This window comes from Oryzias latipes, chromosome 2, assembly GCF_053564925.1.
Source record: "Oryzias latipes strain Hd-rR chromosome 2, Olatipes_Hd-rR_3.1".
NCBI lineage: Eukaryota > Metazoa > Chordata > Actinopteri > Beloniformes > Adrianichthyidae > Oryzias > Oryzias latipes.
The window spans coordinates 19,275,809-19,720,114 of record NC_136238.1 but is presented as its reverse complement, the minus strand read 5'-3'; the positions used below and the strand labels follow the sequence as shown (position 1 = coordinate 19,720,114).

Genomic DNA, 444,306 nt, shown 5'->3' with positions numbered 1-444,306 from the left:
CACATCTGCAACTGACACAGTCCCATGTCAGTATGTGCCCAGCCAGGAGAATCAGTCCCTGCCTCCATGGAAGCACCACCATCAGGGTGCACGTCACCTTTGGGGAGTAGACTCTCTTCGAGCGAAGAGCTGCACACCAGCAGCGAAGGTCCCCAGGCGTTCCCAGGCATTCGTCGCCGTTGCTACTGCGACGAGACTCCAGCTGCTGTTGTATCTGTTCCATCGAACCCTGCTCCCCGAAGCGAAGCTCTGCTGTCTACGCCGACAGGTCTCGCAGCTCTGTAGATGGGAGGTACAGCAGTGCCTGGGTGTGAAAGAAGTCTCTTCGGGACTCCAGCCCTCATGGCCGGTCGCCAAGTTGACCTGAGCCAGGTGTGGATCCAGCGTTGTTGAGGCATTGTGTCATGAAAATTCAGCTGGGTTGCACACTGTCATCACAGTCTGCTCCGGACGGTCCATCGCTGGCGTGAAGACCCGACTCCTAGGGACAGGCTGCAGATGACGATGGGTGGTTGAACCATCAGGGAGATGATGTCGCCCTTACTCCACCCTTCTCCCGAACTGCCTCCAGGATGTGTTGCTGCATGTCCGCATCCACAGCGTAGCTCTCCATGGGGTAGCAGCGGCTTAGCATCCCACTTCTGACACCAATGTAACCCTTGTGCTATCTTAGATGACCTCACCCTTACATTGGCGTGTTCTCCCTACCATGACAAAGGTGGATAAAGGTGGAAAGATTTCATGAATCTGTGGACACCAGTGAAGATCACAAATCATTGAAGAAAAAAGGTTCAGAGCACTGTCTAGTGGGTCTAGATGACCCAACTCCCAATGTTAAAGTGCCTAGGGTCGCACATGGGGTAATGACCCAGCAGGGATGTCACTTTAGTGGGGAAGCGAAAGCCAAGCTACTAATGAAATGGTTTCATAGGAGAGCTGTCCGTGCCCCATGCACCGCACGACCCCGGACAGTCTCAGGCAGGAGGAAACAGGCAGACAACCAAAGATTCCTTTTCATCATCAAGCCAGTTTATTCAAGCACACACAAACAGCCCAAACAGTATGGACGTCACTTATGCTTCCAGCCCTCTCACTCAGGTTTTGAGTGAGAGGGCTTGTTAACTCAAGGTTTTCACCCCAAAACTCCCCACTTCCCATGAGCCTTAGGGGCTGAAGGCTGGGCTAACCCCCAGGTCGCTACAAATGAAAGGGGATATTTTGTTTTCTGCCCTGCAGTGGATTATCGTTCCAGTAGGGGCAGTAGAAGGGGTTTTCTTACTCATTTCAAAATGGCTTCCTCCATGAAATTTCAAAAACATTTTCGGCTGATTTTTTTTTAGCTAATTTTCAAAATAAGAATAACTCAACTATGTGTATTTTCTTCCCACCCCACCCTGCAAAGCCCACCGAATCAAAGAACTGGCAGAAAATGTAAACTCTTTTAAATTAAGATGTTTTTTAAAACCATTGATGAAAGGATTTTGCTCACAACAATGTTAGTTTAAGATGCAAAAAATGCTAACATGAATGTTCATGAATACAGCATCTTATGTGCCCACTGATTCAAATTTGGTCCACACATTTTTAAAATGGTGTAACTGGATTATCAAGAATGAATGGGTGAACGGGACTAAGACTGTAGAAGAGTATACGCCATTTACCATTTAATTGTCAACAAATGTTGCATTTCAATACACCAAGTAGAGATTTTAAAAACTGAATAACAAGTATTTAACCAGTTAGATCGAATTTTTAGGCCCCTCACTCTGAGTAAAAACCTTACTTATAAAAAGTTTGTATTGACCCATTTGGTATAGAGATTACTGACTTGACCACTACAGACCAGATTATGTTTTAAAGAGATGGTGTCTTCTTAAATTCAGGTTCTTAAAGTCTAACTCCGATCACCTTTTGATTCATTGTAAAATGTTCCCAGTAGTCTTTTTTATTATGATTTTGCAGTTTTTAGCCAGAAACTAGAAACACGTGTCATTTTCAAGGACACCATTTCTGCAGAGCAGCAGGAGTTCATTAGAATTCAGCTCTGAGTTGTGAGACCGTTGAGAGTGAGCCTATCCCTACTTCCTGTTAACTATCGGTTTACTTACTTACACCCCTTACACCCCCAACCTAACATTATTGGTGCAATAAAAAAGGGTGAGCAATATTGGCCGTACAGTTCGGAGCAAGATTCCACCTCAGACAAGGTAAACAAAGACATATATGTCACAAATACAAGCTTTGCTTCACAAGAAAAACTCAGAAATGCAATTCTAAGGTTAATTTTCTTTATAATTGTCTTCCATCATGACGAAAATGCCACAAGAACATGTTAAAAACAAAAACATGATCTTCATCTGAATAGGTCTTAAAACAGGCAAAGACACTAATTTCAACTCAATTCAATTCAGTTTTATTTATAAAGCCCAAAATCAGAATATCAGTCATCTCAACAGGCTTCATACCAGTAATTGTAAAGTATGCGCAAAATCAAAAGACATAAAATAAATAGAATTCAATAAGAAAATTCTAAATTGACCTAAATAAACAGATTAAACTAAACTGGGCATTCCTGGCCTAGACCCTCCTTCGCGGTCTAAAGAGGGTCTTAATTATAACAATAGCTATATACTTATAACTATAACAATAGTTATAACTAAGCAAGAAATTAGATGTATGATTATATTTCGTGAAAATACCAGTACATGTTATATTTAGAAAAAAATACAGATTATTTTTTTTATTTTTTGTTTCTTTTTTTTTTAAGAAATTCAAAAGAACCCCACTCTCTCGACTAACATCTATACTTGATGATAAACCTCCAGCAACTTGCTTTGTGGTTCTACCCCTGCGACTTTCTTAACCTCACCCTTTATTTACTTTCTCCCCTTTCTTCTGTTCCAACAAGAAATGTAATTGAAATAGAGTTTAGGCCCAAACACAGAAGGGGTTTATACAAATATACAAATCGCGTGTCACAAAATTCATAAGCCCCTATTGTAATAGTAAAATATGTCTAACACAAGAGGCCTTCAGCTCTAATCGGTTTGCTCAGCTGTTGGACAGAAGAAGAAATAAAAGAAAAACAAAAAAAAGAACGAAAGTACACCCCTGGAGTGCTTTTAAGCACTGCTAAAATTAAACATATGGCTAGAACCTGAGGGACCTACATAAATAACTGTCCACATGAGAAAAAAAAAAGTTTTTGACTGAGTTTTAAACCTTTTATACGCTTTTAAAATCCAAAAAATTCCAATTCCAACAACAACCTGAAAACACTTCAACTTCTTTAGTATTTTCATCCTGATTCAGTCTGTTGTCCCGTAAAGTAGCATGATCTGCTTCATTATAAATCATTGACACTAACTATTGATTCTACAAGGGGCTCTGTTTAATTTTGTCCTTTAGAGGGATTTGTTTAATTCCATGCCTCCGTGAGCTCATGACATAACAATGTGAAGATGCAGCAGCGACCGCCGCCGGGACTCTGCTGCGTCCTCACATGGCGAGACGGCACAGGTTGTTAATGGCAACACTTGAGGGAGAGGAACCCGGCCCCAGCTGCCTTAAAAAGGAAAACCATCCGTGGACACTCAGGGTGTGAGGTACAAAAAAATAACTGAGAGCTGTCTGTTCAATATTTTCCATGTTATATCATTTGTTTTAGGCAGCATGAGAACCGGGACGACTTCAAATATTTGGCTATGATAGTACAAAGATTCCTGACACTACTGTTTTGTTTTCTGGTTAAAAATGATGGAAAGCTGGTTGGGAAACATCAAGAAAAATCCTGCAGTAATACACAAAACAACTTTAAAGTTTTACAATCATTAGATTTATTAAATATTTCATCTTTTGTGGAAGTGGGGTCCTCAGCGCCCACATATTGTTAAAAGTTCAAAATGCTGCAGTTCCTGAAATTGCCACTAGAGGCTGGTTTCAGGAAAATCCTATTGACTTCCATGTTGAAAAGTTCAACTTTACACCAAAAATAAACTGATGTACAGCCAGCCAGGTTTGAAAAACCTTTTAGATGTTTATGACTTTCTATTTAGAACATTGAGTTGGGAACTATTGCTTTGAGGGGTCTTTTGGAGACTTCTCAAAGACAGAAAGATGTGCAGAAACAAATAAGTCCATAGAGTTTTGAGAGTTAGATTCTGGGTCAGTGGCATACGTGGAATAAACTCAGACCATAGACTGTATATGGGAACTGGACTGAGTAAGTGTGATGTCACCCATGGAAAATGACTTGCTTCAGGCTCCAATGAAATGTCATGAATTCAGTCGCTATATTTTCACTATACAGCCATTGCCATGTGATTGGTTCAAGTTGGTCTGAGTCAACATTTCTATGCCAACCACTCTCAACAATCAGAAGTGAGATTGTTGGAAGTCCACACCCCTACCACTTGAAAGCAGGCTCAGGAGAATATGTCAATCAAATGTTTTAAATTTACAACGGGAGACCACTTCCTTTGATCGTGGCTTCTGATTGGTTAGTTTGAATAACTGGCACTACAGAAAAATTATCATGTAATAAAAAACGAGGACTATCAAGAACATGTTAAAAAAGGTATCAGAGCAAAATAGCTATTCTGACAAATAGAATGACTGAGTAATAGCTGTTTATTTCTGTATAGAAGTCTATAGGATTTTAGCCTCTTGGAGCGAGCTGTTACATCTTGTTTGCCATACAAAGGGAGGAGGAATGACGCAGTTCAACTCTGTTTTAAAGTCAATACCACAGACGGATAAATCCCAGATGCTTGATGCTGATGGTGGTTAAGGGCTGAAGCCTTGCTTCTGGTAGGGACTGGGGTGGAAGACAGATATTGGTTCACAGTTCCTGGAACCAAGGTAACTTTTCCTTTCTAAATTGTTTTTAGCACAGCCAAACAAATAACTAACATAACTTTAAACCCTTCTAAATAGTTCAGATATAACTCACCCGTTGGTGTTTTTGTTATTATCAGTTGACATGTGGCTCATAGCGTGCATTGCTTGCCCTTTTAACCCCATTTTTTTTGTACTGTTTTTCTTTAAAACCATACAACGGGAAGGAGGAGCTCCAGAAGCTCTCTTTTACCGAAAGTTATTAGTCTTGCTTTGTCCTGCAGCAACTCCCTTCGTGGCCCCTGCCTAAAGCTAAGGGCTGTCACCTACAAGATACTTTCAGTTACATTTTCTAGGTGATTACAAAGAAAGATTTGTCCTATTTGAACGTTTAGATAAAAAACCTGTTGGAAAATATCACAGATTTTTAGACCGAATACAATAATAAATGGGCAAGGGCTTTAAAATTGAATGTCATTTTGGGAACATCATGTTAATGCAGTGGCCGAAACAGGTTTTTGTTTGTAAGAACAAGTCAATTAAAATTTACAGTGGATAAAATAAATTTTTGACCCCTTGCTAATTTTGTAAGTTTTCTCACCTAAAAAGAAATTGGCAGTCTGCCATTTTAATTGTATTTGAGCAGTAAGAGACAGAAAATTAAGATATCAACTTTAAAATATTTGTATAAATGTATTTGCTTTTTTTGGGAGGAAAATAAGTATTTGGAGGCTGCACAGTGGTGAAGTGAGTAGCAGTTGAATTTAAAGAAAAATCTCTCTATGAACCTTCCATTAAAATAACACTGTCAATTTATTGACTTGTTGGCTGAACTTACAAAATCAGCAAGGGTTCAAATCTTTATTTCCTCAATATCAATCCTTTGGTTTCTGTGAAAAATATATAAAAAAAACTAAATGCATCCCAGATCACATAAAAAAACATTTGGAGAGGCCACAATTGATCAATAACTCTTTAGTGATCTGATAGCTAATGTTTGTCAGCTATTGTAATTTTCCTCACAATATCGGAGCTTTTATTGTGGCGGGTCCTGTGTCTGAAAACAGGGCTTTTAGAGAGGATCAATTTAAAAATATAATTTGAAGAGCTATAAACAAGAGTTAGCCCTCTCTGTGACAGGGTAAACATTTTCATTTCATCGTCAAGAAGAGCTCTTTGACATGCTGAGTACTCAACCTCTGAGGGAGGGGCCACCAAAGGTCAGTGTAACGGGAAGATGTTTGTCTTGTCCTGACCTGGAGCAAACCTTTTCAAGCCACTAGTCAAAGGGTGGGGATCTTTACACTCCAGTATGCAATTAGTTGCATTTTTAGTTGAATGTGTTACTGGCAGTGTTTTTACAGATAGCCAGAAAAGCATTCCTTAAAACTTGCTGGGCCCCATTCTACAGAGAATCTGATGTTTCATCTTGCTGTCTTCGTCCATCTTCTCTTGTTTATTTTGGAGTTGGCTCGCAGGGGGCAGCAGTCTCTACAGTGATGCATAGACCTCCCTCTTCGTAGCAACTTCCTTCAGTGGTTCCATGCCAGTTGAGGGACACAGTCCATCTGGTGTGTCCTGGGGCTTCTGGGCCTGGGCTCTTCATGTAAAAAAGAGCCCCAGGCCACCTCAGCTGGGGTACTGCAATGTGGAGATACCCCTGCCCTGCTCTGGGCTGCATCCTCCTCTTTATGTGACCCCAAAATAATAATAATATAATGTTTTAAGTTGAGAACTATGCTGATTCCCACTCAAAATTCAAATCCTCCCCACTGCACACTGAAAGTCCTGGTTTAATGAAGCAAATAGAACAACATCATCTGCAAAAGGCAATCATCTTTTAAGACCAAGAATGGAAAGTTCTTTCTTAGATTCTGTTTATTTCTTTATTTGTTGATGATGTGATGATTTTTATGACCTGAAGTTTTTGTTTTCCTATTACATATTTCACTAGTATTATATCCTGTCATGGTGCCTCTGCCAGCTACTCTCCCCCTACCTCGCCTGCTCTGTTTTGTACGCGAGCAGCTGCCACCAGTTAACTCATCATCGCCGTTGCCCTCTTAAGGAGCATCTGGAACTTCATTCGACGCCAGTTCGTTGTTCTTCCCATGGTGCATAGTCTGGCCCACTCATGCTCCTGTTTGTTGCCAAGCTTCATGTTACTCATTGCTCCTCTCGTCTCTGTCTCAGGAAGAATCATCTCTGGATCTCACCTGGTCGCAGTCCTCTGGCTTCACGCTGTCTCACCTCCGGAATCCTGCTACCTCTCTCCTCCAGCCCACCGCCGTGCTTCCTCTAGAAAAACCATTACTCACCTTTCTATATAAAATCTACTAAACTTACCCCGTTGTCCGAGTCTCCTTCTGGGTTCCAGCATTTGGGTCACTCTGAACTCTAGTCAGATCATGACAGAACGAACTGGCCAAACTCCTGACCCAGCTGACCCAGAAAGGCTCCACCACGCCATATCCCTACAAGGAAATCTTTTTAAACATCAAGCGGAGGCCATCACTCTCATGTCCTCGGCTCAGTGGGATCTTTTCTGTCGCTTCGACAGCATCACGCAAATACTCTGTGCATCTACTAGCCTACGTGCTAATCCCGCAGACGCTGCTCAAGTTTCCATTTCCGGCAACAATCACACTTCCGCATCTGCCAAGATCCCGGAAAATGTCCGTCTCCAGCCGGAACCTTTCTACGGCAATGTTGAAACCTGTGGAGGGTTCCTACTGCAGTGTCAACTCATTTCCCAGCATGCTCCCAGGTATTACCAAGCTGACCACAGCAGAATTTCATTGATTGTTAATTCTCTTCGCAGCAAGGCGCTACAATGGGCCCAAACTTTTCTGGCATCTCATCCCATCACTTACCTCCCTTTCGACCGTTTCATAGCGAGAACAAGGCAACCCCCTGGTAAGCGACCATCTTACAGACTTCCATATTTTAGCGGTCGAAGCAGGTTGCCAGGATCCTGCATTAAAGGGAATTTTCTATCAGTCATGGAATGAACGTATCAAGGATCACCTATGTTCACAGCCAGAGGCAGACTCCTTTGAAGACCTTCATCACCGCTACCCTCAGATCCAACGTCCGGCTGCGAGAACGTCTCGCGGAACAAAGACGTAAGCTGCCGCCTCCACCGGTTAATTCTTCTCCCCCTGTATATGTGGTTTAACCATCCAGTCGGGAAACTCAAGTCAATAGTCCTGAGGAACCCATGCAAATCGGTCATTCTAAGCTAACCCCCGAAGAACGGTCAAAACGTTGTGACGAGGGTTTATGTTTCTATTGTGGCCAGGCTGGTCATATGGTCTCTGAATTCCGCGCTTGTTTAAACTCCCGAACCCCCCCGTTAGATGACAGGCCACGGGGGGAAGTTGCTGAATTCGTCCACAGTTCCAAGTTTTTATTTGTTCCTGTCAAGATCAGTCACAGAAATCAGGTTTTCAAACTCAAGGCTCTCATAAATTCCGGGGCAGAACACAGCCTTATAGATCAACGTTTCGTTCAGGATCTCTCACTCCCTGTTGAATCTCTTGCCAATCCTGTTAAGGCTGCCGGCCTAGGGGGAAAACAACTCACTTGCATAACTAAGCGCACCAGCCCCGTTCTCCTTCTCACGTCGGGTAATCACCAGGAGTACCATCAGTTTTTCGTTACGTAATGTAAGCAGACTCCCATAATCCTGGGGTTTTCTTGGCTCCAGATTCATAATCCTCGCATCGAATGGAGCTCACCCCTAATCACTAACTGGAGCACCTACTGTTTGGCTAATTGCCTCCATTCCACCATGCCCATCCCCAACGCTCCTGATTCTGCTCATGATAAAGAAATCGACCTGTCTAATGGACCAGCCTGTTATCACGACCTTCGTACAGTTTTCAGTAAAATTAAAGCCAGTTCTCTGCCGCCTCACCGACGTTACGATTGCTCCATCGAGCTGTTGAACGGTGCTCTTCTCCCCAAAGGAAAGAAGCACTTTCTCAAGGTCACATCCGCCCCTCATGGTCTCCTGTCGGCGCTGGGTTTTTCTTTGTGGAAAAGAAAGACAAGACGCTGCGTCCTTGCATTGATTTCCGCGACTTAAACCAAATTATGGTCAAAGACAAATATTCTCTCCCTTAATTGATTCTCTATTTGACTCTGTCCAGCAAGCTAAAATCTTCACTAAACTCAATCTCCGTAATGCTTATCACCTTGTGTGTGTTCGTGAGGGGGATGAATGGAAGATCGCATTCAACACCCCGCTAGGCCATTATGAATATCTGGTTATGCCGTTCGGACTCACAAATGCCCCCACAGTGTTCCAACGACTTGTTAATGACGTCCTGCGGGACTTCCTAAACAGATTGGTCTTCATTTACTTGGACCACATTCTCATCTACTCCGCCGATTCCACCCAACATGAACACCATGTCTGCCTTGTCCTTGAAATATTATTAGTAAACCAGTTATACGTCAAAGCCGAAAAATGTGAGTTTCACGTATCCACCGTCCCCTTCTTGGGGTACATTTTTGAAGCTGGCAACATCCGTCCGGACCCCGCTAAGATTGAGGCTGTCGCCCAGTGGGAAGTTCCCCATACTCGGAAGAAACTCAAACAGTTCTTAGGTTTCGCTAACTTCTACCGCCGTTTTATCCGGAATTACAGCAGTATTGCAAGTGGAAGGCCTATGGTCAGCCTGACCTCCGGGTACCACCCTCAGGCTAATGGGAAGGCAGAACGGGCTAACCAAGAACTGGATGCGGCTCTCAGGTGTCTGGCGGCCCAGAATCAAGCTGACTGGTCTAAATACCTGGTGTGGGTTGAGTATGCCACAATTCCCATTCTTCTGGCGTATCTACGCCACTGGCGTATCTCCCTTTGAGGCCTCCCTGGGTTACTCTTCCCCTTTGTTTCCTTCCCAGGAATTGGATCTGGTAGTGCCCTCGGTCCATCTCCACCTCTGACGGTGTCGGGACATCTGGCTGCAGACCAGGGCGGCTCTCCTCTGCACCAAGGATAGCAACTGCCAGATAGCCAACCGTCACAGGGTGGTGAGTCCCAGTTACCAGCCTGACCAGAAGGTTTGGTTGTCTGCTCGTGACATTCCTCTCCAGGCCTTGTCCCGAAAATTGGCTCCCAAGTTCATTGGGTCCTACACCATAGACCAGGTCATCAATCCCGCTTATTTCAGGCTACGTCTTCCTGCAGCCCTCAAGGTTCATCCCACATTCCACGTTTCTCAGGTCACGCCGGTCACCAAGAGTTTGCTTTGCCCGCCGTTCGCTTCCCCGCCGCCCGCCCGTACCATTGATGGCGCCTCTGCCTTTACGGTCAGCAAGACCTTGGATGTCTGGCGCCGTGGGCGGGGGTTGCAGTTCTTGGTGGACTGGAAGGGTATGGTCCAGAGGAACATTCATGGATCTCCCGTTTCCTCATCCTGGACCATACCCTCATTGACGACTTTTATCGCCCCCATCCATGACACATCCGAATGGAGCGAAGCAGGGAGCTTGTGGCCTGCTGTTGTAGCTTCTATGTCACAACTACAAGCTTTTTCCAACGGAATTTTTTTATCTGCTCCTGATTTGCACCAATTTGAATAGGGAAATACTCAGTGATTCAATTCTGAGCCTGACTTTCTTCACTCATGTTCTCCGTCATGAGAAAAATGCCACAAGAACATGTTAAAAACACCCAACACACCACTGTCATTAAAATGGGTGTTTAAGGATTTTGCCTCATCTCAGCCAACTGGTACTTTGACCTAATTCAAATCTCTTTTGGGAGCCAATGGCTAATCTGCTTCAGAAGCTCGGCTACAGCTGGATGTCAGTCTATGGCCCGCATATTTCTGGATGGAGGAAATATGACGACGAGAAACACAGGCCAAGATTTTCTTCCTACACAAATGGCGGATTTATGGTAACGCTTTATTTTACAGTACAGTACTTACAGTGTACTTAAGTGGTATTTACATGGTACTTATATTGTAACTACTGGGTACTTTCAGGGTACTTACATGGCACTTTTTGTGAAATTTACTGGGTACTTACAGTGTGTTTACGTGGTACTTTCTATGGGACTTTACTGGGTACCTACATGGTACTTTTTTGTGTCTACTCTGTACTTACATGGTACTTACCCTGTATTCATGTGGTACTATTTGGTTCATACCTATGTGGTACATACTGGGTATTTATAATTTTCTTACTGGGTATTTACATTTTGTGCAAAGATGTCTTTTGTGGTACTTACCACATGTAAGAACAAGGTAAGTACAAATAAAGTACCTTGAATTTAAGTCTACACTCGCATGTTTCATAGTATTTACCATGAATTTACCACAGAAACTACCCCTTAAGTACACTGAAACTGGACTGTGAAAGAAAGTCAGCCCTATTTCCACTCAACTACATGGTACTTTCATTACTAAATACTGGGTATGTTTACTTGAATATTACTTGGTACTTGGTAAAACAAAAACATATGATAGGAATTCAACAGGGTTAGTTGTCATAAAAATGAATTAATATCCCTGCTGGAATGTTGACTTCCATCTATCCATTTAACCCATTTGACCCCTTCATCCCTTTTGGGGTCAAAGGGATTGTTGGCCAGTTTGTCCGTCCATTGTAAGTCCATACAACAACAACCCAAACTCATATTCACACCTAGGACACAATTTAGAGTCCCCAATAAACCAATGAACCCACGCATTCATTTGAACGTGCAAACTCCACACAGAAAGGTCTGAGTTGAGATTTAAACCCGTCATTGGCCAGCTCCAAAGGAGCATTAATTTGAGCTAGTAATGAAAAATACTTGACAGATTGAAGGTCTAATGTAAGTCTAAAAAATTCACGTGTCAGGGTTGGTGTTTGGGAAGCACAACAAAACAGGAAAAACAGCCTCACAGCTCTGTGTCAAAGATGAAAAAAGAGCACATTACCATATCTGGTCCACCTGCAGCAAAGCAAGTGTCTCTATGCAGCCTGCAGGGTCTCTCAGAACTCGAGAACTGACATCGGTGTTGTTGTCAGACGTGTTCAGCTGAAACTCTTAGTCTCTGTGTCTCCAGACGTTGATCCTACCTCCTTCATACTTTTGCTAAACTCTAAGAACAGACCTTTGTTTCTCAGAAATTATGCAGAGCCAGCAGGTTGTCCCCCAGGCACCGGCAAGATTTTTATTCTGGAATCGGTCTAGTATTGCTGAAGACAAGGGAGGGCCAAAGAGGATACACCCAAAAAAGTCTGGCCATAAAAGAGGCCACTGTGGCTCTACAGAGCAATGAGTATCCCTCATCGTCAGGGATCTCTGTCTTGATAAGTATCGTCATCCTCGCATTCAGGAGTGGCTCCTGCAAGCCTGCTGACATGAAATCTCACCTTCTCATGCTCGCTGCCATCATTGCTGCATCCTACCTGCAGCGTGTGATGCCAGCCAGCCTCAATGAAACGTAAGTAGATTTCTACTTGACAGTCAAAAGTTGACTGATTTGTTTCAACTGGTTCTTTAGGTACGTCTTTCAGACTTTTGTGCAGAAGAGCTGAAAATCCCTGCTGAAAAATGATCTGAATGTGATTATGTTTCTTATTCCGTCCTCTGGTTACAGAACCTATTTGGTGACTGTCAGCTCCCATCTGACAGCAGGAAACAAGGAGACCTTGTGCGCTCTGATCCAAACCCCTACAGAGCCCGTCACCTTGACCATCACCCTGGATGTGGACTCTTCCAGTACGAAGATTGGGCAGCTGTCTTTTAAAACTGAAATCTACCGCTGCTTCCAGTTTCTGGTTTGTTTTTTAATTTCTTGAAGTATTTTTAAATGCAATGCTACATCAGCAATTCTCAATATATTTTTTTCTCAGGAAGTGACTACAGAGCCAGAAATCAAGATAAAAAGTACTTGTGATCAGTAAAGATTGTTAAAATCTGTCCTTTCCTAATCCAGGTTGACTTTTTTAATGTGTTTGAAGCAAGAGCCGCCATTAACCCGTCAACACCGGAGCTTTAGGTCCATTGTCCATTGGCGTTCTTTGAATAGCTATAAGTGTTCACAGTAAAGTTTAACGCAATAAATGTAATACCAAGGGATTCTGAAGCTTAGAAAAGCTGTGTTCCATACAGCCACAAAGCAATTTTCTACTCTAAAACTAAGTTAAATGTGTCAACATTTACAAGAGTTACAGTACTACGAAGTGTGTTTATTCTTTGCTGTCACCGGCGACAGCTCCAGTGTTAAAGGTGTTAAGCTTCGGGTTCAAGATTCCCATCCAACGAAAAAAGTTGGTCTGTAAGAACCAATTTGAGACTAACAAACGTTGACATAAAGAAAATAACAAAGAAGTATGTTGATTTATTATTTCAGCCAATAGGGCGAACCAAAAAAACATCTTGCTGGTTTTGCAGTGTAGACGTCTGCATTGTATTGTTGTGTTTGTTTTTGGAAAGATTTAGCTACAAAAGTTTTTTTGTGTGAATCTACCACTCTCGTTTTAAATGTTTGCTGGTTTTGCAGGTCCCTATAGTGTCCAGCACAACTGTGGCATCCATCAGTGTGAAAATTCAGGGTAAGATGGACTCACTCAACCAGGAGACCAAAGTCCTGATAGAACCTCCTGCTTTTGTCCACATTGTCCAGACAGACAAACCCATCTACAAGCCTGGACAGACCGGTGAGTGTTAAGTTCTGGACTTCTACAGCCCTGTATGTAAACATGTGAGTGTGATGCCTAACTGCTTTCAGACTTCCATCTCCTGCATTATGGCCCAATAATTGGTTTCTCAGTGACATACAAATGACACAATGTTTGTCGAACCAATAAATAAATTATTTTATTGTTGAAATAACTAAACCTCAAACCAGCAACACCATTCATAAACCTGTTGAAAAATAGATCCATGTAAAACTTGCCAATGATTCATCTGTGCAGTATTTTATTTATAATGATGAGATTTTTTATTTTTCTTTCTCTAAAGTTCAGTTCCGGATTGTCTCCATGGATACCAACTTTATTCCCGTCAACCGCATGGTGGGATTTTAGCTTTTATTTTGAGTGTTTTTTAGTATGGGTCTGTGGGCGGAGCTAGAACGTTTTATATGGGGCCGTCTGTGATTTGTAACCAGCTTAAGGTGCTTGACTGTACTTTAATAAGTTATATAACGTTAAATGTTGTTTTTGTTAACTGATGGTGTAAATTGGTTAAATAATGACTAATTTATTTCTTGTCTTTCAGTATAAAGAAGTCACAATTGAGGTAAGAAAATGCACCCATACAGTAAAGCCATAACTGGGGTGACTAGATGGGAAGATCTGACAAGAGTTTTCCAGGCCAGACATGGCGCAGACTTCAGAATTGATCCTATGTAGGGCATGTACATAAGTAGCCTAAGCATAGGCTATTAAACACATTGTAGTATTGCTAAAATTGCTTCAAGGTAAAGAAAGAAAAAAATCAAATGTGTGCAATCTACTTATTGTTCAAAATCTGCTGTGCTTTTTACAAAGAGAAAGAATGAGTTTGCTTTCAGTCGAGTCGGTGAAAATTTCCCAGAATCACGTTTATTAGATTGATGATAAAGTGGGCAAATGAAGTGAGATGCAAAGTGCATCAATATCTGTAAATAATACTAAAGTTTAAGATGTGAGAGTTGCTCTAAAAATCTTTAAAAACGTTTTTTTAAAATAATAATATATTTCCGATCCAGCTAAAAAATGAACAGATGTTTCTACTGTGTGAAGGCCAACTGATCTGTTTAGAAAATTTGAGAATCATCTCTCATCCCTGAATCAACTTGAAAAGACAAACCGACTAAGATACTTAAACCATCAGCACATCTGTGCACATTTGCTTCATGCTGTACTTTATACATGATCTAAAAGACTTCTTTAATCACAGTTCACATTTGTAACTAGTTAGTTCTTGTTTAACCATCAATTGAACTTGCTTAACAATGTGATTCCATAACTTACTTGATTGGACCTAGTGGTTTTATCAATAATCTGCACCAGCTCCAGTTACTTTCATTTCTTAGCCTTCCTGGCAAAGTTAGCTTAGTGTTGTCCTACTGTGTTAGTGTTGATCAAAGATGCACAAAGGGCTCAGTACACATTTAAAAAAACAAAAACTCGAGATTTTTGATTGAACATTTTTTTTAAAAGCATTCATGTATTAAAACAGGATCCCAACTCAAACCGCATCGCTCAATGGTTGGACAAGTCCATTGACGGAGGCATTCTTGACCTTTCTCACCCCACCATTCCTGAAGCTGCACAAGGAATCTACGTGATATCTGCTGAGACGGACAAAGGAGAAACGATTTCCCACAACTTTGAGATCAAAGAATATGGTAAAGACAAGGAATAAAATGCCATCATTTTCCTCAATCATAACTTTTATTTTTTGTCTGCAACAGTTTTGCCAAAGTTTGAAGTGACTGTAAACCTGCCCAGTGTGATCACCATCCTGGATGATGAAGTAACACTGAAGATCTGCGGAAAGTGAGTGTCCGTCAATAATTAAAAATGTTTAATGGGTTATTTGTGTGTATACGTATTAAAAAAAATGTGTTGGCAGGCTCTTGAACATCCTATACAAGCAGTACAACCAACAAAAATACATGACTGTGTGCATATCCCTGCAGATACACCTATGGGAAACCAGTTCTGGGCTCAGTCAAAGCTGAGTTTTGCAGACGCGCGAACCAGTTTTTTTGGTTGCCGCCCCCAAAACAGGATGACATCTGCAAGACATTTGAACTTTCTGTGAGTATTCATGTGAACTATATTTCTTAATGTCCTTGAACGTCACATATCTGTTAGTTCTGAAAAGTCACCTTTTTCAAAAAATGTTTCTGCAGACGGATAAAAGTGGATGCGCCACACAAAACGTAGCCTTGGCAGGCTTTGCCATAAATGCATACAACTATTTTGACTCATTTGAGGTGACGGCTGAACTAGAGGAGTTTGGTACAGGTATGTTGTGGCACACCTGGGTTTTGCTCTTTGAGCTACTAGCACTAACTCCTTATAAGCTTTGATCTGTCTGCTGTCACACAGGTGTCATTCTTAAGGCCAGTGGAAGTGCCAGCTTCACCACTCAGATCAGAACCGTCTCCTTTGAGGACGTCCCCTCTTCTTACAAGCCAGGCCTCCCGCTTAAGGGAAAGGTAATCATTAGCATGCAAGTATATTTTGAAAATCACACCAGATGGCTTTAATTTGGTCACATGTTTTACTAGAATGTTTGGTACTTTGTACAAGATAATTCCCTTTGTACAAAACCCTGCCAGTTCTTCCCATTTCACTTATCAACCATCCAACGTGTACCCTGCCTTTGTCAAACAGAGGCTGGGATAAAGCTCTAGCAACCCCATGAACCCAAAAAGAATTAAGCAGATGTGGAAAAGGGATGGATGGGTTTTAGCTATCCTCTGGGGGAGAAGTGGGCTGCAACTGTTATTAGGAACCATTTGGTGGATCAACCACCCCATCCAACCCATTAATGTGGACTGTCAGTCACAGAAGCATTATGTTCTGTTTTTAAAGTTTAATGTTTCTCTGGGTTTGCTTCAGCATTGAAGCTTTGGAAAATCAGTGTTCTGCTAACACCTTTGGTTCAAAACCTTATTAGTTAATCCATCTTTTGACCTTTGACACCTGGAATAATCATGAAGGCCCACATGTTTACTAACAAATAACCCTCACCCCTTTGTGAAGCATTTAGATTCAAGTAATTATGTCAAAGCAATCTCTTTTTTTACTTCAATCTTTCTTTCTTTTTTTGCAGATCAAAGTGACTGGTGCAGATGGCAGTCCCATCGCAAACCAAGCAGTCTACTTGTATGTTGTAGACTCACTAGAATCCACCCTCTATACAGATCAGAAAGGAATCGCTGTGTTTTCTCTGGACACATCCTCGTGGTCGGAATCAGTCTCTCTGTCGGTTAGTGGTGACCTTTTGCAGTTGCTTGCCGCTTTCTGTACTAAACGGGTCTCATGTTGGACCAATAATCCAAAAGGAAGATATAGAAGGAGTATATCAAAGTCTAACTCTGGTGTTGGATCTTATTGTCTTAACAGGCAACCACCATAATAAAAGGAAAAAATGAACAAACTGTTCCTGAAGTACGGTTTCCTGACTATGGGACGGCCTACCAGTATGTTACAAGATTTTATTCCCAGAGCAAGAACTTTGTGGGGTTCAGTGAGAACAGCGTGGATATACCATGCGACAAAAATGGATTCCTGCTGGCTCAATACATCATCCAGGGGGAGGATCTACAGAAAGGGCAAAGGTTTCTTAACTTCTATTACCTGGTAAGTTCATCTCATTTTGTCATTTTAGAGTTTAACCAAGTGATACAACATCCCATTAAAGGGCGGCTGTGGTGCAGCGGTAGGGCAGTCGACTCATGATCGTAAGATTGCAGGTTCAATTCCTGCCTTGCACACCCATGTGTCGAAGTGTCACTGGACCCCCCCTTGCCCCTGGTGGGAGGCTGGCGCCAGTGTTTGGCAGCGGAGCCTCCATCAGTGTGTGAATGTGTGTGTGCATGGGTGAATGGGACTGTGACTGTAAAGCACTTTGGGCCTTCGTAAGAAGGTAGAAAGCACTATAAAAGTATACGCCATTTACCATAATGTAATCTAGAACCTTAGCTAAAATGTTCAATTACCATCAAATCATGCATTAAATCCCAAAACAGTTGTTTTAGCATGTAGTATAAAATGTCTAAAAAAGCCCAAGAAATTCCTACAAGATAGTAACCAATTTGATAACATAATTGGTAAACATAACTTGCCATACAGGTGTGCCGCTGCTGTGGGGCTGTAGTAAGTACGTTTTCTTTATATAACGCCTTTCACAGATAAAATCACAAAGCCCTGAACAATAAAAAATATACAATCCAGTAAAAGCAGAAAAACAATCAATTAAATATAATGTAAAGCAAAACTAAATTTAAGAAAAATAAACATAGTATAAAAGTAAGAATAAAACCAGTCAGCTAAAAGCATTTTTGAATAAAAGTGTCTTTAGTTGACTTTTAAAAGAATCGACGGTGTCGGCCACATGAAGGGACAGAGGGAGGGCATTCCAGAGTCTAGGGGCTATTGCCTGGAACGACCGGTCACCTCTGGTTTTATACTTGGTCTTAAAAATCTTTAAAAGATTTTTGATCTGAGGATCGGAGGGCACGGCTGGAAGCGTAGGGACAGAGCAAGTCTGATACGTATTTTGGGGTCTGTCCATTTAAAGCTCAATAGGTTAAAACAAAAATTTTAAAATCAATACGCCACTTGATTGGGAGCCAGTGCAAGGAGGATAAAATGGGGGTAATGTGTGCCAAACCATAAACCAAGATTTCTGATACAGGGCTGTACAGAGGAACTCAAAGACCCAAGATGCTGGGAGATTATTGGGGTTATGTTTTCTGGGGCAACTATTAGTGTTTGCGTCTTTTCTAGGTTTAGCTGTAGACTGTTACTTGTGAGCCAAGATTTAACACAGACATGGCAATCTAGTAGTTCCGTAAGTTTGTGGAGTTCTGAGTCATTGAAGGAGCAGTACAGCTGAATATCATCGGCATAGAAATGGTATGAAATATTTTTAAAGTTATTTAAAAGCTTTCCAAGTGGGTAGATGTACATTAAAAACAAAAGTGGTCCTAAAACAGATCCCTGGGGCACACCATGTAGGAGTGGAGAAGTATCAGAAAGCATGCCATATATATAAAGAGAGAATGTTCTATTAGTCAGGTAGGAGGTAAACCACTTTAAAACAAACCCAGCAATACCAAACTCATTTTCTAATCTGCCCAACAGTATTTTATGATCAACAGTGTCAAATGCTGAGGATAACTCTAAGGCCGCATTTACACTGCAGGTCTTGATGCCCATATCCGATTTTCTGATTATATCCGATTTTTTTGACGACCCGCTTACATCATCTTTTAAAAGTGACCCGTATCTGATTTTTGCATTTACACTATACAATGCTGAAACTATCAAACGTTGACGTTCTGAGGACTACGTAGCACCATTTCCGCCTTCCGCGGACCTCTTTCGGACTTTTGTGACTGCGGTTGTCATGGAGGCAAGGCGGCGACGGAAGGAGGCGTTGCCTTGGGCGCTCCTGAGGGGATGCGTCGGAGAGGAAAAAGGAGGGCTGCTCGGCTCTCTCTGAGTTTTGAATGAAGAAGTGTTTGCAGACGTTGTGCTAACAGTTTGATCCAAGGGTTGAACCTTTCCTGCGCGATCACTTCTCTTTTCCGACCGTGGTCAGAAACGCAAGGGAGATTTCTTTGGGGTTCAATTTTCCGTTCTGAACCCTCAGCCTCCAGAGTAAGTTAAGAAAGACTGCAAAACATTTAGGGGAGACACGTTATTTTTAATTTACGGTTCTCTGACACTCCCCCGATCCACGCTCACACCCCCCCTCTCTCCTTACACACACACATGGTCCCCATCATACACGCCCCCCAAAGAAATAAACGGCTTCTAGCCTGTTCCATAGCAACAGTGTCCCGCTTCAGTTACTGTTTGCGTCCGGACCGGACATAACAGCGGTTTCCGACTACGGTCTGAAGCCTGAGGCTGAAAGGTAACACGCTGACAGCAAAATCAGCGCACAAAAGCACCTTAATAAGTCATGTGATCTCAGTTGGTGGCCTCCTGAGTTGCATTTACTGGGGAAAATCTGATTTGTCTGCTTACATGGAACACGCAAATGCACGTATCCGATTCGTTTCCGATTTATTTCCACATATGAGAGAGGCCTGTATCCGATCTGAGAAAAACGGAATCCACGTGCTTTTGTCCTGCTTACGCGCTCACCGGTCATATCCGATCTGTGCCAAATGAGAGGAAAAAATCGGAATTGGGTCACTTGAACCATGCAGTGTAAAGGCGGCCTAAAGTAACCAAAACTGTATATTTTCCAGAGTCAGCAGCCATCTGTATATCATTTGAAACTTTAAGTAAAGTGGTCTCCGTGGAATGCGTCTTTCTAAAACCAGACTGGTATTTATCGAAGAGTTCATAGTTGTTTAAAAAAAAAGATGTTAACTGTTCTGCCACTATCTTCTCCAAGACTTTTGAGAGTAAAGGTAATTTTGAAATTGGCCTATAATTGGAGGGTTGTGATGGATCCAGGTAGGGCTTTTTTAAGATGGGACTTATCGCTGCCTGTTTAAAGAAGTTTGGGACAGTCCCAGTGGAGAGAGACAGATTAATCATTTTAACAAGAAATGGGGCAATAAGGTCAATAACTTTAAAAAACATAGATGATGGCAATATGTCTAGGGGACATGAGGATGGCTTCATCTTTTTTAATACGACCATGACTTTGTCAATTGAGATGGCAGAAAAGTTATTCCAGGAGTAGTTTAAAGAGGCTACAATAGTGGTATTCTCATCGGATGATTTTAGGTTTAATATGAGCTCATTCACCTTATTTACAAAATATCGTCAGAATCTGTTGCAATCGTCAGTAGTGAAAACAGGTACAGGTGGAGCTGAGGGTGAAACAATGTGTTGAATGGTATCAAAGACAACTTTGGGATTTCTCTTGTTCATATGTACTAGGTCAGAAAAATACTTAGATCTGGCGAGCTTAATCATATTATTTAGTGTCGACAGTCATCTCCTTTAAATGCAGTCTGTGTACTTCCAGGTTAGTGGACTTCCACAAGCGTGTTACCTGGCAAAATGTTCTTCTGAAAGCAGCAATCTCTTCATTTAACCAGGCATGAGGAGAGTTAGAAGATGTTTCAGTTTTAAGCTTCATAGGTGTCACTATGTCCAAAAGAGTCAGGCAATGACCATTAAAATGATTGATTAGAATTTCTACATTGTCACAATAATCAATAAGATTAAGATGCAACAGTTTTGAAAGCCGTTCAACAACAGTTTGATTTATAATACGCCTTTGAGATACCACTTTATGGGAGTTATTGGGCACATGATTGTGTGTAATTGTGGATCGTAAGTTGGACTTTCTCTGCGTTACGGAAACTTGGCAGCAACAGAATGACTTTTCCTCACTCAATGACTCCACCCCTCCCGGCTTTGTTTACCTCTGTCAACCTTGTTGCCATGGCCGCGGAGGCGGTCTCGCGGTGATATATCGCGAGACGTGGAAAGTTCTCCCGGTTCCGCTCCCCTCATTCAGCTCCATTGAGTGCTCTGCCTTTCTGCTTCCTGGACCCACACCAACTGTAATAGCAGTGGTTTACCGCCCCCCAAAACCGAACAGGGACTTTCTCAAGCATTTTGGAACTCTGCTAACTCACCTATCGTCTCTCTCTCCTAATGTTATGTGTATGGGGGATTTTAACATACATTTTGATAACAACCACCTCCCCCTCACCAGAGACTTCTGCTCATGCCTGGATATATTTGGTTTTAATCAACATGTTCAGCTCCCCACCCACTCTAAAGGACACATTCTGGACCTGGTCTGCTAGTCTGGGTTAACCCCCTCTAACTGTTCCACAGATGACCTTCCTATGACTGATCACCATCTTGTTTCTTTTAGCATCCCCTTGATTTTATCTGAGATTAAACCCACTCGCCTCATCTCCTTCCGAAACATCAAGAATATAAACGTGGATCTGTTTTCTTCTCATTTGGAGCGCATTCCTTTCCCGAACTCGTCCAACCCTGAACTGGTTTCTTTTTATAATAACTGCCTTTCAGATGTTCTTAACAGTTTCGCGCCTGTAAAAACCGGTCTGTTTCGTTTGTTAAATCTTCCCCCTGGTTCACCCCTGAACTCCATAAAATGAAAGCCAAATGCCGCCAGTTGGAACGGCTCTGCAAAAAAACTGGCTCTCCCCTTCATAAGGAAATCTACAATGAACATATTCTACAATACAAGGACTTGGTTTCTAACACTAAAACGAACTACTTCACTCAACTAATTGAAATAAGGGAAATTCCAAAATGTTGTTTTCTCTAATGGATAATGTCTTTCAACCCCGTAACAGTTTTCCCCCTCATTTTTATTCAGATGAGCACTGTAATTCTCTTCAGTTATTCTTTAACCAGAAAATTCTAGATATCCATCAGCATCTCCATTCCTCCACCTCTCCTCCCGTCCCGTCTGACTCGTTTTCTGTAACTCATATATTCACTTCCTTTCTCCTCCCTGATCCCAGTGAAATTTCCCGCCTCATCCATAAGTCCAAACCATCCACATGTTTGCTCAATCCCCTTCCAACATCCCTGGTTAAATCCTGCCTTCCTTCTCTTCTTACCTTCATTTGTGCCATTATTCACTCTTCATTGACATCAGGTATTGTCCCCTCACTCCTCAAGATCGCTGCCGTCAGACCTATCCTAAAAAAACCTGGCTCAGACCCCAATTCCTTTCATAATCTTCGTCCTATTTCCAACCTCCACTTCATCTCAAAAATTCTTGAAAAAATAGTCGCCTCCCAACTTTCCCATCATCTCACCCAAAATGATCTTTTTGAACCTTTTCAATCTGGTTTCCGTCCCCTTCATAGCACAGAAACTGCCCTACTAAAAATCACCAATGACCTTCTCCTAGCAGCTGATTCTGGACTCATCACCATCCTAATCCTCCTCGACTTGAGCGCAGCATTTGACACCATATCTCACTCCATCCTCCTCCACAGACTTTCAGCCCTCGGTATCGAGTCCATCCCCCTCCGCTGGTTTCACTCTTATTTTTCAAGCCGCACTCAGTTTATTCAACTGAATTCTTTTAAATCCCAACCCTCACTCATTTCATCTGGTGTTCCTCAAGGTTCTGTTCTCGGTCCCCTCCTCTTCATTACCTACCTGCTACCCCTTGGTAATATATTACGTAAATTCAATATTGATTTTCATTGTTTCGCGGATGACACTCAGCTCTTTCTGTCCAGTAAACCCAACTCTTCTGTTCCACCTGCCTCCCTCTCCTCCTGCCTGTCTGAAATAAAAACCTGGTTCACCCTAAACTTCCTCAAACTTAACAGTGATAAAACCGAATTACTCCTCGTAGGTTCCAAATCCACCCTTTCCAAAGTTTCTAATTTTACCCTTTCCATCGATTCCTCTCCAGTTTTCCCCTCCCCTCAAGTAAAGAGTCTGGGTGTCATCCTTGATAGTACATTATCATTTCAATCCCACATCAATAGCATTACTCGGTCAGCCTACTATCATCTACGTAATATTAATCGTCTCCGCCCCTCCCTCACCATCCACTCCGCCTCCATTTTAGTTCATAGTCTGGTCACTTCTTGTCTCGACTATTGCAATGCACTTCTCTTTGGTCTTCCCAACAAAACTCTAAATAAGCTTCAATTGGTCCAGAATTCAGCTGCCCGCATCATCACCAGAACCCCCTCCTTCCATCACATCACTCCCGTTCTCCAGCAGCTGCACTGGCTTCCAGTAGCCTTTAGGATTAAGTTCAAGCTCCTTCTCTACAGTTTCAAAGCCCTCCATAAGCCTGGCTCCCTCCTATCTCTCTAATCTCCTCCATGTTAACACTCCCTCTCGCTCTCTTCGGTCTTCTTCCTCCCTTCAGCTCTCTGTCCCTCCGGCCCGTATGGTCACCATGGGGAGCCGTGCCTTCAGTCGCTCTCCTCCCCAACTCTGGAACTCTTTCCCCCCAGACCTCCGTAACACTGACTCCTTTCTGATCTTTAAATCCAGACTAAAAACCTATCTGTTTAAGCTTGCATTTCCGGAACACAATTTCACATTTTCTGTCAGCTGATTTTACTAATGAATCCAATTTATTTATTGTTTTTAACATGTTGTGATTTTATTGAGTTTTACCTCTAACTATGTACGGTGACCTTGGGTGTTTTGAAAGGCGCTTTTAAATAAAATGTATTATTATTATTATTATGACTGGATATGTTAAAATAAACACAAAAATGGTCAGTCGCATGAACATCCACAACATTCAGAGACTGTATATCTAGGCCAAAGGAAAAAACAAGATCTAAGGTGTGACCTTTATTGTGTGTGGGACTAGAAACATGTTGCTTTAGGCTAAAAGAATCAGTGAGTGTTAAAAATTCAGAAGCTACTTCACAAGATGGCAAATTAAAATCACCAAGAATTAGAACCTTTTCAAATTTGATAAGAATAGATAAAAATTCAGAAGATTCATTTAAAAATTCTCTAGCAGAACCAGGGGGATGATAGACTAAAATACAATAAAAGAAGTCTAAATTTCCAACCTTAGTCATTTGGAGCTCAAATGAGTTGAAATGATCTGGCTTCATATGCCTGCAATGGAAGGAATTACGGTGGATTAGCACAAATCCTCCTCCACGCCATTCAACCCGAGGTGTTCCAAAAACAGAGCAGTCAGGAGGACATAGTTCATTTAAATGGAAGTAGTCCTGTTCCTGCTGCCAACTCTCTGTGATGGCCTTGAAGTCCACGGGTATTGTTGCCTTACGTAATTTTGTTGACTTTTGTCTGAAATTTTCTTTAAAAAAAGAAAAAAAGGTAAAGAAACGGGAAAGGGTCAAGAAAACAGTGTCTCTTAATATTGTTTTTCTCTGTAGGTGGAGTCCAAAGGTTCGATTGTGCAGCAGGGCACTGTCCAAGTGGCGGTTAACCAGAGAACAGGTACAAACCTAAGTTTTGAGTCTAAGATTATATTCTGACATCAAGCTAATGATACATTTAAGCAATCTTTGAATGACAAAACTTTACCCAATGTCATGACTTTACCCACTATAATGCATACCAGACACCTCCATCCTTGATTGTGACATTTTCCTCTTAACGGAGTGTACAGCCATTGAAAAATATATTTTGTTGCTTCATCAAAAAAAATAAGTTGAATATGTTTTGTATAAAATTGTTCAAGGATTATGTCTGTGTGTAATAATTGCATCATAGTGTTGTGAGAACTTAGATAGATGGCTTTATTTTTAAATGTTTCTCCAGTCAACAAAGGAACGATAAAGATCCCCCTCACCAATGTCATCAACCTGGCTCCAATTGCCCAGGTGGTGGTTTACACCATAGTGTCAAGTGGAGAAGTTGTTGCAGACAGCAGGGACTTCCCCATTCAGCTTTGCCTCAACAACAAGGTACTGAATGTCATTTTAAACTGGACTCCTTAAAAGTCGGGACTTGATGTGCTGTGTTTGAACCATCTTCTTTGATGTCTCCTGTGCAGGTGTCCTTGAAGTTCTCCGCTGTACAGGAGCTTCCAGGAGCAAAGACCACATTGACTCTGCGGGCTCAGCCCAGCTCCCTCTGCTCTGTCAGAGCCATTGACCAGAGCGTCCTCCTTCTCAAGTCAGAGGAGGAGCTCACGGTTGACTATGTACGACTTTCCCCCCATTATTCCTGCACTTTGACCTCAGAGTTGGTACTGTTTTCTCTAGATTCATGGTCTGGTTTACTTACAGGTCTACAACCAGCTGCCCATCAAGAAAATGTGGGGATATGACTATCAGGTTGAGGACGACTCCTCCAATCCCTGCTTTCCTAGACCATGGCCAAGACCGATTCCACTGGAGCCCGAAATCCTGCTCAGAGAACGTCGTGATAAGCGTTCACGGATTTTGCCCTTTTATGAGGGTGATGATGTTTACACCATCTTCAAGGTAAAGTCATTTACTTTTCTTAATAATTGCAGCAAATATTACTAAGGTTCAAGCATATTTTTTCAAAATTTTTGGAGTTTCATTGTATTTTTTGCAGTTTTAGATCAAGTTGAGTTTGCTTTTGGACTCCCTTTCCTTTTTTGATGTGAATCACGTAATGTCATCACAGTGTTTATGTATCTTTTGATTTCATGACTTGTCCATCTATTCTTACCGATAACCTTTAAGTCCTTCTGCTTTTCTGTGACCATGTTCCTAATTTCCAGTTAATTTATATAAGCATTCTTGACCCTTTGCTGTTCTTTTTTTTCCAGAACATTGGAATCAAAATTATTACAAACTCTGATGTGAGAGCACCCAGACCTTGCTTCTTTGACTTGGAATTTGGTAGGGGCAAGTTTTTTTTCCACAATGATAAATGACGCAAAGATATCTGAATAGTAATTCTTGAACAATGCAAAGATGCTTGTAAATCAACAAACAAGCAAACCAAAAATGTGTTGAACTTCATCTTTAAGTGGGTTTATTGTTTCAGTTTGTTTTTCTTCTGTGCTCTTTCAGCTAGGCCTTTAGCGATTAATGCTGCTAATTTAGAGTCAGTGATGAATGAGCCAGTGCCAGCCCCAGCCCCAGAGGGACAGAAAACGGAGACCATAAGAACATATTTCCCTGAAACCTGGATCTGGGACCTGGTTTCTGTGGGGTAAAAAAAACTTTAAATTGTTTAAAAGTTCAACCTGGGGTAAAACTTTAAATAGCACATAACAGCAAGGCAAGGTGGTGGAGGATTCATGGTATGGGTTTGTGCTTGCTGCAGCAACACCTTAACTCCCTATAGTCAATGAGGAGATCACAGCCAACTTTTTATGCCATCATATTCCTGCATAAAAACCAAAACTGTCATGTTTAATGTAACTCTGTTTAATGTATTGAACAAGAAGGGCCAATATGAGTAAGTCAAAGGTTTGATGCATGATTTTCTTCATGAAAGGAATTGGGAATCTATCTCCATTTGACATCTTGCTGGTTCTTTGATGCAGATCCAGTGGATCGACCAGTTTGGTGAAGACCGTCCCTGACACCATCACTAAGTGGGCAGCTGGAGCTTTCTGTGTGTCTCCTGCAGGCTTTGGCGTTGCTCCCAACGTTGGACTAACAGCCTTCCAGCCTTTCTTTGTCAGCCTCACTCTGCCCTACTCCGTCGTCAGAGGAGAGGTGTTCACTCTCAAAGCCACAGTCTTCAACTACCTCCCCAAATGCATCATGGTAAACAGTTTCCTCAGTTCTTGAAAACAATCCGTTTCTGTGTTAGTCATTTCTTGAATCTGAGTTTTTCTTTCCTTTGCAGGTGAAGGCAACTCTGGCCAAGTCTGATCAGTTCACCTTCAAGAACTGTGACGGCTGCGTCTACAGCAGTGTGTGTCTGTGTGCAGAGGAGAGCAAGACCTTCTCCTGGATCGTGACGCCAACTGCTCTAGGTAGTGTAGGACAAACAAACACGAGTACAATCTCTAAACAAACACTCCACCTTTAGTTTAAGTCCTTGAAGATCTTTAGAAAATGTGTGAAGGAAGCACCAAACTGCAGGGAAAAAGAGGCTTCCTGTGACTGAGAAAAGGACATTTATTGGCAAACAATGCTTTTGTGCCAACAGGTGATGTGACTCTGAAGGTTAGCGCTGAGGCTGAGAGGAGCAACAAGAAATGTGGCACAGAGGTGGTCACAGTCCCCACCGTGGGTCACGTCGACACTGTAATTACCACGCTGCTGGTAGAGGTTAGTACCCCCCCTAAAAAAATCAGGTTTTTATAGCTAAACACCAATAATCCCAATACTTCAAAAACAGTTAAATGTGCGATGAATTTCTTAGTTGAACTGATAATATTCTAACATCAAGTTCTTACTGTTGATTCTTTCTGTTAGGCTGAAGGAGTCCCACAGATGGTCAGCCACAACGCTCTCCTGTGTCCTGCAAGTAAGAGAGAAATGGATAATTTGGACATTTTCTTAAAATGATCACAATTTTGACTGTTTTGGGAAAAATACATCCTTTTTTTAAGTCTTCTGATGTCTTTAGTTATTCTCTCTCTGCTCATTATTAGAAGGACCAGTGAGTAAGAAAATCTCTCTTGAGCTTCCTGAAGATTTTGTGAATGGATCAGAAAGAGCCTCTGTGTCTGTTGTGGGTCAGTAAAACATGTTCTGAAGTGGATGGAGAGAGCCAGAACCAGGCTAGGAGTTTCTGACGTCTCTTCTGGGTTTTACAGGTGATCTGATGGGCCGGGCCATGAAGAACCTAGACAAACTCTTGGCCATGCCGTATGGCTGTGGAGAACAAAACATGTTGCTGTTTGCTCCGAACATCTTTATCCTCGACTATCTGAAGAGCACTGGTCAGCTGAAAGAGTCAACTCGGAAGATGGCTGTAGGATACTTGGAGAGCGGTGAGAGTCGCCAAAATATTATGTTTTGTGTTTTGATGAAAATAGCAGGAAAACGTGAATGAAGGATTTTCACCTGTGTGTGCATTTAGGATATCAGAGGGAGCTCAATTACAAGCGTGATGATGGTTCCTACAGCGCTTTTGGAATGAGTGACCCATCTGGAAACACCTGGTGAGGAAGTTTCTGTGTTTATTTTCATTGTATCTTTTTTACTGTGTGACTTCACTGACATTATTCAACCATCAAGGCTCTATGGAGAAGGCAAGAAAGTAGTCATGTCACATTTTGAAGCCCTAAGTTATGTACACACCAGGCATGTGACAATGTTCAACAATGTGCTAAACACGGGTCCATAAAAGTGTGTGTATAGCACACAATAATCTCTCCTCTAATTAGGAAATTAGACAGTCAGATCACAGTTTGTGTGGACATCCTACAGGTACTTGCATATCACCTGCACACCATGTGCATGTCGCCTTTGCTTGGGGTCATTATGAGGCTGGTACTTGCACTTTACCAATGACTAGAGTTTGGAAGAGGATCATACAGCAGCATCACCAACTTACTTTAGCCTTACAAATACTTCACAATACATTTATCACACATGACAATGGTACTTTCCAATTACTTGTCCCTTGAGGTGTCCGTACGAGCCTCAAGGGCACTGCAAGACTGCTCCATGACCCTCAATGGGCCTGGACAACCCCAAAACCCTCAGCACTTGTGTGGGACAACACCCGTACAGGTGCACGTGACTAAGGATAAGGGTTCTAATGTTATTAAAAATAAAAGCCTAAAAATGAAACAAAATCTAGATTGATATGAGATTGATATCTGAGCACCAAAAAAGTACAATAAGCTAATGTTGATGTTAGCATTTGTGATCTTTATCTTCTTTGGAAATAATTCAAAAATAAGTTTTGATGTATATCACAGATGTAGTAAAAACAGTAATGATTGTTCAGTACTGCGGTTGTTCATTTGGCATTTCCCAATGGTTACTTTTTAAAGTTAAAAGCAACTTAAAAATATTCAGGTTTTTCAATACCGGGACTTTGTTTCAACAAGTAAAAAATTAATGGGACCTAACACAAAGCCTTGTGGAACTCCACATGACAGATATATTATATATTAAATATGTTGCAACAAATACATATAGAATCCCAGTTCGATCAAAAATGCCAGTTACAAAGTCCTTCCTTTAGTGTTAAGGTTTTATGGTATTGTATAAACTTATTATTTATTTATTTTACTATCCACGAGTTTTCAACATTCTGTTAGCCTGTCATGACCTAAGCATGTTAGACCATCATATTTTCTCATGCACTTGCTTTCCACTTTAACCACTTTTCATGTGATGTGTTTTGTGACTTCTTTCTGTAGGCTTACTACTTTTGTCATGAAATCCTTCAACGCTGCAAAACAGTACATCTTTGTGGACCAGACGTACATCGAAGATGCCAGAACTTGGCTGTCTGGACTCCAGAAGCCTGATGGCTGCATTCAGTCTGTTGGGAAACTCTTCCACAACGGCATGAAGGTTTGGAACTTCAATCAAAATCTGATTGTTTTGGGTTCATTCATGTACACTAAACAATATGTTTAATGTGTATTTCGTCACTCCTGTCCCATTTCCAGGGGGGAGTGAGTGATGACGTCTCCCTGACAGCCTACGTTGCTGCTGCCATGCTGGAGCTGGACGGAAATGCCACTGTAAGCCCTAGACCTAACCCCAACTAACTCAACTGGAAAATATTTGTCAGTGAAATATTTGATGTGAAACTTGTAAAGCAATAGTTTCTTGTCATTTTACAAAAATAGAAATTGAATCTTTAAAATGGCCGTGGCTGCACAGTGGCGCAGTGGTTGGTGCTCTTGCCTCACATTAAGGAGACCCCGTATTAAAGTCCCGGCTGGGGGATCTCGACCAGAACATCAATGGGGGACCGTTCTGTGTGGAGTTTCCATGTTCTCCCTGTGCATGTGTGGGTTTTCTCTGGAGACTCCGGCTTCCTCCCACTGTCCTAAAACATGCTTCATAGGTTAATTGGTCAACCTAAATTGTCCCTAGGTGTGAATATGAGTGCATGGGTGTGTGATTGCAGACACTCTACTCTGCGACAGACTGGCAACCCGTCCAGAGTGTCCCCTGGCTTCTACCACAAGTGGCTGGGACAGGCTCTGGCAGCCCCGTGACCCCGAAAGGGAAAAATGGATTAGAAGATGAATGAAAAAAGATTACTCTTTAAAATATCGTACAAGCTCAAAAATGTCAGTTTCAGTAAGTTGAACCTGCTAAATAGTTAGAGAATTAATGCTTCTCTGGTGGCATGATTACAAGGGTCCATATATTAATAATACAGTGATGCAAATGTTTGTCAGATGTTTGTTTCATGTTGGAGTATTTATGGACATAATCTGTAGAGATGGTCCATTGAACCAAGTCTAACCCCAACTCTCACTTGGGGGCTGTTATTCCTTTGCACAGGGATACAATCTGGCAAATCAGTTGTTTAAGGAGGGCCGTTTTAAATTATTGTAATTTTAGTTTGTAATTTATGTGATTAAACAACTAGACTGCCAGTGTAGAATTGTGTTTTGTTGATCTGGTGTTGATGTCAATGGACTTACATTAATTGGATGTAAGATGCAAGTACACAAAATCTGTATAAACATAATGTAGTATTCATTCACTATTGTTAATCCTCCTGGACTAAACTTCACCTTTTCGTGTGCATTTTTACCCAGAATCCAGTGGTTCAGAACTGCCTGAAATGTCTGAGAACTGCAGTGTCGGGTAAAATAACCAATCTGTACACCGTCGCCCTGCTGTCCTACACATTCACCCTGGCTGGAGACCAGGACATGAGGAGCAAACTCATCACCCTCCTGGACCAGAAGTCCATCAATGAAGGTTAGACAGAAGATCAAGACTTTCAACAGTGGCAACAAGCTGCTTATAAGACACGTCGCAGACAATGTTACATTGGTAAAATGGAATAAAAAATTAACTTAGCTCTGAATTATAAAGACATCTGCCCAACTCTAAGAAGTTGCTAACAAAATAAATCATCACAAACTGGACCCCCACCTTGATGGAGCCCTACAGATTTTATACTATTTTTTGTTATTTAATACTATGACTTCAAATGAAAGCAGGATAGATGGGATGACCAACATGAAAATCATTTGTCTTTGGATTCCAGGAGGTACTCGTCACTGGAAGAGAGATGGTGCTCCTGAAACAGACCTGGACTCAGTGGAGGTGGAGATGACATCCTATGTGCTCTTGGCTCTGCTTTCTGGTCCATCTCTGCCAGGCTTTGGTTTGGATTATGCCGCCGGCATCGTGCGTTGGCTCGCTCAGCAGCAGAATCCGTTTGGTGGCTTCTCGTCCACGCAGGTAGCTCCTCCTACATTCATGTGGCTCTAACATGGAGACTTAAACAGCAGTCACTCACTGCAACTTTTTTGCTGCACAGGACACAGTCGTGGCCCTCCAAGCTCTGGCCAAGTATGCTACTGCCACCTTCAGTCCGGAAGGCAGTACTACAGTCACAGTGACTTCAGTGGGTGGTCTGAACAAACGCTTCACTGTGAATAAGAACAACAGACTGCTTTATCAAGAGGAGAAACTGACTGAGATTCCTGGAGAGTACACAATTAAAGCTGAGGGTCAGAGCTGTGTGCTGGCACAGGTACAGAAAAGTAGAAATCAATCACAGTCATGGAAGTCCATGTGTTCAGAGAATGTGCTGTTGATGGTTTAAATGTTGTCTTTCCAGATCTCTTTGTTCTACAACATCCCCCCTCCTTCCGACTTTTCTGCCTTTGAAATCTCTACCAACACTAGGGGTCGATGTGACATTCCCCGACCAGAGTTCACGCTCTTTGTGCAAGTCAAGTAAGTAGATATCATCTTTAAACCCAAAGTGTATAAAAAAAACAATGCCTCTTTCGATGTTCTGGTTCTGTTTGAGAGTTCTGCTGGGTTTGATTCCCACAGGTTTCAGGGCAGACGAGAGGAAACCAACATGGTGGTGATCAACATTAAGCTGCTGTCTGGTTACATTCTGCAGGACAACTCTTTGAAAATGGTGAGACAACATCCTTGCTAGTCCAGACTAGCTTTTCTTATTTGTGTTAACAGCATGTGTGTTGTTTGTGTCACAGCTGAAGGAAAACCGCTTGGTGAAGCGTGTGGACGTAGAGGAAGGTTACATCAACATCTATCTGGACGGGGTAAGAAGCTTTGAAGCTTTGTAGTTCATGAAGCGTTTGGTTGTTTTGTATTCTCATGCATGTGTCCCTGTTTGTACTTCACAGTTAAAGAAGGGTCAGAAAGAAACTTTCAATGTGATCCTGGAGAAGGATCAGCAGGTCGGAAACCTGAAACCAGCCGTGGTCAAAGTCTACGATTACTATCAGACAAGTACGACTCTCTGCTGACTCCATCTTTGACTGTTGTTGTTTCCTTTCTGATGTTTTTCACTTTACGTTTCAGGTGATGAGGCGGTCACTGATTACACTTCTCCCTGCAATAAGTGAGTAAGGCTGCACTTATTATGAAATGTATAACCTCACTGTCTCACATAGTGAGTCGTTGTTCCTCGTTATCCATTCAGTGTTAATGTTAGTGTGTATTTTTTTTCTGCAGGTGAAAGCTCTGACATCCATCTCCTAGTGAGACGTGATGGAGTTACAGCCCTGGAGGAAGTGTTTAAACAAAATAAGAAAAGCACATGGAAATACCGTAAAAAATACATGTCATCCTGTTGTGAAGAAGTAACAGCAGTAACAAAGTTGAAATCTTTTTGGTGAACAGGGTGCGTTTTTTCCTTTTTGGGTTGTTCTTTTAAGCCTCTTTCTTTTTTGTCATTTCCTTTTTAGACGTTGTGTGATGTGCTGGCCTTTTAAGCTTTTTTCTGCTAGGAGTCAAAACCAGCAGTTGGTGTCTGTTGTTAAGTGTTTGGTGGAAGGTTTGTCTCATCAGTAACAGCATTCACTGATATGCTGTGTTCAATATTTCTCTTGCTTCCACATTTTTTGGTGGTCCAACTTCATCTGTTTCTGTGGAAATATTTGAATAAAAACCTTTGAGCAAAAAGTGTTTTATGTTATTTCAGGAATGTTCAATCTGGTTGGACATCTCAGAAGCTCTCAAGTCCTCCATTGGCCGTTCTGAGTTCATCTTTAAGGATTGTTGGGGTTGATAATGCTTATGGCTTTATCATAACTGCCCCTTTAGGTGGGTACAGGTGGGTAAATCAATTACAAGCCTGTATAGGTACTCTAAAGGAAGTTGGGAGCCGGTTAAGCTTGGGCTGGTTTGCGACGCCTTCTGTCCGTGGAACCAGGGTTCAAATCCAGGCTGCTCCCTGTTCCCTTTTCTACTTCGGAATGCCGGTCCCAAGCCCGGCTTAATTGAGAGGATTGCGTCAGGAAAGGCATCCAGTGTAAAACATTGCCAACTCTACCATGCATCTTGTCCTCGACAGTAAGGATGATTCGCTGTGGCGACCCCTGATGGGATAAGCTGTAAGAGAAAGAACATAGGTACTGTAAAGGAAGGTCTAAACAGTGCTTTAATTACAATGTGGCTTAAGAGCTCCGTACAACAGCATCATCGGTACATCAACTTACAAAAGAATACCTCACGATACACTATATGCACAGAAATTGTAGCTTCTGCTTTCAACCACCCAAAAGGGAACTCTCAAACACACCCGTACTCTACTTATGATTGCAACCACTCCTATCTACAACCCTACACGGGCGTGGATAACCCAAAGAGCCACAGCAGCCAGGTGCAAATGTTTTTTTTTTAGCTTTAAACATCTATGGCCTTTCGTCACCAAGTTCCCATCCAAGTGTCAAGGCAACACATATTTGTGTGCATTTGTGTTTATCTCACTGTCAGATTCCTCTCTCAGGGAAAAGATGAATAAATAGGTAATAATGTATACGACTTCTGTAGTGCTTTACGACCTTTTTAGAAATACTTTTTTTTTAAATTCACAGTCCCATTCCCCTATGGACGCACACATTCACACACTGCTGAATATTGGCACCAACCTTAAAGTACCAGGACCTTAACGGGATTCAATGGCTTGCCAAAGGACACCTGGACACATGGGAAGGCATGGTGGAAATGATCCTGTTGTTTCTGTCTTCATTTTGGTGTAACTTCAAGAATCAGTAAAGACAGCGGCAATGATAGAGTTTTCTTCTTGAAGGGTGGTGTCTTGTCTCACACCTTGGTGTACCAAGATGTCTTTGGTGTTCTCTGTATGGTAAGCAAAGCCAGTTTCTACCCACATGCCGCTGTAAGGCTGATACTTAGTAAAGAGAGGATGGAAAAATGTTTTTGACTGATGGGGCAAAAGCATTGTGAATGAAAACCAGAGTGGTCACCTGCTGTGATTGGGATGTGAAGATGTGTCTCTTCTATATGTGTGTATGAAGACAACAAACTTAGCATTTGTACTGTTCTTGGAGAGCAACAAAGACTAGAACGATGACTGCTGCCGCTTGTCAGCTGTGATCTTATAGTGGTCAGTACTCTGCGTTGTGGCCGCAGCAACCCCGGTTCGAGTCCGGATCACAGCAAAAGGTCCAGAAATACCACAATGTCATTGCCTGCAGGCTTACAATTTTCATCATGAAACCCATTAAAACTGCCAAACAATGTCTTTGTGGACCAAAAGTACATCCAAAATACAAGAATTGGGCAGTCTGTGCTTCACATGCCTAACATCTTTATTCAGTCTGTTGGGAAACTCTTCCACAACGGCATGAAGTACTGGAACTTGAATTAAACTGTAATTATTTTGGGTTCATTCATCTACACTAAACAATGAAAACTTATATGTGTATTTCCTACAAGTCCAAGGGCAGAGTGAGTAATAACGGTCCCCTCACGGCATACGTTGCTCCTGGTTCTGTACGGAAGCGCAGTTGTGAGCCCTTACCCAACTGAATAAAAGATAGTCTTTGGAATTTTTCTTGTGAAAGATGTATGTGTGTCATAAAAATTTTCCCTGGTTTTTCCAACTTTGGTCTGACCAAAAAGTCATGGAGAGCAAAAACTAGAACTATGACCGCTGCCACTTGTCAGCTGTGATCGTATAGTGGTTAGTATTCTGCATTGTGGCCGCACCAACCCCGGTTCAAATCCGGGTCACAGCAAAAGGTACAGATAAACCAAAAATGTAGTTCTTTGCAGGCTTAGACCTTTCATCCTCAACTTGTTTAAAACTGCCAAACACTGTCTTTGAGGACCAAAAGTACATCAAAGATGCCATAATTGGGCAGTCTGTGCTACACATGCCTAACATCTTTATTCAGTCTGTTGGGAAACTTTTCTACAACGGCATGAGGTACTGGAACTTTCATTAAACTGTAATTATTGTGCATTCATTCATGTACACTTAACAATTAGTACTTCAATGTGTATTTCCTACCACAAGTCCAAGGGCAGAGTGAGTAATAACGGTTCCCTCACGGCATACGTTACTCCTGGTGCTGTACAGAAATGCAGTTGTGAGCCCTTACCAAACTTAATAAAATATAGTCTTTGGAATTTTTCTTGTGAAAGATGTATGTGTGTCATAAAGATTTTCCATGGTTTTTCCAACTCTGGTCTGACCAAAAAGTCATGGAGAGCAACAAAGACTAGAACTATGACCACTGGCACTTCTCAGCTGTGATCGTATAGTGGTTAGTACTCTGCGTTGTGGCCGCAGCAACCCCGGTTCGAATCCGGGTCACAGCAAAAGGTACAGATAAACCAAAACTGCAGTTCTTTGCAGGCTTAGACCTTTCATCCTCAACTTCTTTTAAACTGCCAAATACTGTCTTTGTGGACCAAAAGTATATCCAAGATGCCAGAATTGGGTAGTCTAGGCTACACATGCCTAACATCTTTATTCAGTCTGTTGGGAAACTCTTCCACAACGACATGAGGTACTGGAACTTACATTAAACTAATTATTTTGGGTTCATTCATCTACAATAAACAATGAGAACTTCAATGTGTATTTCCTACTACAAGTCCAAGGGCAGAGTGAGTAATAAAGGTTCCCTCACGGCATACATTACTCCTGTTGCTGTACAGAAATGCAGTTGTGAGCCCTTACCAAACTTAATAAAAGATAGTTTTTGGAATTTTTCTTGTGAAAGATGTTTGTGTGTCATAAAGAATTTCCATGGTTTTTCCAACAGTGGTCTGACCAAAAAGTCATGGAGAACAACAAAGACTAGAACTATGACCACTGGCAATTCTCAGCTGTGATCGTATAGTGGTTAGTACTCTGCGTTGTGGCTGCAAAAATCCTGGTTCGTATCCGGGTCACAGCAAAAGGTACAGATAAAGCAAAAATGTAGTTCTTTGCAGGCTTAGACCTTTCATCCTAAACTTCTTTAAAACTGTCAAACATTCTCTTTGTGGACCAAAAGTACATCCAAGATGCCAGAATTGTGCAGTCTGTGCTACACATGCCTAACATCTTTATTTAGTCTGTTGGGAAACTAGTCCACAACGGCTTGAGTTACTGGAACTTACATTAAACAGTAATTATTGTGCATTCATTCATGTACACTAAACAATGAGTACTTCAATGTCTATTTCCTACCACAAGTCCAAGGGCAGAGTGAGTAATAACGGTTCCCTCACAGCATACGTTACTCTTGGTGCTGTACAGAAATGCAGTTGTGAGCCCTTACCAAACTTAATAAAAGATAGTTTTTGGAATTTTTCTTGTGAAAGATGTATGTGTGTCATAAAGATTTTCCATGGTTTTTCCAACAGTGGTCTGACCAAAAAGTCATGGAGAGCAACAAAGACTAGAACTATGACCACTGGCTCTTCTCAGCTGTGATCGTATAGTGGTTAGTACTCTGCGTTGTGGCCGCGGCAACCCCGGTTCGAATCCGGGTAACAGCAAAAGTTACAGATAAACCAAAAATGCAGTTCTTTGCAGCCTTAGACCTTTCATCCTTAACTTCTTTAAAACTGTCAAACATTCTCTTTGTGGACCAAAAGTACATCCAAGATGCCAGAATTGGGCACTGTGCTACACATGCCTAACATCTTTATTCAGTCTGTTGGGAAACTCTTCTACAACAACATGAAGTACTGGAACTTACATTAAACTGTAATTATTGTGCATTCATTCATGTACACTAAACAATGAGTACTTCAATGTGTATTTCCTACCACAAGTCCAAGGGCAGAATGAGTAATAACGGTTCCCTCACAGCATACGTTATTCCTGGTGCTGTACAGAAATGCAGTTGTGAGCCCTTACCAAACTTAATAAAAGATAGTTTTTGGAATTTTGATTGTGAAAGATGTATGTGTGTCATAAAGATTTTCCATGGTTTTTCTAACTGTGGGCTAACCGAAAAGTCATGGAGAGCAACAAAGAGCAGAACTATGACCACTGGCACTTCTCAGCTGTGATAGTATAGTGGTTAGTACTCTGCGTTGTGGCCGCAGCAACCCCGGTTCGAATCCGGGTCACAGCAAAAGGTACAGATAAACCAAAAATGTAATTATTTGCAGGCTTAGACCTTTCATCCTTACCTTTTTTAAAACTGCCAAACACTCTCTTTGTGGACCAAAAGTACATCCAAGATGCCAGAATTGGGCAGTCTGTGCTATAAAGGGCCTAACATCTTTATTCAGTCTGTTGGGAAACTATTCCACAACGGCTTGAGGTACTGGAACTTACATTAAACAGTAATTATTGTGCATTCATTCATGTACACTAAACAATGAGTACTTCAATGTGTATTTCCTACCACAAGTCCAAGGGCAGAGTGAGTAATAACGGTTCCCTCACGGCATACATTACTCCTGGTGCTATACAGAAATGCAGTTTTGAGCCCTTACCAAACTTAATAAAAGATTGTTTTTGGAATTTTCTTGTGAAAGATGTATGTGTGTCATAAAGATTTACCATGGTTTTTCTAACTGTGGGCTAACCAAAAAGTCATGGAGAGCAACAAAGACTAGAACTATGACCACTGGCACGATTCTGCTGTGATCGTATAGTGGTTAGTACTCTGCGTCGTGGCCGCAGCAACCCCGGTTCGAATCTGGGTCACAGCAAAAGGTCCAGATAGACCAAAAATGTAATTCTTTGCAGGCGTAGACCTTTCATCCTTAACTTCATTAAAACTGCCAAACACTGTCTTTGTGCACCTAAAGTACATCAAAGATGCCATAATTGGGCAGTCTGTGGTACACATGCCTAACATCTTTATTCAGTCTGTTGGGAAACTCTTCTACAACGGCATGAGGTACTGGAACTTTCATTAAACTGTAATTATTGTGCATTCATTCATGTACACTAAACAATGAGTTCTTCAATGTCTATTTCCTACCACAAGTCCAAGGGCAGAGTGAGTAATAACGGTTCCCTCACAGCATACATTACTCCTGGTGCTGTACAGAAATGCAGTTTTGAGCCCTTACCAAACTTAATAAAAGATTGTTTTTGGAATTTTCTTGTGAAAGATGTATGTGTGTCATAAAGATTTTCCATGGTTTTTCTAACTGTGGGCTAACCAAAAAGTCATGGAGAGCAACAAAGACTAGAACTATGACCACTGGCACTTCTCAGCTGTGATCGTATAGTGGTTAGTACTCTGCGTTGTGGCCGCAGCAACCCCGGTTCGTATCCGGGTCACAGCAAAAGGTACAGATAAACCAAAAATGCAGTTCTTTGCAAGCTTAGACCTTTCATCCTTAACTTCATTAAAACTGCCAAACACTGTCTTTGTGGACCAAAAGTACATCCAAGATGCCAGAATTGGGCAGTCTGTGCTATAATTGGGCCTAACATCTTTATTCAGTCTGTTGGGAACCTATTCCACAACGGCTTGAGGTACTGGAACTTACATTAAACTGTAATTATTGTGCATTCATTCATGTACACTAAACAATGAGTACTTCAATGTGTATTTCCTACCACAAGTCCAAGGGCAGAGTGAGTAATAATGGTTCCCTCACGGCATACGTTACTCCTGGTGCTGTACAGAAATGCAGTTGTGAGCCCTTACCAAATTTAATAAAAGATAGTTTTTGGAATTTTTCTTGTGAAAGATGTATGTGTGTCATAAAGATTTTCCATGGTTTTTCCAACAGTGGTCTGACCAAAAAGTCAAGGTATAGCAACAAAGACTAGAATTATGACCACTGGCACTTCTCAGCTGTGATCGTATAGTGGTTAGTACTCTGCGTTGTGGCCGCAGCAACCCCGGTTCGAATCCAGGTCACAGCAAAAGGTACAAATAAACCAAAAATGTAGTTCTTTGCAGGCTTAGACCTTTCATCCTTAACTTCATTAATACTGCCAAACACTGTCTTTGAGCACCAAAAGTACATCAAAGATGCCATAATTGGGCAGTCTGTGCTACACATGCCTAACATCTTTATTCAGTCTGTTGGGAAACTCTTCTACAACAACATGAGGTACTGGAACTTTCATTAAACTGTAATTATTGTGCATTCATTCATGTACACTAAACAATGAGTACTTCAATGTGTATTTCCTACCACAAGTCCAAGGGCAGAGTGAGTAATAACGGTTCCCTCACAGCATACATTACTCCTGGTGCTGTAAAGAAATGCAGTTTTGAGCCCTTACCAAACTTAATAAAAGATTGTTTTTGGAATTTTCTTGTGAAAGATGTATGTGTGTCATAAAGATTTACCATGGTTTTTCTAACTGTGGGCTAACCAAAAAGTCATGGAGAGCAACAAAGACTAGAACTATGACCACTGGCACTTCTCAGCTGTGATCGTATAGTGGTTAGTACTCTGCGTTGTGGCCGCAGCAACCCCGGTTCGAATCTGGGTCACAGCAAAAGGTACAGATAAACCAAAAATGTAATTCTTTGCAGGCTTAGACCATTCATCCTTACCTTTTTTTAAACTGCCAAACACACTCTTTGTGGAACAAAAGTACATCCAAGATGCCAGAATTGGGCAGTCTGTGCTACACATGCCTAACATCTTTATTCAGTCTGTTGGGAAACTATTCCACAACGGCTTGAGGTACTGGAACTTACATTAAACTGTAATTATTGTGCATTCATTCATGTACACTAAACAATGAGTACTTCAATGTGTATTTCCTACCACAAGTCCAAGGGCAGAGTGAGTAATAACGGTTCCCTCACGGCATACATTACTCCTGGTGCTGTACAGAAATGCAGTTTTGAGCCCCTACCAAACTTAATAAAAGATTGTTTTTGGAATTTTCTTGTGAAAGATGTATGTGTGTCATAAAGATTTACCATGGTCTTTCTAACTGTGGGCTAACCAAAAAGTCATGGAGAGCAACAAAGACTAGAACTATGACCACTGGCACTTCTCAGCTGTGATCGTATAGTGGTTAGTACTCTGCGTTGTGGCCGCAGCAACCCCGGTTCGAATCCGGGTCACAGCAAAAGGTACAGATAAACCAAAAATGCAGTTCTTTGCAGGCTTAGACCTTTCATCCTTAACTTCATTAATACTGCCAAACACTGTCTTTGTGGACCAAAAGTACATCAAAGATGCCATAATTGGGCAGTCTGTGCTACACATGCCTAACATCTTTATTCAGTCTGTGGGGAAACTGTTCTACAACGGCATTAGGTACTGGAACTTTCATTAAACTGTAATTATTGTGCATTCATTCATGTACACTAAACAATGAGTACTTCAATGTGTATTTCCTACCACAAGTCCAAGGGCAGAGTGAGTAATAACGGTTCCCTCACAGCATACATTACTCCTGGTGCTGTACAGAAATGCAGTTGTGAGCCCTTACCAAACTTAATAAAAGATAGTTTTTGGAATTTTTCTTGTGAAAGATGTATGTGTGTCATAAAGAATTTCCATGGTTTTTCCAACTGTGGTCTGACCAAAAAGTCATGGAGAGCAACAAAGACTAAAACTATGACCACTGGCACTTCTCAGCTGTGATCGTATAGTGGTTAGTACTCTGCGTTGTGGCCGCAGCAACCCCGGTTCGAATCCGGGTCACAGCAAAAGGTACAGATAAACCAAAAATGCAGTTCTTTGCAGGCTTAGACCTTTCATCCTTAACTTCTTTAAAACTGTCAAACATTCTCTTTGTGGACCAAAAGTACATCCAAGATGCCAGAATTGGGCAGTCTGTGCTACACATGCCTAACATCTTTATTCAGTCTGTTGGGAAACTCTTCCACAACAACATGAAGTACTGGAACTTACATTAAACTGTAATTATTGTGGTTTCATTCATGAACACTAAACAATGAGTACTTCAATGTGTATTTCCTACTACAAGTCCAAGGGCAGAGTGAGTAATAAAGGTTCCCTCACAGCATACGTTACTCCTGGTGCTGTACAGAAATGCCGTTGTGAGCCCTTACCAAACTTAATAAAAGACAGTTTTTGGAATTTCTCTTGTGAAAGATGTATGTGTGTCATAATGATTTTCCATGGTTTTTCTAACTGTGGTCTAACCAAAAAGTCATGGAGAGCAACAAAGACTAGAACTATGACCACTGGCACTTCTCAGCTGTGATCGTATAGTGGTTAGTACTCTGCGTTGTGGCCGCAAAAACCCTGCTTCGTATCCGGGTCACAGCAAAAGGTCCAGATAAACCAAAAATGTAGTTCTTTGCAGGCTTAGACCTTTCATCCTTAACATCTTTAAAACTGTCAAACATTCTCTTTGTGGATCAAAAGTACATCCAAGATGCCAGAATTGGGCAGTCTGTGCTACACATGCCTAACATCTTTATTCAGTCTGTTGGGAAACTCTTCCACAACGGCTTGAGGTACTGGAACTTACATTAAACAGTAATTATTGTGCATTCATTTATGTACACTAAACAATGAGTACTTCAATGTGTATTTCCTACCACAAGTCCAAGGGCAGAGTGAGTAATAACGGTTCCCTTACGGCATACATTACTCCTGGTGCTGTACAGAAATGCAGTTTTGAGCCCTTACCAAACTTAATAAAAGACTGTTTTTGGAATTTTCTTGTGAAAGATGTATGTGTGTCATAAAGATTGACCATGGTCTTTCTAACTGTGGGCTAACCAAAAAGTCATGGAGAGCAACAAAGACTAGAACTATGACCACTGGCACTTCTCAGCTGTGATCGTATAGTGGTCAGTACTCTGCGTTGTGGCCGCAGCAACCCCGGTTCAAATCCGGGTCACAGCAAAAGGTACAGATAAACCAAAAATGCAGTTCTTTGCAGGCTTAGACCTTTCATCCTTAACATCTTTAAAACTGTCAAACATTCTCTTTGTGGACCAAAAGTACATCCAAGATGCCAGAATTGGGCAGTCTGTGCTACACATGCCTAACATCTTTATTCAGTCTGTTGGGAAACTCTTCCACAACAACATGAAGTACTGGAACTTACATTAAACTGTAATTATTGTGGTTTCATTCATGAACACTAAACAATGAGTACTTCAATGTGTATTTCCTACTACAAGTCCAAGGGCAGAGTGAGTATTAATGGTTCCCTCACAGCATACGTTACTCCTGGTGCTGTACAGAAATGCAGTTGTGAGCCCTTACCAAACTTAATAAAAGACAGTTTTTGGAATTTCTCTTGCGAAAGATGTATATGTGTCATAATGATTTTCCATGGTTTTTCCAACTGTGGTCTAACCAAAAAGTCATGGAGAGCAACAAAGACTAGAACTATGACCACTGGCACTTCTGCGCTGTGATCGTATAGTGGTTAGTACTCTGCGTTGTGGCCGCAGCAACCCCGGTTCGAATCCGGGTCACAGCAAAAGGTACAAATAAACCAAAAATGTAGTTCTTTGCAGGCTTAGACCTTTCATCCTTAACTTCATTAATACTGCCAAACACTGTCTTTGTGCACCAAAAGTACATCAAAGATGCCATAATTGGGCAGTCTGTGCTACACATGCCTAACATCTTTATTCAGTCTGTTGGGAAACTCTTCTACAACGGCATGAGGTACTGGAACTTTCATTAAACTGTAATTATTGTGCATTCATTCATGTACACTAAACAATGAGTTCTTCAATGTCTATTTCCTACCACAAGTCCAAGGGCAGAGTGAGTATTAATGGTTCCCTCACAGCATACGTTACTCCTGGTGCTGTACAGAAATGCAGTTGTGAGCCCTTACCAAACTTAATAAAAGATAGTTTTTGGAATTTTACTTGAGAAAGATGTATGTGTGTCATAAAGAATTTCCATGGTTTTTCCAACAGTAGGCTAACCAAAAAGTCAAGGAGAGCAACAAAGACTAGAACTATGACCACTGGCACGACTCAGCTGAGATCATATAGTGATAAGTACTCTGCGTTGTGGCTGCAAATACCCCGGTTCGAATCCGGGTCACAGCAAAAGGTAAAGATAAACCAAAAATGCAGTTCTTTGCAGGCTTAGACCTTTCATCCTTAACTTCTTTAAAACTGTCAAACATTCTCTTTGTGGACCAAAAGTACATCCAAGATGCCAGAATTGGGCAGTCTGTGCTACACATGCCTAACATCTTTATTCAGTCTGTTGGGAAACTCTTCCACAACAACATGAAGTACTGGAACTTACATTAAACTGTAATTATTGTGGATTCATTCATGAACACTAAACAATGAGTACTTCAATGTGTATTTCCTACTACAAGTCCAAGGGCAGAGTGAGTAATAACGGTTCCCTCACAGCAGACGTTACTCCTGGTGCTGTACAGAAATGCAGTTGTGAGCCCTTACCAAACTTAATAAAAGACATTTTTTGGAATTTTCTCGTGAAAGAGGTATGTGTGTCATAAAGATTTACCATGGTTTTTCTAACTGTGGGCTAACCAAAAAGTCATGGAGAGCAACAAAGACTAGAAATATGACCACTGGCACTTCTCAGCTGTGATCGTGTAGTGGTTAGTACTCTGCGTTGTGGCCGCAGCAACCCCGGTTCGAATCCGGGTCACAGCAAAAGGTACAGATAAACCAAAAATGCAGTTCTTTGCAGGCTTAGACCTTTCATCCTTAACTTCTTTAAAACTGTCAAACATTCTCTTTGTGGACCAAAAGTACATCCAAGATGCCAGAATTGGGCAGTCTGTGCTACACATGCCTAACATCTTTATTCAGTCTGTTGGGAAACTCTTCCACAACAACATGAAGTACTGGAACTTACATTAAACTGTAATTATTGTGGATACATTCATGAACACTAAACAATGAGTACTTCAATGTGTATTTCCTACCACAAGTCCAAGGGCAGAGTGAGTAATAACGGTTCCCTCACGGCATACATTACACCTGGAGCTGTACAGAAATGCAGTTGTGAGCCCTTACCAAACTTAATAAAAGATTGTTTTTGGAATTTTCTTGTGAAAGATGTATGTGTGTCATAAAGATTTACCATGGTTTTTCTAACTGTGGGCTAACCAAAAAGTCATGGAGAGCAACAAAGACTAGAACTATGACCACTGGCACTTCTCAGCTGTGATCGTATAGTGGTTAGTACTCTGCGTTGTGGCCGCAGCAACCCCGGTTCGAATCCGGGTCACAGCAAAAGGTACAGATAAACCAAAAATGCAGTTCTTTGCAGGCTTAGACCTTTAATCCTTAACTTCTTTAAAACTGTCAAACATTCTCTTTGTGGACCAAAAGTACATCCAAGATGCCAGAATTGGGCAGTCTGTGCTACACATGCCTAACATCTTTATTCAGTCTGTTGGGAAACTCTTCCACAACAACATGAAGTACTGGAACTTACATTAAACTGTAATTATTGTGGATACATTCATGAACACTAAACAATGAGTACTTCAATGTGTATTTCCTACCACAAGTCCAAGGGCAGAGTGAGTAATAACGGTTCCCTCACAGCATACGTTACTCCTGGTGCTGTACAGAAATGCAGTTGTGAGCCCTTACCAAACTTAATAAAAGACAGTTTTTGGAATTTCTCTTGTGAAAGATGTATGTGTGTCATAATGATTTTTCATGGTTTTTCCAACTGTGGTCTAACCAAAAAGTCATGGAGAGCAACAAAGACTAGAACTATGACCACCAGCACGACTCAGCTGTGATCGTATAGTGGTTAGTACTCTGCGTTGTGGCCGCAGCAACCCCGGTTCGAATCCGGGTCACAGCAAAAGGTCCAGATAAACCAAAAATGCAGTTCTTTGCAGGCTTAGACCTTTCATCCTTAACTTCTTTAAAAGTGTCAAACATTCTCTTTGTGGACCAAAAGTACATCCAAGATGCCAGAATTGGGCAGTCTGTGCTACACATGCCTAAAATCTTTATTCAGTCTGTTGGGAAACTATTCCACAACGGCTTGAGGTACTGGAACTTACATTAAACTGTAATTATTGTGCATTCATTCATGTACACTAAACAATGAGTACTTCAATGTGTATTTCCTACCACAAGTCCAAGGGCAGAGTGAGTAATAACGGTTCCCTCACGGCATACGTTACTCCTGGTGCTGTACAGAAATGCAGTTGTGAGCCCTTACCAAACTTAATAAAAGATAGTTTTTGGAATTTTTCTTGTGAAAGATGTATGTGTGTCATAAAGATTTTCCATGGTTTTTCCAACAGTGGTCACACCAAAAAGTCATGGAGAGCAACAAAGACTAGAACTATGACCACTGGCACTTCTCAGCTGTGATCGTATAGTGGTTAGTACTCTGCGTTGTGGCCGCAGCAACCCCGGTTCGAATCCGGGTCACAGCAAAAGGTACAAATAAACCAAAAATGTAGTTCTTTGCAGGCTTAGACCTTTCATCCTTAACTTCATTAATACTGCCAAACACTGTCTTTGAGCACCAAAAGTACATCAAAGATGCCATAATTGGGCAGTCTGTGCTACACATGCCTAACATCTTTATTCAGTCTGTTGGGAAACTCTTCTACAACGGCATGAGGTACTGGAACTTTCATTAAACTGTAATTATTGTGCATTCATTCATGTACACTAAACAATGAGTTCTTCAATGTCTATTTCCTACCACAAGTCCAAGGGCAGAGTGAGTAATAACGGTTCCCTCACAGCATACATTACTCCTGGTGCTGTAAAGAAATGCAGTTTTGAGCCCTTACCAAACTTAATAAAAGATTGTTTTTGGAATTTTCTTGTGAAAGATGTATGTGTGTCATAAAGATTTACCATGGTTTTTCTAACTGTGGGCTAACCAAAAAGTCATGGAGAGCAACAAAGACTAGAACTATGACCACTGGCACTTCTCAGCTGTGATCGTATAGTGGTTAGTACTCTGCGTTGTGGCCGCAGCAACCCCGGTTCGAATCCGGGTCACAGCAAAAGGTACAGATAAACCAAAAATGTAGTTCTTTGCAGGCTTAGACCTTTCATCCTTAACTTCATTAATACTGCCAAACACTGTCTTTGTGCACCAAAAGTACATCAAAGATGCCATAATTGGGCAGTCCGTGCTACACATGCCTAACATCTTTATTCAGTCTGTTGGGAAACTCTTCTACAACGGCATGAGGTACTGGAACTTTCATTGAACTGTAATTATTGTGCATTCATTCATGTACACTAAACAATGAGTTCTTCAATGTCTATTTCCTACCACAAGTCCAAGGGCAGAGTGAGTATTAATGGTTCCCTCACAGCATACGTTACTCCTGGTGCTGTACAGAAATGCAGTTGTGAGCCCTTACCAAACTTAATAAAAGATTGTTTTTGGAATTTTCTTGTGAAATATGTATGTGTCATAAAGATTTTCCATGGTTTTTCCAACAGTGGTCTGACCAAAAAGTCATGGAGAGCAACAAAGACTAGAACTATGACCACTGGCACTTCTCAGCTGTGATCGTATAGTGGTTAGTACTCTGCGTTGTGGCCGCAGCAACCCCGGTTCGAATCCGGGTCACAGCAAAAGGTACAGATAAACCAAAAATGTAGTTCTTTGCAGGCTTAGACCTTAAATCCTTAGCTTCTTTAAAACTGTCAAACATTCTCTTTGTGGACCAAAAGTACATCCAAGATGCCAGAATTGGGCAGTCTGTGCTACACATGCCTAACATCTTTATTCAGTCTGTTGGGAAACTCTTCCACAACGACATGAAGTACTGGAACTTACATTAAACTGTAATTATTGTGGATTCATTCATGAACACTAAACAATGAGTACTTCAATGTGTATTTCCTACTACAAGTCCAAGGGCAGAGTGAGTAATAACGGTTCCCTCACAGCATACGTTACTCCTGGTGCTGTACAGAAATGCAGTTGTGAGCCCTTACCAAACTTAATAAAAGACAGTTTTTGGAATTTTTCTTGTGAAAGATGTATGTGTGTCATAAAGAATTTCCATGGTTTTTCCAACTGTGGTCTAACCAAAAAGTCATGGAGAGCAACAAAGACTAGAACTATGACCACTAGCACTTCTCAGCTGTGATCGTATAGTGGTTAGTACTCTGCGTTGTGGCCGCAGCAACCCCGGTTCGAATCTGGGTCACAGCAAAAGGTACAGATAAAGCAAAAATGTATTTCTTTGCAGGCTTAGACCTTTCATCCTTAACTTCATTAATACTGCCAAACACTGTCTTTGTGCACCAAAAGTACATCAAAGATGCCATAATTGGGCAGTCTGTGCTACACATGCCTAACATGTTTATTCAGTCTGTTGGGAAACTTTTCTACAACGGCATGAGGTACTGGAACTTTCATTAAACTGTAATTATTGTGCATTCATTCATGTACACTTAACAATTAGTACTTCAATGTGTGTTTCCTACCACAAGTCCAAGGGCAGAGTGAGTAATAACGGTTCCCTCACGGCATACATTACTCCTGGTGCTGTACAGAAATGCAGTTGTGAGCCCTTACCAAACTTAATAAAAGATTGTTTTTGGAATTTTCTTGTGAAAGATGTATGTGTGTCATAAAGATTTTCCATGGTTTTTCTAACTGTGGGCTAACCAAAAAGTCATGGAGAGCAACAAAGACTAGAACTATGACCACTGGCACTTCTCAGCTGTGATCGTATAGTGGTTAGTACTCTGCGTTGTGGCCGCAGCAACCCCGGTTCGAATCCGGGTCACAGCAGAAGGTACAGATAAACCGAAAATGCAGTTCTTTGCAGGCTTAGACCTTTCATCCTTACCTTTTTTAAAACTGCCAAACACACTCTTTGTGGAACAAAAGTACATCCAAGATGCCAGAATTGGGCAGTCTGTGCTATAAAGGGCCTAACATCTTTATTCAGTCTGTTGGGAAACTATTCCACAACGGCTTGAGGTACTGGAACTTACATTAAACTGTAATTATTGTGCATTCATTCATGTACACTAAACAATGAGTACTTCAATGTGTATTTCCTACCACAAGTCCAAGGGCAGAGTGAGTAATAACGGTTCCCTCACGGCATACGTTACTCCTGGTGCTGTACAGAAATGCAGTTTTGAGCCCTTACCAAACTTAATAAAAGATTGTTTTTGGAATTTTCTTGTGAAATATGTATGTGTCATAAAGATTTTCCATGGTTTTATAAACAGTGGTCTGACCAAAAAGTCATGGAGAGCAACAAAGACTAGAACTATGACCACTGGCACTTCTCAGCTGTGATCGTATAGTGGTTAGTACTCTGCGTTGTGGCCGCAGCAACCCCGGGTCGAATCCCGGTCACAGCAAAAGGTACAGATAAACCAAAAATGCAGTTCTTTTCAGGCTTAGACCTTTTATCCTTAACTTCTTTAAAACTGTAAAACATTCTCTTTGGGGACCAAAAGTACATCCAAGATGCCATAATTGGGCAGTCTGTGCAACACATGCCTAACATCTTTGTTCAGTCTGTTGGGAAACTTTTCTACAACGGCATGAGGTACTGGAACTTTCATTAAACTGTAATTATTGTGCATTCATTCATGTACACTTAACAATTAGTACTTCAATGTGTGTTTCCTACCACAAGTCCAAGGGCAGAGTGAGTAATAACGGTTCCCTCACGGCATACATTACTCCTGGTGCTGTACAGAAATGCAGTTGTGAGCCCTTACCAAACTTAATAAAAGATTGTTTTTGGAATTTTCTTGTGAAAGATGTATGTGTGTCATAAAGATTTTCCATGGTTTTTCTAACTGTGGGCTAACCAAAAAGTCATGGAGAGCAACAAAGACTAGAACTATGACCACTGGCAGTTCTCAGCTGTGATCGTATAGTGGTTAGTACTCTGCGTTGTGGCCGCAGCAACCCCGGTTCGTATCCGGGTCACAGCAAAAGGTCCAGATAAACCAAAAATGTAGTTCTTTGCAGGCTTAGACCTTTCATCCCTAACTTGTTTAAAACTGCCAAACATTCTCTTTGTGGCCCAAAAGTACATCCAAGATGCCAGAATTGGGCAGTCTGTGCTACACATGCCTAACATCTTTATTCAGTCTGTTGGGAAACTCTTCCACAACGACATGAGGTACTGGAACTTACATTAAACTGTAATTATTGTGCATTCATTCATGTACACTAAACAATGAGTACTTCAATGTGTATTTCCTACTTCAAGTCCAAGGGCAGAGTGAGTATTAATGGTTCCCTCACAGCATACGTTACTGCTGGTGCTGTACAGAAATGCAGTTGTGAGCCCTTACCAAACTAAATAAAAGATAGTCTTTGGAATTTTTCTTTTGAAAGATGTGTGTGTCATAAAGATTTTCCATGGTTTTTCCAACAGTGGTCTGACCAAAAAGTCATGGAGAGCAACAAAGACTAGAATTATTACCGCTGGCACTTGTCAGCTGTGATCGTATAGTGGGTAGTACTCTGCGTTGTGGCCGCAAATGCCCTGGTTCGTATCCGGGTCACAGCAAAAGGTCCAGATAAACCAAAAATGTAGTTCTTTGCAGGCTTAGACCTTTCATCCTTAACTTCATTAAAACTGCCAAACCCTGTCTTTGTGGAACAAAAGTACATCCAAGATGCCAGAATTGGGCAGTCTGTGCTACACATGCCTAACATATTTATTCAGTCTGTTGGGAAACTCTTCCACAATGGCATGAGGTACTGGAACTTACATTAAACTGTAATTATTGTGCATTCATTCATGTACACTAAACAATGAGTACTTCAATGTGTATTTCCTACCACAAGTCCAAGGGCAGAGTGAGTAATAACGGTTCCCTCACGGCATACATTACTCCTGGTGCTGTACAGAAATGCAGTTTTGAGCCCTCAACAAACTTAATAAAAGATTGTTTTTGGAATTTTCTTGTGAAAGATGTATGTGTGTCATAAAGATTTTCCATGGTTTTTCTAACTGTGGGTTAACCAAAAAGTCATGGAGAGCAACAAAGACTAGAACTATGACCACTGGCACGACTCTGCTGTGATCGTATAGTGGTTAGTACTCTGCGTTGTGGCCGCAGCAACCCCGGTTCGAATCCGGGTCACAGCAAAAGGTACAGATAAACCAAAAATGCAGTTCTTTGCAGGCTTAGACCTTTCATCCTTAACTTCTTTAAAACTGTCAAACATTCTCTTTGTGGACCAAAAGTACATCAAAGATGCCAGAATTGGGCACTGTGCTACACATGCCTAACATCTTTATTCAGTCTGTTGGGAAACTTCCACAACGGCATGAGGTACTGGAACTTACATTAAACTGTAATTATTGTGCATTCATTCATGTACACTAAACAATGAGTACTTCAATGTGTATTTTCTACCACAAGTCCAAGGGCAGAGTGAGTAATAATGGTTCCCTCACAGCATACGTTACTCCTGGTGCTGTACAGAAATGCAGTTTTGAGCCCTTACCAAACTTAATAAAAGATTGTTTTTGGAATTTTCTTGTGAAAGATGTATGTGTGTCATAAAGATTTTCCATGGTTTTTCCAACTGTGGTCTAACCAAAAAGTCATGGAGAGCAACAAAGACTAGAACTATGACCACTGGCAGTTCTCAGCTGTGATCGTATAGTGGTTAGTACTCTGCGTTGTGGCCGCAGCAACCCCGGTTCGAATCCGGGTCACAGCAAAAGGTACAGATAAACCAAAAATGTAATTCTTTGCAGGCTTAGACCTTTCATCCTTAACTTCTTTATAACTGCCAAACACTCTCTTTGTGGACCAAAAGTACATCCAAGATGCCAGAATTGGGCAGTCTGTGCTACACATGCCTAACATATTTATTCAGTCTGTTGGGAAACTCTTCTACAACGACATGAGGTACTGGAACTTACATTAAACTAATTATTTTGGGTTCATTCATCTACACTAAACAATGACAACTTCAATGTGTATTTCCTACTACAAGTCCAAGGGCAGAGTGAGTAATAACGGTTCCCTCACGGCATACATTACTCCTGTTGCTGTACAAAAATGCAGTTGTGAGCCCTTACCAAACTTAATAAAAGATAGTCTTTAGAATTTTTCTTGTGAAAGATGTATGTGTGTCATAAAGATTTTCCATGGTTTTTCCAACTGTGGTCTGACCAAAAAGTCATGGAGAGCAACAAAGACTAGAACTATGACCACTGGCACTTCTCAGCTGTGATCGTATAGTGGTTAGTACTCTGCGTTGTGGCCGCAGCAACCCCGGTTCGAATCCGGGTCACAGGAAAAGGTTCAGATAAATCAAAAATGAAATTCCTTGTAAGCTTAGACCTTTCATCCCTAACTTGTTTAAAACTGCCAAACATTCTCTTTGTGGCCCAAAAGTACATCCAAGATGCCAGAATTGGGCAGTCTGTGCTACACATGCCTAACATCTTTATTCAGTCTGTTGGGAAACTCTTCCACAACGACATGAGTTACTGGAACTTACATTAAACTGTAATTATTGTGCATTCATTCATGTACACTAAACAATGAGTACTTCAATGTGTATTTCCTACTACAAGTCCAAGGGCAGAGTGAGTAATAACGGTTCCCTCACAGCATACGTTACTCCTGGTGCTGTATAGAAATGCAGTTGTGAGCCCTTACCAAACTAAATAAAAGATAGTCTTTGGAATTTTTCTTTTGAAAGATGTGTGTGTCATAAAGATTTTCCATGGTTTTTCCAACAGTGGTCTGACCAAAAAGTCATGGAGAGCAACAAAGACTAGAATTATTACCGCTGGCACTTGTCAGCTGTGATCGTATAGTGGGTAGTACTCTGCGTTGTGGCCGCAAATACCCTGGTTCGTATCCGGGTCACAGCAAAAGGTCCAGATAAACCAAAAATGTAGTTCTTTGCAGGCTTAGACCTTTCATCCTTAACTTCATTAAAACTGCCAAACCCTGTCTTTGTGGAACAAAAGTACATCCAAGATGCCAGAATTGGGCAGTCTGTGCTACACATGCCTAACATATTTATTCAGTCTGTTGGGAAACTCTTCCACAATGGCATGAAGTACTGGAACTTACATTAAACTTGTCTTTCAGAGAGCACACTGCCGTCAAGCCAGCCGTCAGTCAGATCTGCGGTGTCAAATGAGCCGCTCCTGAAGTTTCAGTGCTCTCGCATTCTCAGCTTTACGGGAACTGAGCGACCGTGGCTGAAATCCCTTTCCGGTTTTCAAAATAACTTTACAACACTGAAAAGCCAAATGAATGATTAAGGGAAAAAATACACACTCTTCTTATATTAATCAAATGAAGAATGATTATGAAAAAGGCTGAGATAAGTTTAGGTGTGTATGAACATACTCCCAACCATATAGCCCATTCATTTTATTTTAATTGTAAATTTAACTTATTTTTCACATGTGGACATGTTATGATGTAGGATTTTTGAGAATCAGTGCAAACACTTCATAATGAAATATAGAAGTGTAGACTTGATCTAAATGTCCAAAACTGTTTGGTATTTGTCACAACATACCATCTTATGACAAAGATGCCATGTTTGAGACACTGTAGAAAAATACTTTACCATAATCCAGGCCAGTTGCTCCTTTAATTCTCTTCAGGACAATGTTGGCTACTCAGAAAATCATTTCCAGGCACTTTTACTGTAGAAAATTTGAGTTATTTATGTTTGAAATCCTCAATATTTAACATTTTCACAAGTGCTGAGCGTCTTTTTCTGACAAAGATGCTACGTTTGAGACACTGCAGTTTAATATTTTGCCATAATCCAGGCCAACTGTTCCTTTTAGTCTCTTCAGGACTATGTTCGCTACTGAGACTGTCATTTCCAGACACTTTTACTCTAGAAAATTGGAGTTATTCATGTTTGAAATCCCAAGTATTTTATTACTCTGTTGGATACACAAACTGACATTTCCGAAAACAGAGCTGAAGCTTTAACTGTCTCTACCAATCATTCTTGGAGGCTTAATCTTACGTCATCAGTCTGACCAATCAGAAGTGGTTAAACTTTTCACTTCATTTAGCTCAAAAAGTCAAATTTCCCCAAACCCATCCTCAAACACGATCTGAAGGATCTGCTGGTGAGTAGCTTGGTGAAAATTGGTGTGGTGTGTTTGCCTGTCGCTGTCACTGATGTGCCTGTGTTGTCCGCGGACGGCGCCTCAGGGAGAGATAGCCGCGAGCGTGACTGCTGTGCCCCCGAGTGTGGGTGGCTGCGTGCATGCGGAGACACCTCCCGCGCTAGGAGCCCCTGTCAGAGAGAGCTCTGAGAGGCTCAATCAGGGAAAACCACCTTTCTGCCTCCCTCGATATGATCCGTTCTCTCCAGGCAGCGGTGGGTCACGGGATGAGGCCCGACTGAAAGTTCGGCTCGCCCATCTGCAGCTGGAAGCGTAGGAAAAGGCGCAAACCCGCCAGATGCAGCTGGAGATCAAATGGATGGAGATCGAAGCCGAGACAGCTGGCAGGATCAGACAGCTGGAGCTGGAGGCAAAAGCTCACATTCCTGTAAACCCCGGTGACGATACAGACAGACCCTTTTCCGGTTTACCCACTAGCTCACTGGACCTCAGTAAATTGATTTGTGTCGTTCGCGCTTTCATGGAAGCGGAGGTTGGTTCATAATTTCGCATAATTTGAAAGAATCGCTGGTACTTTGAAGTGGCCCCGTGAAATGTGGCCTTTGTTGCTCCACTGCAACTTGAGTGGAAAGGCCCAAGAGGTTGTAGCGTCGCTCCCTTTTGAGGATTTACTAAATTATGATTTGGTTAAAAAGGCTCGTTTGCGGGCATGTGAACTCGTGCCTGAAGCTTTTCGCCAAAGGTTCAGAGACAGCAGAGAAAAAGTCTGTCACAAACTCATGTGGAGTTTGTTCGCGAAAAGAGCATTCTCTTTGATAAATGGTGTTCAGCATCTAAAGCTGATGATTTTGTTTCTCTTTGGGAACTTATGTTGTTGGAAGAGTTCAAACAAAGTTTGCCCGAAGGTTTTGTGGTCTACCTGAATGAGCAGAAGGTTAACTCTGTGACGTCAGCCAGAGTATGTATTAACTCACAAAACCTCCTTCCCTGTGCCAAACAACCACCTGAGAATAAGTCAAGTGCATCCAGAGAAACACGCAAATGTTTTTTACTGTCACAAAACTGGACATGTCATCGCTGACTGCATTCTCCTGCAAAATAAAGCTGAACACGCCCAACAGGGTCCTTGTCCAAAAGGGGTAGGAGTCATCTTAAAGTCAGGTAAAGGTAAAATCAGCGTTTCAATATTCTGCAGCTAAAATCTGGAACAGTCTCTCTGAAGTCGTAAGACAGGCCTCTTCTGTGTTCATGTTCAAATCTAGACTTAAAACATTTCTGTTTAGCCGTGCATATGACTGAAAGGTCCTATCTGCACTTTTCTTTCCTTTCCTTCCTTTATTTTTAAATCAATTTTCAAATTCTTTCTTTTCTTTTAAAGTAAATTTTACGTTGATTATTTCTATGATGTATTGTGATTTTAATGCATTTTTTCTGTTTTGTGAAGCACCTTGAATTTCTTTGTGTACGAATTTTGCTATACAAATAAACTCGCCTTGCCTTAAAAAACATCCAGCCTCCTGCTTTAAACCTGTTCTACTTGAAGGTCTTGTCTCGCTGAGCGGCAAACGCACGGATGAGCGCTCAGTGCGCATTTTGAGGGACACAGGTGGTTCCAGACCTTATTTTGGCTAATGCACTACCGTTTTCAGATCCATCCTCCTGTGGAAATACCTGCATGCTTCGTGGTATCGGCATGGGGTGTTCTCCTTGTCCACCTCAGGTCGAAGTTAATTACAGGTATTTTTCCCATGGCCGTGTAGAGGGATGGAGGGAATGGTGTCTGCTTCCGTGTCCTCTTTGCGTGTTGAAGAAACATAGAGCCACTTTCTATTTTGTGCATAACAGGCAGATTTATTCGCACTGGAAAGATGTAGAACATGCTCCTCGGATCAGAGAGTCCGGCATATACACTGAACATTTCACATGCTCTGCTGCAGAATCACAGACATCGCTGTCAACAGCTTACCGTAAAGCACCTTGTATGAACACATACATAAACATAGTCTCTAACTTTACCATAACACTTTAATCTTAATATCTTAACACCCCCACTTGAACTTAGCTCACTGTGTTACATTTTGATTCACTTTATCAGTTTCACATTAACACATTAAACACCAAACAAATTCTGGGAAAACCCTTGTAATTTCAGCTTTGGTGCTGGCTTCGTTTTTACACTGGCTGTTTTTTTATCAGTTGGACAGTAGTTCAACAGAACTTTACCACTTGTCACGATCTATCTGATGAAATGGTATTTGATATCAGTGTGCTTGCACCTTTGTCTGTTAGCAGGATTTTTAGCCAGAGCTATGGTGCTTTGATTGTCTTCAAACACTTCAGTCTTTGCATAGCTGCATCCATCTAGGCCAGTGAATAACTGCTCTAAATAAATGACTTCTTGTAAAGCTGCTGCAAGAGATATGTATTCTCCTTCACATGTTGAGTGCCACCGTGGGCTGTCTTTTTGTTTTCCAAGAAATGAGTGAGCTTTTCTCACTCAGACTCACACAGTATCCTGAAACACTGTGCCCATCCTTTTCATTGGATGCCCAGTCAGCATCACAATAAACCTGGAGTTTTTGTTAAAGCAGAACTCCTTTTCCTGAGCACCTTTAAGATACCTGAGAACATGTTTAACATTGTTCCAGTATTCTTCTGTAGAATCTCCAAAATGATGAGAGAGTCTGCTCACAATATAACTCAGGTCCGGCCTAGTAGAAGCTGACAAGTAGATTAGGCTTCCTACTGCTTCCCTGTACTTTCTCACATCTGTCATTTTCTTTCCGTTGTCAGAATAGACAAGTTACTGTTCACAAGGGGTCTCCCTTGGTTTGCAGTCTTCCATTCCAAATCTTTCTAAGATTTTATTTATGTATCTTTTCTGCGATGTATCTTTTCTCTATGTATCTTTTCTTTTCACATACTGCTCTGTAAAAGAAATCTACAACCACTTTGGAGATTGTCATTACATTCAGTGTCATGGTCTTGGAGATAAGCTGGTTTCCCTTTGGTTTGAATCGGATTCTTTCTTTGAGCTCTCTCTCGGGGTTTTCCCACACAGAATTGCTCTTCCTCTTCTGGGAGAGTTTCAGGAACCTCCCAGTCAGTGTCAACATTTTTACCTATCTCTTTTTCCATCTCTGTTGGATCATCATCATTTGTTTCTCTTGGAAGCATTCCATCAACACACTCCAAAAAGGGCTCTGTTGTTTGTGTTCCTTTTTCACTTGTAGCCTTATTAATGAATTTTACCAGTCTGTGCTTCTGGATTTTACTCTCATTCGGGCAGTAGACCAGGTAAGCTGGGCTATACTTGTCATTTCCAACAAAAACTCCTTCACTATATCTTGACTCAAACTTCCCTTTTTCTTCTTTGTTAGCCAAACATTTGGAGCCAAATTTATGGATGTTTGCAATATTTGGTTGCTTTCCTGTTAACATCTCATCCGCTGATTTCTTTGTGCGTCTGCTGTAACACCTGTTCCTTATATAAGCTGCTGTCTGCATCGCATAGTTCCAAATCTTACCTGGCAAACTGCTTTCCATCAGTAAACATCTGCTCATTTCCAAAAGAGTACGCCAGCCCCTTTCTGCTTTAACATTTTGATGAGGTGAGTATGGTGCAGACCTTTTGTGTCTGATTCTGTTTTTGGTTAAGTGCCTAAAATCTTGACTTGTGAATTCAGTGCCATCATCAGAACAAATGCACCTTATTTCACCTTGTGGTGCTACATCAGCTATGAACTTTTCAGTTGCACAAACTGGATCACCTTTAGCTTTTAAAAATTACACAAAAATGGTACCTGTGTAGTAGGGGTGTAAGAATAAACCATTCGCCAAAATATCGCGATAGTTCCTTTGGCAATACTTGTATCGATTCAAAATGCTTTAAGGACGATATTTATTTAATTATTTCTGAGCGTCCTTCAGTGTCTGACTCTTGTTGTCCAATTCACCTCCGACCGCTAGTTGGCAGCAGAGAACACAAAGGCTCTTTGAGTAGTAACACGCCACACAAGACAACAGGAAGACTGCAGCCAGAGGCAGCTTGTTTTGTTGTTATGAGACATGAACTACTTCCTTTTTACTTGGGATGGATACCAAACAGAAACTCTGTGCCATGTTGCTGCCAGTAAGATATAAAATTGTGAATTGCTGTGCTTTTTAGCGGCTCAGATAAATACGAGTGAAACACAGCAGCGGCTAAAAGGCTAATGCACTTAGCATTGGCTAAACTGCTATCGGCAAAGGAGTGGGCTAAAGTTCTGCAGAACCTCCAACGTAAATTAGGATTTGTGTATGCATATTCTTGCTTTGTGCGTGCGTAAATTAGGATTTGTGCATAAATTTGGATTTGTGCATGATTTGTTACTCACATAATACTTTTTTGTATAAGTTAAAAAAATATAAAAAGGAAGTAGCGGGTGTTATCGTGTTAGCTTGTATTCACAAGACAGGATGTTGATAGCTCACGCTAAATGATCCTGTATTGGCACAGCAACTGTGCAAACTGGTTTGATCCATGACTGTGTGTGTTTTAATAGTTTAGTAAGATTATTGATGTGACTTTAAACATGTTTAAAAGCAACAGAAAACATTAGTGATTTTTCTAACAGTTGTAAAAGAGATGAAAGTTTACAGATTTATTGTTCTTTTATTATGATAAGTTTATATTTCTAAAAGTGCAATGTCCAGCATTTATAAGCTAAAACAATATGCTAAAGTAACAAAACAAGGAAGTATTTCCTTTGTTTGTGCTGACTACAGAAGTTAAAGTAAATTAAACTTATGTGATTCTTTTTAGTTTTTAATGGAAATGTAATGTATTTAAAAAAACAGAGTAGTTACTGATGTGAGATACTTGTCAGATATTTAATTTAGACTTAATTTAGGGGTCAGATTGTACATTGGACAATTACATGTACTGAATTGAAATTGTAAATGTGTTGAAAGATTTAAAATGAAGTAATTTGGAGAATGAAAGAGTGTCCATGTCGTTTCTGCTCTGAGACTCGTTTTATATTTTTACAGACACAATTCTTTATGTTATTGTGGTCGCCGCACCCGGGACCCGTAACATTAACATCTAAAAATGAAATTGTAAATATGTACATTTGATATTTATATGAAAATCCTTTTGAGATTGTTAAAAATTGCTCAAATTTAAATAATACATGTAAATAATTCCTTTTTGTTCATGCATTTATTAAACAAATTGCAAAAACAACGACGACGTTACATTTTTGAACAATATTTTCAACTTAAGTAAGCTTAACAGACTCTCCTGTCGCTCCTCTTCGTCTCTTCATGGTCTTTCCTACTCCTCTATCCTCTTTCAACAAAACCTTTACCCCAACATGACAACAATTACAGTTTAATGATAAATAAATACGAATCTGATCAAGTATGATCCCTTACTCCGATCATTTAAAAAATGTGTTAATATTTGGTGTAATATCAACAGCGTTTGTTTTTGTAGCTAGGTAGGCGCCTATGCGCAGCGCTTCCGGCGGAACTCAACGCTGCAACAGCGAGCTTGACTGCGCGCGCAGCTTAGCCTTCGACGCAAATTCGCGTTAGCTTTAGCATAACCAAAATGGATGAGCTTCAAAACAATGTAGGTTGTCGATTGAGGAATATAACGTATTACAAATGTAATATTACATATTTACAAATATATTTTACAACAGATACTTGATACTTTTTAATATACCTACATTTTTAAGTCCTCTTTAAATCCTCTTTCTTGCGCAACCGCATTCTGGTATGAACGCAGTGCATTCTGGACAATACTCGCCAATCGAGTGAGCATCGATCCACACTGGTTTTTCGTAGAGACTTCTGGGAAATTTCTAGTGCACACGATTTCTGATCTGTAGATTCAGATACCCCTACAAAATGGCTACCGAACTATATAGTGCACTATATAGGGGTGGTAATTCGGACAGAGGGGTGGTCTTATCACTGGAAAAAGTATCATCTGAGCTTCTTCATCCACTAAATCATCTTCAAATGGACATGCCATGCTGCTTCACTTGTATCTGAAACCAACTAACCTTCAACCAAACCTTCTCCAAACGAAGGGGGTATTCCAGAAAGCATGCTAGCTCCCACGGTAAGTTTGAGGCTAAGGAAGTTGATAACCTCAGCTTTCGGTTTAAGAAATGGAGGTATGTTTCAGGGTATGTCAAGTTGCCATGGCTACTCATGCTCTGAACATAACCTGGTCTGGAGCAGGTTTAGTTGAAGGTTAGTTTGTTTTCAGAGAGGTGAAGGAGCATGGCGTGTACATTTGAAGTTGATTAAGTGGATCAAGAAGCTCAGATAATACTTTTTCCACCATGAGAGGATGATAAGACCATGTTTGGATGTTGCAGATATAAACTTTTTCACTTTGATCTAACTTAATTATTCGTTTCAGTTAGATCATTAAAAATCTTTTTTTTTTTGTTAAGTCAGTTTAAAAATAACATAGTTTTCAGACATTTATTTTACTTTCATTCAAACCATTCAATTAAGTAGGTGTAACTTTGGTGCTGCACCGCAAGATATTGTGGGATGCCATTCCAATGAGTTATATCGCTAGAGGAGACACCTCCACTTTGGAAGCCTGGCCGAGGGTGGCAGAGCGCAACGCCATCTTGCCTTTGTTGGCATCTAAGTAGCTTTTAGATAATTTATATATATTCATATTTCTATATATTTATACATACAAATAAATATATTATATATATATAATTTTTATATAAATATACATTATTAGTTGCTGTTAAATAAGAGAAAGCTCAAACTTTAATAAAAAAAGGCATTGTTGCCGGACTTCTTATAAATAAATAAAAATTACAAAGAATTTGTAAAAATAATTTTTAGAAATTTCGAAGTTTTAGATCTTTTTGACATGTAATTTAAATTATTTAGAAAAGCCCAACAATAAGTCAATAATAATAACAAATACTAACAATATATAAATAATAAGTCAATAATACTTAATAACAACATATAAATAAGTCAATAATAATGATGAATTAAAAATAAATAATAAATCAATAGTAAGTCAATAATAATATTAAATTACAACAACAGATCAATAATAGGCCGATAATAATAAATGATAATAATACATCCATAATAAGTCCACAAGTCAGCAACAGATTTTTCCCTTTAAAAAAACAAAAACAAAGAAAAACAATAGATTTACCCTACTGATTCATGTGAGTCATCAATGTTACTCAGATGGTATGGTGCTGGGTTTCAAGCAAACAGTCTAGCCAGTCTTATCAAAATGTGTTTCCACAAATGTTTTTAACATAGCCAGACTGTATTACTAGTTGGTACCACAGTGATCCATCTGGGTTTGCTCTTTTGATAGCTAAGGCCCACTTTCTCCTTAAGTCTGAATCCATTGGAAACCTGCAAGAAAAGTTCAGTCACTGAGTCAGAAATTTATAAATATATATTACTATAATAGCCTATTCTTAGTTTAAAGTTTACATTTATGTTGACAGCAAATTATACGTACATCATGCCTACATGTTAATAATAGCCCTGCAGCATCATGCATGTCAACATGTGTACGATTAATGAAGCCCCTGCAGCATTAAAAGGAAAGAATTATAGTCCTTACCTGTCAAATGTTGTGCTTTCGTGGACTCATTTCTCTGATTTTGGAAGGTGAAACCCGCACAATGAACTGGCATTTTGCAAAAAATGTTTTCACATGCATGCACTGCAGCAGTGACTTGACCTCACCAAGATGGCGGTGCTCCCCTCCCATGAGGAATCACGTGATTTCTCCTCTAGCGATGCAACTCATTGTACCATTCCCTTTGCCTGTCTGGATGGATTTAGGTTTAAGTGTGGCTTTTTGACCAAATGTGTTTAGCTGTTTTACTGTGTTTTGCTGAGTTATTTTGTCCTACTATGCTTAAGTCTCTGCACCATGAGTGAGAGGATGATGAGTTTATATAGCACCCCTACGGTCAATTGCTGTAATGACAATGTTGGAAAGTACCTAAATTAATGTATGCACTCAGTGCATATTGTTTCATTCTTTTTATTGTTATAAAATGAGCATATCTGCCGGCTCACACTTAGACATATGAGAGTTCAAGAATTATAATTCATTAAGATGGAAAAATATTAATTAAATTGGAGTAATATGACATTTAGTTAAATAAATATGTAAATTTGAGTTGGATAAACAATATTGATTTTTATAGACGTAAGAAATTAGGCTGAATAAATTTAACTCAATTACTTGTTACTAATAGAAGGAGCCAGTTTAGCTCGTGCTGGTTTGCGGTGCTTTCCGTCTGTGAAACCAGGGTTCATATCCAGGCTGCTCCATGTTCCCTTCTCTACTTCTGTGCCAGTCCCAAGCCCAGTTGCCTTGAGAAGGTTGCATCAGGAAGGGCATCCGGCATAAAACATTGCAAAGTTTACCATGTGACTCATTTGCTGTGGCAACCCCTGATGGGAAAAGCCAAAAGAAGAAGACTTGTTCATTTACTTCACTTAAATGAAGTAATTCATTTAAGGTGGCAACATTTGATAAGATATATATATATATATATACCACCCTTGTATATATATAACCCTTGTTTTTCGCGGGGGTTACGTTCCAAATAGAACCCGTGATAGGCAAAATCCGTGAAGTAGAAACCTTTTTTTTTTTTAACAATTATTATACAAGTAAATTCTCTATTATACATTGAAAAGAAAGAACAAACCGTTTTACAGGCTCAAGCATTTGTTTCACAAATAAAAGTACTTTAAAAACGTTTTTTCAACAAATATCTTCTGTACTGTTCTGTCAAATAATAATAAAGCCCCCAAGAGAAGAAGGAACATTTGCTAAAGTAAGAGTTTTATAGTGGAGTTCGTGCGTTGCTGAGTTCTTCTTCCTCTGTGCAGCAGCCAATCTTCTACCTGCAACTTGACATTGTCCTATTTTAGTGCGTCAGCCGTTCAAATGTGGGTTCCTTTTTTCAGAGAAAGAGGCTTGACCTTTTGCTGGCCCCAACTGCTTCGAGTCTGCAATGTTTGCCTTTTACTCGGTATAGCATGGCACATTTCTTGCTGTGTGTGGGTGCCTGAAGTGTTACCTGTGGCCTACATCCGCTTTTCTGCCTGATAGCGGGGGCCTTACTCCTGTCGTTCTAGACAGACTCGGCTGCGCTTATCTGCAGAAGGAGAAGTAAGCGTCCTGTTTATGCTCACCGCAGCCTGCACGAGCCTGACATGGAATCTCACCTGCTCATGCTCGCTGCCATCATTGCTGGATCCTACCTGCACCATGTGATGCCAGCCAGCCTCAATGAAACGTAAGTAGATTTCTACATGACAGTCAGAGTTGATTGATTTGTTTCACCTGGTTTTTTAGGTACGTGTTTCATCTGTTTAGCAGCAGACTTTTGTGCAGAAGAGCTGAAAATCACTGCTGAAAAATGATCTGAATGTGATTATGTTTCTTATTCCGTCCTCTGGTTACAGAACCTATTTGGTGACTGTCAGCTCCCATCTGACAGCAGGAAACAAGGAGATCTTGTGCGCTCTGATCAAAACCCCTACAGAGCCCGCCTCCTTGACCATCACCCTGGATGTGGACTCTTCCAGCACGAAGATCGGGCAGCTGTCTTTTAAAACTGAAATCTACCGCTGCTTCCAGTTTCTGGTTTGTTTTTGAGATTTTTTATTGACGTCTTATTAAATTCAATGCTACATTAGCAATTAGCAATTGATTTATTTGGAAGTGACTACAGAGGCAGAAAACAAGATAAAAAGTACTTGTAATCAGTAAAGATTGTTAAAATCTGTCCTTTCCTGATCCAGGTTGACGTCTTTAATGTGTTTGAAGCAAGAGCTGGCATTAACCCGTCAACACTGGAGCTTTAGGTCCAGTATTGACATTCTTTCAATTGCCAGAAGTTTTCAAAGTTTAACTCAATAAATGTAATTCCAACAGATTCTGAAGCCTAGACAGCTCCAGTGTTAAAGGGTTAAGCACATATCAGTTCAGGTTCAAGATTCCCATCCAACAAAAAAAGTTGGTCTGTAAGAACCAAACAAACCAGGACATAAAGAAAATAACAAAGAAGTATGTCAATTTAATATTTCAGCCAATAGGACAAACCAATAAAAACCATCTTGCTGGTTTTGCAGTGTAGACGTCTGCATTGTATTGTTGTTGTGTTTGTTTTTGGAAAGATTTAGCAACAAAAGGTTTTTTTTGTGAATCCCAGTCCCATGTTTTAAATGTTTGCTGGTTTTGCAGGTCCCTATAGTGTCCAGCACAACTGTGGCATCCATCAGTGTGAAAATTCAGGGTAAGATGGACTCACTGTACCAGGAGACCAAAGTCCTGATAGAACCTCCTGCTTTTGTCCACATTGTCCAGACAGAAAAACCCATCTACAAGCCTGGACAGACCGGTGAGTGTTGAGTTCTGGACTTTATACAGTTTTTAAATCAAATTTTTTAAATTTGGTACATTAACCCTGTATGTAAACATGTATGTGATGCCTAACTGCTTTCAGACTTCCATCTCCTGCATTAAGGCCCAATAAATGGTTTCTCAGTGACATACAAATGACACGTTTGTCGAACCAATAAATACATTTTTTTATTGTTGAAATAACTAAACCTCAAACCAGCAACACCATTCATTAACCTGTTGAAAAATACATCCATGTAAAACTTGCAAATGTCATCTGTGTTCTCTGTGTATCATTAAATCATCTGTGTAGCATTTCTTTTTCTTTTTTTTTCTCTTTAAAGTTCAGTTCCGGATTGTATCCATGGATACCAACTTTATTCCCGTAAACCGCATGGTGAGATTTTAGCTTTTATTTTTAGTGTTTTTGAGTAATTATGGGTCTGTGACTGTTACTGTTGCCCAGGGGCGGAGCTAGAACATTTTTTATATGGGGCCGTCTGTGATTTGTTATCAGCTTAAGGTGCTTGACTGAACTTTAGTAAGTTATATAATGTTAAATGTTGTTTCTGTTAACTGATGGTATAAATTGGTAAAAAAAATAACTAATTTATTTATTTTCTTTCAGTATAAAGAAGTTACAATTGAGGTAAGAAATTGCATTCACACAGTAAAGCCATAACTGGGGTGACTAGATTGGAAGATCCGACAAGAGTTTTCCAGGCCAGACATGAACAAACCGCAGAATTGAGTCTATGTAGGGCATGTACAAAAGTAGCCTAAGCAAAGGATATTAAACACATTGTAGTATTGCTGAAATCGCTTTAAGGTAAAAAAAAAAACCAGACAAATGTGTGCAATCTACTTTATGTTGAAGAATGAGTTTGCTTTCAGTTGAGTCTATGAAAATTTCCCAAAATCACCTTTATAAGATTGAGGTTAAAGCGGGCAAATGGAATTAGATGCAAAGTGCATCAATATCTGTAAATAATACTAAAGTTTAAGATGCGAGAGTTGCTTTAGCTTTCTATGAAACTGTTTTTTTAAATACCGTATTTTCCCTACTATAAGTCACTGCGGAGTATAAGTCGCTGCGGAGTATAAGTCGCACCAGCCCAAAAATGCATTATAAAGTAGAAAAAAAAACAGATTAGTAGCACTGGACTATAAGTCGCATTTTGACGTGAATTTTATTCGACAAAATCTGAGACCAAGATATAATAACTTGCACAAACTGATATGACACAATCATAGCAGACTGTTTATCTCATAATTTCACAGTAATTCTTTCTCATACTTATTTATTTATTCCTTTCCTGAAGCATCATTGTCCAACTAATACTCTGTTTTCATCCTGTATTTGTAGAATGTAGTCATTTTTATTGCATTTCTGAATCTATGAAATTATTGGAAAATAGAATATTATGTTTTTAGCCTTCAAGATCTTACTGTCATAAAATGTTTGCTGATACTCTGAGTCACTTAACACACTCTTAACATACCTCATACATCAAAATGACCCAGGAACATCATCTCTGTTCCTCACAAATGAACATAACAGGAGGGTTAACAATGTATTTATTTCAATTTATTTCTAATAAAGGCCTGTTCACACCGGGACGAATTTCGCCGGCGATTTTCGCCGACGTTTAACGCCTCGTGACTAAACAAAGGGCCCCAATGAGAGTGTGCACACCGACGCGAAAAAACGCCAGGCGTTAAAGCGTCAAAAAAAAAAAACGCCTCGGGTTCGTTTTTTTTTTCGACGCGTCGCGTCGAAATCTACTCGACCAATGAGAACGGCGCTTTTGCTCACGTGTCTGGAGCTTCTGAAGTTACAGTAAAACACAACTTGGGGGCGCTCAAACAAAACTGCCTTGCTGAGCACACATACCAGCGAAGAAGATAGACGCCAAGTAGCGTCTACACAGCCGCGAAGCAATAATGACGGACATTCTAAAACATCCCCGAACCAAGCACCAGTTGGAGCTACTGGTGCTTGAAATATTCATGTTTTCTTTGTTTGATTCTGACAAGCGTGTAAATACTTGCTCTCTTCTTCTGAGTGAAAAGCGACTTTAAGAAGCGTAAAGTTGCGCAGCGCCACCTTGTGTACAGGAGTATTTCTGTTTTACATTAAGCGCCATCTAATGTCAGGGAATGAAATTGCATGTTCACTCCACTCATCGTCAGCGAAAATCGCCTGGGTGTGAACACAAAAAACGTGGCGAAAAACGCTGGCGAATAACGCCTGGCGAATATTCGTCCCGGTGTGTACGGGCCTTAAGTCGCTGCGGAGTATAAGTCGCACCCCTTGCCAAACTATGAAAAATAGGGCGACTTATAGTCTGGAAAATACGGTAATAAGTTTCTTATCCAGCCACAAAAGGAGCAGATGTTTCTACTGTGTTAGGGCCAACTGATCTGTTTAGAAAATTTGAGAATCATATCTCATCACTCAATCAACTAGAACAGACAAACTGACTATGATACTTAAACCATCAGCACATCTGTGCACAGTTGCTTCGCTGTACTTTATACATGATCTAAACCAGTGTTTTTCAACCTTTTTCGAGCCACGGCACACTTTAACCTTGACAAAAATCCTGCGGCACACCAGCATCCAAAAATTAAAAAAAAGGGGAAACTCTATAGTCTGTATTGATCTACGGTTCCTCCACAATCTCACATGCATTTTTGCGATAATTGTGGCAGAAAAAGATGGAAGTTGCAGCTTTTTTTTCTAAAAGATGTAATAAAAGTTAAGTTAGAAGTTTTAAAAACTGATGTGGTTTCAAGACGTTTAAAGAAAGACTCATTGTGCGCTGAGACACTGTCACTTTAACCCAATGCATCATGGCAGATGTACTGCAAAAATCCACCAAAGGCAGACAGACTGTGTCTGAGCTTCATTGTTTTGTTCACTTGTTCCACGGTCTGATACCGGATTCTGTGGAAATCTGCACCGCTAAAGACGAGCTTTAGCTGGTATTTTTGTTAGAACTGAGAGACTTTCTGAGCTAAATCGGAAAAAGGAAGTGAAGACTTGAACCACTTCTGATTGGTCAGACTGAAGACGTGTGATTAAGTCTCCAAGAATGATTGGTGGAGACAGTTAAAGGGGCGGGACATTTCCAAAAACAGCTGTAGCTGCGGCTAAATCGTGGTACTGTCATTCTTATCAAAATGTCTTTAATAGAATCAAATAAACACAAAGAAAAAAGTATTTTGCGATCTTTCATATTCCTAACTACTCAGTGTTTTATCAGGGCCTGTTTGCATGAACAAAGAGCTGAAATCCTGGAGATGGTAAATGTTTTTAGATCAGTAAAAATGGGTAATTTCACGGCACACTTGACCCTCTCCCACGGCACACCGGTTGAAAAACACTGATCTAAAAGACTTTTTAATCACAGTTCATATTTGTAACTAGTTAGTTCTTGTTTAACTATCAATTGAACTTGCTTAACAATGTGGTTCCATAACTTACTTGATTGGACCTAGTGGTTTTATCAATAATCTGCACCGGCTCCAGTTACTTTCATTTCTTAGCCTTCCTGGCAAAGTTTGCACAGTGTTGTCCTACTGTGTTAGTGTTGATCAAAGATGCACAAAGGGCTTAGTACACATTTAAAAAAGAAAACAATCGAGATTGTTGATTGACCATATTTTTTATAAGCATTCATGTATTAAAACAGGATCCCAACTCAAACCGCATCGCTCAATGGATGGACAAGTCCATTGATGGAGGCATTCTTGACCTTTCTCACTCCACCATTCCTGAAGCTGCACAAGGAATCTACGTGATAACTGCTGAGACAGACAAAGGAGAAACGGTTTCCCATAACTTTGAGATAAAAGAATATGGTAAAGACTACTGAGAGGTTTAGTCTAGGAATAAAATGCCATCAGTTTCCTCAATCATAACTTTGATTTTGCTTTGTCTGCTATAGTTTTGCCAAAGTTTGAAGTAACTGTAAACCTGCCCACTGTGATCACCATCCTGGATGATGAAGTAACACTGAAGATCTGCGGAAAGTGAGTGTCCGTCAATAATTAAAAATGTTTAATGGGTTATTTGTGTATATAGGTAATTTAAAAAATGTGTTAGCGCAGATACACCTATGGGAAACCAGTTCTAGGATCAGTCAGAGCTGAGTTTTGCAGACGTTCAAACCAGTTTTCTTGGTTGCCGTCCCCAAAACAAAAGGACATCTGCAAGACATTCGAACTTTCTGTGAGTTTTATATGAACTATATTACTTAATGTCCTTGAACATCAAATATCTGCTAGTACTGAAAAGTCACCTTTTTTAAAAAATGTTTCTGCAGACGGATAAAAGTGGATGCGCCACACAAAACGTAGCCTTGGCAGGCTTTGCCATAAATACCTACAAGTATTTTGACTCATTTGAGGTGACGGCTGAACTAGAGGAGTTTGGTACAGGTATGTTGTGGCACACCTGGGTTTTGCTCTTTTAGCTACTAGCACTAGCTCCTTATAAGCTTTGATCTGTCTACTGTCACACAGGTGTCATTCTTAAGGCCAGTGGAAGTGCCAGCTTCACCACTCAGATCAGAACCGTCTCCTTTGAGGACCTACCCTCGTCTTACAAGCCGGGCCTCCCGCTCGAGGGAAAGGTAATCATTAGCATGCAAGTATATTTTGAAAATCACACCAGATGGCTTTAATTTGGTCACATGTTTTACTAGAATGTTTGGTACACTGTACAAGTAAAATAATTCCCTTTGTATAAAACCCTGCTAGTTGTTCTTCCCATTTTACTTATCGACCATCCAACATGTACCCTGCCTTTGTCAAACAGAGGCTGGGATAGGGCTCTAGCAACCCCATGAACCCAAAAAGAAGCAGATTTAGAAAAGGGATGGATGGGTTTTAGCTATCCTCTGGGGGAGAAGTGGGCTGCAACTGTTATTAGGAACCATTTGGTGGGTCAACAACCCCATCCAACCTATTAATCAGGACTGTCAGTCACAGAAGCATTATGTTCTGTTTTTAAAGTTTAATGTTTCTCTGGGTTTGCTTCAGCATTGAAACTTTAGAAAAACAGTGTGCTGCTAACACCTTTGGTCCAAAACCTTGTTAGTTAATCAGTCTTTTGACCTTTGACACCTGGAATAATCATGAAGGCCCACATGTTTACCTAACAAATAACCCTCACCCCTTTGTGAAGCATTTATCTTCAAATAATTATGTCAAAGCAATCTCTTTTTTTACTTCAATCTTTCTTTCTTTTTTTGCAGATCAAAGTGACTGGTGCAGATGGCAGTCCCATCGCAAACCAAGCAGTCTACTTGTATGTTGTAGACTCACTAGAATTCACCCTCTATACAGATCAGAAAGGAATCGCTGTGTTTTCTCTGGACACATCCTCGTGGTCGGAATCAGTCTCTCTGTCGGTTAGTGGTGACCTTTTGCAGTTGCTTGTTGCTTTCTGCACTAAACGGGTCTCATGTTGGACCAATAATCCAATAGGAAGATATAAAAGGAGTATATTAAAGTATAACTCTGGTGTTGGATCTTATTGTCTTAACAGGCAACCACCATAATAAAAGAAAAAAATGAACAAACTGTTCCTGAAGTACGGTTTCCTGACTATGGGACGGCCTACCAGTATGTTACAAGATTTTACTCCCAGAGCAAGAGCTTTGTGGGGTTCAGTGAGAACAGCGTGGATATACCATGCGACAAAAATGGATTCCTGCTGGCTCAATACATCATCCAGGGGGAGGATCTACAGAAAGGGCAAAGGTTTCTTAACTTCTATTACCTGGTCAGTTCATCTCATTGTTTCGTTTAACCAAGTCAAACAACATCCCATAATGTAATCTAGAACCTTAGCTAAAAGGTTCCATTACTATCAAAACATGATTGCATTCAATCCCAAAACAGTCATTTTCGTCGTGTTGTTTTTGTCTGTAGGTGGAGTCCAAAGGTTCCATTGTGCAGCAGGGCACTGTCCAAGTGGCGGTTAACGATAGAACAGGTACAAACCTAAGTTTTGAGTCTAATATTATATTCTAACATCAAGCTAATGATACGTTTAAGCAATCCTTGAATGACAAAACTTTATCCAATGTAATGACTTTACCTACTATAATGTATACCAGACACCTCCATCTTTGATTGTAACATTTTCCTCTTAACGGAGTGTACAGCCATTGAAAAATATATTTTGTTGCTTCATCAAAAAAAATAAGTTGAATATGTTTTGTATAAAATTGTTCAAAGATTGTCTGTGTAATAATTGCATCATAGTGTTGGGAGAACTTAGATACACGGCTGTATTTTTAAATGTTTCTCCAGTCAACAAAGGAACGATAAAGATCCCCCTCACCAATGTGATCGACCTGGCTCCAATTGCCCAGGTGGTGGTTTACACCATAGTGTCAAGTGGAGAAGTTGTTGCAGACAGCAGGGACTTCCCCATTCAGCTTTGCCTCAACAACAAGGTACTGAATGTCATTTTAAACTGGACTCCTTAAAAGTCGGGACTTGATGTGCTGTGTTTGAACTATCTTCTTTGTCTCCTGTGCAGGTGTCCTTGAAGTTCTCGGCTGTCCAGGAGCTTCCAGGAGCAAAGACCACATTGACTCTGCGGGCTCAGCCCAGCTCCCTCTGCTCTGTCAGAGCCATTGACCAGAGTGTCCTCCTTCTCAAGTCAGAGGAGGAGCTTACGGTTGACTATGTACGACTTTCCCCCCAATATTCCTGCACTTTGACCTCAGAGTTAGTACTGTTTTCTCCAGATTCATGGTCTGGTTTACTTACAGGTCTACAACCAGCTGCCCATCAAGAAAATGTGGGAATATGACTATCAGGTTGAGGACGACTCCTTCAATCCCTGCTTTCCTAGACCATGGCCAAGACCGATTGCACTGGAGCCCGAACTCCTGCCCAGAGAACTTCGTGATACAGTTTCACACATTTTTCCCTTATATGAGGGTGATGATGTTTACACTATCTTCAAGGTAAAGTCATTTACTTTTCTTATTAATTTCTGCAAATATTACTAAGGTTCAAACACATTTTTTCCAGTTTTTTGGAGTTTAATTTTATTTTATGCAGTTTTATATCAAGTTGAGTTTCCTTTTGGACTCCCTTTCCTTTTCTGATGTGGATCACGCAATGTGATCACATTGTTTATGTATCTTTTGATTTCAGTACATGTCCATCTATTCTTACCAATAACCTTTGAGTCCTTCTGCTGTTTTGTGACCATTTGCCTAATTTCCAGTTGATTCATATAAGCGTTCTTGACCCGTTGCTGTTCTTTTGTTTTTTTTTCTTCAGAACATTGGGATCAAAATAATTACAAACTCTGATGTGAGAGCACCCAGATCTTGCATTACCTTTGAACACGGTAGGGGAACATTTTTTTTAAATAATGATGAATGGCGCAAAGATATTTGAATAGTAATTCTTGCAAAAATGCAAAGATGCTTGTTCATCAACAAACAAGCAAACCTAAAAATGTGTTGAGCTTCTTCTTAAAATGGGTTTATTGTTTTCTTTTGTGCTCTTTCAACTTGGCCTTTAGGGATGTTTGGTGATGGTACGCCGTCAGGGATGACAGGCATGGCAGCCCCAGCACCAGAGGGAGAGAAAACGGAGACCATAAGAACATATTTCCCTGAAACCTGGATCTGGGACCTGGTTTCTGTGGGGTAAAAGAAACTCTAAATTGTCTAATTGTTGCTTATCATCACCTTCTTAAAATAATTGCATGAGTCATGTTTTCACATATTTCAGGAAATGCAAAAACCTAAACAGCTATTTGAATATATAATAGTTGCTAAAAAGTTTAATCAAATTTAGCTATGAAAACAGATGCCTGTTGACATACAAACAACAAAGTTACCCAAATATGGAACATGGGAGAATTAAATGACTTAGGCCAATTTTTAAACATGCCTTTGTGATTCAGGCAATTTGAAGCCTTCTATTCTATTATGAATAAAACATTAATAACAAACTAAGTGAACATAATGCTTAGGAGGAATGAGCAATTATTCAATTCTCTTTCCAGCTTTTCATTGTGGGGTTCTTGTCTAATGCCTATTAGTGTGGGAAATTGTGAAAGAATTGATGGGTTTCATTGACTGGAGGTTCTAGAACTTTCTTCTTGATCGTCAGAGCAAACAGAAACAATTGTATCCATACCAATGACCCATTTGACATCCGTACCCTTTATGACAGTTCTTTTCACACAGAGGCTTCTGAGAGGGACAGTCTCAATGGACCTTGCCTTCACTGCTAAATTGAAGAGCCTGCAAGTAATGCACAGTTGGATATCAAGCTTTTTCGCCTGTCGCCTGAAGAAAGATCTATTAAGTTACAGGAACCCATTGTGCTTGCGCACTTTCACATGTTAAGGGGTTAGGATTATACTTGCAATTATACTTACTTACTTGGAAATGTAATTACATAGTCTCTTGGGGTGAAATATCTGCTATTTTTTGTTCAATAGTATTATGAATTATTTCACACTTCATATGGAAGACCCGCAACAAGGTATTTCTGAGTTATTAGTACCCCATATTTCTTTGCAAGCTCAGAGTTTGCTTTCGCCACACACGCATTGGGATTGTGATAACGGCAACCATCACTTCACACCATGATCTCCTTGAGTTATGGAAAGCCTTTGATTAGACCTTCAAAATGACAACACTAAAGATGAGCAAATACCTCACTACACTGGTCACCTTCTGATTTGTCCCAAATGTAGCAGTAGCTTTCTTTGAACCCAAGTTAAACAGGATGAAGGTATGGCAGTTTAGATTAGCATTTTAGACTGCTGGCTTGGGTTTTTGGACACAGTAGCACAAATTGCAAGTCCATTGTCCAAAGAGAGTTCTCATCATTGACAGAATGCTTGTCCTAAGACTTATATTGCCTCGCTTCATCTTCTAGGAGACCCATCAGTCAAATACATCCCTACTAATATTCCCCTGTTTGAATGAAACACAAAAGTCCCAATGATATTTCGCAAAATAAACACATAATATATCTCATGAAAAACGTTGGGAAATATTGGACTCCAACAGCCCTCACTCAAGAAGTTGCAGCCTTCTGTTGGTATTCACACTGTAGTTAGGAGATGGTTGTACCTGGGTAAAGGAACTTCTAGCTCTGCTTCTGCAGTATAGTGTGAATCAACACTGGGCAGGTCCCTCAAGCCGTTCTTAATGAAATCCTTAACTTCAGGGTCAACCTTTATCTGCTTGTCTCTCTTATGTCCAGGTTTAGATGGGGCCGGTGCTTGTTTTTCACAGTCAGTGAGATTATTCAACCATTTTTTCATTGTTTTTTCCATCTTTAAGCTTCAGTTGGTAGAAAAATGTTGATCTGCATCAGGAACGCTCAACAACTTTTTTTGTTTTATGTTAATTTTGGTGACCTAAGTGGTGACGTAAGACTCTTTAAAAAGGTATGATTACTATGAGAAACATTATCTTGCTATCATCTTGTCTATTTTATTAAGCTACATTTAGGATTCCCATAATGGTTTGCAAGTTGCCTTAAGACAAAGCAGAAGAGCTTACTATTACACCAGTTAAATCATGTTATGGTAACTCATATAACATCTAACTAAAAAGCACAGATATGAACAGGGTCTTTTGGGATTCTTTTCGGGTTGTAGATTATAATACAGTATCAAAATGATAATTGAATTATTTACTGCTGAGAAAATGAGACATCAAAATCCGACTGTTCATTCAAACATTGTTTGATAAGTCATAATTTCACTTCTAAAAGCCACTAAAAGCTATTTTTACTTTTTTCGTTTTTTAACAAAAGAATTTATCAAAAGATGAAATCTTATGGAACATTTTTAGCCTAGTGTTTAGCATAGTAACAGTTTTTACCTACCAATATGGGAAAAGCCCTAAATAATGGCAATAACCGCGAAATCTGAAAAAAAAGAAAAAATATCTATTTCTCGAATCAGCATCCATCATGAAATGCTTGTAAAATTACCTAAATCCCATTGACTCATTACTTAGGCACAATAAAACGGCCTAAGTCACACTCTTGACATGAGAAATTATATTTTAGGGGTAGAATAACATGTTCTGTTTAACTGAGGATGGTGGTGGAGGATTCATGGTATGGGTTTGTGTTTGCTGCAGCAACACTTTAACTCCCTATAGTCAATGAGGAGATCACAGCCAACTTGTTGTGCCATAATATTCTTGCATCAAAACCACAAAGGGTGTCATGTTTAATGTAACTCTGTTTGATGTATTGAACAAGGGCCAATATGAGTAAGTCAAAGGTTTGATGCATGATTTTCTTCATGAAAGGAATTGGGAATCTATCTCCATTTGACATCTTGTTGGTTCTTTGATGCAGATCCAGTGGATCGACCAGTTTGGTGAAGACCGTCCCTGACACCATCACTAAGTGGACAGCCGGAGCTTTCTGTGTGTCTCCTGCTGGCTTTGGCGTTGCTCCCAATGTTAGACTAACAGCTTTCCAGCCATTCTTTGTCAGCCTCACTCTGCCCTACTCTGTCGTCAGAGGAGAGGTGTTCACTCTCAAAGCCACCGTCTTCAACTACCTCCCCAAATGCATCATGGTAAACAGTTTCCTCGGTTCTCAAAAAAGAATCTGTTTTTGTTTTGATCAATTCTTGAATCTGTGTATTCTTCTTCTGATCTGAATTTTTTCTTTCCTTTGCAGGTGAAGGCAACTTTGGTCAAGTCTGATCAGTTCACCTTCAAGAACTGTGACGGCTGCGTCTACAGCAGTGTGTGTCTGTGTGCAGAGGAGAGCAAGACCTTCTCCTGGATCGTGACGCCAACTGCTCTAGGTAGTGTTGGATGGACAAACACGAGTACAATCTCCAAACAAACATTCCCCCTTTAGTTTCAGTCCTTCAAAGTCCTGTTCTTGAAGATCTTTAGAGAATGTGTGAAGGAACCACCAAACTGCAGGGAAATGGAAAGAGGCTTTCCTGTGTCTGTGACTGAGAAAAGGACATTCAATGGCAAACAATGCTTTTGTGCCAACAGGTGATGTGACTCTGAAGGTTAGCGCTGAGGCTGAGAAGAGCAACAAGAAATGTGGCACAGAGGTGGTCACAGTCCCCACCCTGGGTCAGGTCGACACTGTGATTACCACGCTGTTGGTAGAGGTTAGTACCCTCCCCTAAAAATCAGGTTTTTACAGCTAAACACCTATAATCCCAATACTTCAAAAAAAGTTAAATGTGCGCTGAATTTCTTAGTATTGATAGTTGAACTGATAGTATTCTTACATGAAGGTCTGATTGTTCATTCTTTCTGCTAGGCTGAAGGAGTCCCACAGATGGTCAGCCACAACGCTCTCCTGTGTCCTGCAAGTAAGACGGAAATGGAACATTTGGACATTTTCTTAAAATGATTGCAATTTTGACTGTTTTGGGACAAATACATACATTTTTTAAAGTCTTCTGATTTTTTTCTGTCTCTCTGCTCATTGTTAGAAGGACCAGTGAGTAAGAAAATCTCTCTTGAGCTTCCTGAAGATTTTGTGAATGGATCAGAGGGAGCCTCTGTGTCTGTTGTGGGTCAGTAAAACATGTTCTGAAGTGGATGGAGAGAGCCAGAACCAGTCTAGGAGTTTCTGACGTCTCTTCTGGGTTTTACAGGTGATCTGATGGGCCGGGCCATGAAGAACCTAGACAAACTCTTGGCCATGCCGTATGGCTGTGGAGAACAAAATATGTTGCTGTTTGCTCCAAACATCTTTATCCTCGACTACCTGAAGAGCACTGGTCAGCTGAAAGAGTCAACTCAGAAGATGGCTGTAGGATACTTGGAGAGCGGTGAGAGTCGCCAAAATATTATGTTTTGTGTTTTGATGAAAATATCAGGAAAACGTGAATGAAGGATTTTCACCTGTGTGTGCATTTAGGATATCAGAGGGAGCTCAATTACAAACGTGATGATGGTTCCTACAGCGCTTTTGGAATGGGTGACCCGTCTGGAAACACCTGGTCGGGAAGTTTCTGTGTTTACTTTCATTGTGGCTTTTTTGCTGTGTGACTGCACTGAAATTATTCAACCATCGAGGCTCTAAGGAGGAGGCAAGAAAGTAGTCATGTCACATTTTGAAGCCCTAAGTTATTGTGAGGAAACTGGATTTTCTAGAAAGGACTGTATTAATAAAAATATTAGGTTGGTTCGTTCCCTTTTCAGTTTCCAGCACACAGAAATGAATGAATAATGACTCAGAGACGGTTACTTAGCTTCAGTGTAGATTTACTCCGCACAAAACAGCACAGATTTGTACGCAGGGTTACAGACAGAGGAACAGGATCACAAGGTCTGAACCAGGTCTGAACAAAGACACTCAGAACAGGGCTTGGTATATATACCTGACATTTACATATTCAAAAGATGGTCTGGGGATCTATGGTGTGAAAAACCCACCCACATGCTGTTGCAGGCTGGATACTTGAAGGTCATAAAGCTTCAAGTGTCAGATCTCTCTGATGTTCCCACAGACATTTGCCAGAGCACAAACACCAGAACACACAAAAAGTAAAAAGGGAGGATGAGGAGAAACTGTGAGGACAATAGCTTGTTTGTGCTGTCTTAGGATGCAATATAATTTTGAGATGATAATACATGCTCAGTGAATTAAGTTTAAACCATTAGTGTAATAAAATGTATAGGTAAATTTAATAATAGTAAAAAGGGAGTTTCTAACTATTCTATTTCTAATTATTCCTAACAGTTATGTACACACCAGGCATGTGACAATGTTCAACAATGTGCTAAACACGGGTCCATAAAAGTGTGTGTATAGCACACAATAATCTCTCCTCTAATGAGGAAATTATACAGTCAGATTGTAGTCTTTGTGGACATCCTACAGGTACTTGCATATCACCTGCACACTATGTGCATGTCGCCTTTGCTTGGAGTCATTATGAGGCTGAAACTTGCACTTTACCAATGACTATAGTTTGGAAGAGGATCATACAGCAGCATCACCAACTTACTTTAGCCTTACAAAGACTTCACTATACATTTATCACACACGACAATGGTACTTTCCAAATACTTGTCCCTTGAGGTGTCCGTACGAGCCTCAAGGGCACTGCAAGACTGCTCCATGACCCTCAATGGGCCTGGACAACCCCAAAACCCTCAGCACTTGTGTGGGACAACACCCGTACAGGTGCACGTAAATAAGGATAAGGGTTCTAATGTTATTAAAAATAAAAGCCTAAAAATGAAACAAAATCTATATGAGATTGATATCTGAGCACCAAAAAAGTACAATAAGCTAATGTTGATGTTAGCATTTGTGATCTTTATCTTCTTTGGAAATAATTCAAGAATAAGTTTTGATGTATATCACAGATGTAGTAAACAGTAATTATTGTTCAGTACTGCGGTTGTTCATTCTACGTTTCCCAATGGTTACTTTTTAAAGTTAAAAGCAACTTAAAAATATTCAGGTTTTTCAAAACCTGCACTTTGTTTCAACAAGTAAAAAATGAATGGGACCTAACACAAAGCCTTGTGGAACTCCACATGACAGATATATTATGTATTAAATATGTTGCAACAAATACATATAGAATCCCAGTTAGATCAAAAATGCCATTTAAAAAGTCCTTCCTTTAGTGTTAAGATTTTATGGTATTGTATAAACTTATTATTTATTTATTTTACTATCCACGAGTTTTCAACATTCTGTTAGCCTGTCATGACCTAAGCATGTTAGACCATCATATTTTCTCATGCATTTGCTTTCCACTTTAACCACTTTTTGTGTGATGTGTTTTGTGACTTCTTTCTGTAGGCTTACTACTTTTGTCATGAAATCCTTCAACGCTGCAAAACAGTACATCTTCGTGGACCAGAAGTACATCCAAGATGCCAGAACTTGGCTGTCTGGACTCCAGAAGCCCGACGGCTGCATTCAGTCTCTTGGGAAACTCTTCCACAACGGCATGAAGGTTTGGAACTTCAATCAAAATCTGATTGTTTTGGGTTCATTGATGTACACTAAACAATATTTTTAATGTGTATTTCGTCACTCCTGTCAAATTTCCAGGGGGGAGTGAGTGATGACGTGTCCCTGACAGCCTACGTTGCTGCTGCCATGCTGGAGCTGGACGGAAATGCCACTGTAAGCCCTAAACCTAACCCCAACTAACTTAACTGGAAAAAATTTGTCAGTGAAATATTTGATGTGAAACTTGTAAAGCAATCGTTTCTTGTCATTTTGCAAAAATAGAAATTGAATCTTTAAAATGGCCGTGGCTGCACAGTGGTGCAGTGTTTAGTGCTCTTGCCTCACATTAAGGAGACCCCTATTAAAGTCCCGGCTGGGGGATCTGGACCAGAACATCAATGGGGGACCGTTCTGTGTGGAGTTTGCATGTTCTCCCTGTGCATGTGTGGGTTTTCTCTGGAGACTCCGGCTTCCTCCCACTGTCCTAAAACATGCTTCATAGGTTAATTGGTCAACCTAAATTGTCCCTAGGTGTGAATATGAGTGCATGGGTGTGTGATTGCAGACACTCTACTCTGCGAAAGACTGGCAACCTGTCCAGAGTGTCCCCTGGCTTCTACCACAAGTGGCTGGGACAGGCTCTGGCCCGTGACCCCGAAAGGGAAAAATGGATTAGAAGATGAATGAAAAAAGATTACTCTTTAAAATATCTTACAAGCTCAAAAATGTCAGTTTCAGTAAGTTGAACCTGCTAAATAGTTAGAGAATTAATGCTTCTCTGGTGGCATGATTACAAGGGTCCATATATTAATAATGCAGTGATGCAAATCCTAAAACTGAAGTGTCAACTTATGGAGAAATCCAATTTTAGTGTCTTTAGATGTTTTTCATGTTGGAGTATTTATGGACATAATCTGTAGAGATGGTCCATTGAACCAAGTCTAACCCCAACTCTCACTTGGGGGCTGTTATTCTTTTGCACAGGGATACAATCTGGCAAATCAGGTGTTTAATGAGGGCCATTTTAAATCATTGTAATTTTAGTTTGTAATTTATATAATTAAACAACTAGACTGCCAGTGTAGAATTGTGTTTTGTTGATCTGGTGTTTATGTCAATGGACTGACATTAATTTGATGCAAGATGCAAGTACACATAATCTGTATAAATATAATGCATTATTCATTCACTATTGTTAATCTTCATGGACTAAACTTCACCTTGTCGTGTGCATTTTTACCCAGAATCCAGTGGTTCAGAACTGCCTGAAATGTCTGAGAACTGCAGTGTCGGGTAAAATAACCAATCTGTACACCGTCGCCCTGCTGTCCTACACCTTCACCCTGGCTGGAGACCAGGACATGAGGAGCAAACTCATCACCCTCCTGGACCAGAAGTCCATCAATGAAGGTAAGACAGAAGATCAAGACTTTCAACAGTGGCAACAAGCTGCTTATAAGACATGTCGCAGACAATGTGATATTGGTAAAATGGGAAAAAAATAACTTGGCTCTGAATTATAAAGACATCTGCCCAACTCTAAGAAGTTGCTAACAAAATAAATCATCAAAAACTGGACCCCCACCTTGATGGAGCCCTATAGATTTTATACTATTTTTTGTTATTTAATACTATTACTTCAAATGAAAACAGGATAGATGGAATGACCAACATGAAAATCATTTGTCTTTGGATTCCAGGAGGTACTCGTCACTGGAAGAGAGACGGTGCTTCTGAAACAGACCTGGACTCAGTGGAGGTGGAGATGACGTCCTATGTGCTCTTGGCTCTGCTCTCCGGTCCATCTCTGCCAGGCTTTGGTTTGGATTATGCCGCCGGCATCGTGCGTTGGCTCGCTCAGCAGCAGAATCCGTTTGGCGGCTTCTCGTCCACACAGGTAGCTCCTCCTACATTCATGTAGCTCTAACATGGAGACGTACACATCACTCACTGCAACTTTTTTGCTGCACAGGACACAGTCGTGGCCCTCCAAGCTCTGGCCAAGTATGCTACTGCCACCTTCAGTCCGGAAGGCAGTACTACAGTCACAGTGACTTCAGTGGGTGGTCTGAACAAACGCTTCACTGTAAATAAGGACAACAGACTGCTTTACCAAGAAGAGAAACTGACCCAGATTCCTGGAGAGTACACAATTAAAGCTGAGGGTCAGAGCTGTGTGCTGGCACAGGTACAGACAAGTAGAAATCAATCACAGTCATGGAAGTCCATGTGTTCAGAGAATGTGCTGTTAATGGTTTAAATGTTGTCTTTCCAGATCTCTTTGTTCTACAACATCCCCCCTCCTTCCGACTTTTCTGCCTTTGAAATCTCTACCAACACTAGGGGTCAATGTGACATTCCCCGACCAGAGTTCACGCTCTTTGTGGAAGTCAAGTAAGTAGATATCATCTTTAAACCCAAAGTGTTTAAAAAAACAATGCCTCTTTCGATGTTCTGGTTCTGTTTGAGAGTTCTGCTGGGTTTGATTCCCACAGGTTTCAGGGCAGACGAGAGGAAACCAACATGGTGGTGATCAACATTAAGCTGCTGTCTGGTTACATTCTGCAGGACAACTCTTTGAAAATGGTGAGACAACATCCTTGCTAGTCCAGACCAGCTTTTCTTATTTGGGCTAACAACATGTGTGTTGTTTGTGTCACAGCTGAAGGAAAACCGCTTGGTGAAGCGTGTGGACGTGGAGGAAGGTTACATCAACATCTATCTGGACGGGGTAAGAAGCTTTGAAGCTTTGTGGTTCATGAAGCATTTGGTTGTTTTGTATTCTCATGCATGTGTCCCTGTTTGTACTTCACAGTTAAAGAAGGGTCAGAAAGAAACTTTCAATGTGATCCTGGAGGAGGATCAGCAGGTCGGAAACCTGAAACCAGCCGTGGTCAAAGTCTACGATTACTATCAGACAAGTACGACTCTCTGCTGACTCCATCTTTGACTGTTGTTGTTTCCTTTCTGATGTTTTTCACTTTACGTTTCAGGTGATGAGGCGGTCACTGATTACACTTCTCCCTGCAATAAGTAGGTAACGCTGCACTTATTATGAAATGTAGAACCTCTCACTATCTCACATAATGAGTCGTTGTTCCTCTTTATCCATTCAGTGTTAATGTTAATGTGTATTTCTTTTTCTGCAGGTGAAAGCTCTGACATCCATCTCGTAGTGAGACGTGATGGGAGTTACAGCCCTGGAGGAAGTGTTTAAACCAAAATAAGAAAAGCACATGGAAATACCGTAAAAAATACATGTCATCCTTTTGTGAAGAAGTAACAGCAGTAACAAAGTTGAAATCTTTTTGGTGAACAGGGTGCGTTTTTTCCTTTTTGGGTTGTTCTTTTAAGCCTCTTTCTTTTTTGTCATTTCCTTTTTAGACGTTGTGTGATGTGCTGGCCTTTTAAGCTTTTTTCTGCTAGGAGTCAAAACCAGCAGTTGGTGTCTGTTGTTAAGTGTTTGGTGGAAGGTTTGTCTCATCAGGAACAGCATTCACTGATATTCTGTGTTCAATATTTCTCTTGCTTCCACATTTTTTGGTGGTCCAACTTCATCTGTTTCTGTGGAAATATTTGAATAAAAACCTTTGAGCAAAAAGTGTTTTATGTTATTTCAGGAATGTTCAATCTGGTTGGACATCTCAGAAGCTCTCAAGTCCTCCATTGGCCGTTCTGAGTTCATCTTTAAGGATTGTTGGGGTTGATAATGCTTATGGCTTTATCATAACTGCCCCTTTAGGTGGGTACAGGTGGGCAAATCAATTACAAGCCTGTATAGGTACTCTAAAGGAAGTTGGGAGCCGGTTAAGCTTGGGCTGGTTTGCGACGCCTTCTGTCCGTGGAACCAGGGTTCAAATCCAGGCTGCTCCCTGTTCCCTTTTCTACTTCGGAATGCCGGTCCCAAGCCCGGCTTAATTGAGAGGATTGCGTCAGGAAAGGCATCCAGTGTAAAACATTGCCAACTCTACCATGCATCTTGTCCTCGACAGTAAGGATGATTCGCTGTGGCGACCCCTGATGGGATAAGCTGTAAGAGAAAGAACATAGGTACTGTAAAGGAAGGTCTAAACAGTGCTTTAATTACAATGTGGCTTAAGAGCTCCGTACAACAGCATCATCGGTACATCAACTTCAGTGACGTGCAGTCAGGAGAGGCAGGTGAGGCACAGCCTCACCTGTCATTATGGGAAGAAAAGAGAACAAATAAATTCAATTATTATATTTAATCAGTAAGTTGTGCTTTGCGGTCATTTTCCATTTAAATGTACCATTTTTGGGTGTTTTTTCTTTTCAAAATCGCTGAATTTCCGCATTTGCCGTTCAGATACTAAGTGACGTGCGATGAGGCACCAGCCCGCTGAGCCTCACCTTGGATTGCGCAATACCTATGCAGTCAGACGGTACTGCTGTCTCTCTGTATGTCGGTTCAATCACTTGTACTATATGAGCTGAGTTTAAATAATTTAGCAGATGTATATGATGCACAGTGCTTGTTTTTATAAATAACTGTATGTGAGGGACGTGTTTCTTGTGCTGAGCGCTAAACGACGGCGAAAAAGCCGCTGGGTGAGGCCAGCAGTTCTCGTGCCTCATGTTGCAGTTCTCGTGCCTCATGTTAGGGGGCGCCGGTGAGCCCTGAGATTATGACGCTAAAAAATACTAGAAGAAGTGATAGGAAGCGGCAACTCATTTTCTTCAGAAGGAGCGGCGTATGGACTTTATTTACAACTAAAGGTAAGACGATAATAACGTTTGTGCTTTTTTCTATGCTGCAGTTTGTATATGAAAAAAAACATGTTGAAATTATATTTTAAACAAAACGTTAACTGTTGTCAATCAAATGGTGAATAAGCTACTCAGTTATTTATACTCATGGTTCATATGTTTGTAAATCTGACTGATGACGTCAGTGCCTCACCAGCCATTAACCTCACCGCACGTCACTGATCAACTTACAAAAGAATACCTCACGATACACTATATGCACAGAAATTGTAGCTTCTGCTTTCAACCACCCAAAAGGGAACTCTCAAACACACCCGTACTCTACTTATGATTGCAACCACTCCTATCTACAACCCTACACGGGCGTGGATAACCCAAAGAGCCACAGCAGCCAGGTGCAAATGTTTTTTTTTTAGCTTTAAACATCTATGGCCTTTCGTCACCAAGTTCCCATCCAAGTGTCAAGGCAACACATATTTGTGTGCATTTGTGTTTATCTCACTGTCAGGGCAGAGTGAGTATTAATGGTTCCCTCACAGCATACGTTACTCCTGGTGCTGTACAGAAATGCAATTGTGAGCCCTTACCAAACTTAATAAAAGATAGTTTTTGGAATTTTTCTTGTGAAAGATGTATGTGTGTCATAAAGAATTTCCATGGTTTTTCCAACAGTGGTCTGACCAAAAAGTCATGGAGAGCAACAAAGACTAAAACTATGACCAGTGGCACTTCTCAGCTGTGATCGTATAGTGGTTAGTACTCTGCGTTGTGGCCGCAGCAAACCCGGTTCGAATCCGGGTCACAGCAAAAGGTACAGATAAACCAAAAATGCAGTTCTTTCCAGGCTTAGACCTTTCATCCTTAACTTCTTTAAAACTGTCAAACATTCTCTTTGTGGACCAAAAGTACATCCAAGATGCCAGAATTGGGCAGTCTGTGCTACACATGCCTAACATCTTTATTCAGTCTGTTGGGAAACTCTTCCACAACAACATGAAGTACTGGAACTTACATTAAACTGTAATTATTGTGCATTCATTCATGTACACTAAACAATGAGTACTTCAATGTGTATTTCCTACCACAAGTCCAAGGGCAGAGTGAGTAATAACGGTTCCCTCACGGCATACATTACTCCTGGTGCTGTACAGAAATGCAGTTTTGAGCCCATACCAAACTAAATAAAAGATAGTTTTTGGAATTTTCTTGTGAAAGATGTATGTGTGTCATAAAGATTTACCATGGTCTTTCTAACTGTGGGCTAACCAAAAAGTCATGGAGAGCAACAAAGACTAGAACTATGACCACTGGCACTTCTCAGCTGTGATCGTATAGTGGTTAGTACTCTGCGTTGTGGCCGCAGCAACCCCGGTTAGAATCCCGGTCACAGCAAAAGGTACAGATAAACCAAAAATGCAGTTCTTTGCAGGCTTAGACCTTTCATCCTTAACTTCTTTAAAACTGTCAAACATTCTCTTTGTGGACCAAAAGTACATCCAAGATGCCAGAATTGGGCAGTCTGTGCTACACATGCCTAACATCTTTGTTCAGTCTGTTGGGAAACTATTCCACAACGGCATGAGGTACTGGAACTTACATTAAACAGTAATTATTGTGCATTCATTCATGTACACTAAACAATGAGTACTTCAATGTGTATTTCCTACCACAAGTCCAAGGGCAGAGTGAGTAATAACGGTTCCCTCACAGCATACATTACTCCTGGTGCTGTACAGAAATGCAGTTTTGAGCCCTTACCAAACTTAATGAAAGATTGTTTTTGGAATTTTCTTGTGAAATATGTATGTGTCATAAAGATTTTCCATGGTTTTATAAACAGTGGTCTGACCAAAAAGTCATGGAGAGCAACAAAGACTAGAACTATGACCACTGGCACGACTCAGCTGTGATCGTATAGTGGTTAGTACTCTGCGTTGTGGCCGCAGCAACCCCGGTTCAAATCCGGGTCACAGCAAAAGGTACAGATAAACCAACAATGCAGTTCTTTGCAGGCTTAGACCTTTCATCCTTACCTTTTTTAAAACTGCCAAACACTCTCTTTGTGGAACAAAAGTACATCCAAGATGCCAGAATTGGGCAGTCTGTGCTATAAAGGGCCTAACATCTTTATTCAGTCTGTTGGGAAACTATTCCACAACGGCTTGAGTTACTGGAACTTACATTAAACAGTAATTATTGTGCATTCATTCATGTACACTAAACAATGAGTACTTCAATGTGTATTTCCTACCACAAGTCCAAGGGCAGAGTGAGTAATAACGGTTCCCTCACGGCATACGTTACTCCTGGTGCTGTACAGAAATGCAGTTTTGAGCCCTTACCAAACTTAATAAAAGATTGTTTTTGGAATTTTCTTGTGAAAGATGTATGTGTGTCATAAAGATTTACCATGGTTTTTCTAACTGTGGGCTAACCAAAAAGTCATGGAGAGCAACAAAGACTAGAACTATGACCACTGGCACTTCTCAGCTGTGATCGTATAGTGGTTAGTACTCTGCGTTGTGGCCGCAGCAACCCCGGTTCGAATCCGGGTCACAGCAAAAGGTACAAATAAACCAAAAATGTAGTTCTTTGCAGGCTTAGACCTTTCATCCTTAACTTCATTAATACTGCCAAACACTGTCTTTGTGCACCAAAAGTACATCAAAGATGCCATAATTGGGCAGTCTGTGCTACACATGCCTAACATCTTTATTCAGTCTGTTGGGAAACTCTTCTACAACGGCATTAGGTACTGGAACTTTCATTAAACTGTAATTATTGTGCATTCATTCATGTACACTAAACAATGAGTACTTTAATGTCTATTTCCTACCACAAGTCCAAGGGCAGAGTGAGTATTAATGGTTCCCTCACAGCATACGTTACTCCTGGTGCTGTACAGAAATGCAGTTTTGAGCCCTTACCAAACTTAATAAAAGATTGTTTTTGGAATTTTCTTGTGAAAGATGTATGTGTGCCATAAAGATTTACCATGGTTTTTCTAACAGTGGCCTGACCAAAAAGTCATGGAGAGCAACAAAGACTAGAACTATGACCACTGGCACTTCTCAGCTGTGATCGTATAGTGGTTAGTACTCTGCGTTGTGGCCGCAGCAACCCCGGTTAGAATCCGGGTCACAGCAAAAGGTACAGATAAACCAAAAATGCAGTTCTTTGCAGGCTTAGACCTTTCATCCTTAACTTCTTTAAAACTGTCAAACATTCTGTTTGTGGACCAAAAGTACATCCAAGATGCCAGAATTGGGCAGTCTGTGCTACACATCCCTAACATCTTTGTTCAGTCTGTTGGGACACTCTTCTACAACAACATGAAGTACTGGAACTTACATTAAACAGTAATTATTGTGCATTCATTCATGTACACTGAACAATGAGTACTTCAATGTGTATTTCCTACCACAAGTCCAAGGGCAGAGTGAGTAATAACGGTTCCCTCACGGCATACATTACTCCTGGTGCTGTACAGAAATGCAGTTTTGAGCCCTTACCAAACTTAATAAAAGATTGTTTTTGGAATTTTCTTGTGAAAGATGTATGTGTGTCATAAAGATTTACCATGGTTTTTCCAACAGTGGTCTGACCAAAAAGTCATGGAGAGCAACAAAGACTAGAACTATGACCACTGGCACTTCTCAGCTGTGATCGTATAGTGGTTAGTACTCTGCGTTGTGGCTGCAAATACCCCGGTTCGAATCCGGGTCACAGCAAAAGGTACAGATAAACCAAAAATGCAGTTCTTTGCAGGCTTAGACCTTTCATCCTTAACTTCTTTAAAACTGTCAAACATTCTCTTTGTGGACCAAAAGTACATCCAAGATGCCAGAATTGGGCAGTCTGTGCTACACATGCCTAACATCTTTGTTCAGTCTGTTGGGAAACTCTTCTACAACAACATGAAGTACTGGAACTTACATTAAACTGTAATTATTGTGCATTCATTCATGTACACTAAACAATGAGTACTTCAATGTGTATTTCCTACCACAAGTCCAAGGGCAGAGTGAGTAATAACGGTTCCCTCACGGCATACATTACTCCTGGTGCTGTACAGAAATGCAGTTTTGAGCCCTTACCAAACTTAATAAAAGATTGTTTTTGGAATTTTCTTGTGAAAGATGTATGTGTGTCATAAAGATTTACCATGGTCTTTCTAACTGTGGGCTAACCAAAAAGTCATGGAGAGCAACAAAGACTAGAACTATGACCACTGGCACGTCTCAGCTGTGATCGTATAGTGGTTAGTACTCTGCGTTGTGGCCGCAGCAACCCCGGTTCGAATCCGGGTCACAGCAAAAGGTACAGATAAACCAAAAATGCAGTTCTTTGCAGGCTTAGACCTTTCATCCTTAACTTCTTTAAAACTGTCAAACATTCTCTTTGTGGACCAAAAGTACATCCAAGATGCCAGAATTGGGCAGTCTGTGCTACACATGCCTAACATCTTTATTCAGTCTGTTGGGAAACTCTTCCACAACAACATGAAGTACTGGAATTTACATTAAACTGTAATTATTGTGGATTCATTCATGAACACTAAACAATGAGTACTTCAATGTGTATTTCCTACTACAAGTCCAAGGGCAGAGTGAGTAATAACGGTTCCCTCACAGCATACGTTACTCCTGGTGCTGTACAGAAATGCAGTTGTGAGCCCTTACCAAACTTAATAAAAGACAGTTTTTGGAATTTCTCTTGTGAAAGATGTATGTGTGTCATAATGATTTTCCATGGTTTTTCCAACTGTGGTCTAACCAAAAAGTCATGGAGAGCAAAAAAGACAAGAACTATGACCGCTGGCACGACTCAGCTGTGATCGTATAGTGGTTAGTACTCTGCGTTGTGGCCGCAAAAACCCTGCTTCGTATCCGAGTCACAGCAAAAGGTCCAGATAAACCAAAAATGTAGTTCTTTGCAGGCTTAGACCTTTCATCCTTAACTTCATTAAAACTGCCAAACACTGTCTTTGTGGACCAAAAGTACATCAAAGATGCCATAATTGGGCAGTCTGTGCTACACAAGCCTAACATCTTTGTTCAGTCTGTTGGGACACTCTTCTACAACAACATGAAGTACTGGAACTTACATTAAACAGTAATTATTGTGGATTCATTCATGTACACTAAACAATGAGTACTTCAATGTGTTTTTCCTACCACAAGTCCAAGAGCAGAGTGAGTAATAACGGTTCCCTCACAGCATACGTTACTCCTGGTGCTGTACAGAAATGCAGTTGTGAGCCCTTACCAAACTTAATAAAAGATAGTTTTTGGAATTTTTCTTGTGAAAGATGTATGTGTGTCATAAAGATTTACCATGGTTTTATAAACAGTGGTCTGACCAAAAAGTCATGGAGAGCAACAAAGACTAAAACTATGACCACTGGCACTTCTCAGCTGTGATCGTATAGTGGTTAGTACTCTGCGTTGTGGCCGCAGCAACCCCGGTTCGAATCCGGGTCACAGCAAAAGGTACAGATAAACCAACAATGTAATTATTTGCAGGCTTAGACCTTTCATCCTTATCTTCTTTAAAACTGTCAAACATTCTGTTTGTGGACCAAAAGTACATCCAAGATGCCAGAATTGGGCAGTCTGTGCTACACATGCCTAACATCTTTATTCAGTCTGTTGGGAAACTCTTCTACAACGGCATTAGGTACTGGAACTTTCATTAAACTGTAATTATTGTGCATTCATTCATGTACACTAAACAATGAGTACTTCAATGTCTATTTCCTACCACAAGTCCAAGGGCAGAGTGAGTATTAATGGTTCCCTCACAGCATACGTTACTCCTGGTGCTGTACAGAAATGCAGTTTTGAGCCCTTACCAAACTTAATAAAAGATTGTTTTTGGAATTTTCTTGTGAAAGATGTATGTGTGCCATAAAGATTTACCATGGTTTTTCTAACTGTGGTCTGACCAAAAAGTCATGGAGAGCAACAAAGACTAGAACTATGACCACTGGCACTTCTCAGCTGTGATCGTATAGTGGTTAGTACTCTGCGTTGTGGCTGCAAATACCCCGGTTCGAATCCGGGTCACAGCAAAAGGTACAGATAAACCAAAAATGCAGTTCTTTGCAGGCTTAGACCTTTCATCCTTAACTTCTTTAAAACTGTCAAACATTCTCTTTGTGGACCAAAAGTACATCCAAGATGCCAGAATTGGGCAGTCTGTGCTACACATGCCTAACATCTTTATTCAGTCTGTTGGGAAACTCTTCCACAACAACATGAAGTACTGGAACTTACATTAAACTGTAATTATTGTGGATTCATTCATGAACACTAAACAATGAGTACTTCAATGTGTATTTCCTACTACAAGTCCAAGGGCAGAGTGAGTAATAACGGTTCCCTCACAGCATACGTTACTCCTGGTGCTGTACAGAAATGCAGTTGTGAGCCCTTACCAAACTTAATAAAAGACATTTTTTGGAATTTCTCTTGTGAAAGATGTATGTGTGTCATAATGATTTTCCATGGTTTTTCCAACTGTGGTCTAACCAAAAAGTCATGGAGAGCAAAAAAGACAAGAACTATGACCGCTGGCACGACTCAGCTGTGATCGTATAGTGGTTAGTACTCTGCGTCGTGGCCGCAAAAACCCTGCTTCGTATCCGAGTCACAGCAAAAGGTCCAGATAAACCAAAAATGTAGTTCTTTGCAGGCTTAGAACTTTCATCCTTAACTTCATTAAAACTGCCAAACACTGTCTTTGTGGACCAAAAGTACATCAAAGATGCCATAATTGGGCAGTCTGTGCTACACATGCCTAACATCTTTGTTCAGTCTGTTGGGAAACTCTTCTACAACAACATGAAGTACTGGAACTTACATTAAACAGTAATTATTGTGCATTCATTCATGTACACTAAACAATGAGTACTTCAATGTGTTTTTCCTACCACAAGTCCAAGGGCAGAGTGAGTAATAACGGTTCCCTCACAGCATACGTTACTCCTGGTGCTGTACAGAAATGCAGTTGTGAGCCCTTACCAAACTTAATAAAAGATAGTTTTTGGAATTTTTCTTGTGAAAGATGTATGTGTGTCATAAAGATTTACCATGGTTTTATAAACAGTGGTCTGACCAAAAAGTCATGGAGAGCAACAAAGACTAAAACTATGACCACTGGCACTTCTCAGCTGTGATCGTATAGTGGTTAGTACTCTGCGTTGTGGCCGCAGCAACCCCGGTTCGAATCCGGGTCACAGCAAAAGGTACAGATAAACCAACAATGTAATTATTTGCAGGCTTAGACCTTTCATCCTTACCTTTTTTAAAACTGCCAAACACACTCTTTGTGGACCAAAAGTACATCCAAGATGCCAGAATTGGGCAGTCTGTGCTATAAAGGGCCTAACATCTTTATTCAGTCTGTTGGGAAACTATTCCACAACGGCTTGAGGTACTGGAACTTACATTAAATAGTAATTATTGTGCATTCATTCATGTACACTAAACAATGAGTACTTCAATGTGTATTTCCTACCACAAGTCCAAGGGCAGAGTGAGTAATAACGGTTCCCTCACGGCATACATTACTCCTGGTGCTGTACAGAAATGCAGTTTTGAGCCCTTACCAAACTTAATAAAAGATTGTTTTTGGAATTTTCTTGTGAAATATGTATGTGTGTCATAAAGAATTTCCATGGTTTTTCCAACAGTGGTCTGACCAAAAAGTCATGGAGAGCAACAAAGACTAGAACTATGACCACTGGCACTTCTCAGCTGTGATCGTATAGTGGTTAGTACTCTGCGTTGTGGCCGCAGCAACCCCGGTTCGAATCCGGGTCACAGCAAAAGGTACAGATAAACCAAAAATGCAGTTCTTTGCAGGCTTAGACCTTTCATCCTTATCTTCATTAAAACTGCCAAACACTGTCTTTGTGGACGAAAAGGGCATCAAAGATGCCATAATTGGGCAGTCTGTGCTACACATGCCTAACATCTTTATTCAGTCTGTTGGGAAACTATTCCACAACGGCTTGAGGTACTGGAACTTACATTAAACTGTAATAATTGTGCATTCATTCATGTACACTAAACAATGAGTACTTCAATGTGTATTTCCTACCACAAGTCCAAGGGCAGAGTGAGTAATAACGGTTCCCTCACGGCATACATTACTCCTGGTGCTGTACAGAAATGCAGTTTTGAGCCCTTTCCAAAATTAATAAAAGATTGTTTTTGGAATTTTCTTGTGAAATATGTATGTGTGTCATAAAGATTTTCCATGGTTTTATAAACAGTGGTCTGACCAAAAAGTCATGGAGAGCAACAAAGACTAAAACTATGACCACTGGCACTTCTCAGCTGTGATCGTATAGTGGTTAGTACTCTGCGTTGTGGCTGCAAATACCCTGGTTCGTATCCGGGTCACAGCAAAAGGTCCAGATAAACCAAAAATGTAATTCTTTGCAGGCTTAGACCTTTCATCCTTACCTTTTTTAAAACTGCCAAACACACTCTTTGTGGAACAAAAGTACATCCAAGATGCCAGAATTGGGCAGTCTGTGCTATAAAGGGCCTAACATCTTTATTCAGTCTGTTGGGAAACTATTCCACAACGGCTTGAGTTACTATAACTTACATTAAACAGTAATTATTGTGCATTCATTCATGTACACTAAACAATGAGTACTTCAATGTGTATTTCCTACCACAAGTCCAAGGGCAGAGTGAGTAATAACGGTTCCCTCACGGCATACATTACTCCTGGTGCTGTACAGAAATGCAGTTTTGAGCCCTTACCAAACTTAATAAAAGATTGTTTTTGGAATTTTCTTGTGAAAGATGTATGTGTGTCATAAAGATTTACCATGGTTTTTCCAACAGTGGTCTGACCAAAAAGTCATGGAGAGCAACAAAGACTAGAACTATGACCACTGGCACTTCTCAGCTGTGATCGTATAGTGGTTAGTACTCTGCGTTGTGGCCGCAGCAACCCCGGTTTGAATCCGGGTCACAGCAAAAGGTACAGATAAACCAAAAATGCAGTTCTTTGCAGGCTTAGACCTTTCATCCTTAACTTCTTTAAAACTGTCAAACATTCTCTTTGTGGACCAAAAGTACATCCAAGATGCCAGAATTGGGCAGTCTGTGCTACACATGCCTAACATCTTTATTCAGTCTGTTGGGAAACTCTTCCACAACAACATGAAGTACTGGAATTTACATTAAACTGTAATTATTGTGGATTCATTCATGAACACTAAACAATGAGTACTTCAATGTGTATTTCCTACTACAAGTCCAAGGGCAGAGTGAGTAATAACGGTTCCCTCACAGCATACGTTACTCCTGGTGCTGTACAGAAATGCAGTTGTGAGCCCTTACCAAACTTAATAAAAGACAGTTTTTGGAATTTCTCTTGTGAAAGATGTATGTGTGTCATAATGATTTTCCATGGTTTTTCCAACTGTGGTCTAACCAAAAAGTCATGGAGAGCAACAAAGACTAGAACTATGACCGCTGGCACGACTCAGCTGTGATCGTATAGTGGTTAGTACTCTGCGTTGTGGCCGCAGCAACCCCGGATCGAATCCGGGTCACAGCAAAAGGTCCAGATAAACCAAAAATGTAGTTCTTTGCAGGCTTAGACCTTTCATCCTTAACTTCATTAAAACTGCCAAACACTGTCTTTGTGCACCAAAAGTACATCAAAGATGCCAGAATTGGGCAGTCTGTGCTACACATGCCTAACATCTTTATTCAGTCTGTTGGGAAACTCTTCTACAACGGCATTAGGTACTGGAACTTTCATTAAACTGTAATTATTGTGCATTCATTCATGTACACTAAACAATGAGTACTTCAATGTGTATTTCCTACCACAAGTCCAAGGGCAGAGTGAGTAATAACGGTTCCCTCACAGCATACGTTACTCCTGGTGCTGTACAGAAATGCAGTTGTGAGCCCTTACCAAACTTAATAAAAGATAGTCTTTGGAATTTTTCTTTTGAAAGATGTGTGTGTCATAAAGATTTTCCATGGTTTTTCCAACCGTTTTCTGACCAAAAAGTCATGGAGAGCAACAAAGACTAGAACTATTACCGCTGGCACTTGTCAGCTGTGATCGTATAGTGGGTAGTACTCTGCGTTGTGGCCGCAGCAACCCCGGATCGAATCCGGGTCACAGCAAAAGGTCCAGATAAACCAAAAATGTAGTTCTTTGCAGGCTTAGACCTTTCATCCTTAACTTCATTAAAACTGCCAAACCCTGTCTTTGTGGACCAAAAGTACATCCAAGATGCCAGAATTGGGCAGTCTGTGCTACACATGCCTAACATATTTATTCAGTCTGTTGGGAAACTCTTCCACAATGGCATGAAGTACTGGAACTTACATTAAACTTGTCTTTCAGAGAGCACACTGCTGTCAAGCCAGCCGTCAGTCAGATCTGCGGTGTCAAATGAGCCGCTCCTGAAGTTTCAGTGCTCTCGCATTCTCAGCTTTACGGGAACTTAGCGACCGTGGCTGAAATCCCTTTCCGGTTTTCAAAATAACTTTACAACACTGAAAAGCCAAATGAATGATTAAGGGAAAAAATACACACTCTTCTTATATTAATCAAATGAAGAATGATTATGAAAAAGGCTGAGATAGGTTTAGGTGTGTATGAACATACTCCCAACCATATAGCCCATTCATTTTATTTTAATTGTAAATTTAACTTATTTTTCACATGTGGACATGTTATGATGTAGGATTTTTGAGAATCAGTGCAAACACTTCATAATGAAATATAGAAGTGTAGACTTGATCTAAATGTCCAAAACTGTTTGGTATTTGTCACAACATACCATCTTATGACAAAGATGCCATGTTTGAGACACTGTAGAAAAATACTTTACCATAATCCAGGCCAGTTGCTCCTTTAATTCTCTTCAGGACAATGTTGGCTACTCAGAAAATCATTTCCAGGCACTTTTACTGTAGAAAATTTGAGTTATTTATGTTTGAAATCCTCAATATTTAACATTTTCACAAGTGCTGAGCGTTTTTTTATTGACAAAGATGCTACGTTTGAGACACTGCAGTTTAATATTTTGCCATAATCCAGGCCAACTGTTCCTTTTAGTCTCTTCAGGACTATGTTCGCTACTGAGACTGTCATTTCCAGACACTTTTACTCTAGAAAATTGGAGTTATTCATGTTTGAAATCCCAAGTATTTTATTACTCTGTTGGATACACAAACTGACATTTCCGAAAACAGAGCTGAAGCTTTAACTGTCTCTACCAATCATTCTTGGAGGCTTAATCTTACGTCATCAGTCTGACCAATCAGAAGTGGTTAAAGTTTTCACTTCATTTAGCTCAAAAAGTCAAATTTCCCCAAACCCATCCTCAAACACGATCTGAAGGATCTGCTGGTGAGTAGCTTGGTGAAAATTGGTGTGGTGTGTTTGCCTGTCGCTGTCACTGATGTGCCTGTGTTGTCCGCGGACGGCGCCTCAGGGAGAGATAGCCGCGAGCGTGACTGCTGTGCCCCCGAGTGTGGGTGGCTGCGTGCATGCGGAGACACCTCCCGCACTAGGAGCCCCTGTCAGAGAGAGCTCTGAGAGGCTCAATCAGGGAAAACCACCTTTCAGCCTCCCTCGATATGATCCGTTCTCTCCAGGCAGCGGTGGGTCACGGGATGAGGCCCGACTGAAAGTTCGGCTCGCCCATCTGCAGCTGGAAGCGTAGGAAAAGGCGCAAACCCGCCAGATGCAGCTGGAGATCAAATGGATGGAGATCGAAGCCGAGACAGCTGGCAGGATCAGACAGCTGGAGCTGGAGGCAAAAGCTCACATTCCTGTAAACCCCGGTGACGATACAGACAGACCCTTTTCCGGTTTACCCACTAGCTCACTGGACCTCAGTAAATTGATTTGTCTCGTTCGCGCTTTCATGGAAGCGGAGGTTGGTTCATAATTTCGCATCATTTGAAAGAATCGCTGGTACTTTGAAGTGGCCCCGTGAAATGTGGCCTTTGTTGCTCCACTGCAACTTGAGTGGAATAGCCCAAGATGTTGAAGCGTCGCTCCCTTTTGAGGATTTACTAAATTATGATTTGGTTAAAAAGGCTCGTTTGCGGGCATGTGAACTCGTGCCTGAAGCTTTTCGCCAAAGGTTCAGAGACAGCAGAGAAAAAGTCTGTCACAAACTCATGTGGAGTTTGTTCGCGAAAAGAGCATTCTCTTTGATAAATGGTGTTCAGCATCTAAAGCTGATGATTTTGTTTCTCTTTGGGAACTTATGTTGTTGGAAGAGTTCAAACAAAGTTTGCCCGAAGGTTTTGTGGTCTACCTGAATGAGCAGAAGGTTAACTCTGTGACGTCAGCCAGAGTATGTGTTAACTCACAAAACATCCTTCCCTGTGCCAAACAACCACCTGAGAATAAGTCAAGTGCATCCAGAGAAACACGCAAATGTTTTTTACTGTCACAAAACTGGACATGTCATCGCTGACTGCATTCTCCTGCAAAATAAAGCTGAACACGCCCAACAGGGTACTTGTCCAAAAGGGGTAGGAGTCATCTTAAAGTCAGGTAAAGGTAAAATCAGCGTTTCAATATTCTGCAGCTAAAATCTGGAACAGTCTCTCTGAAGTCGTAAGACAGGCCTCTTCTGTGTTCATGTTCAAATCTAGACTTAAAACATTTCTGTTTAGCCGTGTATATGACTGAAAGGTCCTATCTGCACCTTTCTTTCCTTTCCTTCCTTTATTTTTAAATCAATTTTCAATTTTTTTCTTTTCTTTTAAAGTAAATTTTACGTTGATTATTTCTATGATGTATTGTGATTTTAATGCATTTTTTCTGTTTTGTGAAGCACCTTGAATTTCTTTGTGTACGAATTGTGCTATACAAATAAACTTGCCTTGCCTTAAAAAACATCCAGCCTCCTGCTTTAAACCTGTTCTACTTGAAGGTCTTGTCTCGCTGAGCGGCAAACGCACGGATGAGCGCTCAGTGCGCATTTTGAGGGACACAGGTGGTTCCAGACCTTATTTTGGCTAATGCACTACCGTTTTCAGATCCATCCTCCTGTGGAAATACCTGCATGCTTCGTGGTATCGGCATGGGGTATTCTCCTCGCCCCATCCACCTCGTCCACCTGAGGTCGAAGTTAATTACAGGTATTTTCCCCATGGCCGTTTAGAGGGATGGACGGAATGGTGGCTGCTTCCGTGTCCTCTTTGTGTGTTGAAAAAACGTAGAGCCACTTTAATCACACTTTAATCTTTATATCTTAACACCCCCACTCGAAATTAGCTCACTGTGTTACATTTTGATTCACTTTATCAGTTTCACATTAACACAGTAAACACCAAACAAATTCTGGGAAAACCTTCGTAATTTCAGCTTTGCTGCTGGATTAGTCATCACACCGGCCGTCATTTTATCAGTTGGACAGTAGTTCAACAGAACTTTACCACTTGTCACGATCTCTCTGATGAAACGGTATTTAAAGAAAACTGTTTAGTTGGGGTTATGAGAAATGGATTATCTGAACCGATAAGAATATGGGGTTGAACCTTAGAAAAGGAGTTCACTGGAATATCATGCAGGTATGAGTACCGTTGCTTCAGTTTATCTACAGGATAACTCTGTTCAACTGGCATTATCTTGTCTGATGTGAATGCACCTTCTATTGAGAACCTTTTCTCTGGGTTTGAAGCAGCTGAAATCTTAAGGTTTACAGCTCTCCCTTCTAGTATTTCAGTTTGCTGTCTCACTGTACATAATTTAAGGTTTTCTGGTTCACCCTTCAACCCAAGATACTTAGCTGCACCTGGCAACAACATAGTACGCTCAGATCCATCATCTAAAATGGCATATGTGTCAAAGGTTTGATCCTTATTACTCAATCTCACTTTCACCACTTTTAGCAGTACTTTGGGGTATAGGCTCTGTGGATTCATATACAGAACTCTCGATGTTCGAGCCCAGTTCGCGTCATGCAATATTCCTAAATGTTGGCCATTACACTTAGGACATGGCTTTCTCAAAGTACAATCTACAGCTTTATGGGTTCTACCACACTTCCAACATCTATTCTGCTCCTTTAACCATTTTTTAACTTCATCTGCATTCCTTTTCCTGAGTAGGACACACACCTGAAACCTTTCCATCAGCTCCATGAAGAATGTTCGCAAATGGCATCTTTTGTCTTTGGCTCACTTCCTTTCTATGCATTTGAGGTACAACATGCAAGGTACTCGTTTGTGCTACAACAGCCTGACATTCAGCTTCAACTTCAAGCCATGCAGCAAAATCGACCAAATTATAAAAAACAACGGGCATCGTTGAACGAGCATGCCGAAAAAAGTTGGAAACTATCTCTGTAGGGAGCTTACTTAACAGTCGTTGTACATGTGAAGCGCATGCCAACTCTGCATTACCTTCTCCTGTTCCAAGAGACTGTAACAGACCAACCAATGACCTCACTCTAACAGCAAAATTCTGAAACCCTTCTGCATCTCCACGAGCAACTCTAGGAAGACTCAAAATAGTTTGAATCTCTTTTAGGGCTAATTGATGCGGTTGGCCAAACTGTTGCTCCAAAGCAACTAAAGCTCTGGTATAAGGTTGGGGATGATGAGCATAAGACAGTGCAATGTGCCGTGCAACAGGATAACGCAAATGATCTAACAAAATATGGTATTTGCACATTTCTGACTCGTCAGCTGGTAGTAAGTTCATAAGAGCCTTTTTTAACAGTATAAATTTATAGGATCATTATGACTGAAATAAGGAAATTAAGGGTCCTCAACACGCATTGAATCTCTAGAGCCTATCATTTGCTGCTGCATAGGATGCTGTACAGATGGAGCCACATTACCTGAGGAGGAAACATTTGGTGGAAAACTGGAGGAAAGTTGAGGTACTGCAATGGCTGGTGGTTGTATTGCTTGTATAGATGCAAACATCTACTGTGGTTGTGGTTGCTGGCTGGTAAGAGCATAGTTTGCATGAACTGCATTTAATCCTTGGCTTGGAAATTGTGGCCTTTGATCCAATGATAAATAAAGCTGTGGTGGCTGAGTTGCAGGCACGGACCAAGGAGGTTGGTTTAGTGGAACATAAGGAGTGACAGCTGACGGCAAATGTACACTTGTAGATGTAGAGGTAACAATTCCATGAGGTGATACTGAAGTAGAAGAGGTGTATGGGACAGCAGCTGGATTTAAGGACACAGAAATTGTTGGGAGGGATCATGCTTTAACTTGAGTTTGTGTAATATGGGGAACTGCAGCCGGTTCCTTCGGTTTGCATGGTAGAAAGGCTGTATGAGCATGGCTACAGGGATAGAGTGTTTGAGCAGACTGGGATATTTTCCCAATATCTGGGATAGCAGCCATTTCAGATATAGTGGGCTCAGAGTGGGCTTTCTCACATGGGATATCACTGGCATGACTTACTTGGTCTGATGCAGGCTGAGGTACCTGGAGTCTGTCGCTGTCCACCTCTGATTCACTTTCAGTTGAGGTGTGCTCATACTGCTCAACCCTACCAATCAGGTCTCTGACCATGCCCTTTAACTCAGCCACTTCATTCCTCAATGCACGAGTCTCTGCGGCCTCTGCAGCAAGTTCCATCTCCTCTGTGGTTTGCTTTGAGGTTTGTCCATAGAATTCAGTTTGATAGTCTTGTAGGTACTTTGGTGGTCTCCTCACTTGTTTAGGTCTCTCTTTATGCTGCTCATCCTTCCAAATACCATGGGTATTTGGAAGCCATAGTCCACCATAGATGTTACTTCCGGCACGAAGGACCATACAGAAAACTGTTTAGTTGGTGTGGGTCATTGAACATCTTAGGTGGGGTGCACATTCAAACACTGAACTCCCAAATCTCCACAGGCATCTTATTTATTTGGATTGAGTTGATGAGTTGTGGATGATTTTGCCTGTAATTAAATGCAGAAACAAATGAATACAATGACACATCATTCATTGTTGGTTGAAGATAATAAAACATACGTCTATGGTGCATCCACTTAGCTGGACATGGACTGATCTGTGGTAGCAACTGGCTGGGACTGCTTCTTCTCCTGGTAGAGGTTGGAGGGGGGAAGGGAATGCAAGCTGGCTGAGTTAAGTAAGTTCCTGGCTGAGTCTCACAGGTGCTCACTATTGCGCTGATAGTGGGTGTGGCCTGCTGGTGGTGCTGGATGACAACTAGTATTTTTAACAGTATTTGATGTCAATGTGCTTGCACCTTTGTCTGTTAACAGGATTTTTAGCCAGAGCTATGGTGCCTTGATTGTCTTCAAACACTTCAGTCTTTGCATAGCTGCATCCATCTAGGCCAGTGAATAACTGCTCTAAATAAATGACTTCTTGTAAAGCTGCTGCAAGAGATATGTATTCTGCTTCACATGTTGAGTGCCACCGTGGGCTGTCTTTTTGTTTTCCAAGAAATGAGTGAGCTTTTCTCACTCAGACTCACACAGTACCCTGAAACACTGTGCCCATCCTTTTCATTGGATGCCCAGTCAGCATCACAATAAATCTGGAGTTTTTTTTAAAGAATAACTCCTTTTCCTGAGTACCTTTAAGATACCTGAGAACATGTTTAACATTGTTCCAGTATTGTTCTGTAGAATCTCCAAAATGATGAGAGAGTCTGCTCACAATATAACTCAGGTCCGGCGTAGTAGAAACTGGCAAGAAGATTAGGCTTCCTACTGCTTCCCTGTACTTTCTCACATCTGTCATTTTCTTTCTGTTGTCAAAATAGACCAGTTTCTGTTCACAACGGGTCTCCCTTGGTTTGCAGTATTCCTTTCCAAATCTTTCTAAGATGTTATTTTATGTATCTTTTTTGCGAGAAATTTTGTATTGGCATTGGGGAGATAACATACTGCTCTGTAAAAGAAATCTACAACCACTTTGGAGATTGTCATTACATTCAGTGTCATGGTCTTGGAGATAAGCTGGTTTCCCTTTGGTTTGAATCGGATTCTTTCTTTGAGCTCTCTCTCGGGGTTTTCCCACACAGGATTGCTCTTCCTCTTCTGAGAGAGTTTTCAGGACCTGACCTCCGAGTCAGTGTCAACATTTTTACCTATCTATTTTTCCATCTCTGTTGGATCATCATCATTTGTTTCTCTTGGAAGCATTCCATCAACACACTCCAAAAAGGGCTCTGTTGTTTGTGTTCCTTTTTCACTTGTAGCCCTATTAATGAATTTTACCAGTCTGTGCTTCTGGATTTTACTCTCATTCGGGCAGTAGACCAGGTAAGCTGGGCTATACTTGTCATTTCCAACAAAAACTCCTTCACTATATCTTGACTCAAACTTCCCTTTTGCTTCTTTGTAAGCCAAACATGTGGAGCCAAATTTATGGATGTTTGCAATATTTGGTTGCTTTCCTGTTAACATCTCATCCGCTGTTTTCTTTGTGCATCTGCTGTAACACCTGTTCCTGATGTAAGCTTCTGTCTGTATCGCATAGTTCCAAATCTTACCTGGCAAACCGCTTTTACATTAAGGCAAATTTCCTTCGTTCTGTCATGCTGCCTCATCATCACACTTTATTGTTTCTGGAAAGGATCAGTGTGCCCTTCCCCACCTTTTATTTCTGAAGCACCATTCAGGCTCCTGAACTATTTAAAAGTAATGGAGAAGCGTCATTACGCAATGCAGAAAATAAACAGCACTTCATTCCACCAATAGAAACTTATTGATTAAGGCACATTCAGTCTTTGTTTTTTCTTAGACTGAAAAATATTCTGTTGTGGAAATCAGACAATGTTGACTGTTCCCTTTCTATATATTAACTTAACAAAATAAAAGCACTATGAATTTGCTTTGGTAAATGCAACTTATGTATGAGATACAATTGCAGTGCTTAACATTGTGAAAATTAAATTGTAAAGGTTTCAGTTTCTTTCCTTTTGTGTTTGGTTCTTTGTTGGTTCTTGTTCTAGGTTGTGTTAACTTCCTGTTTTATTTTTCAGGGTTTCCTGTCTTGTTGTAGTTTTGAGTTTTATTTTGGTCCCCATCTTTTCTGATTGTGTTCAACTGTGTCTCGTTTGTCTGTGTGTATTTAAGTCTTTTCCTTCCTCCTGTGCTGCTCCATAGTTTGATGTCCCCCTTTTTACGAGTGTCAAGTTTCGAGTCTGTCTAGCCTGCTCTGCAGTGGTTATGGTTGTAGATTTTGTTTATTTTATTAAAGCCTTTTCCTGGAACCTTCTGCTTCCTCATCCTCTCTGCGCCTGGGTGCTTTTTTCTTCCCCCTTCGTAACATAAATAAACTGAATTTGACCTTTTTATTACAGTGGAAGACATTCAAATTCAGGTAGAGTTTTTTCAAAGTCACATAAAAAAAAGAAAAGAAAATATGTTTCAGTGAAATATTGGGATACGTATCGTATCACCAGACTCTTGCCAATACACACCCCTACTGTGTAGTCAACAGTAAAAGACTGTGCGTATCTGCACCAATCTAAACTAGTTTGCATAGGACCAGCTAGATCTGTATGTACTAGTTGTAGTGGTTTTTCAGCCTTTTTATCTGGCTCCTTGTTTCTTGTCTGAGTGGTTTTACCTTCTGTACACCCTCTGCATGGGTTCATCTGTTTATATATATCCCCTTTTACATCCATTCCTTTCACCACACCTTGCAACTTTCTTATGTTGTCAAAATTGCAATGACCCATGATTTCATGCCAACCTTGAATAACGTGAACAGCTTTACATTTGTCATTGTCATCTTCAATAGTGGGTAAATAGTACAGTTTTTCATTTTCATGAATGTCAAACCTTGTGCCACATCTCGAGGTACCACCAAAAACCACCCTAATGCCTCCGAAACGTTAGCACAAAATACAAGTGCGCAGGTCGTACCCAGCCTGTGGCATTCCGTTTGCGCAGCCACAAAAAGGCTTGTCTAACAACTCTTCTGTGCCTATTCTTTCAGGTGCTAACCGTGTCACGACGTTGTGTGAACGTGACAGGTTTTCTTTAAAACAGGTCACAATAGGGAAGGATCAAAGGGATCCGTCTGATTCGGTGTCCGTGCTCCCCGTGTGCGCAAAGCAACGTGCCGCGCAGAGAGCTGATCCAATTTAATGCACGGGTTGTTTCGTTAGATGTTCTGCATGTGATCCTGTGGAAGGGGCACTAGTATTTAGACCGGAAAAATTAGGGAGCATTCACACCCCGCGACGATTTGTAATTTTGATGTAAACTGGGGAAGTTTAATTCATTTTTGGCGAGTTTCGGCGGGAAAAGCCAGACCGAAAGTATCTGTATAGTATAGAGTATAGAGCAGGTTTAGTTGAAGGTTAGTTTGTAATCAGAGAGGTGAAGCAGCATGGCGTGTCCATTTGAAGATGATTTAGTTGATCAAGAAGCTCAGATAATACTTTTTCCACCATGAGAGGATGATAAGACCATGTTTGGATGTTGCAGATATAAACTTTTTTACTTTGAGCTAACCTAATTATTTGCTTCAGTTAGATCATTAAAAATCTTTTTTTTTTGTTAAGTCAGTTTAAAAATAACATAGTTTTCAGACAGTTATTTTACTTTCATTCAAATTAATTCAATTAAGTAGGTGTAACTTTGGTGCTGCTGTTAGATCGGCACCGCAAGGTATTGTGGGATGCCATTCCAATGAGTTATATCGCTAGAGGAGACACCTCCGCTTTGGAAGCCTGGCCGAGGGTGGCGGAGCGCGACGCCATCTTGCCTTTGTTGGCATCTAAGTAGCTTTTAGATAATTTATATATATTCATATTTCTATATATTTAAACATACAAATAAATATATAATATATGTATATAAGTTTATATAAATATACATTATTAGTTGCTGTTAAATAAGAGAAACAGCCTTATAAGGTCAAACTTTAATGAAAAATGCATTGTTGCTGGACTTCTTATAAATAAATATAAATTACAAAGAATTTGTAAAATTAATTTTTAAAAATTTCGAAGTTTTAGACCTCTTTGACATGTAATTTAAATTATTTAGAAAAGCCCAACAATAAGTCAATAATAATAATAAATAATAACAATATATAAATAATAAGTCAATAATACTTAATAACAATATATAAACAAGTCAATAATAATGATGAATTAAAAAAATAATAATAATAAATCAATAGTAAGTCAATAATAATATTAAATGATAACAACAAATCAATAATAGGCCGATAATAATAAATGATAATAATACATCCATAATAAGTCCACAAGTCAACAACAGATTTTCCCCTTTAGAAAACAAAAACAAAGAAAAACAATTGATTTACCCTACTGATTCATGTCAGTCATCAATGTTACTCAGATGGTATGGTGCTGGGTTTCAAGCAAACAGTCTAGCCAGTCTTATCAAAATATGTTTCCCCAAAATGTTTTGAACATAGCCACACTGTATTGCTAATTGGTAACACAGTGATCCATCTGGGTTTGCTCTTGTGATAGCTAAGGCCCACTTTTTCCTTAAGTCTGAGTCCATTGGAAACCTGCAAGAAAAAGTTCAGTCACTGAGTCAGAAAATTATAAATCTATATTACTATAATAGCCTAGTCTTAGTTTAAAGACTAGGCTATTATTACGTACAAATTATACGTACATCATGCCTACATGTTAATAATAGCCCTGCAGCATCATGCATGTCAACATGTGTACGATTAATGACGCCCCTGCAGCATTAAAAGGAAAGAATTATAGTCCTTACCTGTCAAATGTTGTGCTTTCGTGGACTCATTTCTCTGATTTTGGCAGTTGAAACCCGCACAATGAACTGCAAAAAATGTGTTCACATGCATGCACTGCAGCGATGCAACTCATTGTACCATTCCCTTTGCCTGTCTGGATGGATTTGGGTTTAAGTGTGGCTTTTTGACCAAATGTGTTTAGCTGTTTTACTGTGTTTTGCTGAGTTATTTTGTCCTACTAGGCTTAAGTCTCTGCACCATGAGTGAGAGGATGATGAGTTTATATAGCACCCCTACGGTCAATTGCTGTAATGAAAATGTCAGAAAGTTCGTAAATTAATGTATGCACTCAGTGCATATTGTTTCGTTCTTTTTATTGTTATAAAATGAGCATATCTGCCGGCTCACACTTAGACATACAGCGGGAAAATAAGTATTGAACACGTCAACATTTCTGTCAAAAAACATATTTCTAATCGAGCTATTGACAATAAATTTTCACCAGATGTCGGCATCAACCCAAGTAATGCACACATAGAAAGAAATCCAAACATTCATGTCCATAAATGAAGATATGTGTAATAAAGTGAAATGGCACAGGGAATAAGTATTGAACACATGAAGAAAAGGAGGGGTAAACAGGTCTGGCAAGCCAAGAAAGCAGCTGGAGTTTGTCAGTATTCAGAAGGTTAACCTGCCCCCTATTAGTGCAAAGTAATATCAGCTGGTATAGTCCTGACTGATGCCATTTAAAAAGGTTTCTCACCAGCAAGGTGTTAGACAAGAAATATTGCATGATGGGTAAAAGCAAATAGCTGTCCAAAGACCTACACAACCTTATTGTTGCAAAACACACTGAAGGCATTGGTTACAGGAGTATTTCTAAACTTCTGAAAGTTCCAGTGAGTACCTTCGGGGCCATCATCCGGAAGTGGAAAGAACACGGCATTACCATAAACCTGCCACGGCCAGGTGCTCCTCGCAAGATTTCAGACAGAGGAGTCAGAACAATCATCAGAAGGGTTCTCCAACAGCCCAGGACAACTCGTGGAGAGCTTCAGAAAGACCTGGAATCAGCAGGTACCGTTGTTTCAAAGAAAACAATAAGTAATGCACTCAACCGCCATGGCCTCCATGCACGCACACCACGCAAGACTCCATTTTGGAAGAAGACGCATGTTGAAGCTCGTTTGGAGTTTGCGACACAACATTTGGATAAACCCATGACATTCTGGGAGAAGATACTCTGGTCAGATGAGACCAAAATTGAACTCTTCGGATGTCATAAGACACAACATGTTTGGAGGAAAAATGGCACCGCACATCACCCCCAAGACACCATACCAACAGTCAAGTTTGGAGGTGGGAGCATCATGGCGTGGGGCTGTTTTTCAGCATGTGGTACTGGTAGACTTCATATCATTGAAGGAATAATGACTGGAGAAAAGTATCGAGACATTCTTGATCAGAATCTGCTGTCTTCTGCCAGGCTGCTGAAGATGAAAAGAGGGTGGATCTTTCAGCAAGACAATGATCCCAAGCACACAGCCAAGGTAACACTCAACTGGTTGAAGAAAAAGAAAATAAAGCTGCTAGAATGGCCCAGTCAATCACCAGACTTGAATCCAAATGAAAATCTTTGGAAAGAACTGAAGATCCGGTTTCACAGAAGAGCTTCCCGGAACCTTGAAGATTTGAAGGCAGTTTGTGTGGGTGAATGGGCCAAAATCACACCTGAGCAATGTATTCGACTGGTTTCTCCATACAGGAGGCGTCTTGAGGCTGTAATCACCAACAAAGGTTTTTGCACTAAGTATTAAATGAATTTCAGTAAGCGTGTTCAATACTTATTCCCTGTGCCATTTCACTTTATTACACATAACTTCATTTATGGACATAAATGTTTGGATTTCCTTATATGTGTGCATTACTTGGGTTGATGGCGACATCTGGTGAAAATTTCGTGTCAATAGCTCGATTAGAAATATGTTTTTTGAGAGAAATGTTGACGCGTTCAATACTTATTTTCCCCGCTGTATGAGAGGTGGCAAAATTTGATAAGTTATATATATATATACAAGGAAAATGGAAACAAGATCAGAAACTTGTGCGTTTACTTTGTCTGTTCTTCTACTACAAGCAGAAACTCTTTCTTTTGCTGATGCAGCCGTGTTACTTTTTTGATGGACGTATAATCTTCATACACCGTCATTAAAACCTCAGACTCTGTCTCACTTCCGTCTCACTGAAATGTAGCGCTCTCTTTTTTTCACCACGCGTTTCCATGGTGACTCCGGAAATCGGCGATCCATTGAGAATGTATTTGTCTTTGTCTGTGTACCTGCTGTGCACGTGCATTAACCCAGGGTTACCAAGTCGAGCGTTATCACGGCAACTCATATCCGGTCTTTTCAGGTGGATTTCAGCCAGAGTTCAGGGTTAAAGTCAGGGTAGGTTAATCATGCTTCCTGGAATAGCCCCCAGGTTATGTTCAGAGCATGAGTTCCTATGGGAACTAAGCATACCCTGAAACATACCTCTGTTTTTGTAACAGAAAGGTGAGGTTATCCGCTTCCTTAGCCTCAAACTTACCTATCTAGCATAACCTGCTCTCTGGAATACCCCTAGCACTGGATCATGCTCACCCGGAAATGATGCCACAGGAACAGGAAGGCTGTGCCGGTAGAATATGTAGCCATTGGCTAATCTGCTTTAGAAGCCCGTCTACAGCTGGATGTCAGTCTCGCAAAATTCTGGATGGAAGAAATATAATGACCAGAAACACAGAGGCCAGATTTAAACCAGTCACTGGGCAGATCCAAAGAAACATTTATTTGAGGTAATAATGAGAAAAACCTGACTGATTGAAGGTCCAAGGTAAGTCTAAAAAGATTTACATGTCAGGGTTGGTGCTTGGGAAGCACAACAAAACAGGAAAAAATGCCTCACATCTCTATGTCAAAGATGTCAAAACAGCATGGTCTACCTGCAGCGAACATATCTGGTCTACCTGCAGCAAACCAAATGTCTTCATGCAGCCTGCAGGGTATCTCAAAACTCAGTTGTTTTGACATCGGTGTTGTTGTCAGACGTGTTCTGCTGAAACTCTGTAGTCTCTGTGTCTCCAGATGTTTATCCTACCACCTTCATACTTTTGCTAAACTCCAAGAACAGACCTTTGCTTCTCAGAAATTATGCAGAGCCCGCAGGTTGTCCCCCAGGCGCTGGCAAGATTGTTATTCTGGAATTAGTCTAGTATTGCTGAAGAAAAGGGAAGGGCCTGAAGGAAAAAGACCTGTCCGCTTTTGCATGTTTTCCTCAGCGTGTTCAATAAGTCGGTAGGAAGAAATGACCATTATTCAACCGGATAAAGATTAACAAAGTTTATTCCCTGATACAATATTTCTAAGACAGAGAGCGAAAAACACAGAGCTATAGCGAAGGAGAAAAGCCCCCAAGAGAAGAAGGAACATTTCCTAAAGTAAGAGTTTTATAGTGGAGTTTGTGCGTTGCTGAGTTCTTCTTCCTCTGTGCAGCAGCCAATCTTCTACCTGCAACTTGACATTGTCCTATTTTAGTGCGTCAGCCGTTCAAATGTGGGTTCCTTTTTTCAGAGAAAGAGGCTTGACCTTTTGCTGGCCCCAACTGCTTCGAGTCTGCAACGTTTGCCTTTTACTCGGTATAGCGAGGTACATTTCTTGCTGAGTGTGTGGGTGCCTGAAGTGTACCTGTGGCCTACATCCGCTTTTCTGCCTGAAAGCGGGGTCCTTATTTCCTGTTGTTCTAGACAGGCTCGGCGGTGCTTATCTGCAGGAGGAGAAGTAAGTGTCCTGTTTATTCTCAGCGCAGCCTGCACGAGCCTGACATGAAATCTCACCTGCTCATGCTCGCTGCCATCATTGCTGGATCCTACCTGCACCATGTGATGCCAGCCAGCCTCAATGAAACGTAAGTAGATTTCTACATGACAGTCAGAGTTGATTGATTTGTTTCACCTGGTTCTTTAGGTACGTGTTTCATCTGTTTAGCAGCAGACTTTTGTGCAGAAGAGCTGAAAATCACTGCTGAAAAATGATCTGAATGTGAATATGTTTCTTATTCTGTCCTCTGGTTACAGAACCTATTTGGTGACTGTCAGCTCCCATCTGACAGCAGGAAACAAGGAGACCTTGTGCGCTCTGATCCAAACCCCTACAGAGCCCGCCTCCTTGACCATCACCCTGGATCTGGACTCTTCTAGTACGAAGATCGGGCAGCTGTCTTTTAGAACTGAAATCTACCACTGCTTTCCGCTTCTGGTTTGTTTTTTAATTTCTTGAAGTCTTTTTAAATTCAATGCTACATCAGCAATTCTCAATTGATATATTTCTCATGAAGTGACCTTCAGAGGCAGAAAACAAGATAATAAAAGTACTTGTAATCCATAATGATTGTTAAAATCTGTCCTTTCTTTGTCCAGGCGGATTTTTTTTTAATGTGTTTGAAGCAAGAGCTGACATTAACCCATCAACACCGGCGCTTTTGGTCCAGAATTGGCGTTCTTTGAATAGCTATAAGTCTTCAAGTTTAACTCAATAAATGTAATTCCAACAGATTCTGAAGCTTAGAAAAAGCAGTGCATTGTTCCTTACAGCCACAAAGAAATTGTCTCCGCTTCTGAATCTGTTGGAACTACGTTAAATGTGTCAACATTTGAAGAGTTATAGTAGTTCTAAGTGTGTTTATTATTTTCTTTCACTGGCGACAGCTCCAGTGTTACAGGGTTAAGTACGTATGATTTCAGGTTTAAGATTCCCATCCAACAAAAAAAGTTGGTCTGTAAGAACCAATTTGAGACTAACCATCCAGGACATAAATAAAATAACAAAGAAGTATGTTGATTTATTATTTCAGCCAATAGGGTGAACCAATAAAAAACATCTTGCTGGTTTTGCAGTGTAGATGTTTGCATTCTATGGTTGTTGTGTTTGTTTTTGGAAAGATTTAGCTACAAAATTTTTTTTTGTGTGAATCTACCACTCTAATGTTTTAAATGTTTGCTGGTTTTGCAGGTCCCTATAGTGTCCAGCACAACTGTGGCATCCATCAGTGTGAAAATTCAGGGTAAGATGGACTCACTGAACCAGGAAACCAAAGTCCTGATAGAACCTCCTGCTTTTGTCCACATTGTCCAGACAGACAAACCCATCTACAAGCCTGGACAGACCGGTGAGTGAGTTCTGAACTTTATACAGTTTTTTGTTTTAACCCTGTATGTAAACATGTGAGTGTGATGCCTAACTGCTTTCAGACTTCCATCTCCTACATTATGGCCCAATAATTGGTTTCCCAGTGACATACAAATGACACAATGTTTGTCGAACCAATAAATACATTTTTTATTGTTGAAATAACTAAACCTCAAACCAGCAACACCATTAACAAACAGTTGACAAACCTGTTGAAAAATACATCCATGTAAAACTTGCCAATGATTCATCTGTGCAGTATTTTATTTATAATGATGAGATTTTTTCTTTTTCTTTCTCTAAAGTTCAGTTCCGGATTGTCTCCATGGATACCAACTTTATTCCCGTCAACCGCATGGTGAGATTTTGGCTTTTATTTTGAGTGTTTTTTAGTATGGGTCTGTTACTGCTGCCCAGGGGCGGAGCTAGAACATTTTATATGAAGCCGTCTGTGATTTGTAACCAGCTTAAGGTGCTTGACTGTACTTTAATAAGTTATATAACGTTAAATGTTGTTTTTGTTAACTGATGGTGTATATTGGTTAAATAATGACTAATTTATTTCTTCTCTTTCAGTATAAAGAAGTCACAATTGAGGTAAGAAATTGCATCCAGACAGTACAGCCATAACTGGGGTGACTAGATGGGAAGATCTGACCAGAGTTTTCCAGGCCAGACATGAACAGATAGAATTTGAGTCTATGTAGGGCACGTACAAAAGTAGCCTAAGCAAAGGATATTTTAACAAACTGCAGTATTGCTAAAATCACATTAAGGTAAAATATATATATATATATATATATTTAAATGTGTGCAATCTACTTATTGTTGATAATCTGCTGTGCTTTTTACAAAGAGAAAGAATGAGTTTGCTTTCAGTCGAGTCGGTGAAAATTTCCCAGAATCACGTTTATTAGATTGATGATAAAGTGGGCAAATGAAGTGAGATGCAAAGTGCATCAATATCTGTAAATAATACTAAAGTTTAATTTGTGAGAGTTGGTCTAAAAATCTTTAAAAACGTTTTTTAAAATAATAATATATTTCCGATCCAGCTAAAAAATGAACAGATGTTTCTGTGTAAAGGCCAACTGATCTGTTTAGAAAATTTGAGAATCATCTCTCATCACTGAATCAACTTGAAAAGACAAACCGACTAAGATACTTGAACCATCAGCACATCTGTGCACATTTGCGTCATGCTGTACTTTATACATGATCTAAAAGACTTCTTTAATCACAGGTCACATTTGTAACTAGTTAGTTCTTGTTTAACTATCAATTGAACTTGCTTAACAATGTGGTTCCATAACTTACTTGATTGGACCTAGTGGTTTTATCAAAAATCTGTACCGGCTCCAGTTACTTTCATTGCTTTAGCCTTCCTGGCAAAGTTAACTTAGTGCTGCCCTACTGTGTTAGTGTTGATCAAAGATGCACAAAGGGCTTAGTACACATTTAAAAACACAAAAACTCGAAATTTTTGATTGAACATTTTTTTATAAGCATTCATTTTTTAAAACAGGATCCCAACTCAAACCGCATCGCTCAATGGTTGGACAAGTCCATTGACAGAGGCATTCTTGACCTTTCTCACCCCACCATTGCTGAAGCTGCACAAGGAATCTATGTGATATCTGCTAAGACAGACAAAGGAGAAACGATTTCCCACAACTTTGAGATCAAAGAATATGGTAAAGACTAGTGAGAGGTATAGTCTAGCAATAAAATGCCATCAGTTTCCTCAATCATAACTTTTATGTTTTGTCTGCAATAGTTTTGCCAAAGTTTGAAGTGACTGTAAACCTGCCCAGTGTGATCACCATCCTGGATGATGAAGTAACACTGAAGATCTGCGGAAAGTGAGTGTCCGTCAATAATTAAAAATGCTTAATGGGTTATTTTTGTATATAGGTAATTTAAAACAAAATGTGTTAGCGCAGATACACCTATGGGAAACCAGTTCTGGGCTCAGTCAAAGCTGAGTTTTGCAGACATTTAAACCAGTATTCTTGGTTGCCGTCCCCAAAACAGGATTACATCTGCAAGACATTCGAACTTTCTGTGAGTATTCATATGAACTATTTTACTTAATGTCCTTGAACGTCACATATCTGAAAACTCACCTTTTTAAAAAAAAAATCTGCAGACTGCTAAAAATGGATGCGCCACACAAAACGTAGCCTTGGCAGGCTTTGCCATGAATACATACAACGATTTTGACTCATTTGAGGTGAAGGCTGAACTAGAGGAGTTTGGTACAGGTATGTTGTGGCACACCTGGGTTTTGCTGTTCGAGCTACTAGCACTAACTCCTAATAAGCTTTGATCTGTCTGCTGTCACACAGGTGTCATTCTTAAGGCCAGTGGAAGTGCCAGCTTCACCACTCAGATCAGAACCGTCTCCTTTGAGGACCTACCCTCTTCTTACAAGCCGGGCCTCCCGCTCGAGGGAAAGGTAATCATTAGCATGCAAGTATATTTTGAAAATCACACCAGATGACTTGAATTAGGTCACATGTTTTACTAGAATGTTTGATACTTTGTACAAGATGACTCCCTTTGTACAAAACCCTGCTAGTTGTTTTTCCCATTTTACTTTTCAACAACTCAACTTGTACCCTGCCTTTGTCAAACAGAGGCTGGGATAAAGCTCTAGCAACCCCATGAACCCAAAAAGAATTAAGCAGATGTGGAAAAGGGCTGGATGGGTTTTAGCTATCCTCTGGGGGAGAAGTGGGCTGCAACTGTTCTTAGGAACCATTTGGTGGGTCAACAACCCCATCCAACCTATTAATCAGGACTGTCAATCACAGAAGCATTTTGTTCTGTTTTTAAAGTTTGATGTTTCTCTGGGTTTACTTCAGCATTGAAGCTTTGGAAAATCAGTGTGCTGCTAACACCTTTGGTTCAGAACCTTGTTAGTTAATCCATCTTTTGACCTTTGACACCTGGAATAATCATGAAGGCCCACATGTTTACCTAACAAATAACCCTCACCCCTTTGTGAAGCATTTAGCTTCAAGTAATTATGTCAAAGCAATCTCTTTTTTTACTTCAATCTTTCTTTCTTTTTTTGCAGATCAAAGTGACTGGTGCAGATGGCAGTCCCATCGCAAACCAAGCAGTCTACTTGTATGTTGTAGACTCACTAGAATTCACCCTCTATACAGATCAGAAAGGAATCGCTGTGTTTTCTCTGGACACATCCTCGTGGTCGGAATCAGTCTCTCTGTCGGTTAGTGGTGACCTTTTGCAGTTGCTTGTTGCTTTCTGCACTAAACGGGTCTGATGTTGGACCAATAATCCAAAAGGAAGATATGAAAGGAGTATATCACAGTATAACTCTAGTGTTGGATCTTGTTGTCTTAACAGGCAACCACCATAATAAAAAGAAAAAATGAACAAACTGTTCCTGAAGTACGGTTTCCTGACTATGGGACGGACTACCAGTGTGTTAAAAGATTTTACTCTCAGAGCAAGAGCTTTGTGGGGTTTAGTGAGAACACCGTGGATATACCATGCAAGAAAAATGGATTCCTGCTGGCTCAATACATCATCCAGGGGGAGGATCTACAGAAAGGGCAACGATTTCTTAACTTCTATTACCTGGTAAGTTCATCTCATTTTGTTATTTTAGAGTTTAACCAAGTGATACAACATCCCATAATGTAATCTAGAACCTTAGCTAAAAGGTTCAATTACTATCAAAACATGCATTAAATCCCAAGTCATTTTTGTCGTGTTGTTTTTCTCTGTAGGTGCAGTCCAAAGGTTCCATTGTGCAGCAGGGCACTGTCCAAGTGGCGGTTAAAGATAGAACAGGTACAAACCTAAGTTTTGAGTCTAAGATTATATTCTAACATCAAGCTAATGATAAGTTTGAGCAATTTGAATGACAAAACTTTACCTAATGTATTGCATCATAGTGTTGGGAGAACTCAGATAGATGGCTTTATTTTTAAATGTTTCTCCAGTCATCAAAGGAACGATAAAGATCCCCCTCGCCAATGTCACAGACCTGGCTCCAATTGCCCAGGTGGTGGTTTACACAATGATATCAAGTGGAGAAGTTGTTGCAGACAGCAGGGACTTCCCCATTCAGCTTTGCCTCAACAACAAGGTACTGAATGTCATTTTAAACTGGACTCCTTAAAAGTCGGGACTTGATGTGCTGTGTTTGAACTATCTTCTTTGTCTCCTGTGCAGGTGACCTTGAAGTTCTCGGCTGTCCAGGAGCTTCCAGGAGCAAAGACCACATTGACTCTGCGGGCTCGGTCTGGCTCCCTCTGCTCTGTCAGAGCCATTGACCAGAGCGTCCTCCTTCTCAAGTCAGAGGAGGAGCTCACAGTTGACTATGTACGAATTTCCCCCCAATATTTCTGCACTTTGACCTCAGAGTTAGTACTGTTTTCTCCAGATTCATGGTCTGGTTTGCTTACAGGTCTACAACCAGCTGCCCATCAAGAAAATGTGGGGATATGACTATCAGGTTAAGGACCACCCCTTCAACCACTGCTTTTCTAGACCATGGCCAAGACCGATTCCACTGGAGCCCGCACTCCTGCCCAGAGGTCGACGTGATACGGTTTCACACCATTCTCCCTTTAAAAAGGGCAATGATGTTTACACCATCTTCAAAGTAAAGTCATTTACTTTTCTTATTAATTTCAGCAAATATTACTAAGGTTCAAGCATAATTATTCAAATTTTTGGAGTTTCATTTTATTTTATGCAGTTTTAGATCAAGTTGAGTTTGCTTTCGGACTCCCTTTCCTTTTCTGATGTGAATCACAAAATGTGATCATATTGTTTATGTATCTTTTGATGTCAAAACATGTCCATCCAATCATACCAGTAACGTTTGAGTCCTGCTGTTTTTTTACTCTGTGCCTAATTTCAAGTTGATTCATATAAGCGTTCTTGACCCTTTGCTGTTCTTTTGGTTTTTTCTTCTTCAGAACATTGGGATCAAAATAATTACAAACTCTGATGTGAGAGCACCCAGATCTTGCTGTACCTATGCACCTGGTAGGAGACATTTTTTTGAAGTAATGGTAAACGGCGCAAAAATATTTGAATAGTAATTCTTGAAACATGCAAAGATGCTTGTTCATCAACCAACAAGCAAACCAAAAATGTGTTGAGCTTCTTCTTAAAGTGGGTTTATTGTTTTCTTTTGTGCTCTTTCAACTTGGCCTTTAGAGATATTTGGTATGCAGTCAGGGATGAGCATGCCAGCCCCAGCACCAGAGGGAGAGAAAACGGAGACCATAAGAACATATTTCCCTGAAACCTGGATCTGGGACCTGGTTTCTGTGGGGTAAAAGAAACTCTAAATTGTCTAATTGTTGCTTATCATCACCTTCTTAAAATAATTGCATGAGTCATGTTTTCACATATTTCAGGAAATGCAAAAACCTAAACAGCTATTTGAATATATAATAGTTGCTAAAAACTTTAATCAAATTTAGCTATGAAAACAGATGCCTGTTGACATACAATCAACAAAGTTACCCAAACATGGAACATGGGAGAATTAAATGACTTAGGCCAATTTTTAATCATGCCTTTGTGATTCAGGCAATTTGAAGCCTTCTATTCTATTATGAATAAAACATTACTAACAAACTAAGTGAACATAATGCTTAGGAGGAATGAGCAATTATTCAATTCTCTTTCCAGCTTTTCATTGTGGGGTTTTTGTCTAATGCCTATTAGTGTGGGAAATTGTGAAAGAATTGATGGGTTTCATTGACTGGAGATTCTAGAACTTTCTTCTTGATCGTCAAAGCACACAGAAACAATTGTATCCATACCAATGACCCATTTGACATCTGTATCCTTTATGGCAGTTCTTTTCACACAGAGGCTTCTGAGAGGGACAGTCTCAATGGACCTTGCCATCACTGCTAAATTGAACAGTTGGATATCAAGCTTTTTCGCCTGTCGCCTGAAGAAAGATCTATTAAGTTACAGGAACCCATTGTGCTTGCGCACTTTCACATGTTAAGGGGTTAGGCTTATACTTGCAATTATACTTACTTACTTGGAAATGTAATTACATTGGGGTGAAAATATCTGCTATCTATTTTTTTTCAATAGTATTATGAATTATTTCACACTTCATTCGGAAGACCCTCAACAAGGTATTTCTGAGTTATTAGTACCCCATATTTCTTTGCAAGCTCAGAGTTTGCTTTCGCCACACACGCATTGGGATTGTGATAACGGCAACCATCACTTCACACCATGATCTCCTTGAGTTATGGAAAGCCTTTGATGAGACCTTCAAAATGACAATACTAAAGATGAGCAAATACCTCACTACACTGGTCACCTTCTGATTTGTCCCAAATGTAGCAGTAGCTTTCTTTGAACCCAAGTTAAACAGGATGAAGGTATGGCAGTTTAGATTAGCATTTTAGACTGCTGGCTTGGGTTTTTGGACACAGTAGCACAGCTTGCAAGTTCATTGCCCAAAGAAAGTTCTCATCATTGACAGAATCCTTGCCCTGAGACTTCTCTTGCCTTGCTTCATCTTCTTGGAGACACATCAGTCAAATACATCCCTACTAATATTCCTGTGTTTTAATGAAACACAAAAGTCCCAATGATCTTTTCGCAAAATAAATACACAATAGTTCTCACAGAAAACGTTGTGAAATATTGGACTCCAACAGCCCTCACTCAAGAAGCAGCCTTCTGTTAGTACTCACAATGTGGTTTGGAGATGGTTTTACCTGGGTAAAGGAACTTCTAGCTCTGCTTCTGCAGTATAGTGTGAATCAACACTGGGCAGGTCCCTCAAGCCATTTTTAATGAAATCCTTGACTTCAGGTTCAACCTTTATCTGCTTGTCTCTGTTATGTCCAGGTTTAGATGGGGCCGGTGCATGTTTTTCACACTCAGTGAGATTGTTCAACCATTTTTTTTCATGTTTTTTTCCATCTTTAAGCTTCAGTTGGTAGAAAAATGTTGATCTGCACCAGGAACCCTCAACAACATCTTTTGTTTTATGTTAATTTTTGTGACCTAAGTGGTGACGTAAGACTGGCCGTATGACTCTTTAAAAAGGTATGATTACTATGAGAAACATTATCTTGCTATCATCTTGTCTATTTTATTAAGCTACATTTAGGATTCCCATAATGGTTTGCAAGTTGCCTTAAGACATAGCAGAAAAGCTTACTATTACACCAGTTAAATCATGTTATGGTAACTCATATAACATCTAACTAAAAAGCACAGATATGAACAGGGTCTTTTGGGATTCTTTTCAGCTTGTAGATTGTAATACAGTATGAAAATGATAATTGAATTATGTACTGCTGAGAAAATGAGACATCAAAATCCTACTGTTCATTCAAACATTGTTTGATAAGTCATAATTTCACTTCTAAAAGCCACTAAAAGCTATTTTTACTTTTTTCATTTTTAACAAAAGAAATGATCAAAAGATGAAATCTTATGGAACATTTTTAGCCTAGTGTTTAGCATAGTAACAGTTTTTACCTACCAATATGGGAAAAGCCCTAAATAATGGAAATAACCGCGAAATCTGAAAAAAAAGAAAAAATATCTAATTCACGAATCAGCATCCATCATGAAATGCTTATAAAATTGCCTAAATCCCATTGACTCATTACTTAGGCACAATAAAACGGCCTAAGTCACACTCTTGAGATGAAAAATTCTATTTTAGGGGTAGAATAGCATGTTTTGTTTAACTGAGGATGGTGGTGGAGGATTCATGGTATGGGTTTGTGTTTGCTGCAGCAACACTTTAACTCCCTATAGTCAATGAGGAGATCACAGCCAACTTGTTGTGCCATTATATTCTTGCATCAAAACCACAAAGGGTGTCATGTTTAATGTAACTCTGTTTAATGTCTTAAACAAGAAGGGCCAATATGAGTAAGTCAAAGGTTTGATGCATGATTTTCTTCATGAAAGGAATTGGGAATCTATCTCCATTTGACATCTTGTTGGTTCTTTGATGCAGATCCAGTGGATCGACCAGTTTGGTGAAGTCCGTCCCTGACACCATCACTAAGTGGGCAGCCGGAGCTTTCTGTGTGTCTCCTGCTGGCTTTGGCGTTGCTCCCAACGTTAGACTAACAGCTTTCCAGCCTTTCTTTGTCAGCCTCACTCTGCCCTACTCTGTCGTCAGAGGAGAGGTGTTCACTCTCAAAGCCACCGTCTTCAACTACCTCCCCAAATGCATCATGGTAAACAGTTTCCTCGGTTCTCAAAAAAGAATCTGTTTTTGTTTTGATCAATTCTTGAATCTGTGTATTCTTCTTCTGATCTGAATTTTTTCTTTCCTTTGCAGGTGAAGGCAACTTTGGTCAAGTCTGATCAGTTCACCTTCAAGAACTGTGATGGCTGCGTCTACAGCAGTGTGTGTCTGTGTGCAGAGGAGAGCAAGACCTTCTCCTGGATTGTGACGCCAACTGCTCTAGGTAGTGTTGGATGGACAAACACGAGTACAATCTCCAAACAAACACTCCCCCTTTAGTTTTAGTCCTTCAAGGTCCTGTTCTTGAAGATCTTTAGAGAATGTGTGAAGGAACCACCAAACTGCAGGGAAATGGAAAGAGGCTTTCCTGTGTCTGTGACTGAGAAAAGGACATTCATTGGCAAACAATGCTTTTGTGCCAACAGGTGATGTGACTCTGAAGGTTAGCGCTGAGGCTGAGAAGAGCAACAAGAAATGTGGCACAGAGGTGGTCACAGTCCCCACCATGGGTCAGGTCGACACTGTGATTACCACGCTTCTGGTAGAGGTTAGTACCCTCCCTAAAAAATCAGGTTCTTACAGCTAAACACCAATAATCCCAAATGTGCGCTGAATTTCTTTTTGAATTTGAATTTGAATTTGAATTTCTATCTATTGATAGTTGAACTGATAGTATTCTTACATGAAGGTCTGATTTTTCATTCTTTCTGCTAGGCTGAAGGAGTCCCACAGATGGTCAGCCACAACGCTCTCCTGTGTCCTGCAAGTAAGACGGAAATGGATCATTTGGACATTTTCTTAAAATGATCGCAATTTTGACTGTATTTGGGAAAAATACATACATTTTTTAAAGTCTTCTGATTTTTTTCTCTCTCTCTGCTCTTGTTAGAAGGACCAGTGAGTAAGAAAATCTCTCTTGAGCTTCCTGAAGATTTTGTGAATGGATCAGAGAGAGCATCTGTGTCTGTTGTGGGTCAGTAAAACATGTTCAGAAGTGGATGGAGAGAGCCAGAACCAGTCTAGGATTTTCTGACGTCTCTTCTGGGTTTTACAGGTGATCTGATGGGCCGGGCCATGAAGAACCTAGACAAACTCTTGGCCATGCCGTATGGCTGTGGAGAACAAAACATGTTGCTGTTTGCTCCGAACATCTTTATCCTCGACTATCTGAAGAGCACTGGTCAGCTGAAAGAGTCAACTTGGAAGATGGCTGTAGGCTACTTGGAGAGCGGTGAGAGTCACCAAAAACTCCTCCATATGTTTTTATGTTTTGATAGAAATGTCAGAAAAAGCAGAATAACAACTGAATTTTTACTTGTGTGCATTTAGGATATCAGAGGGAGCTCAGTTACAAGCGTTATGATGGTTCCTACAGCCCTTTTGGAATGAGTGACCGATCTGGAAACACCTGGTGAGGAAGTTTCTGTGTTTATTTTCATTGTATCTTTTTTACTGTGTGACTTCACTGACATTATTCAACCATCAAGGCTCTATGGAGGAGGCAAGAAAGTAGTCATGTCACATTTTGAAGCCCTAAGTTATGTACACAGCAGGCATGTGACATGTTCAAGAATGTGCTAAACACGGGTCCTTGAATGTGTTTATAACCCCTGTATACACTGGACAAACAGGGAGGGCCTTCATCTGATTTTTCTACTGTTTACTAGCACATGTCCGCCACCTACTGTTGAAAGGGTTAAATGTTGAAGTGGATCTTGCTCCAGGCTTTTACTTTCAAAGCTCTATTCAAGTATACGAAAGACTTGGTGTCATAGAATTCTGTCTGGGCACAAACCACAATCAATAATAATCTCTCCTCTAATTAGGAAATTAGACAATCAGATGGTAGTTTGTGTGGACATCCTACAGGTACGTGCATAACACCTTCACAGCATGTGCAGGTAGCCTTTGCCTGGGGTCATTATGGGCCAGTACTTGCACTTTACCAATGACTAGAGTGTGATGTAAGAGGATCATACAGCAGCATCACCAACTTACTTTAGGCTTACAAATACTTCACAATACATTCATCACACACAACAATGGTACTTTCCATTTTCTTGTCCCTTGAGGTGTCCATACGAGCCTCAAGGGAACTGCAAGACACACCTGCGGTTCCCTTAAGATGAAGCTGCTCTGCTCCATGACCCTCCATGGGCCCGGAAAACCCCCAAACCCTCAGCACTTGTATGGGACAACACCCGAACAGGTGCAAGTGACTAAGGATTAGGGTTCAAATGTTGTTAAAAATAAAAGCCTAAAAATGAAACAAAATCCATTTGAGATTGATATCTGAGCACCAAAATAAATACAATAAACTAATGTTGATGTTAGCATTTGTGATCTTAACTTCTTTGGAAATAATTCAAGAATAAGATTTGATGTAAATCACAGATGTAGTGACAACAGTAATGATTGAAATGAACATGGTCTTTGCTTCAACAAGTAAAAACTTAATGGGGCCTGACACAAAGCCTTGTGGAACTCCACATGACAGATATGTTGTCCAATAAATATGTTGCAACAAATGAATATAGAATCCCAGTTAGATCAAAAATGCCATAGTTACAAAGTCCTTCCTTGAATGTTAAGGTTTTATGGTATTGTTTAAACTTATTTTTTTGTTTGTTTACTATCCAGGAGATTTCAATATTCTGTTAGCCTGTCATGAGCTGAGGATGTTGGACCATCATATTTTCTGATGCACTTGCTTTCCACTTTAACCACCTTTCGTGTGATGTGTATTTTGACTTCTCTTTCTGTAGGCTCACCACTTTTGTCATGAAATCCTTCAACGCTGCAAAACAGTACATCTTTGTGGACCAGACGTACATCGAAGATGCCAGAACTTGGCTGTCTGGACTCCAGAAGCTTGATGGATGCATTCAGTCTGTTGGGAAACTCTTCCACAACGGCATGAAGGTTTGGAACTTCAATTAAACTGTGATTGTTTTGGGTTCATTCATGTAACTAAAAAATATTTTCAAAGTATATTTTGTCACGCCTGTCCCATTTCCAGGGGGGAGTGAGTAATGACGTGTCCCTGACGGCCTACGTTGCTGCTGCCATGCTGGAGCTGGATGGAAACGCCACAGTGAGCCCTAAACCTAACCCCTACTAACTCAACTGGAAAAAAAGTCTTTGAAATATTTGTTGTGAAACTTGAAAAGCAATAATTTCTTATCATTGTACAAAAAAAGAAACAGAATGTTTAAAATATCTTACAAGCTCAAAAATGTCAGTTTCAGTACATTGAGCCTGCTAAATAGTTAGAAGATTAATTCTTCTTTAGAGGCATGACTACAAGGGTCCATATATTTAAAATACAATGATGCAAATCCTCAAAGTGAAGTGTCAAATTATAGAAAAATCCCATTTTAGTTTCTTCAGATGTTGTTTGTTTCATGTTGGGGTTTTATTAAACCCTATCTGTAGAGATTGTCCATTGAAAATTACTATTAACTCTCACATGGGGTTGTTATTCCTTTACAAAAAATATACTACCGTTCCTGAAATCTCACAAGGTTAAAATCTGTCCAATCAGGTGTTTAATGAGGGCCCTTTTAAATTATTGTAATTTTAGTCTTTAATCTATGTGATTAAACAACTAGACTGGCAGTGTAGAATTCTGTTTTGTTCATCTGGTATTGATGTCAAGGGACTGACATGAATGGGATGCAAGTTGCAAGACACAAGTACACATAATCTGTATAAATATAATGCATTATTCATTCACTATTGTTAATCTTCATGGACTAAACTTCACCTTGTCGTGTGCATTTTTACCCAGAATCCAGTGGTTCAGAACTGCCTGAAATGTCTGAGAACTGCAGTGTCGGGTAAAATAACCAATCTGTACACCGTCGCCCTGCTGTCCTACACCTACACCCTGGCTGGAGACCAGGACATGAGGAGCAAACTCGTCACCCTCCTGGACCAGAAGTCCATCAATGAAGGTAAGACAGAAGATCAAGACTTTCAACAGTGGCAAAAAGCTGCTTAAAAGACATGTCGCAGACAATGTGATATTGGTAAAATGGAAAAAAAAAATAACTTGGCTCTGAATTATAAAGTCATCTGCCCAACTCTAAGAAGTGGCTAATAAAAAGAATCATCACAAATATGACCCCCACCTTGATGGAGCTCTGCAGATTTTATACTGTTTTATTTGTTATTTAATACTATGACTTCAAATGAAAGCAGGATAGATGGGATGACCCACATGAAAATCATTTGTTTTTGGATTCCAGGAGGTACTCGTCACTGGAAGAGAGATGGTGCTCCTGAAACAGGACTGGACTCAGTGGAGGTGGAGATGACATCCTATGTGCTCTTGGCTCTGCTTTCCGGTCCATCTCTGCCAGGCTTTGGTTTGGATTATGCCGCCGGCATCGTGTATTGGCTCGCTCAGCAGCAGAATCCGTTTGGCGGCTTCTCGTCCACACAGGTAGCTCCTCCTACATTCATGTGGCGCTAACAAAGAGGCTTGAAGAGCAGTCCCTCACTGCAACTTTTTTGCTGCACAGGACACAGTCGTGGCCCTCCAAGCTCTGGCCAAGTATGCTACTGCCACCTTCAGTCTGGAAGGCAGTACTACAGTCACTGTGACTTCAGTGGGTGGTCTGAACAAATACTTCACTGTAAATAAGGACAACAGACTGCTTTACCAAGAGGAGAAACTGACTGAGATTCCTGGAGAGTACACAATTAAAGCTGAGGGTCAGAGTTGTGTGCTGCCACAGGTACAGACAAGTAGAAATCAATCACAGTCATGGAAGTCCATGTGTTCAGAGAATGTGCTGTTGATGGTTTAAATGTTGTCTTTCCAGATCTCTTTGTTCTACAACATCCCCCCTCCTTCCGACTTTTCTGCCTTTCAAATCTCTACCAACACTAGTGGTCGATGTGACATTCCCCGACCAGAGTTCATGCTCTTTGTGCACGTTGAGTAAGTAGAAATCATCTTTAAACCCAAAGTGTATCAAAAGCATAATGCCTCTTTAGATGTTCTGGTTCTGTTTGAGAGTTCTGCTGGGTTTGATTCCCACAGGTTTCAGGGCAGACGAGAGGAAACCAACATGGTGGTGATCAACATTAAGCTGCTGTCTGGTTACATTCTGCAGGACAACTCTTTGAAAATGGTGAGACAACATCCTTGCTAGTCCAGACTAGCTTTTCTTATTTGTGTTGACAACATGTGTGTTTGTGTCACAGCTGAAGGAAAGCCGCTTGGTGAAGCGTGTGGACGTAGAGGAAGGTTACATCAACATCTACCTGGACGGGGTAAGAAGCTTTGAAGCTTTGTGGTTCATGAAGCATTTGGTTGTTTTGTATTCTCATGCATGTGTCCCTGTTTGTACTTTGCAGTTAAAGAAGGGTCAGAAAGAGACTTTCGATGTGATCCTGGAGGAGGATCAGCAGGTCGGAAACCTGAAACCAGCCGTGGTCAAAGTCTACGATTACTATCAGACAAGTACGACTCTCTGCTGACTCCATCTTTGACTGTTGTTGTTTCCTTTCTGATGTTTTTCACTTTACGTTTCAGGTGATGAGGCGGTCACTGATTACACTTCTCCCTGCAATAAGTGAGTAACACTGCACTTATTATGAAATGTAGAACCTCTCATTATCTCACATAATGAATCATTGTTCCTCTTTATCCATTCAGTTTTAATGTTGGTGTATATTTTTTTCTGCAGATGAAAGCTCTGATATCCATCTGTGATGGGAGTTACAGCCCTGGAGGAAGTGTTTAAACCAAAATAAGAAAAGCACATACAGTAAAAAACATGTCACTCTGTTGTGAAGAAGTAACAGCAGTAACAAAGTTGAAATCTTTTTGGTGAATTTTTCCTTTTTGGGTTGTTCTTTTAAGCCTCTTTCTTTTTTGTCATTTCCTTTTTAGACGTTGTGTGATGTGCTGGCCTTTTAAGCTTTTTCTGCTAGGACTCAAAACCAGCAGTTGGAGTCTGTTGTTAAGTTTGTGGTGGACAGTTTGTCTCATCATTAACAGCATTCACTGATAAGCTGTGTTGATCAATATTTCTCTTGCTTCCACATTTTTTGGTGGTCCAACTTCATCTGTTTCTGTGGAAATATTTGAATAAAAACTTTTAAGCGAAAAGTGTTGTTATTTCAGGAATGTTCAATCTGCTCGGACATCTCAGAATCTCTCAAGTCCTCCATTGGCCAATCTGAGTTCATCTTCAGGGATTGTTGGGGTTGATAATGCTTATGGCTTCATCAAAACTTCCCCTTTAGGTGGGTACAGGTGGGCAAATCAATTACAAGCCCGTATAGGGTACTGTAAAGGAAGGTCTAAACAGTGCTTTAATTACAATGTGGCTTAAGATCTCTGTACAACAGCATCATGAGTACATTAACTTAAAAGAGAATACCTGACAATACACTATACGCTCAACAATTATAGCTTCTGCTTTCAACAAGCTTAAAGGGACCTCTCAAACACACCTCTACACTCCTTATGATTGCAGCCACTAATCTCTATGACCCTCCACGGAATTGGACAAACCAAAGTGCCACAGCAACCATATAGGAACACATGATTATAGCTTTAATCCTTGTGCTATCTTAGATGACCCCACCCTTATATTGATGTGTTCTCCATACCATAAAAAGGTTGGATAATGGTGGAAAGATTTCATGTATTCCTTGAACACCAGTGAATATAAAAACTCATTGAAGAAAAAAGGTTCAGGGCACTGTCTAGTGGCTCTAGATGACCCAACTCCCAACGTTAAAAAGGCCTAGGATAGCACAAGGGTTACAAATCTATGGCCTTTAGTCACCAAGTTCCCATCCAAGTGTCAAGGCAACACACAATTGTGTGCATTTGTGTTCATCTCAGTGTCAGAGTCTTTGTGGACGACAAGTACATCCAAGATGCCAGAATTGGGTATTCTGTGCTACACATGCCTAACATCTTTATTCAGTCTGTTGGGAAACTCTTCCACAATGGCATGAGGTACTGGAACTTACATTAAACTGGAATTATTTTCGGTTCATTCATCTACACTAAACAATGAGAACTTCAATGTGTATTTCCTACAACAAGTCCAAGGGCAGAGTGAGTAATAACGGTTCCCTCACGGCATACGTTGCTCCTGGTGCTGTACGGAAACGCAGTTGTGAGCCCTTACCCAACTGAATAAAAGATAGTCTTTGGAATTTTTCCTGTGAAAGATGTAGGTGTGTCATAAAGATTTTCCATGGTTTTAATCCTCCAATCCTGTGGACTGTTCAGGTGCTGTTCGTGTGAACAGTGCATGTTTTTTGTGCTCACCGAACTCGGTTTTCCATTTTTTTTTTCTGCAAAGATCCTCTGTATCCGTAAAGGAAGGTCTAAACAGTGCTTTAATTACAATGTGGCTTAAGAGCTCTGTACAACAGCATCATCGGTACATCACCTTACAAGAAAATACCTCACAAGACTCTTACCATACGCACAACGATTACAGCTTCTGCTTTCAACAAGCCTAAAGGGAACTCTCAAACACACCGGTACTCTCTTTATGATTGCATTCATTCCTCTCTATGGCCCTCTCCCTGGGAATGGTTCACCCAAAGAGCCACAGCAAACGTATAGAAACACATGATGATAGCTTTAAACATCTATGGCAGGGGTCGGGAACCTATGGCTCGCGAGCCATATATGGCTCTTTTGATGGTCACATGTGGCTCGCAGACAAATCTTTAATTATTCTTTTTTTTTTCATTAGACCAGTCCTTCTCGGGCGCGATGCAATGCCAGAGGCGCGCAGTAGTACCGGTGCTTGGAGAGAAAACTATCAGTTTACAAATATCCAGTATTTCACAGAGTTTGAACCATCCGGAAACCTGTGAATTGCCGTGCCTAAAACTGCGCGCTCCCGTCTCTGAGAAAGAGCGCGCAGTTGCGGAGACGGGATGTGTGAGGAAGAAAGCAGAGGGTGGGGGTGGAGTTGTGGGCAAAGGTAGCAGGTGAATCGCGTAGGGATTGTAATAACGTAAAACCCGCTGCCCGTCACTCACTGCAGTGTGTGAGTGTGTGTTTGTCTCCACGTCTGCATGTGAGCCGTCTTTGTCACATCTACAGAACATTCAGACCTACGATCCCGTTTAAAGTCTCAACGCCTGCACGAAGCAGAAACTCACCACGTATCAACCAGACTAGACAATCAGCAAAACTACCACGAGAAACACTCATCATTTATCAGCAACAGCATAACAATGTTATTCAAAATAATCCACAGACTTATTGTACTTTAAAAATGTTGAAATTACATCAAATCCACACATTCACTTGTATATTTAGTTTTAAACATATTGTCGCGGACTGAGTTTAACTTGGCTGTTGAGCCGCGTTAAAAGTTCTGGAGTTCATTGAACGCATCGATCAAGCAGAGATCTGATTGGCCCTCAGTTTCTGTCGCTCAGCCTGTTGTTAGGTAGTTTGGACCAATGGGGTTCAGCTATGGGCCGAATAAGGGAAATGGGAGGGCTGGAGCGGGAGGGGGGGAATGTAAAGTTGGGAGAAGCGCTCTCTCTCGTCTCGGCGGCAGAGATTCAGGAGTTGCTGAATTAATTGTTCGCCGTTTATTGCGGTCTGCAGTCACCAGAATAAAGAACCTTAAAAGAGGTTAAGTCTCCGTTGCTCAGTGTGGGAAAGGGACACTACATTATTGTATGGCTCTTTCGAAATTACATTTAAAAATATGTGGCGTTTACGGCTCTCTTGGCCAAAAAGGTTCCCGACCCCTGATCTATGGCCTTTCGTCACCAAGTTCCCATCCAAGTGTCAAGGCAACACACAATTGTGTGCATTTGTGATATCTCAGTGTCAGATTCCTCTCTCAGTGAAAACATGAATGAATAGGTAATAACGTATACTACTTGTGCAGTGCTTTGCTACCTCCTTAGACGGCTTGCTTTAAATTCACAGTCCCATTCACCTATGGACACACACATTCGCACACTGCTGAATATTGGCACCAACCTTAAAGTACCAGGACCTTAACCCACTATGGCATGGCGTTGCCCTCAGGCAACAAACCACTATCTTGGCCCACACTCCACCCCTTTAATTTTTTTAAATCAAAACACTACACTGAAAGTCTGCTGATATATCTGTGACCAATGAAATTTGAGCTGGGTGTGGCTTTGACATTTCGTCTTGGGGTGAAACAGTCCTTTTTGGGACAACAGCCGACTTGGACACACTGCTAGCAGAAGGTAAGATAAAGTTCACTTTTTAACATGTTTACATTTAAATTACTTTGTATAAAAATATCTATGATGTGCATAATTAAGTAGAGAACCATATTTGATTGAGTAAAGATACTTTTTGTCTTCATTTATACACTAAAATGGCAGTTTTTCATTCATTGCCTCAGGGCAACATTGTGCAGTTAGATCACTTTTGTGTGAACTATAACATGCTAATGGATGGAGATGTGCAGGGATGCATAGTTATCAACATAATCCTTTTTTTGCTGTACTATCTACTATTATTCACAGGAAATGGATGCACAAACATTTTATCGGTCTAAGAAACATGATCAAGAGGTTAGGCCCATCCCTTCCGACAGTGAGGATAGTGAGCTCGAGGAGTTTGACAGTGAGGAAGAGTGGATTCCAGAATCAGGTTTGAGGGAGAGTTAGGAGATCAGGGTTCAGTCAGCAGAGTAATATACTGTATGGAATGAACATATGTGTGCGTGTGTGTGCGCGTGTGTGTATTTGTGCGTTTAGAGAGGTATATATGACTTATTCAAATTTTATGCTTACTGGTTTCTTTTGAAAACATATAGCTGGCATGCCTGATGACAATGAGTCACTGTATGAAGAGGAAAATGAGGATGAAGCATCACAGGAAGATGTTCCACGCTTACCCCGTTGGAGAACACCCCACAATGCCAACATCAATAATTACCCAGAATGGCAGGCCGGCCTTCCAAAATCAGACGATATCAAGTCCCCCTATGAATACTTCAAGATGTTTTTTTCTGAAGGCATTCTGGAAGTAGTTGTAGAGCAGTCAAATTTATATGCCATTCAGTGTAACACCAACAAGCCCCTTAACCTCACAACTAAAGAGCTGGAGCAATTCATGGGTACAGCAGTGTACATGTCATTGTTTGGATTACCAGGCACCCGGATGTTTTGGAACAAAGCCACCCGAGTTTCCCAGGTAGCTGACACCATGGCACTGAACAGATGGGAGATCATAAAAAAATGTCTGCACTTCAACACCAATGAAGTGAGACAAAGAGAAAATGTTGATCCCATCCACAAAATCAGACCACTGGTCACTCATCTCACCTCAAAGTTGCAGACAATCCCAATGGGTGAGAAGTTGGATGTAGATGAGCAGATGGTCCCTTTCAAGGGAAGAAACAGACTCAAGCAATACCTGCCAGCAAAACCAAAAAAATGGGGCTACAAGATACTTGTCTTGGCTGGCTCTGATGGTGTCCCGCACAATTTTGAGATCTATACAGGGAGAGTTGTGCAACCCCCTGAGCTGCCAGATGTAGGAGCAAGTGGCAACGTTGTCCTCCGCCTGGCCCAGCCAATACCTAAACACCAGAAACACAAGCTTTTCTTTGACAACTGGTTCACGAGTGTTCCTCTCATTCTCACACTTGCTCAGCAGGGAATTCACTGTCCTGGCACTGTCTGTAGCAACAGACTACCAGGTGTGAGCATGATGTGTGATCCTGAGTTGAAGAGAACTGGACGTGGATCTTTTGACCAGAAGACGGCCATGGTTGGAGAAACCACCTTGCATGCTGTGAAGTGGTATGATAACCATTCAGTCAGTCTTCTCAGTGATTACATTGGAGCACACCCGGTCACTGATGTTGATAAGTGGGATGGCAAGCAAAAAAAAGTCATCAGAGTTCCCTGTCCTGCTGTGGTGAGAGAGTACAACAAGAATATGGGTGGAGTGGATCTGCTGGACTCTCTCATTGCACTGTACCGCACCAAAATCAGGTCGAAGAAGTGGTACCACCGACTGATGTTCCACTTTATTGACATGACCACCGTGACTGCCTGGCTGCTCTACAAGAGAGACTGCAGCAGCACTGGGATGAGTAAAGAGGAACAGATCAGGCTTTATACGTTCAAGTCATATATTGGAGAAAGCTTATGCAAAAGTGGCAAGAATCTGGAGCATAAGAGAGGTCGTCCCAGTTCCACAATTGCTGGGGAGTACAAAGAAAAGAGGAGAAGAGGACCCGCTACACCTATTCCAGTCGCTGATGTGCGTCTGGATGCCACAGCCAACTGGATGGTCATGGATGAAAAGAAAGGGAGATGCAAGGTACCAGGATGCAAAGGTACACCAAAAGCCAAGTGCCAAAAATGTGAATATTTCAGTCATTCAGTCATGCACACTGTTAATGCAAAGGTGAGCTAACACCTGTGCTCAGGTGAGTGTTTATGTTCTACTAAAATGGATGGTGGAACGTGAAAAGAAGGAGGGAGAGTGCCCAGCCATCCCCACCCCAAGACCCCCGCCGCAGCAGCAGCGGCAGCCGGAATCCCCCCAACGCCACACGGGAACAGGCAGGGAACAACCGCCCCCCGGGCGACCAAGACCGCCACCCAGGCCGGGGCCAGCAGGACCGCCGCGAGGCCCCCAGAGCCAGAGAGCAGGGAGGCGCAGAGGGAAAGAGAGCTCCGCCCCAGCCCAACCAGGAAAGCAGCTCCCCCGCCGCGCCGGGAGAGCCCAACGCAGGGCCCCATCGGAGAAGGACGCCCACAGCCCCAGACGAGCACCCCACCACCACCCAGGAGTTCCGGGCATCCCCCCGCCCCAACCCCAGGTACGAGCCAGGACCCCCCAAGGGAGACCCGCTCCGCACTCCAGGCAGCCACCCACCCGGCACACGGTTGGTCCAGGGAGGAGCAAGGCAGAGGCCCGCCGCCCCCGCCCAGGAGGGGGGGAACCCCGGGGAAAAAAGGGGGCCCACAAGGGGTGTTGTAAATATGGCCCGACCAGGCTCGGCCACTGTTGGAAGTTTGGCGGGGCCCAGCGCTCAGGGGCGAGGACCAGGACCCACCCCCCAGAGACACGAACACCCCCGGCTCAGGTGTAATGTGAACCCCCCCACGCGGTGGGGGGGGTTCACATTACACCCCACCACCCCACTGGAAAAACAAACGACCCCCTACTTTTAGGAAATACCTTGTTGATCTTATGTGCCATCTTACCTTAGAAAATATCTGATTTTCAATGAAGGGTTGTACCGCAAGTTCTTTTTAATGTCTGGCAGCCAGTTCTGAGCAAGATCAAAGTTTTTGATCCATCGCTTCTTTCTGAGGGGTAACACTGTAACCCCAATCAGTAAAATTCTTGTTTATTGTATTGAATTATTTTTCTTTTATGGTGCAACAGGGTGGGTTTGTTTGTTTGGGGTATAAAAAAAAGTTTGAATGTCTTTTATTCTTTTATGCTGTATATGTTGCTGAATACTTAAAAGAAACTTGAGTAAAAAAAAAAATTCTGTCAGTTCTTTGATTCTGTGTGCTTTACAGGGTTGAATGCAAGAAAATACACAGTATTTAACCAATTAGATCGAAATGTTAAGCCCCTTACACTGAGTAAAAACCTTATTTATAAAAAGTTTGTATTGACCTATTTGGTATATAGTTTACTGACTTTGCCACCACAGACCAGATGATCTTTTAAAGTGATGGTGACTTCTTAAATTCAGGTTCCTAAAGTCTAACTCCGATCATCTTTGGATTCATTGTAAAATCATTCCCAATTGTCTTTTTATTATGATTTTGCAGTTTTTAACCAGAAATTAGAAACCCATGTCATCTTCTAGGACACACCTTCCCATTCATTTGAATGAGTGTTCAAACTTTAGGTCTGTACTGTAGTTTCTGGAGAACGGCAGGAGTTCGTTAGAATTCACCTCTAAGTTGTGGGTGGGACCGTTGAGAGTAAGCCTGACCCTATTTCCCATTAACCATCTTTTTACTTACTTCCAGCCCCTTACATCCCCAACCTAACAACTTTAGTGCAATAAAAATAGGGCGATCGGAGCGATCCAGCTGTAGAGTTTTGAGCAAGATTCCACCTCAGACAAGGAAACACAGGCATCTGTGTCAAAACTACAAGCTTTTTCCAAAGAATTTTTTTGTCTGCTCCGGGTTTACAAAAAAACTCAGAAATGCAATTTTAAACTTAATTTTCTTTATAGTAGTCTTCCATCACAATGAAAATGGCACAAGAACATGTTTAGAAACAAAAAAAACGGATTTTCCGCTGAATGGGTTTTAAAAGAGGGAAAGAAAAGAATTTAAATTCAATTCAGTTTTATTTATATAGGCAAAAATCACAACTGTCGTCTCAATAGGCTTCATACCCGTACTTGTAAAGTAAAGATAAAATCAAAAGAATCATGAATACATATAATTCAATCGGTAATTTCTAAACGGAACTAACTAAACAGACTAAACTAAACTGGGCATCCCTGCCCTTAGACCCTCCTTCGTGATCTAAGGAGGATCTTAGTTATATCAAATGGTTATATAGTTATAACTGTAACAATAACTATAACTAAGTTCGAAATTAGAATTATGCATGTATTTTATGGAAATACATGTTAAATTTAGAAAAAAAAACAGAAAAAAAGTTATTAATTTTTTTAAGAAATGAAAAAGAACCCCACTCTCTTGACTAACATCTACACTTGATGATAAACCTCCAGCAACTTGCTTTGTGGTTCTACCCCTCCTACTTTCTTACCCTTCTGCCTTTTTTTCTTCCTTCCCTTTCTTTTGTTCCCTTATCCCCTATCTCTAACTTTTTCTGTCAAGTCCAACAAGAAACGTAATTAACATAAAGATAGTTTAGACTCTAATACAAAAGGGGTTTATACAAATATACACCTCGAATGTCAGAAGATTCATAAGCCTGTAGGAAAAAATCTGTTCGCTTTTCAGATCTTCCCATGCGTGTTCAAGAAGTCGGGAGAGGTCAAAGCAGACCAGGATTCGACCGGATAAAGATACACAAAGATCTAAACGAATTAAAACAGATATCTGGTTTCTCAATCTATAAAGTCTACAAATGCACAAAAGTTAAATGCGTCTTAGAATGCAGACATATCGAGAAGAACAAAGGAAAAAGTTCTGCATGAAAGTTTTTATCATGGCGGCCAAATCTCCTCCCCCTGGATGCATGGATTCGTCGACAGCTGGGCCGCCCACTTCCTCCGGACCATATTCGAAGGTGCACACCGTTGCATCTGTAAAATGATTCCCTTTGTTGTTTATAGTAACTCAAATGGAAGAAGAGAAGCCTCCGAGCAGTTTTTGGAGCAAAGGTCAGCTTTGTCCTTAGCATGAGAATGGTTTTATAGTTCGTTTCCAATGGATTGGATCTTCAACACAGATAGTTTAAATCTGGTCCATGGCATAATTTATTATGTCTCAACACACCTTCATGGCCTAAAGGAATGTCAAAGGGGGTGAGCCTTTAGAGTGCAAAAGACGGTCAACACACTGAACATTAACACTTCAACGTAATAAAAATAAGACAGAAAACATATATTTCTTCTAGCCCCTGTCGTAACAGTAAAATATGTCCAATACAAGAGGCCTTCAGCTCTGATCTGTTTGCTCAGCTGTTGGACAGCAGAAGAAAAAAAGGAAAAACGAATAAATAAACCCCTGGAGTGCTTTTATTCACCGCTGAAATTAAACATATGGCTAATTAGAACTTAAGGGACCTACATATCTAACTGTCCAATTCCAGTTTAATGTAAGTTCCAGTACTTCATGCCGTTGTGGAAGAGTTTCCCAACAGACTGAATAACGATGTTAGGCATGTGTCGCACAGACTGCCCAATTCTGGCATCTTGGATGTACTTTTGGTCCACAAACACAGTGTTTGGCAGTTTTAAAGAAGTTAATGATGAAAGTTGAAAGCCTGCAGGGAATTACATTGTGGTTTGTTTGGACCTTTTGATGTGACCCGGATTCGAACCGGGGTTGCTGCGGCCACAACGCAGAGTACTAACCACTATACGATCACAGCTGACAAGTGGGAGCGGTCAGAGTTCCAGTCAAAAACATTTTCCCATCCTCTCTTTACTAAGTATCAGCCTAGCACGGCATGTGGGTAGAAACTGGCTTTGCTTACCATACAGAGAACACCAAATACATCTTGGTACACCAAGGTGTGAGACAAGACACCAACCTTCAAGAAGAAAACTCTATCATTGCAGCTGTCTTTACTGAGTCTGAAAGTTACACCAAAATGAAGACAAAAACAACAGGTTCATTCTCACCTTGCCTTCCCATGTGTCCAAGTGTCCTTGGGCAAGCCATCGAATCCCGTTAAGGTCCTGCTACTTTAAGGTTGGTGCCAATATTCAGCAGTGTGTGAATGTGTGTGTCCATAGGTGAATGGGACTGTGAATTTAATGCAAGCTGTCTAAGGAGGTAGCAAAGCACTGCACAAGTACTATACGTTATTACCTATTCATTCATGTTTTCACTGAGAGAGGAATCTGACATTGAGATGAACACAAATGCACACAATTGTGTGTTGCCTTGACACTTGGATGGGAACTTGGTGACGAAAGGCCATAGATGTTTAAAGCTGTCATCATGTGTTCCTGTACGTTTGCTGTGGCTCTTTGGTGGAACCATACCCAGGGAGAGGGCCATAGAGAGGAATGAATGCAATCATAAAGAGAGTACCGGTGTGTTTGAGAGTTCCCTTTAGGCTTGTTGAAAGCAGAAGCTGTAATCGTTGTGCGTATGGTAAGAGTATTGTGAGGTATTTTCTTGTAAGGTGATGTACCGATGATGCTGTTGTACAGAGCTCTTAAGCCACATTGTAATTAAAGTACTGTTTAGACCAGGGGTGCCCAAACTTTTTTCCTCAAAGGGCCAAAATCTAAATGTGATCGTGGACCGTGGGCCAAATACAAAACGTTTTTTGTATGTCATTAAATAAAAGCAGAAAACAAAGAATATGCTTTAATGTGTTTATTTTGATTCTGTATTCATCAAGGTAACATACAAAAATAAACATTCTTTCAAACCATCAAACATAAAAGCAAGGCCTCACTGGCAATTTTCAACTAAAAAACAAAAACAAACTAAAACTAACTTTTTTCCAATGAAAACAGCAAACTGCGATCCTTAATGAGAGACATGGAGCTGGTCTTTTGACTTCATCAGTGACTGAATGTTGGGCTGCAGCTTACTCACTGATAGTGTTAGTATGTCTTGCAAGTGTGAGTCTGTGAGGATCCCCCTGAGTTTGATCTTGTTCAGGTTCATGAGACTAAATGTTTGCTCACAAATGTAGGTGCTGCCAAACAGAGATAGCATCACTTGTGCATTTTTTCTCATCTGTGGGTATCTTTGTTTTGACACATGTGGATAAAAATCCCTCAAGGGTAGTGATACAAATTTGCGTCTTAGCTCTGTGTCACATTGAAACTCAATCAACTCCATCTGCAAATGCTCTGGAACTGAGTCGGGACTCACGCTGAAGGGCTGAGAAAAAAGCTCCATGTCACCTGCAGTCTTCTTAAAGTCCACAAAGCGCAAATCAAACTCCTTATTTAAGTTGCTGAGAAGTTCTCCATATTCTGGCAACCTGTCCACCTCCACATTCACGTCTCTCAGGCTGGGGAAGTGTGCCAAGTTTCCTAAAGAGACAAAGTCAAATAAGAATGTGTCCATTAGTATAATTGGCCCTACTATGAGGCACATAAGCTACAGGACACAAAAGACAACAGAGCAATGAAAGCAAACCCACAAAGACAAACAGTTACGTTTTCTGTCAAACAGGCGTAAGCACCACGGACAGCGACACATCACAGCGACGGACACACATGGAGCAGCACGTGTTACAATCACAAATAACAAACAGCCAAAAGTCTGTGTGCAGCATGTCATTGACTTACCTGCTGAAAGATGCCGGCAGAGTAGTTGCAGCTTCATTTGGAAAGCCTTGATGTGGTCAAACAGCTCCGTTATGATCTGTTCTTTGCCTTGAAGTTTAACATTCAGATTGTTGAGCAGGTCGTTGATGTCCACCATAAAGGCCACGTCGAAAATCCATCTTTTATCGGAGGGGATTTTTGTGTCCCTGCTCGCACTCGACAGAAACTCCGCGATAAGTTGGCGCAACTCAAAAAATCTTTTGAGCACAGTCCCCCTGCTCAGCCAGCGCACCTCCTGATGGTAAAGAATATCTTTGTATTGCGCATCAACTTCATCCAAAAATGCTCTGAACTGGCGGTGTGAGAGTGCCTTTGAGCGGATGCAGTTAATGATTTTAACGACATCGCGCACAACGTCTGCCAGTCCGATCGTCTTTGCACACAGCTGTTCCTGGTGCAGGATACAGTGGTATTGCGCTACCTTTCCCCCACACTCTGAAACTTTTTGGGAAATGAGAGCAGTGAGGCCAGCTTTTTTCCCAATCATGGCAGGTGCACCATCAGTTGTTATTCCAAGCATTTTGTCCCAACTCAAGTTATATTTGTCCAGGACTCTTGAAACCGCCGCAAACAAATCTTCGCCTTTTGTCGTCCCTCGCAGCGTCTCAAGTCCCGCCAACTCCTGTGTTATTTTCATGTCAGCGTTAATTCCCCGAACAAAAACCAAAAGCTGCGCTGAATCAGAAATGTCTGTGCTCTCATCACATGCCAGTGAGAAAGCAACAAAGTCTCTTGACTTTACTGTTAACTGATCTCTAATGTCCCGAGACAAATCTTCAACGCGGCGGGTCACTGTGTTGCGCGAGAGGCTAATTTGGGAAAAAACTCTTTCTTGGGAAGGGCACATTATTGAAGCAGCTGTGGACAGGCACTCCTTAACAAAATCTCCCGTTGAAAACGATCTCCCACTCTTTGCAATTAGCGCCGAAATTTCGTAGCTGGCCCGTGTGGCGCAGTCTTGTGCTGTCGAGGGCCTCTTGAGGGTGGCTTGCTGTGACCGAAGTTTCGATAGCAGCTCGCTCGATTTTTTCTTTCGCGCCTCACCTTTGTATCTGGAGAAGACCGCATGTTTAGTTTCGTAGTGGCGACGTATATTGTACTCTTTCAGTACAGCCACGGATTGCTGGCAAATAAGACAAACAGCCTTAGAAGAGATTTTCTGCAAAAAAATAATCATCCTCCCACTTTTGTTTAAAATGCCTCTTATCCGTGTGCCATTGCCGTTGTCGTTCCATCTTAACAAACTGAAAAAGTCTTAGAGTCGTAAATCTTCTCCAAAATGTAAGGATTGCCCTATGGTGCGGTGCGCTTTATGTGTTTGTGAGACTTCGGTAAAGAGGACGTGAGAGAGGACAGCACAAGAACGGTATGCAGAGCAGTGAGGACGTAAAAGAAGACACTCAGTGCATGGGGTTGAGAGGGGGTGGCAGCGGTGGGCAGCAAAGGTGCTAACAGCGCCATCTGGAGAACAAAAGTAAATTACAGTCATAGACTTTTCACCATCATAGACAATGGATGTGAGGTTAAGGGGTTTTACAAAAACACGGCGGCTTGCGCAGCCACGACTCGGCGGGCCAGAAGAAAACCTTTGGCGGGCCAAATTTTGCCCGCGGGCCCCACTTTAGGCACCCCTGGTTTAGACCGTACTTTACGGATACAGAGGGTCTTTGCAGAATAAAAAATGGATAACCGAGTTCGGTGAGCACAAGAAAACATGCACTGTTCACACGAACAGCACCTGAACAGTCCACAGGATTGGAGGATTAAAACCATGGAAAATCTTTATGACACACCTACATCTTTCACAGGAAAAATTCCAAAGACTATCTTTTATTCAGTTGGGTAAGGGCTCACAACTGCGTTTCCGTACAGCACCAGGAGCAACGTATGCTGTGAAGGAACCGTTATTACTCACTCAGCCCTTGGACTTGTGGTAGGAAATACACATTGAAGTACTCATTGTTTAGTGTACATGAATGAATGCACAATAATTACAGTTTAATGTAAGTTCCAGTACTTCATGTTGTTGTGGAACAATTCCCAACAGACTGAATAAAAATGTTAGGCATGTGTAGCATAGACTGCCCAATTCTGGCATCTTGGATGTACTTTTTGTCCACAAAGAGAGTGTTTAGTAGTTTTTAAAGAGTTAAGGATGAAAGGTCTAAGCTTGCAAAGAATTACATTTTTGGTTTTTCTGTACCTTTTGCTGTGACCCGGATTCGAACCGGGGTTGCTGCGGCCACAACGCAGAGTACTAACCACTACACGATCACAGCTGACAAGTTTTACAATCATTAGATTTATGAAATATTTTGTCTTTCCCGGAAGTGGGGTCCTCAGCGCCCACATATTGCTAAAAGTTCCAAATGCTGCAGTTCCTAAAATTGCCACAAGAGGCTGGTTTCAGGAAATTCCTATTGACTTCAATGTTGAAAAGTTCAAATTCACACCAAAAACTAAACTGATGTACAGCCAGCCAGGTTTGAAAAACCTTTCAGATTTTTTATGACTTTCTATTTAGAACATTGAGTTGGGAACTGTTGTGCTATGAAGGGTCTTTTTGAAGACCAATTTGAAAAGAAAATTCTCAGAGATTCAATTCTGAGCCTAACTTTCTTAACCTATGTTCTCCATCATGAGAATATGCCACAAGAACATGTTAAAAACACCACTGTCATTAAAATGGGTGTTTAAGGCTTTTGCTTTCATCTCAGCCAACTGGTACTTTGACCAAATTCAAATCTCCTTAGGGAGCTAATGGCTAATCTGCTTCAGAAGCTCGGCTACAGCTGGATGTCAGTCTTTGGGTCGCAAAATTCTGGGTGGAGGAAATATGATGACCAGAAACACAGAGACCAGATTTAAACCAGTCACTGGGCAGCTCCAAAGAAGCATTAATTTGAGGTAATAATGAGAAATTCCTGACTGATTGAAGGTCCAAGGTAAGCCTGAAAAATTTTCACTTGTCAGGGTTGGTGTTTGGGAAGCACAACAAAACAGGAAAAACAGTCTCACAGCTCTGTGTCAAAGATGTAAAAAGAGCACACTACCATATCTGGTCTACCTGTGTGACAGACATGGCTGTGGGGGGTAGTTTGTCCCTCATGGTGTACCATAGGTTAACATTCATGGCCAGCACCTGTCTGTTGAGCTGTGATTGGCCCATAAGGCTGATAAATAGCAGCTGTGGGAGTCTGGGCTAGATGCAGGTTTTCTGGTTTGGCCTTGGTGAGTGATCTTGACATGTGGACCTTTGTTTACCAAAGTTTTTAATCATTTAGCTCCTTTTACTACAGTTTTTAAGTATTTGAGATTGCAACATTTTACGTCATATTTATATTAACAGGTGGTGGCGTGAGTTCTGACCATGGAGCATGAGATTTAACATAAGGATTTGTAAACATTGGGGATGGTAATAGAAGCCCCATGAAGCCTCATTGGGGTTCATGTTATTGTGCTAGAAAAACGAACCACCCATTCCGGGCTTCGAAACCACACAGAACAGCGGCATCTGGTGGCGGACTGTATGTATATTGCCATATGTTTCAACAAAGCTCCTTGTAACATTTCAATGTGGAAATGATGATGAAAAAAGGTAAAACAGAAACATTTTGTTAATGATTTAAAAATAAAGTAAAACGACGCATGTGACGCTTTCTGTGAGAAGTGCTTGACACAGCAAAGTACATATCACATGAAGAAAAAAATACTCAAAAAGAATATGTATAGTGCCAGACTCAAACCTAGAACCTCTAAATGTTTATGCCATTCACTATTCCACTGAGCTATGTCTAATCGCAAGGCAACAGCATGTCATACATTCATTGCAGTGTTTGATATCTTAAGCGTGGCTCGACCAAACAAAGCATTTGGCACGTCATCCACCACATGATCTGTGCTAGTTGACACACGCCCTGAAACATTGTGCCGAAACACTCAGTTTCATGAAGGTGAACTGCGCGCCCAAGTGCCGTGTCAAACGGGCCATCCCTAGTAACCATGATGTGAATGTCCCAGGGGGAACTAACTTATTGGTCTTTTTTTTTCCCAGCAGAGTTGCTACTGCTGTTTTGCTTATACTCTTTTCAGTTATTGTTTTTAATGTTTTAATCGCGCTTGACACCTTTGCTTTTAACCATTTTTAAATTGTTTTGTGCCCACTTTGGTATCTTGGTGGTTGGAACTGGCTGGAGGTGGCTGGCAGGGGGGAGGTGGCTGGCTCCTCCCTTTATCCTTACGGTAGCTGGTGGGTGCCATATGTAGACCCCCCCCCCCCCCCCCCCCTGCTTTCGGCCCATAAATTAGTGTTGTCCTGCTCAAGTGCACCTCTTCTGTTTAGTATCATCTTTTAATCACTGTTAGGGTTGTGGTGTGTATTGGGGCCCTGAGCAGGGTACTCCTGGTGAGGATTTGGATCGGAGATCTCCCTTGGCACCGTTAATTGTCTACCCACCGGTGCAGTGGGGTTGAGTAGATCCTGAGGCAGCTGCCCTCATACAGTGTTGGAGTGCGTTCCAACTGTCAGAGTTTATTGTAACCTTCTCTTTCATGGAACTTGTGTCAAGTTTTTAATTGTATATTTTTAATCACTACCAAATCCAGTCTCCATTTAGGATGCAAATGTAAGAGGGCATACGGTCACACCTGCAGCAAAGCAAATGTCTTTATGCAGCCTAAAGGGTATCTCAGAACTCAGTTGTTCTTACATCAGTGTTGTCAGATGTGTTCAGCTGAAACTCTGGTCATTGTGTCTCCAGACGTTGATCCTACCACCTTCATACTTTTGCTAAACTCCAAGAACAGACCTTTGCTTCTAAGAAAATATGTAGAACCCACAGGTTGTCCCTCTTGTTGTTCTGGAATTGGTCTAGTATTGCTGAAGAAAAGGAAAGTGGGCCAAAGAGGGTACACCCAAAGAAGTCTGGCCATAAAAGAGGCCACTGTGGATCTACAGAGCAATGAGTATCCCTCATCGTCAGGGATCTGTCTTGATAAGTATCTTAATCCTTGCATTCAGGAGTGGCTCCTGCAACCCTGCTGACATGAAATCTCACCTGCTCATGCTCGCTGCCATCATTGCTGCATCCTACCTGCAGCGTGTGATGTCAGCCAGCCTCAATGAAACGTAAGTAGATTTCTACTTGACAGTCAAAAGTTGACTTTGTTTCAACTGGTTCTTTAGGTACGTCTTTCATCTGTTTAGCAGCAGACATTTGTGCAGAGGAGCTGAAAAATTGTATGAATGTGATTGTTTCTTATTCCGTCCTCTGGTTACAGAACCTATTTGGTGACTGTCAGCTCCCATCTGACAGCAGGAAACAAGGAGACCTTGTGCGCTCTGATCCAAACCCCTACAGAGCCCGTCACCTTGACCATCACCCTGGATCTGGACTCTTCCAGTACAAAGATCGGGCAGCTGTTTTTAAGAACTGAAATCTACCGCTGCTTCCAGTTTCTGGTTTGTTTTTGAGATTTTTTTTCTTGAAGTCTTTTGAAATTCAATGCCACATCAGAAATTCTCAATTGAAATATTTCCCAGGAAGTGACTATAGAGGCAGAAAACCAGATAAAAAGGACTTATCAGTCAATGTTAAAATCTGTCCTTTCCTAATCCAGGTTGACTTTTTTTTTTTTAAATGTGTTTGAAGCAAGAGCTGGCATTAACCCGTTAACACTGGAGCTTTAGGTCCAGAATTGGCATTCTTTGAATTGCCATAAGTCTACGAAGTTTAACTCAAATGTAATACCAACAGATTCTGAAGCCTAGAAAAGCAGTGCATTGTTCCATTAAGCCACAAAACAATTTTCTCTGCTTCGGAATCTGTCGACCAACTACGTTAAACGTGTCAACATTTGAAGAGTTACTTCTAAGTGTTTTCTATCACCAGCGACGGCTTCAGTGTTAAAAGGTTAATGTGAGTTCAGGTACAAGATTCCCATCCAAAAAAAGAAGTTGGTCTGTAAGAACCAATTTGAGACTAACAAACCAGGATATAAAGACAATAACAAATACCAAAGAAGTGTGTCGATTCATTATTATAGGGCGAACCAATAAAAACATTTTGCTGGTTTTGCAATGTAGACATCTGCATTGTATTGTCCGTTTAAGGAAAGATAAGCTACAATAGTTTTTTTTTTTTTTTGTGAATCTACCACTCTAATGTTTTAAATGTTTGCTGGTTTTGCAGGTCCCTATAGTGTCCAGCACAACTGTGGCATCCATCAGTGTGAAAATTCAGGGTAAGATGGACTCACTGAACCAGGAGACCAAAGTCCTGATAGAACCTCCTGCTTTTGTCCACATTGTCCAGACAGACAAACCCATCTACAAGCCTGGACAGACCGGTGAGTGAGTTCTGGACTTTATACAGTTTTTAAATCCATTTTAAATTTGGTACATTAACCCTGTATATAAACATGTGAGTGTGATGCCTAACTGCTTTCAGACTTCCATCTCCTGCATTATGGCCCAATAATTGGTTTCCCAGTGACATACAAATGACACAATGTTTGTCGAACCAATAAATATGTTTTTGGGGTTGAAATTACTGAACCTCAAACCAAAAACGCCATTCATGAACCTGTTGAAAAATGCATCCATGTAAAACTAATGTTTCGTTTTGTGTAGTATTGTATTTATAATAATGGGATTTTTTTTCTTTTAAAGTTCAGTTCCGGATTGTCTCCATGGATAACAACTTTATTCCAGTCAACCGCATGGTGAGATTTTAGCTTTTATTTTTAGTGTTTTAGTATGGGTCTGTTACTGCTGCCCAGGGGCGGAGCTAGAACATTTTATATGGGGCTGTCTGTGATTTGTAATCAGCTTAAGGTGCTTGACTGCACTTCAATTTTTTAAGTTAAATGTTTTTTTAACTGATGGTGTAAATTGGTTAAAAAAAATGACTAATTTATCTCTTCTCTTTCAGTATAAAGAAGTTATAATTGAGGTAAGAAGTTGCATCCAGACAGTAGAGCCTTAACTGGGGGTGACTTGGGAAGATCTGACCAGTTTTTGCAGGCCAGACATGGCGCTGACTTCAAAATTGATCCTATGTAGGGGATGAACATACGTAGGATAAGCAAAGGATATTAACCACATTGTAGTATTGCTAAAATCGCTTTAAGGTAAAAAAAAAAAATCAAATGTGTGCAATCTACTTCATGTTAAAGATCTGCGGTGCTTTCTACAAAGGGAGAAAAAGTTAGTTTCAGTCGAGTCGGTGAAAATTTCCCAGAATCACCTTTATAAGATTGAGGTTAAAGTGGGCTAATGAAGTGAGATGCAAAGTGCATCAATATCTGTAAATAATACTGAAGTTTAAGATGTGAGAGTTGGTCTAAAAAATCTTTAAAAGCGATCCAGCCACAAAATGAACAGATGTTTCTACTGTGTGAAGGCCAACTGATCTGTTTAGAAAATTTGAGAATCATCTCATCACTCAATCAACTTGAAAAGACAAACCGACTAAGATACTTAAACCATCAGAACATCTGTGCACATTTGCGTCATGCTGTACTTTATACATGATCTAAAAGACTTATTTAATCACAGTTCACATTTGTAACTAGTTAGTTCTTGTTTAACTATCAATTGAACTTGCTTAACAATGTGGTTCCATAACTTACTTGATTGGACCTAGTGGTTTTATCAATAATCTGTACCGGCTCCAGTTACTTTCATTGCTTTAGCCTTCCTGGCAAAGTTAGCTTAGTGCTGCCCTACTGTTAGTGTTGATCAAAGATGCACAAAGGGCTTAGTACACATTTAAAAAAACAAACTCTATTTTTGAACATTTTTTTTATAAGCATTCATTTTTTAAAACAGGATCCCAACTCAAACCGCATCGCTCAATGGTTGGACAAGTCCATTGACAGAGGCATTCTTGACCTTTCTCACCCCACCATTCCTGAAGCTGCACAAGGAATCTACGTGATAACTGCTGAGACAGACAAAGGAGAAACGATTTCCCACAACTTTGAGATCAAAGAATATGGTAAAGACTAGTGAGAGGTATAGTCTAGCAATAAAATGCCATTATTTTCCTTAATCATAACTTTAGTTGTGTTTTGTCTGCAACAGTTTTGCCAAAGTTTGAAGTGACTGTAAACCTGCCCAGTGTGATCACCATCCTGGATGATGAAGTAACACTGAAGATCTGCGGAAAGTGAGTGTCCGTCAATAATTAAAATTGTTTATAGGTTGTGTGTGTGTATATAGGTAATAAAAATTGTAAACAGCCTCTTTAACATTCATACAAGCAGTACAACCAACAAAATACACAACTGTGTGCATATCCCTGCAGATACACCTATGGGAAACCAGTTCTGGGCTCAGTCAAAGCTGAGTTTTGCAGACGCGCGAACCAGTATTCTTGGTTGCCGTCCCCAAAACAGGATGACATCTGCAAGACATTCGAACTTTCTGTGAGTATTTCTTATGAACTGTTTCTTGATGTCCTTGAACGTCACATATCTGCTAGTTTTCAAAAGTCACCTTTTTCAAAAAATCTTTCTCCAGACGGATAAAAGTGGATGTGCCACACAAAACGTAGCCTTGGCAGGCTTTGCCATAAATGCATACAACTATTTTGACTCATTTGAGGTGACGGCTGAACTAGAGGAGTTTGGTACAGGTATGTTGTGGCACACCTGGGTTTTGCTGTTCGAGCTACTAGCACTAGCGCCTAATAAGCTTTGATCTGTCTACTGTCACACAGGTGTCATTCTTAAGGCCAGTGGAAGTGCCAGCTTCACCACTCAGATCAGAACCGTCTCCTTTGAGGACCTACCCTCTTCTTACAAGCCGGGCCTCCCGCTCGAGGGAAAGGTAATCATTAGCATGCAAGTATATTTTGAAAATCACACCAGATGACTTGAATTAGGTCACATGTTTTACTAGAATGTTTGATACTTTGTACAAGATGACTCCCTTTGTACAAAACCCTGCTAGTTGTTTTTCCCATTTTACTTTTCAACAACTCAACTTGTACCCTGCCTTTGTCAAACAGAGGCTGGGATAAAGCTCTAGCAACCCCATGAACCCAAAAAGAATTAAGCAGATGTGGAAAAGGGCTGGATGGGTTTTAGCTATCCTCTGGGGGAGAAGTGGGCTGCAACTGTGTCCATCCAGTGGATCACCCACCCCCATCCAACCCATTAATGTGGACTGTCAGTCACAAAAGCATTAGGTTCTGTTTTTAAAGTTTAATTTTTCTCTGGGTCTACTTCAGTGTTGAAGCTTTGAAAAATCAGTGTGCTGCTAACACCTTTGGTTCAAAACCTTGCTAGTTAATCCATCTTTTGACCTTTGACACCTGGAATAATCATGAAGGCCCACATGTTTACCTAACAAATAACCCTCACCCCTTTGTGAAGCATTTAGCTTCAAGTAATTATGTCAAAGCAATCTCTTTTTTTACTTCTTTCTTTTTTTGCAGATCAAAGTGACTGGTGCAGATGGCAGTCCCATCGCAAACCAAGCAGTCTACTTGTATGCTGTAGACTCACTAGAATTCACCCTCTATACAGATCAGAAAGGAATCGCTGTGTTTTCTCTGGACACATCCTCGTGGTCGGAATCAGTCTCTCTGTCGGTTAGTGGTGACCTTTTGCAGTTGCTTGCTGCTTTCTGTACTAAACGGGTCTGATGTTGGGCCAATAATCCAATAGGAAGATATGAAAGGAGTATATCACAGTATAACTCTAGTGTTGGATCTTGTTGTCTTAACAGGCAACCACCATAATAAAAAGAAAAAATGAACAAACTGTTCCTGAAGTACGGTTTCCTGACTATGGGACGGCCTACCAGTATGTTACAAGATTTTACTCCCAGAGCAAGAGCTTTGTGGGGTTCAGTGAGAACAGCGTGGATATACCATGCGACAAAAATGGATTCCTGCTGGCTCAATACATCATCCAGGGGGAGGATCTACAGAAAGGGCAAAGATTTCTTAGCTTCTATTACCTGGTAAGTTCATCTCATTTTGTCATTTTAGAGTTTAACCAAGTGATACAACATCCCATAATGTAATCTAGAAACTTGGCTAAAAGGTTCAATAACTATCAAAACATGATTGCATTCAATCCCAAAACAGTCATTTTAGCATGTTATATAAACGTCTAAAGAATTCCAAGAAATTCCTACAAGACAGTAACCATATTGTGTGAGGTTCAGGGGCCAGAGTGGGTTAGTTTGTTTCGCATTCTAGATTGGTTGTGGGGTTTCCGGGTTCTTTGGGCCTTTATTTTGGTTACTTCCGGTTTCTCCCGTTTGTGTTGTCTCCACCTTTACTTCTGTTTATGAATTGCACCTGTTCGCCCACCTGTTCATCATTGCTGTGTATTTAAGTTCCTCTACCCAGTGTCTGTCACGGGATCGTTTTGCATTCTTTGTACTTCGAGTGTCTGCTTCGAGATTAAAGGGAAGATAGAAAAACTTTGATTCAACGTACCTCTGTGTTCCTGCTTTTGCATCCACGAGTCGAGCCTGACATATTGATGCCTTTTTTGGTAAACATAACTTGCCATACAGGTGTGCTGCTTCTGTGGGATTGTAGTCCACTGGTATTTTTGCCTTACATAAACAAAATTGTCAAATTTGACTTTTGTGTGAAATTTTCTTTTAAAAAAGAACAATTTAAAGAAATGGGAAAGGGTCAAGAAAACGGTGTCATGTTTTTTTTTTTTCTCCGTAGGTGCAGTCCAAAGGTGCCATAGTGCAGCAGGGCACTGTCCAAGTGGCAGTTAACCATAGAACAGGTACAAACCTTAGTTTTTTGTCTATTATATTCTAACATCAAGCTAATAAGTTTAAGCAATCTTTGACTGACAAAACTGTACCCACTATAATGCATACCAGACACTTCCATCTTTGTGACATTTTCATCTTAACAGAGTGTACAGCCATTGAAAAATATTTTTTGTTCATCAAAAAAACTATGTTGGAAATGTGTTTTGTATGAAATTGTTAAAGGATTATCTCTGTGTAGTAATTGCATCATATTGTTGTTAAAACTTAGATAGATGGCTTTATTTTTAAATGTTTCTCCAGTCATCAAAGGAAAGATAAAGATCCCCCTCACCAATGTGATCGACCTGGCTCCAATTGCCCAGGTGGTGGTTTACACAATGATATCAAGTGGAGAAGTTGTTGCAGACAGCAGGGACTTCCCCATTCAGCTTTGCCTCAACAACAAGGTACTGAATGTCATTTTAAACTGGACTCCTTAAAAGTCGGGACTTGATGTGCTGTGTTTGAACTAGCTTCTTTGTCTCCTGTGCAGGTGTCCTTGAAGTTCTCGGCTGTCCAGGAGCTTCCAGGAGCAAAGACCACAATGACTCTGCGGGCTCATCCCAGCTCCCTCTGCTCTGTCAGAGCCATTGACCAGAGCGTCCTCCTTCTCAAGTCAGAGGAGGAGCTCACAGTTGACTATGTACGACTTTCCCCCCAATATTTCTGCACTTTGACCTCGGAGTTAGTACTGTTTTCTCCAGATTCATGGTCTGGTTTGCTTACAGGTCTACAACCAGCTGCCCATCAAGAAAATGTGGGGATATGACTATCAGGTTGAGGACGACTCCTTCAATCCCTGCTTTCCTGAACCATGGCCAAGACCGATTCCACTGGAGCCCACACTCCTGCCCAGAGGTCGTCGTGAAAAGCGTTCACGCATTGTTCCCTTTTATGAGGGCGGTGATGTTTACACGATTTTCAAGGTAAAGTCACTTAGGTTTTATTATTAATTTCAGCAAATATTAGTAAGGTTGAAGCACAATTTTTCCTATTTTGGGGGGGGGGTTGTTTTTTGTGCAGTTTTAGATCAAGTTGAGTTTGTTTTCGGACTCACTTTCCTTTTCTGATGTTAACAAAATGTGATCATATTGTTTATGTATCTTTTGATTTCATAACTTGTCAAGCATTTGTTGCCTCTTTGCTGTTTTTTGTTTCAGAACATTGGGATCAAAATAATTACAAACTCTGATGTGAGAGCACCCAGACCTTGCTTTACCTTTGAACTTGGTAGGGGCATGTTTTTTTCCACAATGATAACTGACGCAAAGATATTTGAATAGTAATTCTTGAAAAGAAAAGCAAATATGCTTGTTAATCAACAAACAAGCAAATGAAAAATGTGAGCTTCAGCTTCAAGTGGGTTTATAGTTTTTGTTTTTCTTTTGTTCTTTTCAGCTAGGCCTTTAGCGATTCTCGGTGCCAATAGGCAGCCAGTGATTCCGCAAGTGCCAGCCCCAGAGGGACAGAAAACTGAGACTATAAGAACATATTTCCCTGAAACCTGGATCTGGGACCTGGTGTCAGTGGGGTAACAAAAACTCTAAATTGTCTAAAACTTCAACCTGGGGTAAAACTTTAAATTTCTCATATAGCAAGGCATGATGGTGGAGGATTCATGAGTTTGTTTGCTGCAGCAACACCTTAACTCATGTCTATGAAGACTCTCATTCATCCAGATTGGATCCATTGTAGTAGGTTTAGGAGATGTCATCTGGACTTGGTTTTAAAGTTGGAAGACGTTTCGCCTCTTATCCAAGAGGCTTTGTCAATTCTGAAATGGCTGGTCTAAGAGCTGGTATATACGCGCTCATGGGGGAGGAGTCAGACCTGAAACTGGAGGTGTTGTCCACTTAGCCTATATGGTTTCGGGTCGTTAATAGTCCTTTGTCCTCAGCTGGGGGTTGGGGAGTCAGTGACTCCCTCTTCAAATTGGTCGTCTCTTTCAGCAGTTAACGACTCAGGTGGAACTGGTTTGGTTTGTTTAGGTTTCAAAACACTGCCGTAGATGGATGGAAGAATAAACCTGAGACCACCATTCTTATGGGAAGGTTTATCCTTCTTGACAAAGATGGCTTCTTTCACTCCTCGCTCAAATCATCCTTTCTCTCCAGTTTCCAGTTACAGTTCCCTCCAGTTTCAGGTCTGACTCCTCCCCCATGAGCGCATATATACCAGCTCTTAGACCAGCTATTTCAGAATTGACAAAGCCTCTTGGATAAGAGGCGAAACGTATTCCAACTTTAAAACAAAGTCCAGATGACATCCCCTGAACCTACAACACCTTAACTCGTAGTCGAGGAGATCACAGCCACCGTTTATGCCATCATATTCCTGCATTAAAAACCAAAACTGTCATGTTTAATGTAACTCTGTTTGATGTATTGAACAAGGGCCTATATGATTAAGTCAAAGGTTTGATGCATGATTTTCTTCATGAAAGGAATTGGAATTCTATCTCCATTTGACATCTTGCTGGTTCTTTGATGCAGATCCAGTGGATCGACCAGTTTGGTGAAGACCGTCCCTGACACCCTCACTAAGTGGGCAGCCGGAGCTTTCTGTGTGTCTCCTGCTGGCTTTGGCGTTGCTCCCAACGTTGGACTAACAGCCTTCCAGCCGTTCTTTGTCAGCCTCACTCTGCCCTACTCTGTCGTCAGAGGAGAGGTGTTCACTCTCAAAGCCACAGTCTTCAACTACCTCCCCAAATGCATCATGGTAAACAGTTTCCTCAGTTCTTGAAAACAATCCGTTTCTGTGTTAGTCATTTCTTGAATCTGAGTTTTTCTTTCCTTTGCAGGTGAAGGCAACTCTGGCCAAGTCTGATCAGTTCACCTTCAAGAACTGTGACGGCTGCGTCTACAGCAGTGTGTGTCTGTGTGCAGAGGAGAGCAAGACCTTCTCCTGGATCGTGACGCCAACTGCTCTAGGTAGTGTAGGACAAACAAACACGAGTACAATCTCTAAACAAACACTCCACCTTTAGTTTAAGTCCTTGAAGATCTTTAGAAAATGTGTGAAGGAAGCACCAAACTGCAGGGAAAAAGAGGCTTCCTGTGACGAAAAGGACGTTCATTGGCAAACAATGCTTTTGTGCCAACAGGTGATGTGACTCTGAAGGTTAGCGCTGAGGCTGAGAAGAGCAACAAGAAATGTGGCACAGAGGCGGTTACAGTCCCCACCGTGGGTCAGGTCGACACTGTGATTACCACGCTGTTGGTAGAGGTTAGTACCCCCCCCCCCCCCCCCTAAAAAATCAGGTTTTTACAGCTAAACACCAATAATCCCAATACTTCAAAAACAGTTAAATGTGCGCTGAATTTCTTAGTTGAACTGATAATATTGCAACATCAAGTTATTAATGTTGATTCTTTGTTAGGCTGAAGGAGTCCCACAGATGGTCAGCCACAACGCTCTCCTGTGTCCTGCAAGTAAGAGAGAAATGGATAATTTGGACATTTTCTTAAAATGATTACAATTTGTGACTATTGTGGGGAAAAATACATACATTTTTTAAAGTCTTGATTTATTTTGTTTCCTTTCTCTTATTGCTAGAAGGACCAGTGAGTAAAAATATCTCTCTTGAGCTTCCTGAAAAGTTCGTGGCCGGATCAGAGAGAGCCTCTGTGTCTGTTGTGGGTCAGTAAAACATGTTCTGAAGTGGATGGAGAGAGCCAGAACCAAGCTAGGAGTTTCTGACGTCTCTTCTGGGTTTTACAGGTGATCTGATGGGCCGGGCCATGAAGAACCTAGACAAACTCTTGGCCATGCCGTATGGCTGTGGAGAACAAAACATGTTGCTGTTTGCTCCAAACATCTTTATCCTCGACTACCTGAAGAGCACTGGTCAGCTGAAAGAGTCAACTCGGAAGATGGCTGTAGGATACTTGGAGAGCGGTGAGTCGCCAAAATATTATGTTTTGATGACAATGGCAGGAAAACGTGAAAGCATCTGAATTTTCACGTGTGTTTTTAGGATATCAGAGGGAGCTCAACTATAAGCATGATAATGGTTCCTACAGCGCTTTTGGAATGAGTGACCCATCTGGAAACACCTGGTCAGGAGGTTTCTGTGTTTACTTTCTGTGTATACTTGCATATACCTGCTGCGACTCATGATCGTAAGATTTCAGGTTCGATTCCCACCTTGTACACCAATGTGTCGAAGTGACTTGGGCAAGACACTGAACCCCACCTTGCCTCTGGTGGGAGGTTGGCGCCAGTGTTCGGTAGCGGAGCTGCCATCAGTGTGTGAATAAGTGTGTGTGCATGGGTGAATGGGGTAGAAGGTAGAAAGCGCTATAAGTATACGCCATTTACCTGCACACAATGTCTCCTTTGCTTGGGGTCATTATGGGCCAGTACTTGCACTTTACCAATGATTAGAGTGTGATGTTAGAGGATCAGACAGCAGCATCACCAACTTACTTTAGCCTTACAAATACTTCACAATACATTTATTACACACCACAATGGTACTTTACATTTTCTTGTCCCTTGAGGTGTCCGTACGAGCCTCAAGGGCACTGCAAGACTGCTCCATGACCCTCAATGGGCCTGGACTACCCCAAAATCCTCAGCACTTGTGTGGGACCACATCCGAACAGGTGCACTTGACTAAGGATTATTAGGGTTCCAACGTTAAAAACAAAAGCCGTAAAATGAAACGATCCATATGAGATTGATATCTGAGCACCAAATAAATACAATAAACTAATGTTGATGTTAGCATTTTATCTTTGGAAATAATTCAAGAATAAGATTTGATGTATATCACAGATGTAGTAAAAATAGTAATTGTTCAATACTGTTGTTGTTCATGCTGCGGTTCCAATGGTTACTTTTTAAAGTTAAAAGCAACTTAAAAATATTCAGGTTTTTCAAAACCTGGAATCTGCTTCAAGTAAAAACCTAATCGGGCCTAACACAAAGCCTTGTGGAACTCCACATGACAGAAATATTATCTATTAAATATAGAATTGCAGTTAGATCAAAAATGCCAGTTACAGTCCTTTTTAGTGTAAAGGTTTTATGGTGTTTAAATTTATCTATTTATTTCACTATCCATGAGTTTTCAACATTCTGTTAGCCTGTCATGAGCTGAGGATGTTAAACCATATTTTCTGATGCACTTGCTTTCCACTTTAACCACTTTTCATGTGATGTGTTTTGTGACTTCTTTCTGTAGGCTTACTACTTTTGTCATGAAATCTTTCAATGCTGCAAAACAGTACATCTTCGTGGACCAGAAGTACATCCAAGATGCCAGAACTTGGCTGTCTGGACTCCAGAAGCTTGATGGATGCATTCAGTCTGTTGGGAAACTCTTCCACAACGGCATGAAGGTTTAGAGCTTCAATTAAACTGATTGGTTTGGGTTCATTCATGTACACTAAACAATATTTTCAATGAGTATTTTGTCACACCTGTCCAATTTCCAGGGGGGAGTGAGTGATGACGTGTCCCTGACGGCCTACGTTGCTGCTGCCATGCTGGAGCTGGACGGAAACGCCACAGTGAGCCCTAGACCTAACCCCAACTAACTCAATTGGGAAAAAGAGTCAATGATATTTGTTTCGAAACTTGCAAAGCAATCATTTTTTGTCATTTCGCAAAATTAGAAACAGAATGTTTAAAATATCTTACATGGTCAAAGATGTCAGTTTCAGTAAATTGAACCTGCTAAATAGAGGATTAATGCTTCTCTGGTGGCATGATTACAAGGTTCCATATATTTATAATACAGTGATGCAAATCATTAAACTGAAGTGTCAATTTATGGAGAAATCAAATTTTAGTATCTTCAGATGTTTTTCATGTTGGAGTATTTATGGACATAATCTGTAGAGATGGTCCATTGAAACAAGTCTAACCCCAACTCTCACTTGGGGGCTGTTATTCCTTTGCGCAGGGATACAATCTGGCAAATAAGGGTTTTAATGAGGGCCGGTTTAAATTATTGTAATTTTAGTTTTTAATCTGTGATTAAACAACTAGACTGCCGGTGTAGAATTGTGTTTTGTTGATCTGGTGTTTATGTCAATGGACTGACATTAATTGGATGCAAGATGCAAGTACACATAATCTGTATAAATATAATGCATTATTCATTCACTATTGTTAATCCTCATGGACTAAACTTCACCTTGTCGTGTGCATTTTTACCCAGAATCCAGTGGTTCAGAACTGCCTGAAATGTCTGAGAACTGCAGCGTCGAGTAAAATAACCAATCTGTACACCGTCGCCCTGCTGTCCTACACCTTCACCCTGGCTGGAGACCAGGACGTGAGGAGCAAACTCATCACCCTCCTGGACCAGAAGTCCATCAATGAAGGTAAGACAGAAGATCAAGACTTTCAACAGTGGCAACAAGCTGCTTATAAGACACGTCGCAGACAATGTGACATTGGTAAAATGGAATAAAAAAAAATTAAATGAGTTATGAAATCATCTGCCCATCTCTAAGAAGTGGCTGACAAAATAAATGCTCACAAACTGGACCCCCACCTTGATGGAGCCCTACAGATTTTATACTATTTTTTTTTTTTTTTAAATTTAATACAATTACCTCAAATGAAAAAATGATAGAGGTGATGACCCACATGAAAATCATTTGTCTTTGGATTACAGGAGGTACTCGTCACTGGAAGAGAGATGATGCTCCTGAAACCGGCCTGGACTCAGTGGAGGTGGAGATGACATCCTATGTGCTCTTGGCTCTGCTTTCTGGTCCATCTCTGCCAGGCTTTGGTTTGGATTATGCCGCCGGCATCGTGCGTTGGCTCGCTCAGCAGCAGAATCCGTTTGGCGGCTTCTCGTCCACACAGGTAGCTCCTCCTACATTCATGTGGCGCTAACAAAGAGGCTTGAAGAGCAGTCCCTCACTGCAACTTTTTTGCTGCACAGGACACAGTCGTGGCCCTCCAAGCTCTGGCCAAGTATGCTACTGCCACCTTCAGTCTGGAAGGCAGTACTACAGTCACTGTGACTTCAGTGGGTGGTCTGAACAAACGCTTCACTGTAAATAAGGACAACAGACTGCTTTACCAAGAGGAGAAACTGAATGAGATTCCTGGAGAGTACACAATTGAAGCTGAGGGTCAGAGCTGTGTGCTGGCACAGGTACAGAAAAGTAGAAATCAGTCATGGAAGTCCATGTGTTCAGAGAATGTGCTGTTAATGGTTTAAATGTTGTCTTTCCAGATCTCTTTGTTCTACAACATCCCCCCTCCTTCCGACTTTTCTGCCTTTCAAATCTCTACCAACACTAGTGGTCGATGTGACATTCCCCGACCAGAGTTCATGCTCTTTGTGCACGTTGAGTAAGTAATCATCTTTAAACCCAAAGTGTATCAAAAGCATAATGCCTCTTTAGATGTTCTGGTTCTGTTTGAGAGTTCTGCTGGGTTTGATTCCCACAGGTTTCAGGGCAGACGAGAGGAAACCAACATGGTGGTGATCAACATTAAGCTGCTGTCTGGTTACATTCTGCAGGACAACTCTTTGAAAATGGTGAGAAAACATCCTTGCTAGTCCAGACTAGCGTTTTTTATTTGGGCTAACAACATGTGTGTTGTTTGTGTCACAGCTGAAGGAAAACCGCTTGGTGAAGCGTGTGGACGTAGAGGAAGGTTTCATTAACATCTACCTGGACGGGGTAAGAAGCTTTGAAGCTTTGTGGTTCATGAAGCATTTGGTTGTTTTGTATTCTCATACACGTGTCCCTGTATTTACTTGGCAGTTAAAGAAGGGTCAGAAAGAGACTTTCGATGTGATCCTGGAGGAGGATCAGCAGGTCGGAAACCTGAAACCAGCCGTGGTCAAAGTCTACGATTACTATCAGACAAGTACGACTCTCTGCTGACTCCATCTTTTTACTATTGTTGTTTCCTTTCTGATGTTTTTCACTTTACATTTCAGGTGATGAGGCGGTCACTGATTACACTTCTCCCTGCAATAAGTGAGTAACGCTGCACTTATTATGAAATGTAGAACCTCTCATTATCTCACATAATGAGTCGTTGTTCCTCTTTATTCTTTCAGTGTTAATGTTGGTGTGTATTTTTTGTTTTTGTTTTTTTCTGCAGGTGAAAGCTCTGACATTCATCTCCTAGTAAGACGTGATGGGAGTTGCAGCCCTGGAGGAAGTGTTTAAACAAAATAAGAAAAGCACATAGAAATACCGTTAAACAGGTCACTCTGTTGTGAAGCAGTAAAATGTTCTTTTAAGCTTCCTTCTCGTCAATTCCTTTTAAGAGGTGTGATGTGTTGGCCTTTAAAGCTTTTTTTCTGTTGGGACTCAAAACCAGCAGTTGGGGTTTGTTAAGTGTTTGGAAAGTTTGTTTCATCATTAACAGCATTCACTGATATGCTGTGTTCAATATTTCTCTTGCTTCCACATTTTTTGGTGGTCCAACTTCATCTGTTTCTGTGGAAATATTTGAATAAAAACTTTTGAGCAAAGTGTTATTTCAATAATGTTCAGTCTGGTAGGACATATCAGAAGCCGTCAAGTCCTCCATTGCCTATTCTGGTTCATCTTTAGGGATTGTTGGGGTTGATTCTTATGGCTTAATCATAACAGCCCCTTTAGGTGGGTACAGGTGGGCAAATAAATCCCAAGCCTGTGTAGGGTACTGTAAAGGAAAGTTGTGGCTTAAGAGCTCTGTACAACATCATCGGTACATCAAATTACGCGAGAATACTTCAGAATGCACTTACATTCACAAAACTATAGCTTCTACTTTCAACAACCTTAAAGAGAGCCCTACAAAGCTGTTTAACTGAGAAGCTGTTTAACTGAGAAGCACTTGTTGTTGTTTTTTTTGAAAGGTGCTGTACAAATGGTTTAATATTGAACATCAATGGCATTTTGTTCCCATCAAAGTGTCACAGCAACACACAATTCAGTCCCATCAGTGAAAATATTGGTCTCATAACAGAATTACAGGTGTAAAAAATCTGCAAAACGTAACATAGTATAGCCTAATAGGAAGATGACCTCATTCTATTTTTGACAAACCTGACTATTCCCCAATTTAATCATTTGGAATTATATCAGGATATAAAATAAACTATGCTAAATCAGCATTTATGCTCCTGGTTAAAACTGAAACGACCAACCCAACTGTAAATTCACAATTTGCCATGGCAAATCAAGGCTTTACATATTTCGGGATTAACATTTGTCCTAATTTGACATTTTTCTTAAACTATGATCACTTGGTGGGCGGAGTGCGTGAGATGTTAAACAGACCCAAAGGCCCATATCTATGAAAGGCCGTATAAATATAGTCAAAATGCTTGTTTTACCTAAATGTTTATATCTCTTCAGGATTTACCACTTCCTTTACCAAACACCTTTTTTTCGAAACAATTTGTTTAATCAATTCATTTGGAATTACCAAAAGCCAGACAAAGAACAGAGCTACTGTGCTTCCCATACAAAAAAGGATTCCAACTGCCAGATTTAAAACTATATTATTGGTCAGCCCAATTAAGGTTAACCATGTACTACCTTTTAGGGCTCCCTCCTCCATCCTGAGTTTCTATTGAGCAAAATACAACATCTGAGCTTCCTCCCTACATATGTTTATATTCAGGTAGCAAAGAACCCTTTCCTTAAAATTTTAATTAAGACATGGAACTCGTCACATAAACATGTTGGAGACATACCAGTGTTGTCACAATTCTCACCTATCTGGGGTAATAACTACTTTCTACTTGGCAAAGCAGATGGTGGATTTAAGATATGGTTCACCAAAGGTATTAAAGTTTCAGACCCAACAACTTAATTTAATTTAGTCAGCTGTGTGAGAAATATAATATCTCAGGAAAACATTTCTTTAAGTTTTTACAGTTAAAACACTTCATTTTTTCCACACAGAAATAATTGTCCTAACCTCCACGGTCTAAAATTGAAGAATTAATGCAATCTTGCATTGATGGAAAAGGAAAGATTTCCTTGTTTTACAATCTGCTTTTAACACATTCATAAGAATCTTTTCCACAAAAGCTAGAAGTGTGGAATATCGACGTATCAGAAGACATCTCTGAAGATGAATGGGAAATGGCTTGTTTGAAAGCCCAGACACAGTCAATCAACGCCAAATTTAAGCTGCTGCAATAGAAATGGTTGATGCTATAGAAATGTATGTTTTTATATCTTATTCTTTATTAGGTTGCAGCTTAATCTTTAGTGTGAAGTGAACTCATTTTGATCTCTCAAGACTTATACTCCTGTGACATTCCTTTTTGCTTTATGTCTCCAGCGGCAAACCCTCCCTTACAAACCCCTGTGAAGAAATAGGACGTTCTTTGTGAGGATATGGGAGTTTTGGCAAAAAAGCAATAAATATGCCATGGACTACATTTCAACCATCTGGGTTGAAGATCTTATTCCTGGGAACCCGTCTAGATTCATGTTCTCATGTGGAGGTTGGAGCTGACCTCCCCCCCATAATGCCGGTAATAGGAGCTTTCGGTTAACTAGGAATGATTTACGTCAGACCTAATAGGGAATCTTTTCATGGGTGCACCGAGTGCGCCTTCGCATATGGTCCGACGTCGAGGAGGAGCGAATCCAGAGGCGGCAACTCCAACTATTGGCCGGTGAGAACAGAAGGGCTATCTGCCGACGAATCAGAGCAACCAAGGGCGGAGATTTGGCCGCCATGATGCTTCCAGGGGTGGAGTTTCAACACACATGTTAAAAAGACTGTTTTGGAAGTTTTCTATTGTTCTCAAAAATACTTACGAGTAATTTGCATGTTACGTCTTTAGGCCTTTTAATTCGAGAATCCAGATATCTGCAATGTAATTTAATCTTTGTTAGAACTATTGTTAGGGCAATAAACTCTGTGTATTTTTAATCCGGCTGATGAACACGCACTGATGGAAAGATCAGAAAAGCAAAAAGATTCTTTCCTACAATGCCCATGTATCTTACACCTAGTAAACTCAACCACATATTCCCAGACATTCCAGACATATGTGTTAAGTGCAAAGAGGGCAAAGGAACTTGAATCCCTTGCTTATGGAAATGCCCTGTGATCCAATGCTTTTGGAAGAGTGTAACTGGATATATTGCTCATATAATTGGAAATAATGTTCTTTTGTGTTCTATATTATGTGTGTTAGGTATATATCCTCAACACTTTGTCGTAACACAGAAACAATCATTAATCATCGACTTTGGGCTTTTACAAGCAAGAGCAATTATTGCAAATTTTTGGAAGAGCATGAAAACACCCTCGCTGACAATGTGGACGAAAGACTTGATGACATGTCGAGTATTGGAAAGATTGACATATATTGTTAAAAAAAGAAAAAGCTCTTTTGGAATCCTTAAATAAGGTTTTTCCAAGCCCATTCAATGCTAAACAATGACTTAAGTGTTTGTGTAAGGGCATCTCACTACTGATTTATGTGCCCTCCCTTTTTATCATATTTTAATAATTCTTGTGTGTGTTTGAGTATGCATATTTTAATATAACTTTTAATGCCAGATTTGAATGTTCTTTTTATGTGATTTTGTTTAAAGCTTTGAAAATCACAATAAATAAATTTTGAGAGAAAGAAGGGAGATTAAAACAATGTTTTTGACTGATGGGGCAAAAGCATTGTGAATGAAGTCCAGAGTGGTCACCTGCTTTGATTGTGATGTGAAAATGTATCTCTCCTGTATGTGTGTATGAAGATAACACACTTAGGATTCCTACTGTTCTTGAGGTCCTGCTGTGTTATGTCTCTGCGTTGTGGCTGCAGCAACCCCGGTTCAAATCCAGGTCACGGCAAAATTTTCAGAAATATCAAAGCATTGCTGTCTGCAGGCTTACAACTTTCATCAAGAACTCCTTCAAAGCTGCAAGACACTATATATGTGTGGACCAAAAGGATGTCCAAGATGCCAGAATTAAGCAATCTGTACTACACATGCCAAACAGCTTCTTTCATTTTGTTAGGAAACTCTTCCACAATGGCATGACGTATTGGAACTTTAATTAAACTCTAATTATTTTGGAGTCATTCATGTGCACTAAACAATGACTATTTCAATGTGTATTTCCTCACGCATGTCCCAGGGCAGAGTGAGTCATAATGTGTGCCTCACGGCCTAAGTTGCTGCTGGTGCTGTACGAATACGCCATTGCGAGCCCTAACCCAACTGAAAAAAAGATACTCTTTGTAATATAAGTAATTCATCTTTGTCATGCGCTTTATCGATATCTTATGATCTTTAATTCTGTCTGTATAAAAACTGGGAATCGGATATTGATAAATCATGTAATAAAATGGTTACAGTATAACGGGGTGGGATTATATAAATTCGTTTCCTCCCACTACTTATCCTAAGTATGATTAGTTACTGTATGAATGTATAACTGATGTTTATATTGCTGTTGTGTATTATTTCTACTTAATTGCTTGAAATAAACCATTTCATATCAAATCAAAAAATATTCGTTGTCAAAGATGTAAATGTGTCATCCAGATTTTCCATGGTTTTAATCCCTCCAATCCTGTGGACTCTGCAAGTGCTGTCCATGAGATCAGTGCATTTTCCTTGTGCTTGCTTAACAGGGTTGCCCATTTTTTATTCCGGTAAAGACCCTCTGTAACTGTAAATGAATGTCTAAACAGTGCTTTAATGACAATGTGGTTAACTCTTGTGCTATCTTAGATGACCCCACCCTTACTTTGACGTATTCTCCCTACCATGACAAAGGTGGATAAAGGTGAAGAGGAGTTCATGTAATCCATGGACACCAGTGAAGATCACAAATCATTGAAGAAAAAAGGTTCAGCGCACTGTTTAGTGGGTCTAGATGACCCAACCCCCAATGTTAAAGTGCCTAGGATAGCACAAGGGTTAAGAGCTCCGTATGACAACATCATCGGTACATAAACTTACGAGAGAATACTTCACAATACACTTACCATACAAACAACAATTATAGCTTCTGCTTTCAACAAGCCTAAAGGGAACTCTCAAACACACCTGTACTCTCCTTATGATTGCAGTCTACTCTCTCTACGACCCTCCACAGGGGTGGTTAACCCAAAGAGCCACAGTAACTGTATAGGAACACATGATGACAATTTTGAACATCCATGGCCTTTCGTCACCAAGTTCCAATCCAAGTGACAAGGCAACATACAATCTGTGCATTTGTGATAATATCACTGTCAGAGTCCTCTATCAGTGAAAACATGAACAAATAGTTCATAACGGATGCTATTTATGTGGTGCTTTACTGCCTTCTTAGAAAGCTTGCGTTAAATTCACAGTCCCATTCACCTGTGGACACACACATTCACACACTGCTGAATATTGGCACCAACCTTAAAGTACCAGGACCTAAACAGGATTCGATGGCTTACCCAAGGACACTTGGACACATGGGAAGGCAAGGTGAGAATGAGCTCGTTGTTTCTGTCTTCATTTTGGTGTCACTTTCAGACTCAGTAAAGACAGCTGCAATGATAAACTCTTCTTCTTGAAGGTTGGTGTCTTGTCTCACACCTTTGTGTACAAAAATATCTGATATTTTCTGTATGGTGAGTAAAGCCAGTTTCTACCCACATGCTGCTGTTAGGCTCATACTTAGTAATCAGAGAATAAAACAAGGATGTTGACTGATGGGGCAAAAGCATTGTGAATGAAGTCCAGAGTGGTCACCTGCTTTGATTGTGATGTGAAAATGTGTCTCTCCTTTGTGTGTATGAAGATAACAAACTTAGCATTTCTACTGTTCTTGAGGTCCAACTGTTATGACAAAAAAGTCAACAAAGACTAGAACTATGACCACCTCCACTTGTCAGCTGTGATCGTATATTGGTTAGCACTCTGCGTTGTGGCCACAGCAACCCCGGTTGAAATCGGGTCACAGCAAAATGTTCAGAAATACCAAAGCATCGCTGTCTGCAGGCTTACATATATTTATGTGGTGCTTTACTACCTACTTAGAAGGCTTGCGTTAAATTCACAGTCCCATTCCCCTATGGACACACATTCACACACTGCTGAAATTTGGCGTCAACCTTACGGAGCATGGTCTGTAGTTATGAGTTCGCTGCACCGGTCCTTTGTGGTGAAGAGAGAGCTGAGTCAGAAAGAAAAGCTCTCAATTTACCGGTTGATCTTCATTCCAATACTCACCTATAGTCATGACCGCTGGGTCATGACCGAAAGAGCTCTGAGTAGAACCGCTTCTCCTCTACAGCGAGAGGAGCCAGTTGAGGTGGATAAGTCACCTGCATGCCTCCCTGGGGAGGTGTTCTGGGCATGTCCCACTGTGCAGAGACCCTGGGGAAGACCCAAGACATGCTACAGAGACTACGTCTTTCAGCTGGCTTTGGAACATCGGGGTCCCCCCAGAGGACCTGGAGGAAGCTGTCGGGGTGTCAGGGCATCTTTGCTTAGACTGCTGCCACCGCAACCCGGATGAGTGGAAGAAGATGGATGGATGATTGGATAAGTTGGTGAAACTCATTTTAAAACATTCATGCCTGCACAATTTAGGCAATTCTATTTTTTGCGATATCCTGTTTTCTTCGTTTTTTTTTTTTTAGCTGGAAACCCAATTTATGTAAAAATAAACCATTTTACTTTACTTGGAATGAATTAAACAATGGGCCCTGAATCTAAATTGTATTAGTTACATTTGTAACCCTTGTGCTATCCTAGGCACTTTAACATTGGGAGTTGGGTCATCTAGACCAGTGTTTTTCAACCTTTTTTGAGCCATGGCACACTTTAACCTTGACAAAAATCCCGCGGCACACCAGCATCCCAAAAAAAAAAAAAAAAAAAGCAGAAACTCATAGTCTGTTTTGATCTACAGCCCCCCCCCCCCCCCCCCCCCCCCGGCAATCTGACGTGCATTTTTGTGATAATTGTGGCAGAAAAAGCAGGAAGTTGCAGATGTTTTTCTAAAAGATGTAATAAAAGTTAAGTTACATACAAACTGTATGTTCGTTGTGTTTTCAAGACGCTGTCCCTTTAAGCCAATGCATCATGGGAGATGTAGTGTGAAAACTGCGAGAAAACGGCAGAAAGACTCGCGTCTCTGAGCTTCATGGTTTTGTTCACTTGTTCCACGGTCTGATACCGGATTCTGTGGAAAGTTACACCGCTAAAGACGAGCTTTAGCTGGTGTTTTTGTCGGAACTGACTGAGTTATGAGCTAAATTGGAACAAGGAAGTGGGGACTTTAACCACTTCTGATTGGTCAGACTGATGACATGTGATTAAGCCTTCAAGAATGATTGGTGGAGTCGTGGAGACAGTAAAAGCTGCGGGACTTTTCCTTACACAGTTATAGCTGCAGCTATTTCGCGTTACCGTCATTCTTATCAAAATGTCTTTAATAGAATCAAATAAACACAACGAAAAAATTATTTTATGATCGTTTATATTCCTAACTACTCAGTGTTTTATCAGGACCTGTTTGGATGAACAAAGAGCTGATTTCCTGGAGATGGTTAATTTTTTTAGATCAGTTAATGAGGGCAATTTTCCACGGCACACTTGACCATCTCCCACGGCACACTAGTGTGCCGCGGCACACTGGTTGAAAAACACTGATCTAGACCCACTGGACAGTGCTCTGAACCTTTTTTCTTCAATGATTTGTAATATTCACTGGTGTCCATGGATTACATGAAATCTTTCCACCTTTATCCACTTTTGTCATGGTAGGGAGAACACGTCCAAGTAAGGGTGGGGTCATTTAAGATAGCACAAGGGTTAAACGGAATAATGGAAGTGAATACACTTCCATGATATTGAAATTTACTGGAAAGGATCTGTAGCTTTTTTCCCCGTTAACATCTCCTTTAACTTCCAAAAGAAAGCGCCAAGATGTTATTAGGCCAACAGAGAAAAAAAAGTTTCCATAATCTATTTGCCACAATAATAGACTTCACATTTGTCAAGACAAATGTCTCAAGGGTAAGATTAACAAAGAGGTTTGGAATCTTGGAATGTTGAGTTACATTTAAGTGGAGGTTTTGGTCTGAGCAAACAAAAAAACAAGTATTGTTATGCAGCCTGCAAGGTCCCCTCTAAGCTGTATTGCTATGTTTTTGCGATCAGTGTTGTTGTCAGACCTGTCCAGCTCGAACTCTGTGGTCATTGTGTCACCAGATGCTGATCATTGCACCTTTGTGCTTTTGTCCCACTCCTTTAACAAACCTTTGCTTCGGCGAAGTTACGTAAAGCCAGAGGGTGGGGGGGCTGGCCACAGGCAAGACAGAGACTCCTATTCCTGGTAAAGATGGCTTGCTGGTATGGGGCGGTATTGACTGAAAAAAAGGGAAGGGCAAAGGAGCTTGGCCTCATAAATAGCCACAGTGTCACTGTAGCACTAGTGAGCATCCCTCATTGTCAGGGATCACAGGAGAAAGTCCTCACCTTCATCTTCTGGAGTCTGGTGCGGTTCTCGCTGTCCTGCAGACATGACACTTCACCTGCGTCTGCTTGCTGCTATTGTGGCTGCATCCCTCCTGCATTTTGTGATGCCGGCCAACTTAAATGAAACGTAAGTGAACAACTGAATTTAAAAGGCAAAGAAAACAGAAATTTGGCCAAGAATTCAGGTGAATGTATCCAAAAAATATCCTGTTTGGTTAATTGGTTTTAACTGGTTTGACAGAAAACAGTACAGTATCATCTGCATAACAACGAACCTTTATGTACAACTGCTGAAGCTTTTAAATATAAAGTGGGTAAAATAAATTATACAAAGAGGGGCAACACCACATTCTGACTCTGGAGAAAGATTTAAACCAAAGATTTAAATATTTCAAACATGAAGCTATGAAGTTAATGTAACTAAAACACATGCATGCGCATTCTGTGTTGTTCCAGGAAACTCAGTTTTTCCTTTTTTTCCTCCTTCTTCTGGTTGCAGGACCTATTTTGTGACTGTCAGCTCACGTCTAACAGCAGGAAACCAGGAAACTCTCTGCGCTCTGATCCAAAACCCCACAGAACCCGTTAGCTTAAACATCACTTTAGATTTGGATTCTTCCAGTATCACGATTACGGAGCAGTCTGTCCAAAATAACTTCTACCGCTGCTTCCAGTTTCTGGTTTGTTTGAATTTTTGGTTGTTGTAAAATGTGTTTTATTTTAAATTTTACACTAACTGCCCTTAATAACAGCTATCTTAGAATGCAAGAAAAAAGAAGGTTTAACCCTATTTAGTCCAGCTTAGATTTTGAAATGCATTTGATCCAAACATAATATTAACTTAAACAAGTTGAAGTTGGGCATTCCTATCTAAAAATGCATGTAGCTTAAAAATAAAAATAAACAGTCTTTTGCCTTCTGACAGTAACAAAACAGGAAAAATATGGAAACCCCTTCAAGAAAGATTCTCAAGCTGGTTTCAGTTGCTCCCTCGCAGGTTTTTACGTTGCCTTGGGGCCGAGCAGCTAAAAAACATCCCACTGGTTTTGCATTGGGTCTGCAGCTCAAGGCTCTCTGGTTTTGAAAACTACAATTGGTCATAATTTGAATGACTAAGGTTATCGTATTTTTGCATTAACCTTTTTGTGAAATCTGCAAATATGCAGAATTAGTTTAAAACTTTGTGGATGCACCCACTTGCCAGTCAAAAAGACATGCCCATAGAAACTCTAGATTTAAGATTGGATAACCACCCCTCCCCCCATCTGTGCTTAATAGCACATTTACTTAGGAAATACCTTAATTAGTTATGAACTTTGTCATGACTTACACTGTGTGTAATTTCATGGTTTAAAATATACAAAAAGTACACATTAAAAATACAAAGAATAATGGTAACAACACATTTAAAACCAGCTCAGTGGCCTTGTGGTAGAGTGTCTGCCCACGTGACTGGGACGGCGTGAGTTTAAATCCAGGCCGAGTGATACCAAAGACTCTAAAAGTGGGAACCAGTGCCTCACTGCTTGAACACTGAGCATTAAGGTATTGGGTTTGATTGGGGGGATTAATCCACCTATTGGTTTCCGAGCACAGCTGTGTCTGCAGCTCACCACTCCCCCAGGGGGATGGGTCAAATGCGGATAACAAGTTTCACCAAGGTGTGTGACAGCTAATGGTACTTTAACTTTAAAAGTGTTTTATTTTTCCAAATTGTAAAGTGGGACCTCATAACTCATGTTGAATTTTGGTCAGACTGATATTTGAGGGACTTTAAAATAAAAATCATTTTGGTGAATCCACTAGCATCACGTTTCAGATGTTTGCTGGTTTTGCAGGTCCCTATAGTGTCCAGTGAAACTGTGGCATCCATCAGTGTGAAAATTGAAGGTGAGGAAGACTCAATGAGCAAGGACACCAAAGTCCTGATTGAACCGCCAGCTTTTGTCCACATCGTTCAGACTGACAAACCCATCTACAAGCCTGGACAGACTGGTGAGTGTGGAGTATGGGACTTCCACAGTTCATCTGCAAATAGTGTTTTTTTTTATTTGGTACATCAAACCTGTGAACATGTAAGGTATTATGGTCATGTGGAATTGGCTACCCACTGTACTTGTTTTGAGTTTTTCACCAAATACTTCTCAAACACTTACTTTTTTTGTTTATGTTTTTTTCATCAAATAAATAGTTTGCATATATTATGCTATTTATCTGACACCCCTTTAAAAATGTCCAAGTGTAATCTCTGGGATAATGTCTTAAAGCTTTGTCTGTTTGCCCCATTCAGACGCCATTTCAAAGTCTTTGTATCATGCAACAAATGAATAAACTTAACTGTGTGTTGTTTATATTGGTTCCACAAACTTTGATATTTCTTTCTTTAAAGTCCAATTCCGGATTGTTTCCATGGATACCAACTTCATGCCCGTCAACCGCACGGTGTGTTTTCTGCTTGTTTGTCAGATAGCTGTAATATACTGTTATGTGTCCTTTTGTGTGTATCTTTGACATGTGGGTTGAAATTAACGTGTTGGTTTTTTTCTCTTTCAGTACACAGAAGTGACCATTGAGGTAAGCAGCCATCATGTCACTCAGGGCAAATAAAGTGGTTGGGAAAAAAATCTGTCAATTACATTACTACACCCACTTTTGGGTGCCATTTCTTGTGAAAAAAAAGATCCAAGTGAAACTATCAGATCAATAGAAATAAAAACTCTGTACACACTGTTGACAGTAATTCTTGTCATAGATAAGTTTTGCAACTATTCCATCCAATAAGGGCTATTAGTCTGCAGATTCTTCATGGCCCCACAAGTGACTGCCTACATAGTTCAAATGAGAATGCACGATACATGAAATAGGAAGAAAAAGCTTTCAGCTTTCAGTTAATCTTTTCTTAAAGATGATGTTTCATCTCTTCTCCAAGAGTCTTTTTTATTTCTGAATTTCTGAAGTGAGCTGGTTTATGTACTTCTGGAAACATGGCATTTAAGATGTGATCCCTCGTTCTACAGGTTAAGAGATTGATTTCAAAACATCCCAACGGTTTTGTGTCCTTTAGTCCTAAGAGGGGGAAGCTGTTATTACCATTCCATAGCCTTGTCTGCTCCTTTTGACAAGTCCAGTTTGCTTGGTTTCAAAATTAGAATGATTTTTTGCTGAAAAAGACAAACCTTCGCTTAATAGAAATAGTGGACTCAGGTACAATCTTTCATCTATCTCCAAGCATCTCTGGAACTCTGACCTACAGTATGGAATGAGGTAACAAGTCTAAAAAAGCCATCTTCCTAAAAGAACACAAACCAGCTGTCATACCTCTGTACTCTAGAAAGTAACGTTTCCTGGAAAAAATAAAAAACATGTTTCCATTTTTTTTACTGAAAAGATAAACTAGAACTCACTTAAGACCCTCTAAGCCCAAGGTCTCCATTATAATGCCCGAACTAGACACAGTCACACCACTGGGGAGATAAAAACAACTTTAATGGAATCAATCTGGATGAATAGAATCCACCCATGCAGAAATCAACCCATTCATGAACCTTAAAAGATCCAATTTTTTTTTGCGACATTTACCTGATTAAAAAGTGACCCCCAACCATCTTGAGTTTTTCCCCATTTTCCGCCAACACTTGACACAAGTAGTCTGTGGTTTATTATTGTGGCCTGTGGCATGTTGGGGACTGCAAGTGTATTTATCTCTCTTGTACTTTTGGGCCATATTTCATTGGACTGATAGGCCGGACTGGCACCCTGTCCGTGCTGTCCCCTGCCTTCGCCCGAAAGTGGTCGGGATAGGATCCGGCAGCCCTGCAACCCCAATAGAGACAAAACGGAATAGAAGATGAATAAACGAATGATAGGAGATGCACTTACTTGTGTAACAAGCCACAGAGTGGCTTCATTGTGAACTGACCAAGCTCCAATCCCCTTATATTTATGTCACCTTGAAGGGGAAATTTTTCAATCTTCAATATAAATAAAAGTGTGCTATTTAAACAATGCCTAATACAAATCAATGTACCAAAAACAGGATCCCAACTCAAACCGCATCGCCCAATGGTTGGACAAGAACGTTGACGGAGGTATTCTTGACCTTTCTCACCCCACCATTCCGGAAGCAGCACAAGGAATCTACGTGATCTCTGCGGAGACAGATGAAGGAGAAACGATTTCCTACAACTTTGAGATCAAAGAATATGGTAAGAGCGATTTTATGATGTTATGGGATTAAATTGACTGTTTCCCGCTCCCTTCTGAGCAAATAATTTAAATTTGTCATGGAAATTAGCATTTTTCATGACTGGTTATGCTTTGATTGCCGTAGTTTTGCCAAAATTTGAAGTAACTGTAAACCTGCCCAGTGTGATCACTATCCTGGATAAAGAGGCAAAAATGAAGATCTGCGGAAAGTAAGTTTTTCTCAATTATTGATAGCACATAACCGATTCAAACCTTTTTGTGTTTTTAAGATAGATCAATAAAGGTCTTAAATCCCATGTGAAAGTTTTTAATAGTGTCTATAAGACTGAAAAACTCAGCTGTGTCCTTGTGCTTTGTCCTGCAGATACACATATGGGAAACCAGTGGTGGGCTCAGTCAAAGCAGAATTTTGCAGACGTTCCTACCAATTTATTTGGTTTTCACTTTCAGAACAAAAAGACATCTGCAAAACATTTCAACTCACTGTGAGTTTTTCATTTAAAATCAAATCGGCTCTTTACTGTGTCTGCTTACATTGAAAATCACCTTTCAAATGCTCTTGCAGACAGACAAAAGTGGATGCGCCACACAAACTGTAGAATTGGCAGACTTTGCCCTTGATTCATACGGGTTTCAAGACACCTTTGAGGTAACGACTGAGTTGGAGGAGTTTGGCACAGGTACAGTGACTAAAATCTTGGTGCCACCCATTAATTAACCACCATTTGATCACTGAAAATGTAAGATCTGTCTGCTCTCATGCAGGAGTCATTCTTAAAGGCAGTGGAAGTGCCAGCTTCACTACTCAGATCAGAACCATCTCCTTTGAGGACGTACCTTCTTCTTTTAAGCCAGGGCTCCCACTCAATGGAAAGGTAATTGTTTTAATCAAAATCAGAAATGACAACAGAATAATCCAGATTTTTTTATGCAGAACACCTGATTTGCTATGCTCAACACTTACAATAATTCCCTCTATCTATCTATCTATCTATCTATCTATCTATCTATCTATCTATCTATCTATCTATCTATCTATCTATCTATCTATCTATCTATCTATCTATCTATCTATCTATCTATCTATCTATCTATCTATCTATCTATCTATCTATCTATCTATCTATCTATCTATCTATCTATCTATCTATCTATCTATCTATCTATCTATCTATCTATCTATCTATCTATCTATCTATCTATCTATCTATCTATCTATCTATCTATCTAGGAACACAAGCTACATGTTTTAGCTCTAGTTTCTATTTTTTCAAAAAAAGACACATTAGTTTTAGTTCACACCTTTGCTTTTTACACCCTTTGCTTTATGAGTCCAGTGCATACATCAGAAGATAAAGGTTTTAACCCATATTTCTATTTTTGCGCAGATCAAAGTGGTTGGTGCAGATGACAGTCCCATTGCACACCAAGAGGTCTACTTATCAGTTCAAGACTCACAGGAGTTCATTCTCAAAACGGACCTAAAAGGCATAGCTAGGTTTTCTCTGGACACATCCTCTTGGTCGCTGTCAGTCTCTCTGTCGGTTAGTAAAGAACAGCTTGTTGGTTTCAGTACTGACCTGGTAATATGTTGAACTTAAAATCCAACAGAAAGTATGACCTATAACAAAAACTTTGTGTTGATTTTAATTATCGTAACAGGCAACCACCATAAGAAGAAATACTAATGAAAAAGCGGTTTCTGGAGACCGGCTTCCATTCTATGGGACGGCCTACCACTATGTTGCAAGATTTTACTCCAAAAGCAAGAGCTTTGTGGAGTTTGATGAAGTCATCAAAAATCTGCCATGCAAAAAAAATGGATCCCTGCAGGCTCGGTACATCATTCAAGGGGATGATCTGGCGGAAGGACAGAAGGACCTCAAATTCTTTTACCTGGTAAATTCTTGTTAGGATTAAACACCTAGCTCATACATTAAGTGCCATTTAAGGGATTTAGAACAATTGCAGTGATATGCAGATAAATAGAAAATATAACACAAGAGGTGACAAGTGACCTCACGCAACCATATTCAGAAGTAACAGCTATACATAGTCAGGGTCACCTCCATGGGCTCTGGGCTCTGAAACTTAATTATGAAGTTGCACGTTGTGAAAGACAGCTTTCTTGTGTGGGCTTACTTGTGAGCCCCCAGCTCAGCTGTCCAGCATTGGAGTTAACCCCAGAGGGTAAGACAGTCAGGCCCATTTGCCTGTGGGGAGGGTGTAGGTTTCTGATTGTCGTTTTGGCCAATGAGCCAAACAGCAGTTCATATCACCCTGCCTTCTTGGTGTCTCTTGGAGAGCTGGAGGAGAGAGCCCCAATGGGGGATTCTATGGTATTTAGTTGAGCGTCAACAGTTTTCAAGATTTCTTTTAGAAATGAATTGACATTTGAAATGGGACAGACGTGTTTGAGGTCAGTGGGATTGAAACTAAAGCGGCCATTGAGTGTATATGGGGGGTGAGGATAAGAACAGCTGAGGCCCCGCCTTCCATGATTGCACATCCCTGGTCCCGACTGAAGACTCCACCAGCTTAAAAGTTTATTACTGTTTTTGAAAGAACACACTCTTTCTTCATCGTAACTTTGAGTTGAGATGACACATTTACATGTACTTTGACTATTTCTAATTTTTACAAGTTTTCCTAATGATAAGAAAGAATTTACCCTTCTGTTTTTCTTTGCAGGTGGAGTCCAAAGGTTCTATTGTGCAGCATGGCACTGTCTCAGTGGTGGTTGAAGATGGAACTGGTATATTTTTTCTTAAATATAAATTACACTCGTGCATGACTGATGGCTATAAAAGCTATCGGTCTAAGTTTTAACCAAACTTTACAAAGTTAGCTTTAAGTCAAACTTTGATAACAAGTCACAGAACTACCTGAATGTTCTAGTCGGTTTTTCTGTTATTGAAAAGAATCAAACTCAGCTGGCAGGAAAAACATGGTTAGTTCTTTAACATAACTTGTTACTCTAATCAGAATCAGGATCCAGGAGCTGGGGGAAAGAATGGGTGAAGTCATCGAGGATACTTTTCTGCTTTTTTTAAAGAGTTCAGTTTCTCTCCCACCACGTCCCCAGCCTTGCAGATCAGTTTGCTTAACTCTTGTGCTATCTTAGATGACCCCACCCTTGCATTGACGTTTTCTCCCTACCATGACAAAGGTGGATAAAGGTGGAAAGATTTCATGTAATCCATGGATACCAGTGAAGATCACAAATCATTGAAGAAAAAAGGTTCAGAGCACTGTCTAGTGGGTCTTTAACATTGGGAGTTGGGTCATCTAGACCCCACAAAACAGTGCGCTAAACCTTTTTTTTCAATGATTTGTGATCTTCACTGGTGTCCATGGATTACATGAAATCCTTTTCACCTTTATCCACCTTTGTCAGAGTAGGGAGAACACGTCAATGTGAGGGTGGGGTCAAAGGATAGCACAAGGGTTAATCTGGTTGAGTCAAACAGGTTAGATGTCACTAGAGACCATAGACTCAATCTGGCTATCGTTAAAATACAACAATGAAAAGGAGAACTCAATGGACTGAATAGAATACAATCTTTCATACATTTACAATTGGTCAGATTTTAATGCCTTTCTGCAGCATTTAGTATTTTCGGACTGTGTTTGTGTTTTATTTTATGTTTGAGCATTGTATTTTATTTTTCAGTCAACAAAGGAAAGATAAAGATCCCCCTCACCAATGTGATCGACCTGGCTCCAATTGCCCAGGTGGTGGTTTACACCATAGTGTCAAGTGGAGAAGTTGTTGCAGACAGCCGGGACTTCCCCATTCAGCTTTGCCTCAACAACAAGGTACTCAATGTCATTTTAAACTGGACTCCTAAAAAGTCGGGACTTGATGTGCTGTGTTTGAACCAGCTTCTTTGTCTCCTGTGCAGGTGTCCTTGAAGTTCTCGGCTGTCCAGGAGCTTCCAGGAGCAAAGACCACATTGACTCTGCGGGCTCAGCCCAGCTCCCTCTGCTCTGTCAGAGCCATTGACCAGAGCGTCCTCCTTCTCAAGTCAGAGGAGGAGCTCACGGTTGACTATGTACGACTTTCCCCCAATATACCTGCACTTTGACCTCAGAGTTGGTACTGTTTTCTCCAGATTCATGTTCTGGTTTACTTACAGGTCTACAACCAGCTGCCCATCAAGAAAATGTCGGGATATGACTATCAGGTTGAGGACAACTCCTTCAATCCCTGCTTTCCTAGACCATGGCCAAGACCGATTCCACTGGAGCCCGAATTCCAGCCCAGAGGTCGTCGTGATAAGCGTGCAAGCATTTTTCCCTTTTATGAGGGTGATGATGTTTACACCATCTTCAAGGTTAACTATTTTACCTGTTTTGAACATTTCTCAGATTTAAGTTTCAGCTCACACTGTCAGAATTTGATGCCTATGGTTTTAGTCATGTATTCTCACAATATCATGGGATCTGTCGTTCAACACCTCCTTATCTCAATTTTCAACCTTTTTATTTATTCTTTCTCTTTCTGACAGAAACCTTTACTTTGTAATGTTTTCACAAACAGCCTTGGTTTTACTTATGTGTTGGTTGATAATCCTTCACTGTGTATTTGTCCACTTTCAGAACATTGGAATCAAAATCGTTACAAACTCGGATGTGAGAAAACCCACACCTTGCTTTTTATTCAAATTTCATGGAGGTATGTTCTGTTGTTTTTTTCTTTTTAATAATAACTCAAAAAAAATGTCTTGTTCTTAATAAAAAAAAAAAAACGTTTATAAAGATTGAACCTCATCAACCCCTGAGTTGGCTGTTGTGTGCTAAAACAAAGAGACACAAGTTTTATGTCTTTACTATTTATTTGACATGTCAATTTTACATAAAATATTATACTTAGTTATTCCAGAATGTATTATACTTTGTATTTCCAGGAGCTTTAGCTAAAGCTGATCTTGCCCCTGCCCCTGAGCAGATGTCTTCAAATACTGATGTGCAACCTTCAGATACTCAGAAAAAAGAGACTGTGAGGACGTACTTTCCTGAAACCTGGATCTGGGACCTTGTTTCTGTGGGGTAATACTATTTTGTTTTTTTAATATGTTTCAAAACATAACACTTTTTTTATTCTTTGCAAAATTGAGCTTATAAACAGTGGGGCACAATGGCGGAGTGTTCAGGGAATGGGTTTTATTGCTAAAAAGCTGCACCTTTCCAGACACTAAACAGATCACTGCCAGCTTTTTATTCCATAATCAAACTGCAGATCAATTTTTTTGATTATTCTGAAGTTATTTTTCAGTAATTTAATTTAATTATTTGACATAAAGGTCCAACAGAAGTACAATGATACTTTGATGCATGTTTTCCTTCAAGGAAGGAATGGGGAAGCATTGCTCCATTTGACATCTTGCTGGTCTTCTATTGCAGATCCAACGGCTCAACCAGTTTGGTGAAGACCGTCCCTGACACCATCACTAAGTGGGCAGCCGGAGCTTTCTGTGTGTCTCCTGCTGGCTTTGGCGTTGCTCCCAACGTTGGACTAACAGCCTTCCAGCCGTTCTTTGTCAGCCTCACTCTGCCCTACTCTGTCGTCAGAGGAGAGGTGTTCACTCTCAAAGCCACCGTCTTCAACTACCTCCCCAAATGCATCATGGTAAACAGTTTCCTCAGTTCTTGAAAACAATCCGTTTCTGTGTTAGTCATTTCTTGAATCTGAGTTTTTCTTTCCTTTGTAGGTGAAGGCAACTCTGGCCAACTCTGATCAGTTCACCTTCAAGAACTGTGACGGCTGCGTCTACAGCAGTGTGTGTCTGTGTGCAGAGGAGAGCAAGACCTTCTCCTGGATCGTGACGCCAACTGCTCTAGGTAGTGTTGGCCGGACAAACACGAGTACAATCTCCAAACAAACATTCCCCCTTTAGTTTTAGTCCTTCACGCTCCTGTTCTTGAAGATCTTTAGAGAATATGTGAAGGAAGCACCAAACTGCAGGGAAATGGAAAGAGGCTTTCCTGTGTCTGTGACTGAGAAAAGGAGATTCAATGGCAAACAATGCTTTTGTGCCAACAGGTGATGTGACTCTGAAGGTTAGCGCTGAGGCTGAGAAGAGCAACAAGAAATGTGGCAAAGGGGTGGTCACAGTCCCCACCGTGGGTCAGGTCGACACTGTGATTACCACGCTGCTGGTAGAGGTTAGTACCCCCCCCCCCCCCCCAAAGAAATCAAGTTTTTACAGCCACATGCTAAGAGTTATAATATTTTTAAATAATTATTAATTATATGCACAGAATTTCTTTGATTTCACAATAGCTGTATTCTGGAAAGATAGAACAGAAAATATAATATGATTTTTGTTTAAAATAAAAGTCAGCACTTTAATTTGAAAACTTTGCACGTTATTCACCAAATATTAAAGCTCATTTGTCTTTTTAAAGTACTTTTAATAGATCAGTCACTAAAGTTTAAGAATTAGTATCCTCAACTAAGATGAATGGATGAATTTTTGTCATTGCAGCAAGCACTGGTATAAAAATACTGGTCTTTATGTAGATGAGGTGAAAAAGGGACATACATGGCATTATCAGGGCGGAGGATAGGTGTAGAAAAAAATGTACAACACATAGCAAAAAAGCACATAACAAAACAGGTACATGTGGTACAGGATGGAAAGGCAGTATACAGGGTAGGGTGCTTCTGTCCTTGAGCTGCTTAGGGTACGTCCAGGGGTGGGATCTTAGCAGGTATACTAAGGCCAAAATTGGCTGAGCATTCAAGAAGGCATCAAACGCCCCTTTTTTACATATAAACTACATTTCCCTTTTTGATGCAGATACATTTTGAAGAGCCAAGTCCAAAGCACTTAGCTCAAGGACTAGATCCCTAAAAGATTTGGATCCAGTCACCCCTCATTCGTTACTCCAAGTTGACATCTGATCTATTTTGCAAAGTCCAAGGATAGTAACCACTTTGCTTAATTTGGCAAGCGATGTACAATACTTCTGATGCTTGCAATAGCCTCTCAGTCTGAATCTTACCTACCCAGAATGTCTCCCCAAAAATCTCAGACAGCTCGCCTGTTAGTTTTCATTTGCAGCTTTATATTTATACTCGTGCTTAATTGTTTATATGGTTCTGTAAAAAGTCATGTCTCACTCGGATTCTGCAGGTTTTATTTCGAAAAACTGAAAAAACTAAAACAGCTGATGGCATATTTACATGAATGTTTGATTGTTTATTCTTTCTGCTAGGCTGAAGGAGTCCCACAGATGGTCAGCCACAACGCTCTCCTGTGTCCCGCAAGTAAGAGGGAAATGGAACATTTAAAAAATATTTTCATTAAAACTGTACAATTTTAGATACATTTTGAGACAACCCTAGAAACTTGATCAAATGTTGAGGGTTGACATTTTTTTCCTTTCTCTTTCTGCTCATTGTTAGAAGGACCAGTGAGTAAAAATATCTCTCTTGAGCTTCCCGAAGATTTTGTGAATGGATCAGAGAGAGCCTCTGTGTCTGTTGTGGGTCAGTAAAACATGTTCTGAAGTGGATGGAGAGAGCCAGAACCAGTCTAGGAGTTGCTGACGTCTCTTCTGGGTTTTACAGGTGATCTGATGGGCCGGGCCATGAAGAACCTAGACAAACTCTTGGCCATGCCGTATGGCTGTGGAGAACAAAACATGTTGCTGTTTGCTCCAAACATCTTTATCCTTGACTACCTGAAGAGCACTGGTCAGCTGAAAGAGTCAACTCGGAAGACGGCTGTGGGATACTTGGAGAGCGGTGAGAGTCCTAAAAAACATCTTGTGTTTTGATCAAAATAGCTGGAAAACGTGAATGAAAATGGAATTTTCCCCTGTGTGTGTTTTTAGGATATCAGAGGGAGCTCAACTACAAGCATGATGATGGTTCCTACAGCGCTTTTGGAATGAGTGACCCATCTGGAAACACATGGTCAGGAAATTTCTGTGTTTACTTTCATTGTGACTTTTTTGCTGTGTGACTGCACTGACATTATTCAACCATCAAGGCTCTAAGGAGGAGGCAAGAAAGCTGGATCAATTACTAGTTGAACGTTTTAAAGTTGTTAAGAATAAAACAAAATCTATCTGGGGCTGAAATCTCAGTACCAAATTAATACAGTATTCTAGAGTTAGCATTATTCATTTGTGTCCTCTTTGTAAATAACAAAAAGAAATTATTTGATAGAAATCCCAAGTGTAGTAACAGTGACAACAGTTTCAACAACCAAAAACTTATTGGTGCCTAACATGAAACTTGTGGAACTCCACACTGTCGACATCTGTTATCTTTTAAAACATGATTTAAAAAACCCATTAACGACTATAAGAGGAATTCCAAATTGATAAAAATTTTTATAAAAGTCACGTGGCCCTTCCTTAAGTTATGTATTTTAATGGTATCATTTTGTTTTTGTCAGTTTTGTTGGCTTTTCTTCATTCTGCTCTATCCAGGTGTTGTATCTCATTTCCCCTAACTACATCAGCCCCCATTCAATATTGCGTGAGCTCGTTATCAGTTCAGGATGTTAGACCATCGTATTTTCTGCTGCACTTGCTTTCCACTTTAACCACCTTTCGTGTGATGTGTTTTTTGACTTCTCTTTCTGTAGGCTCACTACGTTTGTCATGAAATCCTTCAACGCTGCAAAACAGTACATCTTTGTGGACCAAATGTACATCAAAGAAGCCAGAAAGTGGCTGTCTGGACTCCAGAAGCCCGATGGCTGCATTCAGTCTGTTGGAAAACTCTTCCACAGCGGGATGAAGGTTTGGAACTCAAAACTTAAATTAAACTGTGATTGTTTTGTGTTCATTTGTGTATACTAAACAAAAAGTATTTCAATGTGTATATCATCATGCTTGTCTCATTTCCAGGGGGGAGTGAGTGATGACGTGTCCCTGACGGCCTACGTTGCTGCTGCCATGCTGGAGCTGGACGGAAATGCCACTGTGAGCCCCAAGTCAATTATTTTTGGTCTTGGCTAATTTTTCAGGAGATTTATATATGCTCACGTCTGAGAGCTTGGAGCTGGGCTGTGAGCTTGTCTGTTTACTGTATTCTAATGTTGTTTGACCCTTATAGGGGTTTTTATGGAGACAGCCTCTAGAGATTGGCCATTGAAGGTTACTGTATACTCTCACATGGGGCAATTGGCAGTTTGCAGAAAGGATACTACCATTGCTGAAATAATACATGTTCAAATCTGTCACAATCACAAGTTTATTGAGATTTGTTTTTTTTTATTGGTATTAGAAATGTCTGCCTCAATTTAAACTATGTATTTCAAACGATTAACCCTTGTGCTATCTTAGATGACCCCACCCTTACGTTGACGTGTTATCCCTACCCTGACAAAGGTGGATAAAGGTGGAAAGATTTCATGTAATCCATGGACACCAGTGAAAATCACAAATCATTGAAGAAAAAAGGTTCACCGCACTGTCTAGTGGGTCTAGACGACCCAACTTCCAATGTTAAAGTGCCTAGGATAGCACAAGGGTTAAACAGATAGACAGTCTGTGTTGATCTCTGATGTCACTGGACTAACATGACTGGGATGGAAGTTCCCTACAGTTCATAGTCTGTATAAATACAATGTATAAAGTAGTATGCATTGTTGTTGATACTCTGGGACCATTTTTTACTATTGTGCATGCATTTTTACTCAGGATACCGTCGTTCAGAACTGCCTGGAGTGTGTGAAAACTGCAGTGGCAGATGAAATAACCAACCTGTACACAGTCGCCCTGCTGTCCTACACCTTTACCCTGGCTGGAGACCAGGACGTGAGGAGCAAACTCTTCACCCTTCTGGACCAAAAGTCCACAAACGAAGGCAAGCCGTAGCGACATACACCCGTATGGGAGGGTTGACCCATACGGGTGCTGTGGGTTTTTGGGTTTTCAAGACCTGTGGAGGGTCATAGTGAGGAGCAGTTGCATCTTAAGGTGTAGCGCAGGTGTTTCTTGCGTTACCATTGTCATGCTTGTGGTGCCATTGCCCCACACTGTAATTGTTAGTAAGGTGGAGACTGGTCCTTTACTGACTCCGCCAAAATGTTGCACGCATTATATATGTGTCAATAGGATTACTACATAAACTACCCTCTAAATATATAATAAATTTTAGCAGTGAGGCTGCTAACAAGGAGTGTGGTTTATTTAACGCAACAATTTTTCTTTGGATTCCAGGAGGTACTCGTCACTGGAAGAGAGATGATGCTCCTGAAACCGGCCTGGACTCAGTGGAGGTGGAGATGACGTCCTATGTGCTCTTGGCTCTGCTCTCCGGTCCATCTCTGCCAGGCTTTGGTTTGGATTATGCCGCCGGCATCGTGCGTTGGCTCGCTCAACAGCAGAATCCGTTTGGCGGCTTCTCGTCCACACAGGTAGCTCCTCCTACATTCATGTGGGGCTAACATGGAGACTTAAACATTACTCAGTGCAACTTTTTTGCTGCACAGGACACAGTCGTGGCCCTCCAAGCTCTGGCCAAGTATGCTACTGCCACCTTCAGTCCAGAGGGCAGTACTACAGTCACAGTGACTTCAGTGGGTGGTCTGAACAAACGCTTTACCGTAAATGAAGATAACAGACTGCTTTACCAAGAGGAGAAACTGACTGAGATTCCTGGAGAGTACACAATTGAAGCTGAGGGTCAGAGCTGTGTGCTGGCACAGGTACAGAAAAGTAGAAATCAGTCATGGAAGTCCATGTGCTCAGAGAATGTGCTGTTGATGGTTTAAATGTTGTCTTTCCAGATCTCTTTGTTCTACAACATCCCCCCTCCTTCCGACTTTTCTGCCTTTCAAATCTCTACCAACACTAGTGGTCGATGTGACATTCCCCGACCAGAGTTCATGCTCTTTGTGCACGTTGAGTAAGTAGATATCATCTTTAAACCCAAAGTGTATCAAAAGCATAATGCCTCTTTATATGTTCTGGTTCTGTTTGAGAGTTCTGCTGGGTTTGATTCCCACAGGTTTCAGGGAAGACGAGAGGAAACCAACATGGTGGTGATCAACATTAAGCTGCTGTCTGGTTACATTCTGCAGGACAACTCTTTGAAAATGGTGAGACAACATCCTTGCTAGTCCAGACTAGCTTTTCTTATTTGTGTTAACAACATGTGTGTTTGTCCCAGCTGAAGGAAAACCGCTTGGTGAAGCGTGTGGACGTAGAGGAAGGTTACATCAACATCTACCTGGACGGGGTAAGAAGCTTTGAAGCTTCGTGATTCATGAAGCATTTGGTTGTTTGGAATTCTCATGCATGTGTCCTTGTTTGTACTTTGCAGTTAAAGAAGGGTCAGAAAGAGACTTTCGATGTGATCCTGGAGGAGGATCAGCAGGTCGGAAACCTGAAACCAGCCGTGGTCAAAGTCTACGATTACTATCAGACAAGTACGACTCTCTGCTGACTCCATCTTTTTACTATTGTTTCCTTTCTGATGTTTTTCACTTTACGTTTCAGGTGATGAGGCGGTCACTGATTACACTTCTCCCTGCAATAAGTAGGTAACGCTGCACTTATTATGAAATGTAGAACCTCTTGCTTGATTTGCCTTTTGTCCAGTCAGCTCCTTCAGTGTTAACGTGTTATTTTTTCCGCAGGTGAAATGTCTGACATCCATCTCCTAGTCAGACGTGATGGAAATTGCAGCACTGGAGTAGATTTCTTAGTCAAAACTTTAGCAATAACAGGAGTAAAAGTATCCAAATATTGCTGGGTAGAACAAGGTGTGTATTTTGGCCTGGGTTCGGCGTTTTGAGACTTTTCCTATTTTGTTGACCCAAGTTTTGTTTTGGATTTTGTTTTCCTGTTCTCATCTTCTCACATGAGTACTCTATAGTTTGTAAAGGACGAATTCCTTTTGATGTTGTGTTTTGAGTGTTGCTTTTACAATATATAAAGACTCAGAACCACTGGTTGGTGTTTGCATGTTTTCACAAAGTGTTTGATGGGAAATTGAGTCTTATCACAAACATTCTGCTCTGATTTTCTTTGTTTCAAAGATTTATCTTGGATGAACATTCTTTCATTATTAAACTTCATGGGTTTGTGTTTAATACTTTGAAATAAAAACTTTTAACCAAAAAGTGTTTTATATTTTTTATCCTGATGCATTCAGTCCAGTCAGATGTTGTCCTCTCGGGCATGAGACCTCATATCGCAAAGACTAAATGTTGCTGCAAAAAATACATTTGACCAATCCCTGTATTTTGAGTGTTTATCTCACATAACCATATGTCACACCTCTATCAGCAAAAATAGTGATACATTGGAACCATATATTTAAACTTAAGTTTGTTTAGACAAATGAAAAGCATAATAACGCAAGTGTCCATCGAAAAGGAATAAACAGATACACACCAGTCACACCACAAGATGACACATTTTTTGCACTCCCTCCCTACATGTCTACTGTCCATAGGTTCATGAGTTTGAGGTTATTTAAATCCTGCTGTGACCAACAGTAAATATGTAAATTTCCAGAAATGTTCTCTGGAAATGACCTATCAAGGTTAATTGAAATTCTATGGCCGTTGTCAATTTTGAGTACCCAGCCTTCTTGATGTCTCTCAGAGGGGTACTGGAAAGTGCCTCAATGGGAAACTCAATTGTCCTACTGGGGGATTTCAGTGCCCTCGTGGGCAATGACAATTTCATATGGAAGTTCGTGATTGAAAGAAATAACGTCCCTGATCTGAACCCTAGTGGTGTTCTGCTATTGGCCTTCTGCTCACCACACTTTGTCCACAATGAACACCACGTGGCAACAGGACACCCTTGGCAGGAGGTCGGTGATTAACTTTGTAGTCCTTTCAGGGGACTTTCTCCCATGTGTCTTGGACATTTAGGTAAAGATAGGGTCAGTGTATTCCACCGATTATTATCTGGCAGCAAGTTGGATCCTCTGGTGGGGAGGAGACCAGAAAACCTGGCATACCCAAACATACTGTGAGGGTTTCTTAGAAAGGTCTTTCTGTGCCTTCAAAAACTTTTATACAGGGAGGCTGGGGTCATAGAGTCCGAGTTGACCATGTTACCCATCTCTATTGTATCTGGGGCTCTTTGAAGCTGAGGTCACAAAAACTCTGGGGCTCGTCATAAAGGCAATCCCCAAACCCGGTGGTGGAGACTAAGAGTACGAGATTCTGTCAGGCTTAATAGATAGTCTTACCAAGTCTGGTTGGCTCATAGGACTCCTTAGGCTGCTGAAAGTTACATGCAGTCTAAGCAAGCTGCTGCCAGGGACTAGAACTAGGCAAAACCCTAGTTCTAGGCAAAGTTCGGTGAAGCCATGAAGGACTATCAGTTGCCCTCAAAGAGATTCTAGCAAACCATCTGGCTCCTCTGGAGAGGGAAGCTGTTTTCTGCCAGCAGTGTTTTTGGTGCTGGTGGCACTCACTACATTAGCCAGCCACCCAGTGAACAATTCAGCTGTCCACCAGGTGGCGTCCCGCGGCGCAAGCCAGCATTCTGGGGGACAGCTCCGAGTGCCCTCTTAACCCTTGTGCTATCCTAGGAACTTTACCGTTGAGAGTTGGGTCATCTAGACCCACTAGACAGTGCGCTGAACCTTTCTTCTTCAATGATTTGTGATCTTCACTGGTGTCCATGGATTACATGGATTACATGAAATCTTTCCACCTTTATCCACCTTTGTCATGGTAGGAATAACACGTCAATGTAAGGGTGGGGTCATCTAAGATAGCACAAGGGTTAAGCCAGTGTGGGTAAACACAGGTGAACCACAATGGAAACCGCGAACAAACCCATCTGGGGCCCACATTTTATGCTTACTTTTTAACCATCTGGGCTTGGCCTTGCTGGCTGGGGAGCAACAAGAAATGTGGCAAAGTGGCGGTCACAGTCCCCACTGAGTGTCTGGTAGACACCGTGATTACCACATTGCTGGTAGAGGTTAGTAACTCCCTAAAAAGCAGGTTTTTCCAGCCATTGCTAAGCATTACAATACTGTACATTAAAAAAAGTCATGTTTCCAACTGACTCCCGGATTTATTTCAGAAAAAGGGCAATACAAATCAAAATAGCTGATGGCTGAACTGATAGTATTATTACACGAAGGTTTGACTGTTTATTCTTTCTGTCAGGCTGAAGGAGTCCCACATATCGTCAGCTATAATGCTCTCCTGTGTCTTGTAAGTAAGAGGGAAATGGAACATTTGGATATTTTATTAAAATTATCACCTTTTCAACTATATTTTGGAATAACCCTGCAGACTTGATCAAATGCAAACATGTTGTTTTCTCTCTCTGCTCATTGCTAGAAGGACCAGTGAGTAAGAAAATCTCTTTTGAGCTTCCTGAAAAGTTCGTGAATGGATCAGAAAGCCTTTGTGAGCCTCTGTCATTCGTTCAGTGTTACTGGTTTTTTTTTCGTAACCCTTGTGCTATCCTAGGCACTTTACCATTGGGAGTTGGGTCATCTAGACCCACTAGACAGTGCTCTGAACCTTTTTTCTTCAATGATTTGTGATCCTCACTGGTGTCCATGGATTACATGAAATCTTTCCACCTTTATCCACCTTTGTCATGGTAGGGAGAACACGTCAATGTAAGGGTGGGGTCATCTAAGATAGCACAAGGGTTAAGGTGAAAACTCTGATTCATGTCTTCAGCCATGATGAGAAGCGGGACTCTGGAGGAAGTTTTAGAGATAAAGTTGATCAAAACACATAATAGCATTAGCAGTAAGTGCTAAAATATGGATGAGTGGGGGGTATTTCAGTCTGGGCTTTTTTTTGTAACCCTTGTGCTATCCTAGGCACTTTAACATTGGGAGTTCTGTGCATATTTTTGTTGCAAAGGCAACAATTTTGTTTGTCAAAGTTTGGTTTTGCAGGCACCTTTTTTTCCTTTTATTCTCTTCTCACATGAGCTTTCTCCATAATTTTTCAATGGAGGGATTCATTATGTTCTTGGGTGACAAATGTGCCTTAACAACATGCGCGACTCAGACCAGCGGTTCGTGCAGAATACTTTAAAAAAAAAAACTTTGAGCAAAAAGTGTGTTTTTTTCTTTACATTTATGTTCAGTCCTGTCAGACATCTTGGAGGACGTTGACAAACAGCCAGCACGTTCTACATTGGCCACTCTTAAGTTCTCCTTTAGAGTCTCGCTTGAGTTGTTAACACTTTAACCCCTACACAGTACACCTGGAGCTTTTTTTTATTCATCACACAATTTCTCAAAATATGTTTAGTAAACTTTGAGTCAGTTGGCCACCAGGGGGGGTATTCCAGAAAGCATGTTTAAACTACCCTGACTTTAGTCCTGAACTCTGACTGAAATCCGCCTGAACTTGCTTACTCTGGGTATGTCGGTTCCAAAAGGCCGGATATGAGTTGGCGTAATTACGCTCGACTTGGTAACCCTGGGTTAATGCACGTGCACGCCAAGTACATTAAGACATTCTCAATGGATCACCGATTTCCGGAGTCACCATGGAAACGCGTGGATAAAAAAAGAGAGACCTATACTTCGGTGAGACGGAGTCTGAGATTTTAATGACGGCGCATAAAGACAAAGTAAACGCACCAGTTTCTGATCTGTTTTTCATTGTGAAGCATATATAACTTATCCAACTTAAATTAATTCAATTGGTAACAAGTAATTGAGTTACATTTATCCCACCTAATTTCTTACGTCTAACTCAATATGTTTTTTACAACTCAAATTTACATATTTATCTAACTAAATGTAATTTTACTCCAATTCAATTAAAGTTTTTCCATCTAAATTTATTGTAATTCTTGAACTCTAAGTATAAATTTGAGCCTGCAGATATACTCATATTTATAACAATAAAATGTATGAAACAAAACTGATTTGAATCATGAAACCATTTACCACATCTCTGAATTCATCATTACACCACTATTCAGTAGGGGTGCTATATAAACTCATCATCCTCTCCCTCCCTCTCACTCATGGTGCAGAAAGAATTAACCCTTGTGCTATCTTAGATGACCCCATGTCATGACATGTAGGATGGATGGACCCAGATGCTGAAACCCAGAGTGAGGACACAGGTAGGTGTGAGGTAAGTAAGAGTATTTATTTTTTCCAGGAGAGATGGTTGTGGCTTGGTATTGGTCTGATGAGGAATGCGGCTTGAAGCATGGCTGGAGGTGGTAGCGCGGCTTGGCAGCGCGTGGTGTTTCCACAAGAATGCAGGAGGGCTCGATCTGACTTCCACAAGTGACACTTGGAGGCAGGAATCCTGAGGCAGGGAAAACAGAGTTAGAGTCGAGGCAAGACTTGGCTTTACAAACCATGAGCTAGACTGAGACCAGGTATAGTCACCATAAGGGGCAACGAACTGGCGTTGAAAACTGGAGCTGGGTCTCCTTTTGAGCTGCAGCGGCTGATGAGGTGGATTGGTCACAGCTGGTGGAGTCAGGAGCAGAGCAGAATGGGGAGGGGGAGAAGACTGACAGGCACCATAACACCCCACCCTTGCATTGACATGTTCTCCCTACCATGACAAAGGTGGTTAAAAGTGGAAAGAGTTCATGTAATCCATGGACATCAGTGAAGATCACAAATCATTGAAGAAAAAAAGTTCAGCACACTGTCTAGTGGGTCTAGATGACCCAACTCCCAATGTTAAAGTACCTAGGATAGCACAAGGGTTAAACATAGAAGGACAAATAACTCAGCAAAACACAGTAAAACAGCTAAACAACTAAACACATTTGGTCAAAAACCCACACTTGAACCCAAATCCGTCCTGACAGGCAAAGGGAATGGTATCCCACAATTCTTTGCGGTACCGATCTAAAAGCAGCACCAAAGTTACACCTACTTAATTGGATTAATTTAAATGAAAGTAAAATAACTGTCTGATAACTACATGTTACTTTAAAGGACTTAACTAAAAAAATTTGATTCATCTTAACTAAAGCAAATAATTAAGTTAGATCAAAGTAAAAAAGTTTATCTTTCCAACATCCAGACGTGGTCTTATCACCCTCTCATAGCGGAAAAAGTATTATCTGAGCTTCTTCATCCACTAAATCATCTTCAAATGGCCACGCCATGCTGTTTCACCTCTCTGAAAACAAACTAACCTTCAACTAAACCTGCTCCAGACCAGGTTATGTTCAGAGAATGACTTGCCAGGGGAACTAAGCATACCCTGAAACATACCTCTGTTTTTGGAACCTAAAGCGGTGGTTGTACACTTCTTTGCCTCAAACTTACTGTGGGAGTTAGCATAACCTGCTTTCTGGAATACCCCCCCAAGACATGATTGACCTTGGGTGATAGAGATTATGGTGACGTCATTTCCACTGCTGTTGGTGTCGTCTGTTACCCTTCCTTAGATGTACCAAAATCAAGGCCATGTCACATGCGCATGTTCCACGTATGCAATTTTTCAAATCATGTTTTTCGTGACACATGCCTGAAATACACAATTCCCAAGTGTTTCTTGCGTACGTCATTCGTCCGTGTGCGTCATTCAAGGGTTTCAGCCCATGAATTTAGTTTTGAGCTGCTCAAAATTTACGGTCGGTTGAGAATTACCCAGGTGGCACATATCTTACGTAGTTAATGCACAATGGTTACATAAATCTTACGTAATTGTGCGTGATTATTGCAGGATGCATACGCAAAGTTATTTCAATCCAACTGTGGCCGAGCCTGGTCGGGCCATGTTTACAACACCCCTTGTGGGCCCCCTTTTTCCCTGGGGTGCTCCCCGCCTGGGTGGGGGCGGCTGGCCCCTGCCTTGCTCCTCCCTGGACCAACCGTGGGCCGGGTGGGTGGCTGCCTGGAGTGCGGAGCGGGTCTCTCTTACACTCCAGAACTCCTGGGTGGTGATGGGGTGCTCGTCTGGGGCTGTGGGCGCCCTTCTCGGGCTGGGCCCTGCGTTGGGCTCTCCTGGCGCGGCAGCTGCTCTCCTGGTTGGGCTGGGGCTGCGCTCTCTTTCCCCCCATGCCTCCCTGCTCTCTGGGTCTGGGGGCCTCGTGGCGGTCCTGCTGGCTCTGGCCTTGGTGGCGGATTTGGTCGCCTGGGGGGCGGTTGTTCCCTGCCTGCTGCCATGTGGCGATCGAGGGTTCCGGCTGCCGCTGCGGGGGTCTTGGTGTGGGGATGGCTGGGCACTCTCCTTCCTTCTTTTCACATTCCACCATCCATTTTAGAAGAACATAAACACTCACGTGAGCACAGGTGTTAGCTCACCTTTGCACTAATAGTTTGCATGATTGAATGAATGAAATATTTCACACTAGTTGGTTTAAAGGCATAAGTATGCGTGTGTGAACACTATCTGTATTGTGTACATGTTGACATGTGGACATTTTTGCAGCTAGCAGGTGTGTTGATAACATTTGAGTGTGTGTGTGGACAGGCCCCGCCCTTTTTTTACTACATTTGAACCTTACCGTAATGATAAACAACCAATAAACTTGCTGCTCTATGCTGCTTCATGGTCTTATCCCCCCCCCCTCCTATTATCACCCTCCTACCCCCCCTTCTCTCTAACATTCCTCTCTCTTCTTCCCTCCTTTCCTTTTCCGTCCGGTCACACACCAAAGATTTTCAAACATGATTGAAATTCATAAAGTTTGGCCTCAATTACAAAAGGGGTTTATTCAGACATACCTTTGGTTTGTCTGAATATTAGTAACCCCTGTTGTTAAAGTAAAATATGTCCAACACAAGAGGCCCGCAGTTCTCATCTGCCTGCCCAGCTGTTGGACAGGACAAGTTAAAAGAAAAAAAAAAAATTATGGCTTTTCATGACTGTTCGACACAGTCCTAACAAATGCATGTACCACCGATGTATAACTTTTATATTGCGTATATGACACACATATTACGTTAATATTACTTAATTGACACATGTATCACTAATGGATTGCATCTAAACAGTGCAATAATCACACACGGCTCATGTTCTATACGTTGATTTAGGTGTTCTTTACTTGGTTTATTTGTACTTCTTCCGAGGTTTTAAATTGGTTCATTCGTGATACATCTGTGGAAAGTTTACGTGGAGACCTCAAATTTATATACTTTTTCCACGAATATTCACTTTTGACCAATTTTTATCCATGCAATATTAGTAAAACGTAAGTAGTGACAATGTGACACGGCCACTCTTGAGTGTTTGCAGTTGTCAACCTGATGACGTGCTCTCAAAATGCCATTGTTCCTGTTCTGATTTTGAAGGACGTTGATAGTCTCAAGGAGAATATTTTAGTTAAAAAAAAGAAAGCCAGAAAAATTTCAAATATTTATTGAAGAAAAATAAAATTCACATTGAAACTGCATTAAACATATCTGAATCACTGCAGAATTAGCAATGACGCAGGTCCGTCATGGTAAAGATCATGATTTTATGTGGAAATGCATCATCTTTTCCTGTCTTTCTCAACACTTCCAGCAAATCTTCGAGGGCGGGGTTGACACGTTGCAGCCTGCTGGGAGCGGTAGGGTGTTTTTCAGGTGTTGCAAAGAATGTACAAGCATTTACAAAACGCCACCATGTGTGTGTGCCGTCTGCCCCTACAGGAATCTGAAGGAACTACGCGAGTAGATGCGTGAAGTCATCAGAACCACAACGGAGGTTGGGTCCTGTCTGTCTGTCTGTCGGCAGGCAAATTTGTGTCAGATTGCATAATCCTCAATCACAAATCTTCATAAATCTCAGCTATAGAAGTGGGTCTGGACCTGAGGGGGCCCCTCTGGACCCTCCCGGCTCTCTAAATGAGGCTCTGTGGACGAGGTGAGACGCTCGTGCACGGAGCCTCTGCAGTTTGGGTCCCATGCTGCTGAACGACGACCTCCTCCTAAGCAAGACCGACCCCCTGGGTTTGGGCCCCTTGTCCATAAAGCTGCTGTGAGACCTAGCCAGGGCCTTTTTCTCTTCCGTTGGGGCATCGGGGGCCTCGACATCTGCAATGATGTCTTGAATGTCTCCTCCTATGCTCTTGTTAAGGTAGTGGCAGGCCTTCCGGCCGCTGTAGTCCCTCAGGTTCACGTCGGCATTGTAGGCCCCCACCAGGAGCTTCAGCACGTCCAGGTGTCCCTGCATGGCGGCCAAGTGAAGTGGGGTGTAGCCTGCACTTGTGCGCCCATTCACGCTGGCATCGACGTGATGCCGCTCAGCCGCGGTCAGGATCTGGACCAACAGTTCCGACTTGCCGTGCTTGGCGGCCCAGTGCAGGCAGGTGAAACCGGTGACGAAGTCCTTCCTCTGGAGGAGGTTAGGATCCACGTCAAGCAGCCGGCTCAGGCTGTCCCACTCCCCATCAGAGGAGTACATCATCCACTCGTGCTCCAGGGGGTCCAAAGCCGCCGGCGTCCTCTCGTCTTCCCCCAAAGAGTCGGAGTCACCCCTGGGGGGCAGCGAATTCAGGCTGCGGCGCACCTGGAGGGAGCTGTCCTTCATCACCTGCAAGAAGCGTTTGCGGCTGCACCGCAGAGAGCTGCCATCCTCGCTGCCAGTCTGGCTCCGCCCTTCGTCTGAGTCCTCCAGCTGCCACGCTGCATCCAGGACTGCCAGACTAGTGGGGACCAATTGGGTCCCAGTTTTGGTACCGGTTTCTGTGAGTTCAGTGGGAATCTGGGTTTCACTTCTGGTATGAGGAACTTCAGCCTTAGTTCCATCTACCTCAGGTAAGGTGCAGACAGCTCCATCCTCGGGGGAGACTTTAATCGTGGGGATTTCAGCCTCCCCCCCTCCCGCACCCTCAACACTTACTCTGCTGTCTCGGTTCCCCATGGCGCGTGAGCTTTGCTCCCTTCTTTCGCGCGCGTGCTCTTCTGGCTTCCCCTCCGCGGTGTGAGAACGCGGAACCTCATCGTTTCCTGTACCTGTGCGCTCAGGTGTGGCCATCCTCCTGACGTTTGGGCGCGCGCGCGCGCCTCCACGCGCGGCGCGAGTCTGAGGTCGCTCTCACGCCAAGCGCCTTCTCAAGCCCACGCACTCTTTAAATTAAAGGAGTCCCGAGCGGCTCCAGCGCTCTGAAGTCCCCGGTTAGCCCCGCCCCCGTGAGAGTTCCTCCTCGGCAGAATTCCAGAACTTGAGTTGGGACAACAACGCGCAGTCAAACCGGGCCCGAACCTGAACTCCCTCAGGGACAAGCTGCTAAAACACACTGACGGAAAACACAAGGAGTAATCCTTTAATGTTCTTTGTCTCCTAGCAACCGAGGAAATCAAGTCTGCGCATGACCTCTCAAACCCGGATTAAGACGTTTATTTTATACTTTGTGTGAATTTTAACGAGCACTATTCATAAACGAACCAGTTAATTAAAAACCCACTCCAATTAAAGTCACGTTGTTGGTGTTTTTAACATTTTCTCATGTCATTTTTCTCATGTTGCAGGACGTGTATAAAGACAATTAAGCTTTAAATGATGTGTGATCTGCGGTTGTCTGTAATGAAATTGTTGGGATTTAGGACCAGACAAAAACCAAAAGCTTGTAGCTGTAACATAGGTGCTTCTTCAGTTGCTGGACCACAAGCTCCCCGCTCCGCTCCATTCTGATGCATGCACTTGCAGACAAATAGATCCATGTATGTCTGTTTTCCTTGTCTGAGCATGAATGTGGCTCTAAACCAGAGGTGGGCAAACTACGGCCGTCAAAATTGGTCTAAATTCTTTATTGATAATCCTTCTTGTTTTATTTTCCTTGTAATTCTGGTGTCTCCCCATAGATGGTGCTCTACAAATAAATTGACCTTTGTTTAGTTGCAGAAAGTTATTCTGCAGTCATGTGGTTTTTGGAAGATTTGGGCTATGTCTGAATTCCTTCACTACATAGTGCACTATATAGTGCGTTCTTCAATTTATAGTGCTGTCCGAGTATACAATTCCAAAATCGAGTCTCCTAGAAACTTCCCAGAAATCTGTGCTACAAACCAGTGTGCATCAATGCTCAATAGATTGGCGAATATAAACCACAATGCATTGCATTTAAACAATTTTTGCAAAGCAGATATATTTAAATGTATTTTTTAAAGAAAATATAAACGTTTTCATTTGCAGAACACACTGGATTCATAAATAATCGTTGCAAAATGTTCATATCATTTTTCACTTCGTGAATTCAATGCCGTTATATTTGCTGTTTAAAAAAGAAAAAAACAAAGTAGTGAGCATGGTGTCCAAATGGCTTTGAAATTCCAGGGCACTAGATAGTCATGTACTATATAGTTTTTTAGTAGTTAGGGGTCAGGGTGAAAATTCGGACACAGCCTCGTTGTTCGAGTTGCATTGTCATTTATGCAATCATTTCAACACCACATAAATGCCACAGTTTTGAAATTAAAAACTTCACAATGATCTGTTTTCAAATCCATGCCAGTGCGAAACCGGAGACAAAGCATGATCAGTGGGATCAACTCAATAATTCTTATACTAAAGTCCCCCTTTTTTTTAAAATTTGCTTTCACCATTTGAGGCGACATCCACTCTGTTTATCAGGCACACCCGGCTGCTCACCTCCATCTGACCACAGCATTTGCAAAGGAAGCAACAGAAAAACAGGCATAATGTGACCCCGGGCAATCAAAGGTAAGTAATTGGTTTAGACCATGACATGGGCTCAGTGTGTGTCTGTTGTTAGATCACAAGGATCCATATATATTTTTTGGTTGATTCATTTGAATGAGGAATTTTGAGAAACCGGTCCGACGTAAGGCGCCGCTTGTCGGATTCTTTTGTGGCCAAGTCCGGTTTAGATGGGTTCTGATAAATTACCATAAAACTGGAAGAGCAGACATCAGGACCAGCATTTGACCACAATCCTTTCATGACAGGCTGATTGGGGAACATGTTGGCCTCTAAACCATAGAATCACAACCCTCTTCATATATGACTTATACACTTTTCTTTTCTTTTTAAAACCCTTGTGCTATCCTAGGCACTTTAACATTGGGGGTTGGGTCATCTAGACCCACTAGACAGTGCTCTGAACCTTTTTTCTTCAATGATTTGTGATCTTCATTGGTGTCCATGGATTACATGAAATCTTTCCACCTTTATCCACCTTTGTCATGGTAGGAATAACACGTCAAAGTAAGGGTGGGGTCATCTTAGGTAGCACAAGGGATACGGAAATTTCTCTTTTGAAGATTCTTCAAGGTTTTCAGAATGAACATAAAATCAGACACAAAAAAGAAAGAAGCGAGCTTTTTGAAAACATTCATTTTAATCTGGACATAGAATATAAAAGGTTCCATAAATGTTCTCATGAAATGGAATAAAACATCAGATTCAGTCATGCTCCAAGGGACGAATCTCATATAAAGTGTTCAGTCTGACAGAATCAAGGACATATTTTACAGCATATCCTCACAGAAGATGAAAACTCCTTTATAAAAAAGCAGGTTTCTTAAAAAATAAAAAAAGCTAAAAACTTTTTTTCCATTTCAGCAATGACTAGCCAAACAGTCATGGATGAGTCCAGGTTTTCAGCCAGAAAAACGACCATTTGACGTTCATGAAGCTCTACAGGATCTAAGTATCAGTTCTGTCTGTGCTCTTAAGAACCAAAAATGTAATCTTTAGTTGTGTTCTAGCACAAGGTCATCACAACTTTGTTTGCATAGATGAAAAGCTGTGAGGTGGAATAAAAGAGAAACTCTGGAAAAAATCTGTCTATGAAGAGTTGATTCCATCGCAGTAGTAGGTTTAAAAGTTGTCATCCGGACTTGGTTTTATCGTTGAAGGCTTTATCGTTGAAACGTTAAACGTTTTCAACTTAAAAACCAAGTCCGGATGACAACTTTTAAACCTACTACTGCCCTGAAATAAATCCTTACAATCCTCCAGTTCAGAGACTTCACATCTCTTACTCAAGCCACGTTCACACCAGCTCGGAAACGAGCGTTCAAGGGACCACTTCCATTCAAAGCGTTCAAAGCTCTCCTGTTCACGCAACTTTTTAAGTGTCTTTTGGGGTGTTCTGTACAAAAACCATTGAACTGGCGTTAAGAGACAAGCTTTGACAAATCAGGGACTTGGATTTGGTAGTGACGTATGGCTACTGCCAAGTGATCATGGAGGAGAAATTAATAATTGCCATTTGTGCCAGGACGGTATCTATGACACCGAGTCTTACATATATATCGGAATAGAGCTGTGAGAAAAAAAAATCCTGGAGCGAGATTTACAACCAGTGACATTTTGCACCAAAACTCTTCAAACTGTAGGTGATGGATAAGCAATAATAAACAGTAGAAAAAAGGAGAAGAAGAAGAAGCCCCTCCCTGTTTGTCCAGTGTGAACACCATGGGCTAGATAGGCGTTCAAGAACCCGCATTTAGCGCGTTCTTGTACGCGAGTCACATCCCCGTTGTGTCTATAGCATCAGAGTTAAAACAACAATGCAGAGGACATTTAACCAGTTCGAAACATTTTTAAACAGTTCAAACTTTTCAGTAAATAAATATTAAATTCAGGTGACATAAAAAACTACAGAGTGATGATACAAAAAATAATAATTTAGTTTTAAAACTTTCAAAAATACGGGTGTCCTCTTTAGTTTCTGAATACGTTTTTAGACAAACTTGTTTAAAAAAATAATGTACATGCTTTTCTCAATATTAAAAATATTTAACAGCATTAGAGTACAATTTAAACCAATTTAGTTTCTTCCACACGTTTCCCTTTTTCTTTGCAAAACTTTCCACCTTCAACTAGGTTTTTCTGAAAACTTTATTAGTCCCTTTCCCTGGTCACACCTTGGTTGTTCACCATTTTTTTCGTGGAGTCCCAATCTACAATTCCTGAATCCAGTGCCCTGGAAATTTCCCAGAAGTCTCTGCGAAAAATTAGTGTGCATTAATGCTCATTAGATTGCCAAATATAGACCACAATGCATTGCATTGGAATGATTTGTAAAGTGAAAAATATTTCTTTAAAGTAAGGTTTTTTTATATAAAAATTCAAAGTTTTCATCATCAGAACACAGCGGATTCATAAATAGTCTACATAAAATGTTATTATTTTTACGGTTTTTACTTTGGCAAATGGATGAGGTTAGATTTACCACTAAACATAAAAGTAGGGATCATGTGTCCGAATTGCATGAAAATCAAGGGCACTAGATAGTCCTGGACTATAGGGGAACAGTGAGGGAATTTGGACACGGTGTGACACGTTCACAGGCCATGGGAAATCTCAGTTGCTGCACCCGATCCCTTCTTTGTAGCGGCTTGTGAGCGTGTTGGCTTTGTGTGTGAGCTTGGCCAGAATGGCGTGCAGTCCGTTGAGGTGGAAGTGGAGCTCCTTCTGCAGGTCGTCCTCCCCCTCTGCCGCGCGCGCGTCCTCCATCCCACCCGGCGCCCCGCCCCACTCAATGTCATGGCGGATGGATTTGAGCAGGACGTAGGAACCGTACATATCCGGCTGGAGGTAGCCGCCGCTGCTGCTGCTGCCACCGCCCGTGGCGGTCGCCATCAGTTCCCCGCTGTCCTCTGGCGGGAAGTCCCGCAGCATGCTGGGTAGCATGACTGTCTGGTCCATGTTGTTAACGGCGCCGATGAAGCGGCTCATGGCGTTGAAGAGCGAGTTCTTCTGGTGGTAGGATTCACTCACCTGCATCATCATGCGTCAGCGGGCGGCCAACTCGGACCGTAAAAGCTTCTTAGAGGATTAGCGCTCCGGTTCTGGCTCGCTTCTAATTCAGCCGTGGTCTCATGGGGAACTCACCGCAGCTTACAGGAGTCCAGAACCAAGAAATTGAGGTCCAAACAGCCTGGAAAACAAACGAGCAGATGAAGTTGGAGGTCAATATCCTCATCAGAGTGGTTCTGATCCTGCAGGTCAAACAGATACAGCCTGCACCCATTATCGGACAGTTTTGTTTTTACTATATATTTACTAGGATAGCATGACATCCGCGATTTTTATAAAACGACTTTTTAATTTTATTTTAATGTAATCTGAAAATTCATGACGCATAGACAGGAAGAAGGCGGCCCATATAATGTCACGCCACTTTTTCAGCAGCCCGCGGCGGTACTTCCGGGTCTCGCTGTCGGACTTAGCCGCGACCAAAACAACCGACATGGGAAGGATAAAAGTTTACCTGAGTTCCTATCCTGAGGGGAACACCTGGACGCGACGCGTTTGTTCATAGAGAGCACCGAGCTTCAGCGGATCCCTGGCGAGGCTCCAGTAAAGCTGGGAAGGGAGGAAGGCGGGGTCCGTTGTAGCACGTGACAGGCAACAGCCAATCAGAGCGCAGTGCTGGTTGCACGCAGTTCTTCAATGTTTTGGGCCTCGCAGATTTATTGTTTGGTTTATTTCAAAGCAGGAAAAAAAAGGAAAAGAAAAAAAAATGTTGAACTATTAATGCATAAATTGATTAGAAAACAAAAAAATATAGGATGATTTACTCATAATATAGATGCTTACACTTAAAAGTACATGCATATGACACATTAAATCAGTTATGATATATATATATATATATATATATATATATATATATATATATATATAATTTATAATTTATAAAATGAAGAAAAAACAAACAAAAAAACAGCTCTTACCTTCTCCTGGGAAAAAAAATGATCCAGTCCAGAACAGATATTCACCGCTCACAAACAAGTTTATTATTCTTCATAAACAGATGAACTGTTTTTACAGTTTAGATCTTCTTAATTCATAAGGAATTTCTTCAACATCAGGAAGTTAAGGCATCCTGAACCAGTCTGTTACACACCGTCCGATAAACATTCTGGTGTCACAGAAAAATTCTTAACAAGAAAAGAATGAAACTCTTAAAACAAACACAAAAAGATGATATCAGTTTGCTGCTGGTTGTTAAAGTGATCCGATCGTGATGTTTTCTGTAAAACAGAAGAGAAACCAAAAGAAGTCAGACAGTGTGGTGGATGGAAATAGAATCAAATTTGATATTCATAAAAAATAATAACGTACCTGTCAAACCATCTCGTACTGGTACGAGCTGATGAAGTGGGAAAGGCAGCAGGCCAGACACATCCCGAACACCTGACACACACAAAACCCGTTAACTGCCAAAGCTTTCACAGAGAAATCCTGCAGTAATATGCAGCAGCGGTGTCACATCTGTACCTGAGAGAAGGCGATGCCAAAAGTTACTCCAGCAATGATTCCAACGTTGTTCTCGATGAAGGACACCACCAACTCAAAACAGCCCTAAGGAGACAGTACCATCAGCCACATACCTGATGCAGACAGCTCATGTTTAATTCCAAAAAAAAAGATGGTGACTAATTTTATGTCTTGCGTTGAGCAATATTTCCTTTTTTTTTTTATTTTTTTACTTGTTCTGTTCAACAGCTGAGGAAGCAGGTCAGAGCTGAAGGCCTCTTGTGTTGGACAGATTTTACTGTTACAGTGGGGGTTTATGGCTCTTCAGACAAACTGAGTGTGTATTTGTAGAAAACCCTTTTTTGTATTTGAGGCTAAGATTTATTTTTGATAATTATATTTGTATGCATTCCTTGTTGGACCGGAAGAAAAGAAGAGAAAGGGAGATAAGGGGTTAGAATGGGGGAGATAGGGAGGGGGGGGCAGTCGATAATTCAAAGTCATAACATAAGAGTGTCATAATTTAATTGCGTGACTTACTTCACACATCAACAAATAGACTGCACAGAGCTATTTACAGACTGGCACTATATTTATACGTTAATGATGGAATATTGATCTCACAAGGCTTATGCACACAATATCACACAATGCACAATATCCATGCCCATGTTTGTGCAAAAGTAAATAAGCTGGTGGGTTGAAAGAACGTGTGCTAGAGTGTACCTTGATGCTCCAGTAAAGACTGGTGGCCCCACCCCCCACACCCCAGAGCTAGGGACAGACAGCGCAGCATCCCAGGCGATCCAGTCATCCAAGAAACCCACCATCAAACAAGGAACCGGACCCCCACCACGAAAACGGAGGCCAAGACCCGGCAGCCCCCCGGCCGAGGAGTAGGAGGAACAGAGAGGGCGCAGAGCCGGAGCCCCAGCCCGGGCAGGGACTGGCCCCGCCCTACCCCTAGGCGCCCTGGGTAGGGCCCAATAGCCTGACAGCTTGAGACCCATGCCAACGCCCAGACTAGAGGCACGCCACCGCCCGGGAGTCGGAGGCCCCACTTACCCCAACCCCAGAGGCAAGCCGTAACAACCTATGGTCAGCCCGCACTGCACACCCGTGTAACCTGCCCGCCAGCCCCACCAAGGACAAAATGGGGGAAGCAGCAGAAACCGACCGTCCGACTAGGAAGTTGGACAAAGGTGACCAACAGAGGCCCCAGACAGGGCCAGATGTTGGTGAGCCTGAGGACCAGACTCTAGTTGCTGAGAGCAACGTGGAAAAAAGCCGCAAGGTCAGGGACGCAGGAACCTCCACACCCCACCAACACCCCGACAGCAGACGCCAGCCCGTCTCAACCAGTCTGGGGGGCAGACAGGGGACAGGGAACTACATGGCCATCCGGCTCTCTTTGGTGTGTGTGTATTTAAAGAGGTGCAATAGGTGAACCAGGGCATACAGAAACAAGTCCACCAGAGGGCCCTATGTGAGTGTATTTTTGTATGTTGGTGTTTAATGTGTAGCCCAGAGGAGAGAGAGTTGTTATTGGAGCAGACTTTAATGGGCATGTTGGTGAGGGCAACAGAGGTGATGAGGAGGTGATGGGCAGGTTTGGTGTGAAGGAAAGGAATCTGGAGGGACAGATGGTGGTGGACTTTGCGAAGAGGATGGAAATGGCTGTAGTCAACACTTACTTCCAGAAGAGAGAGGAACATAGAGTGACATACAGAAGTGGAGGTAGGAGTACTCAGGTGGACTACATCCTATGTAGACGAGGTCATTTGAGAGAGGTTAATGACTGCAAAGTGGTGGTAGGAGAGAGTGTAGCCAGACAGCACCGCATGGTGGTGTGTAAGATGACTCTGGAGGTCAGGAAGAAGAAGATAGGGAAAACAGAAAAGAAGACCAAGTGGTGGAAGCTCCAGAATGAAGAAACTTGTGAGGAATTTAGGCAGAAGTTGAGGCAGGTCCTGGGTGGTCAGGATGAGCTTCCAGAGGACTGGGAAACTACAGCAGAGATTATCAGGGAAACAGGTAGGAAGGTGCTAGGTGTGTCATCTGGAAAGAGGAAAGACGGTAAAGAGACTTGGTGGTGGAATGAGGAAGTACAGGAATGCGTCCAGAGGAAGAGGTTGGCTAAAAGGAAGTGGGATGTAGAAAGGACTGAGGAAGGTAGACAGGAGTACAAGGAAGCGCAGCGTAGAGTGAAGAGAGAGGTGGCAAAGGCCAAACAGAAAGCTTACGATGAGCTTTATGACAGGTTAGACACAAAGGAAGGAGAGAAGGACTTGTACAGGCTAGCCAGACAGAGAGACAGAGATGGGAAGGACGTGCAACAGATAAGGGTGATTAAGGACAGAGATGGAAAGGTGCTAACAACCCAAGAGAGTGTACAGAAAAGATGGAAGGAGTATTTTGAGGAGCTGATGAACGAGGAAAATGACAGGGAAAGAAGGGAGGAAGATGTGGTTGTTGTGGAGCAGGAAGTAGCAGAGATTGGAAAGGATGAGGTTAGGAAGGCTCTGAAAAGGATGAAGAGCGGAAAGGCCGTTGGTCCTGATGACGTACCTGTGGAGGTATGGAAGTGCCTAGGAGAGACAGCAGTGGAATTTCTAACAAGGTTGTTCAATAGGATTTTAGAGAGTGAGAAGATGCCTGAGGAATGGAGGAGAAGCGTTCTGGTCCCGATCTTTAAAAACAAGGGTGACATGCAGAACTGCAGCAACTATAGAGGAATAAAGTTGATGAGCCACACAATGAAGCTGTGGGAAAGAGTAGTGGAAGCCAGGCTTAGGAAGAAGGTGGAGATTTGTGAGCAGCAGTATGGTTTCATGCCCCGTAAGAGCACCACTGATGCCATTTTTGCTTTGAGAATGTTGATGGAAAAGTACAGAGAAGGTCAGAAGGAGCTGCATTGTGTGTTCGTAGATTTAGAGAAGGCGTATGACAGGGTGCCGAGGGAGGAGCTGTGGTACTGTATGAGGTCGTCTGGAGTGGCAGAGAAGTATGTCAGAGTAGTTCAGGACATGTATGAGAGAAGTATGACGGTGGTGAGATGTGCTGTAGGTCAGACAGAGGAGTTCAAGGTGGAGGTGGGACTACACCAAGGATCAGCTTTGAGTCCTTTTTTGTTTGCTATGCTGATGGACAGGCTGACAGACGAGGTAAGAAAGGAATCTCCCTGGACAATGATGTTTGCGGATGACATTGTAATTTGCAGTGAGAGTAGAGAGCAGGTGGAGGAACAGCTAGAGAGGTGGAGGTTTGCTCTGGAAAGAAGAGGCATGAAGGTCAGTCGTAGTAAGACAGAATACATGTGTCTGAACGAGAGGGATCAAGGTAGAAGCGTTAGGTTACAGGGGACTGAGGTGAAGAAGGTGCAGGAGTTTAAGTACTTGGGGTCAACAGTTCAGTGTGATGGGGAGTGTGGAAAAGAGGTGAAGAGGCGAGTGCAGGCAGGTTGGAGCGGTTGGAGGAAAGTGTCAGGAGTGTTGTGTGACAGAAGAGTGCCAGCAAGACTCAAAGGAATGGTGTACAAGACAGTGGTGAGACCAGCTCTGCTCTATGGGTTAGAGACGGTAGCAATGAGACAGAGACAAGAGGCTGAGATGGAGGTAGCAGAGATGAAGATGTTGAGGTTCTCCTTAGGAGTGACCAGGTTAGACAGGATAAGGAACGAGTACATCAGAGGGACGGCTCATGTTGCCTGTGTTAGCGACAAAGTCAGAGAAGCCAGACTGAGATGGTTTGGACATGTTCAGAGGAGGGATAGTGGATATATTGGTAGAAGGATGTTGGAGATGGAGCTGCCTGGCAGGAGGGCAAGAGGACGGCCAAAGAGGAGGTATATGGATGTCTTAACAGAGGACATGAAGTTGGCTAACGTTAGGGTAGAAGATGTTCATGATAGAGTGAGGTGGAAAAGGATGATTCGCTGTGGCGACCCCTGATGGGAAAAGCCGAAAGAGAAAGAAGAAGGTGTTTAATGTGTAGCGTATGCACTGAGAAGGGTTGCAAGGAGGGGTGGATGCTACCTACGTGTCTAAAGCAAACAAAGCCTGATTGGGGGGGGGGGTCTATTTAACCTTATTTCTTTATGTCCTCAATTGTATTGTTTCTTCCCCCTACTGATTGATATTTGCCTTTACATATTTATTTAACTATTAATTTATCTTTTTATTTATTTTGTTACACCCCCCCCCCCCCCCCCCCCTTGCTGGTCATGCTCCAACATAGATTGGTGTCACTGGAACTCCGTCTCCCGACCCCCACCCCAACACGATGCACCAGGTCAACCTATGTTCCAGAAAATGACACAAGTTTATTCGTTTGGGCTTGAAAGGCATAATCATACTCAAAAGACTACTGTGAAATAGATCAAAGATGATCAGATTGAGACTTGAAGAAAGTGGTGGATGCATCTGTCTGTGGCTGATAAGATTTGGGGATAAAAGAAGAAAAAAAGCCCATCTGAACTTCTTTTCTTACGTAAATCAAGTTTCTAGAAAGTCCTAGTTTTATCTTTGTGCTTTTTGTGAAATAAGAAAAAAATCTTATCTCAGTATGACGCAGAGAAGTTACTTCATGCATTTGGTACTTCAAGATTAGATTACTCTTTTTCTGCATAACTGCTATAAACATAAACTTCATTCTGCTCCAGAATCTTGTGTATTTTATTTATTGAATCATTACTTTACCAGGAGGAACATTGATAAAAGTTTCTTAATTCAATTGATGACAAGAGTTTGTGGCAAGAGTTTAATGAAAATTGGTGGATACGATCGTATTTTACAAATTTTAGCAGTTCTAAATTCAAATCAAATCAATCTTTGTTTGCAATACAAAGTGCTTTACACCAAACATAAATAACATAAAACAATTTAAAAATCACCCCCACACCAAACAACCTCCACTCCCCACTCACACCTCCTATCCCCTTAACCAATGCAAATAAACATGGGGAAACAGGTTCCTCTTTGTAAGATCAACCCCTATCTCTACACTATCTAACACTATCTCTATTTTTGTGGCTAGACTCTAAAACCTTCTGTTCTAACAAAGTTTATCAAAATGTTGTCCCGAAAAATGCCAGACAAAGGGTGGACTTCAGCTGAGTCAACAGTTTTGTTGCTAAAAGCTTCTGGTATTGTCACATGCACCTGTACAGGGGTTGATCTACGGCCCATGAAGGTCGTAGAAAGGACAGCCACATCTGAAGATTAGTGCAGGTGTGTCTTGCAGTTCCCTTAAGGTGTAAAATTGAATCGGTAAATTCAAAAGGGACACAAGTCCACAATTTTTCAAAATAGAGATATTATATGTTTTTGTTTTTTTTATAACCTTTATCTACCCAGGAATTGTCCCATTGAGATTAAGAATCTCTTTTTCGAGGGGGATATTATATGTTCTATGGTCTTCAAGGGAAAAGCTATCTGATTATGTGCAAAAAAGTCCCAAGGCCATTGTATTGTATTGACTATGCACAGCATTTATAATGCTATAAGTGCAAGAGGGGCCAAATTCCTGGACTTGGGTCTCTCTTGCATGGGTTTAGCTTTATCCCATAGATGGCAGAGCCCCTGTTAAATTCAAGAAGGGCCCAAGTCCAGAGACTTTAGTTTGCTAGTCCTCTGAAATTATTAAAGTGAGGTGCTTCATATTATAGCATTTGTAAGCTATGAACTGGTGCTAAATTTGGGTAAAGTATTAATCATTTGGTAGCCTCCCTTTAAGCTTTGCAATTAAAATCATTTCCTGGAAAAACAAACCTCTTGGACTTGGGCCCCTTTTGAATTCACCGATTTAATTGTTCTGCGTGTTTGGTGAGGCTAATGTAAGTTGCACATTCCTCTGATGTACAAGTGACACTCTGTTGTTAGTCAAGCCTTAGTCACAACTTCCCTTACAGCTAGCCCGCTGTTTGTGGGCAGAATATGGACAAATCCTTACAGGGCACACAGGAGACCCGCACCTTTGGCTTTTGGGCCCCTTGCACAGATTGCAGGGTTTGGGGGAGATCCGAAAGAGAGAAAATTCTGGATAAAAATGCCATAATGCCTACGTCACTCTTAATTTATCGTTGCCACATGAACTTTATCACTGCATGGGTTCACAGAGATGTCTACAACCTTGACATTTTGTGTGAGCTACCTGACCCGTACAGGTCTGCCCATTTATTGGGACTAAATTGGATTTTTGCAATCACGATGTAATCTCTAGCACTTTTTAAATCATGCTTTATAAATAAATTCAATTTAATTTGATCAGTATACATATTTTATGTCTAGTGATCTGCAACCGACTGGCAACCTTTGTCCGGTGTACCTGGCCTTTGCCCAACAGTAGCTGGTTTGGCGCCATCATTGAGGGGGTTCCAAATGAAGTGATATTTATGGCAACACATTGTTAACAAAACTTTTTAAGTAGCAAATGAAAATATAAAATTTTTACTTTGAAAAACTTTTTCCTTGCCTTAAAAAAACTTTGTTTGACAGCACATATGTCACTTATAAGTTCATAAGTGTTTATAAGTTTCACTTGTCTGAAACTTATAAACGTAAAATCAAATATATGGAGAAAGCGAGATGAGACACAATGCATGTCAAAACGTTTGTGTTGCAAAAATATTTTTTGAAAGCCAAAAAAAAAAGTTTTGAAAGCATATGTTTGATATTTTCATGTGCTACCTAGAAGGTTTTGTTTGCGGTATGTTGGCTCAAATATAACTTCATAAAGTTTGACTTAAAGTACAAAAGGAGTTTATTCAGACATACTTCTGGTGTTTCAGAAGATTCATAACCCCCAATTGTGTTAAAAAATAAAGTAAAATATATCCCTTCATAGTTCTGAAAATGGATGGATGGATGGATGGATGGATGGATGGATGACAATCCTTTCTCAAGAGCCTGTTGGGCTTCTGGTATAAAACCCTTCTAACTTGTGTATATTCACTCGTATGTTGTCATTCGGGTTTTAATAGTGTAAACATCTATTTTGACTGTAGGAACTGTAATACACCAGGGGGCGCTGCTGCACAGAAGGATACTATATTTCAGGTATGAGTTGTACATATATGTGACTGACTGGATAATGAAGATGGAGGTGTTTTTGCAGCTTTACTTCAATCAGTGCTGAAAAAGTTTATGCTCCTGAGTTAACCTCCCAGTTTATATGCCGGGCCTGCAGGTGTGTACTCTGACCTGCTTGTGGACTTTTCCTGCAGCCAGGGTTGCGTTCTTCAAGTCCTCTCTGTTGCAGTTGGAGAAGCTAATGCAGCAGCTGGTTGGAATACCGCTGACAGAAAAATACAGAGTGCTGAACCAGCTGGTGTAGTTAGACACTCCACAACAGTGTAGCTGCAGACATACAGACACAATCAGAGCTTAAGAAAGACTGTTTGAAGAGATTTTTTTTCAGGTATATCCTCTGCAACCACACATATAAATCAATATTTATTTTAATCATCTGGGTTTACCCTTGTGCTATCCTGTGGGGTCCAGATGACCCCACCTTTACATTGACGTGTTACCCCTACCATAACAAAAGTGGATAAAGGTGAAAAGGATTTAATGTAATCCATGGACACCATGGACACATATCATTGAAGAAAAAAGGTTCAGCGCATTGTCTAGTGGGTCTAGATGACCCAACTCCCAACGTTAAAGTGCCTAGGATAGCACAAGGGTTAACATGACTGTAGAGGCTCTTTCAAAGAGAAGCTGTGAGCACAAATATTTATAATATATGATATTTACTTGAGAAATCAAAATTTACAGGGTCCCAAAATTAATCCAAGAGGAGCACCATAAATATTAAACAGTCGGAATTGGTTTCAAATGCCACAAATTCTGTTGCGACCGACTCACTTTACGCTGAACATCATCCACCGCTACACTCTTGTCGTCACGTCCATCGTATCTGATCACAGCCTCTCTGAAGGTGACGAAGAACGTCTCTTTAACCTGAAAGCAGATGGACATTCAGGCTCGGTCATGTTTTAAAGTTTCAAAAGGGGGACGCATAATGTTTTACCTCGTGGCGAAAGACGAATCCAGAGATTCCTGCGATGAGCTCAATTATGAATACAAGACACAGAAGAACGGCATACTAAAGAGAAAGGACAGGTCAAGGGGTCAAAGGGTGAAAGTATCCATCACACCTAGTGTAAAGTCTCTTTTCTAATTATAGAGTTCCAGTTGAGATCACAAAGATTTCTGTCAGCAAAACTCACCAATTTCAGCATCCAGGGGCGCCCCCTACAGGTCGCAAAGCAGCCAAACAGTCCGAACAAAACGATGGCAGCACCAGTGCCAGTGAGCATGTAGGGAGCGTTGGAAGGGCCATTCGAGATCAACAGGGTGTAGGGGCCCAACATGAACTGCCACCATAGACCCACTGACAGCAAGACCATGCCTGTCACCTAAGGGGGAGGAGCCACAGAAAAGGAAATGAAAGGAAATGAAACACATTTAGGAAAATCTCCCAGTTAAGTAAAAGTTTTTGGCTTAGTTCTAAAAGGCCTTTTTTGCAGTGTAATTATTTAACACAGCATTAGTTTAAGGGTTTGTTAGACTCATGTTATGTTACGACTACTATGTCTCTGTTTTTACTCCATACCAGGAAGGTTAATTTCTAGTTGCAAGTTCCAAAAAAAGTTTGAAATTCTGGCTCTTAACTTTTGCACTGCAAAAACATGAAATCTCACCACACACTCTCATGGTGGCTCTGCTTCTGAACACTGGCACAAACCTTCCACCAGAGGCAAGGTTCAATGTCTTACCCAAGGACACTTTGACATATAAGCAGGAATTGAACCTGCAATATTCTGATCCAAGGTCGACTGCCCTACCACTGCACCACGGCCACCCTATATATAAAATATGAAATACATACACACCTACACACACAGAGTATTTTGGTCAAGTTTCTAGTTGACATATGTTTTTTTTAAATAATTGATATAAGACTAAATTAAGCTACCAGTAACTTTGCAATAAAATGTAAAGACTTGTTTTCAGACAATGAATCTTGAATATCTTGGTGAGTCATTTCATTAAGCCAACATCTTATTTTAAGTTATATTTCTAATAAAAGTGTTTTGTTTTTATTTTATTTGTGGTGGTGAGTGGTCTCGTTTTGAGAAACATACTCATTACATTATATATTTAGAAAAACTGGAAAGTTTAATTTGACATATACGTTTTAAAATAAATGTATGTGTTATTCTAGTCTTCCTTTATTATATCTGGGCTTTTGTTATATTTAAAATAGGATATAATTTAAGAAAAGTCTACAAATAGGCCCACTTTAAAGATATTAAACAATTTTTACATGCCCTTTTTTTAGACATAATTCCACTTACCAAAGCATTAGACCTAAATATGAATATTTATAGCTAATTTTTAAGATTTTACTCAGTCTTAAAGAGGCAGGACATAACTTATTTTGAGAAATCTACCAAGACTTATTCTACTGGTTCCAATGGTACACACTGATCTTCTCCTAGAAGCTGATTCTGGACTCATCACCATCATCATGCTCCTTGATTTGACACCATATCTCACTCCATCATTCTTCTCAGACTTTCAGCTCTCGGTATCAAGTCCACCCCCCTCCGCTGGTTTCAGTCTGACTTCTCTAACCGCACTCAGTTTATCCAACTGGATTCTTTCAAATCTCCACTCTCACTCATTTTCTCTGGTGTTCCTCAAGGTTCTGTTGTTGGTCCCCTCCTCTTCTTCATCCACCTACTACCCCTTGGCAAAATATTTCGTAAATTCAATATTGATTTTCATTGTTTTGCAGATGACACTCAGCTATGTCTGTTCAGAGATCTGAACTCTTCTCTTCCACCTGGCTTCTTTTACTCTTGTCTGTCTGAAATAAAAACCTGGTTTACCTTAAACTTACTCAAACTTAACAGTGATAAAACCATATTACTCCGTGTAGGTTCCAAATCTACCCTTTCCAAAGTTTCCAATTTTACACTTTCCATTGATTCCTTTCCAGTTTTCCCCTTGACAGTACATTATCTTTTCAGTCTCACATCAATAGCATTACTTGGTCTGCATAAATGGTAAATGGCTGAACGGTGGTGCCAACCTTCCACCAGAGGCAATGTGGGGTTGGGTGTCTTGCCCGACGACACTTTGACACATTGGCGGGCAAGGCGGGAATTGAACCCAAAACATTACAATTGGGGGTTGACCGGCCTGCCACTAGACCATGGCCACCCCATACTTTCATCAACGCAATATTGATCGTCTCGGCACCTCCCTCACCATCCACCCCTCTTCCATTTTACTTCATAGTCTGGTCACTTCTCACCTTGACTATCGCAATGCACTTCTCTCTGGTCTTCCCAAGAAAACTTTGAATAAACTTCAGAATTCAGCTGCCCGCATCATCACCAGAACTCCTTCTGTCCATCACATCACTCCCATTCTCCAACAGCTGCACTGGCTTCCGGTGGCTTGCTCTCTCCGGTCTTCTTCCTCCCTTCAGCTTTCCGTCCCTCCGGCCCGTATGGTCACCACGGGGAGCCGTGCCTTCAGCCGCTCGGCTCCCCAACTCTGGAACTCTCTCCCCCCAGACCTCCATAACAGTGACTCTTTTTCAATTTTTTAAAATCCGGACTCGAAACCTATCTGTTTAAATGTGCTTTTCCTGATCACAATTTTTCATCTTCTGCTATCTAATTTATCAATGATTTCAACTATTAACTGTTTTGAACCCAGAAGATCAGCTGTTATCAGTAAAAGAAGAAATACCAACCTTGGACAATCGACAGTTATGGACCCTTTTTACTTTTCCCCTACAGCATTACTTTATTATAAAAAAAAAATACAAAAAAAATATTTAAAAAAGTAAAACAAATGATTAATCACTTATTGAAAATGGTTAAATTGATTGACTTTTAATGATATTACTTCACTTTCTCCAAAACTTGATAAATTGATTCAAAAATCTTTCCTAATGTAGCATAATTTTGCACATGTTTTTAACTTTTGATACTTGATGAAATTTTTGCTATGAAAATTCCTGAAACAGTGTTGTGTCTACTTTACTGATATAGTATTATGTTTTATTCATACGAATGGCTTTTATAAGTAACATAATCTGCATATAGTTCAGATGACTGATCTGCATTTGCCATGTTGATTTCTAAAATAGTTATTTTGGACGTAATACTTAAGTAATTCATCTTTGTCATGTGCTTTATCGATATCTTATGATTTTTAATTCTGTCTGATAAAAACTGGGAACCGGATATTGATAAATCATGTAATAAAATGGTTACAGTATAACGGGGTGGGATTATATAAATTTGCTTCCTTCCACTCCCTTTCAAGCAATATTTATTAATATGCCTAATTATCCTAAGTTTGATTAGTTCCTGTATGAATGTATAACTGATGTTTATATTGCTGTTGTGTATTATTTCTACTTAATTGCTTAAAATAAACCATTTCAAATCAAATCAAATCAAAAAACTTCTTGATTGTTTGTAACATGTTGGGATTTTATTGTGTTTTACTTTGGAACCTGAACTGTGTCCTTGGGTGTTTTGAAATGTGCTTTTAAATAAAATGTATTATTATTATTTTTACTATTATTATTATTCACTCATAACAAGAGGAAAACATTTTGTATTCTACTTTTTTAACTTGTTTTCGCAAATGGACATTTTTCCCAGTGTGGTCACACATTTTCACATCACAAAAATCTGGTAGTTCCATCTGTGGGTTTAGACTTTTTATTTCCACTATAAAACCTTTGATTTAGACCAAAAAATAAAGTAATAATGATGAAAAATTCTAGTTCTGTTGACAGTTGATCAATGCCTTCTGTTAAATGAATTTGTCATATGACTTCTCACATGACCAGATTAAAAAACACCTCGTCATGCTCGTCTTGTGATTCTCATTGGTTCTTGTCAGTTTCCCGTATATCAGGTCAGGTCAGGTCAGGTCAGGTCAGATAGGTAACGACTAGATCAGGGACCCGTCTATTCTAATCAAGGTGTTGATTTGTTTTTGGGTTTGTTCCCGCTGCCAGAGCGTCTTCATTGGCACACTGGTGTCATCTTCCTCCTCATTCCTCAGAGTCCAGTCATGAACCCCTGACCCGTTTAATGGTCACTCTTTGGGCTCACAACTGCGGATATTGTGGAAAAGTCACTAAATTCATCTTCATTCATTTCAGTGACCTGACTCTGAGGAACAACTTATTGGTGTAACAGAAGATTTGACCAAACTGTTGAATGAATTGGACTTTTGTAGATGAAGACCCCCCACACACACACACACACACACATACGCACACCCACCCACACACACACACCCACACACACATTAAGCTTCTTACCCAGAAGATGAAGGAGTAGAGCAGCAGCAGAGTCTTCATGCACACGATTGCCGGCTTGGTTTCCATCCTCCGGGGCGCCATCATCCATCTGACTGAGTTTCCACTTTCTCCTTTTCATCTCCTTAAAACCTGAGGAGCCAACCTGACAGGAGTGAATGCTGCCCTCTGTTGGTTGGAACATGTTTCTGCATGTTTTTGATGAGCCAAAAACCTGGTCAGCGCTTTATATTGTGCACGCCAACCCATACAGAGTATCACGATAGAGTGGGGTGGGGGTGTGGGGTGCGTTTTGGTGTCAAATCTGAGCATCGTAGGTCCAGCTAGAATAAACGAGGGTCAGTCACAGGATAATCTGAGAGGTTTCGCAGTGATGAACCCGTGTGATGGGCGGAGCCATCGCCTGCTTGTTAACTGTGTGGTCAGAGTGTGAAGTATGAGTCACATGGCTGAGGCAGCATGCACCAGAGTGCTAGTCTGCAGCAAACGCACTGAGGAAAACACCAGAAGTTAAAATGAAACTGTTGGTGTGACAGTCAAATCCAAGTCTGGGCCCATTTAGAGGTAGATCAGTACATGTAATAAATAATAACAGGTGTGTCCTTGAAGAATTCATTTATTAATAAAACAGAGGTTTGATTTTCTCATTGACCATCAATTATCTCTAAGCTAATTCAGAAAATAACCATGAGCTTCAGACTTATTTAGGTTGTTTTCAAGGAAACTATTCAGCAAATTTACAAAGAAATGAAAACCTTGATTTTAAATTATTCTTAAAAAAAAGAAGTTATTTGAATAGATAGATCCAAAACACAGATTGATGAAAAGGAGACATTTCACTGTGAAATATTAATTATTTGTGTTACTACAAACACCACGTAAGGATTACTCTGCAGAAAATAGACACAATACGTGTCACAATACGGGAAGTGTTGAATATGAAGCTTGTATAAGGTAGAGGTCAATACTTCATAGTAGTGGTATGACCTGGCTTGATCTGTGCTTTTCCTCATTTATTCACATGTAACCCTTGTGCTATCCATGGCACTTTAACATTGGGAGTTGGGTCATCTAGACCCACTAGACAGTGCACTTCACTGGAGTCCATGGATTACATGAAATCTATCCACCTTTTTCATGGTAGGGAGAACACGTCAATGTAAGGGTGGGGTAATCTAAGATAGCACAAGGGTTATAGGCTAAACGGGGGTAAATTTGAAGGATTGTTTTAATGAAGGAATAACAAAGTGATAGGTCTCATTCTCAACATTCCAAGGTTTCAAACACAAATACAACAAATTTTTCATCATTTTTATTTAATTTAGTTTTTCCAAAATGTTGGCTTTTAAAAAGCAGCTAGGCCGACTTTCTGCAGGACTTCCCACAGGAGTAAAAGGAACATGAAAGTCACATAATCTGCTCGTTTGAGTCTGGAATCATGAATGAAGCCAAAAATTGTTATGATGCTCGAGCGAGAGTGAAACTCCCCCTCCTGGCAGGTGCGATATAAGACCTGGGGCCTCATTTATAAACGTTGCGTGCGCACAAAAGGAGGCGTACGCCACTCTCTACGCAATAATTGATATTTATAAAAAGCAAACTTGACGGGGAAATTTGCGGTCGTTCACGCAAGCTCTGACCCAGGCGTACGCACAAAAACGGGTGAAATGTGACACAGTGTGGTGTTTTTCTGTTCTGTTTCCTGACTGCCTCTGTGTTTTGCAGGTCAGCTGTCGCTCCTCCTGGATGGCCCCTCCCTTTCCTGCCTGGTCTTCTCTGTGGAGGAGTGCACAGCTACCTGCGCTTTGCAATCATGCTTATTTAAGTTGATGCTACTCAGTCCTCAGTGTCGGTGCGTCCCTGTTAAGTCAGTGGTTTTCCTACTCAGCCGACACTGAGGTCTGTTTTTGTCCTTTGGCCTTTTGTCTGAGCTTAGTTGTTCCCTCTCTTGAGGAGTTTTTTGTGTTTTTGTGATCCCACCTGGTGGCGCTTTCTGTTAGTATTAAATCGCTCCTAAGCGCATTCCTGAGTCTCATCCTGATTCCTATCTGCACTTGGGTTTCCGTCCCTCGAGCCGTGACAAAATGAGAAATGGCGACACCGTCGGCAGATGGAAGAAACACGTGAAAGTGAAAATGACAATACTGCCTCTCATAAATAACATTAAGACTTCACAAAGCAAGTCTTACAATTAACAGCCTACACGAAGACCCGTTTGATCGATCAGCAGCGAAAAAAACAAAAGAAATCAAACGAAAATTACAGAAATTCAAATGAACACTTATTTGATAAAAGGAAAGTGAAATATGTTCTGCAATATTGGCAAGTTGTGCAATTCATCCTCATAAATAATATAGTTATTGCTGTGTTGGCCCCGACCCTGAACCCCATCTCCACGCATTTGAGCCAAATGCTGCTGCTGTGCGCCAGCGTTTGGAAGTAATGCGTCACTTGTAAAGACCAACAAAAGGTGTGGAAAATATTATTTATTCAAGAATTCCCTCATCGTGCAGCTTATTTCAGTCAGGGCAGTCTTGATTTCACCCAGTCCTTGGCCACCTCTCTGATTGAACTAATGACTTCCCTCTGCATTTCAAGGACTGCATCGGTGAGGACACGTCCACTGCTGGAGGGTTGAGAGCCGCGTGCCGTGGAGACGCTGGGTCCAGACGGCTGCTCAGCTGCAGCATCGTAACCACTGGCCCCGCTGGAACACCCAGCAACTAAAATAAAAGTGTTCTAAATTAATAAACTGTAATTGTGTAGCCTGCATACATGTGACTTGACTACATTCATTTTAATTATTTCTCTAACCGTGTCACCCGGTGCATCTGGCGCGTCGGTGTTCCCCTCCGCCTCAGTCACCACTCCACTTAAAAGGGATTCCCCAATAATTGCCGCCAGTCTGTCATCAAGAGGGCTCAGCTCCGGTGTCCCCTGTCCCCCACCCGTGGCAGACACACTGGCGATGGAGCGCTAGACGTTTTTTCGCCTCAACTTTGATGTCCGACCATTTCTTTTTTATTTCGGCCACGGTCCAGGTTGTGAGGCTACAGCATTTACGGCGTCTGCCACCGTTTGCCGCCACGTGCCTTCTTGGCATTAGTAATGCCCACACTGTGCCCTCCAAACAACGTTTTCTCCTCTTTTCCACCTCGCCAACGATAACTTCTACCTCACATTGAGTGAAGTTACATTTTTTTGATTTCCTCTCTGTGTTTGCCATGATTTCGCAATCAATGAATATTCATTTGGGGGCGTTTCACGGAATATTTATGGGCAACTATGGGCGTGTCATGAAGCCGCAAAAGCTGCGCTACATTTAGAATTGGTTGTGATTTATTAAGGGAAAGATCCATAGGATGTGCGTGCGCACGGTTTTATAAATCCGAATATTTCTGTGCGTACGCACGTCCTATGTTTTATTCGTACGCCACTTCTGACGCAAATCCTACGCAAAATTTATAAATGAGGCCTCAGAGATCTTCCACATCAGTGACTGAGCCTCCTCAGCAAACAGGGTTCATGCAGTGGGATTTCCTGGGCTTGGCTTCTTGCTTTGACGGGGTGGGGTAAGTCCTGTGGTAGCGTCCTCTGTAAATATGAGTGGTGTTAGTGGTGGGAGGGGTTGTCCCATGGTGTGGAAAATTCTCCAAAATATGGTTTCCCCACTTAACCCTTGTGCTATCCTAGGCACTTTAACATCGGGAGTTGGGTCATCTAGACCCACTAGACAGTGCTCTGAACCCTTTGCTTCAATGATTTGTGATCTTCACTGGTGTCCATGGATAACATGAAATCTTCCACCTTTATCCACCTTTGTCAGGGTAGGGAGAACACGTCAACGTAAGGGTGGGGTCATCTAAGATAGCACAAGGGTTAAGTATCAAGCCAGATTTTCATTTCTACTTCACTCTGTATTTATACATTATTTTACGTTTTATTATGTTTTGTGTGTGTGCAGGTGTGCATGCATTTCATATTTTCTATATAGGGTGGCTATGGTGCAGTGGTAAGGCGGTCGACCTTGGATCGGAATATTGCAGGTTTGATTCCTGCCTTGTGCGTCCATGTGTCAAAGTGTCGTTGGGCAAGACACTGAACCCCACCTTGCCTCTGGTGGAAGGTTGGCACCAGTGTTCGGCAGCAGAGCCACCATCAGTGTGTGAATGGGTGATTGTAAAGCGCTTTGGGTCTTCGAGGAAGGTAGAAAAGCGCTACATAAAAAAGTATACACCATTTTACCATATTTTTGTGTGTGTAAAGGTCTTTGTTTTGCCAATGGTTTTTAAATTGGAAAATGTTTGAAACCCTTAACAGTAACATCAGTGTAAAAGGTACTTTGCAAAAGATTTGATTTGATTTGCTTTTTCTGGATAAAAATAAATAAAAAAAACACTCAGAAAGACAATTCCAAACAGTGAGACTCAAAAACGATATACATTTTAATTTGGTCTAGATCAGCAAATAAAAGGAAAAAAAGTAACCCATCTTGGTTCCTGCACTCTTAAAGTTCATGAAGGAAGATATGCTTTGTCTTTGACCACCCTGATGCTTCTACTGTGAGTGGCCGATGTTGCATTTAACAGTAATTCTCCATTTTACACTTGAACGGACCAGGGATTATAGGTTCCTGGCTCTGCAGGAGGACACTGCAATGAAATCAGACATGTGTGAAGAAGCTGAATGAGACAAATTTTAAAAACTGCTTTTTACTTTCAGACCTTAATGGAGGTCGCCTTACCAGTTTTGTGAAGTGGTCAACGCATGCGTTGCGGATTCTCTCAGCAGATGCAGGACTGTCCAGCTTGAATGGTCCTTTGAGGCCCGACTCTGCCCGGGCAGCACTAATGGCATCTTTGATGGCGTAGAAAACAGATGACGCCAGGAAGAGAGGAGGCTCACCCACAGCCTGAAAGGAGAACATTGCGTCTTTTTTGCAGTCTACAAGCAGTGTCGTTCAAACCAGCTATGACTGAGTCGGAGGTTTTACCTTGGAGGCAAAGATGGCTTTATCATTGGGGGCATCACGAAGGAGAGAGACAGTTAGCTGTGTAGGAATATCACCGAAGGCTGGGATCTTGTAAGAACCAGGCCCACGAGTGAGGAGGACGCCTGCAGGTGAATAATGAAGCTCCTCTAGGGTAAAGAGACCCAACCCCTGAATGAATCCCCCTTCGACCTATGGACACGAGGATGTTCAGACACCAAGGAGCTCTGGTAGTAAAAATACTCCTGTCTGCAGATGATGAATAGTCACCTGTCCGATGTCAATAGCTGGGTTCAAACTGCTGCCGACATCCATTACAATTGTGGTGCTCAAGTTCTGCAATACGAAACATACATATTACAGGACTCTTTTCCAATTGGGGTTCATGAAAGGCCTAAGAAGAGTACTCAAATAAACAGAGGTATCATCTGCATAAAATGAGACTACATGTATTTAAAATGCACATAAACCTGCAGGAATATAACATTTTTGTCTTAAAATGGAGTGTACCATATTTTTCAGACTACAGGTTACTCCGGAGTAAAAGTCGCAGAAGCAAAAAAAGGGATAAGAAAGGAGAGCAAAGTCATATTTTAGTCGCACTTTTGGGCGAAATTTACTTACTTTAAATACGGGACCAATAACAGACATGTCACCCAAAAGGGCAATGATAATAATGGAATAGATAACAAAATTAGATGGCATTAATGCACTTTTCACTACACTTACACATTGATGCTTATTTAACTTTACGAAACAGAGGAATCTAAGACATCAGCACAAGATTTGAATGATTATTCGGATAAAAATAGCATGCAAAACATTCTAACAAGTTAACTCAACTATTTATATCACTAAAAAACATTAAATCCATTAAATTCTTCATAGTCTGTGTTGCTTTGGAACAACTATGCCCAGCCCGGCGCAAGACTGTGCTGTGCTTCTTTTACGCTGCTGTCAGTAGTAAAAAACGGACACACATAAACCTACAGTGCCCTCTGGCAGTTGTTCCTATTTATTTTTTCCAAATCACATACATCGCACCTGAGTATGATAACACCCCCGGCCAAGCTATTCTAGAAACCTCCAACCTATACTCTGAAAAATACAGTTAAGGCCTATTTGTGCTGACCTCATGAGCTCCGGTCAGACAGTCAATCTCCACCTCTGAACAGGCCACTCCATAACTGAAGTAGTTGAAAACTCTGCCAGAGTTGGTTTCAAAGCTGTACCCAAGATCTGGAGTCCTGAGAAAATATGAAATATGCATGAAACCAATGATTGCACACTGAAGAGTTGAAGCAGCTCAGGAATTAAACTAACTCACTTATAAAACCCGTTGGCGCTGAGGTTGACTCTGTCAAAATATGCAGCCTTCACCTGCATAAACAAGATCAATTCAATAATTACTTGCACTCTAAATGTTACATTTGAACCAGAAACAGGATTTTCTTACCCAGTCCTCCCATGGGCCTTTGGGGTTTTTCGTCTTGTAGGGTTCCAGGCGCTTCAGCAGTGTCTCACAGGCAGCCTGAACAGCAGCTCCGTTGAGGTCGGAGGACGCTGAGGCAGCAGTGGGGCTAGTATTGGGAACTGTGTTGGTGCTGGTCTCTGAGATGTGAATCTTGGATGAGGCGATACCCAGAACCCTGCTAGCTACCTGGAATGAAAGTCCACCGAGAAGTGGATATTTACAGATGATGCTGATTCCAACAGGTCATCAATGAAGCATCCAATATGTCCCATTGCATGGCAAGTATCCATTAATGTTATGAATCAGTTCAGTTTTGTTTTTTTCTCCTCAGCTAATTCAGTTGACCTTTTTCACATCAGCCAAAGCACTCATGAGTTTTTGTGTTAAATTACAATTTATTATTTCAATTTCAAGAATAGTTTGGTGCTGATTAAAACTAAAGTCAACAACTACAAAATTAACATATTTAAAACATTTAAAAATGGAGAAAGTTGTGTTTGTTTGGATTGTGTACCTGGACCATCTTGGTGTGAAGGCCCTGGCCCATTTCAGTTCCTCCATGAGTCAACAGTACAGAGCCATCAGTGTAGATGTGAACCAGAGCACCAGCCTGGAGATGACATGCATCTTAAAACAGATTTCAGCTCTTGAAGATTCTTAATAAGCAGCATCTGATGTGTGAGAGGAGCATACCTGGTTGAGGAAAGCGGCAGTGAAGCTGATGCCAAACTTGGTGGGAACTACGGCAATGCCTCGTTTGGTCCATCGGTTCTGTCTAAATAGCACAGAAGGTTTGGCTTTTTTGGTTAAATTTCCAGAGTCAATGTTATTGCACAATATTATCTGTTCAAGATTGGTATTCGTTGATATGAAAAAAGACTCCAACTTGTTGGCCATTTTGTGATCAACTGTCAGTTTGTTCGACCCTATTATCTATTGTTCTCAAATTCGCCTACAGCTCCCAGAAGACATCAGTAGAGAGCTCATCCAACCACTGTGTTAACAGCTCTTAAGGAAAAAGGGAGCAGTGGAGAACACCAGAGAATCAACCTCATTATCTCCACTTCCACTTGTTTAGTCTATTAGCTTGTTTTGTATGCCCGTCATTCACCTACTTCATCTATACTTTACCCTTGCATGTTGAAAAAATGTTCACTACAACCTGTTGTTTGCAGCTTTCCCATGGAAAAAAATGTGCATAAACATTGTTGTTTTACAAGCTCACAAAGCGGTCTACAACCCTGATATTTCGTTCGAGCCACCTGCGTGCCCTGTAAAGGTTTGCTCATGTTTCGCCTGCAGACAGCCCACATCTAGCTGTAAGGGCAGTTGTGACTAAACCATGTCAAATCTTCAAGTTACCCAAATCAACACAAACAACATGTAACACTCCACCAAACATCAACGATAATTACTCAGCAAACCTCAGGGTTTCTGGTCCAGTCTTACTTGTTGAAGAGGCCAGCCGCGGCTCGTTTTTCTTCATATCTGGATTGTGACAGACACTCGTTCCAGCAACGATCTAAGGTCAGCCCATGCAGGATCTGGTTGTATGGCGTTTTCTCACCCTCCATGTACAAATTCAGCCTTCGCACCTGCAATACAACTGTCTATACTGAACAGACTGTCCTATCCTCAAGGATTTTGGATGTGATATTAGCTGGTGATAATTTGTTCAGCACTTTAACTGCCCACAAACCTCCTCAGCTGGGAGGCCCAGGCTCTGAGCCACATCAGTTATCCAGCTTTCAGCAATCATCATGCCTTGTGGTCCTCCAAATCCTCTGAAAGCGGTGTTGGATGGCAGATTGGTGCGGCACAGGAAGCCACGGCCACGCACATTTGGTATACTGTAGGAGTTCTCCATATGAAAAAGAGCACGCTCCATAATCTGCATATACAGAAGAAAGAACACTGCATCATCGGCGTATCGTGACACATCACATGGAAAAACTTTTGGGGGGGGGGGGGGGGGGGGACTTACTGATAGAGAAAGGTCCATGGAATTTCCAGCATTGCTGTAATAGGTCACATCCAGGGCTACCACTTTTCCACTGTTTGAAAAACCAACCTGTAGAGGCAGATGCCATCCATTAGATTGGATTTGCTTTTATTGTCATTGTCCATTGTACAAGAAAATTGAAATCGCTGTATTTCTACTACTGTAGCTGTAGATGTCCTACTTTATATTTCCCAAAGAAGGGATGTCGTCCTCCGGTAATGAGCATGTCCTCATCTCTGTCCAGCATACACCTGATAGGCCTCCCCAGCCTGAACAGATAGACATAAAAAGTCTTAGCATCGATAGGGTTTTTTCTGTTTTTTGTTAGACGGCATTGTTTTAAAATGCTCATACTTGTTTGCCGCCACTGCAACAACAGTTGACAACACTGTGGAGCGGCTTTCTTTACCCCCAAAGCCACCACCCAACCTCTTCACCCGGACTACCACCCTGTTAGCTGGGACACCGAGGGCCTTAGCAACATGAGACTGAAAGAGAAACATGTGCCAACAGGGTGGATCTACTTAAATATTTTTGAAAATTTGCTCCAAATTGTTCCTGACAAAAAAATACAGTGCCCAAAATCTCTTCACCTGTGTGTCATTGGGAGACTGCGTTGAAACGAAAAGCTCCATCTCTCCATCTTCTTTGGGAACGGCCAAAGTGACATGAGTCTCCAAGTAAAAATGCTCTTGACCTCCGATGTGCATCTCACCTGTGATGTAACCCATTTGTCATTAATATAGATCAGCTGGAGTCTAAAGCTGACATGACAGAGACCATCCCTACCCTCAAGGATCTTTTCCGCCTGCTTAAACCCCACCTCAACATCTCCGTTCTGAAGAGTTCGGATTGGCTCATAAAAGGATTGAGCAGTGATGGCTTCCTGTCAATGAGGCGAGAAATGTGATATTTGTAAATATTTCCTGAACAGCACAACCCCCTGGTTTCTGTCTCATCTGTCTTACCTGGATGGTTATGACAGGCTGCAGCTCCTCATATTCAATTTTCACCGCCTTGGCGGCTCTTTGAGCATGAGGCTGACTGTCGGCCACCACCGCTCCGATTATTTGACCCACACATGTTACCTGAAAGTAAACATATGTTTTTTCTTTTCTAGAGCTCCACGAAGCCTGATCAGCCAGATGGGCAAGACACCCACCTGTCCATCAGCAAACACGGTTTCATCCTGTTTGATTCCTGTGATTTTGCTTCCAGGGACAGAGTCGGCAAACAGGGAACAAACCACGCCAGGCAAACGCTCCGCTGCTGATGTATCCACGGTGCTGCAACACACACTTTGTAATATTTTATGCGTTTTTTTTCATACACCTATGTATGTACACAAGAAGGTATGTGTCATAGAGAGCTGTCATACAGGTGTAGGGTTTACAGGTGTGTTGCAAAGGTTGCATAATGTATGGGGCCCTTACAGTATCCGACCATGAGCCTTGGTGCTGGTGATAAGGGCCAGGTAGAGCTCGTTCTCATACAACGGCACATCATCACAGTAAATAGCTTCACCGGTGGCCTGTTTGATGGCCGACACATGCATCATAGGACGTCCCACCACATCGTCCTGGCTCTGCCCCTTTGGGACTGCCTAAAGGAGAAGCAATGACTGCAACACATCCACTGTATATTGTAGTGCTTTAAAGAAAATGGACAACCTTTCCTGTACCTGGTAGACTTGAACACTGGATGGCGTGGTGGGATTATAGATCTCTGTGGCGCTCAAACACTTTGTGTCAATCCCATGCGCAGATACACCCTGTCAGATCATTTCATGATATGTTCACAAACGTCCATTTATCTGGGCTTAATGTCTTATTTTCTTAATATGTTTCTCCACTCATCCAACAAGTTAAGGTGAGTTCAAGCCCCACATAGATTCTACGGGTGGGTTAAATAATTAGTTTGTCTCATTGAACATTTCAAGACGTGAATATGTTATGTCCAGATGCTATGACTCAACTAAAAGACAGTCACCTGGATGAACGAGAATCTTCACAGAGATCAGAGAACTAACCCGCAGGTGGAGCTTCTGCAACACTCTCAAATAAAATTTGTAGAAAAGACTCAGGGTCAGTGTTCGCCGGTATGTCACCATGCCACCTGGTGCAGAGGGGTCAAGGTTCATCTCTTCAGCCAATGAGGAACAGGCTTCTTGCAGAAGTTCCTCCCCCCATTTCCTGTATGATAGTATGACAGCTGGAAGTCAGTGTTAAGCCATGTTCACACCGCCTTCGGCAATGTACGTTCAAGCGTTCACTTCAGTTGAAAAATCTACATAAATACACATTTCGTGTTCAAAAAGCTTGTGTTTACGTGTAGCAAAGCAAGTTTTCACGTGTTTCCAGGCACTACGTACTAAACATGTAGCCATTTAATGCTCATTGTTAGTTAAACCAGGTCAAACTTTGACCAATTAGAGGCTCGTATTTGTTAGGGATGTATGGATTTGGTTTTAACTGCCGATCCCAGACACAATGGCGAGTCTGAAGATGTCTACTTTTTTTTCTAAATTAAAGATAAATCAAGGGTACTATCCTGAAATGATGGTAACCTACAACCACCATGGCAAGGACTCTAGGAATGAACCAAACTGTTTCCATTCCCAAATCACAAAATTTGCACCGCTCCAATCTTTCATCTAACTGTATGTAGGGGACATGCACTCGTAAAAAATAGAAAGAATCCCCAATTTACTTGTCCAGTGCAATACCATGGGTCCAACGAGTGTTTACCCCAGTGGGTAAGTAGCTTAACCCTTGTGCCATCCTAGGCACTTTACCATTGGGAGTTGGGTCATCTAGACCCACTAGACAGTGCGCTGAACCTTTTTTCTTCAATCATTTGTGAACCTCACTGGTGTCCATGGAGTACATTAAATCTTTCCACTTTTATCCACCTTTGTCATGGTAGGGAGAACACGTCAATGTAAGGGTGGGGGTCATCTAAGATAGCACAAGGGTTAAGTAGCTTGTTTACTTCTTCCTCTTTACTGTATCATAAACAAATGCTTGCTGTGCAGGGCAGTATTTTAACTATAATCTATGAGTCCATAATAGGCAGAATCACTGCTGCTCAAACCACTACGTCATCAGCAAATGTGGGGTTCAACTTAGAAACTCAAGTCTCACTCACCATCCTTGCAGACGGCTTGCTGTCTTCTTGGCCAACACTGTGGTCGGCGCCATACCTCCAAAGCTTAGCTTTAGATCGTCCACCACATCAGTGCCAGGAGTGAAGGTGACGCTCATGCCTGCAGTGACGATGCTGATATCATCCTCACGGCGAGGGGACTGTTTGAAGGCGCAGACGAACTGAGTCTGAGAACAAGGACATAAACAATTAGTTGCCTGTAGGTGGTGGACAGTAGGGACCTGCAGAGATGGAACTGCTCAGTGAGGTTATTTTTTGTGATTGTTGATAAGTAACATAGCTTCAGCAGGTTTGTTAAAATGTGTCACATCAAGCACTGTCAAATGATCAACAGTGGTTACTAGATAGCTTGTGATGGCAGGATGGCTGCCCCACTGATAAAACATTAAGCTTCATGCCTCAGTCACATGCAACCATCCGCAACGCCCTCACCTACACTACAGTCTTTCATCATGATCACATGTTAACTGTGTGCAAATGCTGTACGCACGGGGTAGGCACGTGATATGTCAGCCCCCGTAAAAAGCTCACTCAAGCTACGCTCTCACTGTCTAATTTCCTCTTACATAACACCAAGGCTGCATGCAAAGAGCCCTCACTTTTCATTTGAACAGCAATGGTAGGCTCCCTGCTCAGTGTGCAGGGTTGGGCGGGTTGAACAAACAAACATTTCCCATGATTCAGGATTCAGGATGTCTTTTATTGCCAGCTAACTGCGCGATAAAGGGGAAATTTGTGTCTCTGGTCCTGGGCCAGCCAAATACAGTGCGATTATGGCAGGAAGTAATAGACGTGTCAATATGATATGGAGATGTATCAGTGTGATATTATGATTCCAATGGAGTATTGCAAGCTTTACGCTGAAGTTCTATTTTCAGTCTGTTTACACGTTAATTACTTAAAACAAACTCTTTTTGTGTGGAGTATGGCTGCAAGATACGAGCCGGCTTAGCTCGTGCTGGTTTGCGGCGCCTTCTGCCCGTGAAACCAGGGTTCGAATCCGTGCTGCTACCTATTCCCTTCTCTGCTTCTGTGCTAGTCCCAAGCCCGGATAGATTGAGAGGGTTGCGTCAGGAAGGGCATGCGGCTTAAAACATTGCCAAGTTTACTATGCGACTCCTCCTCGAAAGAGAGGTTGTTTCGCTGTGGCGACCCCTGATGGGAAAAGCCGAAAGAGGAAGAGGGCTCCAAGATACGAGGAAAACTTGCAATTTGAGATATCAATGATTGATATTACGATGACGATATATGAACACCGTCTTTTGCACTATGCTAATTGGACAGCTTGATAACACAATAACGATAAATCTGCAATTTATTGGGCAGCCCTATTGTGGAGGTTCATAAACACATTATCATTTATGGTACAACACTTGTATTTTACAAACACTCAGTTAGGAAGGAGAAGGCATGGGATTCGCTTAAGTGTTGAATGAGCTAAGAGAGCGGGACAAACTACTCGACACAGGAGGGACAAGAGAAACCACTCCTCCGGGATCTATGGGAGAGGGGGGACAGACCGGAGACGCAATGTAAATTAACTGACGGTCGTGAGACGGACTCCTCATACAACGCAACTGAAACGCACCGCAGACGGACCAGTGTAAGTTCGGGGGAAAAAGAACAATCCTCGAGGGAAGTTGAAGACACACTCTTCATAAGATGCGTCTGCTCCTCTCAACGATCCTCCACTGGCCCGGACAACCCAAAAACCCGCAGAACACGCAAGAGTCAGCCACCTGTATGGGTGCATGTGATGAAGGCCTTAGACTGATGAAAATACTTCTTCATCCAGGAGTTGTTCTCTTGAAAATGAGTCAAGGTAGCTGGATGAACTGTCTTTTCTTCATCAGTCTTAGACCTCACAATTACAATGAGCAACACTCAGTTGTTTCTGAGGCAATTTATGGCTTACTTTCTTGCTATAAGGGATGTGTACGGAGAGAAGGATCTCCTGCGGTCGCACAACTGTCTTCCTGTAACCTGTGAAGAAGCCATCGTCCATCTGAACCACACGACCGCCATCTGTTAAATCGGAAAAAGATCTAAATGAGGACTAAAGTCCCGCGACAGTGAAAGAACATCTAAAACTAAACCTCAGGTGTCAAAGGGTCGTCCAATGTTTCTGTGTCAACAGCCCCGACCAGCATCAGGAAATCTTATCTTTACAAGCTGTTTTATGGGTAAAAACCCTGAAATACTGTTTGGACCTGTGACCGAAGGTCATTTTAAGCAAGTAAACAAGTAGATGTGTCAAAACTCGGGTCACCAACCCTTGTCCATCAGAGTGAGCTTGCAGCCGGCAGCCATAAAGACGGGGTTCAGGTCTGATATGGGGCTGGCTGTCATGATGTTTCCACCCACAGCCTGAGAACAGAGACAGACAAAGTACACAAGTTTGTTTTCTTTTTTTTGACTGCAGAGGCTTTTCTGAAACACCCTCTGGATTCTAACAATCACTGTCACTGTTGAGCAATTTTCCGGATCAAGGATCGGACAGACTTACTGCTACGTTTCGTATCTGCTGTCCAGCGAACCATCGCAGCTGCTCCAGAATGGAAAGGAAAACTTGAGTCTGATGAGGGGGTAAAGTCTCCACCGCTTGCCTCAGCACTTCTCCCATGTGGCTTAGGGTGCACGCTGCACCAAAGGTGATACCTAGACACAAAAATACTCATTCCAACACATGACGTTTCCCTGTAATACCTGCCGAGGTTCTACTGTTCGGGTGGCCTTACCGTCCTCTTTGTGAGTCACTGCATTCAGCTCTTGGATGAAAGCTGGAGCCAGGATGACCGGGTAAACCATGTTCTTGAACTTCACCTCGATCCCTTCGCAGACAGAACAACCGACTGAAAACGTCTCAGAGGGAAAGAGTGGGTGCTTAAGAGTCAGACTGACCTACTTCGGTGTTTCCCACCACCACCCGGGCCTCTGGGTGTTCCCACTTCAGACGCAAGAACTGGTCCAGGGTAGCGGGCTGCAGCCACGTTGTGCGTTCGCCTCGGAAACACAGAGGCAGTGACCCCTCGTTCTTACATAGGATCTATGACAAGAAGCATTGAAAGGATTGGAAAGATTTGGGTTTGAGTAGAGAAATGGCCTATAGGACCATTGAAACCTTGGGCCAGAATGACACAATGGCTGTACAATAATTCATGCTCGGCAAAATCAGGTGAACTCAGCTGAAACGAGAGTTGATCAGAGAGGGACATTCACCATGAGTGCAGGAGGGAAGATTACTTCCTGGGTGGGGTCGTAAGGTGTGAAGTCTGCCGTGTTGAACAGTGACGTGCCTTCCTATGGGACGGTACAGCTTAAAGTCAGGAAAGACCCTCCCCTCGTAATGCGTTTATTTATGGCTCTGAATCAGACTCACATCATCCTCCTCAGAGCTTTTTAAAGCAGTGCTCCCGTTGGCCTTACAGCAGCCTCCATTCACCCCCCTATCTCCACAGCAACCACCCTCCTTGGTGAAGGTCCTGTAGCCCTCCAAAATGGGTCTGTATCCGGTACAGCGGCAGAGGTTTCCTGATGGAAACAAACAGTTGACTTTAAAACAGACTTCTAAATATGTAACTTTGAAATGTCAGACAACCTTGATCTTTCAGTACCATGGAAAGCCTCCTCCACCTCAGCCATAGTGGGGGTGGGCTTGTTTCTTAACAGAGCGTACATGGACATAACAATTCCTGGCGTGCAGAACCCACACTGGGAACCGTGGGACTTTGCAATCCGCTCCTGGACATCAAAGCAGAGTTAAGGTCTTGAATGATTAATAAAGTTTGAAAAGCTGCAAACATTTTAAGGGGAAAAATGACAAAAAACGTAATCAACTTTTTTCAAACAACTCATTTAGTCGACTGTTTGATGTTTTAGGAAAATGAAAAGAAACTATATCTAACCAAAAATTGTAATAAACTGCTGCAAATCATGGTTTTCAAAACTATGAAAATGAGATCTGCATGAAAAAAAAAGATGCTAAACTAGTTTTTTAAGGAGAACTTCAGGAGTTCCCCTCCGCTCAGCGATATAAAACACACCAGGATGTTCAACCTTTGGATTTATTCAGGGACGCAGTTGAATGAATGTCCTCCAGATTATAATAAGTGATAGTATTGATGTCATGGTTTTACCTGAACAGGGTGTAGTTTTTTAGCCATGCTTCCGATTCCTTCAATCGTGGTCACCGCTTGCATGTGTAGAGAGCAGAGCGGGGCGAGACAGGCGTTGACGGCAAGGTGACTGGTTTGAGGTTAAGGATTTGCAGTGAAACCTTTCTGTCTGTGCGATAAGTAGAAGGTCAGGGGGTCATGACCTGGCAAAAGGATACAGCAGCTCTCCGGAGTGCGGCTGGTATCTGGACAGCATGACGGTGCAGGCACCACAGCCACCTTCAGCGCAACCCAGCTTTGTCCCTGTCAAACCCACTGAAAAAACAAAAAAACATGTGGAAAGTTTGTGCTGAAATTCTAAATAAACCTTGATGACAGGGAGCTCAAAGAATCTTTAAAGGGGAAAATTGTGTTTTTGACATATTTAAGGAAAATTAAGCTTAGAACTGCATTTCTGAGCATTTCTTTATTCAAATCATTGTGAATCAGGAGCAGATGGAAAATACGGTTTGAAAAAGCTTTGGTTGTTACATAAAATCTACAATCGGCAGGGAACAAGCTCCCTGCTCCAATCCATTCCAATCCATCCCCTTGCAGACAATAAGATACATGAAAACAGTAACAGTCAAGTGGGTGGAGTAGTTCTTTTGGGACTTTCAGGTGTCCTTTAATGATGAGCTCATCAGTTTTTGCCACACGGTACTGAATCGTGCACTCATTTTGTGCTGTACTTCCTTTTTTGTGATTGTGACACTCGGGTTGTGTAGCTCCTGTTTTTTGTATGTGTACTTTTTGTCAGGATTAGTTAGCCCTCTGGCTGTCACTTCCTGTTTTATTTTGAAGGCTGTCTTTTCTGTCTTCATTTCCAGTTCCTGCTGTGTGATCTGCTTCCTCCCTAATGTGCTCCACCTGTGCCTCATTGTCTTCCCTATATAAGCAGTGCTCTTTTCTCAAGCCAGTGCCAGATTGTCTTTCTTTCCCTGTGAGCAATCCAGCCTTAATCTCTCCAGAGTTCATAGAGCAATTTGTTCCTGATTCAGTCCTCTTTTGGATGGCCTCCTGAACTTATATTAAAGACTCTGATTCTGCCACTCCCTGACTCCACCATTGTGTCCGCCTGAGCTGCATCTGATAGTACAATCTGGCCAAAACATGGATACATCGGAGTCAGAACGTCTCCTTGCAGCGCTTGGAACACAAGGTCAGAGAATAACCCAGCAGGACCAACAGCTCGCACAGCTTCGCCATGATTTTGCCACTGCCATGTCATCACTCTCAACGCAGCTCTCTGACGTAACCACGGCGCTCCAGAATCGGACCGTTTCGGAGTGTTCTTCCTCTGTGACTCCCTCTGCTCCCTCTGAGACAGCTACTACGCCCCCTGGACCTTCCGAGCCCCGCCCTGTCAGACTATCCAGTCCAGAGCGCTTTTCCGGGGACTCAGGAGACTGTCGCTCTTTTCTCACGCAGTGTGAGCTCCATTTTGAGTTCCAGTCCCACGCTTTTCCTTCAGACAGAGCCAAAATCGCCTACATCGTATCCTACCTGTCCGGACGAGCCAAGGCGTGGGCCACATCGGAATGGAGCCGGCGCAGCGCTGTGTGCAACTCGCTGCCTTTATTCCTAGAGACCTTCAGACAGATTTTCCATTCAGCTGTCCCTGGAAGAGAGGCTGCCAAAGCTCTTGTGAACATAAAACAAGGTAGAAGATCAGTAATGGATTATGCCATTGAGTTCAGAACCCTATCTGCTGATAGTGGATGGAACCAGCCGGCGCTAGTGGATGCCTTCTACACCGGATTGTCGGAGCGTTTAAAGGACCATCTCGCTCCTCTCGACCTCCCCCCAGAGCTGGATGCTCTGGTTTCGCTGGCGTCCAGAATAGATCAACGTTTACAAGAGCGTCAACGTGGGAGATTATCTGCCCCTCTCTCCAGACCTCCAAGTTTGCCCTACGCCCCTGAACTTCAACCATCATGCTCAGGGGCTGTTCCACCTCCTGATGCTGTTGAACCCATGCAAGTGGGTCACACCCGCCTAACTCCAGCAGAACGCCAACGGCGTTTCAGCGAGGGTCGCTGCCTCTACTGTGCTCAGCTGGGACACCTGATCGCCAACTGCCCTATCAGGGGAGCTGTTTCCACCAACACCTCCTCCGTCATGGTGAGTGCAACCCAGTCCAGGATCTCTGTACCCAGACAATTAACGCAGGTCACGCTCACCACTGACACCTCCACATCCGCTCAGGGTGCGCTGCTAGATTCCGGAGCAGACACCAACTTGATGAGCTATGAGCTAGCTTCCAAACTACACATAAAGGAAGTTGAGATGTCAGTACCTCTCACAGCCACTGCACTGGACGGCAGATTGCTTTGCTACATCACGCACAAGACCCCTCCCGTGACTCTGTCATTTCCTGACGGACATTCAGAACTGATAACCTTTCACCTGTTTCGCTCAGCAGCTCATCCTCTGATATTAGGGTTCCCGTGGCTTCTCAGGCACAACCCTCACATAGACTGGTCCATGGGAACTGTGAAGTCCTGGGGGAAAAGCTGCTTTAATGACTGTTTTCCTGTGTCCCCTAACCTAAATCCTGACGACACTCCAGACCTGGAAGGCGTTCCTCGGTGCTACCATGACTTAAAGGATGTGTTTAATAAATGTTATGCCACCTCTTTACCTCCCCACAGAGACGGTGATTGCGCCATTGACCTCCTCCCAGGGGCACCCATTCCTAAAGGCCGGCTGTTCTCCCTGTCAATCCCTGAGCGTCTTGCCATGGAAGAATACATCAAGACCTCGCTACGGGCGGGGCTGATCCGGCCGTCCTCTTCCCCTGCTGGTGCAGGATTCTTTTTTGTTGAGAAAAAGGACAAGACCCTGAGACCTTGTATAGATTACACTCAGCTAAATGACATAACCATCAAAAACAGGTACCCTCTTCCCCTTGTCTCCTCTGCCTTTGACATTCTGCAGGGTGCTAAAATATTCACAAAACTTGACCTGCGGAATGCCTATCACCTGATCAGAATACGGGAGGGGGATGAGTGGAAGACGGCCTTCAACACCCCCATCGGACATTATGAGTACCTGGTCATGCCGTTTGGCCTCACAAATGCCCCCGCCGTATTTCAATCTCTAGTGAATGATGTTCTCCGGGATCTGTTGAATAAAAAGGTTTTTGTGTATCTGGACGATATCTTGGTTTTTTCCCCCAGCCTGGACGAACACGTCTCCACAGTAAGAGAAGTCCTCACACGACTACTTGACAACAACCTCTATGTGAAGGCGGAAAAGTGTGAGTTCCATAAGGACCAGGTCAGTTTCTTGGGTTACATCATTTCTCAGGGGTCTCTGACCATGGACCCATCCAAGGTGGATAGTGTGCTGAAGTGGCCCACCCCTACCACCAGGAAAGATCTCCAACGATTCTTGGGCTTTGCAAACTTCTATAGGAAGTTCATCAAGGGTTTTAGCTCGGTGGCTGCTCCCCTTCATGCGCTAACCTCTTCTAAAACTACTTTCCAGTGGTCTGCATCGGCTGACGCCGCCTTCCAACGTTTAAAGTCATCCTTCACTACAGCTCCCGTCCTCACCTTGCCGGACCCAGCTAAACAGTTCATCGTGGAAGTGGATGCCTCCGATATTGGTGTAGGAGCTGTCCTCTCCCAGAGGTCGGGTGAGGACGGAAAAATTCACCCTTGTGCTTTCCTTTCTCGCAAGCTGTCTTCTGCAGAAAGGAACTATGCTGTGGGGGACCGCGAACTCTTGGCAGTCAAAGTCGCACTGGAAGAATGGAGGCACTGGCTAGAGGGCGCAGTCCATCCGGTTCTTATCTGGACCGATCACAAGAATTTGGAATTCATAAGGACAGCTAAACGTCTGAATCCCCGGCAAGCAAGGTGGGCTTTCTTTTTCTCCAGATTCAACTATATACTTTCATACAGACCTGGATCCAAAAACATAAAACCGGATTCTCTGTCGCGGATGTATTCCTCTGCTGACCTGCCTGTGGATGAGTCCGTCATCTTGGCTCCTGAAAGAGTTCTGGGAGCATTCACATGGAGCATTGAATCCAAAGTAAGGTCTGCCAACAGATCCATCGCCAGTCCTGCAGCATTGCCCCCTAATCGGCTGTTTGTTCCTCCGGAGTTGAGAAGTGAAGTACTACAGTGGGGGCACTCCTCCCTGTTATCGTGTCACCCAGGGGTGAAACGGACCTTGTTTCGTGTAACAGAGAGGTTCTGGTGGCCAGATATGAAAAAAGATGTGTCCGAGTTTGTGTCTGCATGTTCTGTCTGTGCCCAACAGAAATCCTCAAATGCCCCTCCAGCTGGACTCCTTCAACCCCTGCCTATTCCTCAGCGTCCCTGGTCAGAGATCTCTGTGGATTTTGTCACCGGATTACCTGAATCTCAAGGTAACACTGTGGTTCTTACAGTGGTTGACAGATTCTCCAAAATGACCAAATTTTTTGCCCTGCCCAAGCTTCCAACTGCCAAACAGACTGCTGAACTCCTCACCACCCATCTGTTTAAAGACTTTGGATTTCCTCAGAGCATTCTGTCTGACCGGGGCCCACAATTTGTTGCCCAATTCTGGAGGGCGTTTTGTGTCCTGATAGGTGCTGAGCCGAACCTGACCTCAGGTTACCACCCCCAAAGCAACGGCCAGACAGAGCGAGTGAATCAGGATCTGGAAACGGGACTGCGATGCTTGTCTGGGCAGAATCCCTCGTCCTGGTCCAGATCTCTTCCCTGGGTGGAATACGCCCACAACACGTTACCCTCTGCCTCCACTGGCCTGACGCCCTTTCAGGTGGTTTTTGGTTACCAACCTCCTCTGTTTCAGAGCTTGGAAAAGGAGGTTGCGGTTCCTTCAGCGGCAGCTATGGTGCGTCGTTGTAAAGGCATGTGGATCAGAGCGAGGGCAGCCCTGTTGAAATCGTCACACTCATACAAAAAGTCTGCAGACCGCCGCCGTCGTCCGGCTCCGGTTTACTCGCCTGGGCAGAAGGTGTGGCTTTCATCCCGGGACCTCCCGCTGAAAGTGCAGTGTCGTAAGCTGGCTCCGAGATTTATTGGACCATTTCCAGTATCGAAGATAATTAATCGCTCTGCTGTCAGACTCCGCTTACCCAGGTCTTCTCGGATTCATCCCACCTTCCATGTTAGCCGCATCAAACCGGTAAAGGAAAGCCCCCTGGTTCCACCCTCTGCACCACCTCCGCCCCCCAGGATACTTGATGGAGGCCCTGTATATACTGTCCGCCGCCTGCTGGCGGTACGGCGTCGGGGCCGAGGTTGCCAGTACTTGGTGGACTGGGAGGGCTATGGGCCTGAGGAACGGTCCTGGGTTCCCTCCCGCCATATCATGGACCCCCGGCTCATCCGGGATTTCCACGCCTCTCACGGGTCTGGGCCGCACGGGGTCGGCCATGGGAGGGGGGGTACTGTCAGGATTAGTTAGCCCTCTGGCTGTCACTTCCTGTTTTATTTTGAAGGCTGTCTTTTCTGTCTTCATTTCCAGTTCCTGCTGTGTGATCTGCTTCCTCCCTAATGTGCTCCACCTGTGCCTCATTGTCTTCCCTATATAAGCAGTGCTCTTTTCTCAAGCCAGTGCCAGATTGTCTTTCTTTCCCTGTGAGCAATCCAGCCTTAATCTCTCCAGAGTTCATAGAGCAATTTGTTCCTGATTCAGTCCTCTTTTGGATGGCCTCCTGAACTTATATTAAAGACTCTGATTCTGCCACTCCCTGACTCCACCATTGTGTCCGCCTGAGCTGCATCTGATACTTTTAAGACAATCCAGCCGGGCTTTTTAAGGTTGAACGCTGTTGGAGCCCCACAGCCCAGGTACTGCAGGAAAGCTGAGAGAAAATTGAAGAGGGACAGACCCCAAATTTCCCGTGATCTTCTTAGGGACGAACTCTTCATCTATAATGAAGCTGTCTCAAAAGCTAGAAGAGAATTTTGTTCTGACATCATCTCTTCAATCACCGAATCCTTTTTAAAACTTTATTTATCTGATGAGTGGAAATTCTGTGGTAAGTTCTGTGAAAAATTGTGAAACATTTTGTGTTTTTCATGGACAAGGAATGCTGGCATTAGGTCCTCTCTTACACAATGTTCCACTTATTCTCCACCAACACCAGCAGTTAAGTTTAAATCTTTTTCATTGGTGTATCTGAGTTAGAAAGGTGGTATTAAGGTTAAAGCCTGCTGGGTCCTCCAGTGATATTCTGCCGGCCTGTTTTTGTTTCAAAAAGTTTTTGCAATCTTACGACCAGCAGTTTTAACTATTCCTAACACTTGTTTTACATCCACTCAGGTTCCACTCAATTTTAAACAGACCATTGCTGTAAAAACAAGAGCTTGATACTGCTTTGTTTTCAAACTATATCCAATGTAGCTACCTTTTTGTGCTAAAGTCCTTGAGAACATTGTCTATGGCCAGTTTATCACTTTCTTAAATGCACCTGATGTCCTGGAACCCTTACAGTCAGGGTTCAGGTCTGGACATAGCCCAAGGACCGCACTTTTAAACATTTTCAATGATGTTCTGATGGCAACTGATGCAGGTGAACGGGTCGTTCTTTTATCATTGGATCTATCAGCAGCTTTTGACACAGCTGATCACGAGATCCTGATTCACCTGCTGGAACAATGTGTTACCCCATGAAGTGTGTGTGTGGGGGGGGGGGGTCCCCTCAGGAGTCAGTTCTGGGCCCATTGCTGATTTCTATTTACTTGCTGCCACGGGGAATGCTGTTGCGGAAGCACAACCTTTATGCCGAAGACTGCCAATCTATGTCCCTGTATGTAAGGGACCCAACTGAGTGATTAACAAAATCATTGATTGCTTTGCTGACGTTAGGTTGTGGATGTCGGCTAAATAAAGATCATGGTCTTGATCCCTTCTCTCTTGCCCCTTTCGAACAGTCTTTGGTCACGAACCTGGATGTTAAACCTTATGCAGCTTTGAAGCTCAACTTCCAAATAAACGCTGTGACCAGCACCTGCTTTTTTTCAGATGGGACGTCTGGCTAGGATTAGGTCTTTTATATCAAAAACGAACCTTGAAATTGTTACGCCTTTGTGTTGCCCACACTAAATTATTGCAGCTCTTTGTATGTTGGCTTACCCAAAGCATCAAAAGCCAGGCTGCATCTGGTCCAAAACACAGCAACCAGATTTATTTGTGAGGCAAAGAGGTTTGGCCAAATAACACCATTATTGGGATTTTTTAACTGGCCGCCAGTGCTATACTTGCTTTTTATCAAAATTCTGGTCCTTAGTTTTAAGTCCCTGGCAACTACGGCACCTTCTTACCTCCCTGGTCTGCTTTTAAAATATTCTTCCTTAAGTCCTCACGCTCCCCCGACATGTTTGTGTTCCTGTTTCCTAAACTATGGAATCAGTTGCTACCAGCAATAAGAGATGTCACATTTTAAGAGAGTTTTAGAGAAGAACTTTTCCTCCATCTCAGCGCATTGGCATCAGCCTATAGTCCCGATATTGTGCTGGTTTGAATCTCTGTTTTTATTTGGTGTTATGCTTTTTATTCTTTTATGTTTCATGATTGTACAATGTTTTGTTCTCCCTGTCTATAGCACTTTGGACCACCTTGGCTGGTGGTGGTAGGTGCTTTATAAACAAATAAATGATGATGGTTTTGCTGTCATCTTGACTTTGTCTCTCTGCTGAGCTCCCGTGGTCGTGTGCACAACCTGTGGACGTTACAACGTCTTCGTCTTCTTCATCCGAGCTGACATCTGGCTCCAAACTGTACAGCTGGATATCTTCGACATTTTGGTGGCACCGGTAATGTTAGATTGCTGTTCTGAGGGACTGTAAGCTTAGCGGAAGAGATTGTAAACAAAGGGATGACGGAAAATGAAGATAGGGTTACTCCACGCCAACAGTCCTGCTTACAACTCAGAGGCAAATTTCTACTGAACTGCTGTCGCTCTACAGAAACTATGACCAAGAAAACAGCATCATTAACCCTTGTGCTATCCTATGGGGTCCAGATGACCCGATCTTTACATTGACGTGTTATCCCTACCATGACAAAGGTGGATAAAGGTGAAGAGGATTTCATGTAATCCATGAACACCAGTGAAGATCACAAATCATAAAAGAAAAAAGGTTCCGCGCACTGTCTACTGGGGTCTAGATGACCCAACTCCCAATGTTAAAGTGTGTAGGCTAGCACAAGGGATAAGCGACCGCTTGGAACGCTTCTACTATAGATCAAAAGATGATCGGAGAGGAACTTTAAAGAAAATGAAGCTTAAAATTGCATTTCTGCATTGTTTTTAAATTCAAAACATTGTGGTTATGAGGTAGAAGGTACCATTTCTAAAGATGGCAGCTTGGTCTTTGAAGACCCATTCCAATCAGTTTTTGAGAAATAGTTTCTGCAGAGCAGCAGTAGATCATTAGAAATTGACCTCTGAGTTGTGGACAGGACTGTTGGCGTGGAGCAAACCCGCTCCTCCTTCCCTCCCCGTGGATGAGAGCTCTCTGTTTACACTCGCTTTTGCCAGCTGACGGCTAGAGAACATGTTGGAAAACACCACAAACAAAATTTTCATCGGGTCTTTAAAGATTCCGTTCTACTCGTTTTTAGTCATGTGACCTGAAGCTGCCTCTTCTAAGGCTAAATCATAACCAAACTACTGTGACAGCAGCTGAGTGTCAACACAAAAGTCAACACAAACCAGAGGGGCTCACATGTTTCTGATTACTATCAATGAAGATAAGATAAGATAAGATAAGATAAGATAAGATAAGATAAGATAAGATAAGATAAGATAACATAAGATAACATAAGATAACATAAGATAACATAAGATAAGATAGCATAAGATATTCCTTTATTAGGCCTACGATAGGGAAATTTCCTTGTTGCGGCAGCAGTACAGGTACACTTCTAAGTACCAATTCTCAGATTTTTCCCCTCTGTTAACATTTTTTTTTTCTTTTAAGAATTTAAAAGAGATATGATCGGTTTTCTCATTATCGGATTTCTACTAGCTAACAGCTAGCTCCGCTAACCCTTCAGCGGGCTCCCGTTCATCTTCCGCCATTTCATTCACAACGATAAAAGATCGCTTTTGTCCAGAAATAATTGCCATATTCTCCCTTTCCTTTAATAAAATCTCACTTACAGAATACGAAAACAAGTTTCCCTTAGACGTAGTTTTATCCGGCTGATGTCACAGTTGCTGGGCAGGTCGGTTGCAAAGGGTTAAAGTGACTTGCATGATTTAGGAGTGATTTTGAACTCGCGTTCCAAGAGAAGAAAAAGAACAATTTGCCAGGACAAACATGTTCTTTTTCATCATAAGGAAGGGCTGGACCGGTGGGCCAAGAGGCGCATCACCAGGCCTGTAAATGACATTGGAAACAGAAAGCGGGGGCTTTTCTGTCCCTCCTTCTTCGTCTGTTTTGCTAAATTATTTAGCTCTATCTTATGTTGTTCTTCTTCAAGACTCAAACGTTTGGTGCCATAGTAAATTACTAGATTGGAGAGGACCGAACTTCAGTCTATTCTCCTCTTTAAGATAACTTGATGTCAGCTTGAGTTTCAGGGAAAAAGGTGGACTATCAGAGAGGAATCCTTCGTCGGACTGGCTCAAAAGACCAGATTCTGGATAAATGTTTGTGCGTCAGAGCTGGACTTTGATAAAGCAAAAACCGGTCATTGACACCACAACCCAACTTAACTTTTCAATTTTCAAACCTATGACATCCTTCTTACTCAATACAGCAGATCACAGCTTTTTCATCTAAATAAGCAGTTTGTTTCCTTTTTTTTTTTTTTATTTCTCTTTTAAAGACCTGAACATTGAAGTTGTGAAAGAGGAAGTTGGCAGGTGTCACAAAGAAAACAGTCATCAAGGACATCATTGAACAAACTGCAGCAGGGGAGGGCAAGCATAGAGATGAACACAAACACTGAGAGGTCAATCAACTGTTGGAGCGCTTACGTTTTCTTCTTAGATAAGTCAGAAGTGTCATCTCTGGATCGGGGTTTTCCACCACAACCTGAAAACACCAGAAAACAAACCTGTGAAACTTTTTCAAGGTGACAAAAAATATAAAAAGACGTACTTCTTGCATATGCAATCTTATATTCAATGATCATTTTTGCTTCTTTTCCCCCGAATGTTAATTATTTTCATACGCTAAACATTTTGTCTCCTGTCATTGATGAAAGGCGCATCACCTTTGATCAATCAAAGCAGATCTTTGGCTCTTACTGCAAAAACTGAATCTTAAGAAAGTAAAAAGATTTCTGTTTCAAATAAAATCATCTAATCTTAGTCTTAGTTTGAGAAAACGTGTCTTAGAAACCAGAATTTTGTTCCTTAAATTGGAATTCTTAATTATTGGCAAATTTGTTTTTGCTTATTTAAAGAAAATCTGCCAATGGAGAAATAATTTTTTGACTTTTTTCAAAGAGGGTTGTTTTTGTGGATCATTTCTTCAGCCTCCACCGCTTCTCGTGTTTAAGATCTTAAATGTCAGAATCTGAGTGTTCCTTCATCCTTTCTTACCTTCTTGCCATTGACAAAGAAGACAAGCTCGTTGGATCCGGACCAGTTCCGTCCGGCGTCAACCACATTCTCGCCTTTCATGGTGGAGTTGTCTCGGTTTCTGATCATCCTGCTGCAGATCTTCACTGATTTAGATTTATCTTCAGGAGGAAAAAAAAAATTCTCCTCCTGGTGTCTGGACTGGCTCCTCCTACTTCTCCTCACAGGAGATCCAAGGACCGCCTAAGGTCAGGGTTACGGTGCGTTCCGAAGCAGAAAGGACCTCTAGTTCTTCTGAATCGGCAACGGTCACGCTGTGATGCGTCTGACTTGTGGAGGATCTACAGTACAGTGACCTTTGGCAGTCACAATTCTGCAGCTCTTTCAGCTAATTATTCACAGCTTCAAGCTGTTGGTCAAAGGTCAGCGATACAGTAAGAGCGAGACGAGAACAGATCGCCTCATACAAAATGATCTGAAATTGTCAAAAGAATTCAGATTAATGAATATTGAATATTTCATTTAAACTTTGCCACAGACGGGAGATTTACTTTTATCTCTTCAAAGCTCAGATTCATGGTGACTCGCACGGAAAATGACACACACCCCCCATGCTCATAACCCTAATTTTCACCACATTAATGCATCAGACATTCTGAAGGGTCATGTGCTGGAAACACTAAAAGACTCCCATTTACTGAGGACGACTTCAACCACTAACAACCAGCAAAGGTTTTCCAGATATGAGGAAAAAGTCTCAGTGATGACAGGACAAAAAAACATTTTCTTTCCAAACACTCAAACTGGGTCAGGGCACTGCTTTTTATTTAATAAACCACCATATTTCTTCTGAAACACACCAACACATGTTTACAGCTCCACTTAGTGGTCAGAACCTTTACACATTGAAGCTTCCGTCGACCTTTGGAGAAAAATTACATTTTGTACAAAGAGTCTTACATCTTTATTAAAAAAAAAATCTATGTATAGTTATAAAAAGATTTACAGAACTCTTGATGACGTTAAACACTTTATGTGAGTGAGACAATAGCAACAGTTTCTTCCTTTGTAGGAAAAGGTTGATAATTTAAGAAAAAAAAATCCTTTAAAATGTAAACATTCCCATGTTCTCATAAAGAAAATGGTGCATTGTTTTTAGTAGTATGAACCCTTAACAATCCGGTGCTTTAGTTCCGGGGTTGACATTCTTTAGACTACCGTGACGCTACGTTCACACCCCGTGCGTTGATGAAGGGGGGACTTTTCATATTTAGACTTTTCCAATGAAAAGTCTAAATATGAAAAGTATAAATAAACGTGCGTTTCGGGCTTCCGTGTTCAAAACTCTGCGTAGCTACGCAAGTTTCTACGACTATTTTCAGGCTCTACGCACAAAACGTGTGGCCACTGAAGGCCTGATGCAAGTTGGAACCAGGTCAAACTTTGACCAATCAGAGACTTGGATTTGGCAGTGGCGTGTGGATAACCTCATTTTTAATTCGTGGAACTGCCGTCCGTTTTGACAATTCACACTAAGCCTCTTTTGACTGTAGGTGGTGGACATGCGCTTCTAAACTCTAGCAAAAGACAAAGAAGAAGAAGAAGCCCCTCCCTGCTTCTCCAGTGTGAACACAGTGAGCCACACCTGCGTTCAAGAACACGTGTTTGAACGCACATGATATGCCCAGTGTTTACGTAGCTAAACTCTTCAACTGTATACACAATTAACGTAATCCTGACAAATTCTGACTTGGAGAAAAAGCAGCTTTGTGCTGACGGGCAACTCTGCACAGTAGTGAAGTGCTAACGCAATCGACGTAAATCTGTTGATTCTTTCGAAGAGTAAAGCGGCAACAATTTATGTTAAGAAGTTCCATTACCGGAGAAAAGAAGTTTGCCAACTGTCAGGTGGGTGGAGTCTCCCTCCTCCAGATGAAGGAGTTTTAATATCTTATGGTCTCGTTCACGAGATCGACAGGCGGATTGGAGCCGCTGTATTGGTCTGTTGTGGTGAGGAGAGAGCTGAGGCAGAAAGCAAAGCTCCCAATTTACCGGTCGATCTTTGTTCCAATATTCACCTATGGTCATGAACTCAGGGTCATGACCAAAAGAACAAGGTCCCGAATACAAGCGGCAGAAATGAGCTTTTTCCGTAGAGTGACTGGGTGTTCCCTTAGAAGTAGGGTGAGAAGCTTGGTCAGGGAGTTTGGAGTACAGCCGCTGCTCCTCCACATCATGAGAAGCCAGTTGAGGTGCTGGTCCAGATGCCTCATTGGGGAGGTGTTCTAGGCGAAGGTCCAGGGGAAGACCCAGGACACACTCGAGAAACTTCGTCTCTCAGTTGGCCAGGGAACACCTCTGGGTCCCCCCAGTGGAGCTGGAGGCCGGGGAGAGGGAGGTCTGGGCATCTTTGCTTAGACTGCTGCCCCCGCGAACCCGGTCCCGGATGAACGGGCGAACATAAATTGATAAATAGAAGTTGCATAACGGTGCAAAACTGATTCACGTTGTTCACGTAAGCGGTCCAGAATTTACGATATGTCAAATAGCGCACGTCATTTGGGCGTCTCAGCAACATCTCTGGTGGTAAAGGGTTACCATACAAACCTGACTGTTGAAGGAAGACTTCCAGCTGTGCTCCACTTTGACCAAATTTGGAAAGTATTTTCAAGTGGCAAAGCACCGCTAACCTTCTTGCCTCCCTCCTTCTCCTACGATGCTTCCACCAGGTGGAAGCCTCCATTTTCCTCCCTTAGCTTCTCCCGCTTCCTGGCTTGGACCAGACTGTAGACCACAGCCCCCAGGGTGTTCCTGTTCTGGGCAAGCCCCCGTCCTCCACCACGCTCAACGAAGCTCGATCGTTCATCTCTGCTGCTCACGAAGAAGGTTCTGACCTGAGGAAGGAGTCGTTCACACTTAAGGAACCTTAGCGAGGATCAGTAAAGCTTTTCTGATCCACCCCTATTGTACTTTCTGTAAACATAGTCAAGTTTTGTGCCAACTCACTTTTCCTTGGCGTTCACTGATGCCTTTGACATAAATGTCTCCTCTGAGCTGCCGTTGGAAGCCTCGCTCCACCAAAACACAACTTGTGGCTTCGGGGACCTGAAAAAAAGAGGGCGATGGCAGTGCGTGGAAAGGTCGAAACGCCGTCCACGGACGGGTGAGCTCACATGAATCCTCCCGGTCACGCCCGTGGTCTCCATCCTGCTCGCCAGGTTCACCGTCGCACCCCAAATGTCGTACTGCGGTTTGGTGGCCCCGATCACGCCAGCTATCACCGGGCCGTGGGCAATGCCTGGACACCAGAGGACACAGCGGGGGTCACTTTGGGTCGGCTGGAACAAAAAGAAAAGGCTTAATCTTTTAAAAATGATTGGAAAAATATATTTTTGAATTTTCTTCAGAACAGGAAATGAAAAGAAGTAAACTTTTAAATAAATAAAAAAATCTTTTTGATAGATAAATATTTTGATGTTGGTTTTATTGCTGTCTTTTCATGGCTGGAGGGTGGGGGGTGGGGGGGCAGATCATACCAACTCTTAGCTGAAAGTGGTTTCCTGAGAAAGTGTTGATGTGCTTCAGCGTTTCCTGCATGGCGAGAGCGAACAGAACCAGCTCGCTCAAGTGGTTCCAGCTGTCCTCACTCTCCTGCACACACCCGCACAGACTATTGTGATGCGTGGCCAGTCAGGGGGGAGGTTCAGAACTGGGGGATCGAATGGGCTCACCTGTCCGTCAGGTGACAGGCCAGACGCTGCCATGTAGGAGCTGCCGATAGTTTTGATCTTCTCGACTTCCTGGAAGTAACATTCATCCAGCAGCTGCAGATGGATACACAAACTGGAAATTGACACATTCGCACATGGGAATCTCAGGGTGGGGCGGGGTTGGATGTGTATGACCTCATCAAAGTCACTGATGATGCGGTTAAGGAGGCGGAGACACTCGATTTGCTGATGAACGAGTTCTTTCTGCTCGTAGAAGTCAGAAAAGCCCGGCAGAGAAGCAAAGAGGACGCCGACGTGCGAGTACGACTGCGAGTACAACTCCTGACACACACAAACACACGGCTGTGTCAGTCACAAACACACATTTGCAACACAAACGTTAACACAAGCTTTCAGAGACAGATCCAACCATTGAGAAAAAGGATTTTCTTTTTAGAAGATTTATTGAGCAGCTGGGACAGGCTCCAGCAACCCCGGATGGATGGATGGATGGATGGATGGATGGATGGATGGATGGATGGATGGATGGATGGATGGATGGATGGATGGATGGATGGATGGATGGATGGATGGATGGATGGATGGATGGATGGATGCTAAATACTTCGTTACCCGGGCAGTGTGTTTGGTATCGTTATCATGTTGAAAGACTCAGCCACGTTTCATCTTCAATGCCCTTGCTGATGGAAGGATGTTTTTTACTCTAAATCTGATGATACATGGCCCCATTCATTCTTTCCTTTACACAGATCAGTCGTCCTGGTCACTTTGCTGAAAAACAGTCCCAAACCATGATGTTTCCACTCCCATGCTTTACAGTAGTTATGGTGTTCTTTGGATGCAACTCAGCATTCTTCCTGCTCCAAACATAAAGAGTAGAGTTCTTCCCAAAAAGTTCTATTTTGGTTTCATCTGACCATGGGACAGATGACTGGCCAATCCTCTTCTGGATCACCCAAATGCTCTCTAGTAAACTTTAGGCGGGCCTGCAGATGTACTGGCTTCAGCTGGGGGACACATCTGGCACAGCAGGATTTGAGTCTCTGGCTGCATAGTGTGTTACTGATGGTAGCCTTTCTTACTTTGGTCCCAGCTCTTTGCAGGTCCTTTACTAGGTCCCCCCTTGTGGTTCTGGGAGTTTTGCTCACCGTTCTTGTGATCATTTTGACCACAGGGTGAGATTTTACAGGAGCCCCAGATGGAGGGACATGATCAGTGGTCTTGTATGTCTTCCATTTCCTAATAATTTCTCCCACAGTTGATTTATTCACACCAAGCTCTTCACCTATTGCAGATTCAGTCTTCCCAATCTGGTGCAGGTCAACAGTTTGGTTTCTGGTGTCCTTAGACAGCTTTTTGGTTTTCCCATAGTGGACTTTGAAGTGTGACGGTTTGAGGATGTGGACAGGTGTATTTTATATAGATAATGAGTTCAAACATTAATACAGGTAACAAGTGGAGGAGAGAGGATGCTCTTACAGAAGAAGTTACAGGTCTGTAAGAGCCAGAAATCTTGCTTTTTTGGGATCAAAGGGATCAAATACCTATTTTCCACCATAATCAGCAAATAAAGTATTTAAAAATCAGACAAAGTGATTTTCTGGATTATTTTCTCATAGTTGAGCATTACCAATGATGAAAATGACAGGCCTCTCTCACATTTTAAATGGGAAGATTTCCACAATTGCTGGCTGACTAAATACTTATTTGCCCCACTGTACAGAGGTCTATCACTATATCGCAGTTTACCTTTCGCAGTCTCATTGTTTTTCTGATTTATTTCAGTCCACAGTGTTCTGCATCCTGATTGGCTGTAGACCCTGTCAATCAATCTCCTCACCTTTGTCTCTCGTACTGAATGCATTCCATTTGCCGAATATCGCGATCAGATCTTTGGCTTATTCCAAAACACAGGTTTGAACTTTAAGAGTTTAACAAAAAAGTGTGAAAATGTTCATGTCTGTCTGGGAAAAGTGTAGAAAGTGTGTAGAGAGGGGTTTTACAGCTTTAAAGAACTTTAGAGAACTACTACGATGAACGAGAAACTGCCGTAGTTCTAGAAATTATTAGCAAACGTTCAATCTTGGTTTAAGCATTAGCCTCAAATGGATTTTCTTTTTTAAATTTAATTTTAAAACCTGAATTTGTCCTTTTTTTCCTCCATTTAATAAAACAAAAATTGAAGATCAGGGGTCTAAAACTTGTGGCTCTCAAGCCGCAGACGTCTCTTTAGGCTTTGGAGAAAAATACGAACTATTTCAATAAATAATCGGTTTGTAGTTTATTTTAATTTGCATTAGTTTTGTCATTTATGTCAGATGTCAGATAATGGCGCAAAATGATAAAAGTAAAAGGTTTAATTTTTTGGAAGAGTGATTTATTCTTCTGAGTACGTGCAGCACAACAATGTCTAGTTGCTGTTCGGAGGCAAAATTCTTAAAGTAAAGACCTGCATTTATATGAATAGTTTAGAGAAAATGATTCTTTACCAATTTGATACTAAGCCATAATGTAAGCCATAATGTTGGAAAATGTCATGTTTAACTTTCTTATCTTTCTATTTATCTTCAGGAGGGTCTAAGGATGAGTCATTAATTAGTTTAGTTAGTTTAGGCATTACCTCTTAAAGTCTATGACTTCATAATCCTTAGGATTTCCTGTTTATTATACAATTACTGGTATGAAGCCCATTGAGACGACTATCGTTGTAATATTGGGCTATATAAATAAAATTGAGTTGAATTGAATTGAACTGGCCACCTCGTTGTCGGTCTCTCTTTGCAGGAAGTGTTGTGCGACGTGGACGGGCAGGATGTTCAGCAGCAGACACTCATTGTGCTCTCTCTGCTCCTTCATGTCTTCCACCTCCTTCCTCGCCTGCAGACGCCACAGGAAGTCCAGCCGCGCTGTTATCTCCAGCTACCAAAAGGAAGAAATGCAGAGAAAAAAGAAATTAAAAGACATCAACAGAGGGGGGGGGGGGATTGGAGTCCTCTATCACTTGGTTGGTGGTTCGACGGTCGTTACGCCTTTGGGTAAGAAAACTAGCCTCGTGAATTTGTCCAGAATGTGGAAATGTAAACATCTTGGGGAAGTTTTTCATGCACATCACCTGTCTGCTGTTATAGAGCACGGCAACCACAAAGATGGCCATGAGGATGATGCACACCCCCCTTCTGCACAGGTGATGGGAGCTGAGAATGCTGCAGGGAAAAGACACCCATGAGTCAGTTCCTACAGCACCCGAAAGGCAGCGTTTTCCCGGCAGGAACCTCACCTGTACGACTCCACCAGCGAACCGGCAAAAGTGGCCGCCAGCAGCATGAAGGCCAGCTGCAGCACACAGCTCAGCCTGAGGAAGACCGCACACGTAACCATAGCGACCACTGCACTCAGCATCACGTACTGTGGACAGGAGACAAAGACGTCAACGGCGCCGAAGGACAGACGGACTGGTAGAAAAGAGAGATACTCACTTCTGGATGAGTGCAGATGTTGACGTCAGGCGGAGGGGACGAGGAGGAAGTCAGTGACGATTCACTGACAGCAGACAAATCACACCACAGCTAAAAGCCAGGGGCGAACCCATGAGAGAGCGCGAAGAGAACACAAGAAGTTCATGGAGAAGACGCAAAAGGATACAAGAACAGGTACAAAGACAGGAAAGAGACGCAAACACAGAAGGAGAAAGACACTTAGAGAAGCAAAAAGACAAGAAGAGGAGGCGTTTTAAATCCAATTAATGCAGCATATAGATCGTAGGCCCTTGTCAGGCCCCAATTACAAATTCATGAAGAGTTTCTTTCTCAAAATGGCAGCTTTTCTATTGGTTTTATCTCCATTGCAACCATTGACGAACAAATGTATGCAATAAAGTTTAGAAGAATGGGCAAAAGTTCATTTTTGGATTTCCTTGGCAACTGAGGTTTTTTGCTAACCTCGCCCACCTTTCCTAATATGTTCATTTTGGTTTTACCCAACAATTCATGGATTCAACATAAAGATGCCACTTTTGCTAAAACGCCATTCTAACAGCATTAAATATCTACAACTTCTACCAAAGTTCTTTCCCAAGTAGCTTTCCAGGGATGCTCCAGGAGTTAGGAGGCAACTGATAAAAATCCCCTATATAGGAGGAGTTTCATGTGTAAAAAAGTATGAAAAGGGTTCTTGGGGGAAAATTCAAGATGGCGGCCTCATCCTGGAGTCAAAGGTCAAAAAAATTTGGGTTGTGGTTGTACACTTAACTATGTGTGTTCCATTTTGTGAAGATTGCTTGAATGAAAGTTTTCTTTTTGTTTGACTATAAATCACCAAATTTCCCACTTTGCCACGAAATTGCCACCAAGCTTTAGGTCCTGCGGCCATCCCATAATAATTTAAAAACCTCCTTTGGATATCCTCCATCATCACGCGTGCTTTGGTTTCATTACTTGATTTTAAAATATTTTTCTAAGCCCCAAGAGATTTTGGCCCCATGATGTTTGTTGGGGGCAGTCCATTAATTTGTCAAAATTATTTTTGCCCGATACTAGGCGCATGCAAATTTTTGTGAGTTTAAAACAGAAGAATTGTGATGCGAGTTATGACTAGTAGAATTTATGACTTGGTACAAATCCATGTTTTTGGACTCTGTTACTATAAAAGTGTTTGACTTTTGTTTGTCCCTTTTTTTCCTACAAAATGGCAAAAACAAAAATCAAAATTGTAAACAAAAAGTGTCCGACTTACAACGTCTACTGAGGCGACCCCAAAGTTGACCGTGATGGCAGTGAGCGTCAGCAGCGTGCGTGCGTTTTTGGTTTCGTGCACCCAGCAGCTGATGGACTGCAGGCGGGCGGGGCAACACTTAAACTCCTCCCCCAGAGTCAGCAGCAGCAGCAGGAAGTAAACACAGCCGCCAAGCAGGAACTGCAGCAACATGGGACAGAGTCTAGAGGGGGAAAGAAAAAGGGGCAAAACAAAAAACTGGGGTTTATGTCAGCGGTTCAGCTTCTACGCAAAGTAAAGTTTGTGATGGCTCGGCTTCAGATCAGCTTTTATATGTGGAAATCCTTTAACCCATGTGTTATCCTTTGGGGTCTAGATGACCCCATCCTTACATTGACGTGTTCTCCCTACCATGACAAAGGTGGAAAGATTTCATGTAATCCATGGACACCAGTGAAGATCACAAATCATTGAAGAAAAAAGGTTCAGAGCACTGTCTAGTTGGGTCAAGATGACCCACTCCCAATGATAAAGTGCCTAGGATAGCACAAGGGTTAAGTCACACCAGGCATTTGAAGTGTGTTCAAGATCTACTGTGGCTCACGTGTCAAAATTTGGCCCACGGTGTAATTAAAATTGGCCCGCGAGATCATATAAAATGTGCATTACAGCTGGTCCACGGTATATACTGTACCGCTAATACTACAAATCCCATAATGCTTTGCTAGTATAAACCAGCAAGTGCTCCTTTTATCTGTTGACAGTCATTGACAGCCATGCTCAAAGTCACATCGGACGAATTAATTTCATCCTCCACCAAAATGACCAAACGAAAGATGGACAACAGGAGCTTTTAAGACAGGTGGGAGGCGGATTATCTGTTCACAAATAAAAAGACAGACTTGTTTGTCTTGTGTGTGGAGCTAATGTGGCTGTAAGGAAAGAATATAACAAGAAGACACTGAAAAGTTTAAACATTACATATCAGTTGCAGTTAATTTTTCAATAAATATTGAGTTTGACACCCCTGATCTGGCTAAACGCACATTCTTCAACGAACATTTAGCCATGTTGTTCACACTGGACAAGCAGGGAGGGGCTTCTTCTTCTACTGTTTACTAGCGACTTTCACCACCTACAGTTTGGTAGAGGCTTAGTGTGAAATGTTTTAGTGGTTCAAATCTCCCAAATCTTGCTTCAGGCTTTTTCTTTTACATCTCTATTAAAATACATGAAAGACTTGATGTCATAGAGTTCTAGCGAACCGCAATGGTTCATTTCTTTTCTATGATCAATTTTCAAATGGTTGTCAACTGTTGTCAACAACAGTTGTCGAAAACCGGTGTTGCTACGCCTGAACACAGCACTTTTGAACACAGAACCCCAAAAGGCGCATTTCCGTGTGTTTGCGTAGACTTCATTGGACGAGGTCGCTTTGAATGTGCGTTGCCGAGGGCGATGTGAAGGCAGCTCGACAGGAATGGCGTGCGTGCAGCTTTCTGTCAGCCCAGCTTGACGAACAGTAGCAAGGAGGTACCTTGGGGCGGGGATGAGCACCTGGATAGCCATGAGCAGCAGCAACAAGACGAAGGAACACACCATGTTGGTCTTAAAGAGCTCATCTCTCATCTGGGAGTACTAAAAAAACAAAAAAAAACACGAGAATGATCACGGAACAGCTCATCACACATGAGAAGTCAAACCAACAAGTGAAAGTCACCTTTCCCTCCATCTGGGCATCCTTGAACACCTGAGTGAAGGTGGTGATGTGCTCCTTCCTCATCCGCTCGCTGCTGCGGACCTCCATGGACTGTTGGATTCTTTTGTTGACTTCCCGAGATCCAGATCGAGCTGCAATCTGATTGGGCAGCTGAGTGAGAGAGCCGTTGGTGAAAGTGGCGAGGATCTACAGAGCGCCACAAAGACCAGAAGACATCAATGATATTCATGAGAAAACACTTGGTTTTGAGCTTCACTTGTTTGGTTCTCACAAAATTCATCCCCAGGATATCTCCAAACGGCAGCTCAGCACTCCAGGTCGTCATGTCGTCATAACTCGGGCGTCTCAGTTTTTGGGGTTTGGTTTCCTCGCGTGGTGCGGGACGGATCAGATACGTGTCGATGTTGTGTTTCCGTAAAAACTCGCTACGCTCCTGGCCGTGCCCGTTCTCGGTCTGGTAGATACCATCCAGACAGTCTAGAGTTGCCTTGGAGATGTGCACCTGCCTGGGAGGAGAGATGGGATACAAGAAGACAACAACAACAACAAAAAAAGGCAATAAAGTCATGATGATGTTTGAGAAAATGTAAACAATTTGCTTAATGTTTGTGAAAAACTTCTGCTGAAAACATTATCTGCTGCTGATCACCTCTATCAGGTGCGTTTTGCAAATAGGAACCTCTTATAGCGCTGGATAAACAGTTGTTTTTCCCAGTTTCTTGTTTTCGCTGTTAAACGCTTTGACGTCTCTTAGTCACAAATATGAAGTGATATTTATGCCAACACACTGCAAACACAACTTTCTAATTAGCAAATTAACATATTTAATATTTGCTTTTAAAAAGTGTTTTTGCATTTTGCATCCCAAACGTTTTTCCGTGCGTTGTGTCTCATCTCGCTTTCTTGATTTTGCGTTCATAAGTTTCAGTTTAGCGTGACATCTTTATTTATTTTTTTTCTCAACTTGTCCTGTCCTACAGCTGAGCAGACAGATGAGAGCTCAGAGCCTCTTGTGTTGGACAGATTTTACTGTTACAATAGGGGTTATGAACCATTTGACACACTAGGTGTATATTTAAATAAACCCCTTTTGTAGTTTAGGCTAAACTTTATTCATCTTACTCATATCTATAACAGTCTTTTGTTGGACCTGACGGAAAAGTAAAGAAGGGAAAAAGAGACGGATGCCGGAGGGGGGGGGGGGGGGGGGGGTAGAACTGTGAAGCAGCATAAGGCAACAAGTTGCTGGATGTTTATAATCATTACAGTCAGGTTTATAATTAATGTGAATCCAAAAAGGGGCGGGGCCTGTCCACACACACCCAAATGCCACAAACACACCTGCCACAATACAACTGATGTTCATACACGCATACTTACGCATTCGGACCAACACATACTATTTGTGCAGAGGTGAGATAGCACCTGTGCTGGAGTAGCTCTTTATGTTAGCGTGACATATCCGCCATCAAAAAGCCTGCTGATTGGTCGAGATTTAAGATGCAGCTGTAAGTGAAAGTTGCCATTTTGAAGAATCTAACCCTGGAAGTCCTGCCGCCTCCAGGCTGTTGGCAATATCCACATCCCAGCTCCAGATATCAAACTGCCACTTCTGAAGGCCCAGCACGCCACAAAGCACCGAACCTGAGTGGATCCCAATCCTCATGTCCACTTCCTGTTGCAGCTCCCGTCGCACATACCTGTGGGGGACATTTGGACGTCACTGCGGTGGTTTACGAAACAACAGAGCATCGGGGCCACCATGAGAAAAAAAGAAATATACATTTACAAGAATAACATAGATTAATGACAAAAAAAAAATCATAATTTTACAAGAAAGAACTTGAATATTTTTGAGAACAAAGTTGTAATTTAACAAGGAAAAAAAGCCATGCTTTTTCGTTAATATAAATATGTACAATCAATGCAGCCATTTTGGGGGTTTTTATCATAGGAATCTATGTGCTATGAAGCTATCCAACTTTCACAACTATTATGCCAACGGTGTAAACGGCTCGCCTGCTGCAAATCCTTGCGGGTCAAGAATCTTCTTCTGAAGTTTCCTGCAAATGCTTTTCAATACTGTTATACTTTATTAAAACAATTTGGACTCACTTGAAGAGTATTTCTTTATTGTTGAAACCAAAGCTGAATGAAGGACAATGCGCTCTACGTCTCTCATTCTGAATTTGGTTCTTTTTTTGTTTTTTTAGTAAACAGATTTTTACTTCCAAAATGTAAAACTCAAATCTGGTAAATTATCAACTATAACTTATGTAATTATAACTCTACTATAGTAAAATATAGATTATTTTACTCATAATTCTATGAAATTTTTCTCGTAAAAATACTACTTTTTCTCACAAATTTACAACTTTATTCTTTTCAAAACAATTCTTTTTTCTCGTACATTTTTTCCCCTTGTCCCTATGAATGTACAACTTTTTTTTGGAAAATCAATAGCTTAATTTCTCAGTATTTTAAGTCTTTTTTCTCATCAATTTATTTGTTTTCTCATTAATTTATGCCTTTTTTCCAGTAAAATGTTCTCGTAACTTTACAGCTGTAGTCCCGTCAATTTATTTTTTCATTCATAAATTTACGACTTTTTCTCGCAGAATTACAACAGTTTTCTAATAATTTCACAACTTTATCCTCGTTTGAAAAAAATAACACACATTTATGACATTTTCTTTCGTAAAAAATTATAAAAGGTTGTCATCATAGTTGTTCATCTTTATTCTCTCAAATGTATTTATTAGTCTCATAATTTTACCATTTTTTTCTCGTAAAATTATTACTTTTTCCTTATAGGTTCACGACTTTATTCTTGTTTTAAAAAAATCCAAAATGTACAACTTTTTTCCTGGTAATTTTACAACCTTATTTTTGAAAAAAAATTCTTGTAACATTTATTTTTTCTCGTAATTTTTAATTATTATTTTTTTTTATGGTCGGCCTAATACTCCGGCATAATAAGCAGAAGTGAATAGTGGCTTGTGTGTTTTTTACCGTATGGTGCTGATCATGCTAAGGCCCATCTCCACACAGCTGCGGGCGTGTCCCCTCTGCGGTTCCGGCACCCCAGAGACACAGTAATAACAGTCGCCAAGGATCTTAATGCGCAAACATTGATGCTCCTGAGCATAAACAGGAACCGCACATAAAAAACTACAACAGCGCTGTATAAAAACTGTCGCAAGGTGGATTGTACCTCAGCCAGCCGATCGAAGCGCCCAAAGAGCTCATTGAGAGTTTTGACGAGCTCCTGGGCCGACAGAATCAAGGACAGCGACGTGAAGCCAATGATGTCTGCAAACAGAATGCTGCAGAGACAAACACGAGATGTAAAACTCTGTGGCACAAAGAAAACTCAGCCGTGTTGGTGTTCCAAAGCACTTGACCAAACAGGCTGACATTTTTGGCAAGCTACTCATCCTCACCTTACGTCCTTGTAGTGATGGATGTAAATTTTGTGGAACTGTTGAGGAAGAAGGTATTCATCTGCTGCCGTCATGTCAGAAATCATCTCCAGGACCAGGAAGCGCGGCAGAATGGACATCACCAGGCGCTCCTGGAAGTATAAGGGTAGAAATGAGACTCTGGTGTCATAATTTATTACTGATATATTTCAAGAAAAGCTTGTTTGAAATTCTTGTATCTATTGAAATAAGTAGTTGTTAATGTTACTGTCTAGCAGCTGGATGGCTCAGTTGGCTGCGTGTGGGACTGGCATATGGGAAGTCAGGGTAAGGCATGGGGCTTCCGCCCAACTATATAGCCAAATGTCCCCTTGTTCTGATCCACAACCCGGATAAAATAAAGAGTTGTGTCAGGAAGGACATATGGAGTAATAATCTCTGCCAAAACCACCTTTACAAATCAGTGAAAGCTGATTCGCTGGGACAACACCTGAAGGCATATACCCCAAGGTGAACAACAACACTGTCTAGCATAAAGGCCATGCCCACTATCCTTTATTCCTTGGGTGTTGCTTGGACTCTACCTGTCTCTGGTTCTCCCTTTCCAGCCGGACCCGGCCCTCAATGCAGCGCCGAGTCTCCAGGAAGCTCTGCCTCTGAGTCCGGTCTGACAGGTAATGAATAAAGAGTCCAGCCGTGTTCATAGCCAAGTAGAGTAAGGTCTTCAACAACACCTGACAGGTAAAACCAAAACGAAAGAAGGCATAGAACGAGTTATGGAGGAGTGAAAGGAGAGAAGGGATTCAAAAACGATGAAACAGAGCAGGAAAGAAACACAAAGAAGGGACAAAGAACAAACCTTTCTGAAAATGATGTGATCACTGTATCTACTGCAAACGTCCACCAGGAGGTGCAGCGTGGAGGTGGTTACCCCAGCTGCAATGGACCAGACAAGGGGCAGCGGTATCAGGGTGTACGTGGAGAAGAGTGTGAAGAAGACATACCAGGAGTGGTGGCTTTCAGCCCAGCTGAAGACGGCCAGCAGGCCCTGAAAGGTCTGAGATGCCCAGGTGAGCAGGGACAAGCACCTGCAGGGGGCGCACAGGAGACTCAAAATATAGTAAACTATCTTTAAAAACAAAAACTTATTTTCCTAAATCCTGTATATCCCTCACAAGTGCACTTGATTGAGAATTAGCAATCATTTCTGCAAATACAGCAAAAATGTAGATGAAGCACTTGACAAAAGCCAGTCTGGTTTTATGTAGAATTCTCATATTTTATAAGATAGAGATCAAATTAATTACACTGAACTAGTAAAGAATTCCAATTACTACCTAAATGTGACTTTGGTCAATCCTCAATGCAGTTGAGACATACAATTCTTATAGAACTAGTTCTATAAAAGTTTTTCTTTGAAACCAGAAGTGTGCCCCCTGTCCGAATATCTACTTCTTCTCTTTCTACATCTTTCTATTTCATACATAAAACTAATTCGATAAAGGTTTTGGGTAGCTGTATCAACAAGTATGAACAGCAATCAATCTCTCTACTATGAAATCCTGCCTGTTAAAGACTTCAGAAAATAGAGTTCTCGTGAAAAGTACTGGAACTTCTGCCTTATGATGGCCTGTCCGGGAGCTGCGGGTTGCTGGGTTGCAGGGCTGTAGAGAGGTGCGACCACATCTTAGGGGGAGTGCAGGTGTGTCTTCCAGTTCCCTTGAGGCTTGTACGGCCACCTCAAGGGACGTCGTTGAAGATGGAATGTACTTTTACGTGTGATAACTGTATCATAAAGTATTTACCAACACCTGAAACTGTGTTGGTAAGGCATCGATATCAGATGAAAAGTTATGAACCGGACAATGATAAATCATGTAGTAAAAGGGTTACGGGAGAACAGGGGTGGGATTATATAAGTTCGCTTCCTTCCACTCCCTTTCAAGCAATCTTTGATTTAATATCTAATTATCCTAAGTTGGATACATCTTTGAATGAATGTATGAATGCTTGTTGTATTGTTTTGTGCATTATTCCGTGATTGCTTGAAATAAATCATTTCAAATCAAAAAATCAAAATTTGTAAGGGTACTGTAAATTGTGTGTGTTTATGAAATATCAGTGATGCTGGTGTAGGATGCCCTATGTAAGTGTTCTTAGGACACCTGTAGGATACCTACATGAACTACGTTCTGACTGTCTAATGTCCATACCAGCTGCATTGACATAGCACACACTCATCACTTGGACAGCACTCATGAGCCCCTTGCTCAGAGCACAGGATTCAAGGGGGTTAAAAAAGTAAAAAAAACCTGTACAACGTGTCTTACTGACCATTGCTAGTTAAGCGTTTGACACGACCTGTCGCTGGCAGCATGCCCGTAGAAAATGTATATGAACATTTTCACTCTATGGGCTCACAAAGCGGCCTGATATTGACCCTAAAGGTCAGTTGTGACTAAGGCAGCTGAATACTAAATACCCCAAAAAAATTCTTCGTCACTGGCTTCTCTGCAATGTTGCCTCTTCATGTTAACGCAACCTGCAAACGTATTAATAAATTATTAAACCACTTAGCTTCAAGTTTGAATTTTTTGACTTGCTATGTTTGTATTGTTTTCAAATTTCTATAAAGTTATTAAAAAAACTGACATCCAAGATTAACTATGAAGGAGACTTACTCCAACACCTGCTTTGCTTACCTAAGACACGTTGATGATGACATCATTTCCCTTCTGACGAGTGCCAGACAAATAAACCCCGCCCACAGGATAACTGACAAGCCTGTCAGCCAGTCACAGGTCACAGCCCCCCACCCAGGGGCCCAGGTCAGTAGTGAGACAAGCAGTCGGGTGAGGATGTCCACAATGTTGGTGACGACCAGTGAGGTTCTTCTCTGAGATGAGGAGAACTGAAGGTAAAGCTGCTCCAGGTCTGCAGACCTGCAGTTCAGAAATGAAGCAAAAGTCTAACATCAAACAGTCAAAGCAGTTAGGGTTCATAAATGGGGTACGGCAGAAAGATATCAAAGATTACATTTAATCTTTTACACAAAGTGAATTTAAAAAAAAGATACAAAATTAGTCCTTATTTGTGTGGTTTTAAAGGAGTGTTGTTGTTTGTGTCTTTACTTGAAGGTGAGCTGCAAGGTGGGAATGAAGACACCGTGTACGGTTGATCCACACGACACAAAGAAGTCAGAGTCAGTGCACGGTTTGGGCCGGGCTTTCACAGAGGACGGCCGGACGCTTGGGTGGATCCGTGCTGCAGAGGAACGCCGCTTCTGCCAAAAGTTTCCCCGAGAAGCTTTGCTACGGATCTGCCTGAGGAACCAAAACCCGAGTCAAGCAAACGCTGCTGACCTTTGGAACGGCTGAGGTCACAGTGGGTCACCTGTTGATATCTGCGATGTAGGCGTCTGTGACTGTGATGCGGTGCCGCTCGCGCCCCAGCCCCCCGGCGAGCTTCAGCGAGTACAGATTGTGCTGCTCGATGATGTTCCTGACGGCATTCTGCCACAGAAGGTGCTTCCTCTGCAGTTTGGGCGCTGGTTCAACTTCTGCACTGAAGGTGATGTCACTGGCAGATTCACAGTCACCATTTCCCAGGGTGCCACAGTTGTCCTCCATGGTAGTTCCTGATGAAAAGGTGCCACAGTTGTCTTCCATGGTAGTTCCTGATGAAAAGGTGCCACAGGTGTCTTCCATGGTAGTTCCTGATGGGAGGCGGATCCAAAAAGCAGGTCAGAAAATCTACAAAACTTCATTTTTCTTGTGTGTTGTACTTAAATGTCAAGACTGTTAGTCACAGAACATCGACATGGCTGAGCAGAGTCAGCTGGAGGTTTCAGGGTTAATCCAATCAGACAACAGCAGGACTTTATCTGTACCCAATGAATCCAGGCAAAAAAAAAAATCCTTTTAAATTAAAATCAGTAAAGTCAGGTAAACGATCTCTGTCAGATTACTTTGGCTCTAAGCCCTACATTGCAAGGCAAATTATTTCAACTTTAAAGCTAAAAAATGTCATGATGACCTGCTAAACCAGCTCTTTTTTTGCATCTACGATAGAAATTAGGGTTAGTCCTGTTACATTTTTATGCAGACAATGCCATGGTTTTTTGTGAAAACGGTTCACTTTGTACACTTTCAGAAATGTTTCTTGTCAGCTTTTCCTTTTTTATTAGTTTTCCCTGAGGACAATGTATTTAAGATAGGAATTCAGCTCTATTCTGTTACTTTTGGGATCCAGTTTTGTTATATCTTATGCAGATGACTTCATGTTTTTTTTGACCAACCATACTTTATATACTTTTAAAATGCATTTTCTTGTCAGCTAAATTCACAATTCTTGAATAAAGTTGATTTTTAAACATTTTCTTATTAATTTTCTCAGAGAACAAGGTATCCAAAATAGGAATTAAGAATGGGTTTTTTGACCAACCGATTCACTTTGTACAACTTTGTAGTTGTTTTTTGACAGCTAAAATGGAAAAATATAGAACAAAGTTGAATTTATTTCATTATTTTTAAATTACTTTTGTCAGAGGACAATCCATATAAGATAAAAATTCAGATCCCATTCTGTTTAGGTTACTTATTTGCTTCAAACCCTTTTAAAATCACGATTGTAGACTAAAGTGGATTTTTTTTTTTTTTCTCAGAGGACAACGTATCTAAGATAAGAATTAAGATCCAGTTTTGTTACATTTTATGCAGACAACGCCATATTTTTTGACTGACCAATTAACTTTATACGCTTTTGAAATAAGTATTTTCAGCTAAAATTAAGATTAAAGATTAAAGTTCAGTTTATTCTTATTAATATTGTTTTTTTCCCTAGGTCAACACATATAAGAGAAGAATTAGTATCCAGTTCAGTTACATTTTTATTAATTTTTTCTTCTACTACAATCAATATTATAGAACAGAGTGGACTTTTCAGCTGAAGTGTTTTGTTGACTCTAATCAAGTTACCTTAATGAACTACAATGAATCAAGAAAACAAAGATTAATAATAGTTTTTTTAAATAACAAAAAATAATTGTTTTAAATCAGAGCAGATAATATGTCATTGTCATCACCATGTCTCTGAATTACAGGAAAAACATTATTTTATGAGGCAGGGATTTCTATGTTGTGACAGGAGAGATTTCTGAGAGAATCTTTTGACATTTTACAGCAAAAGCATCTCTGAGGTTCTTTCAAAACAAAATAAACCCTGCAGGTGTAATGGAGGATAAATACCTGAAACTTCATTCAGATGTTGAACTCCTCTTTAATAGCTGTTTCTTCCTGTTGCTGGTCTTTAGCCTACATCAGTTTTTCCTCCACATGGCACACATGGTCGACCTCCAATGTTTGACTCAGGAGTCCATTTCTTCCTCTTCGGTCTTCAGTGTTAAATGTTTCATTTCTCTTGACTCAGACTTTCCATGTCATCTGCAGCTTCCAAAAGAAAAAACATGGTCATGTCCAGGTCTAGGTTGTGGGTTTCTTTTAGGCTCTAATGGAATCAGCTCCCTGAGAGTCCCAAAGATCGAGGCCATCTGTAATGAGCTGATAAAAGCCAGCAGATGTCCCAACCTAATCCACAGGTGGGTCCTCCTGAACAGACAAAGGCAGCACAATAATCACCCAGATTAACTCTGGGGAAGCGTGTGTCTGCACCAAGACTGGCAGATCTCCAACCAGGTCAGCTTGGGTTTACATTTTTTTTCCCAGTAAAAATCTGCAGTTGGGATACTATTGGGATGATCCACTGCTTCAGAAATCCTGCAGGATTCTCTATCTGCAGCTACACTGTCTCCCACTTTAATGTTCTGCAAGCCAATTGAAAGTTACATGCTATTTCTGAGATGATTGACTTTGAAACGCTTGAAATAGCTCGGTTAGTTTCTGAAATATATTTTTGAAATACAGTCAGAACCATAAATATTTGGACAGAGACACATTCTTTCTCATTTTGATTCTGTGCAGTACCCCAGTGAATTTTAAATAAAACAACTCAGATGCCATTGAAGTGCAGACTTTCAGCTTTTATTCCATGGGTTGAACAAAAAGATTGCATAAAAATGTGAAAAACTAAATTCTTTTAAACACAATCCCTTCATTTCATGGGCTCGAAAGTAATTGGACAAAAAATGAAATAACTGAAAGCAAAATGGTCATTACTAATATTTGGTTGAAAACCTTTTGTTGGCAATGACAGCATGAAGTCTTGAAGTCATGGACATCACCAGATGCTGGGTTTTCTCCTTCTGAATGCTCTGCCAGGCCTTTACTGCAGCGGCTTTCAGTTCCTGTTTGTTTGTGGGCCTTTCTGTCTGAAGGTCTTCAACAAGTGAAATGCTGCTCAATTGGGTTAAGATCAGGTGACTGACTTGGCCATTAAAGGATATTCCACCTCTTTGCTTTAATAAACTCCTGAGTTGCTTTGACTGTATGTTTTGGGTCGTTGCCCATCTGTAGGTCCTTTTGTGTTGCTGAGTTCACCAGTGCTTTCCTTCTTTCTCAGGATGTCCCACACTGTTGATTTTGGGCAATCATTGATTGTTGTGATTATATATATCTGTATAGATATAGATATAAAAATAAATCGATTTGAAACTTTAGAGAAATACAGAAATTGAAAAAAAGGGATAAGTAAAAAACCTAAATTTCAAAATGCTATAGTGCAAACTTGAAAGAAATATTGAAAATCTGAAATATAATTGTAATTTAAAAAAAATCTATGCTAAAAAAGAAAAGTAGACATTTCTGGCTAAAAAATGTAAAGTAATTGAAAATATATTTTAAGCTTGAAACAAATTTGGAAATTTGAAAAAAAAAAATCTTAGTTTGAAAAATGTATAGTGCAAACTTAGAAAAACCATGGAAAATTTGAAAAATAGTTGTAATCTAAAAAAAAAATCTAAATTAAATTCATTCATTTTCATTCATTCATACCCTGCAACAGACTGGCGAGCTGTCCAGGTTGTCCCCTGCCTTTGCCCACAAGTGGCCGGGATAGGCTCCAGCAGCCCCGTGACCCCGAAAGGGAAAAACGGTTAAGAAAATGAATGAATGAATGAATGAAACAAAAAAGAAAAATGCGAAATTTAAACAAAAAATGTAATGTAATAACAATTTTAAACTTGAACGAAATACTGAAATTTAAAAAATTGTAAATTTAAAAAAAGATATAATGCAAACTTGGAAGAAATTTTTAAAAAATTGAAAAAACAATTGTAAATCTGAAACGTAAATGAAAATAAACCTAAAAATCTTACATAATAAAACCATTCATTTGTAACCGCTGCTGTTTTGGATTTTAAACTTTTGTTTTTTCGTTTCTCTTTGAATTTAGTCTTCAATTCATAATTTCTATTCAGTCATTTCGTTTTGGTGTTGAATCGAATTTTACATGGGGGTGGGGCTTTGAGCTCATTGGCTAAAGGGACATGATTGACATTGGAGGGGATAGAGGTTATGCTGACGTCATATCTGCTCCAACAAAGCGTCTGCTGTGTCGTCCCTCCTTTGATGTGCTGCACAGCCGTCATAATGGTCTCCCAAAGTTTTGTACAGTCGGCACAAACAATAGACGCCGTGTTAGAGCGGAAATAACATCACAATTTACAATTTCTTTGAAATGTGTCATTTTAATTTTAAAACAGTTTTTGTTTGTATTTATATCCATTTTTCATGTTAACTGCTCCTCCATGCCTGTAAAAATCTCCTTTCCCTGACCACCTGGATCAGGTATGTTCAACCAATCAACATGGGAGATGATCAACAACAGCAATAAAGAAAAGATCTTTAGGACAGCGGTTGGGCGTCTGTAAAAACCCCATAAAGAGTAGACGTGAGGAAGATGAGAGCGCCTTTATTCATTCCCGTTACCACAGACACACACGTACAAACGTAAACCTGGGAAATGTTCATGCTGTTGGAGGAAACTGCTCATCTTCATCGTGTAAACAACGGGCGTGAGAGAACCTTTTGCGACACAAAACAAGTTCCATTCCAAGTCCAGGTTCAAACCAAACCAAAGGTCAGTGAAAAGCTGAGGAAGTTTTTGTGGTTCTGTGAACATCGAGAGTTTCGATGGCACACGAAACGTCCATCATGCAGACCAGAAGTGACTCAAAGGAACGAGAATCCGACGGTCCGCTGAGAAACGCAGCGAAAACATGAAACAAAGGGCTGGAGGTAGGGAGGAAACAAGAGGCATAGACAAACACATTAGAGCTCTGTCCAAATTCCCACCCTAACTACTAAAAAAACTATATAGTGCCGCACTATGTAGTGCCCTGAATTTTGAAAGCAATTTGGACACCATGCTCACTAAATTTCTTTTTTTCTTATTAGAGAAAATATAAGAAAATGTTTAAAAATCAACTTGGTTCAACAATTGTGAATTTAGCTGACAAGAAAATGCATTTTCAAAGTATATAAAGTATATTGGTTGGTCAAAAAAAACCTGTAGTCATCTGCATAAAATGTAACAAAACTGGATCCCAAAAGTTAAATACATGTTTTTGGCAAAATTGTTTAATCGCAATGTATTGTGGTCTATCTTCGTCAATCTAGTGAGCATCGATGCACACTGGTTTGTCCCAGAGACTTCTGGGAAATTTTGTAGGGCACTCAGTTTTGGAATTGTAGACTCGGACAGCACTGCAAAATGGCGAACGCACTATATAGTGCACTATGTAGTGAATAGTGAAGGAATTCGGACACAGCCTCTGTCTTTTTTTTTTTTGAGCACTTAGTGTTTTCATCAGCAACTGACGGCACACCGGGAAAAAAAAAACTAACCAACAGCAAAAGTTTTACTTCAAAAACAAACAAAATAAATTGGCAGCTTTAACAAGCTCAATAGATGTACAGGAATTTAAAGAAAAGAAAAAAAGAGTTTGAAATAGAGTAATAGAGAATAGAGAACACCTTTTTTAATGAAAAAAAAGTTTTTTTCGAATCTTTGCGTAAAACTAAGTTTTGTACGTTTGTAACACTTTTTGGACACAAATTGTTTAATTAAATAACTTAAAAAAAAAAACACACACACAAAATTATAAATATTGCACATTTCCTCTTCAATCCATTACATGGATCATTTTTGGATGGAGTCCTCCAGAGCGCTGATTGGCTTGTGGGCAGGTGCAACGAAGAGGCGGAGCCTCCTTTAGCTTTTCAAGAACATGAAGTGACAAATCCAACATGCACTCGATTTTTGTCATTTCTCACCGTTAATGATTTGGCAGAACATCAAACAACAGTGAACAACAACAACAACAACATGTAAAACCGTGACTGGACTTGAAACATTGAAACACTGATGAGAGGAAGAGAAGAGCCGCAGGAGCTGGAAGACACTCACCCAAATAATGCCAAAAATATAGTTTAATATTATTTGAGTGTTAAAATAAATTATATATTTTATCTAATAAATATAAATACTAAATCTAATGTTTTGAATAAGTACACTTTGAAGAATATTGAGATCTAACTTAAAATATGTCTAACATCTAAACTCCAAACAAATACCAATTAAATAAGCACAATGACTTCTTTTATTTTGAAAAGCTTTCTCCTAAAGCTGTTTTTAACAATCTGTTTTATTTTGAAATGTGTTTTTCACAATTTTTCTTGTCAATTTTCTTTTAGATCTAATTCAGTTTTTTTTAATATTAACCTTTACTCCAAATAAGTTGTTGAATTCAGCAGCTTTTTTCATGTAAGATTAAATTAAATGGTTTCTTTAACTGTTTTTTTTAATTCTTAGTAGTCCAGCTCTTAAAATAGAAAACAAAAAAATGATTTAAATTAAAAAACTCTCATTTTAGATTCCAAACCGAAAAAGGATGAAAAATGTCATTCAGAATTCTCGTTTGAGCGTGTGACCAGGAGCCCTGCAGCCCTCATCTCCGTGCGTTGGTTCAATGAGACGTCGGTGTGGCGTTTCCTGCAGTCGTCGGTCGTGAGTCCTCAGCCCGCAGTGACGCGTATCTTACTTAATGTTCTTTAACAGTGAGGTACGGGCGTTCACCACCGCCTTGAAAGCGTCCTCGCTGCCGGGCGCCACGCATTTATCCGGGTGGAGCAAGACGGCCAGCTTCCTGTAGGCCTTGTTCACCTCCTCCCTGGAAACACGGAGGCAAAGTGATGTCACAGAGAGACACCGACGACTTCATGAACCAGTGCTCGACACGATGTGGGTGTGATTTAATGAGGCGACTGCAGGTGAGCGTCACCCTGGCAACGATTTAAACTGTTCACCGGCTATTAGAAGGTTCTTTCAGGACACAAACAGACTCCTGAGGACAGCGAAGGCCTAAATCTGTCATTCAATGCTTACTTCACTGCCAACAACAAATAGATATAGTTAGGCTCTAACGCAGGAGTGACCACACTTTTTTGGCATGTGAGCTACTTTTGAGACGACAATATCTTGAAGATCTATCTATCCATCTATATATATATATACACACATATCTATATTTGTATAGATATATATATCCATACATATATATATATATATATATATATCCATACATATATATATATATATATATCCATACATATATATATATATATATATATATATATATATATATATATATATATATATATATATATATATATATATATATATATATATATATCCATACACATATATATATATATAAAATTTGTTTGTGTGTGTGTATGTGTATATATGGTAATTTGAGACTAAAGTACTGTTTGATAAACATAGTATTACAAACTATAAATACATTACCAGGGCTCCAGACTGCGACCATTTGGTCGCATTTTGCGACCAAAATTTTAGAGTGTGCGACTGAATTTTACATCCAGTCGCACATGTGCGACCAGTAAATTTGCCTCCCCCACCCTCCGTATTTTTTATACATTAAACGTGGAAGGGGCACGTCAATGATCAATGAAATAATCAATGAGACGCGAGCGCACACACACACTCGCAAACACACACACTCGCAGACATACTCATGAAACACGAGCACACACTCGCGTGACGCCTGTCTGTGAGGCAGCCACTGCGTGTGAGAAGAATAGGGAATGCCACTGTACGTGGCTAAATGCGTGGAGGGGGCGGGGCCTAGAGATAATCGAGCGCGCGTAAACATCTGTGGGAAGGAAACTGAGACAAATGTCACAACCTGATATGTGCGTCTGAGCTATGAATAAGCGAACTATTGATTCATTCTTCTGACCTGCGGCTAGTGTACCAGTGCCAGAGTGTACAGCAGGGGTCTCAAACTCGTGAAGTAAACCACGGCTCTCATGCACGGCTGTAACGACATGACACCGCTCCCGCGGGAGATAGTCAGCTGAGGAGAATAAATGTCCCACACGTACATGCGTGACAACTAACGGGGCTCTGACATTAAACACGTGTGAGCGACAACACGATTTAGTCTTGGACACATTTAAAACATGTGGGGAAAATGTAACGAAAGACGTGTTTAAGATGAACCAGCGCCGCGCCTGGGGGGGGGGGGGGGGGGGGTGAAGGCGAAGCTGCAGCGAGACTTAAGGAGAACAGGAAGTTGTAGTCCTTAACATTCAATTTAGTTTTAATATGCCTCTTCCCCTGAGTATGATTTGTGATATTATATCTTTTATAATTATTTTAATGTTTTGTAATTTATGTTGCTATTTTTAATCAGTTGGCATATTAAATTATTTTAATTGATCAGTGAACTACAAAAAACCCATCAGGACACATGTCCCATAATGCATTGTTTTGTAGTCTGTAGGGCAGCTTTCAGTCAGTTCAGTACTAAATTTCCAGCTGCGTTCGCTCAGGTTGGGGCCTTGCTCCCACCCCTTTCTAGTGATGTTTTTGTTTTGATTGACAGGTGATGTTGGAGCAAAAACAAAAATATACATCTCACACCAGGTGATCTGCGCAGCGTTGCGTCCATCTGGGTGATCTCAAACACGCTTATTGTGCATCTTGGCTGCACTTATTTGGTGTCGCCAACATGAATTTCCATCCTCTAATGTTTACATACATTTAAGTGTTGTTTGTAACTGTGAAATGACCGAAAGGTTACTACGGTAATCACTGTGTTACTAAAAACTTCTGAATGTATGGTATTTTGTTTAGTATTTGTACTGTCATGACAGCGATGGTGCTGTCAGTTTACCTTGTTGTTGCATCTTCAAAAGTGCAGATTCAAATGTGACACTAAATTTAGAACAGCACATTGTAATTTCTGCATCTATTATTAAAGTATTTATTATTAATACAGTGGAAATTAGTAGATTTGGTTAGAATGTTGATTTACGGTATGCGCCCCTAAATTTTCTGGTTGTGCCCCTAAAATTTTCAGTTGGGGGCCACAGTGCTCCTAGTGAAAATAGTTAGTCTGGAGCCCAGATTACATCGTTTATGTACTGATAATTAAAAACTACACCGTAAAGGCCCGTTCACACCGGGACGAATTTCGCCTGCGATTTTCGCCGACGTTTAACGCCTCGTGACTAAACAAAGGGCACCAATGAGAGTGTGCACACCGACGCGAAAAGCGTCAAAAAAAAAAAAAACGCCTCGGGTTTGTTTTAGTTTTTTTTTACGCCTCGCGTCGAAATCTATTCGGCCAATGAGAATGCCGCTTTTGCACACGTGTCTGGAGCTTCTGAAGTTACAGTAAAACACAACTTGGGGGCGCTCAAACACAAAACTGCCTTGCTGAGCACACATACCAGCGAAGAAGATAGACGCCAAGTTGTATCTACACAGCCGCGAAAAAATAATGACGGACATTCTAAAATATCCCCGAACCAAGCACCAGTTGGAGCTACTGGTGCTGGAAATATTAATGTTTTCTTTGTTTGATTCTGACAAGCGCGTAAATACTTGCTCTCTTCTTCTGAGTGAAAAGCGACTTTAAGAAGCGTAAAGTTGCGCAGCGCCACCTTGTGTACAGGAGTATTTCTGTTTATATTAAGCGCCATCTAATGTCAGGGAATGAAATTGCATGTTCGCTCGGCTTATCGTCAGTGAAAATCGCCTGGGTGTGAACACAAAAGACGTGGCAAAAAAAGCTGGCGAATAACGCCTGGCGAATATTCGTCCCGGTGTGTACGGGCCTTAAGATTACACAAAGATACTTTTGTATTAACAGACGAGGTGTTTTATTACAAAGACAGAAAGCAGCGACTACCGTATGTCATGCTCTGCTGTAAACCGTGCAATGGGGGGAGCATGGCTTTTAAGCCTGCTGGCTCCGTGAGGAGCGCGTGCCACGGAAAGGGGGTGTGTGTGTGGGGGGAGAGAGACTACGGAGCAGGCAGCAGCAGGAGACTCACGGGGCTAAATACTCTAGTTGTCCGGAGTGGTCTTCTGCCGGGGACTTGACGTGCCGTGGGGCAAGTTGCGACTCTCTCATGACAGAATTTGCGCTCAGTGTATTTAAACACGCATGTGCAGTGACGTCTGTATCAGAGGATGTCCGATTGGCCGTTCTCCATGTCAATTAAGTCCCGTACTTCTGGGTGAGGACTTTGATTCCCTGACAGATTTTATAGAAGTACTTTTTAATTTTTCGGGTTATTTATCTTTGCCGGAATGCGATCTACCCTCATGTACCCTCATACTTGGACATTCGCAATCTGTTCCAGAAAAAGTACAAATATGTGACATACGATTTCGCTGCTTTGCGATCATTGTAAATATAGAAATGAATAGTAAATAGGCCTTTAACGGATATCCTCGTTCTGCTTACAGGGGCTGTAAGAAGTATCTGAATACTCTAATAACTGTGATCTGTTTGTTGAAAACTGAGTAGAAATATTTTTGAATTAAAAATTGTGATAAGCAATTTTCATAAGAAAAGTAAATAAGGCTGTAATAAGCATTTAAATACTTTAAAACAGTGATCCGTTTTATGAAAATCAAATATGAATATGTGTTCATTCATTCATTCAATATGTGTGTATGAATGTGTATGAATATGTGTGCCATCCAAGATAACGGATTTGCACTTTTAATAAATATGGTATAGTTGCTATAACGAGTATCCGAGAACTCGGTTTTCCATGAGCTGTTCCAGGAAAAAAAAAAATCTGGTTAGATTATTGCAATCTTTATCAATACAGTAGAACAGTAGACCAACCTGTTTCAGGCCTCGCACCGGTTTAATGTCAGACAATGCTTTCAACGATTAGTCTATGCTAATTTGGTATTGTCTACGAATTTTTGTTGTTTTTTGGTATTATACATTTTTATTATGACCACCATCCATGGTCGTTGGGATCGGACAGCACAACAGGAACTTTTGAAGGAGTTTACCCCTTCCTCAACAACAGAAGAAGATGGACACAGTCGTACATTTTATGCTGCGTTCACCCCGACCATGTGTGGCGCATTCTAGAACGCGCATCTTTTGTTTATTTACCGTTTATTCGGGCTTGTCTGCCATCTACAATAGGAAGGGGCCGGGCGCGCAAAGTCAAAGCGGTTCAAAGACGTTTTGTTTCACGGCTTTGTTCCTGTAAACGCCCTTCTCACAACAGTCTTAGTAATCCCACCGGACACAAAAAACAATTATTGAGGTCTCCTACATGACCAAGTTTACAACAGCTGGTACTTCCGTGTTTTGAAGCGGACGCCCACGTCACTACTAAAGCCATGTCCACAATTGGTCACAGTGCTGCGATTTAGTGAGAAAAACTTTGAACGGTTGAACTGCCAGCGCGAACGCCCGATTAGTACGTAGAGCTCGCAACCAGACTTAAAAACTTAAGTAGCTACCCGCGATCACAGGCGTTCTAGACACTGAAGTCCCAAATTCTGGTATGTACCATTGACTGTAGACTGGGGAGGAGCCAGTGCTCACCAAAGATGGCTGCAACACCTCCACAGAGCATCCTGAACGTGTTTCTTAAAGCAATGAGACCTCCGTCAATGCTTGAAGAGGATGGATTTAAAGACAAGATTGGGGTGCTGCACCCTGGCTACCAACTAAGTCACTTTTAAAATATTTAAAATATTATTGTATTGTTCACCAATTGCAATAAAGTAAAACCCATGTTCATAAAAACATGTTTTTAATTGTTGGATGGAAAGTTTAGAAATTTAGCTTTCAAGCCAATTATGGCTTTTTTGTGCTAGCATATAGCTTACATGGGACCTTAAACTTTTGATCTTTTATCAGGTGGAATTGAAATTCACGAACTATACTTGTAAAGTTTTAATTTCTGTGAACGCACTATACGCCGAGCACTAGCAGTAACATACGTGACGAAAACCTCCACAGACTTAGTAACAGCACTATTACCTTTGGTAAAAATAAAAAAATAAATAAATAAAAAAGAATTCCCCATCATTTTACGTAAACAATAATCGTTGCCTAACAAATAAATTATCGTTAGCCCAAATTTTTACGGACAGATCAGAACGGGGTGGAAGTTGGCGAGTAATATTTTTTAGCTTTCGGTTTCCAAAAAAAAAATATCTTTCACATTAAATGCAACAAAAAGAAAGTGAGTTTAAAAGTAAAACATTTGTGTTTCTTTTTATGCAGATGATGTAGATGGATGACGTAAAGGAAAATTGTTGATTTGTAGAAGTTGTTTCCGATTTGTAAAAATGTAAATAAAAGGGACACTACAGTTTTTTATATGTCCACAAAATGCCATCATAGCATGGAGAACTCAACCCCGGCTCAGAGTTTTTCATGTTTTGTTTTTACAAAAATCGTGATTCGTTGTGTATTTATTTTTAATCACAGGAACATTTTCTGTGTTAGTTTTTTTAACAGCTGCCTGCCTAATTCATCCTTAACTAGTAAAATGTTGACGGCTGGTTTGAACGCAGACTTTGTGATGAAGATGAAGACGTCAGAGTAGATGCTAACAACTGGATGCTAACTTTAGCTGCATCTGATTTTAAGGTGTGATGGTTAAATAAAGAAAAATGAAATGACACAACCGTCATAAAACCGGTATTTTCTAAACATCTTTATCATCTGCGTGTGTGAAACATTCAAGAATCGACCGCTGCGTATCAAACAGAGCGGTTTCTGCCACATGAGAACTGTCTCAATGAATCCAGATGTGGGGGATTTTGTCTGTAAACAGCAGCTTTGTTCTTGGAAGTTGAAGAACCTTATTCGGGTTCCTCACTGACTCTTTTCTCCCCAAAGAAACTTTCCAAATACGTTTTTTATTAGCTTTGGGCTACTAATTAGCAATACGAGAACCTTCTGACAGACAGATGTGGTGAACAGAATACGGTAGTTTTCCCAAATAAAACTTCCTTCTGTTTCAGAACATACACAAAACAGAAATAAAAACAATTTTTTTATGTAGGGGCATTTGTTTTCTGTCTGCAGTCCGGTACCAAATGGCCCACGGCCCGGTACCGGTCCACAGCCCAGAGGGTTGGGGACCAATGCAGTACAGTATAGTGAATATAACATGACTATGACTTTTTTTTTATTTTTAATATATAAACTTAACAAACCCCATGCGCCACTGTGGTTGGAGGTAAACAAATATTCATAGTAAATAAAATATCAAGAGTTTTTTTTGTAGATAAAAATTAGATTAAAATTCAGTTTACGGAAATAAGTTCATGAAAGATTTGATTAGGATCGTCAACTGACTAACGATCCACAGCCCTAAAACGTTGGGTTACTAAATAAACGTAGACCAATCATACTAAAAATTAGATTAAACCAAATTTACCCAAATACAATACAGCTAAAAAAAACAAAAACAAAAAAAAGTTAACATGTTGGCACATTGGATCAACTCAGATTAAAGCTATTATGAAATAACGCTACATTTTCCAAACTACCCGTGAACATTCTGAATCTCCTGCAGGGGAAACTAGAGTCGACTCACCGAGTGGCACCGGGTTTCACCCCAAGCATATCCCACGAGTCCTTGCTGTTGCGAATGCGCCTGATGGTGTCGGCCTGCTCTTTGGTGAAGCCCACGCTGACCTCAGACACGGGCCGCTTCCCGCCGTTCTCGCACATGTCGGTGATGGAGGAGAAGAAGGCCTGCAGAGAGGACCAAGCTGAGGCCCCCCCCTACTCCGCCCGTCACCATGACCTGCTCCAAAAAAGCAAAAATGGTACCTGGAACATCTCGTTGATGCCCTCGCCGCTCTGAGCCGACGTCTCGAAGTAATGAAAGCCCCTGGACTCCGCCCACAAACGGCCCTCGCCCTCATCCACCACCCTTCTTTTCGTTAAGTCCACCTGTAGAGACCAGATCGTAACGTCACTATGTGTGTTTCTATGAAGCAACTTTCTAGTCCAGAAATAGGGGGGAGATTTTTAGGACGACCCGATATGCTGATGACCTTGTTGGCACAGACGATGAACACGATGCTGTCCATGTTGGCCTGAGAGCCCATCTCCTGCTTCATCTCTCCCAGCCAGCTGTCCAAGGCCTCGAAGCTCTCGCGCACGCCCACGTCGTACACCAGCAGCACGCCTTGGCTGTCCTTGTAGAATTCGTTCCGCACCTGCGAGACAGAACAGGTCGCGTGACTGGCGGCGGACAGGAGAGGAGAGCGGCGGAGCCACAGCTAGGAGAGGTCGCGCCCCCACCTCGTAGAAAAAGGGGTGTCCGGCCATGTCGAAGATGTTCACCTTGATCTCCCGGTCCCGAACCTGTACCCTGACACACGGCACACGTGACTGTCGGCGTCGACACAACAAACGCAAGGCGCCGGACGTAGACTCACTTGGTGACGCCGTAGTCGATCCCGATGGTGGCCAGATACTTGGGGACGAACCTCTTCTCGCAGTAACGTTTGATGATGCAGCTCTGCAGAACAAACGCGGTCAGCTGGCGGAGAAACTCACGGACCAATCAGGTTACAGGAAAGACAAACTGCTCTGCAGCTGCATCAGAAAACCTTCTAAGAAGTAGGATGGAGCGCAAGAGGTTTCTTCACTTCGGTCTGCTGCTTTACTGCTGATTCTTAAAGCAAACTGTGGTTAGCATAAGATTTGCTGGACCTCTGAGGAATCAAAACATCATCTTTACCTCACTGTGTATGTTTTTAAGACAGAAGCCAACGTTTTAATTCAAATTAAATGTGTTTGTGAAAGATGTTACTCTATATTAAAGTGGGGGTAATTCATATTTTATGTTCCTGTGTTAAAAATCGTGGATCCGATGAGAGAAAAGCCTCCAGGTGATCTCAAATTTGGGGTAAATCTGTTGTTTATAGTCTCTGTTATGATGACTAAACAACGAGGGTTTGAGCCTGGATGCAGCTTAAAGTTTACCTGAACCAGCGTTTCTTTACCTTTCCCACCTCTGCGTTCCCCAGACTGATCACCTTCACCCGCAGAGACTTTTTGTCTCGTCTTTTCGGGACAGTTGTTTCCATCTGGACTCCGCTAATAACAGACGCGCTTGTTGTGCACGCGCGCGCGGCAGCTTAGCTACGAACGAGGCTAATCGCACGAGCAAGCCTTCAGCAGGCGGCCTCTACGCTTACTCTGCAACAATCCCCTGTGAATTGTTTTATTTAATCACACCGGGGAGTTCCATTGTGGGTTGTAAAACGTTACAGTTTTAAAGAAGAGATGTCACAGCCTGCTAACCCCATAGCCTGCATCCTTAACACTTCTTCGTGATTATGAAGGTTACAGCAAAGTGGCGCGACACTGCACCCTGCTGGAGCGGAGTTCACATTACAACCTCCTTTATTCCATGTTCCGGGTGAATACTCGATTCTGATTGGCTGCTGGGTGTGGAAGAAAACTTTGTTACTGATAGTGAACAGTAACAATTAAGTGCAGCTAAAAAAGAAGTCACGGTCATATAGGCCCAAATGTTCTATATCACTGCGCTGGCTTCTTCGAAACAAAGTTTTGTTTCGTCATTTAAAAAAAAAAAAAAAAAAGCGGTAAGAGGGGAACTATTTAACCAATCATGACGATCAGCATAAACAGCACATTGCCTTCCTTTGTCGTTGCAATTGAGCTTGTTTCCATGACACACCACATATCAAATTTTTTTTTTGTGGAAAAAGCAGTTTAAGCAGAAAAAAAGCAAGAATAAAGTACCAAAAATTTATGAGATGTTTATTTCTTTTGTAAGTGGCCATGACATATAAGCAGAATAATAACCTTCCAAGTGTCCACTATCAGAAATGAACAGACTTTGCAGTTTGGACAGTTCAGGATTCTGCATTGTCCGGTAATTTCTGATGGTGGACACATCCTCAGCCAATATTTCTTACTTAATAAACACAAGTTATAGTTAAAAACTAACTGATTAAAACTAAGTAATTAAAGAAAAAGTTTGTGTCGCAGTAACTGCCATGGCAGGCCAAAGTCTACCTGCTCCGCACCACATTTAAATTCTCCACTTGAAGGCAGATAGATCCGCTAGGTCCTCATTTCCCTTGTCTGAGCTACCATCTGACTCAAAACTGAATGGATGGATAGCTCAGATATTAATATATTCATAGATTGTTTTGCTCAGCTTGAGCCGACGTGTCAAGTATTCAATTTTCACAATATTCCAGTAAATGTATAAGCAACTGGCAGACAAAATTTTTGCAAGCTAACCACGCTAACGTTGTTCCAAATCTACAAAATTTAATACCAACATATTTTTTCTTCCAAATGATGCTTAAGGGCTTAAGAAGTGAAAATCCGTAGGAGCTTGATCTGTAGTTGCTACTAAAAGGGATTTTTTTTAAACTTTTGACCTCTTACCAAGGTCAAAGGTCAACGAAACCTTATTCGGCAGCGTGGGTGAAATTTTGTGAAAATTGTCCAAATAACTTTTTTTTCCCCCCATATTGTGCAAAAAAGGGAAAATTGCCAAATTTTTATAGGAACACGTTACATTTAAGCTTCAGGTTTGACATGAACGTATTTTAATATGAAAATCATGAGCTCGCAGTAACAAACATGACTTTATTGATAAAGCAGAAAGTACAAAAATGTTTCAAAAGTACATCAAATTTTTTTCACAAACTTGAAATATTCTCAGGATAAAACAGCAAAGCAAATCATGCCATGCGCGAAAATAATGACAAAAAAAGATTTCTCACTTGTAAATATAAAAAACATTGATGTAATAGCACACAATGATAGCAGATTGCAGCATAGAATAGAGTGAACATTTACAAAATAAAACAAGATAGAAGAAGCCCTAAAGAGTTACGTTTTTCTCAGTAAATGAATGTGTTAATAGGAATTTTCTCGTCACTAAACTTAAGAAGGTTTGTTACTGCCTACCAAGTGCTTTAAAGATTTTAGACTTCTCTCATTTTTCTTAACATTTTCAAGTTTTTTTTTAGAACCAAAAAAAGTTTTGTTTTTTTCATGTTAATTGTACATTATGTTAAAAAAAATCACTATTATTTTAAGAAATATGTTATGTAACATTGCTGTCTTTGGCCCTATTATATGGCTCCTATCTGGAATTCGGACATAAATTGTAGTTTTTTAATTTGTTGATTTTCTTTTTTTTCCAGTACTGATGACAGATCTACGGAGCCCATGACCTGACATGGGGAAGCAGCAAGCTCGGGCATCCTAAATCTTATAACATTTTTCTTGTTTTCATCGAGACAACAATAAATAGATACCATAGTTTGATTCCTGTTTTTATATTTCAATACATTTTTATATTTGAATTAATGTGGGTCAAGGAGACACGGAAGTAGCAGCAGAAAGCTGCTTTTTCAGCAGAACGGAGAGCGTACCGGGATGTGAATGAACCCAGATAGGGAGAAGTGATCACTAATGTTTTTGTAGAGCTTTTTGAAATAAATAAATCCAATTTCTAGACTTCCTTCATGTTTTCCATGCATTATCATGAGATACACACAGACATAAAAGTGAAAGTATCTGCTTTAAATCCAAGCATTGCTCAAAACAGTGTTTATTAATGACTTAGAATGTGAATTATTATTTCGTGGGAACAAATTATTATTTTGTAGGGAAAAAAATTAATCATTCCGTGGGAACTAATTAATTATTTCGTGGGAACAAATTATTGTTTTGTGGGAACGAATCAATTGTTTTTTTTTTCCCATATCAGGTCATGGGCTCCATACAGATCAGAGTCCTTTTTTTTACAATTCTTACATTTATCTTTCTCTGCTGCTTTCCCCACAATAAGGTTTGACTTTATAATTCAATCCACACATTTAATTTTGGGGGAGAAATGCAACCTTTAATGATACAAACAAACAAAATAGAAAAATAAGAGTTAAATTTAAATCCAAAGAGTCATTTAGATTTCTAACAAAATAGGTTGCTTTTTTTAGAACAAGAGGAAAAATTACATTTGTTGCTTTGGATAAAACCATGAAAAAAAATGTCAAATGGGCTTTTCAAAAGTCCAAAAGCACATGTTCAGTTTGCTTTTAGAAACCTTTGACATGTCAGAATCTTCAGCTCCGGCCTGCCGTCCAGAACCACAGCTGTGTTAGCGGGCAGGAAGCGCCTGCATCTGCAGAGCATCATATGTGTCTCTGCTGGCTGCGTTCAGGTCCTGGTAGACCTGCTCATTTCTCCTTGGGCGCTGCAGAACACACGCTTTTAATTAGCATCACCATGTTTAGAAAAACCTAAAAATCTCACAAGCTCCAGCAAAACATACCTCCTTCACAGGAAGTTCTCGGTACTCATCTCTATCTTGCCCCTTCAGGCCCTAAACAGGACAAATGCACATCAGACCATCAACTTAAGATAATATTGATAGTAAAATTAATGTTTAATCAAAGAAAAGAGATTCTCACCGTGTATATACGGTCATCTTGTTGTTTCCGTCTCTGCTGAAAAATAATATTACACCTTAGTTATTTTCAGTTATAGGAATTTCCCAAAGTTAGCCTGATTTTAGTGATAATTTATTCTGAAACTACACACTTTTTTGTTTTTTACTTTAAGTATTTAATTTAGTCCAGGTGGCTTTTTAAGTGTGTGGATCCATAGCTTTCGTAAATATTAGCAAACCTAGAAATCTATGTGTGTGTCAGAATTCCCATTACTCAATACGTAAATAGAACATTTACTAGTTTTTAGTTCTGTTCGAATCTACAATTCCAAAATCGAGCGACTTAGAAATTTCCCAGAAGTCTTTGGGGGGAAAAAAAACTGTACATCGATGCTCCCACTAAACATGAGATGTCATATGGATGTACAGATGCAGTCTAAATTACGTTGGTCTGCCAAAATCAGTTCTGGATGTCTATACAAACTATGTCAGCTATTTTGATGGCTCATTCAACATCAATTTCAGTTTAATATTTGACCAACAGATTGACATTTTTAGTAGACATCATATGGACAAGCAGATTCCGTCTATATTACGTCTGTCACTCCAAGCCAGTTCAGGACATCTACTTTATACAGTGTGCATATTTTGTCTACTATTTGATGTCTAATCTTCCAGGAAGGTAAAAAGCACTATACAAGTATATGCCAATAACCATTTAATAATACCTTCACTTAAACGTTAATTTGAATTCAACATTTGAAGGTCGGATACAGATTTTCATTAGATGTTATAGGAACGTCTTGAACCAGTGCAGAATTGGAATTTTTGTTTTATTTTTAAATTTTCACAAACGTTAATCTTTATTTTCTTAAAATGTTACGATTCATTTATGTTGAAATGCACTTAGTGGGAAAGGCTCCGAAAGTTATTTATTTATTTGTTTGTTTAGGCTCAGAAAATTATTTCTATATCCACTTCAGAGAAAAAATGAAGTGGGAACATAAGATGATATTTTTCCCTAAATATTAACCTCAATGTTTTCTTGACATTTATTCATAAACTGGGAGAGGTACTGAGGTTCACTTACTCTTCCTTGCTCAGGGTCTCTATGGTGAGTAGTGATAGGCCTGATGTCCTGGAAACAAAAAGAGCTCTTTGAGCATCTTCAACATCATCATCCTCTGAAGCACAGAAGCATTAGCGGAAAGAGACTCACGCTGAATTCCATTTCATCAGAGATCTTCACTTTCGTTCTGAAGAACTGCAGAGACAAGGGTTCAGAAAGGATGTAAGTACATATTGCCAATTATACCATGGTCCTGGGTGAAAATTCGATTCTGATTGGCTGCTGGGTGTGCATTAAAAAGTGATATACCACAGGATAACCGCACGGTGAAAAAAACAACCTTTTGCTTCATCATTTGGACAAAAACAAGCGGTAAGAGGTGAACTTTCTCTTTGAACTGATGCTTTATTCAACCCATCGGATGGATCAGCATTTATATATCGCTTTATATCACCGAATCTTGACTGCAGCGGCGCTGCACCACATGACAAATAGTCCATTTTTTGTGAGAAAAGCGATCCAAATTGGATAAAACAAGAATTAAGGACTAAAACCTGGTTACTATTTCTTTCTTTTGTAAGTGACTGTTGGAGCCAAATTCCGAGTTTTTATTTAATATTTATTTTTGAAGCCAAATCTGCAGTTTATATTTAACGGTTATTGTTTAAGACAAATGCACTGTTTTCTTTTAATAGTTAATTTAAATAAAGATTGTTTGAACTTCCAATTAGATAAAGCTACGTCACAGAGATGCTATTAGCAAGATTCAGTGTTGATTGAAGCCTGAGAAAGTTGGAAGCGATATAGTTTTTTGACCGTGTGTTCGTGTAATTTTATTTTTTGGAATAAAACGTTGATGAAGAACACGTCTCACTCGCGTTTCAAATAACAGTTGCTGGACAGGCTTCAAACGGTGGGACAAAGAGAATGACAAGCAGTGAGAGTGCCACAACAGTGACCATGGTATAAGCGGGTTAATGGCCTTCGAAGTATGCATTATCACTTTTTAACGCACTTCGCGTCGTACGGTTCAGGCTTCTACGGCGTGTGTTAAAAAGTGATAATGCACACTTTGTCTGCCATTAACCCTTACATAACGTCCAGAAATGATTTCTAGTAGTAGAAAATGCCCACAGTCCAAGAGGAACAGCAACATTTAACTTACCAATGGCACAAATAAAACCAGAGAGAATTTTGCATGTCTGTGTGTGCAACAAAAACATTGATATGTATTACTGGGTTGGCCGTCACATGACATATGACTCAAAACACGTGCTCCATTACTTTGCACTGAATCTTGCCCGGGGACGCAATGTTTGGCCATCAACTGCAGTTATCACGTCAAGGAAATAATCGGATTGACAGGAAGCACCTTTCATAAGTTAGTAATCACATTTTAGTAAAGAAAAGTCTAGGTTGGAAGCGTGAAGTGGGTGCTATGCATGCTAGTTTGGGTCACTGATGTGTGTTTTTATTGATGTTTGATATTTTTTGATGATTATTTTATGTTTATTACCTTAAACTTTGACAAACTTGCCGTTTTCAAGACATGATGGGGTAGGAATAAAATGTATTACTTTTACCAAAGACTTTATAGCTGAAGACTGTGTATAAGACACATTTACCAGCAGGTTACTAAATTGTTATAACTAAGCAATCCCACCTTGCTGGTAATTTACACCACTGTTTAAAACTTATTTGCTTGTTAAATTTATTTGTTTCATTTGATTAAGAAGTTGACCAAAATTTGTTATGTTGTTTATGATAAAACGCATACAAATACAATTTATAACAGTATCATGCATTCTCAAATGTTCGACAGATTCATCATTACCCAAACTTATTGTAAAAGATGCAAAATTTTCTTAAACTTATTAACGGAGTTGTTCTTGGCAAATGAGAAGTCATTGGACCAAAAATGAAAAACTAAAAACAACAAAGTTGTATGAAGTTGTACCATAATTTGTCTTATACATTGCAGTGTTAATTTTGTTGTTATAGGTTGGATTGTGATGAAATCGTCCAAAGAAGTATCCTGTGAAACATATGGAGGATATCTTCTGGTTAACCTCAAACACTTGCAGAGTCCTTCACTGTAGTTAACTTCAAAGATCTTGACAGACTCCAGCGACCATCAGACTCAGTGTCTGCTCTCCTGTTGTCATCAGGACGTCACCTACAACGTGCATCAAGTTGAACATCTCTACACAAATCACCGCTGCAAAAACACAACCAACAGAACACCAAGCTAATTCTTTTCAAAGGCCTATTTGAATGTAATTGAGTTGTATTTAACATGTATGTAATGCAAAAATAATAAAAGTTGTAGTTTTCCTATTATTTATTTTTGGTATGCTGTTTTTACAAGGTGCTTCTTATTTGAATGTGTACTAGAGGAAGTTTTGTTTTTCTTTTTACAGCACTTTAAAGGTGTGTTTGATAGGAAAAGGGTTGTTACTTAACATGTCGGTGTGGCTTCTCAGTCATCTAGGCTATGATCAAATGAAAAGTTCTTAATAAAATTTAACTGAGCAAACCAGAAATTTTGTCCAGTTGAGTTTTTTTTTAGAACTTTTTACTTTGTCAAGTTAATCATCCATTCATGCTATTGAACTTCAACAATTTCTTGGCTTAGGTGACAAGCACTTACAAGCTCAGTTACATAGATTCTGGCATATAGGTAAAATCCCCGATATTTCAAAGCTTTTAATAAGACAGCAATGTGTTACCTGTAGGATACACATTGAGCTATAGTTTGTGACAATTGATTTAGAGATGAGGGTGCAAACCCCATCTCTGTGGTTGATGCCTGCCTGTCTTAAAGTGGAACAGAAGGGTTCGGTTTTCGTGACACACAGTGCAGAGCAATGCCACCTGTGTGCGTACGTCACTGTGAATAGCAGCAGCAAATAAAGGCTAAGGCCAATCCAGTTATATATATATCATTGAATACATCAACAATTTCAATTTCTGCAGTTCAAACCCCCAAGTTTTTACTAAAGTTGCAAGAATATCTTCATAAAGTACCAGAAAAATGACACACACACTCATTTATATTTATCTATCTATCTATCTATCTATCTATCTATCTATCTATCTATCTATCTATCTATCTATCTATCTATCTATCTATCTATCTATCTATCTATCTATCTATCTATCTATCTATCTATCTATCTATATAGTTATTATATTATCTCAAGAGTAAAATGATATATTTATTTTAAAGGGGTTAAGCTCCTGCCTGCTCCTTTTCAAACATGTTTTGGATTGTTATTATTACTGTTGTTGTTATTTTTTTTTATCTATAAGTTTGTATCATATAAATTGTATTCCAATTATTGAAACATTTGAAACAAATTTAAGTTAAAAAAAAACAGGGGGAGGGCAAAGCATTACTTTATCAAAGTAAATATATATAACTAAGATATCTTTTTTTTTAATTCTTCTCTTCCCGATTTTCTACTTTTTGGCTCACATGGAAATGAAAATAGTGTTTTAAAAGGATCTTTTTTTAATCATGCGGCGTTTACAAAGTGATTCATTGTCAAACTTTGGTGTTGGAGCTACAAATCCTGGAGGGATCCTGATCTACACTGTGGACAAAAAGTTCTAAAAATCACTTAAATGAAGATCAACAGGAAGAAAAGGAATGTACAGCTGAAGATCATGCTTAACCTCACTTTGAAAGTAAGGTTTTTTGGTCCTTAAACGCAAAGAGTTTACCGACCTTCTCCTTGATGAACATGCCGGTGATGATGAGGCCGTACAGGCCGAGAAAGCCGTCTAAGATGTAGCAGAGGCGGGGGTCAGTCAGCATTGTGGTCTCTGGGGGGAAGGCAGAAAGATGAGAGTGATGAGTAGGAGGAGAAGAGTCTTCATCAAGAAGAGCTGCTGAGACGCTATGAGAGTGCGAGAGAGGAAGCCCAGCGGTTTCCTCAGAGCTCAGATGGTGGCTCCTCAGCTCACAGGTGTGCATGAATGTGATATGTGTGTGTGGTTTAGTGAGTGTTTTGCGTTTGTGAGTCAAACTGTAAACTGATGTCAAGTCAATTCTCGCATTCTGAAAAACCGCAAGACATCAAACCTTCTGCCCGAAGGGGGGCGCTCTCACCAACTCAAACCCCCTCAGTCTGTTGAAGACGTAAACAATCAAAATACTGACACTGAACTCAAGTCTCAACCCCAAAACAGAAACCAGCAACAACAAAAAAAAAAAAAAATCTGAACGATCTCCCTGAACCCTCAAAAGAAGAAACAAGTTGTGCCGCTGGAGAGAAGCAGAACCCAAAACAGATCTTCAGAACTTTAGAACTTTAATCAAGACAAACAAGCTCTACTTCATTGCCAGGAGAGAAGGAAAAGGGTCAAGACAGAACCCCAACACTGTTAATCCAACAAGTCGGAACCTCAAACATTCAACTGTCAGACCATCAGAGAAACAGACCATCAGGCAGAATTTAATAGGTGAGGATTGAACAAAGTCAAGGTGTCTCTTAGCAAAAAAGTAGTCTATTAAAGTGTACTATACTTAGTCTGTACTAAAAGTAAGGCAGCGTACTTTGAGTTTATTTTTTATATACTTTCTATATAGTCTCTAGACCAGGGGTGTCAAACTCATTTTCACATTGGGCCACATCAGCATAGCGGCTGTCCTCAAAGGGCCAGATATAACTTTTACATGTAACTAAATGTAATGAAAAAAAAATGTAACTACTACTTAATCTTAAATAACTCATTTATTTATTATATCCTTTTCAAGTGACAATTACAGTTGCATAGAAAACATATGTTTGCTTGTTACTCTTGCATAAATCCTTTTTATTCAGGTTAGGTTATATGGACAGTGTTTAAGTCCTAGTGCATAGTTGCCCAATCCCATATTTCAAGTCAAATTCCCCTTAGATAATGAATAAAACCACACCAATTTTTATTTTTTATTCTGCAGAGTGGCAGGAGTTTATCAGAAATTCACCTCCGAGTTGTGAGTGGGACTGCTAGTGTTGAGCAATCGCCCGCTTCTAATGAAAAGTCTATGCAATCATGCTTAAATGCGCGTTTCGGCCTTCTGCGTTCACAGTTGTCATGTTCACACGTCGTTGAGCAAGTTTGAAGTCTGTTTCCGGGCTCTAGGTACATTGACCGTGCGCTAACAATTAAACAATGTTACATTGATGGAGAAATTAATAATTGGGGTTTGTGCCCAACTGGAATTCTATGACACCAAGTTTTTTCATTTATTGGAATAGATCTGTAAAAGAAAAAGCCTGGATGAAGATTCAGGAAATTCTCACACATTTGACATTTCACACCAAACCCTCTTCCAACTGTCAATACACGCCCTAGCACTGGGTAGCAAAGGACCTGCGTTCTGCACATTCATGAACCCACCCCACATGGCCGCTGTGTACATAGCCTAACATTGGCGGTGCAGCAAAAATGGCGAGCAATATTGGAGCTGTCCAGACGTACAGTTTTGAGCCAGATGCCAGCTCAGACGAGGAAAATGAAGACGCACATGGATCTAGTTGTTTATCATCAGAATGCAGTGGAGCAGGGGGCTTGTGGCCCTCCCAGCTGTGATCCTTATCAAATGGCATTTATTATGTCTGCTTCTGATACAAATTCAAATTCAACTTTATTTATATAGCGCTTTTCATGCTACATAGCATCTCAAAGTGCTTCCCAGAGTAAGAATAAAAAAAAAATAAGATAAAAAAATGTAATAGTTAAAATAATCAACATAGTAAAAATAATAAAAGTAATATTAAAAATAAATGAATATAATGACAAAATTAATGAATTAAGAAAAAAAACACACAAAAACCCAACACATACACATCCCTCCATTAAGATCAAAACAAATAAAATTAGCTGTTAAAATTTTATAAAATCAAATAAAAACATGTGAACAAGTAAAAACTATGTAAAAGCTTTACTAAAAAGATGTGTCTTAAGTTTTTTCTTAAAATCCTCCACAGTGGCTGAAGCTCTCACGTCCTCAGGCAGGTTGTTCCACAGGCCAGGCCCACAGTGCTGAAAGGAGGCCTCGCCTGTGGGTTTTAGTTCTGACCTTTGGGACCACCAGCAAACCTGCACCTGTGGACCTGAGGGCTCTGGGAGGGTCATAGACTAAAAGTAAATCTGATAAAAAATGAGGGTCCTGTTCAATGTAAACTTTTCTAAACTAATAAAAGAACCTTAAATCGATCCTAAAGCTGACTCACAACGATAAAGGTAAAGATAAAGATAAAGGTATACTCAGAAACGCCATTTTATGCTGAATATTTGAAATTCATCTCATCCACCATGAGAAAAATGGCACAAGAACATGTTTAAAACACAATTTTGATCGGAGTGGTCTTTAAAATGGTCCCATTTAGTCAGAAGAAGTATTCTGGTAGCCCTCTTGCTATCTAAGGCACTTTAACATTGGGAGTGGGGTCATCTGGACCCCACAAGACAGTGTTCTGACCCTTTTTTCTTCAATGATTCTTGATCTTCACTGGTGTCCATGGATTACACGAAATCCTCTTCACCTTTATCCACCTTTGTCATGGTAGGGAGAACACATCATTGTAAGGGTGGGGTCATTTTGACCCCACGAGATAGCACAAGGGGGTAATGTACTTTCTACACAACTATGACCTGTAGTATACTGTAGTTGCTATAGTTATTATAAAGTATACTTAGAAAAAAAACTTAAAGAGTACTACTTTTTGCTGAAGGTTAGAAAAACAGAACCAACAGTTTGGGTTCAAATATTTGCCTCCGATTGCTACAAACTCAGAATTGTATCACAAAAACCTAAATTAAATACACACAAGAAGTAGGACAAATCTGAGCATGGCTCTATATGCAAATTAGTAATGTCTTATCATGGAAATAATCAAGCTTTAATTTAATTTTTTATCAAAAACAGACACGCTTGGTATGTCAGTCAAAAATCAAAGAGATCTTGTATGTATCTTTTTGTATAGATTTATACATGAAGCTGTTCACAGTAGAGTTGATGCAAATGAGCGACTAATTTTTATCTTTTTGATCAAACAGTGCCGTATTTAAATGACAACTTACTTGTTTTTTTACTCATGGTTTTTTCTTTTTTTCTTTTTGAATTCAAGATGGCGAAGACACAAAACTGTGGTGCAGACAGCGAACATCACAGAAACACTTTGTGCCTTCACAGGAAGTGTGACTGTAGAACCAGCCCTCAGCTTCTGGCAGTTTAGGCTCAGAAATCGTATAGTAACGAGTTTCCACATGAATAGAAAAGAACAAAAGGGATCATCTGAGACCTATACACATGTGCTTCTGAAAGGTATAGAACAACAAAAGCGAGCTATTTAAAGTAGGTACTACTATTGGCGTACAACTTCTATACAGTCAGAATGTCTTATAGAACAGGTTGTAAAGCTGAATCTAAAACAAGGGGGCAACTTGTTTGATCTTATGTTGTGATCCTTAAAAGGAACAGCTAAAAGGAAAAAAATTAAAAATACTTGGTGACCAACTATGAGCAAGAATTAAATATTGTAAATATAAAAACATGAATGTTTGGTGTTTTCTATCTATTTTTTTTTCTTTATCTGAGTGGCACGTTTTCCATCTTTTGTTTCCTGCTATCCTTGTCTGCAGATTCTCCTCAGTTGCTTTATCAGAACACCTGACTGGGCGATGATCTGAATAGCAGTTTTCAAACCCTGACCATTGTCTGTTGCCTTTATATGAGAACTGGACTAACTGATCTGTCCAACCAGGTGTTCCAAACAGGAAGTTGGCTCCAAGAAGCCAAAATCCCATAGACTTCTATTGAGAAATAAACAGATATTACTCTGTCGTTCTATTCGTCAGAATAACCTAAACACTAAAATATTTTTAACATGTTTTAGATAATCCTATTTCTTTTAATATTTCTTCTGTAGTTATTCAAGTTATAAACTGAACTAAACAGATGCCTCAATAACAGTAGGTGGTCTCATGTCGAACGTTTGATTCGTTTGATTGACAGATTCTCCCAAACCCTCTTTCAGTGGTAGTGGTATGACTTTCACCAAGCTCACTCCTGCGTGGTTGCCATAGAAACTTACACCCAACTTGGACCAATCTCCGCTGACTGACAGGTGCTGATCTGGAAACTGCCGGAGTTATTTGACGCCAAATCTTTCAAGTATTGGAATAGAGCTGTGAAAGACAAAGCCTGGAGAAAGATTCACAAGATTTTGCACCACTTCCAAATTTGGCACAGGACCTCTTCCAACTGTAGGTGGTTGACATTCGCTAGTAAATTGTGGAAAAAGAGAAAAGTAGAAGCAGCCCCTCCCCACTTGTCCAGTGTGAACAACATGGGCATGTAACGTGGATTCTTGAGCACTCGTCACACGCCTGGTGTGTCCATAGCTTTACTCGTCAAGGTCAGTTATAAGTAAGGTTTACGGCAGCAAAGCTATGGAATGATTTTATCCACGTAGGAGAAAGCTGCATCTCTATAAAGTGATACAAAACATGTCTAAAAAAAGCTTTTCACCTCTGCTCTGCCCTGGTTTCAGTAGAAAAGAGAAAAAAAACATTTCAGAAAGCAAAAGTAATTTACAGAAATCCTTACAAAATGTTAACACAAGAAGAAATTGGAAAAAGTAGGTACCATGGGACAACCAGCGATGCCCGATGGTACCTACTGTTTCTCATTGTGTTTTGCTTTTTTAACCTTTCATTTTGTTTTCTGAAATTTTTTGTTTGTTTTTTGTTTTTTACGTTTTCTTTTCTATAATGTATTGCTGTTTGTTTGTTTGTTTGTTGTTTTGCTTTTTGAATTGTGCTTGTGATCTTAAAAATGACTTTGCATCGTGCAATTTGTTGATGTGATTTGTCCTTCAGGGCCACCGTAGTAAAGTGTAATCAACATTTATTTGAAGTTGTCTTTTTTATTGTGATGAATTTTGTTATCACCTTGGGATTTACCATTATTGTTTGGTTTTGTTTTGTATGTTCTGAGTTCTCTATAATCAAATTTATTAGATGGAGGGCTTAGGGCTTATTTAACCCTTATATTATGTTTGGGTCAAAATTGACCCGCTTTCAAGTGTGAAGACGGGTCAATTTTGACCCAAACACAATATAAGGGGTTACATAAACCCAAAAGGTTTTGGTCGCTATCTGCACTGTATATAATTTGCTCTTATTTTTAATTGTGCCAAATAATAAACGGTATGAGGATAGAAGGGATGGAATTTTTTAAAGGGAGCACCAAAAAAAGCCGTTTACCGTAACAGAAGAGTTACCGAAACTGTAGCAATGGAAATCATACAAAGAAATGATGATTAGTAAGGTTTCAGCCAAAAGGAGTATGTTATGCAACACTCTCCAACAAGAAAAATACATTTATTTCCTGCAGTAGTTAGGTTTTGGTTTCATCTCTCTTTCTGTGATTCATCCTTATTAATGCCAATAAAGCTCTGCAGACAGGAAACACTCAACGCACGACTGCAGTGGATCAGCGCAGACATCACCTCAGTCATTTTCCGCTTCTGTTGAAGTCCATCTGCATGTAAACAGAGAGTGGAAACAGCCTCTACAGCACAGATCCTCCTGACTCATCTGTGGCGCAGGCAAAGGCGTTTCCCGGCAAAAGAACTGACTCAGCGAAATGCTTTCCATCGTAACAGGCATAGGTATCCTCAAAGCGCTTCAAAGTTCACACACCAGGAAGTAGACTAATCTGCTGGGGTCTGGAGGGAGCTGGGGTTTGAGAAGTGGGTCGTAAAAGAGCCGCCGCACACGCTCCGGGATGATGTTGCTCAATAGTTGACGCGTTGGTTGAAAATCAAGAAACGGGAAAAAAAGAGATAAACATGACCTCCATCAGAACTTTGAATTTTGTTTTCTTCAAAATTTCAGACAGAGAAAGGCTTCCTTTTTCTTTTATAGCTATCTGGACCTTAATAATGCTGATTGTTTGAGCCTAATATAAGGCTAAATGATAATTATTCAGCCAAAATTGAACAAAAATCTACAAAAAGGAGTTTTCTAAGCAACAGGTGTTCACAAATCAGCTTTTCTTCTTATAGATGGTGAAAAGGATCAATGAGAATTAAAGCCTTAAGAGGTTTGAGTTGGATCTTTGTAGATCTTTCTTCTTTGAAACCGTTCTCTGGTCATGGTCAAAACTGACCACAGATTTGCTGCTTTGTGCTGACAGATGGCGGTCTGAGTCCCGCTGCCATAAATGCCACATTTGGGGGCCGTCACCTTCACACAGACACATTTACTTTGCAGGTTTTCATGCATTATATGAAAAAACAACAGAAAAAAGAGCTGTTTTCTCAATCAGACAATATGAATCAATGGCAATGAAAGCAAGTATTACAAACAAAAAAACAAACAGTTGATTTACGTTCCATTTTTTTTTCCTGTGTTCTTCGTTTGAATTTCTGTAAGAACTGTAAAAGCTAAAAACTCCAAACAGGCTGGGCACTGACCTCATCATGAAAACTATAAGAGAAGCTGCTGTCAAAAGTTTAGAAGCCACAATACGTCCGTGTTACAGACATGACCCGTTCTGTTGATGTTCTGGACACAGTTGGGGACGCCTTAAACATCTATCCGAATGAGCGGTTTACTTTATTCGTTTGTGAGTCAACTCCGACGAAAACATTGGACACAAAGCAGCAAATTCCGTGGGTTAATAGGACGCTCCCAATGTGGGTGTCGCACATTGTCCATTTTTCAAGATACTTCTAAAACAATTTTTGATCATAATTTTTTTTTAATTTCCTTATCAAAATTGTGTTTTTTTTTAACTTTTCAATATAATTTTTCTGTTTTCCGAGATAGTATTTTGGTTTTTTAACATAATTTTTTTGCTCAAATTATTTGCTGCGTTTTTAAACTGAGGAGATAAGGACGCGTCTACATCTTGCATTACTCGAACATGCTGGTTCACTCTCAGAGAAAGAGTAAGGATTTTAGAGATTTGTGTGGATTTTATTTTAACAACACTGTATTGAGTACTTGGGATGTTTTTTTTTTTAGATTATTTATGGTGAATTACTGACAAACTGCTACTGTCAGTCTGGGTTATTTTCGTGTCCTTTATTGACGGTCCCTGCCTGCCTCTGCAGCTTCACATCAAGGCAAAAAGCGGTTGAAATAAATAAACGGTTCATAATGGTCAAAATCTATTACTTCCCCAATATTTTTGCTCTGTAATGTTTGTGGGGAAAAGTAACAGAACTAAACCGTTTCGCAACGAGAACATAAAGAAACTTTTAATTGCAGCTCATCTTATAGTTTTCACGAGCACATGAGCTTAGATTGTAGTTCTTAGAAATATAAGAACTTATATTAGAACAAAAAACACCTGTGTTTTTTTAATTGTATTTTTTTAAAGACAAAAAAAAAAAAACAGATCCAGCAAATATCACCTTTTTTTTATTGAATCCAACATGCTTCCATAGAAATCACTCTATATTTGTTTAGAGTATAGTTTAAAGTCCTCACATGTATGTGAAATTTTTATTTTATTTTTTTTTATAAATTAACATTGTTTCATTTATTCAGCTCTATATTTTAAAATATTTATTTCATTTTTTTTATTTGCTTGGAGTAGCTGCGTATTTTATTTATCCGGGTAAATTTGCTACATTTTGATCAAATCAAAAATAAATTTGAGGACTTTTTAAAAGAATTCTGTCGATAGTTTCAAGTTTAAATGATCCTATGTCATCTCTGAAAAACTTTTTAAAATCTACTTTCAGAAAGTTAAAGTCGCTTATTCAGTTAAACCATCCAAAACAGATTTTTTTTTTTTTACTTAATTCAAAGTGGCGTCCAGCAGGGATGCGCCCTGGGCCCACTTTCTCAATACGAGGTCTTAGTTATAGCCTGAAATCAAATCAAATCAAATCAAAGTATATTTGTACAGTACCTTTGAAACACAAGGCATTCAAAGTGCTTTACAAGATGAAATTTAAAAACAAAGGATAAGACAAACAAATATGTAATTAAAAACCGGCACAATGCCAACCCCCCCCCCCTACCACACACACACACACACACATATACTGACTCGCTGTGATAAAAGACAAAAGGATGCAATGTAAAAAACCTGGCTTGTACTGAGGTTGAGGAAACAAAGTTTTGGGGACATGTCTCCATTGGGGACGTGGAGGATCCCTCCACAGCTAAAATGTAGAAGGCGTAAAATAAAAGATAAATCAATGAATTAAAAAGGAAAATAAGTACATAAATAAACCTAAGTAGACATATAAAATGGTAAAAGTGACTAAATACATTGAAATGAATAAATAGATTAATTAAAACTAAAAAACAAAAATAGCTATATACACATATCAAATTGATAAAAAGAGAAAATTAAAAAATATCCAATGAATTCCTAAATTTCAATTAAAAGTAAGATTAAAAAAGGTTTTGAGCCTTCCTTCAAAAACATGAACAGTCTCTCTGGGAGGCCGTTCCACAGGCGAGGTCCATAAAAACTGAATGAGGCCTCGCCATCAGTTACAGATTCTGTCTGTGCTGAACCGTTTTTTTGTTTTGTTTTGTTTTTTTCAGGGCTGAATTACCTACTCTCTGTGAGGCTGATGGAAAATTAGCGCCCCTGTCTCTGTGTGTGTGGTTCTGTTCACATTTTAAAGACAGGAAACCGGTCTTTTAGTTTGCGGTGAGCAGCTATCAGGCCCTCTATCAGCACATGCATATACATGAGATAAAATGACCTGACACATACGTGCACTAACACACAGCGATACTATCTTCTACGTCTGACAGGCACCGCTGCGGCTTTTTTTTGAAAACTTGTTGAATTGAACCCCTGGTTTTGAATGAATTAAATGGAAATGTTTTTCTTTTGGATTAGCAGCATGTATTAATCTGTGAGTTGGCTATTATAGCTCAAGAATGGGTTCAAATCAGTGAAGGTTAAAGTTCATGCTGTTGAAGGAGAACCAGGTTCATCAAGGCATCCTCAATCAAGAACTTAAATACATTTGCAGCAGAAAAAAAAATGAAAAGAAAAATCCTAAATGTCCTTCTAAACTGCATGGTTATGTCTGAAGCAGGCCTAGGTTTAGAAAATAGTATCGTCAATGCAAGAAAAAAACTGACAAAGAGGAATCAGCTGCAGTTTGTCAGATATTGAACCCAAAAAAAATTGAATAAATCAGCCAGAAATTAAGAAAATATTTGTATTTTGGAAAAAGCAAAACTACTTAATCTAAACGGTAAGCTTATCTTGAATGTTTAGTTTAATTACCTGAAAAATATCTACAAGTTTAAACGTTTTTAAACGTATAACAGCACTTTAATCCCTAATGTTGCTCAGTTTTTTTCTCTGTCTTTATTTAAGAGTTAGAATACAATTCAGACTTGTTGGTTTTTTTTTTAATAATAATAATTTTTAATATTTGTGTGATTTTGGCTGATTGCTGAAGTGAAAATTACCTTGTCAGGTACAGACTGTTCAGTTTGTAAGTTAAAAATTCAGTTTCAAATCTGGCTATTCATTTTAATTTTAGGGCAAAATAAAGACCAACACTGGTCCAACCAGCAAACGTTTTAGCATGGAGAAATCTGCCATAGCTATTGTTGGGGCTCCAGCTGTCACCGAACAGCAAAATCAGCGCGAAGCTGCAGGAGACCATCTTCTAAGTGTGCTTTATTACTGTTATGTTTGTGCCGCTAACACAAAGCTCCACCGCTCCTAGCATGTCCCTGTCTCTTAGCAGCCGGACACACAGAGAAAGCACTGAGGTCATCGCCCCGCCTCCCCTCTGCAAATGCTAAGTGGAATTAAATAATGTGACACTATTCGCAGGGTGGATGTGAAAATGAAAATGCAATCCCCTCTTTGCATTTTCGTTTTAATTATGACACAGAATAAGCGGCTTTTAAGTATATAATGAAAAAGCATTTTGAAGTATTGATTTTTTATTTTAATTTTGAGTCATTTGGTGCAGCTTGATTTTGAAAATCAAAAAGCATTTCTGTTAATCCATTTTAATTGTCAGAGAATACCATTTTCATTCTCATTTTAATTAAGTGACAGAATAAGCTGTGTTGAAGAAGAAAATGAAAAAGGATTTTGGTGGATTGCGTTTTCATTTTAATTTAGAGTCAAAAAAATGCAGCTTTATTTTGAAAATGAAAAAGCATTTCTGGTTTTGACTTTTATTTTTAATTATGCTACAGAATTGCTTCCATACTTTGAAAGAGAAGGACGAGTTGAGTGGAAAATGAAATACAACAAAGATGCAGCTGAGTGATGAATAATAAAAACACAACCTTAAATTAGAAAATTACTGAATTTCTTTAAAGGAAAAAAATGTACAACCTCGTCATAAAAAGTACTGAAATACACTTAAATTAAAAATTTTGGAGGCGTCCTCGCTGCCAAGACGATGAAAAATGAAAAAACATCCAAAGTTATAGACAGAAATTATTTTTGCTGTGTTAAAATTACCTCTCTACTGGTTCGCCATTTTTTCGGGGTGTCAATCTACAATTCCAAAATCTAGTGCCCTGGAAACTTCCCAGAAGTCTCTGTAAAACTAATGAGTCCGCACCGATTGGGGTAAATAGACCACAATGCATCGCGGAGGAACGATTTGTCCTCATCTAAACACAGTGGAATAAGAAGAAAGGCCCTAAAAAATAGAAAAGCAGCGAGCGTGTGTCAAAATAAAAAATCCTGGGCACAGGACAGCCCCACACTATGTATAGGGGTTAAGGAGTAGTGCGGGAATTGGGACGTTGCCTCAAAGACACACCAACTTTATTCCCTAAGAGATGTTTCTAAAAAGCTCTGATATCTGTGGAGCCATGGACATTTCAATATAAAAGACTAAATTCTTCCCTAAAAATGATCAATTGTGGCCATGAATTAGAATTTTGTATGCACAAATTAGCCTTTTTTTTATGCACAAATTAGCAATTTATTAGAATTTTGTGTGCACAAATTAGCAATTTATTACAATTTTATGTGCACAAATAAACATTTTGTATGCACAAATTAGCATTTTATTCGAATTTTGTGTGCCCGAATTAGCATTTTATTAGAATTTTGTGTGCACAAGTTAGCATTTTATTAGAATTTTGTGTGCACAAATTAGCATTTTATTAGAATTTTGTGTGCACAAATTAGCATTTTATTCGAATTTTGTGTGCCCGAATTAGCATTTTATTAGAATTTTGTGTGCACAAGTTAGCATTTTATTAGAATTTTGTGTGCACAAATTAGCATTTTATTAGAAATTTGTGTGCACAAATTAGCATTTTATTAGAATTTTGTGTGCACAAATTAGCATTTTATTAGAATTTTGTGTGCATAAATTAGCATTGGTGGCCACAAATTAGCACACCACATACGTGCACACAAAACTTTAAATTGTGGCCACAAAATACTAATTTGTACCAACAAAGTGCTTAATTCTACCAAAAAAATACAAATCCGTGGCCACAAATGATTAATTTGAAGAAACTTAGTTGTAGGAACTGATATTACAATACTAGTCGGTGCTCTCAAAATGCTCCTTTGTGTCAATGAAACACACATTTTTGAGCCAACAAAATGCTAATATTTGAAAACAAATTTTTAACTTGTGTTGAGAAATTACAAGTCAGTGCATGCAAAATACTTTTTTGTGGCTAGAAAATGCTAATTAGTATTAACAAAATGCTAATAAGATGCTAATACATGGCCACAAAAATCCAGATTGGGGTGCACAAGATACAAAAAGGTAAGTTTTTCCTCACAAAATACTAAATATTTCATGCATGCTAGGTTGTGACCACAAAATCCTATATAGCCACAAAAAAAACATTTGTTACAAAATGCTTATTTGTGCCATCAAAAAGTTTTAATTTGTGCCACAAATTATTAATTTCTGTTTTTTCCTTTTCCTTTTTTGATGTAATCTTCAAGTTTTGAAGGTCTCTTTACTTTAGGGCCCGTCTCCGCACGCATGGCTGCCCCTGAGTGTTCTGCTGTGGTTTCACGGTCGACCCTTCAGCAGCTGCTGCACTTCCAGGTGGCATTCTATCAACTGCATCCGTCCTGAAGAAGAGCAAAGTCTTCTTCCAGCAGGACGAGCGCAGCCTTCGTCTCAGACTCGAACTCGAAGGCCGTTTGAGAGCCAAAGAGCGGCGGGGAAACACGCTTCAGCCTTGAGAAGCAAAACCGCAGATTTACTTCCTGACTGTTGGTTAACTTTCTGTGGTCAGCTTCCTGTGAGCTGCAGTCATCTTCGCCACCCCTTCTCCTCCTCCTGTCCACACTCACAAACACAGCCTCCTCTACATCAAAGCAAATATTAGCCTGAACTTTTCTCAGACAATTGCTGCCACTGAGCACGCTCCCTGAACTCTGCAGACATTCAGGGGTTTAGGAGCTCTGCTCACAGTAACAGTGGATTCTTTTCATGTGGAGAGTTCTCATGTGATGAAGAGGAAATGGTGATGAATGCAGGTTTGAGAGTCATTTGCTGTGAAAAGATCAACACAACAGAACTCAACAGACTGCCGCTTTGAATCTATACTGATAATTCGGGCAAATCACTTTAAATATTTGCAGATGCCTTGCTCCAGATACGTCATTGTTGTGCGTTCCTTTCTTAGCAGCTACACTAATAAGAAGGTTGTGTCATTGTTTTTACAACTAATTATTCGTTGCAGTTGCGTGGATGCAGGACAACTTTCTCCAGCTAAACTCAGACAAGACCGAAGTTATTGTTTTTGGCCCACAGAAACAAAGAGAAAGTGTCAGCAGCTACCTTCATTCTCTGTCTCTTAAACCCTCAAATCAAGTCAGAAATCTAGGGGTAATCATGGACTCTGACCTGAACTTTAACAGCCATATCAAGTCAGTAACATCAGCAGCATTTTACCATCTACAAAACATTGCCAAAATCAAAAACATAGTGTCAAAGCCAGACCTGGAGATACTTAATCATGCATTTGTCTCCAGCAGGTTAGACTACTGTAACGGCCTGCTCACCGGCCTCTCCAAACGAGCTGTAAAACAGCTTCAGTACATCCAGAATGCTGCTGCTCGAGTCCTGACCAGAACCAGGAAGTATGATCACATTAGTCCTGTGCTCAGGTCTCTGCATTGGCTCCCTGTACCTCAAAGAATAGACTTCAAAGCAGCTCTGCTTGTGTACAAGTCTCTCCATGGCCGAGCACCAAAGTACATCTCTGACATGTTAGTGCCATATGAACCATCTCGTACTCTGAGGACCTCAGGGGCCAGCCTCCTGTTGATACCCAGAGTCAGAACTAAACAAGGGGAATCAGCGTTTCAATATTCTGCAGCTAAAATCTGGAACAGCCTCCCTGAAGGCGTAAGACAGGCCTCTTCTGTGCTCATGTTCAAATCTAGACTTAAAACATTTCTGTTTAGCCGTGTATATGACTGAAAGGTCCTATCTGCACTTTTCTTTCCTTCCTTTCTTTTTAAATCTTTTTTTTTCTTCTTTTCTTTTAAAGTAAATTTTATGTTGATTATTTCTATGATGTATTGTGATTTTAATGCATTTTTTCTGTTTTGTGAAGCACCTTGAATTACTTTGTGTACGAATTGTGCTATACAAATAAACTTGCCTTGCCTTGCCAGTTTGAATCTACTTGATTGGACAGTGATTTGATGCTCAATATTCGAAAAATTCTTCAGGTCAGGCGCAGCTCAGTTGCCACGGCGACGGCCAGCTTTAAGTCAGTCAGTCGTGTTTAGACCAAACCTTACATTTCAGATGTTGAAGCGCTTTCTTTCCAATCGCAAATATCCCATGCAGATGTCAAAGGATTTTCAAAATAAAGTTCAAGAAAAAGAAAAGTCATCAACTATGTTAATTAAATAATACTTTTAATTGGATTATTGCTTGGAAATAGTCAGGAATTGTATCCATTTATTTAAGTATTGTTGGTGTTCTATATTAAATGACTTAAAATGATATGTTTTATTGTTTAATTTCGCAAACATTATTGTTAAATTAGAAATTTTGTCAAACATCTTCAAAAAATGTGAATTATTGAGTAGCGCTAATTGTGTTGACGAAACAAAAGGCTTTTGCAGTTACATTACATAAGGTTCTGACTGAAGGTTCTAGGAAACATCCAAGCTTAACATTGAAATAAAGCTACGAGACGAAACAAAACAGCATTAATATAATTTGGTTTATGAGAAAAACAATGACATAATATACAAATGATCATGGTTTATTGTATTTAGAAGCCAAGACTAAAAGTTACAGCTACAAATGAAAAATTGTGTCAGATTTAAAAAAATAAATTAAAATTTAGTAATTTCTTAAATATGAATCTGAATTGGAAACTTTTGTTTGACTAATTTTTCATTATCTTAGTTTTGGTTATAATACGTTTGTGAAATGTATTTATATGACTTGAAATGAGGCTAAATATTTACACCTGAATGACCCCGCCACTTTCATCACAAGACTTATAAACTTTTGCTGTGTGAACTAAATTTTGCAGCACAAATAAAATAATTAAAATATGAACAAATAGAAGTGTTTTACATGTTTGCAACAGTTTGAGAAATCCACTCTTAAGTCTTTAAATTTAGTTTTTGTCCATGAAGGCTCAAACTTATATCAGATATTACCTTTTCTGATTGTTTATTTATGATCCATCAATACATTTAATTGTTTTCGGGTTTATTTATATTCATCTTCGAAGGCCAGATATTTATTAAATGCATTTTTAACCATATTACTTTCAGTTTGCTTGTCTTTTTATGGGTTTTTATAAGAGAAATTGCTTTTAGTTTGTAAAAACAAAGTTTTTTAGAGATTTAAATATACAAATGTGTCATAGATTTGTAAATTTATAGATCTGATTCAATCCAAAGCGTTTAAAAAAAATTTAAACTCATTACATTCTTCTTGTTTATGAAGTAAAGTTGGTTGCAATAACGCATCTTTGGTTTAAGCCAGAATTTTAAAAAATGTGTATTAAATTGAAAAACAAGTAAAGGCAACACAAAAAAGGATGAATAGTTTTTGTACAGTTGAAAAATAACTCCATTTGATGTTGAGGTTTTGATGCTAAATCCCCCCGACAGAGGACCTCAGAGAGATGGTGAAACCTCCTCATCCTCCTGTGACGAAGAGGGGAAGGAAACAAACAAAAGCTGGAAGCAGCTCAACCCAGGACGGTACGAGGATGGAAACCGAAGGACAGAAGGAAAGTTCGGATAAGAAGAGAGGTGACCGTGGATGAAGCGGTCAGAACGGTGGAGAGGCGTCTGAAAAACAACTTAGATCTGTAGTCAAAGCTGATAAATGCTTCCAAAAAAACAGCCTCATGTGGTTTGTAGCTCAGACAACATCTCAACCAATACACTTTTTGCTGCTTTTTAGTTTTTCTTTACAAACCAAACTTTCACATATGTTCCCTTTTTCTTAAATATTCCGTCAGGTTTCAGTTCAGCGAGCTGCTATAAGTGGGACCTTTTACGGCGCCAGGAGGATGTGTCGCCATGAGGCCTCAGTCTGCAGGACTGGACGTCAAGATTGGAGGCTTACCTGCCGAGGCCCCGGGGAGCCCGAAGGCCAGCAGCAGCAGCAGGCCAGAGAGCCTCGTTTGGAACGCCATGGCAGACCCTTTCTCCAGACTAGAGTTTCTTCAAGCGGCAGAGTGGCGGCGGCGGTGTGCTTCTCCGAGACTCGAAGTGGAACAGGAAGTGGGGGAGAGGCTGTATGCCAGGTGACATGCAGCGACACACTTTGTTTAACGCACTCCCCCACACAGGAGGAGACAGCAAAAGCACAAAAGCACACGCTTAACGCGAGTTGTTTCCCACCTCCAGGAGCTCAAACATCTCCATAAAAATTAAAATCTTTACCTTCACCAGTTTCCATCTTAGAAGTGGAAAATTGTTTGTCAGATTCAGCTCTGAAACAAACAGAAACTTTAATACTTTGCTTCAGATTTCACATACACAAAAGTATTCAAGGTTTTTGGAGTCTTAACCCTTGTGCTATCCAAGGCACTTTAACATTGGGAGTTGGGTCATTTAGACCCACTAGACAGTGCTCTGAACCTTTTTTCTTCAATGATTTGTGATCTTCACTGGTTTCCATGGATTACATGAAATCTTTCCACCTTTATCCACCTTTGTCATGGTAGGGAGAACACGTCAATGTAAGGGTGGGGTCACCTAAGGTAGCACAAGGGTCAACAGTCATCATGCCCACATACATACACTTTTTGGCCTAAAGGGGGCACTGTTTCCCTTTTTTTGTCCCCCTTGGGTTCTGACTTTTTGCAGATTTTCGAAAGAAATTCTAAAGTTCTTCTTCAGACTTTTTGTCATGTTTTAAGGTCATTTCTAGCTTCTGAATATCTTCCTAAACTTCAGTTTGTTTTTCATAGTTTCGACTCTAAATCAGACCAAAACCAGAGAAAACAGCCCCTGGTTATTAGTTGAGTCTTAAAGACCCACTTAGAGGAAAATGTTGTTTTTGGTGATTTTAACATGTTCTTGTGGCATTTTTCTGATTTAAAAAAAAACAAAATTTAGCTTGAAACAGTGTTTCTAAGTATTTCTTTATTCAAATCGTTGTGAATCAACAGACAGGAAAAAAAGGCGCCATTGAAAAAAGATCGAAAATATGCTGGCAAATGTTGTTGCTCCTCTAATGTTAGGTTGGAGGTGTGAGGGGCTGTAAGATAGCAGTTGAGGGTGTAAGCAGATGGATGATGGGAAGTGGGGGTGGGCTTAGATTGCGCTAACATATCAAACCTCGACGCTGAAAACTTTCAAGGAGAAAAGGTTTTTGTATTTGGTAAGGAGCGATGAAGAGGATTTATTGAACGAAACTTTATTGCTTCAGAAAATAACATTTCACAATCAGCTTTGTTTTTATGAAAGACAAAAAGTACGAGTATAAAAATAAATGTCACATTTTCTCATTTAAAAAACACTTTTTCAATCCAACAAGCAACAGAGACAATAAGGCATTTGTTTTAAGTTATAAACTATAAAATGAGATCATTTTGAGTTGAATTAATAAAACGTATTCTTTTTAAACATGTTCTTGCAAAGTGTAAAACCCTGAGATGCTACATGTTGATTAATAGAACAAGAATGCTAAAAGAATTAGCATACAAATCTGCTAAATAAATCAACATTTCAAACTTCTTTGGCTCTATTCTGGCGTACTGTCAGGGCTGATTCTTCGTCTCCATTTTTTCAAATACTTTTCAAATGGTGCATCTAAACATTACATTGAGCGCAAAAGCAAAACAAATATATGTCAAAAGAAAGAAAAAGGTCTCCAGTTTTGTATGGCGTTTGTTGATCTGCGGCTCATTTCTTGGGCTTTTCTCCCCCTAGTGGCCAAACAGTAGCATTACATCTGTAACCTTAAAAGCCACACAGCAAAAACACAAACCCTGTATGCAGGAAAATGTTCCTTTAAATTCTTCTCTTCTTGTTCCACTACATGGTAAAAAAAAATGTGTAATCACTGAAACGTTTGGGCCTAAAATTGGTGCAAAACTTTGTTAATTCTGGGCGCAAAATAAAAATATTTATCTTTGAGGGGCAGACTTTAAGGTGTGTGTATAGATTTATAGATATTCTGTTTGAGGATGTCTTTTGCATGTAGGAAGAGAGTCTTGGGGTATATTCCTGAACAACAGAGTTGTTATATTTTACTATTTTTTTGTTAGAAAAATATTATATTTTTGAAAAATACAAAAAGAGCTACTATTAAAAAGTAAAAAGTGCACACATATAATTTTTTAACCAGTGCTCTAATGTTTGCAGGTTTTTACCACTGAAAGGAACCTTTTTTTTTTTTTAATGATGTGGCCATCTCTGTCAGGTTCTAAGAAAAGAACATTTTCTCTTCCTGCTCCTTTCTTCCTCTCTGAGCCGGTCTCTGATTCTTGTGCGTCCTTCTGCCCTTTTCACTCTGAGACTGGATTTCATCAGCTGGTCTTTGAACTCGATTGACACTTTAATTGTTTTTTTCCACACTAAAGACCAGGAAAGCTGACCCTCTTAATGGAACGGCTGGGTTTTTGCTTCTAGTGTACGTTTATCCCAGCTGTCTGTGAATGAATCCTTCAGAACTTGCTGAAGCCCTTCCCAGATCACGGGGTTGCTGGAGCCTATCCCAGCTCCCGTTGGGCAAAGACAGGGTACATCCGGAACAAGTCAGTCATCTGTTGCAGGGCTATTAACCTATTTGGATGATTGATAATCGAATTTCTGGAAATGGGAATGTTAGAATTTCTGGTTTATCTAGCAGTTTGGATGCAGCTAACAGCAAGAGGCGGTCTGTGAACCAGCCACTTTACCCTCTAATCCCGGACAACAAGAAATAAAACACGCCCTTTTGACTACTGTAACTCTGAGCGTTCGCACAATGAACGGATCTCTAACCGATTTTGGAGAATCAGTACGATAAATTCTTGCTCCTCTTCAGAATCCATTAGTTTATTGGGTGAACGGGTGAAGGGTTACGGTAGTTCAAAGATCGGCAACACTGGAGCTGAAGTGTTAAAGGGTTCAGGCTCAGATTGAGAGACTGTCACAGTCGGACCGAAATGCTATCGTCCTGATTGCCCAGCCGGGCAGGGCGCTTGCAGTCTTGGAACTGATGCCACAAATGGATGACAACTTGGAGAAACTTTCTACGCAGCTGGGAGGAAAACTGAATCAAGTTGTTCAGGATTTGGACCAAAAAGTGTCTCAAAGACTCAGTCAAGACTTCTGATCAAATCGAACAATCCTTGAGCGGAGTCCTTTACTGGCCAAAATGTCCAGACGACAGAGGGAGGTGTGGTTAGTGTGTGAAGGCGGTGTCCTTCTCTCCAGCATTCATACTCTTCGTACAATTCCAGAGCTGACGGCGCTTTGAGGTGTCCTGAAGTGATGTACTGGGGCACCGATACCACGCTCCCCATCAATATCTCACATCCTAGTTTTGTACTGTGCGTCTTTATACAAGTGGGATCTTTTTGTTCCTGCACCTATACTCTACTCCTTAAAAATAAGATGCAAGTTTCTTCTATTTCTTTGTACTCGTACTTGTTATGACTATAAAGTTAATCCGAGCAGAACACACATTTCGGTAAGTTGGTATCTTGGCACCATGGAGAAAACCAAGAAGTGTGGACTACAAGAACCTACAACTCTCACTGTCAGTTTTGCTTCTTGTGAGGCGCCGCCTGGAAATACTCCTCTGGAGAGACCATCTTTATTCCACCAAAGTAATCCAGCACCCAGACCTGAAACACAGCAGGTGAAGGCATCAGAGCCCCAAGAACCGACCGATGATGCTACGTACCCACCAGGCATGTGACGTTCAAAAACCAGCTAAATGGGCGTTCTTGAACGTTCTTTTAGCAGATGGTTCTGCTACCTGATACTAGCGTGTGTCCTCACAGTTAAAAAATGTCCAAGCGGTGGAAATCTCTTTTCTCCTTCATGATCAATTTACAATCGGTTGGTATTTCCGTGTTTTGAAAAGAATGCTACCCATATGTCCCAACCAAATCCAAGTCCCTGATTGGTCAAATGCTCAACTGGTTTAAATTTTGATGTCCGTTCAATGGCCACATGTTTTGTACGTAGAACTTGAAAAGGGTCTTTAAAACATGCACAGTGATTTACATAGACTTTTTCATTGGAAGCAATCACTAAAACACGTTTCCGAGCCCGGTGTGAACGTGGCATAACACCTGGACCGGGGTTCTGCTCGTACCTGTGTGATGTTGAACTTGGCGAAAAACCAGTCGTGGTCCTTTGGCCACTCCATCATCTCGGGGGGTCGACTGAACAGAGCCTTCTGGGCATAGTCTGCCTCGGTCCCGTTTACCTGGACAGAAGGGAGAGCGGGTCATTTGTGACCTGTCTTGGAGACTCGCTTGGGACGCACGGGTATGGGTACGTACCTGGATGACTGACCCAGACAGGATGATGTGAGCGCAGAGAGGACTCTGAGGGTCGAAGCCCAGCTGCTTGCAGTAATCAGTCTGAGCCAGGGACATGGACAGGGACGCCTGCGGGTTCACCTGCACAGGTGAGCATTGCACAGGTGAGTCCCTGCTCTGTAGCTGTGCTAATATACAAGTTTTAGTTTATCAAAACCTTTGAATTGTCACATTAAGAAAGGAAGCTCCTCATACGAAAAAGGTGTAAATATACAGTAAAAACTTGGATTGTAATTTTCATTTGAACATTGAGAGATTAAAAAGAAAAGAAAAAAAAGAATCACGAAATCAACTTTAAAGAATTGATGTAAATGTATTTGCGTTTCATTAAGGGGAAATAAGTATTTGAAACCTCTTACTGGAAAGATGGTGGCGAAACCCTTCTTATCAAGCACAGAGATCAGATGTTTCTTGTAGTTGAAGAGCAGGTTTCTACACATATCAGGAGGAATTTTGGTCCACTCTTCTTTAAAATGACTTCTAAATCATTCAGATTGCATTGTCACAAATCAGAGTTTCCACTCTCTCCAAAGGTTTTTGAAGATTGAAGTCCAGAGAGGCTGGACTACTCCATGACCTCAATGTGCTTCTTTTTCCAGCCATTCTTTGGCTGCCTTGGTTATATGTTTCGGGTCATGCATGACCCATTTTAAGCCTCCTGGCTTCAGGAAGGAGATTCCCACTCAGGATTTGATGCTACATGGTCCTGTCTATGCATCCCTGTGTAGACAAACACCTCCAAAGCATAATGGTTCCACCTCCATGCCTGACAGTGGGGACGGTGTTCTTTCGGGTAATAGGCACCATGTCTTTTCCTCCAAACACAACTCAATTTTGGTCTCATCTAACGCCAGCACTTTCTCCCAATCTCTCTAGATCATGAAGGTTTTCATTGACCAACTTCAGGCGGGTCTGCACTTTTGCCTCCATCAGCAGAGCTGCATTGCGAGCACTGAAAGATGTTATAAACCATTAGTGGTTCCTGTTCCCTTGCGTGTTGTTTTAGGCCGATTTCTCACCGTCCTCATGATCATGGAAACCTCTCCAGGTGAGATGTTTGGGTCCATTTTGGCACAGCTGCGGCAACAACGTCTTGCTGATTGTTTTGTAGTCAATTCTGTCTTTGTGCAGGTCTACAACCTTCTCCCTTAAATCCACTGAAAGCTCCTTAAGTCTTTCCCACGTCAGAGAGTTTGGAGCATTGACTGTATAAAGCTGCGAACGTTAGACATGAGATCACATACTTTTATTAAGTTGTATTTGATTGGCCAAATCGTATAAAAACAAATTGGATTATCAAGAACACATTAAAACATGTAGCAGAGCAGGAAAGGTTATTCTGACAAATGGTAACAGCTGTTTATTTCCCTAGAGATTTCTATGGGATATTGTCTTCTTGGAACCAGCGGGTACTTCCTGTTTGGAACGCTGGGGGGGGGGGGGGGGGTGAGTCACTCAGTCCAGTTTTCTTATACAGTCAATTATTCTGTGAAAAGCTGATTAGTTAGAATAGGTGTCTTCAATTCAAGTGCCAGATTGATTTAGGGGAGTTTAAAGGGTCTGTGTGAATCAGAACTCTAGTTGCCTTGGCAACATACATTCAAGCAACCATTTTTAATGAAAAGTTTACATCAATGCGTGTTAACCCGCTTTTCGGGCTTCCGTGTTAGAAACTTTCATATTTTTGCATAGCTAAGGCACGTTTCTACGACCGTTTTCAGGCTCAACATACAAATGTGCAGCCATTGAACGCGAGTCAAAAGTGAATCAATTGGATCTTTGACCAATTCCGATGTAGTGGTGACGTATGGATGGCGTCCCTTTTTCACTCACAGGAGTGCCAACCGTTAGGAAAATGATCGTGGATGAGAAATTATTAATTGCGATTTGTGCCCGGCCAGAATTCTACGACACTAATTTGTCTGGAGCAAACTGGAGATAAATTTGATAAATTTGTACCGCTTTGACGTTTTCGCACCAAAATTTAGGTACATGCCCCAACATCCGGTAGCAACTGTCCAGTGTGAACACCATTTGCTGAAAGCAGGTTTAAGAATGTGAGTCATATGCCCAGTGTGAACATACAGTAACATTAATGGTTACTAGGGGGTCAAATACTATTTCCCTCAATGAAAGGCAAATAAATAAAATAAAACCCAATTTGTATTTAAGTGGACATATGAACATATAAAGTCAGACTTTAGGTTTTAAACCAAGTTAGAAACCCGTGAGGGACCACTACAAAAAACACTGCTGTTCTTCCTTATCTGTATGAACAACAGCTCCCGCTGTCACAAGACCTCTGCACATTTTGCCGAGTCACTACAAGTAAATTCTACCTAGTCATGACTGAAGTCACGTGACAGTTCACGTGCTTGTGTAACCTTGTTTACCAAACCAACCCCCGACATGATATTCGTCCGCGCACTAGACAGTTACGACAACTACAAAGTCACCTGCAGGTCCTGCACGGAGACCTCCATGCTGGTCAGGTACAGGTAAGGCACCCCGGTGCTGCTGCCACGGGGTCCGTCGCTCACGGAGAACACGTTGGAGAACGGCTGTCCCATCACCGGCTTGTGAGTGGAGATGGTGGCCATGGACGCCCAGTCGCACTGGTGGGCAATGAAGCGGGCCACCCGGGCTACCTCCTGGTGCGGAGGGATCTGAAGGCTGCAGGCGAAGGACGCAGCGGCCCAGGACATCCCCACGAGGAGGAGCAGCGCCGGTCGGCCTGGAGCGGACATGGTCGGTGTCGAACGAAGGAAGAGTCAGTGGCGTCTGAAGTGAAAGGCGAGGGAACGGATATATATAACCGGAGAGTACTTCCTGTCCGAGAAGGGTTCTTCAAAATAAAAGCAGAAATGGAAATAGAAGCTGTCAAATAACAATTAGTTAGAAAAGTCAATTTGACTGTTAAACGAATTAATAGATGGATTGATATAAAATATAATAAAATTAAACCCTAAGACGTGCCTCTTAAGTTGCGAAATAAAATAAGAACTTAACTCAACAGTATGTCACTGCATGGGTCTTTTAGTCCATGCATTTTTGAGAGATGCATTAAAATGTATTTATTTTTTATTGAACCATGGAATTAAAATGAGACGAAAGGCTCCATAGTGCTAAATATAAAATAAATATTTGTCCCACAGTAAGGAAATTAAATTGCTTCAATGCAATTTCGAGTGGATTGTTTTTCTAAATAAAAGCAGAAGCGGGAACAGAAGCCATTGAGAATCACCTAGATTAACTCTGTTTTCCCCTTAAAAAATTAACATTTGTTAAGACAATAAGGCATTAGGCATGTCAAATTTAACTCAATGCAGTTTTAGAACAAAAATAGGAAGAGAAAATGCAGCAGTTTGATACTGTACAGCTCTTAAAAGACCAAGTTTTAAATAAGTCTCTTGCATGAATTCTTTATGGTGAAAAGAAAATAATTATAGGACAATAGATTGTTTATTTGTCCCCATATAGGGAAATACATTGCTGCACAGCTAAAATAGATTACAAAAAAACCCTCCAAAGTAAACATCCTTGTCGGAAATAAACATAAAATAATATAAAAAAATAGGTGTATGCAACTAAATCAGATTAAATTCGGTGGATTATTGGGTGGAGCAGTTTGTTTATGGATGTTTATAGGCGAGCTAGACATTAGCAGCGAAGAAACGTCTGTGAAATCTCTCCTTCATACATAGATGATGGATGGATCGGTCTGAAGCTGCTCTCCAGGGCCAGAGGCTGAGAATAGTGGATTTTAAAAAGAAATAAACTTCTAACACGTCGATTTCTGTTTCAAAAGTATTTATTACAAATCTATCCAAAAAAAAAAAGAAGTAGTAAGAATCCAAAAGCATCACAGGGTTTTCATTCCAGTATTTTCGTTGTTGTATAACAAACAGGAAACGTCATCGTCAATGAGCAGCCATTGTTGACACTTATCACTGCGACACAGACAAGGCACTTCCTGTTTCTGCTGCGGGAGGCCAGGTGTGTAGGCGGCGTAGTTCCAGGTGAGCTCAGTGCCAGCCTTTACTGCCCTGATGGAGGAAAATTAGGAGGTTTAGTTATTAAAAGACGACCAGTAACCAGCTGAGGGATGAGAAGGAGACTTTTTGTTCCTCACCTTCTGGTGAAAAAGGCCACAACGGGGAAGACGGGGTCGTGGGAGTCGATGAAGACGTTCTGGATGAACAGGTTCGGCTGGCAGCTGTGCTGTGGTGGGATTAAAGTAAATATTTTTTCAGCAGGGGGTCATAACCATCAGAAATACAAAAGAAATAAAAAAAACATAAGGAGAAACTTAACATGAAGTATGTGTGAGAGATCTCTGTTTACACCTCATGAGTCATACAGGAAAAAATATGTTTGAACAGAGTAAAAATTCTAAAAGAGCAGAGAAATGTTTGAGGATATGTGAAGAAAGGTAAGAGAAAAAAGATATTTTACAGCAAAAATGGACACACTGTCCAGGATTGGACCTCGCCTACACTCTTCAGTAGCTAGGTTTCTGGACTTACGTTAATGAAGCGGCTGACGTTTCCTTCCTTGCTGGCGTCCACAAAACAAACGCCCTCCATGATGGCGGCTCTCTTCACACCTCTCTGATGCTCCCTCTTTGTTCTGTTCTCAGCCTGACCGCCCGTCGTCACGCGGATCTTCATTTGCTGTGTGCGATCTCCTGAAAACAGATTTCCCACCATTGAACTCTGACATGGAGACGTTAGCTCTCACTGTTTTAATGCCTCTGATGAGTGTAGGAAGGGGTTGCAAAGAGCAAGAGCTGCACCTGTGGAGGAAGAAAGTAGGTCTGGACCTCCAACCACCACCGTCTGCACCTGCTGACGGAAAACCAGAAGAAGACAAGCTTCAGCTGCAGCAGCCAATCAGTTTTGTTTAAACACAAAAAGACTTCTTAATCAAGACTTGCTTTTCATGAAAAAAAACATTTAAAGAATGGTATATTTTCAACTACAAGATGCATTAAGAGGCAAAAGAGTGGCATGCTACACGTTAGCTACGTTAGAAGCGCTAGCCGCGTTAGCGTATTCACAATACCTGTAACTCCCAACCTTGTTTGCAACATGTAGAAAACAGACTGACGCCGCTAAAACAGACGTTACTATGACTACGCTAACTCCCAACTTTGTTAGCAAAGCTAACAAAGACTGATACTCCTGCTTAAATAAAAGTTACTGTGATTATGCTAACTTTCAACTATTTTAGCAACACATTAAAAAAAAAACACACAGATTCCCACCCTACTCCCTAACTACTAAATAGTGTGGGGACTGTCTAGTGCCCTAGATTTTAAAAGCAATTCAGACACCATGCTCACCACTTTACAAAAAAATAAAATACTAGTTTTTCGCAGAGACTTCTGGGAAATTTGTAGGGCACTGGATTTTAAAATGGTAGATTCTGACATTGCTACAAAATGGCGAACGTATATAGTACACTATATATATATATATATATATATATATATATATATATATATATATATATATATATATATATATATATATATATATATATATATATATATATATATATATATATATATATATATATATATATATATATAGTGCACTATGTATGTAACTAAATAGTGCACTACGTAGTGAGTAGTGAAGGAATTAGGACACAGCCACAGTCCATAACCGTTAGAAGTATTAGCCACGTTAGCGTATTCACAATACTTTTAACTCCCAACTTTGTTAGCATCACAACAAAAAAAACGACTCATATCGCCAAAACAAACTACTGTGATTATGTTAACTCCCAACGTTGAAACACGTAAAAAGATTTGAAAAAAAAAGTCAGACGGCCAAACATTAGCTGCATTAGTATATTTTAACCATACCAACCAATTTTTTTTTCCGCAATTAAAATAGTATGTATATATTATTCCATTTATAAGGCTCTATCATTCTGTGAAAAAAAAAAATGAAGTCCTTTAAATGTGCCTTGTAGTGCAGAAAATACAGTATTTACTGATCCACCAGTCATTCATATCTGAAAGGAGGGAGGATAACACAACTACAGTGAAGCAAATACATATTTTATCTGATTTCAAATATATAAAAGAAATATTAAAGGAACACAAACATGTATTTGAGGTTGCATTTATTTAGTAAATTCTTTGATTGTGATTAATCTAAAAAAAAACAACTTTGCAGCTTTTGTAGATTTAAAAAGTGTATATTTAAAGTGAAGCAGAACTTTGTTAACAATTTTGACTCAAGTTTCCCCTTAGAAAAAGGAAGTTTATGGTCTTTACTTTTTTCTTTTGATGACCGTGAGTTTTGTGTTGTCCACAAATCAGCAGGTCTCCCTTTTTTCTGTTGAGTGTCTCCTTCTCCCATTTCTTTAATTCATTACATTTGTGGTAAAGGAAGATTAAACTGACAAACGAAATAGAATTTTTTGTTGTCTTAGCTCCCTTAAACGCTTTTAAAACCAGCCCTTTAGCTCCAGTGAGGCTATTTAGGTTCTTTCGCCTACCATAATTCTTCAACATTTCAAAGAACTAATGTAATTCCAACTGATTCTGAAGCGGAGAAAAGCAGTTTTCGCTGACATGGAACACTTTACAGTAGCGAGGTGTTTACCCGATCAACCGGCTGAAAAGCAGCTTTATAGCAACTTTTCGCCAACATGCGACAAAACGGCAAAGCCGCATTTCTCCGCGCCAGAATCCCCAACCAAAGCTGCGGTGTTAAAGGGTTAACTGCCTCCGTTCTGACAAACCTGGTCCAGGGGTGGAGCGGAGGCCTCTGCAGGCGTCTGGATCACCGGGACGTTGGGGCAGGGTGGAGGCGTGTCCACTAGGTTTCTGCGCTCCTCCAGGACGGGTGGGGCTCGCCATTCCGTCACGACCTCCACCTCATCGTCGGACGGGAGGTCCGCTCTGGTCAGCTTCGGCGGGGGCAGCTCATCAGGGCTCAGCACCTTCTGCAGGACCACGCCTACAACGTGAGGACAGAACCGGGTCAAACAGGGTCCCCGCTCCGATCCGGAGTGACTCGCGGACCCGACCCGACCTGCGTAGATGCACACGAAGGTGCCCCGGTCCAGGTCATCGCGGCAGCGGACGCCCCAGCCCCGGTCCTCCGTCTGGAAGACCTGCAGCCGCGCCCTGATGCCCCTTTGGACCAGCCGGTTCTGACAACGAGCGCGGTCGCAGTCGCACCACGGTCCACACTCAAACAGCCTGTGGATGAGGAGGAGGAGGAAGAGTTAATCAGCAAAACCCGATGCGTCGTGAACCGGACTAAAGGTTCTGCTCACACCCCGACTCCACAGGCTGTAGCAGACGGCGGTAGCTGTAGCCCCGCCCCCTGGTAGTCATGGCGACACATGCACAGCTCCGGGCATCGCTGCAGCCGTCTGTGCAGTCACAGCAGGCGCTGAAGAGCGTCGGGCCTTGGCTCAGGAAGCAGCCGTGCGGCCAGCGGTCCTTCCTGTAGCGGAACTCGGGGGGCCGAGAGCCGACGTTTGGGGCGCACAGCTCCACCGGCGTCGGCTCCAAACCCCGGCTGAGGTCCTTGATTAGGATCTGAGCGTCCGATACCGAGGGAGGGTCCAACTCAACGGAGGGGTTGAAGGTGAAGAAGTCGACCTGCGGCCAAAAGTTCACAAGTGTCGTTCGTTTGAGATTCGCACGCGCACAAACGCACACCGTGTTTCCCGCTGACCTGCAGGAGGTCGTAGCTTTCCGTCGCCACCAGGAAGAGCATCACGTCTTCAAAGCTGCGCAGACTTTGACCACACGGCGCCTTGTAAACGACGTCACAGGCCGCCTCCTCCTCCTCCTCTTCCTCCTCCTCGCCACTCGGGGACCCGCCCCTTCCGGGCTGCGACATCAGCCTCTTGAAGCCGCACAGCAAAGGCACCTTGAGTGGGTTCTGGCCCCAGAACGGCAGCGTGGGCTGAGGCATTCTGGGTAGTGAGGGCAGACACGCCTGCGGGAGCAGAAACCCTTTTAGCACGCCGGTTTAATCGACTCACTGTCCAATTGACGGGGTTTACCTTGCAGCATTGGTGAGGCTGGTACTGCAGTTGAACGGGAACCAGGGGAGGCAGTAACTCCTCTATGCCAGCAGGGGGACGCCCACAGCTGCTGGACTCCTCAGGCGGAGCAAAGGGGGGGCTGGGATCAGGAAGGTCTGCTGGCAGCAGCTCACCTGGAGAAGGTGATCCACAGTGAGAAACCTAGGAATCCAGTTCCTCCGACAATTTTTTTTAACTTTTTAGTATTAAGGAGGTTTGATTTTTGTTGTTTTTCTTTTATTACCCCTGCCCCCCCCCCTGGTTTTTACCTTGAAAAACTGATGTACAGTTCTATGTCCCTCACTGTATGTCATTTCAATAAAGATTTGCACGCAAAAAAAAAAGTTTCAGTTCAGTTTGACTCTAGTTTGTCTCTAGAAATATAGAATGATCACACAGATAAGACTCACCCGACCCGATCACCACCTGAACCACAGAGGAGTCCTGGTCCTGAAGACAGGAGGAGGGGGAGCAGTCCAGGATCTCCAGGAGCCTCAGGGCCTGAAGGTACTCTAACAGACCGACAGAAGAACATCTCAGAAATGTTCTGATCATCTGACTCAGCAGAAAAGGTAAGAAAGAAAAAATATATATAAATGTGTATTCACGTAATCGTATTTTTTCTGTATTCAAAAGAAAAGTGTTTTTGTTCTACTTTATGTTTTTTTACTAATTCTTTTTCTTTATTCAGGTAGGAAAAACACAAATATATTTTTTGTGTCAATTCTTTTGTGGTTTTCTTGCTATATTTTAAATTCTTTCAAAAAGGTTTAATAAAAACACCTGTTTTTTTTGTTTTTTTTCAGGCCTCCATAGAAACCTCCCGCAGCATCCTTTCCTGTTTCCAGGGTTGAAGGCAGTACCTTTTTCTGTTGCCGTGCTACTTTTCAAAACGGTCTTCAGGTGCTCCAGGTATCCAAACACATCGTTGAACAGTTCATCCACATCCTTCTTCTCGGCCCAGAAGATTTTAGCCCGATCTGCAGAACAAATAAAGATCTTCAGACGACATCAGCATCTGAGAAAAAGATCTTCATCTGATACTTGAAAACCCAAAGGAGGTTCAGAGCAGCTGAGAGTTGATGATCCTTCCCTCTTCATCTCCTTCCATCAAGTCATTCCGCTTTCTTACCCAGTTCTTCTGGATCCGGCTGATTCTTGTCCTCCATATCCACACACAGGACAGGAAGTTAGCATGCAGCTAGCTCTTCTAGCAAACAGAAACACTCCGTTAAACTCATCCGGCCGCCTGCATCCACCATGCAACGGAGCAGGAACCAACTATTGCTGCAAATGAATAATGATCAGTCAGTTACCTGCGCTGTTTTCATACGAACCGGGTTATCACCGCTCCTCCTGATTCGTGCAAACAGACGGGAAGACAAAAGAACAGTTAGGAGAGTATCCGGTTAAAAGGTGAGTATTAACGTTAGCTTTAAACCTTTAACACGCAAAAATCTACATTTTCTTTAAGTACTACAAATACTTACGTTACCCTCATTGACTGTTATAGAGTTTTCTAATCCAGTCAACAGTTACCTTGAACTGATTTACATTTTCTGGGTATTTTGGCCAACACTGGCCACCGTAGATGGTCTTTAACTACACCCTGGGTAATGTTTGCCAGGAGCACCAGCCTTACACCTTCAGTGCATTATTATTAATAATATTACTATTGTTGTTGTTTTTTGGTCTTATGTGTGGGTTTGATACTAACAATTTTTCTTTATTGTGCAAGTGATTGTGAATTTCTGTAAATTGAAAAATATACAATAAAGTTTATTGGGGGAAAAAAATCTCCAGCGCAAAAATGAAAAGGTTGCTTAAGATTACAACTATTTAGAATAACGTGTGCTCAAATAAACAATATTTGCTAAAATTGAATTATTTCCACTAACGTTTGTGCATAACAGTTCCAACTCAGGAAATATTTGTACTTGATCGAGGTTATACTTTTATTCCTATCTAAGGATTTTTAAAAATCTATGTTACGCACAGGTTCTTTTTATTCTGAATTAAAAACAGCACAATCATGATTAAAACACCACTGGGAATGTTGTAACACTACATAAAAGTTGATACCTTTGATTTTCTGTACTGTTTTAGTTGTTGCTCATGATCCTTTAAAAAAAAACACAAACCAGATTCTTAGCTGTAGTTTACAGACTCGTGCACATGAAATTTTTTTTTTTTTGCAAAGTTACAATTACATCATTTGTGGCCATAAATAAGTATTTTATGTGCTCAAATTTGGATTTTATTTTAACAATTTTGTATATTGTGCACACAAAGTAGGATTTTGTGGACACAACTTTAGACTTTAGTGTGCACAAATGCAGCTTTTGTACCCACTTAAAACTTATTTTGCCTAAAAATACATAAAATCAAAAGAAAAAAAGGCATTTATCAACCGTTAAACTGTTCAAGAGTTTAATATTTTTCTTTTTATGTGTTTGGATGGATTTAACAAAAAAAGCAGGTGATCGCTTTTGAAATAGCAAAAATTTGGCATCTCTTTAAAAAAAAACTACATTTATGAATACATTATTTGTTTTGCGCTAAAATGATATTATTTTTTAAATAAAACTGAATTCTTTCTTTTTAGATACACCCAAATTGAATTGTAAGATTTGAAAATGTTGGGATTGAGTTTTTTTTTTTTGTTGAAAGCCACCTATATGAAAATCATTCCAGAAAATTGTAACCAGATTGCAATCATAAAAGATGTGCTTTTGAGTTTAAATATGTTTTGTAAATATGGGTTATCAATATTTTTTTGCATATCATATGGTGTGTTTTTATAATATATATATATATATATATATATATATATATATATATATATCCGTCACCACTGAAAGACTGAACCACTTTTTGTTAACAAAAAATCTTTCTTGCAAATGCAAGATGACAGAATATTAGAATATTGGTAATATTCTGTTAAGTAAGATATTATCAAACGACCGGTGAGGAATTTTGACTTTGCTTTCTAAGCTTTGTCCCTTCACGGCTACCGTAGAATTACAAAACATAAACAAAGTGGGAGGTCACCATGTTACACTTATAAACTAATCGGGTTATTACTATTATTGATTGATATTCACAAAAACAATCATGGGTAACGTGAATTATGACATATATTAACGAAATTGCAACGCCTCGATGAAGCATGATTAGCCTCCGGTGCTAATGCTAGCACTTCCTGTCCCGTTTCGTAACCGTTTGACAATAAAGTTATGCAAGTTAAGATGTGGCATCAGAACGAGAAGCAAGTCGTCAGGTAAGCACACGATCTACGTGAGCTGAGCATAGATGTCACAGGCTTATAGCTACGTGCTCGTTCTGGTTCTGGACGGTTTCAACTCATTGTTTTGAATGAGTCGCGTCCGTCACCACTGAAAGACTGAACCACTTTTTGTTAATTTTTGTGCTTCTCTTTTGTTGCGGTTTTTTCTCTGTACAGTATTTAAAGCGTAATTTTCTATCAGAATAGCTGTACTCAAAGTGTTATCTGAGCAGTGATGGATGATACCTCAAAGATCACTGACAGTAGTGCCCGAACTGCGGATTGGCAGTGTTTGCCGCCTCTCTAGTGACCCCTGCAGTAATTCTGAAGTCATTGCAGGTAAATAAAAATAGAATTAAAGAAAAAAGCTGTTAGTGGTTTACTCCAATGAAAATCATGTTTTGGAGATGTATGAAGAAAATTAAACTAATCATAAAAATTTCAAGTATTTTTTATTCAAAAATTCAGTTTTTAAAAGATATCCGGTTTGGGTGGGGCTTAAGTTTCCTGCTCCACTTCATTCCGATCCATCAACTTGCAGATAAACAGATCCATGTACGTCTTTGTTTTCTTCCTCCGATCTGACTCAAAACTGTACAGGTAGATTTCTCCGATATTGTTCCCCATTGCTTTAAGTGTATTTAATTATTCTGCACCAGTAATGTTAGCTTGGGGTTGTGAGGGGCTGTACGTAAACGAAGGGATGATGGGAAATGAAGGCTGGTTCAACTTCATGCCAACAGTCCCGCCTACGACTCTGAGGCGCCTCTCTGATCAACTACAGAAGATGTCTCAGAATACGAGACAGATTTTTAAAAGTCGTTGCCAAAAACGACATAATCATAATTTAAAACCAAAAACATCGGGAACACTTACCCAATTGCAGTTGCAATTGCAGTGGGCTTTAAACCAACATCAGCCTGTAAAATATGATGTCATTAACGTGTAATTTCATTTGTTTATTTATTTTGTTGAGTTAAGTTATTTAAAAGAGTGTAAAATTTGCTTAAAACCTTGTTTGTGTTGATGTTAAAAATGAATAAAATAATCCAAATGTTCTATAATAGCATTAAGTTATTAATCTATGTTGTTAAAACTGCCCTTTTATGTCAGATGTTTGCCTCCTTTGTAGACATTTGGAGTTTAATTCTGTTGACTCTTATTTAAATTAAGCTGTTGCAGCAAAATAGAAATGATGTATTTGGTTGTTTTGTTATTTTTTCATGTATCGCAAGATATAATCGTCGTCGCAATATTGATCACTGATATGGCGAGTTTTCCTCATAGCCTGCTGCCCTAATACCTTCATACATTTTTAAGGAGGAACACACGTTCCTTCAAGTGTCTTTTGCTTGGATATGAAGGTGCCCTAACCTCCATGAGCTCCTTGAGGCCCTTGTCTTCCACAGTGACGAGCGGCTGACGGTCTTTGCTGATCCTCTTCATCACGGCCTCATCCATCGCTCTTTAAGGGGGAAATCTTTAGTTTAGAGCTTCTTAAAGAACTGCAATTTTTACAACCAATATGTCAGAGCGCCCTGAGACAGACTGGCGACCTGTCCAGGATGTCCCCTGCCTTCGGCCACGAGCGGCCAGGATAGGCTCCAGCAGCCCAGTGGAACCCCGTTCGGGGTGAAAGGGACATTTTATAATAAACTTTTTTCTGAAAAATGTTATATTTCACCGAGGCCTACGATAAAATAAATGTAATTCATTTGAAAATAATTCAAGCCTCTCAGAGAAAAGAATGAAAGCATTGTTAAAAATCGAGAGTAAACAATGCCCAAAGGAGACAAATATTTAGCTTATTGGCCGTCAAAAATGATCAGAAATGATTCCTGACTGGGGAAAAAAAATGTATTTGGAGCGATCCATGAGGTCAGAAGTTGAACAGTTTCCCCTCCGTTCAAACGACACACGTTCTGGGTTGGTCACATGACCTTCTTAAAGCGATACACGCACCGCCGTCACTCAGGACAGGTGTCACTATGTCTGACGTTCTGTGGGTTTTTTTTTTTTCATCTCAGAGGTGAAGCGCTCAGCTGACATGTCCGGTGTTCGGCAGTCCGTCTGTGAGGCCTTCTGGGCCATGTGTGCTGCAGACTCCATGTCCATGCCGGTCCACTGGTACTACAACATCCGGGACATCAGGAGGGACTTTGGGGGCTGGATCACAGCGTTCAACTCCCCCCCGGACAAACACCCCTCCAGCATCCTGACCCTGTCCAACACCGGTGAATGGCGAAGTCCCACCCTCAGCGTGTCACCTTGACGGCTTCTGATGTGTGTGTTTGTGTTTGTGTGTGCTGTTGCAGCGGGGAGCGGCCGCAGTGCCTCGTCTTCCAGCAGGAGGCGGGCCGACGTGGTCGGGAATGTCATTCTCCACGATAAGCTGGATTTGTGGAAGTCCTCCACCGGATCGGTCCATTACCACCAAGGTACGGCGGGGATCTGTTTGCCTCTGGCCAACTCCCATGGGTCGGACTATGCTGATCCAGTCTACGAGCTGACCAATCAGCATCAACCTTCACGTCCATATGTTTGATTGGCTGGCTTTCGTGGCCTTGCTGTCTTTCAAACGCAGAAGAGGGAAAATTTCTCTTGATTTCAGTATTCCTAATTTCCGTTTCAAGTGGATTTTTCTGTTTTAAGCGCAAAATGATTTTTTGAGCACGCAACATTTTTTAAAGTTCTGAGTATTGGGCTCGCACTAATGGCACAAAAATCCCTCCATATCTGACCAGTTAGTCACGCCGTCTTCTGAAGCATTTATTAGACCTCACTGTGCACCGTAGGGTCTTATTTCATGGCTTAGTGGTTGTTTGTACGGTGGCCCTGAAGTGCCAATCACAACAACAAATCAGTAAACATAAAAGGAAACGGGATAGTTCCCAACAACAATTAAAAAAAAAAAAGCAAAACAAATATTTAAAAAAAGAAATCAAAATGACATTTTAGAAATCAAAATACAAGTCCAAAAAAATAAAAATAAAATTTGAGTTGGAAAAAACTCAACACTTTTCCAGCTTTTTATTGTTTCATGTTTTTTAACATTAATTTTTGATTTTTTTGGGGGAATTGACTTGTGTTTTCCAGAGCGGTTGGCGTTCTTTTCCAGGTGTGTTGCGTGTTCACTCTTCCGTGTGTTGCTGCAGGTCTTCACGCTGGCGAGAACACGCTCAACATGCTCTGCTCCCTCCGGGCGGCCCGCGCGCTCGTCTCTGGAGGTTTCGCTGACGTCTCCGTGCCCGCCGCGCGCGCCGCCGTTCTCTCAGACTACGTGCAGTTCTTGACCACGCCCGGCTCCCACGCCGACACGTATGCCGAGTCTTTCCACCGCTCGTTCTTCGCCGACTGGCAGGAGGGCAGGCCGACCTCCCCCGATGAGGTAGAGCGGGTTCTTCGCCCAGCTTTTGGTTGAAAGCGGTCCCATCGGTGACCGCCTTCTTTGTCCATCGCAGATCCTGAAGTTTGCAGAGAAGCGCTCCGCCCTTAAGCTGAGCTCGCCATTCCCGGACGGCCAGCTGAACGCCATCGGCTGCCTTCCCATGATTATTCCCTTCGTCCTGCTGTCGGCTTCAGCCAATGAGGAGCAAGCTGTGAGTGCAAAACAGAGAAATGCGTCAAAAATTCTTACAATTAAAATAAATATCTGCAAATGAGGTAAGAAGAATAGTTTTTTACCAAGAATTTCTACTTTAAGAAAAAAGTTACTTTAAACCAGATGATTGGGAATTGAAAAAAGTTCTTTAAGTTAAAGTACCAATTAGCTGTCACACACCTACTGGGGGAGCGGTGAGCTGCAGACACAGCTGCGCCCGGGAACCATTTGGTGGCTTAACCCCCCCCATCTAACCCCTTAATGCTGAGTGTCAAGCAGGGAAGCTGCCAAACACTGGCGCCAACCTCCCACCAGAGGCAAGGTGGGGCTCCCATTTTTAAAGTCTTTAGTAAACTCGGCCTGGATTTGAACTCACGACCTTCCAGTCACGGGGCAGACACTCTACCACAAGGCCACTGAGCTGCAGTCTTCCTGCAGCCAGGCCTCTGACCCCCCCTCTGTTTTTGTAGGTGTCAGCCGCTGTGGAGTTCGTGAAGCTCACCCATCCACACCCCAAAGTGCCCGAGTACGTGTCCATCTACAGTCGAGCCCTGCACGCCGTGCTGGGCGGAGCCAGCGTCCGCCTGCAGGCCGAGCACGCTCTCAGGAAGCTGGACGCCTGGGACGCCTGTCAGAGCTACAGCCGCAAAGCTGCCAGGTTTGTCTGCAAAGACTTCACAATAAAAGTTTCCTCTACTGGGACTTTTGTTCACTTGGGTGTTTTTGATGCTCTTGTGGCATTTTTACCTGAAGATGGAGGACATTTATGAAGAGAATTAAGCTCAAAACTGCATTTCGGAGAGTTTTTTATTCAAATTGTTGTCAATCTGGAGCAGATATGAAAAAAAAAGGCTTTTTTATAAAGTTGTGACGTAGAAAGGACACTGGGCGGGGCAAAAGCTCCCCGCTCCGCCCCATTCTGATGCATCCACTTGCAGACAAATAGATCCATGATCGTCTTTGTTTTCCCCGTCTCAGCTGTAAGTTTAAACTGTACGGCTGGACGGCTCCGATGTTGCTCGCCGTTTTTGTTGCTCTGCTAATGTTATGTTGGGGGCTAGTGGGAGAACAAGTAATCGGATGGATGCCGGGAAGTGGGGGTGGGCTTAGTCTGTGTCAACAGTCACTCTGAGGCGAATTACGTATGAACTCCTGCCACTCTGCAGACACTATGTCCTAGAAAACGGCCCAGATTTATTGATTTTGATTCAATTCATAATGCAAAGACCACTGGGAATGATTTTAGAGTAGATCAAAAGATGATCGCAGTGGGTCTTTAAAGGCAGCGGGTCCAGAATCAAAAGTCAAAGTCAGCTTTATTGTCAAATATTCTGCATACACATGACATACAGCACAGATGAAATTACTTTCCTCTCGGCCCACAGTGCAAGCAGCTTATAAAATAATAAAATAAAATAACATTCATAAAAAGAAGAATAACAGCAATCTAAATAGAAATAGGATTAGGATCCTAAATGTTCATAATGACTGAACCCCCAATGAAAGACCAATCAGATTCACCCACAGTGTTTGTTCTTCCTGGTTTAGGTTTCCTGCTTCCCCTGTGGACAGACTGACGGTCCACCAGAGCGCTGTTAGCCATCTTGGTCTGGCCTGCTACAACGAAGGTCCAAACTCAGGACTGACTCTGATTCCATATGTTTTTTTAGGGCGATTCTCCGCCCCTTACTCGTGTCTCATGAACTTGCAGGAGCCCTTTCTAGCATGTTTTATCTGGCCTACGAGTTTCATGACGACCCTAAGGAGGGGATCCTCGCAAACGCCAACTGTGGAGGTGAGATGCAGTTCTGCCTCATGGCGTCTGCTTGACTCAAGTCCAATGCTGCCTTGACTCGATTCGCGCTGCACATTCACGTCTGTTTGGAGGCGCGTCGCTGCTCGACACTTGTCCAAAGACCTGCCGATCCCGCCACCTGTGGGAGGAGCCACTGTCGAAAGATTTTAGCGTCATGGCTACATTATTGAAGACACGGATAAGGTTAAGAGATCAGGTTTATTTAGTTTGAAGAAGAGTCTCTCTTATTAAGGTGAGCTTTGTCGGATACTGCAGGAACTGCGTCTGAATTACCGCAGTTTGACGACTTGCTGTCCCGCATAAGTCCGAGGTGGGAAAATAAGTTTACATTTAGAGCAGCGGTCCCCAACCTTATTTGCACCACGAACCGGTTTGACGTCAGACAGACTTTTCACAGACCGGCCTTTAAGATGTGGCGGACAAATACTGCAGCAACGCTGCGATGAAGGCGGCAGAGAGACGTGAATAGACGAGCTCTGAGCTTTTATTTTGACACGTACATCGCACAGGTGTCATCATCTTCTGCCCTTCCCCTCACTCATGGTGCAAAAAAGAAGTAATGTCTATTAAATGTAGCTTTCTTTTTTTGGAATTTTAAGGCTCCTCTTCTGTCTCCTGGATGGGCGTTTTCGCCTTTTGGCAGAGTGACATAGATAGACGGATGTAACAGAGAATCTGGCAATTTTTCAAAATAAAACATCTTTCAGATTCCGAAATGAATAAGACGGAAGTCATGTAAATGATTTATTCTTACCGGTCTGCGGCCCGGGGGTTAGGAGCCGCTGATTTAGAGGACCATTTTTAGCATTGACTTGCTGCAAACAGACAATCTATCCTACAGTTCCTGATTGGTTTAAACGACACAAAGCTTTACAAAAGTTCAGATATTGGAACTCTGGAAACAAGGCTCCGCATGGCGAAATTTTTGCAGAATTTTTGGCACGCCAGATAGCTGCCCCATCCAAAACATGTTGCTCCCAGAGAACCCAGCGGCGCTCGTCGCTTAAATCGCGCAGCAGGAACTCTGACTGTGTCCGTACACTGACGGGACGCCCCTGGCGCGCGAATTGCGTTCGCCGTGAACGTAGCTTTACTGCGAAACTCACAGTTGAGAAACACCTGATTGTTTAGCTGATCCAAATGTGTCGCTGTCCAAATATTTCTGAGCCTGACTGTCAATTCCGCTAAGGCACCGCCAACAGTAATTATGTCTGTTGCTGCCTCCCCCAGGTGAAAACTGCAACCGTGGGGCTGCCCTTGGGGCCCTGCTGGGCGCCGGGGCCGCCTACAATGGGCGGGGCATCCCACAGGAATGGAAGGACCACCTGAAAGATGGGCAAGAGCTCATTCCTGAGATCCTTAAGAAGTTTTAGTTAAAGCAACAGCACCCCCCATGGAGACAAAGAGAACTGCAGGGACTAATAAAAGTTGCTGCTGCTTTCAGGTTTCATATTTATTTATGACTGATTCCACTTCAACAAGAATATTCTTTTTTTTTTTGCACGATCTATATATTTTTTACCATCAAATTAAATTATTAATCTTTTTTTCTGTAACATTTTTCTGTTTGAAGTTGCCTTTAAAAAATAAACAAACAAAGTTAAACTGGCTGAACATATTTGCATTTTTTTTCATATTTTAAAATAGAATTTAAGGAACAAATGAATCCATGTGTTTTTTTCTTTTTTTCTTTTCTTTTATTTAAGCTACTCAAGCAGAAATGTGAATTAGCTGTTGAATTATTATCATTTCTTTTGTTGTGACTAAACTGAAGGAGTGGAGCAGCTCAAACGTAAAAGTGTGGAAATTTGGGTCACTTTCTTTTTTTCTTTTTTGGGGAGGGTTGGGGAGAGTGTTTGTTTCACTCCTGACCTTTGATCAGTTCAGAACAAACATGGCGTTCATCTACAGAGAAAAGACGCATCTCTTCTTCTTATTACTCACCGCTGCTTCATTCCCAGCATGCACTGGGACTTCGGAAGGTTCGTACGGTCCTTTCTGTTTCTTCAAGTCGCTATCAGGATGATGGTTGTAGAAATAAGAGTCCAGGTTCTTCAGAGTATTTAAAACAGTCCACTAGTAAAGCGGAAAAACAACTGAAATACTAATAATCAGACTTGTTTACATTGTTTTTATGTAAAACTCAAAAAGCTTATAGAAGAAACATTTTAGACGTTGATCAATTGAAGTCAGAATTGTGATGAAGCGTCTTGAATTAGTGCCTTCAGTTTTCATTGCAAAAACTGACGGAAAAAGTAAAATCTAATTCAGTTTTTAATTAGAAAATCCCTATTGAAAATTAAAGACAAAACTGAATAATTTTTTGCTTTCACCTTCAGCTTTTGCATTAAAAGTTTAGATATTTTAATCCTGTAAAACCCACCATCAAAAAATGCAGAATTCAAATTCTTTAGAATCAAAAGAGTTTTTAAAACCTTGGAAGAAATCCACAAATATTTTGTGGATCTTCTATTTTTTGTGAGATATAGATATTATCAATATTTGGGATTTATTAATTTTTTGTTGATATCAATGATAGCTGAAGATGCAAAAGAAACATTGACATGAATGTTCAGGGAAAAAAGCCCCTTATTTACCCACCGTCTCAAATTTGATCCACACATTTAGAAATTGGTGTAAATGTATTATAAAGAATTAATTATTATTTAAATCCAGCAAGTAGTCGTTAACAAAGGACCTTGGAGGTTTGGCGGGTTGGGGTCTTCACTGAGGCAATCGGTGGTTGTCGTAATTGGTCGTCTGCCTCCATCCTGTTGGTGCCTAATCAGAGCGCCCCCTAGGCGCCACCCCTGACCAGACGGGTGGCCCTGTGGGCGGGGACCTGTGCTTGCTCCTGGAAGTCTGTGTGTGTGTGCATTGGACATGCACCTCGGGGGGAAGGAACTACTGCACCTTAAACATGAAGGACCCTTGGTCGGAGGGCTGCTTGGACATCGTTGCTAACAAGCAGAAGATGTCCTCTCAGTGCCCTACCCGCCGATTTTAGCTGCACCCTTTGTTGTAGTATGTCCATGTTTACTTGATTATATGTGAACATTACTGGAGCCAACAGGTATGTTTGTAACATTTGAGTGTGTGTGTGGACAGGCCCCGCCCCATTCAGATTTGTTATATATCTAAACCTGACAGTAATGATTATAAACTTCCAGCAACCTGTTACTTTATGATTTTACCCCCCCTCCCCCTCTATAATCACCCTCCTACCCCCTTTCCAACATCCCTCTCTCTTCTTCCCTCCTTTCCTTTTCCGCCTGGAGCAACAAAAATTGTCACAAATATAATTAATTTGAATAAAGTTGAGTCTAAATTACAAAAGGAGTTTATTCAAATATACATGTGGTGTTCGAAGATTCATAACCCCATGTTGTAAAAGTAAAATATGTCCAACACAAGCGGCCTTTAGCTCTCATCTGTTTGCTCAGATGTTGGACAGGACAAGTTAAAACGCAATAGCAGAAAAAGCCCTTCTACTGCCCCTAGTGGAATAATGATGAACTACAGGGCAGAAAACATGGACCCAGTTGAATCAAATAAGTCTTTAGGACATGCTAGTGAGATAGTGGTCTCAGAAATGCATATTTTAAATATGATACCAATTGTTATCCCTTGTGCTATCCTAGGCACTTTAACATTGGGAGTTGGGTCATCTAGACCCACTAGACAGTGCACTGAACCTTTTTTCTTCAATCATTTGTGATCTTCACTGGTGTCCATGGATTACATGAAATCTTTCCACCTTTATCCACCTTTGTCATGGTAGGAATAACACATCAATGTGAGGGTGGGGTCATCTAAGATAGCACAAGGGATAAGAGCAGAAGTCATGTAAACGTTCCTGTTTGTCAGAATATATCATTTCTGAACTGCTTATTCCCACCAAGAAGGGGTGTTCCTGGAAAGACCCGAAGCGAGTGTTTTCCTGCATCGGAGCCGTCGGGCTAACTCGTGGCTGGAAGAGTTGAGGCAAGGGAACATCGAGCGAGAATGTTACGAGGAGAAATGCTCCTACGAGGAGGCCCGAGAAATCTTTGCTCTGCCACAGCAACTGGTAAGGAGGAGTTTCGCCTGAGGGTCCTGGTGGTGTTGGTTTTTGCTGAACTGTGTTACCTGCTCTTACAGGAGACTTTCTGGAGGACTTACACAGGTACATGGGTTTTGACAGGCTGTTAGAGTAACATGGAGGAAGTCTGCTGGACTCCCATTGAAAAGTCCTCTTGCTTTCAGCTGTAGACCACTGCTTGTCCTTCCCCTGTAAGAACGGGGGAACCTGCACTCGCCACTTCAGCAACTACGTCTGCAAATGTGCCCCAGGCTTCCACGGAACCCACTGCGAGAAAGGTAGAAACCCGGAGAGCAGATGACGCCACGGCTTTTTAATTCATTTTGGTTTGCAGGAAACCATCGAGCGTTTGTTTTTGCAGCTCGCCTGACCTCGAATGGCTGTCGCTACAGAAACGGAGGCTGCGAACATTTCTGCACGGAGCTCTCAGATCGTTCTCCTTCCTGTTCCTGTGCACCGGGCTATGGTCTGGATCAGGACAACAGCACGTGCCTTCCCAAAGGTCTGAGCTGCTTTCCAAGCTGACTTGTTTGCAAAAGCTAAAAATAGAAGAAACGTGTGAGTTTACAGCACCCAAAGAAGTTTCTCCAACACCGGAGATGTCGTTGGTGACATCTAAATAAGACATGCTCTTTGGCCTATCGCATTCAAGTGTTTACAATGTAAATCAGCTGATTGTGTTGCAGAGAAAAGCAGCTTTTCATATCGACTTTGCAACAATGTGTAACACATTACTAACGTACAAAGTTGCACATCGGCACAAGGGTGCTTTTCTCCCCTTTCAGAATCCGCTAGAATCACGTTAATTGCGTAAACAGTTTAAGAATTACAGCAGTTGGAATAATGTAAACACTGGAGCTAAAGCTCTGGTTTTAAATGGTTAAAACCCTGTCAGAGTTCAAATCTAACTTTTATTAGTATCGGTCTCTAAAAAGGTACCCAAACTCTTAGGAGAAGATTATTTATTTCGCTTTAGCTGGAGCTAATGTAGCATTCGACACCGCATGCTGAAGCTAATTTCCATAAATTTAACATTAAAATGCTCAGCTTTGAGTAACTTTATGAAATAATGCCTTTTTGGTTAGGTTTTAAATAAAAAAAAATAAAAAAAAGACTGGCAAGCCATCTAGGGTGTACCTTGCCTTTGCGCTGCAATTATTGGGATAGGCTCCAGCAACCCCAGAAGGGATTTAATGGGTTTTAAAAATGGATGCATGGATCCATCCATCAATTTTCTTAACCTGCTGTATCCCTTTCACCATCGTAGGGCTGCCAGAGTCTCTCTCGGCTACTGTTGGGCAAAGGCAGGTCACCAGTCTGTGACCAGGCTGGAGGGCCACAAATTCACACACACACGCATGCACGCACACACGCACAAACCTAGGGGCAATTTAGACAAAACCAATTGACATATAATGCAGGCTTATAGACTGTGATAGGAAACCTGGAAACCCACACATACATGGGAAGAACATGCAACACCCACACAAGAAGGACACAGCTCGGATTTGAACCTCCTCGCTGTGAGGCAGGAGCACTAACCACTGCACGGTGCAGCGGAGCCCTGGATGCATGGATATTTATATTTTTTTAGTGCCAACGCCAACTTTAAATCTATAGCAGCCTGGAGACGTCAACATCCCCTAAAAGTCCTTCAGTTCCAATCCTTTTTTATATGTAGCTTCTTATATCTGATCAAAGGTTTGTTGGAACACACTGACTGTTTCTGTTTTGTGCTAAACATTTGGTTCAGATCCTGTTGTCTGTGGAAGGCGTCTGATTCATTTTGCTCCACGAGTTGTTAATGGGGAGATCTGCCCTCTAGGACATTGTCCGTGGCAGGTATGTCTTCAACACAGGCACCCAATCAGAAAAGAAATGTCTTTTTTTGGAGAAAAATCCAAAGTTTCTATAGAAAAAAAGACATTCACTTACAGTCTAAAACCTTGAATTAAGTCAAAATCTCTTTAAATGCACATAGAATACACAACTGGAAAAGGGGAAATCAATCACCTTATTTCCTTTTTCCTAAGAAGCATTAGATCCAAATTACAGCTTAACGTGATGTTACAAATTTCTTGGAGAAATTTACGTCCAAATTTCTCTTTGGAATAAACCAAACTTTTGTAGGAATAAAGCATTCTGACAAGAAAAAAAAACAACAAAAAAAAAAACCTCAATCTAGAAGTTTTGAGTCCAGTTGAGGTTGACTGATAGTTTTAGTATCACTAAGCCCCAGATTAGGAACAAGCATTAATATCGCCATAGCTCTTTCTACTTTTTGAATGAAAAAAGACTCCCTTTAAGATGATCCTTTTTCTCTTGATTATTCAGGCTCTGCTGACGGAACATAACGTCTTCATCTGCGGAGGCATCGTTCTGTCGGATAGGTGGATTTTAACGGCGGCTCACTGCGTTTGGTCCAAACCGATCGCCATCTTTCATGTCACCGTAGGTGAGGCTGGAAGCTTCTATTTACGGCTTCTGGGTTGAGGGATTGAATTCATGAAAATGAACAGAACAGTTGATGGAAGGCTTTCACGTGTGAAGGTAAACATGACCTGGAGGAGCCGGAGAAGACGGAGCAGCGGAGGAGGGTGCTAAAGGTGTTGATCCACCAAGACTACAACCAGACCTCCTATGACAGCGACATTGCCATGCTGAAGCTCCATCGCCCCGTCAAACTGGGTCCCAACGTGGTGCCCATTTGCCTCCCGGCCCAGAACAGCACCTTTTTCCGCACGCTGTACAGCGTCCGCCACTCAACCGTGTCTGGATGGGGCCGCCGGATGGAGCACGGCCTGCCCGCACGTTACCTGCAGCGGCTGGTCCTCCCCAGGGTCCCCCTGCAGGAGTGCCGGCTCCACAGCAAGCTCCCCATCACCAAGAACATGATGTGCGCGGGGCTGAGGAGCGGCGGACAGGACGCCTGTGGGGGCGACAGCGGCGGCCCCCTGGTAACGAAGTACAAGAAGACCTGGTTCCTGACGGGGGTGGTGAGCTGGGGAGAAGGGTGTGCCAAAGAAAACATGTACGGCATCTACACCAAAGTCAATAACTTCCTGAACTGGATTGAGAGCGTGATGGGGTCAGGCTGACACCCGCTGACCCTCTGAAATGAGAAGAAGTCCTGGTTCAGAGTGAAGTACAGGGTGTTGTAACACAATTTTAACAAACGGACTTCCAAATTAAACTAAATGTGGTTATCTCTGATTTTGAATAGTATTTCTCATCCACCCAAAAACTGTTAAGTTAAATTGACCAAACTGCCTCATAAATGCACAAAGAATTGATTTTAATCTCACTCTTCTATGGAAAAAACTTTATTGAGTACATTAAAAACTATAAATATGCTCTGGTAGTTATTTGTGACAACAACAAAAAAACATTTCCTCTTTCCACTCCACCTAAAAACAACCAATCAGAGCAAAGAGTCTGCTGTGAGTATGTGTGGGAGTGGGCATTCATGGTCCAGCTGAAGCGCCACAATCAGATGGCGTAAATGTCATATGCTTATACTTATGTAGCGCTTTTCTACCTACAAGGCCCAAAGCGCTTTCCAGTCACAGTCCCATTCACCCAGTCACACACATATTCACACTCTGCTGCCGAACACTGGCGCCAACCTCTCACCAGAGGCAAGGTGGGGTTCAGTGTCTTGCCCAAGGACACATCGACTCATGGGCGTGCAAGGCAGGAATTGAACCTGCAATCTTACGATCACGGGTCGACCGCCCTATCGCTGCACCACGGCCGCCCTCAAGTCAGCCAAGGTGTGAGTGTGGGTGTGTGGTGATGGACTAGCGAACCTTCCAAGGTGACCCCGCCTTTTCCCAACATCGGCTGGGATAGGCTCCACCAACCCCTTGATCCCAAAGGGGATTGAACAAGTTTGAAGACGGATGGAAGGAGGGATTTTTTCGACGAAAAACCATCAACAGGACACAGTTTTTTAGTGTATTTGACAAAGAAATTAAAAATAAGCATAAAGATTGTTTTTCTTTCAATGTGAGAACAAAGATATGGAAATTACTGCAAATACAGAAAAACTGCAATTTATTATTTGTCTGATTTGTCTGTTACAACACCTTAAAACATAAATCTTTTAGTCATGAGGACACAATGCATTTTGGATTTGCTTTATCATTTGTTCTTTTTTTTTTCCACAAACCAATTTGAACTTTGACCTACCAGGGTGTGGAGTTTCATAGTGAATAGACGTTCCTCTAACTCACAAAAGTACCAACAGTTTGAAAACTGATCATGGAGGACAAATTAATAACTGAGGATGAAGGAATTCTATGACATCAAGTCTTTTAAATGTCCCAACAAAGCTAAGAAAGAAAAGGCCAAGAATTACGAGATTTGCATCACTGCACTTCACATTTTGTGTAAAGCCTCTTCCAACTGTAGGTTTCATACACGCACTAGGTCTAATATAAACACCATGGACTAAAAGCGCACTCAAGAATTTCCTTTAACACGTTCTGGAACGCGTGTCGCATGCCTGGTGTGAACGTTGCGTTGGTAAAAGGCATATGGCAGCTGGCATGGAGTTTGCCAATAGGCAACTGAGGGACTCTCAGACCATTGGAAACAATTTTCTGTGGACCGATGAGACAAAAAATTGAAGTCTTTGGAGTGAATCATATTATATTTGGAGGAAAAAACAGGAAATGCTCATCACTGTTCCTACAGTAAAGCATGGTGGTGTTAGCATCATGCTCAGGGGATGTTTTCTGCAGCAGGAACTGGAAGACTAGTCAGCATTGAAGCAATGCAGAGATGTACAGAGACATCCTGCACGAAAACCTGCTCCAGACCTTAAGACTGGAGTGACAGCCAAGATACCAAAAGAGTGGCTTTACGACAACTCTTGGAATGTCCTTAACCCTTGTGCTATCCTAGGCACTTTAACATTGGGAGTTGGGTCATCTAGACCCACTAGACAGTGCACTGAACCTTTTTTTCTTCAATGATTTGTGATCTTCACTGGTGTCCATGATTACATTAAATCTTTTTACCTTTATCCACCTTTGTCATGGTAGGGAGAACTCGTCAATGTAAGGGTGGGGTCATCTGGACCCCATAGGATAGCACAAGGTTTAAGTGAACCCAGCCAGATCCCAGATTTAATTCCAATTAAACATATCTGGATAAAGGGAAAATTGCATTGTCGTTTCCCATCCAACATGATGGAGCTAGGGACGTTCAAAGAGGAAATGCTCAAACACAATGGTGCCAAGCTTGTTGCATCATATTCAGAACGTCTTGAGGCTGTCAGTTCTGCCAAATGTGCATCAACGAAGAATTAAGAAAAAGCTGAAAAAACTATGCACATGACATTGGGATGCACTATATAGCCTAATATGTTGATCCATGATGTCCTCAGATACATAATCAAGTAAGTGTTTCTCAAATCCACATGGTATGTGGCTTTAGTTCATTTTTACCCAGAGAAATAGCATTTCATACACAAATTAATTCGGCTGAGCTGTGATAAACCGTATATCTGTGATTATAAAATAAAAGCTACATACACAAAGAGAATAAAAAATACAGGAGAACATTTTGTTTATCCAAGTTTGAAGGTAGAACGTTCCGTCACAAAGCAAAGGGCATCGGTCAGTTTGGATTTCATCACCAGATTGACCATGGATCCATGGCAGCGTGGATAGGTGGGTGGGTGGGTTAAGGGGGCCAGACTTTGAACTTCCAGGCTCACAGAGACGAAGGACGACAAATGAAACCCAACATGTGGCTTCGATTCCTCTTCATTTTGGTTTTCTGCTTCCACAGCTGCTGGCCTGCTTCAGGTGAGAAAGTCCCATTTGACTCCATCAACCAATCAATGTTCAGCAGATGATTATTAGATTATTCATGGATAACATGCCAGCTGAGTTTGTCCTGCTGACAGGGAAAATTGGTTTGAGATTGACAAGATGATTAAAAGTTACCTGGTGGTGGCGCTGAAGGACAAGTTTTTGTTCATTCCAACCAAAACAGAAATTAGAAAATTTAAAGGGAAAGTTTTGAAAGTCATCCATGTGACAAGTTACTCATCTTAAACTAGAGCAATACAAAACGAAGCAGCTTTGAACAATCTTGTAGGAGTAAGTAGAATTTTAAGTGTGGAGAAGAAGGAAATATTATTACTAATAATTATTTAAATTAATGTTTTTAATCTTTTTACTTTACATTTTTGAGTCAAAGATGATGTGACAGATCTCCCTGTCATAAGGGTTGTAATAAATTTAATCTAAAAACAGTGATTTGTGACAAATTTATATATATTTTTTACTGAATAAGAGAACTGTACTGAGTGAGTGTGACATCATCCACTGAAAATGCTTTTATATTTATGTATTTTCTTGCAATATGGATGCCAGTCAAAGTCAGTTTGAGTTGTTTCTATGGCAACAACACTGACCAATCAAGAGTGAGCTTGTTGGAAGGCCACACCCTTACCATTTACAAGCTGGCTCGGGGGAATTGTCAATGAAACATTTGACGTGAGACCAAATACTATTATTGAGCCGTCTGATTGGTCAATTCATAACAATAATAACTTACAATTAAAAAGAAATATCGTGAAAATAGAATAAAATTCGATGGGATTTTGGCTTTTTGGAGCCAGCATGTACTTCCTGTTTGGAACGCCAGGGGGGAGGGGTCACGCAGTCCATTGTTAATTAACAGTCATTGCTTAGAGCCCCTTGTGGCCATTTGCGTCTTTTTACAGTTTCACAATAAAAGGCTTTTGTTTGTCCTGTGAACATTTTTGTTTCAGTATCAGTTCATCAATACTGAGGGGATTTTGTTTTTTAATCTTTGTTTCTCGAAACTATCAAATTAAAATTCTCCAGACAGTTTTTATCTGACTCACCCGCCTCCCTACTTTCCCTCCTGTCTTCCCTCCAGTCTTCTTGGACACACGTCAGGCCAATGGCGTCCTGCAGCGGTCCCGCCGGTACAACTCGGGCTGGTTTGAGGAGCTGCAGAAGGGAGACCTGCAGAGGGAGTGCATAGAGGAGAAGTGCAGCTTTGAGGAGGCCCGGGAGGTGTTCGAACACGTGGAGCTCACGGTGGGGGCTCACAGAACCTCAGGCTTGGAGGTTTCACCTCCCTGCTGGATGGTTATCAGAAGGAACTCCCCGATGAAAATTTATACTGATAAAGTATAATTGCAGGAATTATGAACAGGCATTTGCCAGAATCACCTAACGTATTTATAATACAAAATATATGTGAAAATGTAATGCTTTCTTTGTTTTGAACAAAGTCAGATATTAATTTTTGTCCTCTATTCCATAGAACGAGTTCTGGAAGGTTTATTCTAGTAAGTCTACTAAATTTCTCAGAATCTACAAGCTTCTATCTTCTTTGTTTCTTAATGATAGTTTGAACTTGAGAGAAATTATTCTGATCTTGCCTTCTGCAATACTGCGTCTCAGACTAACATTTAAAGTCCCACTCCGATCATATTTTGATCTATTTTCAAACCTTACCCAGTAGTCTTTTAATTATTCTAATGCAGTTTTCAGCCTAAATAAATAGCACTGTGTCGTTTTCTAGGACATAGTTCCATAGAAATTTGCCCGAGAGTTGTGGGTGTGGAGCAACCCCGCTCCCCTTCCCATCACCCATGACCGAAAGCTCTCTGTTGACATGCTCTCCTGCTAGCTTACGGTCCCTCACACTCCTCGCCTAACATTACTGTTTAACAAAAATGGCAACGTTTTGAGTCAGATTCCAGCTCGGAATGGATGTATTCATCTACAAGGGGATGCGTCAGAATGGAGCAGAGCACCCAGTGTATTTTCTACTTCACAAATACAATCTTTTTCAAATAAAAAAAAAAGTTATGTCGCTAAATAGTTACGTAACTTAGGTTTAGAAACCAAATACTAATACCAAATACTCCATATAATAACCCAGTTGTCTCAACCGTACAAAATATCAAATAAAATAGGTTATAAAATATAATAGCGGATTGCTAAACTAAACGGACTAAACTAAACTGGGCATCCCCGCCCTTAGACCCCCCCCCCTTCAAATCAAATCAACTTTCCCCACTGATGTAACTCAAAGTGTATAACATAAAAACAGTTTCCATTTTAAAAAGCAATAGAATGACCAAAAAACAAAAAACAGAACAATTATAAAACACATACAATTCCCCAGTTTAAAGCAAGGAGCCAGATTTCACTGTGAGAGTGTGTTCCTGTCCAAAGAGTCAGCCTTTTAAAACAGTGGGGTTGATCTTTGTGGTCTTTTGTTTTTAAAAGTTAAGCATAATTCTTCCATCAAAATTTCTTCTGTTGATGCGCTTTAAAAGTCAAGTTTGGTCATAAAGAACAGAGTTCACTCTCTTAGTTTAAAGATTTTCTATGCAGCATCTGTACTCTCAGTTTTTTTGCCCAAGTCCCAGAAAGCTGTAAGCCCAGACCCTGTCAGAACGGTGGGACCTGCATCCCAGATGGTTCGTCCTACACCTGTCTCTGTCTGCCCCAGTTCAGAGGAGTTAACTGTGATCAGGGTGAGAACAAAGAACCTGCTTCTAGCTTGAAGGATCAACTTCCAGGATTATAGATGTGAACTTGTGTTTAGAGCATAAGACGAAGTCAGACAGCTGTTTGGTCCAGAATGGAGCGTGTGAACATTTCTGCAATGAAGATGCGTTTGGCCGAAGACTGAACTGTTCGTGTGCAGATGGCTACTCTCTGGGTGATGATGGACAGAGCTGTGTCGCAAAAGGTTTGTAGTTTTTTTTCATTTATTTATTGAAGTGTGTCTGACCAGACATGATTCCTCCTCTGCATCAGGACTGGCTGACTCTGGTCCTCAAGAGCCTCAACCCTGCCTGTCTTCCAGCTCTCCCTGGGCTGCCTGATGCTGACTGCCTAAACCAGACGTGTTCAGTCAATCAGGATGTGAAACCACTTGAGTCAGTGAATCAGCGGCAAGATGACCAGGGAGAACTGGAAGACAGGCCGGTCCACATCAAACACATCATGACGAGTTCAGGTCACACAGCGAATCATCCGCTTCCATCAAATCCTGTCGACTGCATCCTCCTCTTTTACACCATCTACCCTCATATCAAACTTCTCCACAACTCTGAACCGCTTCATTGGTCTTTATCTTTATCTTTTTAATACAACATTCACACCAGGTTTGGAAACGTGTTTATGAGCGGCCACTTCCAATGAATTCTCTGTGTATAAAAGCATGTAAATGGGCGTTTTGTGTTACCGCAATCAATACTCTCACGTTCACACTTCGCTACTCTTGTTTTTTAAGTTTCTTTAATATTTGGATTACTGAAAACGGATTTGACTTCTTTTACTTCATTTCCCGCACCAGCGGTAAAAAACCTTTTCTCCATCTGGCTGACGCACACCTGTCTGAGGTCAGGTGATCGACCTCAATTTTTAACCCTTGTGCTATCCTAGGCACTTCGACATTGGGAGTGGGGTCATCTAGACCCACTAGACAGTGCGCTGAACCTTTTTTCTTCAATAATTTGTGATCTTCACTGGTGTCCATGGATTACATGAAATCTTTCCACCTTTATCCACCTTTGTCATGGTAGGCAGAACACGTCAATGTAAGGGTGGGGTCATCTAAGATAGCACAAGGGTTAATACAGCAAAAAATGACAACAGCGACACCCACAGGACACATTGCTAAATAGGGTTCCTACAGTCCTTTCTACATACAAAACCTGCCACCACTGAACGCAAAACAAAATTTGAACCAGTCCAATCAGGGACTGGGCTTTGGTAGTGACGTGTGAGTAGCGTCCTTTTCAAAGCACGGAAGTACCAACCATTTGAAATTAATGAGTGCGGCTTGTGCAAAGTCCAGAATTCTATGACACCAAGTCTTTCATATATTGGCATAGGGCTGAGAGAGAAAAAGCCTGGAGAAAGATTCACCAAATGTGTACCATCTCAACATTTCGTACCAAGCCAGTATTTTCTACGGGCATGCTGCGGACAGCAGGTCATAGCAAACACGTTTACAACACTAAAGGGTTATTAAGGGTGAAGTAGGTAAGCACATACGTGTCATACAGACAACCCCTTGATTCTTCATGAGGGAATAAGTATCTCTGCTTGCCTCTTTTAATTTCAGAACCAATAGCTTGTGGAATGGTTCCTGTTCTGCAGGGACACAAACAAGAGGAGCATCTTCGAATCGTGGGAGGAACCGAGTGTCCCAAAGGTGAATGCCCCTGGCAGGTGGGCTGAAAGTACACTTCGTTGTTCATTGGCTATAGACAAAACCAGGATGCATTTCTGGTCTGGTAGAAACTACAATTTTAGTAACTGGGTGAATGAGAACCAGTGGTTGTCTCTTTTTATTCTGATTGGTTAGACTGCTGCGTAATCTAACCAATCAGAGAGTCAGTTACTGGGTTCAAGAGCTGTTTCCAATTTCCAGTTTAGCAAAACATATTCAGTAAATATAGATACAGAAAAGGTCATTATCTTTTTACATTTATAACATCTGAATTTTTTTTATATGTAATTAATGTTTTTGCTAATTGTTCAATCAGAAGTCCCATTTGAAACACTTTATTTTTATCTAATTTTTCATTACTGTCATCAAAAAGCTGGATTTATATTTCAAATCCATGGATTATCATTTTAATGTCACCTAGATGTACACTCTTTCACATAAATGCAGATTTTTCGCTCTAGTGGTACAAATATAACCTTAAAGACAGACACAAGTCATGAGCAAATGGGGAAACTATAAGTCCCTTACAGAGTTACTTTGATTGAAATGAAAAAGCAAATGTTATCTTTTTAAAAATAAAGAAAATTCTAACAAACGTTGGAATTATTGACGAGTGTCAAATGCGAAGACTTTCCTTTTCAGCAAAGGTCAAAGATCATTTGCTAACTGAAAAAACTTTCAAAACGAAATGCCTAACCTAAGCATAAAAATAATGTTTAAGTTTTGCTTTTATCATATTATAACACATCATCAACACATATTTCTTTCTCCAGGTTTTGCTGGTCTATAAAGGTAAAGGTTTCTGTGGAGGAGTGATTTATAAGCCCACATGGATCCTCACAGCGTCTCACTGTCTGGAAGACACAGACAAGCAGTTCCTGAAAATCATAGCAGGTGAGTTCTTAAAAAATCTCTTTTCAGTCATTAAATTGAATTCAAAAGAAAACTTCAAACCTGTTTTTTTTTTTTTACAGTTTTGACTAATAAACATTATTTAATTCTTTTGTTCTATAGGACATCTATACCATCTTTTCGATTAAAATATTTAATAAGATCTAATGTAATTTAGTTTTTTAATGTTTTAGAATTTTTACGAGTTTTTACGACTGTTTTCAGGCTCTACGCCCGAAACGAGTGTCGCCAGTTAAACTAGGTTGAATTTTAACCAATCAAGGACTCAGATTTGGTAGATATGTATGGGTTTGGTTTATCTTGTTGACCAACATACGGCGACAAGCCTGAGGACATCTGCGTTTGTTTCTTTCAGATAAAAATAACTAAATCTAGGCCACTCTCCTGACACGATGGTAATCCATTTTCGCCATTGCGAGGATGCTAGCGTTTCCGTTTTGTGCCAAAGTCGCAAGATTTGCACCACTTTGACATTTCGCAACAAGCCTCTTCCAACTGTAGGTGGCAGACATGCGCTAGTGAACAATAGAAACAGGAAAAGAGGCCCCTCCCTGCTTTTCCAGTGGGAACACCGTGGGCTGTATATGCACATTCATGAACAAACATTCTTGATTGTGTGTCACATTCTGTCGTGGCGGATGAGAGTTTCTCATCTCCATTGTTGCCCATTGCTTCAGTTCAGGAGTAACACATAAATTATCAATTTTTTCAACTTTTGGCCATTTTTTGTAATGCATCTTGGAAAATCTGGCATTAGAATAGTCTGAACAGAATTTGAGAAACCCTTGTGCTATCTTAGAAGACCCCACCCTTACACTGACGTGTTATTCCTACCATGATAAAGGTGGATAAAGGTGGAAAGATTTCATGTTATCCATGGACACCAGTGAAGATCACAAATCATTAAAGAAAAAAGGTCTAGTGGGTCTAGATGACCCAACTCCCAATGTTAAAGTGCCTAGGATAGCACAAGGGTTAAAAAAGTGACAAATACCTGTTAGATGTTTCCATGTGTTATTAATCTGTATGTGTTGTTATATGTGTGTTTATGTGTATCTGAAATTAAATGTATTGCCGTGGAATGACTTGGATTATAACAACTGCAGTTATTTTAGGACAAATATAATGTTTTACCATGTTGTTTCTTTTAAGCTTTTACTGTGTTCAGTAGTGCAACACGAACCCATGACAACTGTTCACTTCTGTCCTTTGACCTTCAGGTGAACACAACCTGGCGGTCAATGAATCCACGGAGCAGATCATCCAGGTGGCAGAGATCCTCATGCACCCGAACTACGCAAAAACCACCGTCGACAATGACATCGCCCTCCTCCGGCTAGCTTCCCCCATCACATATACCCCGTACGCACTCCCAGTCTGCCTGCCAACCCGTGTCCTGGCTGAGCGCGATCTGTGGTCGGTCAGCATGCACACAGTGAGCGGCTGGGGGAGGCGGAGTGAGCACGGGCCCACTTCGAACGTTCTGAGGCGCACAAAGATTCCACGACTGCGGACGCAGACTTGCATAGAAGAGAGCGGGGTAGCTCTCACCAAGAACATGTTCTGTGCCGGGTATCTAGACGGGCGGACAGACTCGTGTAAAGGGGACAGCGGGGGTCCCCTGGTGACAGAGTACAGGAAGACAGTGTTTCTGCTGGGCATCGTCAGCTGGGGAAAGGGCTGTGCTCGACCAGGGAATTATGGGATATACACCAGAGTCTCGAACTATTTGGAGTGGATCCACAACCGAACAGCAACCTCAAATCAGCCATAATCCCCCACTGTAACTCTAGAAGTAAGATCCAAACGATCTTACTTCTATTAACAAAGCCGCTATGAGATTAGCTTTTTTTTCCTAAGCACTGGCCAGACTACTTCAGCCAGTCCAGTTACTTATAACTGCATCTTCACTAAAAGTGAGTTAGTTGATTGATTGATTAATTAAATTCTAAGTAACAATCTGAAATTGAACTAAGGGATATCAATGAGTCCTGAGAAGGTCATCTTTGCATTTTTTCCCCCAATTATTCGGGTAAAAAGGAAAAACAAAGAAAGCGTATCAATCAAATTACATGTACTTCTGTTCAAATGTAAAAGTTAGCATAACTTTATTGGTGTGCTCAGCAACATTACTGTGAAACAGTGACAACCAATGTGAAACCAATAAAGAAGCTTTGATTATTAAATATTTGCAAAATGTAGTCATTTTTTGTTACAAAGTAGAATGTCGGGCATTTTGGGTTTCTGTATCCTTTGTGCTATCTTAGATGACCCCACCCTTGCAATGACGTGTTCTCCCTACCATGATAAGTAAGGGTTAATGACCGACGAAGTGTGCGTTATTACTTGTAAACGCACGCCGTGGAAGCCTGAACTGTCCGACGCGAAGCATTCGAAGTGTGCGTTAAAAAGTAATAACGCACACTTCGAAGGCCGTTAACCCGCTTATACCATGGTCACTTACAAAAGCAATTCATATTAACCAGTTTTTAGTCCTTAATTCTTGTTTTTTTCCCGATTTAGATCGCCTCTCTCACAAAAAGCGGATTATATGTTACAAGATGCGGCGGATCACCGCTGCAGTCAAGATCCGGCGATATATATATGCTGATCTTTCCGATGGGTTGAATAAAGCATCAGTTCAGAGAGAAAGTTCACCTCTTACCGCTTTTTTTGTCCAAATGATGAAGCAAAAGGTTGTTTTAAAGATGCCGGCGCAGTGATACAAAACATTTAAGCTAGGTGACCGGAACTTATTTTTTCACCGATCGGTTATCAGGTTTTAATCCACACCCAGTAGCCAATCAAAGGTGGATAAAGGTGGAAAGATTTCATGTAATCCATGGACACCAATGAAAATCACAAATCATTGAAGAAAAAAGGTTCAGCGCACTGTCTAGTGGGTCTAGATGACCCAACTCCCAATGTTAAAGTGCCTAGGATAGCACAAGGATTACATGACAACAAGTCTTTCACATATGGGGAACAAAGCTAAGAAAGAAAAAACCTGGAGCTACTTTCACCAGATTTGCACCACTACACCATTTTGCAACTGCAGGTGGCAGACATGCACTAGTAAACTGCAGAGTGAGAAAAAAAAAAAAGAGGAGGAAGTCCCTCCCTGCTTGTCCAGTGTGAACACTGGAGTGAACGTAGCATTACAGCAAAAATAATCCTGCTTCTCTGGCATCTTCATAATGCCAGTGAAACTCTCCCCAGCCGAAAAAAAACATGAACATATGTCTGTCACTGAGTGTGAGTCATTCAAATTTTCCATATGTGACTGCACCTGTAGGATGCCTAGCATATGACATATTTTAAATGCACTATGACAGGCAAAATCAACTGTTTGAGCTTTTAAATGTATCATAATGTCCATTTCTCACAAAAAGGAACCTGTTTTAATCCGTTCACAAATTTCTGAATGTTCTTCAAAAAACCTACGCTCTGAGCACCAGCCCCTCCCAACCCACGAAAATGAGTGGCTTCTCACATTGTGACGTAGATAAGTGAGGAACAGCCCCTTCCAGGAAGAATCTGCACTGTCAGCACCGCCCCAAGCTAACACACACACCTACTTTCTCTACGTAGCTAACTGTGACCGGCAAAACTCGAGGCCGGTCCTATGTTGACGTCATGAAATGGGCGGCACCCACACGGAGCCAAAAGGCGGTGCGTCAGAGATCAAGTCGTCTCATTTTTCATAAAAAAATCTTTGTTTAGTGTGCCAAAGGTAGTACATTATTATATAGATGGATATGGTGTACTTTGAAAGGCTTAAGAACGGCACAATATAGGCCCTTTAACATGCTGTGCTTTCACCTCTATAAGGCCATTTCCTAATTATGAGACAGGCCTTATATACCTGAGGCTCACGCAGTCAAAACTCCAAAATTAGACGGTAGTCAACACTTCAAAGCATTATTCTGGACATTGAGTGAAAACGGAGTTCGGAAAAGTTTTTACAAGCTTCAAATATGAAACATCAAATTGAAATTGTACCAGTTTTACAGCTCTGATTTTTTTCCTAATCTCTGGCACAATGTAATGTTTTGAAGTTCACGGCCAGCAAGACAGCTACATTTTTCTAGAAGGTGTCTTAAGAAGATGTGAACTCCTGACTCAATAAATTTGAGATTAGGATGTTGAAACGGGGATCAAGGAGCACTACAAAGTCCTAAAGCTGGTATATGAAATGAACACACCAGATTCTTCTCTGCAGAAGAATCTGCAGCTACTGTTGCAATTTCCCGCTACAGTAGTGATGGAGGTCAAATAGTTCCAGCAGAAGGTCTAAATGCCTGAGATAAGCCCCGCCCCCGCCAGGCTCAACCGTCCTCCCCCGCTCTGCCTTGACACAGGTCGTTGCTCTTCTGCCTGCACTCCTCTTTCACATTCAGACTCTATTCTCACGCTCTGTTTAGACAGTCCTCCAGACGAGCTTGTGTCCGGCTTAGACCATGCTTTGGCGTTTGTGCCTGTTCCTCCTGACCCTTCACCTGACCACTGCTCATGGTAAGCCTGCCTCACTCAGTCTTTTGGACTAAGGAGGAGAAAGGGGACTCGGGAGGGATGTGGCTTAGACACGGAAAAGAAGCATTTTAGGCTGGGAGTGAGGGTAGCAGTTTATTGATTAGCAGCAGGGATGAGAAATGACCCAAGACTGTTGTGCGTTTGACATTTTGTGATTTACTTTTCTCTTCTCTTTGTCACAAGTTGTGACAGTGTTGAAGGACTCAGTGATTTCAGACCTTTAGTTTGACTTCAAGCCAACCATCTTAAAAAATGTATGCATCACAGTACCACTTGATAGAGTAGATGAAGAAAACAGCAAAAATAATGACTTTTGTTGGAAACTCTAACCGAATTTGTTCTCTATTACCAGTGTTCATAGATGGCTCGGCAGCCAACCAGGTTCTGACCAGGCCAAGACGAGCCAACAGTTTATTCGAAGAAATGAAACAAGGTAACCTAGAGAGGGAGTGCGTTGAGGAACGTTGTGACAAGGAGGAGGCGCGAGAAATCTTTGAGGATGACCAAAAGACTGTATGCGGCATTTCATCCATCTTCAAAATCCCTAAATTCCATTGTGTTTCAGCTTGACACTCTCTGCTTTCCTTTCAGCAAGAGTTCTGGAGCAAATATTTTGGTAAGGCCTTTCCTCTATGCTTCAAACTCGAAGTTGTTTTGCTAAGTAGACGGTTGCTACCCAGTACAAGTGCATGTACTCACAGTTGGTAGAGGCTTGGTTCCAAATGTCATGGCGGCACTAATCGAGCGAATTTTACTCCAGGTTTTTTCTTTCACAGCTCTATTCTGATATATATAAGACCTGGTGTCACATAAATCCAGCCGGACATAAACTAATTTTTCCTTCATGATCAATTTTTGAGTGGTTGGCAACTTCATGTGCTAAAAAGAAGGCTGTTTGGTACGTAGAGCCAAAAAATGGACTTAAAAACTTGGGTTGCGACACTGAAGCGCGAAAGTTTAGATACAGAATCCTGAAACACTCATCTACATGGACTTTTCGTAGGAAGTGGTCAATTGAGGGTGTTGCAGAGGGGCGGTGTCAACGTGGTATTAGAGAAAAGTGGTTCATTTGACACTGCTCTCTTTCTCTTGCAGATGGCGATTCATGTCTGTCAAAGCCCTGTGTGAATAATGGACGGTGCAAAGATGGGATTGGAACCTACTCATGCTACTGCCTTGAGGGATTTAAGGGCCACAACTGTGAAATTGGTACAGAGTTTATTCCATCTGGAAAGTCATGTTCTTCTCCCACTAATTCATCACTGGCTTTGGTTGGTTTTAATCCTGAAAAGATTGACAGACTTTGTCTCGAAATATGTCCCCTCACTATGTCGTGGTTCACCTTTCGGGGTCTTGCTGTTTTTCAGATACTTTTTCAATGCAGTTTAGTTCTTTTTTCTTGTTTTTTAATTTTATTTTACAACACACTGTGTTCTGCATCCTAAATGGCTGTAGACCATTTTCAGTCGGTGTCCTCCATGTTTCTTGGACAAAATAGGTTTAGTTTGCCAAATCTCCCTAAATCTTCAATCACGATCAGAACTTTGTTTTCATTCTGTAATACTGGGCTTATTTTATTGCAAAGGTTTGACCTTTGAGAGTTTAAACAAGTAAAAAAGGGAGGAAATGTTTGTGTCTGCCTGAGAAAAGTGCATGAAGAGGGGCTTTACAGACTTGAGACATCTGTAATCCTACTTTGTGGGTTTCACCTATTGCTGGCTATTTTAAGAACAAACGATTCGCTAGTTTGTATATAGTAGAATGGTATCTCCTAATTCCTTGCCTTTATCCAACCACCACAACCACTCATAAGGACCTGCAAAAGGGCTGTGCATGTGTGGAGTCTGTTGGAAGCTTTTGGGTGGAACCACTCTAGTTATCAGTTTGTCAGTCTCCATGAGACCATTTGGTAAGTTCTTGCTCGAAATAGTACAATGGCCTTGGCTGAAAGACAACAATGTTACTTTGGGATTTTGAGCCGTGAACTCTATCAAACCAAAGCAGCTTTTCAAAATTTTATCTTGTATTATTGCTAAAAAAAAATAACAAGACTCAATTGTTTTTGGACTGAGGCTGCTTTTAAGAGACCCTTTGTTATACATAACCTAGTACTGAACATGTAAGTATTATGAATAACATTAGTTTTTGGTGCAACCAACAAAGCTGTTTGTTTTTTTAAATCCACAACCTTAATGATTGATTTTAACATTTTCTAAGTAAAGATCAATTCCTTTCAAGTTTTTGAGCCTGCTTTAATTAGAAGAATATTACACCAAGGTCCTTCCTGTGTATTCTGTCTCTTTACAGTCATTCCTCAGCTCTGTGAAACTAAAAATGGTGGCTGTGAACATTTCTGCCACGTGCGCAATCGCGCTGTTCAATGCTCCTGTGCTGACGGCTACTACCTGGCCCCAAACAATAAAAACTGCCACTCAAACAGTAAGAGAAGCTCAAAAATGTCTCTGTTTGTCCAGGTTTCTATGAAATTCCTACATACCAATAGCACAATACCCATGATGCAAAGTGCTGCTGATTGATGGTTTCCTAAAACTCTTGTAGACACCTTCAAATGTGGTGCCATCGTCACCGACAAAGTTCGTACCATTTTCCGGTATGACCGGAACTCAACCGAGGTGAACTCTACAGAGCTGATTGGGAATGAAACCTTCACAGACGAAAGGTTCACGCCGAAACATGAGGCTGCCACACTGTCCACATCCAACAACAGCAGCCAAACTCAACTGGAGTATGTGGTTGAGGAAACCGTTGTACCTCAGAGGGCAAGACACGTTCGCATCGTCAATGGAGAAGACTGTCCACCAGGAGAATGTCCTTGGCAGGTAGAAACACGTTTTAATCACTTATAACAGCCCTTTTGTCATTGCAGTGATGTAAATGACAAAAAAAGTAGTATTTTATTTATTGACTCTTCCTCTTTTAGGCTCTTCTGCTAAATGAGGATCACCAAGGCTTCTGTGGAGGAACAATCCTCAGTGAACATATCATCCTTACTGCTGCCCACTGCATGAACCAAACACGTTACATGTATGTCAAACTTGGTAAGTCTGACCGGCCAATAGAGGTAACTGGCCATGAATTACAAGAGGTACATCCTTTCCACAGACATACTTTATCTTTAAATACTTTCAACCTTTTGCTAAGTCTGAAACTTTTTAATCTAATGCAAGACAAAGAAAGTCATTTATTTTTCTACTTTAATATTCTTATCCATAAACTGATTTACAAAATACTCTTATGGTAAATTAAATACTTGATCAGATGTTCATAGTCCACTTGTTCAAGGCAAATGTAGAATAACATTTTTGTTGAATATTTTTAATACAACATTTTATTTTATTTTAGTACAGTTGTAATAGAGATACTGTAGTTACTTTTTGTTATTGTTTTTGTGGTTCAACTTTTAACACGTTTAATCGACTTTCAAAGCGATAAGTGTATGCGAGACTTATGAACACGAATGCCTGAAACCCGCATATACGCGCGTTTACATAGACTTTTCATTGGAAGTGGTCACATGACCACGTGTTGTTGAGGGGCGGTGTGAACATAGCTTAGCACTCAGCCACTGAGATGTCAAAGATGAAGCAAGGATGTTTTCTTGGCTTCCACTTTTAAAGTGTCTGAACAATTTTGAAAATGTGTTATGCATATATTTGCCGTAACTGAGTCTGTGTCTACTGGAGGTTCCCTTTCAAAACAGCAGTATTGGCCTGCACAACAAATATTTTGATTGAGCCTGTTGCTGCTTAAATACACACTGTTTTTATACAAATTCCGCAATTTATCTGATTTGAATAGTCTAATTAAACATTTAAAAAAATGTAACGATCCCTAGCTCTGCTGTTTTGTCTTGTTTTTGTGTGTGTGTCCTTTTGTAAGACAGCCTTCATTCTGAATTACAAAGCAAGTGAATACAAACGTTCTTGTTTTTGGTTTTCAGGAAAGTTTGACATGCTGAAGACGGAGAAGTTTGAAGCGACACACGCTGTAGCCACCATCATCTCTCACTCAAAATATACACCGTTAACCTACAACAATGACATTGCACTCATCAAACTGCAAAACCCAATCAAGTTCACCAAGTACATTCTGCCAGCATGCTTACCTGACCAAGAATTTGCCGAAAAGGTGAAGTACACATCAATATGTGAACACAAATATATCTTCTTGGACGTCCTCATGTTTTAATGACAGCAAGTGGGAACATCCCAACTACCCACACGGGCTGTCTGCGGGTGAAAGATGGGCAAACCTGTACAGGTCACGCAGGTGACCCGCATGGCACATCAAGGTCATAGATTGTTCAATGAGCAAGTAGAACAAACGTTTTCATACACGTTTTTCTACGGGCATACATGTCATATAGATAAGCAAATTAGGCAATCAGAGCGTAGTTTATGTAGGCTACGGGCACCTTACGGGCACTTGCACTCTTTGAATGCCAAGTGTGCAGGGTCCATAAGAAGCCAGTCCTCGCTTCTTACTCACGTATAGAGTGTGGCATAAGGGCAGCATCTTTCATACATCATAAGTAAGAGAAAGTAAAATTAGCCTCACAATAATACTTCATGATACACCTACCACACGCACTTAATAAATGTACGTATGTGTTACAGTCTGCCAGACAGACACTTGCTTGAAGGCTATAAAAGTGAGGAAACTAAACTGCTTTTGCCCACAGGTACTGATGCGCCAGCCAGAGGGGCTGGTCAGCGGTTTTGGACGTCTCGGTGAAGGCCGGGCGCCATCCACCATCTTGCAGCGCCTTAGTGTCCCTTATGTTGACCGGCACGTCTGCATGGAATCCACACCGCTGGAAATCCTGCCGCAGATGTTTTGTGCTGGCTACGATAAAGAGGCAAAGGACGCCTGCCAGGGCGACAGTGGGGGCCCGCACGTAACGCGCTACCATGACACCTACTTTGTAACAGGCGTAGTGAGCTGGGGCGAAGGCTGCGCGCGCAAAGGCAAATACGGGATCTACACCCAGGTGTCCAAGTACATCCCCTGGATCAGAGTAGCCACCAAAAGACTGATGGACCTAAATCTAAACAGACAAAGACCAAAAAGGCATGATGGCACCATCCGGCGCCTGTTCCTGTAAAATGTATCATAATCGTTTAGATCAGTTTCCCTCTGAACCTCATCTATAGCATATTCTAAAATTTTGTATTAAAACCAGATAACATGATGAATAGTCAATGAACAGTGTTAACAATGCCTTAGAACTGTAGCCAATGGCTTTTCCAGTAAATAGCAGCTCTTAGCTGAGTACAAACCTTCAGTGGTGAAGACATTTAATTCAGTTGACCTGATGCTTGTCTGGAAAGTTACGTTCAGTATGAACAAAAGTACAGAGAAGATTAATAACATTGTGAAAATGTGTGTTTTCAGGTCTGTTTTTCCATCTCTGCGAAATCTGAAAATAAATATCCTTACAGATCAGCACTTTCATATTTTGGTTTGCAGCTATTTATTTTTTATGTGAATGAACAGTAAAATACAATGAATTAAATGAAAATGTATTTAAAGTAACTAACAGAAATAGTTTGCTATTTGGCTATAGAAAAAAACCCAACATTTTATTAAACTTTTCAGAGCCCAATATGACCTTTATTGGGTTAAATAACGTAATATTGCATTACTTATTAATACGTATTACTTAAAATTGGGTCTGCAAAGAGATTTTAACCCTTGTGCTGTCCTAGGCACTTTATCATTGGGAGTTGGGTCATCTAGACCCACTAGACAGTGCTCTGAACCTTTTTTCTTCAATGATTTGTGATCTTCACTGGTGTCCATGGATTACATGAAATCTTTCCACTTTTATTCACCTTTGTCATTGTAGGAATAACACGTCAATGTAAGGGTGGGGTCATCTAAGATAGCACAAGGGTTAATAATTCTTGAGACTTTCTCAATTGTCTCATCATCCTATTATTGATAGCTTCGAACCCTTTAAAAAATGATTTAACACTTTCTTTCATTCTGGATTAGAAAACGCAAAAAATGTATTGATCAGTCAGAGATTCTGCAAGGTGTCACAATAAAAAAAAAATGAGACAGGTCTTTAATGTTCATGATTATTTATTTATTTATCCCACATTGGAGAAATTCTTCTCCTGCATTATTGCCTATCCCCTGGGGGGAGCGGTGAGCTGCAGACTAGCCGCGCTAGGGGGGTGACAGCTGGCTGGAGAGAGCAGGGATCGACTCGCGAACCCTTCGGGTATTGGACGACCTGCTCTACCGTCCATTCATTCATGCAGATCCTCTTAAGAGCTGTGATGTTTTGGGCTGTTGTTCGGCAACACAGCCTTTAAACTCCATCCATAGATTCTTGATTGGACTGAGATCCAGGGATTGGCCAGACCACTCCAGGACTATGGGATATTCCTATGTAGTCACTCCTTCGTTGCCTGGGCAATGTGTTTGAGATCATTGTCTTGCTGGAAAATCCAACATCTTCAGTGTTCTCAATGAAGGGTTCAAAAACTCACAATAAAAAAGCCCCAATTGACCTTTTCCTCACTGTACAGTAGATCATTTGTTCTGTACAGCCTGCAGAAAAGCAGACCCAAACCAAGATGTTTCCACTGGGTGTTCTTTGGATGCAACTCAGCATTCTTCGCCGTTCAGAGACGTTTATACCAAAGAGTCAAGTTTTGCTTTCATCTGACCACATGATATTCGCCCAGTCCTCCTCTGGACCATCCAAATGGTCTGGAGAGCTTTAGATTATCTTAGACATGTGCTGGATTAAGCTGGGGGAACCACTACAGGATTTATATTAATTACAATGCGGTGTGTTCCTGTAGTAACCTTTTTATTGTGTTCCCAGATCTCTTTGGGTCATTAATTAGTTCCCCCAGTAAAACTCTGGACTGTTTTTGCTGTTCTAGAGATCATTTGCTCTCCACTGATGTAAGATCTTTCATGCAGCTCCAGGTGGAGATAGATTGTCAGTGAGCTCATGTGTCTTCCATTTTCTAATAAATGCTCCAACAGTTGATCTCTTTTTATGCAGCTGCTTGTTTATTTTAGATTGGTTCATCCCAGTCTTGTGAAGGTCTAGAATATGGCCTCTGGTGTCCTTCGACAGCTCTTTGGTCATGGTGGGGAGGTTACAGTCCGACTGTGAGGGTGTGGACAGATGTCTTTTATGAAGAAGACCAGTTCAAACAGGTTACATTAATACAGGTAACCAGTGGAGGATAGAAAAACTTCTTAAAGAAGAACCAACAAGTCTGGAATTGTGTTTTTTTGTAGGATATAAATCCTTATTTTCTGCACCATTACACAAATAAATTCTTTATGATGAACATTACAGCAACTTGCAGAATTCCCGACAGCCAAATGTTGTTTGTGTCTGGTGAAGTTATTGATTCTGATGTCCTTCTTTATTTATTTAGAGTAAACAATGAGTGTTTAGGTTCCAGAGGTCGAAGCAGCTTACTGCATTTGTGTGCTTTAAGGACAGAGTCCATAGAGTGAAAACAGCTTTCACTGAGATGTTGTTGTGACTATTTTTTGGAGGTGAAAAGACTCAAATAAAAAAAAAAATGAAAAAGTTAAGGAATCTCTGACACTAAACTGATGTAAAAATGTCATCAAATTTCAGGTAGACTATATACTGTGAACAAACATTCCCAGATACTCAAGTTTGTCATCAGTGGAACAGACTGTGAACACGATAAAATCTGGATCTGAGGTAAAGGTTGTTGGGACACCCAGTAGCATTTGTGAGTCACCCAAAGGTGTATTTGTGTTTGAGGTTGTGGCGGCAGTCAGTGCTCTGGCGGTGGACAACATGTCGGCATCTCTTCTCCAGCTCTGCCTTCTTGCTTGTATCCCTCAAGTGTTCAGTGATGGCAAAGGTAGGAGCACAGTCTTTTAACTCCTTCAATCGTTTCTCTGAATGTTTCGACGTCGCAGCCGATTTCGGGCTTAAAAACAAAGGGTCAGTTGGACCCGGGATGAATCTCCCGGGATGTCTCTTTGACATCATGAACAATAACTTCCCATTGAGTTTAAAGTCAATTTAAATACTTTGAAATTCACATGTCAAATTGTTAGTAAACACACAACCTACATTTGAATAAAAAAGTTCTTTGATTACATCTCTGTTGTTAAGACCAAGACAAAGAAATGAGTCATAAAAGTATTTATTTAAGGTAAAATGAAGCAGTAAAAACAGAAAAGTGCCGCATTTAAAGTATTTAAATAATCTGTTGAGTGGCAGGCTGGACGATTTGACCTAAATACCCCAATTTTAAATACTTAAAGGTTCTATGAGGGTTTAATAAGCCGCTGGACAGCTGAGTTGGCCATCGATGAGCTTCATCCAGTGTGGGTCCTTGGGCAAGACCCTTCATTGCTACTGCCTGGGTCTTCCTGTCCCTGGCCTCCGCCCAGATAAAATACAGGGTTGTCAGGAAGGGCACCTGCTGCATCCCTTTTGGGGGTCACATGACTGCTAGAGCCTAATCTGGCTGCTGTTGGGTGAAGGCAGGGTACACATTGGACAGGTACTTTTTTGGGTTAAGCCATACACACCTAGGCTGTAGGGGGGAAGCCGGAGTGCCGGGGTAAAACCCCCACACACACATGAAGAACATAAAAAGGTCCCAGCTGGGATTTGAAACAGGGCCTTCTTGCTGTGAGGGGAAAGCGCTAATCACTAACCTTAGACAGAATGTTTCAGCTTAACTGAGTTTATTTCAGGGATCAGAAAGCCTAACATCAGAATGAAGACCAACTCAGCGTGTCTTCCCTCAGACTGGAAGAACTGCACGGTTGAATTGTAGGCTACCATAGACTCTAAAAATTGGACTGAATGCCTCCCTGCTTGACACACCACATTGAGGCGTTGGATTGGGGAGTTAAACCAGTGTTTCCTAACCCCGGTCCTCGGGAAACACTGCACTGCATGTTTTCCATGTTGCCCTGCTTATGCACACCCGATTCAGCTCATCATCAGGCTCTGTAGAAGCCTGACAATGAAAGTTATCAAAGGCAGGTGTGTTTGAGCAGGGTTGGATTGAAAAAATCCAGGACAGTGTGCCCCAAGGACCAGGGTTGGGAAACACTGAGTTAAACAACCAAATGGTTTCCCGAGTGCAGTTTTGTCTGCAGCTTATCGCTCCCCGGCGGGATGGGTCAAATTCAGAGACCAAATTTACAATTTTCACACACCTAGGTGTGTGACAACTAATAGGACGTTGACTTGACAGATTTACTAAAAATTGCATGTATTCTTGGGTGAATTGGTACAAGATTTGTGTCAATTCTCTTATAGACATGTCTCTTACAGTCACAAGGTCGAGCTGCTTGGGATCCAATTCATAGCCTTTTCTTTTAATATTCTTGTCAATGATTTTTGTTTCTATACTCGTGACATAAAACATTTCATTTCATTTCTCGTTCCATGTTTATTGTGGTACAGTCTATGTCACCAAACACTACGACTATTGCAATGCTTTGACCTAGCAAAACAACTGTGATTTTAGCAAAGCCCTTCCTTTAGCATGTCTCTATGGTCAAAATAATATCCACCCTTTCTAGGTGTGTCATTAGCATAACCCAGGCTTGTTTCTTTTGATGGTTTTTCGGATTTTTTTCTTTTAGAGGTAAAATGCAGCCTTTTTTAATCTATACCGACGACACCATGGTGTTTGTAGTGTTTCCTCGGATGCCTGGGTCTGAAGCCGTGTTCCTGCGGTCCAAACGAGCCAACAGGTTCCTAGTGGAAGAGATTCTACAGGGGAACCTGGAGCGAGAGTGCTTCGAGGAGCTCTGCAACTACGAGGAGGCACGCGAGGTGTTTGAGGACACCGCAAAGACGGTGGGTTGATGGTGAGCAGCAGATGAGGAGAGATCCAAGTCGGGAGTCTAATAGATGTTTGTTCGTGTGCAGATCTCCTTCTGGACAGTTTACTATGGTGAGTTTGACCTTAACCCTTGAAAACACTGAATGAAGAAAAAGGAAACCTGCTAATCAATGAAAGCAGAAACATTTAGTTGGTTTTATCTCCAAAGCAACCATTTTATTTTTAGGTTGCCTGGGGGTGATGAAGAATCTGCAAAAGTAAACTTTCAAATTTCCTTTGCAATATAGTTTTTTTGCTAAACAGGGATCCATGTATTGAATTTTCGCAATATTCAGGTAAAAAAGGTGCGAGCAACAGGGAGAAAGCCACTTTTGTGACCTCGCCATGCAAACGCAGTTAAAGTTTAGGGGAAGTAAAATCCAACAATGGTCGAGGAGTTAGACGGTGAAAGATCAAACCCCCCAGGGGGGGCTTAATTTTTAGCTGGTAATAAAGGTTTTTTATTTTTCCAAACTTCCTTTGGATATTTCCATGGTTTTGTTAGTGGATTTAGAAATACTTTTAAGAGATTTTTGAACCATACTTTTCTGTTTTACGATTGCTCCTGCTGTGATGTCATCTTTTTTTTAAATATTAGGGTTGGGGGTGGGGATTGTCACTAGGCCTGGGTGTTTCTCAATTTCTGCTGTGTTTTTGAGTATTTGGCAGGGTTACATTTTTTCTGAAAGGCGCAGGAAGATAGAATCACTGCGAAAACAGAAACGGCCCCTGGAAGTCCAGGACTGCTGTGGGCCCAAAACAACGACGTTGAGGTGTTTTCTATACTCTGCTGTGTGTTCTGAGATGGAGACCAGTGTATATCCAGCCCCTGCCTCAATGGAGGACTCTGCACGGACAAAGTGGGGGGGTTTTCTTGCTCCTGCCCAGCCCCCTACCACGGACCAGCCTGTGAAAAAGGAGGCCTGAGTACAGATGAAAAATACAAATTCAGAGGGCACGAGTTATCTGTTCATCAGGTTACGGCACCAGGTTTGACCATCAGCTAAACCATTTCACGGCTGTCAGAGTAGGGGTGTGACGAGCAAAACCTGTCTGTTCCAGAAATTTCAGAGTGTCCCACTGGCGGCCCGGCAGCTTGTCACCAGCTGTGCGAGGTTTCCGGACGCTCATTCACCTGTTCCTGCACCACGGGGTTCAAACTTCATGGTGACGGACGAAGCTGTGTGCCTGACGGTTCGATTCCCATTGCGTGACATCATCATGGTCACAAAGCTGCCTCCCACTGCTGGCTAACATGGTCTTTGTTTCCACAGTGAAGTTTCCCTGCGGAAGGCTCCCCAGCGCCACCCGTCCCGTTTGTCCTCATGGACATTGTCCTTGGCAGGTGAGAACTCATCAGCCAATCAGAACTAAGCGTCAAACAAACAAACCAAATTCATTTGTATTGAAATTGGGTTTGTTTACCCCAGGTGACCCTGATGAGCAGTAAAGGGGTGGAGCTATGTGGAGGTGTGGTGCTGGGACAACACTCCATCCTGACTGCGGCTCGCTGTCTCTTCCTCCAATCAGATTCTGAGCTGAGAGTATCGGATTTCTATGTGGTGGCTGGTAATCTCCTCCAGCAGTCTGCACTATCAGACATGCAAGCATGTAAATGTGAAAACATGTAAAAGCAAATGGGTAAACACGCACATTAGGCAAAAACTTGCCATCAGTAATATGGCTACCGCGTAAAAACATGTAAACATGTCAACAAACACACGTAAACCTGCTAATATAAATATGATTAACATGTAAATATGCACACAAATAGTTGACACATAAACCATCAATCATTGGATTGTTAAAAATTGGGTAAGCCCAAAAAACATTAAAACACACGTCTTTCCGATGCTGACATAAAAAAAACTTCAAAGTACAAAATACTAAAATATCTCAACATATAAAAATGTTTACACGTAAACAGGAAAAAGCCAAAAATGCTGGGTTCATTTCAACTTCCACCTCTCTGTACTTTCCTCCACCTGCTATCTCTACAGATCACAGTGTCATCTGCAAACATCAGGATCCACAAATTCCTGTCTTATTGCATCTGTCCATCACCACTGCAAACATGAAAGAGCTCAAAGCTGATTCTTGACGAAGCCCCATCTCCATCTTCAACTCCTTTCTCACACCCTACAGCACATTTCACCACTGCTCTCATACACGTCCTGCACAGCACCAACAAACTCCCCAGACACAACCTCGCAGTTACTGATGGCTGTGGAGATCGAAGCATCGGCACAATATGTGTCAACTTGTGTGCCCCTCCCAATGCCCCCATGTGTTCCTGAGAAATAACGTCCCTGCTGTCATAGTCCATTTTATAGTCTACCACCATTTGTTCTTGTGAATTGCATTCTTGCCCTGAACACCAAACTTCCCCATCGGTTCCGTGTCACCCGTTCCCATCACCCACAAGTCCAGTAAACAAAAAAACAAAGGGGTTCTAAAATAAACAGAAAATTTTTAGAAAATATTTGATTAACTAAATAGATTGAATCGAGTGGAATACGTTTCCCATTTTTTTAAATTTTATGGTTAAGGCAAAAAATCAAACAAATTAAAATGGGCTCTGTTTAGTGTTTAAGGATTTAAAATAAGTGCATTCAAACTAATTTGTTTTCTATTTTATCCACTAGGTAACGCGGAAATCACAATTCTGGATGTGCACCTACACGATCAATTCCATAGCAATCACCATGACAACAACCTTGCTCTTCTTAAGCTGAGCCGCCCCTTGCTTTTTGGCCCAACCCTCATCCACCTGTGCCTGCCCACCAAGGATTTTAGTGAGAACATCCTAATGCATTCTGGGAGAAAAGGCAACCTTCAAAGACAGCAACTGCTATACGTGACGCTGGACGAGTGTCGCAAGAGCCTGAATGTGTCGCATTCACTGACCAACAAAATGTTCTGCATGGTGGAGCAGGGCAGAAAGAGGGGGCATCATGAGGACGTCCAGGATTCCAGCGTAGGGCCAAACAGAGCTTCAGCGGTGGACAACTCCACCCAAGAGAGATCTAGGACTGCTGGCCAGAATCAAACCCAGATAAATGGCAGAGAAAACATCACCAGCAGTCCACATAGAAGGTCTGAGGGAGGAGCCAGGCTCTGCAACGGCCTCCTCCAAGGATCACCAGTAGCTACAATGGAGAAAGGAACAGCTTTCCTCACCGGGCTCCTGCTGTCCTCCTCCACTGACTGCGAGGGTCAGGTGTTTATCAAAGTATCGCGATATTTAAACTGGATCTCCAACAGGCTAAAGGTAGCAGAGAACCACACAAGCAGTCACATCAGCCAGAGTCTTGTAGACTTGTCTGAACTCTGACCCTACAATACATTTTTTTGCAATTTCTTTTGGATCTTTACAAGAGCCAATCCACTCCGATCATCTTTTGATCTATTTTAAAATCGTTCCCAGTGGTCTTTTAATCATGATTATACTGTTTTTAGCCAAAATCAAAACATCTGTCGTTTTCTAGGACATCGTTTCTGCAGAGCGGCAGGAATTCAATTGAAATGCATCTCTAAGATGTGGCCGGCATTTTTCTCCAGATTCACAATTTGAATTTAAAAAAATAATTTAGAAGCGCAAATTTGAGTTCAATTTTCTTTCCACATGCCCCCCATCATCAGAAAAATGCCACAAGAACACGTTAAAAACACCAACAACATGATTTTTATCCAAATTTGTCTGTAAGAACCAAAGTCAAATGTTCAAAATGTGTAAGTTCGTGTGTTTAAACTTTTAATAAAAACAATAAAAATAATTGTTTGCTTTTTGTTTTTAGTTGCCATTCTGGGTACCCAGAATACACCAGTCAAGCTAAGTACACACTAGGCATGTAACGCATGTCGCTAAACGCGTAGTCTTGTCACTACCAAATCCAAGTCCCTGATTGGTCAAATTTCAACCTAGTTCAACTTTCTATCCACGTTCAACTGCTGCGCGTTTTGTACATAGAGTCTGAAAACAGTCGTCAAAACTTGCGTAGCAACGTGTTATTGCGAGATTTTTTGCCGTAGAAGTCCGAAATGCGCATTACAGGAGCTGGCCGCTTGAATGTGGTTTAACCAAGCCTTCACACTCAAAAAGAAAAGTCACACAGACGTTAGAAAAACAATTTCTTTATTCCACCAATACAAAACAAAGAAGAAGCTTTTGCCCAACTGCAATGTGGGAAATGGAGTTTATGAGAGACAGGACAGGGGAGGGAACGGGTTTTGTTTGCTGACCACCAGCTTCTGGTGCTGATGGGAGATGTAGCCTTTAATGTGACCCTGAAAGAGGAGCAGAGGTCGTGGTCAGCCGTCCCCACCGGGTGTCAATCCGACGGGCGTGAAGCGTGCTTACCATGTAAATGAGGTTAGCCAGGATGCACTGCACCTCATCTAGGTCCACGTCCTCCACCTGCATCATCTTCAGTGACACCAGGAAGGCGTCCAGGGGCAGCTGGTGGGTCTTAAGCAGGAGATACCTGCGGGAAGGATGAAACGTGCACACGAACAGCAACAACTTCATTCCAGTGTCTTTAAAATGCAAGAAATTGAAAAGTTGGGATGAAAACTAAGACACCCACACTTTTTTAAAGAGATTCCTGTAGGTGATGATTTTCAGCTTTTCCAGGATGAGGAAGATCCCGCAGCGAATGAAGAAGGTCTCGTGTTTGGATAGAGCCTCGTTCAGCAGGAGGAGGTTTCCCTCGCTGCAACGACACACATGTTTCTGAATGGGGTTGAGGTCATCCAGCCGTCGCGGACGCCACTACCCCACGGCTTACCTCACAGCTTTGGTGACATCAGAAAACTGCATGAGGTCGTACTTCCGAAGAAGCTGATGCGTCGGCATGTGACCCTGAAACGGCAAAAAAAAACAGCCAATAAAATTGGTGGCCAGAAGTCCCACCATGCAACAGTGCTGAAGATGAGGGGTGTGGCTTCTGATGGAAATCAGAGTCCAGATCTGAACTGTGGGGCAAATTGTCCCACCTAAAAAGATGAGTTTGGTCTGTAGTGTTAATTATATATACTTAAACTGTGAGAGACAGAATGAAAACAAAAAAATCCAGAAAAAAATCACACCGTTGGATTTTTAAAGATTTAATTTGTCTAATGAAACAGAAAGTAATTAGTCAAAAATAAAAGTTTACCTAATTTGTTGGGATAAAACCCTGGTTGTCAGTGACAGAGGTCATAGGTTTTTGTAGGCCTTAAAGACACTGTCTCTGCTATTTTGGTCCATTCCTCCATGCAGATCTTCTCAAGAGCTGAGATGTGTTTGGGGCTGTTGGTGGACAACGTTGTCAACTCCCTCCACAGATTCTCTGTTGGATTGAGGTCAAGAAACTGACTAGACCACTCCAGAAGCTCAAAACACTTTTTACATAGCCCCTCCTTTGTTGCCCGGGCAATGTGTTTGGGATCATTGTCGTGGTGGAATACCCAGCCATGTTTCCTCCTCACTGATGGAAGGAGGTTTGAGCCCAAAATATCACAGATCTATTCATCCTTTCCTTCACAAGAATCTGTCATCCTGTCCACTTTGCAGAAAAGCAGAACCAAAGCAGGACGTTTCCTCCTTCGTGATTCACAGTGGGTATGGTTTAGGTGGCGTTCATACCTTTTTTTGCTCCATTATACAAAAGGATTCTTTAAAAATCAAACAATGGGATTTCTTTGGTTTTTTTTACATTCTGTCCCCTACAATTGAAGTGTTTCTATGATGAACATTGAAGACCAAACTCAGCATATTTAACAGCTTAACTTGCTGTATGTGTGACTGACAAATCTATACATATTTGGTTTGATTTAATTACTAATCTAAACTGGAGAAAGATGAAACTCAAAGTTGGTACACTAAAATCAACTAGATTTCTGAAGATTATGATGTTTTTGACCAGAAGCGGACCTAGTTTCAGTCAAAATACAAGGGAGACCTGGTAGCAGACAAGGCGGCGCCCAGATATCGTTAGCCGGAGACGGAAATTCTGTAGCACCTTTCATTGAAACTTTTTCAAAAAAAACTTTTATTTTTTTCAGAAAGGAAAACAACAAAGCGTTCAGATTTGTAAAAATGTATGCACCGGACCGAACAACTATAACCTTCCAACCCTTAACGGCCCATCAACGTGATGCGGTGTATTCTGTCACGGAGAAAAGCGGCTACAAAACCGCTTTTCTCTGCCCATCAGCTGATTCCCGTTGGTGGCGTAAGAAGTAACAGTCAGAGCAAAGCAGACACTTTCAGAGACATCTCCGTGTTAAAGTTTTAACGCTTAAAGCTGTACAAACCCCTAACTGTTAGGGTTGCTAGTTAAATTAGTCGTTTTGGACGTGAACGTCCAGTTCCGGACTTCCATTTCCGGCTAATGATGTCTGGGTACCTTGTTCTCTGCAACCAGGCCCTCTGGCAAAATACTGTCAAATAGGCCGGCAAAACAAATCGCAAATTTATGGTTATGGCGATATCAAGCAGTGCAATAACTTATCGCAAAAGACAGCAAGAATTGCAATAGATGGTTACCTTAAATTAGCTATGAACAATCTTATGGCAGCTTGAAGTATTTAAGGATTCAAATAAATCCCTTAATGCATTTGAAATCATCTGCATATATTTTAGATAACTGACCTGCATTTGCCTTGTTGATTTCTAAAATAGTTATGTCTATTTTTTTACATAATAAGTTATTCATCTTTATCATGTGCTTTATTGATACCCAAGGATTCTTAATTCTGTCTGATACAAGTTATGAACGGGATAGTGATAAATTATGTAATAAAATGGTTACGGTGGAACGCAATATTTAATTTTTATGACTAATTATCCTGAATTTGATAGACATTCTATGAATTTTATAACTGATGATTGCATTGTTTTTTGTGTATTATTCTTATTTGATTGCTTGAAATAAACCATTTCAAATCAAAATCATAACCAATTAGATGTTCACCTCCTATGTAGACGAGGGTCATTTGAAGTATAAAGTTATGTTGACTCTTAAATTAAACTATAGATTACAAATATAAAATACAAATTATATTTTTAGTTGTTTTGTTATTTGTTCGTTATCCCAAGTTATATTGTCTCTGCAATATTGATCATTAATATGGCAAATTGGGAGTTTTCCTCATCTCGTGCAGCCCTACTGTCAAACATGGAGACTGATCTGATTGGAGGGAACCAGACCAGCTGAAGCTCTGACCAGCAGCATCTTGACAGGCAGGAGGTAGATTAGGATCATCCTCTTATTCTTCTGGCTGGAGCGATGGCAATGGTGGAAGGCGAAGGACAGGAACTCCTCGGCTGAGAAGCAAAGGTCACATCTTTATTCTGCTCGGCGGCTGCTCCTCCTGCGGATCGGAGAACTCACCCGGCTTGAAGTCACTGTCGAACATGGCCTTGCGTCCAACGTAGTATTTGTAGGTGACCTTCTGAGCCTGACTGTAGTCGTTCTTCAGGTTGGAGCTGTCGATGGCTCGGATCAGGGGCTTGCAGAGGTGCAGCTTGTTGATCTGGAGACAGACGGGGTGGGAGGGCATCAGCGCGGCTCACCAAAGCAGCAGGGAGCTCAAGATGGCGTCAGAACCTTAAAGTAGATCTTGAAGAGCTGGTTGCTCAGAAACATCATCCCCCACTTCTTTGAGTCGTCGATTCCCGCTCGGCTGCAACACATGGCGGAAAACGTCAGCACGCGCACGAAGCGCCGCCACTGAGAGAAAAGCGGGACTGACTTGTCGCTGGCGCAGACTCGGAAGCAGCTCATCAGCTGCTCGGCGGCCTTCTCCAACATCTCCCCTGGGTGACCTTTGCCCTTCTTCTGCAGCTGCTGCTCTGCCTGGACAGAGAAGGGAAGGGACTGTGATCGGCTTTTAGGTCCGAAAACGCATCACAGCTTAACGAACATGACGAAAATCAAAGAAAGGAAGAACAGTGACATTTGCCCCATTCAGGACGCCTAAAGGTGCTGTTCTGTTGGAAAAAAAGGCATCATCTCTGCGACTCTAAAGCTTTGCGCCGTGCATTTGTGCAGCGTTTACATACTCGGCGTTTATCAGCAGATACTGCGGCAGAGAAAAGCGGCGCCACAGCTCTGCGTTAGTAAACGTGTTGCACATCGGTACGAATCCAATAAGGGCAGCTGCGTTTGTCCACGAAAGATTCACCGTGTTATTTAGGTGTCGCTGCGACATTATTGGTGTTAAAGGCTGAACTACGGTGGCCCTGAAGTTCAAATCACATCAGCAAATCACTCAACACAAAAACATCAGAGGATCACGAGGATTAAAACGGCAAAACAAATAATAAATAAAAAGACGATAGTACATTTTAAAAAAACAAAATTCCTGTAACTGTAACAATTTTATTTTAAAAAGAAACGAAAGAAAGAGAAAGGACAAAAGTGAGCAAATGAAACATTTCAGAAAACAAAATGAAATGTTAAAAATGACACAAAGAAGAAACTGGAAAAAGTAGGTCTTATGGGGTGTGGCTTAGTGGATGATGACGTTTGACAGACAGTTATTAGGCATGAAGGAACTTAAATAAAAAACAGAAATGTTACTGCTGACCCAAACAAAGCTGCTGCTGTCAAAGCATATTTGAATTCAGGACTTAACTTATGAGGAACATTCTGGATTGGCTCCACACTAATCAAAAAAACTTTTTTTAGCCAAAATTTCAGCTCAGTGAAGCAATTTAAAGCCCCACTATAACCATATTTTTATCCATTTTGAAAGTGTGTGTTTTTTTTATTACAATTCTACAGTTTTTAGCCCAAATCAAAAACCTGGTTTGTCTTGGACAGAGTTTCTGTTCATCCCCTCTGGGTTGTGGGCGGGGCTGCTTCAGTAATCTTCTGCTGGTTTCTCATGGAATCTTTTTTTTGACACTCTCCCGGTAGCTTTCAGCCCCTCACAACGCCAACCTAACATTACCGGTGCAACGAAAATGGCGAGCACTATTGGAGCCGCCCAGTTTAGATTCAGATAGCAGCTCAGACGAGGAAAACAAAGATTTATTTGTCTGCAAGTGGATGGAGCCACTGTGTCACAAATCTGAGATCTGATTTGAATAAACAAATCCTCAAACGCAGTATTAAACTACATTCTTATTTATGTGTCCTCTATTATGAGAAACATGCAACAAGAACATGTTAAGAACCCCTGAATTTCATCGCCACCATTGCAGAGCTTTGTTTCAAATAAAGGACTTTGCGTTGACCAGTTTGTAAGTTAATCATTTTCAAGTCTGGATGCCGATGTTGACAGCAAATAGAAAGGTGAGTGACCGTGTAAAAGTGCTGAGCTAAATGTAATATGCTCAAGAGGGTGGGCGCACCAAACCTTCGCACCAGCACGCCTTACACAGGCGCTACTGCAAAAACAGTCTAGAGCCCTGCCATTTGTAAACTAGGACCGCTTTTCCTCACATTTCTCTGATGCTACGTTCACACCGGCCTAAGAAATACACGTTCAAGGGACCACTTCCAATAAAAACCCCAGTAGACGCGCATTAAAACTGCGGAACGTGTGGAAAGTTAAACCAGATGAACTTTGACCCATCAGGGACTCAGATTTGCTAATGATGTATGATTAGAAAGCTCAAAAAAGGTTGAAACTTGCGTCTATATTTCTAAAAATAATGTCTATAGCATAGATGATTAATGTTGGAAGTTCATTTATAAAAAAAAAAGTATAATTACTTCAAAGAAAAGTGTCATAAAGAACAAGTATATTTTTTATCCTCCTGTATAAAAACTGCTAAATTGTTCAAATTTACTATTGAAATAAAACAACCGTAAAACCTTTTTGATCACAATATTTTTACTAATATTTACGCTTCAATTAATGACTCTACATAAAGCGCTGGTTATTCGGACTGAAATATTTGCAGAGTTTACTAAACACGGCTCATGGCGTTTACTTTTATTTAATTTCAGATTGCGACACCCTCATGTTGTCTAAAAGCAGAAAAAAATAAAATAAGAGTTTCACTGGATAAAAAGCAGAAGAAAAAAAAATAAGTTTCTCACATTGTTTGCAAAAATGCGTAGGTCCAGCGTGACGGCGGACATGATGGGCAGCGCCCTAAAAACCACAAACCAACAACACATTAGGAGATGGTGCATTCAAAAGCCCTGGTGCTCACCGGAATTCTGGACTCACCAGTTCTCCTCTTTGTGGGACTGGAAGGCCCTGAGGAAGGACGTGACGGGTCAAGGACCTGATAATGGCAGACGTTCTTTTTTTTACCAAAATATTTAACAACAGATTGTGAATTCTTCCTCAAAAGCTGGACTTAAAGTCCCGCTCCGACCATCTTTTGATCGATTTTCAGCTTTCCTAGTGATCTTTTAATTATGATTATCCAAACATCACAAAGCATGTGTCTTTATAGAACATAGCTTCTGCAGAGCGGCAGGAGTCCAGCAGAAATTCGCCTCCGAGTTGTGGGCGTGACTGTTGTGGCAGGGTAAGCCCGCCCCTACTTCCCAACACCCATCTGCTCACATGCTCTCCCGTTAGCTTAGACCCCGTCACAATCGAACCTATCATTAGCAGAGAACAGATGCAGCTCAGACGAGGAAAGCACAGTCGTGGATCTAGCCGTCTACAAGTGGATGTATATCAGAATGAGCAGGGAGCTTGTTACCCGCTTATTGTAGTTTCTACGTCACAAATACGAAACTTGTTCAAACAGCTTTTTTTTTTTGTCTGCTCCTGATTCACAAGAAATAGAATAGAGAAAGACTCTAATTCTTTATAAATGTCCGAAATCATCAGAAAAATTAGTTTTATGAAAAAAACTGAGTCATCTCCTCAAGACGGAAACATTTTGAGGCCTTTATTTTCAAGTAAGAAGGGAGAATTTTGTTGCTAGCCTAAATCGACACTGGAGAATTAAATCTGGACCCTAATTAATGCGCAGAGTGGGACATCTGTGTGCATAAATTATCTCAGAGACTTTCTTTCCCCTGCAGACTCAGCACTTTAAATAAAGTCTCATTGAATACTGATCAGAAGGATATTGAACGACCAGCGTCTGGAACTTGTAGGCTTCAACAAAGTCGTGGTTGGCCACCGCATATGTGCATCTAAAACATATAGAAAAGGTCCCATCATTTCTGATCAGTTATCGAGGATCAATATTCACAGTCCCGCTGGTCCCACCTGAGGTGAGCTGCCACCATTTCATCATACGGAGGCTCCAGGATTTGCTGACATTTATCTTCGGGATTGGCCAGCTGCAACACAAGCACAGGTGAGACGTGTCCCTCCAACGCCGAGCGGCGCCCGACGGCGGCAGAGCCTCACCTGAAGGCGAGGGTTGGCCACATGGGGGTGTTTGAAGGAGAGCAGCTCCGCACAGAAGGAGCCCTCGTGGTTGTCGATGGCCTCGTAGATCTAAAAAAATAGATGCGTTCAATCATACGTAGTGAAACGGTTGGAAAGGTCAGAGGTTATAGGCCGAGAATCACCTGCTGCAGGTACTGGTTAATAGTGATGTGGGCCATGACTCAGCAGATGTTCACACCTGCAAATACACAGAGGTCAGTCTAACACTGAAGTCTCCTGACAGCTTTGACGACTTTGATCCTGCAAACTCAGCTAGAGGGCATGATGGGAAATGTGTGAAATGTGTTATTTAAATGAAACTTTATTTATACATACAGCTGAAACAGTTTCAATCACCAACTCATATCAACGAAGATGAATAAACAAACAACGGGATACATAGTTAATAAATTAAAGTATATTAAAATAAAAGGTTAATTTAAAAAAAATGGAATAGTTAGAACGAGCGTAAAAGTGAAAAACAAAATGTATAATAAACATGTGTCCGACAAAAAACTATATTTAGTGAAAACTAAAAAGCTGGATAACATGTAGGTAGCATTAATACAATTTCAAATGAAACACAAAGAGCAAAGATAAACCAGAGTTTGTTTGTATGAACTGGGTATGCGCGTTCTACGTGGTTTAAATACGCGGCTCGAACCAGAACTTCCAAAAAATGCAAAACAAAAAAAACCCTAAGCCTTTAAAATAAAAATTTAAACTACGAACCTTTACAGTGAAGACCTAAAAGCCGTCCAGGCTCGTTTTATGCAGCCCGGACCGCCATCTAAGAGGAACACAAGCAACATCCGGGTTATCGAAACTGTGCTTCCGGTAATATTTCACAATAAAAAATAAGGACATTTTAAAATAAAAAGGTCTAGCATTGATATGTGAAACCTGTTTAAGGGATCATTGTTAAAGGATTTAAAGATTTTCGTACATTATAAAACCGAATGTTAAAGTTTTAATTAATTCGAGTATTTCAAGTGTTTTCAAAAACACAAAAATGTGTTAAGCTTTTCAAACGAGTAGTAAACAGTTAAATAATGCAAGAAAATAATTATATTACCTGTGTGTGTCTGTGTGTGCGTGCAATATATAAATATATTGCAAATAAAAAATAAACACACTGTTGGAGACTTTGTACATTTAGTTTAGTACTTTATTGTTTTTTCAAAAACCAGACAGACACCAATGAATGACAATAAACATTTATTACCTGAAACAACCTAAGGACATTTAAATATATTCATATTCTCCCCTCCACAGGTATAGTGCCGAATGAGTGTGCCGAACAGTGTTTGCAAAGCTTCAAGAACAGAAAAAAATGTCAATGTGAAAATTAGTGGGCCTGTTGGACCACTAAAGAAGCAGCTAAAAACCGCCAGACCTGTTGGTGTCCAGAGACAGTGATGACCAAAAGACACACCAAGTATTTATAAATAGTAACAGACATCAATTCAAGATTTTTACTACTTCCAGATTTATCTCTCCTCAGAAAGGGTGGGTGGGGCCAGGGGGCCACACCGCTCCAGTCGCTCTGCCATGGCTTGGCAAGGGGTTTTCACTGCTGAGGGGTCCATGCAGAGGGGTGCACGGCGAGTGGGAGGGACTCAGCTCACTGCATCCGACCGTCCAGAGACACGGAAACTGACTGCAAAGACAAAAACGAAGGTGACGTGCCGGGCAGAGAAGAGCGCCCCTGTAAGGTTTTTTAGGCCGGGGAGTCTCACCTGGAGTTGTGGGGAGGAGGCTGTGAGGAGGGAGCATTGCTGGTTTGGGGGAGGGATGAGGAGGAGGATGAAGGCGAGGAGGTAGAGGCAGGGCGAGGTGAGGAGCTGCTCCAGCCATCGGCCAACACCTGAACACCGTCAGACAGGCACACTGACATATATGTGGATAGAATAATATCAGTTAGACAAGAAAAAGAAAACCGGAAAATGCTGCACAACCTAACCTAAAAAATGCAAACATCAAATATGAGCAAGCATCCAAAATAAATTAACGAATGTGAACATGAAGAAAAAATAAACTTGAATAAACAGGCATTAATAACTTAACAAAAGTTGGACAAATAGAAAAACAGCAAACAATTTTAATAAAAATGTTTCTTTACACCTGAGGAGTGGGTGCGGTGCGGCAGGTACGGGGTATAAGGCGTATGTCTCCCGGGGTAACCATGGTGTTTGTAACCGTGGTGATGATGCGTCGCCAGAGGGAGGCCGCTGGCATATGGGAAAGCTCCACCTCCTGCAGCTGGGCACAGCGGCCAACCTGACACACACATGTTTATACATACATGAAAACTTTTGAAAATATGCATGCTTGCACTTGTCCTGATAAACAGAAGACTCATTATTTTCATCTAGAATCTCTGTAGTTTCTTTTGGGACAGAAAAAAACTGCATTTTTTTGTTTTTTGTACAAATATTTTGTTTTCTTCTTTCCCTTATTGACTTTATACTCTGCATTTATTTCTTTAAAAAAAAAAGTAGGTCTCAAAAATAAATATCTTCAAACATTTAACTTGTTGACACCTAAATGTATTTCAAGAAAAAAAATCCCCAATTACGATGTTAAAAACAATTTAAAAAACATATGATATTTTAATTTAAAAAAATATATATTTGTTTTATGAGTGAATAGCGTTTTAACTGTAACGAACACATTTTCTATTTTCACTCCAGATAAAGCTTAATAAAAATTTTATAAATAAATATATAATTTCATCCTATAGACATATCTCCCTTATGTTTATTGCCTTTCAAAGTAAAATACTCAGAAAGACAAAAGAAGTACATTTTATTGTGAAAGATTACACAAGTAAGAGCAGAACAGACAAGCAGACCCAGAAAAACAAACTTTAACACCAAATTTTTCAGTTCCGTCTTAAGAACCAGCTGAATCCCTTTCAGGGTTGCTGGAGCCTATCCTATCTGTTAGGCACAGGTGGGGTACACCCCGAACAGGCCCCAGTCTGCTGCAGGGCGGAAGCCGGAGTGCCCGTAGAAGACATGCATGTACAAGGAGAAAATACTAAATTTACACAGAAAGGACTGAGAGGGGAATTGAACCAGGGCCTTCTCACTGTGAGATAAGAGCGCTAACCACTACACCACCGTGCAACCCCAAGTTCCAACAGAAGGTAAGATTTGAGTTTCAAACGTAAAGAAAATTATTTGAAATAAATGAAATCGTACTAAACTGTGTCAAAGATTTTTTTCAATGTAATGATGAAGCTCCATTGAGAACTCACAGGGCTGGATCCCCACACGACTCTCTGAAGGCTCCAATAAGCTCCGCCCCCCCGGGTTCCTGAATCAAATGCTTTAATTAGACGAGTCAAACCAGTGTGAAGTGTTTTCGTACTCATCCACACTTAAAATCCAAACTCTTCCGTACCTCTCTTTGGCGTCCAGAAATGCTTTCGCAAACGGGTTATATTTGATCTTTAGAGCTGTGATCTGGAAAAAAAAAGTCAAAACAAATTGACGTTATCCTGTAGAGAAATATGATTAGACAATAAGACGTCTATGAAACTATGAAATGTCTAAATTTTTTTCCTGCTTTCGTATTATCATCTTATCAAATGATCATCGGAGGTAGTTTGGAGCACCTCTTCATTCTGGTAGGCGGTGACTGCAATGAACTGGGTTTCCTTGAAGGAAACGTTGGAGACCAGCCGGTGGCGAGAGCCAACGCACACGATGTGGAGCTGGGGCTCGTACTTATGGAGGGAGTTCAGCATGATCTAAAACACACAGACACTTCATCACACATACCAGTGGAGCCGGTTCCTAAAATAATCATGCATTCTGTGGTAAAAGCATCAAATTTGGCATGGATGTACCTCAGTATCCCCTCATTCATAAAAGCATATTAGCCACGAGAAAATATAAAGATTAAAATAAATATATATTTTTTCAAAGTTTAAAGCTCCAACTTTGGTCTTCACAACCAATTTTCAGAAACTTTGGTGTTGAGGCATTACGTCTGCCATTTTTGCAGTTTTTTACTGTAAATTGTTATTGACAGATCAATTTTTTTGAAATAATATAAACACATTTAAGTGCAACATGCAGGGAACTTGTATTTTTGCAGAGCAAAACATAAATGAGCAAAATCCTTTTGCACTTTATTAGCAACCACAAGAAAAAAAAACGTGAGCTCTTGTGCGCCCTCTACTGTTGCGGAAGAGCTACTGCCTGCCTCACCTTGTGTCTTTTCAGTGCGGCTTTATGTCCGATCCGAACACTAAATAAGAAATAGATGAATGTGAAATACATGACCAATTAAATGGAAAGTGGGGACATGTAATAACAATAATTTATAGTTATACGTTTTTTATACAGCAATACATTATTAGCATTCGCTGAGACTGCAGTAGCCCGTTTTCATCGGATTGCACCATCTAGCCTGAAGCCTTACCTTGTAGCCTAGGCTATATTTGAACAACTAAGACGCAAAATATAGCAATTCTTTGTCTAAAAGGATCAAAATGATACAAATAAACTGCACAGAACAGATTAGTAGACTTATTTATTTCATTATGAGTATACAATGTTCCCTCACTATGTTGCACCTCACCTTTCGTGGTCTCTCTGTTTTGCAACTTTTTTTGAAATCCTTTTTTTTTTTTTCTAACAGCGCATGTGTTCTGCGTCCTGATTGGCTATTATTATTCAATCTCCTCCACGACATCTCTCCTGTACAGATGCATGCAGTTTGCCAAATCACCAAAAATCGTGATCAGATCTTTGGTTTTCATTCTACAATACTGAACGTATTTTTCTATGAAAGTTTGAGCTTTTAGAGTTTAAACTAGAGAGAGAAGTGGGAAAATGTCCATGCATGTCTGACAAAGGGTTATAAAGCATATAGTGAGGAGTTTTACTGTCTTCATTCATAAGAACCCTTTTGTTATCTTAGATGACCCCACCCTTACATTGACGTGTTCTCCCTACCATGACAAAGGTGGATAAAGGTGGAAAGATTTCATGTAATCCATGGACACCAGTGAAGATCACAAATCATTGAAGAAAAAAGGTTCAGAGCACTGTCTAGTGGGTCTAGATGACCCAATTCCTAATGTTAAAAGTGCCTAGGATAGCACAAGGGTTACAATGGTTTGGTAAACATCTTTCCTATAAACTTTAACAGTTTATAAATTTGGATTTTAAACGAATGGTGACATTCGCAGGAGGTTTAGTCTGAGTTCCAGTGCATCAAAAAGGACTCTTTGGTTACACAACAGACTTTGAAATGGGATCAGCTAAAAAGTTTTTGTATCCTACAGGCTAAAAGTCTGAACTCTGAGTGCGGTTCCGTCAGAGTTCAGAGAAAACAGCCACGGTTGCATTTTGGCCTGAGCCCTCTTTCCTCCATCTGTCTCTTCTCCCTCGTTCACCTCTCGTCCACTCCTCCAAGGCTAACGAGGTCCAATTAACCAATAGGAGTCGTCAGAGGGGACACACAAAAACAAACAGTTTTCTATTCAGATGAGAGGCTGGCTGCAGACGCGACCTCGGCGTGTGCGGCGGCGGCGAATTATCTGGAGTGCGTTTGAATGTAGTTTACCTTTCCGTCTCTGTCAGAAACTGAAGCATGATGGGTAAATTAATTCCTGGTAAAAAACATAATTACCATAATGTACAAATAAGCGGAGCAATTATTTCATTATGGCCAAGCTCTCTGTTCTCTCTGCATTACTGTGGCGCGCGTGTCATGTTTGGACAGGATAATGGGGTAAATATAAACAACATTACTGCCAATTTTTGTGGAGCTGCAGCGTGTGTGTGTGTGTGCGCACATGGGCGTGCGTGTACACGTGTGCGTCTGAAGGCCTTTGAACAGCTCTCGACAGGAAGTGCATTAAACTGCTGCCGGCCAATTAAGAGCTGTTTATCCTGTTACCGTGGTTACAAGAGGGCGAGCAGGTGAAGTGAGTGAAGAGAGCGACTGAAGTGGCCAATTACAGGGGGGGGGGGCTCTCGCCCACTTCAAGATAATACAGGGAGGAAAGAGAGAGAGAGAGAGAGAGAAGAGCCTTGACGTGAAGAGGAAAGTAATGGATGGAAGAAGATGGAAAAGATCGAATGGTGGAAGAACGAAGAGCGGACGAATACGACCAAGAAAATAAAAGAAACAAAAAGGGAAAATAAAAAATATTAAAATATTTGATTTCAAATTAAAAGCCTCCAAAAAATTGTAATATAAAATTAGAAAAACAGTTGTATATTATAAAAATGTGAGTATACACACAGAAGAAACATTAAAAAAAGGAAAGGCTGAAAACGTTTTGTGACACATAGATCAGAAGATGTGACTGTAAGTATGGGAAATATGAAAACAGACAAACAATGGAAAAAGTATTATTACAGAACAACAGAAGACAATAAGTAACTGTTAGATGGAAGGAAATCCTAACTAAAAAAGGGAAAAATTTAATTTTGTAAAAAAAAAAAGAAGAAAACAACTTTTTGAAGGACAATAAAATTAAAAAAATATCAAAACAGAACTAAGGGATAAAAAGTGAATATAAAGAAAGAATAAGAATATAAATGAGCTTCTAATATTTATAAAATTACTGAAATCTGTTTTTCTAAGATTCCACAAACAAAAAAAAAGCTAACCAAGTTTTCAAAAAATTTACAAGTTGCCCCAAAATGTTCACGATTAAATAAATAAATAACTGAATACATAAATAAATATGGCTACATATGACCATGCAGAAGTTTGTTGACACTCAAATCTCAAATCTAAAACTAGTTTGCTGTTATTTATCATCTTATCATCAATGTTGTGGGATCAATCAAAAAGTCATATTCTGTACTATTGGTATTCTATTCTATTTTTTATTCTATTCTGATTCTGTGTCTACTCTATTCTATTCCGTTATTTTATTTTCTATTCTCTTTTTATTCATATTATATTCTATTTCTGTCTTTATTTTAATATATTCTATTTTAATGCTCTGCTATTTTTATTCATATTCAACTCTTATTCTATTTTATTCTATTCTTATTCTATTCAATTATATTTCTGTTTATTCTATTTTATTTTTTTCCTAATCTGGTTCTGATTCTGTTCTATTCTAATCTTTCCTATTCCCATTTTATTTTATTCTATTTTGTATTCTATTTTGTATTCTATTTTGTTATATTCCATTCTCTATTTAAATTTTTTTCAATTTCTATGTCTATTCTGTCGTACTTTTACTCGAGTCTATTGTAAGTTATTTTTAGTCTATTCTATTCTGTTTGTTTCTCTTTCGGCTTTTCCCATCAGGGGTCGCCACAGCGAACGAGTCGCATGGTAAACTTGGCAATGTTTTACGCCGGATGCCCTTCTATTCTATTCTATTCTATTCTATTCTATTCTATTCTATTCTATTCTATTCTATTCTATTCTATTCTATTCTATTCTATGTAAAGTCCCTGTGTGCACAAACAAGCCCATCCTCCCTCCTCCAGCTTCTCACCTGTCCTCCTCCGTTGACCTTGTTGGTCAGTTTGACCTTGTTGAAACTCACGGGCGCCTTCATCCAGTGCGCTCCGAAGTTGGGTGAGTCTGGGTGGATGTAGATGCCGCCGTGGACCCGCCCTTCGCCGCGTCCTTCCGCCCGGCCCGCCGCCACCCACTCACCATTCACAAACTTCCAGCGGCAGCTGTCAGCCGGCACAAAGTCCAGCAGGAAGGAGTACATGGAGCTGGGGTCCAGACCCGAGACGCTGACTTTCAGAACGGGGAACATCCGTCTGCACACAAACCCAGCGGGAAGACAAATGTTTCACTTTGAACTGATGATTCCTAAAGACCACCTTCCCAAACCACATTAAACGCAGACAAATCCTTAACTCCATTGTATTATATTTGATACAGGCATTCCTGAAAACCCCTATCTCATTAGCATGGTCCAAACTTTGCTTAAAAACCATTTACATATAACTATGTCCATGTTTTCTGCTCTGTGGTTCATTATTGCTCCACTAGGGGCGATAGAGGGCCTTTTCCTGTTTTTTCAAAATGGCTGCCTCCATGATATCTTTTTTAAAATTTTATCGGGAAAATAACTCGCCTATTGTTTTCCATTTAGTTAGGTGCCTACTTGCTGAATTGAAAAAATACAAATTGATCCATAAAATAATTCTTTGTAACAGTCGCACCACTTTAAAATGTGTGGATCAAATCTGAGAGAATTCGGTTTGTTTAACGGCTTTTTTCTGGAATATGACAGCGTATCAGCGCCAAGTCATAATTTTATGAAAAACAGGCTTGTGATTTCAAGAGAATAAAGTCGTAAAGTTATGAGAAAAATGTCACAAATAAACTCAAAGAGTTTTGAGTTAAAACATCAATATTTTATAAACAGAAAATTATAATTTCATAGAATCTAAACTGGGTATTTATTAGATTAAAGTCATAAAACCAAGGTGCTAAAGGCTGTTTACTAAGAAAAATAGAAACGACATAAAAACAACCAATAGGCCTATGGTGTTTCAGTATGAGAGACATAGGACGCATTGTGAGCAGTTACTTCAGAATTGGTTTCACAAATAAGCAAACATAAGTAAAGCATAAGTAAGTATTTTAGCGAGTTTAACATTGACTTATTCTAAGTATAAGGACATTAAAAGGACATTGGGCCTCTTCAGGAGAAGATTCTTGACCTACAAGGACAGGATTTGAAGCAGGCGAGCCGTTTACGCCGTCAGCAGTGTAGTTGCAGACATCCAAATGTATTGTAACATAGATTGACTGTGATAAGAAAACACATAAATAGCTGGATTGATGGATTTATTCAGAATGTAATGTGGATGGAGGCTTACACAACCAACTATATTTATGAAAAAGCATAGCTTTTTCCTGGTAAAATTACATTTTTTCTCTCGTAATTTAATGACTTTTTTTCTCGCAACATGTTGACTTAACTTTTTTTTAAACTTTAACCTCATACTTTAACGACTTTATCCTCATATATTCATTTTTATAAGGTGGCCCTGATGCTCTGTCTCATCAGGAGAACATCAGCGTTTTTCACATCTCAGTTGGTTTGTTCTCAGCTGGAATAGTTGAGTCCTGTCCTCCATGGAGTCACGAGGCAGATAAAAACTCAATCTCTGGCTTGCGTGAAATACAAATCTGTCCTTGACGCAGAAGTTTGGTGGTTTCGAACAAACACTGAACAAACAGGCTCTCGGCTGAAGTGGATCCTGCAGGTGTAAATGGAGTGTTTGCCCTCTGCAGGGCGCGACTGGTCAGCACGCCTCGGCTCGCCAAAAACCCACTAAATGAAGCCCACAGAGGTGACGACGGGGGGCCAGTGAAAAACCAGCAGCTCGTCTGCAGTCAAAATCACTGAAAGGAGGATTTTTGCAGCTGTTTATCTGGTCAAACTCTGGGGATTGTGGAATACGCTTTCAACTCGGCCATCAGAGACACAGCAGGTCCCTGACAAGTAACCAAATAACTGTGTAAATAATCTCATTGTGCACTGAAAGAGTCTGTTTTAAAGCATGATAAACTCTTCAAATCATTGAAAAATGCTCTGTCATTTCATTGACAGCAATGAAATCCCTTCCTGAGGAACATCTTCACTTGCTCTACCTGATTCGCTACAGGAACCCTCTTACTTCTGCTTAAACAAACCATAAAGTGGTTTTCAAATTTAGCACTTAAAAATGCAGTTTTAAAACATTTTATTTGTAACCCTGACATGACATAAACAGTTTTTTTAGTCACGGTTTCTTTTTCAGGACCTCAAAAATCTGTACGCAGCACCTAAGCCACCTTATTGAAATGAAGAAAGATCCAGACTTAATTGTCAGCGACTGATGAGGAAAAAATTCGAACCACTATAAATATCTGACAAACTCGAGAAGGAACCCATAGAATCCTTTAGTCAATCCTTTTGCAGATTTCAGCAGTGACCTCTAGAGTTCTTCATACTATATATATATATATATATATATATACATTTTTTAAAGACAGCATTTGGCCTTTAAAAAGCTGACATGAAAATCAGAAACACAAATGATGGGATAAAAATAAAAAACTACTGAGTTGTTCTGGAAAATGTGTTTTCAGTGACAAATGAGTGACGATAGAAAGGTTTACAAGAGTCCATGTTGGTGACAGACTTGAGTTGAATTCCAGGAGACAAACACAGAAGAGCAAAAGTGAAAGTAACAGCAGTTAAAAAAAAATTAGGGGGACCAATGAAAAATCTTCAGTCATACATGTCAGTAAAACAGGAAGATGAAAACATTTATCCCTGCAGATTCACTGTTATTATCGTTACTGCTGTTTCCCCATAAAAACTAAATGTATTAAGAATTCATATAAAAATCAAGAAAAAAGAATAAATAAAGAACTTTATGAACATGCAAAATGATGCAGTAAAAAGAAAATCCGATTCGTTTTTTTCAAAAAATTATTTTTTATAAACACCGTTCATTTAAACTTTCTTTATAAACCAGGAATTCCAATAGAAACCTAAAGATACGTTTACTGTAGCGCTGTAAATTGAAAGCAGGCCCTGAAGTTGTACTTTTGAATTGCTTCTAATAAGGTAATCTGATCATGTAATAGATCACAATAACTCTTGTTTTCATTGGTCAAAGATTAAGGGTGTATAAAAAGTGGTTCATCAAAAGACACACCTTAGTTATGTCCGAATTCCCTCGCAATTTAGTGCACTATACAGGGCGTTAGCCAATTTTTGGGCATTTTCGAATGTACATTTCTAAAATCTAATGCCCAAGAAATGTCTCTAAAGTCTTTGAGAAAAACCAGCGTGCATCAATACCCACTAAACTGGTGAATATAAACCACAATACATTCCCTTTGAATGATTTGTCATTTGAAAAAAAAAATGTATCTACATGTATTTGTATGTAAATCATCCAAGTTTTTATCGTTAGAACACAGTGGATTCATGAATAGTCTTTTTTACATGCTTTTTACTTTGAAAAACGAGTGATGTCATGTTTGGCGTGGTAAGCTTGTGTCAAAATGACATTAAAATCCAGGAAACTAGATAATCCCGTACTGTACAGTCTTTTAGGGGAGTTGTGAGGGTATTCAGACATGGCCCTTGCCACACACACAAGCCATCTTAACTAGGACATTTTCATTTTTTGGGTAAAACTAAACTATTTTAAAGCCATGACCTAATTAACTGCAATGCTTGGTTGACACCACTCTCAGCAATGCAGTTCAACCACTTTCAATAAAAAGTCTACGCAAACACGCGTTTCTGGCTTTCACATTTAACACCCTTACGTTCTGCCGTAGCTACGCACGTTTCAGGTCGAACTCCGACCAATCAGGGATTTGGATTTGGTAGTGACGTACGGATGGCGTCCCTTTTAATTCATGGAAGTGCCAACCGTTTGAGAAGTAATCATGAAGGAGAAATGAATAATTGTGTTATGTGGCTGTCTGAAATTCTATGACAACAAGTCTTTCATATATCGCAATGGAAAGAAAAAAGCCTGGAGGAAGGTTTGCGAGATTTGCACCGCTACATTTTGCACCAAGCCTCTTCGGACTGTAGGTGGCGGACATGCGCTAGTAAACAGTAGAAAAAGAAAAAGGAAGAAGAAGCCCCTCCCTGCTTGTCCAATGTGAACACCATAATCTAAACGCGCATTCAAGGACCCGCAGTTTGAACATTCTTGAAGGCGTTTCACACGCCTGGTGTGTCGTTAGCTTTAGACATGTGAATATACTGGTGTCTGAGGAGGTGTTGAACGACTTCTGCTGCTAAACAAGAAGCCGTGTTACCGTCCGTTCTTGGTGACGATCATCTCGTTGGTGATTTGCTGGAACTTCCTCCACAGCTCGGCATCCTCCAGCGTCACCCTCAGCTCCCTCTCTGTCGGGTCGCCTTTCTCCCTGCCGGCCTGTAGCTCGTTCTCCACGGCACTCAGCAGCCGCGACATGCAGCATTCGGCCGAGGTGGAACCGCACGTTGTCCCGCCAGAGGTCTGGTCTGCTGTAGACACGGAGCCAGACTCCCTGTCGTCCTGGAGGCCCTCCACCTTCATCTGCAGATCCAACATTCAGCTCAGCTGCAGCAAAATATTCACCTTTTTCTTTTTTTGGTTTGTCTTTATTTAAAATCCATACCTTAAAATGTCTTTTTCAGCCTGTTAGAGTTTTTAAAAATAAATCAAATGGATTTTTTTCCCTTTTAAGGATGGAATGGTAGAAAGGATCACTTCAATTTGTATCAAATTCCAAAGGTTCTTTAAGGTCAGGATGTACCAAAAAACCCATTTAACATCACTGTATCTTAATTTGTGATTGAATTCAGAATATTTTTGTTGTTGTCCCTTTTATTTGATAAATAGTGAAAACATTGATCACTGAATACCGAAAAATATCCCTAACAATAAATAAATTCAACCTCAACACATAAAGATCACACGGTAAACTCTTCAAATCTCTGATCTCATAAAATGTCTGCCAAATGTCCAAATGTTCCAAAAGAGACATATTTAAAACAAAACACGCATCTTCCAACCTAAACGAGCTTCTATTAATGTGGAAAATGTCCGTAAACTCTAAAAAGCATCTGTTAAACTTCGATGAGCCACCTTAAATTTGAGAAAACATTCTGAAACAGAAAGGTCCCTCGTTAAAAAGGAATTTCTAACTTTACGCCTCTTTATCAAGAATGTGCATCCTTAAAGAAGCATTATTTAAACTTAAAGTGTGATTCAACTTAAACAGGGGTTCCTTAAATTATGCTAACATACCCAAAATGAAGCTACATTCAAGCATCTTTTATCAAAAAAAAGGTTACAAAATATTTTAAACTGGAAATCCTACTCAACCGGTTCAGGATTTTTACTCTGAAGACAGACGAGGCAGAGTTTGTGCTCAGTTCCGTCTAATTTTGGACCTCTGGCAGATCAGAGAAAAAGAAAAAAAAAATGAGACAAGCTTTGTTTAAATCAGAGCTTTTAATGCAAAACAAACAAACAAAAAAACATCCAAACTGAGGGTAGATATTAAACCTTTGAATTCAAGGAATAGATGCAGCAATTTTGGAGCTTTAAGTATTCCATTAGCATGTTCTACTCCACCGTAATACGAAAAGTGACTCCGATTAGCGGGCTTAAAGAGAAACACTGCTTTGACTTTTAGTAAGAAAAGTTAAATGGTGATGGATCATTTGGAGGTGAAACGTTTTGTGACCTTTCTGATCTTAAAGTCTCTCCTCCAGATGAAGCGTTTCCCTGAGAAAGAGAGCTTCACATTAGAAGTAGAACGATCAAAGGTGGTCCCGGTTCTTTCATTCAACTAACTAAAACTGAAGCGTTGTGCTATAGAAATACAGCTGGACTGCTCTGTAGGTGACTCCTGGGTTTGAGCCTTAGCAGGTTCTCTACATCCACCTGACAGGGTTGGAGGACTCCTCCGGGGGGTCCCAATGGCATCCTGGGTTCAGGGTGGGTCAGCGGTGGTCTGTACTCTCAGACCTCTTGACTGACTCCTTCTGTTGAGTTTCTGCTAGATGGAAGTTGTCAAATTTGGAGGGTCATTGACTCCTTTTACCCTTTAACACCGGAGGAGATGCCGCCTCAATAAACATACGCTCTTTGACCTATTACGCAATCTACCTTGCTAACGTAAAGTGTTGCATGACGCCGCAAAGCCCCTTTTTTGTCCGCCACAGAATCAGCTGATTTACTGTAAAGTGTTGCATGTGAGCGCAAAGCTGCCTTTCTCTGCTTCAGAATCCGCTGGAATTACGCTAATTGAGTAAAGTGTTGAAGGGTTACGGTAGCCGAAATGTCAAAACTAGAACAAAAGTTCTGGTGTAACCCTGGTTTGCTATATGAGGGCTTTTGATCTCCCTATGGTGGACACGGTGACCCCAGGACAAGATGGGCCTGTAAGGGGCAGTGAATACACATGTCCTCAGTATCAGTCAGCATCCTGTGGGCTCTCGTGGTGGTGCCCCCCCCCCCCCCCCCCCCCCCCGATGGGATGGGCTTCCATCTGCCTCTGTGCCACACCCCTGCCAGGTGTGCTGGTTGCAATCCCCTTAGTGCAGCTAAAGGGATTGAACCTGTACCTTGACGGTGGCCTTGTCGCTTGGCGCTGACCCAGCACACCTTCACAAGCAGTTGATTCATCCATCTATCTACTAAACCCACTTCATCCCTTTCAGAGTCCAAAGGTTGCTGGAGCCTATCCCAGCCACTGTCAGGCAAAGTGTTGGGGTATGGGGCCTGTCCATCGCAGGGCACCAGCAGTGAGTCTTTCCTTAAAATTAGTGACTAATTGGAGTTCAATGGTTGAGGTTAGCACAAATTTGGTTTTAGTTGTTGGGCAACTTGTTGCGCTACTTAGCTATTTGTTTTAGTTGGGGCATCTCGCAAAACAAAACCCCAATCTTACATATATTTAAAAAAATGAATGATGTTGAAAAATTATCGGATTGAAAAATTTTTTTCATGGCTTTATTAACTAAAAAAAACGCACCCTGTTTCCATTCATTTAATCAGAATATGAAAAACAAGTTCATTAGAAGAGAATTGCTGAGAAAAAGTGAAATGTAAGGATGCAGGAGCACAGAAGAGAACGGAGATCAGGTTCTGGGGCAGGTGCTCCGAACCATCAGGGTCTGCAGGTGGACATGGAGTTTCATCAAATTCCAGAAGGGAGATCCTGACTGTGTATGTGGACCGTTTCACACATAAACACACCACACATTAAGCCTTAATCATCAAAAGTACTTAATGTTTAGCAGCAGAGATCTACTCACAATATATTAAAGAAAAACAAAAAAATCGAGCGTCCCTGTCTTTCTGCGGTGTGTTTGCTGTAAACGGATCGGTCTAAAGCTCATTCAACCTTGTCAAAAATGTATACGCATTTTTTACGAGTTAAATGTCTCTGCTGGAAAGACAATATTTCTATTTTTAGATCTAAGTTACAGTTTTAAGCAGAATCAGAAATGTTGTTGAATCCGTGAAAAGAAGACTAGAGGTTTTTCTGCTGTCCCTGTTTAAAGCAAAACCACATTCTTTGACGTTGCCATATTCCAACATTTTATATATTCACGGAAGAAAAAATGTGTTTGTTTTTTAAAATTCTCAAGTCATCTGGGGTTTTTTGTCTGTAAAAATAAATCATTTCAGAATAAGAGCTTGATAAATGCAGATAAATAGAATTCATCTTCAAGAAAACAAAAGCTCTTATAAGTACACAAAAATGTTTCCATTTTGTGTATATATTTACATTAAAAAAAAAATTCTTTTCGTTCTAGCTTTTTTTTGCCTATCATACAGGCACAGATAATACTATTAAAAGTGTACCATATCATTCTAATAATTTTTTTTCTCTAGAAAATATTGCTTAAATTATTTTCAAGATCTTAAAAAATCTACAACCTGGAGAGATATTACCAAATAATCAAACAATGCGCAAGATTTAATTAAAGTGACAAATTTAATCCTTAAAAGTACTTTTTCCGTAAAGAAGTTGTAAAAATTTCAATCTTAATTTTTTGCGTATGTTTATCAAAATAATATATTGTCAAAACAAAGCATAGAAATCTAAACATTTTTAATAAAAGCCAAAGAAATTTAAGTAAAACTACTGAATAGAATAAGTTAGAGTTTTGACTAAACTACTTAATTTGTGACCAAAAAAGTGAGTCCTGACAGAGGATGAGGAGACTGATGAAGAGTGGAATCACCTGAGCGAGGCGGCAAGCGGCGAGAAGCGTCCAGAGTGTGGAGCAAGCGGTGAATGCCCGCCGCGGCGCAGCCTGAGGCGCCTCACCGAGACTGGAAACCCCACACACACACACTCTCTCACCAACCTCTTGCCTCGCTCGACCACTCAGGCTTGATTTCAGAGAAAACTCAAACAGAGGAGAGCTGGAGACCAGGCTGGACGCCGTTCAACCATCCATCCATCCGTTTATTGTCCTGATGTCTTTTTATCGTCTCTACGTGAATTATCCGTTCCCCAATTACAATTACATTCACTTGTCTTTCGTCCAAGCGCTCATCACAACCCGGTGAAAGTTCTCAGAGGGAAAAAAAAAACTTGATCAGAGAAAGTTTAACTCACCAACAGTTTGAGTTAGTTTCTCAGAGGATGAAAGACAACAGCTTTTAATTTAATTTAATTTAATTTAAGGACAAAGGCAAAAAAAAAGAGACAATCTTCAACTAAAACAGCAGAGGATGGTATGACTTAAACAAAAATAAAGTGTCACCGTGTCTAAATCACACTTTTGTGATTCCTCTTTAATGATTCTGTTCAGATTTATGGGTGGGGATCAAACTTTAAAACAGCTGAGTGAAACTAAAATAAAGAAATGCAGAACTCTGGAAGATCGGGGCCTTTTTTTCACTACTTTACAATTTGTTTTAATAATTTACCTGTACGATTGTTTTTATAGCAAACTATTTAGTACAAGCCCAACTTCTTTTTTTCGGATGTTTGATTATGTTGTATAATTATTCCACAAGAACCGGAAACTGTCCCAAAAACTCAATTCAGAGAAGTTTTTGTTTTTTCTGTTTAACAGAAAAATCACAAAAATGTATATCAAACAGTTTTATTAATATAACAAACTTCAAATATGTAGAGAAAAAAATAAAAATGTAAAAATCCCAAAGCAAAGCCAGGGTCAAAATTATAGGAATTATGTAAAAAAAATAAAATGAAAAAAATAAACGTTGACGCTCCATTCAATCAGATTCACGTTTTGTTTGTTTTAAACTAGAATGTCAAAACTAAAAACCTTTTTTGAAATCTTCACTTTAAATAATCAGATTAAGCTAAACTAATGGGGGGAGTCTGTGTGATTCCTTTATCGTTTAAATAATTACACCATGACAGGAAAAGCAAAACAGGTGAAACAGCATCTCTGCATGTGCCAAGAGCGAAACCTAACAGCTCTGCTTCTGAGTAAGACTCAGTTTGGTTCCCCGCAAGCCTCACCGCTGTTATGTCGCTTTGAGAATGATCATTAAAGCCACCTTAATTACCAAAATGTTGTCAAAAAGGAAGAAAGGCTGAAGTTAAGGGCTGAGCTTTCCAGGAAAAGAGTTTTATTTGTTCATGGGGCTGAGTGCAAAACCTGCCTGCTTGGTATGTCATTAACAGGTTGCAGTGCTGAAAGAATACAACAATACAAAAGTTTCACCATTTGCAGTTTAGAAAAGAGAAGATTTACCAAATATTAGCTGGACTGAAAGAACAACCGTCTGCATTTACTGCAGCCGTGACGTCAATGATGGAGCAGTGACAGACACCTTATTGCAAACAAGTTGGAACAAACATCCAAACCATTTTCAGATGGTGAACTTATTGAAAAATGCTGAAGGCTGCAGAAGTCTTGTTCCCGAAAAAGCAGCCGACCTTTGCCAGCATCAGTCTGTCAAGGATTACAACTGCAGATCCAACATCTCTGAGGAGACTTGGACGCCAAATGAAGGAATCCAGTCTTTATTGCATTTTCAGTCACTATTGATGAAAGCACCGACATCACAGATGTTGCACAGCTGCATATTTATTAGAGGTGTTGAAGAGACATCACAGCAGAGTTTCTGGAGTTGGTGGAGACAACAACAGCTGATGACATAGTCAGCTCTCTAGTTACTGCACTGGACTATGTTGGAGTGAACAGGTCATGTGATGACAGTCTGGTCAGGAAGAAGGCAAGTGTTGCCACAAAAATCATGCAGAAACAAGGAAAAGACTCTTGGACATTTCAATGTTTTGCTCACTTGAATGACAGTAAATGTGTTTCTGCACAGGATTTGAATCCTGATATTGATGGACGGGTGAAGTTTCAGGAGAGAAAGGAGGTAAACTCTAAATTGTTATGTTCACAAATGTTTGCAAGTTTCTTTAGTTTAACTTTTCATTGATTCGCACATTTACATTTTAGGAAGGGTGTTTCATTTTTTCCGTAGCCCCTCTTGAGGGATTGCTTCAGTGTCAGATGCAAAATATTTAGTCTGTATAAAATTGAATAAACCTATTTTTTTAAGTGAAATGCATTTTATTTCAGATTCTTTGGCTTCTGTGAATGAGTGTGTAATAATAACTGATTAGGCTACTGTGTTGGTTGAGGCATTTTTTCCAACAGAGTAAAAAAAAACAACTGTTTTTTGCCTTTATGTTACTGGTCCGGTCCCACAGATGGGTTGAATGTGGCCCCCAAACTCACCAAAATGAGTTTGACACCGCTGCCCTGAAGCCTTTTTGCTTCCCCTTTTTATTGTCGTTTGGTATTTATTAATTTGTAAATAAATGTGGTGTTTTTGTACGGAAAAAATATTTTGTTTTGTTATTAAAGTCAGGGCAAACAAAAAGGTATTTTATACTCCTCTAGGTACCCCTAGACATCAAATGGGGCATAACACTAATATACTAGATTCCTCCTATGTTTTATAACTCAAAACAATAAGTAATAAATAGGCAGTGTGACTTACACTCCAGAGCGACTTATATTTAGAAAAATAGAGCAATCTGAAAAAACAGACTCAAATTGGAGCTAATCCTAATCTAGAGCTGTTTTTTAATACAAAGAACAGAAGAGACTGTTGAGATATGCAGTGAGGCACAGTGGTGGTGCTATCATGTAAAAGGAATGGTTGAAGCCTGCAGTCAAGTTGTCGAAAGGACTGAAAAATGAGATGGATCTGGAAAATCTTCAGCAGAAGTTGGACTTTTATGCTGATCAGAGGCCTCATTTATAAACGTTGTGTATGCACAATAGAAGGCGTACGCCACTCTCTACGCAATAATTGAGATTTACAAAAGGCAAACTTGACGGGAAAATGTGCAGTCCTTCACTCAAGCTCTGACCCAGGCGTACGCACAAAAACGGGTGAAATGAGAAACGGTGACACCGAATATTTATGGGCAACTATGGGCGTGTCATGAAGCCGCAAAAGCTGCGCTGCATTTAGAATTGGTTGTGATTTATTAAGGGAAAGATGCGTAGGATGTGCGTGCGCACAGTTTTATAAATCCAAATATTTCTGTGCGTACGCACGTCCTATGTTTCATCCGTACGCCACTTCTGACGCAAATCCTACACAAAGTTTTATAAATGAGGCCCCAGATCATCTGGACATATACATTAAGCTCTGTGTGTGGTTTGTTATTGTTTTTGAAAGTTAAAGCCTAAACTGGTCTGAGGATTCGGCGCAGACTCACAATCGACTTCGTGGAGCCATTACCTCCTCCCACAGGTTTAAATGTCACATCAGAGTGTTGACCAAAAACACCATAAGCGCTTCAGATCAGCGTGAAATAGAGAATAGGTCAAATCCAGGTGGGAAACATCTGGAAAGACACTCTGAGGACATTCGATCCACAGTTGGGCTCACAGAGAAGAGTGTGTGTGTGTTTTAATCAGCCGGCGGTGGACCGTAGAGATTACCGGCTTTAGAGACTTAACCGTCATAAAGAGTGGGAGAGCAGCGAGGTGGGTAAACAGCGGAGCAGGTGACACGCAAACGCAGCCCAACTGGAGAAGGGGGAAGAAGGTCACAGAAGTTGCTCCTTCGCCACGCCAGCATGATGACCCCTCCAATCACTAAGGACCTACAGCCGGAATTTGAAGGTGGGAATCTGACGAGACTCACTTGGAACATCAGCCGTGTGTGTGTGAAGGTGTGAAGGTGGGGGGGGGGGGTGTCCTACTCAAGATTCCAGACCACACTGTGTCACATCACAACTCACTTTTTGTTTGCAAAACTGTGACCGTAAAAAAGTGACCATTTTTAAAGGTTTATGGGAAAAGGGATGAGGTTAAAAAGAATGGATTATGTGCACGTCCCTAGCCTGGGTAAATGCAGAGGAAAGGGGGATTTGCCACGGCAACCCCTTGGTGTCGAAAGGATGAACAGTCTCATATAAGCATAAGTTTACCGCAGACTATGTGGAAGAAAATATGCTTAGGGCAAAAATTTAGAACAGAGAAAGAAACGTAAAAGATTTAATAACAGCAAAAAACTGCTTTTTTTACCTACATGTCTGAAAGTTTTGAGTACAGATGAAGTTTTTTATATGGAAAAAAGGAACTTTAATAGTTACAGACACACATCGAGGCATGCTGATTAAAAAAGAAAGAAATCAATATTGTGATGATGCCTTTCGTTGCAAGCCTCTATTGAAAAGGAGATCTCCCCTCAATGAGGCTTCTTGCTAAAATATAGGTTAAAAAAGTTGGAAAATGCAAAAATAAAAATAGAGGAAAGTTTCTTATAAGTACAAAACAAAATTAAACAACAGCGTAGGTGACTGACAAATAGTAGTGTTTTATTATAAGAAACTATTTTCAATTCAAGCTTGAAATGTACAGTAAATCTGTTCAATTATTAAGGCACTGACCCCAGAAAATGAATGAAAACAAACATTTCAACCACTGTAGAATTACACAAAAACATGTAAAAGATTTTTTGATTGTTATTCCCCTTTATTTCGTAATAATACAGCTTTTTGATTTTGTTAATAAAATTATTCATATCTTTCTCGTGTTAAAATGATTTGTTTTTATGTCAAACCTCAAATTGTAAATGAATAATTCTTCAGAGTAAAACGTTTGAAAAAAATTGGCTTTGAAGTGCCATCAAAAAAGGACTTTTAAATAAATCAGTTTTGTAGCACATTTTCTCAACTTGTTTTTAGTCTTGATTTTTTTTTTTACAGTTACGTAAACTCTTCTTTTTCCTTATGAGCAGCTAGCAACATACCAGTAAATCACGTTTAACAAAGTGAAATATTCCCTTCTTTAGTGGTTTGAGCCCCTTCCTGTCTGCAATGGTGATGGACAGGCTGACGGATGAGGTTATACAGGAATCACCATGTTTGCAGACGATACTATAATTTGTAGTGGGAGCAGGGTACAGGTAGAAGAAAAAGCTAGAGAGGTGGAGGTTTGCCCTTCAAATGAGATGAATGAAGGTTAGCCACAGTAAGAAAGACTTCATTTGTATGAATGAGAGGTACCCAAGTGGAAGAATAAGGTTACAGGGAGAAAAGATAAAGAAGGTGAAGGATTTGAAGTATCTAGGGCTCAACAGTCCAGAGGAATGGAGAGTGGGGAACAGAAGAGAACAAGCGAGTGAGGCAGGTTGGAATGGGTGGAGAAAAGTGTGACGTGTAATAGAAGAGTTTTGGTTCAAATGAAAGGAAAAGTGTAGAAAACTGTGGTGAGGTCAGCCATGCTGATTTGCCTAGAGACTGTGGAACTTCAGAAAAGACAGGAAGTAGAGCTGGAGGTCGCAGAGATGAAGATGCTGAGGTTCTCTTTGGGAGTGACCAGGATAATAGTGAAACACTGGAGCTGAAATTGTCTGCTTTAAAAAAAATGATAAAATTATTGATTCAATAAAGAACAAAAAAAAAAAGAAGAAAGAAATACACAGGGAGGGGAGTGAGAATGTTTTAGAGCATCCCTACGCTTCCGGCCGTGCCCTCCGATCCTCGGATCAAAATCTTTTAAAGATTTTTTAGACTAAATACAAAACCAGAGGTGGCCGGTCTTTCCAGGCAATAGCCCCCAAACCCTCCCTCTGTCCCTTCATGTGGCCGACACTGTTGATTCTTTTAAAAGTCAACTGAAGACACTTTTATTCAAAAATGCTTTTACCCGACTGGTTTCATTGTTATTTCTATTCTACGTTTATTTTCTTCAATTTAGTCTCGTTTTACATCATATTTAATTGATTGTTTATGTGTTTTTACTGTATTTCATGGTTTTTACTGTTCAGCGCTTTGAGATTTTATCTGTCAAAGGTACTATACAAATAAAACGTACTAACTAAACAGTTTTAGTAAAATAACTCAGGAAATTCAAGAAACTCAGAAAATAAATAACAAAAAAAACCAGCTTCAGGTACAAACATCATTCATGTATAATATTGTTTTTAGTTTAACAGTCATTTTAATAGGTGTTCAGACAAAATCCATCCAACCCTTTATTGCGTCATCAGTTATGTAGTAACAAAAAAACATTAAAATAGTCATAAAGACAGTTCTAAGTTCTGCCTACCTGTAATGTTTGAGTCAGACGCTAACCTGCAGAAGAAACCATTTACACTAAACTTCCCAAAGGAAAGCAGGACTCTGCCGGCCTCAGCCAACAACTTCACAGTACAGTCCATCACAGTTCAAGAACCGAACTAAGTTGGAACATAGCTGCACAAGTGAGGTTCATGAAAAAGCGATCAGACTGCTGGATTAGTGACCTTTGAAATAATGAGACCAAAGAGGAAATGATTCATCGTCATAAAACAACTTTGAGATTATTTATACCAGCTTCAGTCAGTCAGTCTGTTTCCATCACAAAACGGTTGAACGAACAGAGCAAGTTTCCTTCTAATGAAGCTATTGACTTTAGATGAGAACTGGACTGAGTGACCCACTCCCCCGTCACGTTCCAAACAGGAAGTACCCGATGGTTCCAAGAAGCCAAAATCCCATAGACTTCCATAGAAAACGAAACAGCAATTACTCAGTCATTCTATTCGTCAGAATAACCATTCTGGCTCTGATACCTTTTATAACGTGTTCTAGATAATCCTCATTTTGTTCATGATATTTTTTCTGTAGTGTAAGTTGGTTATTCAACTTATAAACCGACCTAAGAGATGCCTCAAAGTATGAGGTCTAACGTCGAACTTTCAAAATGTGGGAAGTTCCAGCAAGCTCACTCACAGGGGGCCCAAAAGTTTTTACAGCTGGAGAATATTGAGGAGAAAGGAAGAGGCTACCACCTGGGCCCTAAAGGCGCGAGGTGCTGATTTTAGAGGGGGGAGGAGTTGCGTTCACGTATTGCGTACCTCACGTTGGCACAGCAGAGGAGGAGCTTTGAAGAAATTCACCAAAAGGAGGGCTAATAAACTCATTTAAACTAGCTAATTTGGCACAAACATTTACTTGCCATGCTGGCCATTGGCGAGTGTTAATTTCTAAACCTGCATAAACGGATTATTTGCTGCGAGGTACTAAATTAATTTTTTGTTTGTCATCAAAAAATAGGCAGCGACTACTTCACTTCCAGCCACTGAGTGCCAGCAAATTTTAAGGGCCCCTGCGCTCGTGATTGGCGAGAGTGGTTGCCGTGGAAATGATGGCTCAAACTGACTCGTGCCAATCACTGACATCTTCTGGCTCGTTTCTGGCTTTGTCCGTATCGTAAAAAAAAAAAAGCCGACTGAATTGACTCAATTTCGTTGGAACCGAAAGCAAGCTATTTTCTATGGGCACTCAGTCCAGTTGTCATATACAGTCAATGGATGAAACAGTCAAATATTGTTTTGCATTTTTAAACACAATTGGACCATAAAACAATAAACTGCAGTCATAAAAACGATGTACAGTAATTAAGACACATGCGATAACAAGCACAAACATTGACATTAAAGGCGATATTACAGATTGGAATTCACCACAAGTTGAATTGAAATGAATCAAAAGAAGTGTAACAGATGATGTCATCTGCTTTGGAATTTTTCAAATGACAAAATATTACATGTTCACGTGCATCCCGCCGTTTCCTATGCATGGATTGGTGAATCATCGGGTTACCTTCAGATGCAGAGCGAGAACAACTTCATGACGGCATCCCTGAAACACAAACCGAACATTAAAGCAAAAATTTCGAGAGGAAACATAGAAATGTTGTAATCAGTAACCATTAAAAATGCAAGTATTTTCATGAAGAACGAATCCGCCAATCGGATCAGTCTGATTTTTTAAAGAATCGGATCCACTGATTTTTCTACATATAAGCACATCAGAATTTTTATCTTTTCATTTTAGCCTTTTCTTCATCTTGATAAAACATTTACTTCAACAGATCGATTCTTTAAAACACAAAGTAAGAAAAAAGAGTGTAAAGCAATGTTTGTGTCATGTTAAAACAAATAGTTCAGAAAACCAGACAAACTGATGAATAACAAATATCTTGGAGGAATTTTTCTGAAACTGATCCTGCTTTAGGGTCTCTAAGCTGATTTAATGGGATGTGGGCGTGTGTCTTCGAGGTGCACTTACCTAGCAAAGGGGATGTAAGAGAGGCCGTACCTACAACACACACCAGCGACAGTCAGAATATCACAAATTCAACAAAAACTTAGGTGAGTTTGTGTGTTTTTCTACCAGGTGAAGGCCAGAAACTGCAGAATGCAGAAAAGCAGAGCAAGGCCCTTGTTTTTCCACTGTGGAGACACACAAATAATCAGAACTCCAGACGTTCCGGATATACGAGTCTGACAAAAGACACAAACCCAAAAACAACGTGCTACTTTTCTTACCCAGAACGCAGCGCACAACGTCAACACCAGGCACACCTGTGGAGACGCACATGTTCAGTGAGTGTGAGTTTTTTTTCTGTTGCCAACAAAAACCCATGTGTGTGTATTTGTGTGTGGTCTCACCAGCATGATGACGGTCGCTAGCGCACGCTCTTTAGCACACATTTTCTTTACTTGCCGCAGTGGCCCCATCAGGAACATGGTGCTGGAAGCACACAGGAACTGTAACATTCGGTCTGTTTCAACACAATGGGGCGTGTGTGTGTGGGTGTGTGTGTGTTTAGAGTTCAATGTTTCCATTTATCAAAATAGAATAAAATATTCCTATTTATTTATTCAGAGTTGATTACATTGTGGTGGATCAAAAATGGCTGCCAGAATGGCAGCAAAGTTTTTGAGACGATGGAAATATTTGCCGATACACTAGAGCAGGGGTCTCAAACTCGTGGTCCCCCGGCTTTTTGCGGCCCCCAAGATTATATTTTGCGGCCCCCGCCTCAATATGAAAGTTTAATGTTAATGCGTCCCGCCAGTTTTTTCAGGAAATCAGGAAAACTTTATTGTCATTTTATCATGATAAAACGAAATTAGGCTCTCTGGTCCCGGGCCAGCCGTTTACATTCAGACATAAATAATATATATCAATAATAATGTCAGTGAGATATCAGTCTATCACGGTGTGGTTCCTGATTAGTATTGCACAGAAGTATTTTTCAAATTGCACAGTATATTATGTTAATTATTGCACAGCCCTGTGATATTGCACTTGGGAATTAGCTTGTTGTCCATGGGGGGGGGGGGGGGGGGGTGCAGTGATCAACCGGAGTTCAGCAGTCTGACTGCTTCAGGAAAGAAACTGTTCCTCAGTCTGGTGGTCCTGCTCTTCATGCTCCTCAGTCTCCTGCCTGAGGGGAGCAGGGAGAACAGAGGGTGTGAGGGGTGAGTGGGGTCTTTCAGGATGTGGGAGGCTCGTTTCCTGCATCTGGTTGTATAGATGTCAGTGGTGGACGGCAGGCTGCAGCCCACAGTCCTCTGTGCAGCTTTTGTCTCGTTGCAGAGTTTTCCTCTCTGCTGCAGAGCAGCTGCCGTGCCACACCGTGATGCAGGATGTCATGACGCTCTCCACCACACACCTGTAGAAGGAGGTCAGGACTGGGATCCCCATCCCAGCTCGCTTGAGCCTCCTCAGGAAATAAAGGCGCTGGTGTGCCTTCTTGACCAGGCAGGAGGTGTTGGTGCTCCAGGTGAGGTCGCTGGAGATGTGCACGCCCAGATACCTTAATGCTGGAAACCACTTCCACCGCGTCCCCTCCGATGTGAATGGGGGGAGGGGGGCATCTGTCCTTCCTAAAATCCACGATCATCTCCTTGGTCTTCTTCCCATTGATGCAGAGGTTGTTGTCTCTGCAACAGCTCTCCAGATGTTCCACCTCCTGCCTGTAGTCGGACTCATCGTTGTTGGTGATGCGTCCAACCACAGCTGTGTCATCCGCAAACTTCACGATCAGACAGCTGGGGTGACTCGCTGTGCAGTCGTGCGTCAGCAGGGTGAACAGGAGGGGGCTCAGCACACAGCCCTGGGGGGAGCCCGTGCTGAGGGTGATCGGGGAGGAGGAGACGTTGCGGATTTTTACAGACTGCGGTCTGTCTGTCAGGAAGTCCATGACCCAGTTGCACAGATTGGGGTTCAGTCCAAGTGTGTGTAGTTTTTGGGTGAGGGTCTGCGGGATGATGGTGTTAAAAGCTGATGTGAAGTCCATGAAGAGCAGTCGAACGTACGCGTTCTTGTTCTCTAGGTGGGTGAGGGTTGTGTGGACCACAGAGGAGATGGCGTCCTCTGTGGATCGGTTTGACCTGTATGCGTATTGGTGCAGGTCCTTGGTGATATCGATGGATTCCGTGATGCGGGTCATGACCAGTTTTTCGAAACATTTCATGACTATCGGTGTCAGGGCAACCGGCCGATAGTCATTCAGACCTGTCACTGTGGATGATTTGGGTATCGGAATGATGGTGGCGGTTTTCAGGCAGGTGGGGACCACTGCCTGCATCAGGGAGGTGTTGAAGATGTCTGTCAGCACCTCTGTGAGCTGGTGTGCACAGTCCTTCAGCACCCGTCCAGGGATGTTGTCGGGTCCAGCAGCTTTGTGAGGGTTGATCCTCTGGAGGGTCCTCCTTACCTCAGCGGGCGTCACGCTGAAAGGCTCTTCGCCAGGTGGGATGGTGAGTCTGGTGCTGGGAGGGGCGGCGTTGGAGTCCTCAAAGCGGGAGTAGAAGAGGTTGAGTGTGTCTTGTAGAGAGTGGTCCTCAGGGTATTGTGCATCTCTGGTGTTGTAGTCTGTGATGCACTTAATGCCCTTCCACATACTCCGAGGTGTCCCTGAATCCTCTGAGCATAGGCGGCCTTGGCCCTCCTCACCCCAGCATGCAGCTCCCTTCTTGCTGCTCTGAGTGCCACCTTGTCACCTGACTGGAACGCAGCATTCCTGTGTTTCAGCTGAGCCCGCACCTCTGCGTTCAGCCAGGGTTTCTGGTTGGGGTAGTCCGTTACAGTCCTGGTGCTGGTGACATCCTCCGTGCACTTACTGATGTACCCGAGGACTCCTGATGCATAATCCTCCAGGTCCACCTCCCCCTCATGCGAAGCTGCCTCCCTGAAGATCTGCCAGTCTGTGTGCTGGAAACAGTCTTGCAGAGCTGATGCAGCCTCACTAGGCCACACTGTGATGGTCCGCTGTCTTGGTGTCTGTCGTCTGAGGAGAGGGCGGTAAACAGGGACCAGCATGATTGCTATGTGGTCTGAAAAACCCAAATGAGGATGGGGGACAGCTCTGTATGCGTCTTTTTTGTTGGTGTAGACACAGTCCAGAATATTATTTCCGCGTGTTGGAAAGTTGATGTGCTGGTGGAACTTGGGCAGAGTGTCTGTCAGGTTTACATGGTTGAAGTCCCCTGCAACCACGTAAAAAGCCTCCGGGTGCCTGTGCTGGAGCGAGCTGATGTTATTGTGTAGCTCCGTTAGCGCTTCGTTAGCATTAGCATTAGCGTTAGCGCCCGGCGGGATGTAAACAGCCATGATAAACACCGCCGTAAACTCACGAGGCAGATAGTGTGGCCGGCATTTAACAGTCATATGCTCTATCGCCTCGGAGCAGTGGCTGTTCACCACTGTGCAGTTCGTACACCAGCCTTTGTGGATGTAGATACACAGTCCACCCCCGCGGGTTTTCCCCGATGACACACTAATGACACTTTTTCAGTGTTGTGCGCGGAGCTGACGAACCAACCAATCACAGTGGGGTATATGACTCTTGGGGGTGTGACAATGACCTGGCTTGAAAGCAGGGGAACATTTAAGGCAGGACACCTGACAGCCCCCTCCCCAGAACACATTAAGGACTTTCTTACTTTTTTTTTACATATTTATTCGTTCGTAATTTTCTAAATACAGATAGATAGACAACTTTATTTATCCATTTGGGAGGTTGCGCATGGATGGAGATGCATCCATACATACATGCAGTCCGTGCTGAACTTGTTTCTGGGTCGCACATATCCAGAGGAAGGTTGAGGTTATGGTTATGGTTGCGCGCGGCGGCGGCGGCGGCGTTGTCGCCGCGGCGGCGGCGTCGTCGTCTTAACCCCAACCAAACGGTTTTCGTGCAGCTCTGACTGCAGCCCACCGCTCCCCCAGGAGATGGGCCAGCTAAGGAGAATAAATGTCCCACACCTACATGCGTGACAGCTAACGGAGCTTTAACACTAAACACGTGCGAGCAACAACAAGATTTAGTCTTAGACACTTAAAATACGTGGGGAAAATGCAACGATGGACGTATTTGAGATGAACCAACGCCTCGCCTTGATCGTTAACATGACCAGGGAGCTGTAGGCGGGGAAAGGCGGTGAGATGAAGGAGAACAGGAAGTTGGAATTGTCCTTAACATTCAATTTAGTTTTAATCTGCCTCTCCCCCTTAGAATCTGTGCTATTATATCTTTTCTATTTAGTTTAATATTTTGTAATGTATGTAGCCTTTTTTTATCAATAGGTTTTTTTAAATCATTTTAATTGATCACTCAACTACAAAAACTGTCAGGACACGTTTCCCATAATGCATTGTTTTGTAGTCATCAGGGCAGCTTGCGGTCAGCGCAGTACTAAATTTCCAGCTGTGTTCGCTCAGGATGGCACCTTGCTCCCGCCCCTTTCTCATGATATTTTTGTGATGATTGACAGGTGATGTTGGAGCAAAAACAAAAATACATGTCTTACACCAGGTGATCTGCGCAGCGTTGGGTCCACCTGCGTGATCTCAAACACGCTTGTTGTGCATTTTGGCTGCTCTTTTTTTTCTTTGCTCAAATTTTCTGGAACTAACTGTAATGCTATAACGCGAGCTCCACCTAGTGGCCAAACTGAAACGCCAGCCATTTATTTTTGTAAAATGAGCCAGTATTAAGCCTTTAAAATATTTATTTTATTTTATTTTTTATTTGAGGGTCTGTGAACCATTTCAGATTAATATGAACATCTTTAATTATATATCGATTACTATTGAATTTCCATACAAATATATCTAAATAAGTAAACCATGTCAATTCAAAATTGAATCGAATGGATCAAAATAATCGTGAATTGAATGGATTCGGGTCTGGTGAATATAATAGATTCTGGAAATTATTGGTGATACCCAGCCCCACCCAATACGTCAAGTACGATTGACCAGGATGTGTAGGTAGCTCAGAGGCCATCAGAAAAAAAATAAAAAGGAAACATTTAAAAAAAAAACTGCCATCAGTCAGTCATCCTTCTTGACTTCACTTGATTGACAATTAGAGTGACCAATGGAACATCCTCTGATGCGTCAATGTGCATGCGTGTTCAACTATACTTAGCCCTCCACTCCACTAGCAGGTATGGAGTTTTACTTCCTCCTAAACTTCAGAAAGACCAGTGTTCAGCATCAAGTGACAATGACAAAGATACTGCGCAGGACCCTCACCCGCGCAGGCAAGAGAACCCACCCACGGAGGGTGAGAAGGGAATTTTTATATTTGTTGGTCGATCTCTTGGAGCCGTCATTTCAAAAGTAGCTCAACAACCTGTGGAATATGTGGGGAAATCATCCCAGTCACATAGACTGAAAACCAAATAAGACCAAACAAGAGCCAGGAGGTGGCAGGAAAGAGGAAAATTTGCAAGTATTAACACTAAAATCCAGCAACAACATCAATGTAAGAGTAAATATGATGACAACTGTCAAATTTAAGGGGATATGGACTGGTTCATTGGAAAAATCTGTTGGTCTGGACCCAGTCCGCTTCATTTGGTCCGGATCGAGACCTGAACCTTGTGTTTGCTTGTATTCAGACTGCCGACAAGGGGACTATCCTGTTCAGGACTAAAGCTGGTAAATACAAAACCATGTGACTAAAGATTTCTTCACTCATTGGTCAGGAATTACAATGGCTAGGCAGAGCAACTAGATCAGGGGTGGCAAACAAGTTTGACATCAAGAACCACACCACACACTGACCTGCCAAGACGCACACACACAAACACGCAATGAAAGCCGTATTATTTTCCATAACACACTCCTCTCCCTACAAAACAACAGCAAGTGTTGTTGTACTTGTGATTATTTGAAGGAAAGTGTCCACCCTCAATACACACATCAAATGCAGCTTAGCCAGAGTGAACACAGCGACTAACCTGGAGGTCAGATACCCCCTCCACACACACAGGTACCTCCCTCTCATCTTATACACATGCACACACACACCGACACATACACTCTCTCTCTATCTCACTCTTTTCTCTGCCTCTCTCTGACACACACAACTACTCAGTGACGGGCGGTGAGATTGATGCTGGTCAGCCACTGACTCTTTTGAAGTCAGATTTACGATGACAAAAACTGAATATTTCACCGTTCATCCAACAGCATTTAACTGCTTTCTATCTCAACATTCCTCTTTCAATGACACTTTCACCAGCAAATACACAAACATCTGGACAGAGCATCCTTCTGGTGTCTAAGTCATTCATATTCACAATAAACACATTAAATACATTACATTTCAGTTATGTGTAGCATAAATTTATTTTGAAACTTGATTAAAAAACTTTGCTTTTATAACTTTTTAATTCAATTAATGATTGCCTTTTGTATGAAAAGCTTAAAAATAAAGGGAATATGAATACATTGCAATGACTTATCATATACAGGGCTCCAGACTGCGAGCAATTGGTCGCATTTTGCGACCAAAATTTGAGAGTGTGCGACTGAATTTTACATCCAGTCGCACATGTGCGACCAGTAAATTTGCCTCCCCCACCCTTCGTATTTTTTTATACATTAAACGTGGAAGGGGCACGTCAATGATCAATGAAATAATCAATGAAACGCAAGCCCACACGCACGCAGACGCACACACTCGCGCACATAACCATGAAACGCGAGCACGTGCACTCTCGCGTGATGCCTGTCTGTGAGGCGGCCACTGCGTGTGAGAAGAAAAGGGACAGCCACTGTGAGTGGCTAAAATGCGTGTAGGGGGAGGGGCCTAGAGATAATCGAGTGCGCGTAAACATCTGTGGGAAGGAAACGGAGACAAATATCATCACAACCTGATATGTGCGTCTGAGCTATGAGGAAGCGAACTATTGATTCGTTCTTCCGACCTGCAGCTAGTGTACCAGTGCCAGAGTGTACAGCAGGGGGTCTCAAACTCGCGGCCCGCGGGCTATTTGCAGTCTCCAAGATGATATTTTGCGGCCCCCGCCTTAATATGAAAGTTTAATGTTACTGCAGGCCGCCAGTTTGTATGAATGACACTTTTTCATTGTCGTGCGCGGAGCTGACCAACCAATCACAGTGGGGTAAATGACTCTTGGGGGGCCAATGACAGGGTTTGAAAGCAGGAAACCTGACAGCCCCCTCCCCGGACCACATTAAGGAGTTCCTTACTTTTCTTTAGAACGTATTTATTCGCTCGTAATTTTCTAAATACATGCAGATCGTGCTGAACTTTTCTCTGGGCCGCACAGAACTGGAGGAAGGTTTAGGTTTTGGTTACGGTTACAGCGGTGCATCAAACGGGTTACGGCAGCACACCGCCCCGCGGGATCCACTACAAAAACCATCAGGACACATGTCCCATAATGCATTGTTTTGTAGTCTGTAGGGCAGCTTTCAGTCAGTTCAGTTTCCAGCTGTGTTCGGGTAGGTTTGCCCCTTGCTCTCACCCCTTTCTCGTGATATTTTTGTTTTGATTGACAGTTGATGTTGGAGCAAAAACAAAAATATATGTCATACACCAGGTGATCTGTGCAGCGTTGAGTTCACCTGGGTGATCTCAAACATGCTTATTGTGCATCTTGGCTGCACCTATTTGGTGTCACAAAGATAAATTTCCATCCGTTTTCTTTACTATTTGTACTGTCATGACAGCGATGGTGATGTCAGTTTACCTTCTTGTTGCATCTTCAAAAGTGCAGAATAAAATGTGACATTGAATTTGAAACAGCACATTGTAATTTCTGCATCTATTATTAAAGTATTTATTAGTAATACAGTGGAAATTAGTAGATTTGGTCAGAATGTTGATTTACTGTATGCGCCCCTAAATTTTCTGGTTGTGCCCCTAAAATTTTCAGTTAGGGGCCACTGTGCTCCTAGTGAAAAAAGTTAGTCTGGAGCCCTGATATACATCAATGTGGCAACCAAACAAGCGCTAAGCTGCCGGGTAACTGGCTGCACTAAGGAACTATTCGTACCCCTTCTGTCCAGGTTCACAGTCCATTTATCTTCTTTATCTTTATACTCTGAATTGCAGATTATTTATTTTTTGTTTTTAATACCCTCTGATGGATGCGAGTGTGGTTTAAGAGGGAAAAAAATATGAAATGAGGCACAGTATATAGAGACGCAAAGAGCCGCATGCTTATTGGCCGAGAGTCGCATGTTCGCCACCCCTGAACTAGAGGCACAAAGTATGGAAGGCCTGAGCTTTGAGTTCTTTCAAACTTTGCTCATAAATTTTGAACGTCTGTATCAACATGAAGCTTAACACTTAACTCGCTTTTACTGTCCGGTGGAGGCGTGCTGCAGGGCAGTTACTGGCAAGAAGAGGAATCTCAGAGCGAACAGAAGCTCATTACGGTTGGAAGTAAACTGAGACCACCTCCAAAGATGGGTCAGAGCAGTTCCTGGTCCCGGACCAGGGTCTGCTAAATTCTTATTCCAGGTTATCGGGGGAAACAAACTCTAGTTCACTTTAAGCGGACCAAATGCATGTCTGAATACAACCTTAGTTATTTGTCCTGAAGCCAGGAGTTTTTGAAACTAAAAGAATTTTCATGAAGTTATTCAAAAACCTGATTTTGACTCCAAGCTCATTTTTATCCCATACATTAAGCAAGTGATTAAAACTGGCTTTTATCAACTTAGAAATCTGGCTAGGGTCCGCCCACATCTCTCTTGCCAATATGGAGATGCTAATGCATGCGTTCATCATCAGTAGAATTGATTATTGTAACACCCTGCTAGCTGTTCTTCCAAAAAATAGCCTTAAGAATTCCGGTGCACAAGTTCTCACCAAGAATAGGAGCTCAAATCTCAAATCTCCCCAATTTTAAAATCCCGGCATATGCTTCAGGACAGATTTTAAGATACTTTTAATAGTTTTTAAATGTCTTAACAGTCTTGCTACTATTTGTCAGATCTTTTAGTTAAATATAAACCCTAGCAGACGCTGAGATCCACTGGCACTGGTCTTCCTCGGACTTGGACTCTGACATCCTTACTGGTACCTGTCTGGTCTTGTAACCCTTCCCGACTGTAAAAGCCAAAACCTACGAAGAGGCATCTTTTCAGCACTATGGCTCTCGTTTGTGGAACAGTCTGCTGGAGAAACATTAATGCTTTATTAATGCCAGGTTAATGCTGTTTAACCTGGCTTTTAGAAAATGTCATTATTTGAATAGTTTTATTTACGTTGTATTTATTAATTCATACACTTTCTCATGTTTTAAGATTATACACTAGACTATTATTAATTCATTTCAATATTCTTTATTTTATGGTTTACTGTTTATTGCTTTTCACCTATAAACTTTTTCTGCACTCAGCCTCTTTCCCAAGTGTTTATAACCCTGGGTTAAGGTGGTAGGAGGTGTGAAAGGGGTTAGGGGTTCTGTTGTGTTGGGGGCATTTCTTTTGTTTTGGTGTGAATCACTTTGTTATGTATGAAAAGTGCTTTATAAGTAAAGATTGATTTGATTTGAAATGTGGGCCACTGTGCTGCGTTTTTGTAATAAGCTCTTAGTATATTACAGCAATGCAACCTTTCATTTGTGTTTGCACAGGCTGGTAATTACATTTATGTTTTTGTTTGTCTTTTCTTTTTAGTTAAACTTTCAAAAAAAACATTTTTATACAGTTGGAACGGGAAGAAGACTCACACATCTTTGGGAGTTTGAAGACCTGAACTTAACAGCACGACCATAAAGTTGAATTAAATCAGGCGAGTATCATTTTGATCATGATGGCTATTTTTCATAGTAACATGACCCACGATTTTTACTCTATTTTTGACTATGCAAAAAAAATACAGTGGTCCTTCGCTATATCGCGGCTTCATTGACTCTTTTTAATTACGAGTTGGCGTGCTTTTTTTTTTTTTCTCTTATAAGCAGTGCATTGTGTTTTGCGTCGTGATTGGCTATAGACCATTGTCAATCAATCTCTTCCATGGCTTGTCTCCTGTCTAGAATGCGCTTTAGCTTTGCTAAATCTATATAAATATTCGAGATCAGATTTTTTGTTTTCATCCCATAATGCCAAACTTATTATTCTATAAAGGTCTGAACTTTGAGGGTTTAAAGAAGAAAGAACAGTGTGAAAATGTTTGTCTGGGAAAGCTGTATATAGTGTGCAGTGAGTTGTAATACAGCCTTAGTTTGCAGATTTTCTCTGTTATGGGTTACTTTTAGAACGTAACTTCTACGATAAACGAGGGAACACTAAACATGCTAAGATCTATGATTTGGTGATTTTGTTGGTACCTGGCCAGAGCGCTGATGTTTCCCACACTGTAGAGGACAGCGAAAACAGTAAGTCCAAAGCCCGGGATCCACAGCAAACATGTACCCTAAACATATTTTTTTTTTAAAAAGACAGGCAGTCAAAGAAACAGACATGCAAATATGGGAACTACAGGGAAAAAAAATGAAACAACTATGGAAACAAACAAAAACTAAAAGAGGGAAGAAACTTACTCTGAAACTGGACAGCCCAGAAAAGCCAAGAAGAAAAGAAAGGTCATGTTTCCATGGAAACAACAGACTTGCCGGACAAAATAAGCAGAAAGTTAGAAAAACATAGAAAAATTTAGAAAGTCATGAAGGAGAAAGAAGCCATTTGTCACCATTAATTAAAGGACAGACATAAAATGAAAGGTACAACTATAGAAAAAGAATGGCTTACCAAGATGGATAACAGTGTTCCCAAAACAAAGCAGATGATGAAGCCCTTCATCCTGGTGCCCCACGCCAACGTGGACGCCTGCAAAAAGCGTCATCATCAACGTCATCCCCACCAAACCTTTTTACTGATTAATTAATTAAAAAACATGTAGCAATGTTACATTTTACTTGGAGCAAACACTTTTACCCAAACCAATTCCAAAATAAAAGCATAAAAAACCATGCAGACTCTTACCCTGTTAAAATCAACATAATCAACAAAGTTTTTTTTGTTTTTTATCTCAGCTCCATGAATGTGAACGAGGAACTAAAGGTTGTAAAGTCAAACTTTAGAATAAATAGGTGAAAACGGTTTAAAAGCAAAAAATTAAAAAAAATAAAACTAAAGGATGTATTGTGGCTGTAGAGCATGATCATCCTCTTCTTACCTGAGCTTATTGGTTTATAGCTGTCTTGTTACAAAAACATAAATATTAAAAAATAAACTTATAAAATGCGAACTTTACAGCATCTAATAGTAGCATTTCGTGTTGGTCTAAATGTGTCTGAGTTATGACCGCAAAGCTAAAGGGATAACTGTTATCCCTTTAGCTTTGCGGTTTTAAACTACCTCGCATTTGGCTAACTAGCTAACAGCTATAAATAGATCACCTCCAAAATGCCGCCTCCGTCCGTACTGCCTTCATCCTGCCCGCTCAGGACCCGCTTCAGTTTATCCATAAACCCCACTCCGTCCGCCGGACACAGCTGCCGCTTCTCCGAGCAAGTTCCGCGAGAGTCTCAGGTGTTTTCAGGTGCGACAGGTGCTCTGAGACGGAACTGAAGTCTAACTGGAAGACGCCTATTCTCATCAACAGGTGCGAGCACTTCCGCCAGCAGTACCGCCAACGACCACAAACGTGTCCGATGGAGGCGCTGTTTCTCCTCTTTATTTCGATCTTTCTTTTCAGAATAAAACCAGACAAAAAATTGAATTAAAAAAAATTTTTTTTAGAGAGAAATAAATGTTAAAGTGAAAACACTTGAAACAGATTTAGTCACGGAAAACGCTAGAACCATTTTTTCTGGGCTTTTACATTTTATTTGACTTTTATTGTGTTTGTTCGCTTTGGGCAAAAGCAAATAACTGAAGCTAACAAATCAAAAATTAACACAAAAAAAAAAGGGCAACCACATTCGATCTAGAGGGTTTTCCAGAGTGAAAAAAAGGGACACTGTAAACAAAAACATAAATACTGTTAAAAAAGCAGACACTCTAGTCTCAGTCTAATTATTGAACAAATCTAAATTGTACATGCATTTGTATGTTTGTGTAAAAAAAATCTTTACAGTCCTTAAAAAGCGAGTAACAGAGGTTCATTTAGATGTGCACAATTGAGTTTTCCACATTTATTTTTTTAAAATATGTTTATATTTTCTTAAAATACTTTCCTAGGAGGGGTTTGTTTTTTAAATTATCTTATTCTTAAACTTTAATTGTCTTCTTGTGACACACACAGAATGAAACAAGGTTTTTTTCTTTCTTTCACATCTTGATCTCATGGTACTTTGACTCTGGTGGATTTCCAGTAAACGGGTTGAGGCATGGACACTTGAACACGACACGTTGGACAAGACTGCTTCCTCCACAGCCACTCCTCTATACACTGCAAACAAACAAATACAGACAGATTCTTAGACGGCGACACGATGTCATTTGACAAATAATGATTGAGAAAAACAACACCCTGCAAAAAATTGAATCTCTAAACCTTTATTTATTATTCAACGCTACATGTATTTAACTTTCTTTAGTTTTATTAGCGTGGCTACTCTTTGGGAAACTCAAACCTTTACAGAGCAAGTGGGCTGAACAGAGTGCTCGTCTGTTCTAGCGCTGTAGATGTGTTACCTCTTTGTGAAAAGTGTGTGTGCATTGCAGCTCACTGGTCCCTCCTGACCCTTGACTCAAGTCGTTGTGACAGATCAGACACACGCTGTAGGCATCGCTCTGTAACACACAGATTTAAAAGTCATAGGAAGCCTTGGGACAAAAGCTTTTTCACCAAAGCTACTTTATGGTCACATCAGGGGCGGGAAATACTGGGAATTTGGGTATTAATCCGATACCAAGTAATTACAGGGCTGGTATCACCAAAATCGATACTGATAGTTTTGTCTTGAAATATCTGATTATAGAAATATTTCAGAAATGCACAATTTTAAATTAATTAAGTGTATAATAAAAGCCAGAACATAGATGTTTGGCATATAAAATGTTTGTTAACTAATTACAAAAATCGGAACTGAACATGCATCAAATAATGAATTTTTATATTAATAATAGCATACCGCAATAACAGTAAGAAAACAGAAACGAGTGCAAAAAACTAAAGCTTCTATAATGTAACAAAAATTTAAAAAACAGCACCACAACACGTATTTTTGATATGAAGGCAGCAATAAAAAAAGAAAGTCAAGTAAAAAAAAACAACGCTGTAATAAAGTTCTCTCCGATGAGGCAGGGAAGAGGCGGTAGATGTGAGTAGCAGCGAGAAGGGGTTTTTGCTCAAATTTAGCGTTATTTTTGCCAAACCCTGCAACACTGCAGACAGATAGACACCAGGCTTGCATGGACTCTGTAAGTAAAATTCAGCTCTTTACTCTACATTTTAAAGAAAAACTGAGACGACAGTATCGATCTTATCACACAGTATTAATAATTCACCTTGGTATTGATACTATCAGTGATGGGCCATCAGGGCCTTCAAGCCTTTCTATGAAGGGCTTATGAACATTTCTGAATCATGTGTTAATTATATTTTGTCCGTGCATAAATTGCATAAAATCATTCCAAATGGTCTGTCCATTCTCTTTTATTGTGATATATACATATACATACATACATACATATATACACATATATATATATATATATATATATATATATATATATATATATATATATATATATATATATATATATATATATATATATATTTATATATATATAGCCTTGAAAACCACACAGAGATGCAGTATGTTAGTACACTCTCAATGGAGCAATGCTAAAAGGCAACCAGCAGCTCTCTCTTCAGGTTGACCCTCTTGAGTATCCCCAGGAAGTGAATACGCTGTTGGGCCTTTTTCATTACCTCTATAGTGTTTGAGCTCCATCGGAGGTCTTCATCAATGTGCACACCAAGGTACTTGAAGCTTGGCACTCTCTTCACACACTCCCCATTAAAGACAATGGACTGCAGATCTGACTTCTTCCTCCTGAGGTCCACGATCACTTCTCTTGTTTTTAAGGTGTTTAGGACCAAATTGTTGTCTATGGTGTACTGGGGTTCTCATCTACTTCTACTCTCCTCCTCTCCTCTATTCTTCATAATTTATTTATCTTTTAGTTCCCCATGCTTCTGTTTGGTGCAGTGCCATTCATGTGTTGTCCTTCTTTGGGAAAGTCCCTCCAGATTCCAGTTGGCCCATCTGTGCTCCTGTACCTGACCAAGTACCTCATCTCTGGCTTGCCTCTACTACTGCTACTACACTTGGCTGTGGATCCTGCCTCCACCTTGTCTCGCGCAGCAACTTCATCTGGATGAAACTCATCTGCTGGACTTTAAACATGTAGTTGTAGATTAGATAGGTTAATTCTTCTCTATGAGTTGTGATACATCGCCTGTCCGTCCTGGGGAGGATCTCTCCTTCATGTTGGCACCCCTGAGGTTTCTTTGTTTTTTCTGGAATCCGTTTTTTTAGGAGTTTTTCCTTACTGTGAAGGGGGGTCTAAACTAAAGTGGCAGGGATGCCAATTTAGTTTAGTCTGTTTAGTTAAAGTTTAGTATTCTCCTTTTGAATTGTGTAAACTTATGATCCTTTTGATTGTATGTTTACTTTACAATTACCGATACAAAGCCCATTGAGACGACTGTTGTGAGTTTGGGCTATACAAATAAAATTGAATTGAATTCAATTGAGTTGAATTGCTAGGCAGGATAAGGGCCTTAACTATGAGTTGTGAAGGTCATGGGATACGAAATCAATGTTGGTCATTAATTTCTTTCAACCAATCAGATTTTGAGATGGCGTCCTTCTAGCAGGCTTAGGCAACGTCACAGTTTTCAGGCCTTCTGATTGGACAGAAGGTTCAGGAAGTTACATGCAGCCTTGCCCAGTTTGACACAAACTGCGTTTGTCAAGCGGACATTTTTGGCTTTAAAACGAATTAAAACCTACGCAGAAACACATCTGACATTGACGGAACAGACGCACAATAATCTACATGACAGGTTGATCGAACTGTTTTTGAGGAAAGAGAAGAGGATGGATTTTGCCTTCAAATGATGCGATTTTTTGATGAATGAAACAACAAATATCTTAATGAATATAATTCCGTGGACCAGGTTGAATACTCAATTCTGATTGGCTGTGCTGTGCATTAAAAAGTGATGTACCACAGGATAACCGCACAGTGAAAAAAGAAGTTCCGGTCACCTATCTTAAATGTTTAGTATCACTGCGCCGGCTTCTTTGAAACAACATTTTGCTTCTTCATTTGGACAAAAAAAAGTGGTACGAGGTGAACTTTCCCTCTCAACGGATGCTTTATTCAACCCATCGAAAAGATCAGCATATGTATATGTATCGCTTGATATCGCCGAATCTTGACTGCAACGGTGGCGCGACTATTTGTTACGTGGTGCGGCGCCGCACCATGTAAGAAAATGTGAGAAAAGCGATCCAAATTGGAAAAAAACAAGAATTCAGGACTAAAAACTGGTTACTATTTCTTTCTTTTGTAAGTGACCATGGTATAAGTGGGTTAATGGCCTTCGAAGTATGCATTATCAATTTTTAACGCACTCCGCTTCGCGTCGGATGGTTCAGGCTTCCACGGCGTGTGTTAAAAAGTGACAATGCATACTTCGTCGGCCGTTAACCCTTACTCAATAAATGTATATTGTTATTTTCAATGTTTTGTGCTGGCTGTAGTTGCATAAAGAGATATGTTTACTGTTTTGTTCATTCCGTTTATTTAGAGGCATTTATTGTGGCTACAGGAATTTTCAAAATGCAATGCAAAGCTTGTTTCGGCATCGTAAAATGCTTAATGAGGGGTTGAGTGATTCAGACGTAGACCCAGGTGTGTAATGCACGGTCCACAACTGGATCCTATTGATACTCAGATCGCAACCCTAGTTCCCACTGCCCTAAGTAATGCACAATCAAGCTGCCATTTTCAATGTAAGCACATGTAAATGTGTGTTTTGGGATTCAACGTTTAAAACCATCGAAGCTACGCAAGTTTCTACAACTGTTTGGTGCTCTACATACAAGATCTGTGGCCCCTGAACACGTTTTGTCAGTGAAACCAGGTTGAACTTTGACCAATCAGTAAATTGGATTTAGTCATTATTAGAAGTGCCAGCCGTTTGAAAATAATGATGATGGAGAAGAAATTGTGTTTGTGTCTATGCTGGAATTATACGACACCAATTCTCTTGTGTTGGTACAGAGCTGTGACAGAAAAAGCCTGGAGCAAGATTCAAGAGATTCGCACACTGCTTCGACATTTCACACCAAGCCTCTTCTAAATGTAGGTGGTGGACATGCACATGTGAACACTGGAAAAAATAAAGGAGGAAGAAGAAGAAGCCCATCCCTGCTTGTCCAGTGTGAACACCATTCAAACCCATTTGAAACCCCAGGTGAGGATTCTCTGTCATAGGTTTTTTTTCAGTTGTGTTATTGGTTTTGGTCATGTTTTGAGTTGTTCTTGTATCAGTATCTCCAAGTTCATGTTGATTATCCACAGCTGCTTTCCTTTCTATCAAATATCCTCAGTCTATTTGAGCATCTGGTTTTCAGTTCTTCTGTATCAGGTCATCTGCTCTGCTTTGTCACCTTTGTGTTGCCCTCTGGGTTTTGTCATGTTTAATTTTGCTTTTTAAATGTTTCAGTTTCAGTCACCAACCCTGGTCTTCTGCATTTTGGGTCCTTCACCACCAGTTCCTGACACATGAGTTTGGCTTGTTTTTGAACACGCATCACATGCCCGGTTTAAACGTAGCGTAAAGCATGCTTATACTCACCAGTGACATCACATTTCGTCTCCTGAACTGACCCCGCCTCTCGATCGGAATGGCCTCTGGAATGGTGTGGATGATGGAAGGTCTGCGCTCAAGTGGAGGCACGTTGGCCTCCTGTGGGGAGGGAAGGAGGCGGCGAGAGGAGGAGCGGCGCAGCAACACCCTGGCTGTGACCGGAGCCTGGGTGGATGAGTGGAGACGGGACAAGTCCATGGCTGAAAGGGTGGCCTGAAAGACACATTGAAGCTGGGTTATTGGTGCATCCTTCTTTCCATCCATTCACTAAAAGAGCCTCAATGCTGTCGGCAGGAAGGGTTTTTCTATCCTATTTTTTTTTAACCTTTAATCTTTATTGAATCCACACAACCCTTTTTAAAGCTAGGACTTAAAAAAGAAAAGACTTTTTGACAAAAAGAAAAAAAAATGGTTTCAGATAAAAACAGGAATGAAAATTGAAATGGACAGGACAATAAAACCAAATGTCAAAAAAAAAATATTACAAAGACCGAGCTTAAAATATGCAGAAAGGCAAAAACCATGAAAAAACAAAAGTAAATGTGAAAAAACTACTCTCATCAATCAGGAGTAAGCTTGTTGGAAGTCCAGACCTCTATTATTTGAGAAAGGACTACATGAAATCTGTCAATTTGATTGTTTGACGTGAGACTCCATACCTTTAATGAGGCATTTGATTAGTCATTTTCTATCATCAATAACTTGCAATAAAGAAAAAATATCATGAAAAATATAGGTATCAGGTATAGGTATATAGGTAAAAAAGGTATCAGAACAAATACAATGACAAACAGTAAAAGCTGTTTATTTCTAAATAGAAGTCAATGGGATTTTGGCTTTTTGGAGCCAGGTACTTCCTGTTTGGAACAAAAGGAGGGAGGAGTCACTCAGTCCTGTTCTCATATACAGTCAATGCTAATATCTAAGCAAAACCCTCCAAAGAAGAAATCATGAGAGATACTTGCTTGTGTCCTTGTTTTTTTTTTTTTCTTTTGATGGGACAGTCAGTAATCCAAATTCATTTTTGAGCATCATATTATTGTACGACTTTAATTTCATAATACATTTCCTCAAGGCATCAACAGAGTTAATCCTTACTTATATTCTTAGATTTTATTTAACAGAAATGAACCCGTGATGGGGACATTTTCTGAATAAGACAGAAGAATCGTCACCAACTAACATCAAAGCAGACTTTGGTGCAGAATAAAACAAAAAAAAGTCCTCTGAAGCCACCACTTCCTGGGAAATAGAAAAACTGTTGAGTAAAATGTGTACAGAGTCTTCTCGTATGGATCAATCAGACAGCATGACGAAAGATAACATTTTTCTGACCGGACATGGCAGTGAGGAGCGGCGGTTCGACCTCATCTGGACAGGGGGCTCCACGCTGCCCCTGCTACAACGACCCTCTCTCTCTGACTCCCTTTCTTCCTCCTCGTCCTCCTCATTCTTCTTGTGACTCTCGTCTCCTCGAAACTGATTCATCCACGCTGTGAAGATTTTGGCACCTTCTTCCTCCTCCTCCTCCTCCTCCTCCTCTTCCTCTTCCTCCTCGTCTTCATCATTCTCCCCTCTTAGAGGGAAAGGATCCTCTGGATCTGAGAACACCTCAGTGTCTTCCCTGTCTGGATCCATGTGGACTGCAGAGACTCTTCAAGCGTTTGGATTATTCTTCTGGACTGGTGAACATATAAATGCTGCCATAGGTTCTCCTGGAGATATCAGATCAGTTTTCCGCCCTTCATCCTCTGCACATCCATAAGGCTTCAGGTTCCTGTTTTTCCTCTTTCGGCGTCTGTTATTTTCTCGTTCCTCCTCTTCGGTTTGCTTTGTTGTCCGTGCAGCTTTGTACTGGATTCTCTTAATCCCGCAAGAGGAGGAGGCAGATTACACCTTCTTACAGGATCTGTGTCACATGAGCTGGAAACATCTCGATGCACTTTAGCCACTTGTTGATTACCCGTGTCAACGACCTGATAAAACCTCACAGGATTTCCCTCCAACAAGTTTGCTTCTGTCTTAATGAAGTCATTCAGGATTTCATTATTTACCTCCTTCCCTAAATACTGTACATATATAATGTTTGATGATGTCGTTCTTATTTCTATTTACTGTTATTTTGAAAAAAGTTTTTTCTTCATGAATGCTTTGACCAGAGTTGAAGGGGTAGAGGGGCAGAGTGAAGGCAGCGAGGCGGGGGCAAGTTTCATTACACTTGTTACTTTACAATTATTACAATACATAACCACTAAACAAATATAAGGAGTATTTGTAGATAACACAAACCTCTCTTCTTGGTAAATCTAATTCAGTTGTCAATCTAAATTCGTTGTCGTCTGATTCGTGGTTCTAAATTCGAGCGGCTTAGGCAAACACTTAAAAAATGGGGACTCAAATAAAGCACAGATGTAGTTCCGAATGTAAACCAGATTTATTATTTAAGACCGCAGTACTTTTTTATCTGACTTTTGTAACTATAGGTGAACAAGGATTGACATTTTGACCCCTCCGTAAGGCTTTTCTGCATCCAGCTCCAGACTCATCATTGCAGTTGATGTTACACGCCTGATAAACCAACCCTGCACATACAGCAGGGTTCGAATTTTTTTTTCCTTTCTAACATGGTTTTACTTTATTTTCTTTAGCTCTCCAATAAAAGACCAGGGCGTGACAGTACTTTGTGGCAGTGTTTAAAAGGATGTGTAGTTCTTTTCCCCGTGTTATCTGAGCTGGACTTGACAGATCAGCCAAGGTCGCAGAGTTTTAGGTGCAACTAGAACTGTCATAAGCCTTTCCTTGTGCTCCCTTCGTTTAGTCACGTGCCATTCGAGTTTCGCGCATGCCCGGACGTGGTTTCTTCAACATCCGGGGAGTGAGGGGCGGAGCCTTCTGCTGCAGTGGACCAAGAACCGTTAGCCCGAGCCGGACAGGTGAACTTGTTTCTGCGCAATTTCTGGCCCTGACCGCGGTGGTGGTGCCGAAGAAACCCCGGCAGCAGGATGGGTGAGAAGCTGGAACAGACTTCCGCCACTTTTTTGTGTTTCAACAGGAAATGTTCACGTTGAATTGGCGATAGCGTTAGCATGTTGCTAAAAACAAAAGGAGTTCGAGTTCGACGTGTTTTGTTGGATTTTCTCTGGGGTTTTTAGTCTCCATAAAAAGCAATTTTTAAATTGTTTTTATTTAGCCTCCTGAAAAGATCAAAATCTTCTAAATTGTGTTATTTTTTTTGTGTATGTTCTCATTCATCTCAAACGAATTTGTACTTAGAATGGAGGCTCACTGAATGATACTTTGTATGTACAATATTTGTCAATAAAGTTAAGTGAATAAGGGTATTATAATGATAATAATAAGAAGGTTAAAATAAACCAATAAGCAACCAAACAGAGTCAAATGGTTCATCTGGCCCATTTAGGAGTCACTTTAACTGCATTCCTCAAACTTTAGGTTTAACTTTAGGTTAACAAGGAGAGTTTTAATCTTTTAGACTCTGCAAAACTATAATCAATTTCTTCAAGCTTGTTATTTTTAGTAATATCTGCCTCTTGTGCCATCTTACTCTTCAGGGATAATAGGCGGTGCAATGTCTTGAGGAAAAAAAGAAGCATTCATCCTTGTATGTTTTGGTTATTGAGGCAGAAAGATAGTTTCCAAAGGAATGTTTAAATTTACGTAAAACAGACTCTGAACACACAGACGACACGCCTCCTTATGAGGCTGCTCAGCACATGACATCTATTGTTTGACATAAAGTAGAAACCACATCAAACATACCTCTATCCCTCATAGCTGCGTGTGTCTTGTTGGTTTCCGTAGTGACCCCTCTGCCCCCATCTTCCCTGCGGCTCCTCATCCCTCCAATCCGCGTGCTCGCAGCAGCCATGTGGCAGTTGGCCCAACAGCAGAGAGTGGAGCATTATGGGAAGCTGGAGGACTTTGTCTCACTGGTAACTGAGGCAGTCCCACACCTGTTGACAGACAGGCAGAGAAGTCTGCTGCTGCTGGCTCTGAGGGCCAAGGTGGGTGTTTAAGGTGGTCTGACGTGGATGCAGTTGTCATTTATGGATTGTAGTGATGGGAACTTCGATTCTCCAGAGTTCCTTCTTTCGATTTGGCTCTTGGGGAAACATTCGGCTCTTTCGAATGTCGAATCTTTACATATAATTTTTTGTAGGCCATTATTTCACCATTATAATGCAGAAAATAATATTAATGTTTAATGTGTAGTGTACTCATGCCTTAGAATTGCCTAATTGTTTGCATTTTATTCCATTGCAAACCATTCTATTGTTAAATATTTGAATCAAATGTTGGCATACTCTAGTTAAGATTAACTTTTATTACTTAAGCTTTTATAGTTTTGACGAATTAAATGATGGACGCAGATAACATCAGTTTTTTTTCTGCTCCTTTTCATTATAGAATTGTAATATTTTTTGTATTGTCTTGATGTAAATAAATGAAATAAAGATCTATTAAATAAATAACAAAACTTTTTTATTCAACAGATGAAGCAGTATGAAGACTTGCTGTACCGCATTAACCTGAGAGGGGAAAATAACTCTTAATATTAAAGTGCAAAGCTGCAACACTTTATATACATAAATAAAAAACACGTTGACTGTATACGAGAACTGAAACATGTGAGTGTGATGTCACCCATAGAGTACGGTTCACTTCCGGCGTCAACCCAATTAAGTCGATTCAATCCCTTCAGTCCCCATTTTTTCGTGATACAGGTGCCGCCATGTTGGAGCTAGGCAAGGTCGTCAAGCAGTGATTGGTCAATTTGAGTCCTCGTTTTTTTCACTCTCCAATCAGGGGTCAGCTTGTTGGAAGTCCACATCCCTTTCACTTGAAAGCAGGCTACAAAAAATGTGCTGTGAATGCTCGACGTGAGAGCACCTACTTTTAGTCAGGTTTTGATTGGTCTGTTTATAACTTAAATAACTTGCAATAAAAATAAAATCATGAAAAATAATTTGGATTATCAAGAACATGTTAAAAAAGTTATCGGAGCGAGAATGGTTATTCTGACCATTATAATGACTGAGTAATTGCTGTTTATTTCTCTATAGAAGTCTATGTGGTTTTGGAGCCCGCAGGTACTTCCTGTTTGAAATGCCAGGGGGGAGGAGTCAATCAGTCCAGTTCTCATATATGGTCAATGGTCATGTTATATCCCCTGCAAAGGCTGTTAATTGTAGAGAAGAGGAAGAATTCACTAGAAAAACTTCCCATCTATCCCTCTGACCAATTGGCTGCCTCTAATCTCATCACATTATGTGATTGTTTTGTTTGTGCTTTATATATAACAAACGAAAAACAGACCATTCATTCTCCATTTAGTGTTTTTGCGCCTTGTAATACAGTGGGAATTATGATCAGAAAATCTTTCTCTCCGATAGTTTTAGTTTGCGGTAGTTTCCACTATTGAATATAATACAATTCATTACCTAAACTTTTATTTTAAATGTAAGTTAAGACATCTTTTTTTTGCTTTCGATACAGTCCCATTAGGGATGAATGGAATTCAATCAAATTTCTGTTTTCTTCTGACGTTCACTCGGGTGTTTTTGCTCTTTTCAGGTGGCCCTCTTCAATCCCACTGATGTTCATCATCACCTAAAGAGAGTCCAGGCTGTTTTCCAGGCTACGGTGAGCAGACGCGCTTTGACTCGTCTTCATCGGGGTCGCACGGTTTGCATCCTAATGCGACTGATCTGCAGACCTGGACCGCCTCTGTGTCTGCTCTTTTTTGTTGTTGTTTTAGGAGGATACTGATGTGAAGCAATGGTGCACCTCTCTATCTTCACTCGTCCGCAGAATGACGCAGGTGTCAGATGACATACAGCGCCTCCTGCAGGTCAGTGCTTCAAGAAAAATGGCAGCTCACAGTGTAAGCGGTTTGTCTGCCAATCGGTTGGTCAAAGAGTCAAATCCCAGACTAGACAGTTGTTATGCTCTTGAGCAAGATCGTCTTCTACTTTAAATAAGTGTCTGTTAAATGCTATGTAACTCCTGCAGGAGGTGTTCGACCAGAGCTTTGACTCCGCCCTCTTGTCGCTTGTGTCGGACTTCCTGTCCAGGATGGAGCAGCTGTTTCCTGTCCCTGACTTCAAGCAGGTGACAGCTCAGTCACTCGGCTGTGACTTCCTTTTGCGGCTCCGCTTTTCATCAGACGAGCTCCTGCTTTTGTGTCCCGAAGGCTGCCTCCTGGCTCGAGGGCACCCCTGCTGGTCTGGAGGCCTACGTGCAGGAGGGAGACGAACAGGATCTGACAGAGCTGCTGAGTCACCCCAGCTGCCGCCTGGGAAATGTCACGACTACAGGTACCCCGGCACAGAACCTCCTCAATGGACCAAGAACCACAAGCAGATTACAAAATGTAATCACTTTTTCTTTTTCTCCTCAGTGGGTTCATCGTCCGAGGAGATCTTTCTCTCTGCCTGGTCCCACCCACTCGTTCACAAACTAACCAATCCTGACCTTCCTCCCTGTGAAGTCCAGCCAAGCGCCGACGTACAGGACTTAGACGTAGAGCTGGTGAAGGTGGAGGTGGGGATGACAATGGATGAAGAGCAGGAGCATCTAGAAGAGATTGTAATTGGCCCTTCTTCAGCGGACAATGAGGAATCCAATCAGAGATCAGCGGCCGACAGTATTGAGAGTTCTTTGAGCCGGTGAGGCCGTTCCCTCTCTGATCCTCCAAAGACCTCAAAGAGTTCTAATCATTTGTTTACCTATAGGTGTAAGGACTCGCCTGGAAACACCAGCATTCAGCCAGAGGACACAGGTAACCACAACTTCACTGAACCATCCGTTGAAGCAAGTCATAACCGGACGCTGACATGAAAACTTATCAAGATAAATCAATAACTGTTTAAAGACCCACTCTGATTTTTAAAAAAAAAAGTGTTTTAAAGATGTTCTTGTAGTTTTTTCCTCATGATGGAGGACATGTACAAAGAAAATTAAGCTTAAAATGAAATTTTTGAGTATTTATTTATTCAAATCAATGTGAATCAGGAGCAGTCAAAACCACGTACATCTTTATTTTACTCATCCAAGCGGACATCTGGCCCCCAAACTGTTCGGCTGCGTAGTTTCAAACATTGCTCGCCATTTTTGTTACCAAAGAAATCCTCAGAAATGCAATTTTAAGCTTAATTATGTTAACAAATGTCCTCCATCGTCAGAAAAATGCCACAAGAACACGATAAAAACGGCAAAATTACATTTTTCGTCATCGGATCGCTTAACGGTTCAAAGGATTACAGAGTGTGTGTTCTTTAGGTGTCGCCGTCGACATCTCATGTGTTGAAGAGTTAAGACGATGTAAGGATGACCACATTGAGGTGAAAATATGTGCATAAGCAGCTCTAGAAAAAAAAGCCTTTATTATCTCAAGTTTAAAAAAGCAGTGCTAGATAGTGGATTTTTTTCCATGGAGTTGTTTTAAATCAGATTTCCATGGTTCAAGATCGTTCTTTTTTGTTGAATAATTTCATCATGCATCTCCAAAAAAAATTGTTTCATTTCAAGCTATGTTCTCTAACTTTTGAACTTGTTTGTTTCATCATAGCTTTTGCCTGTTCCACAGGCGGCGATGTGGATCACTCCGGCTCTAATGCGCTGCAGAGCATCTCCCACAATTCTCAGCGTGTGGCTCACAAGTGTCCTCAGTGTGCGAAGTGTTTCATCTACCGCTCTCAGGTAAGAGTCGAACATCCCGATGACCAGATTAAGCAAATCCAATCGAATCCACCGTTGCGTGCATCCGCAGGTGATCCGGCACCTGCGCAGCAACAGGTCCTGCAGCGCGGCGCTGTCGTCTCCCAACGCCGCCAAGGAGCCCCGTCCCGTGGAGCCCCGCCCAGTCAGGGCGTACACCTGCTTCCAGTGCAGCCTCGTCTTTAAAGCCAAAGCCGAGCTGCTGTCGCACCAGCGCAGCCACCGGGCGCGTCCTTTCTACCGCTGTGAGCACTGTGACAAGGCTTTCCACCACCTGTCCAGCCTGACCAACCACAAACAGATCCACCTGGACCAGAGCCGCTTCGCCTGCAGCCAGTGCAACAAGGTTTTCGAGTCGGCAGAGCGACGGGACGCCCACCTGACACAGCACGAGCTGCCTAAACTCAACTGCTCGGTGTGTAAGCAGACCTTCGTCTCGCAAGCACTGCTGCTGCGCCATCTGCAGACGCACTCAGCCGAGGGCGCCGTGCTGCGCTACAACTGCCTTTTCTGCGACCAGAGCTTCTCAGGTAACGTGTTGTCTGTGATGAAGCCCATGTTGATGTTTTTAGTCGATTTGAACGACTTTTCTGCACAGATTAACAATGTAGGGATCTCCTAAGGCAAAGAATTTTGCTAGCTTGTCGTTTTGTTTGCAGGCGTCACGCTGCTTCGTATTCACCAGCGCTCGCACACGCCGCGCACGTACCGCTGCGACCAATGCAACAAGTCCTACGCCTCTCTGACGATCCTGCAGGCCCACCAGCTGACCCACAGGGCCTCGGCCCGCTACCTGTGTCCGCAGTGCGGCAAGAGCTTCAAGACCCGCCACGGCCTCGAGTGCCACCTGCGCACGCACAGCGGCGAGCGGCCCTACTGCTGCCCCTACTGCCCCAAAGACTTCACCGCCATCGCTGGCCTGAACGTGCACATGCGCCGGCACACGGGGGAGCGGCCGTACGTGTGCACGGTGTGTGGCAAAGGTTGGCCGTCCGGCGGCGACCTTCAAAAGCACATGAGGAGCCACACGGGCGAGCGGCCGTACGTCTGCCAATACTGTGGAAAGGGCTTCTCCATGTCCTGCCACCTGACGGAGCACCGCAGGATCCACACCGGTGAGCCACAGGACGGTAAACGTGACCTCCGGGCGCTCCCGCTGCCTCCTGACCCGTGTCTTACTGTCCTGCAGGGGAGAAACCGTACTCGTGCCCGGACTGCGGCAAGTGTCTGCGGCGGAAGTTTGACCTGAACAAGCATTTGCTGTCCCACAGCAACGTCCGGCCTCACACCTGCCCCCTCTGTCCCAAGAGCTACACCCGCAAGACCCACCTGAGCAGACACCTGCTGACGCACAGGCCCGCCGAGGCCGGCCGGCACGTTCAGGAAGAGTCGAGTGACATTTAAACGGACAGTCTGTTTTCCAATGCAGGAAGAGCAGTGAGGCCGCAAAGGTTGGATAGAGGCTGAGTTCTAAGCCAAAGATGGAGAAGTTTGTTTTCACCTTCCTGCTGAGTAGAATAAAGTGAAGACAAAGATACAAGCAGTGTTAAATCTATGGAGCTCAGCTTGGTCATTTTTACGTCTTTAAATCTTGTAAATTTACGAGAAAAAAGTCACCAAACACCAAAGTTGTCTGTTTGTCGGAGCCGTGCTTGAAGATGAAAGATGTGGAGCATTTTGTTAAGCTTTATTTCTGGATAGGTTTTTAAAAACAAAGAAATTCTGAACTTTTTGACCGCTCATAACTAAATTATTGTAAGTGTAGCCGGCTTTCCGGGGTTCCGTGTTGGTAAAGCAGAGTTTTATATGTATGTGGTGGACCGAGCAGTAGAAGACAAGGACAGCAAACAATTTTATCAAAACTTTTCAAATTTAGTTTACAAATGTGTAATTGGGCAAAAAGGGTCATTTAAAAGAGGTCAAAGTAACAAAATTAACTCAAGCTTTTAGATATGACAGAGAACAACTGAACAGATGGACAAACTTACTTAAACTGACCTCCCTAATTGAAAACACAAGGGAACATATATAGTGGCTAATCAGACCAACTAGACACACAAGGGGGAACTTAATAAGACTGAGACAAAATACAGAAAACAAACGAATCTAATGTCCTTCCTGTTGTAAATTAACCAACACAAATGAATGAAACTAAGGAACATCAAAATAGAAACTAAAGTAAAGAAACACAAGAAGAGTTTCTTCTCCACTGGGTGATGGTTCAGTCCAAGTATCTGCCTGCTGAATATAAGGCCTCTGCTGACTGGCATGCTTCCTTGTGTCAGGCCTGACTTGATGGTTCCAGCAGCAGATGGCAGCAGCAGCAGCAACAATGGTTCCCTCAGCCCTGGTACCTCAAAGCATAACATCAAAATAACCCTTGTGCTATCCTATAGGGTCCAGATGACCTGATCCTTACATATATGTGTTCTCCCTACCATGACCAAGGTGGATAAAGGTGGAAAGATTTTATGTAATCCATGGACACCAGTGAAGATCACAAATCATTGAAGAAAAAAGGTTCAGAGCACTGTCTAGTGGGTCTAGATGACCCTACTCCCAATGTTAAAGTGCCTAGAATAGCACAAGGGTTAATGAAGCAAATAATAAAGTAAACTAAAGCATGTTAATAAATTTTATGTTCAAACGTGTGTTATGTTTGAAAAAGAAATCTAAAAGTATATTCACAAAAAATAAAGTGAACAGATAGATATAGGGTGTGGTGCAGGAGGTTACTGCCCTGATGGGGTGACGGCATAGGCAGCCATCACAATGTGAAATAAGGAGCTCAAGAGACATGTTTGGGTGTTGAAGACCTTTATTCAGCCCTTTTTATTTATATACACAGATGTCCAATTTGTCCCCTTACATCATGAACCTGTCATGCGAACAAGAAACACTGCGCGAAAGGAAAACAGTGTTAAATACGTCCCCTCCTCCAGATGAACCGTGTCGTTTCAGCATAAAACAAGAAAGATAAATAAAAATAGTCTGTTATATTAGCATAAGAATGTTGAAAATGCCAAAAGGTGCGCCTCTTCAGACGGTAGCGTCACACAGACGTAGAGATCTCGTCTGTCATGGAGGAAGAAGTGGACAGATGCAGGGATACAGACGGCTTCATCGGGCTGCAGAGATCCTGCAAACCACCAATCAATAAATAAAACATTAATAAATCATAAACTAACAAATGAGCTTCCAAACATTTGGAACGTTATCAATAAACATTCAGATCACCTGTCCATCTAAGTTTAGTCGGTCTGCTCTGCCGCTGCGTGGCGTTCACCTGCTGCTGCTCTGTATGCTCACTTCCACTGTAATTTTGTGATACTGTATACATTTTCTTTTTGGAGAACCTAAAAATCAGTCATACATGATTTTCTGATGCTAATCTTCATTCAACCACTGTTCCTCTTCAACCGTTTACGCAATTCTGAATTTGAGAAAAGCATGCTTTGCCCCGATACGCAACACTTTAGGTTAGGAATGTGTGGCTTATCGGTCCTCGTCAGTCTCGGCTGATTCACGTTGATGGTGTAAACGGTTGAAGGGTTGCGCCGTGTCAAAAAGTGTATGCTATGTTGCGGTCGTCGGGTTAAAATGTTGAACCCACAAGCACACCGCTGCAACAGACAGGAGCCGCACAGTTTCAGAACCTTTTATTTGACTCCACACTTGCAAACATTTCAAAACAACTGTTTTTGGAGAGGCTCTGTTTTAGAACATAAAAAAGACCTTTAATTCACAATAATAAAACAACATTTCAAGTGTAATCCAAATTTCTCTAAATGATTCTAAACTTTGATCCATGTCTGAGCAAAACACTACCCACCTCCATTAAGCTCTTCACTTGTATATGTCAGTGACTGTAGATGAGAACTGGACTGAGTGACCGCTCCCCTCTGGCGTTCCAAATAGGACGTACCTGTCGGCTCCAAGAAGCCTACATCTCATATTCCTCTCCTGAGAAATAAACAGCTATTTATCAGTAATTTTATTGGTTCAGAATAACCATTCTTGCTCCGATACCTTTTTTAACACCTTGATAATCTTTTTTTTTTCTTTAGTTGTTCAATTTATAAACTGGCATATCGGACGCCTCAATAAAAATATGTGGGGTGTTGTCCAAATTGGAGGGCTGCGTTCTTCCTGAGCTGCATTTGAAGTCTGCTTACGTCACTGCGCTGCGAACAAGTGCTGTCCAAGTTCAACGACTTCTTCAAATGTGGCCTTCTTTTTCCCGATTACAAGGTTTGGTCAGGTGTATCCTTCTATGCTGTCCATATCCCAAGATGCATTGCGGGTGAACCCCGAGATTTTCTGACAACAATGGCGGACTGTGAAGCAAGACCTGGAGTTGGAAATAATTACACAAATGAGCCAGGGAAAGTTTGAGCTCCATGCCTGGTTCACTACTCCTCTCTGTTCAGGACTCACGGTTACTACGCAACAGGACATTCGCAGTTGTAACGGAAAGAATTATCTAAAGGCTAGACTCGTCCAAATTCACAGCCATTAACATCCTGCCTACCCGCTTGGCGAAGGACCTGGCCAACGTCCAACATCCTAGCCAACTTACACGCGGTCGAACATTCTAAACGTTTGATTGACATATTCTCCTGAGCCTGCTATCAAGTTGTAGGGGTGTGGCCTTCCAACAATCTCATTCCTGATTGGTGAGAGTGGTTTCCAAAGAAACTCAAACCAGCTCAGACCAATGACTGCTTACTGATTGTGTCTGGCTCCAACATGGCGGCGTCCATATTGCTAAAAGGCGGCGACTGAATTAACTTCATTTTGTTGGAACCGGTAGTAGATATTTTTTTATGGATGACGTCATACTCAGTCTCATATACTTTTCGGTTCAAAGTGGTACAAGAACAGGCCAGAGGCAGACATGGTGGGAGAACAAACTTTATTGGCAACGTTGTGTTTGACAGAAATGGTGGATTTCTTTTGGGTTCTACTCGTCGTCTGCCCCAGATTTCTCGATCACTTTCTTGATCCACCTGCCCATCCTGAACAGGTGGGTGTAGAAGCCATAGATTCCATTGCGGTCGTAGCCCTGCCGCCACCACACAATGCCGATCTGATACCAGCGATTCTCTCCCGGGTGCTGTGGAAAAAAGCTTTCGATCAGTTTCAGATCCAGTTGGAAGCAAGTGAACATCCATGCTATTCCTCTGGATTGATAAAATTTTCCTATAATCATGGGATTTTAGTACCTGCAGAAAAAAGTGTTATGTCATCTAGAGATCCCACCCACTGGTAACACTTTAGCACTCTGAAATCTTTGTGTATGTGTGTGCGTGTGTGCATGTGTGCGTGAATGTGTGTTTGAGTGTGTGTGTTTGTGTTAGTGTGTGTGTGGGTGTGTAGGTGTGTGTGTTTGTGTGTGTGTGACCGATGGGGATGCAGTCCAAGGGTTTGTGCAGTCCAAATGGGTAACAGTTGTGTGTAGGTGTAACCACTTGGCCGTTAGCGGTGCGTTGTGCAGTTGCTGGTCATGGTATGTGTTTGTTTTCACCTTCAAATTTTTTGTGTTTAGCAGCGATGGGTAGATGAGGCCTCGTGAAGCGTTTTGACACATTGCCCAAACTGCATTAATACTGTGTCGACAGTGGGTCACTCAATAGTGACTCCTGCTGGAGGGAGAACATCTTTGCAGGCAACCAAGTTAACCCTTGTGCAATCTTTTGGGGTCCAGATGACCCCACCCTTACATTGACGTGTTATCCCTACCATGACAAAGGTGGATAAAGGTGGAAAGATTTCATGTAATCCATGGACACCAGTGAAGATCACAAATTATTGAAGAAAAAAAGGTTCCCAGAACCTCACCCAGAAGTGACCTGCAAGTGACCTGCATGTGCAGAATAGTACTCAACAGTGAACGACGTCACTCGTTGTTTTCGGAAGTAGCTAACATTAAGAATGGATGTCAATAACAGTGTTGTCAACAGTGGAGCTCTTTTTGCATTATTACATTTACTTTCACAAAGGAGCCAGCACAATTACAATCTTCTCATTTTAGAAAGGCATTGGAGCCAGGATCGTCTGTACCCACTGTTGTGGAATGGGGATGTGTAGGTGCCGGGGCCGCGCTCGCGTGTGTAAGAGAGAGGAGAGAGCGCGTGCAGCGAGGTAGGGCATACTGTGCTGCATGCACTCTCTCCTCTCTGAGGGGCAGTGGGGGGACGCATGCATGTTGTGTGTTCTGGAGGAAGGACTACGATAATAAAAGAAGGCTTCCCCCAGCAGAACTGCTATTGACTCTTTATTAACCCGCTCTGGAGAATCTGAGGGTCCGAACGGGGAAGTGAACCCCAGAGGAGGATCTGCCTTCGGTCTCCTGCGCTTCTGACCACGGTTGGAAAGGGGGAAAAAAAGTCACTTCTGGAAAGGCTCAACAGCACGCTCGGCCATTTTGCAGGAAAAGTTTTACGTAAAGGAAAAGGAAAAGGAAAAGTTTTCAAAAACCTCCCGGTTGCGATAAGAGCCCTTGAGTTTGGCCTGAATAGGGTGGTCACCCAAACATGAATCAAATTTGTGACCTCGCTTCCCTTCCACTGACTGGTCTCAGCAGCATTGTCCGCCATGGTTGATGTTTATGTTCTTGTTGCCGCCTACTTCAATGCAGAATGATGACGTTTGTTGCATATCAATGACGGACGGGTCAGATACATGTGGCCAGGCGTTCAGACGGAGGTCGCATTTCAAAAGATTGGATAAGTATCGGATTCAGGACCACATACCCAAGTGGCCTGGGTAGCATTTGAAAAGATTGGATCTGTGTCGTTCAGACTGTCATGAAAAGATCAGATACAGGTCGCATAGGGACAAAAAAAATCGGAATTGGGTGTTACGGTTTCTGTTTCTTTGCCCGTGTGGTTTGTTTCCTTTTGTTCTGTGATGTTTTGAGTTTCACTTCCTGTTTTATTTTGTAGTATTTCCTGTTCCGTTGTTGTTTCGAGTTTGACCTTGCCCCATCAGTCCTGAGTGTTTCCACCTGTGTCTTGTTGCCTTGTATGTATTTAAGTCCTGTCTTTCCCCTCCTCCTGTGCTGGTCCATATTGTATTCTTCCCCGGTTTTCGAGCTTAGTGCATTTTTAGTGTTTCGAGTTTCTAGCCTGCCGTATGCAGTGGTTTTGGTTTTGTCTTTAGTTTTGTTATTAAAACCCCTTTCTCCTGCAACCTCCTACCTCTCTGTGCCTGGGTACTCCCTCTTTCTCCCCCCGTGACATTATGGACCAGCCTTACCAGTACCCAGCAGAGGGGACCTGTCTCTGGTGGACCTCTGGCTCTTCCCAGGTCTACAGGGACTTCAAGGGGAGTAGCCTGGCCGTAAGGGGGGGTCGACCACGTCACCGCCGCCCTCACCGCAAGCCCTCCCCAAACTCCTGGATGGAGCTGGACATTCTCCAGCCACGGGCCTTCCTGGACCCTCTGGACCAGGACCTGTGGCTGTGGGAGGACCCTTACCTGGAGGAGGTGGGGGTCGAGCCCCAGTGGACTTTGGAGGGTCAGCCCCCAGCCTCCTTCTTCAATGGGAGTCGACTGGCTGTAAGAGGGGGCCGCCGTCATCGCCGCCGCCCTTCTCGACGTCCCGCCCTGGTCCCGGAGGTGAACCCGGAGGCACCCCGTCCCGTTCCGGCTCCAAGGAGGGTCCCGGAGGCACCCCGTCCCGTTCCGGCTCCAAGGAGGGTCCCGGAGGCACCCCGTCCCGTTCCGGCTCCAAGGAGGGTCCCGGAGGCACCCCGTCCCGTTCCGGCTCCAAGGAGGGTCCCGGAGGCACCCCGTCCCGTTCCGGCTCCTAGGAGGGTCCCGGATGCACCCCGTCCCGTTCCGGTTCCGAGGAGGTTGCTGGACGCACCTCGACCCGTTCCGGTTCCGAGGAGGTTGCTGGACGCAACTCCTCCAGTTCCGGCTCCGAGGAGGTCGCCGGACTCCACCCCTTCCGTTCCTGCCGCGGACCCCCAATCCGAGCCGCCTGCTGCGGACCCTGACACCGAGCCGCCAGTTTCTGACTGTGAACCCGAGTCACCAGCCGTTTGCTGGCCGGACCCGCCTCGCCGGACTGAACGGCCTCCCGGCCGCCCCCCGGACCCGCCTCGCCGGACTGAACGGCCTCCCGGCCGCCCCCCGGACCCGCCTCGCCGGACTGAACGGCCTCCCGGCCGCCCCCCGGACCCGCCTCGCCGGACTGAACGGCCTCCCGGCCGCCCCCCGGACTCTGCTGCATGTGGCGGTGTGTTCTCTGGACCCCCTCCTCGTGGGCTTCGTTGAGGAACCTCGGTGCGGTTCCTTGAGGGGGGGGTGATGTTACGGTTTCTGTTTCTTTGCCCTTGTGGTTTGTTTCCTTTTGTTCTGTGATGTTTTGAGTTTCACTTCCTGTTTTATTTTGTAGTATTTCCTGTTCCGTTGTTGTTTCGAGTTTGACCTTGCCCCATCAGTCCTGAGTGTTTCCACCTGTGTCTTGTTGCCTTGTATGTATTTAAGTCCTGTCTTTCCCCTCCTCCTGTGCTGGTCCATATTGTATTCTTCCCCGGTTTTCGAGCTTAGTGCATTTTTAGTGTTTCGAGTTTCTAGCCTGCCGTATGCAGTGGTTTTGGTTTTGTCTTTAGTTTTGTTATTAAAACCCCTTTCTCCTGCAACCTCCTACCTCTCTGTGCCTGGGTACTCCCTCTTCCTCCCCCCGTGACATTGGGTCGTTTCAGCCTGCAGTGTGAACGTAGCCAAAAATGTTGCGTTTTATCCTCAAGCAGCAAATTTGCTGCGTGGCAAAGGAGAGGCAGTTGAAGCTTCTCTTAAATAAATGTTTGTTTTCCTACCACATTTCAATATTTGATTTGATTTTTGATTTGAATGATTTATTTCAAGCATCGTGGTCAAAGCAATAAAGAATTTATACATATTTATCAAACTCATTACAGAAATGATTAAATGCATAGATTAAAAAGACAGAAAATAAAACAAAAATCTCACTTAAATCACATTTGCTTAATTAAAGTGATCATTAACTGAAGTATCAGTAGAGTTTGATTTATTGCTTGAAAAGGAGTGGGAAGAAGCAAGCTTATATAATGCCAAATTATTGCTACACATTGCAGATCAAGTAAACAAAATCAATAGCTTATTGATTGTAATTTCAACATTTCAGTAATCATTATTGCACATTACAATGTAACACTCATTGGTTGTAATTAAAAGAGCTTTGATTATTTCACCACAATCAAGTTCACTTATGTATTTGGAATTATTCAAACACCTGTTGATCCTTAAATCCTCTTATCTTCATATCCTGAAATAAGTTTCTTTATACATTTTCTTGAATATTTGAACATTTTTTGAGCTCATTACTTAAACCGTTCCAAAGTTTAGTGCCACACACCGACACACAGAAACTTTTCTTCGTGGTTCTTATCAGTTTGATCTTGACGTTCCTACTGTACATCCCCTCAGTTTGTAGCCTCCATTTTCTAAAAAACTGTTTTTGGATATTGAATGGTAACGATTTCCAACTGGCTCTGTATAAAAGTTGTGCAGTGTAAAAATCCACAAGGTCATGCAGTTTTAAAAGTCTTGATTGATAAAATTGTTTGTATGATCAAGATATCTGGCTTTATGTACAATTCTGACGGCTAATTTTGGAAGTAAAAAGAGAGGATGTAGTGAGCTCTTGTAATTATTCCCAAAAATTTCTATACAGTAGGTGAAATGTGGTAATATTAAAGAGCAGTACCATATCTACTGTTGTATCCTAATATATGTTTAGATTTATTTACGATTAAAATACTTTTTGAGACTTTAGTTTGTATGTGTCTGATGTGTGGCTTCCAACTTAGTTTGTCATTGATAAAAACCCCTAAGAATTTGATTGTAACACTTTCGATTAAGACATTATTTATTTCAATTGAGAACTCTATCTTCTTCTCTTTCTTCGGACTTTGACAGTTAACACATTTTAAAAGTGCAATCCATTGATATGACAACAAATGTGAATCTGGTATTAATTAGCATCTTCTAAAGATACGTTCCTGTTACTTTCCTTCTTGGAAATGTAATTTTACTTAAAAATGAGCAATTCCACTCAGTGTTGTGCGGTTGCTGCTGTTTTTTCTTCTGTTTTTTTATTTTTTTTTGCCAAAGTGAACCATGTCATCAAAAAGGGAACCAGATCCTACCCAACCAGACCAGGAGAGAGGGGTAGACCACTGTCTAGTGGGTCTAGATGACCCAACTCCCAATGTTAGAGTGCCTAGGATAGCACAAGGGTTAAAGACTCACTTTGATGCTAAATGGTGTTTTTAACATGTTCTTGTGGCTTTTATCTGATAAAAAATTTGCCTCAAAATTGCATTTTTTGGTAATAATTTTTCAATTAGTTGTGAGGAGCAGATGAAAACATGCTGTGTGTAAAAAAAAAAGCCTATTTGTGATGTTGAAAATACACTGGACGGGTCACAAGCTCCCTAATCCGCTAAAACAGAGACCTCTCAGCAGCGGAAAGGGGCTCCGCCCAAACAGTCCCACAAACAACTTAGAGGTGAATTTCTAATGAACTCCTGCCACTCTGCAGAAACTATGTCCTAGAAATCAAATACAGATTTTTGGATTTTCCCTAGAAACAGCATAAGCCTTGAACACTCTGGCCCCAATTGCCCACTGCTATCTTCAAAGGGTTCTCTTTGAGTGTGAAGTGAGGTGCGGCTAATTTAAGATCAATTACTGCCTTTTTTGCAGCAAGAACAGGACTGAATTTAACCAGCCCCACTATGGGGTGCAGGTAGAATATTTGGGGGGGTAGGTCTGGGTGTGCTGAGAGTTTAGTGTGACATCCCTCCAAGGTCTTAAAATGCTTAGAAAACCATATCATCATATCAGTGTATCTTTCTTCTTCTCTGATCTATTTGGTATGTTTTATACATTTTATGTTGAATGCTTTTACTGACTGTCTGCCTTTGCCGGGCTTGGGATCACATTTGAGGGGAATAATCACAGCATTTGGTGGGGGGGCCTTGCCCCGCCTTTGCCCATATCTGGCCTTGAGCAGGATCCTACCACAACTAAATGCTCTCACATTCAAGCTGCCTCATCCATGCCAGGGGACACATTTTAAACATTTACAAATAATTTAGTCAAACATGTTCCAGGAGGAAAATGAAAGTTTTCCTCTTGGAACATGTGTTATGGCAAAAAAAATGGTGAAACTTAGATTTCGGGGCCATCAGACCATCAGGCCCAAACTAAAATATCAAAATTAGCCTGTAATGTTTTGAAATTCCCTCAAAACTGTAAGAAACACAAGAAATTCTCACAAAGCGAAAGATCTAAAAGGGTTTTTAAAACATTTAGTTGGTCAAAGACTGTTGCTTAAATGGAATAACCATCAGCCTTTATCTTGTCTGGACCCCGACTGGTTACACAAATTCACATGATTGTTTGCACGGTTTCTCAGGAATGTTCATTCAAAAGCCGCCTCCGCCCGTCCCAAAGCCCGTCCTCTGCTTGGAGATACAAATCTCTAGTAAGACGCGGTTCCCTTAAGTCCAGCAACCCGCTCGCACGATTGCGCAACAGTATAAGCACTATTGATTAATCTGTGCTCACGGTTTATCCGATTTTTTTTTTAACCACTGGCACCTGGAGGGCTCCGTAGATTTCAGATGATAAGACATAAATAGATTTTTTCTCATTTACAAGCACAATTACATTTTAGTATTGTTAAAATTCCTTTCTACGAAATGGACACTATATATAGGGATTGTTAAGGTAAGACAACAGACTTGAATGAAAAGGTAAAGAAGATACGTGTATTTCTCCAATACTGAAGGAAGTTGCTTTATAGAATACATTTATTAAGCAAAATTAGAATAAAAAATGTAAAAAAGGATATTGTGTGGGAGACAGGAAGAGAAAGTTTAAAATAAAGAAATTAACCACCTGGACAAAAAAACACCATCCCGGGGCAACCGCGCCATCCAGTGGCCAAAATGTTAAACTGCGCTACAGTTAGAATAACCATTCTTGCTCTAATACCTTTTTTAACGCCTTCTTGAAAATCGTTTTTTTCTGTAGTTGTTCAACTTATAAACTGGCCAATCAGAGGCCTCAATAAAACTATGTGGGGTGTGTCCAAATTGGAGGGCTGCGTTCTTCCTGGGCTGCATTTGAAGTCTGCTTACATCACAGCGCCACGACGAGTGCTGTCCAAATTCAACAACTCCTTCAAATGCGGCCTTCTTTTTCCCGATTACAAGGTTTGGTCTGATATATCCTTCAATGCTGTCTATATCCCAAAATGCATTGTGGCCAAACCCCAAGATTTTCTGATAACAATGGCGGACTGTGAGGCGGGACCCGGAGTTGGAAATAATTACACCTTTTTATAATTACACCTCCAAAAGTATTAGTTGGATCAAATGAGTCAGGGAAGTTTGAGCTCCATGCCTGGTTCACTACTCCTCTCTGTTCAGGACTCACGGTTGCTAGGAAACAGGACATTCGTAGATATAACGGCTGGATCTATCTAAAGGCTAGACTCGTCCAAATTCACAGCCATTAACATCCTGCCTACCCGCTTTGCAAAGGACACGGCCAACGTCCAAAATCCAAGCCAACGCACCTGTGGTCGAACATTCTAAACGTTTGATTGACAGATTCTCCTGAGTCTGCTATCAAGTTTTAGGGGTGTGGCCTTCCAACAAGCTTATTCCTGATTGGTGAGAGTGCTTTCCAAAGAAACTCAGACCAATGACTGCTTACTGATTGCTAAAAGATGTCGACTGAATTGACTTCATTTTGTTGGAACCTGAAGTAAACATTTTTTTATGGATGACGTAATACTCAGTCAGTTTCATATACTTTTCAGTTCAAAGTGGTACAAGAACAGGCCAGAGGCAGACATGGTGGGAGAACAAACTTTACTGGCAGCGTTGCGTTTGACAGAAATGGTGGATTTCTGTTGGGTTCTACTCGTCGTCTCCCCCAGATTTCTCGATCACTTTCTTGATCCACCTGCCCATCCTGAACAGGTGGGTGTAGAAGCCATACTTTCCGTCGCGGTCGCAGCCCTCCCCCCACGACACAATGCCGATCTGATACCAGCGATTCTCTCCCGGGTGCTGCGGAAAAAAGGTTTCCATCAGTTTCAGATCCAGGTGGAAGCAGGTGAACATCTATGCTATTCCTCTGGTTTCATAATAACATTTCCCCCTAATCATGGGATTTCAGGACCTGCAGAGAAAAGTGTTATGTCATCTAGAGATCCCACCCACTGGTAAGCAGTCAAGATGTATTACACTCTAAAAAGAGTATTTGGGCTGTAGTTGGAAAGATAAACTTTTTTACATTGATCTAACTTAATTATTTAGTTTGTTGAAAAAAAATCTTTTTTTTTTAGTTCATTCAAAGTAAGAATAGCATGTAGTTGTCTAACAGTTATTTTACTTTAAGTTGGTGTAACTTTGGTGTGAAGTTGTCAATGCGTCATGACATCATAACGTATTTTCTTTGCCAATCTGGGCAGATTGGGGTTTAAGTGTGAGTTTTTCTACATGTGTTTTGTTGTCTAGCTGTTTTCTCTGTTTTAACTAGTAATTTAAGCTGTTGTGTTTATTTCTTTTTTGCACCTTGAGTTAGTGTTTGCGAGAGGATGATGACCAACACCCTTGTGCGGTAAAACACTGTATGTCCCAATATTAAAGACATAGTTCACGACACATGAGGTTCTGCCTTGGAATGCGAGATATTACTGGATCATTGCTGCATGTCTTTGATATTAAAATTACAAGTCCCACTGGTTGAAACTTTAGAAAAATGTGTCAATTTAAGTTGTATGAACAAAATTTGGAGAAAAAAAAGTTTCAGGTAGATCAACATATTAAATTGACTTGGATAGACATAAAAAATTAAGTTGAATAAACTTAATTCAACCACGTGATACCAATTGAAGTGATTCAATTAAGTTGGATCAACTTTTTTCTTTTTAGAGTGTACACTTAAGCGCTTTGGCATATTTTTTTGTGTTTGTGACCAATTGGGGATGCAGTCCAGTACAAATGGTGAAGTCAAAAGGGCCAACAAGTGCTGAGCATCTCTGGGAACTCTTTCAAGACTGTTGGAAGACCATTTTAGGTGACTACCTCTTAAAGCTCATCAAGAGAATGCCAAGAGTGTGCAAAGCAGTAATCAAAGCAAAAGTTGGCTACTATGAAGAACCTAGAATATTAAATATTTTAAGTTGTTTTACTCTTTTTTGTTATTTATATATTTCCAAATGTGTTAATTCATAGGTTTGATGCCTTCAGTGTGACTCTACAATTTTCATTGTCATTAAAATAAATAAAACTCTTTGAATAGGAAGGTGTGTCCAAACTTTTGGTCTGTACTGTATGTGTTATATATAAATAAAAGCAAAGGTTATGGTAACATGGCTAGGTTCATGATGTGGGACACGTGTTCCATAGATAATTACTTAAAATGTTTGTTTATTAAAGCAAATGTTCACACAGTTAGGGGTTTCAATAAAACAATACCAAAAAAATAATTTTAAGCTCATTTTGAACCTTTCTGTAAATTTCAATTAGGACATTAGGAGGGGAACAAGGGAAAAATGGCATTTTAGGGGGCACTCCAGACTGATTTCTGATTTTCAAAACAATTTTCAAGCACTCCTTGCTCTTAGTTTCTATAGATTTGGTCTCAAGACATTGTTTAGTCTGAAACTATGTTTTAGCATTTTGTTTGTGAATAATTAGAAATAAAATGTTGTCCAATTCTAAAATGACCTGAATGGGGCTATCGTTTGTTTTAAGATCTGGCTCTGAAAGCGTCAGGCCTCACCAGCACAACCTTCACCGCCCATCACTGCTCTAAACATCCTCCATGCATTGCAATGAGATACACACACACACCGCTCCATGCAGCGATCAGGCTGAAAACTTTTGGTAGTAGCTCCTCCCACACATGGTTGGGGCGTCAAGGTTATGAACACATTTTTGGACAGGCGTTGATCTATGGCAAGTGAAAGTATTATAAGTCGGCAGAAAAAGTGGTGTAAAGAACGGCGTTTTGGCCTTCAAAAATGTTGCGTTTTATGCTCAAGCAGCAAATTTGCTGCATGGCAAAGGAGAGGCAGTTGAAGCTTCTCTTAAATAAATGACTGTTTTCCTACCACATTTCAATAACTCCTCTTTCTTTGGACTTTGACAGTTAACACATCTTAAAAGTGCAATCTATTGACAAGACAAAAAATGTGGATCTGATATTAGCATCGTCTAAAGATGCGTTCCTATTACTTTCCTTCTTGGAAATGTAATTTTACTTAAAAACAAATGAGCAATTCCACACAGTGTTGCTGCTAATGTTATGTGTTTGTTTTCACCTTCCTATTTATTGTGTTCAGTGTTTCGCCTATTATTTTTAATCACATGTTTGTGTTTATTATATTATTGTGTATTTCATCTTTTTTTTTTGGTTGCAGTGCTGCTGCTTTGGTTTTGCTGTGCAAAATAAAAAGACCAGTCCACATGTCTTTGCTCTTCTTTCCTGCCTGCTGAGGCACATATACTTTTGTTTTTACATGCAAAGGAGGCTGTGCTGAAATTTTACACACAAATGAAATTGGAAATTGGAATACAAATACGTGTCGAATGTGTCATCACGCAGCATAAATGCGTATCTGTTACCTTCATGACAAACGGTCCTCCGCTGTCGCCCTCACAGGCATCGCCTCGTTGGCTGTCATCTGGCTTAAAACCTGAAACACAGACTGAGTTTTAGAGACAGTGGGAGACACACAAGTTTATCATTATGATTTATTTGTTTTAAAATTCCCTCTGTACACACTCCTAAGTTGTCCTAATGCTAAAATAAAGCAGATATTAAATAAAATGCTTCTTTTTAATGAGTGATTTTCTGAAAATATGAGCCAACTTTGATCATAAAAAACTTAAAGACTCACTCTGATGCTAAATGGTCTTTTAACATGTTCTTGTGGCTTTTATCTGATGAAAAAATTGCCTCAAAATTGCATTTTTTTGTACTATTTTTTCAATTAGTTGTCAGGAGCAGATAAAACATGCTGTTTGTTAAAAAAAAAAGCCTCTGAGCAGCGGGAAGGGGAGGGGCGGGGGATTGCTCCGCCCAAACAGTCCCACAAACAACTCAGAGGTGAATTTCTAATGAAATTCTGCCGCTTTGTAGAAACTGTGTCCCAGAAATCAACACAGATTTTTTGATTTTCCTTAAAAACTGCATAATCATAAGTAAAAGACCACTGGGAACACTTTACGATAGTTCAAACGATGATTGAAGCATGGCTTTGACACTGATTTTCTCAATCAGTGCTGTTCAGACAATGAAGGTGAATTGGAGAAGAATCAGGACTCTGGCTCCAATTGCCCACTGCTATCCTCAAGGGTTCTCCTTGAGTGTGAAGTGAGGTGCGGCTGTTACCTGCACAGAACATGTTGTCTGTAACCCGGACTGATGTGGACTGGCGGCAGATTTCCTGGTCCACGATGGGCAAGTGGATTTGCTGCAAGACTGTTGGTAAATTTCTGGCTGCAGGATTCCAGCTTTCCTTCAGGTTTCCCCAGCCGGTGACTCGTCCCTTATAACCCTGCATCATCAAACTACAGAGAAAAAACAGTCAGTAAACCTATTCTTGAAGCTTTTTTGCCCAGAAGAACCTCATATCCAGCTCATATCCAGAAGTAAAACCTGGAGATGAAAGAGGAAGGGTGTATTCAGACTGGAAAAGTAAGTTGGTCCAGACAGAGTCCACTTAATTTGGTCCGGAACCTTGTGATTGGTTGGTATTTGGAATTCCAACTGCCTTTGATCCAGACATTTCTGTTCAGAACCAAAGCTTTAAAAAAAACACATAGCTAAAGATCTCTTTAGTCATTGGCCAGGAATTACAAGGACGAGGCAAAACAGCAACAGAAAGAATAATGGAAGTCCTACACTTTACAGTCCTTCTAGGGATAATTTAATTATTCAAATTTTATATTTCGCTGACCAATTTTGAACATCTGAATCAACATCAGGTACAACACTTTCTACCGCTATTTGGTCCAACGGATGCATGCTGCAGGGCATTCACTTTACGTAAACCAGTCTGAATACACCCTACATTTTAACTTCACGTAACAGACAAACTACCAGATCAACACCTTGTGAATAAAAATTTAAATCTTCTAAAAGAAAATCAATAAAACACCAAAGTTCTTGAGAAGATCCAGTAGTCCTACATATACATGTAGCACCACTGACTGTGACACCGTCTAGTTGGGTCAGAGATGTTATCACTGCAGCACATTGGTGGAAACTTTAAAAAAAGAAAATGTCTGTCTTACTTCCTGGCAACCTGCTTGTTGGGCAAACAGATGGGGTAGATCTCATCACTGAAGGTTATGGGTCGTCTTAGGTGCAGCAGGGCAACATCCCGGTTCAAGTTCTGCTTCCAGTCGTATTTGGGGTGGACAATGATTTCGTCGATGGCCACAATCTTCTCAACTCCTCGTTCAAATCTGTAAAACAGTGAGGCCTTCTCGTCATAAGAGAGTGTCAAAGCTGCAGGTAAGAAAACACGGTTTATACAAAGCAAAGACTTTGACAATACAGGTCCCAACTCCATAATTGATAAATCTCTGCAATGTAAAAAAAATTGGTTTAGGTAAAGTCTGCTCAAATAACTATCTTTACATGTAAAAGCCTCAATTGAGTTGAGTTTGGGATCCCTTGCTTGGAATACTTAATCCCGTCTGGTTTTAACCCTTGTGCTATTCTGGGCACTTTAACGTTGGGAGTTGGGTCATCTAGACCCACCAGACAGGGCTCTGAACCTTTTTAGGTATTTGTGAACCTCACTGGTGTCCATGGATTACATGAAATCTTTCCACCTATATCCACCTTTGTCATGGTAGGGGGAACATGTCAGTGTAAGGGTGGGGTCATTTAAGATAGCACAAGGATTAAAATAGAAATGGTATAGAGCACAAGAGGATTTGTGGAATTACAACATTTATTGTGGAGCCTGAACACAAGGAGCAATTTTAAAGTGTGAGAGTCTGGGAGGAAGAGGTCTCCTAAGCCGGCGTACTTGGCCCTGTTGTGCTTTCCGAGGCGGACCAGAATGTCTTCTGTGGTGAGGTTTTTGTTCCAGGGGGGGTACAGGACGCAGTGGGCTGCAGTGACGATCCACTGATCACTGATGAGGCTCGCTCCGCACAGCAGTTCCTGTGGGCTGCGTTTATACAGCATCACCTGCCTGCGAGCAGAATGTCATGAAAGATTTGAGAGCACCACTGGAGAGCTTACGTTTGATCAAAGCTCGATTTATTTTGACTTTTTGAATTCTGTGTGGTTAGCATGACTTTTACCATGGTGCTGAGGCCACCTCGGCATCGTCGCCTCCAACGATGCGCTGCTCTCGGTATGAGTCGAGGAGCTCTTGCTCTTTTGCATCCTTCTTGCTTTTCAACTCAAAAAGAGGACGCAGCCCACAACCTGCAACAAACCAGCCAGGAAATGAGTCAGCAAGGTCATCAATGTCACATCAAACCGGACCGGATCTAAATCAAGTCTTAAGCTATGTTCAAACAGGGCATGAGACATGTAGCTTATGGTCTTCACACTAGACAAGCAGGGAGGGGCTTCTTCTTCTTTTACTAATGTTTACTAGCGCATGTCCACCAGTTGTAAAAGGCTTGGAGCAAAATGTTAATGCAGTGCAAATCTTATAATTATTCATTTCTTGTCCATGATCAATTTTCAAACGGTTCAGTGAATTGAAAGGGTCACCATATATGTCACTAGCAAATTCGAGTCCTTGATTGGTCAAAATTCAACCCTGCTTAATTTTTAATGTGCATTCAATGGCTGTGCATTTTCTACGCAAAAAAATGTCTTGAAAACTTAGGTAGCTAAGTACGAAGACAAGACCTTTGAACAGGGAAGCCCAAAAACAAGCATTTACGAACGTTAATGTAGACTTTTTTTAATTGCAAGTGGTGGCTTGAATGTGTGTTTCTGAGAGCGGTGTCAATGTACCTGTAAGGACAGAGATACTGAAGAATGTTTGTTTAAAATTGTCCCACTTATGACCAGGATGGCAACAGAACACGAAGTTAGGAGTACCGTCATATTAGTTATCTGCTCTGCCACTCCTGTCTGTATGTAAAGTGTTGGTAAGTGAGAGGTCAGGCCGTGTATCTGTGAACACTCACTGCTCTCTCCCTCCCCAAAGGTCCGAGGATTGAAAAACAATTTCTTGGCAGGCGCTAAGACAGAGCGCTCCCTGCCTTCTGTTTCTGTCTCCTGCTCCTGTGCAAGAAGTGGATCCTCTGGGAAGCATACGAGGAATCACGGTAAGACAGAGAAGAGGAATAAGATAGCTGCAGTCAGTTCTGGGTCAGTCCATACCGCACAGATCAAGGTCACAATAGTCAACTGTAATGTTTCCAGAAATATGTACGTAGCACCATGGCCCCTCTGGGTCGTTATCAGGGTTCCGACACTTGTTGCCAGTCAGTTGGACTTCAGGGATGAACTCTTTGTCTTTGCTTAGCGCCTTGGCCTGTGGTGATGACCACTGAATGCAGGTGTGGCCTCCCAGGGTGACACTGAGATCTCCAGTGTAGTCTACACCATAATTTGGCAAGCAGATTGTAGTTTTGACCACTTCTGGAGCCACAGTGGGCGGGACAAATTTCTCTCCTAAAAAATAAAGGTTTGTTAATGTTGTCACCTTAACAATAAAGGCAAAGCCAGTCCAGAATATTAAAGTGTGACCAACTTCTGTTATTCAACAATCACAACTGACAGAACGAGTTGTTTTGGGTACTTGCCACATTTAGGAACCCTGCATGTTTCTTTCTGGACTGACGGGTCTTTGGTAAAACACCAGGGTCCCTCTGAACGTTTGTCAGGGTTTCTGCAGAAGTTTTCCTGTAGGATGCTGTTGGGTTCAGAGGCATTGAACTCTCTGCAAAAAAGAAGAGACCATCAGACAATAGAACGGTGGAACAGACCAGTTAAACAATCTGCATAACAGGCTATAGGACACTCAGTTAGTCACATCCACCCTTATAGGGGTTTGGCCCATACAGATACTGCAGGCTTTTGGGTTGTCTGGGCTGTGGAGGGGTGGAGAGAGTAGCAGCTGTATCTTAAGGGGAGCACGGGTGTGTCTTGTATCATTAAATATTCAAAGGGCTAATGTAACTTGCCCTTCGATGCTGTTGTACGCCTTCTAGTTGCCTTTATGGTGCAAGTACTGGCCCATTACCGCAGGTAAATGCTAAAGGCACTGGATGCACATGTAGGACGCCCACACAAACTACTGATTGTCTGATTGTGTAATTTGCAACAGAAGGGCAACACCTCAAAGACCGTGCACTTTTCATGAGTCCCACAGTCCGCGGGATTTGGAGGGATTGCGGAAATAAAGAATCCGACCTTTTTCTGTTCACCTTTATTTACCCTCACATGTCGTAAAAGTGTTCACTACGACCTGTCTCCCAACATTTCAGCTCTAAGGGTTCACCATGCAGTCTACGACATTGATGTATTTTGTGGGCCACCTGCGTGCCCTGTACAGGTGTGTCCAATTTTTTTGCCTGCAGCGTCTAGCCTTAAGGGCGGTTGGGACCAAGGATGTGGTTGTTGAGGTAAATCATTGCCCTTGTTATTGATTACATTAAGTAGATTGTGCCCTTGTTATTGATTACATTAAGTAGATTGCTTGGTTCATAGTATCTAATGCAGGGGTGCCCAAATCCAGGCCTCGAGGGCTGTTTGGAAAACATTTAGGACACCCGCCCTCAAGGCCAGCATTTGGGCACCACGAATGCAGCGCTCCCACCGGGGTCAGAAAAAGCGCGTTTAAGTTCCCGCTTCCAATGAAAATTCTATGTACATATACACATTTCAGGTTTACTCTTTCAAAACTCACTTTCAAGCGACACTACCCAAATTTTTAAGTCAGTTTCCGGGATCTACGTACAATGGGTGCAGCAATTGAATGCGCGCTGAAAGCTTAACCTGTTGAACTTTGATTTTATATGGACTTGGATTTGGTAGTGACATGTTGATAGAGTCCTTGCCAAAGCAAGGAGTACCAACTGATGGAAATTGATCATGAGGGAGAAGTTAATAATTGCGGTTTGTGCTCGGCCAGAATTCTGGGACACCAAGTCTTTCATGCGTCAAAAAAGAGCTGTAAAGAAAAAAGTCTGGAGCAAGATTCACCGGATTTGCATCGCTTGCATCGGTACATGCCTAGTATTGTTTTTTTTTTTTATCTTAAATCAAGTTTTGGAGAATGGAGCAAAGGGATTTTTACTCATTTTAACAATTATTTTCCTATTTCTAGATTCTAGATTTTAATGAGACAAAAAATACCTTGATTAGGCTTATTTTGAGATAAGCATGTAAAGCAAAGATAAGATAAGATAAGATAATTTAAAACCTGGTAAAACATCTTGAATGTCTAAAAACAAGATTTTAAATCTGTGCAAAGAATCAAAGAGTTTGCACTATAGTAACAAACCATATCTTAAAAGAGCGTTTGAAAACCAATCTCCAGCGTGTTTTTGAATGCACCACCCATGCCCAATGTGTACGTAGCATAAAGAATACAAGGCGATTTAAAAATGAGTGAAACTGTAAAAAAAGTCTTGTATCAGGTTACTTAGGTTACCTGACAAAGCAAATGATTAGTTCACACCTAAAACAAGCTCAATCCTTAAAAAGTTGGTTAGCATGAACTCAAACAATCCTGCCACGTTGAGAGTTGATAATCTTGGTAAATGTATTGATTTAGTTTGTTCTGCCTTGTTGGTTAACTTTTGGTTCTAACACACATGGGTGGTTACCCATTTTTATTAGGGATATTTGGTTTGTAGTGGTGATTTTTTTGATCACCATTTAACATTTTTTCCCCTTTAATAAGTCATTATGTCCCGCAGCAGTCACAGACTGCAAGGACCATATTGTAACTGCTACAAGGTCCGAACACTCAGGTTCAAAACGTAAAAAAAAAACGCTTCAAAACGCCAAAAAACCTGGTCAAAGTTGCCCAAAGCACAAAACGACATGAATAAAAATAAACACACAACACCACCGCAAAAACGTCAAAATTGTAATAGCAAAAATGACGCCAAAAACACAAAATAGTCCTATATATACTATATACTATAGTCCTATAGTAAAAGACAGGCTGCATTGAAATACATAGGAAACCTGACCGCCAAAATTTCTATGTTGTTTCTGCTTTGTTTCATTTTTACGTTTCTTGTTTTTTACGGACGCTTTGAGCAAAAATTAGACCCCCCCGTACATACCCGAAAACTCACCAAAATTGGCACACACCTAGGATAAATTGAAAATGAATTTTTGGCAAAGGGAACGTCAACCCGCCCGAAGTCGATGACATCACTGAAAGTGTTCCCGTAAAAAAAATGAATGGGCCGAAAATCACTTATGGGGCCGAAACTTTTTTTTAAAAATTAGAGCTACCAAACCAAAACAAGCCCGTTGGAGACATCCCAGTCTCCAACGGGCAAGAAGTTTTGAAATCATTATGGGATGGCCACACGACCTACGGCTTGGCGGCCATTTTGTGACGAACTCTGAGAAATGGCGATTTTCGTGTTTTTTGACAATATGGGAAAACGACACTTTTGTTTGACCGATTTTCACGAAATGGCACACACATGCCACCAGCTTCATTCTACAATATCCAAAGACGTTTCCAGACCTTTGACCTTAGGAAGAGGCAGCCATCTTGAAATAAAAAAAGCACCTTTTTCATCCTTGGGATTTTTATCGATCTTCTTGAAACTTCTCGAGCATCAATGGCAAGCTACTGTGGACAAAATGTTGGAATTAGAAGTTGTAGATTTTGAAAGGCGTGCGCGTGGCAAATTCGCAACTGTTGCGATTTTAGATCTTGAATTTTCTATAAAAAACACCTTTACCACCGGATTCAAACGTAAACTTGTCGTTGGAATTTTCATCGATCGTCTCGAAACTTTTTGGGCAGCAATGGAAAGCTACTGTGGAAAAAATGTTCGACTTAGAAGTTGTAGATTTTAAACGGCGTGCCCGTGGCGAGCTAGCAAAGTGGCGCACTGTTATAACTCCTTTTTCATTCATCTTCTTTACCGTTTATTCCCTTTCGGGGTCACGGGGTTGCCGGAGCCTATCCCGCCCACTTGGACGTAGGCAAGGGATGCCCTGGACTGGTCGCCAGTCTGTCGCAGGGTAGAATGTCCTCAATCACACATCCATTCGCTCTCACACTCACGGTCAATTTAAAGTTGCCAATCAACCTATGAAGCATGTTTTTGGACGGTGGGAGGAAGCCGGAGATCCCGGAGAAAACCCACGCATGCACAGGGAGAACATGTAAACTCCACACAGAAAGGGACCCCATTGATGTTGTGTTTTCATGTCCCCCAGCTGGGACTTGAACTGGGGGCCTTCTTGCTGTGAGGCAAGAGCGCTAACCCCTGCGCCACCGTGCAACAACTCCTATGTTTTTCAATGGAATAACAGTGAAATTTTAATAAATGCGTCAATGTCAGGAACTAAACATAATGAAAAACACTGGATATGCACATACAAGGAATGTGGGCGTGGTTATCACAAAACCAGTGTTGCTAAGGACAACAAAAAGTTGACTTTTTCCGATTCGTCTCAAACTGATGTCGGTCTGTTCGTCATCTCCAGGTGACCCAAAAATAAAATGGTTGCTATGGAGATAAAATCAACAGAAAAGCCGCCATTTTGAAAAAGGTGTTTTTTTTATCAACTTAATGACATTTAGCTCTCACCAATGGAGCAGTGTGTTTTTCTGAGTCAGTGGATGATGCTAATTGTTAAGCTAGCACTTTCAGCCACATTAGCATAGCTAGCATAATTAGCATTTTAGGTAATGTGTTTTTCTGAGACAGTTGATTATGCTGATCGTAATGCTAGCACTTTTAGCCACATTAGCTAGCTAGCATAGTTAGCATAATTAGCATTTTAAGGCAATGTGTTTTTTTGAGACAGTTGATTATGCTGATCTCAAAGCTAGTACTTTTAGCCACATTAGCATAATGTGGTTAACATTATTAGCACATGCAGCTTTGACTAGCCTTGATCAAAGTTGGGCGGTGAAGGTGGACGGTGAAGGTGGGCGGTGAAGGTGGTGATGGCGGCGGTGGTGCGTAGAGTTGGGCGTGGAAGGCTGTTGCGTCTGCAGGCCATACAACGCCGCTTGCGGCTTTAATTTAGTTTAATTTTTGCTCATGTTTGTTGTAAATATTGTAGAATGTTAACTATCCTTTGGTAAATTGATAGAAAATGGAGTTCATTACAAAAACACGTTTCATTTAACAAAGTCATGTTCAAATTCTAAGACTTTTACCGGATAAGTTCAAGTTAGGACGATGAACTGGTTAGTTACCTGAAGATAGGATGTGGAAAGCTGTGGCTCCAGTGTTGACAGACCCTGCCTGATTTTGTGATATGGATGTTCCCGTTGTAGTTATGTCCATTGCCAGAGACACAATGGCCTGAACACACACATATGCACAAAGACTCACAATCTGACAATTTTGACACAGAGGAACTTAAGACTGTTTTAATCTGGTTTATGTAGAATTACCTTCCACACAGTCTCTGATGAGGCCGATGGTCTTTGTTGTTCTATGTTTCACTGTTCCTTCACAGTCTGGACAACAGGCAAACACACAAGTGTGTGCAACAGTTATATGTTTGTGGACCAATCTGTTCTGAACTTTGTTCATATTTGCTTTAAAGCTTGCAGCTGAATAAACTCTGCTTTGCTGCACAAACAACCTTTAATGGAATCGAAACTGTTTACGCAAAAATAGAACTAGTTTGATTTATTTTTTATCTTCCAAGGAGTATTTTACCAGTTTGGATTTCCTTTATGTGTCTGCTTGGTACTCACCCAGGTACTTCGCCCAAAAGATTTCCTGAAAGAACAGTCTGTGTCAGTATAGTGACCTGTCTGAGTTCAGCATTAAGGTATTGAACAATGAAGGCGTACGGTTTTATCCGTCTGCTCAAACACTTCTCTGGCCTCTTCGTGGTCACAGATCTCCTCAAAGCACTCCCTCTCCAGGTTTCCTGAGAGCAGATAATCAACATTAGCAGACACCAGCATGGCCTCCTGACTCAATCATTTTTCCTCCACCTTTAGAAAACACCGATACATTTTTCTTTATGTCGATTTTTCTCTCTTATTTATAATATAGTAAGAGTAGGGACAGTCTTATTAATGGTGAATCTATATGACAAAAGGAAGCCATAACACATCTAACCCCCTAAAAGCTAGACCCAGTTACAGACAGGAAGTTACTCCTTATTTCAATATATTGAGCAGGAAGTGGCTCACCTGGTTTCAACTCCTCAAACATCTGATTGGCTCGTGGGTTCCGGACCAGCACCTGCGATGCCTGCTGACCCTTCAGAAAAACTGAAACCATAAAAGAGATCTTTTTTTTTAAATTGGAGATGACAAACCTTTAGAAATGCCAAGGTTTCAAGCTCTTCCAGCATCTTAGTGAGATTGCAATCAATTATACATCTATCAAAATTATTTGCATTTGAGGAGATATTACACTGCAGATATCCAGAAACAGTGTTTTTATTAGTAAAAGGTTTAATTTTCTGTTTGACACACTTTCTTTGCTTGCTTTAAACATTTTACTTTTAAGTCCAGAAATGTTTTTTTTATCACTTTAGCCAAAGTTCAAGGATTTTTTTAAATTTAGAATTTAAGGAAAGTTACTATAGGGACATAGAATTAAAACAAAATACAGTACTGGATTCAAGGGCAAACTAGTTAGTTTCACGTGTACACAAGAAACCAGGACAATTTTTATACTTCTTTGTTCCTTTAGGCGCTCCGTAGAAAGTAATAATGAACTATTAAAACTTAGAAAAGGCAGCTTAATTTCAACTAATTTTTTTTTTTACTTCTATGTCCCTTCAGAGGATCCGTAGTGTGGAGCCACCAGTACTTTTTTTTTTTTTACTTCTTTGTCCCTTTAAGGGCTCCGTAGTATAGAGCCACTATTGTTTTCTTTTTCTTTTTTTTTTGTTCTTTGTTCCTTTATGGACTCCGTAGTAAGTAAAGATGAATTACTATTAAAAACAAATATTTTCCATAATTAATCAAACTTAGAAAAGGCAGCTTAATTTCAACTAATCGTTTTTACTTCTATGTCCCTTCAGAAGATCCGTAGTGTGGAGCCACCAGTACTTTTTCTTTCTTTTTTTTTACTTCTTTGTCCGTTTAGGGACTCCCAAAAAAGTAAAGATGAATAATAAGAAAAACATGTATTAACATAGGTGATCAAGCTTAGAAAAGGCAGTTTTATTTCAAGGTATAAAATTGCGAAACAGCAACACAGTAAAGCAAAGATATAAACAGCTTTGTAGACAACAGGTTAACAGGTTAGAAACAGTTCCTGCCTTGTTCAATAGGTTTTAGCTGCTTACTTGCTAAAAAGATAAAAAATTTACAGAAATATATGATTCAGACAATAAAGCACCTAAAACTGTGTTTTAAGTTTTTCAGTTTCACCATTATATTTGCTCCTAAGAGCTGCAGCTCTCTGCAGAACCTCAAAGAACAGAGCAAAGGTTTAGTACCGTGGTTTGCTGCACAGTTGTGCAGAATCAGCAGCAGCACAACGGCGCTGGTGCGAAGGGTCGGTTCCACCATGATCCGAAAGCTCAAAAGCAGATCCACCAGCGTTCAGTGTCTCCGTGCGCTCAGTTCTGAGCTCCCTGTGGGGAGAGTATTGACCGAAGGGTCAAAGTATGAGTCAGGCTGATGAATGGATCCACTCCGTCAATGTGGACATGCTCTCAGAGATGATGCGGTTTCATACAACAGGAAGTCTTTTCAGCCACAATTATGGTCATTATCCCCGGTGCTCGTCTTTGAATACAAATGTTGTTGATGTTTGAAAAGGTTCTATGCTATTTCAACCCCAAAGTATTCCCAGAAAACAAAGATTATGGACTCAAAATAATTAAAGGTGGATTATTTTTTATTGGGAAAAAGCAGGATAAACGGCTAAATCTGAGCTTTGAGCCTGACAACATTTTGGATTTTGAAACTAATTCTAGATCTTTGGTTGTTTGTGTGAAGTGTTCAGAGCAAGTACCATTCAGTGCTTTAGGAGAAAGTATCCTTTAGCCAGAATTTCCATTATAAAATGCCAATGAAAAGAAATCATGACTTCTATCTGTGTTTCCTTCCTGTGTGAACTTCTGGGGAGTCAATTGTCAAAAACACCAAAAGAGCAGCCATTTAAGTAAAAGGTCACACTCTTTTCTGACCTTAGTGAAGAGGCTGTTTTTTTTTTTTTTTAATAAGATTAGGAAGAGGGAGAACTGATGTGCTGCAGCTGTTTTCCACAGTTCAGGCACCCAGGTGACTCAGTGACCAAATATTTATCCGGCTGGATACACAAGATAAGGTCCGTCGGCTGGTTAGTTGCTTAAACTGAAATCTTTAGATTTTGAACGTCATTAAAGGAATTCGTTTTCTGTTGCCACAAAGTAGTTAACAAAAGTATTTGATTGTTAAAAACACAATGCAGAAATTACTAAAGTGCTGCCCTACCACCTAAAAGTAGACTACAGACAATATAACAAAACACAACATGAAAGTAAGGACATACACAGACTGCAACGTATTGTGCGCTCAGCTGAGAAGGTGATTGGCTGCAGTCTTCCATCTCTCCAGGACCTATACGTCTCCAGAACCCGGAGGCGTGCAGGTCGGATAGCAGCCAATCCTTCTCACCCTGGTCATGGTCTACTTGAACCACTCCCTTAGGACAGGAGGCTAAAGTCCATCTGGACCAGAACCTTTCTTTCTTTCCGTCTGCAGTCCGACTCATGAACCCTTTTTAATCCCCCCCCTAAACTTTTCACTTATATGTCCAGTTACCAGTCCGTTACCTGCACCTTCTTCATCCTCTGTTTGCACTGTTTATTTCTATTTATTGTTCTGACCATTGTGTCATTTTTATGTTATTTTGCTTACTATTGTTCATTTTTATTCCTAAGTGTTGTATGTGGCACATTGGCACCGCAGCAAACTCCTAGTCTGTGAAACTGCTTTGTTCACTGACAATGGCAATAAAAACCCCTTGAATCCTGAATTTAACAAAAAAAAAGGATATTGGACTGATTAGAATATAGGAATAAGACAAAAGGGGTAGCCTAAAAATAAATAAATGCTGTTCTTTAGAAGATAATCACTAGAATGCAGTAAAATATCTGTCTATGCAATAAGTCATTTTTACTTAACAAGAAATCTTATCATAGGAAATTTAGAAACAAGAAGTTCCAAACAAGCATTCAAAAATGAGAAAAATAAGCTAAAAAAGCTGCTGCCTGATAGAGTTACTGAAAGTTAAATGTTTTACAGTCCAATGATAAATATTTGAATGAATTGCAGTTTTGATTACAGTTACAAAAAAACAGTGTAATGAGTGGAAATGACTCATTTTAGGACAAAGTGTGAACAAAAGTTGGCCCATCTTAATAAATCCTCATCAAATCTAAAACTAGCCCTTAATCTCAGAACATAAATCTACTTTTTACAATGTTATCAAACTCTCTGAAAGATTTAATGTGGCTTCTCCGTGTTAAATACTAAGTCTGTTAAATCAAATGCATTTAGATGTCTTATGAACAATTCTTAAATCAAGAATTTTAGTTTTTTTAGTCTTAAATCAAAATTTCCTATTGTAGCCTATGGAGAAAAGGATTATGACTCATGTTAATAATAATTTATTTATTTCTAGATCCCAGCTCTTTATGAGACAAAACAATTCTTGACGAAATACTTTAATTCTTCCAGTTTTGCAAAACCCTCTGCAGAGCCCAAACACATTGATCTGTCAAGAAGTTTGCTTCATAAAGGCTTTTTTTTTTTACACAACCATACTTTATTAAAACAAAGTTTAACACTAGAAAATACAGAGAAAAACTTAAATCAAACTTGAAAAGTTTGGGGGTTTTTTAGATGTGAAGAGTTTGCATCTGTATTAATCGATATTAAGAACAAATATTTTTCCCATTTCAATGAAGATTCTCAAAGAAAAAAAACCCCACAAGTAATTCTTTTGAGATTTCGATTGGAGTCTCATCAACCATAAGTGAACAAACAACAAATGCAAGGATTATCTCAGGGAAGAGCATTCAGGAGCCTGCAGCCATCCTTCAAGAACAAAACATTTGATTTTAAACAGCAGGGATGAACTTCATCCTATTTTGACTCTTATGGGGAAAAACGTACCTCTGATGGCGGAATCAGTCCTTACCTTTTTGGCTTCATCCAAAGATTTCCTGTGAGAGAGACGTTTTTAGTCCTATCTATTCAGGCCAGAGCAGACGGTTTGTCTCTGCATGGCGGCTCGACTTGTACAAGTGCAGCACAAAGCATAAATGCCTCCGACTGCAGTGGCTTATCAATACAAGACATTTTTCATTGTACACAGCGTGTGGTGTTCTATCTCCAAGGCTGTGTGAAGATACCAGCTTACGTCTGTGTGTATCAGAAGTGCTGTTTTGCATTCTGTTCCTCTGACCTCATTCCTGCTGTTTCAGTACAACATTACTAAATAAGTATTGGAAGTTTAATGAGAAAAAAAACACACAAAAAGACACAAAAGTTGTCTGTTTTCGACGTATGAAGAAATTTGGTGAAATTCCAAATGAGTTTGCCTTCAGTGATTCATGAATTACTGCTTTTTTATAGTGCGTCCATCCGTGTGTATCTATCTTCTTCTCTGATGTATTTGGTATGTTTTATACATTTTATGTTGAATGCTTTTACTGACACTATCTTCTGCATTTACCGGGCTTGGGGCAGTCACATTTTGTCTGTTTGTTTTTTTTGGCTGTGTATTTTTGTGGGCCATCACATTTTTGGGGGTGACGATCGCAGAATTTGGTGGGGGGACCTTGCCCGTATCCGGCCTTGAGCAGGAAGAATCCTACTAGAACTAAAGGCTCTCACATTTGAGCTGCCTCATACATATCAGACATACCTTTTAAACATAAAAAAATAAAAATTCAAACATGTTCCTGGAGGAAAATAATAGTTTTCCTCCCAGAACGTTTGTTATGGCAAGAAAAAATGTTGAAACTTCGATTTCGGGTCCATCGGAGCAGATAGTTAATGTACAGACCCAAACTAAAATATCAAAACCAGCCTGTAACATTTTGAAATTCCCTCAAAACTGTAATAAAAACAACAAATTTTCACAAAGGGAAAAAATTAAAAGGGTTTAAAAATATTTAGTTGGTCAAAAACTCTTGAAGCTTTTCCAAGATAGTATAGCAGCATGAAAGAAACCTGTTTGGCTAACACAAAACAAGAAGTTGGGCTAACTTTAATGCCAAAGAGCTTCAGATGATAAGACATAAACAGATTCATTCTTATTTACAAGCACAAATTAAAATTCTTTTCTACTAAATGTACACTTTATATAGTGATTCTTAAGATAAGACATCAGACTTGAGTTAAACAATAGTTTAACTCACTATTTCTCCAATCCTGGAGGAAGTTTCTTTATAGAATATATTTATTAAGCAAAATTAGTATAAAAAATGTAAAAAAAAAGGATAATATATCAAATCTGTTACGTTCCCAACCCATGGAGAAAGGAAGAGAAAGTGTAAACTAAAGAAATAAAGCACCCGGACTGGAGGGGCTGCGGTAAAGTCCAGCTTTTAATGAGGCATCAAATGTTAAAGATGCACTCAGATGAGAATCTGATCTGCCTTCTGGCTCAAAACTGTACGGCTGAATCGTCTTTTTTCTTTACCCGCTATATCCTTTTCGGAGTGACGGGGTTGCTGGAGCCTATCCTATCTAACTGATGGGCGAAAGCGGGGTGAACCCCGAACAGGTCGCCAGTCCGTCATGTGATACTAAGAAGAGAAAAAGGAGGACAGGTCACTAAAGCAGACTTCATGATCAGAAAAAATGCAGTTTTTTTTTTTTATTTCGCTTTCTTACACTTTAATTTCAAGTAACTGCTGCAACAGGATACTATTTAAAACAAGGTCTAAATTATTTTAAAAGAGAGTTGTATGTGCTCTCCATCATAAAAGTCACATTATAAAAGTTATGCTCAGAAAAATAGATCCACTTTTTGTAATTCCTTGCAGCTCGTGCAGGGTTTTGCTCAGTTAGCGACGGGCCTCTAAGTGTTACAGGTTGCAGAGCCCTGGAAAAAATGACATAGGAAAATATAAATATGGTTGACTGCATTTCAGAAATTGGAGCAACTGATAAAACAACAAAAAGTTAAAAGTAAAAAAAAAAGTAGTTCAAAGAGCAGGAACATTTTTCTAATATATTAATAGATGTTGCTGTGGTTTGATAAAGGACTATTTGATCTCAGATTATAGCAAGCACTACCCTATCTACAATACTACAAATGAACATTCCAACCTTTGATAAGCAGTAGATCACATTTGGAGTTTCAGCGTAAACTCCACACAGAAACAAGGACGGGGTCACATATGGTGAACTGAGGAGAGGAGCTGTATGTCGGTGTGTTTATCTGCTTATTTTCCAGCAAATTCTGTGATTGCAGTTTTTTATCCTTGCTTGGTAAACATGTTCGTTGACATAGCTAAGAGTGCATGTGTTGGTTGCAAAGCTAGATACAATCTAGAGTCTTATCCGTTTTGGTTGGGTTGACTTTTGCTGTTGTCCCTTAAAGATTTGAGTGTTTATGCGTTCATTGGTAATCCTTACTCTCAAGTCTCAATCTATGTCTTCCCAAATGTCTCAAAGTGGTCTCAAAAGATTTCTCAATTTAGTTTACAGATGTATAAAATTTGAGAAATGTTAGAACTTTGTTCATTATTATCAATGACGCCAAAGCATGATTGGGGACAAAAAAAAACTATTTTCAAAATTTGTTGTTTTTTTTTCATCCAGCACATCAAGTTCAACTGAGCGCTGCAGAACAGTGACAGTCCTGACAAACGTTCCTATGTCTGGAGAGTATACCTTAATTTTTACCAGTCGCCCATCCGTCTCTTCCAAGTTCAAAAGGACTTCATCCAGACTTCTACAGCAGCACATTTGGCATTGGACCTGATCTGACCAGTCCAAATCGGCGCGACACCGCCGCCATTTGCTTCTGCAGAAGCGGGGGGACCAGCGTCAGCTGACACAGCAACTGAGCTTCTGGACGATTTAATCTAGAGAGAGGAATTAGGCAAGGTTGTCTAGTTTCTCCGTATCTTTTCCTTTTAGTTTCTCAACTGTTAACAGATCACATTAAATCCAGTGCAGTTGAAGGCATCAATCTCATTGACAAAGAACTAATTATTACTCAACTTGCAGATGACACTACACTTTTTCTACAAAATGAAAAACAAATTCCTGTTGCTTTTGACGTTATTGGGACATTTTCAAAGGCGTCCGGTCTTTGTCTGAATGTGAATAAATGTGAATTAATGGCAATTAAAGAATGTGCTGCTACCACTTTGTATAATCTTCCAGTTAAATCTGAAGTGAAATATTTAGGTATTTTAATAACAAAAGACCAACATGCAAGAAGCTCCCTAAATTTTAACCCAATAATAGAAAAAACACAAAGGAAATTGAATCAGTGGCTCTCCAGAGATTTATCTTTGAGAGGAAGGATTTTACTCAGCAAAGCAGAAGGTATTTCCCGCTTAACATACGCAGCTTTGGCTTTACATGTTGATGATAAAATTATCAAAGAAATTGACAAAATGCTTTTTAATTTCATCTGGAAAAATCGAACCCATTACCTAAAAAAAATGTTCTCATGAACTCCTATGACAAAGGTGGCCTCAATTTTCTCGATTTTTCTACCTTGAATAACACATTTAAAATTAATTGGCTAAAACAACTTTTTAGAAATCCCAGCTCCATTTGGAACACTATACCTCTTTATGTTTTATCTAAAATTGGTGGTGTTGTTTTCTTTCTCATGTGTAATTATGATGTATGTAAAATCCCACTAAAATTGTCTGCATTTTACCGCCAAGCCGTCCTTTCATGGTCCCTTGCATACAAACACAACTTTTCACCTCACAAATATTCTATCTGGAATAACAGGGACATTTTATATAAACGCAAATCACTCTTCATAGAACATTGGTTTCGAAATAAGATTATTTTTGTGTATCAATTATTTAACAACCAGGGCTTACTTTTAACTTATGAGGAGTTTATATCTAAATTTAACCTCCCTGTTCCCCTTTTAGAATATGCTAGAGTGTTTGGGGCTATTCCTTCTGGTGTCTGCATGCTGTTTAAATTCCAACACAGAGTTAATATTGAGGAGCCTTTTCTACTCTCTCCCATAAATACTCCTGTGGGGAAAATATGTCTGACCGGTTATCCTAGGAAAAACAACAAAGCAATACGAACATTATTTCAAATGAACATTGTTTCACTACCTCGTAGTATGTCTTATTGGAACATGTTTGTTGAAGACATTGCATGGAAGGAGGTTTGGCAAACACCCAATAAATTTTTAATCACTAATAAGGTTAAAGAAGTTTCTTTTAAGCTTATCCATAGAATTTACCCAGCTAAAATGTTTATTCAAAACAGATTTAAATTAAACATTGACACACTCTGTAGTTTTGGTTGTAATTCCCCTGAAACAGTTATCCATCTTTTTTGGCATTGTCCCAAAGTGAAGGTATTTTGGCAGAAGATATGTGATTTTATTAATGATAAAATTCATTCTTGTCTTGTCTTATCTTGGAAAGATGTTTTGTTGGGTCTAATATCAAAAAATATGCAAAAGGACTCTGCTTTTGTTTTAAATCTTTTACTAATTTTGGCTAAATTCCATGTTCATAAATGTAAATTTTCTGGTAGAAAACCTTGTTTCACTGTATTCCTTTCTGAATTAAATCAGTATATCAACAGTATTCGAAATTCAGAGAAGCAAAAAGCAATCAGAACATTGTCTGTATGTGATAGTTTCAGTATTTTCTCGTGGAGTTTATCCCCCTGGCTTATTTCTCTCTATTCTTGTTCTTCTGTTTGTTATAGTTATGTATTTGATATTTGCAGTTGTGTTTTTATTGCATACCTAAAAGTACATCTTTTTAAAATGACATAATGTGCAATAAAGTTGATAAAAAAAAAAAAATGAGCTTCTGGACTCCCCCGCAGAAGTCTCACCTGTCTCCGCCTCCTCCCGCTGTTCGTGTGGGCGGGAGAAGCGTTTGTGCCCCACATCACCACATTCAAAGCACTTCATCTGACCATGCAGCTCCCGTCACCGAATTTTCACCCGAAAAGAAACTTCTAAGTTCTCATTCTGGTTCTCCAGAAACATGAGAGCCTGTCGTCTGAGGGACTGCACGTGTATCAGTTGGGAGTCCCTACACCCTAAAGTCAAAGGCCTGAACCGGCTCGCAAATTTGCCGAAACGCGGTGACACAGAAAGAAAGAAAGAAAGAAAGAAAGAAAGAAAGAAAGAAAGAAAGAAAGAAAGAAAGAAAGAAAGAAAGAAAGAAAGAAAGAAAGAAAGAAAGAAAGAAAGAAAGAAAGAAAGAAAGAAAGAAAGAAAGAAAGAAAGAAAGAAAGAAAGAGTTTGAGTTTCAAAACACCTTTAATGACCAATCATCATTAAACAAAGAAAATATTCACATCACAAACTAAAGAAAACAAAAAAACAAAGAAACAAACTCAAAAATTTAGCACTAAAGAGTCATCCTTGACAGAACACAAAACATTTTGTACAGCCCAAATATTGTCAAAGACATAAAGTGCATGTGTGAGCTTATAAAAACCAAACTCGACGCTCGACCTAGCCACCAAAAGTCTCTTAAAAATAAACAGGACATCGTCAGACCCAACTCCCCATATCCGATTTTTCCTCGTCAACCACACCGCTTGGCTTGGCTTCACCGGAAAGAAACAACAAAACATGGACTCTTCACTTTTTGGCCAAATATTTTGGCCCATGAATAAAACACAAATTAAAACGGTTCCTTCAGCCCCTAAAAAAAAAGAACTAAGAAGGAAAAAAGTCCAGTTAGATGTTGACACTGCAAAAAAAAGATGTTCCACGGTTTCCAGAACAGAACGGACACCCATCCCCCTTGCCAGGATTAAGATGCACCAGATATCTGTTTGTGGCTAAGATCCCATGTACAACCCTCCACTGGAGGTCACCTACCCATTTCTCAACGGGAGCTTTGTACAGGGATCTCCAACAGCCCCTCGGGGAAGACCCAGTGCCGAATAATTTAGCCCACCTCGACACTCTGACGTCCATCAAGGAGCGCAAGTTCAAAACTTTAACACAGACAAAATATAAAGACTTCTTTCCAATAATTTCAAGGTTTCCAATTTGAGGAGTAGACCAGGACGAGAGTTTGGTTCCGTCCTCCTGCTATCCCTCACAGTCCGGAGAAACTTGCAGAGAAGGAAAATCTAAATCCACACCATCCACCCATTGGTTAGCCCTTGTGCTATCCTAGGCACTTTAACCTTGGGAGTTGGGTCATCTAGACCCACTAGACAGTGCTCTGAACCTTTTTTCTTCAATAATTTGTAATCTTCACTGGTGTCCATGGATTACATGAAATCTTTCCACCTTTATCATGGTAGGGAGAACACGTCAATGTAAGGGTGGGGTCATCTAAGATAGCACAAGGGTTAAATGCGTTTGGATCCATCACGTAAGCTGTAGGACACAGGCCTCTGTCTCCCTCTTCTGGTTATCTCTGTCATTGCTGTCCTCTGGCCTTTTCCTGCAGGTGTTTGTTTTTTCTCCACAGGGATGACTGGCGGGGACTTCTGATTCACCTGCAGCCCATCTCCACTCTCTGACTGTGTTTCTGACCGCTGATACCAGCTCAAGGCCACCAGTCTGTCAGCTAACGTCTGATGGGATTGAGCTCGTGTCTGGTAGAAGATTTCCTGTCAGACATCACACGTCTACCAGCTGCTCTGCACTCTCTGATCACTCTGTCAGGAATGGTGTCTGGTCCAGTAGACCTCTGGGCGTTAACTCTTCATGGAGTCTTCCTCATGGCAGCCATTGTGAGGCAGAGCAGCTGGTGGTCTGGAGGAGGGATGGTCTTCCTGGCTGCCATGTTGTTGTGAGCCTCAAACAGTCTAGAGGTCATTGGCTGCATCTTGAATGGAGGTGTGACTGTAGGCAGGTGATGATGTCCTGTAGTTGGAGATCACCTGGATGCTCTGTCACATGTGGCGGAAATCTCTGCTGTTGAAGTGGATTCTCTGAGCATGTGGCACAAAGGTGGAAGTTTTTTTCTTTTCTTCTGATGATTCAAACCTGTAAAGAGTTTAGTTTGTCTGATCAGGAAACTGAAAATGACGACGTCAGCGGAGCAGAAAGAGGAGGAACACCGTCAACAATCATGTTTGAGCTCCGACAGACATTTTACAGAACAAAGAGCCGCTGAACAAATGGAAGAAGGTTATAGGTTCAGTGGACCAAGAGCTGGATCATCTAAAGGAAAACGGGGTCCACACACAACATCTATGTGATGATTATTCTGGAAATACTGGGCAAATGTTTCTTAATTATGGGTTACAGCTCATAAATTCACGTGAATAATGAGGTCATGAGAGAAAATCTCTATTTTCTTGCTGGTTTCTTATTGAATAGAATGATTACAATCAGACTGGTGAAATATTCTGAATGTTTCTGAATATCTATTGATTCATTACTTCTGATCAGTTCTTATTTCTGTAACTATGATATATATGGACTTCAATGAAAGACCATGTGATGTTTACATTTATGGTAAAGCTGACCAATCGTGTTATTGATTACAACTCGAGCGGTTTATGTATCTAAAATCAGGCCCACAAGATTTCAACAATGACTTCAATGCCTGAGCTAAGCTCCTCCCACTTTGTGCGTCTTTGTGTGTTTCTTTTTTGTTCCCCTGACTGCAGCAGTATCTAGTCAATGAGAACCTGATTCCTAGAGAAAAGTGACTGTTTCAGCTTTAAGGGGTCTGAAACTCATCCGTCCTGCTGTCCCTGAAGACCGGCTTTATGTTCAGAACCAGGTTCAGGTTCTGGGCTGGGATTGGATATGTTGTGGTTGCAGGAAACCCGGATCTAAGCAGAATGTAGAAACTGTCAAAGTGTCAGTCAGACTCAAAGACAGAATGTCACAGATCAGCATTTATTGGACAAAAGCAGAGCTAGAAAATCAAGCAAATTTCCATGTATCTGGTAAAAACTTTATCCTTCAGTCTTTCACATATGTACAGATTTCTTTGACATATTTTCTTTTCATGTCAATTCAGTCAAACATGTTGATCCTTCATGATTCGGATGAGTTCAGTGTTTTCTGCAGCAGGAACATGTGAAAAGAAACCTGCTGTTCCTCAGCTGAGCTTCATCATTCCATCTCAGCAGCAGATGAGGAGGATGTGCTGCTGGAAAATCTGCCTCACAGACTCAGTTTGCAGCTTCTGCTTTCAGATTTGACTCCTAATTTCTGATGTGAGGCATTTCTGGATAAACCAAATCCCTGTTTTCTCCCTGACAGCTTGGAGGAGTTTCTGGAAGCATGAACAGCTTTGCATCTGGAAAACATCTGGCTTTTTCACAGCAGAAAAGACAAGAAATCTCCACACCACTCTAGAACCATCTAGAATCCTGAATCCCTGGGATCCATTTTCATGTTTACATCAAAGTGAGTTTCCTTCATGTCAAAACAGGATCACAGATCTCCCATCAGGCCTTGCAGCTCACGACTTTGTGAAGAGTTCCTGAAGAAACTCTTGGAAATCTCATGGTTGATTCTCTGCCAGTTGACATCCATGGAGATTTTCGCTGCTGTTGTTCAACTGTATAGTTTGTCCCAGACGCTCAAACTCGTGAAAAGTTCAGCTGGAAGTTGAGAACGAGGCTTTGAAACCAGCAGCAGTTTGAGTCCATTCTGATGTTCCATTCAGGTTTCTGCTACAACACGCCTTTATTTTGAAAGAGCCTGTGGGGCAGAAACAATGGACGGTGACTCTGAAGATGAGATTACCGACCCCCCCTGGAATGTTGACCCCTGTGCAGTCGACTAGTGGGGGCTGGGGCGGCTGAACCAATCACAGAAGACTGTTGCAGCTTTCCCTCCAAAAGTCAACCAATCAGATGTTGTTGTTTTTTGGATTCTTTGTTCTTGAACTTTCACACGTGGAAGCTTCCAGAGTCTTTTCTGTTTGGTCTGCAGGCTGAGCAGAACTGACTCCTGCAGGATCACAGGAACTTTCAGGAAAATCTCCAAACAGGAGAAAAGTTTCTGGACTTTTTTTTTTCTGGGATTGTCATTGTGAGACTAGCAGATGATCGATCGGAGCTGCAGTGAAGAGGACGGCGGTGTTTGTGGGAGTTGGAGCTGAAGATCGGAGCAGGAGGAACCATGTCTTCAGAACTTCAGGAAGGTTCTGTCAGCGATCAACTTTCTGCTGCTGAAGGAACCATCGTCCAGAGCGAGGAGGAGCTCTGTCGCCAGCGCAGACTGCTGGATAGCAGCTGGAACACGCAGCTTCAGCTCCACATAGTAGGTATGTTCACTGCATCCACCTGCAGACAAACAGGGGGGTAATCCAGGAAGCAAGTTTAAACTACCCTGACTTGAAAACCCGTATACACCGGGACGAATGTTCGCCAGGCGTTATTCACCAGCGTTTTTCGCCACGTTTTTTGTGTTCACACCCAGGCGATTTTCGGTGACGATGAGCCGAGCGAACATGCAATTTCATTCCCTGACGTTAGATGGCGCTTAATGTAAAACAGAAATACTCCTGTACACAAGGTGGCGCTGCGCAACTTTACGCTTCTTAAAGTCGCTTTTCACTCAGAAGAAGAGAGCAAGTATTTACACGCTTGTCAGAATCATACAAAGAAAACATGAATATTTCCAGCACCAGTAGCTCCAGTTCCAGCGATGAAGAAATTATTGTTCTGTTGAATGATGAAAGACGGCGGAAAAGACGGCGATTTTGGGTACATCCCATAGTTACGAGAAGAAAAGAACATGATGGGGATTTTTATCGACTGGTACAATATGGAGTGATATTTCTGCCACCACGTTGCACACAAAAGTTTCTAAGTTGCACACAAAACTTTCTAAGTTAGTACAAGAGCTGAAAATATATCACGAGCATTTTTTGGGATATTTTAGAATGTCCGTCAGTGAGTGCATCTTCTTCGTCTTATTTCTTCGCGACGCTACTTGGCGACTACCTTCTTCGCTGGTATGTGCTCAGCAAGACAGTTTTGTGTTTGAGCGCCCCCAAGTTGTGTTTTACTGTAACTTCAGAAGCTCCAGACACCTGTGCAAAAGCGGCATTCTCATTGGTCGAATAGTTTTTGACGCGGCGCGTCAAACCAAAAAAAACGAACCCGGGGCGATTTTTTTTTTTTAAATTACGCTTTTAGGCGTGGCGTTTTTCGCATCGGTGTGCACACTCACATTGGTGCCCTTTGTTCAGTCACATTTTCGATGGATCGCCGATTTCCGGAGTCACCATGGAAACGCGTGTGGGAAAAAAAAGAAAGCGCTATACTTCAGTGAGACGGAGTCTGAGATTTTAAGACGGCGTATAAAGATTATACGTCCATCAAAAAAATAACACGGCTGCATCACTTAAAAAAAGAGTTTCTGCTTGTAGTAGAAGAACAGACAAAGTAAACGCACAAGTTTCTGATCTTATTTCCATTTTCCTTGTGACGCATATATGTATATAACTTATCCAATTTTGCCAACTTAAATGAATTACTTCTATTGGTAACAAGTAATTGAGTTAAATTTATTCAACCTAATTTCTTACGTCTGTAAAACTCAATAATTGTTTATACAAGTCAAATTCACATATTTATCTGTCATATTACCCAAATTCAATTAATTTTTTCCATCTTAATTAATTATAATTCTTGAACTCTCATATGTCTCAGTTTGAGCCGGCAGATATGCTCATTTTTATAGCAATAAAAAGAATGAAACAATATGCACGACGTGCATAAATTCATTTACGAACTTTCCATCATTGTCATTACTATACTTCAGGGTAGGGTTGCTATATAAACTCATCATCCTCTCCTTCACTCTAACTCATGGTGCAAAGACGTAAGCATAGTAGGACAAAATAACATGGCAAAACACAGTAAAACAGCTAAACAACTAAACACATTTTGTCAAAAACCCACACTTAAACCCAAATCCGTCCAGACAGGCAAAGGGAATGGTATCCCACAATCCCCTGCGGTGCCGCTTTAACAGCAGAAAAAACAGTCTGAAAACTACATTTTAATTTTAAACTGACTTAACAAAAAATAATTTATCTTAACTGAAGCAAATAATTAAGTTAGATCAATGTAAAAAAGTTTATCTTTCCAACATCCATATGTGGTCTTATCACCCTCTCATGGTGGAAAAAGTATTATCTGAGCTTTTTCATCCACTATTCACATTTCTAATGAATTCCTGCTGCTCTACAGAGACTATATCCTAGAAAACAACAGGTTTTTAGATCGGCTTTCCATTTGCTGTTGTTTATTCCTATTCGATTCTCCTTGGAGAATCGTGCTTTTGCTTTTATGCTGTTTTAACCACTTCTGTAAGTTTCCTTTCTGGAATATTTTAACTGACTTTTATCAAGGATTGTTTTAGTATTTTTTTATTAATAATTTTTATTATTTATTAAGGATTTTCTTAACATTGTTTTTAACTGAAATCTAATAGATTATATTTTACAGCAACCCACAGCTTCTTTCTTGGTTTAGAGCAGGACCTTCACCTGCCTTTTTACTTTTCCTGTGGCGTTATCGAACTTTTTATTTGTGGTGCCACCAAAGGTCTAAAATAAAACACGTGTGTTGCATGCAGCCTCATAATTAGTAGGCGTGTCCTACTTACCACACTTTGTAGAAAAATAAGTCCAGTATTATAAAAAACTTTGATCGCGATGAGAGCTGCTCGCATCTGTACAGGAAACAAAGCACAGAGAAGGTTGATTGACATATCTGCAGCCAATCGGGATCCACTGTTTGAAACATTAAAGTAGCAAGATAATCGCACTAAAAGAATCAGGGAGACCGCAAAAGATGAACTGCGCATATAAAGCAAAAACTGTCTTCTGGTTTTTAGTTTAAGTTTCAGCTCTGTGAAGCATTTTAAAGTCCCACTCCAACAATATTCTGATCTATTTTCAAAGTGTTCCCAGTGGTCTTTTCACTAAGATGATGCCGTTTTTAGGCCAATCTAAAAAACCTGTTGTTTTCTAGGACATAGTCCCTGTAGAGCAGCAGAAATTCATTAGAAATGTACTTCTGAGTTGTGGAGGCACTGGTGGAAAAGAATAAGCCCTCCACTGATATCCCCCAGAATAATCTTTGATTACACTCTCCCCTACTAGCTTACAGCCCATCACAACCCAAAGCTAACAGTGCGACAAAAACGGTGAGCAATTTCAGAGCTATCCAGCCTTACAGTTTAAATCCAGATTCCAGCTCAGACAAGGAAAACAAAGACGTTCATGGATCTATTTGTCTGCATGTGGATGCATCAGAATGGAGTGGAGCGGGGAGACTTTGGTCCACCCATTTTACCTGCTGTCAGCTTTTTCAAACGGCACACTCTTATTTGCTCTGATTTGAATGAAGAAATACTCGTAAATTCTGTTTTATTCTTACATTTTTTTATGTCCTCAATCATGGGAAAATGCTTCAAGAACTTGTTAAAAACACCAAAAACACAAATTTAATAGAAGAGGGTCTTTAAACACAAACTTTGTCATGTAATGTTTTATTATTGTAGAGCTTTTTTTTTCAAATAAAGGACTTTATGTTTGTAAGTTAATCATGTTCAAGTCTTAATGCAGAAACTGACAGCTATTAATAAGGAAAATGACCGTGTAAATCTAATGAGTTCAATAGACTATGGTTGAGAAGGTCGGAGCACCAAACCTTTGTGCTGGTGCAACTAAGAAAAAAGTTAGGTGCACCAGTGCAAGATTTGGTCTAGAGCCCTGGTCTAAGGAACACAACCACCACCACTGAGCGTCTCACTCCCCCCTTAAGAGATGGGGTAGGGAACAGAAGATGAATGACCACCACCGTATAACTGTAAAAGACGAGTGTGTTTAGTGTCAGAGTGAGGAGTGTGTGTTTATTAAAATGTATAGTTTAAAATAAGTGGGTAACCATTTTTTAAAACTCTTGAGTTCCTTTGAGTAGGTGTTTGACCTTCTGAAGACTGAGAGAGTGACATCTCCTCTAACTGTCTTAACTGTGAAAGAGAACTAAGACGTTACATTCTACATTCATTGTTTAGATAAAGTCCAGGGCTTCTGAAAAAAAAGGGGGATTTAGATTTTTCTTGACCATAAACAAAGACCTTTAAAAGTTTAACATTTTTCTTTTATTTTGTTTTTTTGTCCCTGCAGTCCTCCCTCAGCATTATGCGAATGAAGAGGATCTCTGCAACCAACAGAGGAATTTAAGAGTGAAACAGGAGGAACCAGAACCTCCACAGATTAAACAGGAACAGGGGGAACCAGAAACTCCACAGATTAAAGAGGAACATGGAGAACCAGAAGGTTCATGCATTAAAGAGGAAAATGGAAAGCCAGAACCTCTACAGATTAAAGAGGAACGTGAAGAACCAGAACCTTCACGCATTAAAAAGGAAAATGGAAAGCCAGAACCTCTACAGATTAAAGAGGAACGTGAAGAACCAGAACGTTCACGCATTAAAAAGGAAAATGGAAAGCCAGAACCTCCAAAGATTAAAGAGGAACAGGAGGAATCAGAGTCTCTACAGATTGAAGTGGAGCAAGAGGAACAACAACCTTTACTGATTAAAGAAGAGAAACGAGAAGAACCAGAATCTTTACTAACAAAAAAAGAGCAAGAAGGGTTTTACATCACTCTGGATAAAGACCAGCTTGATCTGAAGCAGGAGACTGATACCTTGATGGAGATTCCTACTTATGAGGAAGACGAGAACAGTGAAGCAGAGCTAAACAATCAGCAGAACTTTAATGTAACTGATGGTCAGGATGAAGAAGGAAACCAACATGAAGAATCAACATCAACTACAGATAAAGAGACAGACCAACAGAACAGAGATCAGAGGAAGAGAAGACACATAAGTCATGTAAAAAGTGTGGACAGTTCTCACATGTCAGCAAGTCAGTGTGACTCTGATGTTAAAAAAAGCTCCAAGAAGGCGATTTTGGTTAAGAAACGGAAACTATCTTCAAACGAAAAGAGACCCTCTGTAAAGTATGGTGAAAGGTCAAGAATTGTTTGTAAACTCTCTGCCTTCACAAAAAATGAGTCTGATGACACACTTTATGTCTGTACAGAAAGTGGTAATGGTTTTGGTTACAAGTCTAAGTTCAGAAAGCACATGAGAACCCACTCAAGAGAAAGATCCTTTTTGTGTAAAGAATGTGATAAAAGTTTTAGTTTTTTGTCTAATCTCAAAACGCACATGAGAACTCACACAGGAGAGAAGCCTTTTTCTTGTAAAGAATGTAATTCAAGTTTTCGTCAAACGTCTCATCTCAAGTCACACATGAGAACTCATACAGGACAGGAACCTTTTTCTTGTAAGGAATGTGATAAAAGTTTTAGTTGTGTAACTACTCTCAAAATACACATGAGAACCCACTCTGGAGAGAAGCGTTATTTGTGTGAAGAATGTCATAAAAGTTTTAGTTATTCGTCTCATCTCAAAACTCACAAGAGAACTCATACAGGAGAAAAGCCCTTTTCTTGTAAAGTATGTAAAAATAGTTTTAATCAAATGTCTGGTCTCAAATCACACGAGAGAATTCACACAGGAGAAAAGCCTTTTTCTTGTAAAGAATGTAAAAAAAGTTTTAGTAAAACATCTAATCTCAAAACACACATGAGAATTCATACAGGAGAGAAGCCTTTTTCTTGTAAAGAATGTGATAAAGGTTTTAGTGACAGTTCTGGTCTCAAAAAACACTTGAGAACTCATGCAAGAGCGAAGCCTTTCCCTTGTAAACAATGCAATAAACGTTTTAGTCAAAATTGTAGTCTGAAAAGACACATGAGAACTCATACAGGAGAGAAGCCTTTTCCTTGTAAAGAATGTGATGAAAGTTTTATTGACATTTTCTAATCTCAAAAGACACATAAGAACACATAATTCAGCTATCAAAGCAACCTGATCTTTCATTGAATGAACACTGGCTGATAGCCTCCATACCACATTGATGCAGTTATTCGGTTAAAAGGAGGCAGGAGTAATAATTGAAAGTATAGAAGTGAACAGTGTTCTGAAATGAGTGCTGAAAACATTCTTTTTTATTCTGATTTAATATTCAAATTTTCAAGGAAAAATAAATAAATTATTTTATAGGTGTTTTTCATCTATAAGCCACCATGATCACATATCTCAAATAAGTAAGTAAGTAAGTGTAATTATACTAAACATAATGAGTTTCACTTTTTAAGATTTTTAACTTCATGAAATTCAGTCTTTTAGATATACTTCTTAATAGAAATGCGTTTTTTTGAATTATGAAGTAAGATTTGATTTTTAAAGAAATGTTGATAGCGTTCAATTTTTTTTCTTAGTAGATTTTTGTACTTTTATGATATTTTTAAAGTTTTGGAGTTAACCATTGTGGTTGTTGTTTATGTAAGGGACACTAGCAGACAAAGTGTACATTAGTCCACGCCGTGGAAGTCTGATCTGTTGCTTCTGTGTGCGTGTGCTTTAAGTGCTTTCATTTCTGATGATGCACATGTTTGAAGACCATTAACCCGCTTATACCATGGTCACTTACAAAAGAAATAAATATTCAATCAGTTTTTAGTACTTTATTCTTTTTCTTTTTTTAGGTAAGTTTGCGTTTTTCACAAAAAGCGGACTATTTGTTGCGCGGTGCAGCACATTGTCACTGTAAAAACGCACCGGCGGAGCCAGCACTGACTTCGACTGCAGCTGCAAAGGAAAGCAATATCTATGCTTAGGCCTGCACAATATACCGCAAATTTATCGTTATCGCAATATCAAGCAGTGCAATATCCATATCGCAAAAGTCAGCAAAAATCGCAATAAATGGTTACCTTAAATGTGCTAATACAATCCTATGGCAGCTTGAAACATTTAACGAGTCAAATAAATCCATTTATGCATTTGACTAATTGGATGGACCTTTTCCGATGTTGACCAATCAGATGAGCCCTTTTATGTTAGATGTTTGCCTCCTACGTCAACAAGGGTCATTTGGAGTATCATTTTTTTTAAACTGTTGCAATGAGATGGTAATGATGTTTTTGGTTGTTTTGCTATTTGTTAATATACCGCCAATTATATCGTTATCGCAATATTGATCACTAATATCGCACATCGCAAGTTTTGCTCATATCGTGCAGCCCTATCTATGCTGATTGTCACAATGTGTTAAATTAAGCATCAGATCAGAGAGAAAGTTTACCTGGAACCACTTGTGTTTGTCCAGATGATGAAGCTAAAGTTGTTTTTTAAAGAAGCCAGCGCAGTGATATAGAACATTTAAGCTATTTCACCAGAACTTCTTTTTTAGGCATGCGGTTATCGCTGCAGATTATCACATTTTAATCCACATCCAGAAGCCAATCAGAATTGAGTATTCACCCGGGCCATGGTGTAAGCTAAAAAAATGTTGTCTAAGTCAGTATGTTACCATGACAACACTGGAATTACTTTTACAGGTCACTAAATCTTACACTATGTGATATGTAAATATCACATATTGTTTTAAATATAAAATAATTGGAGTTTATGTTTTGTTTAGTCATGTTAGCAAATAACAGTTTTATGAAGAAAAGATTGAGTAAAAATGTTTCAAGGAAGGTGGTGTCGGTGGCTGGTGTTTCTGTCTTGTGTTCTTGTGATTCTTTTTTTCTAGTAGACATTAGAACTGCTTATCTGTTGTTTATGGTTCACAGTGTTCTGTTCCAATCTTTACTGTGAAGAATAAAGTGGACGTGAACATCAGTCAGAAGTGTGGAGTCTTTCCCACAGTGTGGGTTTCTGCTGTTTGTTGGTTCTCTGCCAATCCGGTCATTCATTCTTTCATTCATCTTCTTCCGTTGGTTCCCTTTCGGGGTCATGGGACTTCTGGAGCTGCTGGAGCCTATCCCGGCTACTTGTGAGCAAAGGCAAGGAGCACCCTGGACAGGTCGCCAGTCTGTCCCAGTGCCAACACAGTCCCATCCTAAAACGTGCAGTAGCTATGTTTGTCCACATGGAAAAACGGAATACTACCACAATCACTATCTGACATGTCATCGGACCAACGGACAGCCTATCACATAATGTGACGTCAGCATTAGTATCAGGGGCCCGAACGGTTGTTGCAGGCTGAACGGTTGTTGTACCTACAGCAGCCATCACAAGTGGAGCAGGCTTTGATTGACATTTGACAACAAACCATCAATCAAAAGCCTCTGGGCTTTTTTCTTACTTGAAAGGAATTCCCTGTTTTCTTGTCTTCTGAGTGCAGTTTTATAAAATTGGATGAGCTTCTGACAAACCCAAGTGATTATCTCTGAGCCTAAATTATAAATCAATGAGTTTGATCAATCGTTGAAGGTCTTTTGAATTATACTAAAACTCTCTGCTCCACTTAAACAGAGAGCTCTCGGGAAAGGGGAAAACAAAAACTGTTGCTCTGCAGCAACAGTGCCACCCACAACTTTTTTTTTTTTGGCTAAAAGTGGCATAATCATAATTAAAGATTATTAACACTTTGAAAATAGA

The 444,306-nt window shown here is 41.1% G+C and overlaps 26 protein-coding genes, 2 long non-coding RNA genes and 22 other non-coding genes across 69 annotated transcripts; 33 read left to right on the top strand and 17 right to left on the bottom strand.

The window, feature by feature from the left end:
- The first annotated feature begins 4,727 nt into the window (after positions 1-4,727).
- On the top strand, positions 4,728-7,192 carry LOC144985880 (uncharacterized). The gene is made up of 3 exons (XR_013649715.1): positions 4,728-4,860; positions 6,791-6,950; positions 7,030-7,192. It is a non-coding gene; the product is annotated as an uncharacterized LOC144985880 (long non-coding RNA).
- Positions 7,193-7,569: 377 nt separating this feature from the next.
- LOC144985869 (uncharacterized) lies at positions 7,570-9,887 on the top strand. Its single transcript, XR_013649704.1, has 4 exons — positions 7,570-7,752; positions 7,876-7,961; positions 9,491-9,640; positions 9,748-9,887. It is a non-coding gene; the product is annotated as an uncharacterized LOC144985869 (long non-coding RNA).
- A 1,957-nt stretch (positions 9,888-11,844) lies between these two features.
- Positions 11,845-32,972, top strand: LOC101161037 (alpha-2-macroglobulin-like protein 1). Its single transcript, XM_023961768.2, has 36 exons — positions 11,845-12,284; positions 12,441-12,621; positions 13,347-13,503; positions 13,808-13,860; positions 14,066-14,086; positions 15,011-15,179; positions 15,246-15,330; positions 15,474-15,594; positions 15,690-15,804; positions 15,889-15,998; positions 16,619-16,774; positions 16,912-17,148; positions 24,366-24,429; positions 24,754-24,899; positions 24,989-25,138; positions 25,224-25,421; positions 25,736-25,808; positions 25,983-26,124; positions 26,462-26,687; positions 26,770-26,899; positions 27,076-27,197; positions 27,345-27,396; positions 27,524-27,607; positions 27,689-27,865; positions 27,955-28,036; positions 29,249-29,405; positions 29,504-29,578; positions 30,614-30,779; positions 31,072-31,268; positions 31,348-31,563; positions 31,651-31,769; positions 31,872-31,962; positions 32,039-32,107; positions 32,192-32,297; positions 32,370-32,409; positions 32,523-32,972. Exons 1-36 carry the CDS (start codon positions 12,202-12,204, stop codon positions 32,524-32,526), a joined length of 4,374 nt encoding a protein of 1,457 aa, XP_023817536.1. The 5' UTR covers positions 11,845-12,201; the 3' UTR covers positions 32,527-32,972.
- Positions 32,973-35,567: 2,595 nt separating this feature from the next.
- On the top strand, positions 35,568-35,639 carry trnah-gug (transfer RNA histidin (anticodon GUG)). The gene has a single exon. It is a non-coding gene; the product is annotated as a tRNA-His (tRNA).
- A 1,682-nt stretch (positions 35,640-37,321) lies between these two features.
- trnah-gug (transfer RNA histidin (anticodon GUG)) lies at positions 37,322-37,393 on the top strand. Its single transcript has one exon. It is a non-coding gene; the product is annotated as a tRNA-His (tRNA).
- A 2,858-nt stretch (positions 37,394-40,251) lies between these two features.
- trnah-gug (transfer RNA histidin (anticodon GUG)) lies at positions 40,252-40,323 on the top strand. Its single transcript has one exon. It is a non-coding gene; the product is annotated as a tRNA-His (tRNA).
- Positions 40,324-40,837: 514 nt separating this feature from the next.
- trnah-gug (transfer RNA histidin (anticodon GUG)) lies at positions 40,838-40,909 on the top strand. The gene has a single exon. It is a non-coding gene; the product is annotated as a tRNA-His (tRNA).
- Positions 40,910-42,008: 1,099 nt separating this feature from the next.
- Positions 42,009-42,080, top strand: trnah-gug (transfer RNA histidin (anticodon GUG)). The gene has a single exon. It is a non-coding gene; the product is annotated as a tRNA-His (tRNA).
- A 514-nt stretch (positions 42,081-42,594) lies between these two features.
- On the top strand, positions 42,595-42,666 carry trnah-gug (transfer RNA histidin (anticodon GUG)). The gene has a single exon. It is a non-coding gene; the product is annotated as a tRNA-His (tRNA).
- A 1,099-nt stretch (positions 42,667-43,765) lies between these two features.
- trnah-gug (transfer RNA histidin (anticodon GUG)) lies at positions 43,766-43,837 on the top strand. The gene has a single exon. It is a non-coding gene; the product is annotated as a tRNA-His (tRNA).
- A 513-nt stretch (positions 43,838-44,350) lies between these two features.
- trnah-gug (transfer RNA histidin (anticodon GUG)) lies at positions 44,351-44,422 on the top strand. The gene has a single exon. It is a non-coding gene; the product is annotated as a tRNA-His (tRNA).
- Positions 44,423-44,936: 514 nt separating this feature from the next.
- On the top strand, positions 44,937-45,008 carry trnah-gug (transfer RNA histidin (anticodon GUG)). The gene has a single exon. It is a non-coding gene; the product is annotated as a tRNA-His (tRNA).
- A 514-nt stretch (positions 45,009-45,522) lies between these two features.
- On the top strand, positions 45,523-45,594 carry trnah-gug (transfer RNA histidin (anticodon GUG)). The gene has a single exon. It is a non-coding gene; the product is annotated as a tRNA-His (tRNA).
- Positions 45,595-46,107: 513 nt separating this feature from the next.
- Positions 46,108-46,179, top strand: trnah-gug (transfer RNA histidin (anticodon GUG)). The gene has a single exon. It is a non-coding gene; the product is annotated as a tRNA-His (tRNA).
- Positions 46,180-46,690: 511 nt separating this feature from the next.
- trnah-gug (transfer RNA histidin (anticodon GUG)) lies at positions 46,691-46,762 on the top strand. Its single transcript has one exon. It is a non-coding gene; the product is annotated as a tRNA-His (tRNA).
- Positions 46,763-47,861: 1,099 nt separating this feature from the next.
- trnah-gug (transfer RNA histidin (anticodon GUG)) lies at positions 47,862-47,933 on the top strand. Its single transcript has one exon. It is a non-coding gene; the product is annotated as a tRNA-His (tRNA).
- Positions 47,934-50,199: 2,266 nt separating this feature from the next.
- On the top strand, positions 50,200-50,271 carry trnah-gug (transfer RNA histidin (anticodon GUG)). The gene has a single exon. It is a non-coding gene; the product is annotated as a tRNA-His (tRNA).
- Positions 50,272-50,780: 509 nt separating this feature from the next.
- Positions 50,781-50,852, top strand: trnah-gug (transfer RNA histidin (anticodon GUG)). Its single transcript has one exon. It is a non-coding gene; the product is annotated as a tRNA-His (tRNA).
- Positions 50,853-62,434: 11,582 nt separating this feature from the next.
- On the top strand, positions 62,435-81,266 carry LOC111948476 (alpha-2-macroglobulin-like). 2 transcript variants are annotated; one of them, XM_023961782.2, is made up of 36 exons: positions 62,435-62,576; positions 62,746-62,926; positions 63,527-63,683; positions 64,030-64,082; positions 64,314-64,334; positions 67,384-67,552; positions 67,639-67,723; positions 67,802-67,922; positions 68,017-68,131; positions 68,216-68,325; positions 68,950-69,105; positions 69,243-69,479; positions 69,629-69,692; positions 70,013-70,158; positions 70,245-70,394; positions 70,480-70,677; positions 71,000-71,069; positions 71,247-71,373; positions 74,063-74,288; positions 74,393-74,522; positions 74,725-74,846; positions 75,002-75,053; positions 75,177-75,260; positions 75,342-75,518; positions 75,608-75,689; positions 77,510-77,666; positions 77,765-77,839; positions 78,910-79,075; positions 79,366-79,562; positions 79,638-79,853; positions 79,941-80,059; positions 80,161-80,251; positions 80,328-80,396; positions 80,481-80,586; positions 80,659-80,698; positions 80,815-81,266. In XM_023961782.2, exons 1-36 carry the CDS (start codon positions 62,494-62,496, stop codon positions 80,816-80,818), a joined length of 4,356 nt encoding a protein of 1,451 aa, XP_023817550.1. In that variant the 5' UTR covers positions 62,435-62,493; the 3' UTR covers positions 80,819-81,266. The 2 variants fall into 2 exon arrangements, with proteins under 2 accessions (XP_023817550.1, XP_078790051.1); XM_078933925.1 differs by lacking the exons at positions 62,435-62,576; positions 62,746-62,926; positions 63,527-63,683; positions 64,030-64,082; positions 64,314-64,334 and having other exon boundaries at positions 67,337-67,552; positions 80,659-80,726.
- Positions 81,267-84,296: 3,030 nt separating this feature from the next.
- trnah-gug (transfer RNA histidin (anticodon GUG)) lies at positions 84,297-84,368 on the top strand. Its single transcript has one exon. It is a non-coding gene; the product is annotated as a tRNA-His (tRNA).
- A 514-nt stretch (positions 84,369-84,882) lies between these two features.
- Positions 84,883-84,954, top strand: trnah-gug (transfer RNA histidin (anticodon GUG)). Its single transcript has one exon. It is a non-coding gene; the product is annotated as a tRNA-His (tRNA).
- A 1,683-nt stretch (positions 84,955-86,637) lies between these two features.
- Positions 86,638-86,709, top strand: trnah-gug (transfer RNA histidin (anticodon GUG)). The gene has a single exon. It is a non-coding gene; the product is annotated as a tRNA-His (tRNA).
- Positions 86,710-87,809: 1,100 nt separating this feature from the next.
- trnah-gug (transfer RNA histidin (anticodon GUG)) lies at positions 87,810-87,881 on the top strand. Its single transcript has one exon. It is a non-coding gene; the product is annotated as a tRNA-His (tRNA).
- A 1,685-nt stretch (positions 87,882-89,566) lies between these two features.
- Positions 89,567-89,638, top strand: trnah-gug (transfer RNA histidin (anticodon GUG)). Its single transcript has one exon. It is a non-coding gene; the product is annotated as a tRNA-His (tRNA).
- Positions 89,639-90,152: 514 nt separating this feature from the next.
- trnah-gug (transfer RNA histidin (anticodon GUG)) lies at positions 90,153-90,224 on the top strand. The gene has a single exon. It is a non-coding gene; the product is annotated as a tRNA-His (tRNA).
- A 15,594-nt stretch (positions 90,225-105,818) lies between these two features.
- Positions 105,819-122,683, top strand: LOC144985753 (alpha-2-macroglobulin-like). Its single transcript, XM_078933921.1, has 37 exons — positions 105,819-105,928; positions 106,939-107,037; positions 107,207-107,387; positions 108,141-108,297; positions 108,623-108,675; positions 108,894-108,914; positions 109,843-110,011; positions 110,095-110,179; positions 110,261-110,381; positions 110,467-110,581; positions 110,666-110,775; positions 111,400-111,555; positions 111,693-111,929; positions 112,079-112,142; positions 112,295-112,440; positions 112,527-112,676; positions 112,762-112,959; positions 113,279-113,348; positions 113,523-113,640; positions 116,323-116,548; positions 116,653-116,782; positions 116,985-117,106; positions 117,274-117,325; positions 117,449-117,532; positions 117,614-117,790; positions 117,889-117,970; positions 119,325-119,481; positions 119,579-119,653; positions 120,350-120,515; positions 120,810-121,006; positions 121,086-121,301; positions 121,389-121,507; positions 121,610-121,700; positions 121,774-121,842; positions 121,927-122,032; positions 122,105-122,144; positions 122,259-122,683. Exons 1-37 carry the CDS (start codon positions 105,861-105,863, stop codon positions 122,260-122,262), a joined length of 4,431 nt encoding a protein of 1,476 aa, XP_078790047.1. The 5' UTR covers positions 105,819-105,860; the 3' UTR covers positions 122,263-122,683.
- A 13,068-nt stretch (positions 122,684-135,751) lies between these two features.
- Positions 135,752-135,823, bottom strand: trnah-gug (transfer RNA histidin (anticodon GUG)). Its single transcript has one exon. It is a non-coding gene; the product is annotated as a tRNA-His (tRNA).
- Positions 135,824-136,731: 908 nt separating this feature from the next.
- Positions 136,732-152,803, top strand: LOC101161298 (alpha-2-macroglobulin-like protein 1). 3 transcript variants are annotated; one of them, XM_004066473.5, is made up of 37 exons: positions 136,732-136,775; positions 138,565-138,672; positions 138,825-139,005; positions 139,736-139,892; positions 140,215-140,267; positions 140,477-140,497; positions 141,376-141,544; positions 141,631-141,715; positions 141,854-141,974; positions 142,069-142,183; positions 142,268-142,377; positions 142,988-143,143; positions 143,281-143,517; positions 144,245-144,308; positions 144,601-144,746; positions 144,833-144,982; positions 145,068-145,265; positions 145,500-145,569; positions 145,738-145,870; positions 146,832-147,057; positions 147,140-147,269; positions 147,443-147,564; positions 147,719-147,770; positions 147,895-147,978; positions 148,060-148,236; positions 148,316-148,397; positions 149,528-149,684; positions 149,781-149,855; positions 150,509-150,674; positions 150,971-151,167; positions 151,247-151,462; positions 151,544-151,662; positions 151,762-151,852; positions 151,929-151,997; positions 152,082-152,187; positions 152,261-152,300; positions 152,428-152,803. In XM_004066473.5, the coding sequence occupies exons 2-37, from the start codon at positions 138,590-138,592 to the stop codon at positions 152,429-152,431; spliced, it is 4,362 nt and encodes a 1,453-aa protein (XP_004066521.2). In that variant the 5' UTR covers positions 136,732-136,775; positions 138,565-138,589; the 3' UTR covers positions 152,432-152,803. The 3 variants fall into 3 exon arrangements, with proteins under 3 accessions (XP_004066521.2, XP_078790048.1, XP_078790049.1); XM_078933922.1 differs by lacking the exon at positions 136,732-136,775 and adding an exon at positions 136,959-137,071; XM_078933923.1 differs by lacking the exon at positions 136,732-136,775 and adding an exon at positions 137,761-137,793.
- A 7,865-nt stretch (positions 152,804-160,668) lies between these two features.
- On the top strand, positions 160,669-177,058 carry LOC101161539 (alpha-2-macroglobulin-like protein 1). Of its 2 annotated transcripts, none has more exons than XM_023961761.2 (36): positions 160,669-160,884; positions 161,257-161,437; positions 162,596-162,752; positions 163,147-163,199; positions 163,311-163,331; positions 164,794-164,962; positions 165,088-165,172; positions 165,328-165,448; positions 165,529-165,643; positions 165,729-165,838; positions 166,352-166,507; positions 166,626-166,862; positions 167,655-167,718; positions 168,637-168,782; positions 168,869-169,018; positions 169,103-169,300; positions 169,566-169,641; positions 169,874-170,015; positions 170,370-170,595; positions 170,678-170,807; positions 171,010-171,131; positions 172,188-172,239; positions 172,378-172,461; positions 172,543-172,719; positions 172,809-172,890; positions 173,570-173,726; positions 173,835-173,909; positions 174,630-174,795; positions 175,152-175,348; positions 175,424-175,639; positions 175,721-175,839; positions 175,942-176,032; positions 176,104-176,172; positions 176,257-176,362; positions 176,433-176,472; positions 176,573-177,058. In XM_023961761.2, the coding sequence occupies exons 1-36, from the start codon at positions 160,802-160,804 to the stop codon at positions 176,574-176,576; spliced, it is 4,377 nt and encodes a 1,458-aa protein (XP_023817529.1). In that variant the 5' UTR covers positions 160,669-160,801; the 3' UTR covers positions 176,577-177,058. The 2 variants fall into 2 exon arrangements, with proteins under 2 accessions (XP_023817529.1, XP_023817530.1); XM_023961762.2 differs by having other exon boundaries at positions 176,433-176,476.
- A 6,839-nt stretch (positions 177,059-183,897) lies between these two features.
- LOC101161785 (uncharacterized) lies at positions 183,898-186,139 on the bottom strand. Its single transcript, XM_004066475.5, has one exon. The coding sequence runs from the start codon at positions 185,834-185,836 to the stop codon at positions 184,649-184,651; it is 1,188 nt and encodes a 395-aa protein (XP_004066523.1). The 5' UTR covers positions 185,837-186,139; the 3' UTR covers positions 183,898-184,648.
- A 2,001-nt stretch (positions 186,140-188,140) lies between these two features.
- LOC101162029 (mid1-interacting protein 1-B) lies at positions 188,141-191,177 on the bottom strand. The gene is made up of 2 exons (XM_004066476.5): positions 191,043-191,177; positions 188,141-190,709 (listed from the first exon to the last, which is right to left on the bottom strand). Exon 2 carries the CDS (start codon positions 190,559-190,561, stop codon positions 190,133-190,135), a length of 429 nt encoding a protein of 142 aa, XP_004066524.2. The 5' UTR covers positions 190,562-190,709; positions 191,043-191,177; the 3' UTR covers positions 188,141-190,132.
- Positions 191,178-191,548: 371 nt separating this feature from the next.
- LOC101162269 (tetraspanin-7) lies at positions 191,549-204,576 on the bottom strand. The gene is made up of 8 exons (XM_023962980.2): positions 204,401-204,576; positions 200,265-200,453; positions 200,066-200,140; positions 199,900-199,995; positions 199,234-199,389; positions 192,056-192,139; positions 191,900-191,971; positions 191,549-191,808 (listed from the first exon to the last, which is right to left on the bottom strand). Exons 1-7 carry the CDS (start codon positions 204,482-204,484, stop codon positions 191,903-191,905), a joined length of 753 nt encoding a protein of 250 aa, XP_023818748.1. The 5' UTR covers positions 204,485-204,576; the 3' UTR covers positions 191,549-191,808; positions 191,900-191,902.
- A 4,237-nt stretch (positions 204,577-208,813) lies between these two features.
- xdh (xanthine dehydrogenase) lies at positions 208,814-231,049 on the bottom strand. The gene is made up of 34 exons (XM_011482737.3): positions 230,714-231,049; positions 230,144-230,201; positions 220,362-220,458; positions 220,165-220,273; positions 219,643-219,769; positions 219,408-219,559; positions 219,248-219,328; positions 218,930-219,074; positions 218,767-218,859; positions 218,535-218,686; positions 218,302-218,395; positions 217,944-218,053; positions 216,011-216,195; positions 214,893-215,055; positions 214,545-214,634; positions 214,297-214,466; positions 214,026-214,149; positions 213,832-213,951; positions 213,653-213,749; positions 213,457-213,578; positions 213,218-213,351; positions 213,045-213,132; positions 212,846-212,932; positions 212,561-212,752; positions 212,311-212,456; positions 211,555-211,636; positions 211,376-211,471; positions 210,844-211,047; positions 210,715-210,767; positions 210,520-210,634; positions 209,658-209,723; positions 209,391-209,579; positions 209,142-209,309; positions 208,814-209,049 (listed from the first exon to the last, which is right to left on the bottom strand). The coding sequence occupies exons 1-34, from the start codon at positions 230,819-230,821 to the stop codon at positions 208,999-209,001; spliced, it is 4,068 nt and encodes a 1,355-aa protein (XP_011481039.1). The 5' UTR covers positions 230,822-231,049; the 3' UTR covers positions 208,814-208,998.
- A 444-nt stretch (positions 231,050-231,493) lies between these two features.
- Positions 231,494-245,083, bottom strand: LOC101162988 (adenylate cyclase type 8-like). Of its 3 annotated transcripts, XM_023962144.2 has the most exons (19): positions 244,860-245,083; positions 244,297-244,427; positions 244,068-244,179; positions 243,866-243,993; positions 242,395-242,553; positions 241,125-241,359; positions 240,854-241,039; positions 240,671-240,771; positions 239,155-239,356; positions 237,900-237,989; positions 237,701-237,828; positions 237,536-237,626; positions 237,184-237,342; positions 234,598-234,744; positions 234,424-234,516; positions 234,229-234,343; positions 233,866-233,990; positions 233,699-233,797; positions 231,494-233,586 (listed from the first exon to the last, which is right to left on the bottom strand). In XM_023962144.2, exons 1-19 carry the CDS (start codon positions 244,977-244,979, stop codon positions 233,404-233,406), a joined length of 2,604 nt encoding a protein of 867 aa, XP_023817912.1. In that variant the 5' UTR covers positions 244,980-245,083; the 3' UTR covers positions 231,494-233,403. The 3 variants fall into 3 exon arrangements, with proteins under 3 accessions (XP_023817912.1, XP_023817915.1, XP_078790041.1); XM_023962147.2 differs by lacking the exon at positions 234,598-234,744; XM_078933915.1 differs by lacking the exons at positions 231,494-233,586; positions 233,699-233,797 and having other exon boundaries at positions 233,936-234,030.
- Positions 245,000-248,050, bottom strand: LOC144988658 (adenylate cyclase type 8-like). Its single transcript, XM_078939273.1, has 4 exons — positions 247,669-248,050; positions 247,407-247,598; positions 246,978-247,217; positions 245,000-245,363 (listed from the first exon to the last, which is right to left on the bottom strand). Exons 1-4 carry the CDS (start codon positions 247,980-247,982, stop codon positions 245,000-245,002), a joined length of 1,110 nt encoding a protein of 369 aa, XP_078795399.1. The 5' UTR covers positions 247,983-248,050.
- A 4,075-nt stretch (positions 248,051-252,125) lies between these two features.
- dnajc27 (DnaJ (Hsp40) homolog, subfamily C, member 27) lies at positions 252,126-262,941 on the bottom strand. Its single transcript, XM_004066446.5, has 7 exons — positions 262,561-262,941; positions 261,991-262,073; positions 261,854-261,923; positions 261,604-261,768; positions 261,377-261,499; positions 261,138-261,298; positions 252,126-254,401 (listed from the first exon to the last, which is right to left on the bottom strand). Exons 1-7 carry the CDS (start codon positions 262,642-262,644, stop codon positions 254,269-254,271), a joined length of 819 nt encoding a protein of 272 aa, XP_004066494.1. The 5' UTR covers positions 262,645-262,941; the 3' UTR covers positions 252,126-254,268.
- Positions 262,942-264,167: 1,226 nt separating this feature from the next.
- cd247 (CD247 molecule) lies at positions 264,168-286,822 on the bottom strand. 2 transcript variants are annotated; one of them, XM_004066447.5, is made up of 7 exons: positions 286,629-286,818; positions 270,800-270,897; positions 267,220-267,264; positions 267,091-267,138; positions 266,023-266,058; positions 265,884-265,934; positions 264,168-265,805 (listed from the first exon to the last, which is right to left on the bottom strand). In XM_004066447.5, exons 1-7 carry the CDS (start codon positions 286,696-286,698, stop codon positions 265,710-265,712), a joined length of 444 nt encoding a protein of 147 aa, XP_004066495.1. In that variant the 5' UTR covers positions 286,699-286,818; the 3' UTR covers positions 264,168-265,709. The 2 variants fall into 2 exon arrangements, with proteins under 2 accessions (XP_004066495.1, XP_011481046.1); XM_011482744.4 differs by having other exon boundaries at positions 265,551-265,805; positions 266,023-266,055; positions 286,629-286,822.
- A 1,089-nt stretch (positions 286,823-287,911) lies between these two features.
- Positions 287,912-293,883, bottom strand: creg1 (cellular repressor of E1A-stimulated genes 1). The gene is made up of 4 exons (XM_004066448.5): positions 293,508-293,883; positions 291,013-291,132; positions 290,823-290,936; positions 287,912-290,346 (listed from the first exon to the last, which is right to left on the bottom strand). The coding sequence occupies exons 1-4, from the start codon at positions 293,796-293,798 to the stop codon at positions 290,260-290,262; spliced, it is 612 nt and encodes a 203-aa protein (XP_004066496.1). The 5' UTR covers positions 293,799-293,883; the 3' UTR covers positions 287,912-290,259.
- Positions 293,884-294,844: 961 nt separating this feature from the next.
- Positions 294,845-300,725, bottom strand: setdb2 (SET domain bifurcated histone lysine methyltransferase 2). Of its 7 annotated transcripts, none has more exons than XM_011482780.3 (14): positions 300,652-300,725; positions 300,429-300,468; positions 300,245-300,322; positions 299,976-300,092; positions 299,523-299,624; positions 299,092-299,246; positions 298,758-299,024; positions 298,353-298,681; positions 298,104-298,273; positions 297,811-298,028; positions 295,847-295,898; positions 295,578-295,738; positions 295,184-295,272; positions 294,845-295,097 (listed from the first exon to the last, which is right to left on the bottom strand). In XM_011482780.3, exons 3-14 carry the CDS (start codon positions 300,279-300,281, stop codon positions 294,914-294,916), a joined length of 1,881 nt encoding a protein of 626 aa, XP_011481082.1. In that variant the 5' UTR covers positions 300,282-300,322; positions 300,429-300,468; positions 300,652-300,725; the 3' UTR covers positions 294,845-294,913. The 7 variants fall into 7 exon arrangements, with proteins under 7 accessions (XP_011481082.1, XP_011481073.1, XP_023818195.1 ...); XM_011482771.3 differs by having other exon boundaries at positions 300,608-300,722; XM_023962427.2 differs by having other exon boundaries at positions 295,847-295,895; positions 300,608-300,722.
- LOC101163470 (coagulation factor VII) lies at positions 300,404-315,250 on the top strand. Of its 3 annotated transcripts, none has more exons than XM_078933917.1 (15): positions 300,404-300,528; positions 304,426-304,632; positions 304,714-304,836; positions 305,554-305,786; positions 305,860-305,997; positions 306,470-306,657; positions 307,548-307,627; positions 307,711-307,794; positions 311,721-311,884; positions 311,956-311,980; positions 312,061-312,174; positions 312,258-312,398; positions 313,650-313,738; positions 314,231-314,351; positions 314,447-315,250. In XM_078933917.1, exons 2-15 carry the CDS (start codon positions 304,446-304,448, stop codon positions 314,992-314,994), a joined length of 2,235 nt encoding a protein of 744 aa, XP_078790043.1. In that variant the 5' UTR covers positions 300,404-300,528; positions 304,426-304,445; the 3' UTR covers positions 314,995-315,250. The 3 variants fall into 3 exon arrangements, with proteins under 3 accessions (XP_078790043.1, XP_078790042.1, XP_004066497.1); XM_078933916.1 differs by lacking the exon at positions 300,404-300,528 and adding an exon at positions 302,114-302,392; XM_004066449.4 differs by lacking the exons at positions 300,404-300,528; positions 304,426-304,632; positions 304,714-304,836; ... (3 more) ...; positions 307,548-307,627; positions 307,711-307,794 and adding an exon at positions 309,639-309,797.
- Positions 315,251-317,578: 2,328 nt separating this feature from the next.
- On the top strand, positions 317,579-325,242 carry LOC101155013 (coagulation factor VII). Its single transcript, XM_004066450.4, has 8 exons — positions 317,579-317,712; positions 318,818-318,981; positions 319,211-319,235; positions 320,322-320,435; positions 320,507-320,653; positions 322,037-322,143; positions 322,918-323,038; positions 324,277-325,242. The coding sequence occupies exons 1-8, from the start codon at positions 317,640-317,642 to the stop codon at positions 324,828-324,830; spliced, it is 1,305 nt and encodes a 434-aa protein (XP_004066498.1). The 5' UTR covers positions 317,579-317,639; the 3' UTR covers positions 324,831-325,242.
- Positions 325,243-327,395: 2,153 nt separating this feature from the next.
- f10 (coagulation factor X) lies at positions 327,396-340,954 on the top strand. Its single transcript, XM_078939266.1, has 17 exons — positions 327,396-327,571; positions 327,942-328,102; positions 328,181-328,205; positions 328,685-328,798; positions 329,897-330,028; positions 330,149-330,429; positions 330,531-330,648; positions 331,551-331,738; positions 332,292-332,711; positions 335,250-335,487; positions 337,291-337,454; positions 337,527-337,551; positions 338,284-338,469; positions 338,542-338,673; positions 338,754-338,824; positions 338,910-339,090; positions 340,125-340,954. The coding sequence occupies exons 1-17, from the start codon at positions 327,517-327,519 to the stop codon at positions 340,811-340,813; spliced, it is 3,180 nt and encodes a 1,059-aa protein (XP_078795392.1). The 5' UTR covers positions 327,396-327,516; the 3' UTR covers positions 340,814-340,954.
- Positions 340,955-341,597: 643 nt separating this feature from the next.
- pcid2 (PCI domain containing 2) lies at positions 341,598-349,661 on the bottom strand. Its single transcript, XM_004066451.5, has 15 exons — positions 349,552-349,661; positions 348,963-349,018; positions 348,799-348,888; positions 348,655-348,728; positions 348,513-348,578; positions 347,650-347,691; positions 347,517-347,571; positions 345,217-345,320; positions 345,072-345,147; positions 344,856-344,997; positions 344,688-344,788; positions 342,267-342,340; positions 342,066-342,191; positions 341,840-341,963; positions 341,598-341,766 (listed from the first exon to the last, which is right to left on the bottom strand). Exons 2-15 carry the CDS (start codon positions 348,996-348,998, stop codon positions 341,677-341,679), a joined length of 1,200 nt encoding a protein of 399 aa, XP_004066499.1. The 5' UTR covers positions 348,999-349,018; positions 349,552-349,661; the 3' UTR covers positions 341,598-341,676.
- Positions 349,662-350,020: 359 nt separating this feature from the next.
- Positions 350,021-364,746, bottom strand: LOC101163957 (T-box transcription factor TBX19-like). The gene is made up of 9 exons (XM_011482814.4): positions 364,544-364,746; positions 360,613-360,875; positions 356,306-356,582; positions 352,442-352,576; positions 352,228-352,289; positions 352,082-352,140; positions 350,944-351,099; positions 350,559-350,709; positions 350,021-350,479 (listed from the first exon to the last, which is right to left on the bottom strand). The coding sequence occupies exons 2-9, from the start codon at positions 360,873-360,875 to the stop codon at positions 350,320-350,322; spliced, it is 1,263 nt and encodes a 420-aa protein (XP_011481116.1). The 5' UTR covers positions 364,544-364,746; the 3' UTR covers positions 350,021-350,319.
- A 5,996-nt stretch (positions 364,747-370,742) lies between these two features.
- On the bottom strand, positions 370,743-384,516 carry sft2d2b (SFT2 domain containing 2b). The gene is made up of 8 exons (XM_004066452.5): positions 384,282-384,516; positions 383,632-383,709; positions 383,211-383,296; positions 373,263-373,344; positions 373,140-373,175; positions 372,985-373,043; positions 372,880-372,909; positions 370,743-372,450 (listed from the first exon to the last, which is right to left on the bottom strand). Exons 1-8 carry the CDS (start codon positions 384,348-384,350, stop codon positions 372,414-372,416), a joined length of 477 nt encoding a protein of 158 aa, XP_004066500.1. The 5' UTR covers positions 384,351-384,516; the 3' UTR covers positions 370,743-372,413.
- A 172-nt stretch (positions 384,517-384,688) lies between these two features.
- LOC105355491 (uncharacterized) lies at positions 384,689-391,576 on the bottom strand. The gene is made up of 4 exons (XM_011482836.4): positions 391,055-391,576; positions 389,708-389,932; positions 385,522-385,620; positions 384,689-385,276 (listed from the first exon to the last, which is right to left on the bottom strand). The coding sequence occupies exons 1-4, from the start codon at positions 391,355-391,357 to the stop codon at positions 385,169-385,171; spliced, it is 735 nt and encodes a 244-aa protein (XP_011481138.1). The 5' UTR covers positions 391,358-391,576; the 3' UTR covers positions 384,689-385,168.
- Positions 391,577-392,573: 997 nt separating this feature from the next.
- On the top strand, positions 392,574-399,010 carry LOC101164213 (uncharacterized). Of its 4 annotated transcripts, none has more exons than XM_011482850.4 (12): positions 392,574-392,725; positions 393,542-393,744; positions 395,315-395,383; positions 395,499-395,591; positions 395,753-395,851; positions 395,934-396,057; positions 396,141-396,372; positions 396,475-396,521; positions 397,329-397,441; positions 397,512-397,989; positions 398,119-398,574; positions 398,649-399,010. In XM_011482850.4, exons 1-12 carry the CDS (start codon positions 392,722-392,724, stop codon positions 398,861-398,863), a joined length of 2,133 nt encoding a protein of 710 aa, XP_011481152.1. In that variant the 5' UTR covers positions 392,574-392,721; the 3' UTR covers positions 398,864-399,010. The 4 variants fall into 4 exon arrangements, with proteins under 4 accessions (XP_011481152.1, XP_011481149.1, XP_011481144.1 ...); XM_011482847.4 differs by having other exon boundaries at positions 397,311-397,441; XM_011482842.4 differs by having other exon boundaries at positions 396,141-396,408.
- Positions 399,011-402,357: 3,347 nt separating this feature from the next.
- On the bottom strand, positions 402,358-406,163 carry LOC111948744 (uncharacterized). The gene is made up of 3 exons (XM_023963126.2): positions 406,122-406,163; positions 404,942-405,322; positions 402,358-402,575 (listed from the first exon to the last, which is right to left on the bottom strand). The coding sequence occupies exons 1-3, from the start codon at positions 406,161-406,163 to the stop codon at positions 402,423-402,425; spliced, it is 576 nt and encodes a 191-aa protein (XP_023818894.2). The 3' UTR covers positions 402,358-402,422.
- A 4,202-nt stretch (positions 406,164-410,365) lies between these two features.
- On the bottom strand, positions 410,366-426,971 carry LOC101170246 (prothrombin). Of its 2 annotated transcripts, XM_023962441.2 has the most exons (16): positions 426,835-426,971; positions 424,142-424,279; positions 422,880-422,960; positions 422,532-422,611; positions 422,433-422,457; positions 422,124-422,189; positions 421,923-422,031; positions 417,316-417,452; positions 416,891-417,184; positions 416,695-416,811; positions 415,849-415,975; positions 415,569-415,736; positions 414,823-414,996; positions 413,918-414,096; positions 413,149-413,219; positions 410,366-410,583 (listed from the first exon to the last, which is right to left on the bottom strand). In XM_023962441.2, the coding sequence occupies exons 2-16, from the start codon at positions 424,212-424,214 to the stop codon at positions 410,431-410,433; spliced, it is 1,854 nt and encodes a 617-aa protein (XP_023818209.1). In that variant the 5' UTR covers positions 424,215-424,279; positions 426,835-426,971; the 3' UTR covers positions 410,366-410,430. The 2 variants fall into 2 exon arrangements, with proteins under 2 accessions (XP_023818209.1, XP_023818208.1); XM_023962440.2 differs by lacking the exon at positions 426,835-426,971 and having other exon boundaries at positions 424,142-424,351.
- Positions 426,972-435,719: 8,748 nt separating this feature from the next.
- LOC101170001 (uncharacterized) lies at positions 435,720-443,541 on the top strand. The gene is made up of 2 exons (XM_011493470.4): positions 435,720-436,081; positions 439,964-443,541. The coding sequence occupies exons 1-2, from the start codon at positions 435,937-435,939 to the stop codon at positions 441,673-441,675; spliced, it is 1,857 nt and encodes a 618-aa protein (XP_011491772.2). The 5' UTR covers positions 435,720-435,936; the 3' UTR covers positions 441,676-443,541.
- The last annotated feature ends 765 nt before the right edge of the window (positions 443,542-444,306 follow it).

Excerpts from the sequence above, each read along its gene's own strand:
- LOC144988658 (XM_078939273.1), bottom strand. The coding sequence starts at position 247,982 with ATGGAAGACACCTGTGGCACCTTTTCATCAGGAACTACCATGGAAGAC. Across the intron at positions 247,599-247,668 it reads TACATCGCAGATATCAACAG|GCAGATCCGTAGCAAAGCTT; the intron begins GTGACCCACTGT and ends TTGGTTCCTCAG. Across the intron at positions 247,218-247,406 it reads ACCTTGCAGCTCACCTTCAA|GTCTGCAGACCTGGAGCAGC; the intron begins GTAAAGACACAA and ends TCTGAACTGCAG.
- LOC101163470 (XM_078933916.1), top strand. The coding sequence starts at position 302,302 with ATGCTAGCACTTCCTGTCCCGTTTCGTAACCGTTTGACAATAAAGTTA. Across the intron at positions 306,658-307,547 it reads TACAGCCGCAAAGCTGCCAG|GTTTCCTGCTTCCCCTGTGG; the intron begins GTTTGTCTGCAA and ends TTCCTGGTTTAG. Across the intron at positions 312,175-312,257 it reads CGGAACCCACTGCGAGAAAG|CTCGCCTGACCTCGAATGGC; the intron begins GTAGAAACCCGG and ends TTGTTTTTGCAG.
- LOC101170001 (XM_011493470.4), top strand. The coding sequence starts at position 435,937 with ATGTCTTCAGAACTTCAGGAAGGTTCTGTCAGCGATCAACTTTCTGCT. Across the intron at positions 436,082-439,963 it reads GCTTCAGCTCCACATAGTAG|TCCTCCCTCAGCATTATGCG; the intron begins GTATGTTCACTG and ends TTGTCCCTGCAG.
- sft2d2b (XM_004066452.5), bottom strand. The coding sequence starts at position 384,350 with ATGGATAAACTGAAGCGGGTCCTGAGCGGGCAGGATGAAGGCAGTACG. Across the intron at positions 373,044-373,139 it reads CGTTGTGCGCTGCGTTCTGG|TGGAAAAACAAGGGCCTTGC; the intron begins GTAAGAAAAGTA and ends GTGTCTCCACAG. Across the intron at positions 372,910-372,984 it reads CAGTTTCTGGCCTTCACCTG|GTACGGCCTCTCTTACATCC; the intron begins GTAGAAAAACAC and ends TGTGTGTTGTAG.
- LOC101164213 (XM_004066484.5), top strand. Across the intron at positions 396,058-396,140 it reads GGGAAATGTCACGACTACAG|TGGGTTCATCGTCCGAGGAG; the intron begins GTACCCCGGCAC and ends TTTTCTCCTCAG. Across the intron at positions 398,575-398,648 it reads GCACCGCAGGATCCACACCG|GGGAGAAACCGTACTCGTGC; the intron begins GTGAGCCACAGG and ends ACTGTCCTGCAG.
- creg1 (XM_004066448.5), bottom strand. The coding sequence starts at position 293,798 with ATGTCCGCTCCAGGCCGACCGGCGCTGCTCCTCCTCGTGGGGATGTCC. Across the intron at positions 290,937-291,012 it reads TGTCTGGGTCAGTCATCCAG|GTAAACGGGACCGAGGCAGA; the intron begins GTACGTACCCAT and ends CCTTCTGTCCAG. Across the intron at positions 290,347-290,822 it reads CCAAGTTCAACATCACACAG|GTCTGGGTGCTGGATTACTT; the intron begins GTACGAGCAGAA and ends GCTGTGTTTCAG.
- LOC101161785 (XM_004066475.5), bottom strand. The coding sequence starts at position 185,836 with ATGGCCACACCTGAGCGCACAGGTACAGGAAACGATGAGGTTCCGCGT.
- LOC144985753 (XM_078933921.1), top strand. The coding sequence starts at position 105,861 with ATGACCAGAAACACAGAGGCCAGATTTAAACCAGTCACTGGGCAGATC. Across the intron at positions 117,791-117,888 it reads TGTAGGCTACTTGGAGAGCG|GATATCAGAGGGAGCTCAGT; the intron begins GTGAGAGTCACC and ends GTGTGCATTTAG. Across the intron at positions 120,516-120,809 it reads CCAGAAGTCCATCAATGAAG|GAGGTACTCGTCACTGGAAG; the intron begins GTAAGACAGAAG and ends TTTGGATTCCAG.
- LOC101162269 (XM_023962980.2), bottom strand. The coding sequence starts at position 204,484 with ATGATGGCGCCCCGGAGGATGGAAACCAAGCCGGCAATCGTGTGCATG. Across the intron at positions 200,454-204,400 it reads TCTACTCCTTCATCTTCTGG|GTGACAGGCATGGTCTTGCT; the intron begins GTAAGAAGCTTA and ends CCTCCCCCTTAG. Across the intron at positions 200,141-200,264 it reads GCCCCTGGATGCTGAAATTG|TATGCCGTTCTTCTGTGTCT; the intron begins GTGAGTTTTGCT and ends CTTTCTCTTTAG.
- LOC101163957 (XM_011482814.4), bottom strand. The coding sequence starts at position 360,875 with ATGAAGGTGGAGGGCCTCCAGGACGACAGGGAGTCTGGCTCCGTGTCT. Across the intron at positions 352,577-356,305 it reads AGGTCAACGGAGGAGGACAG|ATCATGCTGAACTCCCTCCA; the intron begins GTGAGAAGCTGG and ends TGTGTGTTTTAG. Across the intron at positions 350,710-350,943 it reads GCACCGCACCCACTCCTCAG|TGTGCCTGTCTGACGGTGTT; the intron begins GTGTAAAGAAAC and ends CATATATGTCAG.
- xdh (XM_011482737.3), bottom strand. The coding sequence starts at position 230,821 with ATGATCAGAAACCGAGACAACTCCACCATGAAAGGCGAGAATGTGGTT. Across the intron at positions 214,467-214,544 it reads CCAGTGTTCAAGTCTACCAG|GCAGTCCCAAAGGGGCAGAG; the intron begins GTACAGGAAAGG and ends CTTCTCCTTTAG. Across the intron at positions 209,724-210,519 it reads GTCTGACCGGAGCTCATGAG|AACTTGAGCACCACAATTGT; the intron begins GTCAGCACAAAT and ends TTCGTATTGCAG.
- dnajc27 (XM_004066446.5), bottom strand. The coding sequence starts at position 262,644 with ATGGAAACAACTGTCCCGAAAAGACGAGACAAAAAGTCTCTGCGGGTG. Across the intron at positions 261,769-261,853 it reads GACACCCCTTTTTCTACGAG|GTGCGGAACGAATTCTACAA; the intron begins GTGGGGGCGCGA and ends TCTGTCTCGCAG. Across the intron at positions 254,402-261,137 it reads GTGAAACCCGGTGCCACTCG|GGAGGAGGTGAACAAGGCCT; the intron begins GTGAGTCGACTC and ends CCGTGTTTCCAG.
- pcid2 (XM_004066451.5), bottom strand. The coding sequence starts at position 348,998 with ATGGCCCACATCACTATTAACCAGTACCTGCAGCAG. Across the intron at positions 348,889-348,962 it reads TTAACCAGTACCTGCAGCAG|ATCTACGAGGCCATCGACAA; the intron begins GTGATTCTCGGC and ends CTATTTTTTTAG. Across the intron at positions 341,767-341,839 it reads TGGCTAACCTCATTTACATG|GGTCACATTAAAGGCTACAT; the intron begins GTAAGCACGCTT and ends CTCCTCTTTCAG.
- f10 (XM_078939266.1), top strand. The coding sequence starts at position 327,517 with ATGCTTTGGCGTTTGTGCCTGTTCCTCCTGACCCTTCACCTGACCACT. Across the intron at positions 328,103-328,180 it reads TTGAGGATGACCAAAAGACT|CAAGAGTTCTGGAGCAAATA; the intron begins GTATGCGGCATT and ends CTTTCCTTTCAG. Across the intron at positions 332,712-335,249 it reads CCATCCGGCGCCTGTTCCTG|ACAAACATTCCCAGATACTC; the intron begins TAAAATGTATCA and ends TATATACTGTGA.
- LOC101170246 (XM_023962441.2), bottom strand. The coding sequence starts at position 424,214 with ATGGTGGAACCGACCCTTCGCACCAGCGCCGTTGTGCTGCTGCTGATT. Across the intron at positions 422,961-424,141 it reads CAACTGTGCAGCAAACCACG|TTTTTCTGAAGGGTCAGCAG; the intron begins GTACTAAACCTT and ends TTATGGTTTCAG. Across the intron at positions 417,453-421,922 it reads TTTCCACATCCTATCTTCAG|AGAGTTCAATGCCTCTGAAC; the intron begins GTAACTAACCAG and ends TCTTTTTTGCAG.
- LOC111948476 (XM_023961782.2), top strand. The coding sequence starts at position 62,494 with ATGGAATCTCACCTGCTCATGCTCGCTGCCATCATTGCTGGATCCTAC. Across the intron at positions 62,577-62,745 it reads CCAGCCAGCCTCAATGAAAC|AACCTATTTGGTGACTGTCA; the intron begins GTAAGTAGATTT and ends CTCTGGTTACAG. Across the intron at positions 79,854-79,940 it reads AGAGCTGTGTGCTGGCACAG|ATCTCTTTGTTCTACAACAT; the intron begins GTACAGACAAGT and ends TTGTCTTTCCAG.
- LOC101161037 (XM_023961768.2), top strand. The coding sequence starts at position 12,202 with ATGAAATCTCACCTTCTCATGCTCGCTGCCATCATTGCTGCATCCTAC. Across the intron at positions 24,430-24,753 it reads GGCGGTTAACCAGAGAACAG|TCAACAAAGGAACGATAAAG; the intron begins GTACAAACCTAA and ends ATGTTTCTCCAG. Across the intron at positions 32,298-32,369 it reads CTACGATTACTATCAGACAA|GTGATGAGGCGGTCACTGAT; the intron begins GTACGACTCTCT and ends TTTACGTTTCAG.
- LOC101162029 (XM_004066476.5), bottom strand. The coding sequence starts at position 190,561 with ATGATGATGCAGGTGAGTGAATCCTACCACCAGAAGAACTCGCTCTTC.
- LOC105355491 (XM_011482836.4), bottom strand. The coding sequence starts at position 391,357 with ATGGATCCAGACAGGGAAGACACTGAGGTGTTCTCAGATCCAGAGGAT. Across the intron at positions 389,933-391,054 it reads GCTCCTCACTGCCATGTCCG|GCCACCCTTTCAGCCATGGA; the intron begins GTCAGAAAAATG and ends TGTGTCTTTCAG. Across the intron at positions 385,277-385,521 it reads CACACACTTTTCACAAAGAG|TGTATAGAGGAGTGGCTGTG; the intron begins GTAACACATCTA and ends GTTTGTTTGCAG.
- LOC101161539 (XM_023961761.2), top strand. The coding sequence starts at position 160,802 with ATGACACTTCACCTGCGTCTGCTTGCTGCTATTGTGGCTGCATCCCTC. Across the intron at positions 165,644-165,728 it reads GTTGGAGGAGTTTGGCACAG|GAGTCATTCTTAAAGGCAGT; the intron begins GTACAGTGACTA and ends GCTCTCATGCAG. Across the intron at positions 170,016-170,369 it reads TGGGACCTTGTTTCTGTGGG|ATCCAACGGCTCAACCAGTT; the intron begins GTAATACTATTT and ends CTTCTATTGCAG.
- LOC111948744 (XM_023963126.2), bottom strand. The coding sequence starts at position 406,163 with ATGTCACGGGGGGAGGAAGAGGGAGTACCCAGGCACAGAGAG. Across the intron at positions 405,323-406,121 it reads GAGTACCCAGGCACAGAGAG|CAACCTCCTCGGAACCGGAA; the intron begins GTAGGAGGTTGC and ends AGGTGCGTCCAG. Across the intron at positions 402,576-404,941 it reads TCGACCCCCACCTCCTCCAG|CACCCGGGAGAGAATCGCTG; the intron begins GTAAGGGTCCTC and ends TTTTTTCCACAG.
- LOC101161298 (XM_078933922.1), top strand. The coding sequence starts at position 136,974 with ATGAAGCCTCATTGGGGTTCATGTTATTGTGCTAGAAAAACGAACCAC. Across the intron at positions 149,685-149,780 it reads TCTTCCACAACGGCATGAAG|GGGGGAGTGAGTGATGACGT; the intron begins GTTTAGAGCTTC and ends TCCAATTTCCAG. Across the intron at positions 151,168-151,246 it reads GCGGCTTCTCGTCCACACAG|GACACAGTCGTGGCCCTCCA; the intron begins GTAGCTCCTCCT and ends TTTGCTGCACAG.
- setdb2 (XM_011482780.3), bottom strand. The coding sequence starts at position 300,281 with ATGGAGGACAAGAATCAGCCGGATCCAGAAGAACTGG. Across the intron at positions 299,247-299,522 it reads TCAGGTGGTGATCGGGTCGG|GTGAGCTGCTGCCAGCAGAC; the intron begins GTGAGTCTTATC and ends CACCTTCTCCAG. Across the intron at positions 298,682-298,757 it reads AAAGCTACGACCTCCTGCAG|GTCGACTTCTTCACCTTCAA; the intron begins GTCAGCGGGAAA and ends TTTTGGCCGCAG.
- LOC101162988 (XM_023962144.2), bottom strand. The coding sequence starts at position 244,979 with ATGAACACGGCTGGACTCTTTATTCATTACCTGTCAGACCGGACTCAG. Across the intron at positions 241,040-241,124 it reads ATATCCTGGGGATGAATTTT|ATCCTCGCCACTTTCACCAA; the intron begins GTGAGAACCAAA and ends GGCGCTCTGTAG. Across the intron at positions 233,991-234,228 it reads CCACTTTCAGCTAAGAGTTG|GCATTGCCCACGGCCCGGTG; the intron begins GTATGATCTGCC and ends TCTGGTGTCCAG.
- cd247 (XM_004066447.5), bottom strand. The coding sequence starts at position 286,698 with ATGGCGTTCCAAACGAGGCTCTCTGGCCTGCTGCTGCTGCTGGCCTTC. Across the intron at positions 267,265-270,799 it reads GCATGTTCATCAAGGAGAAG|TTCTTCAGAACGAAAGTGAA; the intron begins GTCGGTAAACTC and ends TTGTCTCTGCAG. Across the intron at positions 265,935-266,022 it reads AAGATGACCGTATATACACG|GGCCTGAAGGGGCAAGATAG; the intron begins GTGAGAATCTCT and ends TGTCCTGTTTAG.
- LOC101155013 (XM_004066450.4), top strand. The coding sequence starts at position 317,640 with ATGAAACCCAACATGTGGCTTCGATTCCTCTTCATTTTGGTTTTCTGC. Across the intron at positions 317,713-318,817 it reads CAGCTGCTGGCCTGCTTCAG|TCTTCTTGGACACACGTCAG; the intron begins GTGAGAAAGTCC and ends TCTTCCCTCCAG. Across the intron at positions 319,236-320,321 it reads GTTCTGGAAGGTTTATTCTA|TCCCAGAAAGCTGTAAGCCC; the intron begins GTAAGTCTACTA and ends TTTTTGCCCAAG.